Source organism: Bos javanicus, chromosome 23, assembly GCF_032452875.1.
Source record: "Bos javanicus breed banteng chromosome 23, ARS-OSU_banteng_1.0, whole genome shotgun sequence".
Lineage (NCBI taxonomy): Eukaryota > Metazoa > Chordata > Mammalia > Artiodactyla > Bovidae > Bos > Bos javanicus.
In genome coordinates this window covers 40,753,457-41,330,172 of record NC_083890.1, presented here as the reverse complement: position 1 = coordinate 41,330,172, position 576,716 = coordinate 40,753,457, and the positions used below count along the sequence as shown (strand labels likewise).

Here is a 576,716-nt window from a genome sequence, read left to right as displayed (position 1 = left end):
TTGCCAATCAAGAATACATTATCAGACAAGGTTTTGCTTCATAACTGAAGGAGAGATAAAGAGTTTTCTAGACAAACAAAAGGTGAAGACAAGTTCATCACCCTTCGACTAGCCTTCAAGAAATTGTTAAAGGGAGTTCTTCAAGCTGAAACAAAGATACTAGTTAGTAGCAGGAAAACAAAACAAAGTTATAACTCATTTGTAAAGGTAAATATATAAAGTCCTGAATATGCTAATGTCATAATGGTGGTGAATAGATCATTTATAACACTAGAATGAAAGTTAAAGGACAAAAGTATTAAAAGTAACCTAAACTATAATACAATTGGTTAATGGAAATACAATTTTTTAAAGTTGTAAATTGTGACATCAAAATCATAAAATGGGGGTTAGTGTCTAAATGTCAAATTTTGTTCAAAATTAGGTTGTTATCCGCTTAAATAGACTTATTAATATAAGATGTTTTATTTTAAAAATACAATAAAAATACATGCCCATCAGCAGGCCACATCATTAGAGTACCACCTAGTGGTCCAGCCTCTTGCCCAGAGCATCCTACTGTAAGTGGAGCTGATTGAATCTATGCCTATGGATAGGCTACTTAGAGTGTGAAGAAGGGGAGAGCACACAGAATTCCTCATGTCTTCTGGGTGCCGTGTGTGGTATAATGAATAACTGTTCAACATCCAAAGTGACTTGAGGTTCAGTTTAGTTCAGTCCCTCAGTCGTGTCCGACTCTTTGCAACCCCATCAACTGCAGCACGCCAGGCCTCCCTGTCCATCACCAACTCCCAGAGTCCACCCAAATCCACGTCTATTGAGTCGGTGATACCATCCAACCATCTCTTCTGTCTTCCCCTTCTCCACCTGCCCTCAATCTTTCCCAGCATCAGGGTCCTTTCCAATGAATCAGCTCTTGGCATCAGGTGGCCAAAACATTGGAGTTTCAGCTTCAATATCAGTCCTTCCAATGAACACCCAGGACTGATCTTCTTTAGGATGGACTGGTTGGATTTCCTTGCAGTCCAAGGGACTCTCAAGAGTCTTCTCCAACACCACAGTTCAAAAGCATCAATTTTTCTGTGTTCAGCTTTCTTTATAGTCCAACTCTCACATCCATAGATGACCACTGGAAAAACCATAGCCTTGGCTAGACAGACCTTTGTTGATGAAGACCTTTGTTGTCTCTGCTTTTTAATATGCTGTCTAGGTTGGTCAAAACTTTCCTTCCAAGGAGTAAGCATTTTTTAATTTCATGGCTGTAATCACCATCTGCAGTGATTTTGGAGCCCAAAAAAATAAAGTCTGACACTGTTTCCACTCTTTCCCCATCTATTTGCCGTGAAGTGATGGGACCGGATGCCATGAGGTCAGTGAGCAAAATTAATAAGTTAGACTTCAAAAAGGAGTTTACTTCCCAATTGGATGACGTCAAAATGAACTGCCTGCAGACGGTTTTCATTGCACGTAGCTGGAAAGTGCGTGCTTTTGCCAGGTTTGCCCAGTTCGCATCTGGGACTGTAGTGGGGGATGAACGGTCCTCTGTGGTTAGACGCCCTCTCCTTTTATGGTGATGCTGGAGTCAGACTTGGCTCCAGGGCTCTCAAAGCCTTCATCTCTCCACTCAAGAAATTGCCTTCCACCCAGTGTGCTCCTTTGAAACACAAGAACAATACAGTTCCCTGAGATGCTCTGCTAGTAATTAACTGCCTTGGGGCCCAGGATTCTCAGATGGGAGCTCAGCATCCTTCTTTCATTTACAGGGAAACCATTCAGACCTCCTTAGATGAAAGCAACCAGAGTTGGCCATGAAAACAATTAGTGTACTTTAGAAATAAGCAACTTAGAAAAACAAAGACAGCAGGTTTGAGGCATCCCTTTAAAAGTAATTCAAATGGGAATGGTAAGGAAAATGCCATGGGAAGAGTTTGGGCATGTTATATATTTGTGACAAATACAGGGCAACAGGGGGAAAAAAAAGTGTCACATAGATGTCAGATGGTGTCAGTGAAATCTCAGTTGGGTAAGAATGGCGTTGGACTAAGTTGGAATCCTGCGAAGGTGGGAGTCTCTTGAGTTAGAATGTGGTGGTTCTAAGTGCAGAACGTTCCTGGTGGCTCAGACGGTAAAGCGTCTGCCTACAATGTGGGAGACCTGGATTTGATCCCTGGGTCGGGAAGATCCCCTGGAGAAGGAAATGGCAACCCACTATTGCCTGGAAAATCCCATGGATGGAGGAGCCTGGTAGGCTACAGTCCATGGGGTCACAAAAAGTTGGACATGACTGAGGAACTTCACTTAAGTGCAGACTAGAGCAATGCAATGGCACCCCACTCCAGTACTCTTGCCTGGAAAATCCCATGGATGGAGGAGCCTGGTAGGCTGCACTCCATGGGGTCGCTAAGAGTTGGACATGACTGAGCGACTTCACTTTCACTTCTCACTTTCATGCATTGGAGAAGGAAATGGCAACCCACTCCAGTGTTCTTGCCTGGAGAATCCCAGGGATCGGGGAGCCTGGTGGGAGGCCGTCTATGGGGTCGCACAGAGTTGGACATGACTGAAGCGACTTAGCAGCAGCAGCAGCAGCAGCAGAGCAATGACAGAAAGACCAGTGTTATGCAAAGAGAGATTCTCAGAGAGGTCTCCTCAACCATGAATAAGTCAAGGAGCTGGACCGAGGGTAGGTTGTTTTGTTGGAAGGGAAACTTTGCAACCTTTAGGGGAAGTTAGAAGGGGAAAACTAGGAGAGAGTTGGGGCCCAAAGCATCCACTGTCCTGGTGGATACACCCTGACTAGAATAACTCCTTTTCACCCTCTAAGAGCTCTCCAGGCTCTGTTTTACGGTAAGAAAAGTATGACTCAGAATCTATTTAAATTACACTGTGAAAGTTGAGGCCCTTGAACTAAAACTTACAGAGGCTTACGTCTAGTAAAGTGGTTCCAAACAGAAATGCCTGAAAATTTTGATTATTTTTTTTTTTGGAAGGCTTGAGAGTAGGAGGAAGCAGAAATAAGAACTCTTAAAAAGTACCTGGGACTTTATTATACGGAGCTCTCACATTCCTCTAGGGTTTCAAATGGAGTGTTTGCTCTTCTATCTTGATGGTGATTGGTGGTCAGGATTATTATAGCTAATTATAACATTTTGGGGGATTGCTAGGTATGACTTGAAGTATCGGGTTCATGGGCTCTGTGGTACACCCAGCTTAAGGAATTTGGTGTTTTCATCTTTTGCTTTCCTAGCACTTTAAACTGAACCAGTCCCCAGACATCCCTTGAGAATGTGCAATCAGAAACACTGTTCACACATGCAGAGACAAAGATGCGCGTTGTTAATGCAGAGATGCAGGGGAATCCAGGGTGTCCTCTTTCTGTGGACATTGCTCCTGACTCTTGTCCTGTTATACCGACTGCAGAATACAGCTCTCTCCCGATCCTCTCCCTGCCTATGGTTCTGGGTCAGTGAGGTCTAGCTTTCCTGTGGAATTTTAATTATGCTTGTTTGAGCCTATGCTAACCTCCTGTTTGTGCGATGGCCTGGTCTTGAACATATAAAAGGCTAATGCCACTTGGTGGGGGGTGTGCTTGGATGTGCTATGCTCACATGTTCCTGCACCACTGAAAGAGTGGATTCGCTGATGGGTTTTCCATTTTAGCATCTAACTGTCCTTTCTAGAAGACCAGTCTCTCTTTTCACTTCCACACCACAGATACCACGAGTTATAAATTCTTTAAGTTAAAAAATTGATACAAAAGTGCCAGGGTCCAGCCCCGGTGGATCCAGGGAATTCGAAGCGAGGATCAGGAAACAATTGCTTAATTAAACGTTAATTAAGGATATAAAGAGTAATAGAATAAGGATAGCTCAGTGAGACAATTTAGTGGAGAAAAGAGGCTGAATAATTCAGCCAGAAGGTGAGAGAAAGAACGACATGGGGAGACCAAGCTTCGGTGAACAAGGCCCACACTTTATTTTCCAAAATAGTTTTTATACCTTAAGTTATGCATAGAGGATAATGGGGGAAGGGGTAGAGTCATGCAGTAAGCCAGGCTTTCTTCCTGCAAACTTATCATATGCAAAAGTTTAGGTGATTTGCATCATCTTCTGGCCCGGAGGCCTGTTAACATTTTAAGACCCTTTCTTCAGAAAACTTATTTTTCTCTAAAGGTGATTAGTCAGGCGCCACCCTCCAAAAGCATTAGATAAAGTTGCATTCCTATAGGGCAAAGGTGTGGTGGGCTATAACAAGAAAAAGAATTAACTCAAGGGTCCAAGGTTATAAACATTAAAGCTACTTCTTACACCAATTATATTAATCAATACACTGCCAGGGACACAGCAGGTAAGGGATATGGAAACTTAGCAGCAAACATTGGCCCAACAAGTGAAAAACCCTTCACCAATACAATTTCTAATCAATCTTTTAACTGCTCAAAGGAATCTGTATTCAGACAGTTTAGAACATCTCATGCCTCTCACAATTGTGAACTAAAACACTCTTGTCACACCCAGGACAGCCCCCCGTAAAGTCAGAGGTGTAGGTGAGAGCCCAAAGCAGTAAAGTAGGCAGACTCTGGTTTTGGGGGTAGATGCTTGAGAATTTCCAGGGGGAACTCCTGAGGCTCAATCCCGCCTTTGCGTATGCCGAGCCTCCTTCCTCATGACCTTTGCCAGGGGCGGAGTTCCTCACGCTGGCTCCCGGCACAAAAGGACAATTGGTTTTTCCAGTAGTCAAGTATGGATGTGAAAGTTGGACCAAAAAGAAGGCTGAGCGCTGAAGAATTGATGCTTTTGGACTGTGGTGTTGGAGAAGACTCTTGAGAGTCCCTTGCACTGCAAAGAGATCAAACCAGTCAATCCTAAAGGAAATCAATCCTGAATAGTCATTGGAAGGACTGATGCAGAAGCTGAAACTCCAATACTTTGGCCACCTGAATTCGAAAAACTGACTCATTAGAAAATACCCTGATGCTGGGACAGGGTGAAGTTAGGAGGAGAAGGGGATGATAGATGGTGAGATGGTTGGATGGCATCACTGACTCAATGGACAGGAGTTTGAGCAAGTTTTGGGAGATGGTGAAGAACAGGGAAGACTGGTGTGCTGCAGTCCATGGGATCATAAAAAGTTGGACACGACAGAGTGACTGAACAACAACAACAAACATTCTCAACTTGAAGCCTGTCCCATTCTTCCTGTAGCTCAAAGTCTACATGCTTGACTAGTAATAGTGACCCCTAGGCTGCTCTTCTGGCAAAATCTTCCCAAACCAGGTCTGGATACCTGTGGTGTTAAAGTATGGTCACTCTGTCCAGTTTCCCATTCTTTAACTGGTTTATAAAAATTAAATTGGAACTGAGTTGAATAGAAATGAATTGAAATGTTTAGAATGATGGCAGATTCATACTTGGGGGAAAAACATGTATTCATTCATTTATTCATGCAACAAAATTCTGCCATTGTGAAGCTCACAGCCAAGCAAATGTCTCTCAGAAAAAAATATGCCCAAGGTTACAATGAGGATGGAGAAAGCACTGAAAAATCCAAAAATGTAGAGCCCAAACTTCCAAGTAAGAATGACAGTCTTCCTTATTATAGCAATGGAGAGGGAACTATATTGGAAAAAATGAAAAATTACATCTAAAATTTAGTAATTTGAAAATTTTTTCCATTTTATTTATGCATATTTCTACACAACCAAAGAATTTCAAAATAGAGCTACATCAGAGAAATCTTGGGGAAATGCTTTAAAATAATGAGGCTTTTGAAAGCAAAGTACGTGTTACAGAATCAGCTATTCGTTTTGCTTTTGGGTGAAATCATTTTCAGAAACATGGACCATCTGAGTTCGTAAAACAAAATCTTGTGTTCCAGCAGTATGGACTTGGAGCAGATTTCACTACTCAGTTCACATAAAATTGCAAGGAAACAAACAAGGCTCAAGGCCCAACTTCAAGCTTTCCAAAGACAGCCAGTGGTGCTCAGAGATCTAGGACAGGGAAATGGAGTTCTCTAGCCTGAAGTATGAAGCATGCTGTGACCTCTCCCTGCAGAGAAATGAGCTATTCCTTTAACCTCAACCCGCCAGCTTGATTTGGGACTTTGGCAGCACTTACTGGATCCTGGCATCATCAAGAAGCCCAAAGGAATAATTGCTTATTTAGTGCAGATGGCAGAAAGAAAGCTCAAAGCTCAGATAGGAGACCCACTCTGATACTCTGCTCATTGTCTCCAGTAGAATTTCCACAGCACTTAAGACAACGTGCTTTCCCTTTGCTTGGTAGAAGCAATGTCAGAGTCTGCGGGCTTGAGATACTTGTACAATATGAGAAGAGGGAAGGGTGTCCCTGAACTAATAGCCTTAGAATATCAGGAAACTCAAGAACAGAAACCAGTGAAGCCTCAAAGGCCTGGGGCATTTAGTTAGGGTATGGCAATCTCTCTGGCTCTTCATGTAAACCGTGAGCCACAGTTAATACACTGCCCTCTATATAAATTAAGAATATTCAGACTCAATAAATAAGGTCAGTAAATATTTGATGAATGAAGGAATGGTGAAGTTTATGTGGTAGAAGCCAATTATTATGAGTCCTCAGTGGGTATTCCAGGGAGTGTTTTGATCCATTCTCCTCCTGAAGCTCCAGAGGTAACAAATCCAAGAACTTAAGCTTAGCTTGAAGGACACGGGTGAAATGAACTGAAAATAAAGGCACAGGTCTAGGTCAGGCACAAAGTGAATAATCAGTGCAGCCACCGATATGTGTTGGCCAGAGCTTGGCAACCATTGTGGTTGGGCTCTTCTGAGAAGTAGGGATAAGTTGATGGTTAGACTCCTAGAGTCAAGACACAGAAGAAGGAAGGAAGTTATGGTCCTCTGCTCCACCCAACAGATCTGCTCTGCTTGCTCCTCAGACCACATGCCACTTCCCATCCCCATCTCTTTACTCTCACCGTTCCAGACTTGAAATGCCCTCACTTAAACCCTCTACCTGTTGAAATTCTACTCATGCTTTTTTTTTGGTATGTGTTTATGCAAAGCTGATTCACTTTGTTATATGGAAGAAATTAACCCAAGACTGTAAAGCAATTATACCCTAATTCTTAAAATTCATTTAAATAATAGAAAATAAAAAGTTAAAAAGATAAAGACAAAACCCTAAAAAAAAAAAAAGAGAGAAATAAGCCCCATGCCTGGCACAGGGAAAGACCCAGCTATCGACAGGCTCGTTCAACTTTCCTCTAAGAATGTAATTTCTTAGACCCATTCATGTAATCAAGATGTTAGCAGTCTCCCTGCCCCCTGAGGTCTGATAACCTCATCAAACACCTACTTTTATGGCCCGAGATAACACAAAACCCACCTCATAATGTCTGCAAATACTTGCATCCTGTTCCCTTCTGTCTCTCAGCCTCAACAGTCTCACCACCTCCAGGCCTGTGTGTGCATGCTAAGTTGCTTCAGTCATGTCTGACTCTCTGCCACCCCATGGACCGTAGCCCCCCAGGCTTCCCTGGCCATGGGATTCTCCAGGCAAGAATACTGGGGTGAGTTGCCATGCCCTTCTCCAAGGAATCTTCCCGACCCAGGGATGGAACCTGCGTCTCCTGTATATCCTGCATTGGTAGGTGGATTCTTTACCACTAGAGCTACCTCCAGGCCTGCTGACTCCTAAACAGCTTGTCCAGCTCTCTCTTCTCATTTCAGCAAGAAGTTCAACCACAGCAAGCAGCCCTGGTTGTTTTGCAGACCTCCTTCAGTCGCAGCACAGGGGCATTCAGGCAAGTCTGGGCTCCTCTACACTCCCCACACTTCCTTTTCTCCTCCCCTCACCATCCTGGAGTTATCAATAAATCCCTCCTCCTACACTGGCCACCAGGCCCATCCCAGATTCCTTGGGGCTCTCACCTACTATCTCAAAGGGCTTATTAAAGTATTTTTTCCAGACCTATACAGTGGTTTTATATGAAGAATTCTGGAGAATATTCTCTCCATTCATTGCCTACCTATATGCCATTGTTTCAGTTCAGTTCAGTCTCTCAGTCGTGTCCGACTCTGTGATCCCGTGACGCCAGGCCTCCCTGTCCATCACCAACTCCCAGAGTTTACCCAGACTCATGTCCATTGAGTCGGTGATGCCATCTAACCATAGAACTATGATATAAGGAGCCTGTTTGAGGTCTTCCGGTTTTCCATACTCTTAGAACCAGATCAGTCAGTCTTGTGTGCTTTTTTTCTCTTTCACTTCAGTATTCCTTATTTCCAATTCTTAGCTCCTAGTTCTGATTTCTTTCATTCATTTATCTATCTGAGATAGATTTACTGAGACTCTACTATGTGCCGTGGGGCTCTCTGGGCAAGAACACTGGAGTGAGTTGCCATTTCCATCTCCAGGGTATCTTCCCAGATCAAGGTTCAAAACTGCATCCCCTGCATTGGCAGGTGGATTCTTTACCACTGAGCTGCCAATAGCAGCTGGTAAAATCGACCATTTTGAAATTCAAAGACAGACATCTTCTAGTCCAGTATTTCTCAAAAGTGGTCTGTACACAGGTTAATCAGAATCACTTGGTCCATGTTGCAAAATAAAGATTCCTGGGCCTCTCCCAGGTCTTCTTCAGCAGTCTTCAAGGCAGGATACTGGGAATCTGCATGTTAAAATTTCTAATTTGATTCTCCTCATGGCCTGCTTTTGGAACCATATTTCCAAGGCTGTCTCCAACTCAACAGAAGAATCCACCGAACACATTTTTGAGATGTAAACAAGCAGCCTCATCCTGGACACATGCAGAGATAGAGAATTTACAACTTCACAGAGAGGATTTTTTTGTGCGTGGGTTTTTGTTTTTTTAATGGGATAACACTATTAGTTTCTTGCATGCTAAGTTGCTTCAGTTGTGTCCAACTCTGTGCAACCCCAGGGACAGGACAGGCTCCTCTGTCCATGGAATTCTCTAGGCAAGAATGCTGGAGTGGGTTGCCATGTCCTCCTTCAGGAGATCTTTCCCACCTAGGAATTGAACTTGAATCTCTTATGTCTCCTGCATTGGCAGACAAATTCTTTACCACTAGCTCCACCTGGGAAGCCCTTAATCTTTCTGACCAGTCACAAATTCAATATCCTTCCCAATATCCTTCTATCCTTCAATAGAAGGACAAATCCAGAGGCCACAAATATATAAACATTAATAGTATGGAGTATAAGTTAAAATAACATTTTATTTTATACCCATCAGAATGGCAAAAATTAAAAAGAGGAATAGTGTTTATTGTTGGTAGAGATGTAGGGAGAAGAGTATTCTTTTGTATTCTTGGTGAAAATGTGCAGTTATGCAGACCTTTTGGAAAACCGTCTGGCCACATCTGTTAAAGTTAAAAACACATACACACTTTGACTTAGTAATCTCACTTCTGACAACCTATCCCACAGAAATTAAAGAAAAAAAACCCAAAAACTTATGTACAAGAAAAATGTCAAGTTTTGGCAAAAGCAGGGAACAAGCAAAACTATGATACACTCCTGGTAGAAGTGTAAACTGATACCGCCGCCTGAATACCTGTTTGTCCCTGTCTTCTAAATCTGAACATATGTATGCCTTGTGATGCATTCGTACCACCCTTGCTGTATGCCCACCGGAAATGTTTACGTATGTTCACCAGAAGAAGTGTAGAGGAATGTTGACCACAGCACTGTGCATACTGGAAGCTACACAAACAGTCACGAAGAGTAGGATGGACAAATGAATTGTCATATCCATGTACTGATACACGGTACAGGAATAAGAATGAACACATTATAACACCAAACGTCAGTGTGGGTGAATCTCACAAAGGAAGCTAGGTATGAGAGAGTCATAAAAACCCTGTGATATCGTAGGGTTATTATTCCCATTTACAGATGAAGAAACGGAGGCAAGAAAGATTAAGTGACTCACCCAAAGTCACAATGCTGGCATATGGTGGAATTTCTGAAGCTAGAAAAAGCAAAATGGTAGAAAATTTCAGGGACAGTAGCGAGAACCACACAGAGAACTCTCTATCGATATTTAGTCACAAACCCAAACTCTTTGGAAATGAATGTTCTATAAGGTGCAAAGCCATCTGACAATGTTACCATCCAGTGTTTAAATGTCTTTTCACAAGACTAATAATAAGTTAATATTTGTGGAGCACTAACTGACCAGGAGTCAGCCACAGGTCTGAGCCCTTTACCTACCTTTTCATTAAGCAACCCAACCACACACGAGCAAGTACTGCTGATCGTCTGCGTCCTGCTGATCAGCAACAAATTCCGGCCCTCGTCATCTCTACCGCATGCTCTTTCCTGTGACTTCATGGAAATCGAATATGCTCTGAAGTTGGTGATCTGGGTCTGGGTGAAGTCCCAGGTTTTTACTAGCTGTGGGACCTTGAACACGTTATTCAGCTTCCATGTAAAATTCTATAACAAGACCTTCATGGAGCTGTTAGGAACTGATAAGCTGAGGAGTAAGAATTAGGAGCTCACCAGCTGGCACACTGAAGAAGGCTCTCTAAAAGCTGATGTCATTTGGAACATGGAATACCCTTCCATTGCCACACTCCACCCCCGATTTTTAAAAAATTGTTTTATATTAGACTGTAGTTGATTTACAATGTTGTGTTAGTTTCAGGTGTACAGAAAAGAGATTCAGCTATACACATATGTATTCTTTATCAAATTCTTTTCCCGTTTAGTTATTACAGAATACTGAGTGAGTTCCCTGTGCTATATAGTAGGTCCTTGTTGATTATCTATTTTATATACAATAGTTTGTTAATCCTAAGCTCCTGTTTTTTCCCCCCACCTTTCCCCTTGAAGTAAGAAATGGCAACCCACCCCAGTATTCTTGCCTGGAAAATTCCATGGACAGAGGAGCCTGGCAGGCTACAGTCCATGAAGAGACTCACAAAGACTCAGACACAACTGAGCGACTGAGCATGCACACACCATTCCACTTGTTGTTCAGTCACCCAGTCGTGTCTGACTCTTTGTGACCCCATGGACTGCAGCACTCCAAGCCTCCCTGTCCCTCACCATCTCCTGAAGTTTGCCCAAGTTTGTGTTCATTGCATCAGTGATGCTGTCTAGCTATCTCATCCTCTGACGCCCTCTTCTCCTTCTGCCCTCAATTTTTCCCAGCATCAGAAACTTTTCCAGTGAGTCATCTGTGTACACCAGATGACCAAAATACTGGAGCTTCAGCATCAGTCCTTCCAGTGAATATTCAGGGTTGACCTCCATTTAGATTGACTGGTTTGATCTCCTTGCTGTCCAAGGGACTCTCAGGAGTCTTCTCCAGCACCATAGTTCGAAGGCATCAATTCTTTGGCATTCTGCCTTGTTTATGGTCTGGTTCTCACAACCATTATTGACCACTGGGAAGACCACAGCCTTGACCATAGCCTTTGTCAGCAGAGTAATGTCTCTGCTTTTCATCACACTGTCTAGGTTTGTCATTGCTTTCCTGCCAAGAAGCAATTGTCTTCTGATTTCATGGCTGCAGTCACTGTCCACAGTGATTTTGGAGCCCAAAAAGAGGAAATCTGTTACTACTTTCTCATTTTCCCCTTCTGTTTGCCATGCAGTAATGGGGCCGGATGCCATGATCTTAGTTTTTTTAATATTTAGTCTTAAGCTGGCTCTTTCACTCTCCTCCTTCACCCTCATCAAGAGGTTCTTTAGTTCCTCTTCACTTTCTGCCATTAGAGTGGTATCATCTGCACATCTGAGGTTGTTGATGTTTATCCCGCCTATCTTGATTCTGACTTGTAACTCATCCAGTCTGGCATTTCTAATGATGTGCTCAGCATATAGGTTAAACAAGCAGGGTGACAGCATACAACTCCTTTCTCCATCTTGAACCAATCAGTTGTTCCATACCAGGTTCTCACTGTCGTTTCATGACTCTCATACAGGTGTCTCTTACCTTTCCCCTTAGGTAAACATAAATTTGTTTTCTACACCTCTGACTCTATTTCTATTTAGTAAATCAGTTCATTTGTATCACTTTTTGATTCTGCATATACGTGATATATGATATTTGTCTTTCTCTGTCTGACCTACTTCACTTAGTGTGAAAATCTCCAGGTACATCCATGTTGCTGCAAATGGCATTATTTCAATCTTGTTAATGGCTGAGTAATATTCCATTGTATATGTGTGTGTGTGTATATATATATATATACACACACCACATCTTCTTTGTCCATTCATCTGTCGATGGACATTTAGGTTGCTTCCATGGCTTGGCTATTGTAAACAGCATTACAATGAACACTTGGGTGCATGTATCCTTTTGAACCATGGTTTTCTCTAGATATATGCCAGGAGTGGGATTGCTGGATCATATGGTAGCTCTATTTTTTTGTTTTAAAGTTCATCTTGATGGAAAAAGTACCATTTTGTTTAATTTTGAAACCTATTGTAGTACAACTTTGCAGCACAAAGATGCATATGCAAGTTCTGCAGATTTGATATTAATACTACTGTGTAGTAGACATTGAGCTATGTACTTGGTATACATTATCTCACTTTTTAATGAATTAATTTTAAATATTTTATACTGAAATAATTTTAAATTTACAGAACAGTGTCAAGAATCGTATCAAGAGCTCTCATATACCCTTCATCCAGTTTCTTGAGTTTTTACTGCTTTTCAGCGTGGGCCACATTTGAGTGCTCTGTGTCCTGCATGCTCCCTCCCTCCCTCTCTGCACACAGACATACGTTAATCTTCTCTGAACCATTTGAGAGAACTCTGCAGACATCATGCCCCTTTACTAGTTCAGTGTGTATTTTCTGAGACCAAAGCAGCTATCGAATTCAGGAAATTTAATGCTGATATAATACTTTAATCTACCATGTTATGTGAATTTCATCCATTGTCCTAATAATATCCTGCAAAGCAATTTTGGGTACATTATCCTGTCCAATAACACATTGATACTTTTTAGAATAACTAAGACATCTGTACATTATTTTGAAAACATTTTGTTTTCATGAATTTATTTTTAATGTCGGATTTCCATAAAGTTTCTTCAAAGATCAACTGACCGATTCCCCTTAAAGAGATCAGTCCAGTCTCGAAAGGACCAGGTTTGTGAAGATAAATTCGTTTACCCATTCACTGAAGCATCAAGGCAAAAATAAATAAATAAAAAATTCAGAGGGAAAGATTTCAAACTATCTGTTTGCTATTTGCCCGAGGGCCAAGGGGTGAAAGAAAACAAACCCGTTTTCCACTTCTCTGCCAAAATCCTGGTATGTGGTGAACCCTCTGTTTTCACAATTAACTGCAGAATCTTGACTGATGAATGGGCATTTTTTAACCCATGTCTGATCATTTCAAATTTAAAGATAGCAACATAATTCCATTTAGTGGGCCACTGATTGAAGGGAAATTACACTCAGCTGATGAATTTCCATGTTGCGAAATGGGTCATAGCAGCAGATGGCCTTCGAAGAAGCAAAAAATAACTTTGGAGTTGGTTGCTTTTTCTCCCGGCTTCCTTAATTGAACCCTGCTGCCTGGGAATGTAACTCCTTAAAGTAGGTCAGGGGAATTTGGGGTGTTGGATAGTCAAAGGGAACTGTGAGTTGTCAAAGAATAATAATTTGAACTTAAATCACTCTATGTCGAGATCTGAGTACAAAAGTAATGCTAACTGTCAGATCATAATTAATGATTATTAAGCACTCACTATCACTGGCACCACTCTAACAACCACACGTGTACTGACTTGTTTAATCTGTAAGCCTATGAGTAAGGATTATCATAGTCTGCATTTGACAAATGAAAAAAACAGATTTGGAGAGTATATCAGTCAAGTTCAAAATAAATGCTTTTCTCTTTTGTCATATGAAATACTCCATTGAAGGACCAAGAGACTTATGTGCACGTGTGCTAAGTGGCTTCAGCTGTCTCCAACTCCAACCCCATGGGCTGTAGCCCACCACATTCCTCTCCGGGATTCTCCAGGCAAGAATACTGGAGTGGGTTGCCATGCCCTCCTCCAGGGGATCTTCCTTGCCCGGGAATCGAATTCTCTTACGTCTCCTGCTTTGGCAGGCGGGTTCTTTACCACTAGTGCCACCTGGGAAGCCCTATGTTTTTAAAATTGATACTATTGATAGAATTTTATCTATATTAAGCTCCAAAAAATCATATTTATACTGTTTTGTAAATACATTTCCCAGTTAAAAAAACAGAAACAAAACAAAACCAGGGCACCTTGAAAAAAATGATTCATTCCGCGCCTGGTGCTGGAAATGCAAGAACCTGGTATATCTTGTCATACCAAAATACCAGAAACAGATCAAAAGCTATGTGGATTGTGTGAAAAAGACTCGGGAACTTTGTGCAAAAAGGGACAAATTTGAGCATCAGTAAGTGTGATAATTTAAAAAAATTTAACACATAGAATATGTTTATATAAATACATAAGTGTTAGTCACTCAGCTGTATCCAACTCTATGATCCCACAGACTATAGCCCACCAGGCTCCTCTGTCCATGGAATTCTCCAGGTAAGAATACTGGAGTGGGCAGCCATTCCCTTCTCCAGGGTATATAGTGGTCCACAATAATAAGAAAATGGTAACACACTGATAATTCTTTAATGGCTCATGGGAGCCAATACTATATTTTGAAAATTTTAAAGTAGAAAGAATCGGATTTTTTTTCTTGCCCTGTCTATAGAAGTTGTATCCCAATGTAACCATTTAACAAGAGGGTGTTTATTTTTGCAGAAGTAATCTAGATAATAAATGAAGAAGAGATGATAGAAACATCACGAATTGAAACACCTAATGAGTTAGTGTTTTTAGTCAATCATCAACCATGGCTGATAACATCAAAAAAGGAACATTGCGTGTCTCTCAGCGGGAGTATTCCACTCACCTGTATAAGAGTGTTGCCAAAGAAATCAAACCAGAATCTGTGTGAGCTGCAGTGCCTTATAGGAAATACAGAGGACAGAGGAATATACCAAGAGACACCATGAGGATGTCATCTGGACTAGGGAAAGCTGAAGACACAGGGGCCAGTTTTGTTTCTGTTTTTTAAACAATAACAAAAGAAGAAGTATAAAGGTGGCACTGCTGCTGCTGAGTCGCTCAGTCGTGTCCGACTCCGTGCGACCCCATAGACAGCAGCCCACCAGGCTCCCCGTCCCTGGGATTCTCCAGGCAAGAACACTGGAGTGGGTTCTAGTGGTAAAGAACCTGTCTCCCAATGCAGGGGATGTAAGAGACTTGGATTCGATCCCTGGGTTGGGAAGATCATCTGGAGGAGGGCACGGCTACCCACTCCAGTACTCTTGTCTGGAGGGTCCCATGAACAGAGGAGCCTGGTGACTACAGTCCATGTGGTCACAAAGAGTGGGACATGACTGAAGTGACTTAGCACGCACGCATGAAGTGTAAAGAGGGAGAATCTTTACTAAAATAGACTTAAACAATTATTAACCAATAGTAACATATGGACCTTTTTGGATCTTATTTCAAACAAACTGTAAAACAAAACACAACAAAACATGCTAAACACAGAAGTGTTAGAACATTTATAGACAGTCAGGAAGATAGCAGTGAAATTAAGGATTAGACTTGCCATTTTCAGGGTGTGCTAATAATTGAAATTGTGTTTAAAAAAGAGATTCCTTGTCTTCAGAGATACATACTGAAGTGTTCTCAGATGAAATCATGTGTCTAGGATTTGCTTCAAAATAATCATGAGTGGTTGGGGAAATGAGTGGTGGTATGAAGAAGCTAATGACAAGTGCTGAGTTAGGTGATATGCACATGAAATTTATTATACTAGCCTCTCTGCTTTTGCATACAGTTGGGCAACTCCATGTCAAAAACATGTTTCTGAGTTGCCTCATACATCTAAAATTGAAAGTTTGTTGTTTATTTTGTTATATGATAAAATGCAGCCATGATATTAAGAGATGCTTGCTCCTTGGAAGGAAAGTTATGACAAACCTAAACAACGTATTAAAAAGCAGAGACATTACTTTGCTGACAAAGGTCGGTATAGTCAAAGGTATGGTTTTTCCAGTAGTCATGTCCAGGTGTGAAAGCTGGACCATAAAGAAGGCCGAGCGCTAAAGAATTTGTGCTTTCAAACTGTAGTGATGGAGAAGATTCTTAACAGTTCCGTGGACTGCAAGGTGATCAAACCAGTCAATTCTAAAAGAATCAACCCTGAATATTCACTGGAAGGACTGATACTGAGGCTGAAACTTCAACACTTTGGCCACTTGATTCAAAGAGCTGACTCACTGAAGAAGAAGACCCAGATGCTGGGAAAGATTGAAGGCAAAAGGAGAAAGGGGCAGCAGAGGATGAGATGGTTGGATAGCATCACCAACCTAATGGACATGAATTTGAGCAAATTCCAGGAGGTAGGAGAAGGCAATGGCACCCCACTCCAGTACTCTTGCCTGGAAAATCCCATGGACGGAGGAGCCTGGTAGGCTGCAGTCCATGAGGTCGCTAAGAGTTGGACACAACTGAGTGACTTCACTTTCACTTTTCACTTTCATGCATTGGAGACAGAAATGGCAACCCACTCCAATGTTCTTGCCTGGAGAATCCCAGGGACGGGGGAGCCTGGTGACTTCCGTCTATGGGGTTGCACAGAGTCGGGCACGACTGAAGCGACTTACAGCAGCAGCAGCAGTGGAAGACAGAGGAGCTTGGCATGCTGCAGTCCCTGGAGTCACAAAGAGTTGGACAAAACTTAGCAACTGAACAGTAACACCACCAGCATGATATGATGCCATGTTTCTTAGAGTACATTCTTTGTAACATTAGTTCTGAAGATGTTAATAAATGTCCTTCATGTAATAGATTCTGCTGTTAGATTGTGTGCATGTGTGTTAGTCACTCAGTCATGTCCGACTCTTTGTGACCCCGTGGACTACAGCCCAACAGGCTCCTCTGTCCATGGGATTTACCAGGCAAGAATTTTGGAGTGGGTTGTCATTGCCTACTCCAGGGGATCTTCTCGACCCAGGGATCAAACCCAGGTCTCTTGCATTGCAGTCAGATTCTTTACCAAGTGAGCAATTAGATTAGAAAATACCAAATTAAACAGATTTCTTCACTGCTCAGAATCTTAAAGATGTGAATGTAATTCTTTAAGAGGATATAATATGTAAAGTTTCCTAACTTAACTTGGTCCATATACGCTTTTTATATCCTTTTATAGGATTGTGTTCCACACAACATATTTTAGTAAACTCTAGTGTGGTGGATTGAGTCGTGGATGAGGAATCATTCAGAACTCTGAAGTTGAGCTGTTAGGTATAGACTGAGCACAAGAGTTCTGGAATGAGCATAAGACAGAGGTCAAGTTTAGAGTCAGAGTAGTTATAGAGCTTCCAATTACTGCAACGATATTATTGCTGGCAATTATGGGTGTGGTCCCACTCCAGGCAATTTAAGGATCTTAAATTCCAGCAGTGCATAAAAATGAACAAAGCTTGCAGTACAAGCTTTGTTTCTCCTGTCAATATCACCTGTGAAAGGAAAAATGGCAGCCCTGAGTGCTGTTTGGCGCTGGGAACTTTGACCACGCCAAGGTTTTGCCTCTCAAGGCGAGATGCTTGCAAAGCTCAACTTCTCACTCTCCTCAGAGATTCCTCACTGTACTGCCTTCAGGAATGACTAAAACAGTTTAATGAAACCTCATGTAAAGTGTCATGTGATTGTATTTGAAATTGATGTCACCTTTTGTGGCAGTTTCTGAGGGTTGGTGGGTCTGTATCTTTAGTATTTGGGAGTCCTGTACTCACAGGAGCTGCAATGGACTTCATGTTACCCCATCTACTCCTCATCCACAGCAACGTTCTTGGGAACTGACCCAACTCCAGACATCTAGGGCTTCCCTGATGACTCAGACAGTAAAGAATCTGCCCGCAATGCAGGAGACATGGGTTCGATCCCCAGGTCGGAAAGATCCCCTGAAGAAAGAAATGGCTACCCATTCCAATATTCTTGCCTTGAGAATTCCATGGACAGAGGAGCCTGGCAGACTACCATCCAGGGGGTCGCAGAAGAGTCAGACACGACCGAATGACTAACACTTTCATTTTCCAGACATCTAAGTTAATTTTAGGAAACCCATTTCCTATCTTCAAGTCTGGGATGGTTACAGGGTCCAGTGATGGCAAGTGATCCACGTTGGCTTTATCAGATTTCAAGGAAGACCCTTTATTCCATGATGACAAAGAGCCTCCTTTTCCCCCTATGAATGTGAATTATGAACCTTGAGCCTCAAATACTGCTGACAGCCCTCCTCGAAAGGTGCCCAGCCATAGGGCAAAGCTGACTCTCGAACAGCGTTAAGAACAGGGGCCGGTAATAAGATCCTTTTAAACACCATTGTTTGTCAGATGGATCCAAAAGCCTCCTCATACTTTAAAGTGGTGAAAGATAAGAGTTGAGTTTGCAAACTGCAGTTGGCAAACTATTCTTCTTCTGAGATACTCTTGATAATTAGGTGAAGGAATTATATCCTCGCCATCACATAGAATTATAAGAAGTTTTCATTTTTTTCCCATCTCCTCTAATTTACATTTCCCTGATTACTAGGGAGGCTGAAATTCCTTTCTATATGTGTATTAGCCAATTGGATTTCCTCTTCAGTGAGCTGCTTAATTATATCCTTTGCCTATGTTTCCACTGGATAATTCTTCTTTCCCATGTTGATTTTAAAGTTATATGTTATTAAATAATTCTTGTTATTTATTTGTATTTATTGCAAATACCCTCTCCCATTCTAAGTTTGTTTTGACCTTTGCTCTTGGTCTTTTACTGTGTAGAAATTTTTAATTTTAATGTATTTGAACATATCTTTTTCTCTGTAGTTTGTGCTTGTCTGATACATTGCTTTAAGAAATCACTTTGTATTTACAGAACATAAAGATGCTCTTTTTCTTTCTTTTTTTTTCCCTTTTGGCTGTACCTTGAGGCTTACAGGATCTTAGCTCCTCAACCAGGGATTGAACCCTAGCAATGAAAGCTTGGAGTCCTAACCACTGGACTGCCAGGGAATTCCCTATTTTCTTAATAAAAATAAACTTTTGCTTGTTTACCATTATATATTTATTGCACCAGGGATCTATTTTATATTTAATGTTGGATGGAGTCCCAAGTTTTTTTCTACATAGATTACCCATTTTTCCACAACCATTTATTTAATTTGTTGTTCAGTTGCTAAGTCATGTCTGACTCTTCGAGACCCATTGGACTGCAGCACACATGCCAAGCTTCCCTGTCCTTCACTGAGTCCCAGAGTTTGCTCAAAGTCATGTCCATTGAGTCGGTGATGCTATCCAACCATCTGTCCTCTGCATCAGGTGGCCAAAGAATTGGAGCTTCAGCTTCAGCTGTTTATTCAATAGGCAATCATTTTCCCCATGTATGTAACATTAACTCTGACAAATACATTTTCCACATAGGGTTGTCTTTCGTTTCTAGGTTTCTATTCTGTTTCATTGAACTATACCTGTGTTACACAATCATAATTAAATATCATGGCTTCCCTGATAGCTCAGTTGGTAAAGAATCCACCTGCAATGTCGGAGATCCTGGTTTGATTCCTGGGTTGGGAAGATCCGCTAGAGCAGGGATAGGCTAACCACTCCACTATTCTTGGGCTTCCCTTGTGGCTCAGCTGGTAAAGAATCTGCCTGCAATGCGAGAAACCTGGGTTTGATCCCTGGGTTGGGAAGTTACCCTGGAGAAGGGAAAGGCCACCCACTCCAGTATTCAAAGAGTTGGACACGACTGAGCAACTTTCACTTTCACACTGAGCATCTGTATCTTGATCTCTTACTTTTCTATATACATTTGAGTATCTGTCAAAGCCATTCTGCTGGCATACAAAAGCCATCCTTGAGGACACTAAAAATTCACATCAATGGTACAGTTTAAAGAATAAAAATAAAATGGGGACTTCCCTGGTGGTCCAGTGGTTACAATTCCATGCTTCCACTGCAGAGGGCACAGGGAATTCCTCTCAATTCCTGGTTGGGGAATTAAGATCCAGCATGCTGCAGTGCCAAAAAATAAAATTTTAAAAAGGAAAAAAACAGTGCACCCGTTTTTCCTAAGATTTATGTATTGCTGACTTGAATCTTCATATTTTTATTATTTTGTATATACCTTTATGCATATGAAATGTACAAAGCCTAAAAGAACAGTGGTTTAACAGTGATAGAAATGTATTTTCTCTCTCCTAACAGTTTCAGCATTCCAGCTAAACCTCAAGGCTTCATGGTGTCAGGATAAGATGGACTCTGTGCTTTCTACCATCCTTAATTTGTGGCTTCTATCCCAGGCTCTCAGATACTGTATCCAGGGTTTGCCTGATAGCTCAGTTGATAAAGAATCCACCTGCAATGCAGGAAATCCAGGTTCAAGTCCTAGGTTGGGAAGATTCCCTAGAGAAGAGAAAGGCTACCCACTCCAGTATTCTGGCCATGTATCCAAGGGGTTGCAAAGAGTCAAACATGACTGAGCGACTTTCACTTTCGTTAGCCAGATACTGTATCCAGGTCTCACTGTTCACCTCAACATTCCAGCCAGCAAAAAGAATGAAGTACACTCCTTTTGTTTAAATGGCATCACATGGTGGTAAAAACATTTCCCTTCATATACTGCCCTTCATTATTTCTTTATTCTACTAGGAAAGCAATAACCAACTTCAGGTTTATCCTATTATTGTTTTCCTAGCCTCGAGAGTTAAATCTTATTTTCAGTCTTTCTTGTTTTTACTTAGTATATTTGTGTCTACCACTTAAATTACATCCTCAGTCCTTAAGATGCAGTCATTTCACTTTTTAAAAAACTCCCAGTATTTAAAAATGTTTACTGATAATTTTGTTTAAATTAATATCTATTTACATAAAATTTTTAATTGATTCTTTTTCATACCTTCCCAGTTTATATTTGGCTAATTTTTAGAAATATGATCTCCTGTTCTAGTTCATGGATATAATTTCCTTATCTCTCTGAGTATTCCAGGCATAACATTTTCTATTCCTGATCAAAACAAGTATTAACTGCATAGAAATATGAAATGGTATTGTCATCGAAAACTCATAACATTGTTTCAGTGAATTTTATCTCTTCCACTATAGCAACACACTGTACTTGGAGAAGGAAATGGCAATCCACTCCAGTGTTCTTGCCTGGAGAATCCCAGGGATGGCAGAGCCTGGTGGGCTGCCGTCTATGGGGTCGCACAGCGTCGGACATGACTGAAGCGACTTAGCAGCAGCAGCAGCAGTACTTGAAGCAAAGCATAACTGTTAGGAGCTCTTGATTCGTTTGCTGCTATTTGAGGAAGCATCCAGTAACAGACTCCTTAACACAAACCTATCAGTTTCAAACTGCTTGACTAGACATGTTTTTGCCAAACCCCTTTAATATAGGTTATTGCAAGACCATTGGCTAGCTCTGTGCAAAGACCTCAAAGTACAGTTTGTCTGAAGGCAGTAGGCACTCGCAATGCATCTTCAATCAACCAGGAGAGAGCTGCCCTTGTTTCATTAGGAATAGCAAAGAAGTCTGAGTCATCTCGACCACTCGTGGCAGGTTCTCCCTTGTGGCTTGACCACATGCCTTCTCTTCCTTTGACGAACGGTGGCATCTCAAGAGCATACTAAATATGTCGTCTGAGATTTCTGTTTAGAGATGACAGCAGAAGTAAATGCCTCTGCCTGTCGAGTCTGATTCTGTCACAGGGCATCTCCTGCTGGGGTCTTTTGAATTCAGACTTTTCTCTCCCAGCTGCCCTCTCACATGCTTGCTTCAAATTGTCAGCTTCCAAAAGGCGATTTTGAAGATCATTTTACCCAGGGTCTTCCCTTCCCTGGGTACTGTTGAGGTCAGGACAGAATGAACTCCCAGGTAATGTTGCCACAGAAGGTTTCCCATAATCTTCTCTTTGCATTTTTTCCTATGTTTGCTTATTTTCATCTTTGGCACCTTGGTTTCCTTTGAGTTCCCCAACTATCTTCCTTTCCTAATTTTTTTGGCAAGGCTTCATTTCTTTATTTCAATTATAAAGAAAAAAAATTTCTAAATCCTCCTTAAAGTTCAGAGCTTCCTTGGTGGCTTAGCAGTCAAGAATCCACCTGCCAATGCTGGAGATACAGAAGATGTGGGTCTGCTCCTTGGGTCAGGAAGATTCCCTGGAGTAGGACATGGCAACGTGCTCCAGTATTCTTGCCCGGACAATCCCATTGACAGAGGAGCCTAGCGGGCTTCAGTCCATGGGTTCACAAAAAGTCAGACATGACTGAGCAACTGAGTATGCACCCACTTAAATTAAAGCTCATCTCAAAGATGCAGCTGTAGAACAGTTTTGCATCAGGAGACTTCAACCAATCTGTTCTATTTCCGTAGAATAGCTTTAGGGAATCTGTGTTTTTGTGTTCATGTAGAATTTTCTGGGAAGAAGGTCCGTAAATTTTATTAGAATTTCAAAGTCAACTAGGACTAAAGAAATTTAAGGACTATTATTGTTGTCAAACTAGCTTTTTCCTGCCGCATCCTAGTAGTGAGAGGTGGAGAAAGCTCTTAGGACCAGTTATTCTAGTTTACAATACACCTTGTCTTTGGTGGGTTCTTCTGTCAACCTCACCAGTAAAAATAATAGACATTTGAACCAAAAGTCTTGAGCTTGCTTAAATTTGGGGAAGTTAAGTTTGCTTAACAAGGGGGAAAAAACCAAGATCAATGTCAAAGACTTAAGACTGAAAGATAATCCCTGTTCTGTTTCAATTGCAATAAAAACTCTTGTGTTTTGAATTAAGTGGTGAGATTAGAAGGGGCAAGAGTGACAGAGCAGGGAAGAAGCCTTTGAAAAGCTCAGTTTGAATTATTTAAAAATCCTAATTACAAATTTAAAGTATAATTGCAATCATTTCATTACATGTATCGTATACATTAAAAATATAAATGGTCACTCATAAAGGAAAGTGAGAGAGGTTAATGAAGAGATTACAGTCCAATGTAATAAGCCTTCAGTATATTAACATAAAAGTTAGTTCCTTCTAAGAAACCTTTATTAAAGAAAGGTATTTCTTAAGTCATAAGACTCTTCTGCTATTAATTCTATGAAAGGTCAACCTACTTTCCTCCCCAGTGGTTAAGGCTCCTGTGGAGTAATATCTTCATTTTCCATTTCCTTGACTTTCTTGGTGTTTGGGTTCACCAGATATCCTCACAGATCTGTAATTCTACTTCTGGCCTCTGGGCCTTGGTTACTGACCCCCCTCAAGTCATCGTTACCAAGTGTCTCATCATTTGGTGTCAAGGAATTGGATGGAGCCTGGATCCTACAGCAGTGCAGGAGATACAGGAGACACGCGTTCAATCCTGGGTCAAGAAGATCCCCTGGAGAAGGGAATGGCAACCCACTCCAGGATTCTTGCCTGGAAAATCTCATCAACAGAGGAGCCTGGCGGGCTACAGTCCACAGCATCGCAGAGAGTCAGACATGACTGAGCACACGCGTACTTGAAGACACATAAGCAGCTATCGGCCAAGCATGGTCAGAACCCAGATGTTTCATCAGGGTCCGTTGCCTTGCTTGACTCTGCAGTCAACATTCCTTACTCTGAGCCTGGCTGGCTGCTCTCTCCCATCCTCACTTCATGAGCACTGCCTACCAGAGCTTTCCCCAGCAAATCTGCTATGGAGTCTCAACAGCGGTAGGGGCCCAAGACGCCACATACAGAGAACAGGAAAGGAAATCCCCCACCAGCAAGCCCCAGATTCTATTTTAGCCACACAGTTTGCTCCCTTTTCCTGATCAGATCGCTTACAGGAATTGCTCACATATGGTAAAAATATTTTTAGTCTCTTTTTCATTCTTTCTACTCTTTGGCCTCAGCTGAACAGCAACATCCCTAAAAGTCAGAAAACCCTTTAAAAGGAGGAGAAGCCCAAGGCCAGTGAATCCATGAAATGGATAATCAGCCCCTGAATAATCAGGATCTGACTGTACCGTAAACAACTCCTCACCCCCCTTTCTGGGAGCCAAAGGCAAAGCACAGCCAAAAACACTCTCTGCAGGAGATCCAAGAGATTTCCTTCGGCATGCACCCTGCCCCCACCCCTACAGTGCATTCAGGACCATAAACAATTCCCCTTCAGCTCAGACATATCTTTCTCCACATGAGTAAATTTTCTGGACTTGAACAGGAATGCAATTGACTGGCTTAGAGTTTGCATAAGCACCGCGTCGTGGCTCTCTGAGTTCGCCCCAGTGCACAGATTTTACATCTGCTGGCAAAGCCGGGCAGTGGTACTCAGAGGGGCATTTGAAACCACATTTTTTGGCTCATTAAAGCTATTCTACCGATGTTGCTCCCCATGTCATTCAACCTATTTTCAAGCCGTTTTCTCAATGGGGCACTTCAGGGAGGTTGGGCATGGATTTTGCTAAAAACTGGATTGTGTCCATAAGCTGCATCAAAGCCAGTTTATTCTCGGGCTCTGGCAACCTTTGAATAGCTCTTCCACCTTTGCAGGCTCCCCCACAGAGCCTGCTCTGCACAGTCTGCCCACGGAACGCTGATTTCATCTTGTTGCTGAAGTTGTGGGGAACAAGATGTTGCCTCCAGTGAGGGAGAAGGATCTGTGACCACCTCACAGCAAACAGCCCCCCGGCAAAGATATACAATCTCAGCTCTCTTTGGCTATTTTCCTGAGCCCAGCCAATCAGGGAAGTGTTAGGAGCACAGAATGCTTGAAAGCAATAGAAAAACATGCCTGGCTTGGCGCTTTCTTCATTAATTAGGATGGCTTACAGAGTTTGTTGACTCCAAGTCTGAGAAGAAAAGAGCCTACTTGGTTAGTAGCCTGAAAAAGCAGTGATTTTATTTTCTGTTTTGACCTGCAGTGGGCAGTACAGATGGCTAAAGCTGGGAGGTTTGTCCAGGCCATGGCTGCAGTTCTTTGTATGTGTGTGAATCCCAGTCTCTTCCTCTATGAGCTCCACATGTTATTGTTCAGCCACTCAGTCATGTCTGAGACTCTTTGCTACTCTGTTGACCGCAGCACGCTAGGATTCCCTGTCCTTCACTATCTCCAAGAGTTTGCTCAGACTAATGTCCATTGAGTCAGTGATGCCATCCAACCATCTCATCCTCTGTCGTCCCCTTCTCCTCCTGCCCTCAATCTGTCCCAGCATCAAGGTCTTCTCCAGTGAGTCAGCTCTTCCCATCAGGTGACCAAAATACTGGAGCTTCAGCTTCAGCATCAGTCCTTCCAATGAATATTCAGGGTTGATTTCCTTCAGGATTGACTGGTTTGATCTCCCTGCTATCCAAGGAACTCTTTAAGAGTCTTATTCTCCAGCACCACATTTTGAAAGCATCAGTTCTTTGGCACTCAGCCTTCCTTTTGGTCCAACTGGCCGTCCAAAAAGGGCTCCGTGTCTAAAGCTGTCCCTCTTCTCTTTCTTTTCTGGTGTCCCAACATCCCACCTAGGAACATGGAGTGAACTGACCAAGCATGTGTCTGATTAGTGCAAGAGGCTGGTTTTTCTCTACTGAAATATACCCTGAGGAGTGTGTATCTTTCGATTTGGGTGGTAGGCTAAATATTAAGCATTAACTGCCTGGTTGAAGGAGCTGGAGCATTTAATTCATCCTCTGTGATGGCTGATAACAGAAATCCAGCTCCTTGGACAGCTGAGATACAAAAGACCTTGGCCAGGGCAATTAGGTAAGAATGAAACAAAGAAATCCAGATTGGAGAGGAAGATGTTAAACTATATTTTCAGATGACCTAATCCTGGTGATAGAAAATCCTAAGGAATCTGCTAAAGAACCATTAGGATGAATAAATGAGTACATCAAGGTTATGCAAAAATCATTTGTATCTTTATGCAGGAGCAATGAGTAAACCAAAAATAAAATGAAGAAATTGATTTCATTTATAGCCTTAAAGTAGTAAAATACTTAGGAGTAAATTTAACCTGCCAAAAAGGATAGAACCAGTATACTCTGAAAACTACAAACATCGTTGAAACAAATAAGATGTAAAAAGATACCCTATGTTTGTGGGTCAGAAGCCTTAGTGTTGTCAAGATGGTCATACTACCCAAATTGATCTGTAGATTCAGTGCAATTTCTACCAAAATCCCAGCTGACTTGTTTTCAGAAATTGACAAGCTAACCAGAAAATTCATATTAAATCTAAATTGTAGGTATCCAGAGTAACCAAAATCGTCCTGAAAAATAGGACAAAGTTGAAGGAATCACACTTCCCAATTTCAACACTTATTGCAAAGCTGCAGTAATCAGTACAGTGTGGCACTGGTATTAGGGCAGATGCATAGATCAATAAAACAGGTGTAAGAAATGAATAATGCCTCTCACATTTACAGTCGGCTGACTTTCAACCAACATACAAGACCATTTAATGGGGAAAGAAGAATTTGTCAACATATGCTGTGGGGATAGTGGATAGACATACACGAAAATAAATTTAAAACCAGAATTTGGACTCTTTCAAACACCATATACACACCAGAATGGATCAAAACCTATGCAATAGCTAAAACTAAAACTTTTAGAGGAAAACACGGGTGTAAATTTTTGTGATCTTGGGGTAGGCAGTGGATTCTTGGATACGATACTAAAAGCATAAGCCATTAAAGAAAAGATTAACAGGGCATAATTAAATTTTGAAACTTTTGTATTCCAGAGGATATCATCAAGAAGGTGAAAACAAACCCACAGAATGAGGGAAAGTTTTTGCAGATAGTATATATGATAAGGGACTCGTATCTATAATATACAAAGAACCATTGCAACTCAACAACAAAATGACAACTCATTTGAAAAATGGACAAAATATCTGAATAGACATTTCTCCAAAGAAGATATAAAAATATCCAACAAGCAGATGATGCTCTACATAATTAGCAATCAGGAAATGCAAATCAAAACTATAGTTAGATACCAATTAGCACCCACTAAGATGGCTGCAATTTAAGAAAAAAAAAACCCAAAAACAGAAAATAACAAGTGTTGTTGAGAATGTAGAAAAAATTGGAACCCTCATATACTACTGGTCATTGGAACATAAAATGGGACACCTGCTTTGGGAAACAGTCAGGTCCTCAAATAGTTAAACAGAGTTATCACGTGATCCAGCAACTCCACTCCCATATATATCCTCAGGAAAAATGAGAACATATGCCCAGGGACTTCCCTGGTGGTCCAGTGGATAAGACTCTGTGGGCTCCCAATGCAGGGGGCACAGGTTCAATCCCTGGTCAGGAAACCAGATTCCACATTCCACAACTAAAGAGCCTGCATGCCGCAACTAAGGCCCTCTGCTGCTGCTGCTGCTAAGTCGCTTCAGTCGTGTCTGACTCTGTGCGACCCCATAGACAGCCGCCCACCAGGCTTCCCCGTCCCTAGGATTCTCCACGCAAGAACACTGGAGTGGGTTGCCATTTCCCTGTGCAGCCAAATAAATACATAAATACATAAAAAATTAATATTTTAAAAATAAATAAATAAAATAGCCAAATACAGGAGGCTCAACTCTCCCAAGACCTTAGAAAGAGCAGCTTGAGGAGTAAGAAGAACGTCAGGTAGACACAGTGTATGAAAAAAAAAAAAAAGTAAGTCCACATAAACATTTATACACTAATATTCAAAGCTACATTGTTCATAACAATTAAAAGTGAAAACAACCCAAATGTCCATTGTTAGATGTATTAGGAAAGGTTCTGAAGAGAACAGAAACAATGGAATATATAAAGGTCCCACTCCAGTACTCTTGCTGAAAAATCCCAGGGAGGGAGGAGCCTGGTGGGCTGCAATCCATGGGGTCGCTAAGAGTCGGACACGACTGAGGGACTTCACTTTCACTTTTCACTTTCATGCATTGGAGACAGAAATGGCAACCCACTCCAGTGTTCTTGCCTGGAGAATCCCAGGGACGGGGGAGCCTGGTGGGCTGCTGTCTATGGGGTCGCACAGAGTTGGACACGACTGACGCGACTTAGCAGCAGCATATATGTAAGATGAAATTTATTATAGGAATTGGCTCACTTAGTTATGGAGGCCACAAGTCCTAGAATCTGCCATCTGCAGGCTGGAGAAACAGGAAAGCTGGTAGTTAATTCACCCTGGGGCCAGGAAGCCCTGAAAACAAGGGGGCCGCTGGCATAACTCCCAGAGTCTGAAGGCTTGAGAACCCAAAGCTTGAGGTCAAGGGCAGGAAAGGATGTACATCTTAGCCCAGAAGAAAGAAAAAAAATTGTGTCCTTCCTTTGACTCTTTGTTCTGTTTGGCCCTTCAGTGGATTCAACGATGCCTGCCCGCACTCGTGTGGATAAGCCTTCTTTACTCAATGGAAGCCAGGCCTTATTTGATTCTTCTTTTTCCCCGCTATGTCTCAAAAATCCTCCTGGTTTGTAGAGAGAGTGGTCTCACTTTTGGCTTGTAAAAGGCAAAGTTGATGTTTTCTGTTGTGTTTTGTTTTCAAGGCTCAGACTAGCAAGCAACAAAGGCTTGCTGGACCTCACTTCCTGTCTGGTTCCCCAGCTCCCTGGAGACTTGAATCTCAAATAAATGTTTCTGTCAGGAGACTGAGCTCCCAGCTGTGTAAATTGGTCACAGATGTAATTGCATTTGCCCTCTGCCCTGGAGGAACACAGGCCTGTGGTTGTGGGGTTTAGACGTCTCAGAATGAAAGACATTACTCCTGACTCTGGGTAATAGCCGTGAAGCCCAAAATCAGCTGCCCCAGACACAGGCTGCAGTGTGGCCAGATGTCCAGGGCTGTTGCTAGCCAGACTCCAGGCCTACATAGCCAGCTACCCAGTTGGGATCATTTCATTGGCCAGTTGGGCACAGTAAAAAACAAAAAAATAAAAAAAACAGCTTTTCCATTGGTTCTTCTTCCTTCCAAACATGACTCCGCCCACCCTTCATCCTCTCCCTCCCTAATGCCCACAGGACCTCTGCCAACAGCTCCAATCCCCATTTTCTTGAACAGTAGGCAACTGCAGCCCCAGTACATCCACACTGCCCATGGGGTAACTACTAGAATCCAGTGAAAATAAATAGAGAAATATGCAGCTGACCTCCATCCAATACCTCGAGATCCTAACACAAGGTTGACTTAATCGACAGCATTCAATGGGGCCTGGCAGAGAAACTGAAACCTGGCGACCTCAGCAGGAGGAAACAAGGCTGCGTTAGACCAACTCTTTGGGCATTTGAAGCCCTGGACTTAGGAAGAAGGCTGTACAGGATGGAGAGTAAGAGCAAGTCTGTACTTTGCTGGGACAGAAAGGGTGAAAAACACTGCCTGACAATCCCTGAAAATACTGTGAAAGGCTCTTACATCACGGCAATCCCTCCAGCTAGCTAGCAGTCTAAAGATCACTGGCCAGGCAGCTAGGTCTTTTGTTCAGGAGCTGCTGGGTAGCAGATCTCCAGGAGATTGAAGATGGGTTGAATGAACTTTTAAACAACGTTTATGGAGCTTTCCTATTTCTGGGGTTTTTGCCTTCATTAGAGAACCAGCCGGCAAATCCGTGCTTCAAGTGCTGGGACAGAACTGGACTTCACGGTGCCACCTGCTGTGAGGGGTCGTGGCTGGGAGGGCAGGCTCCAGGGTCATGCTGCCTGGCTTTGAATTCATGTTCTGCCACCTATTAACCTTGTGACTTAGAGAGTCAATCTCCTCAATTTCTTCATTTGTAAAATGGGAATAATAAAGGGCCATACTTGATAGAGTTGCTAGGAGACTACATAAAATAACTCGTGTAACATGCTTTGGAGAGAACCTAGCATATGAGAGAGAGAGAGAGGAGGAGGAGGAGGAGGAAGGAAAGAGAACGTCATGATTCTTAGCATATAATTCTGTTTTCAAAGAACAAGCCATTTGCTGTAACAGAAGTATACCAATTCTCGTTCAACTATTTTTATGAGCTAGTTATTCAGTATTTACACTTAGTTATAAAAGAATAGGAATAGAATTAATGTTTAACTGTGTCTGAGAGCTCTAAAAGTAAGTAATATTCGTTCGTTGATATATGAACTAAGTGGAGGAAACACACATCTCATTAATAGATGAATTTCTAATAAAATTTTACTTTCTACATGTAGTTATCCTTTTCAAAATGTACTAAATTTGTAGATTGTTTTGATCAGTTGTGTAAGAACAATAAATTAATAATAACTCAATCCAGATTACTGTTTAACACTTTAACCATTATTCACAGAAATTTTTAAAAAACTAATTTCATTTGTTTTGTTGAAGAAAAATATAATAGGGTGATCAGTAAATGACTCTGAAGTATAAAATGTATTATTACAATAGGATGTAATTATTTGGGGAAGTGAAATTGAGATACAATGTCAAGGAGAAAAAGGAGCGATTTACAATTTGTGTTCATTAAAAAAGAACTTGTATTTTTTAAATAGTAAATGAGCAATGTTCTTACTTTTACTTTAAAATTTCTGTGTTCCCAATACATCACACCAGACGTTTAATCTTTGGCAACAACTTAAAACCTTTTAAATGACAGTCTAAAAATGCAAGGAATTGGATAGCATTACTATTACTATCAAAATTACTATGGTATGTGTGAAAAATGTCTGAAGAAGACCTATTCTATGTGTGCATGTGCATGTAATTATTTCCTTGAGACAGTTTTTACCTTCCTTGCGTTCACAGTCACTTCAGTCATGTCTGACTCTTTGCGATGCTATGTACTGTAACCTACCAGGCTCCTATGTCCGTGAGATTCTCCAGGCAAGAATGCTGGAGTGGGTTGCCACTTCCTCCTCGAGGGGATCTTCCTGACCCAGGGATTGAACCTACGTTTCTTGTGTCTCCTGCATTGCAGGTGATTATTTATCACTGTCCATGGAAATAACAGTTCAGTTGAGTCACTCAGCCATGTCTGACTCTTTGTGACCCCATGGACTGCAGCAAGCCAGGACTCCCTTTCCATCACCAACTCCCAGAGCTTGCTCAAACTCATGTCCATCAAGTCAGTGATGCCATCCAACCATTCCATCCTCTGTCGCCCCCTTTTTCTCCTGCCTTCAATCTTTCCCAACATCAGGGTCTTTTCTAATGAGTCAGCTCTTTGCATCAGGTGGCCAAAGTATTGGAGTTTCAGCTTCAACATCAGTCCTTCCGATGAACACCTAGGACTGATCGATCTCCTTCAGGATGGACTGGTTGGATCTCCTTGCAGTCCAAGGGATTCTCAAGAGTCTTCTCCAACACCACAGTTCAAAAGCATCAATTCTTCGGTGCTCAGCTTTCTTTATAGTTCAACTCTCACATCCATACATGACTACTGGAAAAACCATTGCTTTGACTAAATGGACCTTTGTTGACAAAGTAATCTCTCTGCTTTTTAATATGCTGTCTAAGTTGGTCATAACCTTCCTTCCAAGGAGCAAGAGTCTTTTAATTTCATGGCTGCAATCACCATCTGCAGTGATTTTGGAGTCCCTAAAAATAAAGTCAGCCACTGTTTCCACTGTTTCCCCATCTATTTGCCATGAAGTGATAAGACCGGATGCCATGATCTTGGTTTTCTGAATGTTGAACTTTCAGCCAACTTTTTCACTCTCCTCTTCCACTTTCATCGAGAGGCTCTTTAGTTCTTCTTCACTTTCTGCCATTAGTGTGGTGTCATCTGCGTATCTGAAGTTATTGATATTTCTCCCGGCGATCTTCATTCCAGCTTGTATTTCATCCAGCCTGACATTTAACATGATATACTCTGCATAGAAGTCAAGTATTACTTTCTAGATCTTTTTTCTCCTGTTTCAGGGCTCCCCAGTCTTCTCCTGGTGTTATGGATGAACTGTATCCTCAACAAATGTGTATGTTGAAGCCCTACACCCCAGTGTGATAGTATTTGGAGACAGGGCTTTTAGGGAGGCAGTTAAGCTTAAATGAGGTCACAAGGATGGAGTCCTAACCTGATTGGATTAATGTCCTTGTAAGACGAGAAAGAGATACCAGAGATCTTTCTGCTTTCTCTGTCTCCCCCCACACACATTCAGAGGAAAGGCCATGTGAGAACACGGCCATAAGGCAGCCACCTGCAAGGCCAGAAGGGAGACCTTACCAAAACCCAACTCCGACAGCACCTCGATCTGGGACATTCAGCCTCCAGAACTGGGAGAAAAATACATATCTATTGTTTAAGCCACTCAGTCTGTGGTATTTGGTCTTAGTAGCCCTAGCAAACCAATAGACATGGTGATGATCCTTTAAATGATCGCTTGGAAAGATATGTTGATAATGCAAGCTGGCAACAGTTACAGGTGAGGCAGGGTTATGAGGTAGGCTGCAAGACCAAGATGACCCTGGCAGCTGGTGATCAGACTGCCAGCAGATATGCAATGACTTCTGTATGGGGAGATTTCCTTAAAGACGCGATAAGAAGAGAGCACTCACTGTGGGCAGGATCACTGCGGAATATTTCATAGAGGATGGAGGTGAGCAACGAAAGGTGGGAGAATTCTAGGGGTGGCATTTAGGATGGAAGGAGAGCATGACCCATGGCTCCAAGGAGGAGAGGCCATGACTGTGCCAACTGTGAGTAGGCATAAGGAAAACCTGATCAGCTAAGTGGTGGGCTCTGTCTCTACCCTGAGATTCACCAACACATTTATGCAGAAGGACCCCCAGTTGCTTTGTGCATGAATGTGCTTTGCTCTGCAATTGGATTTAAACTCTTATGAGGCTAAAGAGCCCTTGACTGACTTCTTCCACCTGCTGGACCTTCTGCTGTCTGCATGTCCGTCTTAGTATGGAGGGATCACACACTCCCACAGCTTTCCTTTTCACCTTTGCACACTCTCCTTTATTTCTTATCCTTTAGGACAGCATCATATGGCTGCCCACTCTCCCAAACTCCACCCTGCATGCCCTTCATCCATCACCCCCTGAGTACCTTCATGGACTTCACACCACCTGTGAGTATACTAAAGACCATTGAATTGTGCACTTCAAAATGGTGCATTTTATGGCATATTAAAGTTAGACTATAGGCTTCCCAGGTGGCTCAGTGGTAAAGAAGCCACCTGCCAATGCAGGAGCCACAGTGACTGAGACTCCTTGCTTCCAGTGCAGGGAGCCGGGGTTTGATTGCTGGTTAGGGAACTAGATCCCACATGCCACAACTAAAGATTCCGTATACTATAACGACTGTGAAGAAAGCTGAGCGCCGAAGAACTGATGCTTTTGACCTGTGGTGTTGGAGAAGACTCTTGAGAGTCCCTTGGACTGCAAGGAGATCCAACCAGTCCATTCTGAAGGAGATCAGCCCTGGGATTTCTTTGGAAGGAATGATGCTAAAGCTGAAACTCCAGTACTTTGGCCACCTCATGTGAAGTGTTGACTCATTGGAAAAGACTCTGATGCTGGAAGGGATTGGGGGCAGGAGGAAAAGGGGACGCCAGAGGATGAGATGGCTGGATGGCATCACCGACTCAATGGATGTGGGTTTTGGTGAACTCCGGGAGTTGGACAGGGAGGATGGACAGGGAGGCCTGGCGTGCTGCAATTCATAGGGTCGCAAAGAGTCGGACACGACTGAGTGACTGAACTGAACTGAACACAGCCAAATAAATAAGTAATTTAAAAAAATCTTTCCTATAAAAATGCAACTAAGAAACAGGTTGAAGTACAGAATAATTATTATTCTGTTTAGATTGAATGTTGATGTTAGATAATCAATATAAAGTTTTATGATATTTGTTTTAATTTTTAAAACCCAGTGGTAAATAATTAAACAAAAATAGTGGAAGCATGGGAGAAATGAAGGGAATGGAAGGCATTTCTGTAGGAATGAGAGAGCTGGGTGGGAGACCAATCTGGAAGGAGAATAAATGCTGGCTGAATGAATAGTTTCACATTTTTGTATTAGGGTAAACAGGAAATTAACAGCAATCACTTGCATTAACATTTGAACAAGTTCTAACACTGCTGTGCATGCCAATGGAGCCAATTTCCAAGACTAAACAATCTTTTATGGGACATGAGCTTGCAAATGGAATGATGAAGAATTCTGAAAACATATGCTGGTGTCAGATTTTACAGGCAGTGTTTGAATTTGCATTTTAATGTCATAAGAAACATCTTCAGTGAATAAAATCCGTGCTTCTGGCCAAAGGGTATCTTTCTATCAGGGGTTTTCAGCTCTTTGACTGTCTTCATTTGGGAGTTCCTGGACTTTCTTACATTCAAAAGCCGGTTCCTCCCAAAACAGTTACCATCTCATAAAAAGTACAGTTGGTTGACCTTTCCGTTGAAGGGGAATAGCGATACCATCTCAGGAACTGTCTTTTGTTTCTCCCCATCCAAGCAGAAATCATGTGGGGGTAAGTAGATACAGTATAAAGTCGGAACTAGAAAACATGTTAATGGCATAATGATTAAATCTCCCAGGAAACACAAAAGAAGGGCAAATGAAGATTTAATACATCATGGGATAGTATAATATACTGAGCTTAAAAGACCTTGGGAGAACAATATGAGAAAATTGAACTCTGATGACTGCCAGCTGTATGCCTGTGTCAGACAGAGCTTACACTTCAGTCTGCACTGTTTGGTAAATCATAGTATTATTCGGGGTGCTTTCCTACTAAGGCAGACAACCAAAGCACAGGCACCATCTCTTCTGAGTTTTCCCCCCCTAATTCCTGCATTTAGAATTCTGCCCACACTAGAGGGTAACACTTATCAATTTCCTCTTAATTAACTAGAATCCCTTGCAACTGTCCCCATCATCAACCAATATTTGTTAAGAATCACAGACTGTTATCTTGGACAGGGAGAGCATTTCTTTAGAGCTGCTACGAAATACTACTAATGTGTAAACACAACAGGTACCGATGTTTGCAATTCGGGAGTCTGAAAAACTGTAGTCAAAAACAAGTGTCAAAGTGCCCTCTAGTGGTAAATACAGAGTACTGACACAATGCCTTTCTCCAGAGCAGAGACATAGGTTGTAAATGATACAGGACGATTGGATGCCTGGCTTCTTGAATCCTATTTTCTTCCAGAAACCCTGAGGTTCAGACAAGATGTGACACACGAAGATTTAAGTTAACTGGAAGAGACTTCCAGTACCCAAGACCAGGAAGAAATAATGAATACCGAAACGCGGCAGAAAACACTCATTGTACCCTAAGGATAAGCCTTCTCAGTATCTCTTGCAGTCTTTTCAGAAAAATTGAGTTCTGGTTAGCAGTTTTTCATCCAGGAGCGACACTCTTTGATTGGTTAATGATGCATTGCTTCATTACACGTTGACTTAGAGGGAGCACCTCCTCTAGGCCATTTCTTCAGTTTGATGATAAATAACCAAAATCACTGCAGATGGTGACTGCAGCCATGAAATTAAAAGACGCTTACTCCTTGGAAGGAAAGTTATGACCAACCTAGATAGCATATTGAAAAGCAGAGACATTACTTTGCCAACAAAGGTCCGTCTAGTCAAGGCTATGGTTTTTCCAGTGGTCATGTATGGATGTGAGAGTTGGACTGTGAAGAAAGCTGAGCACCGAAGAATTGATGCTTTTGAACTGTGGTGTTGGAGAAGACTCTTGAGAATCCCTTGGACTGCAAGGAGATCCAACCAGTCCATTCTGAAGGAGATCAGCCCTGGGATTTCTTTGGAAGGAATGATGCTAAAGCTGAAACTCCAGTACTTTGGCCACCTCATGAGAAGAGTTGACTCATTGGAAAAGACTCTGATGCTGGGAGGGATTGGGGGCAGGAGGGGAAGGGGACGACAGAGGATGAGATGGCTGGATGGCATCACTGACTCAATGGACGTGAGTCTGAGTGAACTCCGGGAGTTGGTGATGGACAGAGAGGCCTGGCGTGCTGCGATTCATGGGGTCGCAAAGAGTCGGACACGACTGAGTGACTGAACTGAACTGAACTGAACCAAGAAGTATTCCTTTCTGAATTCTTTGAGAAGAATCCTTAATTTCAGTTATTCAAGTTCTTCTGGTACAGGTAACAAGATTATACCATTTTCATTAAAACTTAAATCCAGTACAAATGATCTAGGGTTGATTAGAAATCCTAATCTAGGGTTTAATATAGTAATTGAGTTCTTACCTAAGGGGCAAGACAGTCTTCTGGAAGCAATACTGGCCTGAAGACAAGGAGATATGGACCATGGCATTGCCTCTACCACTAACGAGGTGACTTTGAGCAAATCCTTTAACATCTCAGGGCCTCAGTTTTCCCATAAATAAATGCGAGAACTAGACTAATAATTGGTTACCCTTTTCAGCTCTAAAGTAGTAGAATTTATAAAAATCATTTGGCAAGTGGTATTTTGAAGCATGAGAACTTCCCTGGTGGCTCAGACAGTAAAGAATCTTCCTGCAGTGCAGGAGACACTGGTTCAATCCCTGGGTTGGGAGGATCCCCTGGAGGAGGGCATGACAACCCACTCCAGTATTCTTGCCTGGAAAATTACATGGACAGAGGAGCCTGGAGGGCTACAGTCCATAAAGTCGCAAAGATGGACACAACTGAAGCGACTGAAGCGACTGAGCAAGTACACACACATTTTGAAGTACTGTGTTTGTCTTGGGTGTGTATTTTTCCTTCATTGATTTCAGGAGCCCTCTCCTAGCTTGCTCCTCAGCAGAAACCAAGATTCAAAGAAGCAGCTGAACTAAGAGGGAGACAAAGAGTAGGATGCCAGAGCTTTCCTATTCCTGAACCTAGAAAACACAAGGGCTGGGGAAAGGGGAAGGAAGAAAGACCGTGATGAGTTAGTCAAGTGAGAACAAAAAGCTGGGATGGGTGGAGCTAGGAGATAGGAAAGAAGAGCTGGAACTTTTCAGCGTTAGGGTCAGGACCCAGCAGAAAGGGACAGCAGGAAGGATCAGCCTCCGGTGTGTGAACCCACAGACTCACCACCCACAGAGAACCCCATCCTGGACTCAGTTGTACTCCTGAACAGAGGTGGGGTGCGGATGCTACATGTGGGGTCACGGCATAAAGGGAGCACTTCCTTCACCCCTCCCCCCCCCTGCAGAAACGCTGAAGAGGACAAGTCGGGCAGATGTCCACGAGAGGGACCCCGGTCCACTGCCGCTGACCCACGACAGAGCCCACGACAGAGCCCACAGGTTTGTGCAGGTGTCCTTGGCAACACCAGTGAGGGACGTGGAGACGTGTGCTTATCAGTTTTTACCATCTGTCCTGTTTGAGAGGAATTTTCTTTTTCCTTTTTAAAATGGGAAGCAGCTTTGGCTATAGAGTTGATTTCCTTTCCCAATTGAATGAATTGTCCCGTAAGAAACTAAGGCTTTGGTGATCTCTGATAACACTTTCACATGTGAAATAGAAGTGTTCTAGGTCTTCTCAAAGCTTAGGTTGTTATATGTTGGGCCTTAAAATAGGCTTACTCGTACCGGAATTTTACTACATGAGATATTACTTAAGATGGGTCACTCACCACCTGAAATGTGGAATTCTTTATATTATATGGCAGAGTTGTGTGTGGTCTGGTTTATGTATTAAGTTTCTATATGAAGTTGTTGGTAAGAGATGGAGCACATGCCCCAAATTAATTTAAACATTAGTATAAATGTACTAAAGAATGGGTTTCCCAGGTGGCTCAGTGGTTATTAAAAAAAAAAAAAACCCACCTGCCAATAAGGGAGACATGGGTTCGATCCCTGGGTTGGGAAGATCCTCTGGAGAAGGAAATGGCAACCCACTCCAGTACTCTTGCCTGGGAAATCCCATGGACAGAGGAGCCTGGTGGGCTACAGTCCATGGGGTTGTAAGGAGTTGGACACGACTTAGCGACTAAACAACACCAACAACATAACACCTGAAAAAATACATTCTATCAATACACTAGGTACCACAAACAGAAATTACAGGTGGCCTTGAATTTGATCAGAAACAGAGAAAACAATGCACCAACAAAAAAGATAAAAAAGGGAGAGTTTGATTCATTCCTAAAGAGAAAGTAAATGGGCATATTTGTATGTGTTTGCGTTTTTCAAGGAAGACTTCTTAGGATGCAGGATTTTCATTTGATGCCATTTTTATTTTTAAAAAGAGGTTGAAAGAAGGCAGAGAGATCAATAAAACCCTCTTGGCTGGAAAAGAGGAGCTGTTTCCAGGGCAACAAGGGAGGATGATATGTTATGGATTTGAAGGAGACAGCATTTGACTAATGCAAAGAAAGAAGTGAGAGAAAACGGAGATCAGACTCGGGGCCAAACGGAGAATAAGAGACCGTGACTCGAGCCTCTGCCGCTTCTCTGTTGAGCTCCCCAAACCGCCCTCCCCCAGCTCCCAGTGCCCAGCTCCCCTCCCAGCCCACAGGCCTCTCAGACTTCCGTGGCTCTTCTCCCTCCTGGAAAACTTCACTACAGAAAGAGACCAGACACACGGAAACTCTCGACTTCTTGCAGAGGCTGTGGAGTTTCAACGTGAGGTAAGATCTCCTGCTAGAGTTTCTTCAAGGATGGCAATCACTTCTCAGGAGCCGGGGTGGCAACACCCAAGACTAGGGAAGAGTGAAATGTACGTGAAAGTCTCTGGTCAGTCATATTTTTATTCCAATTTATTTTAAAAAATGTTATTGATATATAGTTGATTGGCAATGTATTAGTTTCAGGTGTACAGCCAAGTGATTCCTATATATATATATGTGTGTGTGTGTGTGTGTATTCTTTTTTTATATTCTCTTCCATTATACGTTATTATAAGATATTGAGTATAGTTCCTGTGCTGTACGTATATAGTAGGTCTTTGATGGTTATCTATTATATATATAGTAGTATGTATATTTTAATTCCGAATTCCTAATTCATCCCTCCCCTCCTGCCCTGAGGTAACCATAAGTTTGTTTTCTACGTTTCTGAGTCTACTTCTGTTTTGTAAAGAAGTTCATATGTGTCATTTTTTTAGAATCCACATTAGTCTTTGTCTGGCTTACTTAGTATGATAATCTCTTGATTCATCCATTTTGCTGCAGATGGCATTATTTCATTATTTTTAATGGCTGAGTAGTATTCCATTGTACATCTATATACCACATCTTCTTTATCCATTCATCTGTTGATGGACACTTAGGTTGCAACATATGTTTAGTCTTTAACATGTACACACAAATCCACATTACTCATTAATTAGTCTGAGTTCATGTCTACATAAAATAATATTAAAAATAACATATTATTATGGCTACTATTTATTAAATCATATGTTCCAAGCACAGTGATAAAGAATATATATACATTATCTTACTTAATTCTCTCATTGAGCTGGGTATCAGTATTATCTGAGCATTTACATGAGCAAACAGGCTCAGAACAGATGAAAAACTTACCCAGGAACAGTTAACAAGTGGCAATGCTGGGTTTCAAAGCTAGGTGTGTCCTGTCAGCAGAGTGACCTTGAAAGCTAGAATTCATCAATCAGATAAAGCTGTGAGAGAAATCCAAAAGTCAGCTCGCTACCATTGGTAATATCTGTAAGAGTGGCCTGACCTTAAGAGGCAGGAAGTTTATAAAAACATTTCAGGATTCCATTAAGTTCAAAGATTTTAAAAGTTGGCCAGAATAGAGATCATTTGTTAGACAACAAAATGTGTTGAAAAGGCCTCACTTGCCAAAGCTGACATGATTTAAGCTTCAAAAAGAGAATAATGACTGTGCCCTCTGATATACATTAAAATTTGGAAAGCCATGGGGTCCAGAGTGAGATGCAAAAAGTGAGAATTAACAGGATTTTAAAAATTTGTATAAGCAGGTGAATAGATGCATTTTTATTAAGCCTTGTTGCTGTTATTGGCTCATTTATTAAATCAATGAAGAATACAAAATGTGGAAAATTGAACATTAAAAAGCATCGTCTGGCTAATAGAGAATATCAGTTCAGTTCAGTTCAGTCGCTCAGTCGTGTCCAACTCTTTGCGACTCCATGAATCGCAGCACACCAGGCCTCCCTGTCCATCACCAACTCCTGGAGTTCACTCAGACTCACATCCATCGAGTCAGTGATGCCATCCAGCCATCTCATCCTCTGTCGTCCCCTTCCCCTCCTGCCCCCAATCCCTCCCAGCATCAGAGTCTTTTCCAATGAGTCAACTCTTCACATGAGGTGGCCAAAGTACTGGAGTTTCAGCTTTAGCATCTTTCCTTCCAAAGAAATCCCAGGGCTGATCTCCTTCAGAATGGACTGGTTGGATCTCCTTGCAGTCCAGGGGACTCTCAAGAGTCTTCTCCAACACCACAGTTCAAAAGCATCAATTCTTCGGCGCTCAGCCTTCTTCACAGTCCAACTCTCACATCCATACATGACCACTGGAAAAACCATAGCCTTGACTAGACGAACCTTTGTTGGCAAAGTAATGTCTCTGCTTTTCAATATGCTGTCTAGGTTGGTCATAACTTTCCTTCCAAGGAGTAAGCGTCTTTTAATTTCATGGCTGCAATCACCATCTGCAGTGATTTTGGAGCCCAAAAAAATAAAGTCTGACACTGTTTCCACTGTTTCCCCATTTATTTCCCATGAAGTGATGGGACCGGATGCCATGATCTTCGTTTTCTGAATGTTGAGCTTTAAGCCAACTTTTTCACTCTCCACTTTCACTTTCATCAAGAGGCTTTTGAGTTCCTCTTTACTTTCTGCCCTAAGGGTGCTGTCATCTGCATATCTGAGGTTATTGATATTTCTCCTGGCAATCTTGATTCCAGCTTGTGCTTCTTCCAGCCCAGCGTTTCTCATGATGTACTCTGCATAGAAGTTAAATAAACAGGGTGACAATATACAGCCTTGACGAACTCCTTTTCCTATTTGGAACCAGTCTGTTGTTCCATGTCCAGTTCTAACTGTTGCTTCCTGACCTGCATACAGGTTTCTCAAGAGGCAGATCAGGTGGTCTGGTATTCACATCTCTTTCAGAATTTTCCATTTTATTGTGATCCACACAGTCAAAGGCTTTGGCATAGTCAATACAGCAGAAATAGATGTTTTTCTGGAACTCTCTTGCTTTTTCCATGATACAGCGGTTGTTGGCAATTTGATCTCTGGTTCCTCTGCCTTTTCTAAAACCAGCTTGAACATCAGGAAGTTCACGGTTCACGTATTGCTGAAGCCTGGCTTGGATAATTTTGAGCATGACTTTACTAGTGTGTGAGATGAGTGCAGTTGTGCGGTAGTTTGAGCATTCTTTGGCATTACCTTTCTTTGGGATTGGAATGAAAACCGACCTTTTCTACTCCTGTGGCCACTGCTGAGAATATCAGTTAGTTAGCTTCATAAGTAATAACTTCCAGTGAGTGAAAAACACCTAAAAATACAAAATTTAATTGATAATGTTTCAATGTCTGAAAGGGTTATATCATCTCGTTTTTAAATACGGAAAACTAGAAGGTTCTGTGAGGCCTGGAGATCTTTAAACATGGTAGGGTCCCATCATGTTCAAGGTTTCCAGGGTTTTAGGAAAAAAGAAAGTTCACTTATCTAAAAGTTTACCCGTGAGGTGGAGCTGGGGCCTCCTGCCTACTCCTCAAAAGAATTAGGTCAGGTGCATAATTTAAACCCAAGGAAGCAGGTGAGTGACCACTGCTGTCTTGTTATGGAATCATATAGGAATAGCAAGAACCATGCCCATTTTGTCAGGGTCCCAGATGAGAATCCGGGACCTTCAGCTGTATGTCTCGAAGTATAGAACTTGAGTTAACTGGTAGCGAAACCATCTTCCTTGAACAAATAAGTGTTTTGCAACCTGGGGAGATTCAGAGTTAAATATGGAAATGCTTAAGAGAATTGGAACGCTAGTGTCAACACCCTTATGTTAAGCAGGTGTCTGCATATTTGGTATTTTGCCTTTTGACTGTAATTTGAAATGTGTGTTTGTGCAACTGATTTCAATATGTGGTTTTAAGGTGAAATTTTCCAAAGTCATTTTCAGTATTGAAACATCTAAGATAACTTCATTGTTGTTATTCAGTTGCTAAGTTGTGTCCGACTCTTTTGCCACCCCAGGGACTGTGGCCCAGACTTCCCTGGTGGCTCAGATAGCAAAGAATTGCCTGCAATGCAGAAAACAAGGGCTCGATCCCTGGGAAGATCCCCTGGAGAAGGGAATGGCACCCACTGCAGTATTCTTGCCTGGAGAATTCCATGGGCAGAAGAACCTGGCAGACTGCAGTCCACGGGGTTGACAAGAGCTGGACACGACTGAGTGACTAAGCACACACGCACCTTTGGCACACGCAGACTGTAGCCCACGAGGCTCCTTCTGTCCATGGGATTTCCTGGGGAAGAGAACTTTGTTTACTTTAGTTAAAGGATTTTTGTTAATAACAATTCCTTAGTGTTCAGGAAAGCTGTGTATGGATCACTGATGACTTAAGAAGGAAAAACTTGGGTTGATGCAGCTGCTAAAGGCACTTCCCCCACAGAGCATCAGCCCTCCACCTTGCCACCTTTGCCTACCTTTGCCTACCTCCAGGCCCTAGAAGGGTGCCTCCGCTTCAGTGGGCGTCTTCCTACATCTGGTCATAAATTCTGACTATGACCAGATGGATTTTCCACAGCCCCAGGTCCTCCTCCCTGCCTGAGACAATGCATAACACTCAGCAGCATGTTTGGGCACAGAGAGGGCAAAGGAACAGACTAAAAACACTTGTTTGTGTCTGATTTTTCCAGTTATTACTTATCATGTGCTTTGGCCTATTTGTGCCCAGTGTCATTCAGGGAACCCAGTCCCACCCAGCATAGCACCCAACTGTGACATTATCACACCTGCCCACCCAACCTGGCAACTGACTTTTTTAAACTTCCTTGGTCAATGTGATATTCCCATGTCTTAGTTGTAATACAACACTTCAGTCTGCATGGCCCGAGGCTCTCCCCTGCAGGAAGGAAATGCTATTATTATCGCAAAAAATTGCTCCAGAAATAGTCTCACTAGGCAATTTCCTTGCTAGGGAATTTCTCTTAACGTAGGCTCAGCCCAAGGTTCTCATTCTAAATAGACAGGTTTTCCAACATGCATGCAAATGTCAACCATGTAACCTGTACCACCCTCAGAGCCCTGGCAAGGAAGAAAGGAAAAAACTGAAACCTGAAAGCAAAGGTTAAGTAAATTTGTTTTCAATCACCCTTCCAATGATCCTGTTGAACAGGGAGCCACAATTCAACTGCTCAAATGACTCAAAATGCATGGAGATAACATGAGAGGAGCCATAGTCCACCGGTTCCTCTAGCACTTGGAGGACACCCTGTGGTCATGACCATAGGTCACTTGTCCTCCAGGGATTTTAAAGAGTGCTGTGGGTGCCCCAACACAGTTACTCCTGCCAGGAGCTAATGTGAACTAGGATTCTTATCATCTTCACTTCATAATGTGTTCCTGGGGCCAGGGTGAGGTCAGCAAGCCACCTCCAGTGCAGACGTGAAGGAGGCTCTTGGGCTCAGGGCCCCGTATGCTGACCCCATCCTCCTTCCCCCCTCCTCTCCATGTGTGTTGTCTTCAAGACTCTCTGTATTCATTTGCTAGGGTTGCCGTGGCAAAGTGCCACACACAGGGTGGCTAAACACAGCAGGAATGTATTCTCTCAGAGTCCTGGAGGCTGGTGCTAAGTTGTTTCAGTCCTGTCCAACTCTTCGAAACTCTCTGGACTATAGCCTTCCAGGCTCCTCTGTCCATGGGATTCTCCAGGCAAGAATACTGGAGTGGGTTGCCTTGGCCTCCTCCAGTGTCTCAAGCTTCACTCTCCGTGTCTGAGGACAGCATCAGCACTCAGCATTCTTGGGCTTGGAGATGTATCACTAAAGTCTCTGCAGCCATCCTCACCCTGCATTTTCCCTGTCTCTCTTCTTCTAAGTTCACCAACTCCAATGGATTAGGGCCTAATGACCTCAGTTTAACCTGATTATATCAGCAATGATCCTATAACCAAGGGAATAAAGGTCACAGTCATAAATTCTGGGAGTTGGGACTTCAATGTATCTTTTGGGAGGATCTTAGTTCCTGACCCAGGGATCAAGCCTCTCAACTGGAAGTGCAGAGTCTTAACCACTGGACCACTAGGGAAGCCATTTGTTTGCTGATTTTTTGATGACGGCCATTCTGACTGGTGTGAGGTGGTATCTTGTTGTAGTTTTGATTTACATGTCTCTAATAATCAGCAATGTTGAACATTTTTTCCTGTGCCTGTTCACCATCTATATATCTCCTTTGGAGAAATGTCCAGACTGATGGTTTTAATAAAAAGTACATCTTAATGTTATTTTACTTTTGATGCTTAAAATTACTTATATACATAATTTATTTAGGTAGTTTTGATCAGTGGTGAGTACATCATGAGAAACGCTGTCCTGGAGGAAGCACAAGCTGGAATCAAGATTGCTGGGAGAAATATCGATAACCTCAGATATGCAGATGACACCACTCTTATGGCAGAAAGTGAAGAAGAACTAAAGAGCCTCTTGATGAAAGTAAAAGAGAAGAGTGAAAAAGTTGGCTGAAAGTTCAACATTCAGAAAACTAAGATCATGGCATCCGGTCCCATCACTTCATGGGAAATAGATGGGGAAACAGTGGAAACAGTGGCTGACTTTATTTTTCTGGGCTCCAAAATCACTGCAGATGGTGACTGCAGCCATGAAATTAAAAGACGCTTACTCCTTGGGAGGAAAGTTATGACCAACCTAGACAGCATATTCAAAAGCAGAGATATTATTTTGCCAACAAAGGTTCGTCTAGTCAAGGCTATGGTTTTTCCAGTGGTCATGTATGGATGCGAGAGTTGGACTCTAAAGCTGAGCGCCAAAGAATTGTTGCTTTTGAACTGTGGTGTTGGAGAAGACTCTTGGGGGTCCCTTGGACTGCAAGAAGATCCAACCAGTCCATCCTAAAGGAGATCAGTCCTGGGTGTTCATTGGAAGGACTGATGCTGAAGGTGAAACTCCAATACTCTGGCCACCTGATGTGAAGAGCTGACTCACTGGAAAAGACCCTGATGCTGGGAAAGATTGAGGGCAGGAGGAGAAGGGGACGACAGAGGATGAGATGGTTGGGTGGCATCATCGACTCAATGGACATGGAATCCACCCCGGAGTTGGTGATGGACAGGGAGGCCTGGTGTGCTGTGGTTCATGGGGTGGAAAAGAGTCGGACATGACTGAGCGACTGAACTGAACTGAACTGATCAGTGGTGTCAAATAAAGGTTATAACTCAACCCATAAGAAAACACAGGTGATTAAATCATTACAATCACAGGAAAGAATAAAATATAAATTGCGGTGGCAGATATAGATTTTTCTGATGGAGAAGCATAATGGGGTGATCGAGAGAAGCCTTTTATCCCAATTCAATTCATTTCATGAAGCTTGAAATGGGTTATACTAGGATAAATTCCTGTCGGGAACATGGAATGGAAATAGGAAGTCAAGGACAAAAAGGAACGATATGAATTTTCAACTCTAAAAGCAGAGTTTTTTCATGTATTTTGCAAGTGAATAAGGATAAACCCTGAGTAGTCCCGGTGTTGTTTTCATTTGATATGTTTTAAAATAATATAATGTTTACACTTGAAATACGCTAGCAGCTACATCTTTTTCAACTAAACTTACGATGAAAAGTTTTAGATTTCAGTTAAAATATGCAAGAGAGGGACTTCCCTGGTGGTCCAGTTGCTAAGACTCCGAGTTCCTAATACAGGCAGGGGAGGGCCAGGTTCAATCTCTGGTCAGGGGATTAGATACTACACGCCACAACTAAAGATTCCATGTACTGCAATGAAGACTGAAGATCCCACGAGCTGCAAATAAGACCTGGTTCAGCCAAATAGATAAATATTTTAAACACATGATAGAGAATAGTTTTGGAGGGACACGTGGGAAAAGAAATTGAAGGCCACAATCTGTATCCATGTAGGGCAGGGTGTCTAAACCTCAGCACTAATGAAATTTTAGGTCGGGTGATTCTCTGTGATGGGGGTTGTCCTATACGTTGAAGAGTATTAAGCAGCACCCTGGGCCTCTACCTACTACATGCCACTAGCATCCCACCTTCCCAGCTGTGACAACCACAAAGGTCTCTGCTGCTGCTGCTGCTGCTGCTGCTGCTGCTAAGTCGCTTCAGTCGTGTCCGCCTCTGTGCGACCCCATAGACAGCAGCCCACCTGGCTCCGCCATCCCTGGGATTCTGGAGAAGCCTGGTGGGTTGCATTCCATGGGGTCGCTACAAGTCGGTCGCAACTGAGCGACTTCACTTTCAAAGGTCTCTAGACATTGCCAAATATCCCCTGGGAAAGTAAAATTGTTCCCACAGGAGAACCACTTGATCTGTGGATAAACGCTCTTTTGTCTTCTCATTTCCACTCTCTTCAAAAGCATTGAAAAGTGAAAGTGAAAGTTGCTCAGTCGTGTCCGACTCTGCAACCCCATGTATAGTCCATGGAATTCTTCAGGCCAGAATACTGAAGTGGGTAGCCTTTCCCTTCTCCAGGGGATCTTCCCAACCCAGGGATCGAACCCAGGTCTCCCACATTGCAGGCGGATTCTTTACCAGCGGTTGTCCAAAAACACTGACAGTCACCCTAGAATCCCCTCAACCTTATTTATATTCTTGTCCAGGCTTATGAGAAGTGGCCGGGAAATGACGAGTTACACCAGGACCAGTAACTTATTTATATTTCCTGCCTGCCCCTGCCACACACAGGTGTGTGTGACCCCTGGTATAAACTGAATTCAGTTTGGATGAAGAATGAGAAACTTGAGTTAGCACTGCTCTGGGCTGTTCCATGCCAAACTACATTATGTCCAATATTACGTTAGCTATATGAACACACACAGGAGAAGAGAGACTCTGATTTTTTGGAGATCTTACTGATTCTTGAAAATGGGATCTTTTTAGCTCTTGAGGAATAATAGGTAGGGGGAAAGAGATTTTATGAATCAGTAGAAGCAAAATAAAGGCAGCTCAGTTCAGGAAGAAAATGGGCTAAGGGTCAGCAGCCAAGTAGAAGAAAAGAGTGGCCGTCACCTCATTTTGTATATTCTGCATGTAAACCAGCCTGAAGCTGAGAGCTGAGGTCTTCATTCATTAACACAGGAGGAGGGAACATCATGGTCTCATTAAATGTCTGCAGAAGCCAGATGCTGTGTGGATAGTTAGCTTTTTGTGGTCTGAGTGTGGGGTTGTTTTTCTTGCCACCCTATTTAACTTGCTGCCCTGCAAGGACAAGAGAAACACAGGGAAGAAAGTCAGCTCTTGGTTTTGGAAAGTCCAGAGAACCTAATTATTTAGATACCCAAAAGGTTATGGGAAGAGCCAGAAGAATAGATTTGATTTGAGTTTGCTCCCTCTGGTACTGGAAGAAACAAAATTTTGCTGCTTAGGGTGCCCAGAATAGTTCAGTTCTTGGTTTCTTACTGCTCTCTGTTCTCAAAGAGGACCCCTTCCCTTTAAAAAGTATAATGGGACTCCCATGGTGGTTCAGTGGTGAAAACTCAGCGCATCTAATGCAGGAGGTACAGGTTCAATTCCTGGTCAGGGAGCTGAGATCCCACATGCCACTTGGCATGACCAAAAAAAAAAAGATAAAAATTATAATAAATCAAAAGTATGATGGGGGGGTGCTATGAGAAGAGTGCTGAAATGCTCCCCCTTGATTGCTCTCCCTCCATTGTTTTTCTACAAATTTTCATAACTTCAAGGGAATAAAAAAATCCCTAGGACAGCAAGGAGATCAAACCAGTCAATCCTAAAGGAAATCAACCCTGAATATTCATCGGAAGGATGATGCTGAAGCTGAAGCTCCAATATTTTGACCACCTAATGTGAAGAACTGAGTTTTTTGAACGTTGAGCTTTCAGCCAACTTTTTCACTCTCCTCTTTCACTTTCATCAAGAGGCTTTTGAGTTCCTCTTCACTTTCTGCCATAAGGGTGGTGTCATCTGCATATCTGAGGTTATTGAAATTTCTCCCAGCAATCTTGATTCCAGCTTGTGCTTCTTCCAGCCCAGCATTTCTCATGATGTACTCTGCATATAAGTTAAATAAGCACGGTGACAATATACAGACTTGATGTACTCCTTTTCCTATTTGGAACCAGTCTGTTGTTCCATATCCAGTTCTAACTGTTGCTTCCTGACCTGCATACAGGTTTCTCAAGAGGCAGGTCAGGTGGTCTGGTATTCCCATCTCTTTCAGAATTTTCCACAGTTTATTGTGATCCACACAGTCGAAGGCTTTGGCATAGTCAATAAAGCAGAAATAGATGTTTTTCTGGAACTCTCTTGCTTTTTCGATGATCCAGCGGATGTTGGCAATTTGATCTCTGATTCCTCTGCCTTTTCTAAAACCAGCTTGAACATCTGGAAGTTCACAGTTCATATATTACTGAAGCCTGGCTTGGAGCATTTTGAGCATTACTTTACTAGCGTGTGAGATGTGTTCAATTGTGTGGTAGTTTGAGCATTCTTTGGCATTGCCTCTCTTTGGGATTGGAATGAAAACTGACCTTTTCTTGAAAGGTTGTAGTTGAATCACGCATACACACCAGGATTCTTGGCCCCCGGAGGAGAAGAATTCAATCCGGGGCCAGAGACGAGGCTTCATCGCTCGGAGCTTTTGTGTAATAAAGTTTTATTAAAGTATAAAGGAGATAGAGAAAGCTTCTGACATAGGCATCAGAAGGGGGCAGAAAGAGTACCCGCTTGCTAGTGTTAACAATGAAGTTATATAATCCAAAGAATATCTGGAGGTTGTAAAGACCTCATCAGACCTACTCCCATAATTTACATTTTAAGATAACACTGTCCTCAGGCAAGATACATCCTTGTAAAAACCAGGTCTACTCCCATAATTAACATTTTAAGATAACAGAAGGTTGAATCCAAAGACTGTCCTTAGGCAGGATACATTATTGGTATATAATCCTAAGGAATGTGGAGAAAGAAAAAAAGTTTGTCCTTTCTTCCTCCTTGAGAATTCCAGACCCCTCTCTTCTTGGGGACCCCTAGACTCCCTATCAACCTGCCTAGGAAATGACTCTCTCATTCTAGCCCTGTGGCCACTGCTGACATGGGGAAACAGTGGAAACAGTGTCAGACTTTATTTTGGGGGGCTCCAAAATCACGGCAGATGGTGACTGCAGCCATGAAATTAAAAGATGCTTACTCCTTGGAAGGAAAGTTATGACCAACCTAGATAGCATATTCAAAAGCAGAGACATTCCTTTGCCAACAAAGGTCCGTCTGCTCAAGGCTATGGTTTTCCAGTGGTCACGTATGGATGTGAGAGTTGGACTGTGAAGAAAGCTGAGTGCTGAAGAATTGATGTTTTTGAACTGTGGTGTTGGAGAAGACTCTTGAGAGTCCCCTGGACTGCAAGGAGATCCAACCAGTCCATTCTGAAGGAGATCAGCCCTGGGATTTCTTTGGAAGGGATGATGCTAAAGCTGAAACTCCAGTACTTTGGCCACCTCATGCGAAGAGTTGACTCATTGGAAAAGACTCTGATGCTGGGAGGGATTGGGGGCAGGAGGAGAAGGGGACGACAGAGGATGAGATGGCTGGATGGCATCACTGACTCGATGGACATGAGTTTGAGTGAACTCCGGGAGTTGGTGATGGACAGGGAGGCCTGGCGTGCTGCGATTCATGGGGTCACAGAGTCAGACACGACTGAGCGATTGAACTGAACTGAACTGAATGCGGAGAACTGACTCATTGGAAAAGACCCTGATGCTTAGAAAGATTGAGAACAGGAGGAGAAGGGGGCAACAGAGGATAAGATGGTTGGATGGCATCATCAACTCCATGGACATGAGCTTGAGCAATCTCCAGGAGATAGTAAAGGACAGGGAAGTCTGGCATGATGCAGTCCACAGAGGTGCAAAAAGTTGGACACGATTGAGTGTCTGAACAACAACAAAAGGGAAAAAAAAAGCAAATTAGTTATCAGCTTCTCAGCTGTAGGAGAAGCTTAATTCTTCTTACTGATGTCCCAGGTCACCTAGTCCTGGAGACAAGAATGTAGCCATCTTGGTAGCCAGCTGATAGCAGATGTTAGAAATTAGGTGATGTTCTCCTTTCGTCAAAGCTGGGAAGAACACTAAACAACGTTTTAAAAATGAGGAGAGCCTGGGTATTCACCTAGGACACAGCATTGAAAAAAACTGAGGTAATACAATCATCCAGTCTCCATGCAACTCAGCTGAAAGTCCTCCTCACCGAGACTTAACAGCACCTTTTATTTGAAGAGATCCTAAAATGTTTTACACGGTGTACCAAAGATGTGTCACATACTTGTGTTACACACTTAGAACCTTTGTCATTCTGTTTGCTCTCCCTCCAAGGCACGGTTCTGCCTAAAATAGCTCTCTGGTGCTCCTGGGTTCTGTTACAAACCCCAGAGACACATTCTAGAAGTAGAAATCAAATTAGATGGCCTTTTGTTTAAAGTTTCTTAGCAGCATTGGAGAATGGTGTCCTATAAATTCAATGAATCAGTAGCTGTGGAATGAGATTGTCATTATCATCACAAACACGTAGCTAATGAGGACAAAGGCCATGGGAGAGGGGGGAAGTTGGACACTTTTATTTAAGCCCAGCTTCTTATAGTAATGGTCAATGAGAAAGAGAAAAGCATATCTCCTATGAGAAGACCCTAAGGTCTGGAACACTGAAATAAAAAAAATCTCAAGCCAAACGTGATGCTGAAAGGTCACTGACCGTTCGCTTTGTATCACACAAACCCCAGTGAGATCCTCAACGTGATGAAGCAGAATAACCCTAATCAGCTGAGTAATAACAGTAAAAGCCAGGGTGTATTTTTTTACAGCAATAATTAACAGGTGTGAAGTCATTCGAACATTGCAAATAAATGTCTGCAAAGGTCAGGCAAGCAAAATAAATACATAAATCAGGCTGGGGGTCATATGGTGGAAATTGGTGGGATCTGCTCTGAGTCAGAAAATGTATCATCTGCTAACAACAGGCACTTTCAATTGAAAGAAAGAAAATAAATAAAAGCAAAACAAACAAACAAAAAAACCCCAAAACACTGTGCTGGTTAAACCAGACAGGCGAAGTTCAGGTGAGGCAGAAGTTTGCAAGCCCTGTAAATAGCACTGGCTCTTTCTTAGTCACTGGATTCTACCCTGGTTCCTGGATGAAATCTTTGAGGATAGGTTGAGAATTTGTCATATTTATGCAAACAGCTTAGTGAGTCAAGAAATATTTGTTGAGCTATATAACATAATCTTTTACCTACAGAATTTCTTCCCTTGAATTATTGCTATGGGTTTACCTATACAGGCAAATGTCATAAGAAAAAAATCATGGGACATTCTCACATTTCCATCACGCAAAGTTCTCTTAGCAGAGACCCATGAGAAAAATGCCTTTTAAATCTCAGTTCAGGAACAGGAAGAATCTGGGACTTTGTTTTCATATTTATGGACATTGAATACTGTAGCTACATTTTGATCCTAGAAATCGGAATGCCATATTTGGAGAACTTTTTTTAGCTTAAGACCATGTAATGCATTTCTATGTGATGAATTTACACTGGCTTTTATTATTCTCTCAATAAAATTTTCCTCTCTCCTTAATACCCTGATCTATATATCCTTTTGAGTAGATTTTTTTTTTTTTTGGTGTGCCATTTCAAATCCACGAGAATTGAGTATACTTTAATTGAGTTCCAATCAGAATTTGGAAAACCTACATAGACCATTTCTCAGTAAATGGTTTTAGGATTGGGACCATGTTTTTCCATAACCCCAAATGACATTGCTTTAGAAGTACTGAATTAAGGTAAAATATCGTGGGGTGGGGGGAATGAAATATTTTATATCAACAAACTACTTAAAAAAAATAAAACATGATTTACTGCATTTACATTTTGGTGACTTTTTACTGTGGTAAAATACACATAACACAAAATTTACCATTTTAACCATGTTAAAATGTGCAGTTTGGTAACATTATGAACATTTATAATGTCATGCAACCATCAGTACTATCTCCAGGAAATTTTCATCACCCAAGCAGAAACTCTGTATGTACCCATCAAACCCTAATTCCCCTCCTCCCAGCCCCTGGTAACCTCCCTTCTACTTTCTGTGTCTGTGAGTTTGTGTAGATTCCTCCTATAAGTGGAATCTTACAAGATTTTTCCTTTTGAGATGGGCTTATTTCACTTAGCATAATATAGTCAAGGTTCATTTATGTTAAAGAATGTATCAGAATTCCGTTCTTTTTTAAACGTTGGATACTATTTCATTGTATGAATATACCACATTTTGTTTATTCACTCATCCATGGACAAGTTACATATTTCCATCTTTTGGCTACTGTGAATAATGCTACTATGAACACTGATGTTCAAGTGTCTGTCTGAGTCCCTACTTTCAGTGCTTGGTGTATATACCCAGAGCTGGAATTGCTGGATCGTATGGTAATTCTGTGTTTAGCTTTTTGAGGAACTGCCCAATTGTTTCCCACTGCACCCTCACCATTTTACATTCCCACCAGCAAGAACTAAGTGTTCCAATTTCTCTACACCTTTGTCAACACTTTATATTTTTAAAATAATATCCATCCTAATAGGTGGGAAGGAACAACAGACTGGTTCCGAATAGGAAAAGGAGTATGTCAAGGCTGTATATTGTCACTCTGCTTATTTAACTTATATGCAGAGTACATCATGAGAAACGCTGGACTGGAAGAAACACAAGCTGGAATCAAGATTGCCAGGAGAAATATCAGTAATCTCAGATATGCAGATGACACCACCCTTATGGCAGAAAGTGAAGAGGAACTAAAAGGCCTCTTGATGAAAGTGAAAGTGGAGAGTGAAAAAGTTGGCTTAAAGCTCAGCATTCAGAAAACGAAGATCACGGCATCCGGTCCCATCACTTCATGGGAAATAGATGGGGAAACAGTGGAAACAGTGTCAGACTTTATTTTTGGGGCTCCAAAATCACTGCAGATGTTGACTGCAGCCATGAAATTAAAAGACGCTTACTCCTTGGAAGGAAAGTTATGACCAACCTAGATAGCATATTCAAAAGCAGAGACATTACTTTGCCAACAAAGGTCCGTCTAGTCAAAGCTATGGTTTTTCCTGTGGTCATGTATGGATGTGAATGTTGGACTGTGAAGAAGGCTGAGCGTCGAAGAATTGATGCTTTTGAACTGTGGTGTTGGAGAAGACTCTTGAGAGTCCCTTGGACTGCAAAGAGATCCAACCAGTCCATTCTGAAGGAGATCAGCCTTGGGATTTCTTTGGAAGGAATGATGCTGAAGCTGAAACTCCAGTACTTTGGCCACCTCATGCAAAGAGTTGACTCGCTGGAAAAGACTGACGCTGGGAGGGATTGGGAACAGGAGGAGAAGGGGACGACAGAGGATGAGATGGCTGGATGGCATCACTGATTCGATGGACGTGAGTCTGAGTGAACTCTGGGAGTTGATGATGGACAGGGAGGCCTGGCGTGCTGCGATTCATGGGGTCGAAAAGAGTTGGACACGACTGAGCGACTGAACTGAACTGAACTCAACTGAATGTCTCCAAGATATATTTTTAATTAATGGAGTCTCTCTTGAGAAACCTGTATTCAGATCAGAAAGCAACAGTTAGAACTGGTCATGGAACAACAGACTGGTTCCAAATAGGAAAAGGAGTATGTCAAGGCTGTATATTGCCACCCTGCTTATTTAACTTATATGCAGAGTACATCATGAGAAACGCTGGATGAAGCACAAGCTGGAATCAATATTGCTGGGAGAAATATCAATAACCTCAGATATGCAGATGACACCACCCTTATGGCAGAAAGTGAAGAAGAACTAAAGACCCTCTTGATGAAAGTGAAAGTGGAGAGTGAAAAAGTTGTCTTAAAGCTCAACATTCAGAAAACAAAGATCATGGCACCCGGTCCCATCACTTCATGGGAAATAGATGGGGAAACAGTGGAAACAGTGTCAGACTTTATTTTTTGGGGCTCCAAAATCACTGCAGATGGTGACTGCAGCCATGAAATTAAAAGACGCTTACTCCTTGGAAGGAAAGTTATGACCAACCTAGATAGCATATTCAAAAGCAGAGACATTACTTTGCCAACAAAGGTCCGTCTAGTCAAGGCTATGGTTTTTCCAGTGGTCATGTATGGCTGTAAGAGTTGGACTGTGAAGAAAGCTGAGCACCGAAGAATTGATGCTTTTGAACTGTGGTGTTGGAGAAGACTCTTGAGAGTCCCTTGGACTGCAAAGAGATCCAACCAGTCCATCTTAAAGGAAATCAGTCCTGGGTGTTCATTAGAAGGACTGATGTTGAAGCTGAAACTCCAATACTTTGGCCACCTGATATGAAGAGCTGACTCACTGGAAAAGACCCTGATGCTGGGAAAGATTGAGGGCAGGAGGAGAAGGGGACAACAGAGGATGAGATGGTTAGATGGCAACACCAACTCAATGAACATGAGTTTGGGTGCGCTCCGGAAGTTGGTGATAGACAGGGAGGCCTGGCATGCTGTGGTTCATGGGGCCGCAAAGAGTCAGACACGACTGAGTGACTGAACTGAACTGAACTCTATCCAATTCAACAAGGATTTTTGTTTTTTTATAGGTAAGACTGTTTGCCTAGCGGAAGTCTGAAGTCAGGCAGGTCCTAGTTTAAACAGCTCTATTTTGCCTTGTTTCTTCAACCTTTAAATGGGAATAAAAACAGACTGTATTTCATAGCTTTGTTTCCATAATCCACGGAGACAATGCACCGCAAGGGTTTAGCAGAAGGGCAGGTGGAAAGTAATCACTTTAGAAATGGAAAGGACTGTGGCCATACTTTACCAAACGTGATTCCTTCAAACTTGTGTCTGACAAATGACAGCTGGCCCAGTCACTGTTAATCCATAAGCCTTAGTGCTTTTTAAAAATGATTTATTTTTGGATGTGCTGAGTCTTTGTCACTGCAGTGGGCTTCTTCTAGCTGCAGCGGGGGCTGCTGTTTGTAGTGTGCAGGCATCTCCTTGCAGGGCCTTCTCTTATCGACGAGCACAGGCTACAGGGCATGCCAGCTTCAGAAGTCGCGGCTCCCAGGCGCTAGAGCACCAGCTCAGAAGTTGTGGCAGTATGTGGGATCTTCCCAGACCAGGGATTGAACCTGTGTCTCCTGTATTGGCAGGCAGATTCTTTACCACTGAGCCATGAGGGAAACCCTAAACTTTAGTGATTGAGCGACCATTGTCAGGTTCTAATTGCTGGTTAACGATGGACTAGGTCATACAGATCAACCCTCCCTCTAAAAATAGTGAAAAATATAAGACTTCACAACAACTTGAAGCCTGTTCAGCATTGTAGAATTGAAGACACTGGGAAGCTCATGGGCTAGTGTTCAGCCAGACATCAGTATCTGTAGAGGTAAACACATTATTGGAGCATCTGCTGACACCCCTCACCTCTGCTTCGGTTCAGTATCTGTGTCAGGGGAAAGTGAACTGTCAGAGCTCAGGTCTCATGCAAGGAAGAGGGTCTGATAGTAGACCCTGCCCACACAAGATGGGGACCCCCCCAAAGGGGAACCCTAAATCTTCAGTGTTAGGATGAAGGGGATCTACATTCAGCTCCCAGCTTCTCCCCACTGCCCAGCTGAGTGAAAAGAGGGCTGTTTGACTGTTGAGCAGAATAGAAAAAACAACAAAGCAAAGGGGGGAAATGCCTGAGCCATTATAGCTTCAATACAGTACTGCCTCCGTTAAAGGATGTACAGGTAGATTTACAACTGACTCCTTCACAGCAATAATGGACACCAAAAGGCACTTCTCAGAGAAAGATTATCAGTGTGCTGATGAAAGTAACTAGCAATCTAGAATTCTATAGCTGAAAAAAATATTATTCAAAAATGAGGACAAAATAAAGACATGTGCAGACAAACAAAAACTGAGAGTTCATCACAAGGAAAACTTCACTAAAAAAAATAAAAGAATCCTAAAGAATAGTCTTCAGAATTAGACATCCATCCCAGCTAGCAGACCTGAGATCAAAAAGATTAAAGTGGTAACATGGGTGAAACTAATTAGTGATTTAAAAATGACATTATCTACTGGGGTAAAATAAATAAATATTAATAACAAAGAGACTCAAAATATTGTGCTAAAAATAGCATGTAAGTCAGGAATGTGATGAATGGACTTGGAGTGTTTTGCAATCTTTGTACTATTTGGGGATGGGGTAAAGATTTTAATAATTTAAGAACTTAATAAGCCAAATACACGTTATTCAGTTCAGTTCAGTCACTCAGTCGTGTCCGACTTTTTGTGACCCCATGGACTGCAGCACGACAGGATTCTCTGTCCATCACCAACTCTCAGAGCTTGTCAAACTCATGTCTGTCGACTCAGTAGTGCCATCCAACCATCTCATCCTCTGTCATCCCCTTCTCTTCCTGCCCTCTTTTTCAGCGTCAAGGTCTTTTCCAATGAGTCAGTTCTTCGCAACAGATGGCCAAAATATTGGAGTTTCAGCTTCAACATCAGTCCTTCCAATGAATATTCAGGACTGATTTCCTTTAGGATTAAATGGTTTGAGCTCCTTGCAGTCCAAGGGACTGTGAAGCGTCTTCTCCAACACCACAGTTCAAAAGCATCAGTTCTTAGGCACTCAGCTTTGTGTACAGTCCAACTCTCACATCATGACTACTGGAAAAACCATAGCTTTGACTAGACAGACCTTTGTCAGCAAAGTAAAGTCTCTGCTTTTTAATATGCTGTCTAGGTTGGTCATACCTTTTCCTTCAAGGAGCAAACGTCTTTTGATTTCATGACTACATTCATCATTTGCAGCGATTTTGGAGCCCAAGAAAATAATGCCTGTTACTGTTTCCATTGTTTCCCCATCTATTTGCCATGAAGTGATGGGACTGGATGCCATGTCTTAGTTTTTTGAATGTTGAGTTTTAAGACAGTATGAAAAGGCAAAAAGATATGACACATGTTATAGTTCCTAGGAACTGAATAAAAAAATAGAAACAGAGACTTCCTGGTGGTCCCGTGGTTAAGACTTTGACTTCCAGTGCAGGGGGTGTGGGTTCCAAACACATTTAATAAAGACTTTTTAAAAACATAACAGAAATAGAGAATATAACTTTCATATTAGTAGAGGAGAAGAAAAACAAATAGTAAAAAATTTTCAATCATGAATGCTAAAATTAATAGAAGCTTCAATGAGAAATAGGATAGTTGTACAGCCTCAAAATATCTCCCCAAATTTATTTACTAATTACTGAGCAGTATTAAGGACTTCCCAGGTGGTACTAGTGGTAAAGAACGCAGGAGATGCAAGAGACACGAGTTTGATCCCTGGGTCAGGAAGATTCTCTGGAGAAGGAAATGGCAACTCATTCCAGTATTCACACCTGGGAAATCCCATGGACAGAGGAGCCTGATGGGTCCCAGTCCGTGGGGTCGCAAAGAGTCAGACATGAGTGAGCATAGCACATTAACATACATCATGAATTTTTTTGACACTCTTCCCTCCAAGTGAAGTGAAGTCGCTCAGTCGTGTCTGACTCTTTGCAACCCCGTGGACTGTAGCCTACCAGGCTTCCTCTGTCCATGGGATTCTCCAGGCAAGAATACTGGAGTGGGTTACCATTTCCTTCTCCAGGGGATCTTCCCGACCCAGGGTAACCCTTCCCTCTAAGAGGTGGAGCTAAATCCCCTCTGCCTGAGCGTAGACTGGCTTAGTAACTCGCTTCGAAAAGAACGTGGAGAATGGAAAAGGATCACTTTACAGTACAGAAACCTGGCAGACACGACCTTATCAAAGTCATCGACTTCCACATCACCAGTAACAAATCACATTAATACCATGAGCCCCTGACATAATACAATGAGATGAGTGCTTCACGTCTGTGGTATTCTTCACATACGCATACACATCCTAACCCAAGTCTTATATTAAGAAAACATCAGGTAAACCCAAACTGAGGGAGAAAATCTATGACCAATTCTCTTCAGAAGTGTCAAGGTCATGAATGATAAGGAAAACCTGAGAAATTGTCTCAGATTGGAGGAGACTAAGGATGCTCTTGGTGCCGAGAACTAAATGAAATACAGTTCAAAATTCTGGTTTGAATCCTGGGATGGGGGAAAAAAAAGTAGAAAAACAGCTATGACAGGCCCTAGAGTTTCCTCCATGCTCCCCACCTCCCGGAGCTCATGCCCTTTTAATATTCTCTTTGTTGAGTGTGGACAGGACCTGAGCTTCTTTCTAACAGAATATAGCAAAGTAATGAGACATTAGTGATTACACTTTGTTGAAGAGGACTCTGGTCTTCCCAGGTGGCTCTAGCGGTAAAGAACCAACCTGCCAATGCAGGAGACATAAGAGACATGGGTTCAATCCCTTGGTCAGGAAGATCCCCTGGAGGAGGGCATGGCAACCCATTCCAGTATTCTTGCCTGGAGAATCCCATGGACAGAGGAGCTGTCACGGTGGTCTATAGTCCATAGGGTTGCAAAGAGTTGGACACAACTGAAGCAGCTTAGCACACACGCGCGCACACACAGACAGGACTCATCTGGCTAGTAAACTCAAATTCTATTGCCAGCTTTGAGGAAGCATGCTTTTAGGAAATACGTGGGCATGTTGGAGAAACCTATATGGCAAGGATCTGCAAGCAGCTGCGAGGAGCAGAGGGGCTTCCCAAGTGGAGCTACTGGTAAAGAATCCACTTGCCAGTGCAAGAGACACAAGAGACGTGGGTTCCATCCCTGGGTAGGGAAAATCCCATGGAAGAGGAAATGGCAATCCACTCCAGTATTCTTGCCTGGAGAATCCCACGGACAGGAGCCTGGCAGGCTACAGTCCATGGGGTCACAAAGAGTTGGACATGACTGAGTGAATGAGTATGAGCAGGAACAGAGAAAGACCTCTGAAAGACTGAAATCCTCAGTTTCGGAGCTGCAGGAAATGCATTCTCACAACAATCTGAGAAAGTTTGAAAGCAGGTCTTTCCCCAGTTGAGGTTCTTATAAGATCACAGTTCTGGCTAACACCTGGATTGTAGTCTGATAAAAGATTGAAGTAAAGGAACTGACTAAGCCAGACACAAACTTCTGACCTATAGAAATCGTGTTTTTAAAACTGCTAAATTTTTTTTTGATAATTTGTTATACACCAATAGAAATGAAGACAACTGCTAAACCTACCCCCGCCCCCCGAAGTTGCACTTTTAAAACCTCAAATTCTTTAACTTTTCAAAGTTAGGTTCCTAATCATCTTTTTATAAAGTTAGGAAATTTTACCATCAAGAAGCCTTTGAAAGTGTTTAGTCCTGTTCATAAATGTAATTAAATTTCTATAAACATGTTATACCGCATATTTAATATATTCATTTTCCTTTTAGTGCTTCAATTAAGTCAAATCTTCCCCTGTATTTAAATACCTTGTAAATCTATTACATTCAAATCATAAATAGATTGAACCTTATGTTCTCCTATTTCAACTCTGCATACAGACTTCGTTAGACTGTAACTTAAAATAACAAATTTGAGAGAAGAAACAATTGTTCCTCTGCCCTTCTGAGTTCTTAGCTAAGACCCCTGGAACATGATTTTGTGCCTGGGAAGAGGAAAGGTATGATGGAACATTCCACAAGGAAAGGAAATGGAATGCACAAAGTGGGCTTCTGTCTCTATCCTATAGAAAGGGAGTGGGCAAGAGACCAAGAGGAGAGGTACCTTCCTAGTTAATCAGCAAGGTCATCCAAAGGAGGCTTTTCCTTTAAGATGTCAAAGTAAAGTTGCTCATTTGTGCCCTACTCTTTGCGACCCCATGGACTGTAGCCTACCAGGCTCCTCCATCCATAGGATTTTCCAGGCAAGAATATTGGAGTGGGCTGCCATTTCCTTCTCCCTGGGATCATCCCGACCCAGGGATCAAACCCAGGGATCAAACCCAGGTCTCCTGCATTGTAGGCAGACGCTTTACCGTCTGAGTAAGATGTGGTAGGTAATAACAAGTATAAAGCACACATTCACCCCTGTTACTGTAACCCCAGGCAGATCCTTCATAAGCTTAGTTTCTCTTCCCTGCTGGGAGTATCATTTTCAAATAACCATACCATAAATAATTACATTTTACCTTGTTTTTAGTTAGGAACTTAAGATCAGAATTAAGATCAGAATTAACTTAAGACTTTGAAAATAAGCAGCCCATCTGGCTGGCTCCCAACAAATGATTCCATAAGGGTCATAAATATTTAGCCTGTCCAGCTAATTGTGGTGATTTTCACTCTCTCCCTGATAACTTTCATTTCCTTTCATGAAAGTTCAGGAACTTCCTATGCTGCAAATGTGATGGGCTGAGAACTTTATCATTTGCAGACATTTGTGTTAAATGAACATTGTGATGTTTCTTTATGGTCAGTTGTACCAAATATGAGTTCCCTGAGAACAGGTCAAGCCTGCAGACAAGTGAAAGAAAATGAAAGTTGCTTTTGCGCGGTTAGCAATCTAGTTAAGGATGCAAAGCAAAAAGCACATAATGCTACATGTGACCCTAAATAAACAGTTCCCATGTATTAATTATGGGAAACCCACAAGAACAAACAATTTAATTCTCTCCCAAACGTGGGAGAGGATAGCGTTAAATGTTTTTCATCTAACTTATGAGAAAACAGGTTTAGATAAATTAAGTGGCTTCCCCATGGTCATCCAGCTAGCATGTGGTGGGGTCAGGTTTTGAACCCAGGCAGAGAGAGGTTCCAAGACAAAAGCAGCTTTAGCTAAGGTTGTAATAAGTTTTAAGGACTGAGAGATTTCTATTTAACTTTACTATAACCTTGGGCAAGTCATTTCCTTTATATGTCCTCAAGTTCCGTATCTGCAAACCGGCTCCTTCTTCCTTGGGCTGTTGTGCAAGCGAATGAGCAGGTGCAGGGCGGGCACTTAAGCACATTCCTAATGCATAATGACGGCTCAGCGTGGTCAACAAGTGGACTAAAAATAAACTGACATCACTCATTCTCAGGAGGACTAAGGTCCCTAGAATCTCAGGATCTCCGCCGACTACAGACGTCACGCTTTTTTTTAATACAAACTCGTGAAATCCAAAGGGAACACAAAGATTGCCTCAACAAGTCCACCACGGCTAGAGTCACCTGCCCACTCTCTTTTCCCAATTCTCTCCACCTTCCCAAGGGTTTCTTCGGTTTTGGCATGTGAGAGGTGTGACTCAGCACCTGACGGGCACACGGGGCTTGAAAGGAAAGAAGGGAAGCCTTTCAAGGAGTGGACTTTTCCGTGGGTGAGGGGGTCACAGGCCAAGTCTCCTCCCTACAGGGGACCTCGGTGACAGACGAGACGGTGTGCACTCCTCCTCCCCCCACACACATACTTTGGTCACCGCAGTGAGCACGCCCGTAAACAGGGGCGGGCAGCGGCTAGAAGTGTCACACGAGCGGACTTCCTAGCGTCCATCTGGTCTGTCCGCACCGCGTCAGTCCCCGGATCCGCTCTTTACCTCGGCCGCCGCCGTTGGGGGCGGGGCCTCCGGAGCGCGGGGCAAGGCCGAGAGCGGCTGGGGGCGGCCCGAGGCCTTAAGGGGGCCGCGTGCGCGCGGGCAGAGCACCCGCCGCGGCACAGTCTCCCACCCTCACGCTCCCGCGGCACCGCCCCCGCCCGCCGGAGCCCCGCCCCTCCCAACGGAGGCCCCGCCCTACCCGCCGGAGCCCCGCCCCGCCCGTCCTAACCTTCCCGGCTCCCCGCAAACCCCGCTGCTAGCGTCCCGCGCCGCCTGTACTGCAGGAAGGAGCTGCGGGCTCCAGCCGCGCTGGCCCGAGCGCGCTGCCCGCACCATGCCCCGCATAGATGCGGACCTCAAGCTAGACTTCAAGGATGTCCTGCTCCGACCCAAGCGAAGCAGCCTCAAGAGTCGAGCCGAGGTGGGGCCCTTCGAAAGCCGCATTGGTGCGGGATTGTTTTTTTTTTTTTCCGGGGTGGCGCGGGGGAGGTGGGTGAGAGGCGCTGTACTGTGCGCCCACCTCACCTGCTTTTTTGTGTGTCTGGGGGTGGGTGGGACGCCGACCCCTTCTGCTCTTCTCACCACCGGAGAGAGGGAAAGCCAGCTGGTCCCCTGCCAGGACAGGAGGTGTCTGTAAGAGGTCCGAGTTGTCCTTAAGGGGTCCGACTCCGGCCTAAAATCCTCAATGCGTCCGGTTGGGGCGGCGAGGGGAAAGGCACCACGGAACTAAACCCCAGAGGAGCGAAGACCAAGTGGTCAGCTGATTCAGAAAGAGTGACGGCGAGGGCAGGGGCCGGTTGAGGGGTGTATATAGGGTGAAAAGGACGCAGCGGAGCCCAGGTGTACAGGGACGGGGATTTTTTTGGCAGCGTCTCTCTGCGGAGAACTCTGACTGCTTTAGTATCAGGTCCAGCCATGGAATTTATTTTAGGAGGTCTGAAACTCAGGGAAACTCCGGGGCAAAAGTTCAGGGTTTACCTTCTGCGTTCCAGTGACTTCTGGGAGAGAGGCTGGGGACCTGTGCCTGGCGGCACCCCCTTACTGGACAGCTGGAGTCCAACCCAGTCTTCCAGAAGCTGGAAACACTGGGGTGCGGGTGTGGGGGCTAATGGGACCGCTGAGGGGCAGGGGTGGGGGCAGTTTTGCCCATTCTGCCTTAATAATGAGAGCAAAGCCCGAGGAACATGTGGAGACCAGACTGGAAAGAGCTAGAGGGTGGGGGCAGGAGGAAGGTCAAGTCTTGAAGGATAAACTAGTTGCACAGATAGGCAGAATCCCCTGGAGATGTGTATATGGGTGATGATGGCTTTGCTTGGGGCTTCGAGCTGGAGAGGAAGGTGAGGAAACTGCTGTGTCCGGAGGCAGGGGTTGCACAAGTAAACAGGGGGAGGCTGAGCCAGCATAGGTTTCTCCCCCCACCCCCCTTCCAGGACCATAAATAAATCCCCTTGCGAGGATCTGGGCTGCCTGCCTGCCTGCGCCGGCTGGGACTCCTAACTGCAGTGCCTGGTGCTGCCAGCTGAGGGCTTGTTTGAATTAACTGGAAGCCTCCTGCTTTAGCCAATAATCAGAACTAATCAACTCACCTTCTCAAGCTGGAGGGCTGGCAGCTGGAGCCCAGACTGGAAGAGGCGGGGAATGAGTAACACTTTCACTCTGGATTGGTCAGCTCTCTTCCTGCCCCTTCACTTAGAAGAACAATGAACAGCTTGGATGGCAGGCCCAGACTCCTGAAGTCCCAGCAGTAGCTGGTACCTGAGTCCACACTGAGACGAGATGTGGGGATTTGGGGCAGACTAATAATTTGGTGGCCGCAATAATCTAAATATTGGGTCACAATTCACTTAGTAAAGAAAAAGTTATTTTGAGAAAAATCATATATTTAAAGCAAGGATGTATTATGTGTATTTTCTGAAGCAGGAAACCTCTTGTAAAGGTAAAACATTCAGATTTTATGTTTGTTGTTGTTGTTCAGTCGCTTAGTCGTGTCTGACTCTTTGCAACCCCACGGACTGCAATACACCAACCTTCTCTGTCCTTCACTATCTCCCAGAGTTTGCTCAAACTCATGTCCCTTGAGTCGGTGATGCCATCCAACCATCTCATCCTCTGTCACCCCCTTCTTCTTCTGCACTAGAATGAATTACTCTTTTCCAGGGAATAGTATGATGTTGTCTTGAGTCATTTGGTTTCGTAATTTGGGCTGACTGAAGCTGTGAATGTCCCAGCTTCCCATGATACATTGCAATCTACATGCACACACAGCAGTGAGATCTCGGTGCCCTTGAGAAGTGTTTTCATATTTCCATGTTTGTGGGAGTTTACCAGCTCCCTTCCTGGAAACCTGAATTAACTGGTGTTGCCTTTCCATTTGGTTCCTATCATGGCTTAGCTGCCTGCTGGCCACCCCCATCACCTGACTGCCTGTTTCATTGATATTGTGGGATCTAGGAAGTGAATGGCACCCCACTCCAGTACTCTTGCCTGGAAAACTCCATGGACGGAGGAGCCTGGTAGGCTGCAGTCAGAGAAGGACACAACTGAGTGACTTCACTTTCACTTTTCACTTTCATGCATTGGAGAAGGAAATGGCAACCCACTCCAGTGTTCTTGCCTGGAGAATCCCAGGGACGGTGAAGCCTGGTGGGTTGCCGTCTATGGGGTCATACAGAGTTGGACACGACTGAAGTGACTTAGCAGTAGCAGGAAGTAAATTTGCTCAGTTGTGCCTTACTCTTTGCAATCCCATGGACTATAGCCTGCCAGGCTCCTCTGTCCATGGGATTCTCCAGGCAAGAATACTGGGGTGGGTTACCATTTTCTTCTCCAAGGGATCTTCCTAACCCAGGGATCAAACCCGGGTTTTCTGCATTGCAGGCAGACTCTTTACCGTCTGAGCCACCAGGGAAGCCCATTTGGATACCATCATGGTTTAGCTACCTGTTGGCCACCCCCATCACCTGACTGCCTGCTTCATTGATATTGAGGGATCTAGGAGGACCTCTAACCTCCTCTCAAGTTGTGCTCAGTCGGCTGTGGATGCCTGAAGTTTCCCATAGGCAGATGAAAACTTTGCATTGTACGACCAGGTATAATCCTGAAGTGCATGCCCGCAGGCACAGGGATACCTGAATGTAAATTTGAAACTAAATGGTAAATGGCCGGGCTCACGAGAGCAGATGTGAGTGGAGCCAGGAGAGCAAACAGCCCCCATGATAGCAGTCTGGCTGGGAAGGGAGCCTGGTGACTGTTGACAAGATTCATCTCTGCAGCAGTTTTGCTCAGAGCTGGACCAGCTGCTGGATCCACCAGACAAGTGAGCAGGAAATGGGGAGAAAGGCAGGGTGCCCTTCCACTCAAGTTTAGTGCTCCTTCCAGGGCATTGCCACAAGTGTCACATGAAATGAACTTGAGATCAGCTCCCGGAGGCTAAGATACAGGTGGAGACAGCCTAGGTGGCCTTCCTGTGGTTGTACCACATCAACAGTCATCGTCAGCTGTCCCTCTGTTGTCCATGCTCCTGTCTTCATAAGTCCTTGGGCCACAGGAATAGAGGGCCACGGGGCTGCATTTAGGTAGTGTTTTCAGAGGAAGTGACATGTTGGTTGAGCAGGACCTCTGCCACACTGAGGGGGTGACCTCCTCCCTGACTGCCTGAGAATTTTCTTCTTTGGGACCCATTCCTTGCTCCAGTGTCCCATCCTTGTCCTTAAGCTAGTAAGATGTTTAAAGAAAACCACAAACCTAACAGCACAACCATAATGTTGGAAGTCGGACAGTGAGGAGTTTGCAGTGGAAAACCGGTCACTTGGGCTGGGACAGACAAGACATAACCCAATGAGTGATCAGTCTCCTAAATGCTCCATAGTCTTTTTCTCACCAGAGGTCCAGTGAGAAATGAACCAGCTCTGGTGAGTTCTGGTCCAGCTTCCATGGACAGCAGGCTGGCCTGAGACGAACAAGACCATGGCAGAGTAGAGAGGATATTGGCTGGAAGAAAGGAGACCTGGGTTCTTCCAGGCTCTGAGCCAATTGTCTTATTACCTGGGCTCTGTTTTTTCTGGGGCTGCTGTAACAAAGAACCACAGACTGGCTGACTCATACAACAGGGGTTTATTGTCTCTCAGTTCTGGAAGCCCCAGGTCAAGATGTCAGCAGGGTGGGTTCCTGCTGAGAGCGTGAGGGAGAATCTTCCTTGCCTCTCCCCTGCCTTCATGTTGTTGCCTCACAGCCTGGTTATTCCTTGGCTGCAAGCATTGTTCAGTCTCTGCCTTCCCCGTCAATCAACATTCTCCCTTGCTGTGTCTCTGTCCAAATTCCCTCTTTTTATAAGAACACCAGTCATACTGGAGTGGGACCTACCTTAATGATCTCATCTTACCTTGATTACCCACAAAGAGCTCATCTCCAAAAAGGTCATGTTCACAGGTACTGAACTGGTTGGTATTTCAGTGCCTTTTGGAAGAGACAGTCCAGCTGTAACAGCCTCTGTAAATGTGGCTGTGTAACATTGGAGGGTTTGACTAGGCTTGCTTTTCATGAATGCATCAGAATCACCTAGGAAGACATTCCTAGGTACACACAGTGTCTCCATCACAAAGGTTCTGATTTAGGAGGTTGGGGCGGATTGAGCATGTGTATTTTGGGAATCATCGTGCGTGATTCTGATGCGCACACAGGCGCCGGGGCTGGCCACTGGAGCCTTTCCACAGTGGAGCACTGTGGTTTGGTGGTGGTATGCGACTACACGTGCTTCCCTGAATCCTGACACGTGATGGTGAAACATCCAGGGGGCCAGGCACATTCAGAGGGCCGGGCTGGGGCCCACCACACAGTGCCCTGAGAGACTGGGAGCCAAAACACAATCCCATCCTTACCCTTAGCCAGACATGAATTATTTGCACCCTTTTGAGCCACTCAGACCACAGAGGGGAAAGGCATTGCCCTGCGCTTATAGTCCAAGGTAAGCAAGTAACCTTATAGGTACCAAGTAACGCAGTCAGAGAATTGCTTTAATTGGCACCATCCATAGATTTAGGCCAAAGAGGCCCCTGCCCCAGACCCCATTTTTGTCCCCTCCTCATTGGACAGAGCTGAAGGCTGGGCCTTTCCCTCTGGGCCGTGCTCTAGATACTCAGAACCCTGGATTTCCTGCCCAGATGACTTTGAACTGATTCCAGGGCCTGCACAGGGCAAGAGGGCAGGGGGGTGGGGGTGGGGAGTCTTCCCGGGGTGCGCTTTCTAAGGGCCAGCCATGCTGCTCAGATGCTCGCCTCTCTATCTCAGAGAGTGGCCAGGTCACTGCTGTTTGAGGGATAGGCGTGTGGACGTGGATGTTAGCATGTAGACTGAAGTGTCCCTGCGTGCACAAAAGGATGTGTGCGAGAGGAGATGGCCAGGACTGGCTCCCATGATGCCATGTTCTAGTACTTTCTAGGCCCTGAATGAAACTGTTGTCCAGGAAGGAGGACAGAGCAAAATTTGTGCAGCAGCTTCTTACACATTGCTCCTGGCATTGAGATATTTAGAAATGTGGTAGATGGGCTTCTGGTTGTACTTTTGGGTCCTCAAACAATGGGCTGTAGGGCTGACTGTGATAAAAGTGAAAGTGTGTTTGCCCAGTCGTGTCTGACTCTTTGCGACTGCATGGGCTATAGCCCACTGTCTGTGGGCTTCTCCAGAATACTGGAGTGGGTTGCCATTCCCTTCTCCAGGGGATCTTCCTGACCCAGGGATTGAACCTGGGTCTCCTGCCTTGCAGGCAGATTCTTTACCGTCTGAGACACCAGGGAAGCAAGGGCAGTAGAAACATGTATTTTTGAGGTGGAGGAGGGGTGGCTTATTACTTTATGTGCCCTTTCAAATCAGGCTTGGCAGAGAGGGGGTTTGGAGGTGCTATATTTGGTGCCTTGACCAGCTGTGGCAGATTAAATGCCAAGTTTAGTTTCTAGTGGCTAGGATATTTAAAATATTTCTCTCAGCAAACAACTGGTCTGTTTTAGGGGGTGTGTGTGTGTGTGTGTGTGTGTGTCTTTCTGTCCATGTACATAAGGTCGGAGCAGATATTTTATTTCTCATTCCCAGAATTAAGGATTGCATAGACTCTGCCATGTGGAAGAGACTAGACATGAGGGGAAGGGTTCATTGTCAAGGCTGACCTCTTCCACGGAGAACAGCTTTTTGCCTACTGCCTATAGGTTTTTGGAGTGCCAAGGAGAAAAAAATACCATTGTGAGCTCAGCCAGGTGCAGAGTGTAGCCGCTACTCCCATGCTTCTTGGAAGGAGTATTAGTAATTCGAGACCAAGAAATCCTGATTGTCGTGAGCCTGCAAAGCCAAAATGTTAGAGGGCCATTAGCAGCCCAGAAGGGTGCCATTAATAGTTCCCATCAGTTATCTTTCAGGATGCAGATCGAACTTGCTTTACTGAAGTAGAACCAAGCATGGTAATAAAGGAAGTGGGGGAAAGGGATGTGCCGCCTCCCACCAGTGCCCCCGCAGTCAAGCATCTCTTTTCCCCTCGCTGATGCTGTTTAAGGCCGATGTCGTCATGTTGATGACCTCATTGGCTCAGGAAGCCTTCTGTGTGTGGAGGAACAGGAGATGCGAAAAGGCCAAAAGACCTAGGTGTCCCCTGGTGTCTTGACATGCTGATGGCAAAGTGAGGGTTACTTCCTACAAATAGGTGTCTCCTGGTGTCTTGACATGCTCATGGCAAAGCGAGAGTTACTTCCTACATATAGGTTCATCGGTACTGTTTTTTCCAGATTCTGTGTATGCGTGTTACTATGCGGTATTTGTTTTTCTCTTTCTGACTCACTTAACTCTAACAGGCTCTAGGTTTATCCACCTCACTACAACTGACTCAGGTACTGAGGAACCTATTTGCAGGACAGGAATGGAGACACAGATGTAGAGAAGGGACTTGTGGACATAGCGGCTGAAGGAGAGGGTGGGGCAAACTGAGAAAGTAGCATTGACATGTATGCACTGGTGGTAGTGGTGGTTTAGTCACTAAGTTGTGTCCAACTCTTGCGACCCCATAGATTGTAGCCCACTGGGCTCCTCTGCCCATGGGATTCTCCAGGCAAGAATACTGGAGCAGGTTGCCATTTCCTTCTCCAGGGGATCTTCCCAACCCAGGGATTGAACCCAGGTCTCCTGCATTGCAGGTAGATTCTCTACCAGCTGAGCCACAAGAGAAGCCCAAGAATACTGGAGTGGGTAGCCTATCCCTTCTCCAGCGGATTTTCCCAACCCAGGAATCAAACCAGAGTCTCCTGCACTGCAGGCGGATTCTTTACCAACTGAGCCATCAAGGAAGCCATGTGTACACTGTCATGTGTAAAACAGATAGCTAGTGGGAAATTGCTATATTACATGGAGCTAAGCCTGGCTCTGTGATGACCTAGAAGTATGGGATGGACGAGGGGTGGGAGAATATAATTATGACCAATTCACGGTGTATGGCCAAAGCCAACACAACAGGGTAAAGCAGTTTTTATTAAAAAATAAATTTAAAAGAAGAGAAAGTTACTTCCAACGAAAAATAAAAGGCTCTAGATAAACACTGGTAGGAAATGATTATTGCCGTGGTCTTTAGTCAGCTGGGATTAATGTAGGTCCAGATTCTTGCGGCAGCTTAGGATTCACACCTGGGTTTGTGCTGCCAGTTCTCCTTGGGAAAGCGTCCCCTTGCTTCTGTGCGGGCCGTGTCCCGCAGGGTCTGACTAAAGAAACAGACAGGACTGAATATTTAAAACAGGAAATTTAATGCGAGGCAGCATGGCTCAGCGGAGATGCCAGAGGGGATACGAGGGACCCCAGAGATTGGCTGCAGAGAAACCACTTCCAAAGGGGAGGGTCCCAAGGCCTGGGATCACTCTGTGAGCTAGAACCATGACCTGGCAGGCCAGGGCCGAGGGGGTCTGCAGAACTACTCTTCTTGGACCCAGGCCTGTCTCCTCCCTTGCCCCACCAGTGACCCCATTGGCCAAACCCAGCCAGAAACCAGCCTGGGAAGTGGAGCCTATGGTGGTGTGTGTGTGTGTGGGGGGGTGGTGTGTGTGGGGGGGGTGGGGGGGCGGTCCTTAGATAAGAGCAGGCGTAGGATGAGCACTGCCTCTGGGCACACACATGGCTGCTTTTGTATGGCAGCCGGAGATCTGGCCCAGGTTGAGGCCATGATTTCAATTCTGCTGGCTCTTGGCGTGGAGAAGGCAATGGCACCCACTCCAGTACTCTTGCCTGGAAAATCCCGTAGACGGAGGAGCCTGGTAGGCTGCAGTCCATGGGGTCACGAAGAGTCGGACACGACTGAGTGACTTCCCTTTCATTTTTCACTTTCATGCATTGGAGAAGGAAATGGCAACCCACTCCAGTGTTCTTGCCTGGAGAATCCCAGGGACGGTGAAGCCTGGTGGGTTGCCGTCTATGGGGTCGCACAGAGTCGGACACAACTGAAGTGACTTAGCAGCAGCAGCTCTTGGCGAACACCTGGCCCTACTCACTGCTTTTGCTGAGCCCGCCTTCCTGGCTTAGCTCTCATTCTGGATTCCCGATCACTTGAGTTAGTCATAAATACCCTGAAGCTGGAATTAGGGTAGAATTGGAGCTGTATTTGCAAATCAGAAACCAGTGGTTATGTGCACAGACATGGCTATCTTTGAAAGATGCTGGTAGTCATGAAACAGTGGAGAAGGTTGAAGGGCAAAGGGATTAATGGGGGTTGCAGCTGACTGCAGGGTGAAGGCCTAGTTCTCTCTGAAGGTGGGAATTAAAGGGAGGGTCTTGAATGGCAGGGGAGACTGGAGTGGATTTTCCCAGAAGGGGAACCGTCCCTCCAGAAGTGGAGAACAGTGACTTGTGTGTGGATGTTTGGGGCTGGCATGAAGCAGGCTGGGGATAGAAGGTGGCGGGGGATGGGAGAGGCTATTGAAGGAGAGAGCTTCCAGTTTGGAGGCTGGGCTTGATGGCAGAACATGCGGTGCCTTGTCCTGGTTTCTTGAGGATTGTAAGGAGCTGGGTTCAGTTTTTGCACCTGGATAACAACCCATGATTCCATTTCCTCAGGGACTCGCTTGTGTTTGGAGCCCCTGGCCCAACCCCTAAGAGGACCCAGGGACATACACTTCCTTTGTGTCTTTTCATTCGCTCCAAACTCTAGAAATTCTGCCCCAATCACATAAAGAACCAAAGACTTCTTTTTCCTCTTGCAATAGGTGGACCTTGAGCGAACCTTCACATTTCGGAACTCAAAGCAGACCTACTCGGGGATTCCCATCATTGTGGCCAACATGGACACCGTGGGGACGTTTGAGATGGCAGTGGTGATGTCACAGGTAGGACGGTGGGCTTTTTCCCTCTGGCGCTCACACTGGACAGGTTGTCATACATAGGGGAGAGGAGAAAAGCGAGACATTTCAGGTCATTCACTTTGGCCAAACTAATTGGTTCTGAGTCTGATTGTTGCTGGAGGCCCTTCTTTTTCTCTCTTCCATCAGAAGGTAGGTGGAGTCTGGACTTTGTATTCATTGAGATGGTCTAGATCTGATGCCCAAAGCTCAGCTTCTTTTTACATTGGTGCCAATCAAATCTTGGAGACCGTTCTTAATCATTAACTTCTCCCACCTGGAGGGTGTTTCAAGTATCTGCAAAATAGCTCAAAGATATTGTCGTATGTATCCCATGATGGGGAGTTTTGAGTGAAGTGGAAAAGGATAGCTTTATTGCTTTGCCATTGAATCTACCTGCAATGCAGGAGACTTGGGTTCGATCCCTGGGTCAGGAAGATCCCCTGGAGAAGGAAATGGCAACCCACTCCAGTATTTTTGCCTGGAGAATTCCATGGACAGAGGAGCCTGGGGGCTATAGTCCACGGTGTCACTGACTGAGCAACTAACACACTTGTTGCTTTGCCAGGCAAAGGGGGACACAGTGGACTAATGTCTTCAAAACTGTGTGTCTGCACTTGGGGAAGATAGTGACAGGTTTTGTAGTAATTGTTCAAAGAGGGTGTGATCAGCTCTCAGACATTCTTCTGATGGGTTGGTGGCGAGGTACATAGGAGTCAATGTTTTCAACCTTCAGGTCCAACTGTCTGCGGTCTACAGGCTTGTGGGCAGCGTGAGAAGTAGTGTTAGTCACTCAGTCGTGTCTGACTCTTGCGGCCCCTGGACGGTAGCCCACCAGGCTCCTCTGTCCATGAACTTCTCAAGGCAAGAATACTGGAGTGGGTTGCCGTTCCCTTCTTTAGGGGTCTTCCCGACCCAGGGATCGAACCCGTGTCTCCTGCACTGGCAGGCGGATTCTTTACTGTTTGAGCCACCAGGAGTGTGGGCAGCATACCATCCTTAATCATTAACTTCTCCCACCTGGTAGGTGTTTCAGTATCCGAAAAATAGCTCAAAGATATAGTCATGTGTATCCTTTGATGGGGAAACAGGACCTTGCTCCCAGGCTGCTCTTCCCTGTTTGTTGCTCCCTGGTCTCCCCTCCCTTGCCTGATCAGTAACTGAATCTGCCCATTGGAGCTCAGGGAAGGTCATGGAGGCTGAGGAAGGCTGTTTCCTATAATCAAAGCAATGGGGGACACTGAAAAGCTGTGCCCAGAAGCCTCACAAGACCTCGCTCAGTTTCAGACCAGCATCCATTTCTTCCTTGAAAATGCCTGTGATAGTTTTGGAAATTAGAGATACAAAACGAAGTCGGATGTCATGCCATATTATAATGTTAGATAAGTGTCGTATTTAGTAGAAGAGTGACGGCACCTTTAAAAAGACAGAATCACTTTGCTCTGTAGCATTTATTATATCACAATATAGAAACCTTAGGTGCCAAGAACTGGATGGAATGTGGAGGAGGTGGTCGCAACTCCACCAGAGACAGAGAGGAGAGGTCACTTGGCCCAAGGCATTTCAGCAAATAGACATAGAGCCGAGATGCAAACCCAGACTGGCTCCAGCATCAGGGACCTGCCTCCCAACTTACACTGGCAGATAATAGTACTGATATAAGCTCAAGGTCCCTGGAGCCGGCTGCTGTCTTTCTGCCTGTAAAGGGACTAGTATCCTGGGCTTGGGAAAATAAAGGCAAAGTTACTGTGGGCAGAACCTTCATCTCATGCATCTGCCTCTGCATTGGATTCAAGGTTCAGTGCATCTTAACTCATCATCGATGTGAAATGTGCGCTTCTGATGCTCAGAGTCTGTGCATCTATTTCCGTAGACAATGCCTGCCAAGTGAAAAGATAAATCCAATTAGTTGAAAGAGCTTCTTGCTGTGGGCAGCATGACTAACCTCAGGAGGTACTGGGATTCATTATTAGCCAGTGATTAGAAGGAAGATTTTCAAACAAATTATGAACTCACCAAATAGTGTAGGGGGTGGTCTGCCTGAGGTCTGAGTCCAGGATCAGTTGCATCATCTGTCCGCCCTCAGCCCCCACTGAGCTTTGGGCCGGAGGCTAACAAATTAATTGGAAAAGGAATTTGTGTTTTTTTTTCTCCCTATCTTTCCCTCACTCTGCTGTGATCAGCCATTGCTCTTCATGAATTCTGTATTTGTGTAAAAGTGCATGGAATCAGGGAGTGATTAATAGCCCTGATTAATTCACATATCAGATTACTGTTTCATGAGAAACAGAGAACTTGCTAGGCTCTTCCCATTTGCACAGGAAAGACTTTCCATAAATGAAACAGTGTTCATTGAAATAGCTAATCATGTGTGGGTCCTATGAATTTTCCATTTCTAGAATGCTGAGTTAGTTCCGTGCATCAGTAAAGTCAGAGAATTTTTTAATGGGGGAGATAGACTGAGAGAAGTTAGGAGTGAGGCCCCTATACAGGAGGAGGAGGAGCCTGGGTTCTGGATTCAGATTTGAGTTTGATTCTGTCCTTTGCCCCACTTTTGGCCAAGCAGTTGTTAAGTTTCTTAAATGTCAGTTTCTTAAGTCCTGTCTTTGCCCACGAAGTTACTGCTGTTGTACAAAGTTGTTCTGAGAAGTACATGAAATAACGTATGTGAAGTTCTTGCGCAAAATAGATGTTCAGTAAACCCTTACTGGGTTGATGGTCATAGTTTTAGAATTAGGATTTATGTACTTCCTTCCCTCAAGAATACCAGCTGCCTGATGGATGGGTTTAGCTTTTATCAGGAAATGTTTAGATCGTGAACACAAAGAGAAGCTTTCGCATAGAAGCTGAGGTTCTTTTGGGTTGACTAAGCATCACTCCAGTACTCTTGCCTGGAAAATCACATGGACGGAGGAGCCTGGTAGGCTGCAGTCCATGGGGTCGCAAAGAGTCGGGCACGACTGAGCGACTTCACTTTCACTTTTCACTTTCATGCATTGGAGAAGGAAATGGCAACCCACTCCAGTGTTCTTGCCTGGAGAATCCCAGGGACAGAGGAGCCTAGTGGGCTGCCGTCTATAGGGTCACACAGAGTTGGACATGACTGAATCGACTTAGCAGCAGCAGCAACAAGCATCACTAAGCTCCAATACTTTGGCTACCTGATGTGAAGAGCTGACTCATTGGAAAAGACCCCGATGCTGGAAAAGATTGAGGGCAGAAGTGGGCAACAGAGGAGGATGAGATGGTTGGATGGCATCACCAACTCAATGGACGTGAGTTTGAGTGAACTTTGGGAGAAAGTGGACAGGAATGCCTGGCATGATGCAGTCCATGGGGTTGCAAAGAGTCAGACGTGACATAGCCACTGAACAAGAAGAAGAAGCATCACTTTGCCTTCCGGCTGTGCTGCTGACCAGCAGGAGACCAGCCCTCTGTGCTGCTCTTGGCCTGTCACGTGTGGGCTGGACCAGGGCTCTCAGAACCCTCCCCTATCCTCTCCCACCCCTGCTTCTTGGCATTGCCTCCTACATCTTGAATGCTGTGTTGGCTGATGAGATTAGAATGGAATACGGTCCTGTGATTTCCCTGGTTCCACCTTCCTCTGTTTGGGGCTCCTCGGAGCACATTCAAAGCAAGCGAAGCGTGAATGGCTGGAACACTGGATGGTTTTGTGTTGCTGGTTTAACCTCGCCATATGGAGGAAGGCGGGGCAGGGCTCCCTTGACTTCTCGTCCTAACGGTGCCTTTCCATTTTGTTTCCTAGCACTCCATGTTTACAGCGATTCACAAGCATTATACCCTGGATGACTGGAAGCTCTTTGCAGCTAATCACCCAGAATGCCTGCAGGTAAGACTCTACGCTGGTTATAAATGGCCTTTGTTGCCCTGGAAAGGAAATCATCAGGGTAGTCAAAAGGATTTGAGTTGGCAGCAGATAGACACACAGACTCCCAGGAGATAGTGAAAGACAGGGAAGCCCGGTGCTCTGTAGTCAACTTAGCAACTGAGCAATAACAACAGACACAGTCCCAAAGAGAAACTGGGGAAGGCGATAGTGAGTCCCCAGCCCTTGATTGGTGCTAGGAATTTGCCAAGGAAACCTGTTCTGTACTCCTTTTAAAAAATATGATGATTTACCTATAAGGAGCATATTTTTTTCCCTTGGAAAGTGAAGTGTTTTGTCATGAGAGCTTGTGGAGGTCCCAGCAAGGTCAATCCTGCCAGGGATTGAGTCTGTTCCAAACATGCCTTTTATCTAGAAAAAAAACCCATCTAATTATAATAAGTTATAATTGGAGCTGAATATGATGGAGCAGAATAAACAGCATGCTCTCCAGGATGACTTCAGTGAGAAAGGCAGATAGCACAAAGTATTGGTGTAGGTGTGCAGCAATGGGAACCCTCGACATGGCTGGTGGGATTGTATCATGGTGCCACTGCTTTGGAAAACAGTCCGGCCATTTCTCAGAAGGTTCAGCATAGGAGTTACCATGTCACCTAACAATTCTATTCCTAGAATAGACCCAACAGGTGTAAAAATACATGTTCACACAAAACCTTATACACAGATATTGAGGCATGCTTAGTCGCTCAGTCATGTCTGACTCTTTACAACCCCATGGACTGCAGACCACCAGGCTCCTCTGTCCCTGGGGATTCTCCAGGCAAGAATACTGGAGTGGATTGCCGTGCCCTCCTCTAGAGGATCATCCCAACCCAAGGCTCGAACCCAGGTCTCTCATGTCTCCCGCATTGCAGGCAGATTCTTTACCATCTGAACCACCAGAGAAGCCCACACAGATGTTCACAGTAGCACTATTCACAGTAGCCAAATGGTGGAGACAACCCAAGTGCCCATCAGCTGATGACCAAACAAACAAAACCTATATACCCATAGGGCGGAATATTTAGCTAAGAAGGGCAATACAGTATTGATTCATGCTACAACATGAAGGAACCTTGGAAATGAAACTGTTCACCTCAGACTGGGACTTGGACCCACATAGCTGGGACTCAAACCCAACCAAACCCACGGTCTTTCAACTGATCTCACACCCTGGGGTTTCAGGACCTCATGAAGCTCGAGTTCTTGATGTTTCATCGCAGAAAGAATTCATGAGAGACAAAGTGATGGGTGTGCTGCATGCTAAGTGGCTTCAGTCGTGTCCAACTCTTTTACCCCATGGACTGTAGCCCACCAGGCTCTTCTGTCCATAGGGATTCTCCAGGCAAGAATACTGAAGTGAGTTGCCATGCCCTCCTCCAGGGGATCTTCCTGATCCAGGGATCAAACCCACATTTTTTATGTCTCCTGCATTGGCAGGCAGGCAGGTCCTTTACCACTCATGCACCTGGGAAGCCCAAAGAGATAGGTAAGAAGTGGATTTATCTGGAAGGAACACATACCACAAAGTGTGGGCCATCTCAGAAGGCAAGAGTGGCCTTGAAATGTGGCGCTAGTGCTCAGTTGCCTCAGTTTTGTCTGACTCTTTGCGAGTCTCTGGACTGTAGCCTGACAGGCTCCTGTGTCCATAGGATTCTCCAGGGAAGGACTCGGGAGTGGGTTGTCATGCCTTTCTCAAGGGGATCTTCCCGATGTAGACATTGAACCCACACCTCTTACATCTCCTGCACTGGCAGGCAGTTTCTTTTACCACTAGTGTCACCTGGGAAGTTTGAAATGTGTGGTTAGCTTTTATGGTGGAGAAGGCAATGGCAGCCCACTCCAGTACTCTTGCCTGGAAAATCCCATGGACGGAGGAGGCTGGTAGGCTGCAGTCCATGGGGTTGAGAAGAGTCGGACACAACTGAGCGACTTCACTTTCACTTTTCATTTTCATGCATTGGAGAAGGAAATGGCAACCCACTCCAGTATTCTTGCCTTGAGAATCCGAGATACGGGGGAGCCTGGTGGGCTGCTGTCTGTAGGGTCGCACAGAGTTGGACACGACTGAAGCGACTTAGCAGTAGCAGCAGCAGCTTTTATGGGGTGCTTTCCTGGTGTCTCAGTCAGTAAAGAATCTGCCTGCAATGTGGGAGACCCAAGTTTGATCTCTGGGTTGGGAAGATCCCCTGGAGAGGGGCATGGCAACCCACTCCCGTATTCTTCCCTGGAGAATTCCATGGGCAGAGGATCCTGGTGGGCTACAGTCCATGGGGTCGCAAAGAATCATACGCAACGAGCTGAGTGACTTAACACTTTCAACTTGTCACTTTCACTAGCTTCTATGGCCTGGGTAATTTCATAGGATAATGAGTGGGAGGATTATTCCATCTATTTTGGTGAGGGGGTGGAGATTTCCAGGAACTGGGCCACTGCCAACTCTTTGGTCCTTGATGGGTGGCCTTGGAACTGTCACGGTGCCTGTGGTGTGTCATTTAGCTTGCTGATGTGTTACAGTGAGCATGTGCTCAGGCTCAGTTTCTAGTGGAAGTCTGCTTGTTCTCCATCTTGAGCGTATTTGGTTCTGATCAGCTTTTGTTGAGGGTTCCAACGTCCTCCTGCCCATGGCGGCTCAGCAGCTAGTTGTGATGTTGATGCTCTCGCAGGAGAAGATAAGCACACGTCCTTTTACTCACCGTCGCCGCGGCGTGCTAAGTCGAGTTAGTGACTGAGCAACAACAACAACTGTTTGTGTTGTGTCCTTGGTCTGTGTCATTCTTTTAAAGGTCCGCTTCACTCTTGTTTCAAAAACATTTTGCTAAGTGAAAAAGCCAGACACAAAAAGCCCCGTATATGATTCTATTTACATGAAATGTTGAGACAAGGGAAACCTGTAGAGACAGAAGTGGATTAGTTGAGAGTGAGGGCTAAAGGGTGTGGAGATTTCTCTTGGGGGTCAATGAAATGTTCTAGAATTGATTGTGGTGACAGTTGCACAACTGAATATACTAAAACCCACTAAACTGTGCACTTTAAATAGATGAAGTGTGTGTGACTAGATCTCAATAAAGCTGTTACTGAGAAAAAATAAAGGCGATTTGGAAATAATAAAGGCCCCAGTAGAACATGCCAGTCTTTGATCCTGGCACCTTTGGGTGGTCCTGCATCTTGATCCTGGCACGCTTGGGTGGTCCTGCATCCATACTGAAGAGACATCTCTACACTGGAGATGGTTTCCTCCATGGTCAGATCATCTGGATTGGAAAAGGACTTCATATTGTACCGCTTTTGAAGTGACACTAGTTTCTGGCTATTTTTCTTTGCTGTGCCATGACCGTGTGTAGATTTTGAATGGTGAGGAGGTGGTTTCAGAGATAAAATAGTTCTGGCTCACACTTGAGTCTTTTCTTTTTGGCATACTTTATTCTAATGGATTATCTCTGTTTCACCTCCTCCCCCTCTTCTCTGGAGGAAGTTTGGGGAGCGTGAGTTTCCAGCAGCGCGCTGCGAATCAGAACCGGGGCTTGCATTACCAAGGGCGATCATTCCACTTACTACCCCACTGCCACCGAAGTCAAAGCTCATTAAAAAGGGAACGCATGGTAAACTCAGTGGCACTGAGAGAAACTAACCAGTCTCCAGTCCCAGCTGCAAAACTGTAACAGAAATGAAAGATTAAAAAGAGAGCAGAGCTGAGTGGGAGGGACAGAACCTGTGGCCTTAGGGACCGGTCAGACTGTCATGGGAGGGAAGGTGGGCGTCGGTGCGTGTCACATTATCAGTCGCTTTACACTCAGCCTGTGGGGTTGAGTTGTGATTTGTGGTTTGGGGAGACTAACAAAGGAGAGTAAGATGTGCTGCTCACCGGCAGTTTATAGTTTAGAGGTGTGAGCTAAAATATTGAATTTACAAATTTTAAATTTATAAAAAATAAATACATCATAGAACGTGAGACGCGAACTCTGGGCACAGTCCCACAGGCTAGTTTTAATGAGGCATAAACTACTAAAACCCACAGAGCAGATTTTGAGAGCCGCACAGGGGTGGGTTGAGGCACCGGTGCTGAGGAAGGTTGGGGGAGAGGGTATCACGGAGGAGGAGGTGGCGGCATCAGATGGAAACACGTCCCAGCGCAGACAGGAAGGATCCTTTCAGTCTCGTTCATTCTTGTGCTTTGGGACATTTTGTCTTTTTTATTGGAGACATTAAGACTTGTATGTCATTTTTCTTCTCTCTTTTTAAAAAATACTTATTTGGCTGCACTGGATCTTAGCTGCATCATGTGGGATCTAGTTCCCCTGACCAGGGGTTGAACTTGGACCTCCTGCACTGGGAGAGCACAGTTTGCATGTTGTGATAATGTGGTATTGGGAGTAAAAATGAAAACAGGAAGGAGTTTTATCAGGGAGGTTTTAGACATCTTTCCCTCTCTCTTCCCCCACCCCCATCTCAGTGGGATGCTCAGGGTAAGGCCACGGCTTGGGCGTGAGGAACCCGAGCAGATTGGCCACCTGGTTCTCCTTGCCTCTCCTCTGCTCCAAGAGGAGAATTTGCACCAGCCACTCCACGTGGTTCTGCTTTCCACGTGGTGATGTTGTTCAGTTGCCAAGTCGGGTCCGACTCTTTGCAACCCCATGGACTACAGCATGCCAGCCATCCCTGTCCCTCACCATCTCCCCATTGAATTGATGACGCTATCCAACTATCTCATCCTCTGCCATCCCCTTCTTCTGCCTTCAGTCTTTCCCAGCATCAGGGTCTCTTCTAAGACTGGCTCTTCGTATCAGGTGGCCAAAGTAGTGAAGCTTCAGTATCAGTCCTTCCAATGAGTATTCAAGGTTGGTTTCCTTTAAGATTGACTGGTTTGATGGCCACGTGGAAAGCTTGAGGAAATTAAACAAAAGCCATGGATGAGATTGTGTGGCTGAGGTGCAGGGCTCAGTTTAGCATTTATATGCCGTTTAGTGTTGGAAAAGACAAGGTCAGTTTAGATAACTGACCGTGAGAATCTCCTTTGCCTCTGCTGCTGCACGTTTCTTGAGCCAGTCCGCTGTGTGTGTGATCAGGGTGAACCTCAGACGGACACGGTACTGTCCCCAGAACTGGAGGGTGGATGGAGGCAGGGTCTGGCCTCTGAACGCCACTTACCATTCCTGTCTTATACCTCTTGGTTTATTCGGTACAGCATGTAGCCGTGAGTTCGGGCAGTGGGAAGGATGATCTGGAAAAGATGAGCAACATCCTGGAAGCTGTGCCACAGGTTAAGTTTATTTGCCTGGATGTGGCCAATGGGTACTCGGAGCATTTTGTGGAGTTCGTGAAGCTGGTCCGGTCCAGATTTCCAGAACACACCATTATGGTAAGTGTAATGGGATGACCCTCTAGATGGGGAAGCAGAAAAGAGTTACATGGTGTGTTGGGAGAGCTGTGTTCTCTTGGGAGCTTTTGGTGCCTTCTTTCTAGAAGAATAGTTGAGAATCAGTGGGAAAAGCACAGGCAGCAGCTGCGAAGATCTGAGAAGTGGCTCCGCTATACAAAGTAAAATCCAGATCAACGCCATAGGGTGTCGGCTCCTTGTCTCTGCTAAATATCATCAAGTGTCTCATACCATATGAGACCTTTAAACCAAGGTGTATGTCACTGCTTAACAGAGTCTATTTAAAAAAAATAAAAACAACACAGTTGGTTTTCTCTTTATCATATTTGTCATCTCTGCCCTACTCTCCTTGCTAGGAGAAAACTGCTGTGAGAGTTGAAATCCACAATATGAACATTTCGCAATAGTCAGCTATTATTTGCAAATCAGTTGGTGTATTGCTTTATCTAGGATCTTTATTTTTGAACTTCCCTACCTTTTGAGGAGGGTATTTTACTAATTTTTTACACCTTTACTGATGAGAATGTGTGTCTGTTATTGTTGGGAAACATAGATGTATAGAAAAAAGAACTAGAAGCTTTAGGGTTAAATTTGGGCTTTTGGAAAATCTATATGGTAATTATGTGTCTTTATTGGTCTTAATTAACATGGTGCTTACTGATTGACCACTAGATAATTTACCTCTCTTTTTATAAGTTTTTTCGAACCCAGTTCTTTTCTTTTTTACAATTTATTTTATTGTTTAGTGGATTTACAATGTCGTGTTAATTTCTGCTGTACAGCAAAGTGCTTTAGTTATACATATGTGCACATATACGTTTTTTCATAGTCTTTCTTGTTATGGTATATCACAAGATGTTGAATATAGTTCCCTGCACTATACCATGGGAGCTTGTTGTTTATCCACTCTGTACATAATAGTTTGCATCTGCTAATACCAAACTCCCAAACCATCCTTTCCCCAGTCCCCCTTCCACCCTGACAAGCACAAGTCTGTTCTCTATGTCTTCCTTTTACAAATTTTTAATTTATCTTCACATTTCATCATTTTAAGGAAGTTGGGAGACAAGAATTGATATTTCTGTTGACAAAGTTAAATCACCTGTGAAGGATTTCCAGAACATTTTAAAAATATATTTTTATTTATTTCTGGGTGTGCTGGGTCTTTGTTGCTGCTCAAACTTTTCTATAGGGTTGCGGCCAGCGGGAGCTACTCTCTCGTTGCGTTGCACGAGCTTCTCCTTGCAGAGGCTTCTTTTCTTGTGGAGCACGGGCTCTAGGGAACGTCGCTCAGTGGTTGCAGCTCCCGGGCTCTAGAGCACAGGCTCAGTAGTTGTGGTGCTCGGGCTTAGTCGCTCCATAGCATGTGGGATCTTCCTGGACCAGGGATTGAACCCTTGTCTCCTGTACTGCCAGGTGGATTCTTTACCACTGAGCCACCAGGGCAGCCCCTCCCCCCCCAAATTTTTGAGATAAGTATTTTTATGCTTTCCAATCAAGTGAGAAGAAAGCATCAAGTATTGTCCTGAGGTCAACCAGCTGTACCATGTTTGAAGTTGGGGGGGAAACAGCAAGATTCATTTCACCTCCATAAGAGTGCTGCCAGCATTGTTGGGTTTTGATAAAGAAACACCATTTATTGAGTTCCTGGAGAAGGTGATGGCACCCCACTCCAGTACTCTTGCCTGGAAAATCCCATGGACGGAGGAGCCTGGTGGGCTGCAGTCCATGGGGTCGCGAAGAGTCGGACACGACTGAGCGACTTCACTTTCACTTTTCACTTTCATACATTGGAGAAGGAAATGGCAACCCACTCCAGTGTTCTTGCCTGGAGAATCCCAGGGACAGGGGAGCCTGGTACGCTGCCGTCTATGGGGTCGCACAGAGTCGGACACGACTGAAGCGACTTACCAGACTTACCAGCATGTTTCTCAGAAGGTAGAGAATTCACCTGCAATGCAGGAGACCGAAGTTCGACCCCTGGGTTGGGAACGTACCCTGGAGAAGGGAAGGGCAGTGAACTCCAGCATCCTTGCCTGGAGAATCCCATGGGCAGAGAAGCCCGGCAGACCATGGGCCATGGGGTTGCAAAGAGTCAGACACGACTGAGTGACTGACAGTCTCACTCTTCCGTTTCAGGAGGCTTCCTTCTGTACTTTCTCTTTACAGCATCTCTGTAAAGAGTAGGAACTGTTGTCCCAAGTTTACTGCAGATGAGAAAGCCTTATTCCTGATCCTTTGACTTTGGGATTTTCACAAGGGCACACCCTTGTGAGTGTGGCACACCTTGTGGAGTGGCAGAGCTGGGGTTTGAGGTCAGGGTGGTCAGAATTCAGAGTCCAGACTCTGCCCCTGGAGACCTGTAAACATGCCCCATCCTTGTTAACTTTAATGCTGAAGCTCCCTCCTTCCACTGGGCCATACACGTGACCAGTCTCCTGTTTCTCAGTCCTGAGCTGGGCAGCTTCCTCAGGCTCCTGTCGTGACCCAGCAAGGATATGTATCTAGTCCTGAGGCCCCAGCTGGCTCCTCTGCCGCTAGTCATCTGTGGCAACGGAGGAATGAGAAAGCTGGCCTCCCGGGAGGGCAGACACCCCGTCCCCTCTGCTGGGACCTGGGAGCCCTGCAAACATTTGGTGTTAAACACAAACTCTGTGCAGTGATGACTGGGATGGTAGGAGAAGTAGGACAAATATTTGAGCAGGAGAGGTCCTTTGTTGATTCCTTCTGGTGAGTACTTCTGGGTTGCTGTTGACATTACCTCTGCTCTCTGGTAGTGGGATCTAGATCTTTCCAGATCATTCCAGTGCACCTCCAGTAGTTAGTGACCAGAAATTACACTCTTTGAACGAAGCAATCTAGTGGCTTTACTTTTTTGTCTTAGATAATTGAAGTATTCAGTTGTGAAATATGACATACATACAAACAAGGGCATAAAACAGAGGTGTTTAATCAGTTCAGTCGCTCAGTTGTGTCTGACTCTTTGTGACCCCATGAATCACAGCATGCCAGGCCTCCCTGTCCATCACCAACTCCCGGAGTTCACTCAAACTCATGTCCATCGAGTTGGTGATGCCATCCAGCCATCTCATCTTCTGTTGTCCTCTTCTCCTCCTGCCCCCAATCCCTCCTAGCATCAGAGTCTTTTCCAATGAATCAACTCTTCGCATGAGGTGGCCAAAGTACTGGAGTTTCAGCTTCAGCATCATTCCTTCCAAAGAAATCCCAGGGCTGATCTCCTTTAGAATGGACTGGTTGGATCTCCTTGCAGTCCAAGGGACTCTCAAGAGTCTTCTCCAACACCACAGTTCAAAAGCATCAATTCTTCAGCGCACAGCTTTCTTCACAGTCCAACTCTCACATCCATACACGACCACTGGAAAAACCATAGCCTTGACTAGACGGACCTTTCTTGGCAAAGTAATGTCTCTGCTTTTGAATATGCTATCTAGGTTGGTCATAACTTTCCTTCTAAGGAGTAAGCATCTTTTAATTTCATGGCTGCAGTCAACATCTGCAGTGATTTTGGAGCCCAAAAATATAAACTCTGACACTGTTTCCACTGTTTCCCCATCTATTTCCCATGAAGTGATGGGACTAGATGCCATGATCTTTGTTTTCTGAATGTTGAGCTTTAAGCCAACTTTTTCACTCTCCTCTCTCACTTTCATCAAGAGGCTTTTTAGTTCCTCTTCACTTTCTGCCATAAGGGTGGTGTCATCTGCATATCTGAGGTTATTGATATTTCTCCTGGCAATCTTGATTCCAGCTTGTGCTTCATCCAGCCCAGCGTTTCTCATGATGTACTCTGCATAGAAGTTAAATAAGCAGGGTGACAGTATACAGCCTTGACATACTCCTTTTCCTGTTTGGAACCAGTCTGTTGTTCCACGTCCAGTTCTAACTTGCTTCCTGACCTGCATGTAGGTTTCTCAAGAGGCAGGTTAGGTGGTCTGGTATTCCCATCTTTTTCAGAATTTTCCACAGTTTGTTGTGATCCACAAATCAAAGGCTTTGGCATAGTCAATAAAGCAGAAATAGATGTTTTTCTGGAACTCTCTTGCTTTTTCCATGATCCAGAGGATGTTGGCAATTTGATCTCTGGTTCCTCTGCCTTTTCTAAAACCAGCTTGAACATCTGGAAGTTCATGGTTCACGTATTGCTGAAGCCTGGCTTGGAGAATTTTGAGCATGACTTTACTAGCGTGTGAGATGAGTGCAATTGTGTAGTAGTTTGAGCATTCTTTGGCATTGCCTTTCTTTGGGATTGGAATGAAAACTGACCTTTTCCAGTCCTGTGGCCACTGCTGAGTTTTCCAAATTTGCTGGCATATTGAGTGCAGCACTTTCACAGCATCATCTTTCGGGATTTGAAGTAGCTCAACTGGAATTCCATCACCTCCACTAGCTCTGTTCGTAGTGGTGCTTTCTAAGGCCCACCTGACTTCACATCCAGGATGTCTGGCTCTAGGTGAGTGATCACACCATCGTGATTATCTTGGTTGTGAAGATCTTTTTTGTACAGTTCTTCTGTGTATTCTTGCCACCTCTTCTTAATATCTTCTGCTTCTGTTAAGTCCATACCATTTCTGTCCTTTATCAAGCCCATCTTTGCATGAAATGTTCCCTTGGTATCTCTAATTTTCTTGAAGAGATCTCTAGTCTTTCCCATTCTGTTGTTTTCCTCTATTTCTTTGCATTGATCGCTGAGGAAGGCTTTCTTATCTCTTCTTGCTATTCTTTGGAACTCTGCATTCGGAGGCTTATATCTTTCCTTTTCTCCTTTGCTTTTCGCTTCTCTTCTTTTCACAGATATTTGTAAGGCCTCCCCAGACAGCTATTTTGCTTTTTTGCATTTCTTTTCCATGGGGATGGTCTTTATCCCTGTCTCCTGTACAATGTCACGAACCTCTGTCCATAGTTCATCAGGCACTCTATCAGATCTGGTCCCTTAAATCTATTTCTCACTTCCACTGTATAATCATAAGAAATTTGGTTTAGGTCGTACCTGAATGGTCTCGTGGTTTTCCCTACTTTCTTCAATTTCAGTCTGAATTTGGCAATAAGGAGTTCATGATCTGAGCCAGTCAGTTCCCAGTCTTGTTTTTGCTGACTGTATAGAGCTTCTCCATCTTTGGCTGCAAAGAATATAATCAATCTGATTTCGGTGTTGACCATCTAGTGATGTCCATGTGTAGAGTCTTCTCCTGTGTTTTTAGAAGAGGGTGCTTGCTATGACCAGTGTGTTCTCTTGGCAAAACTCTATTAGCCTTTGCCCTGCTTCATTCTGTATTCCAAGGCCAAATTTGCCTGTTACCCCAGCTGTTTCTTGACTTCCTACTTTTGCATTCCAGTCCTCTATAATGAAAATGACATCTTTTTTGGGTGTTAGTTCTAAAAGGTCTTGTAGATCTTCATAGCACCATTCAACTTCAGCTTCTTCAGCGTTACTGGTTGGGGCATAGACTTGGATTACGGTAATATTGAATGGTTTGCCTTGGAAACGAACAGAGATCATTCTGTCATTTTTGAGATTGCATCCAAGTACTGCATTTCGGACTCTTTTGTTGACCATGATGGCTACTCCATTTCTTCTAAGGGATTCCTGCCCACAGTAGTAGGTATAATGGTCATCTGAGTTAAATTCACCCATTCCAGTCCATTTTAGTTCGCTGATTCCTAGAATGTCGACGTTCACTCTTGCCATCTCCTGTTTGACCGCTTCCAATTTGCCTTGATTCATGGACCTGACATTCCAGGTTCCTATACAATATTGCTCTTTACAGCATCGGACCTTGCTTCTATCAGCAGTCACATCCACAACTGGGTATTGTTTTTGCGTTGCCTCCATCCAAAGCCATTAAACATCCACGGGTGTTTAATAAACAGTCATAAAAGCAGGGGCCCTTCAGCGCACCTGTACTCTGCAGCCCCTCCTCCCACCTCGGACAAAAGCCCCACCCTTCTTGGTGCTCTTTTCCTTCCTCGAGTGTCCCCGGTTTTGCCATCTACCAATGCATTCCTAAAGGACAGCACTTAATTTGCCTATTTTTGAACCTCGTATAAATGGTGATTCTACTGCATATCTTCTGGGCCTTTGCCTCTGTAGTCCATTGCGATGGCCCACATCATTTTGTGGAAGCTGTGGGGTCATATACTGTTCCTGGGGTGAATCTTTTTTTTTTTTTTTTTCCCCTGGGGTGAATCTTAAGCCTGTTTCCCAGGCGCCTCCCTTGCCCTTGACCTCTTGCTCTACCTGCATGCTGGTTGTACCAGCATTAACATCGCTGAGGGTCCCTGATGTCGGTGTGGCCATATGAGCACCACGGTTCAGCTGAACCACATTGGGGACATCGCCTACCTCCCGAAGCTCATTCTTCTCCTTGTGAAAAGCTGGTCGAGATAAAAATGGTTGGAGCGTCATCATGGGGATCAGATGGGCTGATGGTAAGGGTGCAGTAGTCACCCAGTGGCAAGTGGGCAAGTACCATTGAGGGCACGTGCTCTGGGATCTGAACCAGAGGCGGGAGGCTGATGGAGAAGAGAAATGGGGGTGGGATGAGGGGGTGTATATTAGTTTTAAGAAGAAGGAGAAAACATGAGCCACTTTTTGAAATAAGGACAGTGAGAGCAGAAATGCCCCAGCGCCCCAGAGCTCCCAGTGCACCCTGCACACGGTTGCTGGTGAGTTTAGCTCACAGCTGGCTGTACCCAGGGCTGAGCAGGCTGCCTGTTGTGGAGCCTGGCTTCCAGCTCCAGGGAGAGGAGCAGGGGAGACGGGCGATGCAGGAAGGAGGTGGGCTGGCAGGGCAGGGAAAGGGCCTAGTGCAGTGCCTGGGGGCTGCTGGGGTGGGGGTGAGGTGGGGAGGGGGAGAGTGACACTGAGTTCCCACGCCCCCTGGGCACCCAGGGGTGCTGAGCCACACGGAGGCCCCGCCTGCTCTGTGCCTCTTCCCCGGCGAGGCAGCGTCGGGGGGGTGCGGGGTGACACTTTCCAGTGTTCCTCTGCAGCGCCTGCCGACTGCCCAGGGGGCGTGTTCCCAGTGTTGGGATTGGTCTCCCCAGTGATGAGCAGGAGGCTCTAGCCTTTCTCCCCTGGCTGCTTTACCTACACTGACCCCTCAGGTTCACGTGGAAACCTCCAGTACTCTTAACACCCTTGGTCTTTAGGAAGATAATTTTTCTCGTGGCATTTGGAGGTGTTGTGAGGATGTGCTTGTCCACTGATGAGGAAATGAAAGGTAGATAACTTAGGGGATGCTGAGTGCTGTCCTGATGGTTACTCTGCAGTGAACGGAAGGGCGGCTCAGAAGCGTCTTGGCAGAGCCCCAGTTCCAGGCTTGCTGCTCCCATTGCCCAGCACATCTGGGATTCACGTGGACCCTTTGCTTCTTACCTTTCACCTAAGGAAAGCACCGCTGCAGGTCAGGAGGGAGGAAGCGGGGATGTTTAGAGAATGTCACTGGCAGAAAAGGGGCTTGTGAAGGTGCTGAGTGTTAGAGTGTGACAAGTCCTCTGGGCCTCTGCCTGGTGGCTTTCCGAGAGGAATGGGAATGGTGTGTTCTTGGGTGGATTCCAGGGACTGTGGAAAGAGGCACTAGCAAGGACCAGGCACTTGTCTTTTGTGATAACTCGTGCTCGAGTAAGGCTAAGAGCACCTACTTTAGTTGGGAGGCTTCAGCTTAGAGGGGTCAAGAAACTTTTTGATGTTCATGCAGCCAGTGAGAGGTGGGACTGAGCTAGATGGTGTGTCCCCAGGGTCTGGAATCCCCCTTTCCAGGCCCCCCCATTGCACCCTGCTGCAGCCAGACCCCCTCCCAGCTCAGGCTCCTTGTGACGGAGAGGTTCCTATGTTGGGTCTCTTTTGTGGGTTCAATTGTGTCCGACCCTATGGACTGTAGCCCACCAGGCTCCTCTGTCCATTCAATTTTCCAGGCAAGAATACTGGAGTGGGTTGCCATTTTCTCCTCCAGGGGCTCTTTCCAACCTAGAGATTAAACCCATGGTGTCCTGTGTCTCCTGTGTTGGCAGACAGATTCTTTACCACGAGAGCCACCTGCAAAACCCAGGTTGGGTCTGGGAGGTGCTTTTGTGCTGGTGGCTCTTTCTGATCTGGCCCTGAGGACACAGGCTTGTGACACCTAATCTGTTCAGAGGAGACTAGCTCTGCTCCGCTGGGCAATGTCAAGTCAGCCACTGTTGGCAGACCCTTGGGAAGCTGTGGGCACGTCCTTGGCCTTTCTCTGTGTGGCCAGTGGCTCAGACACCTGTCTGGATCCTTTTCTCCAGCATTTCATGGTCACACAAGGTTCTGAGTCACACGGGGGCCCTGCCTGCTCTATGCCTCTTTCTGGGGAGGCAGGAGGGTGGGGCGGGTGATGCTCTTCAGTGTTCTCAAAGGTGGCGGCCGTGGGCACCGGAATTTACCTCCCTGAAGCGCAGATGCCCTCTCAGGCCAAGTTAGCCTAGATTTTCTGGCTCATCCTCTCTTTGGAACTGATGTAAACTGAAACTGCGGTAGGAGCTAGGAAGGGCCCCCAAGATTCAGCTGATGTGTGTCTTCGAGAGTCACGCAGTAAATTTGGTTGCTTGTGTTTTTCATGTGAAAGGTGGTTATTGCCTTGGTGGCATCTCCTACTCCCTGGGATGCCCAGGTAAATAGAGAGAGATCTTCGGGTGCATGGGGGAAGACTCTGGCATTGATGTTCCAGCACTTTCTGTCAGGAGTTGGCCCTCAGGCCAGATTCAGTCTGCTGCTGTTGGCTGCTTGCTCAGTTGCTCAGTCCTGTCCGACTCTTTGTGACCCCATGGACTGCAGCATGCCAGGCTTCCCTGTCCTTTGCTGTCCCTTGGAGTTTACTCAAACTCATGTTCATCGAGTTGGTGATGCCATCCAACCATCTCATCCTCTGTCATCGCCTTCTCCTCCTGCCCTCAGCCTTTCCCAGCATCAGGGTCTTTTCCAATGAGTCAGCTGTTTGCATCAGGTGGCCAAAGTATTGAAGCTTCAGTATCAGCATCAGTCCTTCCAATGAATATTCAGGGTTGATTTCCTTTAGAATTGACTTGTCTGATCTCCTTGCAGTCCAAGGGACTCTCAAGAGTCTTCTCCAGCACCACAGTTCAAAAGCATCATTTCTTCTGCACTCAGTCTTCTTTATTGGTCCAACTCTCACATCCGTACATGACTACTGGAAAAACCGTAGCTTTGACTATATGGACCTTTGTAGGCAAAATGATGTCTCTGCTTTTTAATATGCTGTCTGGGTTTGTCATAGCTTTTCTTCCCAGGAGTGAGCGTCTTTTAATTGCAAGACTGCAGTCACCATCTGCAGTGATTTTGGAGCCCAAGAAAATAAAGTCTGTCACTGTTTCCATTGTTTCCCCATCTATTTGCCATGAAGTGATGGAACCAGATGCCATGATCTTAGTTTTCTGAATGTTGAGCTTTAAGCCAACTTTTTCACTCTCTTTCACTTTCATCAAGAGGCTCTTTAGTTCCTCTTCACTTTCTACCATTAGTGTGGTGTCATCTACATATCTGAGGTTATTGATATTTCTCCTGGCAATCTTGATTCCAGCTTGTGCTTCATCCAGCCCGGCATTTCTCATGATGTACTCTGCATGTGAGTTAAATAAGCAGGGTGACAACATATAGCCTTGACCTACTCCTTCCCCAGGTTGGAACCAGTCTGTTGTTCCATGTTTGGTTCTAACTGTTGCTTCTTGACCTGCATGCAGGTTTCACAGGAGACAGGTAAGGTGGTCTGGTATTCCCATCTCTTTTAAGAATTTTCCACAGTTTGTTGTGATCCACACAAAGGCTTTAGCGTAGTCGATGAAGCAGAAGTAGATCTTTTTCTAGAATTCTCTTGCTTTTTCTGTCCAGCGGATGTTGGCAATTTGATCTGTGGTTCCTCTGCCTTTTCTAAATCCAGCTCGTACATCTGGAAGTTTTCAGTTCACATGCTGTTGAAACCTAACTTGAAGGATTTTAAGCGTTACCTTGCTAGCATGTGAGATGAATGCAGTTGTACAGTAGTTTGAACATTCCTTGGCATTGCCCTTCTTTGGGATTGGAATGAAAACTGACCTTTCCCAGTCCTGTGGCTGCTGCTGAGTTTTCCAAATTTTCTCATTCTACAGAAAGGATTTTTCTTGGCAAAAGACTTCTGAAGAGGCAGTAAAAAGTGGGTAGAACACTTATTGTTTAATGGGTATAAAATTTCAGTTTGGGATGATGAAAAAGTTCTGGAGATGGATATTGGTGAAATTCCTTTGTAAACCCTCCAGTGACAAGGACAGGTGGGTCTGACCAGCCCCGCTTTATAGCAGGATAAATGGAGACTTGGAGTGGATATGATTTTCTTAAAATTACCCAGTGAGTGGGAGGGCCTTCAGTCAGCCCCAGCTTTCTGAAGTTATCTTGCCATGGATGTCTGGGTCCAAAGGAGAACTGGAAGAATTGGGGTTGGATTTTTCCCAGAAGACTTTTTACTTTATTTTTAAAAGTTTTAATTAAAAAAAAAATTTATTTAGTTTTTGGCTGTGCTGGGTCTTCGTTGCTGCGCGGGCTTTTCTCTAGTTGCGGCTGGCGGACATCTCATATGGTGGCTTCTCTCGTTGCAGAGCTGAGCTCTAGGGTGCTCAGGCTTCAGTACTTGGGCACAGAGCCTTAGTCACTTCTCGGCCTGTGGGATCTTCCTGGACCAGGATTGGAAGCCACGTCTCCTGCCTTGGCAGGGGGATTCTTAACGCTGAGCCACCAGGGAGGCCCCTAGAGGCCTTTTTTAAATGGTACAGAAGTACGTGAAATGTTCGTTTTGTTCCTTTTATGTGTTCTGTGGGCCCTCCCACCTGCCCTGGACACAGGCGCAGGAGGTGGTGTCCGGACAGTGCTTGGCCTCCCTGGGGAGAGGGGCCCTAACAGAAATCTCCGCCTGTCTGCACTGGGACCCAGCTAGGGTCTGCGGCTTCTATTTGTCCTGGCTGCCCCTGTCATGACCGAGCTGGACGTGCTGCTACCTTCTGAGCCTCTGGTATCCACTCCCCACAGAAGCTGTTTCTGGCCAAGATAAGCCGACTGCTCGCTAATCACCCCCGGCCAACTACCCACCCCCACCCCAGCGCATCCCACCCCGAGCCCGCCGGCTGCCTGTGCTGTGGGCTGGGCTTCCCCCAGAGCCTAACCACACTCCCGGGGCCTCTCGTGTTTCTGAACGTGACTTCTCCTTTCAGCTTTTGTGTTTGCCCGTCTTGGTTTCAAACTTGGATAGGTTTTTGTTCTGCAAGGGGACACTCACCGTCCTCTCCTGGTCATCAGCATTCTTGTTGTGTGGTCCTTGGGCTGGAGGCTTTTCGTCATCACTCTGGGTTTTTCCATGCTCAGTCCTCTTTGTGGTGCCCGCCTCTGGTTCAGGAGCCCCGAAGGCAGCTCAGGGGACATGGGGACACCTTGAGAAGCCCCTGGGCTCTTAATGGCATCAGCTCCCTCCACACTTTTAAACCTACCTTGACCTCACATGGTTATGCTTGCTATGTCCATCTGAGGTGATTTGAGTTGACTTCTTTGGTATAAAGTGAACCCTTTTAAACTGGTCTGTAGGCAGTACCAGAATGGAGAGAGAAATCCACAGTGAAAGTGAAACCTTGTAGGGAGCTTCGAGTAGCTTCTTTAGGTGTTTTATTTTTAACTTCTAATTGATTTTTATTTGTAAAATTTATTTTGAATTTTTAGCAAGTCAACCAGGGAGGAAGAATGAGAGCTTGGCCTGCTGTTTCTTGGGTTCCTGTGTGCGTGCTAAGTCACTTCAGTTGTGTCTGACTCTCTGCGACCCTATGCACTGTATCTGCCAGGCTCCTTTGTCCATGGGATTCTCCAGGGAAGAGTACTGCAATGGGTTCCTCTGCCCTCTTCCAGGGCAGTCTTCCCAACCGAGGGATCAAACCTGTGTCTTCTGCAGCTCCTTCACTGCAGGCAGATTCTTTATGCTGAGCCACCAGGGAAGCCCTTCTTGGATTCCTACTAAGTTTTTTTCCAGGTTCAGAGTTGTATGCTTAGGAGAAAAAAAAAAACCCTAAGAAAACAGAAACTATAACTTTCAATTGTAAAAGTAATGCAGTTTCTACTGTCAAACCCAAGAAATTGTAAGGAATTATTGATAAAAGTCAGAATATTCCCTCACCAGAACATGTTTTATCAGCATTTTGGTGTATATTTCCATCTATACGTATACTTTGGAGAAGGCAATGGCACCCCACTCCAGTACTCTTGCCTGGAGAATCCCATGGACGGAGGAGCCTGGTGGGCTGCCGTCTCTGGGGTCGCACAGAGTCGGACACGACTGAAGCGACTTAGCAGCAGCAGCAGCAGCATACGTATACTTGTTTAACAAAACTGAGATCTTACTATTTCCTTCTGTTTCTCCTAACATTATACTGAAAGCATTTAAGCATTTTCCCATGGCATCAAACCAATCTTATAAACATCACACGGGTTGGCCAGAGATTGTTGAACCATTCCCCTTTGGGGGAATATATTTGCAGTTTTGCACTGTTAACAGTAATACATGTTTGTAGTTAAATCTTTGACCTCATCCATAATGATTGCCTGGAGAGAAAATCCTGGAAGTTATTGGATCAAAGGATATACATACTTTTCATTTCTGTATATGGGCAAATTATTTTCTAGGAAAACTTGTACTGGAGTAGGCATTCCACTGGCAGAGAATGAGTGTCTGTTTTCAGCATTTAGTTTTTATAATCACTGACAATTTGTTAAATGAAAAGTGGTAGCTTGCTGATGTCTTCATTGAGATTTGATTGCTGTGAAGGTTAAACATGTTCCCTGTGTTTATTGGCCACTGTTATTTCTCTCGTTAGTTCATGTCCTTCGGAAGTTATTCTGTGTGGTGCTTGCATTTTTCTTGTAGGTTTGGAAAAGCTCTCATAATGTTAGTCGTCTTCGTAATTGTAAATCTTTTTCTCCAGCAGGTTATTAATTTTGTTGATTATATGTATGAGTGTGTGTTTATGCAGGTTTTTAACTTTCATGTAGACAGATCTGTCTTTATGTTTTTTCACTTGTATGTGTATTACGAGTATTCAGTTTTCCTCTAAATCTGGGAGGAGACAACTTTTAATTTATCTGAAGCTTATTTTGGTGCAAGGTATGAGTGATAATCCATATCTGTTTCCAAAAGATCCCTTTCCCCCCAAATTTCAATATTTCTATTGAAATATTGTTCCTTTCCTCTGTGACATGAAATGCCGTCTTTATCATATACTGTATTCTCATATGTTCCTATCCTTTCTCTGGGCTAGCATTTTCCATTGTCAAATGCTGTTGGGATTAAAGTAACTTTGAGCCATCCTCATCACCCCTTTTGAAGATGCTTCTATACAAAGTTAAAAGTCATGTTTTCCAGGTGGAGAAAGAAAAATTCCCCTTGGAATCAATTCAGTGAAAAGACACTTTTGGGGCTTCAGTGACAAAAAACAAGTTGTATGAGTTAGGGATGCACTGCCCAAAATAAGACTGTGCACAGTTGTGAACATTCAGACAGGCATCCTGCCAAGTATTCTATGCACCAACTGAAGAATCCACAGGCCAGTGAGTTGTAATAAAAAGGGCTATTTTCATGTTCCCAGGCTCCTGCAGTGAAAGAACATGCACTGTTTTCAAACCAGATGCATCCGTCTGGTTTTTAGTTTCTACCACTTCCTGGCTTATGGGTTTATTCTTAGGACCACAGTTTCATGTTGTTCTGAAAATGAAGTATGTACCAGTCCCCAAGGTGCCTTTGGGGTTTGGGGTTCATCTGCCTTTTCATATCTCAGTGGGAACCACTGACCCTAGGATGGGTTTAGTTCACCCCAGTTGCTCAGTCGTGTCCGACTCTTTGCAACCCCGTGGACTGCAGCATGCCAGGCTTCCCTGTCCATCACCAACTCCTGGAGCTTGCTCAGACTCATGTCCATCAAGTCAGTGATGCCATCCAAGCATCTCATCCTCTGTTGTCCCTTCTTCTCCTGCCTTCAGTCTTTCCCAGCATCAGGGTTTTTTCGAAAGAGTCAGTTCTTGGCATCAGGTAGCCAAAGTATTGGAGTTTCAGCTTCAGCATCAGTCCTTCCAATGAATATTCAGGACTGATTTCCTTTAGGTTGGGATACCTAGGCATTTTCCCAACTGTGAGGTGACCAGTAGTCCCTAATTCTGGGTTCTATTGGTTCCATAGAAGTTCTTCAGGGGTTTTACAAACTGTGAACCACAATTAACATTTTAATCAGCTGAGAGAGCGTTTCATTGCTTATTTTATATGTTTGGGTTCTCCGTAAGAGTTTGTCTTGCCTGACCTGGAAAGACCAAGGTCTCTTGGAGTTCCAAAGTCATGTAGTTCTGTAAATTCCTCATGCTGTCAGCTCACCCAGAGGTAGCCTGGGGTGTCCAATTCTGTGTTCTTGATAATTGTTGTTATTTAGGGTTGTTTCCAAATTTGCTGGTATACTGAGTACAGCACTTTAGCAGCAGCATCTTTTAGGATTTAAAATAGCTCAGCTGGAATTCCATCACCTCCACTTGCTTGGTTGGTAGTGATGCTTCCTAAGGCCCAGCTGACGTCACAGTCCAGGACGTCTGGCTCTCTGTGAGTGATCACACCATCACAGTTAATTAAGAAGAAAGGAAACCTGGAGAAAACCCTAAGCCACCAACTGGCTGAAAGTTGATTCAGGGGTTGGGCCCTTGTCTTCTCCTGTTTTTTACTTTTGTCCCCTTGGCTGCCTGGTGGCCTCAGAACCGGCTCCTCCTCGTGTTCAGGTGTGGGGCTCCTCCATCACTCACCTTTGTTCCTTCTGGAGTAGTTCATGATCATGAGCTATATTCTTTCTATCCCAGGCAGGGAACGTGGTGACGGGAGAGATGGTAGAGGAGCTTATTCTTTCTGGAGCAGATATCATCAAAGTGGGAGTTGGACCAGGTAAGACTTGCTGGGAGGATTGGGGTCTAACACTGGGAGATGCCCAGAAGGGACCTCAGGAATGATCCAGCCACAGGTTTAAAGCACATTTCTTTTGGAAGTGTTGTTGAGCTTCTGATCAGAAGAGGCTCCTGAATAGAAATATCACTGAGCTGCTTTCTGATGCCTCTGGGAATTTCTGGATGAACTTGAATGTGGTTCGATTCAAATAAGGTCTTGGTTTCAGAACATTCCTGTGGAAGAAAAGAATGAGAGTCATGAATGATCCCATTCACCTTGAAGAGGAAGGTGAGGGATGAAGAGCTCACAGGGACAGTTAATGGATGTGAATGACTCCAGTTTATGTGAATGTTTGAGGGACCCCAAACATTACAAATAAGCATGCAGCTGAGGCCACATTTGAACTTGACTCATGGCCCAGGCAGTTGTCACCTTTGGCTCTTCAGCTGATACATATCCAGCTCAGATTTTGCTGCATCCTCCCAGGCCTTCTCTCCCAGGGCCAGCAGTGGCATTCTGAGTGGAGGAGTAAGGTGACGCCTTTCTACCCTCTTCTGGGTAGATCTGTTTCTCTCAGGGCCACTTGATGCTGACCTTCCCTTTTGGCCAGACAGGTGCATGAACTTCCTTATTTTTAATTTCTTCATAATAAAAATTCCTCCTCGCACATCCATGACTAACCAAACACTAAAATGGGAGAGAAGGAAAAGAGATATACATTTTCACTTGGGAATAAAAAAAAACAGCAAAGTTTTTTTTTTTTTTTTTTTTTAACAAATACCATGCTCTCAGAAGACACTACCAAAAAAGGAAGCAAACCATAATCTGCGAGGGAGGCAGAAAACTTGGTTGTGTTGTGACCTGGCACAGTCGTCAGCCTTGAGGGACCTGGATGGGCAGGAAGAGACTCTTCGGGAAGGAGAGCCCTGTAGGCTTGTAAAAGGCCCTAAGCATTTTTTTTTTCTTTAAATAATTTTATCTTTATTTTTGGCTGTGCTGGGTGTTTGTTGCTGTGCAGGCTCTTCTCAAGTTTTGGTAGACGGAGGCTTCTCTCTAGTCGTGCTGCAGGGGCTTCTCATTGTGGGGGCTTTTGTTTCGGAGCGCAGGCTCCAGGCACGTGGGCTCAGTAGTAAGGGCTCCCGGGCTATAGAGCACAGGCTCAGTAGTTGTGCCACATGGGCCTAGTTGCTCCCCGGCACGTGGGATCTTCCTGGACCAGGGGTCAAACTTGTGTCTCCTGCCTTGGCTCAGCTCCTTACTACTGAGCTCCACCAGGGAAGCGCATGTGACAGCGTTAAATAAGGTTCATCATAGAACAACTCCTGGGACCTGGGGGAGAAAAGCATTAAAAATGTGCCCCACGGCCACCGGGGCTGGGAGGAAGTGGGCACCCAGTTTCTCCTTTTAACCTGGGGGTTCATCAGGACCACTCCCCCGCCTTGTCCCCCACCCATGCAGAGCTCCAGGCCACTGCAGCTGAGTCCCTGCCTGCCAGGATCTCGCAGTGGAGTGGGAAAGGAGAAAGGCCGATTCTGAACCAGAACCAGAGGTTGTAAAGCTCCAGTTGTGCCTCGCACAGTGCGTGTCTGGGGCAGGGGTGCCTTGGTCGGGAGGGAAGTGCCACAGCCCCCAGGGAGCGAGTGGCTGTGTTATAAGGATGGACAGAAGGAGACGGCTCCTCCCTGCAACTGGATGTGGGGGAAGGCAGCTCCCCTGGTCCCGGTGTCTCTGCCGGAGCCAGGCCTCAGAGTATATATATAGCCTTGGCTCTTGACCTGTCGGGAGAGGTTTGTGGGCAGCTGGGAAGCCACTGGTGATGGTGGGGGAAAAGGAGAGGAGGCAGAGGCTTTGCACGAGTCTGGTGGGAGTGGAGGAGTTCATGCCCAGCTTTTACACGGGCCCATAGGCAACACCCCCAGACAGGCAGGAGGGACGGAGTGAGTGAGTGAGTGGTGAAGCGGTGGAGACAGGGACGTGACTCATTCATTCTTGAGTTCACGCATTCTTTCAGTGACTATTTATAGAGGCCTTATTATACACAAAGCTATGTTCTCAGTGCTGGATCCACAACAATGAATATCCACGGAGCTTACCCTCCAGCAGAGAAAACAGATCCTCAGTTCTTACACAAATAATGACTTAAATGCTCTTTTTGAAATGAGGCTGTGACGAACAACGTGCCTGAGGCAGTGACATTGAAGTTGAAGCCTGGAAGATGAGAAAGGGTTGGCCAGACCAGGGGGTTGGTGCAGAGGGGAGCGCTCGGGGAACAGAACATCACGTACAGGGGATCCCTGAGGTGGGAGGAATGGAAAGGTCAGCGAGGCTGGGGGGTGCCGAGTGGGGCGGGCAGAGAGAAGAGGGGACAGGCGGGTAGACAGTACAGAGTGTGAACTGGGCGGCCTCGGAGCGGGCGCTGGTCTGCTGGGAGGGAAGGGGAGGTTTGAGCACGGAGATGTGCTGGAGAGGCCCGTCTAATTTGGCCTGGACCTAACTGGGCTAATGCACTGCAGACAGTGAACTAGAACTGGAGTTGACCATGGGGAGGGCAGAGGTCTGGGGGGATGAAGGCATCAAGGTGGCTGGTTTGAGTTCTGCAGTGGAAGCTCACCTCAGAGGCTGGGCTGGACAGGGTGAGAGATGGACCAGGAGAGGGTGAGGACCGGGAGGCTGGCGTGTGTAGAGGCCAGAGCCGGGTCAGAGGGAGGCTGGACCGGGAGGCTGGCATGTGTAGAGGCCAGAGCCGAGGCAGAGGGAGGCTGGACCGGGAGGCTGGCATGTGTAGAGGCCAGAGCCAGGTCAGAGGGAGGCTGGACCGGGATGCTGGCGTGTGTAGAGGCCAGAGCCGAGGCAGAAGGTGGCTGCTAGCATGCCCTGAGCACTGGCCTCCTTTGCTCAGTGGATTACTGGAGGCTGGGCAGTCTTCATCCCTCATGCCATTTCATCTCCATCACAGCCCCATGAGGTCAATGCTTTCATTTCAACCTTTTAAGCGACACACTGAGGCTTAGAGAAGTGAGTCATTTGACAGAAGTTGAAGGTCAAGGAGGCTCAAGGCCATGGGAGGCATCTGAAGGTCCCTTGTGGTTGTGTGGGAAGTGAGGGAAGGTGGGAAGGAGTGGAGTTGGAGGCTGAGAAGTCAGTAAGAGGGAGCTGATGTCGTGGAGAGTGATGGTGACCGGTGTAGTGGGGTGTGTCCTGGACTTGAGCAGATGAGGGTGATATGGCCCAGAAGGGATGAGTGGCCAGGACAGCGGTTATACCCACCTCTGCTGAGCTGCGGGGGGCTGCTCTGCCCCGCGCCCCACCTCCCCCCTGCTCCGCCCCCAGGAAATGGGGGTAGGGCTGTGTGATGGGAGAGGAGGCTCATTGTCTCGAGTCCTGCTCAGCCCTAACCATCTCTCTCTGGGGTCCCCCTCCTCCTCCATCCAGGTTCCGTGTGCACCACCCGCACCAAGACAGGGGTAGGCTACCCCCAGCTGAGCGCTGTGATCGAGTGTGCAGACTCGGCCCACGGCCTGAAGGGGCACATCATCTCGGTAAGTGTCCCGACAGGGCTGGGAGGGGACGTTTCCGGGAGGCCCTTGCTCCCCGGCCACCCTTCACCTCGTTGGTGACCCTGCAGTCTCGGGAGCCAGCTGGGGACCATGCTCGCAGTGTTCGGTGATGGTGACACTCAACAGAGATACAGGCCCTACTGCCTAGGGACTGCAGAGACGGGGGCGGCTCCTTGGTCAGCAACTACTCTGTAGTCAGTAATAGCTGGAGGTGGTGCGTATCATGACGGGATACATGGGGAGCTTTGAGAAAATGAGAGGGTCACGTATTTGTTTGCTAGGGCTCGATGTAACAAAGTGCCCCTTACCAGAGGAAGCACAAGCTGGAATCAAGACTGCTGGTGGAAGTATCAATAACCTCAGATATGCAGATGACACCACCCTTATGGCCGGAAGTGAAGAAGAACCAAAGAGCCTCTTGATGAAGGTGAAAGAGAAGAGTGAAAAAGTTGGCTTAAAACTCAACATTCAGAAAACAAGAGATCATGGCATCTGGTTCCATCACTTCATGGCAAATAGATGGGGAAACAGTGACAGACTTTATTTTTTGGGCTCCAAAATCACTACAGATGGTGACTGTAGCCATAAATTAAAAGATGCTTGCTCCTTGGAAGAAGAGTTATGACAAACCTAGACGGCATATTAAAAAGCAGAGACTTATTTGCCAACAAAGGTCTGTCTAGTCAAAGCTATGGTTTTTCTAGTAGTCATGTATGGATGTGAGAGTTGGACTATAAAGAAAGCTGAGCACTGAAGAATTGATGCTTTTGAACTGTGGTGTTGGAGAAGACTCCTGAGAGTCCCTTGGACTGCAAGGAGATCCAATCAGTCCATCCTAAAGGAAATCAGTCCTGAATATTCATTGGAAGGACTGTTGCTGAAGCTGAAACTCCAATAGTTTGGCCACCTGATGCAAAGAACTGACTCATTGGACAAAACCCTGATGCTGGGAAGGACTGAAGGCGGGAGGAGAAGGAGAAGGCAGAGGATGAGATGGTTGGATGGCATCACCGACGCAATGGACATGAGTTTGAGTAAACTCTGGGAGTTGCTGATGGACAGGGAGGCCTGGTGTGCTGCAGTCCAGGGGGTCGCAAAGAGTTGGACATGACTGAGTGACTGAACTGAACAAATAAGAGAAGTATATTGTCTCACTCTTCTGGAGGTCAGAGGTCCAAGATCAAGGTGTCAGCAGGGCCACGAAGCCTCCAGGGAAACCCCCGTTCCAGCCTCCAGAGTTTCTCGTAGTTGCTCAGCTAAGGGCACCAGAGCTCTGGTTTTCACAGGGCATCCTCCCCGCATGCACGGCTGCCTTTGTGTCCAGATTTCTCCTTTTTATAAGAACATCAGACTAGAGCCCACCTTCCTCCAAGGTGACCTCATCTTAGCTATTCACATCTGCAGTGCTGTCAGTGCTCCGGCCGGTCACCGGTTTCTGTAGTGAGCGCGATTCGGTGCGATGCTGGGGGCATAAGTTAGATTATGCAGGTGGAGGGGTATATGGATGGAGGTGAAGAGAGTCAGTGATCTAACAACACTGTTATGGAGCTCCTCGAGGGAAAACACCCCAGTACTCAGCGACTACATGTTACAGATTGAATCTGTGTCAATTTAACCCTCATTTTATCCGTCATTCTCCTCTACCTTTATTGACATGTCCATCATTCAAGTAGTCATCACATCTGTCTCCTTCTAGGTGAGATGCTCAGAACAGGGCAGAACTTGTCAGATACAGTTGGATGGACTTGGACAGAGCTATGGCTTCAGTTTATGTGAGTTATACATGTATATCCTGAAAGTGAAAGTCTCTCAGTCATGTCCTACTCTTCGCAACCCCATGGTCTGTACAGTCCATGGAATTCTCCAGGCCAGAATAGTGGAGTGGGTAGCCTTTGCCTTCTCCAGGGTATCTTCCCAACTCAGGGATTGAACCCAGGTCTCCCACATTGCAGGCAGATTCTTTACCAGCTGAGCCATAAAGGAAGCCCGTATATATATCCTATAAACATTTGAATTATATATATTTAATAATATATATCTAAATTCTGAACTTTTGGCATGTTTTTAGCAGTGCTATAACAATGGACTCATATTAAATATAGTAAATTAAATCTTCAGTCCTTTTCACTTGTTCAGTTGCTAAGCCAAGCTCTCACATTAAATAATTGACAGGATATTTTGGTTAAAAAAAAAGGTGGGTATAGTAAATTAACATATTCTGGTGGAATGATCTGTTATTGGTTTTGGTTCAGCATTGAAACTAGTGAGATTTGATTTCTGGACCTGCTTTGAGGACATAATTTGTTGTTGTTCAATCGCTTAGTCGTGTCCGACTCTTTGCTACCCCATGGGCTACAGCACGCCAGGCTTCTCTGTCCTTCACTGTCCCCTGGCATTGCAGAAACTCATGTTCATTGAGCCAATGATGCCATCCATTCATCTCATCCTCTGTTGCCTCTTTCTCTTCCTGCCCTCAATCTTTCCCAGCATCAGGGACTTTTCCAGTGAGTTGGCTCTTTGCATCAGGTGGCCAAAGTATTGGAGTCTCAGCTTCAGTCCTTCCAGTGAATATTCAGGACTGATTTCCTTTAGGATGGACTGGTTGGATCTCCTTGCAGTCCAAGAGATTTTCAAGAGTCTTCTCCAACACCACAGTTCAAAAGCATCAATTCTTTGGCACTCAGCTTTCTTTATAGTCCAACTCTCACATCCACACATGACTACTGGAAAAACTGTAGCTTTGACTAGATGGACCTTTGTTGGCAAAGTAATGTCTCTGCTTTTTAATACACTGTCTAGGTTGGTCATAACTTTTCTTCCAAGGAGCAAGTGTCTTTTAATTTCATGGCTGGAATCACCATCTGCAGTGATTTTGGAGCCCCAAAAATAAAGTCTGTCACTGTTTCCATTGTTTCCCCAACTATTTGCCATGAAGTGATGGGACTGGATGCCATAATCTTTGTCTTTTGAATGTTGATTTTTAAACCAGCTTTTTTACTCTCCTCTTTCACTTTCAACAAGAGGTTCTTGAGTCCCTCTTCGATTTCTGCCGTATGAGTGGTGTCATCTGCATATCTGAGGTTATTGATATCTCTGTCAGCAATCTTGATTCAAGCTAGTGCTTCATCCAGCCTGGCATTTTGCATGACTTACTCTACATATAAGTTAAATAAGCAGGGTGACAATGTACACTCTTGACGTACTCCTTTCCCCATTTGGAACAGTCTGTTGTTGCATGTCTGGTTCTAACTGTTGCTTCTTGACCTGCATACAGATTTCTCAGGAGGTAGGTAAGGTGACCTGGTAGTCCCATCTCTTGAAGAATTTTCTACAGTTTGTTGTGATCCACACAGTCAAAGACTTTAGTGTAGTCAATGAAGCAGGTGTTTTTCTGTAATTCTCTTGGTTTTTCCATGGTCCAGCGGATGTTAGCAATTTGATTTCTGGTTCCTCTGCCTTTTCTAAATCCAGCTTGCACATCTGGAAGTTCTCAATTCACAGACTGTTGAAGGAGCCTAGCTTGGAGAATTTTGAGCATTACTTTGCTAGAGTGTGAGATGAATGCAATTGTGTGGAAGTTTGAGCATTCTTTGGCATTGCCTTTCTTTGGGATTGGAATGAAAACTGACCTTTTCCAGTCCTGTGGCCACTGCTGAGTTTTCCAAATTTGCTGGCATATTGAGTGAAGCCCTTTCACAGCATCGTCTTTTAGGCTTTGAAATAGTTCAGCTGGAATTCCGTCATCTCTGTTAGCTTTGTTCATAGTAATGCCCCCAAAGACCCACTTGACTTCGCACTCCAGGATGTCTGGCTCTAGGTGAGTGATCACACCACCATGGTTATCTGTGTCATGAAGACCTTTTTTGTATAGTTCTTCTGTGTATTCTTGCCACCTCTTCTTAATATCTTCTGCTTCTGTTAGGTCCATTCTGTTTTTGTCCTTTATTGAGCCCATCTTTGCATGGAATGTTCCCTTGGTATCTCTAATTTTCCTGAAGAGATCTCTAGTCTTTCCCATTCTGTTGTTTCCCTCTATTTCTTTGCATTGTTCACTTAAGGCTTTCTTATCTCTCCTTGCTATTCTTTGGAACTCTTCATTCAAATGGGTGTATCTTCCCTTTTCTCCTTTGCCTTTCCCTTCTCTTCTTTTCTCAGCTATTTGTAAGGCCTCCTCAGACAACCATTTTGCCTTTTTGCATTTCTTTTTCTTAGGGATGTTTTTGATCACCGCCTCCCATACAGTGTTAGGAACTTCCATCCGTAGTTCTTCAGGCACTCTATCAGATCTAATCCCTTGAATCTCTTTGTCACTTCCACTGTATAATCATAAGGGATTTGATTTACGTCATACCAGAATAGTGGTTTTCTCTACTGTCTTCAATTTAAGTCTGAATTTTGCAATAGGAAATTTGTGATATGAGCCACAGTCAGCTCCCAGTCTTGTTTTTGCTGACTGTATAGAGCCTCTCCATTTTCGGCTGCAAAGAATATAATCAACCTGATTTCAGTATTGAGGGTATATAATATACTTTAAAAATCCCTACGAGCACACAGTCTCTTTCAGATTTTACTACAGCATCTGAGCCTTGCCGCCAGTGCTTCCCCCACATGACTTGATAAACCGAAATGAAGATCTAGGTCTTTGATTCGTGGTCCCACGCTCACTTCCTGTGCTCCTTCTGGTTTCTCATCCAGGCTTTCCGTCCATCCATCCATTCAGTTAGTTCGTACTCATTGAGCATCTACTGTGTGCTCGGGGCTGGAATAAATGACCGAAGATTTATCGGGTGCTGATAGAGTCCTTTCCCAGGTGGTGCTAGTGGTAAAGAACCTGCCTGCCAGTGCAGGAGGCATGAGATGCAGCTTCGATCCCTCGGTTGGGAAGATCCCTTGGAGAAGGGCGTGGCAACCCACTCCAGTATTCTTGCCTGGTGGGCTATCGTCCACAGGGTCACGCAGAGTCAGACATGACTGAAGTGACTTAACGTGTGTGCACGACAGTTCTAAGTTCTTCCACTCAATATCATTCTTTTATCTTTTGCCTCAGTGAACAAATTAAGACCCATTTGTTGAACAATTTGTGCATAAAAGGCTGACATAGAGCCATCAGCCTACATTTACGGAGTGAGTTGATTTATGGAGTGACATCATTGGAGTTACCAAACAGGGCTGTCCTCCAGGGTGGTTCTTGAATGCTCACCATAGCCGCCTCTTGGGCTGGTTGTATGACAGCAGGGAAGCTTTTCACCATACACATTCCTGGCCCCCATTCTGTTTAATTAAGAAAAAGTTTTTATTGAAGTATAGTTGCTTTACAGTGCTGTGTTTCTATTGTACAGCATAGCCACATGGATACACATATCCCCCTTCCTTCCCACATAGGTCACACAGAGCATTGAGTGGGGTTCCTGTGCTATGCAGTCGGTTCTCACTAGTTATCTGTTTTATGCATAATAGTGTATAAACGTCAATCCCAATCTCCCAATCCATTCCACCCTCTCCTTTCCCCCTTGGTATCCCTACATTTGTTCTCTATGTCTGTGACTATTTCTGCTTTGCAAATAAGTTCGTCCGTACCATTTTTCTCGATTCCACGTATATGTGTTAAGATATGATATTTGATTTTCCCTTCTGACACAGGTCCATCTGTGTCTCTGCAAATGGCTCAGTTTCAGTCCATTTTATGGCCGAGTAATATTCCATTGTGTGTGATTGTGCGTGTGTACCACGTCTTCTTTATCCGTTCATGTGTCAATGGACATTTAGGTTGCTTCCATGTCCTGGTATTGTAAATAGTGCTGAAATGAACACTGGGGTGCATGTATCTTTTTGAATTACGGTTTTCTCTGGTTATATGTCCGGAATGGGATTGCTGGGTCATATGGTAGTTCTATTTTTAGATTTTTGAGGAATTCCCATACTGTTCTCCATAATGCATGTATCAATTTACATTCTCACAATCCTGTCGAATTAGACTCTTCACAGTTTGGCCCCTAGAGCACCATATGTAATTAGTCATAAGTCTCCATTCACCATCAGGAGTCTTAATAACAATTTAGACCTTATATATATTCCTTCAATGGCTACCATTTCTAAACTTCAAATTAATGACATTTTACTGTGGACTTACTCTGAGATTGCATATTTGTGTCTTTCTGGAAATTTCATACTTGCTTAGTTTATAGGACTTTGGGGGGAGTAGGGGTGGTAGGCTTGTGGTGACTTGCACCACAAGTCACTCTGAACATCAACCTGGGATCTCCTTACCCAGCACCCTCTAATGTATAGCTTCTGTCAGCCATTCTCTAAGTGTGTGTCCAGACCAGCAGTGCCAGTATCAGCTGAGAACTTGTGAGAAGTTCTCAGGCCTCATCTCGGACCTAGTGAATGGGAAGCCCTGAAGGTGAAATTAACAAGCCCTCCGAGTAACCTGGGTCTGTTCTCAAGCTTGAGAGGCACTGGCTTCTAGAGTCGAGGCTCAGCACACACAGGCTGGGTCCACGTGCCAGAGCCATCTTTTGACACCCACAAAACAGCTTCTCTGAGTTTGTCAGGGACAGTGACAGCCCAGGCTGGTGGTCCTGATGCTCTGAGGTTCTTATTTTTCCATTGATGGCCAGAGCTTTTGTAGGTAAGGCTAGAAATTCAATTTATAGCCAGCAGAGACCCCATGAAGTTCACAGACTTACATAGGTTCTGCACCCCTGACTTCAGCTCATTCCTCTGATCACCTAAGCATCTTGTGGTTCAGAGCAGCTGTTTTCTTTGCTATCTGTCTAATGGAGTTTCACAAACAGGTTTTTCCCGCTTGCCTAGAGTCCTAAACCCAGTGGAAACCTGTCAGTTGTTTGGATCCTGCCACTTTGTCTGGTTTCCTTCCAGCTGCCTCATTTTACGGTTTAATTGCTGAATTTGCACATCTTTGCTACTGAAGTTCGGAAAGAAGCCACAGCAGGGGGTTGGCCACCGCCAAGAGGCTGGACTTGAGCTGGGTTTCTATTTATTGTGATCCATGTGGGCTTCCGAGAGGCAGAGGGCTGAGAAATCCAAGACATTCCCTGGGATAGGTGAAGAGTAAGGTGTGACCAGTTCATTTTGTCTTGTCATATGCTGGGGACGTGACACAAAGCATTTTAAAGGTAGAAACAGCTTTAGAGGCTGTCAGGTATTGAACATTTATCTTCTGGGCATGGTATATCTGTAATGTCTAATCCCTGGAATGGTCTAGGTATTAAGTAGCTGTTATCTTCTTTGGACAGGTGTGTTAGTCAGAATTCTCCAGAGAAACAGAACCAGTAGGGGGTGTGTGTGTGTGTGTGCACATGTGCGTTTAGATAGAAGTAGATTTATTATACGGAGAAGGCAATGGCACCCACTCCAGTACTCTTGCCTGGCAAATCCCATGGACGGAGGAGCCTGGTAGGCAGCAGTCCATGGGTCGCTAGGAGTCAGACATGACTGAGCGACTTCACTTTCACTTTTCACTTTCATGCATTGGAGAGGGAAATGGCAACCCACTCCAGTGTTCTTGCCTGGAGAATCCCAAGGACGGGGGAGCCTGGTGGGCTGCTGTCTATGGGGTCACACACAGTCGGACACGTCTGAAGCGACTTAGCAGCAGCAGCAGATTTATTATAAGGAAATAAATTGGTTCATGTGATGATGGGACTGAAAAAAATTGCAAGATCTGTCGGGTGAATTGGCAAGCTGGAGGCCTAGGAGAGCTGATTGTGTGGTTCCAGGCTTGAGTTCGAAGACCTGAGAGCCAGGGAGAGCCAGTGTTTCAGTTGCAGTCAGTATCACAGTTCTAAGGCAGTCACTGAGGAAGAATCCTCTCCCTTGGGGAAGTCTCAGCCTTTTTGTGCTACTCAAGCCTTCAAGTGATTAGGTGAGGCCCACCCACATGTGGGAGAGCAATCTGCTTTACTCTGATTTGCATATTAATCTCATCCACAAAGGGCTTCCCAGGTAGTACCAGTGGTAAAGAATCTGCCTGCCAGTTTAAGAGACATGGGTTCAGTCCCTGGATTGGGAAGCTCCCCTGGAGGAGGGTATGGCAACCCACTCTAGTATTCTTACCTGGAGAACCCCATGGACAGAGGAGCCTGGTGGGCTACAGTCCATAGGATTGCCTAGAGTTGGACACGTCTGAAGTGATTTAACACACACACACTCTTATAACCAAAACACCCTCTCAGAAACACGCAGGACAATTTTTGACCAAAGGCCACTCCACAGCCCAGTCAAGTTGACATATAACATTATCACACCTGGTGAGGAGACTGAAGCTTTGAGACCTTAGTGATTTGCTCAGCATCACACTGCTGGTGGCGGGCAAAGCCAGCTCTGAAACCGAGGCCTGTTGACCTCCTGTGTTCCACGCCTTCCCTTGATCACCCTCATTTAGAAAATGTGGAGACTCAGAGGGTGAGGGCTCGCTGAAGTCACCAAGAATGCAGGGTTGGCCCAGCATTCCTGGTCCGCCCCTTTCCCACCCCAGTGCTTTGGGGGGAGCTTCAGCTTAATCTGTGCTTATAGCTTGGCCTTTCCCTCAGGGCTCCCAAGCTTGTGTTCCAGTGAAGAGATCAGAGTCAGTACCTGATGAACCCTGAGGAAGGGGAGGGATTTGAAGAACCAGATGAGTTCACTGTCCATACCCAAAATAGTCTGGACTCTGTAGTGCTTCCCAGGCAGGACCTAAAAACAAAAAAGTCCTGTGGTGAGGTTGGCTGGAATCACTGTTATCTCTTTACTCAGGGCCAAAGTTTTAACCGTTGTAATTGATAAAGGCTGAGAGAGCATACTTCTGCAGTTTGAGGAGAGAATGATAGAGGTGGGGCTGATTCAGAGTAACCCCCAACCCCCTGCTTGTCTCCACCCAGTCAGTAGAGCTCTCATCCACTTCACTGACCCTCCGCAAAGAGGGATCCATTGATCCACAGATTTATTTTGTTGCTTTAATGCATTAGCTTAGGAATGGTTAGTTTAGGAATGGTCAGACCATTATTTGAAAAGATCTAAACAAAGTCATTCAAAAAATTGCATTTTTTTGAGGCTTGAAAAATCCCTCCACCAAATACATTTAGCCTAGTAAAAGGTAGAAATATAGAGGAAATAAAGATTACAAGAAATGCCATCTTTTAAAAAAATTATTAAAGCATGGTGATTTACAGTGTGTTAATTTCTGCTGCGCTGCAAAGTGATTCAGTTACACACACATATATATACTTTTCCATTATGATGTGTTGCAGAATATTGAATATAGTTCCCTGTGCCATATAGTAGGACACTGTTGTTTACCCATTTTATGTGTAATAGTTAGCATCTGCTAATCCCAAACTCCCAGTCTAGCCTCCCTCCAACCCCTCCCTCTTGGCAGGCACAAGACGCCTGGTTCTCTGTGTCTGTGGGTCTGTCTCTGTTTTGTAGATAAGGTCGTTTGTGTCATATTTTAGATTCCATACATAAGTGGTACTGTATTTGTCTTTGAAAAAAATAATCTATTTTTGGCTGTGCTGGGTCTTTGGTGCTGCGCGGGCTTTTCTCTGGTTGTGGCGAGCAGGGGCTAGTCTCCAGCTGCGGTGCGCAGGCTTCTCATTGCAGTGACTTCTCTTGCTGCCGAGCGTGGGCTCCAGGGTGCGCAGACTCAGTGGTTGTGGCTCCTGGGCTCTGGCACACAGGCGCAATACTTGTGGTGCACGGGCTTAGTTGCTCCACAGTACGTGGGATCTTCCTGGATCCGGGATTGACCCCACGCCCCTGCAGTGGCAAGTGGCTTCTTTACCACTGAGCCACCAGGGGAGCCCCTGTCTTTCTCGTTTTGACTTGCTTCGTTTGGTATGATAATCTGTAGGTCCGTCCATGTTGCTGAGATGGCATGATTTCCTTCTTCTTAAGGCTGTGTACTGTTGCTCTGTGTGTGTGGAGAGAGCTTTATCCATTCACATGTCAATGGACAGGCTAGGTTCTCTCCGTGTCTTGGGTGTTGTGAATAGTGCCACTATGAACAGAGGGGTGCGTGTTTCTCTTTAAATTAGAGTTTGGTCTGGATGTATGCCCAGGAGTGGGATAGCTGGATCACATGGCAACTCTAGTTTTAGTTTTTTGAGGAACCTCCATACCCCATCCTCTTCCATAGTGGCTGCACCAATTAGATTCTCACCAACAGTGTGGGAGAGTTCTTTTCTTCACACCCTATCATTTGTCATTTGTAGACTTTTTAATGATGTCCATTCTGACTGGTGTGAGGGGTACCTCATTGTAATTTTGATTGCATTTCTCTAATAACTAGGGATGATGAGCATCTTTTCATGTCCCTATTGACTATCAGTATGTCTTCTTTGGAGAAATGTCTATTTAGGCCTTTGGCCTATTTTTTGATGGGGTTGTTTATTTGTTTTTGAGTCATATGAACTGTTTGTATATTTAGAAAATTAAGCTCTTGTCAGTTGTATCATTTGCAAATAGTTTCTCCCAGTCCATAGGTTGTCTTTTTGTTATGATTATGTTTCCTTTGCTGAGCAAAAGCTTAGAAGCTTGATTAGGTCCCATTTCTGTTTTTGCTTCTATAGAAATGCCATCTTAAGATAACCACTGCTAATGTTTTGATATGTATGCTTCTAGACATTTTTAGAGTTGACTCTTAACTAGGGTTCTAATCTCATTCATCCATTATTACAGCTGTGTGACCTTGAACAAGTCATTCCACCTTTCTGAGCCTCCCTCTTTGTTTTTCCCCACCTACAACGTATCAACTTCTGGTACTTGTGGTGCTTGAATAGAAAAATGAAATTTGTAAGAACCCCTTGTTCATAGTTGGTGCTTGATTAGTCCCCTCTGTCCACTACATGCTTGTTTTCACTGCCCCTTCCTTTAGGGCTGGGCAGCTGTTTTTAAGAAGAGGTCATGCTGACAGTTCACAGATCGAATCATCACTCATGTCATGTGATACCTTTTCTACTAAAAGACTTCAACACTCTTGGAAAACAAAACAAGTAACCCTTGAAATATTTGCATGTTTAAAAAAAAAAAAAACCCCCTGCAGCTGTGCCTGTTCATGAATGAAAGTTACATGCATGTCTCTGCCTCCTGAGAACATGAAAGGATGCTTTGAACCTCCTTTGGAGATTACCTGTAAATGTAGTCGGGGGCAGACTCCTTTGCCCTAAGGTGTTGTGTGACGTTGGGTTGCACTGGTTACACTGTAGCCCTGCCTGCTGGCCATGCGTTGTCTGTTTCATAAATCCCACCCTGGCACAGTGAGTAGATGAGGTGCTATGTATGGTTTCCTCTCCCAAGCACATCATGAAGTCCTGTTAACTGTGGACATCTTGACATCTGTGGACATCCTGGGAGGAGAAGAGCTTGTTTTCTGGGGGTCCCTAGAGCGCAGGCTTTCTGAGTCAGGCCTCATCACTGACCACACAGGTGTGACATTTGCAGAAGCCCACACGAACAGTCACGAACTATTCACAAGTGAGATAAAGACTTAAGAACACGCTTGTGTGTGTGTGTGTGTAGGTGTGCACACATATTTTAAGTCAGACCATGCTAGGGACCTTCTTATTGGGAGCATGAGTGTATTTAATCTTCTTTGTTTCTGGCCATACTGCATGGCGTATGGGATATTAGTTCCCCGCCCAGGGATCGAACCCATGCTCCCTGCAGTGGATGCTTGGGCGTCTTAACCACAGACTGCCAGGGCCAGTCCCTATTTATTCTTTTGAGGTTATAAGTTTGAAACCCTATTGTGGAGAACTGGTTTTGATAAAAAGATAAAGCAATTTAAAAATAATTGGCAAGTCAAGTGAAGGGCATAGAGGGGTTGCACCTTTGAAAGAGAAAGTAAAAATATGCGGCAAATTTGAAGCACCAACAAGACACACGGCCATGTGTGTGACTGTATTCACATGAAGAGCTTTGGCCACGTGCCCTTTATGGAGAGCCTGCTTCTGAAATAAATCCTTGCCTGTGACCCCATGGTCCTCCCGGGTCAGGAAAGCCAGACATGAATGATGCACTTGATGGAGGAGGTAATTGCAGTCAGTAAATATTCATAAAAACAAGAAATTGAACCCCCACCCCTGCCTTTTGATCAGAATTGCAATGAAGCAGTGTTTGAGATTCAACCAGCCAATCCTAAAGAAAATCAGTCCTGAATATTCATTGGAAGGACTGATGCTGAAGCTGAAACTTCAATACTTTGGCCATCTGATGTGTAACTGACTCATTGGAAAAAACCCTGATGCTGGGAAAGATGGAAGGCGGGAGGAGAAGTGGATGACAGAGGATGAGATGGTTGGATGGCATCACTGACATGATGGACATGAGTTTGAGTAGGCTCTGGGAGTTGGTGATGAACAGGGAGGCCTGGCGTGCTGCAGTCCATGGGGTTGCAAAGAGCTGGACACGACTGAGCAACTGAACTGAGTGTTTGAGGTCTAGCTCCTGGAAGGACAGGCTTAAAAGCAGACCAGAAAAGGAGGATTGAGTCGTAGGGACCCACGTCCTCAGTCAGAGATGCTGTTTGTAAGGTGGTTCCTCTCAGTTCCACGGAGATGCCCTCCACCTTCCTGCCATCACCACATGGGTAGCTCGGGTGGCCTGGGTCTTCTGCATCCTTCCCAAAGTGTGTCCCCTCTCCTGGGGACAGGCACTTCCCTCCAAGACCAGCTCTGGCTCTGTTACGTTGCACCTGAGCACTGACCTGGCTTCCCAGGGCCTCTGCTTCCTTGCTTTTCTCTGTTGGGTGGGCAGCTACCCCAGGCCACATGGCTGGCCTTTTCCTCCTCGGACCTCACACAGGCCACACTGCCAACAGCAGGTAGCAGCCTGGTTCTTTTGTGCCTCTCGTGCTTGTAAGAAAACCCAGTAGGTGTGTCCTGTGGTTTTGTACTGGGTCTCTGGTGTTGAAACATAATCCCCGTGGACAAACTGTGCCAGCAGCCCACAGTGATGGGCAGTGAACCAGTGCAGGGCGCTCTGTGGGTCAAGGGGGTGCCGGGAGCCTGTGTTTGACTTGAAGGAAACTGGGGACCTTACAAGACAGTGACAAGGAGACACAAGGCTTGAAATACAAAGGAGCAAACTCAGTGTCCTTTGAGGCTCATAAAATACTAGTGCTCTTGTGCTAAATAAGTTTCACTTCATGTCGGGCAGCGGGGAGAGGGGATGACTGAATGCTAGTTACGTGGGGATGGCCAGTGGCCAGGCATGTTGTACGAGGGCTGGTGGAGATGAGGTCCAGCCCCCCGATCCTGCCTGCTCAGTGGTTCCTGCATCCTAAGTGGAGTACTGATGCCCAGTGGGGGAGCGTGGGCGGGTGGTGGGGGCGGCGGGGTTGGGGGGCGGGGCGTGTACTGGCCTGAAACATGACTGACGGGGCCTGGGAATAGCAGGTGCAGTGGTGAGGGAGGGTGTTAGCACAAGTTGGAGTGCCCGATGCAGCGAGGCCAAACAAACGGAAACATTGGAGTTTGGAGCAGAGAAAGGTTAATGCAGGGCCATGCAAGAGACAGTGGCTCGTGCCCTAAAAAAACCCTAAGCTCCTGGAAGGGTTTTGGCAAAGCACTTTTAAAAGCCAGGTTGGAGTGTGGGGGGCAGATTGCAGGGTCACGTGATCAGCTTGTGCACAATTATCTGATTGGTTGACGGTGAGGGAACAGGGTGATGTCACAGGGGTTCATGTTATTGGTCCTTAGGTTCCAGGAGGCCTGGGGCTATGTGCTCATGGTCATCAAATATTAGTAGAGTAGTTAACATCTTCTGTTTGGTGGTGGGTTTTCATACCTGCAAAGCGACTCAAGAACTGTGCATCAAATAGGGGCTTCTCTGGTGGCTCAGATGGTAAAGAATCTGCCTGCAATGCAAGGGACCTGGGGTCAATCCCTGGGTCAGGAAGATCCCCTGAAGAAGGGAATGGCAGCCCACTCCAGTATTCTTGCCTGGAGAATTCCATGGCCAAGAGGAGCCTGGCAGGCTACAGTCCACAGGGTCACAAAGAGTTGGACACGACTGAGCAACTAACACTTTCACTTTTCACTTTCATATCTGCAAAGCAACTCAGGAACTGTGCATCAAATACTATTATCTAGGTACTTCAGAGAGGAGCTTGAGCAGACAATACGGGGGCTGGCCTGTCTCCCAGGAAGGGCCCCATGGGGTCCTGCTGGGTTGCAGTTCCTCTCTTTTTTCCTGATACTCCTCAGTCTTGAGGAGAACAAGGTTTTGAACAAGAAAAGGAATAAAAGTTCAGAGAAGGAGGTTAATCGTAAACTTGACAGAGCTACCCACACGGTCCGGCTTGGTCACAAGGGGAGTGCTGGGCCTGGACTCTGCTGGGTGTGGCCGGAGGGGGCCAGGCCAGCAGATACCATCTCATTCCCCCGCGGGGAGATGGAGGGGGCGGGCAATGGCCTGGCCCAGCTCCCACTGACCTCCTCTCTCTGCTCTTCCCCTTTTTGAAGGACGGAGGCTGCACGTGTCCAGGAGATGTCGCCAAAGCCTTTGGTAAGAGGCTGTGGAGGGGCGGGAGCGTGCAGGGGTTGAAGGGGGAAGGGTGAGCTCCGTGTTGGGGTGCCGGAGGGAGGGGGGCAGACACGTTCGGAGAGGATCGGGGCCAATCCTGAGTTTCCTCTCCCTGGATCTCAGCCTCTGATTGGGCCACATCCTGGCATCCTTTGGTTCTAGCCCAGTGCCCAGGGATAGATAGTGGGCAGAGTCCAGAAGTCACCACTGAGAGGGCTCAGGGGACCCGTTGGAAGGGGACTGTACCAGGTCTGATGCCCCCCGAAACTTCAGCGAGGGGGTGTTTGGAGCCTAACCTGGGGTTAATATCCCCAGGGAGGGACTGAGATCCCAGCCGCAGTTTCACTTACCAGATGCTGAGGAGCCTGTTTCCCACTGGGGGCAGCAGCGTCCGGCTGTGGTCTGGTGGGGCTGGACCACGGGCCGGCTGGCCAGGTGTTTCCTTGGGAAGGCACTGGGCCGTGCAGCATCTCTGCAGGCTGTGCCCCGTGCCCGCCACTGAACCTTTGCCAACTGCAGTCCACAGCTGTGAGGTGTACCAGCCGGAGGCAGCCCTTCCCTCCTTTCCTGATGCCAGGACCGGGTTTGCTGCTGGTTTATTTTTTTCTTTTTCGCTGGAGGGAATTTTCTGCCTTGGGCACCCCTCAGAGATGCCGCTGGCCCCTCCTCTCACCTGTAAGAGGTGATACCCCCTCTTGTCCTTCTTTATCACTGTTCTGGTTCAGTCCGTAAATCGTCTTAGGTTCCTTACGCAGGGCAGTGTTCTTAGCAGCTAGGTTTCGTAGCAACCCTGGAGAACGTGCAGGGGACAGAGGCCCCCAGAGGCGAGTGACAAGGTAAGGGTCCCGCACTCGAGGGCAGAGTCGGGATTCCTGCTCCACTGGTCTTTCACTCACCTCTTATAATAACGATCAGCCGCCAGGGACGTTTCTCCTGTGGGGTTTTCAGCTGGATGTACTGAACACTGTGGGGTTTTCAGCTGGAAGTACTGAACGCTGAGGGGTGTCTGTCTCGGGCTCCCCTCTAATAGGGCACACGGGCACCCTGTGCAGAGTGGTCTCTGGACTCGGGCTCTGAAGGCTTGTCTCCACCCCCATTCCAGGAAGTGTAGCCATGCCTTCGGACGGAGAGGAACCACTTTGGGAAAAAATGCTGGTTGGGAAAGGACACAAGAGCATTCAGAAAGGGAAGTGATTGGAAGCCTCTTAAAAGCACTGCTTCCTTAGTTGTGGTCTTCAGGAGGCCTGACCGGACACCAGTTGTCCCTGCCCCCTTATCATCATGGCAGGGGGACCGAGGAGCTGGCATTTGTGTTGGGGACCCTGCGGGGAAGTCGTCAAAGCTTGCTGCAAGTCAGGAGGCCCTCGCTTGCCTGATTCCCAGGCCCAGGGTCCAGCCCTGCAGAGCCAGCCTTCTGTGATGCTGGACAGAAGGGCCTGGGACACCCGAGGCACACCTCGAAGTCCTCTTACAGATATTTAAGCGACCAGCTGGAAGTGGTCAAGGCCAGTTTTTAGGGGAGTCTGTGCTTGCTCCTTCTGACCCTTCATCCTGACTGTGTAACACTTCTGTACCCTGGTATCCCCCGATTCTGAACGTAAACCCTCAGTAGGATGGTCAGGATGGTGAACGGTGACTGTTTCTATTTCTTCCGTGTATGCCTTCTACTTTCCTGACAGCTAGTCACACCACCTCTGCCATGTGCTGTGATAAACACTGAGGACAGAGCAGTGAGCCGGCCCTGGTCCTACCACTCCTGGTTCGGATCCAACATAACCTCCAAAGGCCACTGCAACAATCCAGTCTCCTCTGTACCTGTCCTGGAAGTTTCATGTCATTCGGTGGTTTATATGGGGTGTTGTTTACACTGGAAGTCAAATGTTTATCACAACAGAGGTGTGAGTCGAGTTTTACAGGAGATATCTTTAGACAGATGTGTGTATATGTTTGATGTACACAGACATACACATGTGTACACACAAACACACACCTATATACATATGTACAGATATCTCTCCTTCATGCCCAAGCTCTAGGGCAGGAAGTTCTGTCTGTTCTGAGGTCCCTTCCCATCTCTACAGAGTGTGAGAGTGCAGAGACTTTTAGGTTGACCAGATGCCCAATGGGGACATGGCAGAGGATTTATTGTATTAAGTATGAGATTGGACAACATGCTGAGATGCTGCTCACTTCTAAAGCTGCTCTGATTTTAAGAGAGACCTGTGGAAGATGGTCATAGGAAGTCAACAATAACCATTGAGGATTGCCACGTGTACCAGTCACCAAGCTTCAGTAGGCTGTGTTGCTCGGACTGTCTGGTGCCCGTCTGCCCTTAACTTTTTTCCCCCGAGTAGGGAAGTCGAGCTTTTTCTCACTATAGCCAGGAGAGGGAGTGGGAGTTGGTAGTCCTTGCATCTTTCTGGAGCTGATTTTTCCCTGACTCTTTTCTCTGCTGCTTCTTTTTGTCCCCACTTTGGGGTACAGGGGCTGGAGCAGATTTTGTCATGCTGGGAGGAATGTTTTCGGGCCATACTGAGTGTGCCGGAGAGGTGATCGAGAGGAACGGACAGAAGCTCAAGCTCTTCTATGGGATGAGCTCAGAGACGGCGATGAAGAAACACTCCGGAGGGGTCGCGGAGTATAGGTATGTAGGGGTGGGAAGGGGAGTGGGCACAGCGCCATCACTGGTGAGGTTACATTCCCTTGCTTCTTACAGGAATGGGATGGAAATAGGTCTCAGAGAGTACAAGTTTATATTATGGTGGCTTCCCTTGTAGCTCAGCTGGTAAAGAGTCCGCCTGCAATGCAGGAGACCCTGGTTCAATCCCTGGGTTGGGAAGATCCCCCAGGATTCTTGGGCTTCCCTGGTGGCTCAGCTGGTAAAAGAATCCACCTGCAATGTGGGAGACCTGGGGGATGGAAGTAGGTCTCAAAGAATACGAGTCTCTCTATATTATGGTACCAGGGGAAAGACCTGGGAAACACTTTTAAAATTAAGATATTTAAATAACTGTATGGCTTACCTTTTTTTAATTGAAGTATAGTTGATTTACAGCATTGTTAGTTTCAGGTGTGTGGCAAAGTGATTCAGTTGTACATACGTATACATTTTTTTTTCAGATTCTTTTTCCTTATAGGTTACTGCAAAATATTGAATAGAGTTCCCTGTGCTATACAGTAGGTCCTTGTGGGTTATCTACTGTAAACACAGCAGTGTGTACATGTCAGTGCCAGACTCTGAGTCTGTCCCCCATCTTCCTTCCTGGTAACCGTAAGTTTATTCATAAATTCATTTGTATCATTCTTTTCAGATTGTGCATAGAAGCCGTGTCATATGATATTTGTCTTTTTCTGACTTCTTAGTAGGTCTATTCATGTTGCTGCAAATGGCATTATTTCATTTTTAATGGCTGAGTAATATTCCATCGTGTACATGTTATATGTACCACATGTTCTTTATCCATTTATCTGTCGATGGACATTTAGGATGCTTCCATGTCCCGTCTATTGTAGACAGAGCTGCAGTGAATGCTGGGGTACATGTATCCTTTAGAACCATGTTTTCCCCAGATACATGTCCAGGAGTGGGGCTGGATCATATGGCAGCTCCGCTTTTAGTCTCCTAAGGAGTCTCCATACTGTTTCCATAGTGGGCGTACCAGTTTGCATTCCCACCAACGGTGTAGGAGGGTTCTCTTTTCTCCACACCCTTTCTAGCATTTACTCTTTGTAGACTTTGTGATCATGGCCATTATGACTGGTGTGAGAGGTGATCTCTAATAATGAGCCACATGAGCTATTTGTAAATTTTGGAAAGTAATCCCTTGCTAGTTGCCATCATTTGCAAATATTTTCTTCCATTCTGTGGGTTGTCTTTTCATTTTGATTATGGTTTCCTTTGCTGTGCAGAAACTTTTTTGAGTTTAATTCAGTTCAGTTCAGTCACTCAGTCATGTCCGACTCTTTGTGACCCCATAAATCGCACCATGCCAGGCCTCCCTGTCCATCACCAACTCCCGGAGTTCACTCAGACTCAGGTCCGTCGAGTCAGTGATGCCATCCAGCAGTTTATTTTTATTCCTGTTACTCTAGGAAATGGGTCAAAAGATATTGTTGTGATTTATGTCAAAGAGTTTTACTTCTGTCTTCCTCTGAGTTTCATAGTATCAGGTCTTACATTTAGGTCTTAAATCCATTTGGAGTTTCTTTTTGTGTATGACGTTATGTAATTGACCATAGGTGAGTGGATTTATTTCTGAGCTTGCTGTCCTGTTCCATTTACCTACATCTGTTTTTGTGCCAGTACCATATTCTTTAGATAACTGTAGTTTTGTATATAGTATAGTCTGAAGTCAGGGGGGCCTGATTCCTCTAGCTTCATTTTTCTTTCTCAAGATCACTTTGGCTATTTGGGGTCTTTTGTGTCTCCATACAAATTGTAAGAATTTTTTGTTGTTTTTCTGTGAAAAATGTCATTGCTAATTTGATAGAGATTGCATTGAATGTGCAGATTGCATTGGGTAGTATGAGCAAGTTGACAATATTGATTCCTCCAATCCAAGAACACGGTTTCTTTCCATCTATTTATGTCATCTTTGATTAGAAAACCCATCCTGGCCTCTTTCAAAACAGCCATAATTTTTATCCAACTAGCACTGGCAGTGTTTGGGGTCGAGTTGGAAATGGAATTAGGGGTATGCGTGAGTAGTTATGACTTTTGTTGCCAGCCCTGGAGGGGACCCACTAGGCTTCCAGGGGGCAGGGCCAGAATATCCCAGCCTCGTCCTGAGAGAGCCCCTGTGGAGCCTGGCGTGAGTCAGGCTGAAGGGTCTCCCACTGCATGTGAGATGGGGTGGGTGAGACCCCCTCCCGGAGGTCAGACCTTTGGGAAGAATGCCCGGTGTCACCTGCAGCAGCTCCCACCGGACTCGCCCCGCCTGCAAGTTTAGACAGCTGACACAGGCAGCATTTGTAGGCATCTAATCCTATCAGTCTGTGGAAGGGATGCTCACGTCTGCTTATCTGCTCCACTTCCATTTTAATTGTGTGTACGTGTGTTTGAAAAACGCTGTGGCAGAATTTACTCACCACCTCGCCCTGCTCTGTAGAGCCTGCCATTGCATCTCATCAGAGTTGGCAGTGATGACAGGCTGCACCATGTGGATGGGACAGGAGCTCGGGAATTCTGGCCCCCTGCCATGGGCCGATACCCTCCATTTCCTACCACTTATTCCACACCCAAAAGCTTACCATGAGGACGTGGGATTTGGATGCATTATGTAAGGTCTGAGCCAAGCTCAAGGTACACAGTTCAGTCACTGAGATATTTCAGGTGAGCAGGCTGGTGGGAGGGGTGGGGTCCCCCCCCAGAGCTCTGTTCCTCGGTACTGGTAGTCTAACTTCACTCCTCTTTCTCTGCAGTCTTTTTCTCTCTTGGGGGGAATCTCAATAAGAAAAAGATGTTGTAGTTATGGGGACAGCGGGGTGGGAACAAGGAGCTGGGGGCTACATTCATACCTTCATCCTGGAAGCTGCAGACAGTTTAGGACAAGAGGGACACCCCCGTCCCATGCAGCCTCCAAAGGCCTCTTTCTCCTGTGTGATGACTGGTGGAGGAGGCTGGACAGTGTCGGGGGAGAGAGAGAAAGGGGTTTACTGCCTCCCCTTTGACCTGAACCTCTGCCAAGCAGCTTAATGCTTTACCAGTACCACTGTTCAAGGGCCTGTGCTGGTCTGGGAGAGGAGCCATGGTGATTGCATGACAGCCAGATGCTTTGCCTGGAGGACTTTTTTTGCCCTCTAGCCACTGCATCTGTTTTGGGTTTCTAAGAAAAGCAGGTAGGGAAGGCCGGACCAGGCTAGAGCACGAACAGAAACCAAGGAGCTGAACAACAAACCATCTTCTGTGATTCTAGCAGGGTTTAGACAAAACAGAAAATAGAAGATTTGGGAGTACCAAGACTCAGTTCCGGAAGTGGATTCAATCAAATCTTAGACACGGAAGGAAAGTGCTGAAGGAGTGAGAAGCGTAATCCAGAGGCAGCGTGAGCCCTCTAGGCTGCATCCGTGTTCTGTCTCTGCACCACCCCCGCCCCCCCATCATCTAATCTCCTCCTAAGACTGGTTCTCTTACTTTGACGTTGTATTTAATTAAGGCAGAGTTATTTATGCTTTGCTAGTTCCTTCCCAGTCATTACCCATTTAGTTCTCACACTGTCCTTGGGAGACACATCAAAGCCCTTCATTTTACAGATGAGAAGACTTGGGCATCGATGATAAATGACTTGCAAAAGGTACCATCGCCACTTAGAGAAGAAGTGATGCTGAGGATCTGGAGGGTGTCTGTAAGCCTGGGGAGGCCATGGAAATGTTTGTTAAAAAATGAAATGGTTATCATTTCTGGCACTTGTTGGTCTGTGGTCAGAGAATACAGCAATACCAGTCATCTTGGGTGTGACCAGTGACCGGCTTCATGAACTTGCTGTAAACTAGCCACTAGGCCAGCCCTTGGTCTGGTCAATGGTTGTGTTTTTGTTTTTCCTTAATTTTTATTGGACTCTAGTTGGTTGTTTACAATGTTGTGTTAGTTTCTGCTTTACAGCAAAGTAAATCAGCCTTATGTATACCTATACCCCCTCTTTATTTGCATTTCCCTCCCATTTCTGCTTTGTGGATAAGTTCCTTTCTACCATTTTTCTAGATTCCACATATACGTGTTATTACATATTTGTTTTTCTCTGACTTGACTTCACTCTGTATGACTGTCTCTAGGTCTATCCATGTTTTTGCATATGGTACAGTTTCATTCCTTTTTATGGCTGAGTAGTAGTCCATTCTGTATGTGTACCACATCAGTAGCCATTCCTGTTGATGGACATTTAGGTTGCTTCCACGTCTGGGCTATTGTAAACAGTGCTGCAGTAAACATTGAGGTGCCTGTATCTTTTTTGAATTCAGGGTTTTCTCTGGTATATGCCCAGGAGTGGGATTGCTGGGTCATAGGGTAGCTCTATTTTTAGTTTTTTAAGGAACCTCCATACTGTTCTCCTTTAACCAAGGAAAGGTCTTTGCTTCAGGTAGGCTTATTCCAAGGTATTTTTATTTTTTGTTGCAATGGTAAAATGGTATTTCCTTAATTTCTCTTTCTGATCTTTCATTGTTAGTGTATAGGAATGCAAGAGATTTCTGTGCATTAACTTTGTATCCTGCAGCTCTACCAAATTCCTTGATTAGCACCAGTAGTTTTCTGGTGGCCTCTTTAGGATTTTCTGTGTATAGTCTCATCATCTGCAAACAGTTTTACTTCTTTTCCAGTTTGGATTCCTTTTATTTCTTCTCTGATTGCAGAGGCTAGGACTTCAAAAACTATGTTGAATAACAGTGGTGAGAATGGACATCCTTGTCTTGTTCTGGTCAATGGTTTAAACTACTAGATCTTACCTGAGGGTAGTCTTACATGTGTAGATTTCAATGCACAAGAGTTAATACCCTTTTGAAATTCTAGGTAATGACTTTTTGATCAAGAGATGCTGTTTTTTCATGTGAAGAGACCAGCTAAAGTTCCGGTATTTGGTAAATTGTTAGAATTTCCAGATTTCCTGACCCTTGGATGGGGGCTAGTTTTGTGTGGACTGGAGATTCCCTTCTTGTAATGTCCCTTCTAACACAAGTCTAGATGGTATCTCCAGAACCTGCAGTAAGGGGTGTGACGCGGAATCTGGCAGTGTTGCTTGGTGGCCTTGGGAAGAGTGGGACAGGCACTCAGCAGGACAGTCAGATGTGGTTTAACGTTTGTGCCATGAGCCAGACCTGAATTTCTAAGTGTCACCCAGAAAACATGAAGGATGCTTACCAAAGCCTTGGGTGTCGAGGAGGTCCTTAGTTCTGCTCTGGGTCCACCTTGCAGAGGCCCCACACCACGTCCAGGCATGGTGATTTGTGCAGATGCAGGGAGGTAAGCTGAGGGGTGCCCAACAGAGGCCGTGTGAGTGGAATCACTTACCTCACTCGCGGAGGTCTCCATGCAACCTCACAGTGCCCACTTGTCCATTTTCTCTGTCCCTTCTTCCTCTCTTGATCGTCTCCTGTGAAGATGCTCTGTCTGATGCCATTTGGAGGGCTGGCAGGGGTACGGGGGAAGGGCACACTCTGGGCTTGTTCTGTTATTGGTTAGGGTGGGCCAGCAGGAGAGGCCTTGGTGGGAGGTGGCCGTGAGGTCTGTTCCCCCACCCCATCAGTGTTCTGGACTCTGGGTCAGCTGGAGGCCCGTGTACAGATTAGCAGAGGATGGAAAGAGGGGGCTGGTTTCCGATGGAAGGTGTGGCGTACCTGAAGGAGGTGGTGGGGTGCGGGCCAGGTCTGCAACTCTTCCAGGAGTTGCTGATGGAGACTTTGTGTTCCCAGCACTCTGGGCAGTCAGCAGCCAGGTTGTGCATCTTGGGTGGGAGGAGTGCGTTCACCCGCGATGCTGGCCTGACCCACGTGGCGTGTGCAGCAAGGCTGAGGTCCTCCCAGGGTGGGTTGGATCAGAGAGTGGCATGCAGCTGCCCGAGTGCCTTGGGGTGGGTTCAAGTGCCAAAGCTGGGGATCCTGGCTGCGTAGTTCAGGGAAAAGAACCAGACTGAAAGAAACGCTTCCTTTTTCTTCCAGAGCCCCTGAGGGCAAGACTGTGGAAGTGCCTTACAAAGGGGATGTCGAGAACACGATTCTGGATATTCTCGGGGGACTGAGGTCTACCTGCACCTACGTGGGGGCCGCCAAACTCAAAGAGCTCAGCAGGAGGGCGACGTTCATCCGAGTGACCCAGCAACACAACACCGTGTTCAGCTAACCCTGAGGACGAGGCCACCTCCGGCCAGCGGAGGCATCCACACACGCCTGCTTTTCCATCTCCCTCCTCGTGTTAGGGCAGAGGTTCCAGCAGGTCCTGGGGTGTGGGGGCTGCCCCCTCTTCTCCCGTCACCTGGAGGCTGCGGGGCTCCCCTAGGTCGAGGGGCCCAGAAGTCAGGCACTCAGTGGGTCAGCGGTTAGAGCTTACCTGCCCGAAATGTGTAACCTCATTGTTAAAACGAGTACTCATGCCTTTTTTTTTTTTTTTAAAGAAAAGTTTCACTTTAATATAATGCTATGAAGACTTGCTTGCGTGCTGGAGTTTGCATTTACAGGACCACATGGTTGGGGGAGCTGGGGGTTTTCTGCTTCCTTCCCATGATTGGCTGTTGGTGGTCAAGGTACCTGGGTGGGAAGGGTGGGGCCGCGGCCAGGGGAGCCAGCCCCCCGCTCCATCCAGCTCACAGATGCTGCAGAAGAATGAGAGCAATCAACCGGACAGCTGAAGTTGGTTTCCTCTAGGTGTCCCCAAGGTGCGGGGACACACTGTCGCCACATCTCTTACCCATTGGGGAACAGGTCCTCTGTCACTGTGCTCACGCTGCTTTTAGTCTTGTCCTGGGTTTTCGTTAGGTTCATTTCCCTCCATCTCTCCCCTCTCCCCCTCAGTTCCAGGCTGTCCTCTCTCTCAAAAACAGAACATTATTTTGAAGAAGTTCCAGGGGATTTTTCCATTGCAAGGTTATCCACTAAAAAGTTGGCAGGTAGAGTCCCAGTGAAAAAAAGCAGCTGAAGCCTTGACATTGGTTTAGAATCGGAGCTAGCGACCCCTCGTCACAGCGATGAATACTCCCCAGGAGGGACCCTGGGTGCTGCTAAGGGTCCATTCATTCATTGGTGACATTCGTACTTTCTTGGAGAAAAGACTCATGGCCTTGGTGGGAGTCCCACCCCAGTGCACGGTGACACTTGTCTAAACGGTGAACCCGCGTGCATTAATGACTGGCCACTTCTTTTGAAGCATTACTTGAGTATTAGGACTGGGAAGTGTATGCAGCCCAGGATGTTTTGCTTCATTTCCTTTTAAATGGGGCTAAAGCAGCAGATACAGGAGTTAATTTTTCTTTGACGAGGCAAGTGACAGCCCTAGAGGAGAGAGGAGCCACTCATTCCTGCTGCATGAGAGCGAATTAACAGCCTGATGCTCCTGGTGACTGACACTATGAGGAATCCGAACAAACCACCACACTCCAGGGACTCACAGGCCTGAGTTTATAGTCTTTGTTGTTCGTGCAGTTGCTCAGTTGTGTTCGACTCTTTGTGACCCCATGGACTGCAGCACATCAGGCTTCCCTTTCACTATGTCCCGGAGTTTGTTCAGATTCATGTCTGTTGAGTTGGTGATGCCATCCAACTATTTCATCCTCTGTCGCCCCCTTCTCCTGTCCTCAATCTTTCCCAGCATCAGGGTCTTTTCCAATGAGTCAGCTCTTTGCATAAGGTGGCCAAAGTATTGGAAAAACTTCAGCTTCAGCATCAGTCCTTCCAATGAATACTCAGGGTGGTTTTCCTTTGGGATTGACCAGTTTGAGCTCCTTGCTGTCCAAGGGACTCTCAGGAGTCTTCTCCAGCATCATGACTCAAAGGCATCAATTCTTCAGTGCTCAGCCTTCTTCATGGTCCAGTCTTAGAAGAATACATTCAAAAATCCAGCAACTTGAGCTCCATGGTAATACTTTTTCCTCCTAAATCCACCCAGAGTAATTCTTGTAGGAACACGAACGCCCACACACTCAAGGGTTTGAAGGATACTGAACCTCTGGCAGGATGTGCGTTGCTGCTGGAGGTACCCCACCTTTTCTGTCTGGTTGTCTGAGGTGTGAACCCCTGTACCTGTGCTAAATGTGTGTCACACTCGAGCCCTTGAGTTCATTAGTTTTAAGAGATCCTTCATGGCAAAAGAAGGGAAAGAAGTGGAGAAGTCTTAAAGCTCTTAAAAAGGGACTGCCAGTAAGTAGTCAGGAAACTTCCAGAACAGCATCCTTCATACTCCTGTCTTGGCTTGGGGCTGTCCAGTCCTATCCATGAGGACGTGTGCCTGCTTTATCCATCTTGTGCAAAGACTTTCCAGACTACCCGCTCTGTTTCCACCAAGGGGAGTGAGGCAGTTCCTCACTCACCTGGTTTTTAGGGAAGTGAAAACAGATCACAGAAGCCAGAACCTCATCAGGAACATGTTGAAGCAGAGGTTTCACTTCTAAGGCTCCCTGACCCTCTGCGGGTTCATCGCTGCCTCCAGTAGCAGTGGGCGTGGGGGAGCCTGCCCTGGATGCCCTCCGACCTGCTGATTGTACAGGGCTTCCTGTGCACTGTAGGCTCCTGGTGGTTTCAAGGTCGACCTTGTTGCCGCCTGTGAAGCAAAGGCTTTCCTCTCATCAACCAGACTGGCTCAGGTAAGACTCGCAGCTCTTGGAACCCAGACTTGTCAGGACCATTAGCAGCTACTATTACAACAGCAGAGCAGGTGGTAGTCCAGACTGCTGCATCAGAGCGGTCCACATCTGCCCAGACTGTTCTGGAGGATGAGGGCTTGAACAGCCTCGTTGTCTGGGTTTCAAGGCTCAGTGCATCACTGCTAATTTACACACCAACATTCGTTCACACTAGCATTCTTAGTACAACAGGACTTCGATGCCGCAGGCCTAACAGCAGAGTCCTGGTGAGATGTCCCTATACACCGAAACAAGACGACTAACAGGAAAAGAGATACCCGTCCCTGCCTGGGGTGAGCAACAACGCTGAATTGGATGCCAAGAGTTCTCTTCCAGCACTGCAGAAGCTGGAGCCTGGAAGGATTGGTCAGCCACGCGTGCAGATGCAGGTAGAGGGCCTTACCTGACTGGGTCCTGGAGGAATTCCTTTCTGGGGCAACTGCCAAGTCTCCTCCATCTGAGAGCGGACACCGTGCAAACCTCTGAGTTTCTAACAGGTATGAACTCCAAGAAACACAAATGAACTTTCCACCTTCACACCATTAACCAGTGTGCAGCAAAGCTTACAGAAACATATCGATAATGCTACAAGCCCACAAAGATGCCAAATTCTGTTGAGAAGAAAAATCTCTTGTAAAAACAGCAGTGTGCAGAGAGGAGAAACAAATGGAATGAGCTGAAACATCAGATGTTGAAACCTGACTTTTATCTGATTCTCATCTCAAGCACAACCGACCCACTTACCACTCCCCAAAATTAGTAAGAAAGGCAAAGCCTTATGTCACCTTTGCCACCACAAACCTACCCAGCGATCACAGCGGATCAAGAAGAAGGCCCACCACTTCCTCAGCCTCCCTGGTTTCCAAGGACCTGACACAAGGCACAGACACGTTTGCAATTGGCACGGTTATTTTATTAGTACGAGTATACTGAAACAATAAACTTGTACTGGTTTACAGACAATTTATTTAAAACAATTTTGTTCAAATTTTGAATCAAACATTGTTTTATTATAATAATGAAATAATTTCTACCTAGAAAACCTGCAAGCACCATCAAAGAAAGGGACCATAAAATTCAATAAACAGACTCGAGTGTATCCTACAAATAGACACACCACGATTAGAAAATAGAATAGGAATTCTTCCATTTTTTTTTTTAATATTTGTTTTAAAAAAGCTAGTGCAAGTACAATATTTTACACTGGAATTACAGAGAGTATGCACGCATATGGAAAAAAGTTCTCCTGTCACAATAAAAGCTCTTAACTATGTATGCACTTAAGTTTTTCTTTTCAATAAGGTGCAAATCATCATCCCTTCCCTAGTTCTCCTCTGTACTGGCCATGTCAGTCTGATAGTGCCCTCAAAGTTCTGGTGTCTCTTTTTCCTTGGCCGGTGGGAGGCGTACGATTGGAAGGTTGGTAGGTCGTGAGCTGATATTAGAAAAACACATTCGGTGTGATTCTCAGAGATGGCCCTGGGGCCAGGACCCCACTGGCTAGAAATTAGGACTCTTGTCTTAACCAAAGGCCACCAGAAAATGCTGGCAGGGCTCTGCTGGAGCCTTTCAGCTGACACTAATTTGGGTGTACAGGGAGCAGTGAAGGCTGAGGAGGAAAAAAAAAAACCTCCCCTAAAAGGCCAAATTCACAGAACTGATGTACACAGGTATCAAGTTTAATGTTCACTGACAATAAAGAAATTCACCCCACTCCTGAACTGGATTAATTGAAGAGTAGGCGGTTCGTGTTAGGAACCAGAGGAAACCTACACACCCAGCTTGGTAACTGTTCAGACTTGCCATTTATTCCAGAGGACAGTTCCTGTTACCTCGGCAAGGATGACTGCAAACAGCACTTCCAAAGGGGGCCTTCAGACTGGCCATGGAAAAGGAGACTGGCTCATCGGCCGTCCCAGACAGCAAACGAACAAACTAAAGGGAAAGAAAACTTGGGTGAAGTCTCCAATTATCTGCAGTGGAAGACTGGAGTCCTTTCAGCTGAGAAAAGTGACGGAAATTCTTAAGAGACGGTTACTGGAGAGCTACCACCTATTGGCCAAAAGCACTTAATTTTAATACAGCTGAACCATTTGTATGCAAGTCGTGAGGACGCGAGAACTGAAGCCGCTGTTCCCTCCCGCCTTCGTACAGGTGAATGTCAGCTACCGGAAACATTGCGTGTAATGTAGGGAGGGGCTCAGATTCTGAATTTTAAGAACTGGAGGGGGGATCTGCCCAACATCCTGCCCCTCCCCTGCCAGCTGTCCAGTTTCTGCTGGCTTGATTTCTGGACAGAATATGACTTCTGAGAAGTTGCTCCACGTTAATTTTGGCCTCTTAATGGTAAAGAAAGAAAAAAAAACAAACCAAAGTGAAATGAGGCATCTCAACTAAAATTCTTGTTTAACCCCCCACCCCCCGCCATTGAAATGAGGTGTCGGGGGGCAGAGAAGGCTGAACATTTGTGTGTGTGTGTGTCCTCGTGATGAGCCCCGTTTTCTTGGTAGCCAGGATCCCTTGTTACAAACACTTCTTGTTCAGAATTATATTCTTTGGGTTTACTGGAACAGGAAGTGCTGAAAATGTCAAACATCATCTCTGGAGAAAAAGGAGTTGCAATGGCTTAAGAGTTTAAACTAAGAAGGGAGCTCGGAGAAGTACTTTCGGCATAGGAATGAACAGTATTCTCTAATTGCAAAATACAGAATTAGTCTCCCTCAAAAGAGGGTTCTATGTAACAAAAACCTAGAGGAAGCATAGGTATAGTTGAAGAGCCTTTTAAGTAGTAATTCTTTCAGGCCATAACCATACAAATCTGATCATTTAGACATGACATATTTCTATATACAAAAAAACATGTAACTTTCAACCTTTATGCTTTTTTTTTTTTTTTTACAAACAAGGTATGAAACTCATTGTTTCAACAGATCCATATCTTTCAAACACTGAATGAATCATTTTGACATTCATTTTTCTTTTGTGCAATTTTGTAAAACATTACCTGTACTCCTCAAAGTGAGTGCTTCAAAGTTTTTTTTTTCTTCAGCTTCTCAAATTAGGTGTACATTAAAAAAAAAAATTTCCCACAAGGTATAGTGCTACAAGAAAAGATCTATCAGTAAGGTAACTTATTTGAAGCGAGGTCATCTATGTAAAAGAAATCTTAGCTCCGGAGTAGAGGTGTGCAAACAGTTTGGAGTTTCCCTATCAACAGAAACACAACACTGTCCGTGGAGGAAAAAAAGAGGAAACCAACCTAACACAATGGCATAGATAGGCATGTGCTTTATAGCCAAGTATGTTCTCTGTATAGTTATTACTAGATGTGTTCTTAAATTTTCTATTTCAGAAATTCTGGGTTGAAAACAAAGGTGGAAGCAGAGACTTCCGCTTCGCTTGAAAAGCCCACACAGCGTCATTTCCTTTGCTTTCACATCACCCTGAAGAAGCGGGATTGGACCACGGAGACTGCTGGCCCTTTTTTCACCTGGGATTATCATGGGTGACTAGGAGATAGGATGTGCAAAGGGTTTTAGGAGGAAACGGACCACGGTTTGTCGAGCTGCTTACAGTTCATCAAACAGTAGCCATGACAACCAACACAGCTCAAAAAGCCCGGCCTTCCATCCCCAGAGCTCTGCTTCTTCACCCAGATCTGAAATAGCATGGCATTTAGTGTCTTCAAAAGCATTTGAGACTTTTTTTTTCCTCTATGAAACAAACAGGCTTCCTTAGTAGTCACAGATGTTAAACGGTATTGTCAATTGTTTCCTTAAAAAAAAAAAATTCCAAAGCTATACAACAAAAGTAAATTTTGGCAATGTATTTCAGTAAAGATCGAACTATGTGCAAAGAGTGGATTTTATGATTTCTAGGAGCTACTGTTCGTCTTGAACATGCAGCATTATATTGCAATCTATGCGGTATCTAAGGAGAAATCCACAAGATGCAGGAAATCCAAACATTCCTTGAAGTTGTACAACCCTACTCCCAGAACAGTCAAAGTGCTGCTTCTGGACACGTCAGTGTACCACACACACGCCAGCCCCGTCCCTGAGTTAGAGGTGTGAAAGGTTCTGCAGAGTTCCTTGGGGGGAAGGAGGAGGGGGTGCTGCCATTTCCCGGTGGGCGAGAAAACCCGAAGCGCTCACCTAACCGAACACACAGAGGGTCATGATTCAGGGTGAGATGGGATTGAGGACAGCAATGGGAAAAAAAAGAAGAAAATCCTCCCAAAACAAATGGGGGTGAGTTGGAAAAGACACAAAATTGACCGACATAGAAAATCATCCTGAACGTCCAAATGAAAAAGCAATTTTGGATTTCCACTTGAAAAGATTTGAGGTAAGTGGTATCCATCTCTCTAGCCGTCCCGCCCCGCCCCCAATGTGGCCCGAACTGAAATAATTCTGAAGTTGAAACATCCTAAGGAACAGTCGTTTTATAGATTTAGAAATCCCTAGAAAGAGAGGTCCTTGTTTGTTGGTGAATTTTTTTTTCTTTTCTCCCTGACTAATTTCTTTGTGATTGTGTTCCACTGTAAACGCAAAAGGCTTGCTGTTACTACTTTAAAAATGGAAAACGGGTAAGAAGAACAAAAGATGGGTTAGGTAAATATTGCAAAGTGGGCATGGCACAGAGGCACATGGCTGCTCCTCGCAAGCTGCGCGGCGCCGGAGAGTTTCTACGCCCGGCACTGTTAGGTGGGCTACGCGGGTGCAGTGACCGGGCTGCTCTGGGGGCCTCGGCACTCGCCCACGTGTGCCAACGAGAGGAGGGCCCCTGTCCTCCGGATGGCCTTCCTATTTGGAGGCGAGAGCTGCCACAGAGGAGCGGTGGCCATTGTCCGCAGGAGGCCCGGCCCCTCCGCAGCCGCCTGCGCCCGAGGCTCGGAAGGCGCGCACGCGGTGGACCACGCTTCCTGCCCACGCTCGGAGGAGGCAGGGCTCCAAGTCTCCAGGATACAGACCTGAGCGGGTGGGGGCCCACCTACTTGAGGAAAGGACGGTGGAACAGGGGCTGATCCTGGCTCGATTGCCCCAGAGTGCGCCTTAGAAATGAGTCTGCCTGCTTCCTGTCTGCGCGCCACTATTCCTCGCGGAGAGGAGGGGACGATCTCCTTTGTTTGCTCTTTTCTGCACCAGGGCAAGGGAAACGCGGGGCTCCTCCGAAAGTTCCCTGCCCCGGGGCCTCGGCTTCCCCGAGCAGGGCAATCGCCCAGCAGGAGGCTCTCCCCTTCCTGGCTCCTTCCTTCCAGCCCTTCTCCGGCCGGCACAGGAAAAGGATGGAGAGAATAAGGAAAAAGCCAAGAGGGGCCTACCTACACTTTCTCTAGAGCACACTGATCAGACTCTATTGGCACGGAAAGTATTGCCCACACTAAAGAAGCAGGAAGGTGAAACGGGACAATGTTTAGAAAGAACCGGCTCTTTGATAATTCCTATACCTGAAACAAAAGCACGAAAACAATGATGATGTTCCTATTGCTCCAAACCACGCATGTTTTCCCGTTTTAGTGTTGGAGGTGTGGATCCGGTTAGTTCAATACTCAAAAGAAGCCAAAAGGTGGTGGGTGTTTCTCTGAGTCCACGTGAATGGGACTGAGGAGGACAAAGTCTGTATGGCAGCCCCTTATTCCTCTTACCGTCAAAACAAAAAAAGAAAAACAAAACCTAGTAATTGCAAGTGCCCTGAGCAGAATATATGGAAGATTAAGCAAGTTCTCTGAACAGAGACGTTTAAAAAAATACAGCACTAAATAAGCAATATGACTGCAAGAACGGACTCACCCAGCTCTCTGCTAGCATGCTGAGAGGGTAATGAACACCGAAGAAAGTCAAGGACTGATCTAGCAGTTCAAAACCTACTCCAATGTTTTTGGTACACCCCAGAAATGGTTTCTAAAAATCATCAGTTCTGCTGAGAGCTAAATGTGAAGGAATACTGGAAAGCCAGAATGTGGGCTGACGAGAATTTTTTTTTAATCTGTGAAATGGAAAAAGTACTATTTTCAATGGTAAAAGAAAAATCAGGTATTTGTTCAGATTCTTTGCAGCCATTCCAAGTAAGAATATTTAAAAATTTCTCTCTCCTTATAAAACTTTTAAGCACTTAAAACGCACACTCAAAACCCACAAACAATTTTTCAGATCTCTGGGGATAAAAGGTCTCAACTGTGAAAGACCCTATCTGGGTTTGTACCAAACATTAAATCTTGATTTCAGATGGAAAAAGAAAGTCATTTTGAAAATAACATTAATAACAACAATAATTGTTTTCTTAAAAAAAAAAAAAACAAACTTGCTCACATATATAAATGTCTTCATGGAAAACTCTCTCAATGAATCTGAAGAAAATTCTCAGAGTTGTCCTGCTAAGACCTGGTTTTATGTGACAGATACGGTAAGAAGACCAAAAATGAATCTTGAAAGGAACATAACCTTATAAAAGGCCTAGAGTTTAGGCAGGTTAGAAAGTAATTTTGCTACATTTATTTATGCTCGTTCAGTCCCCCAAGCCTTTCCCACAATGTTATTTGATAAAAACTGCAGGAATATCACACAAATTTATAAACTCAAGATGTGCAAATCGCAAGGTTCTTTAAAAGTTCATCTTAAAAAGAAAAACACTGGACAAAAGTGAGTATTCTTTTTTTTTTTTTCCCCATCCCTTCCCTCTCAGTTCCTCTGCCAGCTCTGCATATGCTTTTTAAATCCTTTCAGAGACATCAAAGTGAAGAGTGCCTCCTGTCAGGCTGTACTTGGTGGTCATTCATTGTCACATACAAGTTCATAATTCACATTCATCCCTTGAAACCACTTTGAAACTTTCAGCATCTTGCTCCGTGAGAAACTCTGCAGAGCTGAAATGTAGTTACAGTGTTAAAAAAAAAAAAAAAGAAAGCAACTTAGTTTTTTTTTTTTTCTTTTCTGTTTTTCTTCCCAAAGAGTTTAAAGTGAGATACAGTACTTGTTGAATGAGAGACCAAGATGCTTGGTAATAAAGTGTGAACGGCATTTTAAGTACTTAGAGATAGTAATATATATGCTTATCTTCAAAATCTTATTTCCTCACGTCACACTGGAATCTGAAAAAAGTGGCACCCGAGTTGTCCATTGTCATGAACTATAAACAGTACTAGAGTTAAAAGACAAAAGATTTGCAAACCCAAAGCAAAGAGCTTCTGCAGCTCTTTTGAAGGGCAGTTTGTCTGTCTCTTGGGAGCGAAGTCAATGCAATTAACCTGATTGGTTTTCCTAACACTGCACAGAGACTGGAGGGGGTGTTCACTTTCCCCCACCCCTGCTGCCCAGCGCCCCCCCCCAACCAGTGCGGAGCGATGCCAGCAAGGGCCGCCTGCCCACCACGATGCCCTGGAGACATCACTACTGCACTAGTAAAGCAGAAACGAAATCCCATGGGTGGCAGTTGCTCTTTAAAAAAATATCAGTGCAGTCAGGCCCCATAGGGGGAAGTATATATATATATATATTTATCTCTATGATTAAAAGTTGCTTTTATTGTAAAATAAGTTGGGGGGGGGGGCGGGGAATGTTCCTTTACACGGTTAGCTTTCCATCTGCTGTCTGGTACCTCTCTCGGAGGCCCCGATGCTGACTCTGCACGGGAGAACCTCCTGAGGACATTCCCCCAGACCTCCAATCTGGTGCTGAGAGCAAGAGAGAGGGAGGCAGAGAGAAAGACACCCTCACAGAAGTGTCACCCAGGCACACGCACACCCCCCTGACGCAGCTCCCTTCCCGTAGACCATCCCTCTGAAGCCGGTGGAAGTCGGTGCCCCCGTGGGTGCATCCACGATGCCAGAAAAGGCGGGTGCCATGGGGCCACCTTCATCTCAACCAGGATGCCCACCACCTGCCTGGAGTCTGGGCTGGACCTACCCTGGCACCCCACCTGCCGAGAGACACGCCTGGAAAAAGCATATGCACCGATCGCCTGCCCAACGCCCGCTGTAACTCTAATGACAAGGTTATAACAGAACCCTAAAGTAAGAGGATAACATGTAAATACTGAGTTATTTAACCTACAGTACATCTGTAATCTGGATACAAATGATAAAGGAGGGCCAGCTTTCCCTTCCCCACGCGGCTTCTACTTGCCTACGTTAGAGCGGCCTTCGATGCAAATCTTAACCTCCTGAGAAATGAGAGAAGGCTTGGGAAGAGTCAAAGGTGGCTCGTCTTCCGACTTCTCCAGTTTGCGGGTCTCGGGCGCTGACCACCTCCTCTTCCTCGTGGCCGCGGGCTTGCTGGGTTCTATTTTGGTGAGCAAGGGCGTGGCCGGCAATCCTATTTTTTCGGGAAACTTCAGTTCGCCATTCTCAGAGAGCATCTGGGCGCTTCCCTGACTGATCCCGTTTTCCTGCTCGGCATACCTGTGTCTACTGCCCGCGAGGCCGTCGGCCTTTGAGTGCTTCAGCAGGACGCTGGCCGGATCCACGGGCTGGCCCTTTTTAACAGAGCCGTTCTTCAGGTTCTTGAGGGTGAGCGAGATACAGACGTCCCCGACGGAGAGTTTGGAACACGGCAAATCAAAGAGCTGGCTGGTCCTCTCCGGGCAACAGGATGACCAGCCCTGTCCAAACACAAAAAAAGGATACTCTACCAAAACTTCCACGCTGACCTGTGGGAACAGGGAGAGAGAGGGAGAAGAGAAAGAAGGAAAAGATGAAGATGTTTCATCCTTGTTTTATTGCATATACACGTGTACACAAACATACATTTGCACATAAGCTGATGGGAAGAAAAGACAGACTCAGTTCCCCAATCTGCCTCTACCAACACATGTAAATAAGCCTCTTAATTTTCTGCTGTACCTGTGTTTACCGTATAGCGAAGCCAGTCAAAGTTAAATTCAGTATTCAAAATATAGTTTTACTGTGTATCTGCTCTGTAGCTGGTCTCTGTTAAAACAAGTCAATGGACCCCCTCTAAGGATGATGGAACACATACTTAGTGTTCAGGCGCTGAGCACTGCATGTGACTCAAGCCCAAAGTATGTTCCTGTGCTTTATTAATCACTGGACAGATGCTATCCTCACCGATGGCAGCGCTGAACAGGCATCAGAGTTAAGACTGTATTTTAGCTTCATGAGGCAGGCACTTACGTGTTCATCACTGTGTCCCTGGCCCCGAAAAGAGTACCTGGCACGTAGTTGAAAATAAGTATTTGTTGGACAAATGAATGCATATTCTAGGAATTTAGGAGAAGGAGAACCAAAGAGAGCTGGAGAAAACAGGGAGGGCTTCCCCAGGACCTGAAACCGGGCAACACTGCAGGGGTTTGAGGGTGCAGTGAATACAAAACAGTTCACGGGCTTGGCCCAGCCACACGGTCAGGCCCAGGCACTCCAGTCAGTCTCTCTTTTGTCTGAAAGACAAATACTGAAAGCAGGGGAAGCCCAGCATGCTTTCAGTAGCTGTTGTTTTCTCTAGGCTGCAGGCTTCCCAGGTGGCGCTAGTGATAGAGAAACTGCCTGCCAATGCAGGAACTGCAGGAGACGCAGGTTCAATCCCTGGGTCAGGAAGATCCCCTGGAGGAGGGCATCGCAACCCACTCCAGTATTCTTGCCTGGAAAATCCCATGGACAGAGGAGCCTAGCGGTCTACAGTCCATAGCATCTCAAAGAGTCAGACACGACTGGAGCACGCACACGTGTGCCATGTATTACCATAAATTTCGATACATTGAAATGACTGAAAGGATACTCAAGTCCATATAAAAGGGCACGGTATTTGCATATAACCTACACACATTGTCTGCATACATTAACTCATCTACATTACTCATAATGTAAATGCTATGTAAGTTGTTGCCTAGGAACTACTCAAGTTTTGCTGTTTGGAACTTTCTAGAATTTTTTTTCTCCATAAATATTTTCCATCTGTGATTGGTTGACTCCACAGGTGTGGAACCCACAGATATAGAAAGATGGCTGTATTGACTAAATACAATAATATTGAAAATGTTGTTGAATTTCATGCACAGGCACACATCCAGAAACACATAAATAATTAAGATATCTCACTTTAAAAGTAGTATAATTTCATGTAATTTACATGGATTGTGGCTTTGCTACTTAACCTATTTTTTTTGATAACTGTGATTAATCCTGTTTTAGATGCACTTCTTGAATGATATATTTTATTTGCTCCATAGAAGACCTAAGTGTTTTTAGAAAAAACAACTAGAATGAATTTATATGAAAGCCTATGACTACAGTATGTGTGTGGGCATGGTGGTGGTTTAATCGCTAAGTTGTGACCGACTCTTGCGACCCCATGGACTGTAGCCTGCCCGGCTCCTCTGTCCATGGGATTCTCCAGGCAAGAATACTGGAGTGGGATGCCATTTCCTTCTCCAGTGTGTGGGCATGAGCCCATATAAATGTTCATATTATCTGGGGAAAATTTCATTGTTATGGACTATCTGAATAACGAAAAGAGAATTAAAAAAATTTTTGAGTTCCTACTATCTGTTAAACATTTAGGTACACACTTCACAAAAAGTATTTCGTTTGACACTCACATAAACTAGTGAGAAAAATGCTGTTGTTCCGATTTTACAACTAAGGATCTCTAAGTGTCAAAGAGATTGAATCAGTGACCTAATGTCATGACTATACCCTGATGGAGTTGGGATTTAATCCCAGTCTCTGTAGCCCCCAAACCCGTTTTCTTTTTTCTTATGTTATGATCTCTGCCCCTGTGAACAAAGATATTATAGTATCACCAGAAGAGATGAACTTAACATTTACACTACCCCCAAAGTGGTGAATGTTACTTGGAATAAATAGAATCCAATGACCCGAGGTTATGGATTTGTTCCATGAGACAAAAAATTGTGAAATAGCATCAGCCTTACATCTGCTATGTGAATCAAGTATCTCCCTATATACGAGGCTGATATTCAATTACAGAGCTATGTTCACATCATGCAGACGTATACAAACATACCTACGCGTTACAGTATCAGATGGGGATACCCACTGAGTTCCAATTGGGAGGACCAACCTGGAGCTAGCTCCATGAATCCTGTCCCAAACCGCTTAAAGCCATTATCATCATACACAGAGCAGAGGAACAAATCCTACTTCAAGTGGGGACTGTTGGCTGCATTTCCTAGGTGAGCCCTGCTCCTGGGTAGAGCTGTGCTGACAGTCAGCCCAACAACTACCAACCAAGGGGTTCTTGCTGTGTCAGCCATATTACACACATCCCTCGGAGCAGCCGGTGTTCACATTCTGAAAATAACTTCTGTGTACAAATCTACCTGAAGACTTTTACATGTTGCCAAGTGCGACAGACTCATTAAGAAGATGGCTTCAAAGCCTTTGTGACAAGTAATGTTACTGATGACTCCATAAGGAATGATACAGATGTACCTGCTCCCCCGTTACATACACCATATTTGGGGGCATTTTAAAAGCCCTTCATTGTTCTATCATCTCAAAACTCCAAAAGCAGGTCTTAGAATGAAATTCTGTGATGTGCCTGATAGCTTGAACAGCCTACCTAATAATGCATGAAAGAAAAGTGATGAGGAGAGAGGAGAATATTTGAGAGGTATGCTGAAAAGGGCAATGATAATGGGTTATTTTAACCTAGAGAGCTTTGGGGAAATCTCTGTCATTTCAAAAGCTTGCCTTTGGTCCCTTCCTCCTAAAAGCTTGCTTTGTCTTCTCCCCAGAGAGCTCTGCCATCCCAGGAAAAGATGCCACCCCTTCAGCTGGGTCCATACAAATTAGGAGCAAAAGATTCAGGTCATCTGATTGTGGTAAGCATGGCTTACCTGCATGGCTCAGGCCCCATGTTATCTTTCTCCTAGTTATTTATCCTCGCTAATATTTATCCTCATGAATATTCTTCCCTTCCTAATGCTGTAGCCTGAATTATCTAGGTAATGCACTTTTTTTGGGGGGGGCTGGATATATGTGAACTAAAGTAAGGTTTTGCCCTTCCTCAGGTGAAGGTTAAACTCTCATTTACACATATCTCAAATAAGCACACTGAAGTAGTCATAACAAAAGTATTTTCATTTTGCAACTAGGTTTCTCAGAAGGTCATAAACATTCTCAAAGGTTAACTAATTATTAACAATTAATGAAGAAATCATACTGACAGATTTTCCAGTGAGAATGTATATGGCTGGGTCTGCTGCTTGAAATTCCCTTACAGAGGAGCATTATCTGCCTCAAAACATGCTGTCAAGGCCAACAGGTACGACTGTGGATATGAAACAGACATGGTGGGATTCTGGGACATGATGTCGCTTTAAACCAGAAATGAGTCTGAATTCCTTGAACTTGAGGCCCGTGTGGGGCTCCCTCTGGTGCTGAGAAATATTATTAAGTGCTTCACATTCCAGGTTTTGCAGTTTGAATCAAGTTCAAAACGTAACACTGAGAGTGTGAGACTTACTGTTTAAGACCTAGTTCCTGCCTTCAGTGAGGAGCCAGAACACGCATACAAAACCAGTAATTTCACCAAGGCCTGTTTGGATACTGGCAACCATGTTACCTGGCGATGTCCACTTGGCTATATACTGGCAACTCTAACTGAACATGTCCCAAACAGACCCCTGATACGCCCCTCCTGGGTTCCTCCTGGCACCTCCAAGAGCCGCGTCCTCACACTTCCAGTGTTCAGGTCAACAGCCTGGGCATCGTACGTTCCTGGGCTCCTCCTCCCAGACCGCACGCATCCAAATCACAAGCAAGTCCAAGGGGTTCTCTCTTCCAAATACAGCTAGGATGAGCCTATTTCTCACTGCCTCCTCGGTCACAGTCCTGGCCAAGCCAGCTTCTCACTGGGAGAAAAAGCCCTGTGAACAAGCCTGGCATGGTCTGCATCCCACCCCTTCAATCCTGCACCGCAGTAATGCTGGTCTTCTCGTTGGTCTTTCACTTCAAAAGATGCTTGTGCCTCTGGGTCTGTGCATCCGCTATTCCCTCCACTTGAAAGCCTTTTTGCTCTGTGTCCTGTCGCCTCTTGTTCCCCTTCTCAGAGTGTCACCAAACACTCTGTTGAACTATTCTGCATCCTTCTTTTCCCCATCCTCTTTAGTCTGCTTTATTTTTTCCCACAGCACATGTTATCTTTTGATGTGTCATTTTCTTTACTTCCATATTTCTCCATTTCACCTCGGCCCATGAACTCCCAAGAGACGGTATGTTCTGGGTGGGGGGTGCTGTGCTGAGGTCCCACCTGGTTTGCTCACTGATTTATCCCCAGGGTGCAGGACACCTCCTGGCTTGTAATGGGTGCTCAGGACAAATCTGAAAGACTGGTTCTGTGTTTGCCCTCCATGAGTGAAAACACCGCAACGTACCACTGGCCAATAGCGGCCAGTGTTTAGATGCTACAGAGAGACTGCCTGGGCCTGCGACTGCCAGCCGGGACTCCGCGGGACACATGCTCCTGGCCCAGAGAGGAGCTGCACCTTCCCTGGGTCTCGCTCAGCTCTTCACAGGCGCCGTTCCAGGCCGAGCCACAGCTGCCTCACCCCACGGTCCCCTGTCAGACGCAGTGCTCACCCTGAGCTCACTGAGTCATACTTCAGTTACTTTCTCCCCAAGCGTGAGGTTCCTTTCTGTGCTTTCAGCTGCGCTAATAACCACGATTTCGTTTTATGACCTTGTCGAGGTTCAAATGGGCTCCGATTAAACCCCAACGAAAATATATTCATGAGGGCAGGACCATACAAGACCAAAACCTGTTATATAACTCCTGGCAGCTCGACACAGCCAGTTTCTCTTTTTTCATCACATAAATACATCCTTTTCCAAACACTTGAAGCAAACTGGAGGATGAAATGGGAGCATGAATAGCCTTTGTTCTGGTGTCAGCTTGAGGCCCCCTCTGCCTTTCATCCCTGGATGCCTTGCATCCAGCACCTCTCTTTTTCAGGGGTGGTCACCTTCCAGCCTCCTGTGCCCTTTCCCGCCCTCCTCCCGTGGCTCCAGACACACCCACTGCTCCCCACGGCTCCAAAGAGGAACCTGCCCCCACCTCTCCAGCCCCGCTAAACCAGCTCCTCTAAAACGATCGCCTCCAACTTCTATTCAAGATGAAGAAACCAAGACAGGGAGATGCCATCCTCACTTTGGGCTGATAATTATTTAGTGTCGCCTCCTGATCTGGCGACTGACCACCTTTTATGATCATTCTTAGCTCTTGTTTAAGTTCAGTAAAATACCTCTAGCTACTCAAAGACCGCCATATCTAAACTGTGCATGCATATACGCACATCTATGCTGTTTGGCTGTATTTTTCAACAGTAGATTGGTGCTCTGTCTAGACACACACATATGTACGTATCACCGAGAGCAGGATATAAAGAAAACAAAATGCCTGTTGTTTAAATTTGTCTCCCTTTTCCTTCATGAGAATCCCTGTTTTCACAAATGTGAAGGGCTTCTGTTTTACGAAGCATTTTTTTCTCGAGCCTATGGCAAATATACACATTTTGCCTGCATCCAGGAGTGAGGACATGACTCAGAAGTGGGTGTCGGTGAGGACCTCTCACTTTCGGTGACATGCTTACACTGGGAATCCCTAACTTTGTCTGCAAGTGAAGTTCTGGGTCCTGTTTCACCCATAGACAAAAGTCTGTCTGCTCTCCTCGAAGGCTAGTTTGCATGACCACATTCTCCATGTCAAAAAAAAAAAAAAAATTGAAAACACTGGAGCAAAGACGGAGGGGCTGACGGAGGCCCAATTTACTTCAATGTTGAAAAATCATTAATAAAAACAGTCACACCTCTTCAGTCGAGTGTAAGAGCGTCTGTGAGTGTTCTATTTAAAACACTTCATCACGTTCACGCTAAGCCTGACTCAGTCTTTGGTGGAAGCTGTTTCATTAAACCCACATCCCAGCACAGAGACGCCTCCAAACACAAGCCCCACATGATGGATGAGCTGAGTTCTTCTCGCAATGTCGCTTGGCTCCCAGAGACCCAGTTGGCAGGTGCCAGGGCAGCTCTGGGGCACACGGGTCTGTCCCACTTGCCTTCCCTCCCTACCAGGGTCTGAAAATGCGTGCCTTAAAGAACAAACGTGCACTATTCAGTGCTATAAGGAAACGAGCTTTCAAAACCACAGAACAACATGAAGGCACTGTAAATTTATGTTCCCGAGTGATAGAAGTCTGAAAGGCGACACACTGTAGGAGTCCAACTGCATGCCGTTCTAGAAAAGGGAGAATTACAGAGATGGAAACAGATCAGTGATTGCCAGGGTTGGGGGTGGGGTGGGGAGTACTCATAGGTAAAGCATGAAGGATCTTTTTAGGGTGGGGAAGCTATCTTCTAAGACGCTTGGAAGGCTGGATATGTGATATTACACATTTCTCAAAACCTACAGCATGTACAGCACAGAGTAAACCCTAATATAAAGTATGGACTTTAGTTAATAATAATGCATCAACATTAGCTCATCAATTACAAGTCACACATGTTCCATTAAAATGCAAGATTTTAATAACGGGAAACTCGAGGTGTCTGGGAACTTTGTACTTTCCGCTAAAACTACTTTCAACAATAAAGTCTACTTAAAAAAAAAAAAAAAAAGATATAAGCTACAATGGTCCCAGATAATCTGCTTCAATAACACATGTAAGATCCCCAAGCTGGGGGCACTTATATCACACACATGCTAAAGCAGAGCATTTTTCTTCTTTTGGGGGGAGTGGGAGGGAACACAGACAAACAAAAATGTGTTTGATATTGCTTCTCTGCTAGAGCCTTTCTGGCATTAGAGCTAGGAGGTTTATCACCAATCACTGGACCCAGGGCCGTAATGAGCTTTGCATCGAGGGCAGCCACTACCCATTTTCTGATTCATCAGGGTTCACATCCACCAAGCCCCATGTGTAAAATGTTTGGCAAGTCGGTCTGCCTTGGCTGCTTAGGGACTATACAGGCGTCTGTGCTGCCTGCAGGAGGGCTCTGGCTATTTTTAGGCACCAGCTAACCCATTAAATGCATAATGCAGACACTGGTGGCTCACAGAACACAGCGGTCAAATGAAAAAATAGTGAAATGGAAGAAAAGCCAACAGTAGATGTACAGTAAGCATGTCATTGTAACATGCTGTATGGGCGTGTGTGTGCATGCACACGCACGCACACACACACACGAGTTGGGAGAAGAGAATGACATGGAATATTAAGCAGCCACCAAGAAGGTAAAAGGAAGCAGGCAGCTCCTGACTCTGGGGGAGCGACAGACAGCCCTAATGAGAGACAGAGCCCAGCACTAACGGAAAAAAGGCAGCCTCATCACAGATAAATTGTACTGACAAAATGTTGTGTACTCTTCAGAAAAGTCAAGCCTGGGGAACATGAGACGGAGGGCTGCAGAGGCTGCTCAAAGATGGAATCCAGGGCTCCCCCAGTGGGGCTGTCCCAGGCCGGGGGTTCCTCAGTGGGCATGGTGCCCAGATCCTTTCTGCGAAGGAGAGGTGTGTGAGCCCGTTTCTGCATTGGTCACTGATGTGCAGGGCTCAACCATTAGATGACCCCTCCAGTCCAGCTCACACTCAGGAAAACCAGACAGTGTTGTGTGCACACAGGCCGTTGTGAGGTCATGGTACTTCTTCACAGAAACACGATGGCGAGGGATGCTCCTGGACCTCTCCTGGGAATATGCCGCAAGAACACAGGCAGAGTGAAATGGCAGAGACTCACCAGAAAAGTTCAGCCTTCCTTCCAGACTTTTCTAAACTGTCCCTCCTTCCAAAAGCTCTTGTAAGAGCATGAAGCCTTTTACTCATTCACTTTTCAGGACCTAACCTTTCTCTTCTTAGGGTCAAAGTCCCACCCAAGCAGAAGCAAGGAAGGGAAACTAACACTGCTGAGGACCTCCTATCCACTACTGACTGAACTGGTTCTTTTGAGCGAATTTCCTTTCTTCCCTGGTGGCTCAGCTGGTAAAGAATCCGCCTGCAATGCAGGAGACCCAGGTTCAATCCCTGGGTTGAGAAGATCCCCTGGAGAAGGAAATGGCAACCCACTCCAGTATGCTTGCCTGGAGAATTCCATGGACAGAGGAGCCTGGCGGGCTATTGCAAAGAGTAACACCACTGAGTGGCTAACACTCTGGCTTCACTTCACTTTCATTCTTACATCACTTTCATTCTTCACACTACAACACGAGCCGGATGGAAGGCACATGTGTCATTTGCACCATCAAGCATGTGTGCACTAGTCTGTTTGTGATTTGCACCAAGTCCCAAAGCTCCGGGGGTGGAGGACAGATTCAGCCTCGGGTCTTTTCGGCTCCAGGTCTTGCATTTTCTGACCTCTTAATCTGCTTCCCACCCAAGCAGACGATGCTCTGCCCTCCAGTTGAATCACACGGGCTCCCATGTGGATGTTATTATCATCTCAGGATCCCTTCTGGGCTCACCATAGACTCTGGAGACCATGGGTGGCTACCGAGAGGCTTCATGTGGTGCACACGGGCTGACAGACGGTGCCTGAGATCCTTCAATTCTCCTGGAGGAGAACCAGCCTGGGGTAACTGGGATGCAAGGATACTTTGCCTGGGCCAAGAAATACTGCTCTGGGAAGGACAAAACCACAGAGATGGGGATGGATATGCGAAAGCATTCTTCTGCTACACTGCCTCACAGGGAGCTTCAGATCCACCACCCTGGAGGTCTCTTTTCACAATAATAATTAGGAATTCGGCTCCTGAAAATAATCCCTCAGTGAAAATTCCCTTGTTTCTATAGAGGGTGGCTTTCCTTCTCCCTGGATCTACATGCTGATTATTAGCATAAAGTCAGGTAACTTTCCCTGTATATATCCCTCCCCCCACTCCTTTTTTTTGTTTAGTGGATGCTAGTAAATTTTACAAGGGCTGTTCTGCACGGCAGGAAAGCAAAGGAATACAAAAACAAAGAGGATGCTGAAGATATGATCTTGTATAAGGAATCATTTGCCCATTTTAGTGATGAGAAAAACCCTAGCTCAGAGAGAAGTGAGACCATTTTTGTTCTGCTATTGTCCAGACCCCAAGCTCGGGGCTTCTCCCACCAGCCACACCGCATCCACTGGGGACGTGGTAGGTCATGAAGTCAAGTGTCCCTGTGGTCCTGCCTCCATGCAGGATTTACGCCTGGGGTCACAAAGCCATCCGTCCTTTAGAAAACCACCCCCTTCCTCCCACAACTTCCCCAATCAAATCTGTGATTTGGCTAATTAAGTGAAAACGCTCTGCACATCTCTCAACCTTCCTAATGGGTGCAAGTGTTAAGAGATTTCTAATCAGTTGAAAAGACCGAGACTGGATCTCCAAGCCTGGGGAGAAAACCCCTCAGAGAGCCCCCTGAGGAGGAAGGGAAGCCCTCAGCCCTTAGAGTATAAATTAAATCCGGACCTTCCTTCTCCCTTGCCGCCCCTCTCCCCCTCTCGCTTTCTCTGATTCTCGGCTGACTCTGCCCCCGTCACTTGTGGCAAACACAGCTGGTGGAGTATTTTAGCTGGGATGATGTCAGCCTGTTTCTGATAGGCTTCTGGGTAAAGAGACACATCACTGGCGTGCCGGGCCCTGCACTTGTGTTTCTGCAGCTTGGAACCCCAGGCACCCTTTTGAGTCCTTCCCAGCAGGCGGCCGGGCCACACAGGGGCGGCCTCACAGGCCTGCAAACAGGCCCCGACAAACCCTCTACCTTCTAATTTGCACCTTGGCCGTCAGCAAAGAGACCGGTGGCCTGGCGACGGGAAGGAAATGAGACTTCACACTCGGAAGCCAATTTCTCGATCATTTAAGCATTCGCTCTGCGGAGGATCGGGCGGGAGGTGCATGCAGAGATGCTACCTCTCAGCACTGCCGGTCAATCTGGAACTTAGAGGTCTGTGAGGCTCTGGTCTATGGGGGCTCCTACGGCCTTGGAGATGAGCCTGCAGCTCAGAGCGCTTCTTTACTGAAAGCTGAAAAGAGGTGCTGGGCGGGAGATAGTTGCATTTCAAAATAACCCCTCTTCCTCTCCTTACCTCTGTTCACAGTAGTGCTTTAAGGATTAAAGGGATCATTAAAAAAAAAAAAAAACACATTTACTTTTCCTTCTTGTTTATTTCCCAGGCTTCACTTGGGTTCTGTTAAAAGACAACTTTGCTAGTAAATCAGCTCATTCTTTTTTCAGTGAGGATCCACCCACTCCTAATCCACGTAGGATGCGGAGAGGGAGCAGAAACTTAGACATGGGTAGGGAGTTCTACATAATGTTGCCCTTTTCCAAATATCCTGATTTTTGCAGTTTTTTTTTTTGCATCAGAACCCTGAGAAATTTTCTTGGGCCTCACCAAAGTTTACAGCGACATCTCACCATTAAAAAGAAAAGTCTTCAGGGCTAAAAGCCCCTGGCAACGCAGGCCCTCTGATATTGAGCAAGATCCCACATCCGGACATTCACAAGCAGTCCTGGAAAACGCTTTGGAAAATCAGACTCCCCCACCTCACTTGATCTTTTTAAAAATATTCTAAAAACAATTCAAACCATTAACTAGTTTATCTTTGACTGTCCCAAATACCAGCTACGCCATGACCATTTTTCAACTCATTTCAAACTGAAGGAGGTGCTGTCATATCCCATTCCCAGAGGCACTGAGGCTCTATAGCCTGGGAAGTTCCCCGCCTTGGGGCCAAACCTGACTTCAAGCAAGCTGGTCAGTTGTTGTATGGTTGTTTCCATACACATGGGCGGAATAAATGCATTCAAGTGATTTAAGAAGCTGGAAAAGAGTGGACTGAAGGAACTCATGGAAATTAAGAGCTGATCTCGGTTCTAGTTTTAACATGACTCAGCTTGGCTGCATCTGGCCCTTGGGGTTCCTATTTATCAGGAGTCCAGGAGATCACCTGGGACAACCTTGACCTTCCACCTTCCAGATTATATGAACCATGCTTTTTATTTTATCTGATGCTTTGACATCTTGGGGTCTTGCTGACACTGGAGGGACTGTTCCTCCCTCCGTTAGGTAATTCCTAGACACAGCTAACAGCTCCCCTACCGGGGATAATGTTCTTCACGTGTAAAGAAAACACCCACACCCCAGCTTCCTCCTCAGTGAATGGGACTTGCACTCTCTGGGCCACTATCAGACACCTAGGGACAGCTCCTGTACCCAGAGCCTGCTGAAATGATTCCAACTAGCCTACCTACCAGAGAAGGCAATGGCAAGCCACTCCAGTACTCTTGCCTGGAAAATCCCATGGATGGAGGAGCCTGGTAGGCTGCAGTCCATGGGGTCGCTACGAATCGGACAGGACTGAACGACTTCACTTTCACTTTTCACTTTCACACAATGGAAACCCACTCCAGTGTTCTTGCCTGGAGAATCCCAGGGACGGCAGAGCCTGGTGGGCTGCCACCTATGGGGTCGCACTGAGTCGGACACGACTGAAGCGACTTAGCAGCAGCAGCAGCAGCAGCAGCAGCCTACCTACGCTTGCTACCCTGCCTCACCCACTCCTTCCCACTGAAACAACAACAAAGGCTCTTGTCCATGTTTTCTCCTGGGTCCCAGTGCCTTGTAACAGACCCTGGGCTTCTTCTGCATGTCAGCCCATATGGCCGGGCATATCCCCTCTTCTTGGGATCTGAGTATAACACACCACCTTTTCAATGGCAGATGTATTCTCCTCTGTTGGCCTCACCATACCTAAATGATAACAAAACCTACATGTTAAAACATGGATGTTGGGACTTCCCTGGTGGTCCAGCGCCTAAGACTCCAAGCTCCTGATACAGGGGGCCTCGGGTCGACCCCGAGGTCAGGGAGCTAGATCCCACACACTGCAACTACGAGTTCACACACCACAACTAAAGATCAGATTCCAAGCGCTGCAACCAAGACCTGGCACAGCCAAATTAAAAAAATGAATAAATAACAACAACAACAAAACACTGATGTTGTAATGGGATATGGCAACTCTGGGCACCTAACACCCTCCCCTGAAGCAGCATTGTCTTTCCCTGACCAGAAAAAAAAAAGGGGGGTGGGGGTGGAAAATGGCTTTTCTTAATCAGGGTTAAATTGAAGAAAGTAGGGGAAATCACTAGACCATACAGGTATGACCTAAATCAAATCCCTTATGATTATACAGTGGAAGTGAGAAATAGATTTAAGGAACTAAATCTGATAGATAGAGTGCCTGATGAACTACGGAATGAGGTTCGTGAAATTGTACAGGAGACAGGGATAAAGACCATCCCCATGGAAAAGAAATGCAAAAAAGCAAAATGGCTGTCTGGGGAGGCCTTACAAATAGCTGTGAAAAGAAGAGAAGTGAAAAGCAAAGGAGAAAAGGAAAGATATAAGCCTCTGAATGCAGAGTTCCAAAGAATAGCAAGAAGAGATAAGAAAGCCTTCCTCAGCAATCAATGAAAAGAAATAGAGGAAACCAACAGAATGGGAAAGACTAGAGATCTCTTCAAGAAAATGAGAGATACCAAAGGAACATTTCATGCAAAGATGGGCTTGATAAAGGACAGAAATGGTATGGACCTAACATAAGCAGAAGATATTAAGAAGAGGTGGCAAGAATACACAGAAGAACTGTACAAAAAAGATCTTCACAACCAAGATAATCACGATGCTGTAACCACTGACCTAGAGCCAGACACCCTGGAATGTGAAGTCAAGTGGGCCTTTGAAGGCATCACTACGAACAGAGCTAGTGGAGGTGATGGAAGTCCACTTGAGCTCTTTCAAATCCTGAAAGATGATGCTGTGAAATATGCTGCACTCAATATGCCAGCAAATTTGGAAAACTCAGCAGTGACCACAGGACTGGAAAAGGTCCGTTTTCATTCCAATCCCAAAGAAAGGCAATGCCAAAGAATGCTCAAACTACCACACAATTGCACTCATCTCACACGCTAGTAAAGTAATGCTCAAAATTCTCCAAGCCAGGCTTCAGCAATAAGTGAACCGTGAACTTCCTGATGTTCAAGCTGGTTTTAAAAAAGGCAGAGGAACCAGAGATCAAATTGCCAACATCCGCTGGATCATGGAAAAAGCAAGAGAGTTCCAGAAAAACATCTATCTCTTCTTTATTGACTATGCCAAAGCCTTTGACTGTGTGGATCACAATAAACTGTGGAAAATTCTAAAAGAGATGGGAATACCAGACCACCTGATCTGCCTTTTGAGAAATCTATATGCAGGTCAGGAAGCAACAGTTAGAACTGGACATGGAACAACAGACTGGTTCCAAATAGGAAAAGGAGTACGTAAAGGCTGTATATTGTCACCCTGCTTATTTAACTTCTATGCAGAGTACATCATGAGAAATGCTGGACTGGAAGAAACACAAGCTGGAATCAAGATTGCTGGGAGAAATATCAATAACCTCAGATATGCAGATGACACCACCCTTATGGCAGAAAGTGAAGAGGAACTCAAAAGCCTCTTGATGAAAGTGAAAGTGGAGAGTGAAAAAGTTGGCTTAAAGCTCAACATTCAGAAAACTAAGATCATGGCATCCGGTCCCATCACTTCATGGGAAATAGATGGGGAAACAGTGGAAACAGTGGCAGACTTTATTTTTTTGGGCTCCAAAATCACTGCAGATGGTGACTGCAGCCATGAAATTAAAAGACGCTTACTCCTTGGAAGGAAAGTTATGACCAACCTAGATAGCATATTCAAAAGCAGAGACATTACTTTGCCAACAAAGGTTCGTCTAGTCAAGGCTATGGTTTTTCCTGTGGTCACATGTGGATGTGAGAGTTGGACTGTGAAGAAGGCTGAGGGCCGAAGAATTGATGCTTTTGAACTGTGGTGTTGGAGAAGACTCTTGAGAGTCCCTTGGACTGCAAGGAGATCCAACCAGTCCATTCTGAAGGAGATCAGCCCTGGGATTTCTTTGGAAGGAATGATGCTAAAGCTGAAACTCCAGTACTTTGGCCACCTCATGCGAAGAGTTGACTCATTGGAAAAGACTCTGATGCTGGGAGGGATTGGGGGCAGGAGGAGAAGGGGACGACAGAGGATGAGACGGCTGGATGGCATCACTGACTCGATGGACGTGAGTCTGAGTGAACTCCAGGAGTTGGTAATCAACAGGGAGGCCTGGCGTGCTGCAATTCATGGGGTCGCAAAGAGTCGGACATGACTGAGCGACTGAACTGAACTGAACTGAATCAGGGTTACTCATGTAAACCAAAGAACATCATCAGCAAAATAACCCGAGTGGTGATTTTCTTAACTGTCCCAAGCATGGTACCTGACCAGCCCCCATTGGAGAAGCAGAGAAATTAATTCATAACAAATATTGGATGCTTCGGGGTGCATTAGGGCTTAATTCTCTTAGAGAACGGTGGTTGGGGGAACGTGAGAAGTCTAACCTTTAGGTACAAAGTGAAAGTGAAAGAAAACCCTCAATCACCCCCACAGCCGCAGAAAGGCAGACAGGTCTGCTGCTTGGAAGAAAGTCACGGTGGCCAGGAGGTAAGGGAAGCGGCATGGCGCGGTGTCCCCCCTACCTGCGTGATGCGGAGGCAACATTACCTGCGCTCGGTGATCCCCGACGGCAAACTGGATCACGGCGACGCCGGGGCTGTGGCTGTCTGCGATCCTCTCCACCGTGCTGGAGTCGATCTTCAGGTCAGTGCTGATCTCCGCGCTCTGGATGAAGTCCTCCGTCTTCAGGTCCTCCACTTTCTTCAGCTCCCCGTTGGCCAACTGGATGATGGAGCCTTTCATGAAGTAGGGCGGCAGCGTAGGGGGCGCGGCGGCAGCGGGGGAGGCCACGGACTGCGCCACGGGCAAGTGGATCTGGGCCTGCACCATGGCCGGGTAGGCGGCCTGGGTGACCAGGGCCTCGGGGCCGAAGTTCTCGCTCTTGGGCAGGGCGGTGGTGACGAACGTGTGAGGCACTGCAGCAAACTGGGGCGACGATGTGACGATGGCCGAGGTGGCGCCCGACCCCTCCAGGTCAGCGCTGCCCACGGGGATGAGCAGGGGCTGGGTGCCCGGGATGACCAGGTGCGGGGGCAGGCCGCCGGCGTAGGTGATCGCTTGCTGCTGGCCGCTCAGGTAGCCGATGACCGGCGGCTGCGTGCCCGCGTAGAAGGCCGTGGCCGGCAGCCCGACGGGGAGGGCCTCAGAGGCGCTGTGTGTGGTCTGGATGACCGTGTGCGGGGACAGCGTGGCGACGGCCTTCACACCTTCGGGGCCCAGCACCTGCTGCGGGGACAGTGCATAGGAGCGGTGCCCGGGCTTCCCCAAGTGCAGGCCACTCTTGTCGTTGAGGGCGGATGGCGAGTTCTCCCGGTGGGTGACCTGCTGCCCCTCGAGGTCGGCGGCGGGGGTGCTGCTGTTGGGCAGGACCATCACGGAGGCCCGCACCCCCGACGCGTCGCGGACGCTGTAGTCAGCGGGGCCGGGGTGGACCACCACGTGCCTGGACTCGTACGGGTGGGGCACCGCCTTGCTGGCCGCCTTCACCAAGCCCAGGTCGGCCGCGGGGGGCGCCCCGTACCGGCGGCCCTTCTCCACCTCCCCGTTCAGCATCTCCTTGGCCTGCATGGCCTGCTGCAGCCGGCTGCTCTCGGCCTTCTTGGTGGCCTCACGGGTGACAAAGTGGCTGCCGGAGTCGGTGTACTGCACGACCACCTGCGGGGAGGGCCCCAGGGTGAGCGTGTGTGGGATCATGGTCGGGTGCGTGTGCAGGTGGACGGGGAGGGTCGGCGGCGAGGCCGGGCGTGCGGCGTTCTGCGGCGAGCTGGAGATGCGCACGTACTGGCTCTGCTGGGGGTGCGGTGGGGACCCCGGGGGGAGGAGCCCTGCTGTCCGGCCTAGGTGCTGCGGCGGTGGCGGCGGTGGCGGTGGCTCAGCCTTGTGTCCGGAGGCTCGGCTCAGCCCGCCCATGTCGGCCAGCAGGCTGCTATAGGCCTCCAGCTGGGAGCGCTGGGCGGGCGTGGCGGCGCCCACCGCCGAGGCCACCGCGCTGGTGACCGGGCTGGCCGTGGGCGAGATCAGCTGGGAAGGGATGAAGCCGGCGTAGGGCCCACTGTACTGGGAAGACCCGATGAACTGTAACGTGTGCGGCAGGTGGGCGTACTGCACCGGGGATACTGGGGCCCCGGACGGAGGGGGCGGCGGGTACGCCGCGGGCATCGTCGTGGTGGACGTCACCGCCGGGACGGACCGGGGCGCGCTGGGCGGGGAGTAGTCCAGCCCCGTGGACAGCGCTTTGTGTAAACCTATTCCCTGCTGTAAACCGAGCTCCGCTGCGAGCTCCGCCGGGGGCCCCGCTGGCCCCAGCCGCCCGCCCACGTGGCCCCGGGCGCCGGGGAGCCATGCCGCGTTCTCCGCGCGGTGGTTGTCGCTGGGCACCGCCTTGTCCTCCGAGGACGGCCGGCTGGTGGCGGGGATCTCGCGCTTCTTGGGAGGCAGGCATTCGTTGCTGCGCTCTTGGTTGGATTTCATTTTTCGCCGTCCCCCCTCCACGGTGACCGTCTCACTGTCGGACTGGCTCTGGTTTTAGTCTGATAAACGGAAAGTCACATTTGATTTCTGTAGGGGATCCAGGCTCTTCATGAGGAATCATCTCCCCGTGGGTGCGATCCTCCAGCAGCTACTCTGGAATCTGGGAAAAGGCAGAGGGTCGGGACCAAGGGGGAGAAAGGGGTGGGGGAACAGGGCGTCAGAACATCAACACCGGAAAAGAACCCCCTCCCGCGAGATTCATGTGAATCCCCCAAAATCCTGCCGCCAGCCCCACTATTAGAGCAGGTAAAACGCTGGCCGTGCTGGGTAGGACATCAGGAAGATCATTAAGCCACGGAGCAAGTCAAACCTTTTTTATGGATTTAGTCAGTCTTCTAAGATCTCTCTCTCAATACCCTCTTCTCCTACCCCCACCCTTTCCTTTTTGGAGGGCAAACAATGCATTTCTTAGTTTCCCTCCCAGAAATGGCCCTCCCACTCTTCAGCTCTAGCTTTACCCAGTCTCTGGAGGATCAAATGAAGCCTACAAGGAGGACGGCACCAGTGACGATCAGCGGTCCTCAGCCAAGCACTGCGAGGACCAGGTTAGGAACGGAAGTCCCCAGTGGATTTCATAGGTTATCTGAGTCCTCCTCTGCCATAGTGAAAGTGGAAGTGGCTCAGTCATGACTCTTTGCGACTCCATGGAATTCTCGGTTTGACTTGCTCCATGCCTTAATTCTCCAGACCAGAATACTGGAGTGGGTATCCTTTCCCTTCACCAGGGTATCTTCCCAACCCAGGAATTGAACCCGGGTCTCCTGCATTGCAGGCAGATTCTTTACCAGCTGAGCTATCAGGGAAGCTCTGCCATAGGCGCTACTCAAAGATTCTAGTGATTCTGGGTCCATACTGGATTTACAACAATTCTCTCTTGCCTAACACACACACACAGACATAAACACACACACTACATACAGGCCAACTGAGCAGAGGCAGCCCCAAATAATTATGTTCTCTACACATTTCCAAACAGCTCCCAGTACAGCTACTCATATGGTAACAGCCAAAAGCAATCTATGAGACAGTTAAAACAGGAACATGGTTTGGTTTTTAAAAATGCAATATTCAGGCATTGAGGGTGTCCTTCATGAGGGCAACATGCTTGCTTCGTCTCTGCCTCATACTTCCTATCCAAGCTCTTTGAATTCTCTCTCCATCCTCTCCACCCTCTGCTTGGAAAGGGCCAGTCCACCATGAACCCTAGAGATGCAGCCTCTGCCAGACCAATCAGGGCTGTGTGTTTCAGCCTGGACATACAAGTAGCGAGCCAGTTTTAATCTGAGATAGGACACCTATCTCAGTCTTTCAGGAACCACTGAACTCTGTTTCCAGGACTGTGTAGGCAGACAGATGTCCACCTGGCAAGAGGCAGATCATCAGTGGAACCAACAGGAACTAGGCTAACAGGAGGCAGATGTGAGGGTTGCCTACAGGCTGTGAGCAGTCTTGTTCTGTGATCCTGGACAGTTGCTGAATCTGGGAATTCCAGGACCTGGGTTTTAGCATTTTCCTACCCAGACCCACTTTCTATAGTATGATGTTAAAATAGACACAATAAGGCAGCAGTTTTCAGCATTACCCTCCCAACCTCCGGCTTTATTAAGCCGCAGGTATATATATAGCCTTCTCTTAGGAAGTTCATGGCATGTAATTTACACCTAATATTATACAAATCTACTGAGATGACAGTGCTGTTTTCAAAACGACAGAATAAAATTAAACTACCAAAACTGAAAACAGTTGACGCTTTTGACTGCTTAAAAAGTGCTGATACTGATCTTTTATCTCTAGGTTTCAAGTTACTCTAAGAAAGAGAACTGCATAAACTGGCATTCCCACTGGGACTAGCAAAGGAAAGTAATTTAGGGGATGGACTGAACGTGAACTGCTCCATGCGCCCCCTGCTGGCCCCACAGTAACACTGCTCCAATAAAACCCCACAGGATTTCATTAGGGATGTTCATGTAAGAGTAGTGTGTCAGAATCCAGAATGGGAGTATTTGCATATAGTAGGCCCAGCCAGTAAGGGAATAGGTTAATTAGCCCAAGGCAGCTCTAGGGAAGGAAAAAATAGCAGCATAAAAGTCCTTTCAAAGCCAAGCAAAATGTCAAACACGTTTGCAGAGAGGTCCATTAGCAATGCAAATGTGAAATTGCTGCACGATGGAATGCACCATACACAAAGCTAGAAAACTCCTCTGAAGGTACTTTTTAAAACAGAACTCAGCTTTAGAGAATTTGAAAAAACAATGCCGACTTGGTTCTTAGCAGTGCCCTGGTTTATTTACAGTTTTTTTTGTTTGTTTTGAGAGACACTGGGTGGCTTTGTTGGTCTTAAAGATCTCATTATAGATTCCATGGCTGCTTTTTCTGCTAATGGACCACTAAAACACATCGGCCTTAACACACAACTTCAAATGCACTCTTCTGAAAAGTGGTCCATTGATAAACATCTTTTCCAGATAATACTGACAATAAGTCAAGGATACAAAGATTAACTGGAGCAACCCTGGGGCCAGACGGATACAAATTTCAACTCCCCCTCCTACATTTAGAAGGACCATATTTCCTATTTACCAATGCAGCTACCGACTTGGGTTGCTGTAATTCTGGGGCACCTGTCCCTGTTCTGCGCTTCAATGGCTCTCCGTGCTGTCTGTATCTCTCAGCAGGGGAAGTCATTGTGAGAGTAGGGACTGTGTCTAGCTATATTTTCAGTGAACCACAAGAGGGCACCACAGGATGCCGCCATGTCCCTGGTACACTGGATGATGGTTCACGGGATGAAAAAAAACGGAGAGGTAAAATCTATGAAGGTAGAAAGTGCAGGAGGGAAAAGGGAGAGAGAAAGAGACTAGGAAGAAGAGAATAAGAAAGGAGAGTGGATGTCTGCTTTTAGGGTTTCTTTCTAGCTGCAGACAAATGGCCTTCATGTCCCTAATTGCCTTTTCAGTGCTGAAACACACCAATGGTTCGTTCACCTGAGTCCCCCAGTGGAGGCGTGTGCCTCCGGATGCACCTGCCGCAACAGAAACATGGGGCTGAGCACGATTATATAACTGCAAAGGTACCAAAGAGCCACACATGCAGATCATGTTTAAACATTATTATTAGGAAAGGGGAAGTGGACAGGGGTCAATAGATGGATCAAGGCAAATTTACATAGGGTTTACTACGTATGATTTGCCTGTTAATCACTGTTCTGAATAGAGTCATCTTAAGCATCTTCACATCTACATTTGTATCTCTCTCTCCATCAGTATCTTAAAATTTAGCTCAGTGGCATAGGGCCTTACTATTCCAAGTGTGGTCCTCAGACCAGCTCCCCCAGCAGCTTTAGAAATGCAGAGACTCAGGTCCTATCCAAATCTCCTGATTCAGAGTGCATTTTAACAAAATCCCCAGATGATTCATATGCACAGCAAGGTGTGAGAACCTCAGCCTGTACACCTAAGCTCCTAAGTAAACACCTCAGCCTCTTCCTAATGGAGTAGGTGCTGGGAAACCAAACTAGGCGCTGTGAGCAAACAGAACTGATGGCGCCTTGGAGACCAGCAGCTAATATTTAGGGTTATTCCCCTGGTGGCTCAGACAGTGAAGAATCCGCCTGCAATGCAGGAGACCTGGGTTCAATCCCTGAGTTGGAAAGATCCCCTGGAGAAGGGAATGGCAACCCACTCCAGTATTCTTGCAGGGGAAATCCCATGGACAGAGGAGCTTGGCGGGCTATAGTCCACGGGGTTGCAAAAGAGTCGGAAACGACTCATTGACTAAGCACGTACAGGAATATTTAGGGAGAACTCAGCTGTTTCCTTTGGGGTCACCTAAACCTGATACAGTTCTAAATAACAGATGCTCCTTTTCTTCTGGTTCTTTCTGTCTTTGAAAACTCTAAGGAAACACACTTTAAAAAGACTATTATTGTAAATTATACATATGATTCAGTCATCTCTGGGAGGAAAAGCAAACTTTAATAAAGGAAGACACTTCTATCTTTGCTATCATTCAAAAATCCCTGGAACCCCCTACCCATTACCATGGATTCAGCTTGTTCCAGAAGTGACAGGAAAATGAGATGGTCCCTACTGATTCCAAGTCCCATAAATACAAACTAACTGCTCTGAATGGAAAACACGCCTAGAATCTGATACATACAGTCCTAAACATGCATTCCAAGGTCAGGGCGATACACTGGGTTGCTCTGCCCAGCACCCACCATCCTGTGAGTTTCTCAGTTTGAGTGAAACCCATGACTGGCATATAATGTCCATGCACAACAGATACACAGTTTTCGTTTTAAAGAGGAGGAAATAGAGCCTGGTGAGCTTGTGTCAGCTCTGGAAAAACCATGCGACCATTTAAAAGACAGAACACCTGGACCCGATGGGAGGGGTCAGTAGGACTTGGCAAGGATTCCTGAAGTCCTGGCATACAAATCTCTTGTTTTACTGAATTATTAAACAGGTTGATCTGTGTAGTGCAAAGGCAGAACGCACTTTGTTTAGGTTAAATGTTAAAAGTAGGCCCAACTCTGACATGTTTGAAATTTCCAAAATGGAGAAAGGTATGCTAGGTGATAGCATAATTAGATATCTTCATGGCTGACTGAATAAGCATACCTCAAAGGAGGTGTATCACATAGTCATTCATCAGACACTTAGTTTCTGTATCGTGGACCTTAACTGTTCAATGTCAGTGTGGGGCAAATGCTACGCTATGCTTTGCTAAGTCACTTCAGTCGTGTCCAACTCTGTGCGACCCCATGGACGGCAGCCCACCAGGCTTCCCCGTCCCTGGGATTCTCCGGGCAAGAACACTGGAGTGGGTTGCCATTTCCTCCTCCAATGCATGAAAGTGAAAAGTGAAAGTGAAGTCGCTCAGTCGTGTCTGACTCTTAGTGACCCCATGGACTGCAGCCCACCAGGCTCCTCCGTTCATGGGATTTTCCAGGCAAGAGTACTGGAGTGGGGTGCCATTGCCTTCTGGTACGCAAGAACTCTATTTTCAGTTCTATTCTGTTCAACATCTTATTAAGTGGTTTGGTTATCATATTTAGAGGCAACAGAAGGCTGGAAGGGGTGCTTACTATATTATACTGAATACTGGAGTGGATAGCCTATTCCTTCTCCAGCAGATCTTCCTGACCCAAGAATTGAACCAGGGTCTCCTGCATTGCAGGTGGATTCTTTCTCAACTGAGCTATCGGAAAGCTGGCTTAATATATTACCTGCAATTAATATTCAAATATATCCTAAGAAGCTGGAAGTGATGGCACAAAGCCAGAAATACTAAAATGAACAAGAATAAATAAATGTCCTACCCTTGGTTTCAATAGCTCAATTAATAGCAGGGTTAGAGAGATCTGGTTGAAGAATAGTTCATTTCAAACAGCCCAGGAATTTTCTGTTTGACTATCTATTCAATATGAACCAACAGTTGGGTTTGGTGCCTAAAAGTTGGTATAGCTTCATTTAAAAAGCACAGTATTCTCAGTAACAGGATAAATACTGCAATAGCATACAGCATTGGTAAGGTCACAAAGTCCTGAGGCAAGGGGATACTGGCGGGCATGCCCAGGATGGAGTGATGGGGTTAGCAGGAGGTCTGGACCCAAGACAGGTAAGTAACAGCAGCAGAAACTGAAGATGTATGGCCTGGGGAAGGACAGAAAAAGCCAGAGCAGAGATGTGATGCTCAGCTCTACGAAGGACCATCAGTGAAAGACAGCAGAACAGAACTGAGCTCCAAATTACATTGATATACACTTTGCCCTTGAACAATGCGAGTTTGAATTGCACAGGTCCATTTATATGGGGATTTTTTTTCAATAAAGACCTGCTGTGTGCTGTGCTCAGTCACTTCAGTCCTGTCTGACTCTTTGCGACCCCATGGACTGTAGCCCGCCAGTCTCCTCTGTCCCTGGGATTCTCCAGGCAAGAATACTGGAGAGGGTTGCCACGTCTCCTGTATCACAGCACGACATAATCTGTGGTTGGCTGAATTCCAGAGTGCAGAACCACTTCTATGGAGGGCTGACCATGGGACTTGAGCATCGGGGGCTCCTGGAACCAAACCCCGAAGGTACTGATGGACGACTGTATACAGTAGAAATTAGAAACTAATCAGAACTGGTCAAATGGGCTGGGCTGCCTCATGAGGTAGGGAAAACCCGTGTCATCTTAAGCATTGAGGCAGAGTTTAGAGACACTTGCGGATGGTCCCATGTGGAAAAGAGAATGCAAAGGGATCAGAGGGGAAGATGATGTCAAGGGCACTGCGGCATCCCTCCTAGCTCTGATCATGGGCTGCAGTGGGTGTGGCATTCCAGGGTAGAGGCTGAATTGAATAAGGAGGTGAGCCCGATCTTCAGACTTCCCAGGCAAGGGAGCCAGGGACCCTCAGCCTCACCCAGCACCAAGCTCAGCACTCCCACCTAGTGGTGATCCAGGGCACAGCAGTGCTGAAACCCCCCAGAGGGCAAGTCGTACAGATCAGGCATGGAGAACCATGAATACCATCTTGCGGTTAACAAGCTCGCTCTCTCCCTCTGCTGCTGCTGCTAAGTCGCTTCAGTCGTGTCCGACTCTGTGCGATCCCATAGACGGAAGCCCACCAGGCTCCCCCGTCCCTGGGATTCTCCAGGCAAGAACTCTGGCGTGGGTTGCCATTTCCTTCTCCAATGCATGAAAGTGAAAAGTGAAAGGGAAGTCGCTCAGTCGTGTCCAACTCTTAGCGACCCCATGGACTACAGCCTACCAGGCTCCCCCATCCATGGGATTTTCCAGGCAAGAGTACTGGAGTGGGTCTCTCCCTCTAGGGTCACCAAAAGCAAGTTTGGTACCAGAGTCTGTATCAGGATGCAGGACCCTTCAGTCAGAGCAGTGATGTATGCCACACAGGGCCGGGGAGGCCCTGGTCTGCCATTACCATCCACACTGGGATTTCAGGGGAATGAGGATTGGCAGGAGAAAACTGTCCCCTTCTTTCTATTAGAACCAAAAATAATAGTTTTGGGGTGGCCTGTTTATCTATAGGGGCTTCTCTGGTGGCTCAGATGGTAAAGAATCTGCCTGCAATGCAGGAGACCCAGATTTGATTCCTGGGTCAGGAAGATCCCCTGGAGGAAATAATAGCAACCCTCTCTAGGATTCTTGCGTGGAGAATCCCATGGACAGAGTCTGGAGGGCTAGACTCTGTGGGGACTTGGGGGCAATGAATACAATCACTCAGTGTCATATGTTAATTCAAAAATTTAAGTCTACCCACAAGAACACAGCTGCATTTGGGGGCTCCCTGGGCTCAGGGAAGCTCTGAGGGCAATAAATGGACTCAGAGTCTTTGTTCTGATTAAAATCCACCTCCATGATGGAGATGTGGAGGGGACTGCTCCAGACGCACGGCTGCTCTGCTGTCCTCCTTCCCCTGAACTCTTCTGCTTGGCATGGAGCTAACCCCCATCTCCCTCCTCCCTACGTCAGGCTCCAGCATCTGCTTCTACTGTCTGCATCACAGAGCAACAGGATTCATCAGGCCCAGGAGAAGCTTTCCTCGGCTCCTGGCTTCTGCCCTACCCGTATCGCATCCACGTGATAACAGTGTGACACTGGGATGGTTTCTAGCGGGTCCTGCCACCTCTGGAAAACAGCGAGGTCTGTCCCATGGGTGGGGCCCACAGTATGGGGATATGGTCCACGTCTCTGTCTGCAGGAGGCCAGGCCGAGAGAGGAGGGCCCAGGCCCACAGCTGGGCTGGCCTGTCCCTGGCTCACATGGGATGTCGCTGCAGCATCTGGGCAGCCAGTGTCCCCTGGCAGCCTGCCCGTACTGGAATTCCTGGAAAGGCTGAAGATGGAAAAATAATCACTTGGAGGGATCACCATGTGGATTGAAAGCGGTCCCAAGTGAGCTGTCCAAAAGACGTTTTTAAGAAAAGCTGGAAATGCCTTTCTGTCAAGACCTTCCCTGGTTCCATACGTGAGCAAATACCTTTCTGCTCTCACGTGTCCTGTGTGGCACGTAAGCTACCCCGGGAGTGACACCCAAATCTCCATTTACCCACCGAAGGCTGCAAACAGTTCCCTGGGTGCTTTCCACAACCCCGCAGCAGTTTTCACCCCGCTCCAGGGTGAACTGCTTTAAGGACAGAGGGACTGTGGCGACAAGGTGCAAAGAACCGGCCATAGTAACACGGTGAGAACTGGGGTTAGAAGACAAGTTATTTTTGACTCTCAACTGAATGTGCTTATTAGCACGGCAGTGAAAAATCTCACTATGGAAGTCATTCTGCACTCACTTCCACTGGCATCTTTGGAGTATCAGGATAAAATATTATTACTGATAGGAAGGTAACATGCATAGTCTTACTAGTACTAATAAGGAGGAGAACACAGAGAGTAGTAGGAAGAATAGCCTACTCCTGGGGTGGAGGTGAAGGACAAGGTCAAAGCCTGGCTTCATCCATGAGTAACAAATGCTGGCGACAGTGCAGGGAAAAGGAAACCCTCGTGCAGTGTGGTGGGAATGTAAATTGGTGCAGCCATCACGACAAACCCCTAGAGAAGGAAACAGCAACCCGCTCCAGTGTTCTTGCCGGGAAATCCCATAGACAGAGGAGCCTGGCAGGCTAGAGTCCACGGTTGCAAAGAGTCAGACACGACGGAGAGGCTGAGCACTCACACGAATTATAACGAACAGTATGGAGGTTCCTCAACGAACTAAAAATAGAACTACCATATGATCCAGCCGTCGCACTCCTGGGCATATATTGCGGGCAATATATGCAAAAGCAAAAACACTAACTTGGAAAGATACACGCACCCTAATATTCACACCAGTACTATTTACAATCACTAAGATGTGGACGCAACCTAAGTATCCATTAACAGATGAATGGATAAAGAAGATGTGGTTGTGGAATATTACTCAGCCATGAAAAAGAATGAAATTTTGCCATCGGCAGCAACATGGATGAACTTGGAGGGCATTATGCTACGAGAACTAAGTCGGGGAAGATAAATTCAGAGTGATACTTATTATATGTGGAATCTAAAAAATACAACCAACTGATAAATACCACATAAAAGAAGCAGACTCACAGGGAGAACAAACTGGTGGTTAGTGGTGGGAAGGAAGGAAGGGCAACATAGGGGTGGTGGGAGGGGAGGTACAGCTGGTGGGTATAAAGACAGGCTCAAGGATTTACTGTACAACATGGGGAATATAGCCAGTATAATAACTAAATGGAAAGTAACTGTTAAAAATTTTATTAAAAAAAAATTTTTTTTTTAAAAAGACCCTCAAATTGAAAAAAATAATGACAAAAACACCCTGGATTCACGCCTACTGCCCGTCTCCCTTCTTTTAATGTCATCCTTATTTTACTCCAAATTATGCAGATGTCCAGTTTAGAGAGATTCTCAATACTGTGTGACCTTGTAATGAGTATCTCTGCCTATAAAATGGGGAGGAATTAACACGCCCGGTGCCTGGCATAATGTACACACTCAATACACGGTCGCCATCCTAACTGTACTTCAGCACACGCTTCCTGCGGAATCCCTTGTTTTCACCCACGCTGATTGTCACTGGTTCCATGATCAGATCAACACGATACCCTCAGACTCTCAATCCTTCCCAGCATCTGGGACTTTTTTTTTTCTCACACCTGTAACTCACACAAGAAAAAGTCATGGATGTTTGAGCATGTATTCTCTTTCTTCAGCTGACAGAAGAGATTGTATTGGTAACAGCTCCCAGTGCACAGGCCCCCAGTTTATACCCCAAAGCACAAAAGCCGCTCAGCCTATACAAATGGAGTCCACAGAAGGGTGAGCTGGGAAAACTGGAGCCTGGTGTGTCTCTGCGAGGGTTAAGCTTCCTGGTGATGCTTCCTGGTTCCACGTGGTCCGCTTTTCCACAACACGAAGATGAGTAATTCCCCAAAGGCCTGGTGGGGAAAGGCGGAACCTTCTCTCCCTACCCCACAGGGATGGCTGCCAGCTGTCTTCTGACACATGCGCTCAGCAGCTCTGCTACGCACCGCACAGCAAAGGGCCAGCGGGAGCTGGAGGAGGCTTGGTCAGATCCCACCAGTGACCAGGGTGCCGGGGGCTCTCACGCTGACAATCGGAGAACACGAAAATCCCTATTGGGTCAGAAAAATGCCTTTCTGGAACTGAGGCATCCTGAGAGGGTCTTGAGGCATCCGCTGCCCTGGGATGTGGCTGAGTCGAAGGACAGTGGGACGTTCTAGATAACCATGAACTAACAAGTCATTCCCCCTGGGAGTGCCATGGCAGCGTCCCCTCTCTGGTTGTCCTCTAGTCTCTAGGATGCTATACCACTCTGCCCTCTTCTTAGTGACAAAGGCCCTGAGACCTCCTGGGACCCAGCGTCCCCAAGCAAAGCGGGTTATGACAGAAGCCACTGAGGCTGTTTTTGTGTGTGTGAGGAAAACAGAGCAACACTTTTCCTGCAAGCTACACCAGTGTGTGACCATCCCATTGTAAAGACCAGGACACTGAGGCTTAGCATGTTAAACAAGTCCCCTAAGGTTCCATGAAGGGCTTCCCAGGTGGTACAGTTAGTAAAGAACTTGCCTGCCAAGGCAGGAGACCTGGGTTTGATCCTTGGGTTGGGAAGGTGCCCTGGAGGAGGAAATGGCACTCCAGTATTCTTGGCTGGAGAAACCCATGGACGGAGGAGCCTGATGGGCTACAGTCCATGGGGTCACAGAGAGTCAGAGGCGACTGAGCATCCACACACGAATCTAAGGTTACATGGCTCATAAATGACAGAAATAAGATGAAAATCTTGGTTCATCTGATACAAACATCTGGGTCCCAGTGCTCAGATTATGCAGTGAGCTGCGGGTATATAGTACAGGATTAATCTCACCCAAACAGACTTCTCATCATTGTCTTTGGCGACTGGGAGGTGACCTTTAGGCCTCTGGAATGTCCTGCCTATGGGACTGTGTTTGCCTGGGGGCTTTGACCACTGGACAGTCTAAAATATCATTTATGATGGGGGCTTTGGGCCATAGGCGGTAACAGTGCCAGCCTCTGGAGGAGGTAACCTCCGGGAGGAGCTGGGAGTAAAGACCAGCCATGTGCTTGGTTTGCAACTGAGCTGCAATGACTCTCCAGACACCGGGGCTAGGGGAAGCCTTGCTGGGTGGCTGTACTGTGAGTGAGCTGTCACACTGAAGGGGTGGGAGAAGGTGACACCCTCCACGACCCGCCCCACCCGAGGAGAGGACGTCTGGAAGCCCCAGGTTTGGACCCCCTCCAGACCTCTGCCCTATATGCCTCTTCCTTTTGTGTGTGTGTGTGTGTGTGTGTGTGTGGTGAAAGTCCCCTAATATAAAATATACTATTTTAATCATATTTAACTGTACATTTCAGTGACACTAAGTATGTTCACATTATTGTGCAACTCTGGACGTCAGACATCTCCCTAATCTTCCCTTTCCTAAACTGAAACGCTGTCCCCATCAAACACTAAGTCCCCATTCTCCCTCTCTCTCCCTAAACCCCATCCCTACTCCTGCCCCTGATCTCTACCATTTACTGTGTGTGTGTTAGTTGCTCAGTCGTGTCCAACTCTTTGCCACCCTGTGGACTGTAGCCCACCAGGCTCCTCTGTCCATGGAATCCTCCAGGCAAGAATACTGGAGTGGGTTGCCATTCCCTTCTCCAGGGGATCTTCCCGACCCAGGGATCGAACCCGGGCCTCCTGCATTGCAGGTGGATTCTTTACCATCTGAGCCACTAGGGAAGCCCACCATCTACTGGAATCATCCTCTAAAATCATGACAAAGCCACTTGAGGCACTGCAGCGTTGCACAGCCCTTCTTCTGAGGCTTGACCATCACTTATGTAACATGTTCACTGCATTCTTTACCTACTTCCATGCATCTTTCTCACTAGACGGTCAGCTCCCTGTGCTGGAGGCAGATTGAATTTCATAACCCTGTGGGACGCTCGGGCTGCTGTCCTTTCTTCATTGGCTGACTGTTCTCATCCTGTGTCTGTCTATTGCTGTTCGGTCTCCCTTAGAAGCTGGCTTCTAAAAGGCAAAGTGTTTCTGGATCTTCTAAATTTCTGGACATGATCATGCAGTGTTGGATCGAAAGTGAATCTCATGACAGAGGGACATAAAATACTGGGTAACTAAAAAGCATCTGGCCTGAGAGATTCCATTTCTAAGCTCAGATTCTCATGTAAGATTATGAACCCCGCATACTTCCCGGAGCTAGGCTGCAGCCTCTTTAACCCCTAAAAATCCACATCCCATGATCCAAAACTATGTCCAGATTGTCCCCCATTTATCCCAGGGGAATGCCGAGGATCCTCTTTGGATTTACTGGAAGGAATACGTGCTTACAAGGACAGTGATCTTATTGAAACCAGCTTAAATCAAGCATAGAAAGAACAGGGAGAGGAGCTAGTAAGGATCAGCCAAGATAAGAATTCTCCCTGAAATAAACGTTTGTTTTAAAATTAGGGCTCTGACTCACAGTCACTGAATGGGTGGCTGAGTTCTGACCCTCAAAAGATGAATGGTTCATTTTGAAAAGCGGAGCAAGTGGGAACCCTACTCTCTACCTTGTTCCCCGCATCCCCATCCCCCGCTCCCCGGAGTGAGGCTGCGCAGTGGAGACCAAGATGCCCCCAGTCATTTCCAATCACCAGCGAAACGGACAATGGGATGACGCGCTACCTGCAGCTGTTTTCAATCAAAACGCTGAGTAATTACCGGCGGCCCCTCCCAGGGGCTCACAGGCGGCCCAGCACGAAGCCGGTGGAACATTAAGGACGTTGAATGAGCTGCCAGGAATTCGGCTGCCAAATCGCTCCTCCTCGCCCTGGCTCAGCACCATTAACTTAATCAGGTATTCATTCAATGAGAACAGTTTACACTCGCCCTGGAAGAATGCCGCCGCCCTCCGAACGAGGCACACGGTCAAGTCGACAGCTTTCAGCAGGGATGTCAGGGACGGGTTTTAGATTCTTTTATTCAATTTAGGGTCTGGGAAGAAGGGAATTACCCCCCTCTAGGCAGGACTTCTTGGATATGCCATGAAGGGAAGGCTCTGATAAAAAGCCGGTCAAAGACGGAAGAGAGGACAGGCTTTGCTTATTTCTCTGTATTTAGAGACATCCCATCCAGCACTTTAGACTACAGCTCTGACTGCTGGGCAGTCAACCGATGATTGACTTTGATGTTGCAGAGACCCGGGAGAGACTTCTGGCATTTGGTGACCGGTGACTTTAAGGAAGATATTCAACTTTCTAAGCTTTGGTTTCCTCTTTAAGAAAATGGAGATAATAATGAACTCTATTTCATGGGGCCGTTAGGGAAATGGCACGGGATCAGGCAGTGCCCCGCAAGCAGGCTGAAGCAGGCCAAAGAAAGTCATCCCCAGCCATGAACCACTTCCAGGCATCAAATGACCTCCCCTTGTGGATGCTGAGGGCACAGGCTTGGGATCCCAGCTGGTGGAGTGGGAATCCTGGCTCCTTCACCCACCAGCTGTGCCTCAGTTTCCCCATCTCTACAGTGAGAATACCAGTCCTCCGCTCACATGGGCTTCCCAGGCGACACAGTGGTAAAGAACCTACCTGCGTTCCATCCCTGGATCGGGAAGATCCCCTGGAGAAGGGAATGGCTACCCACTCCCACTCCAGTGTTCTTGCCTGGGAAATCCCCTGGACAGAGGAGCCTGGTGGGCTGCAGCCCATGGGGTCGCAAAGAGTTGGACACCACTTGGTGAATAAACAACAAATCGGCCCTTATAGACTTGTTGGGAGTTCACACATTCAAAGAACTCAGACCAGGGCCTGACCCACTGCGTGACCAATAAATACTGGAGGCTGAAGTGATGATTCTCTCTTGAGAAGGACCCTCCTCCCCACTTCCTTCACAGAGGTGGTATTTTCTTCTGTATTAAAAACGCATACTTTCTTCCCTTGACTTCTTTCCTGGATTACTTCAGGCAACACAGGTGCCAGTCAACTGCAGCAAAGATGATGTGTGCAACAGTCTCTGACTCCTTGCCTCACCTCCACTAATGAGGAATTTCAAGTCTCAGCTGCTTAGAAAGTTTACTATTAGTAAGTCTCTAAAACTTCTTCTAGAAAATAATCGATACAAGTGCACTGGTATTTTCCCCCCTAACTGGACTAAAGTCTTGCCTGCAGAACAAATGATCAATCACATCTGCATTCAAAAATAAAATTCAAATACGCTCATGTTTAAAATGTGGAGTTGTTTGTATTATCTGCTTTCTCCCCACAGTTATCAATAGAAGCTTTCTGGCTTCTTTGAATGTGGAGCACGGTACCTATTTTACTCACAATTACTCATTACAAATGAAATCAACCCCTTTCCTATTTAACCTCTTTAGAATACCCAGGCCCCACTGAAAATCTCCACATTATAAATGCACAAAAATTGGCCAGCTATTTTATTTAAGACCCTCGTAGCAAATGAAAGACAACAAGCGAGGCTGCTGGAAGCTGCAGACATCGAATGAGTATAATCTAAAGAGGCAATACAATGTTTACTGGACAAGCAGAAATGCAAAAAAGTCAGTCAGCGCCCTGTTGACAACAAAGCTCATTTTCTTCACTAGTTCTGTGACCTCTCTGAACCTGAACTGAAATCTCTGAACTGAAAGACAGTTCACCTCTCTGAACCTCCATTTCCCTCATCTATAATATGGGAATGATGATGATAACATTTCCAAAAGATTGCTATGAGATGAAATAAGATGACAGACGGGAGAAAGTGCAACGTCTATCACAAGAAATGCAAGTACGTTCTCTTTCCTGAATGTTGCTTTCAGCTCCATCTGCCTCTTGGGAACCTTCATGTAAATACTTCAACTTTGTGTCTGACTCTGTGACCCCATGGACCGTAGCCCACCAGGCTCCTCTGTCCATGGGATTCTTCAGGCCGGAATACTGGAGTGGGTGGCCATTCCCTTCTCCAGGGGATCTTCCCAACCCAGGCATCGAACTTGGGTCTCCTGTGTTGCAGGAGGATTCTCTACTGTCTGAGCCAAAGGGAAGCCCTTCATGGAAGAAAGTGCAATGTCTATAAGAAAAAATCCAAATATGTTCTCTTTGCTGAACATTGCTTTCAGCTCCAATTACCTGTGGGTCAGATACCTCCATGTAACTGCTCCAACTTCCCTTTATCATCCCTCTCAAGCCAGCATCCCCTCTGTGTCCATGCTGGTGCCACAGTTCTGTACCCTTTCCCCAAGTCTAGAAGCACTGATTTTGAAGCCTTCTTGCCACTTAACCCCTCTATCCAGCTACTCCCCGAGAAGGGTCAATCTTTCTTCAAAACATCTCAACCATCATGGAAAGAAGCCCCCCCATCTATCCCTTTTTTCCATCTCACCATGGAGAAAGGAATTTAGCCTTGTTCCTCCCTAAATGGACTAGGCTTTGCCTTAGGCTTCTGAGAGATAATCTATGTTATACCTGATAGCTATAGGGTAGGTGCCTTGAGTCACAGCAGGTTACTTAACCCAGGGCTCTGCTTCCGTATCTTAAAATATCTACTCTGCAGGATTAAGTAAAAGTGTTAAATGCTCAGTCGTGTCTGACTCTTTGTAACCCCACAGACTGTAGCCTACCAGGCTCCTCTGTCCATGGGATTCTCTAGGCACGAATACTGGAGTGGGTTGCCATTTCCTCCTCCAGGGGGACTTTACCGACCCAGGAATTGAATCCTGGTCTCCTGCATTGGCAGGTGGATTCTTTACCGTCTGAGCCATCAGGGGTGAGATCATGTATATTAAGCATTCAGTGCAGTGTCCAAGCACAGGGTATGATGCAGTATGTTAGCTAAGAAATGCTCCTTATCTTCAATAGGAACTACAGGCATAGTAGGGTTTCCTTTGTGGCTCAGTGGTAGAGAACCTGCCTGCCAATGCAGGAGATGCAGGTTTGATCCCTGGGTCAGGAAGATCCCCCGGAGAAGCAAATGGCAACCCACTCCAGTGTTCTTGCCTGGGAAATCCCATGGACAGAGGAGCCTGGCGGGCTACAGTCTGTGGGGTTGCAAAGAGCTGGACGTGACTGAGCGAATAAACACCACCACCAATAACACCCACAGTAACTTCTTTCCTTCTATGAGGAGATGATGGAAATGGTCAGAACTCTTGAAAATTCCTTCAGTATATTTAGTGGTTGCCTCATTTGCCACAAAGGATTTTCATTTTGAGTTTTTTTGCTTGTGTTCTTTTCTAGGAAATCTATTATTTTTCCCAATTGATTTTTTTTTAAGTTCTGCCTTCAGTCTGGAGAATGTAGGGTCGATGCGCTTTCCTTACAATGAAATTCCAGCACAGCGAAGGGAAACCGTGCCTCATTTCAGTGTTTTCAGCTCCTATCCGTCAGCGTGCCCTGACTTCAAGGTGTGGGCTAGCCACAGTCCCGGATGTGTGCAGAGGACGACTATCGCTCCTGATCTCTTCCAGAGTGTACTTTAGACTGGGAAGTGGGGGGAAAAGGCCTTTATTTCACTAAGAGATAATTTCTTACAATAAGTTAGGCTTTTCCTAAAATAAACAAAAATATAAATAAAGGAGCCTTCCATTAGAAAAATGTCTCAGTATTAAGTAGAAAAATGTGCCCCTTCCATTTTGAGACATATGATCTCCTTGTCTGGCACACTTTCCCCACTCCCCCATAAGAGCACATTTCAAAAATTGGGATCTTTCTCCCCTTTGTAGGTTTGAAAAATATACAGTTAGCTTCCATTTTGCTGGGGTTACATCATGAGGGGTGGGTAGCCTGGTGAAGACCAACAGGAAAGCAGTGACCGAGGTGATTGATAATGTTTCCGAATTAAATGATAAAAATGAACCCATCCTAAACGTATGTGGTAAAACATACAAAGTGTTAGCTCCAGAGAACTTCACAGAGAGCTCTCAACGGGTGATCAGAAAGGGACCGGCCTGGGAGGCTGACACGAGCTCCAAGCAGCCAGGTAGGAATAACACTTCAGACGGGTGGGTCTTGTTTTCTATTTCACAGCTGTCTTGGAACTCTCCTCAAGGTCAGTGTGGAAGACGTTTAATTAAATGGATTTACAAGCTCCCCCACGCTGACTGCCAGGACCACTGTGTGGTCAGTGAATCTCAGGACGGTGGGAGATCTTCAGAGAAAATGACCAAAGCTAGACACATCGCACAGAGAAGGAAACGGCAACCCACTCCAGTACTCTTGCCTGGAGAACGCCAGGGACGGGGGAGCCTGGTGGGCTGCCGTCTATGGGGTTGCACAGAGTCAGACACGACTGAAGCGACTTAGCAGCAGCAGCAGACACATCGTGACGACTGGCTTTGTGGTTCATGAGACGGTAAAGTTACAGATTCAGTAACAGAGGAGGGCTGTAGATGCATCAAGATGGGGACAGAGGAGCCTGGTGGGCTATAGTTCATAGGATCGCAAAGAGGTGGACACAACTGAAGTCACTGAGCATGCGCGCACACAAGAAAACACAGCACTTAAAAGGGATTATTTTAACAAGGCAGAAAACAAGTTCCCTGACAGACACATGGCAGAGAAAAGAGCTCAGAGAATGGGGAGAGCTGTTGGTGGACTGGTAGCTTTAGAATTGTGAAATTCTCATTAAGAACCACTACAAACACTTGGCCATTATCCAAAGGAGTAAAAATGGCTTTGTCTATGAGAATAAAGGAATCAAAACTGTTATAAGCATTATGTTTCTAGATCACAACCACGCATGAGTACATCGCAGGGGGGCGGGCTCCCCAAGCTGGTTATCAGAAACACTGGTGACTCTAAAAGTACACATTCCCTGTAGATTCCCAAGATTCAGCAGATCTGCGCCGTGACCCAAGAATCTGCATTTTAAAAAACTCTGGCGATTCTGATCAGCAGCTCAGTTTGGGAACTTACTACACCAGACCCACTGGCAGCAGGTTAGGAATGTGTGGGGAGCTTTATAAAAATCCTTCTGGTAAGGCTACACCCCCAGCCCATCATGTCATAAAGCCTGGACCAGGAATCCAGAATTTCAGCTCAGGTTGAGAACCATCACTCAGAGCCTAAGTTCATGTTCATTTAAGTACCAGCCACTCCAGTACCTAGGACTGTGGCTGACATACAGCAGGCCCTCCTAAAGCCTGCAAATGTCCCAGCTTCAGAAAAACATAAATGAAATGCCAAGTTCCCCAACAATCTATGAAGGTACTGAGCTCCGACTTTATTTATCAGCCCATGTGAAATTTGCTTTTATTGAACCATGCTTTCCCTAGAAGACAAAACCTAGGTTTTTGTTTGCAGATTTTTTTTTGAGATGTTTAGAGATCATTTCCTGTGACTTTGGGGGTGCAGAGCCCCACAAGAAGTGCCGAGTTGCTCAAGGGCCAGCCTCGAGGTCAAGAGGAAAGACTGGCTGGAGCCTGATGTCATTTGGACTGTGATAGGGACAACAAATACTCCTCATGGATATCAGGCCCCCAGTTCTCTGATAATCAGGAAGCTCCGTGTGGCCACGGCCATGCTGTTTAGCTCACATCTTACGATCAGGACCACAGCCAGCCTCAGCCACCAGGCCCTGCCAGCCACATGCTCCTCTGTGCTGTAACATGTCTGATAGCTCACATCTTACAATCAGGACCACAGCCAGCCTCAGCCACCAGGCCCTGCCAGCCGCATGCTCCTCTGTGCTGTAACACGTCTGACGTCAGCACACCTCGAGTCTCCGGGTACCCTGTACGGCCACGGCCATGCTGACTGCAAGCTCCTCTGTGCTGTAACACGTCTGATAGCTCACATCTTACAATCAGGACCACAGCCAGCCTCAGCCACCAGGCCCTGCCAGCCGCATGCCCCTCTGTGCTGTAACACGTCTGACTTCAGCACACCTCGAGTCTCCGGGTACCCTGTGCGCACGCATCTCCTCCTCCCTTCCTTCAGAGAAGACCTCGATTGTGTATAGCGTCTAATGGCCTGTACTGGGCTGCATAAAAGAGAAGGCAGGTCCACAGCCTTTTTTCCCTTGGCCTGATGCAGGCTTGCTCCAGGTGTCTGAGAGCAGAATCCAGTCTGCTTTGCTGCCCACAGGCACCTCTGGCCCCAGGACAGATATCTGTCACTCGCCTGGAAGGACAGAGAGCAGGTGAGGGGAGCAGAGATTTCAGGAAGCAGAACGATTAACATCCCAGGAAGGAAGTTGAGGCTGAGAGAGATACCCAAGAAGGACAGTTTAAAAAAAGAGGAGGGGCCAAAGCACCCAATTTTGGCTCAAGAGAGGAAAAGTGGTCAAGGAAGTGGAAGAAAACTAAGACATCAACTATATTAAATGGAGCCGAGAAACTGAGTAAGACATGAATTAAGGAAGGCCACTGATTACCCCAGTGGCTGAGTCCATGCTGAACATTAGAAGCACTGGTAAGCTTCCAAAAGATATTGACTCAGGATCTGGGTTAATGACCATTGGATTAAACTGTGTGACTGCAGATGACTTCAAAGAGAATACTTTATAGTCCTCCTTAAAAGGAGGGGAATGGATATATGTACTAAGTGACATCTTAAGTGTGTTCTCTAGTCCTTAGGTTCAATGGCGACATTGGCATTATTGATTATCTTAGTTTAAATTTAGGTATGTCAATGGGAAATAATGTCCTTGAATAACACATCCAGCATTTGGAAACCTCATGCCTGGGATTATTCTGGCTGAGCCTCCCACATCATCAAGCAAGTGCTTGAATAAACAGATGGGCTTTGTACAAGTGCCCCGAGAGCTAGGGAACATGATTATGCTTCAGTTCAAGGGAAGTAAACCTCTTGGAAAATACTGTTCTTGTGGTTTGCTCCCTCTTCAACTGAGTTTTAAGCCCAGGGCTCAATCGTGGGAGACCCTTAGCCAATCTCAACTCCTCTGATGGTAAACTTGGTGAGAGGTAATGCAAATTATGAGTAACATGATCTCGCAGGTTTACCTTTGAAGAAAGACAGTGGAGACCGCACACACACACAAAATCCTATCTCCATTATCCCAACACATCACTAGAGTCCTTCCTTAAAGTAGAAAACTGGATTCTAGAATAGCCCTGTCAATCTGTGATGGACCAACACGCCAAGGTAAGAGGTTTGAATCCAACAAGTGAGAAGGTCTTTACCTATTCAGCATAGGTAATAAATGCCTCCCAGGGATCAGGATGCATGGAGATAGAAGCTTCTCCAATGCCGTTGTACATTTATAACAGGCATTTGTTTTGGGTAATTAAAATACTCGACAGTTAATATTTCTCTGGAAAGCAAATTGTGTAATACCCAAAACCATGAAGCATTCTGAAAGGCAAGAAAAGTGAGGAAGATGGCTCTATACAAGGACATTAACTTCATAGCCAAGAAGGTACTAGCGATGATTATAAAATCTGGAGTAACATGGGGGAAAAACAAGGAGAGAGAACTTAATGTTTCATTCAAGTTCTGTTTTGAAACAGGATTCAGAAAGGATATTGTACCATTTGGTATTAATTATTTTGGTTCGTGCACATGGCTAATTATTTCTACAGCATCTAAGATCTCTTTAAAACAAACATAGTTTGCACATACACACCCACCTCTTAAAATATGCCTTTTATCCCCTTTTCCAGAGCCTTGAGGAAATTTCTGATGGACTGTCTCAAGGGCAGCACTCTGGGAGTAAGTGTGGATTGTAGACTAAAACATGTAACTGGCCCCTAAATGCGTATAAACAAATTAAGTAAAAGGATATTGCAGCATTTAAGATATAAACAAAATGACTCTCAAAGGTAATTTGCAGTTTTTTTTAATGTTCCATAATAAATTTTACTCCCTGAACATTCCACTGACCTCTCTCTTCCCAAAGTTCTCCTCCTCCATTCCTTCCGTTGTCTTAATGTCAGACTCACAGTTCCATTGTCCAATTTGAACTCATTGCATGAATTCTTATATTAGATTTTCCTGTGAGGCCAATCTCGAGTGAGGATCTTCTGATCCTAAATGACTGATGTTTCTGGAGTCCTAGGAATCATTCACTTAGAGTGTTTCACCTTACTGAGGCTGTGTGCACGCAGGGGTAAGAAGGCAGTATTAACACTGCATAAGGAGCTGGTGAATTTGGGCAACTCTAGAAAATCCACGGATTGCTTTACCTGAATTGCCTGATCTGACCTATGGATGCCCTTCGTTCCTTCTAATAAGCTGGCCAAGTGTCTGGTCATACCTGCAGACCGCTAGTTCCTCATGCCCTACCGAACTGCTAAAGCTTGCTTCAGACCAACGCACAAATTGGAGACAACAGAGGCTATTCTTGTCTATTCACCCCTCATCCCCCCAACATTAATCAGCTCATAACGATAGAGAAACAGGACAATTAAATCTCCTGAGCAGATAGCATTGGAGGCTGGCTCACAAAGCTCTTGGGTTGGCCAAAGAGCTTGGGTTTTCTGTACAATGTTACGGAAAAACCCAAATGAAGCTTTTGGCCAACCCAGTGTTTGTAATCATCTGGAGCATTATGCTTCTAAAGCAAGAAGCTAGCTCTAGTCTGGGCACTTTGGATAAAGGATGGTGCTGGCATTGGGAGATATTCCAGGGAAGTCATTCAAGTGCCTACCTGTCAGCCCTGTCTGCTGGTTCACACTCTCCTGGTCCGCACCCTCCCCCTTACCGCCTCGGCCTCCATCACCACTGTCATCACTTCATTCCTGCCTGCTTCCTCTCCCATTATCACCTTTCCTCTCCAGAGTGAAACAGAAGGACACTTTCCCATGCCTCTTCCTGCCAGCAGCACCTTGGAGATGCTGCTGTCATTTTTTTTTTTTTTTAAATGAAAGCTGATGTTGGACAGAGAAACATGTTTGAAGCCTGTGCAGTTATATGAAGATTTCTGATCATCTTTGTCAGGATAGAATGTGAAAATCTCACTCATGCTATACAAGGTTCTCTACTCATATAGATATCATACTCAGTTTATGTACAGTTTTAAATTCCAGTGCTTAATTTCATCTCCTAGTCACTCATTTGACAAGTTTTATTGAGTCTCTACAATGTATTAACAAGAAGTAGGAATAATAGCTAATATGTATGAAGCACTTAGTACATGCTAGCATTTTATATGGAGTGTCTCATTTAAGTAAGCACTTGCCTAGTTGCCATTATAATATCTGATTAAGTGAGATGATTCACGGGTACAAGTACAGACCTATATCATATAAATGTGTGTAGTTCCTTTGTAGGATTGGGCTTCCTTGGTGGCTCAGTGGTCAAGAATCCGCCTGTCAATGCAGGAGATGCAGTTTTGATCCCTGGGTTGGCAAGATTCCCTGGAGAAGGAAATAGCCATTCACTCCAGTATTCTTGCCTGGAAAATCCCATGGACAGAGGAATCTGGTGGGCTACTGTCCATGGGGCTGCAAAGAGTCCAACACGACTTAGTGACTGAACAACAACAGGGCTTCCCTGGTGGCTCAGTGGTAAAGAATTCGCCTGCCAATGCAGGAGACACAGGTTCAATCCCTGATCCAGGAAGATCCCACATGCCGTGAAGCAACTAAGCCCAAATGCTACAACTGCCAAAGCCCACGCACCCTAGAGCCTGTGCTCTGCAACAAGACAAGTTACTGCAGTGAGAAGCCCGGACACCACAACTAGAGCAAAGTCCACAAAGCAGTGAAGACCCAGCACAGCCAAAGACAGACAAATAAATCTTTAAACAACAGTTTCTTTGTAACGGTATCTCCCCCATTTCCAGCCTGCCCACCCCTGCCTATTTTTTCTCATCTCTCTTACTACATTATTTCATCCCTAACAGAGTTCTTCTGGAAAAATGGATGCTTACTGGATGTCAGTTGGCTGTTCAGCTTCAGAATTAGAAGTGGAAAGACACAGAAAACCTCTAGACTCTAAGATCCTCGAGGGCAAGCAAATGTTTTTCTTTTTCCCAACCTGAAGGCCCTGGCATAGTGCCCAACACATACTTGATATATGCATGCTGAATATTTGTTACACAAATCAGTTCCCCCGATGTGCTGTGTCATGTCTTGTAAATAATCCTGAGCGTTTCATAGTATTTGGTAAATAATCCTGAGCGTTTCATAGTATTTGCTGACTGGGCTTTTCTGCTGCCCTATGTGCCACTGAAAGATACAAAAGTTTTAGATCAATTCAAGGTTCCACCAAGAGTAAATCAGGTATGAATTGGGGCTTAAGCCAAGGTTTAAATAAGCAAAAACCTGATGCTCTCTGATAGAAGTGGATCTCTTCAGGATGGTCAGTCTAATCATAAAAGAAGGCACATTTTTTTCCTCAACACAGAGAACTGAGTTCCTACTGAGATTTTTTAACATGGAACAAAACTGGAGGCAGGGCCACGTTTCCACCTCCACCACGTAAAACTAGTCTTCACTGCATTCTCAAAATTTCCCCATTCCCCTTTCCCTTAGCCACTCCTCTTTCCAGTCTAGTTTATTTCTTGGATTGATGTGGGGAGTGAAGGCATGATTTGAGTTTGTAAGCTTTTCATTTCACCCCAGGTAAGGGGGACATGATATAATTTGTGGGCCTGCTGAGATAACTACCAGAACAAGAGTTAATGGGTAAATATTGCAGTCATGACATCTGGTGAGATCTTTCTATTAAGTGACTGTGAAATACAGTTACAACACGATCCGGCCATGTCAGTGGGAGTTTCTCGGGGTATCTGCTGTCAAGTAGGCCCTAGAAATCATTTTGATTATGGGACAATGCATTCTGGCAGCAGGGGCTAGCTTTAATTTCCAAGCTTAGAGCTGAAGAGTGTCCAGTTTACTAAATCCACCATAGAGTCTATTAAAGGTAGATCTCTAATAATGACCTAAGACCTCTTGGCATTTTAATTCCTCTCAACATTGGCACTTGGGCAGCTGATAAAACTGAAGTGAGACTATCAGAAGTACCTTCTTTACAAAAAATAACTCCCCAAGTCAAACTTATTGTATTTGAGGGGGGTGGAGGTGTGGGGTGGAGGGGTGCACCGTTTTTAAATTGACTTCATGACAATGTTCTGGATATTTTTAGGTTGTAAGACACAAGCATGGTTTCCCCCCACAACAGCCCAATCAATAGAAAGTGTGGTACTGCATGAACCACACTGTTTATGAACGTAGCCTTCTACTTACACCCCACTATAAGTAGGGCTTCCCTGGTGGCTCAGGTGGTAGAGAATCCGCCTGCAATACAAGAGACTGCCTGCAGTGCAGGAGATGTGGGTTCAATCACTGAGTCAGGAAGATCCCTTGGAGAAGAAAATGGCAGCCCACTCCAGTATTCTTACCTGGGAAATCCCATGGACAGAGGAGCCTAGTGGGCTACAGTCCATGGGGTTGCAAAGAGTCGGACACAACTTAGCAACTAGACCACCACCTCCGTGCATTAGAAAGTGATCCATTCACTGAGATTATTCGATAACCAGGGGAGGGACCAGGAAGAATAGGGTCATGGGAAATGAGGTGGAGGAGGACCTGGTGCCTTGTCTCCTGCAAAGAGGTTCCCATCCAGAAGCGGGGACAGAGGGCGTGACTGCCAATTACTGCCTGAATCTTCTCAGGACGATGGTGTGAAGCTAGGGCTGTGCACGTTGTGGATCAAAAACACAGAGGTGTGTCGTAAACCAGCGCTGAGTTTTTTAAAAACAGGAGGAACAAGGAGGACTAACTCTGCACTGCTGGTTTTCAAAGTGCCGTGTTGTCCTTCTGCTTGGTACCAGAGAAACGGCTAACGACACTGCAGGGGCTTAACCTCCCCAGATCCGTTAGTGAAAGAAAAGCTCAACATAATCAAACAGAAAATCCCTTGAAAAAGTATCTTCTTTCTCATTTTTTTTTCAATTCAAATCAATTCATAGCACACTCTACAGTCAAAGAGTACATTCAAACTTGCAAACTGTTTACAAGCAGTGTTTAGGTAAAACAATGGGAATCCTACCATGTCCAAACAACCTGTAATGACCTCATATTGAACTATTCCCTTTTCTTTTCCTTCCCTTCCTCCTGCTGCTTCTCCATACTGCACTAGAATTCCTTCCGTCGTTGTCTAGCTACTAATCATCTCCACTGATACACCTGCCTCTGGTGGGTCCATTCAGAGTCCCCCATATGTACCATCCCCATCTACACCAAAATGGAAAAAACAATAATTTTCTGCTTACTTATTTGTTCCCCTGACTTTCAACTTATTCTGACCTCGTTTCAACATCAGGGATTCAATTTATTTTTGTTGCCAAATCTTGGTCAGACCAATAGTGACATTAAAAAAAAAACAAAAACAACTCAGCTGTCTGCCTTTTATTACCTATAAAGCCTTGTTGATATATGGAAAGGGGACCTTTGTGGTGAGTTTTCATAACATGTCTGTCTGTTAGAGACAACAATAATAACAGTTCTAATACCACCTCCACTGGCTTGACCACTTGTGCTCCTGGAAGTTAGCCAGATACTGGCAGTTTCCTAGGAAATGACATTATACCACACAGCAACACCACATTAATTCAGAACCTGCCACTTAGCTAAACTCAGGCTCTAGCATCCTATGAGCTGACCTCTTTGCTACCATCAGGAGCAGAAACAGACTTAACAAAAGAGACTCCAGGATGTTGTGGGTTGATCAAGAATCTGAGACACTTAAAAATATGAACGATTCAATAAAACAGACCCAAACCTCCAAGCAACTCAAATATGACATATTCACAAACGTCCCGTGGAGATTCCGTCACAGAATAGAAGAGTCCTGGTTTTAATTAGCTATTAAAATGGGGGACTGATTTTACAAAAAGTACAAATGTGTGATTTCTTTTTTTTCTCTTTGACTTGCAAGAATGATCTTACGCATAGAGCCCAAACCAGAGTTGTAACTCTTGTTGACTTTCTCCCTTGGTTATCCCAGGGGAATCTTCTCTTCCTCCTCGGCCACCATGCCTGTTTTAACAGACAAGGCACGGAGCATAATACAAGAGTGCTGTAATTACTAGTAACCTAAGCAGATGCATGCAACTCTCACGGAAAGCATACATTTCCTGGTCACTATTAATCATGTGAAGTGCTGACAATGTGGGGTGAACATCATGTGTTCTAACCCTGGAGAGGGAGGTAGGGAAGCTCTAGACTGCTGGATAATGGTGTACACACACATCACACCTTGCAGGACAGATTTTGTTTCTCCCTCCTATACTGTTGGTGGGAATGTAATCTGGTACAGCCACTGTGGAGAACAGTAGGGACTTTCCTTAAAAAAACTAAAATTAGAGCTACCATATGATCCAGCAATCCCATTCCTGGGTATATATCTGGAGAAAACCACAATTTGAAAAGATACATGTACCCCAGTGTTCGCTGCAGCACTATCCTACAATAGCCAAGACATGGAAGCAACCTAAATGGCCATCGACAGATGAATAAAGAAGATGTGGTGTATATATACAGTGGAATATTACACAGCCATAAAATGAATGAAAAAAACGCCATTTGCAACAACATGGATGAACCTAGAGATTGTCATATTGAAGTGAGTCAGACATAGAAAGACAAATATCCTTGATATCACTTATATGTGGAATCTAAAAAAAAAAAAATGGTTCAAATGAACCCATTTACAAAACAGTCACAGATGTGGAAAACGAAATTACAGTTACCAAGGGGACAGAGGGAAGGGATAAACTGGGAGATTGGGATTGACATGTACACACTACTATAAAATAGATATCTAATGGGGACCGCTGTATAGCACAGGGAACTCGACTCAGTGCTGCACAATGACTTCTGTGGGAACAGAATCTAAACCAGAATGAATGAAAAAAAAGGATTTCATTTCTCTCTCTCTCATACACACACACATACAGCCAAAGAGTCAACCAAAGGATTCTGAACTAGGGCTAAAAATACAACCTCAGGTCTAAAAAAGGGGCAGAGCTAATGAAGGTAATAGTGCAAGTTGCCTGATTTGTATACACTTGGTATATATTCACCTTGACTGAACAGGTCAGATTTTCCCTGAAATATGACATCACAACATTCTGAGCTTGAAATTTGTGGCTACTCATTGTTTCTCCCAATATCCATTCTCCCCACTTTTCTCAGAAGTAGAAACATTGAGGCCTACTGTGCTGCCTGTGGCACTCTGCTCAATGTTATGTGGCAACCTGGATGGGAGGGGAGTTTGGGGGAGAATGGATACATGTATATGTATGACTGAGTCTCTTTGCTGTTCACCTGAAACGATCACAACATTGCTAACTGGCTATACTCCCAACACAAAATAAAAAGTTTTAAAAAAGGAAGTAGAAACCTTGATTTTTGAACTGCACACATTTCTGCCCACCTGAAAGGCTTATCTTCATCATCCCTTGCTGCTAAGTGTACTGAGAGTAAATTCTGGCTGACATGAAGTAAACAAAAATGTTATGATACCTCTTGCAGACATCTTTGAAAAGGTGGCTAGGCCTTTCTTTTCCTTCTTCCTGGAATGCAAATGTAATGGCTGGAGCTTAAGCAGCCATTTTGTACATAAGAGACACACTAAGGGTGGCCAAACAGCAAGATAGGATTGGGTCCCCACTCCTGGCAAGCTGCCATATCTGCCCTGGAATCCTACCTCCCAATCTCTTTTTCTGTGAGAGAAAAATAAATGTCTAATTTTCTTAGCCTGTGTGTGTGTGTGTAGGGGTGGTGGTGGCGTGGAACTGCACCTAATCCTATTGCAAACAGGCCTAAGTGGTCATAATAGATTTCATTTTATACATAAGGAAACGAATAATTAAAGATCAACATTGATAAATGTCTCAATCAGGGAAGCAGAGTCAGCAAATTAATTACACTTCTGTTTAATCTTCTACTTCTAAAGATAGATGATGGAGGTTCTATTATATATGCCCATCAGTATCTGTCAAATGAATATCATTTTATATTTCACGTCTTTGAATTTCTGAACCTCCAAGGTTTTCCAATTGGCACATCTAATCCCAAATCACACATACTCAAGGAATGAGATATTAAACAATAAAAAATGTAACAAGGCATAGGAATGAATAGACTTGAGAAATTTTTCTTTCCTGTTATATTCACTAGCTGGCACATGTCTTAATCTGCATCTCAGTACTTAAATTGATAAAACTCTATTAATTTGCACTGATATTTTAGAGAGGGCTAAATGAAGATTTTCAAATTTGGGGGATGAGTCAGAATCTGGAATGTTAAAAAGTACATTTCAATATGTATGCAAGATAATCAATATACCATAGCTCTAAAACACACTCCTAGATGCATTTACAGAATAACCCTCTGAAAGTAATGGATATGACTAAACTCTCTAAATTCAGATAGTGAGAAAAGATAAGCCAAATGCCTCCACCTGGGGCAGCCCCATCCCTCATCCCACAATCTTCACTTCCAGAAATCACTCTATGGTTATGACAAACAGAAAGAAGCTTTCCCCCTTTACATTACAGTAACTTCAGATTGTCTGCCCAGTCTTCTAAAACTCTTTAATATTCAAAATGAAAATGGTAACAGAGGGACAGGCAATATGCAGTTCCCCCTATTCTGCTCCATCTCCAGTAACATCTCTGCCCAGTCCCCAAGGACAAACAAACCCAGTATCCAGCAGAGTTCTTCTGCCCCCTAGTTACTGCCTTACAAGGCGCATCCTTGCAAATTAGAAGCATGAGCCATGGAGTAGACGAGTCAGAATCTTGTACTGGGTGATCTATTTCACTTCCTTGATGAATGCCTGCAGGTGGGGTTAACCTGTAACACTTGAGTGCATCCATTGTTTCACTCCTGGCTTCTGAGCAATTACAGACATTTAAAGACATACAGAAGCTCAGAGTCTACAATCCGCACCGCCCCGCCTTCCACAAGCATGTCTGGTAATCTCCAGCATCTGCTTAAATGCTAGCTTACCTTTAAGATAAACTGCCTTTCTTGAGTTCATTCCACCAAGACCGACTCCTTCACTGGAGACTATATGCCTTGGAAAATGAGTTTTCCTTACCTCCATGCAGGATGACTACTGTGTATAATGGTCTCTGAAATGCTAACTGAAACCAAGAAATCACCTGTCATGAACTATGAGGCTCTTCAGTTATGAAGAGCAATATTGATATTTACCTTCTGACTCGTCATGCTGGAGGGCAAAGCAGAAAAAAATCTTGGGTTTCCCTAGTTTCTATGCCGAGATAAAGAAAACCTCAGCATCTCACGTCTTCTACCCTTTCAGATGGGGAAATAATGCCAGTGGTGATAAGAATGTCATGATTGTCATTCAGAGCACTTCCACGTGCATTATTATCTGACTTGCTCCTCACAGGAATCCTGCGTGAGACGGGTATTACGAATACTATAATGTCCAGAAGAGAGAACGGATGCAGAAGGTTAAATGATACGCTCCAGGCAACCCAGATGGAAAACAGCAGGGCTTCTGCTTCCGCCGTCAAGTTCAGGAGGAGCGGTTCTTTCCACATTAACTATTCCCCCCCTCCCCCATCTCCCCGCCAGACATACTTTTTAAATGCAACTGTTTTTCATTTGGGTCCATTCTTCTCTTCACTAATAACCATCAAAGCTCTGAAAGGTACAGCTCTATGAAAGAACAGAAGTTACTCAAACTGCTTTCCCATTGGTTTTATAAAGTTTCAAGAGCAAACACTAAAAACTGAGTAACATCTAAAGAGAGCAAGCACACAAAGATGGTCTTAAGAAAAGTTGAGACAGCCATGAGAAAAGAAATCACAATTTTTTTCAGATACTTAGATTATCACCAAAACGAATATTTGTAATGTAGGACTGAAATATTTTTGCTTTTCTGATATAAATACAAAATGGGCTGATTTTAGAAATATAGAAACTTTAAAAATATAAAAATTGTTCATAACCCCAATCTGATATATTTATATTCCAATTATTTTTGGCATGTATATATATGTAAAACATATAATGTATATATGTAATAAATATACATACTTTGTATATTTAAAGCTCACATTTACCCATGTATATTTAAAAAATTAGAATAAACCCGAATATATAGTTTAAAATTCGACCTTCACTTAACACTGTATTGTAATTCAAAAATTATAGGATGGAATCAACTATTTTTTAAAACTAGTTAAAGACAAAATAAAATTAGAAAAACCTTACAGTTCAGATTGCAACTAATTGTGAAAAGCACTTGGTAAGTGATTTTGGCATATAATTTAATGGAGCTAAATCTTAATCAATCAGCAAATAGTGACTGAGTCCTAAGCAGCTGGAATCCTTGTGGGAGGCAGGCTTGGGGATGTGATGGGTAAGACAGAGTTCCTGATGTTCGGAGCTTACATTCTAGAGCCTCAGAAATCAGAGAATTACAGTAAATTTGAGTGACCTGGGCTCAATTTGCCTTCACATTCCCTAGAAAGAATGGTTTTGCAAAGCAAATTAATGATGTAAATCATGCTCTAAGATTAAACACCTAATTTACTTACAAGAAGGAACCATAATCACTTTAAAAATATCCAACTGCATACAAATATTTTATTAATTAAAAATGAGCACCACTCAAGCATCTATTGGAGGAGGGCATGGCAACCCACTCCAATATTCTTGCCTGGAGAATCCCATGGACAGAGGAACCTGGCAGGCTACAGTCCATGGGGTTGCAAGAGTCAGACACGACTTAGCGACAAAACTGCCACCACAAACATCTATATATGCTAAATATGAGCTAATACAGGAACCAAAAATGAAGTAGTTATATTCTTTTTATGTTTTTGACTTTTTCTAAGCACATGTGAACAAGTGGGGATTTACTGTACCAAGAAAACTTATGATTTTTGAAGATGTTAGTATTTCTAATTAACACTAGTCCCAGTTTTAGCTGGTCAAGTAAAAGAAAACTTGATAGCAAAAGATATGCAATACGCTGATCTAGTCTTCAAAACACCAATATTTAAACTGAATTGACAGAAATGTTTTAATTTGGTTTAACCTCAGGTGTCTAAAGATGTCCTAGAAATGTACACATTTCTTTGACTCCCTTCTCTACTGGACCAAGTGATTTTTCAAAATTTCTTTAATTAAATGACTGATTAAACCCTGGGCAGGCTAGAGTCAATAGCCAGTTATCTCTCCATTATGTTGTTGATACACATTTACTTAAATCACATTTTCTTAACATCAACCAGTCAAGGCATTTTGCAAATCTGACCTACTTCTCTTTTATAAAACCGGAAGGGATATTAGAAAAACAGAAAGTCGAGCATCTCAGTGAATGCCAAGACGACGACTATGCTTTGGAAGAAAGGTTGGCATGGAGCCTGAATCCTCCCACGTCCCTGGCCTCCTCAGATCCAGGGCCAGACCAGTGAGAATGAAGAAAATGGCAAGTAAAAGCAGCAGAGGATATGGAGAGAGAGAAGAGAAGGAAAGAAGCTGAGAGAGATCAGGAGAAAAACTCACAAGAGGGACAGATGGGTAAGCCAGGAAGATACCATAAAGAGGGAAGGCCCCCCAGCACCGAAATGCAGTAACCCCTCTCCATCCACCACACATTTAGCTCCAAGCCTGTCCATCTGGAGAGGGTGAACTCCAACTGGTGATGGAAATGGTTATTTCTGAGGCATTGAGGGCCCATGTATGCAATTCACTGACTCCTTCATCGTAGTCTTATTAACATCTAAGACCCTGAACATGTGGCTAGGATGGAGTGGAGAAGGTAGAGAGGAGGGCTTTCTATGGCAGGAAGGCAGCGTGTGATACGATGCTGGACAAGAGGCCCAAGTGAAAGTCCTGATCTTGCCACCTGAGTTGCCTCTGTTTAAGGCTCACTCAATGCAGGACAGAGAAGCCCGGTGGGCTACAGTCCGTGGGGCCACAAACAGTTGGACATGACTTAGCAACTGAACACCAACTAGTCCTGGAAGTCTACAACCATTGCTTGTAATCAGTATCTCCACTCTGGCTTGACAGTATGGTTCTACTTACAGATGATCCGGCCATCACTTAAAAAGAAACTAACATTTCTTATTTGTGCCTTAGTTTTTCCATTTATACAACTGTTAATTTCTTTTCTATCTGCCTCCTGGGCACATTGATGTGTACCAGCGAAAGGCAATCATTAGCTAGAGAAACATTAATGACAAATAGACCTTTTGATGGGTTCCACCCTTATTTCTGGTAGAGCAATCCAGCTCATTCTGGGAGGCAGTCTGGAAGCCACTTGTTTATCAGGTTAATGACATCACACCCAGGTTAGATCTGTTTATCCCCTCCACCTCCCTATGAACTTTGTAGCACTTTCCCTACTGCGGATAACAACCTAGGTGCACATCAACATGCGCTTTCAGTGTTATTTTTAAAAACACACATAACGCTCACATGCATCACGATGACATAAATCATGTGATAACACTGTGGTGACTTTCAAACGATGTAGCGATCACTCAATAAACAAATTCCTAAGCAGCTGCTCAGCACCTAGAAAGGCACCGGAACCTGTTAGGATGGGAGCAGGAAAAAAAGAAGACAGTGTCCCTGCTAAAAAAGAATTTATGACCCAGCTGGAAAAAAATAATGCTCACCCATAACAAAACTAGAGGACAAAATCATATTCGGTTAAGTGCAAAATTGCAGAGTACAGTCAATTAGCAAGCTAGAAGGTTTATTAGAAGAAACAGTAGCTTAACAACTTTTCTTACTATAAAGCCATAGTGCAAGTTGGCTTAAACATCAAATCTGGTTTCCCACAACTGATTAGCCTGAAAATGGTTTAGCAAAACACTAATCCTTTAATTTAACAATCTATAAATGCAGTCTCTAATAAGTTCCATAGAGCCCTTCCTTGGATTCATAGAGACGAGGCAACTCTAACAGGTTATCCAATGCTTGTTTTAATGAGCACCTCTGGACCTTAATGAAATATCACAGGTCCAACTGAGCATCAATTAAAGAGAAATCATCTCCAAAGGTATAAACGGTGACGCATCAACAGTGGCACGTTGCTCCAGGTTAGCAGTGTTGAAAGGATGCTGTGAGGTCAGAGGGTAAACATGCCCCAGAGATCAGCCACTCCCAGCTCTGCCTGAGGTGGACATAAGCTGGGCCATGGGGTAAAAGGAGGAAACCCCAGGACATACATAGTATGGGAATACTATGGAAGGAGAAACTCTGAAAGAAGAGAAATACATCGGTTCAACACAGAATACCTTTGATGAAACCTGCGTGTTTTCTTCTATTTTTCCAAGGCAAAGTGCAGAGCGTGGCATTAGCCGGAGTCCCTGAAAAATGTCGATTTTTGCAGAAATGCAAAAAGCCTTTGTGGCAGCAGTGAGCCCTGCTTAACTCTGCTTCCGGAGAACACTTCTTAGACAGGCAGAGAGAAGGCACCCACTCCCCCCCCGCCAACCTGGTGACTTGGCAGAAGTGCTGTGGAGGACAGAGGATGAGAAAGGCTGGATCAGGGCAGGACGGCTCCCTGCTCCCTGCAAACAGAGACCAGATGTGCCCAGACCCCAAAACCACATCAGAAGAACTCCAAGGAGAAAGGCGTACTAAGGAAAGCTCTGGGATTAGCAGGAAGGCATGAGGATTTGGAAACGATACATTATCGCCCAGGCTCCACTTCTCTGATTCCCACGACTAAGCCATCTTCAACAGACTACTCTCCCCACTGACCCCAAGCACAAATAGTTAAACTTGAAGATCTACAGCCCTGTTGCTTAGGGTCCAAAGCAAATATCTGCAGGAAAAGTGTCTCTGAGGACACAGCTGTCAACGATTCTGCAATTCTTTTATCTACTACAGATGCTACCCCCAGCCCACCAAATGTCCCTCTGTGTCTGGTTACGAAAATAGGAGAATTTAAAAATTCTTTTTTCATCCTCATTCTCTCATCCTGAAGATCGCGGCAGTTTCTGGGGGAACCTGGATGGAACCCTTTATTTAATTTTGGATCCTGAGAAAAGGCTTGGCAGTACAAACTCCTTGTGATTTGTAAATAAATGCTGTGAAAATTCCCGATAATGTTTGTAGCTACGTTTCTTTTCCTGTTTCTTGCCGTCCTATGATGGTTACAAATTTAAGGGCTCCCTCTAACTCCAATTTAGCCATCTGTGCCCTGTTCAGATATGGGTCGGGCACCACCCGTGTTAGGTCAACACTGATTCGAGAATCCAAACAGTTCAAGCTACTCGCTTTGGAAAATATACTCCCTTGTGAATATATTCCATGGCCTCTATGTTTCCTTCTGCTATAAGAAAAAAAAAAAGAAAGACTGAACAGGAAAAGGAAAGAAAAAAAAGCCGGACAAAAATGGGCTCTCCGTCCAATTAGCTGTAGAGTTTCCAGCAGGGTTTTGCTTCAGACACTGTGTGAGTTAAATATCTGCACAAACCCTGGGCATGGGTGTTCCTAACCCCCACAGCACGGCTGCCTGCAGGATGGTATATGGAACACTAATAGCACACTTATTATTAGATTTTCTGCATGGTTACATAAGCCTACAAAAGGGGAAAATGTAAATGATTCAGGAAGATATTCTTCATGTGGTTCTCATGAAATCTTTAATATCTTAAGACTTAGGAAGAACTCTCCTGGCAAGATACAATCAATTTTCATGCTTCATTGGCGGGGTTGGGGGTGGGAAGTCCTTTCAGTAATGTCAAGGAAATGGCTATAGGCGAAAAAAAAAAAAAAAGGAAAAAAAATTACACCCTGGACTGAACAAAACCCCAAGGCACTTTGGACTAAATCCTTCCTTCGTGCCCACAGCATAGTGGAAATGAAAAGGAATATTCACTCGGGGTCTGCGGGGATTGTCTTTGGACTAGTATGTCAACCCACAGGATTTCACTTCATCTGGCAGAACTCATTATCGATCGGCCAGTTTTTTCATGAATCTGAATAGACTGTAGGTTAAACCGACCACAGTGCCCCCTTCCAAAAAGACCACACACACACACACACACACACACACACACAGAGCAATGACAGGGAGGGGGCAGCCAACGTGGGGCCTGAGGAGGTGAGGCAGGACTGGAAGGGAGACCCCCAGGCACCGAGCTTCTTCAAAGGTAAACAAGTAAGCCACACCAGTGAGTTACTTTCATTTTCATTTAAAAAACAACAGCTTTTCAGGCAGTTTCCCTTCATTTCTTAAAAACCAAGGATACAAAAATACATTTCTTAAGAATGCCACTTATATTATGTTTTCTACCGCTCGAATAATAGATGGCAAACTCTAAATTCCCTCCTTTTTAAAAACCAGATGTTGACACCAAGTTCTACTTTTGGTCTCAAAATAACCCGTCTTTGGAACTGTTCAATTCAAAAGCATTGTCATTCGGTACTTACACTCACTCAAAGAAGTCACTGTGCAAAAGGAATAGTTTTTCCTGAAAGGTGGAAAAGATACCTGACATCTAGGCTAGGGACCTGGTCAGCTAGTTTCAAAATGGTTTCATTCATTCATTCACTTACACAAGTGCTTTTATCAATTTATTTCCAGTATCCTCAAGAATTATACCATAAAACTCCACATATTTAAATAAAAATGGACCGTATTTATAAATGCAAATAAAAAAAGCAACCTGATCACTATTTCTGCCAAAAGCCCCAAAATATGTCATCTGCTTCCTTGGTGGCTCAGATAGTAAAGAATTTGCCTGCAATGCAGGAGATCCAGGTTTGATTCCTTGGTTAGGAAGATCCCCTGGAGAAGGGAATGGCTACCCACTCCAGCATTCTTGTCTGGAGAATTCCATGGACAGAGAAGCCTGGTGGGCTATACAGTCCATGGGGGTTGCAAAGCCACTCCCCTCCCCCTGCACGTCCAAAATGGCCTTAGTTTAGGAAGGTCAGGTCAAATTCCTCTCCCTCTGCATTACTTGAAGCTCAGACCATTTACTGCCCATACCTCTCTGCTGGTTGGTGCTAACCCAGATGACGCCTTGTGTCGTAATAACAATACACCTTATAGTTACACATCATTTCATCACTCACAAAGCTCCCATACATCATTCCCTTTAATACCCACACAGTAATCCTTTAAGAGTGGCACCAGACCCATTTTCCAGACCAGTAAACTGAGGGTCAGCTAGGTTACATTGCATGGCCGTAGAAAACATAACTTGTGGAGCCAAAACTGGGCTCTGAATCTCTGAAGCCTATATGCAGTGCTCTTTCCATTATACTACTGGGCCTGCCTACCAACCTATTAAAGTACTAGAATGCTACTTGCTTGCAATAAGTCTATGTTTTATCTTTCACAGTGTAAGCAGTTTGGAAGAATGCCCTCCCGCAAATTACATTTCTTTGAGTCCTCCACGACACAATGAGATGCGAGCACACAGCCAAATTCATTCATTCGTTTGGTCAGTTTATCAATGACCACGTACGGAACACCTACTTTGTGCTAGCCACGCACTATTCTAGGTATTAGGAAAACAAAGACTCCCTCCCCTGCCCCCACCAGAAATGCAGTTGAGACTCTTACTTCTACTGGGAGACAGGTGTGTGTAGAGGTCACTCTAGTGCAGGCTGATAACAGAGGCCTCCACGAGATGCTGGTAGGACAGGAGGCAGCAGCAACTGACTGCCCCCAAGTATATGGGCAAAGACGGGTCATTTCTGAAGACCCCTTCAAGATGGGGCTTGAAAGGATATACGTAAAAACTGGCTTAGGAAGTAAGGAAAGAGAGGAAGGGAAAACAAGAAAGAAGGAATGAATGGTTCTGCTTTCCTCAGACTGGCCTCAGCTGTGCTGCAGGATCTCTGCCAAGTCAGGCTGTGGATGTCTCTGACTGCACTCAGGATGCAATCCAGGCTTCCATCACTGACTCATGAGCACCCGCATGCCCGGATTGTCAGCACAGGGTGATGCGACCCTGGGAACGGGGCATCAGGCTGCCCCCTCCTTAGAAGAGGGGTCAGAGGAGGGGACAAATGCAGGGACCTTTACCATCCAAGCCCAGGGGACAGAGACCCCGGCTGTCATCTGTTCATAAACTTCCGATGGGTGTCTCCTGCATGCCAGGTGGGCTAACAGTACGAGAAACTAAGCTTAATGGTCCTTAAATATTAGAAGGCAGCAGACACTGCGCCCTCGTTCTAGGCTTATTCAGAGGCTTGATCACGGTCTGATAGCCCAGCAGGTCCTGGTGTCTGGATCTCTGTGTTTGGGCTCTTGCAGGGAGAGAGTAAGGAACTGGCATCCACATGATTTTTTTTTTTTAAAGGCTTCTCTACCTGAAAATGCCAGACACATTTCAGATGTCAAATCTAATGCGATGCTCGGGGTGGGTGACTGATCCATGTGAGGGCTCTTAAGTGGGAGTAGAAGCCTGTCTGGCTGATTGTCTTTCCCGCACACGCGCATTCCGGTGCTCGCAGACTTGTGGGCCATAAATAGCTCTCAGGGGAGGGTGAGAACGCATCACAGGCTCGAGAGGGCCTCGGCACCTGAAATCAACGAACGCCTGACACTCGTCTCCCTGAGGGGACTCTGTTCAACGAAGGGCCGCTAGACTCAATCTGAGCCCTCTAAACCATCACTTGGGAGCATCGTTAGGGGCTGAACTGTGACCCCTTAAGTGCGCATGTTGAAGTCCTGACCCCCAGCATCTCAGAAGGGGACTGTATCTAGAATCAAGGTCGTCATAGATGGAATTAGCTAAAATGGGGCCGGACCAGAGTAGGGTGGGCCCCTGATGCAGAGCAGCTGGTGTCCTTACAAACAGGGAAGTCTAGAGTCAGGCTCCCACAAGTCAAGGGATCACAGAGGCCTGAGACCGATTCTTCCCCAGCACCTTCAGAGGGAGCATGGCCCTGACACCACCTTGATTTTGGATTTCTAGTCTCCAGAGCTGTGAAAGAAAACATTTCTGTCATTGAAGCCACTCAGTCTGTGGGGCTTTGTGAGAACATCCCTGGCAAACTAATATAGATAGGGGCGTGAAGCTCTGTGTGTGTGAAGGAAGGACTTGAATCATGGAGTGACTGAAATTCAGTTTTCATGTGATAATATTTAATGTCATTGAAGTTCTCTCAGCTTATATTGTGCCCACGCACCCAAACCACAGAATTCCTACCGAACACTAAAGACAGGTGAATTAAATAATACAGTAACCTGAGCTGTCGCCCTTCCAGAATGGACAACTCAATCGGCCAGGTTTATCCACGCTGGATATCACAATGTAGCACACGATGTCTCTGGGTAGGGACCAAACCTCCCGCAGAAGTTCCCGGCGGTCAGACCGATATGGAGTATCATTATTAATGTATTCAGTCTAAGAGCTGCTGACATTTCTATGTTGATTACACTTCTACACTTACAGCTTTACAACACTGAGTCATACTGAATGGAGGCTTATTCAAAATAGACCAAACAGCCTGAATTGAGACTCCACTATCGGTAATTGAGTATTATTAGTAATTTTACCCAATGAGGAACTAAGCATTCGCTCAGAAGTTTGTGCTTTTTCTGGAAATAGGATTGACTAAGAAAGTGAATAATGCAAAGAAGCTAGGGATAGGGTAGGCTAAGAGGACAGGAATGTTTAGACTATTATTTACCCATATATTTTTTAAAATGCAAAACTCTTTTAAAGCTGTCTCCCCATTTCCCATTCATCCATGGCCGTGAAAGTGCTGACTTCCAACGTCTGTGACTTAGCCCAGGTAGAGACGAAGGCTGGCCTTCCACAGCCTGTGTTACATGTAGTTTTTCTTTAGTTGCTCTGTCATGTCCGACCCTTAGCGACCCCATGGACTGTAGCCCACCAGGCTCCTCTGTCTGTGGGATTCTCCAAGCAAGAGTACTGGAGAGGATTGCCACTCCCTTCTCTAGGGGATCCTCCTGACCCAGGGATTGAACTCAGGTCTCTCCCATTACAGGCAGATTCTTTACTGTTGGAGTGTCACATGTAAAGGAAACATAAATCTGACACCAGGAAGCGCTGGTTTCAGGCTGTTAGGTAGGTCTGGGCCCTGTCTTCCGAGGAAGCGTGGAGAAAGCAGGAGTGGATGGAAGGGTGGGGAGTAGGGTGGAACCACTCTAGGGCGCCATGTGCAGAAAGACTTCCTGGAAACCCTTTTTACACCTCTCCTCCCCGAGTGTCAGCTCACGTGGTAGCTGCTCCTCATCTTGCCTCTCACCTCCCCTGACTGTCTCTCAGTGGCCCCCACACTAGCTGTTCTCATACCCCTCCCTCAATGGTCACGGGATTTCGCTCAAGGAGCAGTCTGGCCTACTCTCAGTTCAGCCATTCAAAACTTTCTGAGCTCACAGCAAAGAGCACGGTAGACAAGCAGGGAACTAGTCCTCAGATGGTGTGGGATGGAGAGGAGGACTGTGAATGTTTATGATTTGTCATTTTTCTTCTTTTGCACGCGGCACACCCCATATTAATGCAAGCAGAACCGGGAGGGCGTCTACTTGGGAAGACTCTGTCATACCAAACTTATTCCACTCGAGCTCTTTCGCTACTAAATGCACTTTTAAATTATATGTCCTTTTCTTTCTCTAAACTATAAAATTTAGTCTTTCACTTAATGAGAGAGGCAGTAAAGCTTAGTATGCACAGTAAATGCTCAATATATTTCATCCATTATTGTTGATAATTAATACTGGATTTACACCCCAATAATTCACCACTTATTAAAACATAATTCTTGAAATATAAGTTGCCCCCACACACTTTCTTATTTATGGTCATTAGATCATTCCACTAACAGCTTTGCCTGAACAATATATTCTTTTAACATTGAAGTGCCAGGCATTCAGCTAGTAACCTGGAGGCAGAGATGGTTAAGATCCCATTATTCCTGCCCCACAGGGATGATGGGCTTCATACACAAGGAAATTAGTTTGACTTGGGTCGACTGTCTTTTGGCCAATGAGGTAAAGGGCAGTGTGCTAGTATACAAAAAAAAAAAAAAAGAGTAAGCTGCCTTTGAAAAGCTTATGAATGCAATAACAACTACAGGATACTTCAGTTTACTATCATGAACTTGAGTCTATAAAGGAATTCTTCATTTAAAGGGAAACCCTGAATAAATTAAAAAAAAAAAAAAAAAGGCAGAGGAACCAGAGATCAAACTGCCAACATCTGCTGGATCATGGAAAAAGCAAGACAGTTCCAGAAAAACATCTATTTCTGCTTTACTGACTATGCCAAAGCTTTGACCGTGTGGATCACAATAAACTGTGGAAAATTCTAAAAGAGATGGGAATACCAGACCACCTGACCAGCGACTTGAGAAACCTTTATGCAGGTCAGGAAGCAACAGTTGGAACTGGACATGGAACAACAGACTGGTTCCAAATAGGAAAAGGAGTACGTCAAGGCTGTATATTGTCACCCTGCTTATTTAACTTATATGCAGAGTACATCATGAGAAACGCTGGGCTGGAAGAAGCACAAGCTGGAATCAAGATTGCTGGGAGAAATCTCAATAACCTCAGATATGCAGATGACACCACCCTTATGGCAGAAAGTGAAGAAGAACTAAAAAGCCTCTTGATGAAAGTGAAAGAGGAGAGTGAAAAAATTGGCTGAAAACTCAACATTCAGAAAACTAAGATCACGGCATCTGGTCCCATTGCTTCATGGGAAATAGATGGGGAAACAGTGGAAACAGTGTCAGACTTTATTTTTCTGGGCTCCGAAATCACTGCAGATGGTGATTGCAGCCATGAAATTAAAAGACACTTACTCCTTGGAAGGAAAGTTATGACCAACCTAGATGGCATATTCAAAAGCAGAGACATTCCTTTGCCAACAAAGGTCCATCTGGTCAAGGCTATGGTTTTTCCAGTGGTCATGTATGGATGTGAGAGTTGGACTATAAAGAAAGCTGAGTGCCGAAGAATTGATGCTTTTGAACTGTGGTGTTGGAGAAGACTCTTGAGAGTCCCTTGGACTGCAAGGAGATCCAACCAGTCCATCCTTTAGGAGATCAGTCCTGGGTGTTCGTTGGAAGGACTGATGTTGAAGCTGAAACTCCAATACTTTGGCCACCTGATGTGAAGAGCTGACTCATTTGAAATGACCCTGATGCTGGGAAGGATTGAGGGCAGGAGAAGGGGACGACAGAGGATAAGATGGCTGGATGGTATCACCAAGTCGATGGACATGGGTTTGGACAGACTCTAGGAGTTGGTGATGGATAGGGAGGCCTGGTGTGCTGTGGGTCATGGGTCGCAAAGAGTTGGACATGACTGAGCAACTGAACTGAACTGAAATGAAAAGCATAAAAGGAAAACCTGGGGCAACTTTGCTAATCTGTGAGCAGAAAATTAGCCAACACCACTTCATACCAGTGGTCAAGTGGTCATGCCAAGGTTATACATGGACTGGATTCTCTCTGTACTCTGTCTTAAATTTTATTTTGTACTTCCAGGTAATTCAAGGAACTCATGGACCCTACTGCAATTTATGTCACACTTTTACTGTTTATATAACAATATTTTTATTATTTAATAGCAATACAAACGATACCACTGTTTGAATGGCAAGATGACTCCATCTCTTTCACTATCAGAAAGTTGTATCTAGGTTGCTTCAGATACACCTGCCTTTTCTTATTTTCTCCATGTATCCAAGACAAGCGAAGCTTTCAAAAATCCTCTCATTGACTATTTGGGACACGGACCCCATATAAAGAGAATTGTGATTAAAAAAAAAACTGAACATGAGTGAATCCCCCGAAGGTTCTCTAAATACAGTGTACAACCTTCCTTGGGATGAAGTGACTATGAGATAGGAGAACAAATGGTCCAGGTGCCCAGGAACACAAACGTGTGATGTCTCTTCATAGTCAACGCCACTTGCATTCAGACCCAAGACCTCATCCGCTCACTGAAGTAGTGAGTGCTCGCGGACTGCCTCCTCTGTTCCAGGCACATGAAACAGAAGATCTAAAAGATATCGTTCTTACTCTCAAGTCCACGGTACCTACTATGCAAACACTCTCAAGAGGACAGACAGCAGAAATCCTACGTGGGCAGGAAGCACACACAGCCTGGCTCAGTAAGACCACGAGGGGGCAGTGAGGCTAGACTCCTTGGAGGAGACAGAAACCTTGAGTTTGAAGAACACACAGGAATTATCTATCGTATATGAAACCAAGGAGAACAGCTCTAGACAGAGGACGGAGCGTGTGCAAAGGCACACGGTGTCACACGAGGGATCATGGCACACGGAGGGCGGTAGGAGAACATAGTGTCAGGAGGGGAGGAAGGAAGAGAGCAGGGCCCCTCCCTACACAAGGTGTCTCCTGGAGGCCATGAAAAATCTTCCAGAGACTAAGAAGGGCCATTTTCATATTAAAAAGGTCCCATATGTACACTCTGTGTGTGTGTGCACGCCTAGTCACGTCCAACTCTTTGGGACCCCACAGACTGTACAGCCTGCCAGGCTCCTCAGTCCATGGCAATTCTCCAGACAAGAATACTAGAGTGGGTTGCCATGTCCTCCTCCAGGGGATCTTCCCAACCCAGGGATTGAACCCAGGTCTCCCGCTTTGCAGGTGGATTCTTCACCATCTGAGCCACCAGGGGAGCCCAAGAATACTGGAGTGGGTAGCCCATCCCTTCTCCAGGGGATCTTCCCAACCCAGGAATCGAACCAGGGTCTCCTGCATTGCAGGCGGATTCTTTACCAGCTGAGCTACCAGGGAAGCCCATACATATACTACTACATATAAAATAGATAACTAAGGAGAACCTACTGATCAGCAGAGGGAACCCTACTCGAGGCTCTGTGGTGACAAAGAGGGGATATATACAAATGTATAGCTGATTCACTTTGCTGCGTGGCAGAAACTAACACAACATTGTAAAGTGACTATACTATGATAAGCATTAAAAAACATACAAAAAGTCAAGACAAACAAAGAAAAAAGGGTCACTCTGGTCACAGTGCAGAGGATGGTGGGAAGAGAGCATGTTCCGCAGGCAGGGGAATGGTTGGGAGGATCTTGCTCCAGTGTTGCTGGAATATCATGAGGTCCAGCCAGGTGCTGGGCAGTGAGGGTGGTGAAGAGGGGCCGGGGGAGAGAGGCTGTGCAGGGGGAGTGCACACCAGTCACTGGACAGCCAGATGTGCACACACGCAGGAGCAGGCGGGGAGGGGTGGGGGGCGGTGTTGGCTTGGCTACTGCCACTCACACAAGGGATACAGGAGAAATGATGCAACAGCTTCTTTCTACTCCCAGAGCTCTAATTTCCCATTTTGACTCTAGGATAAAGTTAAAAGATGTTAACTTTGCATCAAAGGCTCTCTCCAGTCCTTTACACACGGTGAGTACTCAAGACACATCAGTTGAGCACTCACTGGAGACGTGAACAGACATACAAGAATCATTTGCTCCACCTGACAACACATCCGCCTTTCCTGAATTACTCTGCCTCCATGAAAGAAGAGAGACAGTGTGCAACTTATTCAAAGAATAAATGCAAATATTCCAGTCCATTCATCTGATTATCACCAACAACCCCTCCAATCTTTTTCTTGGGTAGGGTCTCTGTCCTCTCCTTCACCCTGAAGGCTATTCATCTTCCACAAGATAAAAGGGTTTCCTTTATCCAGGTAGAAACAAATGCTGGGTCTCAGAGAAAAAGCCATCATCCCCAGACACAATGACACATCCCAGGCTCTTACAGCAGTCTGCATTACTGGATTTTTTTTTTTTTTTTCTGGCAAAGAAGCCACAATTCAGGAATCTATGCAAAAATCATTAAGTAAAGGCTGCTCCTCAAAGGCCCCATCCGTCACTCCTCCCCCTGATCCTGCCCCTCCTGGGATGACAACACGTCAGCTCAGTCACTCGAGTGGATGTCTGCAGCAAGGTTTCTGCCTTGCATCTGCAGCTGCTCTGTAGACTGCTGGGGAGGGGTGAGAGATCGCTTGCTACAAAAAATGTGAGTTCGGGACTGGAAGTGGCTGAGAATGTTAACGTTCCCTTTCAGATCCTACCGAGCCCCCAGCTTAAAACTTTTTCATAAAAGAAGGAGACATGGATGATAAAGCAACACATGGGCAGAGATGCTGTGATCTTCTAGAAAGTCCAGAGAACAAATGGGAGAACTCCCTGACCTGCTGCCTCAGGCCACCTGGATATCAGCTCCCTGGTGAAGGAGCACAGCGGGAGACGAAATAAAAGAAATATAAAGAAACATCCATCACGACTAAAGGAGGTATGCATAGAGCAATTAGCGTAACCCGTTAGGCTGACAGACTGAATGCCTCTAAACAGGAACGGAACACCCTCCCCCCGTATCACTTCCACTTTCCTATTATTTAAGGACAAGGGTCACATCTTAGTCATTTTAAGTACGCAGTGTTTAACAGCACCTGACATATAATAGATGCATAGTAAAGTGCCTTTGGAACAAGGGATCAAGCAAATCCCTGAATTCCAGATTGATTAGGAAGCTTAATGGCTCGATGGTGGTCAAGGACTAGCACTTAAATGAACCAAGAATCCTGCTCAAAGTGTGTGTACAGATGAAGCAGAAGGAAGGTCAGCCCTCCCGCCCCTCCACTGCACTAAACTGCCTCTGTTCTCTGCAGGGTTATCAGAAAGCTTAGCCCCAGACCCTCCGGAGGTACAGAACAGAAAAGACAAGTCAGAGAGACCAGAAGGTCCTCCCTTGTAAGCTCAGAATGGAAGACCTCTGCCCTGGCCGCTGGGTGGGGGTGATGGCCTTGTTGCTTTAGTTCAGAGTTAAGCTCAGACTGTGCTTTGCCAGTGATTCTCAACCAAGGAGGGACATCTGAAGAGGAACGGGGGCATTCTAGATTGCTACAGTAACTTGGGGACAGGACTAGAATATCAAGCCTAGATCAGGGGTACTAACACCGTTATAATGAGCGAGAGGGTGTTCATCGCTGAGGACTGCCTGCCTGCCTCCCTTGTGAAACGCTGACAGTTTAAACATTCTCTAGAATAGATGGCACTGTCCTAGGGTACTTGTGTATTTAATTCTCTCTGCATGGAATACTGAATCAGGTTATCCAACATCCTCCGTCCAAGTCTTCTGTCTGAGGATATCTAGGAAGCCTGGCCTGCTGCAGTCCATGAGGTCACAGAGTCGGACACGACTGAGCAACTGAACCGTGTAATAGTAATGTTGATAGCCAACGCTTATTGAGCATCACTGCATGCTGGTGGTGGCTATCTCACACACAACTGAACCTTCACAGCAACAGATTTGGTGGACACTGGTTTTTAATTCCCAGATGAGTAAACTCATTCTGAGAGAAAAATGCAACTTACCAGTAAGCGGAGAAGCCCAAGATGTGAACCCAGGTTCCTCAGGTCCCCAAGTACACATACTTAACCATCCAACAACCATCCTGGTTCTCAGTTCACGCAAGAACCCAAAGCCTGGTACACACAGTTCAGTTGCTCAGTCGTGTCCAGCTCTTTGCGACCCCATGAACCACAGCACACCAGGCCTCCCTGTCCATCACCAACTCCTGGAGTTTACCCAAACTCATGTCCATTGAGTTGGGGATGCCATCCAGCTATCTCATCCTGTCGTCCCCTTCTCCTCCTGCCTTCAATCTTCCCCAGCATCAGGGTACACACAAGGCTTGTGAAGACGCCCAGGAGCTGGGGCTGAGCCGGAACCACTGAAGAAGTCTCCTAAGCAAAGAACCCGCAGCAAGGTGAAAGGGACCGAAGGTCCCCGGACAGTGCTGACCTCTGGAGTCCTGCGGGGAATCCGGTCAGCAGCACGGGTGCTCTACTCATCACGTGTATTTGACTCACTTCTTGCTGAGGTCTCCGCTACCAAAACATAGAACTTGCCTGAAAGCAATTCTTCACATAAAATAACACATGAAATTCCTGGAAACAACGGAGGATCCACAGATTTTTCTTTTGAGGAGCGCTAGAATGGAGAAGGCAATGGCACCCCACTCCAGTACTCTTGCCTGGAAAATCCCATGGATGGAGAAGCCTGGTAGGCTGCAGTCCATGGGGTCGCTAGGAATCGGAAACGACTGAGCGACTTCACTTTCACTTTTCACTTTTATACATTGGAGAAGGAAATGGCAACCCACTCCAGTGTTCTTGCCTGGAGAATCCCAGGGACGGCGGAGCCTGGTGGGCTGCCGTCTATGGGGTCGCACAGAGTTGAACACGACTGAAGCGACTTAGCAGCAGCAGCAGCAAAGACCCCAATGCTGGGAAAGATTGAAGGCAGGAGGAGAAGGGGACGACAGAGGAAGAGATGGTTGGATGGCATCAACCCACTCAATGGACGTGAGTTTGAGCAAGCTCCGGGAGTTGGTGATGGACAGGGAAGCTGCAGTCCATGGGGTTGCAAGGAGTCGGACATGACTGAGTGACTGCACTGAACTGAGATAATATCTGGGCCTTGCAGGTGACACAGTGGTAAAGAAAATGCAGGAAGCGTTTTCTCCCTGCAAAGTGTCAATGCAGGAAAAATAGGAAATGGGTTTGCTCCCTGGATTGGGAAAATCTCTTGCGGGTGGAAATGGCAACCCACTTCAGTATTCTTGCCTGGGAAATCCCATGGACAGAGGAGCCTGGTGGGCTACAGTCCATGGGGTCACAAAGAATCAGACACGACTGAGCAACTAAACAACAGCAACACCTTCATTTATGTAATTACGATTTATCATTCTTCTCTCTTCCTGAGTCCAGTGTGGCCAGATTAAAAAGACCTTAGCATCCCTCGGTGGCAACTATATGGAAAACCTCCACAAAGACTTTCATTGCCAGCAGAGACTGCAGAAGGAACTCTAAGTGGCAGGCACTCTACACAGCATTGACTGAAAAGCCGCTTCCCAGGCTCACTGGACTTCCTTCTGTCTTGACAGCCCTTCATTTTCTTGTCACCTTGAGGCTGTAAAACTAGTGAATGAATGAAAAGGAGGCAGCAATCATGGTTTCTGGGTTTATTGGAAATCCTGTCCCTAAAACTACACAGCCGATAATATGAAAGTGTGTTATGTACCTTCTGTTCACTTTCTTTCTCGTGAAAAAGAAAATGGTGGCACCAAAGAGGGTCAGTGGGGTCATGACCATCACAGGCATGGCATCGCTCTCTTCCAGATAAGTGGGACCAGTCCACGGGGCTTACGGGCTGGCAGTGCATTCACTGGGCTGCAACTAACTGTTCAAGCTGTTCCCCAAGCATGAAAGGAGGTGCCCCTTGCAATAAGGCCAGTGTCCCGGGATCAGTGCTGAAAAGCCCTGAATAGGGGTCACCTTCTGCCAACCCCCGTCACCCACTCACTGCCCAAAGCCACATTCTTGCTATTCATTTACCAAAGGTAGATTTCTTCCCTGTGAGGCATGTATACAGGCTATCAATTTGCCAACTCTTTATTTTGCAGCTGGGGAAAGCAAGGCTTGTTCAAGGTGATTTAACAAAGTATATGCAACATCTTGGCTAACCTGAGCTTCCTGGACTTCAAAGAGGGGGTGGTGCCAACCTGCAGACTCAGGACCACCCTCGTGCTAGTCCTCTAAGTATGAGATCCTTGACCCGTAACCCCCAAAACTCTGGTTTTACTTCCCAAGTGCTGGTAATGGAAATCCTTATCTCTGAACTCTGGTGTTCTCATTACCATGTCATCAGTATCTGTTGCTCGATCACCTTCCTAACTAAGCTCCATTAACCTCCATGGCCTGGATCTTGGACCTCACTGGACCCCACACATGCATACATTTTTCTTGTACATTTCTCTGTATGGTATGCATGCAAATAATCTCCTCTCCTGGACCGATCTGCTTTTTTGATGCTTGCTTCTCTCCTATACCCACAATAGCCCGGCTGTGCAATAGACGAAGCCTGGCCTTGCTCCCTAGTTTAGAACCTGGGCTGTAAGACGCTTGGGTGTCGCCTCCAGCTATGTTCAATTTGGCTTCTCCACTTTGATCATCTCCCTGATGGTCCGTGTTAATGGTAGTCATCCACTCGTGGAAAGCAAGACGACAGACTCGAGGTATCAAAAACAAATACCCACAAGAGTAAGCAACAAAGCTGGAGTCGTGGAAAGCGCACGAGACAGGGAGCAGCAGGGTCCCTGCCTCACTTAAGCTCCCCTCTGCAGAGGCATCGCAGACGTACAATGGTGCCAGTAATACATGTCCTGTCCTCCCGCTCCCAGGAGCATTGGAAGGAACAATAAAACAATCATTATAAAGGCTTTTCAAAAACAAGAGAATACTATTCAAATCAAAACGATCAGAGTTATGGATTTTGGCCCTTCCTAAAGAAAGAAGCTTTTTTCCTTTGAATTTCCCATAAGGCAGCGTCACCATCACCATCAAACCTGAGCTCTGCTCAGAGTTCTCACCCATGACGGCCCTTCAGGATCAGGGCCACGCCTTACAGGGAACACAGATGCTCAGACAGCCCCAAGGACCTGTGGAACTTGAATTTTCTGGCTTGGTGCAAAGGAATTTTTTGAAATTCCCCAAAGGATTCTGATCAACTAGGTTTGGGGTCCCAGTTTTAAAAATAAGTTCCTCAGGACTTCTCGGGTGATCCAGAGGTTAAGAATCCGCCTTCCGATGCAGGGGACCCAGCTTTGATCCTGGGTCAGGGAACTAAGATCCCACAGGCGGCAGGTCAACCAAGCCCACCCACTCTGGAGCCCACACGACACAGAGAAGCCTGCAACTAAGACCCAACACAGTCAAATAAATTAATTAAAAGCAATTAAAACAATAAGTTTCTCTGTAACAGAAAAAATTAGTATAACTATGATTCATGAATTTGTTCCTTCCTGCAGAGGCTATCTGTTTAAGTATAGGTTTTCTCAGTGGAACTCTGGAATTGACCAACTTCCCTGGTTAAAGAGTTTTCAGGAAGTACGCTGGCTCTGGAAGGTGCTGGAAAACCAGTGTGTCCTGTGTACCAAACCTTGACCCACAGGTATGGTGGGAGGAGCGTGTACATGGCAGCCGATGACCCCAGGGGCTTTGCTGCGGCCTCCAAGCCTCGCATCCCTTTCAGGTCTCCTTCCTTCTCTGCGGTCCAGGCCCAGTGGCCCAGAGAGAAGTCAGCATCCTTGATCCCTTCCTGATGCTTCTGCCCGCCCCAGGGTGGCCCCGTGGCCTCCTCCACCTAGCAGTCTAGGGATCGATTCTTGCAGTGAACACTTGGTAGCCAGTTACCAGGATCAGTGACATCGGAGAGACGGCTTTAGAAGAAGTCAGAAGGGGGAGAAGCTGAGCTCAGTGGCAGAGAACTCTCCGATCCCCCAACGGGAACATGCGACTCTTTCCAAAGGTGATCAAGTGCGTGCCGGGAAGCTCTGACTGCCTGGCTGGCAGTGGAAACGACGCTCGCTAGCAGTCATCAGTAACCTGCTCCCTTCTCCTTTTCAGATGGCTGTTCTGTCCGTCTGCTCAGTTTGGGGGAAATTCCAATGCCACCAACAGAGGCACGCCATGTGGAGGGGGCAGCTAAGAGCATAGACAGAAACCTGGGCTTCCCAGCTGACACCCAAGGATGCAGAAACGGGCAGTCTTAGAAGTCCCCTAGAAGTGAGCTTAGCAGCAGTTGTGAACTGGAAAGCTGCCAGGTATAATAAATATAGCGTTTCTGGAGAAGGCAATGGAACCTCACTCTAGTACTCTTGCCTGGAAAACCCCATAGATGGAGGAGCCTGGTAGGCTGCAGTCCATGGGATCGCTAAGAGTCGGACACGACTGAGCGACTTCGCTTTCACTTTTCACTTTCACGCATGGGAGAAGGAAATGGCAACCCACTCCAGTGTTCTTGCCTGGAGAATCCCAGGGGCGGGGGAGCCTGGTGGGCTGCCGTCTATGGGATCGAATAGAGCTGGATATGACTGAAGCGACTTAGCAGCAGCAGCAACAGCAAAATAGCCTAATATCTTCCCTTCCTCCTCAGAATTCTGAATGCCTGATGAGCTAGTGATGGTCATTTTATGCTTACTGATTTGCTTGACACTTCCCCAATCCATCCATTATCTCTAAAATCACTCGTCAGTGGTTCTCCACGTGTGGTCCTCAGGATCAGGAAGACCACCATCACCTGGAAACATCAGAAATCCCAATTCTCAGATTTCATTTGGACAGATGGCATGAAGTGCAGGGCTGGGGTCCAGCAGACTGAGTTAACGTCCTCCAGGTCAGGTGTGCTGAACCACTAGAAATTTGACAGCCATTACCATTGAAATACCTTAATGTAAATGCACCAAAATGAAGTAAGAATCATTTTCTTTCAAGAAACTTCAAAATCTTACTTGATCTAAGTGAATTCATAAGCAAAACAATAATAGTCTGACATTTTTGCTTGATGAAGGCTATTTTTTTTAAAGAATGATTAAAAGAGCACATATTTCCCCAACACAAAAAGAGTCTATGATTTACAAATTCTCAGATAGAATTATGATGAGTTGTTTCATTCTAAAATGCATGACTTGACCACTTTATTTGCCTGCAAACAGCTCTACCAAATTCATGATAGGTGATCCATGTGTTTAAAAATCATGGGCCTATGGCATTAATGTTTTAAGTCCTGTTCAGGAAAACAAAATGCTGTATTTCAGAAGGGACTGAATTTCAAAATATGCTTTTTTTGCATTTAACCTACAATAATGTATATACTTTATTGTAGGTTAATTGCAAAAAAAAAAGTGTATTTTAAAATTCAGTCCCCTCTGAAATACTGCATTTTCTTGGGCTTCCCTTGTGACTCAGCTGGTAAAGAATCCACCTGCAATGCAGGAGCCCTGGGTTGGATCCCTAGGTTGGGAAGATCTCCTGGAGAAGGGAAAGTCTACCCACTCCAGTATTCTGGTCTAGAGAACCAAACCCATGTCTCCTGCATTAGCAGGCTGATTCTTTACCACTGTGTCACCTGGGAAGCCCGAGGCTTTTAGGTCTTTTGATGTTAACTGTAAAGCTACCTTTTCTCTGTGTTAGCCGGGCTTCTCAAATCCTCCAGAGTCACAACATGGCTGGTCAAACATGAGGCCTCCATCAAATCACCTACTGATTAAAGAAGGAGGTACAAGTCATCTGAAAGTCTCTTTTCATGATGAACATGTACATCATGGATGGGCAAAAATTTTAACCCTTTGTTCCCCAATGGTGATTTCCTCCTGAACCTTTTGGGATAGCTTAAAAGAAGAAGAAAAAAAAATTACCCTTTCTCCTTGGGAATAGTTTCCAGATTCTTTCAATGACCAACAAAAAGATCCTGCTCTAAGTCTTCACTAGTCTTTCAAATAATTAAAAAGCTGAAACTTTCAAATACTAACCGCAATAACTAGACCCATAGATCATTCTCATAAACCAATACTCACTCTGTCAGCCGAAGGGAAATACGGTATAAAACTGTGAGACCTAGAGTAGACGGCTCATCCAAAGTCCACAGAAATTAAAGTCCATTTATGGCTGCACTTTCCACGCCAGTTTTCCAAGACGGCCCTGCACTTGCTGACTCACGGCACAAGACTGTGCTTTAAGGTAACCAAGCTCACACCAGCCAGTTGCTAAACTTGTGAGTGTCAAACAGTCAAACACCACCATGATTAAACATTAAATTACATATAACTTACAACTTAACGAGTTACATTCAAAACTCATCACTCCTCACTATTTCACCCTGTTTGACTATTGTCTCTATGACTGAGGCTAGTTCCATCAACCTGCATAGTGGAAACACTACATAGTGGGTGAGTCACTATGTCCCTTTCCCTGAACTCTCACTGGGGGATGTCCTCCTGATGATGTGGAACTGTTCACTGTGGGAGTATTAACATTTCCATCACATAAATTACCAAAATGCTACCAATCAGAATCTCTGTCATCTCCAAGCCAGGAGCCAAGCTTGGAATTCCTGTTAAGCAACTAATGGCATTCACTCTAGTTTTTTCTTAATGGGACTAGAGTTAGAATTCTGAACGTGAGAAGAGACGGGCCAGTGGACTTTCCATCATGACAGGCCCAGGCACGTGCCAGCAAACCAGCTACCACCAGATCATTACGGGTCCAGAGCTTCCAATTAAGCTACGGCTGATTTACTATTTCCATGATCTGCAACAAAAGCATGGTAGCTGTGTGTGCATCACCAAGAACTCACTCAAGAATAATATCTGCAAGAAAAAAAAGGCCACTTGACATTTGTACAGTCTTTCTCCATGCTCACAGCATTTGATGGATCAGCTCATTAAGTCCCCATAACCACTCTTAGGTTGGCTTTCACTATCCCTGTTTAAAGACGAGAAATAAATAAGAGGTCAGGTGGCCCACCCAAGGTCGCGATCTAGTATGTTGCACAGGCAGCACTCAAACCCAGAAACCCGTGTCTAGTCAGTGTTACTTAGTCTCTACCACAGATTACTGCTTTTCTGTCAGTTTGTTTTGAAAATAGGAATTTTCCTTTTCAAATGATCAACATCTGGATTCACTTTCCTCCTGCCTTTGATTACCAACGCAGTCAGCTGGGACAGCGCACCCATGTCTCCATGGATGGATAACAACCCCCCACAGCCCAGCTCGCTTCTTGACCACACACAGAAATGATGTCCACCCTGCCATGCCCCACATAAATCAGACCCAAATGCACTTCAGCTTGAATTCCTAAAGATGCTGTAGGCAGGTGGGCATGATAAGGAAGGGTTCTATGCTTTGGATCTGACTTATTCCAATCCAGGGGAAAGATCTGCAGTATCTACTTAAAGTAAAATCATAACAGTGAATTAAAAAGCCAGATTCTCACAGTGGTAAAAATGGATGCATATGTATGTGTACAAGTATAGTTTGTTTTATATATTTTATTTATGCACACACATACATACTCCATGCGCATACATATACAGAAGTATGTGTACACATGTGTGTGTATACATATATATATATATATATATATATGCTAAGTTGCTTCAGTCGTGTCCGACTTTTCACAACTCTATGGACTGTAGCCTACCAGGTTCCTCTGTCCATGGGATTTTCCAGGCGAGAATATTGGAGCAGATTGCCATGCCCTCCCCTCCAGGGGATCTTCCCCACCCAGGGATCGAACACACATTTCTTATGTCTCCTGCGTTGGCGGGCAGGTTCTTTACCACTAGTGACTCCTGGCAAGCACCATATATATACACATACATGCTTTTCCCTATAGTTCGTTTTTTCCCATCCTTATGGAGCTATAGAGCAGAAAAGAAAAAAAAAATCACTGCCTTTATCAGATATGTACACATTTTATCCTTGCAAAATGTTTAAAATGATTTTATGACTAAATCCTGGGAAAAATGTGAAGAATGCCTGGCTAGATGCATGCTTTTCCAGTAAAAACACAGCATTGCTTATTAACTGTAGCGTTTGGAAAAGCCTTTTCGACATGATGTACATTTTTGTTTTAGCTTGAGACTAAATCCTGTTTGGATCTAAGTTTTCTTTGGCTTTAAGAGAAAGTTTAACTGATTGTACAAGACGTGCCCTTGGGCTCTCCAGGGGATGTTCATTGCTTGCCCCCTCCCCGCCCCCCTACAACTGCCCCCCGAGGCCAGATGAAGTGCTAGCCTGTTAAAGTGCCTCTCTCCCAAGACCGAGCCAGGGTTAAAACCTTGAGATGTTTTCTCAACACATTAAGCAGAAATAAACTCTAACAATGGGGAAAAAAAGCAAACCCATCTGTCTGCTTGTCAGGAATTTCGAGATTGTCAATTGACTGACCTTGGAGCTGGAAAGCATTTTCCAGGCGGTGGAAGAAAAGTTCAATGTGGCCGGAGATGGATACAGAGAAATTCTTAGAGGTCACAAGTGAATCATGAGCACTGAGATCCTGAGAACAGATGATGGAGTTTCCATTTTATCTCACAATTTTGGTGGGTGTGTGGTGATGACTTAAAATGATGTTAGGTTACTGAGCCAACATATTCTTGGAAAGAAATTTCCCTACTGTTTTACTCAAACTGTAAGTAAATGGGGCCGAGGTGTGGGTCTGAGCTGAGGACACTTTAAAGTAATCAGGCTGTCAAATTAAAAGCAAACACTTTCTCAGCATTTCTGAAGACTGAAATAGTGAAAAGTGCATTGCCTTCTAAGTATATCAGAGTTAAGTCATTTCTGCCTTGTGGTTCTGGAAGACAGGAGGTGTGCAAGTACGGGAAGGCCCCTAATTCTCCTTCTAACTCACTGAATCTCAACCAGGGAAAATTCTGTCCCCCAAAGGAGAGGACTCTTGAGAGTCCCTTGGACAGCAAGGAGATCAGACTAGTCAATCCTGAAGGAAATCAACCCTGAATATTCATTAGAATATTGAAGCTGAAGCTCCAATACTTTGGCCACCTGATGCTAAGAGCCTACTCATTGGAAAAGACCCTGGGGCTGGGAAAGACTGAAGGCAAAAGGAGAAGAGGGCAGCGGAGGAAGAGATGGTTAGGTAGCATTACTGACTCAACAGACATGAGCAAACTCCAAGAGATAGTGGAGCACAAAGGAGTCTGGCATGCTGCAGTCCATGGGGTTGCAAAGAGCTGGACACAGTTGAACAACAAGGGACCCTTGGCAATGTCTGGAAATGTTTCTGTTGTCACAGACATGGGGGTGGAAGGTGAGATGGGGCTACCAAGCATTCAGTGGGCAGAGGCCAGGGGTGCTGCAAACATCTTACAAAGCAGAGGACAGCCCCTTGCCTCCAACCTCGCACTCCAACAAACACTTATCAGGCCTCAAATGTCCAGAGTGCTACTGCTGCTATTCCCTGCTCTAACAGGAAGCAGAAATGATCAGCTGCGACAGAATCTTCCATCTTTCGAATTGGTTCCTGGGCTTCCCGGGCCCCCACAACACCCTTCTCTCCCACAACCTACAGAGATGTTACTCACAGTGTGGTCCACAGACCAGCAGCATCAGCACCGCCACTGAGCTTCCTACAGATGTAGGACCTCAGGCCCCAGCAGGTCAACGGGACTAGTATGTGCATTTCAGTAAGAGCTCCAGGGGACTCCTAGACATTTTCCAGTGTGAGAGGCACTGTGCAAGTGCCCTTTCCCTTCTCCTTCAGTCCTTCCCCACAGGGCTGTCTGTCTTTCTCCTGTTCACTCATCATTAACTCTGCACTCTGCCTTCCAAGGAAGCAGATCTAGTAAAAAGCAGCTCTCCTCTCCAACACTTTTTTCCGAAAACTCCCCTCCAGCAGAGGCTCTCCCTGGCTCCCTGCAACACCAGTTCATTCTATAGCCCTTTTAGGAGAAGGCAGCTCATCTCCCACAGTGCCTTTGGCTAGTCAAGGAGCATGCCATGTGGAGAAAAACATCAGAAGGCAAAATCATTAAATTTAAAAAGAAATCTTGTAAAAGCCCAAAGAGAACTTTTGAAAAACATCTGAAAAGTCAAGGTGTTCAATATCTATATTCATCTATTTATCTGTCTAATGTTGGATACAAGGCTTCCCAGGTGGCTCAGTGGTAAAGAATCCACCTGCCAATGCAGGAGATGCGGGTTCAATTCTTGGGTAGGAAGATCCGCTGGAGAAGGGAATGGCAACCCACTCCAGTATTCTTGCCTGGGAAATCCCATGGACAGAGGAGCCTGGAGGGCTACAGTCCACAGGGTCACAAAAGACTTGGACAGGACTTAGCAGCTAAACAATAACCATGTTGGATACATGAATGCATTTTCTTCTCTGGATGCACACTTTATAGAAATTTGATTTTCTAACTAGAATCTAATGTAGAAGCTCATCCTTGAGTCTCATCAGAAGCAAGGTATCAAACAGAGAAAGGAAAAAGGAAAGAGAATTCCTGGCTGTAGCACTGAGAACGAGGTCAACTTCTGCGTGCTCTTCCTCGGCTACCTTTGCCAGGTTGTAAAAGCATAAAAATTGGTCTAAAAAGGACTGGGAAATAACTGCTAAGTTATCAAGACAACAATAAGTCTAGTTAGCTAAACAGGAAGCTTATTTCATTAATACCATACTTTTGTGAACAGGGGGTCAGTTTCTCTTTTACAAGGCATGTGATACATGTTGTCATAATTTGGACAGTTATGTCTCCCGAACGTCAAGCAGCTGGCGAGGATGTGGGACTCACCCTGACAAGAGTTTAACACTTTACATGTCGGTATAAACTACTTATCCACCAGTAAGACTGTTTTTTAGGATATGACACTGGTATGGTTGCAAAGCTGTAAAGAGTGGAAACAGAGAGAGCTGTGGCTGAGAATTTTATCTTAGTTGGAGCAGATGAGACGGTGTCAAGAAAGGTTATATCACCAACAAAAAAACCTCTACAGAGTTTGCCTTCAGTAGGAGGTGTGCCCGGGCTTCCCTGGTGACTCACCTGGTAAAGAATCCGCCTGGTATTCAGGAGACCCCGGTTCGATTCCTGAGTTGGGAAGATTCCCTGGAGAAGGGATAGGCTACCCACTCCAGTATTTTTGGGCTCCCCTGGTAGCTCAGATGGTGAAGAATCCACCTGCAATGCAGGAGACCTGGGTTCGATCCCTGGGTTAGGGAGATCCCCTGGAGAAGGACGTGGCAACCCACTCTAGAGTTCTGGCCTGGATAATCCCCATGGACAGAGAAGCCTGGCCGGCTATAGTCCATGGGGGTCACAAAGAGTCAGACACAACTGAGCGACTAAGCACAGCACAGGAGAAGTGCCCACTGGTAGAAACCCTTTCAGTCTCTAGTTAAAGAGGAAAATAATCAATATTGACTTTTAACTGTTCAACTTTCAGTGGTTGCAACTGAAGTACAACTGACCCTTGAACTGCATGGGTTCGAATGCATGGTTCCACTTCTATGCACATTTTTTTTCAACAAATATGCAGACAGCTCTTTGGGTTCTCACATTCAACTAACCTATATGCTATCTGGATGAACCTGTGGATAATGGGGGGTGGACCACAGGACTTGAGCATTCCTGGAGGTTGTTATTCATGGCGGAACCAATGGAACCAATCCTCCTTGGATACGCAGGGTTGACAGTGCGGTGTGTAAATCTCTTGAGTGTAACGGAGTACTTTTCCCCCTGTAGGGCCAGCAGCTCTGCCCCAGGCCTCGCGTGATTCTGAAATCTCAGGCTGCTACACTTTCTCAATCACCGGTTGATCCATGTGGTTGAAGAAAACAAGCTCTTCTGTATTGTCCATCGTTTGTTTCTGGGCCCATTACTTGCCACTCGCGTATTTCCCTAGAACTTATTTTGTGTGCACGCTTCTGACTGCCTCTCTTTCTTTTCATTTGCCCTTTTAGTGTAGTTTCATAAAACAGGGACAGTGTATACTGCTCAGGGAGTTTCTATGGGTTTTCTAACTTTTTAAAAATTGGAGTATAGCTGATTTATAGCGTTTCAGTTGTATAGTACAGGGATTCGGTTATATAAACTATATCCTTTCTCAGTTTCTTTTCCATTAATATAGGCTGTTACGAGATACTGACTATAGCTCCCTGTGCCATACAGTTGCTGCTGTTTAGTCACTAACCCACATCCGACTCTTTGCGACCCCATGGACTGTAGCCTGCCAGACTCCTCAGTCCACGGGATTCTCCAGGTAAGGGTGCCAATAGGTTGCCATTTCCTTCTCCAAACCTGCTGTACAGCACTCAGCCATCAAGAATCTGCCTGCAACGAGGGAGATGTGGGTTTAATCCCTGGGTCGCAAAATCCCCTGGAGTGGGAAATGGCAGCCAACTCCAGTATTCTTGCCTGGAAATCCTATGGACAGAGGAGCCTGGTAGGTTACAGTCCATGGGGTCGCAAAGAGTCGGACGTGACTGAGCGACTTCACTTCACTATACACACGTCCTTGTTTATCTATTGCATACATGGGAGTGTATATCTGTTAATCCCCAAATGGTTTTTAAAAATTAGAGATAACTGTGGCTTTGTAGTAGAGCCTGAAGTCAGGTAGGTTGATTCCTCCAGTTCCATTTTTCTTTCTCAAGATCGCTTTGGCTATTCGAGGTTTTTTGTATTTCCATACAAATTGTGAAATTATTTGTTCTAGCTCTGTGAAGAATACTGTTGGTAGCTTGATAGGGATTGCACTGAATCTATAAATTGCTTTGGGTAGTATACTCATTTTCACTATATTGATTCTTCCAATCCATGAACATGGTATATTTCTCCATCTATTAGTGTCCTCTTTGATTTCTTTCACCAGTGTTTTATAGTTTTCTATATATAGGTCTTTAGTTTCTTTAGGTAGATATATTCCTAAGTATTTTATTCTTTTCGTTGCAATGGTGAATGGAATTGTTTCCTTAATTTCTCTTTCTGTTTTCTCATTATTAGTGTATAGGAATGCAAGGGATTTCTGTGTGTTGATTTTATATCCTGCAACTTTACTATAATCATTGATTAGTTCTAGTAATTTTCTGGTGGAGTCTTTAGGGTTTTCTATGTAGAGGATCATGTCATCTGCAAATAGTGAGAGTTTTACTTCTTCTTTTCCAATTTGGATTCCTTTTATTTCTTTTTCTGCTCTGATTGCTGTGGCCAAAACTTCCAAAACTACGTTGAATAGTAATGGTGAAAGTGGGCACCCTTGTCTTGTTCCTGACTTTAGAGGAAATGCTTTCAATTTTTCACCATTGAGGATAATGTTTGCTGTGGGTTTGTCATATATAGCTTTTATTATGTTGAGGTATGTTCCTTCTATTCCTGCTTTCTGGAGAGTTTTTATCATAAATGGGTGTTGAATTTTGTCAAAGGCTTTCTCTGCATCTATTGAGATAATCATATGGTTTTTGTTTTTCAATTTGTTAATGTGGTGTATTACATTGATTGATTTGCGGATATTGAAGAATCCTCGCATCCCTGGGATAAAGCCCACTTGGTCATGGTGTATGATCTTTTTAATGTGTTGTTGGATTCTGATTGCTAGAATTTTGTTTAGGATTTTTGCATCTATGTTCATCAGTGATATTGGCCTGTAGTTTTCTTTTTTTGTGGGATCTTTGTCAGGTTTTGGTATTAGGGTGATGGTGGCCTCATAGAATGAGTTTGGAAGTTTACCTTCCTCTGCAATTTTCTGGAAGAGTTTGAGCAGGATAGGTGTTCGCTCTTCTCTAAATTTTTGGTAGAATTCAGCTGTGAAGCCGTCTGGACCTGGGCTTTTGTTTGCTGGAAGATTTTTGATTAAGACAGCCTTCAGAATGGGAGAAAATAATAGCAAATGAAGCAACCGACAAACAACTAATCTCAAAAATATACAAGCAACTCCTACAGCTCAACTCCAGAAAAGTAAATGACCCAATCAAAAAAGATCTAAATAGACATTTCTCCAAAGAAGACATACAGATGGCTAACAAACACATGAAAAGATGCTCAACATCACTCATTATCAGAGAAATGCAAATCAAAACCACTATGAGGTACCATTTCACACCAGTCAGAATGGCTGCGATCCAAAAGTCTACAAATAGTAAATGCTGGAGAGGGTGTGGAGAAAAGGGAACCCTCTTACACTGTTGGTGGGAATGCAAACTAGTACAGCCACTATGGAGAACAGTGTGGAGATTCCTTAAAAAACTGGAAATAGAACTGCCTTATGATCCAGCAATCCCACTGCTGGGCATACACACTGAGGAAACCAGAAGGGAAAGAGACACGTGTACCCCAATGTTCATCACAGCACTGTTTATAATAGCCAGGACATGGAAGCAACCTAGATGTCCATCAGCAGATGAATGGATAAAGAAAGCTGTGGTACATATACACAATGGAGTATTACTCAGCCATTAAAAAGAATACATTTGAATCAGTTCTAATGAGGTGGATGAAACTGGAGCCTATTATACAGAGTGAAGTAAGCCAGAAGGAAAAACACCAATACAGTATACTAACGCATACATATGGAATTTAGAAAGATGGTAACGATAACCCTGTATACAAGACAGCAAAAGAGACACTGATGTATAGAACAGTCTTATGGACTCTGTGGGAGAGGGAGAGGGTGGGAAGATTTGGGAGAATGGCATTGAAACATGTGAAACGTCATGTATGAAACGAGATGCCAGTCCAGGTTCAATGCACGATGCTGGATGCTTGGGGCTGGTGCACTGGGATGACCCAGAGGGATGGTGTGGGGAGGGAGGAGGGAGGAGGGTTCAGGATGGGGAACACATGTATACTAATTAAATAATTTTCTATTAAAGAAAAAAAAAGAAAGAAAAAAAAATTAGAGATAACTGGCTTATAGCAATGTTCTGGGTGACAACAGACACACAGCTTCATGAGCTAAGAACGACAGAAGAGGGAGACAGAACACACTACTTCTGAGACCCTTGCCACCCGGGATCAGGACTATAATGCATGCAAGGCTTGGCTGGAACACATTTGGAGAGCTGGGTCTCCTTTCGAGTGAGAACGATTTCCATGGGCCCAAGCCTCTCCTGTTCTCATTAATCCAACTTCCAGCTCTCACTGACGTGAAGCAGGAGCAGACATCATCCCTGATATCAGAGCTGGCTCCTGCCCACCCAAGGCTAGAGTCTCCACACTGCAGAAAGCGGAGGGGATGCCGGTATCCAAGGAGGTCATGGCCTCAGAGTCACTAAGCTTTGAAGGAGAACGACCTTCCCTCCACCCCACATCAAACGGTATCTTGAAAGATTTTACAATACCCAGAACCTTTCGCTGCCAGCCAAATGAAGGAGGTGGTTTGATCCTGGGCTGAATTCAGATTTGCTGATGAAGAATTTTTAATAACTGTTAAAACAACGTTTTGGATTTTGAATATCTTGTTGGATATGCATGCATATGCATACATAGGTGCATGGTGAGTGTATATAAACATATATATACTCACACATATGCAAGTACAACACTCAAAGACTGGGACTCTAGTGCGAAGCAGAGCTTTGGCAATCCCAAACCTAGAAGACATCCAGCTGTGGACAGGCATTGCTGCCTTCACAGTAGAGCTGAACACGTGAGACACTTCATGTGGCTTCATATGATGCCAGGCAAGCAGATGGAAGCCCAGGGCCCTGGCTCGTCAGCTCAAAGATCGGGCTTCTGCCGTTCCCTAAGGCGGGGAGAGCTGCTAGGCTCTTTAAGCTAAGCCACTTGTATAGCACATATCTCATGAGTTCCTTCTCATCACCCTTGTCTGACCACTTCATCCCCCTCTGCTCCTCCCCTCAAACTTGCCTAATCCTGAGAGAAGTACAGACAGCAGGAACAGCTGGTCTCTGGTGTTGGGGAAGCACAGCAGGACCCTGTGATCCTTGCCTCCCATGCCCTCTGCCTGCCTTCTGTCTGCAGAAAAACTTCAGTTTTTCTGATTAAAAGAACAAATGTAATCAGAGAAGTGAGAACATGCAGAAACAAAGGAAAACAGTCAAAAGGAAACCAAATAATAATACTTTAGTCATTAAGCATAGTCGAGGACTTCCAGTTCCTTCTCAAGGGCTACAGACAGTATTCTGAGCCATATCTTGTGAACCGTTTGGCAGATACTGAAACCCCTACCAGGTAGAACAAGTTAACTACATGATGACCAGACTGTAGCCATGATATAAGCTGCCACAATTCTGAGAATTGGCCACAAAGAAATAGAAATAAACCAGTGCTGGAACTGAAGACTAACCGTACTTAAAACAATTAAGATGATGCTGGTCAGACCACCGATGACCGATTTCAAGATGACTGTATGCTGTTTCTGCATGTAGACCCCTCCCTCCGCCTATAAAAGCTCTGGTCCACTGATGGTCAGTGTTGGGGGAGTTGGCCTCTGGACAAGTGGCCACCCTCCTCCCTGGGTGCAGGCGTCCCAAACAACACAGACTTTCCTTTCCACCAACCTGGGCTCTTTAATGACTTTTGAGCAGCGAGCAGTCAGACCCCACTTTTGGTTACGCTAGGGATGCACAAGACATTTCCAGGCATCGTGTGCAGCTCTTAACATGAGTATAAAGAAAACAAAAATGCTCTCCCTGATATTGTTAAAGAAATATTGATCTTAGGGAAAAAAAAGCTTAAAACTAATATGACAACACAGTGACACTGGAGGGAGCTCTAAACATCTAGTGATAGGAAAAAATACTGAAATTATGTACTCTTAAAATTTTAAAGAGATGTTTACATTTAGGGGATTGATACTGTGCTGAATTCTGGCTTTTGCTGGTCAATGTGTCCATCCTTGATATGGACTCAGAGCAGCTGACTGTTAGTAATATGAATATCCATGTGTGCACGGGGGTTGGGGGAGCAACTAAAACTTGCCTTGACTTCAGTCCTTGGCCAAAAAAGGAGGCCAATTATTCTTGGCTTCCACAGGACCTCTAAAAAGCATTCCCTGGAAATCTTTTCTTGGAGAGTTCTTTTAAGCAAGAGTATTTAAGAGACAGAGGAAAATAACAACAACAAAAAGATCAGGGAAAGTGAAACTTGTTGAAACTGGGCACGTTTTGGCTTCTCCGCTTTCCAAAAGATGTTTTGGGAGGAATGTGCCCTCTCGCCTCACCTATGCCCTCCCAAAGCCTCCAGTGATGAAGGTCATGTGGCCCACATCTGCCCTGGGGGCCAGAACCTACCCAGATACCACAAGTTCTGAACCGGCAGGCCATGTGAGATACCGGGCAAGGGGCCCTTTCGACATGCTGGTGTCTCACACGCAGTCACCTACTTGACCTTAATGTCCAAGCTCACAGGAGGAGGGCAGAGGCCGCCTAGTGCAGTCTAGTCCCTGGGTCGTCACTAAGCTGTGTCACCAGCCCCCCACCCGTACGCATGCTTGTATACACACGTTCCAAGTGGGCTGTTTTCTGATCCACACCCTGTGAAATGCCAGTGCACCCTCTCAAGCTGTTCATCTTTCAGCCCTATGAGTGTGACTACAAAGGGCTGCCGGTGCAGGTCGGAACGTCTGTCTAGCCAAGAAACACAGGCTCTATCTTATATGCATGATGATCACTTTTCCAGTCCCCGTCTCTGAGTCTAGGAAAATTTCTTCCTTCATTTAACAATATTTATTGAACATCTGAGACATTCATCCACTGTGCTAGGCTTGGAAGATGTCCTGGGATTTGTCTAATTTCTCCAAAGAAAGCCTTTCACATTTGGATCTTGTGGAATACCAATTGCCACCTGGACACAGAAAGCCACACTCCAACCTACTGCCCCACCCTGCCCTGGAATAAGAGTCGGATCCACATGTGAATTGCATTTGCATCAGCATTCCCCTACACACATATCAGAAGATAAATCTGCTCCATAATAAGTACATCACAGGCACACAAAACTTACTAGTCAACTTTTGACTCAAGACAGTCTCTATTCTTAAGGAGTCATCTATTTATATCATACTGATAAAAGCCAAAAGTCCTTGCTTGGGCTATGAATGACTATACAGTGAGAGTTTGGACCCACATGATATTTTGTATTTTAATCTGGAAACACCTTTATTTGAATTTCCCAGCCTATCTCCTCTCAATTTCAGTTAATGCCGGTTTGACACCATTTCGCCAATGTCCACTATGATGTCATGAACCTTGTAGATGGAAATCACCCAAGCTATAATTCAAAGCACTCTCAGGGAGCTGAGTACAGAAATCCAACAGACTGGTCATGCAGGAAGCAATAAAACAATCTGGTTTAATAAAGCCTGGGTTTCATAAAACCAGCTGAGAAGCGATCTCAGAGGTGAACCCCGCCAAGTGCTCCTCTTGGCGGCTGAAGCCAGGCTCCTGGCCGCCATGGTGGACTGGAGGAGACCCAGTCTTCAACCACAACTCCTGCCCTCCACCCCTCCCGCAGACCACGGACAGCACATCCTGTCCCTCTGTCTTGGCTAATTTTCATGCATTTCATGTGCAAAGTCTGCTGATGTCCTTTACAGAACATTCATAAAAGCGGCGCTTGAATGGCAGTGTTTAGTTTACTGGAGGTGAAAGAAGAGACAGCAAATGGGGAAAGGCACTGGCGTCAGGGGGCTGAGAAGGCAATCTGGGCTTGGGAGCCTAAACCCTGCTACCTGCTACTCCGTGAAATGACAGAGCATCAGCCAGCGCAGGAAGGAGCATTTACCCCATGCCGTCCGTTTTGGGAAGGGAAAGACTAAGCGTGTTTGGGATGTTTTCTTCTACTTTAAATGCATACGAAGCTGATGGTCCACAGCTCATCTTCTCTTTCTTTTCATCCTCCAGAGGTTTCCTTCTTTCAATTAGAATGACAAGACACCGAAGAAGTGGAACCCCTGGAGGAATGGTGAGGTGGCTAGAATTTTTTGGATCCGTTTTCTCTCTAAATTAATCATACGCTAAAGAACCCAAGTGAAATAGCTTTTCAAGAATCTATAGGAAACTTCGAGCACACCCTACTATGATTCATTCCTAGTCCATTTCTAATGGAGCCATTTCTATATTCAAGGTACTGGGAAGATGGAGCTTGAACTTAACACGTGTACTGCGTTCATAACCTTTGAAGGCATGACTAGGTGTCCTGTTATCTGCCACATGGAATCAGGTTGGTGCAAGTTCACAGCATGAGGTTAGAGGTCGTTCACGGGGAGCTGTGGCTCGGAGAGAAGATGAGACGTGGCCAAGGTCACAGAAGTAGTAGCAATGATGACTGTTAACTTGGCTCAAGTTTAAAAGAAAACATTCCAAAGGTACATCCTTATCTGAAAGTTTTAATTTCAGGTTAAGGACAAAAACACATTATTAAAATGTTTTTCTTTTTAATTCTAAGATTATGTTTTAATGATGCAAAATAATACGGATGGAATGACTGGAATGTGATATTGCATGCAAACCAACGTCTAGGTCAGTCTGTCCTAAGAATACGTTGATACATGCTCCTCAAAAGTGTCTGCATCACCCTTTGGATACTGAAGATGGTTTCATTTACAACGTCTTATTTACTTATATGTCACTTTCAACTGTATATTGCAAGGTCTTTAGTAAAAGCCACGTTTTAAAGAAGTGGAGAAGCAAGGAGGTGACTAAAATGCCAGAGGGCACTATACTGTTAGCAAGTCGAAGAATTAGCTAGAAACCTACGCTCTAAATCCCAGCTCAGTAGCTTCTCACCATTGGCTCCTGTAGCGAGAAGCCCAGCTGGAGGGTATGAGCTGCTGCACACCCACCATGAATCTGGGCGAGTCTGGGTGGTCTGTGACATAAGTAGAAAGACTTTGCATCTGTATAGCAGCCTGTCTGATGAGGCTCATGGCAGAAAACCAACAGTGACCAACACACAGTATCTGAAGGTCAGCATTTCCTGGATGTTCTCAGGGCTGAGTGTCTAAGGAAGGAACTGACTCTGAGCACAGGGTGAGGTGTATCTGCGAGGGATGCTGGGGGAGGGTAGAATGACGCTGATAAAAAGGGAAGTCACGGCGGGAGGACCACCAACCCAGCCTCTTGGAAAGGCTGTAGGAAGGGCAGTGGGGTCATAGTGCTGTGTTTCAGGGTCTATAAAGATAAATTATGACACTCAGGAGGGAGGGGACACATTTCCTGGTCTCTGCTTGGCAAGAGAACAGAAGAATGGCCAATCACCAACCCTTTTGACATCAAAGGGCAGAAACAGGAGCTGATGAAATATTCCAGAAGGGTGTCTGGGGGCCACACCATGAACATATAGGGCAGGATGGAGGGAGGAGGGGATCACTGCAAGCCTGCCAGGAGCAGGGCTGGAGGAAGGTGCTTGGGAGAATCTTGGTGACATCCCTGGAACAGGGAGGAGGACAAGTAGACTAGGGGGTGGGTGGGAATTTGAGGAAGAAGGTATTGACTTACAAGTACCTTAAACGCGTACTCCTCGAATGTATCCTTAGGATGGTGTAGCCTTGTGAAATGTGAGTTACTGTCTGTTCTAGATTTTTAAATAAACTGTAGTTAATTTTAAATAATGGCTTTACCAAAGCTGGCTTTCACATTTGCTCCCCCTTCCCACTTCTAAATCCAGTTCGCTGTTAAATGTGTTAATGTTAAGCTGCTGAGTTAAACATTTCTTTCACCAAATTGGTACCCTGAAGATAAAAATGAAGAGTATGATGAGAAAAAAAGAAGATGATGATGATGATGATGATGGTAATGAAAGTTAATGATAACTTAGGCCTTGCATTCTGACAGGCAGACATGCATTTTTTCATTTAATTTTCAGAATAACCTCTGTGGCTTCAATGTAAGGAAAACGAGGACAGTATGGTTAAGTGAACTTGTTCAACTTCTCACAGTTAATTGGTAGTGGCAGTAGAATAATTTGAACCCGAGGGTATCCAATTCCAAAACCTACTTCTTACCCTGGCCCTTAGCAGAATGTTCGGCACACAGTAGGTGCTTAATAAATATTGGTGACAGAACAAATGAACTGGTTAGAACAAAACGCAGCTTCTAACGTTTAGCCGATCAAATGGTACAGTGCCCTTCATTCTTCATTGAAATTGGTTAAATATACCCCAGTCACTTAACACAATAGAAACAGTTATTATAATCGAACAATGTCACCAGATCAATATTTCCTGCCAAGGGATAAATGACTCTGACTTGCTTTTGACATTTATTTCCCAAAAAACGAACTCCGCTTTGCCCCGACATTTACAAATCAGCAGGAGATGGGTACCCGAGAGGTTGCCTGTTCTCCAGAATTGCCTTCGCTTTTGTCTTCTCTATGCAAAGCACAACAATAATAAAGGCAAATTTTAAAAAAGAAACAAACATGGTAATTGTTGTTATTGTGTACCTACTTGTTAAACCTAGTTAAGAATCTGACTTGCAGTTTGTATAATTTAAAAATCCGGTTGATGGAGGTCTAGGGTTGTTTAAAGACCATTTTAAAAAGCTCTCAGACATGCAGAAGCCAGGCCCTTCTTGGCCCCTTCACCTCACATAGCGTGGTCTGTGGTTTGGTTTCGTGTTTTTTTTAAAAGAACAGTTGGTTTTGTAGACGTTCCACGCAAGTGGACTCCCCCTGCTGGTCTTTTGTGGAAGTGCTCCCTGGACTGACATGCTGAATGACAAAGGTAAAGAAAGCAAAGAGCAGGTTGAAACTGGCTCTACAAGGATGCTTTACAAGGAGCCCTCCCAGAACTAAGCTTAGGTTCACGCTCTTTGGCTGGAGGGGGGATGTGTGTCAAATTATCAAAAACCTATGATGACCTTGACACGAAAGGGTTCTTATGCTGCTTCCGTCTCATATCTTCTGTGACCCTGGGCGAGTGACAGTCCCAGGCCACCTTCCTCTCTCCTGATGATTACTTTCTGTTTTGAAACACTATGCATCCACTGTGTGCTTAATTGAGGTCTCTTCCCTGAAGGAATTTATAATCCAGCAGATGATTTAAGACCTACTATCATAAGCCAATTAGAGAACCAAACAAGTGATGAAAGGCCTTTCAGGGAAGAGGAGAACCTGAGATGATCTCTGAATAATGCATCTGATTTACGAAGGTGGGGAGCGGGAAGCCATGCCTTGCTGATCTTGCATTGGGATTTCCAGCTGAGACTAACTTCACAGGCTCTGCCTGGCTTTTTTTTTTGGTCATGTAGCAACATTTGGGAGATGACAGTTGAAATAGTGGTTTGTCTAAACCCAAGTAAGGGGATGCCTTCTAACATATGGCCCCTTGCTTTCAGAGAAGCTGACATGCACAAAATTCAGAGATTTAGAATGGTGCAATCCTTTGCTTTGCTAAATTTTTCTTTATTTTCTAAAGCCTTCATCATGAGCTTCCTTTAAATTGGGAACCTCCGAAGAACGACAAGTGTATCGGAATCACATATATTCAGGTCATACACGACATCTGTGGAACAGAATGAATTGAAGTATTCTCTGAAGTGTAACAGTGGTTGTTTTGAATGAGAATGACCAACGCTAAAAGATGGGACGTATTTAGAAAATAAAGTCTAAAGGATGCGTGCTGATATTACCCACAGTCTATGTTCTTGAAAATGACTTCTATCAGGCATAATCAATAATACTTAAATCAAGCATAATCAATAATAGTTACATATCACTAGTTTTCATGTCTTATTGACTCTAGGTCTGGCTGTCTGTATTCATCTTACTAATATCACGTTACCGATACCGAATTAAAGTCAAGAGTAGATCTGTAATAAATTAATAGGCACACAGGAAAATGGGAGACCGAGACACCTGCGTATGGGTAACGCTCAGTGAAAGCCCTTGACAGCGTGGTCACTGCTGAGACCTGGAGCTAGCACACCCGATCGTAGCAACGTGGACCTGGTATTTTCCCATGAAGACAAGCAGGAATCCAGGAGCCCTCACCCAGATTCTTCTTGAAGGTAAAATACAAAAGAGCCCTTGCTGACTGCATCAGGATTTAAGAAACGAAGGAGCCTGGAGGGATACAGTGCATTGGGTCGCAAAGGGTCGGACACGACGGAGCATCTGAGCACACACTAGGGAGGGGGTGAGGTAAGGCCAGGAGGGAATGGGAGGAGGGATGCAGATCAATGATGAGGTTCAAGGATGAGGAAACTCCTGCCTGTTATTGACCTGGGAGAGAAATGAATGTCTTCACAGTGTGGAGGTTGCTGGTCCACAGTGTGGAGAGAGGGGACCCGGTTTCTAGTGAGTCAGAGTCCCGACTCAGAAATACCTCCTTTCTCTGATTTCCTCGGAGGGAAGTAATTTCTCCAGCCACTAGAATCCAGTCTCTCTTCATTCATAATAGGATTGCATATCGTCCCTGTGTTTAAACTGTTCATATAAGAGTCTTCCCTCCCTATGTAGGCTGTAAGCCTTGTTGAAGTCAGCTTATATGTTTTCATTCATTTCTCTCGAAGTTTAATATATGGAAATATTAAGTATTAGTTGAACACATAACTAAATGTATGAAATACAGGTTTGCTCAATCAAGGCAGCGATGGTAGTTTAGACACTAAGTTGAGTCCGACTCGTCTGTGACTCCATGGACTGTAGCTTACCGGGTCTCCTCTGTCCATGGAATTTTCCAGACAAGCATACTGGAGTGGATGGCCATTTCCTTCTCCAGGGGACCTTCCTGACCTGGGGACTGAACCCGGGTCTCCGGCATTGCAGGTGATCTCCTGCATTGCAGGCGGGTTCTTTACTCTGAGATGTCATCACCTAAGTTAATGTAAATGTTGACTTCTGGAATTGTAAGCTACAGAATACAAACTCTGCCAAATAGCAGAGAACTTTCTAAAAGCCTTCCCTCTTGCTGTGCTTGCTCCCTGGCATCCAGTCCAGACCCTGCCTCCAAACACTCTAAGGTAAGAAAAACGTAGCTTGAAGTAAGCCAGGTCTTCATTGGGAGAGCCTATTAAGATGAAAACACAGCCTTGGGCAGCCTGTGAGTCTTTATCTCTGAAGGGTTTACTAACACTGTTACCCAGTCTTCCTTATCGTAGGAGACCATCAGATCATTCTAACTCCATTGCCCACATTCCTCTCTGCCCTGACTTACCCCAGTTTAATTGTCCCTTTCCAGAAAACAAAACAACAAAATCAAACTCCACCAAGTACTTAACTGTATTCAAATATCCATACAATTCTATCTATGGCAACAGTCTCCGTCTTCCAGAAATTTAATTGCCAGCATCCCCCACCTCCACGGACAATAGAAGAAAATGGGCCTCAGTCTCGCAAACTTCTGCACCTCTCAAGGAACTAATTAAATCTCCTAGGATGCCCTCACCCACACCCTAAGAAATTTGAAGGGTGTGCAAAATCCCAACCCAATTCAACGCTCTTATAATAAAAGCCCTTTACTTGATATAAAGCTTCAGCTTGAATTTCTTTGTCTCTCTCCCCCCACAGAGTAGTAAATTTCCAAATTCCCGAAAGGTCATGCGCTTGGCAATGGAACAACAGCGTCCTGAGAGGGAGCGTGTTAGTGAGTGTACTTTTCTCCAGGCCACTCCGCGGGCCTGCTGTCTCTCTTGGGAGCTACAGGCGTCATCCAAGTGGGTGAACGCTGGGCACAGCGGGAGACAGTCTCTGGGGGTGATGGTGGAAAACTCGGTACCTGCACCCAGTGGGGGGTGCAGCAAACCAGATCTTCGGGATTAGGTGCTGTCCCCTGGGGAGCTGCCAAAAGTCCTCCTACCCAGCTCTCAAGTACTGGGGTGAGGAGGTGTCTATTCACAAGAGGAAAAGGGTTCTCCCAACTCCTACCTTGGGAAGCTTGAAAACAAAGGAGAGAGAAGGGAAACAGCACTTGCTGAAATGGCTTAAATGCGCCAATGATCATGCCACGTGTTTCATCCTCCTCATATGACCCTACAAAGTAGGAACCATTACTCCATTTAAAGATGATCTGAAGCTCAAAAGAACATCCTCAAAATGACACAGCTAGTAATTTACAGATGCAGGATTCAAACCCAGGCCTGTCTAGGTCTTTAAGCCCTGTTCTTATCTCATAGCACGCTGCCTTTCCAAAGGAAAACCTGGCTTTTAGGTGCAAAATAGAATTTGTTCATTTGATAGAAGGTGATACTCTGAATTCATCCTTTTTGTTATAGACTTGGGTTATCAGATCCACTTATTCTTAGTCTGACCCTCTTGTACTGTGAGCTCTTGCCCATGAAATAGGAACCCAGTAATGGAGGCCAATCTTGCCCTTTTATCTTATGCAACAAATGTTTAATGAATGGATGAATGAATGTGAGTCAGTGGTTGAAAGAAAGAATGAATGAATCTGACAAGTCCATAAGGGGACTGAATCAGCAATCTTGGTCTTTAGTGCTTCTTAATCACTTTTTTTTTTTTTTTTTAATCCACATGACATGACATTTCGGTGTCTATAGAGAAAGCCTGGAAGTGTGATACTGGTCTGGGCTTTTTCATTGACACAGCAGCCTGCCTGACACAATGCTGATTTCTACAAGACATTGAACTTAGCCTGAAGCCATGATGTCCTTTGGAAGGATAGAGCCTGAGGAAATAGATATTAAAGAGGTGGCTATCTGGGCAAACGAGTTAATTCAAATTCCTCTCTACATTCTAAGAGTGAAACACATTCTCAAAAAGTCAGTGAGTCAGGAAAACCAAACATTGTTTCATTTTGAGTTCTGAAAATAAAATGCTGTTTATAGAAGAGATGCTTAATTCAGGGGATAAAAATTGAACTGCTTTCTGGGGCCTCGAGGAGCTAATTAAAATGGGACCAGGCAGTGATTATATACTCAGAGGTGTCCCACGGGCCCTTAGATTTCCACAGCTCAGATAATCTCACTCGCGACCATCATTTATTTATACCAGGTGTCGGATACTTGATACAGAAATGGATTTCTACCGTCTCATCTCACTGTTTAGGGAATCCTGGTCAATTCCTTGGCATGTTGTACATGAAATGAGGTGGCGAGACACTACATCTAACAACTATCAGAGAGCGAGGTTATAATGCTTATCCAACCAGCTCATTTAGGTATGATCCCCGAAGTTCCCGAAGCCCTGGCCTTTATTCTCTCTCCACTCGGAATTCACGCGAAGCTATTATAAGGAAGCCAAAGATAAAACAGCTTCTGCATAATGAAACGCTAATCCAGGAGTGTGACGCCCACGACACGAATGAACGCTAGACAGAAGATAACAAAATGTCTAGACTTATTCAAACCTGCTTCTCAGAGTTCAAACTCCTATTCCAGGCTTTATCAGCGTGTGAGGCGTCAACTGGTTTAAAGACACACAGCTAAACAACAAGGAGCTAAATCCTGTAGAACCTCTTCAGTGAAGAGGTTTTAGTCAGTGATTTTAGTCATTTTAGTGATTTCATTCAGTCTGTGTTTATCTATCCAAACACAGGAACACCTTCTTAAACCAATAGCCACTTATTGAAAGTAATATACAGTTTAAGGATGATGACTTTCGTCCAGACTTTTACTAAACATATTGGTGGATGGGAATATTCCCTGGTAAGTCTGTTTTTCTGGCTCCATCAAGTTAACAAAATTGTACCATTTAAAGGTCTGTGGGTTTGTGTTCAGTACAATGGACTGAAAGTATGGCTCTCTGGGTTCTAGAATAATGTTAATATATCTCAGGCATTTTACCAGGAGCCTCATTTCATTCCTATTATAACTCTCCCAGGGACCCAATTTCCTACCTAGGATATCAATCGTGTCCTCTGGCAAATTACCTTATGCTTTGATTTGGAAGGATTACGTGGAATAAAAGGATGCCCAATTCATATTAAACCGCAAAACAGTTGGTATATAGGCATATATAATATATAATTTTAACATAAGTAATTTTTTTTTTTGAGCTTTCAGCACAGGTTCCCACTAGCTATCTATTCTACACATGGTAGTGTATACATTGGAGCAGAAAAGGCACCCCACTCCAGTATTCTTGCCTGGAGAATCCCATGGACGGAGGAGCCTGGTGGGCTACAGTCCACGGGCTCACAAGAGTGGGACACGACTTGGCGACTAGAGAGAGAGTGTATATGTGTCAATCCTAATCTCCCAGCCGTCCCACCCTTCTCTTGCCCCTCTCCATCCACACATGTGTTCTCTGTCTCTGCATCTCTATTCCTTCTCTGCAAATAGTTTCATCTGTACCTTCCTTCTAGAATCCACATATATGTGTTAATATATGATATTTTTCTCTTTCTGTCTTACTTCATTCTGTATTAACATAAGTAATTCATTTTTCTTTTATGCCTTTGTCAAGGCACCTCTTAGAACAATTTCTAATAAACGTAAAAACTGGATTCGAATTTTGGAGATCACTTTGACAGAGATTAGGTATTAATGTAGAAGGCCTCACTGATGTGCACCCCAATGGAATGTACTCATTCACACTGGGGCTTTAACATTTACCTCTCATTATGCACAGAAATAAAATCTGCTAAGAAAAGTGAGAAGTCAATTGTATGACCTATCACTTTGGCACATAGTTTTATTGTACAATTGTAGATTCCATAGGAGTTATCTCAACATCTAAGTCCTGGTTTTCCCTAGGTAGGTGGGAAATAGGACTCCTTAGGAAGCAAAAAGCGGAAGCAACTGAGAAAAGCATCCAGGAGTGAATTCTGCCCAGTTTGTGACTCCCTCTACTCCAGCGCCAGGGACGACTGAGGCCACCTGTGAGAACCGAAATTTACCCTTTGCCCGTCAAAGTCAAGGTAACTTTTTTGTTTTTTTTTTTATCCCCAGCTTACTGTTTTTTTTTTAATTTTATGTAGTTTTTAATTGAGGTAGAGTTGATTGACAATATTATGTAAGTTTCAGGTGTACAGCGTAGTAATTCACAAATCTTAAGGGTTATTCTCCATTTATACTTATCACAAAATATTGGCTATATTCCCTGTTCTGTACAGTATATCCCTGTGGCTTACTTGTTTCATATTACTAGTAGTTTGTACCTTTTAAACCCCCCATCTCTATCTTGCCTCTTTCCACTTCCCTCTCCCACTGGTAACCACTAAACATTTTTATTCCTGGGGAAGAAAAAAATCCCTTAGTTATAGCCAGAATAAATACTTGAATCTCATTTGTTCTGCTCTTATCTAGAGCCTTCCTGCCTTAAGTGTGGAACAAAATGGGGTTCTGAGAGCCCCTCTTCCCATATCTCTTTTGGAAGCAAGAGTTATCTCAAGGCAGGAAAAAGAAAGTGAGGATATTTTTAATTTTTTTTTTCCCCCTCCTCTCAAATAAGTGAGGGGAATTCTACACAGTGAGGAGAAATAGGACCAGTACCTAAGTCAATAATGTAAATAGGATTGTAGATAAATGTTTAATTTATTCATGGGGAAAATACCAGACTTTCTTTCGCATCCATTTTTGCAGCCAGTGTGCTGATAACAAACGGCCACTATCTAATTTCTATAAAGCAGTGTTTATGAATTGAAAAAAAAACCTTTAACCAATAATTTATATGTCTGGGGTGTACACGAAGTAACACAACTTATTTTTTTAGAAGGATCCCATGCTGCTGCTACTGCTGCTGAGTCGCTTCAGTCGTGTCCGACTCTGTGCGACCCCATGGACTGCAGCCCACCAGGTTTCTCCGTCCATGGGATTCTCCAGGCAAGAACACTGGAGTGGGTTGCCATTTCCTTCTCCAGAAGGATCCCATAATTTAGATTAAATGAATATAGAATGATTTTTCTCCCCCCAAACCTAAATTAGAGAGATTTTCCTGGCCCAATAATTAATACTGCATCACATACAATGACTTTCTTTTGTATCCTTTACCTGTGTGGCCTTTTAATAGAGACAAAGCTTTTGCTATAACCATGGAGCATACAATAGAGCAATCTGTAAAATATCAGAAAGAATAATGTCTATCTTACAGGGTTGTTGTGGGGATTTAATGAGACAATTCACAAAAAGCACTTAGTGTAATGCCTGGTACATATTAAATATTCCATAAATGTCAACTATAATTATTATTCCTCTCAGTGTATAAACTTCTATAGAGAGCTATCTTCTAAAGAAACCTCCAAGTTATCTTGCACACCTAAATTTTAAAAGAGTTTCTCTACATATAATAGCTCGGACCCCCCGAATCCCATCCTATTTCCCAAGTACTGCTTTCTTAGTTCCTATTTTGTTCTCCTTGTATTATGACATGTACGTATCTGAACTCCTCTATCAGAGCTTTAGTTTCTAGAAAGCAGAAACCCTACTTATCATCATATACTCAGTAGAATATGGCTTAGTACCATGTACAGTATAGGTGTTTAGTATTTATTGAATGAATAAATGAATGAATGAGTGAATAAATAAATATGTGATGACATAAATCCTAGGGTCCAACAGGCAACTACCCCACTGATATTTTACATTTTTGTCAACTTCCTCTAAAATGAACATTTAGTGTTCCTTTCACACACCCCAAATTGTTAATTCTCTAGGATATACCTTCAACAGGAAAAAAAAAAAAAAAGGTTGCCTGTAAAAAGGAGAAGGTCCATCCCATCTGGATTAACTTTTGTACCCAATGTACTAATCCCACCCCAGTCTGGTTCTTAGACAACACTGCTGGGATTTGGGGAAGGATTTTTGTCATGAAGGCAGGGCAAACACCAACAATAATTTCTAAGCCATAGTTCCTAAGGGAAATCAGAATAAGAAAGCATTTGATTATATGCCTACTTTAATCAACAGAGGGAGTTACAGTTTGTTTTTTAATGGCCCACCCTGCTTTTCAGTTTATGAATACTGTATCTAGCTATCGAACAATTGATGCCCTTTGGGTTCAAAGAACAAACCCATGCCTCTGTCCCTAAGAAGGCTAATCATAAATTATCAGCATCTCATACTTTAAGGATATTGCCATTCATGCAATAGTACTCTGTACATTGAGATCTGAGCCAAATAAGTATATGTTCAGTAGAACAATATAATCAAACTCTATACAATGTAATTGAGAAGTACACCAGCAATGATGATCAATTCAGGTAGAATTATATTCAGTAATAACAACTTACATAAATGTGTACTTTTTGACAATTTACAGGCTCTTGTAGAAGGGCAGGACTACATAAGTCTAGCATAGGATGATTGGCTGCCACTGATGTGGGATTTCTAAGTTTTAGCTTTTTATCAGGAAGAGACAAATTGGAGGAACATGGGACTTCCATGCTTAGAATACAATTCTCCAGTTTAGAATATAATTCTTCCTTTAAAGACTTGGTTCAAAAGTCAACTTCTCAGAAGCCCGCCATATGAACCTCATCTTTAACCTCAGGACTCTTGAGATTAAAAACTGTGTGAATGAATGAATGAATGAATAATTGAAAAGAAAGAGTAATGAGCTAAAGTGATTAATGGGAATGTGTATCCATTTACTGTGGTACAGCAGAAGATTGAGAAGTGAACACTGTCCTAAAGCTATCAAAAGCACATAACAGATGCTTAAAATGTTCATTAACTGAAAAAAACTAATGAATAATTCTCTGTTGAACTGGTTATGTGCAGAAGATGCACTTTCTCAAATTATTGTCATTATCAAAGTAGATATTGTTCCCTGTGCTATTATTTTCTTCCTCTAATCTTTGAATCCCTGGTTCCCTGTTAAAAGTTCTTATAGTCATACAAAAATGGAATTGTTGGGGCGGCACTCATACTAAGTGGTACCCCTCTCCGTAACACATTAACTTCCCCCTCGACTGCCTCCAATAGAGCACTTCCAGAAATGTTTGGTCTTTGGAATAAAGTAGAAATCCACTGCAATACAGGGCACGGTATATGTCCAATCAAAGAGGAAACAGAGAAGCAGGAGTCACTCATGAGACTGCAACAGTTTGAGCAAGCAGCCCTCCGAACACTAGTGTTTCCCAGGTATTTGATGTGGACATCAGGCATGGTCTGGAACTTGACCAGGACATTCCATTTCAAGATGTATCCGAGTAGAGTACATATCACACATCATCTATGTGGGAATCACATGCTGTCCCCAGCCTGGGACACGTCCACAGAAGGTGGTCTAGTTAGTTCTCCTGAATCGGCTCCTCCATTTACTACCCACCCTAAGCCCCTAACCAGCCTCAAAGCCTCATTTCTACTGAATGAGGCTAAGAGGACGTCATGAGCTTCTGATGAGCTGATGCTCATAGGTATTTTAGCACAGTGCTTGGCACATAAGAAATGTGCCAAGTAAATGTGCCAGTAAATGTTATTATACTCATTATTACTTTACAAAATGATTCCCACTCTAAATTTTAAAACATTTAGAATCAATGAATGAACGAATCACCATGTCCAAATGCTTTGCAATAAGAAGGAATATTTTCCTCCATGGTAGAGGATCTGAGCCTTGGGAGTACCATTTTCAGAGGAGTGAGATCCGAGCTGGACCACATTCTTTGGAGAGATCAGCAAATACGATGATCAAAGGTGCATGGGGAGCTTTGAGGGGGAAAGCACACAAGGGAAACAGCTGGATGTGTGCGGTGAGCGGATTCCCAAGGCTGTCACTGAGGTGCTAAGGGCAGGCGAGGTGAGGCTGGGAGGGGAAGAGATGGTAATACAACTGAAGGAATCTCAAGGCTTTCTGCCAGCATTTGGCAAAGTCCACTCTCCTACTCCAGCGGAGGGAATGTGTGGGGGGTGGTGCTGGTTCTATTATCCATGAGCTTCTAAAGGGTGAGCCCTCAGTCTTTGGTCCACTTGGCCATAATCAGAGCACACGTGGTACAAAGATGCAAGGATGGGGGATGGTCTGGGAGACCAGTTACTTTTTATATAACACACACACACACACAGAGCTGCCTTGGAGGATACAACCGGCAAGTACTCTGTCGCAACATAAATGTACTCTTATAATGATAGAAAGTCGCACATTAATGCAAATTATGTAAATCCTCACTAAGTAACTTGAATCAAATGGAAATTACAACCACACCAAGATCCTCTATAAACGTTCAGCTGGAGTATTCTATGCTGCATTTTGCCTCTGTGGTGTGAAGGTGGCTAGAGATGTGGTGGTATGACTGTCACTGTCCCCAGGGACTTTCAAACAAATGAGCTGTCTGGTGAAACAGTCCCAGGATGCCAGTTTTCTAAATAAATATTAAAATGTATTTACTGTCTGCATCACTTAAGAGGCTGAGGATGAGGGGGGCATGCATTGAAAGACTCGCATGGTTTTATTTAACAACAGCTCAGCTATTAGACAACCAAGATAATTAGGAAGACAGTCTCAGAGTTATGCTGGTGTTCTGAGGGTATCGTCACAGCATGCCCGGACTGGAAGATCATTTACAGATATAAATGATCTTGTTGTTGTTGTTTAGTTGTGAAGTTGTATCTGATTCTTTTGTGACCCCATGGACTGTAACCTGCCAGGCTCCTCTGTCCATGGGATTTCCTAGGCAAGAATACTGGAGTGGGTTGCCATTTTCTTCTCCAGGGGATCTTCCCAAGCCAGGGATTGAACCCGAGTCTCCTGCATTGGCAGGCAGGTTCTTTTACCACTGAGCCACAAGGGAAGCCCCAAATGATCTTGTTATTCTGCCCTAAGTGGTTGAAACGCAGACCCAAACAATCCACAGTTGACTAATCTGTATTCACTGTGACAAGTCCTTACTGTCAGACCTGAAGTAATTATCAGAAAGTGAGAAAACAGACTTTCCTTTTGGGAAGCTGGGAGATGGCTTTCTGCTCTAAGTTGGCACTAAATAGAATGACCCATAAAAATAACTTGGAAGGCTATTACCTTACAACCAGAACTTATAATATCTAACAGTTACAGACAGTGTGCCTTTCTCCTGTGTGTTTTAATTAAAGATTTCAAAGACACAGAAACTGAAAACGTGTACATAACCCATCTAATTTCGCATAATCTCTCATTAGTTGCAGAGCGGATTGTCACCCTGTGTGACCCTGATTTATGTGTGATACACACACATTTATGAGCTGCTGGCATTAAAAAATGCTCTGGATGGGAATCAGCGTCCTCTTTTTGATTCACACACGAAACCATCAGGTTCCCAGCTGGAATTGAGTAGAAGCACATTAGGAGAGGGGACAGTTTTGGATTAAGCTTGTTCAACGCAAGTTGCCAAGGGAGCATGCGCTTTTTAACAACTGCTGTTTCTGGCCTTGCTGTTTTAGGATTTTCTCTACTACAGTGTGAGAAGACAGAAGTTCACAGGCATCTAAGGGTGCGATTATTCAAACAAAACAGAACACAGCACACGGCTCCCACATATCAATCAGCAGTGTCATTTTAACAGTGGCAAGGACATAGAAGAGAAAAGAAGCAAAATCATTTACTGCACTAACAGTTACATTTGCCCGCCTCTCCTTGGAGAAACAATGACTAAAATCAGTAATTTTTAAATAATGGATGAGTACAGCTCTGAGATCAAGGGGATGGAAAGTAATGTACCAATGCTCAGACTTGTGAGCACTGGAGTCTTTCCTTTTCCTCCGAACAAGCATTTTTCAAAAACATTTTGAACGTGAAAAGCCCATAGAGTTAAATACTGGGCTGCCTCCTACTTTATCAAGTTATACGCAGGCCCAGGGGGAGGCCAAAGCAGACACGTGCAAAGCGTCACGCATGCGCTGGGCAGGGGCATGAGCTTGCTTGCACGCACGCACATGCACACGCACACACACACACACACACTTGCATACCAAGGTAGGGATTAGGACAACCACACTATGACAAATTCAAATCAAGCACAATTATGTCCCAAACTGATCATTTTCTATGGAAATTAACAGGGAGAACAAAGTTTAGCCAAGATTGACTTTTAAGCCCATTTCATGGCTATGGCACATGTATTTCTTCTAATATTTGAATCTCAGCACCTGTTGCAAAGGCAGTGCTTACGCAGGGTATTCATTTTCTGAAGGACATGAGGGCTTGCTTTTTGCCGCTGTGTGCAAAATGAATGGCAAAGTCATATTCCTGCCTGTACTCAGTTGGAGCAGAGCCGCCTGGGTTTGCTGCCCATGCTTCTCCTTAGAGAGGCCACAAAACTGGAGATGGGCGGGGACTAGACTCTAGTCTGATATACGCATCAAGATATATCAGTCAGTCAGTCCTTTGGCAATGCACTGAACAACTGTTTCTGCCAACAGGGAGGCTTCAGTGGGCTCACCACACGGGTGAGGAGAGTGGGTTGTGCATAGTAATTGGGGCCAGGAGAAATCCAGATCACACCACTCTCTTCCACTTACAATACGTTCATCTCTCGTCTTCTGATACCTTCAAAACCTTTGCCTTCAATGAATGGAAGGTCTGAGACAGCTATAACCTTGTTGGGTGAGATTCTTACTCTTTGACTTGAAAAGACTCCCCATTCTTGGAGTGAGACTTAGCAGAGAGGGGTTCCAAGTCCCTCCAGTCCTGGGTGGCAATTCTGCATCAGTGAATCATATTCCTAATTCTACAGTGAAATCTCCCCAAGAAATTGAGGGGCAACAATAGAAAAGAATGAAACGCTGCCATTGCAGCAACATAGATTGGACCCAGAGACTGTCATACTGCGTGAAGTACGTCAGGCAGAGGAAGACAAAAACTATGACAGTACTTGTTGGTGGAAATCTAAAAATAATGCAAATGAATCTATATACAAAACGGAAACAGACTCACAGATACTGTAAGCAAACTTAAGGTTAACGAAGGGGAGAGGAAGTGGGGGAGAGATAAATCAGGAGTATGGGAGTAACAGATACAAACTATTAATACTACACATTAAATGGATAACCAACAAGGATTTACTACATAGCACACGAATTGTCCCCAGTGTCTTGCAATAACTTATGAAAGTGAAAGTTGTTCAGTCATGTCTGAGTCTTTGCAACCCCACAGACTATACAGTCCATGGAATTCTCCAGGCCAGAATACTGGAGTGGGTAGCCATTCTCTTCTCCAGGGCATCTTCCCAACCCAGGGATTAAACCCAGGTCTCCCACATTTCAGGCAGATTCTTTACCAGCTGAGCCACCAGGGAAGCCCATTTGATTATAAGTAACACCCTGTTTATTTAACTTATATGCAGAATACATCATGCAAAATGCCAGGCTGGATGAAGCACAAGCTGGAATCAAGATTGCTGGGAGAAAGATCAATAACCTCAGATATTCAGATGACACCACCCTTATGGCAGAAAGCGAAGAAGAACTAAAGAGCCTCTTGATGAAAGTGAAAGAGGAGAGTGAAAAAGTTGGCTTAAATCTCAACATTTAGAAAACTAAGATCATGGCATCTGGTCCCATCACTTCATGGCAAATAGATGGGGAAACAATGGAAATAGTGACAGACTTTACTTTTTTGGGCTTCAAATTCACTGCAGATGGTGACTGCAGCCATGAAATTAAAAGACGCTTGCTCCTTGGAAGAAAAGCTATGGCCAATCTAGACTTCATATTAAAAAGCAGAGACAGTACTTTGCCAACAAAGGTCCATCTAGTCAAAGTGTGGTGCTGGAGAAGACTCTTGAGAGTCCCTTGGACTGCAAGGAGATCAAACCAGTCCATCCTAAAGGAAATCAGTCCTGAATATTCATTGGAAGGACTGATGCTGAAGCTGAAACTCCAATACTTTGGCCACCTGATGCAAAGAACTGACTCACTTGAAAAGACCCTGATGCTGGGAAAAATTGAAGGCGGGAGGAGAAGGGGACAACAGAAGATGAGGTGATTGGATGGCATCACTGACACGATGCACGAGTTTGAGTAGGCTCTGGGAGTTGGTGATGGACAGGGAAGCCTGGCGTGCTGCAGTCCATGGGTCGCAAAGAGTCGGACACGACTGAGCGACTGAACAACTTTTAATTGAACATAATCTATAAAAAAAAAACGCACAAATTAATCACAATGCTGTACACCTGAAACTAACACAATACTGCAAATCAACTATACTTCAATTTTTAAAAGCTACTTAATAAAATTAGGCTTTCAAATACTAAAATAAATATTTGGATTTATGTATTTTTTTTTTTAAATGAGGGACAGTAATAATAAGAGGTCCTACAAGTTGCCAAATCAAATATGGAATTCACTCAACCAGGCACACCCTATCTCTCATTATAAAGACCCAGTTGTGAATTCTTTCCTTCCACAAAAGTCTCCTTAGGTGTGGACATGCTACCCAAACAAATGCAGGGCAATAGTAGGGGTTGGCAGGGGGTGGGGGCTCCATTATTCACAGAGAGATGTTTCTTCGATCTGTATTATTTCTGCACTCTCTGTTGTTGAACTTGGGCCAATGAGGTCTTATTTTCATTTTTTCATATTTTTCTAAGGCAGAGGGAAACCAGGAATGCTAAAGTTTTACTACTGAAAAATACTTTATATTTAGTAAAGTGCTTCAAAAATTGCCTTAGCATTTTTGAAGTTTGTAACACAGTACTGTTGACTATAATCACTATGCTGGGTATTAGATCTTCAGGATTTATTTATCTTCTAGTTATAGGTTTGTATCTTAAACAAAATCTCCCCAGTTCCACCCCCACCAAGACCCTGTTAACCACCACTCTACTCTCTGTATATCTTAACTGTTCTTACCATGAAGAAGAAATGATAATTATGTGATGAGACAGAAGTGTTAGCTAACATTATGGTGGCAATCAGACTGCAATATATAAATGTATCAAATCAACAAAGTGAAGTGTTAGTCACTCAGTCCTATCCAACTGTTTGTGACCCCATGGACTATAGCCCACCAGGCTCCTCTGTCCATGGAATTCTCCAGGCAAGAATACTGGAGTGGGTAGCCATTCCATTTTCCTGGGGAACTTCCCTACCCAGGGACTGAACCCAGGTCTTCTGCACTGTAGGCAGATTCATTACTGACTGAACAACCAGGGAAGCCCATCAAATCAACATGTGTGAGTTAAACTTACTGTTACATGCCAATTATATCTCAATAAAAAGAATAACACTGTCACAGGACATCCGATTTAGGTAACAAATTTTGGAGAGGGAACTCAAATTCATTTTTAAGGAAGGGGCAACTAGTGACAAAGCTGGGGCAGGGTAGGATTCTTATAATCACACACCCATCTCTGCATATATTTCCTTTGTTAATTCACAAGTCTGAGAGTTGTAGGGATGCTTCTGATCTATTATCTTTTCAAGAATGAGCTCAACAGTCCTGAAAGTTGGTGGTGAGCTCAGCCTGGAACTCGGGGGTTCTGACCTTCAGTTCCATCTGTAATTGTTGCTACAATATAATTGCTCCTAGAAGCCAAAGCAGAGGTATGCATTCAAACAAAGGCAGGAAAGAGGCATATAAGTGTGTGTGTGCAAGTGTGTGGGAGTGGGCTGAGAACTGTCCACATGACTCACGTGGAAAATCACTGTGGCAGAAAGGTGATTTTTGAACCCTGTTGGGAGCCTGACTGCTGACTGTACCTCCCTCTACAACCTGTAGCAGTTGCGTCAGCAAATCCTGGTGATTTAACATCGGTATGGAGTTGACTTATTTCCAGGGTCTGCCCTGTTTTCTAAGCACAAGCACACATCAGCTCATGCTCCCCAAAAAGAGGCCATTTCTTGGAGAATAAACCAGAATTCTCCTCATTGTTCTTGCTCCCTCCCCACTTCGAATGCTGGTTTGAGGGATGTTTATGGAAGCCTCTCAAAGATCTTGCTGTGTGTGGCTTTGACAGGTTCGCCTGGGATTGCTGAAGGGGTTAGGAGTCAAGGGGTTGAGAAAACTGTCCTAGGGACTAGGAAGTGTGGGTGCTCTGTGACTAACCATTGGGAAGACTCAGAGCAGCTCAGGTTGGGCTGGAAACACCCAAGCCCTGGTGCCGTGTCTCCTCTGAGGACCTTCCAGAATCTTCTGATGGTGCTGGATCTGGGCAGGGACTCTCCACTTCATTGTGGGCCTGAGGTCTTCTATGAATGGCCATTTCTGGTGCCTATGCAGACAATTTCACCATGTGCCCATGAATAAAAGTGAACAACCAAAGCAGAGCAATATTCTAGCTACTGTTTCTCTTCCCTCTAAAATGCTTCCAGGTACTAGCTCTCCTTAATTCTTTCCTATTTTAAACACACAGATACGGTTGATTTCAGGGTCTCACGGAGCAGAATAGAACAAATACCTATGGGTGCTGTCTCAGGACCTCTCTGAACTCACAAACTTCACATTTAGGAAAAGAAGGACCCCCACGTCACTGTGCCAAGCTGTTCACCCAAAGTGACCCATCACGCACTTGCAGTCCTCACTCAAGTGTATTAGTTTAAAATGTCTTTTTGTACAGCAGCATTTTAAGAGTAATTATCCCTTATTATCTAGAAATGGTCTGAATATATTATACTGGAAAACAAAGTCTAGTTACAGGTCACAGAAAAGCATCATTCTCACCCCCTGGGTTCTTCAGATTTTTCCTACCTTCTTAATCATCCTTCAGATTTTTCCCCCTTTCCTTCAAAGCAGCAGTTTTCAGCTGTTTTTTGTTTTGTTTTGTTTTGTTTTTAACAAAGCCTTTCCATTATAATCTGGGTCCATAAGGCTTCTGGCTTGAACATTTATCTTCTAAACATCAAAGAGTTTATCATTAGATTTACTTCTTGGTTCTTGCGATATCCCTCCCTACTTGTGCTACTCGTTTTTTCAAAATTTAGGAATGAGAAGTCGTTTGGGAGAAGGTCTCTCCCATGCCCATCACACATTCCCTTGCTCAACCACAAACACGCCTGCGATAGCAGAGTTAGTGGTCCATGTCCCATACCTTGTTGGCCAGTGAGAGATGACCCTGCGTGTTAGAGTGAGGCGTGTGCACTGTTTCGGCATGATGACACTGGAGTCAGACTTCAGAGCTAGCCTCAAGATGCTCACAGACTGATATTAACCACGGTCTGCTGCAAGCATATGGGGATAGACAGGCTGGAGCAGATCCCAAAGAAAAGACGCAGTGGCATATTTGCCCACAATACTGCTATGGTGGCAGAGTTTGGAGAGAGTGAGAGGCGGGCACCCACCCGCTGCGTCACCCTGGAAGGGGGATCATGCGTGCGGAGAGCGATCTGCAAACCTCGTGAGGACCAAGGCAACACTGCCTGAAAGCTGGGAGTCGTGAGCCGCTGGGGGCGGGGGAAGGAAGTTGATTCTGTCTTTCATTCTGACAGGGCTTCTTAACGGGCACGGAGAGGGCTGAGGGTGGGGGCCGGGCAGGGGCGACACAGAGAGAGAGGACAGAAGGGTGAAGCCAGCCAGGCAAACGAGAATGAGAAATTGCAATTACGGACCTTATGGAGGAGCTGCTGGTAAGCTACTCCGGCCAAAGGAAAATGTTGATTGGACCAGTTTTCTGAGGGAAACAGACAGCCCTTCTGCAAGCAGATGGATGACAAGTCTCTGGGAGGAGGCTGTGTTGTTCATGTGTGAAACGGTCTCAGCCGAGGAGTAAAAGCGCCAAGCCATGTATGTAAGCAGGAGCCACCTGGCCCGCATGTGGTGGGGTGTGCGTGCGTGCGTGCGTGTGTGCGCGCGAGAAGGATGGAGACGCTGGCAGCCAAAGCTCTAGCTGAGAACTCCAGGACCACTCAACCAAGCGAGTCTCCATTTGTACATTTCTCTTCCTCTCTTGCCCCCTCCCCTCCTCTCTTCCCAGCAGCCCCACTCACCCAGCACCCTCCTGCCATTTTAACTCTTCTCTAACTTCTAGATGTGTCTCGTATCTCATGGCGCTATTCAATATAAAACTAAGAAACTAGAAGTAACTCAAATACAAGGCAGGAACTGAAATGAGGGGACCAGAAATGATCTGCCAGCCAAGAATAGAGTCAGAACCAGCCCGTCCTCATGGACTAGGATTTCCTGAGGAGGAAGACCAGGAAGGGGCCTGTGTGGAAGTGCTCAGTGTGGGTCCAGAGGTGAGCCCTACGTGGCCTGCAGTGAGGTCTGTGGCTCTCTTCTGGGCAGATCCAATAGGCATTCCTTGCCAATAATTCCTATGGTTCTTTTGAGGCTAAAAAGTAAACCAGGCTGCTCAAGAAATTCTTTGATGGACTCAGAGCTTTCATTGCCAGGGCCTGGGTTCAATCCTTAACTGGGGAACTAATATCCCACAAGCCATACGGCAAAAAAAAAAAAAAAAAAAAGTAAACTAGGCTTCTCAACCTCAGATGTATTGACTTCTTGTGTCAGATACTTCTCTGTAAGGGGCTGTCCTGTACTTTACGGATGCTGAACAACATCGCCAGTTTCTACTCACTAGACGCTGATAGCAATCAAGTTGTGACAATCAAAAATGTCTCCAGATATTGCCACCTGCCTCCTGGGGCGGGGCGAGATCAGAACCACAAGGTAAATGTTACATAGGTTTGGCTGGTTCCAAGTGGAGATACCACCTTGCTCTGTGCATGAAGGTTAAACACACACACACACATGCATAAGCACACCCTCACACAATATTATATACAAAGACTCTAAGGACAGGTGGTTCTCACTGCTGATTTTTTTCATACTTTTATCCACCTGATTTGCTGTAAATGCTTCCAAAACTGGAGAAGAACTTCCAGGGCTCCATTTTCAAAGTGCCCGCCAGTGTTTACAGCCCTGAGCCTTAGAAACTGGGAGGGAAACATTCAGCCAGGATGAACTCCCATTCTTTCATTCGGCTTCTGCAAAATAAGGCTGCACACAGACGCTTGCCTTATCATCAGGCTCTGCTGAGTGTCTGCACCCAAAAGAGAAAGCAGATGCCTAAAGATGACTGGAGATGTTCCCCATAGGGCTTGGCACTTGAGATACTCTGACTCTGCACAGATTTTTCAGTGACTGGAAGGATGGGGCTGTGGGAGGGGAGGCTTGCTGCACTCTGAATTACTTAGCTGACTCAATGGAACAGATTCGCATGTGGTCAGATGTACCTGAACCAATGTGATATGTATGGATTGGGTCTTTGCTACATGTAAAGTCCAGTTACAAGGGCTAAAGGCAAGTAGAAGGCATCAGGTCTACTGCTGCTAGTATTGAAGTGCTTACACAGTGCTGTAAGAACAGTACATGCATTTAACCCCCACAATGCCTTTGTGAAGGAGCTATGGTGGTGCGAGTGGCAAAAAACCCACCTGCCAATGCAGGAGACATAAGAGACGCGGGTTTGATCCCCAGGTCGGGAAGATCCCCTGGAGGGGAAATGGCAACCCACTCCAGTATTCTTGCCTGGAGAATCCCACGGACAGGGGAGCCTGGTGGGCTACAGTCCATAGGGTTGCAAAGAGTCGGACATGACTGAAGCGACTTAGCACACACATTAGTAAGCCACGTCTGCAAACGAGGAAACTAGACATAGAGGTTAAGTACTTAGCCCAGTTACAGCACTAGGAGATGGCCTGGTAAAGGGGCATTTGAACTCAGGCAGGCTCATACCAGCGCCTGCACACTAGCCAGCATTCTGCACTATCTTTTCTGCTACAGCAGTTATACAGAACTACACGAGGCAGGCAGGCTGTGCTAAGTATTATAAATAGCAAAGAAGTACAAATAATAAAGGGATCTGGGAGCCCAACAAAGAGGCAGACTAGCTGGCTTTGCAGTTGGAAGTGTTCCTGGAGGAGACGGAGTGTAAGCTGGGTCTGGAAGCCTGGGGAGGATTCTGTGATGGGCTGGGGTCAGAATAAAGGGAACGTGGAAGTGAATACGCAGGGAATGTTGGAACTACGATGGGAGTCAGGGTTGGCCGGAACGTGGGCTACCAATGGGGAAAAGAGAGGGAGGGAGGGCTAGGGAGGGGGCACAGCGGTCACCTTGGCCCTGTCCCCTCCTCACCATATTGCTGAGACCTTAGGGGTTTCTGAGAAGAGGAGCAGCACCTTCTGAACTGTCTCTCTTCCCAAGAAACCAGAGTCTGCCTAATACTTCTTCCCCATAAAGAGATGTCCACCCCTCCTTCTTCCAAACACCTTTTGCTCTGTTGACCAGGGACTCCCCAAGTTTCTCACATTCTAAAGTACATGTGCCCGACAGGCTTGCCATTCCGGCAAAATCATGAGTCTCAGAAGAAGGAAAGCAACTGAATTCGCCTGGAACGACATTATTTTCATGGTGGGTGCTGAGATTGAGAACAGTTAAATGCTGAAAAGGAAAAGAATTCCTGAAACTGAGTGGCTTGGACCCACACTGCCACACTCCTGGGACCAGCACTAGATGGGAACGATCCAATCAGGGGTTATGGTGCGGGGAGGGGGCTGGTACATTTCAAGACGTTGAGTCCCCAAGTCACCCACGTTTTTGATGTAGCTTTCCAAATCACAGCAACTACTGTAATAAAGCTATATGGTTTGTTCGACAAGAGCCACAAAGAATAAAGGAAGGAGGGAAGGAAGACAGAACAAAAAAAAAAAAAGAGAAGAACAAGAAAAGGCATACCCTGCGGAGGCCACGAGGTATCGAGGAGCCCAGTCTGTGGTCCCCAAAGCTGACAGCTATTATGCATAATTAGCACAAAGCAAGATTCTGTATATACACACTATCTCCAGACATGTTTTTAAAACAAGGGCTCTGCCTTTTACCACCAATAATTTGTCTTGTTGTATGTTGTTACTTACACAGATGTTCCATAATTTTTTGCATATGGCTCAGCCAAAGAAAGCTTTCCCCCCTTCCCTTTTTGGGAAAGATGCAAAGATGCGCCCGCCTGTGTGAGGGAGAGGAGGATGACTAGTTTTTACAGAACTTTCGTGGTGATGATAGGGGTGGGGGTGGCTGGGGCGTACATGTGCGCGCCTGTGTGTGTATCTGTGTATATAATAACAAGATTCTCTACCCAATCCTGCCAACCACACTTTATCTCTCTTTTACTGAGTCATCGCAATGGGATTTGGGAGTACTCAGTCCATCCAGGGTTCATGGCATTTGCTGGGATAAGACATTATCAAAAGCCTCTCTAAAAAGGGTTTGAATATTTACAGAAGAAAAAAAGAGGCGGGAGAGATGCAAATACATTTGAGGTGGTTTTTTTTTTTTTTCTTTCTTTCTTGGCAGTCTTTGCAACTGAGAACATCAGAGCCCTCCCATGTCTCTCTGGCCTTGCTCAGCGTGGCCAGTATGCACATATACGGCATCAGAGAACGGCCCTGCTCCATGCTTTCTTGGGAAGGAAGGTCTGTGCGGATGTGGTTTATTTGAGGTGGGGGGTGGGAGTGCAGATATCAGAGGGATGAGGTCAAATCCAAGCAAACTGGGTTTTTAAGATAAAGAAATACAACTGGTTGAAGAGAAGAGGAAGAAAGGCAGATTTAAAAAGATACATCTTCTTTTTTATTGCGATACCACCAATTGAGAGAACATTCTGCTGGGTGGGGAGGGGGGGATGTCTGCCAAGGACTTCTAATTCAGTTTGTTCCACCATTTTATTTTTAAACTCAAGTGCAGATTTTATTCCTGGAATGTTATAGGATTGGTGTGGGCAGAAATGGGCAAATTTACTTCAGAGGTGTTTTATAACAACTTGGAAAAGACCCTCTAAATTCCTCCAAGTCCATTTCAGGGGCGGATTTCATTTCCTTTCTCTCCTTCGGAAAGTTACCTTGACGGTTTTAAAATTTTTATATTACAAAGGAAAACCTGATTATAATTTGGAAAGCATTTCAAAATTCTGATAGTATCTATTAGGCATTTACTATGAGCCAGGCACAGTAAGAATTTGCCTTCTCTCTCATTTAATGTTCACAGCTCTCACATACGGGTGAGAAACCAAGGTGGGAAGGGATGCCAGAGCGTATAGTTCAAATCACAGTCTTGACAATAGCAAATCCTTCTTGGTCACCATGCAATTATGCTTCCACATGTCAATGTCAGGCAAGACATACAATTAATCAAATAAATACACAACTTGGCCAGTAGGCTACTATCTCTTATTCTAACAGGATGGTGGCAAAAGCAGATTCCTTAGCCTGCTTTTCTGGTGTTGATACAGCCAACAGAGGCTTGCAAAATCTCTCCAGTCTCTGAGCAAAAGTTTTGGTGCTGGGCATGTAGTACTCTCAAAAGAACAGAGGAAGGCTTCCCAGGTAGCTCAGTGGTTACGAATCTGCCTGCAACGTGGGAGACGAGGGTTCGATTCCTGGTTCAGGAAAATCCCCTGAAGAAGGAAATGGCAAACCACAGTATTCTTGCCTGAGAACTCCCATAGACAGAGGTTCCTGGCGGGCTACAGTCCATGGGGTCACAAAGGAGTCAGATACGACTTAGCGACTAAAACAAAAGAGCAGAGGAATTGGTGGGTATATATTTATTTCAAAATGCAATGGCACCAATACCAAAACTTGCTCATCCTACCCTGGCAACATTAAAGACTGATAGAATGTCCCTCCCTGCCCTGGCTGCCAAAGCCTTTACTTCAAAAATCGGTTTCCTCTGCCACTATTTACTGCCGCATTTTGCTCCGTGGTTCTGAGAAACCTCATGGAAAATTACAATGTTACACTTGTTAAATTGACCCTGCAGGGCGCTCTGCCACTGGGACATGCCACATCCCAAGAGGTAAAAAGGCAAGTCAGCCAGGCTCACGCTGAGAATATCATCATGAAACCAACAAGGATATGCAAATCTGTCTGCTCTAGCTCATTTGCATTGCCTTTCATTGGTTTTGTGGAACCTCTATACTAAATGTCAATTTCCTTTTCTTTCCTAAAGCTTATTAGCTGCTTGTGATGTTTACAGCTTGAAGACCAAACAGATTTAATAGGTAAAACATTTCAGCTATATAATTAAAAAGCATGAAGAAGAGGGGGAAAAAAAGAGGTTCTGATATAGATCAAACGCAGAGATCTACTTCGGCTGTTAAAATATGCTTTCCAAGTTTGGAAGCTGTAGGGGCCTCATGCATGTCTGTGCACGCATAAGCACCACCACAAAATTTGCTTAACCTATTTTTTTTTTTTTGGCAATGATTTAGGAAAAGTAGAAAGATTTGCTTATAAACGACCAAGGGCTTGAACCTAGTCACTGAGTACACATTTTACTCACGACAAAATCTGAATGGAAGTCTGCCAGCATCTGGGCTGACATTCAAATATTCTGAGTTTCTGTGTATCCTGATCCCTCAAAGCTATGTTTTAGAACTTAAAGTTCTGATCTTTTCTGAGGCACCACAGAACTCAGTCCTCACCTCTCAGTACGGAGTGAATATATAGCAGTAATACTGTGCTCTAAAGAAGTGCAAAGTCCTTTCCCACATAGCATTTAATTGACAGCATCAGTTCAACAAGTACATGATGGGTTCTGTACCAAATTATTTTCCTGTTTGGGTGTCAGATTTAGGAACTGGGTGAAGGTTTGGAGAAACCTTGGCAAAGTCTATAAATATTCCTTAAAGTCTATAAATATTCTTTAAAGTAATCACCTAAATAGGAGGCAGTATCATTCAGACACACTTTGTGAAATCAAGTGTAGAATCTTTTGTACTTTGAATGCAGCGGCTGAGGTCATACCTACCTTAGTTCAGTAGCTCCTCCGAGAGGTAACTGGTGATTCACACTTTCAAAGCACTTCTTTACTGGCAACTTTAACGCAATTAGCTGACACCCCAAATTTCACATAGGCTACAGGAGAAACAACTATTCCACCTCAAATTAAATTTTATGATTGGGTTTACGAAAAGCCAAACACTCTTAGGAGGTTCTGGAGGTGGGCAGACAAGAGCAATCTATCACTACACAGAGAGAGAGGGGTCTTTCCAGGTTGGGCCCCTCCTTGTCACGTGGAGCCCTGGTAGAGCCATGGTAAAACATCACTGGAATGTTTTAATACTGCCAGGGCTACAGGTACTTTTATGTCTTGATGGAATTCAGCTGTGCAGCTCCTTACTCTCACACACAATCCATCCTGTTGTAAATTCCTTTCTCCCTCTAACAGTGATGGCAGCAGGGTGAAACAGGTTGCATTCAACGGCGTGAAAGAGAAGGGAGGCAAAGAAAACACTGAAAGTAAAGGCAGAAATGGTGAGGCTTCAGCCACAGTCCACAGACCTACCTCTCATTGGCTCTACTGATGAGTTATTCCCAAAGCTCAGGCAAGCCCCACGCCTCTGTCCTCATCTGCTAAACAAGGGTCACCACACATCCTTTGACCTCAAGGAATTTTTGTGAAATTGAGAAGCTTACAAAAAGCACTGCAATCACGGATGCCAAACTATTATCTCATAATTCAATGTGCCCACATCAGACCGAGACAAGTGAAACCCCAAATTAATTTGATACCATATGCTATGGGTTGCATTTTCCAACAGCCTTCAAAAATTGGCATTTATAATATTTGTGGGTTCATCCTTTTCCGTGTACAGAAACATGTGCACACATCAAAACAGACCCAGTTAAATCGTAATTATCTGGTGGAGGATTATCCAAGAATCTTACTGTTTCTTCTTTTCCCTTGATGCCCATTTTTTAGCCTTTCTGGCAGTTCTTATATGATCAAGGAAAAGAGATGGCATGGAAATCAATAAATCCTTTCCTTATTCACTGTCACTTCAATGCTCTGTGTCCCCTCAGCCTCCACTGGCGGAAATAAGGGACAGGACACTATTTGTGCTCACAGTGGGATGAAAACATTTATCTGCGTAATTGGGAAATGAAGTATTTACAAAAATTAACTGCTCTTCACTTTCTAAAACTTCACTTACCAAATTGAAATTTTTCTAAGATCTGCTTCTTTCACAGTGCTATATTTAGGTATCTTTTATTTATTTTTTAAAAAATATTTATTTGGCTGCGCCAGGTCTTGGTTATAACATGTGGGATATGGGATGTTGCAGCATATGGGATCTCCCCTGACCAGGTATCGAACCTGGGCCCTCTGTACTGGGAGCTCAGAATCCTGCTGACCACTGGACCACCAGAGAAGTCCCGGTAACTGCCTTTAAAATAAAGAATAATAAATTTTAACCTTTCTTTGATGACTCAGTATCATCAATAACCATCCACATATTATGATGCTGTACTTCACAGCCTAATTTTATATCTGCTCTTGAACATTCTTTCTTCTCTGATCTCAGTCTATCATGTGATACATCTCAGCTATTTTTTCATTCAACAAACCAAATCTTATGCAGTCTCTCCCATACGCCAGGCACTGTGCTACTAGGAGCTAAAACAAGCATGGTCCCTACTCTTGGAGAGCTTGCCTTCTCTTTGGGGAGAAAAGACATTAATGATATTATCACACAAATACATATGCCTATATGTGAAAACAGCTCTCAGAGAAAGGTATAGGATGATGTCAAACAGGTGAAAGTGCTATAAGAAGGCCAGAACTTGGGGCTCCAAGAGAGAGACAGGGGTGCATTAAGGGTATTATATTAAGGAAGATCTATCTAGTTACTGGCATAAACATTCAGACAGGAACTGTTCCAAGTGACCCCAGCACTTTATGAAGTAACTGTACGTCCTTAGCCCAAAGGACTAAAATCCAAAACAAAAGTGAAAAGTTTTTGGTAAACATATTATTGGGGTGTCACTGGTATTTTTATTCAGAAATTATGGTGAGTGTAGTGTGGGTAAAATGAGTAAATTGTGTTGGTGCGAATGAGAACTATTTTCCGCTTGAAAATAGAAAATACTGGAGTAAGACGAAAGAGATCAAGAAGAGTTGGCACACCAGTGCACACCAGTATAAACTCATGATGTATTTCACCTAAAAATATAAAAAAATATATATATACATTTAAATTCATAAATATATAAATATTTAAATTTATATATTTATATATATCTATAGAGAGAGAGAAAGAGAAATTGATTCATTTCCTAACTCTGGCTGTGCCCACTGAAAAGGCTGAGAAACAATGACAAACCCAGTCATAATGAGAACACCTGAGCCCAGACTGTGGTCTCCAAATGCCATTGCTCACTAATAGGAAGCAGGTTTTCTTGCAAAAAAGGTGATCCCAGGTCTGAGGTAGGAAATGTACAGGAGTCTAGAACTTACTGTCATATTAGAAAGTAAGACAACTATATATATATATATATATATATATATATATATATAAATCCAAAAAAACAGAAAACTAGTATTACATGGAAAGGACTCAAGAACCAAACTGAATAGTTTGCAGGCAATAGTCAAAATGAGGCCATTTGCGTATTAGTTAATGGTAAAAACTATAACTGATTGAAACACACCAGATATATATCATTTAAGTTCAAGAGTTTACAGTAATATTTCTAAAAATGGTGACTAAGGAGAAAATTATGAACAAATTTTATGTTCAAGACCGGTAAATTAGAGTCAAGTATTCATCCTGCTTTTTATACAGAACTGGAAGCAGTGAGTAAACAAACAGTAGGTGAGGGGAAGTTTCTCGTCTCGAACAATGGTTCCTGGTAATAAACGAACAAAGAATAACAGAATTAGACTAGCATCATTTCGCAATTGCCTGTAAATTTAGGAATTTAAACAAAGATCTCATTGCGAAAAGATACACTACTAACCAATGACCTCCTAACACAAGACCAACTGTGAAGCTGTCAGGCAAAACAAAACAACCAAACACTGCCTCTAGGGCTTCCTAGCAGTTCCCGAGGAAGACAGACAACAAGGGAACACACCGAAAGCCACCAGCGAAAGCCAGACGGTGGACATTCTACTGCACAAATGATCTGGTTTCTTCTACAGAAAAAAAACTATTTAACATAAAAAAAAAAAAGGGTAAGATGTGGCACCAGTAGCTTATAAGAAGTTTAAGGGACATAAATAGACTATTTATACTCTGATTCGAGTAAACTCTGAATTCTGGCATAATAAGTGTGTGGCAGAAAATGGTGGAACAAAATTGATGTATTGGCATTGCAGTGACCTAGGTTACCATGTATGATAGCAAAATGCCAGCATGAAATTCCAAGATTGGACTCACTATGCCAAACAAGGTAAATTGTACCTTCTGGAATTGAATAGACAGAGGTTGTCTTGTAGGTTTCCTTTTCTTTCTTTTTTTTTAAAGATATCAGTGAGCATCTTATTAATGTTATAATTTGAAAAGTATTTTCTGCTTCTAATGGAAGATTTGGACTAGCTGAGGAAACGACCATTGGTTCCCCAAATTGCAGCCTTTCCAATTAAAAACTGCAAATTGTTTCATATAGTTAATGATTTCAACTTTGAAAGAAGCCGTTTCTACTCTTCCTTTTGTTTTAAGTGAATAAGTTCTAAGTGGATAAGTTTAAATGTAAAAATACCCTGAGATTGCAAGGTAGCTCTTAAAAAAAAAAAAATACAATACCCTATCATTACTTGCAACTCACTTTTTTAGGGAGCCAAGATTATTTTCTCAAGACTGTGCAACAATATTAAAAAAAAAATCAACAACAACAAAAGGGAATAAATTGAAAACTGAAGTTAGAAAAGCCTGCAGCTGTCATCCGTAACACTGATTTTAAATTTCTGCATTCATCCACAAAGCCTCATTGTTCTTTTTTCTGGGTTTTATGTCAGCATTATACATTGAATTTTAACAAACATTATACTAACAAATTTTTCCTTTATCAGTTTTATATATTGAGGTTTCACACCAGATTGTGTTTGAAAAAGGAGTTGATACTAAAAATCGACAAAGTAAAGAGGGTCCTGGGTGTCGGTGGGCGTGGGGTGGGGGAAATCTTAGAATTTGGAAAGTGAAGAGAATAATGTTTGCTGATCTGTTTATTACTGTATTAAATTCTATACTTGTCTTTTTAAATGATTCATCATTGCATCAATGTATTGAATACTATACATTATATGGGTAGCCTTTCCCTTCTCCAGGGGATGTTCCCAACCCAAGGAATTGAACTCAGGTCTCTGGCATTGCAGGCGGATTCTTTACCAGCTGAGCCACAAGGGAAGCCCAAGAATACTGGAGTGGGAAGCCTATCCCTTCTCCAGGGGGATCTTCCTGACCCAGGAATTGAACCAGAGTCTCTGGCATTGCAGGCGGATTCTTTACCAGCTGAGCCACAAGGGAAGCCCAAGAATACTGGAGTGGGAAGCCTATCCCTTCTCCAGGGGGATCTTCCTGACCCAGGAATTGAACCAGAGTCTCTTGCATTGCAGGAGGATTCTTTACTAAGCTATGAGGGAGGCCTTATTGAATACTTTTACCACAGAAAATATCAAATCAATGTCATAAAATACATATTTTGGATTCAACTGCAAAAAAGAAGAGAAAAGAAAAAAAGATAATAAAAATATTTGTAAATCATCAAATAAAGGTAGAGGATGATATTTGTACCTGTGGGTGATTAGTGCTGTAACTCTACAATGCCTAAATACAGGAAAGAAAAGGAAAAGGAAAAAAATGGAGTTCTTGTATAACTTTCTCCCACGTGACAGCAAATACTTGGATGCCAGTAGTGTCTCCGTGGTCTCTTGAATCTTTTTCACGTGTAGAGTTATGCAGGCAAAGGGCTGGAACCATCATGTACGCAACACATTTGCATACGTGAATGGGGTTTCAGAGAACAGGAGGAAGGAGGCAGAAAGCATTTCATCTACCTGTGGTATCATGGTCCCTGCCATCACCTGTCCCGCCGGGTACTTTCTGATTCAAGGGAAGGAATGTGATGTGGTGGAGAGGGCATGGGTTTTATTACTCAGACTGACTTAGGGTCAAAACCAGCATGTTTATTATTAGCAGGCTAGCTTTGAGCTGACTCACTTCCGTTTTGCGTGGGCTCTCTTATCTGCAACATAGAGATAGCAATATCCACCTTGTCAAGATGTCTGTATATCTTCCAAGAAATAACATATAAAATCCACCTAGACCCAGACTCAGTGTTCAGTAAATAGCTTCCACTCTGTTCTCGGGACCTTGCAGGAACGCTGACCAGCCTATTTGAGCAACAGGGATCAATGTTCTGTCTTGGAAATGGACTTTCCAGGCCACAGATGCAGCTTATCTTGTTCCTGTGAGTTATGGAGAAGCTCTGCCAGAAATCCAGCCTTGGGTCTCATCCTAGCCTCCCTGAGCCCCACTTTAGTGGTCATCTGTGAACACACCTGATCCAGAGAAGAGGAATAAAAAAAGGGGAGGGAAAGAGGAGCAGACTCCACCAAAGGCCAACACCAGGAGAACAAAAAGTCTGCCTCTTGACAATACCAATCCCCATTACGAGGCTCTGGAGACCTTTCCTTTTGTTTAAATCAAAGTCAATATTTTCTAAGCCTTACATGAAAACCGAAAGTGAAAGTGGCTCAGTTGTGACTCTTTGCGACCCCATGGACTATACAATCCATGGAATTCTCCTGGCCAGAATACTGGAGTGGGTAGCCTTTGCCTTCTCCAGGGGATCTTCCCAACCCAGGGATCAAACCCAGGTGGATTCTTTACCAGCTGATCCACAAGGGAAGCCAAGAATACTGGAGTGGGTAGCCTATCTCTTTTCCAGTGGATCTTTCCAACCCAGGAATTGAACTGGGGTCTTCTGCATTGCAGGTGGATTCTTTACCAACTGAGTTATCAGAGAAGCCTAAAATGAGGGGGCACCTTCTCTCCATATTTAAAAGCAAGCACTTGCCACTTCAGCTTTCAAATTATATAGCATTGAAAATAGTATAGCTGAAAGAAACGTGGCCTTTGTAATTAAGAGTTCTCTCTCTCTTCTTCCCCCTTCTGAAAGCCAACACGGGAACAAACTGAACTGAAACATGGTTGTTGGAAAGGTTAAAAGGTTTTCATGCCCCTGGATTCTATCTTTAGCCTTGCTTTCTTTGTGTAAGACACAGAAGATGTTGCCCCGATGTATAGAATATGCGCGCGCACAGGGAGCTGCATGGCAAAGCTCTTCCAGGATCACCGGGGCAGTCCTCTTTCCTGGAAACCAAACAGCAAGCTACTCACTGATTCCTTTGCCTTTTTCCCTCAAACTCTCGAGCTTTATAAAGTGCCTACTGAGCTAGATGGCTGCTCACTACAAGCAGGATGAACTCTGCAAACAGCATTCAGTTGTATCCAGAGACAGAGAAAGTCTGGAATTTGGTGGAAGAGAAACAAGGTGTTCGGTGAGTCGAGAACCAGAGTCAAGACTGTGAGCTTCTTTAGGCCAAAGATTCTGTGGCTGGCATTCAATAAATATTTGGAGAATTACTTAAATGCAGGAATGAGTATGGGATGTCCAGAACTGCTCATGAATTGTATGAGAAAACCTTTCCCGATTTTGTAGATAGTGTAAGATTAAATTCAGCTGACAAAACGAGAAGATGTAGGAGTATCCATCTCATGTCCCAGTGATTGTGTCTGTTTTCAGAGGAAAAATTAAACATTTCATAAAAAAAAAAAAACCAGGAGGGCAGTTTCTGAAAACTCATTTGTGAATCAAAACCGAAGTAGACCAAAGTGACTAAATATTCAAATGAAAGGGTAAAAAAAGAAGAGAGATTGCCGATTTTCTTTTCCTCTTGCCAGCGTGAGATTTTAAAGGCCTTTCTTCCTGTCCAAAGGTATCAAGTGTATTTAAAGGGTCCACATAAGCCTGCCTCTTCACAGCCTTCTTGTTCTCATAGAGCACCGTCTAGTCTCATCTCATTTCACCTCACCTAGTTCTACAACAGCAGGTAGGTTTATGCTTTAATCACTTTATTCTTTGAAAATGCGACCATTAATCCACATTAAAACTCCACTAATTCAGACCTTTAAGAGTTAGTTAGACCTGAAAAAGTCTCACTAGCATCTAGCTTAAGCCTACATTTTTCAAAAAAAGTTTAGAAGTGTTTACCTCATTTAAGCATTCCTAAGTTTACTTTATCACCATCAATTTGTATCAAATAACATCTAGGCTTTAAAGTGAGTCTCTGTGCTGTGCTTAGTCACTCAGTCATTCCAACTCTTTTTGACCCCATGGTCTGTAGCCCACCAGGCTCCTCTGTCCATGGGGATTCTCCAGGCAAGAATGCTGGAATGGGCTGCCATGCCCTCCTCCAGGGGATCTTCCCAACCCAGGGATCGAACCTCTCCCTTCTCCCTCAATGCAGGCGGGTCCTTTACTGTCTGAGCCACCAGGAAAGCCCTAAAAGTGAGTCTAGAGGAAACCTTATAATGTTTGGTACAGATGAAAAGTCCTTGAGATTTGAAGTAAACAGTTAAAATGTCTGGGCTCAAGTTCCGTTTATGCCATCTTCCACAATCATTTAACTTTGCTGAGTACCAGTTTCATCATTTATGAAAATGGGAATAGAAAGAAATACTTCTCTAAGAGCCGCTCTGAGGATTACATCGATGTAAAGCAATAAACTTTAAGAGCTGTATGCAAATTACGTAATTATCATCCCCACCATTGTCCAGACTTAAAAATAATTCAGATAAGAGAGGGTAAGAAAGAATCAATGGCTCCTCAACCTCCTTAACCAGCACCATGCTGTTGGCTGTGCCACTTTAGGTCACAAAAAGAGCCATACTATCTACATGTAAATTTCTACTTGTTATATAGACATAAATTGGTTCTGGCTCTAGAAATTGAAGAACAGAGAGGGTGAAGCAACGTGTGATGAATTTATTATTCAGGTATGTTTCATGAATTAAATTGATAAATGTTTATTGAGCATTTATTATATAACAAGCTCTGTTTTAGGTGTGAGGACAGAGCAGTGAGCTAAACAGACACAGTCTCTGCTATTGGAGAGCTGACAATGAACTGATGCTTGCGGATTGTAGATCGCTATCTTCCCCACTTCATATTATGCCAGTGAGTGTTGGGGCTCTCTCCTCCGCGTGTTTTCTTTCTCCCCCTTCCCTCTCTCTCGGCACAACTTACAGAGAAACTAACACCTGGCCAGCAACATACCAGCATGAGTGGTCAAGCCCCGGCCTCCCGCCCCCACCAGGGCTTTATAACCTCAGGGTTTAAGGATGCCCAAAGGCTGACGTATCTGTAGCCCATTGTAACACATGGGCTGGGAAGCTCTGCATTATCTATAATGTAGTCAGCGACTCAGAAATTAATTAATATTGACTTCCTCCCACATTAACTATTACTGCACACATAGAACATGCAATTCCTCGTATTAGATACACAGCAGCTTGTTTCTCTCACTTATTGCTGTCAATTTACTGCTTTTAGCAGGTGAGAAAGATGAAGTTAAAATGACTTCTATAGTCTGCAGGGAAAACTACACAGGCACCCGAAATAACATTTTAAAAATACGCTATTAAATCATTACGGCAAAGAGTAAAATTTAGGAATTAATGTAAAGGAGCCAAGGAATTTCTGGAATTTAACACCAGCTTCAGAAATCGACCTAAATACTGTGATCTACGTTATGCAAGCTACATTTCTTGATTCTTGCTCTTGTCTTGGATATTCTAACAAAGCAGCAGCCTGGGTACAAAAGGAGGTAGATAAGCTCACATCAGGAGGACTCAGAGTGAACACCACTCTGAGAGATACATGGGTTCATCAAGGAAGGAGAGTGTGCCTTCCAGTAGTAAGCAATCTAATGAGCAGTAAGAACCAGCTTGAGTTAAAAGAGAAATAACAGCAAAAATAGAGCTACAGGAAAAACGACGCTATTAGAAAACAAACAATCCAATTAAAAAAAAAATACATAAAAGACCTAAATACACACCTTCCTACAAAAGATCTTTAGAGAGCAAATAAGTTATGAAAAGATGCTCCAAATCATGTCTTCAGGGAATTTCAAGTCAAAACAACAAAATAGCACTAAACACACCAGCCAGAATGACCAAAATCCAGAATACCAAATGTTTGTGAGGGCGTGAAGCAATGGGGACTCTCACTCATTGCTGGAGGGAACACAAAATGGTACAATCACTGTGGAGAGTTTGGCAGTTTCTTACGAAATGAAGCATAGTCTTACCATATGATTCAGCAATCACACTCCATGGTATTTACCCAAAGGAGGTGAAAACTTAGGTCCATATAAAACCTTGACCGTGAACATTTATAGCAGCTTTATGAACTGCCAAAACTTGGCAGAAACCTAGACCTCGTTCAGTAGGTGAATGGATAAATTGCAGTAATCTGTGCAATGGAATATTTTTCAGTGATCAAAAGAAGTAAGTAATTGAGCCATGAAAAGATATGGAGGATCTTTAAATATATGCTACTGAGCGAAAGGAGCCAGTGAAAAAGACTACGTTCTGTATTGGTCCAACTATCTGACATTATGGAAAAGGCCACTATGAGGATAGTGAAAAGGGTTTGGGGGTTGGGAGGGAGATAAATTGATGGAGAACAGAGAATTTTTAGGGTGGAAACTATTCCGTGTGATACTGTACTGGTGGATACATATCATTATGCTGTTTTGTTCTTTTAGTCGCTAAGTCATGTCCAACTCTTTGCGACTCCATGGACTGTAGCCCACCAGGCCCACCAGGCATGGGATTCTCTAGGCAAGAATACCGGAGTGGGTTGCCATGCCTTCCTTCAGGGGAATCTTCCTGACCCAGGGGTTGAGCCCCCATTTCCTGCATTGGCTGGTAGATTCTTTACCACCAAGCCACCAGCAAAGCCCACATCATTTTACATTTGTCAAAACCCATAGACTGTATCAGAACTATGGAAAAATCCAAATAACTTTCATGGTCAAGCCAATACAACAGAAAGAATGAACTCGACTGTAAATCTTGGACTTCAGTTACGACCAATATATCATTATTGGTTAATAACAGAGGCCACTGGCTTGGGGCAGGAGCGAGGTGGGGAATGTGGGAACACACTGTACTTTCCCATCCACTTTCTGTAAACCTAAAACTGCTGGAAAAAAATTAAAGTCTGTTAATTTAAAAAAACAAAACTGGTTTGAGGTTTTTCCTTCTAGATGACTTTCCAGATTTGATTGGAGCCCTATGGAAGGCACCAGAGAAGACGCCATCAAGACGACTCCTGTCCAGGTTTTGAAATCCCAGCAGGGACTGGTTTGCGGGTCAAGAACTGGGAGGACATGGTGTTTCTGATGGAGGTGATGGCACAGGCAAGGCTTAGAGGTAGAGCAGTTGGGAAGATCGGCCAACAGAGCACTGCACTGGACCACGAGACAAGGCCACAAGTCGACAAGGAACTGCAGATCAGACTGAAGGTGCTGGAGTTGGCCTAGAGATTCAAAATGGGGTCTGAAAGGTGAGCGAGCTCACTCCAGACAACTGGAAAGGGATGTGATGGAGTCAAAAAGAAGTGTCTCTGCTTGATTCAGGCCAAAGGAAGAGACCCAAGAGAAAGGGAACCCCACTGCAGGTAAGGTAATGAGTCATCAGACTTGAGGGAAAGTCAACAGAAGATACTGGGAATCTAAGGGAAAGTAAAATTCCCAAGAAAAGACATGCTGAGTATGTCGAGGAGGCCAAGACGGAAGAGTAATACTCTCTCAGAAGTCTGGATTCAGAGAACTCAAGAGCACAGCTCTCTATCAAATAGAGGTCCTAGATCTTGTCTTCATTCGGGTTTTTCACCTGACCATAGTCAAGAGCAGAGCAAGAGGCATGTGATGGATCCTAGCAGAAAAGAGAAAAAACAGAGGAACAAAAAGGGCACATACAATTGGTGAAGTCAGAGAATCTTCACTCTTACATCCGTGCACCAGAAAGCTCAGAAGCCATAAACATTTTAAAGACCTATATTTATCAACAAGGAAAGATGTTCCCAACAGAAGACAGAGTGAGAAAAGAAGGTTCAGAAAAGTCTATCAATTACAATTCCATTTTTGTAAAACCGCCTCTGTTTATTTGTACACATATCCATAGAAAAGATTCTGGAAGAAAACACTCAAATGCCAACATCTACAGGTGACAACCTGCAGGAAATCAACCATGAATATTCATTGGAAGGACTGATGCTGAAGCTGAAGTTCCAATACTTGGGCCACCTGATGCGAAGAGCTGACTCACGGGAAAAGACCCTGACGCCGAGAAAGATTGAGGGCAGGAGAAGAAGGGGATGACAGAGGATGAGATGGTTGGATGACATCACTGAGTCAACGGACCTGAGTTTGAGATGCTCCAGGAAATCGTGAAGGACAGGGAAGCCTGGCGTGCTGCAGTTCATGGGGTCACAAAGAGTTGGACATGACTGAGTGGCTGAATGACAACATGGCAGGTTTTTTATGTTGCTGCTGCTGCTGCTAAGTCGCTTCAGTCGTGTCCGACTCTGTGCGACCCCACAGACGGCAGCCCACCAGGCTCCCCCGTCCCTGGTATTCTCCAGGCAAGAACACTGGAGTGGGTTGCCATTTCCTTCTCTGTTTTATGTTGCTACTCTAGTTTAACTCCTCTTCAAGCTATTGCAGAGATTACTTGTAAGAGACAGTTGTTTCAAAGGAAAGAGGTAACACTCCATCTCATAATTCAAGTTTCCAGTAACGTTCTCCTTGTTAAGGGCAGAAAAGCTAGTGCCTTACACAAAAGCCACGCTGGCTTCAGATCACTGTAGTGCAGCCTCTCGTGACATAAATTACTTCAACAGCCACGTTCTGATGTCTAAAGAAAAAAAAAAAAAAGAAATGGAAATTCCAAAGAACTAAAGTTACAAAAAGTAATGGCAAAAGCAGCAAGAACAGCAGCAGAGGGAAGTGTCTGAGGAGGAAAGGAGACAGACCCCCCTGACATATTCTCAGCACTTGTTTCCTTGACTCTGGAGGAGGCTTCTTGATTAGTCTATTCAAAAAACTTATTGTAAAATAAAAATTTCTGGCTAAAAATAACATTAAAATGCACAAGATATGCAGAAACACCCCACGATGCAAATTATTTATGAAGATAATGTAGCAACACGACCAGAAATTAGCATGACTGAGTTGTTTTACAACTGAGCTGGGTTCCCCATCCACAAACCAGAGGGACACACGAGCCAATCAGCAACATCAGATTCGGTGTTTGTTCTTATCCTTCAAAGCTGTTTTTACATACAGAGGAGGGAGTGGTGGTGGTGGTGGTGCTTAGGGTGGGGAGGGATCTTTTAAAAAAGGGGTACTCCAGCAACAGTGTTTCTAAAGACTTATCGTCTTTGCTAAACTAACAATTTCATCTTGAAATCTGTTACAGGAAATACCTTTAACCAAAAGCCATCTGTTTCAAATTCTTCCTTTCTATGGGCATAAATTCCCTATAGCTATTTACTGTAGTTCAGTATTTAGGCATATTGCTATTACCTTTTCTGTAACTTTCATTTCGACTGCATTAAAGTAGGAATACGAGAGCGCCAGAAGGGGAAATGTCTTAAAACCAGTTGACTTTAAACTTTATTACCTGCTAATAACTCTGTCCAAATGTTTAATAGAGGAAGAAGCCAAACTATGGTCTAAAAAGAAGACTAAAAGATTGTCTGAGGATTCCACTTATTCCTGTTTTTTTCTGTTCCTTGTAAAATGAATCCTATGAATCCTATAAATATGTTCTTGGTAAAGATTTCCAATTTGTTTCGATCTAGTGACCAACGAATCTTTAACTCTGTTTACCTACCAAATAGGGAACTGTACCAATAATCACAGTTTCATCTTGAAATCTCTTACGGGAAACACCTTTAACCTTTAATGTCACTGTTAGAATAACAGTGACGACAACAGTATAAACCCAAATGATAATCTATTAGCTTTGATAGTAACATCGCTGAGAACTAACAGACTCTGAGGCTGGAGCCTAAAGTCATAATTTAGTTCAGGATAGATTCATTTACAAGGTAATAACCATCACCTGATGAAGGGGGACATCCCTTAAGGGAGTGCCTGTTATCCCTGGGCTGTGAGTTGCTAGTATACAGTGAGGTATACAGTTATAAGTCAACACAGAGCATACTAACCCAAGGACTCGAACCCTGGCCCCCATTCTCAGGAGATTACTATTAACAATGGGCTAAGTGAATGCATGCATTTATAAAATGTCCATGCTTGATGTTGGTTGGAGACAGGGACACAGTCTCCTCGTCTCACTGTCTTAATTTTGAACAGAAGAATGTAAACCTACTTGCATAGAGGCTGCTTCTGAACAGGAGCACAAGAAACTGGGGAGATTTGTGATGGAAAACTGACAGGTTGAGTGACTCATCTGGTTCAAGGTTCGGCACCAAAAAGGGTAAAAGGCAGATCTGAAGGTTTCTAAAATCTTCCAACACTGTACGGTGGACAGAATTGATCTTCAGCCACCCAAAACCAGAAAGTCAGAATTTTAAGATTCATTTGAAGACATAGAGTGGGTACTCAATAAATGCCTGGTGAATAAATGGATGAATTTTTATTTAGAGGTGTCTGTGGGCAACATTTACTAGGGCCTGAAAAACCAACGTAAATTGTACAAGGATCTTGTCCTTAAGAAGCTTCTATCAGGAGAAGCAAAATAATATCATTGAGTAATTTTAATACAGTGTGATACTTGTAGTAATAAGGCAAGGCTATAATAAATGCGGTAATAAGGCAAGGCAATAAATATATTTATTGGGCTTCTCAGGTGGGTGCCAGTGGTAAAGAACCTGCCTGCCAACGCAGGAGAAATAAGAGTCACAGGTTTGATCCCTGGGTCGGGAAGATCCCCTGGAGAAGGGCATGGCAACCCATTTCAGTGTTCTTGCCTGGGAAATCCCATGGACAGAGAAGCCTGACAGGCTACCATCCATGAGGTCACAAAGAGTGGGACACAACTGAAGGGATTTAGCAAGCACACACAATAGGGAACCAACAGTTAAGAACTAGGGAGAGGGACAGATAAGGCTTCTAAGATGAGATCTGATTAATTCACACCAAGTGCTAAAAATCTTATCTGTAGCTTCTGTCCCAGGGATATTTGCATTTTAAAGTAAAACAAGTAGACGGCTTTGCTCAATTCTGGAGGAACAAATGCGTGAATGTGTTAGTTGTGCAGTTGTGTCTAACTCCTTGCAACCCCATGGACTATAGGCCACCAGGCTCCTCAGTTCATGGGATTCTCCAGCAAGAAGACTGGAGTGGGGTGCCATTCCCTTCTCCAGGGGAGATTCCTCACCCAGTGATCGAACCCAGGTCTCCTGCACTGCAAGCAGATTCTTTATTATATGAGGCCCCAGCGTTGAACTGCTATTCATGGCATATCAGGTGAGATTTAGCAGAGAAGATACTTCAGGCAACACACCTGGGCATGAAAAAGATAATTCAGATAACACTCCTGGGCATCTTTTTCTATTCAGTGAAAAAGAGTCATCGAGGGTAGATGCATGTCTTCTTCAAGCAACTATGTCCAGCAAGCACATACAAGAAAGCTGGTGAAGTGTCCTGAACAGATATTTGCACACCCATGTTCAAAGGAGCATTATGCAAATCAGCCAAGAGGTTGGAAGCAACCCAAGGGTCCATCAATGGGTGAATAAATTTAATATATATTCAGTAGACTATATATTCTATATGTTCAGTAGAATGTTATCCATCCTTAAAAAGGAAAAAGATTCTGACACATGCCCCCAGCATGGATGAACCTTGAGGACATTATGCAAGATGAAGTAAATTGGTCATAAAAAGACATGCACTGTAGGATTCCACTTGTGTGAGGTACACAGAAGACAGAATGGTGCTTGCCAGGGGTGGGGAGGAGGGAGAATGGAGAGTTAGTGTTTGATGGTAAAGAGTTTCCATTTTGCAAGGTGAAAAGCATTCTGGGCTGGTGGTGATGGTTTCACGACAATGCTAATGTACTTAACACCACTGCACTTACACTTAAAAATGGTTAAGACGATACACATGGCCGGGTCCCTTCACTGTTCACCTGCGATTACCACAACATTGTTAGTCAGGTATATCCCAATACAAAACATTAAAAAAAAATTTAAGTGGTGATGGACAGGGAGGCCTGGCGTGCTGCAATTCATGGGGTTACAAAGAGACACAACTGAGTGGCTGAACTGAACTGAACAACAAAAAACCCAAAAATGGTTAAGATGGTAAATTGTGTGTATTTTAATCACAATTTTAAAAACTGGGAACAAAAGAAAGTTGGTGAAGCATACCATAGCTTTGAAATTTATATGCAAAGTTCTTAAGAGTATTATAAAGATTGCCATCAGTTATTATACATGAAAATTTATAGCACAGAAGACCAGAATGGATAGCATGTATTGACTGGATGGGCAGGTGCTTGCTTCCTAATATGTTTGAAAAAAATGACACCTAAAGGGTCTCCTCCACAATCAGCTAAATTCCACCATTCAGAAATTTCAATCCTGAATCCCCGAGCTTTTGTACAGTGTGACTATTCTGGCTGAGGTCCCTATCAGGTTAATATGCTGTTACCAGACTGTTTCTCCCCAGCTCAGTCAAGGTACATGAACTGATTGGAGGCATCTGGGAGAGAGAAAGATCAGGTCCAACACAGAAGAGGGAGTCCAGACAGTGAAAGCCACGGGTCCGCAGGAACCGCTGAAATCCAGTTGTGCTACTTGGAAATTCTCCCCACACGACCTATGACCTTTTGACACAGGTGCTCACATACCTGCTTTCTCATCCTGTCTCTCTCCCTTCTGTCTGAAAAGGCTCCCAGCAATGCAAAACGTCCCAAGGCAGAACCTGGATGGAGTTCTATCCAAAGACCAAACGTGGCTTCTGCTAAACAGTTTTCAACTCTGGCCCCATATTTCATCATGGAAACTAATTTGGAGTTTTCAGTTTCGTGAACTGAAGTACGGCCAGCAAATCTAAGATTGAGATGGAGTAAGTAAATACATGGGCTTCAGAGCTCTGCATTTCTGAGTCGGCTGCAACGAAGAGGTTAGATTCAACCAAATCTGTGAACGGCATAAGAGATAAGAGGCTGGATCAGAAGGGCTTTAACCTTATGCCCGTTATCCTAGAATCTGGGCCCAGAAAGTTAGCTGTATGCAAGGCTGCCATGCTCTCTGGAGTCATGCCACCCCTCTGCAGCTGGTCTGCCTTCAGTGGAGCACACCAGGGGAATAGGTGTCTATGTATGTTTGTGTTCGAGAGAGCGAGAGACAGAGAGAGAGAATCTACTGTGATTACAGAGAGTGTACCTAAAATGGGGAGAAGCAACCATATTCTGAACGGGATAGCCTGTCTCCCATCGTAAGACACTCAGAATACTTACCAGGCGTCCCAGTCTCCACACCTGCTGTCAGACCTTAGCTGACAGTGACTACCTCTGGATATTCATCAAGGAGCTTCAGAGAAAGTTCCACCTGTTCAGACTTCAGCAATATTATTAAAACTTCTCAAAAAGTCTATAACAGGAGGTGGTTTTGATCAGCGTTCATTTTAATTGTGTGCCCATGTCCCTGGTGGATTCCTGGCCTCGTTACATTGCTTAAGTACTGGAGAAAGCACAGGTGGGTGAGGAAATAAGCTGACGAAACCTGTGAAATAACATACAGGTGGTAGCAAACACACCCTGCCATCTTCACCCCACTTTAAAAATAAGATTCTATTTTCCTCCTGCATACGCTGCGCGTGCTCGGACAGACTGAATAGGTATCTGTAAAGAGATACATATTATTTTGATTAATATTTCATGATAAACCTCCTAGAACCTTCCTCACTCTGGAAACAAAACAAAACAAAACAAAACCTCCTAGAAGGTCCTGCTTGTACTGAAAGAATACAGGAGTTGGACCTTCCTTGATCCACACGGCTGGGCTTCCTCCCTCACCTGGCATCGTTCTGGACTCTGTGACGTCACCAGGCTGAGCACAGTAATTATATCTTCCTCTCAGGATCAGATACAGTCAGTCAGTGTTTGTCCTGTGATCCTCCAGTAAAGCAAGTAGGTAGAATCGAGAATTCCCCAATGGGGCTTTCCTGGTGGTCCGGGGGCCAGGACTCCACACTCCCAATGCAGGGGGCCTGGGTTCAGTCCCTAGTCAGGGATCCCACAGGCCACAGCTAAGAGTTCGCATGCCACAACAAAGATCTGGCACAGCCAAATAAATAGATTATATATATATATATATATATATATATATATATAGATTACATATAAAGAATTCCCCAGCACACCACATTTTCATTTCCATTTCACAGAACAGTGAAGCTCACCCCATTGGGACATTTTAAATTCTGAGGTTCCCTTCCTTTAAATAATTGTTTGAGACATTCTGCTAAAAACGTCTAAAATGCTAGCTGTTTCTCAGGAGCAAACAAATGCCTCTATTGCCTCTGACCCAGCATCGGAGTTTCTGAAACCCTCTCCTGTTTGAAAATGCGTCCCATTCAAGTGGCAGTGCCTGGAGATTAGGGCTGCCCAGTACAGGAGCAAAGTCTCCAGTCACAAAGGGGCAAACCTGTCCCCTCAGTTGACTTCGGTGGTTACCCAACACTTGTATCAGTGAGCACAAAATAAAGAGCTAATACCATTAAGTATCCTCACCAGAGGTTGGTTTTGAAACTCTCTAAGTAGAGAAAATATAGGACTCTGAGCTACAACAGCGGCCCGCCTGCTCCTGGAGGACCAGGCTCTGGGTTTTCAGTCCTCCTTGTCTCGTCCTCCTCTCTTCCCTTGATTTTCACTCGCTGTCAGTGTGACGGGCAGGGAAGGTGTCCCTCAAGGCAAAGAGTAGAACTCAGAGGCCACCCCAACTGCAGCCTGCACCACCCTATCCACGCTCTTCTGTACTTCCCATTTTTTTTACTGGAAAATTAAAAAGAAAACATGGCAAATTATCATCTGCTTAATGCATATTTAGGTGTCCCCTGCCTCTCTCTCTCTTTTTTTTTAATCTATAAAAGATAGTACTTTCCACATCGGGGCTATAACCTCCAGGCCTGAACAGGATCGTGCCAACTCCTACCCGATATCACACAGTTTCGGTGACAACAAACTGGGTCCCAAACGGCCCGGTGAAAACCACAAGTTCTCGGTCTCAGTGACTTGAATTTAGTGAAATGAAACAGTCACTTCTATTTTAGTATTTTTAAAGAGTGACGCTGAATAGCATAGTTAAAAGGTCAGTTCTTGAAATTAATGAGTGAGCCCTGGTCCCATCCAAGGATAGAGACGGATTTTTTAGGGGGTCCGAGAGCCCCTGGAACACACTGCCTATTTTGAGGTTAACAGGGAAACCAGTTGGCAAGAAGAGTCTTCAGCTGGGGTGACGCTGTAACACTACCTACCAGGCAAAGACACATTTTTTTTAATGAGTCTTTCAATCAACCCATCAGTAACCCATCAGAAGCCAGGCAGGATCCCATCAGGAAGAGATGTGACGAACACTGCCCGCAAAGTCCAACCCCCTTCACCCCTCCCGGAAGACTTCACCGAGACACTGCCCATGACCTGAGCCTCTGACCTTCCTGACACGCCAGGAGGCTCTGCATCCTCTTTCTGGTCTCTGTTTAGAAAGCACATGTCAACTTGGAAGCACCTCTCAGCTGCAGTGTTTCTGTCTTCTCCAGCAATTCCTGGGACGTCGAGGTCGGGATTAGAAAGTTTAGAAACTTCCCCAAACTGTCCAGGTGGACAAATGCTTTTAGGCATTTGCCATCACCCATGTTTTTACATATGGAATTGATTATGTCCACATCCTAGTACAAATCTTTCAAGGACTCCTCTCCTGTCTTTAAGATAGATTTCAAACTTCTCCGCAGAGCTTCCTGAAAAGAAGCTCTTGGTGATCTGGCCTTGCCACTTCTCCCCTGCTTTGCTCTAGACACTCTGGACTCTGTACACTTTTCCAAGATGGCACATTCTCTCTCATCTCTGAGCTTGGCACACAGCATCCCCCAGGCAATCAACCAAAGTTAATGCCCATGCTTCCCCCATCCCTTGAATCTGAACTTATTAGATGACTTGCTTTAGCCACAGGGAGATTAGCAAAGATTTTCCAAGGAGAGGTTTAAAAGCACTTGCGTGCTGGACTTTGTCCTCTCTTGCTGCTCCCTGAGACCACAATAAGAAAGCTCAGACGAGCCGCCTGGAGGATGAGTGACCATGTGAAGCAGGAACCAGCTGTCCCAGTGGATGGTCCTGCCCCCAAACCAGCCTTACAACAGTTGGACATAAGAGTGAGGTCATCATGGACCAACCAGTCCTAGTCAAGCTACCCAGCCTAGAATAGCTCTGGCTCACAATACATGTTTGGTGTCTCAAGTCATTAAACGTTGGGGTGGCTTGTTACATATGTATGCCAAATGGTACACCCACTTCGTTTCCGAGTTAACACCTGTCAGTTCGTCAGGTCTAGGGGTGAAGGCTTCTCTGAGCCCAGAAGATGCCACATTGGCCTGCATCCATAGCATCCTCTGGGTACCACTAAAAGACAGGAATTGCCTATCTTCTCACCTCTCTTTCCAGTGACTGGAAGCTTTTTTAGCTGTTATGGAAGCTTTCCTTAGCGCACACACCAGGTACATATTTGCTGGAAGAAGATACAGGAATGTATACCTCCATCTTCTGACTTATTCTGTCTTTAATGTCAAAGAATTAGCCCAGGTAATTTTCACCTATCTCCACCTAGACATGGTGACTACATCAAAATACTGTAGTTTTTCTTTCTCAGAGTCCCACTCATATCAGTAGGTTTTGGGAATCTCCCTACTCTTTTTGAGACAAGACTAGTGTCTCTTCCAAACTCGCTGTGCCTTTCAGTTTGACTAATGCTAAAAAATTTACCTAAAATACCAAGGTCCCTTAGACTATGCACATGGATAATTCTGACAAACGATGCCACCTTCACCATCATAATGACTCTACTACACATGTCAAAGAAGCAGAAGACTTTGACAAGACATAACCGACTTCACTGGCAATGCAGACACTGACAGTTAATGACAATGCCCATTACAGAGGAGACATCTCCACAACAAAGAGACTAGCAAGTTTCAACTGTTCACCTGTTCTGTTCACCTGTTTGTTTCAGCAACACATCACGATAAACTTTGTTTTGTGCAATTTATTATCATAACAGCATTATAGCTGCCATGGTTACTAGGGAGCAATCTCTGGGCTAATATTTAGCACACATTATCTCATTCAGTTCTCTCAACAATTCTGCAGCATAGGTATGACCATCCCTATTTTACAGATGAGGTAAGTAAGACTCAGAGAAGTTGGGCAGTTTCCTCAGGGACACACACAGCTACTGAGCAGCAGATCTAGGATTTGAATCCAGGTATGAGTCCCTGTAGCTCAGATGGCAATGAATCCGCCTGCAATGCAGGAGACCTGGGTTCGATCTATGGGTCAGGAGGATCCCCTGGAGAAGGGAATGGCAACCCACTTCAGTATTCAAGCCTGGAGAACTCCATGGACAGAGGAGCCTGGCAGGGTACAGTCCATGGGATCACAAAGAGTAAGACAGAACTGAGTGACTAACACTATACCTATGAGTCCAAAAGTCCTTAGTTGGATGAACACCTTTAAATCTGATTGATGCTGTCCAATGGAATAAAGAACTACCTTCCTTTGGAAGACATGGGAATAGGCGCAGAGAGAAAGAAAGTGGCTTGCCCTGGGTCTCACAGGGGCGGAGGGGAAAGACCCAGGGGTCCATCCTTAGTCTGATGCTTCTGCACCAAGCCCCGGGCATCCCCATCTTCTCCTTGCGTTATGAATATTTAGATTCACACCTACCTCTGTGACTCAGATTCAAGAGGGAGGGAGACCCCAGTCTTTCTGTACTAGGTATGCTTCCAATTACTGTATATCTAGAGAGGTTGTGAAAAAGAAAAAGGAGCATGAAGCTCATGAGTCCTAATTGGGCTCTCATCTGCTTCTCCAGATTTCTTTTAAAAAAGCAACCAACCTAGAGAAGGATTTTAATCTTCCAACTTTAATGTGATTCACAGTCTGTATCTATTATTCATATCAATATGAGAGAGCTGATTTCATTGCCTGTGTACCATGAAGAATGATGACTATTTAGCATCAGATACTGAATTAAGAGTTACATAATGATCCTTAAAAAAAAAAAAAAAATCAACCTTGTTTCTCCACTGTATCAAAATGCACTTAAGAGGTATTTATTGTTTGAGAAACACACAATGTCTTCGAGAACTTAAACCCTTTCAACAACTTAAAATAATGACCTGGTTGAGCATACCACATGCTTGTTAAACAAAACTGATTTATTCAAGAAACATCTTGGAAACATAGGATACTCTGAAAGTACAATCAACTCCCGTGGAGTTTCTTTTTTCCTCCAAATAGTATTTCTGTTAATTTCAATTCCAGATCTTCAACATTTATCCTTATTCTAGCTATGAAAGGGGGCATTTATATATGTTGAGTATAAATGTGCTCGGCTTCCCAGGTGGCTCAGTGGTAAAGAATCTGCCTGCCAATGCAGCAGACCCAGGTTCGATCCCTGAGCCAGGAAGATTCCTTGGAGAAGGAAATGGCAACCCACACAAGTCTTCTTGCCTGGAAAATCCCATGGACAGAGGAGCCTGGAGGGCTATACCCCATGGGGTTGCAAAGAGCTGGATGAAACTAAGCATGCAAACAGCAAACAATAAAATGTGCTAGAAATACCTGGTTACACCCTAACTGGCTTCCTCATCCTGAAGACACAGGTACGTGCTATTATCTCAGCAAATACTAAAAGGTCTCTGTGAATACAAAAAAATTCTTTAAGTAATGAAAGGTACTAATAATTTTTATGTCATTTGTGGGTTTCAACTGTTTTGGAGATATCTCTTTCACCAGATTCCCTTGCTCCCCAGCACCCAAATTTTGCTGGTAGACCCACCTTTGCTTTGTGTGTGTGTGAGAAACATATCCTGACATCTCCATGCCAACAGAAACAGATGCATTCCCGAGGAAAAAATGTCAGCCACAGGCACTGGCTAGGGGCTTCTCTGATGAAATGGTTATAGCATGCAATCCCTAAGACATTCACTGCCAACTGACTGCCCAGTTTTAGGCTCAATCAAGGCAAGGCCAACTAAGTGAGGGACTTTAAGATAGAAAGCTTCTGTGTTCTTTTGGATCCAAATCAGGAGGGAGGGGCAAGTCATTTAGTGCCAATTCAACTTGACATCAAGGGAGGAGGAGAGGAATTAAAGAGAAGAGGACAAGGGGTGCTCCTGTGCAATGCTGCGAACACAGATAATTACTGGAGCCCAGTCAGAGAGCTCTAGTTACACTCAACTGCTTTTAGGCCAGACCTGTCAACAGGACAAGGAGTCAAGATCCACTGTGGTGTTTCCCTTCTACCCTCCTCTCTCGACCTCTGACTCTTCCCAAACATCTACCCCATGTCCCCAACTCCGAACACCAGTGCTGATGAACAACAGGAACGTTGACCCGATTCACAAGAAAAGCTGACACCATCTAACGTCCTGAGATCAGCCAGCACCCTGGTCTGGCAGTCCCCACACTCTGCCTGGATCAGCCACTAATCAGTGTGTTATTCTCCACGGGATGCTATCTGGACGAGAAAGACCATGTGGTTCACAGTCCCAAGCGGCACTCCCATGATATGGACATCTTCTTCCTGGAGGCCAGCCCAGATGCAGGAAATGGAAAATCCTCTTTGAGCAAGGTGACTGCCAACTCCCTTCCAGCCCTCTGGAGGCCACCCTCGTCCACTGCCATCCCTCTGCTGGCCTTTATGGATGCGCCAGCCAGCAGGTTGCCAGGACAACTGGCGTCATTGCTGGGACTCAGAAATAGATCGCCAGCAGAGCTGGGGACCTGGACTGCAAACTCCAATGACAGCAACAAGATACCAATTGGCAGCTTGTCTGCGCCACTAAAGGAGTGACGGCCTAACATAACCCAGCAGAGAGCTCTCACCTTGACGTACTACCCTTAATGTACACATGAGCTTGATGCGGTGGTGACACAGAAAGGGCTAAAACCTCACTAAAGATAGAGGCTGAATGACGTTCGGAATTATGTGAGCTGGTAGATTCACAGGAGCCAACTGGCACTTGTATCTTTAATTTATTAGTCTCCTGAAAGTGGGGCGGGGCAGAAAGGTTCACTGCGGAAGGAGGAGAGCCAGAAACAGGTAGAACAACTGAAGCTGCCAAAGAAAGGGAAAGGAAAACTCTGTTTGCACAGGCAATAGCTGTCCCCGTTCTGAACAATAGCATCCTAATCTCATCCCCCCCTTTTCTTGGAGAACAAAGAGAGAAAGACAAAGGACACTGGGAAAGAAGAGCTTGCCAGGTCAGAAGAAGGGGACGATCTTTGGGTCCAGTTCTCTTTGTTCTGCAAGGTAAGTCTTACGATGCTTAGAATGGGCAGCAACTCATAGGAGCCCCAGGCATTGCGACTGCCTATCAAAGTCTTGGATGTTAGCCCTGGAGAAATGACAATTTTTCAGTTGTACGCGAGCTGCAAAGGCTGCGGGGGAAAGAAAGAAAAATGAAGTGAAGAGCCACCTAATACAAAATTTTTAGAAAATAATTTTAGCAAGAGCATTTTCATTTCCAAATATGCAAAACATCGACGTCCCGACGTGAGGATGGCTTATGTCCAGAATGAAAGATGTAGCACAGTCCAGCGCCTACCTGTGCAGGGGTCTCAAGCAGTGAATTCTGTTGGCGCTGTGGACAAGTCCTAATGCTGGACACTTGTGGCCAGAAGGTCATAAGACATGCGTGATAAAGGTATTGAGAAAGATGTGCGAGTTAGAGGTGGAATAAGATGCTGAGGAGTCCAAAGAGCATGACGAGAACTTAATTGAATTTTGGAAATAAAAAGATTCTGAAGGACGTTGCCATTTGCATCCCATTAAGGTTTCTACTTCGGGGGAGTCTACTTAAGGAAGTAGTTTCAGGACAGAAGCACAAATAGAGAACTGGGGCCTTCCCTGGTGGTCCGTTGGCTAAGACTGCGCTCCCAGTGCAGGGGGCTCAGGTTCAAGCCCTGGTCAGGGAACTAGATCCCACACGCTGCAACTAAAGATCACGCTGGATGCAACTAAGACCCAGCAAAGCCAAATAAATACCTTAAAAAGTAGAGGAGCTGACACCAAGACACTAACATCCTCCAACACAGATGTCAAACAGCTAATTTTACTATCTCACCTTAAAAGCAGCTTATACTTGTTGCAAAAGAGTTTTTTTTTTTTTGAATTATATAACATTCTTATTCAGGGGTCTGCAAAAGGTTAACAAAATCCTCAGGACATAGAGAAGATGGATCCATTCTTTCACTCTGCAAGTCCACCTACCATCATTTATGACATAGCTAGCACTGGAAATTTAGTATGAAATGTTGAGGGAGGGAGGGATGAATGATTTTCTTAAAAAAAAAAAAAAAAAAGACTGTTTCACAAAAGTTAAAAAATGTGGGAAATTAAAAGAGTGAAATTATTCATTTGTCTTTATACATCTGTCCCCAAAATTGATACGTTTGCTGGTAAGAACCATCAGGTTTTGTTTTGGCTTTATGACAAAACGATGTCATTTAGTCCCTATCTGTGTCTCACTCTTTCCTCTAAGAAAACAAAAGAGAAACAACAGTCTTTTAGACGAAGAATGAAAATACTACTATGATGATATACTTGGAAAGAAAGACATACATCACTCATATTTATACATGACCATCATATTCATACATATTTATAACAAAGGTGGTAGAGCTGATCAGTCTCCAAGTTACCAAGTAGGAAAAAGATTTGATCTCTGTCTGGAAGAATTTGCAGTGGCTTAAGACTCCCCGTCCTGGGCATCACCCCCATCCAGGCATCCTCGCCCTGCCTTCGGTGTACACAGATTCTCCCACAGCGAGCGTGTCAAAGGCACTCCACTTGAGAAACACATTTTTAGTCCTGGGTGCGGTTTCAGCCTGAAGTTCAGTTGAAAACACTACATTTTACACAGGTTGGGGAGATGCCGCTTCTCTAAGTGACCCAAATTCTTGCTTTAGCTATTGCTCATAAACACATAAAATGACTCCGAAGAGGAATGGGTCCCACGTGCCCAAGCCCCTACTCCACGTCTGGATCAGTGGTCATGGCACCTCAGTCCTCACGGATTCTGAGGTCTCACATGCCCAGGTGAAGAAGCAGTTAAACAAAAAGACTTGAGTTATCTTCTGTCGCTCTGCCGCCTTCTCAAAACACACACATATATGGGGTGGAAATCCAACCCCCGTTTCAAGGCCGAATTCAGATGCTCAGTTGTCTGTGAATCCTTCCTTCTCTGAAAACCCAAGTCTCAGGAATCGTACTCACACCCGCTTCGGAACACTGACTCTGTGCTGACCAGTATTGACCAGCACAGTGGAGGGAAAATCCCAGAGGGCACTGAATACAGATGACTCACCCCTGCCTCCCTCACAGACCTGAGCACACCAGTCTTTTCATAAACAGGATCCAGTCAGTGAATTCAAAACAGTAAACAGAACATAAAACCTTTTTACTTCAGCACTACTCTGTTAGAAAGCGGTCTGACCAGGCTGTGGACACGTTCCTTTACAGGACAAAACACTGCAGAAGATACACGAATGTTTTTCCTGCCACAACTGCTCAGCACTTTGGGTATTTCTCTCTTCCTCTCTGAGATGCTAAGGCAAGTGGGCTGAGCAGGTGGGGAAGACGATGTCGAGGAAAACAGGTGTGCCTGGGATGGGCTGCCCTCGGCCAAGCAACTCAGAAGTAGGGCTGACATCAATTCTCAGTTCTCAGCAGCTCATGCAGAGCCCCCAGCACTACCACCAGCCGCAAGGCAGCAATGGCCAGGAATGAGTGAGGCCATCTAGAAGAAGCAACTGGAGGAAGTTTGGGAAAGAGAAAGAAATGGGTGAAAGAGAAAACTCTAGAAGACTTGAGGCTACATAAAGAACACCCAGAGTGCTTGCATGAAATATGAGAGCCTCTTTGCCTTTATAACATGCAGACCAACTGGTAGGGTCATTATAAGCAAAGAATTTTTTAAAAAGAGACTTTCCCCTCATTTATCTAATAGTAAAATCTCTTCCCTTGTGATCCCTTTTATCGACTTCAGTTTTTTTTCTATGATAGCACTAGAGATCATAAAAAAAAATTGGTATCACAGATGGCAAATCTAAAAGGTACAAATTGACAGACACATAGGGAAATTCCCAAATCGCTCTGATTAGAGTGTGTATATGTAATTCTCTCACTCTGGAGACTGGAAATTCAGTTCCCATTTTTCAAAGCTTATAAAGACAGCATAATGCTGTCTAAATAGGCACAAAGGTGTTTATTTCAGTCTTTCCATTTCTTCCCAGGAATAATGTAACTCCTGCACTCTGAAAAGGGGGTTGATAAACAAAAACTTCAAGAAACCTTGATACCTGCTATCCTCAAAAGCCACAGAAGACAATGCCTCCCTAAGAAAGTGATTGTTGGTTTCTCCCTTCCCACCAGAGAGACATTCGATGGACCCAATTTGTATCAGTTCACTATTCCTTCATTCCAAAGTACACATCTCTCAAAAGGAAAGAAAATGAAAATGATGCTATTCAGTAAATGGTGAATTTCTAGGTAAACCGACGACGCCAAGTCTATCTCTCACTTTGGAAATGGAAAACATGAAAGATGATAAAATAATGGGATTATAAAACACAACACCCTGCCTTTCACAGAATGCCAGGGCAGGCTGCTCACAAACAACCCATAAAGCAAACCACTCAAATGGAAGAGGAGAGGAAACACACATCAGGCAGAATTTAAGTATCAGAAAATCCCCAAACACTATTGATAGTTCCATGAAGCCTTTTTTTTTTTTTTTAAACAAACAGCTTCCTTTCCCACATTGACTTATATACATTGTCAACATTTGACGTCTACTTCTAAGGAAAAGACAGTGAACTAGTCTTTGCATGTCACCCTCTACCTGACCAAACTACTATCAGATTGAAGCCGTTTGCATAAGAACCATGTTTTGGGCTCTTTTCTGAATGGCTTAGGCTCCCACAGGAGAAACCCAGGCACAGGCTCACTCTGTCCTTAGTTGCTTGACAAATATTTACTGAGTGCCCACTTTAGGACAAGCCGCATTTTAGGCGTTATAGATTCACCAGGAAAATAATAAGAACAACATCCCTGTTTTTGTGGATCCTACAGTCTAGTTGAGGAGATAGGGCAATTAATAAATGCATGTATAAAATGTACGGTGCTTAAAAGAAAAAAAAAAGTAGGCTAGAGAAGCGGTCCCCAACCTTGGTGGCATCAGGGACCAGTTTGTGGGAAAAAAATTTTTCCACAGACCGGGGAGGGGATGGGAGATGGTTTGGGGATGATTCAAGCACATTGCACTTACTGCTGCTGCTGCTAAGTCGCTTCAGCCGTGTCCGACTCTGTGCGACCCCATAGACGGCAGCCCACAAGGCTCCCCTGTCCCTAGGATTCTCCAGGCAAGAACACTGGAGTGGGTTGCCATTTCCTTCTCCAATATTTACTGTGCACTTTATTCATATTATTATTACCTCAGTTCCACCTGAGATCATCAGGCATTCGATCCTGGAGTTTGGGGACCCCTGGGCTAGAGGATACAGGGACAAGGTGCTGCTTTATATAGGTCGGGGAAGGCTGCTTAAAAGAGGCAGCTGGAGAAGAGCTACTCAAGAAAGCAGAGCAGCTCAGAAGAGAATTACAGATCACGGCCTCCCGGTTTATATACTAAGTAATATTTGAGAACAGAGGTGGATTATTTTTCAAAAGTTAAATTTCAAAAGTGGCTCATATTTAATTTTCAAAAAGACCGATGAGTATGGATCCTAAATTCAAATGACTAAAACTGCATTCTTAGAAAAAGTGCTCAAGTGAACACCTTTCTACTGTCACATGTTCCCTGGGAAGGTCCTCTGCAAAGGGTAGTGTTGTTGTGACACACACAATAATTCTTTTTTTTTTTGGTTTTTTAACCACAAGACTGTGCTCAATGTTTTAAATGCTCTTGTATCAATAAACTGAAGTTGTGCCAGATCACTGACTCTAAGAGGCCAAACAGGGGAAAGTGACCATCCAGCCAGCCTCATCCAAAGTTGATATTCGAAGCAATGTTAGAGTCTTTAGAAGAATCATCAGAGCTCTCTACACTCAACTTTCTCATATTACTCAAGATAAAACGGGTCCTCAAGGCTGTAGGGTTAATTGCAGCACCATGGGTAAAATCCAGGTCTTCCAACTCCTAGGTCAGTTTTCTTGCCTCTTCTCTCTGTACAAGATACCACACCTTAGAGCCAGTTTGAGACACTTTGAGGAGCAAAGTCCATCTGCAAGAGCCACAGTGGCATTTGACAGGTGGACGATGGGGACAAACAGAGAACAACAAAGGTAGTGAGTCTGGGGCAACAAGCTGCCGAAGATGGACACCACTAATTCCAGCAGCTGCCATGATTATTACTAACACGTTCATCTACCCTCCACCATACCCCATCTACATGCAAGCTCAAGTCCTTCGAAAAATCTCCTGCCTCCTCTATTATAATGGCATGGCTTTGGGACACCAGGATACCAAAATAAGGAGAAAATATCACTGCAGATGGTGACTGCAGCCATCAAATTAAAAGACGCTTACTCCTTGGAAGGAAAGTTATGACCAACCTAGATAGCATATTCAAAAGCAGAGACATTACTTTGCCAACAAAGGTCCGTCTAGTCAAGGCTATGGTTTTTCCTGTGGTCATGTATGGATGTGAGAGTTGGACTTCGAAGAAAGCTGAGTGCCAAGGAATTGATGCTTTTGAACTGTGGTGTTGGAGAAGACTCTTGAGAGTCCCTTGGACTGCAAGGAGATCCAACCAGTCCATTCTGAAGGAGATCGGCCCTGGGATTTCTTTGGAAGGAATGATGCTGAAGCTGAAACTCCAGTACTTTGGCCACCTCATGCGAAGAGTTGACTCACTGGAAAAGACTCTGATGCTGGGAGGGATTGGGGGCAGGAGAAGGGGACGACAGAGGATGAGATGGCTGGATGGCATCACAGACTTGATGGACGTGAGTCTGAGTGAACTCCGGGATTTGGTGATGGACAGGGAGGCCTGGCGTGCTGTGATTCATGGGGTCGCAAAGAGTCGGACATGACTGAGTGACTGAACTGAACTGAACTAACTCAGTGCTGTAAAAATATAGCACGACTGCAAAAGGTTACTAACTTCCAAATTTACTAAGAAAACTGGGACTTCCCCCGCCTCCCCAAGCGAATGTAATTTGGAAGAAAAAGTCCTTTGGAGTTCAAAAGAATTTAGCATTTTCTTCCTCTTGCTCAACCCATTCCATTTACAGAAGGATTTTTAAATGACTTTAAGTTGTGGCATCTTAAGGTTTACACTCTAGAATGTCTTTGAAAACCTCACTTAATGTTTGAGGTCTGACAGGGTATCACATGAGCAGTTCAAAGCAATGGTTTAAAACAAAAACACACACCACCAGATTCGAAACAAAAGCTATATTGATTATAGTTCCTGCACTGTTCTTTTTAAATGTAGCCTGAAATCTACAGCACTTTTCCATAAGATACTTGTTTCCTAGGTTAAAAGATGCTTAAAAAAACATCATCAGACGTGCATTCTGTTGGCTACCTGATTGGGAAATACTTTCTAGAAAAACATACAGCTATAGTAGCACCCAGATCTAACAGGGCCCCCAAAGTATTCCTTAATAGTGATAGAAGCTTTTAGAATAAGAATTTTTTTAAATAAGATTCTGCTGCTTGTGGGAACCCCAAACTAAGATGGAGACTCATCAATAAACAAGCAGCATAGAGCAACACAGATTATAAACCAACACTTTGCAGGAGTCGGTGACTTGCCCAAGGTTGCAAACTTTGACCTTGACCTTGACCTTAGGACCAGAAATAGAATTGAGGTCAATAATTCTAGGAGCCCTGTACTTTCCACCAGAACCAATGTGATCATATGTACAAAATGAGAATCCATGAAAACACCAGCACCCCCCATCACCCACTTACCCTGAGGCACTGGGAGCGCTCGAGTTCAATAAGCTTATTTTAATATGGCTATTTAACCCTCAGGAAATATGGATAAACATGCATATTTAATACAAATTTTTAGAAAACCAAGAAATAAAATTTCAGTGGAAATTTATCTTTTCAACGGTAAATGCTTTTTCTCCTAGACACATGCCCTCATATCACTGCTCCTTGCTCTCTCAAAATTGTTTATGCAACTGGAAAAAAAATAGGTAATAAATGCCTGGAAAACTTTCCTGACCAAATTATTAAGAAACTGAAAACTTAATGCACAGTTATATATATATACACACACACACATATGTGTATATACATGTTTATATTTAATACACATACACACAAATATGTAAAGATGTGTGTGCACAAATATATATGATAGATATTTCCACACACACAAAAAAACCTAGTCAAAGATGGCGCTTCATGTTCTAAAATTTGAAGGTAATATGTTCATAGGCTAGCCTGGATTTCCTGTAGTTTTATTCTTTCCTGGACAAAGCTCTAAGCATTTTTTTCTTATGACACAGTCTAGCAATGAGGTAAAATCTCCAGAAAGCAGCAGAGCTGAGTGAACCCTTAAGTTCTGTGGTAAACTAAAGCTTCTGGAAGCCCACAGTGTGCTTTCTCTTCAATTACTGGATCCTATACCTCCTCATGAAAGGTGACCAGCAGCTGAATGCAGAAACCACTCATCTCAAAATCCCAACCCAGCAGCCTGACAAAAACCAGTAAATCAGCCAATTTTAAGCAAGAAAAGCACCCTGAAGAGCTGACCGTACTAGCTTGCATACCTCAGATTTTTCAACGCCAGAAACATTTCCTTCCAATCAAAAACCCCATGTAAAGAAAATAATGACAGAGTGTGATTCCCTGATTGGGAATCATTAGCCTGTAAGGTTTTACCCCATATCTACTAACCTAAAAGAACTGCAGAGCAGGGTTTAAAGAGGCTGCTATAAACTTGGCTCTAGGCTGAAATAATCACTGTCTTCCACCCTTTTATTCCAGAAGGAGAGAATCAGCAGTTCCCAACAGAAGCTGAGAAAGTCAACTTCACAGCAAATAACTACAGAACCTCTCCCCTTTAAAAAAAAAGAAGAAGAAGAAATTAATTGGAGGATCACCTAGAGCTAATGCTAACACGTCTTCAGCACCCTGGCTCGAGCATCCAGTGATTCACAAACCGTTGCAAGGCAAGCCAGTGCAGATTCGACTCTTGTTAACTTACAACATTCACTATGCGCGGTTCACAGGTAGCCCCAGCTTGTACGTCACCATGGAGACTTCCCACAAGAAGCTGGAGTGCTCCTGGGCCTAGGTGTGTTCTTTCTTCCTTTCACAGAGAAGGGAGAAGTACCTAGCGTGGGAACAGAAGAGAAAATAAAAAGCTGAACACTCCGTCAAATCCCTTGTTATCGCAACAAACGAAGATCAATTAGACTGATGGGTAATTCACCAAAGACCATTTTCCAGTACACTTTGCTTAAAAAGGAAATGCGATATTTTTGCTCTTGCCCCAGGAGACGGCATGGTGCAGCCAAGCGTTTCCCCCACCCCCACCCCAAAGTTGAAGCCAATTTTGGGAGACTTCAGACGCAATCCCAGCTGAGATGCAAACTTGCAACATGGCCTCAAAATAAGCCACCCGAGTTGACGCTCTTGCAAAAGGGCGGGTGCCCGGACTATGACCTTTTGCCGTATTCATACCTCACCAAATTGTTGGGAAGATCAATAAGAACACTTTGGCAAGGCACTCCAAGTTCCCAAGAAGAAAGGCGCCCCGTAAACACAAAGGATTATTCACCGTCAGAAGTCTGTAGCTTAGCTCTGAGCCAGAATATAAAAGTCAGCTTTGGCAAGGCACCCACAATCAACCATCGCCGGTGCACCCAAGCGTCCAAATGTTTCTCCTTCCACCTAGTGGTCAAGGGGTTCACAGGGCAGGAAACAGAGCTGTCTGGAATCTCAGGGAGAAAGAAAGTAAAGCCTTGGAACAGGAAGGGAAGAGAAAGAGGAGACCAAAACTAATAAGGAAGGCATGTGCCGGGGACATGATTATTTGGTCCACACCACCCAGCTCGCTCGCACTGCTGGTCTGCAGTGTTTAGTGTGCTGATGTTTGCAGGGCTATGAAATTTTCCACTTGGCCATCTGCCATTTCCAGCCACCAAGGATAACATGATAGAAGTGGTATGTGGAGTTCTGCTGACCACTGCCAAGGACAGACCGTCTGGTCATCTGCTGCAATCCAAGGAGGCCTGGCCACGTGGCAGGCAATACCCAGTATCTGCTGCATCAGAGATCTCCATTGTGTTCTTGTGCACTGGTTTTTGGAGCTCAAGTAAAGGTCCTTTCATTTCAGGTGAAATTCCTCTTGGTAGACTGGACCTAGGCTGGTCTTTGGAGAGAGATCAAGCCCTGAACTTTGGAGTGCGAGCACTGACTCCAAGACACTAGACAACCAGAGAACTAACCCTAGGGAGTATCGGATAGTGAGAACTCACACAAAGGAAACCATCTGAATACAAGACGGGCATCACCCAACCACAGCAGCACCCTGTGCAGGACGCCTCATCTAAACAACAAGCAAAACAAAAATACAAACCCAATCACCAGCAGACAGGATCACCACCTCACTCAGCCTTGCCCATCAGAGGAAAAACAGACAGAAACTCAGCACAAATTTCACCCTATACAAAGCTTACACAAACCAATGGACCAGCCTTAGGAGGGCAGAAACCAAAAGGAAGAAAGAATTCAACCTTGAAGACTGGGAAAAGGAGACCTCAAACACAATAAGTTAAAAAAACAATAATGAAAAGACAGAGAAATATTACACAAATGAAGGAACAAACTAGAAACACAGAAGTCCAAAGAAATGCAGAGGAAATAGGCGAACTACCTGAAAAAGAATTCAGAGTAATGAGAGTAAAGATGATCAAAAACCTTGAAAACAAAATGGAGAAAATGCAAGAATCAATTAACAAAGACTTAGAAGAATTAAAGAATAAACATATAGAGACAAACAACACAATTACTGAAATTAAAGATACTCTAGAAGGAATCAATAGCAGAATATCTGAAGCAGAAAAACGAATCAGTGAGCTGGAAGATAAAATGGTGAAAATAATATTTGAAGAGCAGAATAAAGTAAAAAAGAATGAAAAGAACCAAGGATAGACTCATAGACCTCTGGAACAATATCAAATGCACCAACATTCAAATTATAGGGGTCCCAGAAGAAGAAGAGAAAAACAAAGGGTTTGAGAAAATTTTTGAAGAGATTATAGCTGAAAATTTCCCCAACATGGAAAACAAAATAGTTAATCAAATCCAAGAGTCACACAGTCCCATACAGCATAAACCCAAGGAGAAACACGCCAAGACACATACTAATCAAACTAACAAAGACTAAACACAAAGAAAGAATATTAAAAGCAGCAAGGGAGAAGCAACAAGTAACATACAAGGGAAATCCCATATGCTTAACAGCTATCTTTCAGCAGAAACTCTGCAGGCCAGAAGGGAATGGCAGGATATATTTAAAGTATTGAAAGGGAAAAATAGAAAACAAAGATTATAGTACCCAGCAATAATCTTATTCAAACTTAATGGAGAAATAAAAAGCTTTTCAGACAAGCAAAAGTTAAGAGAATTCAGTACCAAACCAACTTTACAACAAATGTTAAAGGGACTTATACAAGAAATACAAGAGAAGCAAAAAGATCTACAAAATCAACCCCAAACAATTTTTTAAAATGGCAATAGGAACATATATATCAATAATTACTTTAAATGTAAATGGATTAAATGCTCCAAACAAAAGACAGACTGGTTGAATACAAAAACAAGACCAATATATATGCTGTCTAAAAGAAACCTACTTCAGACCTAAAGACACATATAGATTGAAAGTGAGAGGATGGAAAAATGTATTCCATGCAAATGGGAAGCAAAAGAAAGCTGAAGTAGCAATCTTCATATCAGACAAAATAGACCTTGAAATAAAGATTACAAGAGATAAGGAAGGACACTACATAATGACTGAGGGATCAATCCAAAAGGAAGACATAACAATTGCAAATATCTGTGCACCCAACATAGGAGCACCTCAATATATAAGACAAACACTAACAGACATAAAAGGAGAAATTGACAGTAAAACAATAATAGTAGGAGACTTTCACACCCCACTCACACCAGTGGACAGATCATCAAAACAGAAAATTAGTAAGGAAACACGTCTTACAGCCTTCAGAATGGGAGAAAATAACAGCAAATGAAGCAACTGACAAACAACTAATCTCAAAAATATACAAGCAACTCCTACAGCTCAACTCCAGAAAAATAAATGACCCAATCAAAAAATGGGCCAAAGAACTAAACAGACATTCTCCAAAGAAGACATACAGATGGCTAACAAACACATGAAAAGATGCTCAACATCACTCATTATCAGAGAAATGCAAATCAAAACCACTATGAGGTACCATTTCACGCCAGTCAGAATGGCTGCAATCCAAAAGTCTACAAATAATAAATGCTGGAGAGGGTGTGGAGAAAAGGGAACCCTCTTACACTGTTGGTGGGAATGCAAACTAGTACAGCCACTATGGAGAACAGTGTAGAGATTCCTTAAAAAACTGGAAATAGAACTGCCTTATGATCCAGCAATCCCACTGATGGGCATACACACTGAGGAAACCAGAAGGGAAAGAGACATGTGTACCCCAATGTTCATCGCAGCACTGTTTATAATAGCCAGGACATGGAAGCAACCTAGATGTCCATCAGCAGATGAATGGATAAGAAAGCTATGGTACATATACACAATGGAGTATTACTCAGCCATTAAAAAGAATACATTTGAATCAGTTCTAATGAGGTGGATGAAACTGCAGCCTATTATACAGAGTGAAGTAAGCCAGAAAAAAAAAAACACCAATACAGTATACTAACGCATATATATGGAATTTAGAAAGATGGTAACAATAACCCTGTATAGGAGATAGCAAAATAGACACTGATGTATAGAACAGTCGTATGGACTCTGTGGGAGAGGGAGAGGGTGGGAAGATTTGGGAGAATGGCATTGAAACATGTAAAATATCATGTATGAAGTGAGTTGCCAGTCCAGGTTCGATGCACGATACTGGATGCTTGGGGCTAGTGCACTGGGACGACCCAGAGGGACGGTATGGGGAGGGAGGAGGGAGGAGGGTTCAGGATGGGGAACACATGTATACCTGTGGCAGATTCATTTTGATATTTGGCAAAACTAATACAATTATGTAAAGTTTAAAAATAAAATGAAATTTAAAAAAAGAGGAAAAAAAAAAGGAAACACGTCTTAAATGATACATTAGATGAGATGGATCTCATTGATATCTTCAGGACATTCCATCCAAATGCAGAAGAAAACATCTTCTTAAGTGCACATAGGACATTCTCCAGGATAGACCACATCTTGGGTCACAAATCAAACCTCAGTGAATTTAAGAAAATTGAAATTGTATCAAGCATCTTCTCTGACCACAATGCTATGAGACTAGATATCAATTATAAGAAAAAAAACTGTCAGAAACACAAACACACGGAGATTAAACAACACGTTTCTAAATAACCAACAGGTTACTGAAGAAATCAAAAGAGAGATAAAAAAATTTCTAGAAACAAATGACAATGAAAACATGACAACTCAAAACCTATGAGACGCAGCAAAAGCAGTCAAAAAAAAAAAAAGAGTTTATAGCAATATAATCCTACCTCAAGAAACAATATCGAATAGACAGTATAACTTTACACCTAGAACAACTAGAAAAAGAACAAAAACCCCCCAAAATTAGTAGAAGGAAAGAAATCATAAAGATCCGAGTAGAAATAAATGAAAAACAAATGAAAGGAACAAACAATAGAAAAGATTAACAAAACTAAAAACTGGTTCTTAGAGAAGACAAACAAAATTGACAAGCCTTTAGCCAGATGCATCAAGAAAAAAGAGAAGAATCAAATCAACAAGATTAGAAATGAAAAATGAGAGGTTACAAGAGACAATGCAAAAATACAAAGGATTATAAGAGACTATTACGAACAACTATATGGCAATATAATGGATAACCTGGAAGAAATGGACAGATTCTAGGAAAAGTTCAATCTTCCAAGACTGCACCAGGAAGAAATAGAAATTATGACCCCAATTACAAGCATTGAAATTGAAGCTGTGATCAAAAATCTCCCCCCAAAAAGAGCCCAGAACCAGATGGCTTCACAGGAGAATTTTATCAAACATTTAGAGAAGAGCTAACGCATATCCTTCTAAAACTCTTTCAAAAAATTGCAGAGGAAGGAAACACTTCCAAACTCATTCTACAAGGCCACCATCATCCTGATACCAAAACCAAAGACAACACAAAAAAAGAAAACTACAGGCCAATATCACTGATGAACATAGATGCAAAAATCCTCAACAGAATTTTAGCAAACAGAATTTAGCAACACATCAAAAAGCACATACACCATGATCAAGTTGGGTTTATTCCAGGAATGCAAGGATTCTTCAATATATGCAAACCAGTCAATGGGATACACCATATTAAGAAGCTGAAAGATAGAAACCATATGATCATCTCAATAGATGCAGAAAAAGCCTTTGACAAAATTCAGCACCCATTTACAACAAAATCTCTTAAAAAAAAATGGGCATAGAAGGAACCTACCTCAACATAGTAAAGGCCACATATGATAAGCCTACAGCAAACATTATTCTCAATGGTGAAAAACTGAAAGCACTCCCTCTAAGATCAGGAACAAGACAAGGGTGTCCACTCTCACCACTATTATTCAACATAGTTTTGGAAGTCCTAGCTACAGCAATCAGAGAAGAAAAAGAAATAAAAGGAATCCAGATTGGAAAAGAAGAAGTAAAGCTCTCACTGTTGGTAGATGATATGATACTGTACATAGAAAACTCTAAAGATAGAATCAGAAAATTACTAGAGCTAATCAGTGAATTTAGCAAGGTTGCAGGATACAAAACTAATACACAGAAATCACTTACATTTCTATATACTAACAATGAAAAATCAGAAAGAGAAATTAAGGAATAAATCCCATTCACCATTGCAACAAAAAGAATTAAATATCTAGGAATAAACTTACCTAAAGAGACCAAAGACCTGTACACAGAAAATTGTAAGACACTAATGAAAGAAATCAATGATGACATAAAACAGATGGAGAGATATCCATGTTCTTGGGTAGGAAGAATCAATATTGTGAAAATGACTATACTACCAAATGCTATCTACAGATTCAATGCAACCTCTATCAAATTACCAATGACATTTTTCACAGAACTACAACAAAAAATTTCACAGTTCATATGGAAACACAGAAGACTCTGAATAGCCAAAGCAGTCTTGAGAAAGAAGAATGGAGCTGGAGGAATCAACCTTTCTGACTTCAGATTATACTACAAAGCTACAGTCATCAAGACAGTATGGTACTGGCACAAAAACAGAAATATAGACCAATGGAACAAGACAGAAAGCCCAGAAATAAACCCAGGCACAAAGGAGGAAAGAATATACAATTAATTTTGGAAATTAATCCTTTGTCAGTTGTTTCACTTGCTATTATTTTCTCCTATTCTGAGGGTTGTCTTTTTACCTTGCTTATAGTTTCCTTTGCTGTGCAAAAGCTGTACAAAATTAAACCTCTTCAATATTGAAGCCTCTTCAATAAATGGTGCTGGGAACACTGGGCAGCCACATGTAAAAGAATGAAATTAGAATACTTCCTAACACCACACACAAAGATAAACTCAAAATGGATTAAAGTCCTAAACGTAAGACCAGAAACTATAAAACTCTTAGAGGAAAAAATAGGCAGAACACTCGATGACATAAATCAAAGCAAGATCCTCTATGACCCACCTCCTGGAGTAACGGAAATAAAAACAAAAGTAAACAAACGGGACGTGATTACACTTAAAAGCTTTTGCACAGCAAAGGAAACTATCAGCAAGCTGAAAAGACAACCCTCAGAATGGGAGAAAATAATATCAAATGAAACAACTGACAAAGGATTAATCTCCAAAATATACAAGCATCTCATATAACTCAATACCAGAAAAACAAACAACCCAATCAAAAAGTGGGAAAAAGACCAAAACAGACATTTCTCCAAAGAAGACATACAGGTGGTTAACAAACACATGAAAAGATGCTCAACATCGCTCATTATTAGAGAAATGCAAATCAAAACTACAATGAGATATCACCACACACCAGTCAGAATGGCCATCATCAAAAAGTCTACAAACAATAAATGCTGGAGACGGTGAGAAGAAAAGGGAACACTCTTGCACTGTTGATGGGAATGCAAATTGACACAGCCACTGTGGACGACAGTATGGAGATTCCTTAAAAAACTAGGAATAAAACTACCATATTACCCAGCAATCCCACTCCTAGGCATATACCCTGAGGAAACCAAAATTGAAAAGACAGGTGTATCCCATTGTTCATTGCAGCACAATTTACAATAGCTAGAACATGGAAGCAACCTAGATGTCCATCGACAGATGAATGGATAAAGAAGCTGTGGTACATATACACAATGTAATGTTACTCGGCCATAAAAGGAACACATTTGAGTCAGTTCTGATGAGGTGGATGAACCTAGAACCTATTATACAAAGTGAAGTGAGTCAGAAAGAAAGATAAATATCATATTCTAACACATATATATGGAATCTAGAAAAATGTACTCAAGAATTTATTTTCAGGGCAGCAATGGAGAAAAAGACAGAGGATAGACTTTATGGACATGGGGAGAGGGGAGGAGAGGGTCAGATGTATGGCAAGAGGAACATGGAAACTTAAATTGCCATATGTAAAACAGACAGACAATGGGGATTTGCTGTATGGTTCAAGAAACTCAAAAAGGGGCATTGTATCAATCTAGAGGGGTGCCATGGGGCGGGAGATGGGAGGGAGGTTCAAAAGGGAGGGGACATATGTATACCTATGGCTGATTCATGTTGAGGTTTGACAGAAAACAACAAAATTCTGTAAAGCAATTATCCTTAAATAAAAAATAAGAAAAGAAATGAGGATCTAAAAAAGAAAAAAAAGAAGTGGCACGTGGAGGCCCTTCTGGGAAAGGGCTGGGTGATTTTTGTTTGTTTGCTGCTTTTAAAGAAAAGACCTGAGTTTACTCTCAGTATCTCATTAATTATTTCTTGAATCTAGATTTCTTGCCTCCCCCTCCCACCCCCCCCCCACCCTCACCTCAACCGCCCTTCTGTAAGACAGGGCCAGGAGCAACTTCTCCTAGGCCAATATTATTCAAGGTATTTTGACGTGTGTACTTTTGCAGAGAGTGACGTATGAGAGTGGCTTTGGGGATGACAAGAAATAGAAGTTAAATACTACTCTAGAATCTTGTTTGCTTCCCAAATAAATCATTCACAAGTACCAGCCATGTTTTCCTTTCAAAGTCATAAGTGCACACTGAACAAAAATTGGAATCCCAGCATTAGCGTGGTTGGTAAAGAATATTTTTGAGGGAAAAATGTGATCTCTTATCTTTAAAAAAAAAGGCAAGAACGAATAATACCAAATCTTAGGTTTGGAACTGGCAAAACACTGACAAGCACACCTTTAAAGAAGTAAAAAATTGGAGAGAAAAAAGTGAGGATTAAAGAGAGAAAGGAGGTGTCTTCTATGAAAATACTTAACCATGACTTTTATAGTGAATTCAGTTTACAAAGTGCTTTCTTTCTTCTAAAATAGAGGTTGTAATTGACATAAAACATTGAATTAGTTTCACGTGTACAAAGTGCTTTCTTATTCATTCATTCACGGGACACATTTTTTACTTGGAGCTTACTATACCCAACAGGTTCTTTGTTCACAACAGTGAACAAAACAGACAAAGGACCAGGCCTTTAAGGACCTCATTGCCTCAAGCGGAACAGATGTTAAAAAATCAGAGTATGTTATTTTTAACATATGCATAAAATTTTAAAATCAGATAGACATCAAGAAGGACAAATAAACACTGCAATTTGCAATCACCCTATAACGGGTTATGTCACTTAGAAGGAGGATCTGTCTTACAAAAACAACATTTAAACAGGGAAGAAAAAGATGAGCAAGAATTACCCGGCATCACATTTCTAGGCAGAGGAAACAGCCTCTGCATTATGCGATCTCACTAGACCTGTACTATTAGGTTCTGTTATTTCATCCTTTTCCCCCCAGGCTATTTCAAATGAGTCTCCTTGATCAAAAGATGATCAACAGAACCGTTCTCAATACCTTGAAACAGGAAACGATTCTTCTTTTCAACTATTGGGCCATCAGAGCAACAAACGCTAGCAATTTTTGCTAGGGGAACATCATTCAGTACAGATATCATACTTAATGTGGATTCCTAAGGCATCATAAATAACCCCATTATCACAATGAAGTAAAGTGAAGCTCCCTCTTCATACCCACATGCCACAGCTGGAGTTAAGAAACTACCCCGCAAAGGGCTAAAATCAGATCACATTACATGTGAACTTCTTAAAACAAAACAAAACACTTCTGACTACCTTCTATTAGGTTCCAAACTGGCTGGCTTCCTCTTGACTATTACAACGTCTTTATTATTTCTTTCCTGGACTGAAATGGCATTTTTGCCCACTTTCTAGAGTGTCTGAGTGCCTTCTCTTTTGGTTCTCGGTTTGGTATCTGTTTATTTACCCAGGTAAGCAGCATGGTTTATAGAAATAAAAAGCCTTGGAAATACTGTGTCCGTCTGAACTGTCTTCTTGTTCCCTACCATCCCAGAACTGCATGGTGTATAAAAACAAAAAGCCTCAGAAATATTGTGTTTATCTGAACTGTTTTCTTGTTCCCTACCATCGCAGAACTGGTACTGCTTAATTTTTTCACTAAGGAAAATCAGTAATTTGCTTTCTTCATCTACACAATGAAGGTATCCTCAGACAGGCTCATTCATGTTCTTCCATGAATGGAGTGAGTTTGAAAGTCTGTTTGAAACGAGTAAGTCAAACTTCTGTTTGAGTCTCTTTTCACTAAAGACACCAGAGAAAATGTAGTATCTCCTACACATTTGGTTTTTCCTATAAACCCAAATATCAACATTCTCTCAAGTTCAAAGTCATGAAATATAAACCTTTACTTTGACTCAGTAGTTCTGACAAGCTTTCACAGATTCGGGAAGAAAACAATGAGCAAGAAGAAAAAGTTGCCAAGTTGTCTAAAACTCTGCCATGAGACCTGGGAAATTACGCCAGGCTGACAGTTTCATCCTCTGTCCAGAGATGAAAATGACACAATGTCAATTTCTCCTTCTCCTGACTGCCCACAGCACTTACAGCCTCTACCGCGGGTTCTCTTCAATTCAGCACTTTGGTATATTGTCTTTTTATAGTCCAGTGGATTGATTTAAGTCTTGAAAGGCTCAGAAAGTTTATAAGCTCCTCGATGAAAGAAACCTTGCCATGCCCTTCTTCTGCAGCCTCCTAGGAGTGTCGAGAAGAGCCTGAATTTAAATTAAACAATCCATATCCAAAACCGGTTCTACGACTTCATCCTTACGCCAAAGGAAGCACCACTCTCAGCTATAATGTCAACCCTTCTCACTCTGTCCTCCAGGGAGGGACTTGGGAGGTCCTCTGTGCCTGTCATCAAAATGAAAGCACTGCGTGAACCTGAGAACAATTAAATTATAACGTACCCTTCTCTCTTCTATTCAAGTCTATTCTATTTTTAGTCACTAATGGCTTTTGAACAGTTGCCATCGCCTTTCAAGACGTGCAGTCCCCTCCCCCACCACCAGGAGCCTTTATCCTCGATTTTCCTAGCTTCTCAAAAGCCATCGTTATGGAAACCCTCGTGGTATATGAAGGAGAGATGAGCACGCTCTGAGGCAGTGGTTCTCAGACTTGAAGTGCTATCAGAAACACCCGGAGAGCTTGTGAAACTGTGTCTCTGGGTCCCACTCTCCAAATTTCTGATCCAGTAGGTCTGGGGTGAGGCCAGAGAACCTGCATGTTTACCAAGTTCCCAGGTAATGTTAATGCTGCTGGTCCAAGGACCAGGCTTTGAGAATCACTACTCTAAGCCTAAGTCTTTCTGTCAATTACATAGCCGGACAGAGACTAAGGATTGGTTTAGTATCACTATAAGATGATTACGTTGGAAGGAATGATACCTGTTTATTCCACAGAAGTGACAAATGACCAAACCACCCCAAAATCCCATACCACTTTAAAATCTGGGAAAATTTTGGGGGCTCTTTGTCTCCTACTGGCTCAGGTCCTGTTGGGGTCAATTTTGCCCTCTGTCTCTCCTTCAGTCTTCTCTCTACCAAAAACTTCTTCACAGCTTACAAACACACTCAATCATCCCCAGACTTTGATACATTTCCAAATGGCTGTCACTTCTCCCCTATTCACCATAAAACATGTTAAAGTGTAGTATAAATTCCACACTGTATTTCATCAGGTACCTCTTAAACCCGTAGAGTTTGATTTCAACACTTTAAAAAGTAAACTTCTCTTTTAAAGGTCAGGAATGTTTTCCTGTCTTCTAAATGTAGTGGCCTTTTCCTGATTGACTTTCTTATAATGCTTGATAAAGGAGTTCCGTAAAATTTCATTTTATTTAGGACTAGAACTTTTCCTAAACAGCAATCTTTCTAGAATACGACCTTTACCTCACTTTCTTTGTTATTTGGGCTTGGTCAACGTCATGCCTTGGGTCCAGAGATGCTATGCTATGCTATGCTAAGTCACTTCAGTCGTGTCCGACTCTGTGCGACCCCATAGAGGGCAGCCCACCAGGCTCCCCTGTCCTTGAGATTCTCTAGGCAAGAACACTGGAGTGGGTTGCCATTTCCTCCTCCAATGCATGAAAATGAAAAGTGAAAGTGAAGTTGCTCAGTCATGTCCGACTCTTAGCGACCCCATGGACTGCAGCCCACCAGGCTCCTCCATCCGTGGGATTTTCCAGGCAAGAGTACTGGAGCGGGGTGCCATTGCCTTCTCCGGGGTCCAGAGATGGGCATATGCAAACTATCATATACAGGATAAACAACAAGGTTCTATTGTATAGCACAGGGAACTATATTCAATATCCTGTGATAAATCATAATGGGAAAGAATATTAAAAAGAATATACATATATGTACAACTGAGTCACTTTGCCATACAGCAGAAAATTACAACACTGTGACTCAACTATGGGCATCCCTGATAGCTCAGTTAAGAATCCACCTGCAATGCAGGAGACCCCAGTTCGATTCCTGGGTTGAGAAGATCTGCTGGAGAAGGGATAGGCTACCCACTCCAGTATTCTTGGGCTTCTCTGATAGCTCAGTTGGTAAAGAATCCACCTGCAATGCAGGAGACCTGGGTTCAATTCCTAGGTTGGGAAGATCCCCTGGAGAAGGGAAAGGCTGCTCACTCCAGTATTCTGGCCTGGAATATGTGTATAAAAAGAATGTACATATATGTACAACTGAGTCACTTTGCCATACAGCAGAAAATTAACACTGTGAATCAACTATACTTTAATAAATTTTAAATAAATAAAAAGACAGGCATGTGATCTAGGCTTGGAGAATCAGAATACATATCCCTCTTGTGATGACGACTGGATCTAGGTAGGGATGGGCATGAACCAAAGGCCCTCTCCGACTGACTGGAACTAAGAGGAATCAGGAAACATGGTCTACTCACAGAGCTGTTTTTACCACCAGTGAAGCCCACATGAGGATGAAGCTCTGCAGTATGGAACGAGGTTGAGTCCTGGTGATAGTGAGTTACCTTGGATGTGGCCACGCCAAAAGTCAGATCCATCCCTGGATGTTTTAGTTGTGCTGTGACAGACAAAATTCAGAAGTAGCCCTCAAGACTGCCTGGCCCCCTAGTGCACATGTACCCTCTCCTAGTTATTTAATCAAACACAATCTGGGTGGTGCTGCTGTGAAGGATTTTGCAAATAAAATTAAGGCCCTAAATCAACTGACCTTAAAACAGAAAGCCCGTCCTTGGTGGGCCTGACCTAATCAGGAGAGCCCTTCAAAAGAACAGGCTCTTCCAGCAATGAGATTCAAACCACGAAAGATCACACTGAGGGAGAGGGGGAAACTTCGTGTGGCAAGAAACTCGAGATGGACACCAGGAGCCAAGTGTGATGCTCATCCCATCACCAGCATTAGAGTGAGGGTCTCAGTCTTACAACCTGCAAGTGAGAATCCAAGGCATACCTACCAAGACCCACTCAAGTCCTACTTCTTCCATCACTTTTTCCTTTACATCCTCCTGTGCTACAACTTTCTCCATCAGAAGTATTTTTTGTTTGGTTTTGGAGGAGAACTCCTATGGTTTTGATTTCTTTTCCTGAGGATACTAGCCATTTTATTCTTTATCCTCAAACAGGCACCATTTCTCTAGACAGATTGTAGTGAACTCTAAGAAGGTGGGTAGGCTAATGCCTTTGCCAATGGTAAGCCTTTGACACATACTGGGTGACTTAACTGAGAATGTGGCATTTTTCTTTTCCTCTGACATGTCCTCAAGTCTCCTCAATCTGTGAGCTCCTTTCTGGTTGACTTGGAGAAAAGTCACGACATGAACCAATATGGAAACTGCTCTGTCAATCAACCACAGAGCCTCTTTTTCCAACTCAGGACTAAAGGCGGACTCTCTTGGTATTTTCATCCTGAGGGAAGAAGAGGAACAGCTACTGACTACAGAGTTCAGAAATGCCTCTTCTGGGTAAGCTCAGACTAGCAGGTCCAGAGCTTCTGTCTGCACCCTGCTCACAAAGGAGCATCTATGGCGGTCGTGGGGGACCCCCAATGCTCCCCTTCCCCAGGGACAGCAACAGAACTTCCCCGAGAGTATAGGCGTCCAGTCAGATTTCAAGTAGAACTACAGGGAGCTGATTGTAGCTCAAACCTAGGGTATTCTGAAGAATATGACTCATTCATCACATCATGCCATCCTTTTCAATCAACCAATCAATAATTTGTTTGACTTATCCATTGTAAAATCCTTTTCCAAACTGGCAGTCCATGAATATCTAGCAGGCAATATCTTGTGGACAATCTCCCTGATATTATCTGGCTGGTGCTTAGGTAATGAAAACTAAAATTAGCATCCGCCGAAAGGACACATAATCAGAGAGAGAAACATGCTGGGAAAAAACCCACGATGAAACTTAGAAAAGAGCCAAAAAACTCATCTTGATCCATGCCACTGTTTCCTAGGATTAGCACAGCTTATCACAAAAGGTAAGGCTCTATCCACACACATACAGACCTGGCAGGTGTCTGTATTTGTATGCTGGTTATATCTCTGTACTGTTATAAAGCAAAGTTTATTGAGAAATACAATTATGCATCCAGAGAAACGTATGTCTGCATATCAAGAAGTAAAGGCAAAAAAAATATGAGAAATACATAATCTTCACTGAACAGCCATAGAATGATGTCTCAAGGAAATTAGGATTTTAAAGATCAAGATGGCATGTGCTCCTTATTGACAATTCCTCCCCAACCTTATTTGTCTAATACTCTGCTTTCAAAGGGGGTTGCTAAGACCCAACAGAAGGCACTGTGGCCCAGGAGACAGAACAATCTAGATGAAGACACTTAAAGACCATACTACGGCTCCGCACCCCCTGGGTTGCAGGTCCCTTTCAGGCTGCCAAGAGTCATCACACACCTTCTCCCAGGAGGAGGGTTCTATTCACACCTGCTGGAGAAGGTCAGTGAGAAGTCTGGGTGCATGCTGCAAAAGTGCCTGATAAAAATGGCAAAGGCAGGGACAGAACCTGTTTCATGTCTTGATCACTTATAACCATTTATAAACCATGGGCTTCCCTGGTAGCTTAACTGGTAAAGAATCTGCAAGCAACGCAGGAGACCCCAGCTAGATTCCTGGGTCAGGAAGATCCACTGGAGAAGGAATAGGCTACCCACTCCAGTATTCCTGGGCTTCCCTTGTGGCTCAGCTGGTAAAGAATCTGCCTGCAATAAGGGAGACCTGGGTTTGATCCCTGGGTTGGGAAGATCCTCTGGAAAAGGGAAAGGCTACCCACTCCAGTATTCTGGCCTGGAGAATTCCTTGGACTGTATAGTCCATGGGGTTGCAAAGAGTCAGACACGACTGAGCAACTTTCACCTTCACTTTTTTCAGAAACTATGAGCTGTTACGGTCCCTGAGTAGCTATTGTGAAGAGTTCCCCCTGGCTTTACATTTCTTTCTGTTTCTGCTCTATTTTAATAACAAATATTATTTAATAAATATTAATATTTAATAACAAATTCTCTCCTTTTAATAACAAAATCAGTAAAAATCTCAAGAAAAAAAATTCCAAGATGTTGCTCTCATTCTCTTCTCACCATAACATTAAGAGTAGTAAGATAGTACCGTCAACTATTTTATCTGGCCTGACTTCTAAAAACACCAAATGGTAAGTCATAGTAAAATGACAAGACAGAATTTGCATACACTCTCCAGCCCCATCCTTTAGGACAGAAACAAGGAACAGAATTCACCACAGGTATTAAAATTTTAGAAGCACCCTATCAAAGCCATGACTTCCTTTTCATTTAATTTCATTTAATGAAATGTTTTTACGCAAAAGCAAAGTTCCAACTAGGACCTCCAACCATGCTTTGGATACACGTCTACATATGGCTGAGTCCCTTCATTGTATTTGTTAATAGGCTATACCTCAATATAGAATAAAAAGTAAAAAATAAACCAATAAAAGTTGTGGTATTGTTACATGATTAAAGGCTATTTAAAGACTTTTTTTGTGAAACAGAATTATTTCCCCAAATTCAAAATCAGCAAGTTTAACTATCCAACTTTGCATAATGTTTGGATCAATAGGATTTCCATAATTACATTAAAATCAACCTCCTTTGCCTACTTTTTGTCCATTTTCTTAAATTAAAAGCCAAGAGATACAATGACTATATATTAACCTCTTTTTTTCACAAGTCTCTGATGCAATCAGAACAGAGGTACTTCTTGACAAAGACACTGTTGAAAACCTCTTCTTTGGGAGGAAGCTTAATTAAACTATGCTAGCTTAAAACTGAGATTTCAGTGGTTTCATCTGAGACACCATGGAACAGAAATGCCACTTGGCATTAAATCTGGGGATTACCTGTTGAAACACCAAAGGCTGGTAGACTTTGATGTGGGTTACTTGGTGCCAAGAAAGTACCAATAAACACAATTATCCTTTTCTTTTTATTAACATGGAGTTGAAGATTTGATACGGGATTTGGAGGAAAGATTTGTTGCGTGGAGGGTAGGAAAAAGCATGCACACACAGACACATGCCTGCTTCAACTAGTTACGAGTAATGTTGTATAACAAAGTACCTCCTATGCTGTAACTGGGAAGGACCTTTGTATTTTTTTAAAACACTTTTCATTTTGTATTGGGGTATAGCTGATTAGCAATGTTGTGATAGTTTCAGGTGGACAGCAAAGGGATTCAGCCATACATACACACACACACATATATATATATATATATGTATCTACTCTCTTCCAAACTCCCCTCCCATCCAGGTTTTCATATAACAAGGAACAGAGTTCCCTGTGTTATACAGGAGGTCTTTGTTGGTTATCCATTTTAAATACAGCAGTGTATATAGGTCCATTCCAAACTCCCTAACTATCCCTTCCCTCCATCCTTCCCCCTTCCCTGCCAACCATAAGTTTATTCTCTAAATGAGTCTGTTTCTGTTGTGTAAATAAGTACATTTGTATCATGTCTTTTTAGAGTCCACGTATAACTGAGGCCATATGATGTTTCCCCTTCTCTGTCTGACTTACTTCCATCAGAATGACAATCTCTAGGTCCATCCAGGAAGAACCTTTATGTTTTACTACAAGTAAATCACTAAAGATGTGTTGCCTATAAGCTTAAAATATACCTAATGGGCCACCCCAGAGAATCCTGCCTCCCAGGTAATGAGTATTTAGCTAAGATAACTTTTGTTTAGCTACATGAAACAGCCAGACCAGGTCCTCCTGTGAATGACTACAGAAAGCACAAAATTAACACCTCCCCTCCAGAGGCTGACCTAAACCAGGAAATGTTTGACTTTACTTCCTCCCTTTTTAGTGTAAAAGAAGTCTGAATTCTAACTCAGTCAAGATGCTTCTTTGGGACAGGAGTCCACCATCCTCTCCATCTGCCAGTTCTCTGAATATCAAAGTAACTACTCCTTTCCCCAACAACTCATGTCTGAATTTATTGGCCTGTTGCCTAGGGAGCACTAGGAGCTTGGACTCAGTGACAATTCCACTTGCTACAATGTCAAATAAAGGGCAACATCAACTATTCTTTTCTAAGCAACAGGACCCCAGCAACCCCAGCAAGATACAGCCACAGTTGGCTTTCAGAGTCCTATACCAGATGACCACATTTTATGAAAAACTACAAGGAATTTCCATATATAATGAGCATCTTAAAAGTGTCCTGCTGCTGCTGCTGCTAAGTCGCTTCAGCCGTGTCCGACTCTGTGCGACCCCATAGACGGCAACCCTCCAGGCTCCCCCGTCCCTGGGATTCTCCAGGCAAGAACACTGGAGAGGGTTGCCATTTCCTTCTCCAATGCATGAAAGTGAAAAGTGAAAGTGAAGTTGCTCAGTCGTGTCTGACTCTTCGTGACCCCATGGACTGCAGCCCACCAGGCTCCTCCATCCATGGGATTTTCCAGGCAGGAGTACTGGAGTTGGTTGCCACTGCCTCTCCAAAGTGTCCTACATCTCTTTAAAAACAAATACTTAAAACTCTTTAGAAGTAGCAACACCTGGGGACATCCCTGGTGGTCCAGTGGCTAAGACTCTGGGCTCCCAGTGCAGGGAGGGTCCTGGGTTTGATCCCTGGCCTCGGAGAAGGCAATGGCACCCCACTCCAGTGTTCTTGCCTGGAGAATCCCAGGGACGGGGAGCCTGGTAGGCTGCCATCTATGGGGTCGCACAGAGTCGGACACGACTGAAGCGACTTAGCAGCAGCAGGGAACTAGATCCCACATGCCACAACTAAAGATCCCGCGTGTCATAACTAAGACCTGGCACGGCCAGATAAAATAAATAACAAATATTAAAAAATAAAGAATTAACAACACTTGGACACACGCCTCTGGAACCCACATGCTAGGGAGTGGTGCACCTCCACTCCTTCTAGAAGAAAAAGTAACATTCTCCCACCACCTTCATCTGCCAGGTTTATGGGTTTATCCTAATACCATGGCTCAGGGGATTCTCACACTTAGAACTCCTCACATATCAAAAGAGGAGAAAAATCTCTCGCTCCTTAATTGTTTTGTCGAATGAGCTCTCCGAAGTTCATTTTTGTTACCTTTTTCAGGCAAAATAAGAGGCCTTTTACAAAAATTCTATTGCTAAAACAATGGAATTCTCCTGGGAATGACTTCGTTATGGAAATGAAGTGACAGCTTCTTTTATCTAGCCAGGCAGAAAGTCTGCATTTATAAAAGGCATTCAGAGCACTCAAGTGCTGTGTGTGGGAGGACAGAAAATGCTATTTTTAATTCAGATCGCAGCATTCCTCCCATACAGGTCTTTCAGTATAATCAGAATCATAATAATACTGATCTAGAAAGGAAAAAAAAAAGAAAGATTCCCATTTCTGCTGACCCCAGCAGAAAAAGAATGTGGGGAGGGGAGGAAAGGGGGAGAAAGAAATTAAGAGAATGTTGAATACAGCTTCCTTCCACTTTTAGACCACTCTATAAGCTCTGAGATCAACCTCCAAGGCTATCAGAGCTATTATCTAGAATGAAAAGGATTTAAGCTCTGTGAGTAACAGCCTTAGATTTTCTCATACAAATTTACATTTTCCTACCTGTGACTTTCACTGTACTGAGCTTGCAGGAGTCACCAAGGGCCTGCCAGGAAAGGTTATGAGGGTTTTCCCATCTGTCCCTAAGAGCTTACATTCTGTGGCGATGCTGTGGGGGATGAGTCCATTGAAACCTAGTTTCCAGTTTTGGAAACTGGAAGGCCTCATGGGCAAAGCAGGAGGCACCCGAGCTGCCGGGTGGGGGTGAGCAGATGCAGAACTTCCCAGGTGGAGTGTGGAATCGGCAGAGGAACCTTGTACATGGCTGCTGTATTTCTACTGGCTCTGCTGGGGACCAGAGCTTGAGGAGTGATGAATGAGATCCTGGTAAGAAGTGAAGACCAGTGTTCTGGTCCCTGCAGAAGCTGACATTGGAGGGGGAAAAGTATAGGATGAGAGCAGAATTACAAAGGATAACTGATGGAAAAAGACCCTTCAGTAACAGCTAAGCTTGGGCTACCAGATTTGGGCTTCCCAGGTAGCTCAGTTGGTAAAGAAACTGCCTGTAAGGCAGAGACCTGGGTTCAATCCCTGAGTCAGGAAGATCCCCTGGAGATGGAAAAGCCAACCCACTCCAGTACTGTTGCCTGGGAAATTCCATGGACAGAGGAGCCTGGCGGGCTTCAGTTCATGAGGTCGGCCATGACCTAGCAACTAAACCATCACCACCACCAAGGTGTTGGTTTACAATCAAAAGTGCAAAATTGAAGAACAGATGGGGTCAGAGAGATAGTTTTTAACTGAGGTAAAATTCACATAATATTTGCAATTTTAATCATTTTTAAAGGGAACAATTCAGTGGTTTTTTACTACACTCATGCTGTTGTGCAACCATCACCATGATCTAATTCCGAAAGATTTTCATCACCCTCCAATAGCCATAAGGCAGTCACTCCCCATTCCCTCCTCCTCCCAGCCCCTGGCAACCACTGACTTGCTTTCTGTGTCTACGGATTTGCCTGTTCTGGATATCGCATCTAAACAGAATCAGACAATACATGGCCTTTGGTGTCTGGCTTCTTTCACTGTGCGTAACATTTTGAGGATTCATCCATGTTGTTACATGGATCAGCACTAAATTCCTTTTTTGGCTAAATATTGGCTACACTGCATGTATATACCATATTTTGTTTACCCATTCATCAGTTGATGGACATTTGGGTTGTTTCCACTTTCTGGTCATTATGAAGAATGCTGCTATGAACATTCCCGTACATGTTTTTGTTTGAACGCCTGTTTTCAGTTCTCTTGGGTACATACCTAGAAGTGGCACTCCCGGGCCACGGTCATTCTGCAACCTTTTGAGAAACTGCCAAACTGTTTTCCATAGTGTCTACACAGTTTTAAAGCAGTGGATGAGGGTTCCAATTTCTCTATATCCTTGCCAATATTTGTTATTTTCTTAACTTTCTATCATGGCCATCTTGATGGACAGCGGTATCTCATTGTGGTTTTTATTTGCATTTCTCTAGCCACTAAAGATGTTGGGCATCTTTTGAACATGCTTATTGATCATTTGTATTTCTTCGTTGGAGAAATGGGGCTGCCCTCATGGCTCAGACAATAAAGAATCTGCCTGCAGTGTAGGAGATCCCAGTTTGATCCCTGGGTCGGGATGATACCCTGGAGAAGGGAATGGCTACCCACTCTCGAATTCTTGCCTGAGAACCCCATGGACAGAGAAGCCTGGTGGGCTCCAGTCCACGGGGTCGCAAAGAGTCAGACACGACTGAGTGACTAACACTTTTGCTTTTGGAGAAATGTCTATTCAAGTCCTTTGTCCATTTTAAAATTGAGTTGTGTTTTGGTTATGCAGTTCTAAGAGGTCTTGATCTATTCCGGAAACTAGACTTTGTTATCAAATACATGATTTGCAAGTATTTTCTCCCATTTGTGGGTTGTCTCTTGACTTTCTTCATAGTGTCCTTTGATTCACATGAGTTTGCTTTCTTTTTATGAAGTCCAATTTATTTTCTTATTTTACTTGTGTTTTTAGTCTAAGAACCCATTATCAAATCCAAAGTCACGAAGATCTATCCCTATGTTTTATTCTAAGTTATATACTTTAAATAAATGGATTAACAACTTAAATAGGACTAATTTTTTGCACATGGTGTTGAGTCTAACTTGATTCTTTTGCATGGATCCCATGTGTTTTTCCAGCTTTCCCAGCACCCCTAGTTGAATAAAGGTCACAGAGATTTGAATATGGAGTGATTTTAGTTCATTCTTTTAAGTTTTTTTTTTTCTTTAAAAAATAAGTCGTTTTGCAAATTTCCTTAACTGACTTTTGGTTACAGAGAAGGTAAGTGAATAAACTTGTCTTCCCCAACCCACATTCTGAAGATATAGCAAGTTTTCAAGAAACTTGACTCCCTAGGGCCATAATCCTGAGCTTTCCAGGAAGTCAATCAGTTCTTGGATGGTGCTTTGGCAAGGACCAATTTCCAAAAGCAACAAGTAGCTTGAAATTGCTGGGTTTTCCATTATTTTTATTCCATTTGTCACCTGTTTCTTCAGCTCTAGTGAGCTGCTTCTGTCTTCTCTAGATTCAGAGATCTAGAGATCTCTGTTCCTATTACCACCCCAATACCTGCCTATTAATATTGGCTCCTTGCAGAGAACTTAAGTGAATTCACACTGAGTCAGATATAATATTCTTTCAACATGATGTTCAAGTCCTTGTTTTGTTGTGTTGTGTGTTAGTCGCTCAGTCATGTCTGACTCTTTGCAACCCCATGAACGGTAGCCTGCCAGGCTCCTCTATCCATGGAGAATACTGGAGTGAGTAGCCATTTCCTTCTCCAGGGGACCATCCCGACCCAGGGATTGAACGTGGGTCTCCTGCACTACAGGTGGATTCTTTACTGTCTGAGCCATCAGGGACAGATATAATATTCTTTTTGCATGATGCTCAAGTCCTTGTTTTGTTAAGCCAAAAGAATGAAATATAGGTTGTGGCAGTCTGGACATCGTCCATTCAGTCTGTAGGGGAACTGGAGACTTTCAAATCCTTCTGAAACATCGTTTCTCAAGCTTGGCTGCACATTGAGATCACCTAGGAAGCTCTAAAAATACCGCTGCCTGGGAACCCCCAGCAGAGATCTTCACTTAACTGATCTGGGGTGCAGTCCAGGCAACAGGATTCTGATGTGCAAGCCAGGGGGAAGCCAGTGTCCTGCAGTCAGGCACCTGGGGTTGCTACGTACTCCTCTGGGTCTCAGAGCCCGCTCTTCCAGCCACTTCCCACTGCTTGCAGGCAGTTAGGGATATACATTCATCTATTTTTTTTCAAGTTTTATAGTTGCAGATTAAAACTAACAAAAACAGTTCTCTGTATTTGCTCTCATTTAATCTTTGTAAAAGCCACAGACAAGGAGGGCTTCCGTTATTATTATTCTCCATGATTGTTGGGGAATCACATGCCGACAGATTAAGCAACAGCCCCAGATCACAATATCTGAAGTGGCAGAGAAGGGATTTCAGTGCAATTCTTTCCAACCAAAAGTCTGTATCCTTTATGTCCTCTCTCTCAGTAATTTTCAAGGGGGTGGAAGTTACGGATGTGGTCACATCATTCGGTACCAGGGCCCACAGGGGAAACAGCAGCTTTACATCTTGCATCCAGTATTCACCTTGCAGGATATATGTACTCACTGAAAATAACAGTGGGCGCTGCCTCTGTGATTTACTTCTCTTTCTCTGTTGTATGTACATGGGTGTGTGAGGATGTGTGGGTGTGTGAGTGTGTGTGTCCACACAAGGGAAGTGGGCCTCAGGGGTATGTCTGACTTCAGGACGGTGTGACATGACTTCCGAACTGTAATAACTGGGTAAAGTTTCCAGAGATGATGGGGGAACAGCAGCTCTTTTCCCAGTGTAGGATAAGACTGGCAACACGCCATGAAACACCTTTAATGCAGTATAGAAATAACAAGCACGGAGGAAACACTTGGTTCACTTGTGAATTTAATCTCATGCCTACATATGATTACAAAGCTCAAGCAGCTGAAAACCACAAGAGTCAAGAATATCAGGCAAAAACACCAATACTTAAATATTTAGATTCTTATAGCAGAGAAGACACAATAGCAACATAAGTTTGCCTTGTCTATCAAAGCACAGGGCACATTCACAAACCTTTCCACCACAATAGAAAAAAGTCAGAATTGATAAAAACATATTGGTTATGGAGGGAGAAGCTGAGAAGTGAGTTTCAAGTTACTTTTTCCTCCTTTTTCTAACTGGTGCACTCAAACAAATGTGTGGGTCTACGCGTGAATGTGTGTGCACATACACACAGGCCTGTAGAAAAACACATTTCAGTCTGATCATTTTTCATAGATCTAATTTATTCATCCTTCAGACTAGGGGCAGTGGGCTCCAAAGTTATTATTCTGTATCTGTTATTACTACATAAGGAAATTGGGAGAGTTTCTATACAACAAACTTGGAGCTGGAAAGGAATAAGAATTTACCGGAGGTTTTCTTAGGCCAGTGTCAGAAGTTGGCTAGATGAGAAAAAGTTTTTCACAAGTGGGAGTCGTAGCTGCTTGTCTCTTAATTGTAGTGAATCTGTCAAGTTTCTTTCCAGTGTATCAAGACTTTACTCTTCAAAATCATTCTTTGTATGCTCTGAATTGCTACACTTTTAAGCTAACTACTTCTCAAAGCGCTGTTTAAAAACTGACATTTTCAACCACATCCCAGGCTTAGAATATATCTAAATTTGCAAAGTCTCATTGGCTCTTAGGAGAGTGCTACTTTAAAAAATACACTTGACAGCCAATCTCTTGAAAATGATTTGTGCAGAAATTGTGTTCAAATTACTTTATATCAAGAGATTTAAGAGAAAATGTGGTTTTCTTTGTAATCGGCTAAAAATAATGATATCCTTTATCTTCAACTGAACATGTACATATGTTGTATAAGCTGTTGCGTTTAAACAAATTGAAAAACAGTAGGGATCTGGCTATCGTCCATAAAGAAACAAAACTTGCCCGGAATATCATTGTAAGCATTAAAAAAAATACAATTAACTATTATTTTCCACTAAATTCAATCCCACATACAGAATCAGATTGTCAGCTGGGTCCAAGGCATCAAATTATAAAAGCTAATGTCTCTAAAACAGACAGGAAACTCAGCTAAAAGAAATTACTCCAGTACAATTTTACATAAGAAAAAAGAGAATAAGGGGAAAGTGCATTTATATTTCTACAAATTCCTTTTGAGTTACCGGGCAGTATGTTATTTAAATTCACCCTTCTAGACACAGCATACAAGTCACATCCCTAAAACAGTCCCAGTGAACATTTTACTGAATATCAAGTGCAAAGTGCTGCCAGGTGAGGTTCAGACATGGAGAAAACATGTTCATCACTCTGATTTCTGAATACTGATTTTTGTCACCAACTTTTATCATTTTGGGGTATTTCTCATCACCATCAGTGATTTTCAAAAGTGTTCTTTTTTTAATCAGAACCCTACCTTCAAATGAAATTTTATATAGAAATCTAACACAAAAAAAACAAATTAAATTCAGACTATTCATAGTGACCTACTGGTTTCTCCATTCCTTACACATCCCCTCATCACCACCAAGGACTTCTGGAGGCAGCCCCATGGGGGTCTGGGGGGCTTTGAGAAAATCTTAGGCCACTGGTCTGAGGGGTCTGAGCTCCTTATCAGGGCATAATGAACCCTCTACACTTTGCTCCTTTATTTCACAGACTTATGACCTCACTACCCACCAGTCCCATGATACGCCCTCAAGTCATCATGCCGACTGTTCACTGCACACATTATGCACCACGCTGTTTGCTCCCCACGTTTAGTCTAACCTGTCAGCAGCATGAGGTACATTCACACTGCATAGAACCACGACCATCGTCCATCTTCAGAATGCTTCATTTTGCAAAACTGAAATTCTGTACATAAATATGTTATTTTAAAAACCTCTTGATAATGTACTTTAATGATCTAGGGTGTGGAATACCCAGCTTCTTCACTTCCCCTTTGCCCCCCACCTGCTGTATCTCTCACTCCTTCTCATCCACACTTGGGACCTTCTTTAGTGAGAAATGTGGTCAATGTGGTTAAGACATATGGTCAGTGAAACTCCTAGTTACCAGCTTAGCTACCAGCTACCAGTTTAGGTTGCTAGAAATGAATACTTTGGATTTTTTTCCCTTAATCCCTCACTGATCCCTATTAACATGAACTGTTAGGAGTCCGTCTGCACCCCAGGACTGTCTGGGGCTCCACGGAAAGTACACCTTTAAGGAGCAGGTGCATCTGGGCCCAAGAGCCTATGGCTATCACCGAGCTTGTCTGTGATACCCATGCAGTTTTATTTCCCATATTTTAACACCTCTGAACTTGGGACTTGTTTTATAACCTCATGAGCTCATAAAAAAAGTGATAGCATTTCTTTTATTCCCCTAGGAAACTAATCATTACATCTATCATGCATCTTATCACCAGAGGATCAGAGAAATTAGAGAAAACTGGTACATATTTTACTTTTGAACAGAGACTTTTAGTTTAAAATGCTTGCATGAACATGGTCATATCTCCGATCTTACAGTCAGAGGACTACAAAGCAAAGCAAAGTAGAAAAGACTTAAAAAGGGTGACAAGTCATTTTAGTGACTGACAGAAGCCAGCGGGTGACCTGGACGCCAGGCTGGAACCGCATGCTAACTGCTACCCCATAAAAGTCTCCACTGCTTGGCCTCCAGTTCATCATGTGTGAATTACACAGGGCAAATTAAAATTCAAACTGTGTTAAGCCAATTCTGAATTCTTTCCTGCACCAGCATTCAACAGCTCTCTGACCTCGCCAAGAGTCCTCTAGGGGAAGAGTTCAAGTACGAACCACTTTGCACGGCTGGTTGAGGTGCTAGATGAGGGCAAGAGCCCACCTCTTCCTGTGTTCACCTCCCTCACTTCCACTTCTGTAGCTTTTGTGGCTCTAGTTCTATTTCCCAACTTGGATCACAGTTACTGCTTTCCACTTCATATCAGCTATGTATACCTAGACCACTGAGCGAGGGGCCAAAACCCAGCCAGATACCATCTATATAGTTCTCTCTCTCAGCTGTGATCAGCCTGGATACCTTGAAACACACAAGGGTGGGCCACCAGTCCTCACAGCGAACACGGCAAACACATCAGTAACCCAGATGCCAACCTTGACTCATCAGTAAGCCCACCATGTATCAAGTTTAACCAGCCAGCACCAATGCCACCAGACTTTTTTTTCACCAAGAAGTTGAGTAAAGAGCGTGGAATAGGTCCTTCTATCAGGTGTGCCTGGGGTGCTGGTATCAGTCCTATTTTTGAGTTTCTATCATTAGGTTAGGCTGGGCATCCCCAATCTTATAAAAGTCAATAAGGTAAAGAACGCCTTTGGGCTTCATTGGAAGGGAGAAGGGCATCTACAGCCTTCTAAAATAGGAAGCTGCAGTCAGGAATGAGGTCTGGAGAGTACCCCTTCCAAAAAAGGCGGGGGGAGGAGGGTGGCATTTAATACGAACACGAGCCAGATTTGCTGAAAAAGCAGGCTTCATTCCTTAACAAAACTGCAGCTGACTGCTTACCAAGTACTTAAATTCCCTGAAATATTGTATTATAACCGATCCATGGGCGTTATCATGAGGCCCTTATTCCAAAAGCATGGTCAGGGGCAAAGCAAATTAGGGTCTTGGTGATAACTTCAGATGACGGAGAACAAACTGTTATGCTCCTATCTTTTAGACATTTAAGGAATTTCAGTGTTGCTTCACTTGCCAGACTAAGTGAGTTATAAAAAATCTCTGCTTTCTCATAAAAGCCTCCACAGACCCAGGCATGATGAATGCTGTCCCAAGGAGGAATGCTATCCCATTTCCTCCTGGAAGAAATAATCCTTTTTTTTGTGGTTCTCCTTTTCCCTTCATCCGTGGGACAGTGCCTACTCCCAGGCTGAAAGCATCATGGTTTTGGCAGGGAAATGACTGAAAAATCTTGGCATCGGAGTTTATTATAAACTGGTTGCACAGGACTGGAAGGCCATCAGAAGCCGTGGAAAAATGAGAACTATTATTTCCAGGGTAACAGAGAGGTTGGGCCTTTTAGCTAGAGATGTTTTCATTTGTTCACATGCTGTGATTCATCTTTTGGGTGACAGCAAGCAGGCTGTATCATTTTTAAGTTCATCATTTTATAAAGAACCAAATCCAGTGGAGAAAGTGTTTTAAGGAAAATGGTCATTTGGGGTTCTAATGATTTTTTTCTAGTATGGTCTCGTTGAATATTTTTACAAGAGCAGTGTTAATGTTTGCCCACCCCTTTTTAATTTCCAGAAAATAAGACTGTGTGTGTGTGTGTGTGCAGGTCAGGCCACCAAGAAGTAGTTTAGAAATGGAGGATTTTAGCTTTAATTCCCCTCCTCCCTCCTTATTTAATGGTAGTGGCTAGGCCATTCCACAGAACCCATTTTTATGCTGAGTTCAAGAATCCTGATGTCTTGTTCAGAAGTGTTAGGAGGATTGATAAGTTAATGTTGGTAAATCTCTTGCAATTCCCAGGTCAGAGCTGTGAAATGAGTATACCAGTATTTGTTGTAGTGGAGTCAAGGCGATGGACTCAGTCCAGTGGGCCTCAGTAGCATACAAAGCTTGAAACTTAAAGGTAAGAGGAAGGTCTTTTGCAGTACTTACTTTTACCCAATTCTCTTCTATGCTCAAAGCATATGCTATGCTATGAGTAAAGGGCATGCTCATGAGTATTGATAACGCTGTATTAAGTTGATGAGGGTAAAAATAAATGAAAGGATGAGTGGATGAGTAGATAAATGACCCGCTGGCAATTAAATACATATACTCCTTCCAGGTTACACATGAAGGCTGCTTCTTTAGAGCCCTGTCTTCCTCACCCAAATTAGCACTGCAGAAACATATCATGGGGCTTTGAGTCTTAAAATATAATGAAATTCCTTAAGTCAAATCTATGAGATTTGGTTAAAAACTTTCAATATGGATTTGTCCAGTATTTGAGGTAATACAAATATTTTTGATTTAATATTTGTTACTATCCTTCCCTCTGTTGCCTAAACTGATAAAAATAAATAAAGCTTTTCTATTACATTGTTCTTAGAAATTCTCTATAGAAGGTACTTGAAATTAATGAATAAGTAAGTGGATGGACAAACGGGTGAGGGATAAGAGGCATTACCCAATCACAGCTTTGCAGAGTCAGAATGAACCCTGAAAGCTTTCTCATGCCTCTAGGAAGGGCTGAAGATGTACTGAAGACAGCTACTATCAAAAATACAGAAAATAACAAGTGCTGGCAAGGATGTGGAGAAATTGGAACCCTTGTGCACTGTTGGTGGGAATGTAAAGTGATGCAGCCGTTGCAGAAAACAGTATGGAAGGTCCTCAAAGAAAAAAAAAAAAACAAATAGAACTACCATATTATCCAGGTTGTATTTTTCTTAACAAACCTTTATGAGAAATGGGCTCAATCACGATTTTAGTGTTTAAGAACTTCTACTGTGTAGAAACTCTTCTTTACACTGAACAGTCCAAAGCCAAGTTTATAATTTACTATGTATGCCCTGAATACAAGGGGAAGGCTTTTTCCCAATGCACCAAAGACCGAGTTCCCTTAATTTCTGAGTCCACAGAAAGCTTACCATACTGCTGCTCTCTTAAATTTTACTCAACAAAGTACTCTCTATGGAAAACATACTCTCTTGAAACCACTTCCGTCAAAGCTAGTTTTTGAATACTTACAAAAGTCACCTAAAAAGATTGTTTTTTCTTTTAAAGGAAGAAAACAGATTTAGCTAGTAATTATTCTTGGGAGTCTGACTTTACAGCTGCAAACATTGGATATGTCATTATAATTTTTAAAAAGCATTTTAAAGATTGCTTTCTAAAGCAACACAGTAAGAGGTTAAGTTGTATAGTTTGTGAATACATACTCACTGGAAGAATAGAAAAAACTCTCCATATTGTTTGGAACTCATACTGTTACAGCATTAGTCCCCAATATATCATACCTTCCTGTATCTATGTTCACATTAACTGAGCTTGGTTACGTGGTTTGTTTTGGCTGGGAAGGTATTTAAAATGTAATCAATACATATAGACCCAAATACTTGTGACCTGGGATAAAATTTCTGGTGACAAGAGCATCTCACACAGATTCAAAACATGTTGTTTCTCAAATGACTTAAATGGAAGTCAAGATCATCTGCCCTCAAAATTATTTATCAGATGCCTTATAAAGTGGTTCAAAAGATGATAAAGATAATGATACTGTAAAGTTGTAAATTATTTTACATAATATGAAAGTAGAAGAGAAAGAAATGTTTTTAAGTTAATCTACTCTGACTCCAAACATACTTCTGAGTTTAAGTACAAATCTAATTCTTTGAACTGAATCTCTAAGCCCTTAAAATGTTTACAAGTCAAGTTGGCAAAGGATGGAAGATAGCTTAAATCTGAACCTATATCTCAGATCCAAATCTCTTCTTGATCTGTATATCTGAAAAGACACAACATCCTATCTGAGAGATCTACTAAAAATAAGTTTCACCACCTTAACAAACAAAACCGAATAAAAACCGAAAATAACAAGTGCCAGCAAAGATGTGGAGAAATTGGAATCCTTGTGCACCACTGGTGAGAATTTAAGATGATGCAGACACTGCAGAAAATAGTATCGAGGTTCCTCAAAAAATTAAAAATAGAATTACCACACAATCCAGCAACTGAACTTCTGTGTACCCGAAGAATTGAAAGCGGGAACTTGAACAGATATTTGTATGCCCATGTTCATAACAGCATTATTCACAAAAACCAAAAGATGGAAGTCACTCAAATGTGAACAAACAAAATGTATATATATTCAGTGGACTATTATTCAGCCTTAAAAAGAAGGAAATTCTGACATATGCCACAATATGGATGAACCTTAGGAAAACTGTGGTAAGTGAAAGAAATCAGTCACAAGGACAAATACTTGTATGGTATCTAGAATCCACTTACACGAGGTATTGATAGTAATCAGCTTCATAGAGACAGGAAGTAGAATGGTGTTTGCCAGGTCCCCGGGGGAAGAAGAGTGGGAAGTTGTTGTTTAATGAATGTGGAGTTTCAGTTTTACAAGATGGAAAGAATTCTAGAGACTGGTTGCACAACACGTGTGCATTGATACTTAATACTACTGAGCTGAACACCTAAAAATAATCAAGATGATAAACTGTAGGAGTATTTTACCATGATTTAAAAAAAAAAAAAGAATGTATACCTTAAACTCAACATTTTCAAAACTCTGTTCTGTGCCTCCCCGTCCCTATGAATAACATATTCATTTCCTTTCTTGCTCAAGCCAGAAGTCTGGGAATTATCCTGAGACCACCTCCCTATCCTTCATCCACATCAGAAACCTACAAGTCCTACACAGCTGGCCTTGAGAAGACATGCATCTTGAACTCATATACTTGTAACACTGCTGCCACCATTCAAGTCCAAACCACTATCACTTCCTCTCTTGTCAGCTTCAGGTTCCCCCCACCCCCCCATTCCCTGTTTCCTTGCCATCCTCCAATCCACCTGTCTACCGAGGCCCTCATGTGACTTTCCAGGTACTTACAATGAAATAAACCTTGTCAAGTCCAGGCTCTTCGTTACCTGTGGCTTGCCAGCTCTAACTTCATCTCCGTCTCACTCACCCTGGCCTTCGGTCACTCGGGTTCAGGTTCTTTGAAAGTGCCAAGCAGTTCTCACCTCAAGGCCTTTGCATATGCCACTCGCTCTGCCTATGCTCAGTTCAATGTAATCTCATAAGCACATAAGCTCCTTGAGGGCAAGGCTTTCAATACTTAGCACAAATTTAACAAATCATGTCAGGTAGCAAAAAGTATCATGAGAAGAAGCAAAGCAGGGTAAGAAGCCTGAGGAGCTATTAATATTTTAGATAGAAAACACAAGGACAGCCTCTTGCCAGTGGCCTTTGCATATTCATCCAGGTCATTTTCCTGTTCAAACATGTGTAAGAGCTCCTTTTGACTTTCCTATTTATGGTGATTATGCAACTATGTTTCTAATCATCCAGGATTAAAACCCTGATGTCTAACTTCTTACCCTTCTCTATCCAATCTATTCTCTAGTCTCCCTGCTGCTGATTTTAATCACATTATCTCTCTTATCACTCCCTGTCTGGAAAATGATGTCCCTCCCCACTCTACTCCATCCTTTACACATATGCTAGATTAATCTCTTTAAACTATAGTCTCGATCAATTTACTTTTTTGTTGCAAAATCTCTTGTTGTCTGATTTAAGTCCAGACTGTCTCTGCCTGACAGTCCATAGCACCGCTTCTATTTACCTTTCCAACTGCATCTCACATCTTCCCCATCCCAGGCAAATGGGCTGCTTCTTCCCCGGACATACTCTTTGTTTCCTAGAATCTGTGCTTTTTGACTCATTGGCCTTCACCATCCTACCCACCCCTGCTGCAGACTAACCTAAACTCCAAGTCCACTTTCAAAAATCACTTTCTCCATGAAAAATTTCCAACCTTCCCAATCAGAAATGATCACTTCCATCTCTGACTCCCTAGGACACTTTACCTTAATTACACATTTCATTACATTGCCTTTTATGCTGTAATTACTTGTATACTTTTTCCTGTCACTTTTCAGCTTATAAGACTCTGGAGGACACAGCCTGTGTCACCTGCTAGCTTGACTGTTGTAAAGTCACTGTCTTGTCTGACTTTTTGTGACCCCCATGGACTGCAGCATGCCAGGTTTCCCTGTCCTTCACTGTCTCCCCGAGTTTGCTCGAGCTCCTGCCCATTAAGTCAGTGATGCCATTCAACCATCTCATCCTCTGTCGTCTCCTTCTCCTCTCAACTATTATTTTGTTCCCCTGAGTTCAGTCCTTGGACCAGCAGCATTGGTATCACCTAGGAGTTTCTTAGAAATCCAGAATCTTGTGCCCCACCCTCAGTCCTAGGATCCAGAACCTGCATTTTAACAAGTGATTCCTATGCATTTGATCAAGTTCATGCTAACCACTCATTTCATATCTGAGTGTCTTAACTGACTAGGGGAAAAAATGATCAAAAACAGAACAAAACTTACACAATCCAAAGATAATTGTGAATGAATAAGGCTTTCATTATATAAAACTGTATGAACGCTCCACAGTCAGTGGAAGGTTAACTATCAACCTTCTGAGTGAGAAAGACAAATCTTGCCTTGGCCAACAGCTGAGAAGATTTTGTGATTTTATAAAGCTTGTCCACTTGTGAATAGGAAGCCAGCCAAGGATTTGACCAAATGCTTCCCTGGTGGCTCAGCTGGTAAAGAATATGCCCACAGTGTGGGAGACCTGGGTTCAATCCCTGGGTTGGGAAGATACCCTGGAGAAGGGAACAGCTACCCACTCCAGTATTCTGGCCTGGAGAATTCCATGGACTGTATATAGTCCCTGGGGTCCCAGAGAGTCAGACATGACTGAGTGACTTTTAACTGGCCTAACTTCACTGGCCAACATTATAACTCTCCTGTAACACATTAGTTATGAAAATATTTACATCAAAACTTTAAAGAGTTTTCCATCACCTCCAAGTAGATTATAACACAAGTGTGCTATAGATGTAAGATTTCTCATTTGGTGGAACAGCAAGTTTGCTCTGCTCTGTAATAAAGCTTTGGATTTTTTCCTACCTGGTAGACACAGCATACTAAGGAAATACAGACGTGATGTGACATGTACTCAGCTGCTGGGAAGATGGTGTTTCCTGGGGGATGGGAGGCAGTGGCCGTGGGGACGGGCCTTCAAGGGCACGGTGCTGGCCACTAGGGGGCATCCGCATGCGAATCAAATCAGCCCGACTTCAGACTTCAAACAGGAGCTACCTACCCTGCAGGAGAATTCACAGGGCAACCATAGCCACCCTCCACGCCCCCTCATAAACGGGCAGAGAGCAACTTCCACGACGCGAACGATCCCTAACTTCCTTTGTCTTGTAGCACAAAAGATACTGTGTGAATAAGCTGGCGTCTGCTGCAGGACTAGGGGCTGACTCGTGATGCTATTGCCTGCAGGCTGCCCCATCTCTCCGTTGTTGGGGTATCTCCAAACTTCCCTTTCTCTCGCAGAACCATCCCAGCCACAAAGAGAGCCTGGGCCACGCCCTTTCTTCTCCAGACTGCCGTCTCGTGATCTCGGAAGTTCAAATTGATAGACCCGCTTGTAAAAGTGGTTTCCAAGGAGCGGGAATACGAGACGTGAGGCCGGGGAGGCCTGGAGCGAACAAGATCGCCTCTGAGGGGGAGCAGCAGCAGGAAGTGACAGGGTCAGTCTCAGGCCGCCGCGCTGCCCGAGCCATTAACCCACCGACAGAGGGGTGGCCCAGGCGGCCGGCCGGCCCCCTGCACCTGCGCGGCTCAGAGAGTGGCCGCGGCCTCGCCCCACCACCTTTCTCCTCACCGGGTCCCTCTCATCTGCGAGCAGACTCCAGGGTGGGTCTAATTACAGGACGGGACGCCCGGAGGCAGCCAGGTGTGAGCTGGCAGCAGAACACACAGGCCCGCCGCTCCCGGGGCCTCACAGAGACAGGGATGCTCTCACCCTCCAAGCCGGCTCCTCAGCAGCTCTGCCGCCCAGGGCTGATAGGAAAGGTTTCCCCACAGGGTTTTCATCCACAGCCTCCCTTCCTCAGAAAGGCCCACTGGTTTGCGTGTCCCTAAATAACTCCTGCAAAAAACGCCAGTGCCTCTGATACTGCGGAGCCGTGGCATCTACGATGATCACAGAACCAGGAGACAGCTGGATGTGAGGAAAGGATGATCTCCAATCCTGTCCCCACACCCTCAACTGCTCGGGAAGGAATGCACTGTAAATGAAACGGGAGGCAATGGCTTTGTTTACTGTTCCCCCTCAATTAGGAACCTGTACTCCATGGACACCCATTTTGCACAAACTAAGTTTATTAAAAAGAAAAAAAAAGGGTTCCCAAGTCCTAAACATTTAAAAGGCACTCTCTTTTATGATAGAAATAACTTTAGAATGCAAGCCCTATTTTTTCCCCAATATGTCAGTAAGCAAAGAGCAACAGAATGGGCTGAGCACCGTCTATCGCTGAGCCTGTAATCTGCTTGCTCAAACTTCTCCCTGTAGGTTTTCAGACACCAAGAAGAGCAGTTATGGCCTCCCTCCTGCAAGTCAGAGAGTCAAAGCCCAAGTCAGTAGCAACAGAAGAATATGCTTTACAACAGTGACTGGAAGAGCGGCTCAGGTCCTCCCGCACCCCACTGCCACCACCTAAAGAACAACGAACAGCCAGCATCACTTTCTAGGAATTTGTCAGTGGCTGTGATCACATGTCCTCCTTAAACGTAGATCTCCTTTGACCAAATATTGCATAGCAACGATGTGGTTAAGAGGCCCCTGGGACTCACCACTGAAACAGAAGGCTTTGTAAGTGACATATCTGTTCAGTATCTGTTCTTTTTAGCAAAGCACATTTCCAAAGTTCAGCCAATGGCTAGGGAAATGTTTGGGCCGTTGAGAATCCCCTCTCTGGCAACAGAGCTAATCTCATGTATGAATTTTTCAGTCCCTGCATTGAGAAGATGTCTTAAATACCCAGCAACATGTTTATCTTCATTTAACAGTGAACGCCCTTTCAAATAAAATCTGCCAGGACAGAGATTATTGTTCGTGCTAATGGAAAGTGATCAAAAGCCTGCGATGCTTTAGTTAGCTTACTCTGAAGCCTGTTCCTGCTTGAGTTTCCCTGCAAAGTACATCAAAAGAACATAGATATCACTGAAAACTCGAGACGTTTACAATCTTCTAGTAACGAGTGAAACTCTGCAAGATGGGGAGCAAAGCTTACCTCCACCTTCTCTCTGAAACACAATATGTCATAATCTATACGTAGTTCAGCCTTTCTGTCTAAATGTACACCGTCCCCAATCCCAGACATATTCTAGGCTTCCGACCATCTTGCTGTATCACTTAAGAATCAATCTAACAAACTCTGGTGATTTTATGGGTTGGCAAGAGGGCTTGAAATGAGGAGGAATGTCAGATATCTCCACGTCAAGTGGGACCCTTGAAGTTTGAAGAAGGGGCAAAGCTTTCATAGAGAGGCAGTACAGATATCAACGAGGGCAAGCAGGAGGGTCTGCCTAGCAAGAGAAGCATCAGGAAGGTCAAGGGCCTTCGAGGAAGAGGGATGGCAACCTGAAGGCCTCCTCCTCTATCACACTTTCTGCATCCCTGGCTGGAGATGCCTGCTTCCAAGAGCCACGCGGAAAGCAGAGAATAAGGGCAAGCAGTTAGGAGTTTTCTTCTCCCCTGCAAGCATCTCTCCAGGCTACATTCAAGGAAAAGAGACTGGGGCTGATGAATTCCTGAGTCCCAGGAATCCGGCACTCAGCCTGGTTCTTGGGAGCTGAGTTTAAATTGTGTGCAGTTCACGCACTTTGCTCCTCTCATTAGACTGTCCTCTACCATTAGAGACAGGAGCCTGTGAAATGTGACAGGACAAGTCCCAGGAAGTAAAAGGGGAATGCAGAGTGTTCCTCCTCTCTTCCATCAAACAGCCTCCTTTCTCCTCTCCTTCAAATCAAAACTGGCACTCTCCTGTTAGACCAAAAAAGAGAAAATGGTGTGCAGTGACCTGGTGAAGCTCAGATGAATTGTCAGCTTACAAAAATTTGACCGACCAGCAAAATGTTACCACGCACCTCCCAGAGCCGTGGGAGCTCATGTCTGGTAATGAGGCAAACCAGCAGGAAAGAGAGACACGGTTCTGAGCATGGACCACAAGGCCTCTTTCATCAGCAACTAGATGCCCCAACATTAAATTCTACTTTCTCGCTCATGTTTAAGCCATTTTATCTCCACCAGAGGGCCAGAATGGAGATGAAATTGTAACCTGATGACTTTGCTGCTGATGTAAGAACTGATCCAAGACCTTGGGGAGGGCAGGGCAGCGAAGGAAGAGAGATGTGAAAAAGCTGGGGTCAAGACAACACTCAGTTACTCAAAGGGGGCTTATCTTAATCTAAGGCGATCCTCCAATTCTACCCAAGAAGCCTCAACTCACAGAATGACATTGTCATTAAAATAAGCTCAAAAAAATATATAACATAGGATAGCTTCAATGGCTACTTGGGCTCAAAAAGTCCATTATCTCTGACTCCTTCCATTGCTTCTTACATGCAAACAGTCACCCTGTCCTCATCAACTCTTTGCTTGTAGAGTTGACCACATCTGCCCCTTCATAACGCTCCCAAGTTTTCAAAATCTTATCTCCTTTTCCTGTAATAACCTCCCAACCATGGCCCCCGTCTCTGGTTTTCTCCTCACCACCTCCTACGCTGTGAACACAGTTATAAAGCTAATCTCACTGAGACAGGAGTGGTTCCATCACCAGCTTGCTGAGAAACGTCCAGTGACTACCAACCTCCACTTTAAGGCCGTGTCCACAAGCACTGCCCTGTCCATGCTGAGACCATATGTACTCAGAGCCCTCCCTCTCCCCTCCGTGACATGTCCCTGCCCCCAACCCAGAAACAAACAAGCACCGTTTTCAAGAATCTGTGAGAAACCGCATTCATGGGTCCTCCAGCATTCAGGCTTCTCTGGATCAAATACTACATCCGGCGATGTGGTTGAAAGGCACACATGGTATGACCCCACCCTATGTTTCCAGTACCATCTTTCCACTTCTATGAGTGCACCACTGCCCATGTGGATTCACACCCAGAGCTTCCAACTCACTGTTCACATTCGGCTGCTATGCCTTGCTCAGCTATGTTTTGCCCTTGTCCAGATGTCCCTTCTGGAGAAGGAAACAGCAACCCACTCCGGTACTCTTACCTGGAAAATCCCATGGACGGAGGAGCCTGGTAGGCTATAGTCCATGAGGTCACAAAGAGCCGGACATGACTGAGCGACTTCCCTTCAGATGTCCCTTCTCCACTGACCTGGAGCAGGATGCTGCAGCCTGCCAACCCCAGGATGGGGGGTAGCAGGTACACCTTCGACAGCCTGATGCCAGAGTGCAGTCAGATACCCCTGGACTGGAATCCCAGCAGCATCCCAGACAAGCTAACCTCTCCTTAATTCAGTGTCTTCATTTTTAAAGGAGGATAGTGATCTCTACCTTGTTCAGGAGGAACCAGGCTAGGAGGGCAGCCAGATAACACATGAACCGAGAGGTCAAGTTGCAGACAGACAGTGACGTGGCCGAGACAGGGCTGAAGCCTGAAAGGCTGGGGAGGGGAGCTCAACCCCCAGCTGACTTGGATCTAACCTGCCCAGGTCTTCATGATTTTCCATGCACTGTGATGAACTAATGTTAGCTCTGTTATTTTATTATTATTAATCCTCTTTTGAGTCAATGTCATCAAGGCAGGCTTAACTTCTTCAAGTCTGGGTTTTGGGGCTGCCACGTGCATTCTTGTTACAAACATGATCAGGAATGAGTGACATGTCATCCCTAGGCTCACCCACTCCTTCACCCTACAGATATTCATGAGGCACCTACTGTGTGCTGGGTGGAAGAGAACCAAAAATAAGCAGACTCGAAAGATGGGAGCTTATGTATAAAAGACTGAATACCGTGTTTAGGACATGGCAGGGGGCACATGCCCCCTGCAGGGCAAGGCTTTCATCGCTGCTACAATTCTGCAGGCTTTCTCTCTTTCCTCTGTGATCATGGGGAAGGCCTCTAGGATGAAAAGATCCATGCAGCCCACATTGGGGAGCTATGCGTGAAGAATAGGGTCTTTTCTTAGAAGAAAGGCAGAGACACCAGATCCACTACACCCTCGATGAGGGAGGAGGGAACTTCTGCTTTAAGCCAGTGAGCGTGCAGGATACTCTCTGCAGCACAAGCCCATCCTGTCCTGACTAACACGATGCCTTTCATTTCCTCCACTATCACCATTTGGCAATTAATCATGTGTAATAATGCCTTGTGATCATCCTTATACTCACTGCCCTTTATTTTTTTAATTTCCTTGACTTTACTTGTCATCATGCCTCTTTAACAAGAGCCTCTTAAACATGGTGACCTTTGTTTCTACTCACAGGGCTCTCCTCTTCACCCTGTCCCCCTAAACTTAGCAGTGAGCCTTGCATACAGCAACTGTTCAACTCATAATTGATGATTTAACATTTTCCCTTAAGAAATAATCCCCCTAATATAATGACAATTATTTACTTTCAGTAACTAATGCCATTCTACTGGCATGGATGATTAGGAATTAAGCACAATAGCTACTGTAAAACTTTAGGGTCTCACCTATGTCAGCATGGGCCTCAGGATTCTTTGTCAACTAATCGTAGGTTGGCCTGGTGACCATCTCTTATTTGTGTTGATCCCAGTGTCTGTGGTCCTGTTTAATGATATGTGTCTGGGCTTCCTATTCCTTCATCTGTATATTTAAACAGTCCTAAGGACCAGCAATGATAACAGCTATGGAAACATACTAGCTGTGAGACTGTAGGCTAGTCACCTCATCTCTCTATGCCCCAGTGTCCTTATCTATACAGTGAGAGCAAAAAAATGTATCTTGTAAGGTTGTTGTGAGAATTACATATGTTAATACGTGTAAGGTACTTAGGAAGTTAAGTACTGAGACACAGCGGAGGGGTTTCCCAGGTGACGCAGTGGTCAAGAACCCACCTGCCAATGCAGAAGACACAAGAAACGTGGGTTTGATCCCTGGGTTGGAAAGATGCCCTGGAGGAGGAAATAACAATGCCTGGAAAATTCAATGGACAGAGGAGTCTGGCGGGGACAAAGTCCTGCAGGGTCGCAGAGAGTCAGACACGACTGAGCAAGCACACACAGTAAACGCTAAAATCATTTCCTGAGCTCCTGCTGGATGGCAGGTATTAGAGAAACAGGGATGAATAAGGGGCTGCCCAGTTTCTAAGGAGTTTACAACCCAGTAAAGGTGATTAAATATTGATACCTAAACAAGTGAATCCAAGTGTTACAGAACCAGATCCAGAAAGTGCATGCACACACACACAGAAAAGGCAGACTTGCATGCACACACAGCCACACACACTCACGTGTACACAACTCCTGGCAACCGCTTACAAACAAGAAAGTGATCCTTTCCCCTGGAAGAAAGGAAGCTGGAAGGTTCCATGGAGAACTGACAGCTGACCTGAGTTTATGATATGAATAAGGTACAAGCCAGGCAAGATAAGGCACAAAGACATCCAAGTAATTAAATGTAAGAAGAGGCAAAAAAACATTTATTCACATATTCATCCAGCAAAGATTTATCAAACGCCTCCTCTGTGCGTATATTGCTTTGAGTCCTGGGACACAGCAGTTAATGGTACTGACAAGACTTCTGCTTTCGCCACCTTCTAACAGAGGAGACTAACAATAAACCAGTTAAGAGATATGCAAACCAAGGAGCTAGGAAGAAAACCCAGTGGGTTGAGACGGCCAGAGGGAAACAGGGGACACACCAGACCCCCTCCCTCCATTTGTAGACGTGTAGAGAGAGAGAGGTGAGAGCAGAGCCAGAGGCTGACACCAGACTCCATCCCTTTTTTTTTTTTTTCCATGGGAAGAATTTCCCCTAACCCTCCTGGCCTTCTACTCCATCCTTTTTCTTTCCCAGGGATGTGGAGCGAGGTACCTGGCTGGGGGCTAAAGCCAGGGTGGACCACACCTCTCCTTGGGAACCCATAACTTCACTGGGTAGAATTACGCTACCACAGGGGTGGGAGGGGGAGAATTAGGTTCTCTTTTTCCTTCCTTCTTCACACAGACAGTGGCCCACAGGCTCAAAACTTTCCTGCAGGTAGACTGTGACCAAGCCCAGACCAGAGAAGCTCTTTGAGATTCTCATCCTAAGATACAACTTCTCAGTTAACAGTTGCCAGTCCCAGAGGTTCACCCTGGCTCCATCTGCCTTATTACACTTGTCTTATTTCTCAGTTGGCTCAGGACTTGGGAAGGAATGAGTACTCTTTGAAAATAAAGGTTTTCATACAATAAAAAACCTTTCCTCCCTCAACAGACCTCAGAACTAAATTAGGAAGCACTATCCTAATCTATCAAACCTGTCATCTTAATGAAAAATCCTTCAAATCTCTTACTTAATAGCTCCAAAGACACGGTTGGGGTTTCACGAGAGGTCTAGCTCAAGAGGAATAAGGCAAATTCAACAGAAATAGCAAATATTGAGGGAGAAGGGAGATGACTTCAGTGCCACTGTGAAACCCTAGGGTACACAGTTCATGGTCCGTAGCCACAAAGAGGAAGAGGAGGAAACGTGAAATCTTCAGATAGTCTTACCTTATGATTTCCTATCTACATGTTTTTTTAAAACCACACCAGCAAACGAAATTTTTGAATCTATCTTTTCTCTTTTAAAAAATTGAAAGACGTTTAATATTTACAGACTTGCCTCATTGCTTCCTTATGAGACTGGATGAGACCAAAACATTATCATGAAGAAATTATTAATGGTATAGTTACTATCCATAAGACTCAGAGAGAAATAATAATTTAAAAAAGATGAAGAGTAAGAAGGATGGCTCCTAGGTTCTTTACCTAAAAAGACTGCTCAGGCCCCCAAAGTGTTATATATCAAAAAAGGAAATACAAATCAAATGTCAAATGGATGGTAAAGATTTTTAAATGAGTCAGGAGTTTGGTGGGGGGGAAGCATCTGCTAATACCCAAAGTGATCACAATGGTTTCACGTAGGATTTTTTTGGGGGGGGCCACACACATTGCATGTGGGATCCTAGTTCCCCGACCAGGGATTAAACCCACACCCCCTGTATTTTAAGTACAGAGTCTTAACCACTGGGCAGTCAGGGAAGTCCCCATGGAGGATTTTAGAGACGAGAAAACATCAAAGAAATGTGAAAACCCCACCCACACACGCTGGAGAGACTGCACTTAGAAACTGCACCTCTGGTGGAAGCCCCTAGAAGATATGCCATGTGCAACGGATCGCTGGGTGCAGCCCTATAGGGCCTGGCCTTGCACTGCCCCGAGAGGGGTCTCCTCAACCCTCTGTGGACCACGTTAAATGTGGCCTGTTTCCCTGTCCACTTTCAGCCAGGAGCAGTTGAGCGCCATGTCCAGGAAGCACTCTGTCCACCATGCCCCTCTGCCAGGGCTGCCTGCCCAGAGGGCTGATTAGAAGAACAGGCTCTCACCGCCTCGGGCTGGGCAGTTCTCTGCCAGCACACTCGGGGACCTGCACAATTTTACTACAGACACCTCCTTCCCCTCATCGAGCCCCCAGCTCGGTGGGGACAGGAGGCAACTGTTGATAGCAGAGACGGATAACAATGACCCAGTCCGCACTCTCTACAGGAGAGGAAAGGCGGGGCGGGATAACATGGAAAAAAAGGCGGGAGGCATAGGGCTGTGTTCATCCTGCTCAGGACACACGGGCTGCCATGGCCATGATATTTTTTCTGGCTGCACAGACATGTTGCTATGGAACCAATACATGCCACTGCTTCTTGGCCTCTGGCAAATAAAATCGCAGTGCTGGCAGGAGGATTTCCCTTAAAGGGATACCATCGAGGCCGGGCGCTATTTGAGCTTGGAAACGGCGGCAGCGTTGTTCCAGGGTCCAGCCCCACCAAATAGCATGAGCTGGAGCCCAGTGGACCCCTGTTTCCCAACGTGGACACTTGCACAGCACAGGAAACTGTGTGGCACCAACACGAGGCGTGGGGATCAGCCTCTGAGTTGCTTTTTAAGAAACTCACAGCTTCGGTGTATTTTTGGTTCCCCACAAGCAGTAAAAGCAAACAGTGTGTAGTTTTTGGGGACAATGATTTGATGCCTCCAACTCCTTACAACCCAGCAGCAAACCGAAGTTGTCGTTAAGTGGCTCAGCGTGGGTTCAGGTGGTCCTTATTTTACTGCTTTACCATTCCTCAGGTCATACCCATCTCTACCAGTTTTTTTACTTAAAGAACAGCACAAAACAGGCAAGGAATTCGGCACCTTTTCCCAAGGCCCTTCACTGTCTCCTGCTTTAGTCGTGATCAATCTCTTGGTTCCACCGAGCCCCTCCAGTTTCCCCGGGGAACAGCAGGCCTCGGCGTCCCATGTTATAGTGGTGTGCTCTGGGGGATAAACCTTCGGGGCTTTTCTTGGGTAAGATGAGGGAATGGACACCCTCACACTTCTAATGATGCACAGTTCATGCACAGGGAGTACGTGGGGCCAGGAGACATCAATTCTAGAGTAATAAGCAGGCGAGATAGGCAGTCCCTTAGTGAATCAGCAATCCACGTTCCAAATTCTATACAGGACGCTGGTAGAAAGCAGACTATCTCTGTAACCTGATGAGCAGAAAAATCAAGTTCCTTTACAAGGACTCCAGGAAGGGCTGAAGAGAAGCCCTCTGTCTGTCAAGATAAAGTGATTAAGCTGAGAAGTGGGATACAATGAGGGACATGGGCTCTCAATACTAGGTTTAGACCAAGCTCTAGAGGTGATAAGACATTTTGGAATAACTGCACTTAGATCGTCAACCTAAATGAAGGTGATCCAGAGCCAGGTGTGGCACAGGTGTCTTGAAAGAATCACAGGTAGGTCCACCTTCTGGGATCCCACATTTGTACAGTCTCCATCAGATCAGATCAGATCAGATCAGATACTCAGTCGTGTCCGATTCTTTGCAACCCCATGAATCGCAGCACGCCAGGCCTCCCTGTCCATCACTAACTCCTGCAGTTCACTCAGACTCATGTCCATCGAGTCAGTGATGCCATCCAGCCATCTCATCCTCTGTCATCCCCTTCTCCTCCTGCCCCCAATCCCTCCCAGCATCAGAGTCTTTTCCAATGAGTCAACTCTTCCCATGAGGTGGCCAAAGTACTGGAGTTTCAGCTTTAGCATCATTCCTTCCAAAGAAATTCCAGGGCCGATCTCCTTCAGAATGGACTGGTTGGATCTCCTTGCAGTCCAAGGGACTCTCAAGAGTCTTCTCCAACACCACAGTTCAAAAGCATCAATTCCTTGGCGCTCAGCTTTCTTTGAAGTCCAACTCTCACATCCATACATGACCACAGGAAAAACCATAGCCTTGACTAGACGGACCTTTGTTGGCAAAGTAATGTCTCTGCTTTTGAATATGCTATCTAGGTTGGTCATAACTTTCCTTCCAAGGAGTAAGCGTCTTTTAATTTCATGGAAGCATACCTTTTTTTTTTTTTTTAAGAGAAGGAATGCTCCTCCGAGAGTCTACGACTGCATGCCAAATTTGCACAGCACGGAAACCCTGGTAAGCTGGCTCTGCAGGTGCCGGCGGTCCCGGGTGGGGGCGTGCCGCTCTGCAGCTGGCCCGCACCCACCTGCAGGTGCGCCTGGGAGTCCAACAGCAAACAGGTGGACCACGGAGTCCCAGCACGTGACGGGGTGTTGCAAATGTGGTGGTTTGGGAAAGGCGCAAAGGAAAGAAAAAATAGGCCTTTTCAGATGAGGTCCCAAACAAAAATGGTTCTGGGTACCTCCATGCCATCAGCTTCTCTAGGTAGTAGTCAAGTATGAGAAAGTTAAATAGGGGAGAGTGCTCCTCCTGCCACTTGTCTTGACAGATGGAGGTATGGTGTGGTGAGGGTGCCTTCAGCCGTGTCTGACTCTGCGACCCCATGAATGGAGCCTGCCATGTTCCTCTGTCCATGGAATTTCCCAGGCAAGAATACTGGGGTGGGTTGCCATTTCCTCCTCCAGGGGAACTTCGCAACCCAGGGATCAAACCTGGGTCTCGAGCCTCTCCTGCATTGGCCGTGGATTCTTTACCATCGGGATAACATCAAGTTGAACCACCTGTTGACTGTATCCTCAGAGGTCACTGGGATTCAAAAGACAGCTGTGTGTGGGATTGGGGGGCCATAACCACACACAGCTGAAAGTCCAATGCCTCCCTCATAATCTAGGCTCAGAAGAGGGTGGCGGGGGAATGGAAGCCCTCGGGACCTCAGCTGTCCCGTCGGTACACAGGGGCTTTGCCAGATGGGCTCTAACGTCCCAGCTAGTGCTCACATCCCATTATTCCCTGTCGTGGTGTTAAGACAGTATGTCACATGAACAAAATGCATGGGTTCCCCTTGCCCACGGCCGTGGTTCTGTGCATCAGCCAATGGAGGAAAAAAAAAATTTCCTCTCTCATCCCTTCTGCGAGATGAACAAGGTAACACCAATGAGGAAGACCAACTTAGAGGAGACAAAACCTGTGAACAGCCAAAACAAATGGCAGAAAAACACCAGGGGGAACCCTCCCCTCTGAAGGGAAGAGGAGACGCAATGAGTAGGAAGAGTATCTCAGTACCAGGTGGGAGAAGGCCTATGGATTATAAGCACGTACCAAGAGAGGCGAGTAAAACACACCCGTGAAGGAGTCAAAGGATCACTCACCCTGTGAAAATAGCAGTCTGGTCTCTCTCCACCCAGAAAACGGACTAATTTCTTTGGAAAACTGGAAGAGAAAAAGATTAAAAATAAAACATTAAACCCGTCCTATAAATTGGCTTGGGGACGCGGGCCAGGGAGATGAGACCCCTCCTAGCACCGGGCCCCTGATTACTTACTAGGCACGCAGCTAATTTCTGAAGACCGTGGACCTCCCACTGCTTGGCTGAGTACGAGAATTTTAAAGACGGAGCTCTGAACAATTAATATGAAGAAAATAATCATGTGCATGATTCCTTTATCTCCAGAGGAGTGAACCTTTGAAAAAGGAGTGTCGTGGGGCCGCACCCCGCGGGTCTTCAAGGCTTGTAGTTGCCCAGGCTCGAGATGAGAGGAAGAGCCCAGAGACAGCGACAGAGACATCTGGACAGGGGGTCCTCCACCGAGGCCTTGGAGAGACAAATCCCCGTGTGCAACAGACGATGAGCAACACACGGACATGGCCGCACTCCTCACTAATTGGGGGAGGAGGCTACAATTTATAGGGGGAATAGAGGGCAGGTGGGCTCCCCCAGTTACCAGGGAAACCCAGAGGTTAGGGCAGAGCAAGCACGTAGGCAGTTACTGATTAAGCCGTGTAATTAAGGGATTGGATAGTCATGTGAGTGAAGCCGAGCCTGGTCGGGCAGGCGATGCAGAGACCAAGGGAACTGCCATCTTGATTGGCCTGACCATACAATATATAGTTCATATATATTGTGGTGCCTGGGAAATCATTTTTAGGTAGACCTTTAAAACTGCCACGTCTGCACCCCAACAATGGGGCTAACTGAAGATGTCTTCATAGTAACCAGAGCATCCCATCACGTCACTTTGCCTTCTCCCAAAATGGGGTACCCACAACTCCATCCATCCCTCCCCGCCGGCCGGCGCCACTGAAGTCCATGACCCCAAAGGGATCCATAATTAAGCTCCTACGGGAAGGGGGACTTGGCAGAGAGGCGCCCACATATCAGGCGGACTGAGTAATTCCATGAGGAAGCCACGGTGTCTGAGATAAAGTGTGGGAAAGAACCGAGATGATGTGAGTGTTGGAAGAGGAAGCCTGGAAGACAAAGGCAGATAAGGCGGTGACAGCCACAGACCGTTTAATCTGCATCACCCAAGGAACTCGGCGCAAGATCCAAGTTTTTAAAAATTTCCACAGGCTGTTTTCAAGACGGCTTTGCAGGTTCAGGAGGGGAGGAGGCAAGGCGAGCCTAGCTCCCCAGACTGGTAATTTTCACACGATCCCAGAGTACCAGGGATCCAGTCTCCAGCCACTGCTTTTCCTTCCTTTTCCCTAAAAGGAAAAGAGCACTGCGACCTCTAGGGCTGGATGGACAGTCTCCTCTCGGGGAGGTGTCCACTGGCCACAGATTCCCAGACTCGGTGCCTCAGAATCTTCTAGGCTGTCTTCACAGCCCCAGGGAGAAACCCCACTCCCCGACCGCCAGCCTGTGCGGGGAGAGGAGAGGGGTACTGAAAGCACGTGATCCTGCCTCTTGGGAAGTTCACACGCTGACTGAAAGCCCTGCAGGGAAACACTGCAATCCCCGAGAGATGGTCCTGGCCCCACTGGTGAAATCTCTGAGCTCCGTCTTTCGAAAGCAACACTTTATAATTCACTCGCATACATTAACCTTTTCCTCCTCAAGGCAGACAGGAGGTTTAGAGTGAGATTCACCAGGACCCCACACACTGATTTCAGAGTCAAACCTGAATCTGAGTCTCAGATGCGTCACCCACCACCTGTGCGATGCCGGGGACATAAACTCTCGGAACCCTTTCCTCATTTGCATTGATGGCGGTCATAATACCAACTTCACATCATGTCTCAGGTTCTCAGTGCAGTCCTTGGCACGCAGAAGAGACTTAATAAAAAGAAAATCCCCTAATGCCGTGCAGCATAACACATTTACAGATCTGTGACAACAAGACACGGCAGAGAAAACTGTGGGTATCTGTATTGTATTCTCTTTTTCTCCACGCCCCAAAAATGAGATGAGAAAAATGAAAACAAAGTAAAACCATTTACTGTGAACAATCAGGGCTTGTCAGGTGGCTCAGTGGTAAGGAATCCACCTGCCAATGTAGGAGACTTAAGAGACTCAGGTTTGATCCCTGGGTGGGGAAGATTCCCTGGAAAAGGAAATGACAACCCACTCCAGTATTCTTGCCTGGAGAATCCCATGAACAGAGGAGCCTGGTGGGCTACAGTTCACGGGGTCACAAAAGCCGGACACAACCAAAGCAACTAGGCACATGCCCACATGAACAATTAGGTAATACAGATAAGGAAGGAAAAAACCCCAGATAATACAAAGCAGCAAAAGTTCTACTAATAACACTTTGAACATTTTCACTTCTACAGCAGCAAGGTCTCAGCTATGCTCAAATATACAGAATATAACATACACATACTTATATAAATAAAATTATATACATATATACAGTGTATTTATAACATTCTATGATACCATTCATATTGTTCTTGTCTAATATTTTACTTGTTATATTGTAAAACTTTTTTAACATCAACAAATTCATACCCATCATAAATGTTTAAGGACTACAAGAGTATTGCGATGAAAGAACGAACCACTAAATCCGTATTTGTTGAATTTACAGAATTTATCAGTGTCCCACATTTATGAGAAACGACTACATTTATGGTAGCGTGTGATTCTTTTGCTTCTACATCATCATCAAGATTGGGAAAGGCAGCATGTATAAATATCAGAAGCCTTAACAACAAAAAATTGTTTTGGTTTGAGTGGGTGTAGCTGAGAAGACTACAAACTAGTACATACACTGCAGGGAATAATATCACAAATCACAATATTCAGTGAGTCTCCAATACATTGAAAGGGGACAAAATTTTAAAGACCAGGAGTACCAGCGGATATAGATGCCTCTTTCAAGTGTGAAAATCGTTAAGTCTGAAGTTCAAGAGGTGTCCCTGTTTACGGCCCGATTGTGGTGGAGTGATTTCATGATACAGAGAGAAGTAAACTGGAAATTGTAGACTCCTGTGTGAACCTAAAAATTATAATCACATTATACAAACTAGAAAACTTTTTTAAAAAAAATCAGAATTTACCATATTTAGAAGATATCAAGAATGGGAATGTTTGTGCGGTCTCGATATTTCTAATCTAATTTCCTTCTCAAAGAGAATGGTTGGTCTGGTAAAAACGTATGTGATACAGCTTAACTGAGTTGCACGACACGTGCTTGTCCTCAGCTGAGAAACTAGTAACCGGGAAAGTGAAGGTATGCCCGCGATCAGCAGAGTGTAGAGTGAACTCGTCCTCCAATTATGAATGGAACCCTTTAATGCATTGCCAACCCTGCTCCTACAAGCAGGCAGGAGGTGGGGAACTGCCAGGGAGCACAGCGAAAGAAGACAGGGCACATTGTGGCAGCAGAGAAATGCCAAATCAGATACCAGCTGAAAAATTCTGGTATCTGAGACCAAAAGTGGAGAAACACAAGAGTTCGACTTGTGGGTTCCCACAAATGCACAGGTGATAAACCCTTCACACGCTACGTTCTAAGAAAAGTTCATGCTTTGTCCAGCTTATGCGACTTTTAGGGGAAGTAACAATTTGTGGTGGGGGGCATGTTCGTAGAAGAGATTTCTACTGTTCTATGTTGTCCATGAGTAACAGCATCAACACCTGGAGATAAGAACTTAGATCTTAAAATTTAGCTCTGGATGGAAGCAGAGAAAGCATCGCTTCCACAACTCCCTCTAGGGACTTTACTGTATGGAGGAATATGGAGTGAGCTACGTTTAACAGATCTCTTTTGATGGTACAGTTTAGGAGCTTGTGAGAAGTTCCTAGATCTAACCATGAACTTCTTAAAGGGACAGAGCTTCTGCTTTGCTTCTCTCTGTCGTGGTCCCTGCTTTCTGCATGAGAAGAAACCAGATGGTCAGGCTGTGGTGTGCAGTATCCAGTATAATGTCTCTTTTATGCAGTGGAACCTAAATGACACATGTTCTTAAATGTGCTTTCAAAGGGACCTTTGCATCCTTTGATGGTGTAGGTAGGCTGGCCCGGAGTACATCCTTTGATGGTGTAGGTGGGCTGGCCCACCTGGCTGTAGAGCAGACCCAGCCATGGAAAATGAGGGTTTAGATTCTAAGACACCCCCATCCAATTGTGTGTCTCTGGTAAATATGATGTAGCTAGGAAAACTGGACTGACACTCTCTATTCCACACTTACAACATATTTTTGGACTACTGATTTAGGAAAGTTCTGTGTTGCCATTGTATAATGTCATCCTGAGTAAGCACTGGATTCCTTATTATTAACTATTCCCATTTACTGGGTGGCTAATTATGCCAACAAGGGCTTCCCTGGTGGCTCAGCAGTAAAGAATATGCCTTCAATGCAGGAGATACAGGTTCAATCCCTGGGTCAGGAAGATCCCCTGAAGAAGGAAAAGGGAACCACTCCAGTGTTCTTGCCTGGGAAATCCCATGGACAGAGAAGCCTGGCAAGCTATAGTCCATGAGGTTGCAAAAGAGTGGGACACGATTTCATGACTGAACAACAACACTTATGCCAACAAGTTTTATCCACTATCTTTAATTCTCACAAAATCTCTGTAAAACAGGTTCTCTTAGACCCAATGTGCAGATAAGGAAAACAAGGTTCACGACACGTGGCCTACCCAAGGTTACATAACCAGTAGGTGACAAAGCAAGAATTCTAAGCCAGGTCTGCCTGGCTTTTCTGGCCAAAGAGAAAAAGAGAGGAGCACTGTGGCAACAAGCATGTGGATTTCTGTATGGAAGCCCTGGTACGTAGCATTCTGTTGAACACAAAAGCCAGCACTTGCTCCCACTAAATAAGCAGACATTTCTTTTTCAGGTTATAAAATAGATGGGGGGCAGCAAGTGAGGATGCTAGAACCGATGTCACCCACAACAGTGAAGGGCGACTCGCGCCATCCAACAGGCGCTGGGCAAACACGCTTCAGGCAGAGGAGCAGGACCAAACTGCTGACAGTTGCAACGACACAAAACGTAGCCGTGGCAAGTCGCTTGAACAATTACTTCGCATCATTCTGATTATGAGCCACAAGCATGCAATCAGCAGCACAGAGACGATCTCAAATGATCTCCATCAGCACTTTACTTCAGCTATCACAGCAGATGGAACAGACTCTCATCTGACCTAAACACAATGTTAATGACCCACATACGAAGAAAGTGCAGGCAGAACAGGGGCACGGGGGCAGTGGCCTTGCTGGACGCCAGTGGTCATAATAGATGCATTTTATTTCGTTCAACTTCTCCATTTACTACCTCAGAGTAAATAAACACCATTTACGTGTTTCTCATCTGATACACTTATCCACAGTCTAACTCAATTGAAAGACTTAAGTAAGCTTACAAATTCCCCAGACTTAATAATGCATGTGGTACACATCTCTACAATCATATTCCATTGTAAATTTTTGTGAGTTTGCATTTCCCCCACTCAATTGTGGCCCAGCCCTGAGAGCAAGGAATTGACATCATTTATTTCTGTATTCCCAACATCGAGTCCAGTGTCTGACATCAACAGTAGACAACAAAATATGCAGAAATGAATGAAGTCTCATCGGGCCATAAATAAGAAGGCACACTTACTGAGCGGATGGATGACCCCCCAGTTGTTCTAAGGGCAAGATCTGAATTCCAAAATGTGTCTACAAATTGAAAAGATGATGGTACAAATTGAAAAGATTTGGGGAAATATGTATCATGAAAATCTGTTCCTAGGGGGAAAAAACACACAGATACAAAAATAAGGAAATACTGCCCTCATACCAACTGAAGAAAATCATTTGCAAGGGGATTCTCACCAGACTGTGCTCAACATTAAAGCCTTTAAACTCATGGAGGAGAGAGTATTTGGGGAGCGGTTCCCGAGGAGAGTAATTAAAATCACTATAGGTTAGGAACCACATCTGGAAGAGAAATACTGATTGTTAGATTAAGGGGGGGGGGGGCCGGAGAATTCAACTTTTCTTCTCAAAAAGTAAAGGAAAAAGGCTATAAAGCTTTCAATAGATCAGCACTAAACCATGGGCTTTCCTGGTGACTCAGTGGTAAAGAACCTGCCTGCCAATGCAGGAGACATAAGAGACCTGGGTTCGATCTCTGGGTCAGGAAGATCCCCTGGAGAAGGAAATGGCAACCCACCCTAGTATTCTTGCCTGGGAAATCCCATGGATAGAGGAGCCTGGTGGGCTACAGTCCATGGAGTCGCAAGAGTTGGACGTTTAGCAACTAAACAACAAGAAATGAAAACTAACGCTTTCACTATGAGTTGGGGCAGTAAGCCTCATGAAATGGGATAAAGCCTCTATTTCGCCTTTAGATAAATATTATATCTACAGCAAAATGTGACATCTCACCAGATTCATCCACTATTGAGATCCTACTTGGATTGTACTGAATGGTTACCTGCCATTCTGTGTGAAAAGGCATTTTCAGGTAGACGTTACTCCTAGCTTCATGATTTCCTGGGAGCCTGTGTTTGTGGGTGATTATGAGTGTATGTTGTGTGTGCACAGGTCTAGAATTCCCAATGATCTCAAAGGATATTATAAATAATCTTTTTAAAAACTTTTATATTGGAGTTTATTAATAACGTTCTGTTAGTTTCAACTGCAAAGCAAAGTGATTCAGTTATATATACACATGCATCTATTCTTTTTCAAATTCTTTTCCCTTTAGGTTGTTACACAATATTGAGCAGAGTTCCCTGTGCTATACAGTAGGTCCTTGTTGTTATCCAGCAAAGGAGGGATATAGTTTGGGAGTTTGGGATTGAGATGTACACACTGCTATGCTTAAAATAAAAACCTTTTAAATTGAATATTTAATATCCTTGAGTTGCCAAAACATACTATATAAGCTCCTCAAAGTCCATGCCCGTACACCTTAACAATTCTCCTGGTAATTAGCATAAGATCACTGCATGAACGGCTAAACGGTTGAACAGAGGGCAAGACAAAATCAGCAAACCAACGGCATCTTAAAGTTCCAAAACTGCCCATTGCTACCTTAGCAAGGCTGCACCTCTGGCTTGGAGGGAGTGGTAAAAGAAGCAGGATGCTATTTTTAGAGTAAAAAGCCACAAGCTTTCTGTGCTATACGTTTCCCAGCCACGTCCCTGCAGTATAACTCCTCTTACTGTACGTAAAGATCAGAGCTACTTCACTGAAGTTTAGTATAAACAGGGACTTTCACAGGGCAAAGGCAAGCATCAAATACTGTGACTTTTTTTTTTAGCTATGGCATGTGGGATATCTTAGTTCCCTGACCAGGGGCTGAACCTGCGCCCCTTGCACTGGAAGCGTTGGAGTCTTCAACCACTGGAGCACCAGTGAAGTCCTCTAGATACTGTAACTTTAAAAAATGCTGCCTATGTTAGAAACCTTTCAGCCACACTGGGCAGGAGTCCTGCTAGATGCAAAAGTTATGGCCCCAATCAAACAAAAAAGGCTTAATTAAAGAACACATCTGGACACAACGTTGGAGTTCAGCAAATTCTCAAAAGTCATTTTCTCTTACACCTCCATGAGCTTCACAGCTTTCAAACTACTCGAGTGTAGAGTGAATGGTCAGCCGTCAACACCACTATATCGTGTCAATTGTTTAACGGTACTTCTTAAATGTCTAGAATAGTCAAGGGCTGGCAAACTTTTTCAGTAAAAAGAGCCAGACAGGAAATGTCTTAGGTTTTGTGGGTCTGACAATCTGTCACAACCACTCAGCTCTGCCACTGTCCCACAAAGGCTGCCATAGACAATACTATACAAACGGGCATGGCTGTGTGCCAATAAAATTTTATTTGTAAAAGCAAGAGGAGGTGGGATATGGCCCATGGGCCAGAGTCTGTCAACCCCTGGTATAGAATATCATCACATTGGGAACCTGAAAAACAGAATCTCTGTTTCCTCCTTTTCCCCAAAAGAGATTTTATTTTAATTTAGTAAAAAGTCAGATGACAATATCACACACTATCCAAAAGCAGTAACTGGCTTATTTCTGCAGCACTCACCACTGAACTTCCTTTACAATAAGCGGGAAGGGCAAATCTTTCAGTGTCAGGTGGAATTTTCCAGAGGGGCAAGTCTCTGCATTTATGTCTGCATGACATACATGTAAAGGGAAGAGGCTGCCCAGAGAACCCTGGGTAAGTGCCCAATAGCCTCAAGAAGCAGGGAAGAGGCTGCCCCAGAGAAACCTGGGTAAGTGCCCAATAGCCTTGAGAAGCAGGGAAGAGGCTGCCCCAGAGAACCCTGGGTAAGTGCCCAATAGCCTTGAGAAGCAGGGAAGAGGCTGCCCAGAGAACCCTGGGTAAGTGCCCAATAGCCTCGAGAAGCAGGGAAGAGGCTGCCCCAGAGAACCCTGGGTAAGTGCCCAATAGCCTTAAGAAGCAGGGAAGAGGCTGCCCCAGAGAACCTTGGGTAAGTGCCCAATAGCCTTGAGAAGCAGGGAAGGGGCTGCCCCAGAGAACCCTGGGTAAGTGCCCAATAGCCTCAAGAAGCAGGGAAGAGGCTGCCCCAGAGAACCCTGGGTAAGTGCCCAATAGCCTTAAGAAGCAGTGACCTTTCTAGGCAATCAGGGAGACATCTGTGCCAGGGCCAAAAACAAACCACCTGATTAAAAATGGGCAAAGGACTTGAACTGACATTTCTCCAAAGAAAATACACAAATGGCCAATAAGCACACAAAATAATGCTTAGCATCGCTAACCATCAGGAAAAGGCACATCAAAAACATACTGAGATACCACTTTGCACTTCTTAGGATGGTGGCGATTATCAAAAACAACAAACAAAACCACAGAAATACCATGTAATGGCCAGAATGTGGAGCAACTGCAATGCTTATGCATTACTGGTGGGAATGTAAAAGGGTGCAGATACAGCTACTGTGGAAAACAGTATGATTGTTCCTTAAAAAAAAATTAAACACAGAATACCATATGATCCAGCAATCCCACTTCTGAATATATACCCAAGAAAGGAAGGAAGGACTTGAACACACATCTGTACATGCATGTTCATAGCAGTCTTATTCTTTAAAAGCAAAAGCTGGATGCTCTCAAGTGTGAATGAGCAAATGGTAGTCATCAAACACGCAGGGGAATATTATACAGCCTTTTAAAAGGAGGACATTCTAACACATGTTACAACATGGAGGAATCTCGAGGACATTATGCTACATGAAATAAGTCACAAAGGGACATACACTATATGATTCCACTTATATGAGGTACCGAGAGCCATCCAACTCATAGACAGAAAGTAGAATGGTTGTCAGGGGCTGGAAGGAGGGGTAATGGAGGGTCTGCTTCACGGGTACAGAGTTTCAGTCTGGGAAGACAGAAGGCATTCTTCAGATGAATGGATGATGATAGCTGCACAACACTGTGAATGTCCTTTATATTAGTGAAGTGTACACTTAAAAATAATAAATTTCATTTTATGCATACTTAACCACAAGTTTTTAAAAAAAGATTTTTGAAAAAAATCACATTTTTCAGGTGATCTGTTTAGACCAGGTTATCCCAAGGAGGTCCAAGTCTGTCATGCTTGAGAGGGCTGGTTTACAGGAAGCAGCTGAGGAATTGCAACTGGGGGTTTGAAAATTTGACAGCCCCTGTTCCCAGGTGGCTCAGATGGTAAAGTGTCTGCCTGCAATGCGGGAGACCTGGATTCGATCCCTGGGTTGGGAAGATCCATTGGAGAAGGAAATAGCAACCCACTCCAGTACTCTTACCTGGAAAATTCCATGGACAGAGGAGCCTGGTAGGCTACAGTCCATAGGGTTGCAAAGAGTCAGACACTTTCAGTGACTTCACTTTCACTACATCTAGAATCATTTGGACTAGAAGAAAATACGAGCATTCCCACTAACATGGAATAGGACCTTATGGTCCCTGCCCACCCCACCCATGTCCTCCACCTGCTTTTTGTCTGCAGAAAAACTTTAACCAAAAAACATGTTTAATCAGAGAAATGAGAAAATACAGAAATAAAAGAAAATAGTCAAATAATAATAGTTCTATCATTTAGCAAAGTCAAGGACTTTTAGTTCCTCTTCAAAGGCTGCAGATAATATTCTGAGCTGTGAGAATATCCTGTTAGCTGTTTTGTAGATACTGAAACCCCAACCAGGTGGAAGAAGCTAACTACATGATGACCAGACTGTAGCCATGACATAAGCCGCCACAATTCCAAGAACTGAACTCAAGGAAATGCGAACAAACCGACCTGGAACTGAAGATTCACTATACTTAAAACAGTCAAGATGACACTGATCAGACCACCCCATGGCCTAGCTCCCTCCTTAGTTGATACATCCCTGAAACCCCCATTAAAGGCTATTGCCCACTGACTGCCAGGAGATGGGAGAGAGTCAGCCTTTGGGCACAAGTCTGTCTCCTCCTCCATTTGCACATTGCAGTCCTCCAAAATAAAGCAAACTTTCCTTTCCACCAACCTTGCCTCTTTATTGGCTTCTGAACGGTGAGCAGCCAGACCCCACTCTAAGCAACGCTAAGACTCAGAGTGAACCAGGGCACCCAAGATCTGTGATGTGGCCAGAAGACGAGCACTCTGCTCTCTGAATGCTACAGCCTCAGAGACTCAATATGACAGTGAATCAGTCAGTGACAGCTAAGAAGAAAAGGGAACTTTACCTATCTACTTCACGGAAGGACATAAGAAAGAACAGAGAGGTAAAAGAAATCCCTGTCATCAAGGCAAAGCAACTCCCTGTGGAAAATTCTGAAAGAGATGGGAATACCAGACCACCTAACCTGCCTCTTAAGAAACCTGTATGCAGATCAGGAAGCAACAGTTAGAACTGGACATGGTGAACAACAGACTGGTTCCAAATAGGAAAAGGAGTACGTCAAGGCTGTATATTGTCACCCTGCTTATTTAACTTATATGAGGAGTACATCATGAGAAACGCTGGGCTGGAGGAAGCACAAGCTGGAATCAAGATTGCTGGGAGAAATATCAATAACCTCCAAAATGCAGATGACACCACCCTTATGGCAGAAAGTGAAGAACTAAAGAGCCTCTTGATGAAAATAAAAGAGGAGAGTGAAAAAGTTGCCTTAAAGCTCAACATTCAGAAAACTAAGATCATGGCATGTGGTCCCATCACTTCATGGCAAATAGATGGGGAAACAGTGGAAACAGTGTCAGACTTTATTCTTCTGGGCTCCAAAATCACTGCAGATGGTGATTGCAGCCATGAAATTAAAAGACGCTTACACCTTGGAAGGAAGTTATGATCAACCTAGACAGTACATTAAAAAGCACAGACATTACTTCGCCAACAAAGATCCGTCTAGTCATGGCTACGGTTTTTCCAGTAGTCATGTATGGATGTGAGAGTTGGACTATAAAGAAAGCTGAGCACCAAAGAATTGATGCTTTTGAACTGTGGTGTTGGAGAAAATTCTTGAGAGTCCCTTGGACTGCAGGGAGATCCAGCCAGTCCATTCTAAAGGAGATCAGTCCTGGGTGTTCATTGGAAGGACTGATGCTGAAGCTGAAACTCCAATACTTTGTCCATCTAATGTGAAGAGCTGACTCATTTGAAAAGACCCTGAGGCTAGGAAAGATTGAGGGCAGGAGGAGAAGGGGATGACAGAGGATGAGATGGTTAGATGGCATCACCGATTCGATGGACATGGGTTTGGGTAGACTGTGGGAGTTGGTGATGGACAGGGAGGCCTGGCGTGCTGCGGTTCATGGGGTCACAAAAAGTCGGACACTACTGAGCGACTGAACTGAACTGAACTCCCTGAGGATGAAGGTGATAACTCAGAATCTCCAGCTACAATAAGAAAAGTCTTTCCCTCCCTAACCCTGCTCTCCTTGGTCACATCCATCTGACTGCTTTTAGTTGACGCTCTTGAAACATAAGCTCCTCTAATTCTGAACAATGCTCAACACCATAGAACCATGCCCAGGAGGTGACCTTATGAGAACTGTCCGTATTTGCAGATCACTCTTCCAGGGGTTACTCGGGTTTGCTTACATTCTTGCAAAGTCAAGCTAATGGAGGGCCACATGACCTACGACCAACAGGGTGATGCTGAGTCATGGTTTCTCAAGTGAAGGAAAATGATACTTCTTCCCGTATTCTTGATAAGAAACAGGAAGATTCTTCCAAGTATAAGGAAGGAGAAAAATCCTACAGCCACACTGCTTATATATGACATGGACAACTACATACTAGTGATGATGGATCTTCTCCCACTCAAAACAAGGAGGAAGACTGGGTTATCTTCCAACTCAGTTATCCAGAATGGCCATCCGAGGGTCTCAAATATCCCCACTAACTACAGTATTTTCTAACTATCAGAGTTTTAGCCAACATGATGGAAAATGCAATTTTTCTTCAAGAGCACTCATCTCTGTTGTAACCTTGTTTTTTTTTGTTTTTGTTTTTTTTTTGCCAGTTCTTGTCAGAGAATTCAAAGCACTGAAGGGAAATGTGTATATGGGGGGAAAAAACCGCTGGAGGAAGAAAAATAAACTCAGAGCAGGGGTATAGACAAGATTTTTAGATAGCAAAAGCCATTAGTAAACAGGGTAATGTTGAATAACCAGCTGGAGGGAAGAAAGAAGCCCTGGTTTGTAGCGTTTGCAGATTTCTATAAACCCTCCCACCATGACCAACTTCCGGCTAGCAACACGATACCAACTTGTTCTAAAATTTCCTAAAAATTTAACAACTAACTTGTGAAAGCCAGTGCAAGCTGGCTCCAACACACCGCTGGCTGAAGCCCATTTCCCTTATCTCATCAAAATCAATTAGCCCTGTTTCATATCTGAAATAAACCCCCAAAGCTATAGTCCTTTCTTAATTTCAGGCCTCTTCTTATCTTTGTTGTTCTTGTTGTTGAGTCACTAAGCCGTGTCTGACTCGGCCACCCCATGGACTGTAGCACACCAGGCTTCTCTGTCCTCCACTATCTCCCAGAGTTTGCTCAAACTCATGTCCATTGAGTCGGTGATGCCATCCAACCATCTCATCCTGTGTTGTCCCCTTCTCCTCTTGCCCTCAATCTCTTCCAGCATCAGGGTCTTTTCCAATGAGTTGGTTCTTGGTGTCAGGTGGCCAAAGGATTGGAGCTGAAGCTTCAGCATCAGTCCTTCTGATGAATATTCAGGGTTCATTCCCTTTAGGATTGATTGGTTTGATCTCCTTTCAGTCCAACAGACACTTGAGTCTTTTCCAACACCACAATTCAAAAGCATTAATTTTTCAGTGCTCAGCCTTCTTTATGGTCTAACTCTCACATCTGTACAGGACTACTAGAAAAACCATAGCTTTGACCATATGGACCTTTGTAGGGAAAGTGATGTCTCTGCTTTTTAATACGTTGTATAGGTTTGTCATAGCTTTCCTTCCACGGAGCAAGTGTCTTCTAATTTCACAGCTTCAGTCACCATCCACAGTGATTTTGAAGCCCAAGAAAATAAAATCTGTCACTGCTTCCACTTTTTCCTCTCCTATTTGCCATGAAGTGATGGGATCAGATGCCATGATCTTAGTTGTTTTTTTGTTTTTTTTTTACTGTTGAGTTTCAAGCCAGCTTTTTCACTCTCCTCTTTCACTTTCATCAAGAGACTCTTTAATTACTAAAAGAGATCTGTTGGGATTTCCCTGGTTCAGTGGTTGGGACTCTGTCTTCCAATATAGAGGACATGGGTTTGATCCCTGGTTGGGGAACTAGGACCCCTACATGCTACATGCATGGGAAAATAAAAAGATTAACAAAAACAATTTTTTTTAAGATATCATATCTTTTCTTCCATCTCCCCGCCTGGAATGAAATTAGCTCAAGCCTGATAGTGTATAAGAAGCCTTCTTCAAATGCTCTTTGACTGTACTAGCTTTTCTCCGTTCTGATTTTCGACAGCACTTCTCTATTACTTCTCTTGGATTCTAGAGGGTTGGGTTCCATGAGGGCACAGAAGGTTCTCATAGCACTTCGCCCCCGCCGAGTCTGTGACCTGGATTGAACTGAAGGCAATCCTGCTGACTTTTCCATCTGGGCTGATGCTGTCCAGTGAGTGAGGCTCACCAGCTAGGACCCATGGGCACAAGGGCGCTCACTACTGTACACGCCAAACTTCCCTGGCAGGAAGGGAGGAAACTAATATTTGTTGAGCAGGAAATTTCTGTAAGCCCTAGAGCCCAGACCTTGGTTTCTAACACCGTTTTGTAGCAAAAGGAACCAGAGTTCTTTGGAGAAACAGCGAATTCTAGAACTGGGGCAGGGAACATTCAAGATTAATATGAAAGGAATGCTTAAAAAAAAAAAAAAACACAATGATGATGGCATATCAAAGCAAAACAGGAATCAACATTCCTAATATTCCCCATGGCCAAAACTGGAACAATTTAAGAAACAAGATAACTAACACTGGATTATAACCTAAAGAATAAAAACACTCATTAGTTTATACTGATATAAGAAATGAGATGGCTGGATAGCATCACCTACTCAATGGACATGAGTTTGAGCAAACTCTGGGAGAGAGTGAACGACAGGGAAGCTTGGCATGCTGCGACTGTGGGGTCAAAAAGAGTCAGACACGACTTAGTGACTGAACAACAGCAAAGAAATGACAGTCAATAAATAAATGGAGGAGACTACACAAAGCTGTGCAGAAGACTTCATTAAGACACACTAATCGCAAGGAGGGGGAAGGCAGCTCCCGGCTCCTTAGGTGTGGCTTTTCCCAAAGAGTATAACGTGGAAGGTGGGCGGGTGGAGGTGTGTACGCCAAGAGTAACTGAGTGGAGAAAGGGCATGAACGCCACCTCAGACCGATGATCAAGGTCAACATCAACAGGGATAAGTCACGTTGATAGCGTGTCCCTGATATACATGATGTGATGAAAATGGCAACTTACCAATTTTGAGGAGTACTGATCAGTTCTTTCGCTGAACGTCCTTCAGCTGGGGTTTTTCTAATCCTAACAGAAACCTAGGAGAAATCCCCAATGATCAGCACTCCTCAGAACTGTCAAGGTCATGTCAAGTCTGAAAAACTGTCATGTTCTAGAGGAGCCTCAGGAGAGATGACAGCTAAATGTAACACGGCCTTCTGGATGGGGCCCTGAAACAGGAAAAGGACATCGGGTAAAAACTAAGGAAATCTGAATAAACTGTGGACTGTAGTTACTATATATATATAGTTTTACTTAATACCCCAAATGCTGTTCAATGGTTTCATTCTCATTTTACAGGACAATGAGGAGAAAAAAAAAAAAAGATATAACTCTTTTGCCCAAGCAAACAAAGTTAGCAATTGGTAGAATTCAAGTTGAAACTCATGTTGAGTTGTTCTAAGAGATTTAGAAGTTTTAACTCATTAATCCTCACAGCAGCACAATAAAGAAGGAGGACTAAGATTATTCCCTTTCCTGGTGTAGAAACTGAAGCTCAGAGAGGCAGGGTGAGTTGTTCAGGGTTGCACAGCTAAGGTTGCTCACAGTAAAAAAGTTTCTCAGGAATTGTTTATTACCCAAATGTAAACATATCTGATTATTCTGGAGCATCTCATTTTAGAAAGTTAGTTTCATGATTTCTCCCTTTAACCTCTTTTACAGAAAATTTACCCCCAATCCCACCATCAGCAGTGAAAGACTGCATTCTTGCCAATGAGCTGCAATTAGGCTATTAAGTAACAGACACAAGGCCAATGTTTGTTAATTAGCCAAAAGCCATATAGGATAACGAGCTCTAGATTCTGCAGAGTTTTATATTCCACACGGACCCTCCAAATCATGCGTGTGGCTTGGATGGATTACAATACTTGCCCTTATCACAGTTTAAAAACACATCATTATTGCTCCGGTCAATAAACATCTTGAACAGTGCATTCACAATACATCTACTTCTTTGATAATTTCCATTTACTCGGTTATTTACTCACCTGATCTTCAATTCTTAGTTGACCTTACCTACCTTAGGACTTTTTTGTGTATTTGTTTCATATGAAGTTTTTCTTGAGAGATAGGAGTTAATTAAATGATTTAGGGAAAATGTGCCTCTTCTGACTCGAATACTGGATTGTTATTATATTTTACGAAAGTTAAAGTTTATTCCAGATCACTTTAAGTGTGCGCTGTCCTGAGTTTAGGTGCTTGACAGACTCATGAGTGCCAGCAAATGTTTAAGCTGTCTAGAAGGTTTCCCTGTTCTCCTCCTCTGTGAATCGATGGCCTTGCCAACTGCCACCAGAAAAAAAGTGTTTCTCTTCTGCCACGTGATGCGACCAAGGGCGAAAGCCAGCTCTCTGCTTACCCTCAGAAAAGGGCTCAGTGCACGAGTATCTGTAGACTAGCAATGACTTTCTAATCAGAATAAAATACAATTCAGGCAAAAAAACAGATGCTCGACTAGGAAGGGAAAAAAAGTCTTACTTCCCAGAAGTGATGCTATAATCACTACATTCTTCCAATCAGATACAATGAGTTTAATGGCAACATGCCAGATTAGGACATTTGATGAAACCCTTTGAAAGAATTAAGTTCCTTCCTACCTGCATAAGAAATCTACCCTGGGGACAGGTATTCCCTTCTTCTCTACGCCCCCAAAACCCTGCCAGCCAGTGAGAGACTATAAGTGGTCAGGGCACCAACTCTGAAGACAAAGTCTAGGTTTAAACGACCTTGGACTAATTACTTAATCTCATTGTTCTTGGATGCTCAATTTGCATAATAATGGTTGTAAGGATTAAAGGATTAATATATAAAAAAGCACTCAGAATTTTGGGGCACATTATTAAGTACTACTTTTGCTATTTGTTGTTTAGTCGCTCAGTTGTGTCCGACTCTTTGCAACCCCATAGACTGTAGCCCGCCAGGCTCCTCTATCCATGGGATTTCCCAGGCAAGAATACTGGAGTGGGTTGCCATTATGGATAGACAACAAAACAGCTGACTGCTGCCCAATGATTCCAAAATAAGTATTATAACCTACCCTCTCCCCCTACCTCCCCCTCACCCACTCACTGTCCTTCACCTGCCCACCTGCTCTCAAAGTTTGTTCATTTAAGACCTGTATCTATTCCAAAGCCATTAAGGCCTGGTCTGCAACCACAGGATGTTGGCAGATAGAAACCCCTATTTGCATGGCTAATGTATTTATCCAGATTAAATGTATGGCTAACTATACAGTTCACTTCTCCTTTTTTTTTTTTAAACTAGGGTTTTTCGCATGCAGATTTTATCATCATGCTTACTTCCTCTCTTTTCTTGTATTAAAAAATCTTTTCATCTTCTGCTGTGTCCCACCCCACTGTTGAATTTTTTAAAAAGGAAAGAAAAAGCACACCAGCCAACAGGCTCAGAACCCTAAGTATTTTGCTCTGAACTTCACACTGACAGTATTCTACACTGTCATGGCAGTTTAACAGAGAATTGAAATTTAATGAGAAGAGATAAGAGAGAAGTACAGATAAAGGAACTCTTGAAAATCAGCCCTAACAGTCCCACGAAGGCCTGGGTGGCCTCAGAGCTTATTAATATAGACTGCCTCTCACCAAGGGGCATGTAATTTCGTTTTGCAGTCGTTTCTTTAAAACACCATCATACCGCTTTACCTTTAAACAAGGACATTCTGTAACCAGGGATTCACCTATGGGGCTTAGTCATCCGATCGGCCTCAAGGTCACCGACTTGAGTAACACGATGAGAATGACCTCATTCACCCACTATAGAACCGTTATATCACCGATCGATACAGGAGGCCTCTGCGCATTGTCAACAAAGCCTTCTCGAGGGAGCGCCCTGCATACATCAGAAACAAATTACACCCTTAAAGGCAGATGACATACGAATGCAGAAAGATTCTTTCTGCAAGGCAAAGCTTTTGTTCAGTGTGAAAGGAGCACCAATCCAACCTCAAAAAAGGGCAAGGGGTGGGGGTGAAGGAAGAGAGAGAAGAGAGAATCTTTGACATGTTTCTCTTGCCTTGCCTCTCGGATGCAGGATGCATCTTCCAGGGGCTCACGAGGCAGGAGGGGAGACAAAAATGGGAGTATGATTACAAGGGCCTGTGATGCTGAGGACCGAGAACCAGCAACACTCCTGGCACACCCATTAGGAATGTGCTCTACGGCACCAATTTCACAAGGCATGGTGAAATAGTAACAGTGTCCACGATATACGTGGGAAATGGCTTACCATGTATTAGTCGTTATTCGAATTAGTTTACAAGTATTGGCTCTAACTTTAGCTCTCTGACAACCTGGTGCCCCAGGGTCTAATATCATTCCCATTGTACAGATGGGAACACTGAAGCACAATAAAGTTAAGTAGAGGTATTGAAGTCACACTCCTAAGTGGTGGGAGTTGGGATTCAAGCCCAAGCAGTTAAGACTCTGGAGTCACTATATTAAACTGGGTAGTTAACACCAACACCACCAGCACCAAGAAGTTATCTTTGTGCTTTTTTCTGCAGGTGCTTCTTCCCTCTTCTTGGAAGAACAGTCCTGTACATTTGCTTATGGATTTCTCTCCCAGCAGAGCCTCCCCGGGGCAGGTGTTCCGTGCACGGCTGTGGAATGAAGGATGAATCACTGACCCTAGTCAATCCTTCTTCATTCATTCTGTGAGACAGGCTGAGGATTTCCAATTAACCTTGTTTTCAGATAAGGAAAGTGAGGTTCGGGGAAATCAAGTGACTTGTCCAAGGCCATATTGCTTTGAACATGGTTTCTTGCAGAACTCAACAGTGGTTTTTAAATTTGAAAACCCATGGGATGTTTGTAAGAAATCAAGATAAATATTCTATTTATAGACTGTAAATACATCTCTTTAGAGATATAGGAGAGAGGCCACATCCAGTGCACAGGTCTGGCCTCTCTAGTGATTCAGGACAAAGCACAGGTGGAGAGGGCACTCTGCCCGAAGCCCCCTAAACTCTGAGAGAAGGCAACCCACCTTTCCCCTCACACTTCACAGAGCTTCTGACCCACAGAAGGAGACCCAGGATGGCATTCCTTCTCCTTCCAAAGCTTCAGGGCCCGGTTCTTTCCCCCCTCAACGGGGTGAGGCTTTCCCCCTCAACGGGGTGAGGCTCACCTTTTGCAGGCACCTCTTTAGCTATTTCCTTCTCTGGAGTTGCTCTGCATCTGTTCCTTTTTTAGCCCTGGGGGTATCCCCTACTGATAACTGGAAAGGAGGCAATCCCCTAGTGACTTAGGTTTTCATCACCAACCAGAGCAGAAGACAGCAAAGCACACACAGGGGTTTCATAAGCTGCTCCCGAGGGCTGGACACCTTCGACCAGACCTGGAGCCCTTTGCTGGCAGACTTGGCTCCGCAGCGGTGGGAAAACTGCTCAGGCTGAGGCAGCAGTTTTGCAAGGATGGTGCTGAAGGCTGATCTGCGTCCAGTCGCACCCCATGGTGCTGAGTCTCAGCAGGCAGGACGTCCGAGCTGGAGGGAACCTTGGAAAGCCTTGGGTCCAGCCTCCCATTTAACAAACAGGCAACCCGCTTCTCACTCATGAAAAGTGACTAGGCCAAAGCTAGACACTGGCATGGCTCAACTAGGGGACTTCTGACCTCCTGCCCCATGCACCCAAAACTCTAAGGAGAGACAGTAGGAGGTGACTTGCAGATGGAACCCAAAAAGATTTTCTCCCAATGTCAAATGGTGAAGTGAAGCGAAAGGCACTCAGTCATGTCTGACTCTGCGATCCCATGGACTATACGGTACATAGAATTCTCCAGGCCACAATACTGGAGCGAGTAGCCGTTCCCTTCTCCAGTGGATCTTCCGGACCCAGGAATCGAACCGGGGTCTCCTGCAATGCAGGCAGATCCTTTACCAACTGAGCTAAATGAGAAACAGTTGAACGCTTAGGATCGAACTGAATTCATGTGTGTGCACGTGCTAAGTCATTTCAGTCATGTCTTACTCTTTGCAACCCTATGGACTGTAGCCTGCCAGTCTCCTCTGTCCATAGGATTCTCCAGGCAAGAATACTGGAGTGGTTTGCCATGCCCTCCTCCAGGGGATCTTCTTATCTCAGGCATCTCCTGCATTGGCAGGTGGGTTCTTTACCACTAGCACCACTTGGGAAGCCCCAGTTCACGTAGGGGTCTGCATAAATCATCTCTTGAGACCTTCTGGGAAATGTTTAAAATACTCTGCCCAGAAATACTTGAGGACTTGTCAAGTGCTTTGTTGTTGCCTAGTTACTAAGCTGTATCTGACTCTTTGTGACCCATGGACTGTAGCCCACCAGGCTCCTCTGTCCATGGGATTCTCCAGGCAAGAATACTGGAGTGAGTTGCCATTTCCTTTTCCAGGGGATCTTCCCGACCCAGGGATCGAACCTTTGTCTCCTGCACTGCAAGCAGATTCTTTACCACTGGGCCATCAGGGAAGCCCACTGTCAAGTAAAAGATAACCCTTTCCCACAGCCTCAGTTGTTCTGGAACATCAGTTGGTTAACGGGGGAGACAGGAGAAGCACCCAGGCTTCCGCTGGGCTCCCTTTTTCTGCTCCAATGTGAGAAACGGCCCCACGATCATTAGCATATCTGATTTGCATTCACTCCAGATGAGATTTCATCACTGCATCCTATTTATTCATTCCTTAATATAAATCTAAATTGCTCTCTTCAAATAGCGGAGAGCACTCTTGCCTCCGTCAGGGGAAAGAAACCATCACAGCAAGGGATGTGCCGCGCTTCGTCTTCTCCCCTCGCCGACACCCGCCCCGGCTCATCCCGGGACTCAGAAAACACGCCTCTGTCTCAGGCGTGTCATACTGGGGCTCTCGGCGGACAGGAAACCTGGTAGCCGTCCAGGGTTCTAGATACCTCGGGAGCCTTTGCCAAGTCCTGATCTAGGTGAGCCTTGGCACCTTCACAGCAGTCAAATACAGTCATTCTCAAGGAGGAAAAAATCTACAATCAGGTATTAGAACCTGGAAAAGGTCGGGACTTCCTTAGGGTCCAGTGGTTAATTCATCTTCCAGTGCAGTGGGTGTGAGTTCAATTCCTAGTCAGGGAGCTAAGATACCACATGCCTTGCAAAACACCAAAGCATAAGACAGACACAATATTGTAACTTTTAAAATGGTCCACATAAAAAAAAATCTAAAGAAAAAGAAAAGAACCTGGAAAAGTTTCCTTGGAAGTCAAGAGGCAAAATTTTTAACAGAAAGTGAGGCACCAAATTATGGCATGTCCACCATCTTCAGGGAATGACGTTCAAACACGTGGGCTGCACCAAGCACACAGGACCACAGAGGTTTCCGCTCATTCCTCCCCACCACGGCCACCCCTCCATCAGCCGTGGAAGCAGCCTATCCCCTGAGCACCAGTTTTCCTGATGAAAAGTAGTTTCTGGTGCCTTTTCCTGTGAAAGGAAAGTTCTAGAAGTTTATATGCAAACGAGCCGCTTCTAATTCTTTGCCCTTTAGGATCAGACACTTTTTCTCCCTCCTCTGTGTGTGTTTATAGAATAGCAAAAATATTAAATGAAAATCTTGTATCAGCTTGCACCTATGCTAAAGAAAGTTCCTGTGAGACTCTTTGAAGGAAAACATGGTAAAAGAAAAAGAATGCTCGATTACCTATAAATTCAACTCCTCAATGCCCCTCCAACCAGGGTATATGTGACAAATTTTATCCAGTCATTCTGTTTTCCTGCGTCCTAACCACTGCATTTTTAGCGATTTTCTAAAGAAAGAGTTCAAGTGTGGTCAGAACTCAGAGGAATTGAGCTGTTTTCAAGCATTACTACTTGAGTGCTTTTAGAGCTTCATGCTTGAGTTAAAGATGAGCACTTAAAAATTAACTCTCACTTCTGGGCTTGGGGCTGGAAGCCAATGACATCCCCGAGGGTCACCAAAGACGATGCTTGCTGGTGAGACTCTGCCTAGCGGTGCTTCAGCATCTTGGCCCAAAAGTAACAGAGATGGTCACTCCTGAACCTCAGTCAGTTACGGAATGTAAAGACACAGAAAATATAATGCCTTTACCAATAATCTCTTCTCACCATGAGTCTGAAACAATCAAGATGTGCAAAGAAACGTTAGGGCGTTGGACCTTTTTTTAAAATATATGAATCATTTTTAAAGTCTTTATTGCTACAACACTGCTTCTGTTGTTTATATTCTGGGTTTTTTTTTTGGCTCAAAGCAAGTGGGATTTTAACTTCCTGACCAGGGATCGAACCGGCACCCCCTGCATTGAAAGACAAAGTCTTAACCACGGGACTGCCAGGGCAGTCCCAGGGCATTGGACCTTGAGTTAGAAATTTCCAGTCCTGGGTCTGCCATCGTCTTGACAATGGGAAGTCACAGAACTTCTCTGGGTCTCAGTTTCTCAGTCAGTAAAACGAGGGGGGTTAACAGATTTCTAAAGCCCTTTGCGTGCTCCCAGCCCCTGCTTCCACGCTCCTCCAGCTCTCCCTTTACCAGCAGGGACTGAGCGTGTTGGGGAGGTTGTGCCTTTGACCCGGGAGGAATGTGACAACGGCCTTCCTTGCATTGTTCCCACAGTAACCAGAGCCAGCTGTCCGTGCCGGCCGGCCAAGTTAGGGTGCAGAATCGCACACAACTTGGAACTCTGTTGGCAGGACCGGGCCTCCAGAGTCCCCACCTTCCTCGGGGCCCTTGTCTGCAGGTCAGTACACCCCTGGGAACACAAGAGTGGGTCTGTGATCTTTATTAAGTAACATGTGATTTTTAAAAACTGGAGTGTCGCCACCAGCACTTGGGACTTCCCCCAATCACAGCTGGACGATTTGGGTATGTCTTTACCTTCCTGGGTCCATGAACCTCTCTCTGGGGTGCTCTGGGGTTGGCATCACCTAGAATCAGTCGGGACTTTCCAAGCCTGTTGGCATGGTCTGACACTAAGGCAAAGATCCTGGGATTCAAGTCAGAGTGAAAATCTCAGATGACATTTTTCATCTGAAAATCTCGGGGTGAGCCAAGACTTATAAACACGCACTTCTGAGCGGGACCGACCGTGACGGGTTTCCTTTTTGCCTGCATCTCCGATACTAATAAGGGAGGGTCACTGGAAAGCATAGGCATTATTTTTAGCTTTTGTAAGGAGGGAGGAGTTTCTCAAAGGGCAAAATGGAAAGGAATTTAGGGCAAGGGTGGAGGGAGGAGGAGAGATTAGGAAAAATCAGGACTTTCAGGAGAGATAAGGAGCTTCCTCCTCGTTTCTTAACCGACTGGCTCTAGCATCAAGGATTTTGGGTCCAGATAGCTGGAGACAAAGAGGCTGTTGGAAGGAAATCACTTTTTTCTATGAATGTGGTGAATGTACCCTTCATGCCCTGGGGTTTTTCACTTTCCAAATGTGAAATGAGGCCACTCGTGGAAGCTTTCTTGGGAAAGAATTTGGAAATTCATGTTGGATTTGAACACTGCTTTAACTTTCACAGGCCCCAAAGAAACACAGGCTTTGGATCTGCAGAGATCGTGAAAGTTCCAGATTAAAAGGAGATGAATTCCTCTTAAATGGCCTTGTTACTTTAACACATAGCAAGGTAGAGTCCAGCAGCTTCTGGGGAGACCATGGTACAGGCCAAGAACATACTACTTTTTTTTTTGTTAGTTTATTTATTTGGCTGCACCAGGTCTCCAGTTGCACACACGGGATTTTCAGCCTTCATTGCAGCATGTGGGATCTAGTTCCTTGACCTGGAATCAAAGCTGGGCTCCCTGCATTGGGAGCATAGCCTCTAGGCCACTGGACCATCAGAGAAGTCCCAAGAGCACACCATTTTGAGATTTCTTTTTTCTTCTTCTCTCTTTCCCCCACCTTTCCGCCCCCCGCCCAACAGATAGTAAGGTGGTAAAGTGGAAGTCATTCAGTCCTGTCTGACTCTTTTTGACCACATAGACCATAGCTGCCAGGCTCCTGTGTCCAGGCATGAATACTGGAATGGGTTGCCATTCCATTCTCCAGGGGATCTTTCAGGGGATCGAACCCAGGCCACTTGAATTGCAGGCAGATTTTTTTTACCATCTGAGCTACCCTGTAGATAGTAAAATATCTCCTTAAAGAACTGCAAAAATCAAGTCATGCATTCCTCAATTCAGATCTCCTGGTAAATTGCTAGCACCACAAGTTCAAATGCCATAGAGTTCATAAGAATCCTTAAAAGACGCAAACCACTTCATCACAACCTATCTGCCTGCTGAAATTTTGAAAGCAAGACTGCAAAACATTCAAGTAATCACCCTTGTGGCGTGACTGACACTAGCCCAGAGCTAACAACAAGGGAACACTAGAATTAGTTCCCCACTTCCAGAATAGGACCTAAAGAAGTCTGTGCTACAGGAGAAGAGTTGCTGTGTTTTGTTTAATGGAACTAAATTTGTGCCCATTTAAATCACAAGCAGGTGGCACTTGGTAGCAAAGAAAGGCCTGAAAATATTCGCATTTAGTGAATGCAGTTGTATGTATAATTAGATGAGATGTATTTTAAAGTACGCTAATCCTTTGTACTCTTTTCTACAATTCAAACTGGTGAGGAACAGAAAGCAGATTTTGAATTTATTATGAAAGCTCAGCCATCGTATTACTAGTTACAAAATAAAAAATGAGGAAAGCATCAGAAAGTCTTTATTAATATATATATGTTTACATAATATATATGTATATAATAACATATACATTAGGGTAAGTGTAAGTGGCTCAGTCGTGTCCGACTCTCTGCGATCCCATGGACTGTAGCCCACCAGGCTCCTCTGTCCATGGGCTTCTCCAGGCAAGAATACTAGAGTGGGTAGCCATTCCCTTCTCCAGGGAATCTTCCTGACCCAGGGATCAAACCCTGGTCTCCCACATTGTGGGCGGATTCTTCTTTACCATCTGAGCCACAGGGAAGACCAATATATACATTAGCATTTATTAATATACATATATTAGTCAAAAGAAGAAGAGGGCAGCAGAGGATGAGATGGTTAGATAATATCACCGACTTAATGGATATGAGTTGGAGCTGACTCCAGGAGATAGTGAAGGACAGGGAAGCCTGGCCTGCTGCAGTCCATGGGGTCGCAAAGAGCTGGACATGACTTAGTGACTGAACAACATATTAGCACCCGACCAAAGGGAAAGGCTTGCTTGCTTTCAAAGGACTTTGTGTTCAGGAGAAATGAGTGAGCTAAACAATAGCGTCTGGTAGGAAAGGAGATGGGAAGAGTCAAAGGTACACATTTATTTTGCTTTTGGGCCACGCTGAGTAGCATTATACTACTATAATTAAAAATATACTACTATATTATGCTACTATAATAAAAAATAAAGTAGAATCTTGTAGTTCCCCAACCCGGGATTGAACATGTGTCCTCTACAGTGGAAATGCAGTCTTAACCACTGGACCACCAGGGAATTCCAAAAGGTACACATTTTAGAAGCATAACATTTTTTTCTGAAGTTTTTCTATAGAAAATGTCAAACATGTACAGAAGACGTTCAGTAGAATGCCAGATATTCACTGCTGCTGCTGCTGCTGCTAAATCGCTTCAGTTGTGTCCGACTCTGTGCAACCCCAGAGACGGCAGCCCACCAGGCTCCCCCGTCCCTGGGATTCTCCAGGCAAGAACACTGGAGTGGGTTGCCATTTCCTTCTCCAGTGCATGAAAGTGAAAAGTGAAAGTGAAATCGCTCAGTCGTGTCCGACTCTTTGCGACCCCATGGACTGCAGCCTACCAGGCTCCTCCGTCCATGGGGTTTTCCAGGCAAGAGTACTGGAGATATTCACTACCCAGCATCAATACTCATCAACTCACAGTTCATCTTACTTCTTCAAGCAAATCCCCCAAAAATCATTTAATCCCTAGATATTTCAGTATGAAGCATAGACTTTATAAGCTCCCTCTTTTGTCCTGAGATCTCTGAGAAGCCAAAGGCCCCAGGGTCATGCAGTCAGACAGTGGCAGAGGCAGGGCTAACTCCTTTTCTCACTGGAGGCCGAGGGGCTTCCGTTGCAAGCCCTCTGGCTCTCTTGCCCTTACACCCCCCACTATCTGTGTTAACTGAACCCTGGCCTGCAATAATATTAGCATGGAAAACAAGCGTTATACTGGTTGGAAATCAGGAAATCCTGAATTTTAACCTCAGCTTTGCCATTTTCTCTGAACCTTAACTGCCCCAGGGACTAAGTAGGGATATCAAATTGCCGCTACTCACAACATCCTAATGGGCTTCCCAAGTGGTGTTAGTGGTAAAGAACCAGCCTGCCAATGCAGGAGACTTAAGAGAGGTGGGTTCAATCCTGGGTGGGGAAGATCTCCTGGAGTAGGAAATGGCAACCCACTCCAGTATTCTTGCCTGGGAAGTCACATGGACAGAGGAGCCTGGTGGGGTCCATGGGGTCACAAAGAGTTGCACAGGACTGAAGCTACATAGCACGCACATACAACATACTTCTAAAGATAGTGGATTTTCAACTTATAACAGTTAGTTTTAATGTGTTTTCAGGGAACTTTGGGAAAAGTTGTTAGAATCCATGAAGTCTTAGAAAACTATTAATACGGGGAGGTGAGGTCTACTATATGAATGAGTTGGGGTGGGCATACATAATTATTATGTAACTGTACCCTCGGAGCATTTCCATGACAAGTTCATTTCTTTTTCACATATAAATTAGAACCAACTATTTCAAAATGTTGAAATGGAAGCTTCTATGAAAAACAAATGTTTCATGTAATATACATCAACATTTCCCAAAGAGGAAAGAAGCTGCTTCCTTCCCCTCCCCACCCCCAGAGGAGGGGAGGGAAGTTCTAGCATCCTTTTGGAGAAGGCAATGGCACCCCACTCCAGTACTCTTGCCTGGAAAATCCCATGGATGGAGGAGCCTGGTGGGCTGCAGTCCATGGGGTCACTAAGAGTCGGACACGACTGAGCGACTTCACTTTCCCTTTTGACTTTCATGCATTGGAGAAGGAAATGGCAACCCACTCCAATGTTCTTGCCTGGAGAATCCCAGGGACGGGGGAGCCTGGTGGGCTGCCGTCTATGGGGTCGCACAGAGTCGGACACGACTGAAGCAACTTAGCAGCAGCAGCAGCAGAGAAGGAACAGACAAGCCCAAGGAAAGTGAAAAGAAAAAACAAACATTCCCTCTTTGTTGTGGACTTGGCAAAACTCTAACCAAAGCAGACTTACAATAGAACACAAAATACTCCCAAGAAAGCACTCGAAGCTGGAAAAATAATAACCGAACACAGGACTTTAAGTAAGTGACTGTAAAACACAACTCAATTGCACCCTTTTTTCCTTCTCAACACACATAGAGGTACTGTATTTGAGGAGATAATGAAAGTGAGGTCATGACAACCCTTAAGAAGCCCCAGTCTAGGGACTTTCCTGGTGGTCCAGTGGCTAAGAACTCCACACTCCCAAAGCAGGGGACCCAGGTTCGATCCCTGGTCAGGGAACTAGATCCCACATGCATACAGCAACCAGGAAGTCCACACATCGTAACTAAGACCTGGCACGGCCAAATAAATACATATTAAAAAAAAGAAAAGAAAAGAAACTCCATTCTAAGTCAACTCCAAACCTTGAGATTAGACACTAAACATACTTGCTGCTAAAAGCCAAACCACAGGAAATCTTGTCATTTTGAATATACACTGGCAGCCAATGTGCACCATGTGTGGCCTCATCATAAAACCCAGGCTGCGGACCGAGTGTCACAGAGAAGCAGTCAGGTCTGGGGAAACGGCCCACCCGCCTCTGTTAGCTTCCTGGGGCTGCCAAGATGAAGGCCCATAGACTGGGGGCCTGCCTTACACCGCCAGTATCTACGGCCTCACGTTCCGGAGGCTGGAAGTCCAGGATCAAGGTTTCAGTAGGGCTGGCTCCTTCTACGAGCCTTGAGGGAAGGTTCTGCCCTGTGTCTCTCTCCTAGCTTCTGGCGGGTCTGTAAGGCATCTCAAGCTTGTGACAGCATAACTCTAATCTTAATACGGCTTTCTCCCTGCATCTCTGTCTTGGTGTCCAAATGTCTTCTTTTTATAAGGTCATACTGGATCGGCGCCCATCACAGTGACCTCATCTCAACTTGATCATCTGCAAAGACCCTATTCTAGATAAGCCACAGTCACAGACACTGTGGGGGAGTACTTTCAGTATCTTTTTGGAGGGACATGGCTCAACATATAACATCACCTCATCCCCACCCAACTTAAGAGAGGTACGTGAGGGAAGCTGAGCCACCTCCCATGGAGTGTCCTGTGGTCCCACTGAATACACCACCAGTGCCCGACCACTGCTTGGAAGGAACACTCAAGAACAGGCATGCCATGCCCATGGACACCCCTGGCAAACCATCACTTGGCTTTCACATGCTATCATGGCCCCTTCCCACTGCCTTCTCTCCCATACCCATCTTCAGCTTTGGCCGTGTGGCTCCCATGCAATCCACATATCAACTTGGCCCCTTTCAACTTCAGGGTAGGAGGGACATCCATCAGAGTCTTCTGCCAACTTTGCATCCTCTTCTACATATTCAGCTCACTTTTGTTCCTCCTCCTTTTATCCCTTGCACCTTTGGGACAAGTTGAGAGGTATCTTAGGCTTCCCAGCTGGCACTAGTGGTAAAGAACCTTCCTGCCAATGCAGGAGACATCAGAGTTGGGGGTTCGATCCCTTGGCTGGGAAGATGCCCTAGAGGAGGAAATGGTAACCCACTCCAGTATTCTTGCTTGGAAAATTCCACAGACAGAGGAACCTGGCAGGCTACAATCCATAGGGTCACACACAGTCAGACATGACTGAAGTGACTTAGTAGACATGAGAGGTATCTAATAAAAGAAAATCATAATATATTTTTGATCTCTTTCTAGCCGGCATAATTATTAGGCCACAAGAGAAGTCATGATGGTTATGTTGAGTATGTTCTTTGGCAATTTAAAAAGTATTTTTCAAGCATGATAGTGGCAGACTATAATTATTCAACAACCCTAATAGACAGCAGAGACATCATTATTCCCAATATACAGAGGAGGAAAATGAAGCTCAAAAAGGTTAAGTAATTCAGTAATGGACACACTGCTCATAACCCAGAACCAAAACATGGATTCATCTCGTCTGATGTCAAGTTCTGCAAAGTTATAAAATAAATAATATGACATGGTCTATATGAAATCATCAAGAAGGACTAAAGGGTTTTTTTTTGTTGTTGACTAGAAGCAGGATGGTAGCAAAAATAAAGCCTTATGTTTACATTCCATGTTTTAAAACATTTTCCAAAATGTTTCAATGCTAGGTTTTATGTATTCTTATAAAAACCAGATGCGTTATTCTTAGGCTCATTTCACAGATGATAAATGAAGGTAGAGGTTATATAACTTGCCTAAATGAACCAATAAGCTGAGAATGCAGCTACAGTAAGAATCTCTGCATTCTAGGTAAAAAATGGGCCTTTCCAAAGAGGAAAATTCAATACAACTTCCTTGGAAAGGAAACATCTGAAAAGAAAATAACGTAAATGAAGGATAACACGTAGAAAACTGGATACATTTCCAATGTATAGATACCTATTTTCTTGCAGGCAGCAAGGTATGTGTCATGGATGTCAGGATGGATCCCTGAGCCCTGAGCTTGGCCAGCCCAGACAACCACTCACGTCCCTGAGAACGAGTACAAGGCTATTCTAAGCGGGCCACACAAGACTTGTGACTAGTGATGAAGGAGGAGAAATATTTTTCTCATTCATCACAGGCCTCGGGAGTCCTTTTAATTTTTGACCACCTGAATGCATGAAAGAAGGCTTCCAGAAGGAAGGGAATCTTAGCTAATTCTAGAAGGATAAACAGCTTTAGAAAACAGAGGTAAGAGGCATACATGCCTCAGTGTGGCCAGTGGACCATTGTGGTTGGAGCTGTGTGTGTGGAGACACAGCGGTGGATGACGAGCTGGGAAAGAAGAGTGGGGGCCAGATAATGAAGGACCCCAAAGGCCTTTCTGAGTAATTGAGATGATTCTGTAAAATCAGAAGGGGCTTAAGAAGGTTGGGAGCAGGGGAATGCCTCTATCAGAGGTACTCCGTTGCCTCGACACGAAAAACTCCGAAATCGTAAGTCCAGTCCTGCCCTCTCTTCCAAGATCCAGATGTGTTTTCCAGAACACCCGCTGACCATCTCTGGATGGGTCCTGCTGGCATTTCCAACTGGGCACGTTAGATCTCTACAGTCCCTTCCAGACCTAACAGTCTGTGATTCTAGTTAAAACTGACATTTCCCTTGCAGAGACTGAAAATAAACAAAAAGCAGAGAAGTCATATTCAAGAGGCAGAGCAAAAAAGAGCAGTGTCTTTCAGTTGAAAGGAGGAAAAAAAAAATCTTTTAATCATCTCTCTCTGACTGCCCAGGCTCTCAGAACTAAGTAACACATCTGAGAGTGTATGTGAACAAGCCGTGTGCATCCGTGGTGGGGTACCCAGAAGGTAGAACTAAAGCATTCTCCAAGGACACATGCTCTTGATGACAAGCCAGAATGGCTTTCTGGCTTTCAAAGCTGCTCCCTTGCACCCGGAAATGTTGGTTCTGGAAACAACAACTAAAGTACAGAATAGGAATCCTGCTTTGCAAAATATTTTAAGCATTCCACACTTCTAGATCCAAAACTACTCATGCTCATCTCTAACCAACTCAGGCCATTTCTAAGTCACCCCTGAGTTCCTAAGAGGCTCTGTGGAAGGGCATGTCTCCCCAGAGACAGGTGAAAAACCTCCAAGTTGCCCTTTTATGAGGAGTAAATATGTTTCCCTGTTAAACTTGCCCTCTGCCATTGCAAAAGAAACAATATTGTGAAAACCCTTCCTTTAGTAGAGAGCAGTAATTCACACAGTGTGTTTTGAATAAGGTGTAATTAATAAGGTAGAGACACTTTGCTTCTCTTTTTTGGACATAAGTTCTGAAAGCAAAAATGAAGAGTGTAGGTGGGTTACCACCCCAGGTGTGTGTGCGTGCTAAGTCACATCTGATTCTGTGCAACCCCATGGGCTGGATGTAGCCGGCCAGGCTCCTCTGTCCATGGGGATTCTCTAAGTAAGAATACTGGAGTGGGTTGCCGTGCCCTTCTCCAGGGGATCTTCCCGACCCAAGGATTGAACCCGGGTCTCTTCCGTCTCCTGCGTTGGTAGGCAGGTTCTTTACCAATAGCACCACATGGGAAGCTCTACTACTCCATACTCAGAATTTAGAAAAGATACACTTTTCACAAGCCCACATCTAACAGTCTGCTTGGCTGTGACCTACTGGCCAGTCTTGACCAAAGGATTAAGTCAGCATGAGGTCTCCTTGGGCCCTGTTCTCCCTGATGCCTCTGTAACCTGCTGGCCCCCATCAGGGCTATTCAACTCAACAGAGCACCTCGATCATATACTGAATCTCGCTGAGAGTCACTGGGCTCTTCTGTCTGAGGGTGGGGCTGCTCCATGTATTCCAGAGGATGTGATTCATTGTTGTTTAGCTGCAAAGTCGTGTCCAGCCTTTTTGTGACCCCGTGAACTGTAGCCCACAAGGCTCCTCTGTCCATGGGATTTTCTAGGCAAGAATACTAGGGTGGGTTGCCATTTCCTTCTCCAGGAGATCTTCCCAATTCAGGGATCGATGGGATCGATCCAGGGATCTGTCTCCTGCTTGGTAGGCTGATTTTTTACCCCTGAGCCACCTGGGAAGCCCAGAGGATGGGATACCAAGTCACTAAAAGCACAGACAGCAAAATGGCTTCAACTTCAGAAGGTGTTGAGGGCAGCTGTGCGTGTGTACCCTGACCCAGAGTCTCTCCAGAGATATTATTCAGATTCTACTTTCTTTCAGGTCCCTGACATCTAGGATCTGTGCTTTTGGCCAGCTGGCAGTGCTGAGACACACAGGAAAGAAAAGTGTGTCTGATAAGAGATCTGAGCCAACTGACCTACATGACAGTAGCCAAGCATATATTCCAAACCCTGTACCGCTCAAAGGCTGTTTTGATAGACTTACTCAACTTTTGTAAAACATTCATAATAAAATCCATGATACTCCAATGTTTCCTTATAGATAAAAAACTACCGACCCCAAACTCTCTAAGATCTGTTTTACTCTGCTTCCTGTTCACTCTCTGGATCCTCACGGCAGTCTCCCCTGGCCTCCCAAGTGGGGCTCAGGTGCCCCTTCTAGATGCTTCCTCCACACCCTGTATTTCCCTCGCACCCTGCTTATCACTGTGGATTGTAACTGACTAGTTCTTTCTTCATCTACAGCACTAAAATAACTATAACCTAGCACAATGGGGAAGGGACCCTTTGCTTTTGTACTACCTTAGTATTTCAGTACTTAAAACCCTACGTGGTACCCAGTGGAATCTCAAAGAATGTTAGTTGAATGACTGATGGAAAACAGAATCCAAGCTCTGAATAAATGCTATTTATCACTGTTTATTCAGGTGGCGTTAGTGGTGAAGAACCCACCTGCCAAAGAGACACGGGTTCAATCCCTGGGCCAGGAAGATCTCCTGGAGGAGGGCATGGCAGCCCACTCCAGTAGTCTTGCCTGGAGAATCCCATGGACAGAGGAGCCCGGGAGGCTGCAGTCTACGGAGTCGCACGGAGTCAGACATGACGGAAGCAACTTAGCACGCGTGCACATTCATCCGGTACACAACAGGAACACTTACCTCTCACTCCATTCAGTGCTATCTGCGGCCCTCAGAGGCTGGCGGCGCGGCCACAGTTACTGCTTTGGCCACCTTAATTAGAAGGTATCATGACTCCAAAGGAAGACCATGAGCTTGCTCTGTTTGAAGTCAATCAGGAGCTAAAAGCTTTGAGAGTTTTCCCCTTCAAGAGCACCAGGAGGCTTGAAAGAATCTTAAAGCAGGGAAAGCTTTGAAAGAGAGTTATGGGCAAAGCCTAAAGTGTTTAGGGCTGGAAACAATTATTCCTCTGCACAGAAACCATTTCAGGGTGGTGGGGGGGAGGGAGCATCAGCGAGACTGGTGATTTTCATGCAGTTCTAGGCCAGCGCCCTTTAAATAAGAAGACATGAGACAGACGCTTGCACAATAAATTAGAAATAGATTAGGGTAAGTTTATGCCACAACACACAGTTGTTTAATAAGATAATTTAATCGAGGGTCAAAAATAATTGGGGGGAAATTATCAAATCCACAGGAGAATCATCTATGAATGCTAAAACAAACGAATCATGGAGAAGACAATCTTGGCCAAATAAGCGCTTTGGTCCAAGTCCGTCAGGCAGCTTTTCCTGACCACCTACTATGTGCTCGGCACTATGCAGGGTGTGTGGGGGACGTGGCACGAATCACTGCCGTGGCCCAGAGTTCACTTCCTCTTGGTGGTCTCTAAAGGCACCCCACTGATGCCGCTGCCATCTTTCCAAAATGCAGATGCAATGGTGTCCCCAGGGTGACAGCCACCATCATCGTAGTCCTAATCCAACAGGACAAACAGGAGCACTCCCAGGGTTGAAGACCTCTCCTGACTTTTATTCACAACTCCCCCCCCCCCCAAACCCCCATCCATAACCTGAGACTCAGCCATACTCTCTTACTACCCACGCTTCCCTGGGTTTAAGACTTCTTGACTCAGTCACGCCTGTGCCTTTGAAAATGTTGTCCTTTTCCACCTAGAAGCGCTACCCTAGCACAACCTGTCTGCCCCGGCTTCATGACTCACCTCTCTGAGACGTCTTTCCTAGAAACACCCCTTATCCCTGGCTCTGGTGTGATATTCTTTAAGAGTTTCCCCAGGACTCTCCATATATCAGGATTGTGGAACTCGATACATGGAATTCTCCCTTCCTGCCCTCCACCCTTGCTTCCTCTGGTTCATCTCCATCCATCTGGAACACCTACTTAGCAATTACTCTCTACCAGGCCCATGCTATGCTAGGTGCTTTGGGCCCAACACCTCTTAATAAAGCCACACGAATTGTAAACATGACTTGCAGATGAGAAACACAGCTCAGAAAGGTTCAGTAACTCGGTCAAGTACACACAGTCAGCAGGCGGCTGCACTGGATGCCTTTGTTCCGAGCCCGAGCTCTTTTTTCCTCAACACGTCAACTCACAAGAAGGCTTGGGGACTCGCCCATGACGCCCACCCAGACCCCAGTGGTTCTTGCAAGCTTCAAAATCACACACGTGGTTTTGACAGGTACAAGCCGAAGGTGTGCGTGGCCAAAACCAACCGGATGGGCACACGCACGCAATCTGTGTACTTCCGCAAACTTTCTCTTTTCTGCATGTCATAGAGATGATATAGCACAGAATCCCCAACGCTACCCGTGAGCCCTCCACTTTATGGAGTCAGTCTAAATGCCTTTTGTTTATAACCACAACTGCACCAACTCTGCATGGTAGATGTTTCCAAGGAGCCTCAAAGCCTCAATTGTTACCATCTTTCATTTTGGTTTCTAGTTCTGCTCATGTAAGGGATGGCCTATCCTTGTATTTATTACTATCAGAATAATGTCAGGTTCAGGATTAGCACATACAATAGATGTTTCTCTGATTTCTGTGCAAAAGATCAAAACTCTTTTTATATGGCAACATCAAAAAGAATCAACATGTAAACATGTTTCAACAGGCATTCTTTTTCCCTCTGGTGGTTTTCTCAATATTTGGAAGGCCTTATTAGCCTGCTTTGCTTACAAATGGTAGAAGAGTTCACTATTTCTTCTAAGCTTTTTCTGAGACTACTGTATTTGCTGACAATCAGTGTTGGGTGCCCTTCTTTTGGTAATATTTTGCGGGAGGAAACTACCTGGGAAATATTTTGGCTTATCACACAGCCTGCTCTGGGAGGACAGTGAGGACAGGGGTGTAGATTTTTACCTCTTTCTTTCCATTAATTCTCCCTTCCTTTCTTTCTTTTCCTCTTTGTTGTTGTTCAGCTGCTAAGTCATATCTGACTCTGCCACTTCCTGGACTGCAGCACGCCAGACCTCCCTGTCCTCCACTGTCCCCCAGAGTTTGCTCAGATTCATGTCCACTGAGTCAATGATGCTCTCTAACCATCTTATCCTCTAATGCTCCCTTCTCCTTTTGCCTTCAATCTTTCCCAGTATGAGGTCTTTCCCCCTTTGTGTGATCAGTCAGTCGTGTCCAACTCTTTGCCACCCCATGGACTGTAACCCACCAGGATCCTCTGTCCATGTGATTTCCCAGGCAAGAATACCAGAATGGGTTGCCATTCCCTCTTCCAGGCAATCGTCCCAACTTAGGGATCGAATCTGCATCTCTTAGTCTCCTGCATGGGCATGTGAATTCTCTACCACTAGCACCAACTGGAAAGCCCAAAAGGAAATTATTTAATTGACTATAGCTTAAAGCCTAGTTAACCATTTGATTAGTTGTTCTTAGTCGGACACAACTGAAGCGACTTAGCATGCATGGTGTTCTAAGTTCATAGCTTTGAGGCATTAATAGGCTGCTGTGTGTCCTTAGCCATGGGCTGCAGCCCACCAAGATCCTCTGTCCATAGAATTCTCTAGGCAAGAACACTGGAGTGGGTTGCCATTTCCTTCTCCTAGGGATCTTCCTGACTCAGGGAAGATTTTTTTACCATTAGCGCCACCTGGAAAGCCCCATCTCATGGTGCTACCTATAGCTTCTTAGACTTTTCATTTGACTGGCAAAATAAACGTAGCATGAGATTCAAGTATAACTGCTGCCTCTTTCCTCTAGAGCATGGACTTCCCACTCACATGCCTGTCAGTGCCAGTGAGGAAAATCAGTCTGCTATTTTATCACTGCAGGAGAACTGGCAGAGCAGGCCGCTGTCTCTGCAAACCATTCAGTCAGCTCCAGCATTTCCAAAAGGCTTTCTGCTCATGATAAAGCCCCATAAATGCCCAATGAACATTACACATGCCAACCCCAAAGGCAGCCTCACTGTGAGTGGTGACACATAAGAAGCGTTCTATTAAACTTAGAACCCACGCAAGGCTGTCTACCATTATAGCTGTTAACACCATTCTGGTGGAAGTAGCCAATTAAATTATGTAAGGAAGAGAGATAAGAAATCTAAAAACTAGCAAAGAGCAGCAAAATGATCATTATTTGCAAAGATTGTGGCTGAAAATCACATGAGCAAGTCAGCTGAACAACTGTTACAATTAGAGAATTCTGTAAGGTAATTCACAAGTGCTGGTTTAATTGCTAAGTCATGTCCGACTGTTGTGACCCCATGGACTACAGCCTGCCAGGCTCCTCTGTCCATAGGATTTCCCAGGTAAGAATATTGGAGTGGGTTGCCATTTCCTTCTCCAGAGGATCTTCCCAACCCAAGGATCAAACCCTGGTCTCCTGCACTGCAGGTGGTCTCCTGGATTCTTTACCAACAAGAATAATATGCAAAAGTCAGTAGCCTTCCTAAGGAACAACCATTAAGAAGACATCCCAGTCTTTAAAATTGCAATAAAAATGAAAATGGCTAGAGATAAACTTAAATAGAAATACGCAAGAACTAGATAAAGAAAGAAAATTTCACATTATTGAAGGACAGAGAAGGTACATTTACCTTGCTGGTCTTTGATGAGGAAATCACTAATTCTTTCCAAAGTAACTGATAAACATGATATGATATCCAAGAATACCATGAGAAAGCTAACTCTGAAGTTTATCTGGAAAAATGCATAGGAAGGAATAGCCATAAAAATGAAACAACAAGAAATAAGGAAAGAGGACTTCCAGGGTGATACAGCCACCTGCCAATGCAGGGGACATGAGTTCAATCTCTGGTTCCGGAAGATTCCCATGCCACAGAGCAACTAAGCCTTAGCACCACAACTACTGAGCCCACAAGCTGCAAGTACTGAGGCCCAGAGACCTAGAACCTGTGCTCAGCAACAAGAGAAGCCACTGCAGTGAGAAGCCTGCAAAGCTCAACTAGAGAGTAGACTCCACTCTCCTCAACCAGAGAAAGTTCGAGCACAGCAACGAAGACCCAGTGCAACCAAAAATAAAAGAAAGAAGGAAAAAAATAAATAAGGGAAGACTAGCATACCAGATATGTAAAATATTTTAAAGCTCCAAAAATTAAATCAGTATGCAATGGCACACAAATAGAAAGCAAGATCAATGGAAAAGGAATAGACCCAAACACATACTGCGATTCAGGGTATGACAAAGTTGGCAGTGCCTGTTATTGGGAGAAGAAAGTCTTTCAATAAGTGGATGGCCCCCTGGCAGAAATAAAGTCAGATCCCTGGTTCAGATCCTACACTAAGATAAATTCTTGAGCAACCAAAGATTTGAATGTGAAAAATGCAAATGTAAAAGCCCTAGGATAAACCTCAATAACATGACGCTAAGTGGAAGAAGCCAGTCACAAGGGGCTATGCACCGTATGAGTCAATTTAAACGAAACGTCCGGAACAGGCGAATCCATAGAGAAGTAAAAGAGATCAGTGGTTACCAGGGGCTTTGGGGTGGAGGGAATGGAGAGTGACTGCTTAATGGGTATGGGGTTTCTTTTTGGGGTGATGAAAACGTTCTGAAATTAGATTGTGGTGATAGTTGTACAATTCTGTAAACAGACCAAAACCACTAAACTGTACACATGAAAAGGATGAATTTTATGGTATGTAAATTACATCTCAAAAATGCTATGATTTTAAAAGTGCTAAGAAAAAATATAAGACAATTTAAAAAATATAACGTTTGAGCAGAGAAGCCCTAAGTATGCCAAAAAGTTAAAAGTCAAAAAAAAAAAAAAAAAGGTCTGATGAGTAAGCCTACATAACTTTAAAGACAAATCCTGCGGGGAAAAAAGCCTAAGAAGTCCAAAAATAAATGGAAAAATTAAAAAACTCAGGACAAAAGGATTAGTTTTTTTAAGTTACTTTGTGCTCCTAAAAATGAATTAGCTGGAAAAGACCAAAAACCTAGGGGAAAATGGGCAATAAAAGTCAATACACATTTCTCAGAAAAGAATATAGGACTGGCTCGTTAAACATATGAAAAGATATTCGATCATTTGCTTGTGAGAACAAGCAAAACTCTATATTAAAGCTACTAAAAGATAGTACTTTGCACCTCTTAGATTGGCAAAGATCATGCAGTTTAGTAACACTGTCTGTGGAGAAAAGGCACAAGCCCATGGTGTTAGTGGGAGCATGCATTAGTACAGATGCCAAATCTGAGGGCAATTTGGCAAGGTTTACCAAAATTAAAACTGCACATTCTTCTGATCCAACAATTCCACTGTAGCAATTTCTCCTCCAGAGAGCCTCGCTGACATAGAAAATGCTATTTATAGATAGTAATTCACTGCAGCTTCGTGCCTAGTATAAAATGATTGGAAACAAGCAAAAGTCCATCAATGTGGGGCTGAAGTAATTAAGGCAAAACCCTTACAATGGAATACTATTTAGGTATTAAAAGGAATGGGTTTCCCTGATGGCTCAGTGGTAAAGAATCCATCTGCAATGCAGGAGGCGTGGGTTTGATTCCTGGGTTGGGAAGATCCGCTGGAGGAGGGCATGACAACCCACTCCAGTATTCTTGCCTGGAGAATCTCACGGACAGGGGAGCCTGTCGGGCTACAGTCCATAGAGCTGCAAAGAGTCAGACAGGACAGAATAGACTGAGCGTGCACACACTAAAAAGAATAAGACTGCTCCCTATGTTGTGACAAGAAAGGTTTTTGAGGATACAGGCTTAAGTCAAAAAAGGTAGGAAAAAAAAAACACAGAACAGTGTGCACGGTGCAAATATTATGCTGAAAAAAACCTGTACCAGAACGTTCCTGGTGGTCCAGTGGTTAATAAGACTCTGTGCTTCCAAGGTAGGGGGGAACAGGTTCAATCCCTGGTCAGGGAACTAAGATCCCACATGCCATACAGCCTGGCCAAAAAAAATATATACATATTAAAAAACTCCATATTTTTTCTCCTATAGTTTACATAGTTATAAAATATCCCTTGGAGAAGGCAATGGCAACCCACTCCAGTACTCTTGCCTGGAAAATCCCACGGACTGAGGAGCCTGGTGGGCTGCCGTCTATGGGGTCGCACAGAGTCGGACACGACTGAAGCGACTTAGCAGCAGCAGCAGCAAAATATCCCTATATTTATATTGTGTTTATATTATGTATATTTGGATTTTCTATTTTCTTTATATTTTATAGTTATAACTTAGGTTTTATATTTTTAAAATATCCCTAAACAAACCCACAAGAAAATGGTAATGAAGCTTGCCACTAGGAGTGAATTTGGGTGACTTGAGAGACTTACTTTTCTTCTACCTCTTATTTTATCCTTTTGTACTTTTAGTGATTTAAAACAAATTAGTTAATTCTTTCAGTTAAAAGAAAATAAAGAGAAACAAATATGACAGATACTGAAATACAAAATGAATAAAATATTGTGGTCTAATTCTAGAAAACTCTGTTGGTTATTTTTAATATAGGTATATTCAAGAAAGAAATTAATAACTTAAAAAATCCCTCATAAGGGATCACCCGTCTGCAAAACAGATGCATTCAACTAAGCTTCCTATATGTGGGCCATTGGTGAGACCCCACCCTACTAACACACTCCTCTCCAGAGTGGGAGGACTCCCTCCAAGACCAAGGAGCTAATTCAGTCTTCATAATTCACTTAAACCTGAACTCTGCTGCAGCTGGAGACATGCCAACTAAACAGGTTTCTTTGGATTTATCCTCAGGACATAAAGAAAGAGACCAATTTTGCCTATTTCTACTCACTGAACTGTTAGGTCTTCCATTGGCCATCAGCTGAATTAAGAAAAAACTAGCTGTAAAAACGTCTTGACAAACACTACAGTGAATTCATAAGAAGTTCCCTTAGGTGCTTGCTCTAAGAAGGGTGGAGGGGAGGAGGTGTGAAGAGGAGAGAGTGGAGATGTAGCCCCCCAACTCCCCTTTGAAGGGGTCCTGAGTGACCGGGAGGGACAGAGTGGTCCGTGGTGTTCAGTTCAGTTCAGTTGCTCAGTCATGTCAAACTCTTGGCGACCACACAGACTGCAGCATGCCAGGTCCCTGATGATGGGTCAGCAAAAGGACAGGATTCTGGGCTCACACAAAACTTTTCATGTTAACCCTCTCACAGGCATTACAGCACATCTGTGTACTTTTAACCTCACCTGTCAAGCAGAACTTTTTGGATTCCCTTGAAGACACACATCTATCACGGCAAAAGAGATGGCAAGGCTTACTCAGCACCCCCATCCACCCTTATAACGTTCCCAAGCCATTACAGCCGTTTTCCATTGTCTGGTGGATAGAATGGAGGGCAGCGTCGCTGACTGGCCAACCCCAACTTTAGTTTAGTCAAAAATGTCAATGTCGTCTTTCACAGATGAGAACATAGCCCCTCTCCTTCCCTTCTCCTGTGTCCAGAGAGGAGAGAATGGGGGTGAGTGATTGGGGTGGCCTCAATGGCACCCCACTCCAGTACTCTTGCCTGGAAAATCCCATGGATGGAGGAGCCTGGTAGGCGGCAGTCCATGGGGTCGCTAAGAGTCGGACACAACTGAGCGACTTCACTTTCACTTTCATGCATTGGAGAAGGAAACGGCAACCCACTCCAGTGTTCTTGCCTGGAGAATCCCAGGGATGGGGGAGCCTGGTGGGAGGCCGTCTATGGGGTCGCACAGAGTCGGACATGACTGCAGCGACTTAGCAGCAGCAGCAGCAGCTACACAGCTTAGAGAAACTGCTGAAGAAATATAGTCAAAAGAATTTTGAGAAACATTCTATAAAATGCAGGCTTCCCAGCTAGCTAGCCTTCAGAAAAATTTCTCTGAATTCTTGATGTCTTGGTTATGTAGCACGTGGTAACATCTGATACTAGAGGCCAGATTCAATTGTGGATCTAAGATAAGCAGGGCCGGGACGATGCACAAAGCTCAAGGGAAAAGGGGAGAAGTGGAGGAATCATTGCAGGGCCCCTCATTCATGGAAAGCGGGAGACATGGTACGTTTTGAAGAGATAAGAAAAGTTAGGAACAGGTTGCATGGGGAAATGTGACAGTGTGTATGCTGGAGAAGAAACCATGGGGACCTGTCTCAAATGAAGAGCAAGGATCGACAGCTGGCCCAATCCACTGGGTGTGGGGACCTCTGGGCAGCTGTGTGAGTGGCGCGGATCACCCAGGGTTGGTGTTTGGAAAGGACTGTGTGACACTCAACTATTGGGAGACTATAGTTCAGTTCAGTCACTCAGTCGTCTCCGACTCTTTGCAACCCCATGGACCACAGCATGCCAGGCCTCCCTGTCCATCACCAACTCCCAGAGTCTACCCAAACTCATGTCCATTGAGTCGGTGATGCCACCCAACCATCTCATCCTCTGTTGTCTCCTTCTCCTCTTGCCTTAAATTTTTCCCAGCATCCGGGTCTTTTCAAACGAGTCAGCTCTTCGCATCATGTAGCCAAAGTATTGGAGTTTCAGCTTCAACATCAGTCCTTCCAATGAACACCCAGGACTGATCTCCTTTAGGATGGACTGGTTGGATCTCCTTGCAGTCCAAGGGACTCCCAAGAGTCTTCTCCAACACCACAGTTCAAAAGCATCAATTCTTCACTGCTCAGCTTTCTTTATAGTCCAACTCTCACATCCATACATGACTACTGGGAAACCACAGCCTTGACTAGACAGACCTTTGTTGGCAAAGTAATGTCTCTGCTTTTTTTTTTTTTTAAACTTTACATAATTGTATTAGTTTTGCCAAATATCAAAATGAATCCACCACAGGTATACATGTGTTCCCCATCCTGAACCCTCCTCCCTCCTCCCCCCGCCATACCATCCCTCTGGGTCGTCCCAGTGCACTAGCCCCAAGCATCCAGTATCGTGCATCGAACCTGGACTGGCATCTCGTTTCATACAGATGGCTAACAAACACATGAAAAGATGCTCAACATCACTCATTATCAGAGAAATGCAAATCAAAACCACTATGAGGTACCATTTCACACCAGTCACAATGGCTGCAATCCAAAAGTCTACAGGTAATAAATGCTGGAGAGGGTGTGGAGAAAAGGGAACCCTCTTACACTGTTGGTGGGAATGCAAACTAGTACAGCCACTATGGAGAACAGTGTCTCTGCTTTTTAAATATGCTGTCTAGGTTGGTCATAGCTTTTCTGCCAAGGAGTAAGCATCTTTTATTTTCATGGCTGCAGTCACCATCTGCAGAGATTTTGGAGCCCCCCAAAATAAAGTCAGCCACTGTTTCCACTGTTTCCCCATCTATTTGCCATGAAGTGATGGGACCGGATGCCATGATCTTAGTTTTCTGAATGTTGAGCTTTAAGCCAACTTTTTAGTGAACCTTTTAAACCATGGGCCGGGGAGGGAGAAAGTGAACCTGAACGCAGCTGAAACAGTGAGCGTGGTGGCTGGATGAAGAGGAGGGGAGGGAAAACAGGGGACCCTGTGACCAGAGAGGGGAATTGCAGAGTCTGAGATTTCAAGACATAGAAAGGTCCAAAGGCTACTGGTTCAAGGTGATACACAGGTCATAGGTGTGCCAGTGTCTGCAGGTGGCTCGAGTGAAGGAGAGATCAAATCCTAAGGTGAACAGACGGAGCAACGGGAGGGCAAAGGGTCAGAAGAGTCGGGCTCACCTGACCCCTGCCGGCACCAGGCTTCCATGACGCGCCCTCATCCAGACAGACAGGGGGATACTCCACAACCACTGTGTCAGGGGAACACAACTGCCCGCCCCAGGTCCAAGAGCAGGTGATGAAGAGTCTCGGAACCACGTTCCTCACTTTTCACAATCAAATCAGAGAAAGGCCCGTACATAGAAACAGAACTCTGTCAGACGAACAGGTGCATGACCTGGGTTAATATTATCCTGAGGGAGGCAACAGAGAGCAGTGCATTTAAGAGTAAAACAGTGGCCGGTTCAAGTTCCAGCTCCCCAACACTGACTGGCTGGACACTTCAGGCTTCATGGAGCCTCTTTAAACCTGACCCATCACCTCGGCGGGCTTCCCTGGTAGCTCAGACGGTAAAGAATCTGCCTGCAATGTGGGAGACCTGGCTCGATCCCTGGTGGTAAGATCCCCTGGAGGAAGGCATGGCAACCCACTCCAGTATTCCTGCCTGGAGAATCCCATGGACAGAGGAGCCTGGCAGGTTACAGTCCCTGAGGTCACAAAAGAGTCAGACATGAGTGAGCAAATAAGCACAGCACATCACATCGGTAAAGAAGAAATTCTGCAACATTTCCATGATGCTTAGATAAGAGGCTGGTGACGGGGACTATCTTCAACATCTTGTAATAAACTATAATGAAAAATAATCTGAAAAATTATAACTGAATTACTTTGTTATAAACCAGAAGCCATGACAAATCTAGACACTGTATTAAAAAGCAGAGATATCACTTTGCCAACAAAGGTTCACAGAGTCAAAGCTATGGTTTTTCCAGTGGTCATGTTGGACTATAAAGAAGGCTGAGCGCTGAAGAATTGATGCTTTTGAGCTGCGGTGTTGGAGAAGACTCTTGAGAGTCCCTTGGACTGCAAGGAGATCAAACTAGTCAATCCTAAAGGAAATCAGTCCTGACTATTCATTGGAAGGACGGATGTTGAAGGTGAAACTCTGATACGCTGGCCACCTAGTGAGAAGAGCCAATTCATTGGCAAAGATCCTGATTCTGGGAAAGATGGAAGGCAAAAGCAGAGCGAAGAGGCAGAGGATGAGATGGCTAGATAGCATCAGCGACTCAATGGACATGAATGTGAGCAAACTCTGGGAGACAGCAGAGGACAGAGGAGACTGGAGTGCTGCAGTCCGTGCAGTGGCAGAGAGTCCAGCACGCCTTAGCGAGTGAACAACGACGACAGATACCAGAAATTAACACAATGTTGTAAATCAACTATATTTCAATTATGTTTAAAAAACAGCTTCAAAAAAGAAGAGATGCTAGGGGTTGGTGATTAGCAAAAGGTAACTGATGTTCTTACTCCTCTACAACAACGTTCTCAAGGAAAATTATTTTTAGGAGAGCGAGATGGGCAAGAAAAGAGAAGAAACAGAAGTGAAGCAAACAAACGTATGAAAGGGGAAAGAATCATTTACTCTCTGAATTCCTAACTGTTTAAAAGCAAGCTACCCAGAGAAACGAAAACATGGCCCCACAAAAGCTTGTTCAGGAATGTTCACAGCAGCATTATTCATGACGGCCAAAAAGGAGAAACAACTCAAGGCACCACCAACTCACGAATGGATAGACAAAACCTGGCCTCTCCACACAATGGCGTATCATTATCACAATAAGCACGGAACACTGATAACAAGCTTTTAACGTGGACGGACCTTAAAAACAACACGCTAAGTAGAAGGAGCCAGGCACGAAAGTCCACATAGCGCATGATTCCATTTATAGGAAACATCTACAACAGTCAAATCTAGATGTAAAGAAAACAGATTCCTGGTTGCCAGGAGCTGGGGGCGAAGGGTCGCAGGAAAATGGGAATTGACTGCTAATGGATATAGGGTTCCTTTTGGGGCTGATGCAAATGTTCTAAAATGTATTGCGGTTAGAGAGATGCACAGTTCTGTGAATGCAGTAAAAAGCACCGATTGTACAGTTTTAAAAAGAAGAACGTTAGCTACATGGTTCTGAAAGCGTCCCGCTTCCTCTCTCTGAATAAAGACTCTTGGTCTTCCCTGGGTGAGAGGCCCTGATGGGCAGAGCGTAGGAAAGGCTGCATTCCAGCAGTTCCCTTCCTTATGAATATCACGAGATATTGATCCTCCTCCTCCTCCGGAGACGTTCTCAGGTGGGTGCCAGGGAGGTTATTTCTCTTCTCCTTTCTCTGCTTCTTTCAATCTTGGCTAGTGCCTTCTGTTTCCCCAGGCGCACAGTGGGTAAAAATCAATCTCTGCTTGATCTTTCACAGGCAAAAGCTTTAAGGTGGACGGGCCTTTTATACACAGGAGTTTAAAGCTCCTGAAAAATACCGAGGCGGGTGCTCTGAAGCACTGATTTTGGTTTCTCCACACCACGAGGACAGGGTCCTTAAAAGCAACGTTTCCTCCAAATGACTCCACTGAACATCATTTTCTTTGGGGAACAAATTGCAAAGAGAAAGTATTGAAAAACCATTCCCCACCGTGCATCTGAGGTTTGATTTACATGCTAATAACTGCCTAAAAAGTGGCCTCATAATATTATTGGTTCCAGGAAACCAAGCTTTTTCATAAGCGTCAACAGTGTTTTTAAGGGAACACTGATGTTAAAAAATCAGAAGGCTAATTTACTCATTTGCAACAATAATAATCACAACAATAACAATGATTATTATTATTATTATTAACACTTCCACATGACTCTGAGGGTCTCTGGTAATACTGGCTTTTGTCCGCACACAGAGAAGTGCCTTTATTATTTGAATGGTCCAGGAATCAAAGATGGAAGCATTGCTCAAAGAAGTCTCATGTAAACTGTCTTAAAACATACGCTTGATAGCACCTTTTTAAAGTCTCTTCATGTTTTGGTTTTAACGTTCATGGCCGAAGACGCAAAACAAATGATAAAGCATCATGTTTTATAACAAGTTACTGTGGTCAATGGCATGTCAGTTGTAAAACATCAATTTCTACCGAGGCAAGCACATTAGGAAACTGTGAAGTCGCCCACTGAGCCCAATTTCCATGAAGAGGTGCCAACCGCATTATGTCTATATAATTTACAAACGCATCCAACTCCTATCGGAGCCGGAAACTTCAGGATTCTACCTGGTAGGGGATGGGCATAGGTGTCTAGAAAGAGACAAAAGGGATTTTTTATGACACTGGAAACTAAGAGAAATTTATATAAGATTTAATTTTATATAAGATTTAATAAGAATAAATCTACTATGTATCTCTAGGTATCTAGAAATCTGTAAAACTGGAGATGGTCATAAAACATAAACCCATTAAATTTAACGATTTATATTCTACATTCAGCATTCATGTTTCTGTATCCAGATATAAAAAGTACAACATTCTATTTTGCTTTTGCTTGGGTAAGGTTGAAACATTCAGATGGTACCATGTTTCCTGTGGGGTCTTAAAGAGGTGGGTCCAAGAGTTTCCCCTCTGTTGGCTTTTAGAACTCTTCAATTCCCCTAAACGCCCACTTCAATATTGGAATAACTTCTAGCTACTCTTGTAACATTATCAGCAGCGTACTTACAGGAAAATATATGTCTTTTATATGTTTTGACAGTCAACGTTCAGTAAAAACCTAAGAGTATTTGATTTTAATGCCTCACTTTTATATAGTACTCCACTGTTCATAAAGTGCTTTCTTTCACAGTCATATGGGCTTCTTTGTACTAAACCTCAGCTTTCTGTCATTCAATTTCTATAAAATACTTTCAAAAGTATTAGTTAATTAATGAATATTTGGTGGTGGTTTAGGTACCAAATCGTGTCTGACTCTTGTGATCCCATGGACTGTAGTCCGCCAGGCTCCTCTGTCCATGGGATTCTCCAGGCAAGAATACTGGAGAGGGCTGCCATTCCCTTCTCCAGGTAATCTTCCAACCCAGGGATCTAACCTTTGTCTCCTGCATTGCACACATGTTCTTTACCGTGGAACCACATTTAACATAAAGTTAACCTGGAATCTATGAGGAGAATTCGGGGGACAGTGACTGCAACCTGGGGATAGCAGAAAGATCATGACATCAAAATTATTCTCATAGTTTCAACAGAAAAGAAAAACCATCAAGAGATACAATAAAGTATGCAAACTTAAAATTAAAAGAAAATGTTTCTTGCATGGGCTGCAGTATGGTTTTAAACAGAAGGGAGAGATCATTACATGTGACTGCTATTCACTAAACATTAACTACGCTAGCATCAGAATCTGAGCCTGCGAGTACCAGTCAGAGTAACAGCCGAAGCAGTTTCTTAACACTGCTGGGGTGCGTACATGTTCAAGGGTGGGAGGAACACAAAGTATTCTTTTTAATATGGAAGCACTTCACCCGGAAAATTGTAACTATGACAAGCTTACACAGTCCTCAGTTTTCTACCTCAGAGCAGAACAGCATCCCCAACATTTGTGATCATATTCTGTCAGCTGCTCTGCTAACAGTAGAAATTTTTACTTGTATATGGATAGCAAGTTCTCCAAGAAGCATTTCTAAGATCAGCGTTCCACGATATTAGGAATATTTCTGTGCTCGTGTTACACACGCTACAGGTTAGAAATAAATGGGTTTGTAATCTCCAAATGAGCTCCATGGAGCAAATAACTGATTCATCAGATATTAGTGAAAGCAAATGTAAAAGCCAAGAATTATGTCTCTGTGTTGACAAACTGTAAACTGCTCAGAACTTTTATGTTAACAAGGCATTTTGTAGCGATCTGTCGGATTTCTCCCTTTATGTGTGAAACACACATGCAAAAGAGAATTACAAACTTCAGAGTTCTTTAACCTTTACAAACCAACGCAGTAATTACATTGCAAGATATTTGACAGCCCAGGGTAATATGAGAAGCGAATTCCTTCCCCGCCCCCCACTTCCTTTTAATAGCTCTCAATTTTTCTACAATTTAAAGACTGCCTGAGCAAAAGACTTTCATAGCCATGAATCCCACTAAAGATACATAGGGAGATAAAATCACTATTCCAATACACAGAATATTTAAGGCTCCTCCAAAGAAAATATTTCTCAACACATAAAGACAGTATTAAATTTTAAGAGGGAGGCTATCAACAAAATGAAGGCAGAGAAAAGTAAACATAAGTTAACTTGACAAGCTCATACGGATAAGGCACAGATAAATGTTATCTCTGGGTTACATGCCTCATACAGGCAGTCCTCAACTTATGAATGAGTTGTGTACAGAAAGTTCACTTCTAAGTCAGTTGTTTGCAATTCCAAACTCATTTTCTCAGAGAAATGATGTTATAAATAAGGCTTGATTTTGTAGAAAGGCAAACAAGATCTAGTAAGCCCACGCTGCTGCTGCTGCTGCTGCTGCTGCTAAGTCGCATCAGTTGTGTCCGACTCTGTGCGACCCCATAGATGGCAGCCCACCAGGCTCCCCTGTCCCTGGGATTCTCCAGGCAAGAACACTGGAGTGGGTTGCCATTTCCTTCTCCAATGTATTAAAGTGAAAAGTGAAAGGGAAGTCACTCAGTTGTGTCCAACTCTTCGCGACCCCATGGACTGCAGCCCACCAGGCTCCTCCGTCCATGGGACTTTCCAGGCAAGAGTACTGGAGTGGGGTGCCATCTCCTTCTCCGAGTAAGCCCATACGGTAGACAAATTCTAGTATGGACAGTTCTCAAGCAAGTTGACTCTATGCTTCAATTGGATACCTTCACGAGCAGGATATCATCCTCTGCCCCCATCCTAGCCACACCCTGTGATGATATCCTGCTCGTGAAGGTATCCAATTGAAGCAGAGGCTGGTTTGTGTTCAACAAACCAGCTTCCCTGGCATATAGTTTGACATTTCCCAGTTTTAGTTGCAGTTAGGTATGTCCATGGTACTAAATCCTGACCCAGGGAATGTGAAAGAGAACCACATGTCCACTAACAAACCTCCAGTGAGAAGAGTCACACTCTCTTTTCCTCCTGGCTATTGGCCAAATAGCTGCAGAAGATGGTTAAGGTCTCCCATTGACCCTAGGGAACAGCTGAGCCACGAGATGGAAGGACTCAGGGTCTGAGAATTACCACCATGTGTGTATCTCTACCACAGCCTGTGGAATTCCCCAAGTTAACTATACATGCATGTGTGTTCAGTTGCTTCAGCCGTATGCAACTCTTTGAGACCCCAAGGACTGTAGCCCACCAGGCTTCTCTGTCCATGGGATTCTCCAGGCAAGAATACTAGGGTGGGTTTCCATTTCCCCTCCTGCAGGGGATCTTCCCAACCCAGGGATCGAACCCCCATCTCCTGCATTGCACGTGGATTCTTTACCACTGAGCCACCAGGGGAGCCCCAAATTAACTATAAAATGACTGAGAAAGAAACTCCTATTGTTTTCCTCCTTGAGGCCTGGGGTTGTATCTTACCGCAACAGCCTTGCCCTCTGCATCATCACCTTTTTGTTGCATCTCAGGAAAAGTCCTTTACGTTTGCATACCCTGAATAATCCACTGAGCTGGTCTGCCTGCAAACTAAACGCCCCACCCTGCTGAGATTTATATTGCTTCTAGTTTTACTTCTTCCTTCACTGTGGTCTATATATTTACACTAGAAGGTCTTCTCTTTTTAATTTACTTGGGGAACTGGATAAGCAAACTTGGTAAATCATTAACCTTACGTTGAGTGTCCTGCTAAGCCAACAGGGCTCTGAGTATCTCAGGGCCTCACCTACAGGGTCAAGTGCAGGATTTTGGTCTTTCATTTTTCTCTTTGCTGAGAAGGCTTTTCCCTATTATTTCCAGATTTTACAAGTGGATTAGGGTTGCAGAAGTGTATGCGCTGGATGGGAAAACGAGGATTATATAATTTTTAGACAAAATTCACAGAAGTGGCATCACTCAAATTTTGTTAAAAGCAGCTTGTTCACTTCATCCTCTTATTCATTCCTTCAGTTTACTTTTAATGGGAAAGGGGGAAAAAAGACTAAAGAAGGAAAGATGAGAGTGAAAAAGGGAAAGAATTTTAACTACCCTCCACCTCTTGCTCTGTAAATATCCTCCATATTTCATTATTGAGTTGTTATAAGGTACAGTAAAGCTCTAATATAAATTTAAACAGATTTGGTCTAATCCTAAAAATTGGCTTTCTAGCTTTGCTCCTTCCAGCAGCAATTTTCTGGCTCATTCCACGCTCATTTCTTTGTTGTGTCTCTGAAAGGCCCATGAGGTTAAACAGTCATGCACTACCCACGTGGCATCTTAAGAAATAATGAATTAACCTGTATGATATGTGTGCACCACCTCATTGACAGGGGATGTCTTGATGGGTTTCCCCATCCTATGGAACTCCACTGGGGATTACAGAGCAGGGGTCTCGCTTGCCTTCGCCTTGCAACTTTTTTGAGAACAAGTTCAAAATGGTTCCCCGCACTCAGCATGCGACTTCCACTTCGGCTGCCAAAAGAAAATGAGACACCCACTGCAGTAAAGGCACTCTGAGAAGGGAGGAAAATGGACTGGCATCTATGGGACTGTAGAAAGACCCACTGCACAAAGTATTTTTCTATAAAATCTTTACATAGAACCACTGACTACAATTACAATTTTGAAATAAGTTCCCTATGAAAAAGTCCTGAAGTCAGTGCAGGAGTTAAAAAGGACATAAAAGACTCTTTATCCTGCCAGTTTGAACATATGTGCCCCCACAGCAGGCCCATAAAGGGGACCCAGTAGTCACTTACCAGAGTGTTCTGCCATTGCCAAAAGATGGCATTTCTTTTTACATTCTCCAAAAAACATCTATTCATATTATTCAACACACTGCCATTTAAGTCATGTTTTGAATCCACCGTGGGCAAACTCACATTCCATGGAGAGTTCTCATTGTTAAAAAACATATGTGAAAGTCAAGTTTACACGCTGCGGGAACTTCTCTGGTGGCCCAGTGGCTAAGAATCTGCAGTCCTGAGGCAGGGGACACAGGTCTCATCCCTGGACAGGGAACTAGATCCCACATGTCACAACGAAAGATTACAAGTGCAGCAACTAAGAGCCAGCACAGCCAAATAAATATTAAAAAAAAAAAAATTTCTGACACCCCCATCCTTCCCAACCCAGGCCTCAGATGTATAAGCTCTCATTACCTATTTCTAACTCCTAGCCTACGACCTCCATCGTTCCCAACTCCAGCCACTCTGGATATCCTGTCACCAACTGCATGTATATGTCATGTTACGGAGTCACTTCCTTTAACAAGAACTTGCAGTTCTGCGTCAACTGCCCTAACAACTTCAAACTCTTCCGCAATCTTAAGGATCCTCTGCTCTGTCTTTCCCAAAGCTTCTCAGTGCTCTTTCACACGGATCTCCAGCAAAAGCACACACATCACTCAGCCGCACAGGTCACCAGTATTCCCCTCTCGTGCCTTTGCCCCCACTGTCCCTGCAACTAGAACAACTTCCCAGCATGCACCATCTGTCACGTCTACCCCTCCTCTCAAGGTGCAGATCAAGTTTTCCTTCTCTAATGAAGCTCTTGCTGGCCACTCAAATCCCAAGTCAACTCTCGTTCCCCTCAACACAGACTCAGCCCAGAGCTGGCCACCTCCATCCCAAGTTGTCAGCGAGATACTGTCATGTGTGACTCTCTAACTTGCTTCCTATGGGTTGGTTTTGCACCGTCAACTAAATTTCCATAAAGATAATTTTAGACATATAGGGCCACCTGATGGAAAGGGCCGACTCACTGGAAAAGACTCTGATACTGGGAAAGATGGAGGCAGGAGCAAAAGGGGGCGACAGAGGAGGAGATGATTGGATGGCATCACTGACTCAATGGACTTGAATTTGAGCACACTCTGGGAGATAGTGAAGGAGAAGGAAGCTGGGGTGCTGCAGTTCATGGGGTTGCATAGATTCAGACATGACTTAGCAACTGAAAAACAACAACAAGATACACAGAGAGCTGCCAAAACAGGAGTGTTCCCCTGTACCCATCACCCAGCTTCTCTTTAAGTCAACATCTCACATAACCACAGAACAATGATCAAGACCAAAACATGAACCTTGGTCTATAACCCCACGGACAGAGGAGCCTGGTGGACTACAGTCCACGGGCCTGCAGAGAGACCCAACTGGGCAACGGAGCACACACAGTTCCGCTAACTAAACTACAGAATCCATTAAGATGCTACCAGTTTTCCACCAACACCTTTTCCCTGTTTCAGGATCCAGTCTCAGGTTTCCCCTTACATTGAGTTGCTGTGGCTCTCTTCCAATCTGTGGCCATTCCTCAGTCCTTCCAGATCTTTAAAGAATCCTGGCACTTTTGAAAAGTAGGTGTTTGATACATCAATTGAGTCATTCATTCATTCATTAAACAAATTATGTTTAGGCCCTTGGCTTAGGTGCTAGTGGGACAGCAAATAAAACAGTTCCTTTTTTCAAGATGTTTATAGCTTAGTTAACAGAAATTCATGTGACTGTCTATACATCTCTGATAAAAGTATTTGGAGAATGCAAGTATCACCCACTTCTCAAAAGGTCACTTCATGATACTTCCTTTTTACGAAAGGCCTACATTAGCACCTACTTTTGCTGATGGAAAGAAATCCGAAGAGGATTTTGGCTTTCACAGAAACAGGTGAAAAGTGAACACAGTTGCAACACTGGTTTTGCAGCAGCGGTTAACACCCCCAGCAAAACAGCGGCACTGCCAAGCTCCTTCCTGGGAACTACAGTCAGCACCTTAGCATCCCAGCCCCAGAGATCTGAACTGCATCTGCGAGCATCTGTGCTTTCCCTCCATTCATTTTGTGCAGCCGTTAGTGAGATGTGTCCTAACGTAATAGCTTCTTCACTTTAAAGCCATTTCAGCTTACATAAGATTTTTCACAGGCACTCTCTACTTTCGGATAGTGGGGAAAGCCTGTATAGCGATGGGTCAAATGCTAAGACTGTAAATTTTACCTGGAGAAGAAAATGTAGGGTGACAGGTAGGCAGGAAAGACTTAAGAAAAACAGTGTTTTGTCCTCCCTTTTACTCCACTGCTCACTCTATAAAAAAGTAGGTATATGCAATAAATAGAGACAAATACCATCACACAGTTACTAGATACACTCTGCCTCTGCATCTTCTAAACTAATTCCTAAAATCAAACCTCAAGGACACACTGTTTAGGAAGATCTAATGTAGTAAACATAGACTCTTTATATAGTGACTCTGTGCTTTACTAAAAAAATTGCAAACAGTTAAGGTAAAAAAAAAAATTTGAGAAGCCGTTTGTCTTAATCCAGTTTTCAAATCCAATTTCATAGTTTTTACTCCTTCACAGGGAATAATGAAGAGCAAATAAGAAGCATCATCAATCAAAGACGGTCTCCCTAAGTTTCTTTACTTAATTCAATTTTCTTGTACTGCTCCGACTGCATTTTCCAAACAAAGCTGTTCTTTTCTATATGTGATAGTTCAGTCCTGCAAACATTCTCAGGAATAATAAACAAACATCCTGGACACATTTTCTGCCACAAATTGCATTCTGCAACATTCTTTATCCAAAGCACTTTGAATTCCAAGCAACCAGACATGTTTGTATTGCAAGACCTGCACACAATAGGGAATGCCTATTTTTAGACCCTTATTGACACTTAAATCTGTTAATATTTAACTCCTACTATTGTTCTGAAGGATGAATAAGCAAACTCTCCTGCACACACAATGTTGTATCCAGCACTTTAATTTTAATAGTAACGGCTGCTAAAAGGAATTCTACTTTCACTATTTGGTATCATCCTTTCTAATTAACGTCAATGTATCTTTTCCACGAGAGGGTGTATAGAGCAGATGCACCTATGTGCCGTGTCTGTGGATATCCACACAAATGCACACATGTACATGAGTGCAATATACAAATACACTCATATGCATACAGACTGGTCCCTATGGTAATATTCACTTATAAATAGAGCTTGTTCCACACCCCCAACTTGCATGGGAATATACACAAACAGCATCTAATCCAGTTGATTTCCTTTCATTAACTTTTGTAGCAGATTAAGATAAAATGCTTTAAAAGAGCCAAGTAGACACTTCATGGAGTCTGTGATTAAGAGACACAGAAGCTAATGAGACAGATGGGCTGCTGCATAAAGGGAATTTCAGCATGCCAGCCCACACTGCGGATAAATTTACTGTGCTTCACCTTTTCTGTGGCAAAGTCTTCATCACTTAGCACCCTACTTATTTAACTCTTGTCCCTCTCACAGACCCCCCTCCTAGTTCTGCCCAAACCTCCTAAAATGAGGATTATTAAATAAAATAAGACATTCTTTTTTTTTTAGTCTGTTATTCAAAGTTTACTCAGAAGCAATATTTACTATAAAATCATGTGGTTTCTAACTTAACAGAGAATGGACAACTCTGTTAACAGAGCTAGCTGGAAAATTTTTAGAAAAATACCATAAACATAGAATTTCTGGGCCAGAAAAATGAGGAGACGAAAAAAAATTCACATATATTTTTAAATTATTCACAATAGATTTTTCCTCCAAGTGGTTGGTCCTCTAAGTTATTCTTGCACACACAGGGGATTACTCTCCCTATCAGCTTCTGCATAAGAATGCCACATGTTTACAAAATAACATATGCAGAGGGCCTTACAACTCACCATACAGTTTTTAAGCATTCCCACACTTGATCACAGCATACCTGTTAGATATAATTATCTCTGTTTCATAGATTAAAAAAAAAAAAATCTCAGATTTTTATGAGCTTCTAAATGAAACTGCATACTTTAAAATTTTCCCTATATATATATTTTAAAAGTTCTCTCTTCTCTGGTAAAATTAAAATGCCCTGGTTCCTTTAGTATCTGCTTCCTTTATTCCCTGGAATCTCCCTCTTGAGAGATCTGATGTCCTATGAACTGATGATCTGATTATTTCTACATTGACAATTCTTTCCTCTGGGCTTTAAAAAAATTGTTTTGTGCACATTGTTGAATGTTTTTCAATTTTATCAATTTTACTATGACTTCCATGATCTTATTCTAATATTTATCACGACATTAACTTGTACTCCTAGAAAAATCTGAAGAAGTTGCCATTTTTATCCAACTGCATTCATCTACCAGGCCCATTTCTTGTTACTGCAAAGATCTTTGAATTAAATAGAAGGGCTGTCCTTTCTTTTTTTGGAGGGGGAGGGGGCTGTCCTTTCTGATCTGCAAGATCATTTTGCCTGAGCCATTTAAAAGGTGCTTTAATATAACAACTGTTCAGCATGGTACATTCTGGTGTCATAAACACTGCACCATGATATTATCCTATGCAGGGGGCAAAAGGAGGAGGTGGCTCTAAAAGACAGATCTATTTAAGTGCCAACACAGCCTAATAATTAGACCACTGGGAACAGAGAGAGAAAAATCACAAGATTATAGCCCAGTGGCCTAGCAGACAAGCCCCCTCTCCGGCGGGTGTAGGAGATTATTGAGTGTGGCCACCATTGAGCTTCTGGACCTGAAGTCTATCCTTTCTAACCCCAGAGATAATCCACCTTCGGGGCATCCCATCCTCCCTTCCTGTTGCCCAACTGCACTTTCCAGGCTCTTTTAATTGGATTATTTTGGAATCTGCTATTTCCGTCTCCCTCCTTTCCCCAAACTGTCATATAAGTGCTGCAGCTCGACTTACACAGCTGCCAAATTTCACTCCAGAGATGGCTGTATTTCAGTGGCAAGCGAAGTGCTCGTCCTGTGCCATCTGAATACCCGTTTAAGAGGTTCGGCATCTGGAGGGGGTTGCCTTGATGCAGGAAAGCAGTGATTTGTTTGGCTTTATTTTGTATCACCATCACCACACTGGAGGAGCAGATCATTCTTTAGCTCCACCTGAATATGAAGGAGGAAAAAAACCAGAAAACACTCAACACATACACAAGAAACGCACGGAGAGAACAGAAACGGTGACTGGGGCTTTTCACAGGTTCTTTTCTACAGGGACTTCAAAGCCTTAAAACATCAAGGATGTCAGCTGACGATCTTTTTCAGAAGTGGAAGAAGCCTCAGAGAGTAGCCCACTCACGAAACAGATATTTCATAGAAAACTTGGAGGCAAAGCGAGTACTTTGTTCAAAGCTCCCCTGATCCCCAGACCCAGGGCGTTCCACTTGAACTTGAGTTCAGCCATAGATGCACTCAGAAGCTCACATCTCTGCCAGGGGAGCCAAACACACCCCCAGCTTATAAAGCATATGATATCAGCACTCAGTTGCTCGTTTTGTTTGGTTATATTTATTTATTTTAGCTACTCAAGAAAACTCTCTACCAGGAAAAAAAAACAGAATGTGAAATAGGAGGGAGAAATAACAGAGTAGAATTAGCAGTAGCAGATGCTTTAACCAGGCGCCAGGACAGAAAATGTTCTAAAAGTTTATACGCATATAATCCTCACAGTGACCTGTTGTCTTCACTTTAAAGAAAAGAAAAATGAGAAAGAAGAAAGAGTATTCCCAAAGAGAAAACAGGAGGCAGAGTAAATTGCCAAGTCCTAGAAAAAACCTTCCTAAATTTTATTCAGACAGTAAAAATCTAAAAAAATATCACTGATGTAGTTCTCATTTAATCTAAAGAGATAATCATAATCCTTGATACCGCTTGGCCTCTAGAGGCATGAGTCTTCCATTTCTTGCTAACTCAAGCAAGTACATTATTCCAAAGAATGTCTATATATCGCATATTTCTAAATCTCCTAATGATAATGGTTCTTTTAACAATCAATGAACAATCAATGACTCAATATTTGACCCTTGGTGAAATGAAGCACTAATGAGTTTTGAGGGGGTCCTGAGTTAGCGGGGGAAGGGGTCTAAATGATTTTCATGTTCCCTTCCATCTCTAAGGGCTTCCCTTGTGGCTCAGCTGGTAAAGAATCCGCCTGCACTGAGGGAGACCTGGGTTCGATCCCCGGGATTGAGAAGATCCCCTGGATAAGGGAAAGGCTACCCACTCCAGTATCCTGGCCTGGAGAATTCCAGAGACTGCAGAGCCCATGGGGTCGCAAAGAGTCGGACACAACTGAATGACTTTCACTTTCATATTTCACTTTCCACCTCTACATACTCTAACACCAAAGGCTACAGTAGGTAATACTCTAGAATTTAGAAAACATATTTAAATGCTTCATCTCATTTGATAAACTCTAAAAGGAAAAAAGAGAGTAATTCAAAAAGTACCACTGAATACTGACACTTCGATATTTTTACATTTAGTCATCACTCACACTTTGGATAGTACAGTTTGCCAACACTGAGAGCAGTGTTAGTGTATTAGAAGGAAAGAAATTTATGCAGCATTCTACTTTAGCATCCCAACATGGAAAGCAAAAAAAAAAAAAAAAAAATGGTAGGCTTTGGTATCAAACATTTTCTCATGGGTTTCACTGTCATATGACAAAATATTCTACCTCATTTCAGGAAAGGTAAAAAGACTTATGTGAATGCTTGCATACTGACACAGTAAATTATATTATTTATGAGACTTTTCAAAGAATAAAATGCTTTATACAGAAGTCTGGTAAATTACTTTAGATACTCGAATACACTCCAAAATAGTTTTGAAAAACTATGCCTACATAAAAAACACTACATACCCTGGAGTCTTTGTCTCTATGATTTTCATTTTGCCATGAAAAATATCATTGTCTCAAAGTAATTTTTTGTTGTTTAGTTGCTAAGCTGTGTCTAACTCTTTGAGACCCCTGGCTGGCTCCTCTGTCCATGGGATTTCCCAGGTAAGAATACTGGAGCAGGTTCCTTCTCCAGGGGATCTTCTCAACCCAGGGATCAAACTGGCATCTCCTGCACTGGCAGGGGGATTCTTTACCACTGAGCCATTAAGAAAGGCTGTCTCAAAATAATACCTTTCCCCAAACTGGCTATGAGTTATGGAGACTACCTTCAAATTGATGAAACTAGTATAGAGAAAGGAAGAACATATTTATTCTAAAAGATAATTTAGGAGAAGATCTCTATTTTAAAGATTTAATAAATATCCGTAGGGTTTTCTTAACCATGGAAATGGGCATTGCAAATCCCAGTGTGTGTGTTGGGGGTCTGGGTGGGTTGGGTTAGGGAATGGGACGGACAACTAAACTAAATGAACTGGGCTTGTCAAAGAAAAGAATAGTATTTGAGTCAAATATATGGTAGAAGTTTGAGCACCAGAATAAGGTGACTAGGAAGGAAGAATACAGAGAAAAAGTGTCCCTCAATGACAGTAAATCCAAAGCCAAAAATGTAGCCTTTACCAAACCCATGTTGAAGGTCAAAGGAGATAAAATAAATAAATCTCTGAGTGGATTTTATTATTTAAGAGACCACTAAAAGCATCCAGGAATGGAGGGAGGAAGGTAAGAAGAACCACAATCCCACAAATAAGCTGAGGGGAAGGGTACCAAAAAATCAGAGGCCAAGAGGTGACAACTGGAGACTCTTTTGATCCAGAACTTTAACCTGTGTGAAGTTAACTAAAATTAATGGCTCTTGCCCACAGAAGGGAAAATTAATTATATCATTCGTCTCGCTCTCTAAAGATGGTGGATAAGGTAAGAACAGGGAAGTAATTAGTCAAAGTTAGAGTAAGGTCAGTGTGTTCTGGGGATGATGCCACCTCAGTTCTTCATTTGAGTGACAGTTGAAAAAAAGACAATACCACTCTCCACTGTGAGCCATCGACTCTTCTGTCTCCCATGTTTATAAAGTCATAGAGTAAAACGTGGAGAAGGCAATGGCACCCCACTCCAGTACTCTTGCCTGGAAAATCCCATGGATGGAGGAGCCTAGTAGGCTGCAGTCCATGGGGTCACTAAGAGTCGGACACGACTGAGCGACTTCACTTTCCCTTTTGACTTTCATGCATTGGAGAAGGAAATGGCAACCCACTCCAGTGTTCTTGCCTGGAGAATCCCAGGGACGGGGAGCCTGGTGGGCTGCCATCTATGGGGTTGCAGAGTCGGACACGACTGAAGTGACTTAGCAGCAGCAGCAGAGTAAAACGTACCCATTTCACCCTTTGTTAAAATACAGATTATTGACAGTGTGTACTACTTCTAAAGCAATGACAAACCTAACAGTGTGTTGAAAAGGAGAGACATTACTCTGCAGACAAAGATCCATATAATCAAGGCTATGGTGTTCCCAGTGGTCACTTACAATTGTAAGAGCTGGACTGTAAAGAAGGCAGAAACACATCAAAGAACTTGATGCCTTAGAACTGTGGTGCTGGAGAAGACTCCTGAAAGTCCCTTTGACAGCAAGGAGATCAATCAATTTTAAGGGAGATAAACTCTGAATATTCACTGGAAGGACTGATGCTGAAGCTTCAGTATTTTGGTCACCTGATATGAACAGATGACTCATTGGAAAAGTCCCTGATACTGGGAAAGATTGAGGGCAGAAGGAGAAGAGGGCATCAGAGGATGAGATGGGTGGACGGCATCACTGATGCAATGAACATGAACTTGAAACTCCGGGAGATGGTGAGGGTCAAGGAGGCCGGTGTGTTGCAGTCCATGGGATCACAAAGAATCAGACATAACTAGGTGACTAAACAACTATTTCTGTTACCTAAACGGAGAGACTTTTTTGCCAACAAAAGTCCATCTAGTCAAAGCTATGGTTTTTCCAGTATTCATGTATGGATGTGAGAGTTGGACTATAAAGAAAGCTGAGTGCTGAAAAATTGATGCTTTTGAACTGTGGTGTTGGAAAAGACACTTGAGAGTCCCTTGGACTGCAAGGAGATCCAACCAGTCCATCCTAAAGGAAATCAGTCCTGAATATTCATTGGAAGGACTGATGCTAAAGCTTCAATATTTGGCCACTTGATGCAAAGAACTGACTCATCTGAAAAGACCCTGATGCTGGGAAAGATTGAAGGCAGGAGGAGAAGGGGACAACAGAGGATGAGATGGTTGGATGGCATCACCAACTCAATGGACATGAGTTTGAGTAAGCTCTGGGAGTTGGACAGGGAAGCCTGGTGTGCTGCAGTCTATGGGGTCACAAAGAGTCAGACACAACTGAACAACTGTAGTGAACTGAAACTGAGAGATGAATGGCTGCAAGATTTCTATAGACCCTGACAATTGCACATCCAAGCCAAGTTTGACTCTTCTCTCTGCATTTCCCAATCTGGTCCTGCTGTCAATAGTCACGGCCTCCTGCTGGTCCCTATCCTCTGGCTCTTTTTACCTCTGCCTTCCAGATCAACAGGTCTTTCTCCACTGGTTTCTCCAGTCTCTCATTTCAGATGCACTCTAAACCTTTTATTTTTTCAATTTTTTCATTTGCTTCAAAGTTAAACCCAAGACACAGTGACGTCATAAGAAATCCATTAAGAAACATTTTTCTAGGTTGAACACCTGTTGCCCCAGCAGAGTGTGCACCTGTTAATTACTTTCATTTTACAATCACTGCTGCCTCACCACTATACCAACATCACCTAAATGGTATGTGTGGTGTTCCCAATATTCTCAGTTATACCCTAACTTCACTAACTGCAAAAGTTTTCTGGCATAACCTGTCACTTGAATTCTTTGGCTACTTTTGAAGACGAAGTCCAAAGAACTCTTAAATGATTCTCCTTTGGAAGAAATTATTTCACTGGTATTAGCAACTAGCAACTGGTCCAAGCCTCCTTTTTGAATGGTCCAGATCATCTCCCCTCTTCACCCAAACCAGGTTCAGATGCCATCAACAGTATCTCCCTTAGAAATGTAAGCTCCATCAGGGCAGGCCCCACGCCCACATTCTTCCATTCCATATCTCCAGTGCTTAGAACTCTGCTAGTACCTGTGTGTGTGTGCATGCGTGTGCTCAGTCACTCAGTCATGTCCAACTCTTTGCGGCCCCATGGACTATAATAGCCCACTAAGTTCCTCTGCACATGGAGATTTCCAGGCAGGAATACTGGAGTCGGGTGCCATTTCCTCCCCCAGGGGATCTTCCCAACCCAGGGATGGAATCCGCTTCTCTTGCATCTCCTGCACTGGCAGGAGGGTTCTTTCCCACTAGCGCCACCACCCAGTAGCCCCCAAGAGGTATTTGAATGAATACATGAGGGATGAATGACTAAATGAGACCAGGATTGAAAGACATCATCTCAAATTTCTTTCAATTCAAAACCTGTGCTCTCGCTCTGCACTGGCAAAGTCTGAAGGCACCCCCAAAGGCCCTATGGGACTCTGTGAATTGAGTTTTCAACAATGATTTGGCCTGGCCTTGCAGTCTCACATGACTGCAAAAACAGTTTGGTTATGGAGGCAACCCCAGCTGCTGTGAAACATGGTTAAATATTCCCACTCTTCTGTCTCCCTAGAGAAATTCATCTGTAAGCCCCTAATAATCAACATGTCTGCATTTCTGCACAGCAGCCAGCAAGGCACAGCAAGAGCATCCTTTCTTCCTCTCTGTCTGAGTCCCTGTTGCTTCTGTAATTGGGGAGGAATTGAACGCTATCCAAATACCAAACCTCCCATATGGCAGCTTTACCACGTCCTTGCTGCCGAGATGCATGGCCGTGCTACCTCCGCTCGCTGGAGTCTGGCAGAACACGATGCACTCCTTTCCCGACCTATATTTGCTGACACATTTGCTGTCCTCTCTCCCTTTATGAACTTATTAATATTGTTGGGATAACATATGTACGTGCATAAATACAAGTTTCATTTTCTTAGGTGTCCTCATAATCATTTGGAGGAGAATAATTTATGGCCCACTAAAGAGGAGTTCTTAAGCTAAACGGTCTTAATTAGGAATTCAGATGTTCCTCTCTTTACTGAAAAATACAGAGCTGTGCAAATGAGACTGGAAACCTGGGCCAAAACAAATGTACATACACAGGACTTGCAGAGTCTCCGGTGAAAAGCATTAGCTTTCCTGAAGCCAGACCAGTCCCCCTGGGTTTGTCTCCTTAATGCCAAATCTCACTCTGCCTCTTTTTCCCTTCTACGTTTCAGCCTTGTGATGTGGCTCAGGGGCTGAGGGACTCGCACCTCCACAGTTTTCTCTTGTGTGCTTATGAAGGATAAAGTATATATTTCCTAAGAAGTATACATTTCCTAAGACCTTCTTCCTTCCTAAGAAGGTCTCTGATTCTACCTTCTCTTGCATTTTTTTTTTAAGTGAAAGGAAGCTTATTTAATACCACTGAGGGAATAAGATGAGCCTAGCACGGCAGCTTGCATATGTGGAGCTGAATGGTTGGGAATTCAGTGCAGCTCCAAGAGGCCAGAAAGGCGGCCTGATCCAAGGTCCTCGCTGTATCTCAGGAGCAAGGTGGCCCAGGGAGCTGGAGGGGGATTTGAGGCTCTGCTCTCACACCAGGGCTGCTCCAGGGACCCACTGGCCAGGTGTCGTAGCAGTTCTGAGACTTCAGAGCTTTGTGGGAAATGGTGGTCTGAAGTGAAGACTTCAGTCAGCCAGTTTCTCCAGACCTAGGATTACTAATATACTATACCCTTTCTGTATCCCAGAGGAGGATGAAACAAGAGAGGAAGAAGGAAAAAAAAAAAAACAATTTTACAGGAATGGGATTACGCTACGGTTACTGTCATACTTTGCTTTTTTTTTTACTTTGATCATGACCATTTTCTCATAGCATTACTCTTTTGGAATAGGACTCAAATGATTTCATGCTTCTTGATTTAGTCTTATTTCTCAAATGTCAACTATTGGTTAAGTTTCAAGCATGCTACTATCTACAGAGGAAAGGTCCTTCAAAATGGTATGATTTACAAATAATGCACTGCCCCACCCCTTAAAAAAATAACCCAACATGTGGAAAGACACTGGTTCTCATAATCAACTGGCAGATATTCTTCCTTTTTTCAAAATTCTGGGCAGTGGCAAAATTTTATGGAAGTAGGTCTCTCCTACACTGCACCTCTGGAAATATAAACTGGTATGACTTTATTGGAAAGTAATTTGGCAACAAGTGTCAAGAGTCTTAAAACTTGAAAACACTTAAATTCAGAAATTTACTGCTAAGGAACTATCCCAAGGAAACCATCAATAATAGCAACTAACATAAAGCCATAAGAACATTCTTGGTAGCATAAAGGCCAAAAAAAAAAAAAAATAGAAATAACTTAAATGTCCAACTAGAAGGGATCAATTAAATTACCTTAGGATATGTATTCAATGGTATACTATGTAATCACTAAAATCATATTGTAGATAAAGGACTTGCTATGAAAAGATGTGTATCACTGCACTGTGAAGAGGAACAAAAAGATTATATAACAGCATATATTGCATTGCTCCCTTAGACCATCTGATGGGACATGGTCTCTGTAGCTGAACTGATAAACACAATCGCCAGGTATCCCCTTTCTTATTAATGCCTTGTCACCATCCTAGTCGATGATCTGAAAATAAGTAGCAGTTGATTTCTTTCCCAAAAAGCAAGAGGTCCATTTTTATAAAGAGATGGAAAGAATACAGAGGTGGAGAACACGTGAATCTGCAGATGTATGCTTGTTTTGCACGTGTGTGTGTGAGTGTGCACGTGAACAGGTATGTAAGCATCCCCACGACCACCTTGGATCTTGTACAATGAAATGAGAGCTATTTTTGGTTAAAGATGCCAGAGATATTTACCTGTACATGTGCTTTCATCACAAGGGAGAGTCCTAAGCAGTTAGTTCCTTCCCATCAGATCTTCTCAGACAGATTTTGCTTGAGCAGAAGGGGAGGCAGCAGAGAAGGTCAATGTGAAAAGCGTAGACCTGTAATTATAAAAACAACATTCCCACTGAGTTAGGCTGTTTTCTGCAGTCTTCATTCACATGAGCTGAATTCTCAGAAAAGAGAAACATATTTGCATAATCTCTCTCGCCCTCTTTCACACACACACACACACACACACCACAGTTCTTAATTCAGAATGCCAAAAACTCAGCGAGCAGACCCATGGTAGGTCCTCGGGTTCTGCTGAGGGATTGCTTCCCACCACATCTCCTGACCTTAGGAATAACACCGTCAAAACACTCTTTTCTTTCCCCTCCTTCTCTGCCTATTGATCTCAAGACTTCAGAGAAATGAGAAACAATTCTTCTGCAGAAAATGTCATAAACATTACTGAATCTGATGCTCTCTGAGATTTTTTTCCTAACCACAGAGGTAAGCAAGTTCGATACATGTATTTACATAGAAGCCTGACTTTCACTTTCGAAATGGAACAGTGCCTCTCTGTTGATGACTCAGGTGAAGCCTGGAATCACTGATCGTCAAAGTCATCATGGACATGTATTGAACACCGACTATATTCCTGGCACCCCGCTCCACCACAACCTGTGAAGTAGTGAAAAATCATTATTACCTGTTATTGACAAGAAAACTGGGCATTTGCACGGCTAACAGATGTTAAAGGCAGTATTTTACGCCACTATCTTTCACACAAAGCCATGCTAATAATCTCAGTGCTAGAGATTTTTCCAAGACTGATCTATCAACACTCTTGTACTTACTATAAACACATCACCTTATTTTTCCCCAGAGTTGACATGTCACCTAAGTTTTAGCATTACTAACGCTTTTTGGATTGGATTGTCCTTTGATATTCGTTTCCAAGCAAAATCGAAATCAACATGTTCCTATTTCCATCAGGAGTAAATTCATAGTTATTTCAATAAATTTAAAATGTCAATCAATCCCAAATCCAGATGCCGAAACACTAAGGAAAAACCTAAACTCTAAGCCCTACCCAAATGACTAAATTTTTTTAGAAAGAAGGCAGATAATAAAATCAAGAGCCATATGTGAATTCCTCATTTAAAATATGGAAGTAAAGACAGAAATTTCTATACATTATGCCTATGAAATAAAAATAAAACATTTACACATTCTAACCTATTTACAAATTCTACCTACTATAGGTCTTACGATGACTGTGCACAAAATAGAGATGAGCGTATCAAGAAACCAACATTGTTATTTACGGGTCACGTGTTAATTTCCCTTTCGTACCTATGGACGTTTGCAGCTACTTGCTCGTGCTCTTCTGGTTATGCCCCTGTGCCTTTGCACATGCCCTGCCCTCTGATTATCATACCTTTCCCCTCTTGCCAACTAGAAAATGCCTACTCATTCTTCAAGGCCAATCTCCAATCTCAATCCCTTTTGATGACTTATCCGTTCTTCTCTGACGTCTGGCGGAGATCCAAGCAGAGCAGATTCTGCCCTCTCCTGTGTACCTTAACAATGGTACCGGCGGAACCTTAACATCTTCCTTTTTCAAAGTGAAAGTGAAGTCGCTCAGTCGTGTCTGACTCTTAGCGACCCCATGGACTACAGCCCACCAGGCCCTCCGTCCATGGGATTTTCCAGGCAAGAGTACTGGAGTGGGGTGCCATTGCCTTCTCCGTTAACAGCGGCTAGGCATATTATATTTACTTGGAGCTGGTATGCTCAGTGACAGCCTTAGTGCCCACAGACACGGCGTGCTTGGCCAGCTCCCCAGGCAGCAGCAAGCGCACGGCGGTCTGGATCTCCCTGGATGTGATAGTCGAGCGCTTGTTGTAATGCACCAGGCGCAATGCCTCGCCAGCGATGCGCTCAAAAATGTCGTTGACGAAGGAGTTATCCAACCATCCAGTCACTGAATCTGCCACCCTCCCCTTCTCCCCTGACCACCACCTCTGCTCCAGGCTGCCCACCATCACGATTCATCTGGACTATTCAGTGGCCTACCAAGTGGTCTCCCTGCTCCCACCCTGCGACCCTACAGCCCATCCTCAGAGCCTGCCTAAAGCATGGCAATGGCTTTCTACTGAGCTTGGATTCTGACCATGGGCCCCAGGGCCCAGGGTGGTCCAGCCCTTGCATTATTTTCTAGCCTGCATGCAGCTCTCCTGGCTTACTTTTAATTCCTGGGAAGTACCTTGCTCTCCTAGACCTCAGGGTCTTTGCACATGTCCTCTTCCTTGCTGAGACTTCCCCTCAAATCGCGCATATTCTTCACCAAATAACCATGTACTGTTCCCTCGTCTGGCTCAGTCCTTTTCTCCTCAGAGGTGCCTTTCCTCACCTCCTCAGCTAGCTCACTACCTCCTTGTTGTTCAGTTGCTAAGTCGTCCGGGCTCTTTGAGACCCCAGGCACTGCAGCACACCAGGCTCCTCTGTCCTCCACTATCTCCCAGAATTTGCTCAGATTCATGTCCATTGAGTCGGTGATGCCATCTGACCACCTCATCCTCTGCCGCCCGCTTCTCCTTTTGCCTTCAATCTTTCCCAGCATCAGGGATCAGTACCAGTAGCCCTTACTATATACTTTACAGAATCACTCTCTCCTTGGTTATGCTGATCACATTTGTAATTTTACTTTTGAAACTTTTAATTAATTTTTTAAAATTAATTTAATTTAAATAAAATTAATTTTTACTAATTTAGTAAGTTGTTAAATTCATTGATGAATGGTTGTTTCCCTCACCAATTAGTAAGTTCCAGGAAGGCACAACTGTATAAGTTCTTGCCCATGCTTTTATCCTATTTCAACACGATGCTATGTGCATTATAGGCATTTACTAAAAATCTGCTGAATCTTCTGTCCTCCACTGTCTCCCAGAGTTTGCTCAAATTCATGCCCAATAATACCTTGTACCAACTCTTGTTAAAGCAATTATCATATTTTCTTGTACTTGTTTCTTAGGTTGTTTCTTAGGCAAGTTCATCCCTCCCAGGACACTGTTGTGTCCCTTAAAGGCAAGAAGGGGTAGGTATTGCCTCGTTCCACTCTCCCCATGAGTTTAGCACAGCAGCCTGGCACATAGATATTCAATAAATGAGCATCTGTTGAATGAACAAAAGAAAATGTGCGTGTATGTGTGTGTGTTCAGTCATGTCTGACTCTTTGAAACTATGGACTATAGCCTGCCAGGCTCCTCTGTCCATGAGATTCTCCAAGCAAGAATACTGGAGTAGGTTGCCATGCCCTCCTCCAGGGAATCTTCCCAACCCAGTCTCATGTGCCCTGCATTGGCAGGAGGGTTCTTTACCACTAGGGCCACCTGGAAGCTCCATATATATATATATATACACACATACATGTGCATATGTATATACATATATATGAAATATGTGTGAAGCTGCAGACTTGCATATTTTAAATACACTATTGATATAGTATATTTAAAGTATTATTATATGTTGTGATGAATAATGGTTACAAATTCATCTGTAAAATGGGCATAAAAACACTCACATAGTAGTTGGGAAAAAATATGTGTAAGTAAAAATTTTATATCTATCTATCTATCTATATATATATAATATGTGTAAAGCTCCAGAGTTATACATTTTAAATATTATCATACATTTTATATATATACATAGAGAGGGGGAAGGAAATGGCAACTCATTCCAGTAATCTTGCTTGGAAAATCCCATGGACAGAGGAACCTGGCATCCTGGCAGGCTACATTCCATAGAGTCGGACAGGACTGAAGTGACTAAGCAGCATATATTACATACATATAAGTAAAATATTTGGCACTGAGTTCAGAATACTGGAAGCACTTTATGGACATTATCATTAGGGCAACCAAGTTGAATTTACAATTCATGCTTCAAATTTAACAGTTTTACTTGCTAACATTTTTTTCCTATTAAAACATTAATTAGCATTAGCATCTCCATAAGGCCATAGAGAGATTATCAGAGAGGCCCTCAGTAAACTAAAGATAAAGGAGAGTTTTACTGTCTGCAGCTGAAGGGCCAGTATTGTTTCAGTAATCTGCAATGTATCTGCAGAGGTACAGACACTCCAACAGAAAAGAAGTATGTCTGTCCAAAAGTTATCTATAAAATCTAAATGACAGAAACAACAAATATTATCATTCAAGTACTATAAATATTTAGCTGAAATAATTAGAAACACTTACTGTGAATTATTTCTTTTGCTAAAAAAACAAGAAAGTGATACATATTCATCTATTTCTTTTAATTACTAAACAGACTTTATAAATATTATGTATTTGTCTAATGAATACACCATAAATGTTCATGCTATTCTGGTTTAGAATTGCTAAAATTTAACAGATTATGCAAAGAAGGGAAAAGAAGCAAGAAAATTTTGCAACTGTTTTCTTTGAGGGGGGAAATAACATAAGAATGAACTATTTACAAATGCTACCAGTACACAGTTGAGCAGAATGTACTGGTAATAGTTTATTCTACAAAGCAAACTTATAATTTAGTTTTATATTGCTCTTTCTGTTGCATACAGGCTGAATTTAAATAATAAATACTATTTTATATATACTGTGTGCTACTGAAATATAAAGTACTATCACTGTATTTTGAGATTTCTATTTTCAATTCATTTTTATCTCCGTGATAAATAATAAAACTCAAAGCAAGTCAGATTTCTAATTGTGACTTACCCATCTTCTGAGAAGTAATAGAGTTACAGACGGGAAATGTTATAAAAATGCTAACTTCCTTTTTTATTGAAATACAGTGAATTTATAATGTTGTGTTAGTTTCAGATGTACAACAAAGTGATTCATTTACACATATACATATACATATATTTTTCAGATTCTTTTCCATCACTGGTTATTACACAATAATGAATATAGTTCCCATTGCTATACAGTAGATCTTCATTATCCATTTTCTATATAGGAGCATGTATCTGTTAACCCCAAACTCTAATTTATGTAAATTTATCTAAACACTAAACTACCTACATTTACTTAAATGCTAAGTTCCTAATTGTTTTACCAGTAGGATTTTAAACTGAGTTATAATTCTACTCATTGGCTACAACTATCAACCAGTTTAATATGATGCAAAACTAGTGTACCTGGCAACATAATTAAGATGAAAAAGTAGGACAGATAAATTTAGCAAAAAAAAAGTCTTAAATCTACTTAGATAATTTTTCTCTGAATTTCTGAATAATTTCATTATTGTGATGCTTGTGTTAGTGTCATAAAATCTAGTGAAAGCTTAGGAATTTACAAGGCAAAATTTCTTTTTACTTATGCTGGTCCTTTAATTGGGAATGCCCTTCTTATTCATTCAAATGTTACTCTTCCTTTAAGATTCAGCTCAGATATCACCTCCTTGGTGAAACGCTTCCACATATACTGTATTTGTCCTACCATGTAATGAATGATCTGTGTCCCTCTCTAGACTCTGAGATGCTTAGAGTCACTGATCAGGGCTCGAATTTTTCATAACAGCCTGCACAGTCCTCTGCACATAAAAATTCTCAGAAAAGACTGGTTCAATGTGTCAATGAACACACACATCCGGATACTCTTAAGACTATGGTGAAAATGTCCTTAAATTGTGATCTGAAGTTAGAGGTTAAAGTAAAAAGAAAAAAAATTCACTTTTAGTGAAATGAAACTCTTAAGCATTTTCACTTCCAGATGCATCAGCATCACATAAAAGATGTTGGAACTATTTTAGAAAATAGACATTCTGCACATTTTCCCGTCTGAGAATCGGTCTGAAAAATACCAAGCTACACAGGGGGCCTCTGGGTGTTCTCAGGACAAATGTTCAGCTGGGTATTGATTCCACACACTCGCTTAATGGAAATCCAGAGGAAGACTCAACATCTACCAGGCCTGCCCGTCACGCACTATTCCCCTATGCAGCCGCTGGAGAGTAAGGCGGGGGCGGGGGCGGGGAGAGAGAGGTTCCCCGGAGACGTCTGTCCTCCCCTCCCAAGACCAGCCAGCGCTTCAGCGATGATGCATCCGAGCAGGAGAGAACTTAGGCGCTCAGAGAAGCACCACACCCGGCCTGATGGACATTTTCCACTTTCATGGTCATTCTTCTCCCGCATGGATCAATTTCTCACATATCCCCTTATAATTTTTCAAGACTGAGCCTTTGCAAATATCTGCCTGGCTGCATTACCTAAGCCATCATCGTACACATGCCAAAGCCCCACCTCACTCAAGGCTAGTTCTGCTCTGAAAAGCACAGTGGGCAGCAAAAGAACAAGTTCCTCCTAACAAGGATCCGGGCTGATCGTCCACATTCGGAACCATTCGTCACCGTTGGGACAATAACTAAGGATTTTCCAGGAGGTCACGCCAAACCTCCCTTAATGGGTTCTCTTTTCTCCATGGCCCAAGATTTTCTAGGCATTACGCAGGAAGAGGAGCAGAAGGCTTCTGTCAGCCTCATCTTATATCCTCAGCCAGCCAAAACAACCCCAGGGATTTCCCTGTCGGACCACATCTTTTAAGCACCCCGTGTGATGTCAAAACACTGTGGATGATGAAAAGGGACTATGATATGAAAAGGGTAAAATATGGGAGTAACAGATTTCTCACTATGTTATCAACTTAAAAAATTTGTATTTTCCAAAGGTAATAATGTGCAACAGGATGACTGAAGTTCACACTACTGTATGACATAGATGAAAATTGAGAGTAAATCCTCAGAGTTCTCATCACTAGGTAAAAAATTTTTTTTTCTCTTTTTCGTTTTTGTGTCTATATGAGATGATGATTGTTAACTAAACACCGTGGTAATCATTCCACAATACATGTACAGTCAAACCATTATGCTATATACCCTAAACATACACACTGCTGAAAGTCAACTATACCTCAAAAAAGCTGGAAAACACTGTTTAATCCCCCCTATCTTTTGTATTATGCAAACAGTGGAACGCACCTGGTTAGGGAACTGGATCCCCCATGCTGCAGCTAAAGATCTCACATACCACAAAGAAGATGGAAGATCCTGAGTACGCCAGCTAAGACCAGCAAAGTCAGATAAATAATTTTTACTTTCTTTTTTTTGGCTTTACAACGTTGTGTCACTTTCTGCCATATGTCAGTATGAATCAGCCACAGGTGTACCTATGTCCCCTCCCTCTTGAACCTCCCTCCCACCTCCCATCCCATTCCAACCCTCTAGGTTGTCACACTGCACCAGCCTGAACTCCCTGAGCGATACAGCAAATCCCTATTAGCTCTCTATTTGACATATGGTAACGAACGTTTCCATGCTACTCTCCCCATTCACCCCGCCCCGTCCTTCCCGCACCATGTCCACAAGTCAGTTCTCTGTGTCAACGTCTCCACTGCTGCCCTGAAAACACGCTGTTCTAGATTTCATAGATACGTGTTTTTCTCTTTCTCACTTACTTCACTCTGTATAACAAGCTCTAGGTTCATCCACCCATTAGAACCGACTCAAATACAGTTCTTTGTGTGACTAATATTCCACTGTGTATACATGTGCTATAGCTTCTTCACTCCTTCATCTGTTAATGGATGCCTAGGTTGCTTCCATGTCCTGGCTATTATAAACACTGCTGCACAGAATATTGGGTACATGTGTAGTTTTCAATTATGGTTTCCTCAGGGTATAATAAGCCCAGTAGTGGGATTGTTGGGTCATATGATAATCTTGGGCTTCCCTGGTGGCTCATAATGTAAACAATCCACCTGCAATGCAAGAGACCTGGGCTTGATCCCTGAGTTGGGAAGATTCCCCCAGAGAAGGGAATGACTACTCATTCCAGTATTCTTGCCTAGAGAATTCCAAGGACAGGGGAGCCTGTCGGGCTACAGTCCACGGGGCTGCAAAGAGTCAGCCACGACTGAGTGACTAACACTTTCCCTTTCACTTCAAGGGAGCTTCATTTATAGCTTTTTAAGGAATCTCCATAGTGTTCTCCACAGTAGCCATATCAATTTACATTCCCACCACAATGCAAGAGGGCTCCCTTTTCTCCACACTCTCTCCAGCATTTATTGTTTGTAGAATTTTTGATCATGGCTGTTTCTGACCAGTGTGAGGTGATACCTCATTGTACTTTTGATTTGCAGTTCTCTAATCATGAGCGACATGTCAGTTCTCTAATCACGTCGACATTCTAGGAATCAGTGAACTAAAATGGACTGGAATGGGTGAATTTAACTCAGATGACCATTATATCTACTACTGTGGGCAGGAATCCCTTAGAAGAAATGGAGTAGCCATCATGGTCAACAAAACAGTCCGAAATGCAGTACTTGGATGCAATCTCAAAAACGACAGAATGATCTCTGTTCGTTTCCAAGGCAAACCATTCAATATCACAGTAATCCAAGCCTATGCCCCAACCAGTAACGCTGAAGAAGCTGAAGTTGAACAGTTCTATGAAGACCTATAAGACCTTTGAGAACTAACACCCAAAAAAGATGTCCTTTTCATTATAGGGGACTGGAATGCAAAACTAGGAAGTCAAGAAACACCTGGAGTAACTGGCAAATTTGGCCTTGGAGTACGGAATGAAGCAGGGCAAAGACTAATAGAGTTTTGCCAAGAAAACGCACTGGTCATAGCAAACACCCTCTTCCAACAACACAAGAGAAGACTCTACACGTGGATATCACCAGATGGGCAAACCGAAATCAGATTGATTATATTCTTTGCAGCCAAAGATGGAGAAGCTCTATACAGTCAGCAAAAACAAGACTGGGAGCTGACTGTGGCTCAGATCATGAACTCCTTATTGCCAAATTCAGACTTAAATTGAAGAAAGTAGGGAAAACCACTAAATCATTCAGGTATGACCTAAATCAAATCCCTTATGATTATACAGTGGAAGTGAGAAATAGATTTAAGGGACTAGATCTGATAGAGTGCCTGATGAACTATGGATGGAGGTTCATGACATCGTACAGGAGACAGGGAACAAGACCATCCCCATGGAAAAGAAATGCAAAAAAGCAAAATGGCTGTCTGAGGAGGCCTTACAAATAGCTGTGAGAAGAAGAGAAGTGAAAAGCAAAGGAGAAAAGGAAAGAGATAAGCATCTGAAGGCAGAGTTCCAAAGAATAGCAAGAAGAGATAAGAAAGCCTTCCTCAGCGACCACTGCAAAGAAATAAGAGGAAAACAACAGAACAGGAAAGACTAGAGATCTCTTCAAGAAAATTAGAGATACCAAGGGAACATTTCATGCAAAGATGGGCTTGATAAAGGACAGAAATGGTATGGACCTAACAGAAGCAGAATATATTAAGAAGAAGTTGCAAGAATACACAGAAGAGCTGTACAAAAAAGATCTTCACGACCAAGATAATCACAATGGTGTGATCACTGACCTAGAGCCAGACATCCTGGAATATGAAGTCAAGTGGGCCTTAGAAAGCATCACTACGAACAAAGCTAGTGGAGGTGATGGAATTCCAGTTGAGCTCTTTCAAATCCTGAAAGATGATGCTGTGAAAGTGTTGCATGCAATATGCCAGCAAATTTGGAAAACTCACCAGTGGCCACAGGACTGGAAAAGGTCAGTTTTCATTCCAATCCCAAAGAAAGGCAATGCCAAAGAATGCTCAAACTACCACACAATTGCACTCATCTCACACGCTAGTAAAGTAATGCTCAAAATTCCCTAAGCCAGGCTTCAGTAATACATGAACCATGAACTTCCAGATGTTCAAGCTGGTTTTAGAAAAGGCAGAGGAACCAGAGATCAAATTGCCAACATCCGCTGGATCATGGAAAAAGCAAGAGAGTTCCAGAAAAAAAATCTATTTCTGCTTTATTGACTATGCCAAAGCCTTTGACTGTGTGGATCACAGTAAACTGTGGGAAATTCTGAAAGACATGGGAATACCAGACCACCTGACCTGCCTCTTGAGAAATCTGTATGCCGGTCAGGAAGCAACAATTAGAACTGGACATGGAACAACAGACTGGTTCCAAATAGGAAAAGGAATACGTCAAGGCTGTATATTGTCACCCTGCTATTTAACTTCTATGCAGAGTACATCATGAGAAATGCTGGACTGGAAGAAGCACAAGCTGGAACCAAGATTGCCGGGAAAAATATCAATAACCTCCGATATGCAGATGACACCACCCTTATGGCAGAAAGTGAAGAGGAACTAAAAAGCCTCTTGATGAAAGTGAAAGAGGAGAGTGAAAAAGTTGGCTTAAAGCTCAACATTCAGAAAACAAAGATCATGGCACCTGGTCCCATCACATCATGGGAAATAGATGGGGAAACAGTGTCAGACTTTATTTTTGGGGCTCCAAAATCACTGCAGATGGTGATTGCAGCCATGAAATTAAAAGATGCTTACTCCTTGGAAGAAAAGTTATGACCAACCTAGATAGCATATTGAAAAGCAGAGATATTACTTTGCAACAAAGGTCCGTCTTGTCAAGGCTATGGTTTTTCCAGTGGTCATGTATGGATGTGAGAGTTGGACTGTGAAGAAAGCTGAGCACCGAAGAATTGATGCTTTTGAACTGTGGTGTTGGAGAAGACTCTTGAGAGTCCCTTGGACTGCAAGGAGATCCAACCAGTCCATCCTAAAGGAGATCAGTCCTGGGTGTTCATTGGAAGGACTGATGCTGAAGCTGAAACTCCAGTACTTTGGCCACCTCATGCGAAGAGCTGACTCATTGGAAAAGACTCTGATGCTGAGGGGGATTGGGGGCAGGAGGAGAAGGGGACGACAGAGGATGAGATGGCTGGATGGCATCACTGACTCAATGGACATGAGTTTGAGTGAACTCCGGGAGTTGGTGATGGACAGGGAGGCCTGGCGTGCTGTGATTCATGGGGTCGCAAAGAGTCAGACACGACTGAGCAACTGAACTGAAATGAACTGAATCATGAGCGATGCTGAGCATCTTTTCATGTGTTTATTAGCCATCTGTATGTTTTCTATGGAGAAATGTCTGTTTAGGTCTTTTGCCCACTTTTTGATTGGGTTGTTTATTTTTCTGGTATTGAGCTGCATGAGCTGCTTGTATACTTTGGAGAAAAGACAACCCTCAGAATGGGAGAAAATAATAGCCAGTGAAACAACTGACAAAATAAATATTTTTTTAAATAGCCATTAAAACCTCATGAGCTTTTATGTTAGAATAGCAATTTTTTAAAAAATCCCTGTAATTAGGTTTTGCCAGGCTTAGGCTTAGAGTAAAAGGCTTCTTCCCTCTCCCAAAGACCAAGGTCAAAGCTGGAGTCTACTGAACTCTAGGTCTGAGGTCCAGATCATCCAGTTCTAATCTTTCCCCGATGTGTATCTACAGACCTGCTGGGTCTGAGGGTCGACTTAGCAAATAGAGGGCAAGAGGAGGGGCAAAGAGTACAATGAACAGAGCCTCTTTCTGGTACAACAGCAACAACGGCAGGACCACACTACAGCAGCCCCAGAAATTAATTGGAAGGGTAACTAGTCTACCTTCTTTGAGTAACAGGAACAGAGACCAGGGAATGGTCAGTGAAACCTAGCCAGCTTCGGCCAATATCGTTGCCAACTGTTTCAAGTTTCTTCCCCATGGCCTTTTACTATTGGTAGTATCCCCTCTCTGAATTTTAAATCATCTTGACCATGTTTTTGCATCCCTTCTCCATTCTCGTCTCTTTCTTACTGGTTAGCCCCAACAAGGGCTTCCCAGGTGGCACCAGAGGTAAAGAACCCGCCTGGTAAAGACTTGAGAGGCGGGTTCGATCCCTGGGTCGGGAAGATCCCCGGGAAGAGGCCATGGCACCCTACCCCAGTATTCTTGCCTGGAGAATCCCATGGACAGAGGAGCGTGATGGGCTACAGTCCATAGGGTCACAAAGAGTCAGACACAACTGAGGTGACTTAACACACATGCACACAACCCCAACAAGCAGCGAGATGTATGAAAAGCAGACAGTGAGGGAAGGAGGAGGAACTGCGCACGTTCGGCTACGCCAGTGGTCCCCAGATTCTTTGGCAACAGGGATCGGTTTCATGGAAGACAATTTTTCCACAGACTGGGGGGGAGGGGGGATGGTTTCCGGATGACTCAAGTGCGTTACACTTATTGTGCACTTTATTTCCATTATGATTAGATCATCTCCACCTCAGATCATCAGGCATTAGATCCCAGAGGTCAGGGACTCCTCACCTATACAATGAGTGTCTCTGAATGTCTATATGTGATTAAAAGTCAAACAAAGAAGTTAATGTTAGTAGTGCCCAAGCCACCTATTGGAGAATATTTGTTGTCTGTTGGTGAGGTCTTCTGCTTCTTACTAGGTTCTTAAACTGTTTAAATTAAGCAGGGCCAAGGGGCCTTACATTAATCACACTAGTGATGCTGCCTCTTTTTAGGCCAGAGAGCTGGAACTTAGCCAGGCAGTGTTAAGAGAACAGTCTTTCCTTCTTGGTCAAAAAACCTCTCCCATTGATTTTTCTACTAAGAACATGGTACTGGATGCCCACAAATAGGATGGAGAAAAAATGTGTCTGTAACCGCAGGTGAAATTCCAGATTATGAAATAGCTCTCAAGATCTGCAAAAACACTAAAATCATCACATTTTATAGGATCCCTTTGTTACACTGATATGTAAAAATTCTATTAAAACATCGTCATTTGCCACAATGACAAAAAGCTTTTATTTCAAATGACTTTGTATTCTGATGTTATGATAAAAGTGGGTCTGGCTTTCTCTTCAACGACTAGACCATCTTTTCAGGAGAATTCCTGTACTTCACTTGTAAGTGCTTAATGAGGGACTAATTAGTCCTCCCCGCTCCATCCCTTTAAGCTCCTATGGGAAATGAGGTCGTGCCCAAAGCACCAGGTGGAGGTGCCATCAACTACTACAGCAGCACAAAGGGCAGCCCTTTCCCAAGGCAAAACAGGTACGAGGTCAAGTCTCCCACAAGCGCTCTGTTCTCCACTATCAGGCACAGAGTACAAAAAAAAGCTAGGTATTTATTATTAGCTCTTGGGAAAGCACTGCTGCAGCGCTGTACCAAGGTTCATTGATCTTAGCTCCTCCTCTCCTTCACTTACTGCCGCGTGGCCCCTTCCCGCTCCCTGGTTGGCTGTCCCCTGGGCCCAGACGCACACCTCCAGGGAGCAGGGCAGAAGGCGGGGCTGTGGGCTGCTGTTTCAACCTGCATCCCTCCTCCTTCCCATCTGCATACCAGCATCCTCCAGCGAGCCCCTCAGCTCTAAGACACCATCCCGAGGTGGCTCGGTGGCAGCCTGCCAGTGGTTTGAGCTCCTACTCCCTTCTACAAGAGGCATGGTGAGCAAATTAGAGGTTATAAGCACCTCCGGTGGAAGGAGGAAAATTCCTTTGGGCTTTGTAAGGGAACTTCGTCAGCAGTGTCTCCAAGGTGGAAGACGGATGTGTTCACCCACGCCCCTGAGCCCTGCCGAAATGGGTGGACCACCCCCTTTTGTTGGTTACAACCAAGGGAGCAGGGCAGGAAAACGTTTTCCTTGAGAAGAATGTCTTTCATGTTCAAGGTCACTGCGGACCCAGATAAGCAACATAAATCTATTTTCAATGTAAGGTACAGCATATTCCTAAACAGTGGTGTTGCCAAATTCATCCTGAAAGAGATGATGTTGGTTCAGTTGCTAAGTTGTGTCCGACTCCTTGCAACCCCCTGGACTGCAGCACACCAGGGTCCCTGTGTTTCGCCATCTTCTCCAGTTTACTCAAGCTCATATCCACTGAGTCAGTGATACCATTCAACCATCTCATCCTCTGTGGCCCTCTTTTCCTTTTGTCTTCAGTCTTTCCCAGCATCAGAAAGAGGTAGCTGGAACTAAAATATTCAGTTCCCACCATGGGTTAAAGCTTTATTAGAAAACCAGGAAAGCACACATCCTGGCCAAGGGACAGCCAAGTGAAGCTGGTGAGTTCTAAACTATGCTGGAAATAGCAGCAGTGGGCAGTCTAGGATTAAGTAAAAGCAACAGTTAAGAACGATGCTTTGATGCGTGTTACATAGCTGGTCACACCCTGCAGAGGCTGGTTGCCACTAGGGTGTGGCTTTAAGATGACAGCCTCCCCAAAACTCAAGGATACCTGAAATTCCATCATTAGAGTCTTTCCTTTGGTTTATAGATCCCCTCCCTCTCTCTCTTCAAATTTCAGGATAATATGCTGTCTTGGAAATAGACTATCCAGACATCCAGAAAAAGAAACACACACACAAACATATGTGGAAAGAGAGCAAGTTTTGAATTAAAGCTGAGTTTTAAATCCCAGCTTTACCACTTTCCAGCTCTGTAACTTCGGGGAAGTTACTTATTGGCTTGACTCTCAAGTTTTTCAGCTGTGAAATGAGACAAACACCTGTCTCAGAAGGTTAGTGCGAAGATGAAGTTCCATTAAAAGTACATAAAAGTCCATGGCCCAGACCACACACATAGCAGACATTTGGACATTAGTTTTCCTCTGCTTTTTTTTTTAACAGAGCAGGTCATAATAGGGGAACAACTGAGGATGAATGAGGATACTAGCTTCCGGATGTGGAAATAACAAGGAGGTCAGCACAGATGGAGAAGGAAGTGGCAGGAGAAAGGGCCACCTGGGACCCAGGACAGGACCTGTTTCACAAATGTGCTGGGGTCAGCTCTGCTCAGGGCACATGGTGGCTACAGACTGACATTCATTTGCAATGTAGACTGGCTGACAAGACTGTGAACTTAGAAATGGGCCTTCACCAAAAGCCACACCTAGCCCCTCCCAAGGCTCTCCATTGCTTGGTGTCTGGCTGGGGAGACGAAGTATCTGGGTACATATGAACAGCCATTCTATAGGATCACCTGCAAAGGTATAGATTAGGTGAAGCCATGAGCAGGTGGCAGGCAGGCAAAAGAGTAGAAGAAATTAAATGTAGCTTCCGACTTGCTGAAGCCCAATGATGCCAATCAGACCCCACTGACCCACAGGCCAGATCAGTGAGGCTAGAGACTTTCTGCGAACTTACTGAGGACAGGCCCCACACCAAGGTGGACATCCAGAGATGGTTCTCTTTTCCTAGACATCAGCACCTCCACACTTAGGGACTGCCCCTTACTCACCCTGGAGAGCCAGCCATCCTTGACTTCCAAGGCATGACCCAAGCCATCTCACCAATTTCTCAGGTGAATGGACCAATCAGAGGGCTTTAAAAATGGCAGGAGGTGAGGGGCTCTAGAGCAGGCTGATGCTGAAATATATTTTTAGGCTGAGAAGACTTTAGAAATCCAAAAGGCCGCTATGGGACTTCCCTGGTGGTCCAGAGGTTAAGAATCCACCTACCAATGCAGGGGACACGGGTTGGATCCCTGGTCCGGGAAGATACCACATCAGTTTGGTTCGGTCGCTCAGTCGTGTCCGACTCTTTGCGATCCCATGGACTGCAGTACACCAGGCCTGTCCATCACCAACTCCCTGAGCTCACTCAAACTCATGTCCATCGAGTCAGGGATGCCACCCAGGCATCTCGTCCTCTGTTGTCCCCTTCACCTCCTACCTTCAATCTTTCCCAGCATCAGGGTCTTTTCCAAAGAGTCAGTTCTTCACATCAGGTGGCCAGAGTATTGGAGTTTCAGCTTCTGCATCAGTCCTTCCAATGACTATTCAGGACTGATTTCCCTTAGGATGGATTGGTTGGATCTCCTTGCACACATGCCTCTGGGCAGCTAAGCCCAAGCACTGCAAGTACTGAGCCCGCGCTCTAGAGCCTGTGCTCCGCAACAAAAGAAGCCACTGCAGTGAGTAGCCCGAGCACTGCAACTGGAGAGTAGACCTGCTCTCCACGACTAGCGAAAGCCTGCACGCAGCAGTGAAGACCAGAGCAGTTAAAAATAATTAACACACACACACAAAAGGCCACTATGCAGAACATAAACTTTCCCCAAATTTCCTCCTATAATTGCTGCCCATAAAAATAAGCTTAACCTGTACAAGTAGGAAGGAAAGAGGGATTTTTAATAATAAACAGAAATAGCTAATGCAAGTTAACAGGGACATTATTTAGAAACATTAATAGGTCAGGATACCAGCCCTTCTGTTTCCCCAAAAGGCCTCCGTGGAGCACTGCTAATGTGCAGAGCACATTCTGGAGATCACGAAACTGAGTGTTTACTGCTGTAGTAGTTACTGGAGTGTGACTTCAGCAGATTCACTTTTAGAAAATTTCACAATGCAGAACTGGGAAACAAAAATACACGAGCATGGAAATCTGGTTAGTGGCTTATTGTGCCTTTTTCCTTATGCAACTGAAGTGAATTACTGGCCATTACTTTCTATCTAATAATCAAGATGAATAACCTTGGGTTGATTCCTTCTGTGTATTATCAGTAACAAATGAAAAAATTCCAGTTGACCTTTCCCTAACCCTTAGTATACTTTTGGCCCATTCCTTCCTTCCTTCCTTTGATGAGTTGTGCACATAAAGAATTTGGCATCATCTTAATACTAGTTGAGCAGAACCATTATGGAAAGTGAATGAAAACATCATACAATGATTCCTAAAGCCAAAGGAAATGATTTTGGAATATACACATCACTGATTATATTCCATCAGTACAGATAATTAAAAGTTGACTATAGAATAATATTAAACAGCAGGTACAATTTTTTGAAAATTTCTCCCTGATTTTAGCTATGCAAAAACACCAACTGAATTGTTCAACGCTAATCAAATTCATCTCTTCTTAAGAGCAGAGTATAATAAGTGGGTTGCCTAAAAGGAATGCTTTGAACAGAATGCTTCACGATTGTCTGATTAGTCTAAATTTAAAACTCCAACAAAGGCAAGATTATTCTTCTTGAGGTTCAAGATTCACGAGGATTTGGTAATGAAATTCCTTTAGGAGAGCAAATTTAAAAAAAAAAAAAACCTGCTATCTACAAACTGCCAGTGTTTTATGTCGGTAGAGTGTTTTTAAATCAAAGTCACCATTCATTCAACGATAAATGTTTGTTTGAATAAATGAATGGAAAAAAAAAGGCCTCAAAATAGTTTACAAGTTCAGTCACCTCTAAGTTATGAATCAGGCAGGAACTTTAATCATCTCCAAGCGCACAGGCTGAAACGGGTTAAATGTCAGCACTCACCAAGCCAGCCAAAGCCAAACCTGGAAACTGAAGTCATGTCCTTTGATTCTTAGAAAATGACCCAGCTGTTAGGGCCCGTTGCTTAGCGGCCTCACTGCAAACTCTCAATACAATTTGGAATGCATGTTATCTAGGCCAGGTGAGGTAAGATGAAGGAAAACATAACAAAGCCAGCCTTGTTCTGGAAATTATTACAGGTAGTCACCAAAAAAAAAAAAAAAATCAAGCAGGGAAAAAAAAGGCAAAAGCTCCATCAAAATGCTAAAATTAAAAATGAAATTCTTAATATTGACGTCTTCACTCTAATGAGACACCTAGAGAGAATTTCTCAGTGCCAGAATTGATACTATACTGAGAGTGAGGGAAAAAAAAAAAAATGAGACTGCAGGATATCGGATAAGAAGTGGAACCCAGAGTCTCCCCAGGCACTTTCGAGTTTCTTCCAGGAACACTGCTAACACCCATCTTTTTTCCGTTCTGACCTTCTAACAGGATGCAATCCCTGAGCCAGCCAGACACTTAAAATCTATTTGTTTCAGTAACTCAGATGAAAAATGTAACTAGAAGATTTTTTGCAAGTGGAATCTATTTGGCAAGAGGAATCTGTTTCTATGAGAAAATTCTCATGCATTTCAAGAGCGAGGGTTCTCAAGTCGTAAATCTTGAAGTTTTCAAAATTCATGCCAACGGAATGAATATTACCCCCACGCTAAACTATCCTTGGTGAGCTAAGCATAAGCAACAAAGCATGTGCCCCAATATCTATTTTTCTGATCTCAGAGGAAGGTGAAACAGAGCTGCCCAGACCCAAGTTGTCTGTCACAGGATCCTTTCCTAAGGTGCCTCCCCTTAGGCCCCGGGTGTTTCTGCTCTGGCTTTTCCACCCCTACCCTGTGGACATTAACACCAGTGAGACATCATATTGTTTCAAAATGAATATTCATCACTGTTTTGCCTCCTAAAAAGTTTTCGTTTAAACCTTTTCATTTTTAAATGGAGAAGTCAAAAGCTGTACTTGCCTTTAAATTCCAGCATCAGCTAGCAGCCAACCTTCTGATCTGGGAGACAAGATAAGGTAACTCCCTTATTTTTAAAAGCTTATTTTGTTTCATGTGCAGGCCTGCCATAAAAATCGCTGAAATCGCAGGCCGGGTTCATACTCCACTATGACTGTGCGCAAAAACCCTGTAACTGAGTCTCAGTTACCTGTGTATGAAGTAGGAATTCTTATCACAGAATATAACAATAATTATGATCATAAAGTGGTTGGCACATTGTTATCTTAAAGGCTAAACAACACCTAGAAAGGACACAGTGGTTCCCAAGTGTAGCTAAACGCAGCCCAGGGCTGATCCAGACACATTTGCTAAGGGCCAGAATCACTGAGAACCTAAGAGCCTGATTCTTACCGGTTTCTCCAAGCTGGTGGCCTCCGGCCATGGAGCCAGGCGCCCCCTAAAGGCAGGCTTGGGATTAGTCCTTCTCTGTTACTCTTTTTCTCTGGCCCTTAGCCTGCCTGACAGCATCTCAGCCCTTCCTCACTCCTCTCCTCTCCTCCCCACCCCCTGGTCCAAGAATCCCAGAGATACCGCGCCGTTCCTCCCCGCGCCCCACCTCCCAGTCTCCACCCTCCCTCCTGGAGGAGAGTAGACACAAATTCAACATGCCCCGGGTGGGAAACCCAAAAGCCCGTGTGACTGGCTTTACTACAATATTCGCTTACAGACCGAATCCGCAGAACCTCTGAGGTTGGCCTGTAATGGATTTTTCATGGGGAAACCTCCAACAGCCCCCGCATTTGAGTTTACACAGTTTGAGCCCTGGCAGCCAAGGGCCTCATTTAAAACAAATTTCCCACAAGGAAAGGCACATTGTGAGAAGGGCAAAGAGGACACAGGAGAGACAGAGAGGGCCCCACCCCACCGTAAATGGGGCAGGAAAGTAAAAGTGAAGTTGCTCAGTCGTGTCCGACGCTTTGCGACTTGGTGGACTGTAGCCCACCAGGCTCCTCCCTCCATGGAATTCTCCAGGCAAGAATATACTGGAGTGGGTTGCCATTTCCTTTTCCAGGGGATCTTCCCAACCCAGGGATCGAACCCAGGTCTAGACTCAGGCTTCTTGAGGCGGTCTGAGCTTGATTTTTTTTTTTTTCCCCTTTTTTGACCATGCCACATAAGGCAATCTTAGTTCCCCAACCAGGGATCAAACCCATGTCCCTCTGCACTGGAAATCCATCTTAACCACTGGACCACCAGGGAAATCCCTGAGCTGGATCATACAGATCAAATATCACCATTCTGCAAGGTTTGGAGAGGTAGGAGAGGACAAAACCACAACAGGACAGGGAGGCTTCAACCAGAAACGGGAGGCATGGATGCTGAGTAGGGCTAACAAAACAGAGACAAAGCTGCAGAGAAGGAAAGAAACAAGCAGACTGAGGCAGGGGACAGGGGAAGGGGAGGGCACCCCGAGGTGAGATTCATGGAAGGCAATGCAGGGGACACTTGCGGGCAATACCCCGGGAGCTCTCAGGTGGCATCAGAGATGCAGGCTGGGACCCTAACAGGCCCGTCGTCTCTGCCAGGATTATGCAGCTCAGCATCTGGAGGCACTTCCCTGGAAGCGTCAGGACCTGGTGGGAAGGGCCACAGAAGCCAAATCCACAAACCAGGCGGCTCCTTGTCTGGTGCTGTCCTGGAAGAAGACCTTGTGGACGGGAGATCAGTTAAGGGCCTTTGACCAGGTCTAAACACAGCACGTGGACCATGGGGAACAGCTGCAGGCATTTCCCTCAATAGAGAAAGAAGAGTAGGATCACAAAAATGCTTCACTCTTGGGATTTTGGAAGAGGTGGATTTGGGGAAGCCCAGCTGTTCCAGGTGGGACTCAGGTCGGGCACACGTGATCCTACATCCACACACGTGTATGTGTCATACAATGTACTGCATTGGGAGAAAGAAAACCACACTAATTATAGACATTAGGAAGCAAATCAAGGAGTGAAAAATTATCCAAATTACTTTAATGGTGTAAGAGTAGTACAGATTAGAGTCATTTACAGAACTGCTTCCACTAATGCCCCAAGACCATGCAGCACAGTACCAATGAAAGGTATCATGAACTGCGTGTGCGATCAACTCACTTGTGTAAGTTACATTTTATGACAACACTAAATTCTGTTTTATGTGTTCAGGCTTCTGGTGTTGCAATGTGTATAACTGCAGAGTCCGGGAGTCTGCAGAGTCATGGACCTTAGGGATTGCCTTCACTTTAACCCTTTCGTTTGAGATGAAACAGAGGTGAGGTGAAGAAGTCAGGGCTAACAGAGGGTCTGGCTTTCTCAAGGCTGCAGGAGTTTGTTTAGAGCAGGGGATATATGAGGTGCTCTCGATCCCCACCCTGCTACAGTGCGTGCTGCATGCTTAGTTGGTAAATCATGTCTTTACAACCCCATGAACTGTAGCCTGCCAGGCTCCTCTGTTCGTGGGATTTTCCAGGCAAGAATACTGGAGTGAGTTGCCATTCCCCTCTCCAGGGGATCTTCCCAACCCAGGGATCAAGCCTGTGTTTCCCGCATTGCAGGCAGATTCGTTACCCGCTGAGCCATCTGGCAATCCTAAAAATGCTGTGTGCTTGGACAACACAGCAAGGTCATAGTCCCTTACCTTTCATTCTGCAAGACCATTTGCTTGCAATTCAGAGTTAATTCAAGGACCTTGAGAAAGAGGCATGATGCTTGGAGGGATGGGGTAAGCTCAGAAAGAGATGTTGGGAGCTTTCAGTTAAGCGACTTTTGTATGATACGATCTTTGGAAGAATTTACAGTCTCTGTTAAGAAAATCAATAGGAGAGTAGCATGAGTCAGTAGGAACAATATAGGTTAGCCAGTCAAATACCACAGTATGAGGCTCAAAGCTCACTAGCTACGTGGCCTAGGATAGTAATAGTCTCTTTTTCAAGCCTATAGCCATAACTTTTCAAGTCTTTAACCATAAAATGGGCAAAAACGGTCATTTATTCAAAGAGTTATAAGAGTAAACGAAATTATAAATTAAGAACACCTAGGGAATTCCCTGGTGGTCCAGCGGTTAGGACTCTGTGCTTCCGCTGCAGGAAGCATGGGTTCAGTCCCTGGTCGGGGAACTAATAAGGCCTTGTATGCTGCGGTGCAGTCCAAAATAATAATAATAAAATAAGACAAAACATTTAAAAAAAAGAGCACCGAGCACAGCTAGGTGAGACAGAGAGAAGACAGACGTGGACCTGGATGTTCTGGCAAGCAAGCAAGCAAACCAGCTCTACCTCCGTCTTCTCGCTCTTTCACAGAGTGATTTACACACACACATACGCACACACACGCGCACACACACAGTCACCAAGGTCTTCCTTTCCTGAATCACCTTTGTTGTCAATAATTGAAGCTCGGCCAGTGAAAGGAAGAAAACGCAAGCCAATAAATGAGACTCCTCCGGATCCATGAAGCCCCGGCCCACCTTCTGCCTTGTGTGCCCTTCGCCTCTATTTTGTTGCTTCTGACTACACTGTGTTCAGATGTGGAAAGAACTATTTTCTTTCACTCTTATTCAAAGACATGGGACATTATTGCTCTTTGTTTCCTTAAAACACGTTGGCATTCTTGCTCTTCCTTCTAGGAGAGGGACTGCAAGGGTCTCTGAAGCTTCTGGGGTGAAGCAATTATCTGCTGGGCTGCAAAACCAGAACCCAGCTGCCACTCGCCACCAGGAAAAGTGCACAGGGTAAAACCAGCATCCCTCAAAGTCATCAGCATCGGTGAAGGCGAGGTGACTGGTGCTACTCAGATGCGCTGCGTCGGACTGGATCGCACAGCCTGAGCCTCGTGGGGACCATCATGAGATACAGGATACGGGGGGCTTCCCTGGTGGTCCAGTGGCTAAGACTGTGCACAGGGGCCTGGGTTCACTCTCTGGTCATGGAACCAGATCCTACATGCCACAACGCAGCCATAGGTTCAGTTCAGTTGCTCAGTCATGTCCGACTCTTTGCAACCCCAAGGACTACAGCACGCCAGGCTTCCCTGTCCATTCCCAACTCCTGGAGCTTGCTCAAACTCATGTCCATTGAGCTGGAGATGCCATCCAACCATCTCATCTCACAACGCAGCCATACACATAAATAAATATTTTTTAAAAAGATATAGGATACAAGTGTGGCTCTTGTTTTCTTCTCATGATGCTACCGTTTCAAGGAGAGTCACAAATCACATGGCTGCATCGGCCCTCTAGAGTCTTATGAATGATGATGGCCTATGTCTGTTGCTCTCTCTGTTTTCCGGCACTGATGCATATTTCCCCCTATATTTACAGTCTTTTGTTATTGATATTGAGATTGATGATGGACTTCAAAGGCAGCAGATACAGAGAAGCAAGGTAAAATAATATAAGGCTGATCTGATGATTAGATAAACTTGATTATCTGAGCATGCATCGTCTGTACAGGGACTCATGGAATGTTAACAAAAACTAAGCACATGTCAGGACACCGAGGAAACTTTACTACCTCTTGATATTCTGTGATCCCAATGCAGAAAAACTCCACAATAATAAATGAAAGCATAAACAATTCAAATAAATTTGTATACACTTAAAAAATACCCTTCTAAAGAGATTTAGAGTCTGAGAAACACTAAATTATGTAACTGCAGCTTGAGACAATAAGGATAAAGAGAACATAATGTAACCAGAACTCTGAGGCAAAGACCTGAAATATTTTCAACATTAAGGAAAATCCAAAACTAAAGAATAATTAACTCAAGAAATTAGAAAAGGGAAATGAACCTAGGGAAAGCAAAATGAAGGCCAAAAAACACAAAAATAATGAAAGGCATTCAAAATTTCAAAAGGCAGTCCTTAAAACCCCTAAAAAAATAGATTTACTGCTAGCTAAATGGATGCTCCAAAGAATGAGCAATTAAATCAAATTGCAAATGAGAAGTAGGATAAAACTAAAAATATTGAGGATATTCATAATTTTAAGAACGTGTAATATGTTTCTATGTTAATAAAATTTTAAATATAGAAATGGCAGGTTTTCTAGACAAATTGAAATCTTTAATATTAATTTCAGAAGTAAAAATCTTGATCAGAAAACTTACTGTAGAAAAAAATTGTAGGTGGTCTTGCATTAACTTTTTTTTAAAAAAAGGACCTGTGTCAAATAATTTGGAGGACAAATAATTTCAAAGCTTTCCAGGATGGACATGATATGTAAATTACATTATGCAATTCACAGCATTGCAAGGTTAAAAGAAAAAAAAAATTCTCGTATTAAAGATGTTTAAAGACATTTTATAAAAAATTTCTGTAGGAAGTGCTATTGAAAATTCAAATAGAATACTATTTATTTGCCACAATATAGGATGCTTGCCACAAACCAATAACCAACATCTCATTAGAAATTAAAAAGAAGAGTCAATAAAGAGTTAATCATTAAATTCAGGAAGTCAAGTATACCTCGTCTACCATTGTAATTTAACATGGCATTGGGATGTTCTAGGAGAAATGAAAGTTAAAACATTAAAATGTGGGAGACAATATCTTATTAGTAGAAACGCTGTGCTATGCTTAGTCGCTCAGTCACGTCTGACTCTTGGTGATCCTATGGACTGTAGCCCGCCAGGCTCCTCTGTCCATGGAATTCTCCAGGCAAGAATACTAGAGTGGGTTGCCATGCCCTCCTCAGGGGATCTTCCCAACCCGGGGATCAAACTCAGGTCTCCTGCATTGCAGGTGAATTCTTTACCATCTGAGCTACTAGAACATCTAAAGGAGTTAGCTGGAAGATTACCAGAATTTAGAAAGGCTGATAAGATGGCCAGTTATTAGAAGATTCACAAGTGTATGTACATGTGTGCACAGAGACATGTGTGTGTGTATACACGCACATACATACAGTTTTTCTATAAACTAGCAATAAGGGAAATAGAGAATATAAACATATATTTATAAAATATAAATATTTTATATTTTAAAATATAAAAACATATAAAATATATAAAAATATAATTGAAACAAAGATCAAATACACAATTATAACCAATACTGTAAAATCCCCAAGGAAAACTTATTAAAAACTCAAATCCTATGAAAACAGGAATGTAAACTAAGGGACAATAAAAGTCTTGAATAAGACTATATACGGGGATCAAAAGTTCCAAGCATGTAAAGACTTAAACACTCTCCAGTTTAATATGTAATCTATGACAACTAAAATTATTCCGAAAAAAAAGTTTTAAAATCTGAATGTAAGGGCCAGTTCGTTCAATTTGTTAGCATGTGGTGCTAGTCAAATCTGACCAAATTAGTCTTATGTTCACATGGAAGAATAAATGAATAGGCTTAAAATAGCTCTTTGGGAAAATTTGGGGAAAAAATTATATGGAAGAATCTAAGACTACTTATGCTAAAAATATTAAAACTATAGACCCACGAATGTGCAAAATCACAAAGATCAAGAGAACAAAATATAATGCTCAGAAATAAACTCAAGTCACAAAAGTATTTATTACACGATAAAGGTAGTGTTTCCTACCCATGGGGAAAAGAGTATGAAATAAATGACACGAGAAGAACTGATAAACTATTTAGCAAAAGTTCATTTGATTCTCACGTCTGAGATCACACATCAAAAAATCTAAATATAAACTATGGGGTAGTAAAAAACTACAAGAAACTTATAGGCTATTATTTGTCCGATTTCAGTGAATGGAATGCTTTTCTAGGTTAAAAAAACAAAACAAAATCACTAATATATTTCACTACACAAACACTTTTAATATTTGTTACATCAAAACCACCATAAATAAAATCCAAAGGAAAATATCAAAGTGAGAAAATACTTGTAACACCACTGAGAGTTAATATCCTTAATATAAAATGTGTGTCTATACACAGACATCTTATATATGTATACTTATATATATAATGAGTAAATGAGTTCAAGATATATGTCCTAACACAAAAACAAGCAAAGAACATAGTCAATTTAAAAAGAAATAAAAAAAAGAATAAATGTCCAACTTAATTCGAAACCACATCAAAAAAAAAAAAAGCCTAAAAGCAAATTAAAACAAAATGCAATTTTTAATTTATCAAATTGGCAAGGTTTTTCCTTCTTTTTGTTGTTTAATTATAGTACTTGGTGTTGTCCAAGAGTGCAGACACATGGACACTCTTTATCCTGGTTGGTAAAGGATAAAATACAGTACTTGAATGCTATATATCAAAAATCCCATAAAGACTTACTATTTGAGCCGACAGTTCTAGTTCTAGAAATGAATCCCAAGGAAACAATCAGAAATGTCCAAAAAAGATAGACGTCCAAGAAAATTCAGCACAGCCATACTAACAATAGCAAAAAATCTGGAGAATTAAATGTTCAGCACATTAGACTGCTTATGTAAATTGCAGTATCCATAAGAGACGTGGAACTCTATAGCAATAAAGTCATGCTATGTGGGATTGAAAAGACATGACAACATGTTTGTAATATATAGACCACTGATAAAGGCAGTTCACAGACAATCCAATCAGCGTGATCCCTTAGTTATAAGCTGTGTATGCCTAGAAACGCTAAAAATGGTTGCAGTTATCTTGTGGGTGATTTGCCCTTCATTTTCTTCTCATTTTTCACTAACTGAATATATATCACTTCTGCAATCAGAGGAACAAGAGATGGAACAGGCTTTTCAGTCAGACTGCTTCGACTCAGATCACAGCTCTGTCATGTAAGCTCTGCAACCCTGGGCAAACTACTTCCCCTCTCTGAGCCTCAACTTCCTCATCTCTCGATGGGACTAGTATCAGTAGCTACCAGGTTGGGCTGCTGTGACCATCGAATTTTACAGTGTACACAGTGCACTGAGTACAGTATCTGGAAATAATAGTGCTCAATGAATATTAGTATTATTTTGGTTTTAAAACAACAATTACACACACACACACCCCTCAACATTCAGAAAACCCAACATTCAGAAAACTAAGATCATGGCATCTAGTCCCTTCACTTCATGGCAAATAGATGGGGAAACAATGGAAATAGTGACAGACTGTATTTTGGGGGGCTCCAAAATCACTGCAGATGGTGACTGTAGCCATGAAATTAAAAGATGCTTGCTCCTTGGAAGAAAAGTTGTGACCAACCTAGACAGCATATTAAAAAGCAGAGACAGTACTTTGCCAACAAAGGTTCGTCTAGTCAAAGCTATGGTTTTTCCAGTAGTCATGTATGGATGCGAAAGTTGGACTATAAAGAAGGCTGAGCACCGAAGAATCGATGCTTTTGAACTGTGGTGTTGGAGAAGACTCTTGAGAGTCTCTTGGACTGCAAGGAGATCCAACCAGTCCATCCTAAAGGAAATCAGTCCTGAATATTCATTGGAAGGACTGATGTTGAAGCTGCAACTCCAATATTTTGGCCACCTGATGGAAAGAACTGACTCACTGGAAAAGACCCTGATGCTGGGAAAAATTGAAGGCGGGAGGAGAAAGGGACGACAGAAGATGAGGTGGTTGGATGGCATCACCGATGCGATGCACATGAGTTTGAGTAGGCTCCGGGAGTTGGTGATGGACAGGGAAGCCTTGGGTGCTGTAGTCCATGGGGTCACAAAGAGTCAGACACAACTGAACTGAACACACCACCCCTGCCTCCAAACTTTTATAATACAAGAAACTTTGCCTTGAATTTATTTCTACACCAGAGGAAAAGTAGAAGCCTTCAAAGGTTATATAGTATCCAAATAATTACTCTCTTTCCCCTTCTCTGTCCCTGCCTCTCTTTCTGTCTCTTTCTCTCTCCTTCTGTCTCTTTTTCTCTCTCCTTCTTTCTGTGTCTTTTTTTTTCTCCCTCACACACACACACACACACACCCCTCCCCCAAGATTATAGTCTCCATGCCCTAGGATCCTGAGGAGTTTGGGCCACAGCTAATTATGCAGCCCTAATGGAGACCATCTGAGCTCTGCCAACTGTCCACCATGGTCAACCAAGGTCAAAAAGAGATGGCTTTGATAAAGAAGCCAGATGACCTAGGAGAACAGAGGCTGCTGATAACCAATTGGCCAACATGTGATCCAAGAAAAGGCTTTTACTGTTCTGCAGCACATTGGGCTTTATAGCTGAACGAGCAAAGCATGGGGGAAGGAGCCCCAGACAAGGAGTCAGAATACCCAGGTTCTAGGACCCTCACCAGCCACACATTCTCACTGGCCAAATGAAAACGCTCTGGGCTTCCATCAAGATCTGGGTTCTATTAAAAAGGATGACAACCTCAGTTTAGAACATTAGTTGTTTTATCAGTAACTTCAAATCTGGCTCCTGTATCCCAAAACATGCCAAAGAAAAGTAAAAGAATAAACAAAGCAGCCCAGGCATCTGCAATTTTTATTCCGCTTTCCCCATCTGTGTTACTTCCCTAAATCGAGCAGGGGTGGAAAAGTGACAAATGAGTACAGATTACAAGGCAGCACATGTTCGGGGCAAGGTCATTAGATGCCATCAGAAACGGTGTAATGACACATGCATTTGAGAGATAACACAGCTCCGTGGGTTATCTACAAACCCTTCCCACTCAGAGTCTCGTCTGTTGCACTTACAAACCCACTGTGGTCTCCAAGCCTGCTGCTGCTAAGTCGCTTCAGTCGTGTCTGACTCTGTGCGACCCCATAGACGGCAGCCCACCAGGCTCCAGCCCTGGGATTCTCCAGGCAAGAACACTGGAGTGGGTTGCCATTTCCTTCTCCAATGCATGAAAGTGAAAAGTGAAAGTGAAGTCACTCAGTCGTGTCTGACTCTTAGCGACTCCAGGGACTGCAGCCTACCAGGCTCCTCCATCCATGGGATTTTCCAGGCAAGAGTACTGGAGTGGGGTGCCATTGCCTTCTCCGTGCCTAGACAGTGGCATTAAACGGGACATGCAATGTCAGCTGGAGAAGGCAAGGCAATCCAAAGAAAATAAATGGGGTGGGAGGGGGGAATCTTTGCACATGCAAAACAAAAATAGTCCTAAAATGGGACATTAATGATTTGTTATAAAGGTGCATTCAGGTGCATTCATCTGAAAAGAAGGAAAGATGCTCTATGCAAAGGAAGGGGAAAAAAAAGTCACATCAGTGACAGATGATACCAGGCAGCAAACTGGAGCGTTTAGAACAGGCTTTGGTGTCAGACAACCTGGCTTTAAATTCCAGTCGCCACCACTCATCTCTGGACCTTCATTTTTTAAACCAACAGAATGGTTGTAGCACTATCTATCTCAGAGTTACTGAAATGATTCACAGTCATTCACTCACTCAGTGTATAATTACTAAGCTTCTATATGGGCTGGGCCCAAATGCTGGAGTGACAAGACAGAGAGAAACAGGCAGGGCCTCCACTTACATGGACTCTACGTCTTTCTTAGATTTGAGTGGAAGAAGAGAGTCAAAGCAATGTATGTGAGGGCAATGAGGAAAAATTAAACCAGTTACAGGGATGGAAAGTGATGGGGGTGTTATTTCAGTTAAAGCGACATTTGAGCAGACAGCTGGATGGAGAGAGAGAGAGTGAGTCATCAGAAGGGGGAAGAAATCAAGTAGCGGGACCAGTAAGGTAGAGACCCTGAGGCAGGAAGAAGTTTGCATTCAATGGGATGTTTGTAAGAAGCGTGTGAGCTCAGGGTTCAAAAGAGCATGTGGTCCAGATGGTGAGGGTGAGGATGGTGATGGTGATGGTGGTGCTGCTGCTGATGGCCATGATGCCGTGATGATGATGGTGATGTTCACAGCAATAAGCAGACAACAGAGTTCAAAGGCTGTGAGAATAGACACAGCCCACGTTCACTAAAGTACCACAGTGACAAAATTAGTATTGAACGCAGGAAGTACTGATTAGGATCTGGACTAATTTTCATTTATTAAAAATTGCAGCTCTATTTTTAGTTATATCCTTTAATCTGACTTCATTCAAGAAAAGCTTCTCTCTGAACATTCTATTTCAGGAATGCAAAAATTTTTAAATAACAATATTCTTTATGCATGATTTGTTTTTTACTCAGCCATCGTTCTGTTGGCTTTTTGTCTGCTAGTGTGGCGTGTATGTGGTGTTTCAAAGAGTTATTATGCAGGGTACTTGGAAATTTCATAGGAGCATTTAAATGGCAAAAAGAGCTGGTAGTTTTCATTTCCACATATATACTCTCCCACAGAAGAATTTTAATATACGTCCTTTGAGGCTTTTAGTCTTTTCTGAACCGTCTCTGGGTGAAATTCTACTTTATGTAAGTTATGGATATTTTTGAAACTTTATAAACAGATTCATTGATGCTGTAAGAATTTTTCTGCAACCATTTTTTTTTTTTGCTTAATATCAGGTTGTCGAGATTTATTTGTATCACTCTGTCTCATTTTAAATCATTTCATTTTCACTGCTGCATATTCTATTATTTGATCTTATTATAATTTGCTGTTCTGCTTTGATAAACATTTGGGTGGTTTGCATTTATTTTGTAAACCATTATTAATATCTGAAGAGCTGTAGTGGACAGCATACATGTTTTCTGATTCATGTGTACCAAAGATTTCCTTGGGAAGAGACTTAAAAGGAAAACTGCCTCATCACTAGATATGTATATGTATATATATATATACACACACACACACACACACACACACACACACACACCCATCTTCACTGGATAATGCTTAACTGTTTTCCTAAATGTTTGCACCAATTAACACTCCCACCAGAAGTAGATAAGTATGAAATGCCATTTTTCTAACTTAGACCAAAATATCCTCTTTGCCACAGGGGATTCCAGACCTCAAATAACTCAAGTGCCTGTTCCATCTTCAGCCTCAGTCAGTTCAAAACTGGTCTTTGAACAAATCTAGACTTCAAGAAATTTCAGTTCTGTTGAATTTCTGGCTCACTCATTATAATCAACTTTGCAAGCAAATAATATCCCCTCAGAAACAATAATAAATAATCACATATTGCTGATGCCAGGATGCAAAATGAAGATGTTTCAAGGAAAACAAACATGCTTACAAAAATATTTTGGTTATGTGAATTAATCTGAACCAAACTAAGCGTCATCTAGATATTTGTCCCTAACCCTTTATTAAATAAAGTTGCCTTTATTCCATGGCATTTTTATAACTGGACTGACCAGATTTAAAAAAGAAAAAGTGTGCAATAAGGAAAAAAGTACTGAATTTACTCTCTTCAGAAATTTATCAGTTATGAATATACTAAAAACTATAGAGTTGTATACTTTATAGGGATGCACTTATGGTATGTGAGTCATATCTTAAAGCTGTGGTTAAAAAGTATATCAACTAAGCGAAATAAGCCAGTCACCAAAGGATGAATACTGTATGATTCCACATATATTAGATACCTAGAGCAGTCAGATTCATAGAGACAAAAGTAGAACGGCAGTTGCCAGGGGCGGAGGGAGGCGCAAATGTGGAGTTACGGTTTAACGGGTACAGAATTTCAGTTTTGCAAAACGAAAAGAGTTCCAGAGATGGACGATGGTGATGGTGGCAGAACACTATGAATGCACTTAATGTCAATGACCCTTACGCTCCAAAATGGTTACGATGGCAAATTTTATCTTGTGAGTATTTTACTACCCATGAGAAGTGAAGGTGGCTGTGTTTTGTTTCAGGATCAGGTCATATTCAAGCAAAGATAGGAGTTCTTTTTGCATAAAGTCATAGGGATTGTGCACCATAGATTGGGCACTGCATCCCTTTCTTTAATTTTCATAAACAATACCGAATTCCAGTGCACAAATGTTACAACAGCATATACTGTGGGTGAGAAGAAGGTTTAAAAAAAAAATCGTGAGAGTCTAAAGTTACTGCTCACATTGCAACCTTGACACGACAATTTTGCAAAAACAAGGGCTTAAATTTAACAGAATATGCCACGATTCAGAAAACGCTACTACCATATGCCCGAGGGGACTGAGTCACGCCTGCAGTTTAACTCTAACTCCTGAATTTTCTGACTTTCTGTATGTTTAAATTCTCATCACACCGCAGCTTCAACCTTTGTTTCTGTCACTGATCATACGATGCCCCTCTTATCATTTGACATAATCTCTACCATGCCATGCTTGTTTTTGAACAGCCCTGAGGTTCAGAGGACACCATGAGAAATGTTAAACAATAAAAACTGTCAACGATGACTGGAAGTGGAAAAACAGCCCAGCCTTTTTTCGATGCCATCTTTATGCCTAGAACAACCTTCCCACTCTCACCCCCACATCCATCAAGTGAGCTGTATCTCTTCCTTCTTGCAAAGTTCACCTTAATTCACTTCTCTGGGGTTCTATAATGAAGGCAGCTGTGATTACAGCAGACGCGGAGAAGAGAATCCTATCCACCCCTGAGGGGGAAAGAAATGAGTACTAATTTCTGTCCATAAGTCTAAAAGGGGTAAACGGCGCAGATCACATTTTTTTACCTTGAGATGATTTTTGTAATTACATTTTTTATTGAAGTATAGTTGATATACGATCTTTCAGGTGTACAGCAAAGTGACTCCGTTATATATCATATGCTATATATATTCTTTTCCAGATTTGTTTCCAATATAGGTTATTACAAGATATTGAGTACAGTTTCCTGTGCTATACGTAGGTCCCCGTTGTTTATCGCTTTTATATATAGTAGCCTGTATCTGTCAACTCCAAATTCCAAATTTATCGCTCCCCACACTTTCCGCTTTGGTAACCCTAAGTTTGTTTTCTGTGTCTATTTCTCACAGATTACATTTTTAATGTGCGTACGTGTGTGCTGTCGCTTCAGTCGTGTTCAACTCTATGATGCTGTGGACTGCAACCCACCAGGCTCCTCTGTCCATGAGATTCTCCAAGCAATAATATCGGAGTGGGTTGCCATGCCCTCCTCCAGGGGACCTGCCCGACGTGGAGATCAAACCCATGTCTCTTACGCCTTCTGCACTGGCAGCTGGGCTCCTTACCACTAGGGCTACCTGTGAAGCCCTTTTTAGTGTATGGCTGGGCAATAACCTATATCTGTTTTTTCCATCTTTGCTCTCAGAATCTTCCAAGATCCCCAACAACCGGGCATTCTTGAGGGCCCTGAGGATTTAGCATGGCCTGTCACTTACAAGGCACTGAGTCAAAAACACAGTGTGTGACTCACAGTGTTCCTGCTCAGAAGCCCACAATCTTTCTGGGAAGGCAAGGCAGGCATCACATGCAGAGAGTTAGTAATAGTAGGCGATTTTTCAATTTACACACACTTATTCAGCAAATATTTACTGAAGACCTACTAAATGCCAGGCATCCCGCCAGACGTTTGGGACAAAAATATGACTAAGACGTGGGCCCAGGAGAGAGACAGATGGGGTTCAGTGTAGAACCGTTTTATCATGGAGCCATCAGAACACTAGTAGGTGGTAAAATTAGCAGCTTCCCTCTCTCCAAAAAAAAAAAAAAAAACCACTGAGCACTTAAGTAATCCAGTCACTGACTGAGTGAGCATTCTGGCCATGAAAGAACAGATTTGGAATGAACATAGTGATGCTGAAGCTTGAATATTCTGACCACCTGATGTGAAGAGCCGACTCATTGGAAAAGACCCAAATGCTGGGAAAGATTTGAGGGCAGGAGGAGAAGGGGGTGACAGAGGGTGAGATGGTTGAATGGCATCACCAACTCAATGGATATCAGTTGGAACAAACTGCGGGAGATGGTGAAGGACAGGGAAGCCTGGCATGCTGCAGTCCATGGGGTCGCAAAGAGTTGAACACGATCGAGTGACTGAAAAACAACAGGGATGCCTTCTGATGCTTTCCTCTTTAGAACCAGCATTCCAGGCACACAAATGCTCCAATAATCACTGAGAGGCAAATGACCAGCCGCCCCTGATGCAAACTTGACCCCATGGAAGGACAGGAATTTGGGTTGGCACACGGACTTCCTCTTTCCTAACAGTCTTCACAAATCCCATTTTTTCTGTCTTCTCTGCAAGGCTCTAACCTCAAAGAAGGCAGAAAGTGAGTCCTGTGTGCATTTTCCCCAGCAGCTAGCAGGATGCGTGATACAGAGTGAGCAATTAAAAACATTTATGACATTAGCTGGAGAAGGAAATGCTACCCATTTCAATACTCTTGCCTGGAGAATCCCATGGACAGAGGAGCCTGGCAGGCTATAGTCCATGGGGTCGCAAAGAGTCAGACACGACTGAATGCACAACTCAGCATGCACACATGCTCAAGAGTGTATATGTGTCATCTGTTTCATCTGCTTCTTGAACCACTGAATCAACATCACCCAACATCTAAGTCCAAGATCCTCTCCCAACAAATCTTCTAACTCAAAAGGGACAGATGCCACCACTCAGCTCCTCTGGACCACACAGCATCTGGGGAAGATCAACTCCTTGAAGGAAGGTGAAGAAGAAACAAGAACAGGCTGATGAATGACTCTACATTTTGGGTGATTTTAGCATATTCCAACCAGAAAAGAACTGATCATTCTGAGCAAAGATGTTAATGAGCCCTGCAAACAGAAATTACCACAACAGAACCATAGACATCTTAATTAATTCTTCTCCTCCAGCAATATTAGCACTAATGATCACAAAGTCTTCAACAGCAGTACAAGCGAAGACAGAGACACAAACACACACTTTTGGTACAACTGCAGTACAGACACACACACAGGACTGTTCAGTATCTGTTTTTCTGAAAACTGCCTAAACACACAGGTGGGAGCAGTCCTGTTCATACTATATGATTCAAACCCCAGACACACTGTGGGTGGGTAATTTGGTGGTTTTGTTTGTTTGTTTTGTTTTCCAGCACTGAAGGCCCATCTGCCACACCCTTTACTAAAGTCCACGAGACATCCTTGTGTTCTTATCAAAATCCTTCGTTTCTCTGAAGCTGCCTCTAATGAGGCAATAAAAAGAGAACTAATTAGTAAAACCAGATTTCAAAAACAAACAGAAAAGCAGGACAAATTTCTTAAAAATAAAAACCCAATTTTTTGAAAAGTTGATCAACATTGCCTGCTTAGAACCTCTATAACCCTCTAGTGGAAAGAGGAATTCATTTTTTTAAGTCCTGACCATTTATTAGATATTTTTAAGGTGACAATGAGAAAGCTTCTGGGAGGCTGTCTGCCATGTTTTTCCCGTCCAATAAGCCATGGGTCTGTGGACAGAATCACAGACCTAGACTGGATCTTAGCACTCCTCTTACTGGGGCAACTTCCTTCCAACTATGGGTGTTGCAGTTCAGTTCAGTTCAGTCACTCAGACGTGGCCGATTCTTTGCAACCTCATGGACTGCAGCACGCCAGGCCTCCCTGTCCATCACCAACTCCCGGAGTTAACTCAAACTCATGTCCATTGAGTTGGTGATGCCTCCAACCATCTCATCCTCTGTCATCCCCTTCTCCTCCCGCCTTCAATCTTTTCCCAGCATCAGGGTCTTTACCAATGAGTCAGTTCTTCATATCAGGTGGCCAAAGTATTGGAGTTTCAGCTTCAGCATCAGTCCTTCCAATGAATATTCAGGACTGATTTCCTTTAGGATGGACTAGTTGGATCTCCTTGCAGGCCAAGGGACTCTAAGAGTCTTCTCCAACACCACAGTTCAAAAGCATCAATTCTTCAGTGCTCAGCCAGCCTTCTTTATAGTCCAACTCTCACATCCATACATGACTACTGGAAAAAACATAGCTTTGACTAGATGGACCTTTGTTGGCAAAGTACTGTCTGTGCTTTTTAATATGCTGTCTAGGTTGGTCAATAACTTTTCTTCCAAGGAGCAAGCGTCTTTTAATTTCATGGCTGCAGTCACCATCTGCAGTGATTTTGGAGCCCCAAAAAATAAAGTCTGTCACTGTTTCCACTATTTCCCCATCTATTTGCCATGAAGTGATGGCACCAGATGCCATGATCTTAGTTTTCTGAATGTTGAGTTTTAAGCCAACTTTTTCACTCTCCTCTTTCACCTTCATCAAGAGGCTCTGGGTGTTTCACCAGGTCTTTCTCACTCATTCATTCCTTCAGTAAGCATTTGGGCCCCTCTGTATTTTGTGACGGGCTTGCTGGGCGTCAGAGCCAAACAGGAGACAATCATATGCCCCCAGGGGGAGTTCTCCCCAGGAAAGGACACAAGTCACTCTGTTGTTGAGTTAAAGTGGTGAGGCTGACTTAAAGAAGCAGTCTTATCACGTAACAGTATACCTCACGTGTATGTGTATGTGCTCAGTTGCTACGTCACAGCTGAGCAAAGACTCAGTGTCCAAGTATTTGCCATCCCATGGACTGTAGCCCACCAGGATCCTCTGTCCATGGAATTTTCCAGGCAAGAATACTGAAGTGGGTTGCCATTTCCTCCTCCAGATCTTCCCAACTCAGATATCGAACTCACATCTCTTGCATTGCAGGCAGATTCTTTACCACTGAGCCACCAAGGAAGCCCATATCTCACATACAGATAAAGAAACTCAAGGGCCCAAGTGAGTACAGGACCGTGTGGGCCAAATGTGCACACAAACATGTGCTGAAGTGCGGAGTAGGGTGACTCACAAGGGATTCATTAGAAAAAAGCTGAGAGAAGCAGTCACTTCAATACATAAAGGTAGAGAGCCTCTCTCTCCAAGCACCATGCTGACCAGAGCATTTTATGCTCATCTGTAAATCTGCACCGGAGAAAACAAGCAGTGATCTTACCTCCTAAACGCTGACATTAAAATAATGCATTATTTAAAATGAGCTGCTTAGGTAGTAAACTAACATTCAAGGAGTTCACGAAATTAGAAACACTAGAATAGGAAGTAAGAAGATAATGATACTTGTCAGAAGATATTAAGAAGACAAGTCAATAAAAGGGGTCTGTTCACAGAATGATTCTAAATACAAAATGGTCAGATTGATACTCAGAAATATGGCTTTTCACAGAAATAACAATAGAGAGGTTTCATTATGTAAATGGCTTATATGTCCGCCCAAAGTGCATGAAGAGGTAATTTGCATCTTTGCTAATCTGCATTTTTGTTGTCGCAGAAATGTCAAGGATTTCTCTTGCTGACTTCTGAGGGAGCCTTTCATTGGTATACCATAGCCTTTAGTTAGTTAGCGTTAGTTCAGTTGTGTCTGACTCTTTGCAACCCCATGGACTTTGCAACCCTCAGGCTCCTCTGTCTATTGAATTTTCTAGGCAAGAATACTGGAGCGTGTAGCCACTCCCTTCTCCAGGGGAACTTCCCAACCCAGGGATCGAACCCACATCTCCTGCACTGAAGGCAGATTCCTCACTGTCTGAGCCACCAAGGAAGCCCATAGCCTTTATGACGGCAAAAAAAAAAAAAAAAAAAAGACCACTGTGCTCTTAGTTGCTCTTAGATGATAACATATGCTCCTGGATGATGATAATAACTTCTGTGCTGGACACTGCTCAGTGCGGCAGAAGCAGTCATATGAAACACGATTATTATCCCAGGTTCACTGCTGAGAGATGGAAGCGGTGTGCCCAGGGTCTCGTGGTCACTAACAAATGCAGGCTGGATTTGAATTCCCGTCTCGCTCATGGACCCCCAAGCCAGGCTTCTTTCCAGTGCCCTGCATATCCAATGGTGCAAACTCTGCCGGTATCATGACCATAACACTTCAGAAGGTATACAGAAAGATGGCTACAGCTGGTCAGTCCTGGGTGCACATCTCGCTACCTGTCCCACTCGGTGGCACCCGTATTTGCCACTTGAGACCCCTGGATAATTGGTGCCATACTCTGGTCAGCTCTGGAAATGATTCAAATTACTCAGATCACATAGGGCTCACAAGTCCACATCTCACATCAGTCCAGAGTTAAAATCATCTGTCCCACATCTCTGGGGGTCTCGCTGGACTTTCCATTAACATCTTAACTGGATTTCTACCTCACCACTCCTCAGTCAGACTCTTGGTTTCATGATCCACATTTCATAGGACCCTCCTCTCCTTAGTTCTCAATTATTATTATGATTAAAATCAGCGCTCTGAAATCCCAAGGTGATTGACTGTATACCTCTCTTCTCAGCCACAGACTTGCGTTAGAAAGGTCAGTCAACAACAGTTTCGTTTCAGCTACCTTGACTTATTTTCCCTATCTGTCTCCTGAACAATTCTTCAGTTCTCCATCAAATAAGTAAAAACAAATGGAAACCCACTCCAGTATTCCTTCCTGGAGAATTGCATGGACAGAGGAGCCTGGTGGGCTATATATAGTCCCTGGGGTTGCAGGCTGACATGACTGAGCACACAGGACATCAGAAGGAAAGAGGAAGAGAGGAGAAGCTCTAATGCTTGAAAGAAGAGTGTGAGTTTAACCTCAGACAGCGCTGGTTTCGAGTCCTTATTCTATATCTCAGGGGGCAGCTATTAATCTGATTCCCTAACCCCGGTCTTCTCAGGTGTCTCCAGCGGTAAAGAACTCGCCCATCAATGCAGCAGATATAGGAGACACCAGCTCGAGCCCTGGTTGGGAAGATCCCCTGGAGGAGGGCGTGGCAACCCACTCCAGTATTCTTGCCTGGAGAATCCCATGGACAGAGGAGCGTGGTGGGCTGCAGTCCATGGGGTCACAAAGAGTCGGACACGACTGAAGCAACTGAGCATGAGCGTGATGAATGGTCTTCTATCATCTGTGAAACAAGCAGTAAAGCTCACCTCCTGGGGTGGGGTGGGGGTGGGGTTTGGGTTTAAATAGAGGTTGTAGGTCATGCTCCTAGGGTTGTACCCAGCAAAGGATAAAGTTCCTTCCTCTTCTGTTTTCTTTGGTCGAAAAGGAATAAGTAAGTGTTGGCTGCTCAGTCGTGTCCGACTCTGTGCAACTCCATGGACTGTAGCCTGCCAGGCTCCTCCATCCATGGGATTTCCCAGGCAAGAATACTGGAGTGGGTTGCCATTTCCTTCTCCAGGGATCGAACTCGGGTCTCCTGCATCGCAGGCAGATTCTTTACCATCTGAGCCACCAGGGAAGCCTTCGACAAGGAGTAGCTTTGCCTCATTCACTCAGCCCCCCTCACTGTCTCCTTAAGGAACGCCCAGCCCCTGGCCTGTGCCCTGCAGGCTGGAAGCATCCTGGGACAGCGAGAGAGGGAGTGAGCGTCTCGTCACCCAGCCAGCGTGGCCGGCAAAATCTGCTCCTCTGTCAATACAGCCACAGGCACACATATGGCTGTGACAAGGACACATGTGGCAACATGCCTGAAAAGGCAGAAGGTAAATGCTAGTTTACACTCTTATTTCCATGAGATTAGGGGGAAGACACTGAGTCTTTGCTCTCTTGAATTTCTTCTGAGCTGAATTCCTACAGGCAAGATTTTTGTCAATGACCCAGAACTGCTTAAGCTTCCAAGAAGCCAAGCAACAAAACACAGCAAGAGCAGATAATAAAACCCGGGTAGCGGGGGTGGAGGAGGCAGTTAAGGGTCCCATTCACAGCGCTCCAAAAGGCAAGAGGGGCTTTCAGGAAAACAAAACCCAAGAGTTACCATGTCAGCACTACAGTTTCACAAACACCAGCCTCAACAGAAACCAGAAAATGGGAAACTGCTAGACAATCTGAAGTTTAAAGGAAAAGCCTATTTTTTAAAAATGGAAAATAGATGAGAACTGCCAATACCTAGGGCACTCAGTTTTAGAATATCTTCCCAGGTGGCGCTAGTGGTAAAGAATCCACCTGCCAAGGCAAGACACCTGGGTTCGATCCCTGGGTTGGGAAGATCCCCTGGAGGAGGGCATGACAATCCACTCCAGTATTCCTGCCTGGAGAATCCCATAGACAGAGGAGCCTGGCGGGCTGCAGTCCATGGGGTTGCAAGAGTCAGACACGGTTGAAGCTATTTAGCAAGCACGCACATTGACATTGAATTTCTTATTAAATGTTTTTGTTATGAAGACACACTTAACAAGAGGCATAGATAGCTTGCTAACCTGGCCACTTCATAAGATTTTCTTGTTTGATAGATTTAAGAGATTTAAGGCACAGCCATAAATCTTTTCCAAACAAGGAGGATTATAAGCAAAGTAATTAGTTCATTAATTAATTAGACAAACAAACCAGCCATTGACAAGCCTAGGGAAATTCCTTCCACTGCTTTTTTTTTTTTTTCCTTTTTCCAGTTTAGGAGGGGAAAACCTGGGAAACAAACATGACCTACTACAGCTACAGTTCCTCATTTTATTTTTTTCCCCAAGCACCCACAAATCCAGGTCGCCCATTTGCTTCCAGGTCTTGCCCAAGTTTAAATCTCTTACCCAGTGCCGACCATCTGGAGCCCTCGGGGGTTGCCACTGTGTCCTGCGTTTGCCCACAGATGCTGCTACACACCCCTCCCCCAGAGGCACCTGCCTGACCAGAGTGTCACAGTGGCTGCCAGGGCAAGACAGATATGTCGGAAAAGGCAAATATCTCCCGCTGTCCAGGAGGGGCTGGAGCAAGGCTCCTGAACAGCTCCAAGTGATTACAGACCTAAGACTCGAAGCTAATTAATGGAAACTGAAGTGAAGATGGTGACAGCTCAGAGCTAGAGTGTGAAGCTCATGTCATCTGGTGGAGAGAACCCAAGGTGAAATCTCCTAAGGGCAGGGCATTAAGGCTTGCACTTGATTTGCTTTGTAGACCTAACACATTTCTGTTGAAAACATGTCTTTACACCCTGGAGAGACTTCATAAGGTGCTGACCTGCTACTGATTCCGGCAATGCCTGCACCACAGCCCACAAAGTAACTCTTTGCTCACTGAATTCGGATCACCCAGCTGTCGTCATAGGGAGGGAGGTCCTTCAGTCCAACTAAACAAACCGATTTGTTGTCCAGCTTCTGGATCTCCGATCCTCACAAGCAATCATCTCCAGCATCAAAGGCCCCTTTGTCCTCCACATCACACCATCAGGACTCTTTCCTCCTATAAAACACAGTTTAAACCACCCTCTCCCTTAATCCCATCTAAAGGAACCCTCTCTAGCACTCGCATCCACACAAGCAATAGACTTAGCTCTTACTTCCCACTGACATAGATGTTTCTATAGCGAAAACATTAATCCAGGGACTTCCCTGGTGATCCACTGGTGAAGAATCCACTTGCCAATGCAGGGGACATGGGTTTGGTGCCTAGTCCAGGAACTAAGATACCAGATGCTGCAGGGCAGCTAAGCCCACATACCACAACTGCTGAGCCCGCGTGTTCTACAGCCCCAAAGAAGTCACTGCAAGGAGAAGTGTGCACACCGCAACTAGAAAACAGCCGCAACTAGAGAAAGACTGCTCAGCAATGAAGAGCCAGCACAGCCAAAATCAATAAATAAAATTATAAACACAAACAAAACAACACAATCATCCAACTCATGCTTAATGTATAACTTTGGGCAATTTACTTCTCCTTTCCCGGCCACAGTTTTTTCACCAGCAGAAGGCAGATAACAGCAATACCTATATCAGAGAGTCGTTGTAAGAATTAAACATTTATCTTTAATGTGTGTATGTATGCAGACATACAGACTTAGGGCATGCAACGTGCTTAGCACAGTACTTTGGGTACATGGTAAGCACTCAGAAAGTGTCTACGCTTTCAACAGCATGACTGTTATTACTGTTACTCTGTCGCTCGTGCGCCCATTTGCATTGGTCTCCACCACTTGATTACTAAACTCTTGAGAAAAGGAGCTATTCTTACACACAGCCCAGAAAATGAGGACGTGACAGAAGCTCAGTAAGTGTTAACTGAACAACTAAGCAGCAGCTTGGCAAGGATTCAGGTATTTCAGACTCAACCTACACTGCTGATTACAAAAGCTCATTCCCATGTGTGAGTTTGGGCGAAAACAAGTACAATAGTATCTGACTATTTAAGGAGGACAGTGGTAAGATAAATAAATACTCCTGAATCTCCAGAGAAAGGAATTGTAAGAAGGCTTTGGAATAAGAAAAAGGATCTACGAGGGCCCCCAAACATCTCCAGAAGCATCCTGAAGATAAAGACTGAAGAAAAAGGGAGAAGGTGGCATGGAAGCCAGCCCAGCACTGCGCACAGGACAAAGCCCAGCCCCTCGTGCTGGGGGAAGGGGAAGGGGCACCTCCTGTGCAAGAGAAATACCATTCCTTGAGAGGCGTTTCCCAGGTGTAAGTTACCCCAGGTCTCATCCCTAACCCCAGCAGTATTCAGTTGTCCTGCCTGTGCAGAGAGACATCCACCTGAATTTACACAGAGAGTATTTCCACTCCATGTGCTAGACCGCCCTCTTCGTTTCTGCCTGCCCGCCACCTGCTTCGCTTCCACCTGCTTCACAGAGACTTCCTCTGTGACATCTCATGTCTCTCTTAATCTTCTGATACAGAATGTCCCAGGCCAAGGCAACCTCCCAAAACTATCCAGGCTCCTACTGACCTGCACCCTATAGAGGAGGAGACTGTTTTGGAGAGGTTAGTCATTTTCCAAAAGTCACAAAAGTAGGGGCAAGAACTGAGCCAGAACCGAGACCTGGACTCTGTGACCAGTCCCCTCCTCCCAAAGCAATCTAGTTTCCAACTCTGCAGCACCCTGCCTGCTCACTGCTTCCATTCCCAGCCCTTCCCAGACTCAGAGATTGCTAAGTCATGAAGATAAACTGTGTTGTCAAGCAGGCCACTGAAACAGGCCTCCTTGCTCTGGGAGGACTAAATATATTTGGCTGTTTCTACTCCATGGTCACCCTGCTCTGCATCACACCAACTGCCGTTCACTCGTAGCAGTCCATGACATCACATCTCCCTAAGATTTCTGACTAATAAGCAAGTTAAATGGCTAATCAATAATATCATGAACTGATTTAAAACCTTTTTTACAGACAGATTTGGGTTGGCCAAAAAGTTCATTTGGGTTTCTCCATTAAAAAAATCCAAAGAATTTTTTTGGCCAACACAATACTTAATTCTTTCTTTTTTTTTTTTTTTAAATGGGTTATATTTTGTTGGGGTCTTTTTCTCTAAGGCCATCACAATGCTAGTTCAGCAGGAAATGTCATACTTTGAATGCCAGAGGCACTAAAAAAATAATCTAAACTAAATTAGCTTTTTTACTCCTAACAACCGACTGGGAACAATAAAAGAATTCAAAGAAAGAAACGCATTTAGCACACTAGAAATCAACAGCTGCTTCTCAAATCAAAGTTACCTGGAAAAAGAAACTGCTTAGTAGGGAGAATAATTTACCTTCAACTAACCATGTCAAGCTAGGAAAAAAAACAACTTGCAAAATAGCCATTAAATTAATTTTTCTTTAGGTGGCTTGGGGATAAGAGAAGAAGGGATATAGTTCAGTTTTACTAAACTCCTAAGAAACTCTGATATACTGTACATGCTCCAGGCAAATGGCAAGCTGCGGGGAGGGAGATTCCCAGGAATCTGTGAATCATAACAGTTAGTCATCGTTCGGGAAACTTAGGAACCAGCTCCTATCAGTTAAGTGCATTATTATTTGCTAAGTGCCCAAGATATAAATTTCCCTGGAAACAATTGGTGAAGACACTACAGGCTATGCCTGGCCTCTTCAATGTCCTACTGTGTGGCCTGGCAGATTCAGGGTAATTTCATATCCTAGTATGAAGGAGAAGTGAATATATGTAATTAATATACACACAGGCACACTCATGCACACAGAACTCTGGGCTTCCCCGGTGGATCACTGGTGAAGGATCCACCTGCCAATGCAGGAGATGTGGCTTTGATCTTGCTGGGTTGGGAAGATCCCCTGGAGCAGGAAATGGAAACCAACTCCAGTATTCTTGTCTGGAAAGTTCCATGGACAGAGAAGCCTGGCTGGCTGCAGTTTCTGGGGTCGCAAAGAGTCTGATACAACTGATCACATGCACATAGACAGGCACGTGTATACATATTCCTAATCAGAGGTGGATCCAGTGTTTGGGGTCTGAAGCTGATAAAGTTAGATAAGGGACAGAGCAGTGAATAGGGACAGGAGTGGGTCCTTAAACAAAGAGTTCACAAAATTATCTGCATAAAATTCGACACTGGGCCTTAGAAGGGATCTGTACAAGTGAGAGGCTATGAAGTTGAAGTGGCATTAGCCTGCAGATGGCTGTGCCTGGTCTGTAACACACTCACGTGTATTTGAGCAACTCAGGGTGGGGATGCCTGTCAGAGGCCAAGATCTACATAGTTCACTACAGCCCTCTTGAGCATCAAGTGTATCGTAAATACTTTAGCACACATTTTTGCTGAGTTCAGGTGGCCACGGGAAAAATGTTTACACAGTGTGTTTTAGACAAGCTGCTAAGTGAATTCCAGTATGCAGCTTTACTACCGTGGCAGGAAAACCTGCCGTCCACAGTAATGGATTAGGCAGCCATGCCTACAGTCTGGAAACTCACCTAAAGGTACCTGAGAGAGCACCTTGGACCAGAGTCACCGTGTAGCTAAACACAGAGGTTACAATTACATGTGGACAACGTGGGTTGGAACGGCGCCCCTGAAGTCAACGAGCTTAGGTTGGGGCTCAAGCGAAGCTGGGAAAAGGACAGTTTACAATACATGGTGTTTGCCACCGCCCCGCACTGGGAACCCAGGGCAGGGAGAGTCCTCTATTGCATCTTATTTATGGCTGGAGAAAATGAGAACAGAGAAAAACTCTGAGCACCTCAACATGAAATCAATCCATAGAGCTCTTTTTCACCATAAGAAAAACATGTACCCTGAAAGAAGATTCGAGAATCACAGGCTTCTGGGATTTGAGGCAAATGTCCACCTTAGGCCAGCAGAAGGTCATTCCTGTTCCATTAACTTTCAGGAAGTAGATTAGCCCCTTCCGGGCTTTCTTTATTCAGGCTCTCAGAGCTCCAGGGTGCCAGTGGAGTGTCGCTGAGATCAGCAGTGGTGGCTAGAATAGAAATCTGAAAATAACACAATCGCTCCGCCACGCCAACTCACTACTTTTAATTGCGGCTCATTAAAGATGTAAATAGAAGAAGAATTATGTTCACCTCTACTATAATCTCATCGCTGCAGTAAAATGACACTGCTTCTGCCTCTATGCAAAAAGGAATGCTTCTACTTTGCGTAATTATCACCGCAAGTGGAAGGCAATGATTCACCAATTTTCCAACAGCAGTGTGATTCACATGTTTCTGCTTGTTGTTTGACAGAGGCAGGTAGACAGAATGATTCATTTAAAAATCGCCCAAAAGAAGAAGAAAAGGCACGTCCGTCAAAAGATGGAATCTAAAAGATTCTGAACTCTTCTTAGTAGGTACTACAGAAATGCAAGCCTGCTTGAGGAAATTCTGCAAAGAATTTAAGCCAAAAGGGGGCTAAAACCAAAGCGAGGAAGAATCAAGAGGGAATGTGAAACTAACTACCCAACAGGAATCAGAATTCTGTCTTAGAAATGTTATTTTCTGCTGTGGCTCAGATCATGAACTCCTTATTGCCAAATTCAGACTTAAATTGAAGAAAGTAGGGAAAACCACGAGACCATTCAGGTACGACCTAAATCAAATCCCTTATGATTATACAGTGGAAGTGAGAAATAGATTTAAGGGACTAGATCTGATAGATAGAGCGCCTGATGAACTATGGACTGAGGTTAGTGACAATGTACAGGAGACAGGGATCAAGACCATCCCCATGGAAAAGAAATGCAAAAAAGCAAAATGGCTGTGTGGGGAGGCCTTACAAATAGCTGTGAGAAGAAGAGAAGCGAAAAGCAAAGGAGAAAAGGAAAGATATAAGCATCTGAATCCAGAGTTCCAAAGAATAGCAAGAAGAGATAAGAAAGCCTTCCTCAGTGATCAATGCAAAGAAATAGAGGGAAACAACAGAATGGTAAAGACTAGAGATCTCTTCAAGAAAATTAGAGATACCAAGGGAACATTTCATGCAAAGATGGGTTCAATAAAGGACAGAAATGGTATGGACCTAACAGAAGCAGAAGATATTAAGAAGAGGTGGCAAGAATACACTGAAGAACTGTACAAAAAACATCTTTAGGACCAAGATAATCATGATGGTGTAATCACTCACCTAGAGCCAGACATCCTGGAATGTGAAGTCAAGTGGGCCTTAGAAAGCATCACTACGAACAAAGCTAGTGGAGGTGATAGAATTCCGGTTGAGCTCTTTCAAATCCTGGAAGATGATGCTGTGAAAGTGTTGCATGCAATATGCCAGCAAATTTGGAAAACTCAGCAGTGGCCACAGGACTGGAAAAGGTCCATTTTCATTCCAATCCCAAAGAAAGGCAATGCCAAAGAATGCTCAAACTACCACACAATTGCACTCATCTCACATGCTAGTAAAGTAATGCTCAACATTCTCCAAGCCAGGCTTCAGCAATACGTGGACTGTGAACTTCCAGATGTTCAAGCTGGTCTTAGGAAAGGCAGAGGAACCAGAGATCAAATTGCCAACATCCACTGGATCATGGAAAAAGCAAGAGAGTTCCAGAAGAGCATCTATTTCTGCTTTATTGACTATGCCAAAGCCTTTGACTGTGTGGATCACAATAAACTGTGGAAAATTCTGAAAGAGATGGGAATACCAGACCACCTGATCTGCCTCTTGAGAAATTTGTATGCAGGTCAGGAAGCAACAGTTAGAACTGGACATGGAACAACAGACTGGTTCCAAATAGGAAAAGGAGTACATCAAGGCTGTATATTGTCACCCTGCTTATTTAACTTCTATGCAGAGTACATGAGAAATGCTGGGCTGGAAGAAGCACAAGCTGGAATCAAGATTGCCAGGAGAAATATCAATAACCTCCGATATGCAGATGACACCACCCTTATGGCAGAAAGTGAAGAGGAACTCAAAAGCCTCTTGATGAAAGTGAAAGAGGAGAGTGAAAAAGTTGGCTTAAAACTCAACATTCAGAAAACTAAGATCATGGCATCCGGTCCCATCACTTCATGGGAAATAGATGGGGAAACAGTGGAAACAGTGTCAGACTTTATTTTGGGGGACTCCAAAATCACTGTAGATGGTGATTGCAGCCATGAAATTAAAAGATGCTTACTCCTTGGAAGGAATGTTATGATCAACATAGATAGCATATTAAAAAGCAGAGGCATTACTTTGCCTTCAATGGTCCATCTAGTCAAGGCTATGGTTTTTCCAGTGGTCATGTATGGATGTGAGAGTTGGACTGTGAAGAAAGCTGAGTGCTGAAGAATTGATGCTTTTGAACTGTGGTGTTGGAGAAGACTCTTGAGAGTCCCTTGGACTGCAAGGAGATCCAACCAGTCCATTCTAAAGGAGATCAGTCCTGGGTATTCACTGGAAGGAATGATGCTAAAGCTGAAACTCCAGTACTTTGGCCACCTTATCCGAAGAGTTGATTCATTGGAAAAGACTCTGATGCTGGGAGGGATTGGGGGCAGGAGGAGAATGAGAACAGAGGATGAGATGGCTGGATGGCATCACCAACTTGATGGACGTGAGTTTGAGTGAAGTCCGGGAGTTGGTGATGGACAGGGAGGCCTGGCGTGCTGCGATTCATGGGGTCGTAAAGAGTCGGACACGACTGAGCAAATGAACTGAACTGAACTAATGAGAAAAACAGTTTCCCGTATCTTCTTTTACCCATATTCTCATAGGACCTAGTTTGTGAAATCAGAATTAGAATTATATCTTGTGGATGATTATTGATACAATATAATAGTGAAAACAAATACACAGAAAAGTATGCTTGAAATATTGTGTTAAAAATTAACCTAAGGGCCAGACACAAAAGGACAAATATCATATGATTCCAGGTAGAAGTGGTACCCAAAGTCGGCCAACTCAGAGGCAGAATGTAGAGTAGAGGGCACTAGGAGCTGGGAGAGGAAGGAACAGGGAGTTCGTGGTTAATAGGTACAGAGTTTCTTTTGGGAAGATGAAAGAGCTCTGGAAATGAACAGTGCTGATGGCTGCACAATATTGTGAATGTACTTAATACCACTGCATTGTTACACTTAAAATTGGTTAAAGTGGCCAATTTTATGTTACATATACTTACTGCAATTAAATGTATATATGTGTGTGTGTGTGTGTGTGCACTAAGCTGCTTCAGTCGTGTCCAACTCTGTGCAACGCTATGGACTGTAGCCAGGCTCCTCTGTCCACAGGATTCTGCAGGCATGAATACTGGAATGGGTTGCCATGCCCTCCTCCAGGGATCTTCCCAACCCAGGAATCAAACCCACCTTTCTTAACTCTCTCTTGCATGGCAGATGGGTTCTTTACCATGACTGCCACCCGGGAAGCCCCTTATATCTATATCTATATCTATATATAGTATATTTAAACATAAAATTCAGGACACATGCGGGATTGATGGCTGGGCTCCCAGGAGACAGTGCTGTTGGTTCCCTGACTCTCTCACGTGGATGAGGGCAGGACAGGCAAGGGAAGGGATGAGGCCAGTGTGGATACTCACCAGGAAACGGAGAAACGTCCACTCCTGCAAAGAAGGGGACAGCCACAGCTGAGCTAAGCCTCTGAACATCGGCACCGGCACGGAAGCTAAGCATTCAGAAGTCCTGATTTAAGTGCATTAAGCAGATCTGATCTTTTGCAGGCTCTTACTCAATTTCATAGAGCAGAAAAGCACTCCAAAATTTGTCAAGTTAATAAATACGGATTTGGGTTGAATTTGCACAATATGCGCTTGTAGGTTCACTGGCCGTGACCTTTGATGATCAGAATTGAACTTCCCCTTTCACTAAATGTCACTCCAAGTTTCAGACAGATTTGGAAGCGAATGCCGCTCTGTGCCCATTACTAAGTGTTTTTTAGTATCATAAATTTGGTTTCAATCAGGCAGAAGAAACAAAGCATTTAGCGTTCCTGCAATGTACTCACTCTCAAACTCTATTTTACAATGGAGAGCAAGTTCTGTCTACATGACCGCCCAGCACAGGGCACAAGGCCCTTACACAAGTGGCTAATTTGATGACCTCCCAGAAATGGCCACCTGCCAGCAGTATCGTTGAAAAAGGATGCTGGTCCTGAAGACAGTTGAAAATAATCCCTTTCTCATCAACTCCAACCAAGTAGATTAGGTCCTTGGAGTGCTCTAGTTTCTCTCAAAGCAGCAGAGTGCAAGCCAAGTGCCCTTAAACCAGTGGAAGAAACCACCCGAGTGGAGATTGGAAATCAGAAGTGTTCGAAAGAGGTAGGGGGTGATGGCAGGGTACAGGCAGGGGTTTGGGGAGAGACCAGGGTTGGAATCCTAGCTTTATTCCTATAAGCCCATGTGATACCCTTCAACACCAATAACCTCATCCTTTATAATAACATATCATTTGAATGTAAAAGTCACACCATTGTCCTTCATTGTGTGTGTGTGTGTGTGTGTGTGTGTGAGGATCAGATGAGATGAAATAGGTACACACACAAAGAAATTGATATATAAAGTATTCTTAAATTAATTTTCTCCTTAAAGGGGAAAATGTACAAAATATGTCTCCCAGGTTTTGCTGAGGAAGCTTTTAAAGAGAGTCAACCAGTATTTATGGAATATCCACCATTTTAAAGTGTTAGTGCTATTGCTCACAAGCAACACAGGGAGATGTAAATTATGTCTTTAATTTTGAGAAAATTCGAGTCTAACAGCAGATAAGTAAATCTCGGCTAAGTCTGATCACAACCCTCTCCCATCCCCAAACCTTCAGTGGCTCTCCACCACTTCAGAAAATATTCTGACCTTAATATGAGAGTAATTCAATAGTTCGTCTGTAAAATGGGGATACCTACGTTGCAGGGAATTGCAATCAGAGCTAATTTATATAAAGCACCAATTGCACAGGCTGGTGTAAGGTGGCTATGCAATCAGTAATTCACATTAATTAGTATCATCATCATCGTTATTAAATCAGTCTCCTTCCTCCCAAGCTCTCATTATTCCACCTCACACACCTTACCCTGGACCCAAACCAGTCCCTGGGGTTCCTTCGGCACCCAATGCCCATCCCTTCTCACCTCTGCCACGTGGGATCCTAGCTTGTTTCCATGCTGGGCTCAGAACGCCTTCTCCAGATCGTCACCGCCAGCAAGGAGACCAAGCCTCTCACTTCTCTGTTTTCTCACAGCATTTCCTCACCTTCCCTAACTGAACTCACTCATAGTTTCCCCCTCCATAACTGACTGTAAATTCATAAACTCAGTTTGAAGGAAGGCAAAGGTTGGAAAAGTTTGATTACCAAATGAGGACCAGTCCAACTGAATACCATGACAGTAACATGATAACATTGTTGTTGAGTCACTAAGTCATCTCCAACTCTTTGTGACCCCATGGACTGTAGCCCTCCAGGCCACTCTGTCCATGGAATTCTCCAGGCAAGAAGACTGAAGAGGGTTGCCATTTCCTTCTCCAGGAGATGTTCCCCACGCAAGGATCGAACCCGCATCTCCTGCATTGGCAAGCAGATTCTGTACCACTGAGCCACCAACGAAGCCTGGCAGGACAATAACAGCTAACATTTTGTTACAGCTTTAACTTTTCATTTCATTCTCACAAGTGATAGATGCTGCTTAATTTCTCCTAGTCCATGGATGGATGAACCAAGACCCAAGAAGGTTAAGTAACTTGGTAAACATGACAGAGCTAGTTAGGGGCAGGTTTGCATTCAGACTCGGGAAGTTTGCCTCAAGAACCTATGCTCTTATGCTGCGTGACATTGTTTTCCAATAGCATTATAGCAATTTATTATGTCCTATTTTAAAAAACCTCTAAGGACCATAATCAGTTCTCTCAGGGCTGGGTTTTAAAACTTTAGATCCATCAAGGTGTCCTATTCTGCATTCAGATCCTTAAAGTCTCAGGAAAGGACTTCCTAATTGGGCTCCTCTAGCTTGCAGACTCCTCTGCGTGCACTCACCAACACTAAACAGCCTCCAGGAACTACAGCCATAGGATCAGCCCATGGACCCACATACGTGGTCTGCAGAGGGCAGTTCAAGATAAGCACCTACTACCCCGAGTAGCATCTGAAGCTGTAATGAAACTTACAGATGTCTATTGCCTGCTGGAGGTTTTGTCATGAGGTAGTTAGGATGCTTTCGAGGACTGGCTCTCACAAAAGGGCAATTCGACAGTCAGTACCTCCTGCTAAATGAACTGGAGCAGTCACCGGGCAAGGCCGCAGCCCCGCGGACAGTGCAGCAGAGGATAACTAACAGTGTGCATTCATCCACCTAAGCCCTGGTCTATTTCTTAACGCATCTTCTAGAGAGCCGAAGGGTCTGGCTTTCACATGAACGCGAGGCACAGGACAGGAAAAGAGGAAAATTCAGCAAAGGTTCTTCACTGTGGCAAGCCAAGATCAACTCACATGCAAGGCTGAGAAGCGATGTGGTATTTAACGCATCTCATCAGTAGTCAGTGTTGTTGACTGGCCAATTTCTTAAAATCTGCTCATCTAACGATGGCTCAACTTCTGGCGTAATTTTATACACAAGAAAACTGAAAGCTGGGTAAGAATAGCATGCAAAGAAAAAAAAAAAACTGGCAAACCTCAGTCTTGCTGAAGAACTCGTTAATTCTAATAGTTTGTCTCTAGATCCTCTTGGACTTTTATGTAGACAGCTATATCACTTATTCAATATTAATAAAAATATTTTGGTTCCTTTTTTTAAAAAAAACCTGGCAAACCTCAAATTGAAATTCTCTATTCCCAGCTTACTGACTCTAACTAAAACATTAATAGGAAAAATGATATGTTATAAAATAATATACAGTATTAAACATTCTTACCCCAATGACAAAATATTCTTTAAAAAATGTGTAACATGCCTCACACATTCATCTCCAACAAATCCCATTCTGAATTCCTTGCAAACAAGTGCCAACGATGATGTTTTTAGTGGCATTTTTAACACGTGACACTAAAAAAACCATCCTACTCCCCCATTTGAAAAGGAAATTTTGAGGATGCCAAATTAATTTTGAAGATGACTTTTCATTCTATTTAAGCCAAGATATTTTTTTCTCCTTTGATATTTTAACCAAATAGAATTCTTAGAAATGAAAAAATAGTAACAAGTATATTTCCAGAGCAGAATAGCCTTTCAGAATCGAAAACGTTACATCAATGCTTTCCTGCTATCCACTCTTGACTTTTTAAATTCCCTTAGGAAAAAATACCACCTATTCATACTACGTTGCCAGCACTGGATGTGTTATTTCTTTGGATTTATGATTTGGCTGATATGATTTTTCATGACATAATACAGTTTTTTTTTTTAAAGCAATTTCTAGTAACTTCACTGATATGGCTACTGAGAAGCTGACATGATCCTCCCTGATGTTAGAATTTTCAAATACCAAAGATCCACCCTATTTCTTTAGTGAAAATGGTCTGATGCTGAATCCAACAACTTTTGTAAAAACTATTTAACCAAAACATTTCCTTTATATCATTTCTATAACAAGGTAATTAGCACTGAGCTTATCTGAAAAATGTTACATCTCCCCTGAAGGATTACTTGTATATTCATAAATGAATTCTTTCCTTTCTTCTCACCTTCCATAAATATGTACGGAGCTAAATTATGTGGCAGAATGGGCTTAATACTTGGAATACAAGGTTTAAAATAAACCAATCTCTGCCGTCATGAGCCACCCACAGAGATAACTTTGTAAACAAAGAATTGCAGTACATAGAGCAGGAAAAGGGGACATTTCTATTTGGCCTCAATGAAAGAGGAGTCCACTGGGTACAGAAACAGAATCTCACACCGAAGAATCAACGTGAAGAAAGGCATGATTATTAAAATACACAGTATGTTCAGAGTAGAAGGAAGTGTGTGGAGAGATGCGAGGGGTGGCAGATGAGGTTTAAACACTAAGCTGATAACGAGTTCCTAGGGGGTCTCAAATATCATGCGACGAAATTCACTTTATCTCATAGAGAAGAAAAAAGCTAATGAAAACGCTTTAAATTTTTCCTTGCATTTCATCCTATTCATTCATTACTATGAAAAATACCAAGAGAAATATTTTTAAAAAAAGAAGTACCGATCACTCTCACGCTGCAAACATCTTTCCTGTTTGCTTTATTCACGTCTACTCTTTGCTGACAGGCACCCATTCCCATCATGACTTTGTGACCAATACGTGTATGCAATTTTGAATTATGAATTTTACACTTAACATTGTATTAGAAACAGTCTTCTGTACTTCCACACACTGTCAAGGGTTTTCAGGAATAATTCAATCAGATCCTTTTCTTTAAGAAGGTAATTTTCAAAATAGTAGGATGAATGGGATAGAGAAAGGAAAGACTGGAGGCAAGAATACTCTTTGGGGGCTCTCCTGGTGGTCCAGTGGTTAAGAATCCGCCTTGCCATGCAAGGGACATTGGTTTAATCCCTGGTCTGGGAAGATCCCACATGCTATGGAGCGACTAGGCCCACCCACCCCAACTACTGAGTCCACACGCTGCAACTACCGAAGCCTGAGTGCCTAGAGCCTGTGCTGCAGCACAAGAAAAGCCACTGCAATAAGTCCATGCATGGCAACCAGAGAGTAGCCCCTGCTCACAGCAACTGGAGAAAGTCCATGCACAGCAACAAAGACCCAGCACAGCTAAAAAGTAAAATAAACCTTTAAAAAAAAAAAAAAAGGCAGACTACTCTCTGGAAGTAGCTGCCCTCGTCCAGGCAAGTGATGCTAACAGCCTGAAAGAGAACTTGGGTGAGGAAAGGAGAAGAGTGGATAGTCTGAAATCTATTTAAGAGGCAAAAACTACATGTGGTCAAGAGATGACATACAGGAAGAGGAGGAGGTGACCAGCCTCGGTGACTAGCTGGCTGGTGACCTTGTTTCTCTAAACAAGGAACCCATAAAGGGAGACAGGAGAGTGAAGGTACACGTTTAGCCTCAAGGTGAAGACACCTTTGGAATATTCAAATCAGAGCCATCTGGGAGGAAGTCAGAAGCCAGTGACCTTAAACTCTGCGGAGAAAGGGGAACAGTGTTAGTCATTTGAGCGGAGCTGATAATGATGCCACGAAGCAGTGAAGCCTTCAGGGCGCGCGTGTGCAGGAACCAACATGGGTGAGTTTCAGTTTTCACTCCAACAGTGTGCAAATGCGGCTGTTAATTCTAACTTCTTTTGAGGCAGAGCAAACACCTCCCTTCAAAGCTCTCAAACTGTCACCAAGGAAGGGTACCTTTCACGGCAATCAATGTGGGCTTTGATGACGCCTATTACAAGACAATTCACTGCGTTTCCTGAACTGGTGTGGTTTCACTCACAGTTAGACCAAACCACACAGCCGCTCTGAAGGGCTGATGTAATTATTAGCCCGTGATGGTATCAGGAGAAGAGCGAGCTGTAACACATCTCACCCAAGGCATGCTTGGTGCTGCTTTACCGCCCAGCGTCTCAGGGACGTGGAAGGTAACTAACTCCTCTGAACTAGAATGTATTCGGAGAGCTCTCCGACCATAGTCTTCAAGGAGGCTGCTGAGCTTGCTCTTTTCTTCCATCGGCTTTCCAGAAGCAGGGCCTAGGTGGCCATTCAGAACCCCTGCAATTCTCAAGGCTGCCTGTGCTAAACAGCACAAGTGACATAGTTTCTAACTAGACAGATCTCCTTTAAAAGCAGTTCTTTCTCTTTTCAAACTGTGGACAGCTACTTAAAAGGAAATATTCCAGGCACCGCTAAAGACCTCCCAAACAGCAATGCCAGCACCTGGTATTTCGTGAAAATCACACACTTTATCATTTCTTTAATTTTCTCCCCGGTTATCGCTTAAAGCCTTTAACAAAGGCTCGAAGATGCTTATATCAGTAACTTATATCTGGAAGAAGTCACACAGAGGAAAATCGAGTCAGTTCTCCACGATGCACATATTAAAAAGACTCTTTTGCCCTTAACACCGCTTTGGAAACCCATGCATTTCTTTCCTTCCCTTAGCTGAGAATCTGATAAAAAGCCCCATCTACTCTGGTCCACTCTCTGCTTACCAAACCCCCAGCAGATGAGGTTAGGTGGAGACCAGGAAGAAGATGCTTTCCTGTCACCAGGCTCAAATGTGCTCTTAACACAAGCTTAATTCAGCTTTGGCGCAACTGTGCTAAGAAAAAAACAGAGACAAAGCAAGAGTCAAAAGAAAGGCTGCAGAAAGCGTCTGGGGCAGTGGTTACCCCGGCAGCTAATAAATTTCCTGATTCCCCTACTTGTTCCCTCCTCGGCCAGCCAGGCTTCTGCGAGTCCTTCGGTTTAGTTTTTGGCTTGAACTAGCTGTCAGGTGTTCTGCCGGTTGTGGATCCTCCAGCAAAGCCCTTCGGGAGACGCACCAGAAGCAAACACCACATCTCTTCTGGATCATCCAAAGCCGGGCTGGATGTGGAAGAGGGAAGGAGAGGGCCAAGCATCACCATGGCCATCTGTCAACGTGAGAGTCAGATCCTGAATCTGCCACCACCACTGCGGGGGCTTTGACGCATGTCCACTGCAGCTCAGCTTTTTCCCTTCCAGCAATGGGACCACTCTCCTGCCACCCAAATGGACAACCTGCAAGGCTAACAGCTGAAAGTAACAGCATTAAATGAACGGCCACAGGCAGCCGAGGAGGCCCTGGGAGCCAAGGATACAGCATCCAAATCACCACAGCACCGCGCCATCCTCCCATCCTTCCCCCCGTGGGCTCCATCGAGTCCTGCGCCCACAGCTAATGTTTCTGCTCTGCTAGACGTGGGCTTAGGGCTCCTGCCATTACCAGGGAACAGTCAAGAGTCAATGGTAACACAGCAAGAGACATAACCAGAAGGTTTCTAAAGGAGCCGCTGACCTAGGGGAACATTTCACACATTTAGATACAAAAAGGGGTTTCTCAGGGGTTCAGAGAATACGCTGACTCCACATCCTCATAAGGTCGGGAGATAGAAGAGCGATTGTAACCCTCATGGTTTGACACTGCTCAGATCAACAAGGAAGTATTTCCTGGGCACATTAAATTGTGCTCAGATCTGGACCCTCTGCTGTGGGCAAGGAGACCAAGAAGAGGATGAAGAAGTAGCCTCAGAGAGTTACTCGCACACCTCAGTGCGGAAGAGCTCTCTGTGAGGAGTTTCCTGGGCTTAGCACCCTCAGAAATTGTGACTCATCGAGCCCAGTGTTGCTAAATCTGCAGCTTTAATACACACGTCCCAGCGATTCTGCTGGAGGGGGTGCTGGGCCTGGACCACCTTTGAGAACCACAGGGCTATGACCTGATTCCTGTCCTCAAGTCTACAATGCACAAAGTGGTGCACAGCCAAGGATTTTTTTAATTTTTTTTTTTTAAGATGCAGGCTGTCATTGGTACAGGAGTTCATAAGGAGAAGCCAGTCATTAGGTCCTGAGGATTCAGGGCAGACTTTGTGAGTGTGAGCCAGGCTTGGCGGTCAGGAAGGACTTCGATAGAAAGAGACAGCCCCATGCAATCATCTTAAACCAATCTCTCTGTTCAGAACAAGGCATAACAGAAGATGGAGACGGGGCTACAAGGCCACCACTGAACAGGTAGAGAGGCTTTGTACATCGACTGCAGGGAGGAGATGGTCACCAGGAAAATCATAAAACTGGCATCTCCAGATAACACTGTGTTTGCATTTTTTCATTCTGCCACATTCGTGTGGTTTCCTGCACTTCATAATTTAACATTTGTAAGAGGAAAAAAAAATGCTGTTATGAAACCCAAATAATGCACCACTCTGAGGCTGACAGCGAGCCAGCTGCTAACAAGAGTGACATGTGAACATCATTTAACGTGTCATTCACAGCTCTGCTTCAGAATAAGGGATACTGAGTAAGAAAGAGAAATCATAAATTCCATTCAACGTGAAACAAAGTTTGGGGCTCTGAGGGGTTAAAGGGCTGGCAGAAAACCCATGACAAAGCAACAGCGGGCATAGAGAAAGAAGAAGTTAGATCCCCAAGAGAAAAATAGACGACAAGAATTCAAAAGCAACCTATCTCGTTTATTCTAATGTTATATTCATAGAGCACTACGCCATGTTTTCTTTAATGCTGCAAGGGAATAAATCACGAGCCGGAACTGCAAAGCCTGCTTGTCCAAAGGGCTGTGTCACCAAACAGAAGGAAGGAGCAACCCCAGGTGCCTGCACCCTTTTCTTCACAGCGGTTAGTCCAGTGAGCCCCCTGCCAATGATGACTTGCCAAGGGCACACCATAAATTCAGAGAAGCAAGAATCAAAAGGTAGAATTATTTCATTAACTTCATTAGAATGAACTGTGGAATTTCACATTTGCAAGCCACCCTGGACATCCTCAAGACGATGGTGTTTTTACAGGTGACTCATTCCAAGAGGGTGGATAAGTTGTCCAAGGTCAAGATATGTGAGCAGAACTGGGCTTCCATCTGAGGCCTTTGTTTCCAAGAAATACACTGAAGCAGGCTGATAAAACTTCCTTGGAAGTCCACATTATTTTGGTGTTGAGTTTGGAATTTATTATTTATTTATAGCTTGGCACATTTGCATTCCACCCCTCTCCCCTCTCAAACCAAGACTGTTGTTCCAGGACACCATGGTTAGTTAAAAGGTTCACAATAGGGACTTCCCTGGTTGCTCAGTGGTTAAGAATCCACTTTCCATGCAGGGGATGCAGACTTGATCCCTGGTCAGAGGACTAAGATCCCACATGCCGCTAGAGCAACTAAGTCCTTGTGCTACAACTACTGAGCCAACGCAAGACACTGCACGACACAACAAGGACCCCACATGCCACAACTAAGACCGATGCAGCCAAATAAATAAATGAATAAATATTTTTTAAAAAGGTTCACAATAGATCCTGTTGAATAGGCTCTGGAAACTCGCAGTGCCTCTCACCTTGCTCATCCCAATACTTCACTTAAAGGATAACAAATGTGCCCCTAGACTGAATCTACTGTCTCTCATGTGATTAACCCAATATTCTCTCCACTGAAATGCAATACACGGAAGATGAAGTTTGTTGCCTATGTGTTTAGTTCGGTTCTTTCTAGTCTTTCCTAACCACCAATGCATTCCGCTCAAATCCTACTCTTCTGCAAATTTCAGAAATGAACACGCTAAGTCACTTTCATTGTTCTTTCAGCTCTCCAGCACTTGATCAACATTTCCTCAACATCCTGTTGCTTGGGTTGAATAAGATGTCCTGGGACACCAAACCAACGATGATGGATGAAATTTACAGCTGATGGATGCCAAGCCCTTCAGATGACTTACCCAAGACCATTTGTGTTTCAGGATCGTTCGTGCAGGCTGAGGTCTCCTCCTCCTCTCTTGTTCATGGTCTGTAGCAGCACTGCTTGGGAGGCCTCGACATAAGCTCTTTCATTTTGCTCCAGACTGCTGCAGTAAAACAAAACACAACACCAAGTCAGAATGAAAAATAAATGCCACTTCAAGCAGTTCGTTGATATTCAGGGGGAAATCCCTGGCCTTTCTCAGATGTATATTTTATAACCTCAAACAAGCATGTTAATTACCAGAACGAATCTATCACACAACTGATCTCCATATGGTACTTTGAAATGCCGGTGATGGGGAGGGGAGGGGAGTACAAAAAAAGACAACAAAACCCCTACTAGATACGTGCTGCATCTCAGGACACTTACCGCTGATACTGCGCTTGCAAGATTTCAAGTTTACTAACTGAAATAAGAAATTAAAGAAGAATTCATGATGTTGAAACAGAGATGCTGACGTGCAGTTCTCGAGGGCAGAAAGTGGAGAAAGTTATGTTTTGAATTAAAATTCATCTGATTCTGCCCATGAAAGACTCAAATTGAAGGAGCTAATATTAGTAGTTTTCAACGAAGGATTACTAGGATTGAACAGAAATGGCAAAGTGTGAGAGAGAGGACATTTTCCATTTTGCGCTCCAAACAGGTAATTGATGGGCTTTCGTTCTGACTTGGTCTATCTTGATAAATAACCTTCTCCACCCAAGCTGGAAAGCGGCATTTACTTCACACACTGAATATGTAATGAATGGGTAAAATATGCATGCCTCTTAACCCCCACTCAGAGCAGCTGATAAAGCCCACACATTAGAACTGTGTGTGACAAGTCGCTCTGAAAAGTTCTCCACTGAGCTGTGAGCTTCCAAGGCTCACTGCTCACAGGGTGCTGTTCGGGCTTCTTCGGATGCTTAGTCAAACCACCACACCGCCCCCTACCCCCCGCCATTGTTTGTTCTTTGACAATGGCCATTTGAGAGCCTGGAAACGATCCTCAAAAGATGTCTGCACCCTTTCTTAGCCTTTTCTGAGCTCTTCCGCATCTATTCTGAAAGCCCATTGGAAGGCTGTCACCCCGTTCTCTAACTATGGTGACTGCACCCCACTTGTAACTGGAAACCCTCTATGAATCTCCAAAGGTCCTGAATCAAGGGGCTCACCATGCACTGACCCAGTTGTAAGAGACAGCATATACTTTCTGCACCTCCCTAGGCTGCTGTGTGAATAATAAATTCCTTGAAAGCCTTCTGAAGCTATTACTTTATAGAATACTCAATGTTTTTTTAAGAGGACTTGGGTGGGGGGTGTGGACTGCTGGTTCAATTCATGTTGGCACTTCAACATTTTGAGGAGGAGGAGAAAGCCACTTTGGTTAATGTTTAAACAAGCGAGTTGAGTGTAAGGCCATTAGATTTTCAGTCTAGCTGGAAGAGCAAATGCCTGAAAATGGCCAAGGCTCTTTTATTTTTCTTGATGCTATCAATTCCCACTGAAAGTGAGGTTGTAACAATTTTATTAGTTTTCTGAGCAGTTTTCATGAAATGTAACTCAGCTCCCACTCAAATGTGTAACAGTAACATATTGATACAAATCAACAGGAGCCAGGAAGTTCAAAGCATGACAAACTGTCTTCAGTTTACCGATTTGGTAAAAACAGAATTTGGAAGACAGGACGATTTAAGCAAGCCCACTGAGAGTTACTGGCTGGTATCAATCTTCTTTTACTAAAAATAAACTGCTGCAATTCTCTTGTTACCAGCTTTATGTACTGGTATTTTAGAACTAGAAGTGTCTTTGTCATCTAGTCCAAGATTCTTCTGCAAATAAAGCTGCTGGCCCAGAGAAGGTGAAGAGCCTCTTAAAGTCACACAGCAAGTTTATCTCTGCCTTGACTAGACTCTGGGTTTAATCACTCATGCCCTCTGACTCTTAATGGGCATAATAATGTCACTGAGTACAATGTAATGTGTTGATTTGAAAAGTTTACCAGAAGCACAACACTTTCTCATAATATTCTTTCTCTTTTTCTGTTTTATTTCTGTGTAAAGAAATTCATTTCTGGATTATATTCTTGTCACCAAGCAGAGCCAAGTGATCTGGGAGAGGAGATAATGTCTCCATTATTAGCTCAGGGCCCTATCTCTGGCTTCAAAAACCAGGTGTTCAGAGGAGTAAGGTTTAGACTATTTGCAGAGGAGAAAAAAGAAAAAAGGACTCATCTGAGTGACAAGATTTTCCATTCTTATCTCTGTAGATGTGAAGAACTTGGAAGTGATTCATTTTGTGTTTTATAGCTGACCCTCAATTACACATAGTATAACAAGCATGAAACCATTTATATCAAAAGAAAACCACTGAAAATTCTACACACCTCCTTTTAAGCAAGAATTGTAATATACTTTCCTCCTTCAGCAAAACTTTTCAGCAGTGCTGCTGCTGCTGCTAAGTCGCTTCAGTTGTGTCCAACTCTGTGCGACCCCATAGACACCAGCCCACCAGACACCTCCGTCCCTGGGATTCTCCAAGCAGGAATACTGTGCTGCTAATCACCCATAAAACAAACTGGCTTGAGTTTAATCTCCTTTGCCTGCCCATTCTTGCTTGCCGGTTGAAGTTATAAATAGAGATAAGACCAAAAGTCCAGAAAGACGAAAAGAACACCAGAGGCCTAGAGCATTCATTGATTTGCCTGAGCACTGAAAGTTAGCTACAGAAACAGGGATTGCCCTCTAGATGATATCCTTACAGGGTTTTAAAATTTGATAAGCGTTTTGTGATAATTTTCTGAACAGTTATAAGCAGCAGCAACAAAATATAGCATATCAACATAACTCAAAAGCAGTGGTCTAAAAGCCATGAGGTTTTTTTTTTTTTTTTTTGTCTGAGTTTTGCAGCTTAGTCTATTTTTAAATTTAAGTCATAATCTCCTATGCAGAATTAGTTCCTTATCTATCAAATAAAGGGACCTAAGTAAGGGCTCTCCATAATGAATTCCTAGTGATAATTCAAGTTGTTTTCATATGCAATTGAGTATACCATATCAAATTAAATTTCCACAAACACAATTTTATCTTATATGATCCATTAAGATTCATTTTAATCCTAAATTCCAACAATTAGACACAGATTGCATAGAAGGTGAGTAATGGGTTCATGGTGGAATAATCCCTTGGTGGGGAACGAGTGTTCTTGTCTATCAATAGCTCTGGGGAGATTAGCTTTCCATTTGAGAAGAGTCAGATCACTCCCTTACACCATTCACAAAATAGAAAGATGGTAACAACAATCCTACATGCAGGGCAGCAAAAGAGACACAGATGTAAAGAACAGACGTTTGGACTCAGTGGGAGAAGGCGAGGGTGGGACAGTTTGAGAGAATAGCATTGAGACATGTATATTACTGTATATAAAATAGATGACCCATGCAAGTTTGATGTATGAGGCAGGACACTCAAAGCCAGGGCTCTGAGACAACCTGAGAGATGGCGTGGGAAGGGAAATGGGAGGGGGATTCAGGATGGGGGGACACGTGTATATCTGTGGCAGATTCATGTTGATGTATGCAAAAATCATCACAATGTCGTAAAGCAATTATCCTCCAATTAAAATAAATAATTAAAAAAAAGAGAAATAAGGGTAAAAAATAAATTCTAGGTAACTTAAACATATTAAGATGTGTTCACCCAGACATAGATTAACATAGTATTTATTATGCATACTGACAACATTTTATGCAGTAACACACAAAAAGAATAATGTTACAATCACAAAAGGCCTCGGAGGCCACTGGAAAGACTTTGGCTTTTTACCTTAAAATACAAAGACAGTAGAGGATTTTGAAATGAGCAGGATAATGATCTGCCTTATGTTTTAAGGGATCTTTATATCTGTTGTCTGAAGAACAGATTCTAAGGAGGCAAGGCAGAAAACACAGAGTCCACTTAGGCAACTGCAAAAATTCAGGTGAGACGCTCGATACGTGGACTGAGGTGATGACACTGGAGGAGGAGGCTGTGAGAACTGGCGAGATTCTGGACACACGGCGAAGGTCAAGGTGACAAGTGGTAGAAGAGAAAGAAAAGAGTAAAGGATCTTTCCAAATTTTTGACCCAATCATCTCTAAGAATAGAGTTGCCATTCACCAAGATAGAAAAAACTGGAAAAGGCAGGTGTCAGGAAGGGCCACTTTTCCGTGTTAAGCTTAAGATGCTTGTTAGACTCCTAGTGAGCTATCAGGTAGACACCTGGATGTGGGTGTTTGGAATTCACTGACATGTAGATAGGATAGAAGATACATGTGAAAGCATGAGTTACTGTTACGGGCAGCGTCCAAGAAGATGGTGCCCAGCTATCCTACCTTGGTATTCATGTCCTTATTATAATCCTCTCCCCTGAGTGCAGACTGTATTGAGCGACTCCAGCAAACAGAGTGGGGCAGAGGTAATGGAATGTCACTTCCAAGGTGAGGCTACAAGACTGTAGCTTTCCTCTTGGGTACCCTCTTGCATTCTCTCCTGGATGACTTAATCTGGGGGAAGCCAACTGCCAGACTGTTGAAGCCATCCTGTGCAGGGGCCCACATGGCCTGCTGGCAGATCCCAGGCACACACAGCCTGCCTCCACCCTTCAGATGAGACTGTAGCTGATCCTTCACATTAGCCTGGGCTAATGGCTTGACTGTAATCTTAGGAGGGGCCTTGAGCCAGAGATACCCATCTAAGGTGTGCCCTGATTCTTACTCATGGAACTGTGAGACAGTAAGTTTTTGCTACTTTAAGCCACCAAGCTTTAGGGTAATTTGTTACAGAGAAATAGATAACTAATACAGTTATGATGCACCGGGCACTGTCTAGAAATTTTACCTGACTTATTACAGTTGGAGACACTGAGTCACAGAGAAGCTATATCACTTGCCCAACATCACACATATGTGACTGGGCAAGAATCAAGCCCAGGTCATCTGACTCCAGAGCTTCAGCTCTTAATGACCACATATCAAGACTCCTCTAGAATAACCTATTCTCCTGCAATGAATGTACAAACCTGAAATTTGACCTACTGCAAAAAGTGCTAACATCACATAGTTCATACAAGCAATGGTCCATATGCATTTTCATCAGATTTCTTAAGCTGCCACATAGCCTTACAATTCTCCAGTCTTTGCTATCCCAACTACGTCATGCTTAGTCGCTCAGTCATGTCTGACTCTTTGCAACCCCATGGACTGTAGCCCACCCACAGGCTCCTCTGTCCGTGGGGATTCTCTAGGCAAGAATACTGGAGTGGGTTGCCATGCCCTCCTCCAGGGGATCTTCCCAACCCGGGGGTCAAACCCAGGTCTCCCACTTTGCAGACTCTTTACCATCTGAGCCACCAGGGAAGCCCACCTGTACTACAATCTACACTCACCTGTCAAAGAAGAGATAAAAGCAGCCTCTTGCTGTCTGAACAGTAACCTTAGTCTGGTTAATTTCAATCTGGTTAACTAGCTGATTTGACTATCAAAGAATTTCCAGAGTGTTAGAGTTTCCTAACACTCTAAAATATTGACTGAATGTGGTCCCTTTGAACATGTAAAAAGTTCTCTCTCAAACTACTAAAGTGGTAAGAAAAGAATAAGATACTGAATAAGATAGTCACAGTAAATTCTGCTTGAATTTCTTAAATAATAAGGGAAAGTATGCCAACAATATTAAGTTTTTAAGTAGAAACTGGCAAGACCAGAATATTAAAAATGATAGCTCTTGAACTGTACAAAATCCAAAGGCTGTTGTCCCTTTAATTATTGTAACACATTAAGACGTTCCCATTCTTTCCCTGACACAGACATGTGAAATACAGAAAAAGAAAGAAGTGACCTCTGAACGTTTGCCTCAACATAAATTTAGAATGTCACTGTCGTCGAAAAGGGCTGCTGCTGGCTAATCCATCACTCCTATTTTCCAGGAGGAAAACACCCATGGAGTTGCAGCCAGCAGCCTGTCCCCCCATCCACACTGTAGAATGCTTTTCTTTTGTTAAAATTCTTAAGATTGTGCCCACCACCAATGGGAGCCAAAGAGCTGGAAAGAAAGTGTCATAAAAAAGAAATACAACAAAACCCACTGCCATTTACAAATCTGTCACAAAAAGCGCCTGTGTTTTATAAAGGGGCATGAGACACATCACCAAAGGTATCTTTTGCCATTTAAAAATACCAAACAGTAGTAACAGCTCCACTGCTAGGCTGCTGGGACTTGATCTGCAGTTTGGACAATTTGTGTGGGGAGATTACTTTGTCATAGGACACAGGGAACAGATGCAACCAATTAACACAAAGAAGTGTTTAAAATAGTTTCAAAACATATGAGTTTGGAAACAGAAGTTCCAAGCAGCTTCAAAGATGATAAGCAAAATAGTTTAATACAAGGAAGTATGAGTAGTTTTCCTTTTAAAAAGAGAGGCAAGGAGATAAGGTGGTGAATTTCCTTGGGCCTTCCTCTAAATAAAGCACGAATTTTAAGGAAAGTACCTGAGAAAAACTGCTTTTTATTTTTGAAAAATGGGGAGAGGGCAACCTATATGATAATTAGTCAGTATGGTTTAATGAGCTGATAAGAGTTCATTGTGGGACATTCCATTATCCTAAAAAAAAAGAGACAAAAAGGTTGCAAAAAATTGGGGAAACACACTTGAGGGACTTTGATGTATTAAAATGTATGATAAGGCTCTAATAGGGGACAAAGCATGCATCTTGGTCCAAAATATATTGGCCACAGAATACTTTTTTCAAATAGGCAACCAGTATACATGCGTGACAAGAATACACCCCTGGAAAACAATACACGAGGCCAGGGGTTCTCAAAGATTTTGGTCTCAAGTCCTCTTTATACTCATAAAATATACTGAGGACCCCAAAGCACTGTTAATGACATAGATTACCTTTAATGATATTTATATTAGAAATGAAAACTGAATTTTAAAATCTGTATTAATGCATTTAGCTTAAGTAACAAGGTACCAACTGCATCTTACATAAAACAGCAAAATAACCATATTTTTTCAAAACCAAAAAGTTAATGAGAAGAGTGAGACTGATGTTCAATTCCACAAATCTCTTTAGTGTCTGGGTTCACAGAAAACAGTTAAATTTTCACAAGTGTCTCTGAATTCAAGTTGCTGTGATATGCTGTTTGGTTGAAACAGAGGGAGAAAATCTAGCCTTTGTTTTCAGCTCCTGGTGGAAGTTCTCCTTTAGTGCTACACCAAAACTCAACAAGGGCTAGTTTCTTAAACGGTGGTAGCAAAGTGGAATCTGAAACTTACCAACGAACTCCTTGTACTTGGTTCTATTAAAATCCGTTGGTTTGTCTTGCACTTTGGATGGATCCTTTTCCATGTGTGGTTTCGTAAAATCACACACTGGTTGTACACACGTGCCTGCTTGGTTGCTCAGTCGTGTCCGACTCTTTGCAACCCCCTGGACTGTAGCCCACCAGGCTCCTCTGTCCATGGAATTTCCCAGGCAACAACACTGGAGTTGGTTGCCATTTCCCACTCCAGGGGGTCTTCCCGACTCTGGGATCGAACCTGTGTCTCTTGCGTCTCCTGCACTGGCAGGCAGATTCTAGCACCACCTGGGAAATCCCATACACTGGTCACTGGAAAATAAAATTAGCTCACTGACTTACACAGACTTCCGAGCAGTGTTCACTATACAACATCATCATACATCACGCAGCTCTGAAAAACTCTTCTATACACCTGTGAGAGAGCAAGACTGGATACCCAGTAGTATTATAAAAATAGTTTTGACCCTGCAGACCTCTCTCACCCACCCAAAAAGGTCTTGGAGCTTCTCAAAGCAGGAACTGCTGACTAAGGAGACTAAGTTCTGAAGATCCCTCCCAGAAGAAAAGCATAGAACATTGTTTCCTTCCTATCCTAGGATTCTGTGACCCTAAACAAGGTCTACTGATCCACAGCCATGGCATAAACCATGAGGGGTCAGTTGGACAGGATTGACTATAAAGAAAACATTTGGTTATTTGGGTTATCCCAGGTAGGAATCTGTGAGAAGTGTACACTTTAGAATCTTTCAGCAAACACTTTCTTCCAACCTAGGCCTTAATAATTTAGGAAGGATTTGTTTTAACCAACAGCAATCAACTTTTTAAGTACCCTGAAAGAGACTCAGAAAGGCCTATTTCATGAAATCAGTTAATGAAGTAACTATGTAGTTATCAGGGAGTAGCGACCCACTCCAGAATCCTGGAGAATTCCAAGGACAGAGAAGCCTGGTGGGCTACAGTCCATGGGGTCTCAAAGAGTTGGACACGACTGAGCAACTAACACTTAGCTTAGCACTAGTTATAAACCATCCCCTCTTTAAGAACTAAAAAGAACTACTAAACAACACTGGTTATCTTTGGGTGTCGATGTACACATGCAATAATACTAATAGCTAATATTTCAGTATTAAACTTGCAAATTATCTCTTTAAGCCTGACAACCATCCTAGGTGGCTGACACTTTCCTATTATTTTGTTGTTTTTTTTAAATTGGAGTATAATTGCTTTACAATGCTATGTTAGTTTCTGCGGTGCAGCACTGAGAATCAGCTATCTGTATACATATATTCCCTTTTCCTATTTTTAATAAATGAAGAAATGAAGCTGAATGGGGCTAAATAACATACTCAAAGGGCTAAATAACCAAGAGACAGATCCAGGACTTTAACCTCTATCTGTATCTGTCTGACACCAAGGGTCTCTCCAGTCCTCACTATGCTGCCTCATTTCCAATTAATCATTTGCTGACCTTCCCAGTGGCTCAGCAGTGAAGAATCCGCCTGCAATACAGGAGACTTGGGTTTGTTCCCTGTGTCGGGAAGATCCCCTAAGGGAGGGAATGGCAACCCACTCCAGTATACTTGCCTGGAAAATCCCCAAAACAGAGGAGTCTAATGGCTCCACAGGGTCGCAAAAAGTCAGACCAGACTGAGCACACACGCACAAACTTCAGCAATCCAGATTCTTTCGCTGGCAGTTATCCCCAAAATCATGAAATACTTTCATCACTTTCCTGTTGCAAAGTGAAGAGGTGCTCAATGAATTGGCTCAGAGGCCACCCCAATAAATGTACAAAGCAGGAAGATTCTTTCACCTCCCAAAGCGGAAGGGTCACCCCATGGAAAATGAAGTCTCACTCAAAAGCCACATAAGCAGGATGCTGTGAAGTCCAATCTTTTGATCCCTAAAAGGTCACGAGGCTGGAGCACAGAGCAAACATAATGATGTTCTGGGAGCAAGACCCAAGGAGCCCTCGGCTCTATTCCCTCTCCATTCCTCTGGAATTAAAATGTATTAAACAGGGCAGTGAAATGCCCGTCATCTCGAAGGCACCCCAGTAAGGCAAGGGAGATGGGATTATTCTCTTCAAATGCTTTCTAAACCCTTAGTTCCCTCAGGTCACTATAACCTCTGCCCATTATTTCTTGCACATCAATGCCCTTTCTTCTGCTAATTCAGAATCAATCAAAGCATACTGAATACCAACTTTCTAGATCAGTCCTAATAATTTTCCAACGCCCAGCTGAAGACATCTCCACTTCCAGAACTAGTCCAGCTCTTTCTTTCTTCAAAGTGCCTCTGGCAGGGACCCCCATCACTATGGATCTCCTGTGTACTGCCTGATGGTAGGTGACATGGCTCCATTTGTGTGAGTCTCTTTCTTTTACATTTAGAAGCTCTGACTGTGTAGATCACAACAAACTGTGGAAAACTCCTAAAGAGATGGGTATACCAGACCACTTTACCTGCCTCCTGAGAAACCTGTATGCAAGTCAAGACGCAACCGTTAGAACTGGACATGGACCAGTGGACTTGTTTAAAATTGGGAAAGGAGTACAACAAGGCTGTATATTGTCACCCTGTTTATTTAACTTATATGCAGAGTACATCATGTGAAATGCTGGGCTGGATGAATCAAAAGTTAGAATCAAGATTGGGAGGAGAAATAGCAATAACCTCAGATATGCAGATACCACTCTAATGGTAGAAAGTGAAGAGGAACTAAAGAGCCTCTTGATGAAAGTGAAAGAGGAGAGTGAAAAAGTTGGCTTAAAACTCAACATTCAAAAAACGAAGATCATGGCATCTGGTCCCATCACTTTATGGGAAATAGAAAGGGAAAAAGAGGAAACAGTGACAGATTTTATTTTCTTGGGCTCCAAAATCACTGTGGACAATGACTGAAACCATGAACTTAGAAGACACTTGCTCCTTGGAAGAAAAGCTATGATAAATCTAGACAGTGTCAGGATGGGGAACACATGTATGCCTGTGGCGGATTCATTTTGATATTTAGCAAAACTAATACAATTATGTAAAGTTTAAAAATAAAATTAAAAAAAAAAAAGCAGAGATAACACTTTGCTGACAAAGGTCCATATAGTCAAAGCTGTCGTTTTTCCAGGAGTCACGTATGGATGTACGAGTTGGACCATAAAGAAAGCTGAGTGCCGGAGAATTGATGGTTTCAAACTGCGGTGCTAAAGGAGACTCTTGAGAGTCCCTTGGACTGCAGGGAGATCCAACTAGTCAATCTCGAAAGAAATCAGCCTTAAACATTCAGTGCTGAAGCTGAAGGTCCAATACTTTGACCACTTGATATGAAGAGCTGACTGACTAGGAAAGACCTTGATGCTGGGAAAGACTGAAGGAGAAAGGAGAAGAGGACAGCAGAGAATGAGATGGTCAGACAGCGTCAGCCAACTCAACGGACATGAACTTGAGCAAACTCCATGAGACGGTGGAGGAGAGAAGCGCCTGGCATGCTGCAGTCCACGGGATGGCACAGACTCAGACACGACCGAGCAGCTGAGCAACAGCAACATCTTTGACAACTATTAGTAGATGGTGAGTGTTCCTGAGACTTTCTGGGGAATCTCTCACAACACTTCCCACCGTGCAGAACACAAAATATCATGTTTGTTCCTATTTCTCCTCACTTGGATGAACAGTGAAGAACACAGGAAAGTATTTTTATGACAATTTTATTTTTAAACATCTTTCCCTTCAGTCCCAAGATTAAACAAAATTAGCAGTACACTCAACCGGAAGTTTTAGGTATTTTGAAAGAGAGTAATTAGTCTATAGTACAATCTATGGTATTCACTGAGGAGCTCCATGACAGCTTATCTGCGAGACTCCATCCTAATGTGAAGTGATTTTAGAAGAAAGAAAGATAATATATACTAACTCGTGGCAAAAAAAAAAAAAAGAAAGAAAGAAAATGGATTTGGAGTACAATTTAGAATCCATGGATCAGTTGTGTCTTGACCTTTCTAAATGCCCAGCCATTCTTAATGACACCCATATCTGGTAGCCCCCACGCCCCTCTGAAATGTTCTATACGTCTCTGTTTCCAATACGAATGCCACAATCTGCCATGGAGCTTTTCAATGAATGCTAAAATAGCCAACTCACTGAGCACCTCTTCACTTTGCAGCAGGAAAGTGATGAGAGCGTTTCATGATTTGGGGAATAACTGCCAGAGAAAGGATATGGATTACTAAAGTTTGTGCCTGCTCAGTCGTGTCTGACTCTGCGACCCCGTGGACTGTAGCCCACCAGGCTCCTCTGTTCATGGGATTCTCCACGCAAGAATACTGAGGTGCATTGTGATTCCTTTCTCTAGGGGATCTTCCCCACCCAGGGATTGAACCCAAGTCTTCTGTGACTTCTGCATTGGCAGGCAGAGTGCCACTTGGGAAGTTCAGTAATATTTAGAAGTCCGTGGGGCAAGGACGACAAGATACAGAAGAATTCAGTTCATTCCCTTAGCACTGTGCTACACACTTGGTATAAAATGACACAATCATATCAACTGATGGTAACAAAACTCTTTTGATACTGTGTCCAACTCATGAGATTTTTTCCTTCTCCTCCCAAATGCCTCTTTCTCTCAGACAAACCAAGTCAATTCAAGGTTTGTGTATTTGCAAGCAACACAGTTAGGAGCAGACGTGTGTCTTGTTCTGTTTTGTTTTGCTCCATTGCCATACCAAACTTCTGTACAGAAGTTAAGAAAGGAAAGCCACTGTAACGGCTCGTGTCTAATTACGATGACAGCGTACCTAACTTAAATACTGGACTCCCATTTGTAAGGTACATCATTGGATTTTAACTTTGTAAAATTAAAGGCCATGAAAATGCTGGCTTTGCTATGAAACTTCACAGCCTGACCTTAACCTTCTTTGCATATATCATTCTTGGTGGAAATTTTCAACAACCACAAAGGTGGGGGCTAGAGGGTGTGTCACATCTTGACTTCTTAGTCATATTTCCTGATGTTGCCGTTTTTGTATATTTAAAATATTTACTTATGGCAACGTTGAAGTAATTATAGTTTAGGAAGCACTGTTCTCTTTTTCTATCTTGGTAGAAGCCCCTCAGTATGCTGCACCACAAAAGAAAGTTCTCTGAATCAGGCATTACTAAGTGAGGGGCTGATGTTCCTAGCCGGTAAATACTAAACTTCTCCCATGGCTCTTGAAATCTGAAGTGAGTAATTTTAGTTTAGCCAACATTTTTATCCTGCCTTTCGTATTAGGCACTGGGACAGCTCTAGACTAACACTTCTCTTTCGCCTCTACATTTATATCAGTGGAGCCCACACGCCCCTGATGTCACTTCTAAGCACCTGACACCTGAGGCCATCCAACGGAAGCTGAAGGTGCCATTAGCCATGGTTCCCAATCAAGAAGGGGTAAGCTACAGGGTCATGAAGGAGAGAAGGCAAGCAATGCTGGATGACAGCCGACAGTCTGGGGGCCCATCGTGTCTACAGATTCACTGAGCTACTTCTGGTCCCTGGCATCACTGAGTGGCCCAAACTGGGAACAAGCAGCATCCACACCTCCGCCTTCCCTCATATTACTCTCGGGAGCTGTGCCAAATTCTAACTGTTCTACTTCCTGGTTATACTACTTGAATTCTTCCCTTTGCATCCCTCCAGCCTTGCTGCCTCAGCTCTCACCCAGCGCTCCCACTCTCCCATTGAGATTTCCGGCCGTTCTCATGTTCCGCCATTCACCTTCCCAGATCATCATCAAAGCTGCCTCTGGAAAACTCAGGTCTGATGGCTGTACCTCCCCAACCAAAACTCATGGACAACTATAGTACATTCTTCAAACCACCAGGGAAGAGAAAGGAGAATGCAAAAAATACACCAATGGGACAAACTCAGAGGGACCTCAGACCAAAACCAAAAAGAACAAAACAATACAACATGCTCTGAGATCCCCATCACCTTTCCCCCTTTGTGGTGAATGAGCAAGAAATAAGAAATCTGGAGAAAATAGACTTGGCGAATACACAAAGGGCCAGGAACCCACATTTCATTCATAGATTTCTTTCTGGGTTTACTTGGCTCATCTGCATTTCAGGTCTTTTTTTTTTTAAGTTCAATTTGACTTTTAATCATTAAAAATAATCCTAGAAGCATGCTCTGTTATGCATTGCCAAGCTGCATTGATGCATTTCATTACTTCTTGAAAGGTCACATATTAAAAACATTACTAGCAGTCAAACTAAAGAAAATAAAAAGATTTGAGATATTTTTTAAAAGCAGTTACTAAAACAGAAACAACTGGTATTTTCAATCTCTGGCTCACTACAAACTGACAAGATATGAATATGAATTTTACCAAGTAATGTATAATGACTGCTTCTGCTCACCACAACCACTTGCCAACAACTCAGTGTTACAGTTCATTTGGATGTTACATGTGGAACATGTCATCTAGATAACAAACCATCCTCGTTAAAGTAGATTTACTCTAGCTAATTTTTGATATCGTGACATCATTAACATAAAAAGCTGAGTAAATAACTATTCTCAAATTGTTTTTACAAAAGTCATTGCAACATTTTCAATTTCCAAACAAGTGAGAGACAATATCTGAGAAGTTGTAAGATGGTGCCATAATTGTCTAAATTGTAGTCATTCCACCAACAAATGTACTGAGTAAGTGCTTTGGAAAGAGAGTCTGCCAGGGGCTTATCTGGAGTATAAAGTATTTGATACGATGGGTCATGGCCTTGGGGAAATTAGTTTCCATCTGGGAAGAGAGTGTGTATAAATGGTACAACCTCTTTGCAATAAAATAAGAGAATAAGAGAAGAACCATGGGACTTCAGAAAGGAAACCATTTTATGCAGGAGAGGTATCGGGGGCGACACCATAGCAAAGGTCGGCCTTATGGACTCGATGGATAGGAATTATGAACTCTTAAGTTTATACTCTAAAAATGAAAGTCCCAGAAAAATTCTCTAGCAATTTGTTTGTAAAGTTAGCATTTACTGAGCAACTACTGTACGTTAAGAAATTCACAAATGCTACATGCACTCCTATATTTACAGCAGCACTATTTATAACAGCCATTTAGAAACAATCTAAATGTCCATCAACAGATGAATGGATAAGGATGTCCTATTATGGCAGAAAGTGAAGAGGAACTCAAAAGCCTCTTGATGAAAGAGGAGAGTGACAAAGTTGGCTCAAAGCTCAACATTCAGAAAACTAAGATCATGGCATCTGGTCCCATCACTTCATGGGAAATAGATGGGGAAACAGTGGAAACAGTGTCAGACTTTATTTTGGGGGGCTCCAAAATCACTGCAGATGGTGACTGCAGCCATGAAATTAAAAGACGCTTACTCCTTGGAAGGAAAGTTATGACCAACCTAGATAGCATATTCAAAAGCAGAGACATTACTTTGCCAACAAAGGTCTGTCTAGTCAAGGCTATGGTTTTTCCAGTGGTCATATATGGATGTGAGAATTGGACCGTGAAGAAGGCTGAGCGCCGAAGAATTGATGCTTTTGAACTATGGTGTTGGAGAAGACTCTTGACAGTCCCTTGGACTGCAAGGAGATCCAACCAGCCCATTCTGAAGGAGATCAGCCCTGGGATTTCTTTGGAAGGAATGATGCTAAAGCTGAAACTCCAGTACTTTGGCCACCTCATGTGAAGAGTTGACTCATTGGAAAAGACTCTGATGCTGGGAGGGATTGGGGGCAGGAGGACAAGGGGACAACAGAGGATGAGATGGCTGGATGGCATCACTGACTCAATGGACGTGAGTTTGAGTGAACTCCGGGAGTTGGTGATGGAAAGGGAGGCCTGGCATGCTGCAATTCATGGGGTTGCAAAGAGTCGGACACAAATGAGCGACTGAACTGAACTGAACTGATACATATACACACATACTAGAATATTACTCAGCCATAAAGAAGAATGAAATAATGTTATTTGCATCAACATGGATGGACCTAGAGATTATCATACTAAATGAAGTAAGTCAGAAAGAGAAAGACAACTACCATATGAAATGACTTAAATGTGGACTCTAAAATATGATATAAATAAATACACCAAAGAAACAGACTCATAGACACTAAGAACAGATTTGCAGTTGCCACGGGGGAAGCGGGGCTGGGGGAGAGGATTGGAAGTTTGGGATCAGCAGATGCGAACTATGGGCTTCCCCAGTGGCTCAGCAGGCAAAGAATCCACCTGCAATGCAGGAGACCCAGGTTCAATCCCTGGGTCAGGAAGATGCCCTGGAGAAAGAAATGGCAACCCACCCCAGTATTCTTTCCTGGGAAATCCCATGGACAGAGGAGACTGGCAGGCTACAGTCCATGGGGTTACAAGAGTCAGACATAACTTAGCAACTAAAACTGCCACCACCAGATGCAAACTATGATGAACAGGTCCTACCGTAGCACAGGGAGCCATACTCAATCCTTTGATAAACCATGATGGAAAAGAATATGAACTGAAAAGATTTTGAAAAAATATATAAATAGAGTCACTTTCCTGTACAGCAGAAATTAACACAGCATTGTAAATAACCTATACTACAACAAAAATCTTTTTTAAGAAATAAATTCATAAATGTTATCTCTTAGCATCCAAACAAGCCTGTAATAATAGCTTGGTTATATCTGACTTACAAAGGACTCACAGAGTCACTGACATTCCCAAGAGTCATTAGTTCTTACTGAACATTAGTAAGCCAAAATCATATTTATATCAACACAACAATTAATCACACAGGGAAGATGACAGTCTTAACAAGAACAATCAAGGGTCAAAATCATTATATACTTTGAATATAAATATGGCTTGATATAATAAGGATTCAAATATGCCTAAAACAAACCACAACCCCCAAAATGTAACTGAAATGTCAAGAACTTACTATGCTTAATATACTTCCTTATTCTGTCCTCTAACATTAGTATTATGCAATAGTTTCATTTTATACTCAATTATTAAAATATGTACATATTTTAAAACAGTTATTTACATTTTGTTCCTTAGCATGTGATCCAAGAACCTTTTGTGCTAAATGTATCACAGGAGTGTGTTGTGTTAGTCGCTCAGTTGTGTCTAACTCTTTGCGGACTATAGTCCACCAGGCTCCTCTGTCCATGGCATTTTCCAGGCAAGAATACTGGAGTGGGTTGCCTTTCTCTTCTCCAGGGGATCCTCCCTGGAGAATTCGACCCAGGGATCAAACCCAGGTCTCCTGCATTGCAGGCAGATTCTTTATCATCTGAGCCACCAGAGAAGCAAAAGGATGCGTTAAAAATACAACCCCCAGAGCCCCACCCTAACCCACCTACCCAGGCTGCAGGGGCCCAGGAATCCGAATCTTCCCTTATCCCCAGGTGAGTACTAGCTGCACATTCAAGTTTTCAAACCCTTCATCTGGAGTTTCCTTGGCTACTCGTTTCCCTCTTGGTTTCTCTTCTACTGGAATGTGTCATTGCCACTTTAAACAATTCCTTTCAACATTCTCCAAATGTCTTCTAGAAGTCACAACACACTAACTAAAAGAAAAACGGCTTCTAAAATGCTGAAGTTATACCACTGAAAAGAGGATTATTTCAAACCCTTTTTACAAACTTTCTTTTTCTGTCTCTAGCTCAGCGAAAATGGCACTGAAAAATGCTCTGGGTTCTGTGTAGGCAGAAAAATGCCCCACCCCTCCCCCAAAGGAGAGGGAAGCCTGGCGTGCTGTGGTCCATGGGGTCACAAAAGAGTCGGACACAACTGAGCAATTGAACAGCAGCAGCAGCGGCATCCGGACCTCTACCTACCAGACGCCAGCACAGCGACCCACCTCCTCCCAGTTACGGCAATAAAAAGTGTCTCCAGACCCAGCCAGCTGTCCCCTGGGGACTCGAAATGGTCCCAGGCTGATACCCACTGGTCTAAGGTGTACATCAGTCTACCTGGTGTTCTATGCTCTCTCCTTTCCTGCATCAGTTTCTCCCACTGAGGCAGAAGTCTCCAACCTGCGTGTATATTTCACTTACATTACAGCCGGTCTCACTCAAACTCTCCCATGAGTTCAGTCTGTCTGGCATTTTTAAAACAGCTCTAAGTCAAAACTCAACCACAGGCCTTTTCTAATGGCCCCACTACACTTACTCCCAGCCACAGGCCACGGAAACACGGCTGCTCCACAGTGACCTGACGATGAGCTCACAATCCATTCCACTGCTAGACGGGCCAAAGCCTGCTACTTGACTGTTACACAGAACTGTCGAAAGCTCTCTGCAATTTATTATCTTGACATCACTAATAAAAATTCTTTCAATCACAAGGTTTAACACAGTGTAAATCAAATACCCATGTGATTGACTTAGCCTGACTCTGATGACAGAACAGATGTCTGGGAATCAGATCGCAGGACATAGCCACCGTCTCAGAAGAAGAAATCAGTCTACCAAAGAAATAAGGGAATTTCCTCAACAAATTCTCTCCAAGAAAATGACTTAAACCGAGATGTTAAAAGATCCTGTTTTATGGAGTTCTTAATTCCGCTCAGACTTTCCACTTCGATTTCAGAATAACAAAACTGTAAATGGAAAACACAGCTTCTATTCTTACTGAAATCTTAAACAAAAAATACAGCTTCTAAGATTGGATATTAAATTCATAAAATCACCATCAGTCTTTTTGAGGTGGAGGTGGTCGTCTGAATTGCACAGACTGGTGGCTCGACACAAGGCTCTTACAGGGAATATAATAAGCATACAGATCCTTGGTAACAAGTAACCAATAGCATTTTAACAGATCAACCTCAGGGCATTAATCCTCTGTAACTGTGGCCATATTAATTAGTTCTAAGACATTAGAATTCGACGTTTTTCTCTCACTGGCCTTTCTTCAATGCATAATAATCTTATAAATTCTGCAAATAATGTCACCTTACTCTGAAGGACTAAGGGCCCAGGTCCTGAACCAAACACCAAGCTCTTCCTGGATTCTCCTCCATTTCTGTAATGATACTGGCCTTTGGGCAGTCAATACTGCTCCCGACAGACTCACAGTTTCTCTTTTACCTTTTGGGAAGGTGGTGCTGTTTAGTCACTAGGTCGTGTCCAACTCTTTTTTGGCCCACCAGACTCCTCTATCCATGGGATTCTCCAGGCAAGAATACTGGAATGGGTAGCCATTCTCTTCTCCAGGGATCTTCCTGACCCAGAGATGGAATCCATGTCTCTTGCATCTCCTGCACTGCGGGAGGAAATTTTTTTTTTTTCTTTTTTTAACTGCTGAGCCACCAGGGAAGCCCTCTGGGAAGGTGTTACACATTCTCAATTTGTTTTGAGGATTTGAAATTCAAGCCTTCATGGCACCTGAAGGGCTAATGGACAAGCAGGAAGAGTTTTCAGGGAGAGGTGAAGATGAATCCCCTATGCTATTTATTTTTAATATTAATTTACTTATGGATTTGGCTGTGTCAGGTCTTCGTTGCAGCATATGGGGTCTTCAGTGAATCGTGTGAGGGCTTTGTGCGTCATGGCGCACTCTCTTTAGCTGTGGCACTCAGACTTAGTTGTTTCACAGGATGCCAGGTCTTAGCTCCCAACCAGGGATCAAGCCCATGTCCCTTGCATTGCAAGGTGGGTTCTTAACCACTGGATCACCAACAAGTCTCTTCTTTGCTATATTAAATTGGGTGTAGGAACTGCCAGGAAAGATGATGACAGGATGGGGTGGGGAGAAAAGAAACTCAGACATCATACACACTGTCTTCAATATGCAAAATATCAAACTCTAAAGTGTTACATGATGAATGAAAACATCAAGACAGATAACAGCACAGAGACTGTCTCCAACCTGGCTACCCCCATCAAGCTGACGATGACAGCACCTTTGATACCAAAGTACGAAGGGTGGGTGAGTTTACAATCAGGTGGAAGTACATACAAGCTAAGATTTCCAAAGACTGCCTACTAACAAACAGCTTTTATCTGGCTCATGGAGAAAAGCAGGGTGATGCTCTTAAAAGGACTGAATACCAGATTGAATACTCCGTAACTGTAATTTTTACTTTGAAAGTTACTCAGGTATACACACACTTTTCAAAAAATAAGGTACATAGTAGCTCTTTATTTCTAAACCCACAATTACTAGCATATGAAACCAATTCTTGTTAGTCTTAGCCCCAGTTTTATATATCTTGCTCGCTGCTAGGGAAATTGAAACATCTTATTTCCTCATTCAGCATTTGCTGAGTACCTAGGCCCCAAGGATATACATATGAATAAAATATGGTCCTTGCACTCTTCATGTAGTGGTGGGAAAATAAACAGTCAATACTAACAAATAATAATAAACAACGGCAGAGCCATGAAAAAAGCAGTACAAGGGGCAGAATGGATATTTTCTCCATAAAAAGGACACGAACGTGGGTTTCCCACCCTAACTCCCAGCTCACAAATTACATTTTCTGTTGTGGATGGTTCATGGTGACCAAAGACTTTCAGTGCGATTCTTTTTGGTTCAAATCTTTCGGTTTGTTCCATCTCCAGGACAGATTTAACTACAATATTGGCCTCTGCTCTGGAACGTTCAGCTGACCAAGACAAGTTTTACGCGAGCATCAGTCATTGATTTTCTTCTAGTTCACCACAGGATCTAGAATAGCAAGTTCATTTTATCCCACATTCATGGCACCCCTACATGATTTTGTTAGCATTTCAGATCTGAGCTTTTACCTCATTTGGCTCTTTTACTTTCACTTACTAGCTAACAATTTTTTAAAAAAATCAATGAATAGCGTCTGAGTGGCCACAGGGCATAAAGCATCACGGGAACTGTACAAGAGTTTGTCCTCGTCCTAAAAAAGCTCTCCAGCCTTAGTCCGGGAGACAAACCTGTAAACAAACAATAAGGCGTGAATCAGGGGACCGCGGAGGAGTCCTGGGAGATGACAAGCAATGAACTTGGCAAGTGATGGGCTCCAAGTTGGAACACAGGTATTAATTATGTGCAGACTGGGGGAAGGCGTCTTCTATTTTTAAGTCCCCCTTCCCAGAATGAACAAAGTTTGAAAACCCCACCTGGATAAGAAGACAGGGAGTCACATAATGCTTAGCCAACAACATTTATTTTTAAAAGTCATATAATACTTGAGATGTCTGATGATAACACTTGACATGAAATTATAATTTTGAATCTTGGCTTATTTTCCCTCTGTACTCTCATCATTGGGTCTAGAGTGGTTTCTCAGAGCTTTCTCACAGATGGCTAGCTATGGGAGAAAACAATATTGGGGAGGGGAGAATTTTATATACTACCTGGGTATTACTTTGCAACAGGTAAGATCAAAAGCCAGCTTCCAGGCACATCTATTCCAAGACTAGCATCAAACATGTGCAAAAAGATTTTACTATAAAGAATGCTTTATCATGAACTTATTTTTGATGTATTTGGTTATAAAATTAGAAGGGTCAAATTAATTAATTAAAAAAAATTTAACCCTGTATACTAGGATTTTCTCCAAATCCTATTTACTCTACCCATTTTACTTGTATCCTGCTTCATTCATACTAGTGAAGGTTGATGTGTTTTCACAATAGTGTTTTGAGGCTTACTCTTCAGGTAAATTCAACAGGAACACTTGTCTTTTCAAGCAGCTAATTCCTTTTTAAGCAGCTAAATGTTCACCTGCATTTGTTTTTCAATAGATAACTAATTGTGAATGTAAGCAAAAAGCAATTGATGAAATTCAGATAAAATTGTTTACAATTTCCTATTACTGCTCTTAATTCACTATTTTCCTCAACCATCATGCCCTGTTTTCTGTATCTATCACGCACTTCAAACTGTGAAATTTTTAGACACTAAATGGTTGTCTGAAAATGTTTGGTGCATGCTGAACTTACGAGTTTTTTAATTTTTTTCTTGCAACTTTCATCCATGACTGTTTGCCCGAAAGACCTTCTGTTTGAGCCAAAATGTTGTTTGTTTGGTTTTTTCCCTAAATCCTGGCAATAACTTTAGACGTAGCTTTCATTTGTGCCACTGAATTCTAACAATGGCAAAAAAAGCTTCTTTATAGGACTGAATTATTTTAATTTTGCCAGCCAGAAATGACAGAAATAAATTAATGGGGTTGATGTCACATGGCAAAAGTGCAGGGTAAAATTAATCTTCTGTGACAGATATAAGTGAAATATGTACAATGCCAATGTTTAAATTACTTTCAGGATCTTCACTGACATTCTTACTTCATAACCCAACTTCTTGGGTACTAGTTTAATTTCTCTTGATTTTTGAGAAAATGCACATATTGTATCACATAAGTCTTGACTTACGTGGAATATCTTGAGTTATTTATAGGAAAATCTTATTTTCAAATTCTTAATAACAATACTGTATACTCTATCAATCATTATAATTTTCATTCTGTCTTACATCAGAAGGTGGCTTTTAAGCCAAAATGTTACTTTTTTATCTACAGATGGTTTGATATGCTTTGCTTCACAAAGAACCTGGCTGTCTTTTGGCTGGTACACTTTTCCAGCTAAAAATGAGAAACTGAAGGCAGAAAGCTGAGTAGGAACACCGGATGGGGAATTCAGATAGACTTTTACAGCATATTTTCATTATTTTCTCTAAGAGATCTGAATATTCAGCAAGCTAGTAAGGTTCTGGTTTGAATATAAATTGACACCACTATTTTAATTTCACCAAAAAAAAAAAAGAGAGAGAGAGAGAGATCTGTAGAATTGAAACTACCAAACAGGGAGGGAAATAAGAAGGGAAGAAAAAAGTTAATCTTTTTTGAAAAAAGAGGGGAAACATGTATGTGTGTGTCTGATTAACTTTGCTATACAGTAGAAACTAACACAACATTGTGAAGCAACTATTCTCCAATAAAAATGAATTTTAAAAAACTGAAAATAAATCAATAAATATTCCAAAAAAAAAGGCAAGGAGGTAAGGAAAGGATGGAGGGAGAGAGAGAGTAAAAAATAGTCAGTTTTTATGTGGGAGGTTAAGTTCGAACATTAAACAAATGTCATATATAATTCAAATTCACTTTGAAAATCCCTGATCTTTCCCCATAAGGCACTGCAAACATGATTTTGTGTAGATAACACTTGACAGCAACTTTCACACACACAGAAGTCTGGGAACCACTGAGTTAGACTCACTGGAGGGACACACAATAACGTCCAAACACTCAAACCATTCCTCTCTTATTATTACATCCCTCGAGTGAAAGGCAAGAATTAGCTGAAGAATGCTAACGTGGCCGTGCTTTCCAGCAGGTTTTAATTCATTCTGTTGTAAGAGGAAACCCCTTAAACTCTAATGCTTATTAATAAATTTATTGTTATTGTAGTTTAAAAAATCACGGCTTCATATCTTGTGTTTTTAATGCCGTGGCATGAAGAGTAACTTTAAAAGTCTTTTCTTTAAAAAATACTGAATCTGGTTGCTAGTTTAAAAAATGAAACATGTAACCAAATAAGTACCAAAGATTTTCCAAGGTCCTTCATGCCTGTTTTTTGTTTGTTTGTTTGTTTTCCCTTGCTTCTCCACTGTTTTGGAGTATTTTACCCCTGGTCTCCCCCATGGAGTACAGATAATAAAACTTGAACAGAATGTGAAGGACTTAAGTTAGATAAGGATGCTGTCCTGGCTCCTGGCTCTGTACCCCAGATTTCTGGCGAGAGCAGACCAGAACTTAACCTGTGCGGGCAGCCCCCAGAAGTCTGCTCAGCCCCCAGACACCTCTTTCTACTCCTTCCCTTTCTTCCTTTTCGTTTTCTAGTCCACAGTGTCCTGAGCTCCAAAATAAATTCTCATTCATTATACCTCCACTCCAGTAGCTTTAAAACTTTCAAGTGAAACAAATCACACTGAAGCCCACTGGCCATTTAATTCTTAAACAGCCAGAAAGAAGGGTAAGCATTACCACAAATGTGGGACACAGAAAGCGTGAAAGGACTCTTTTTATTTTTTTTTTCTTTATGAATGAACTGACGTGTACCTAAGGAAACAGTCGATCGTTTTAGAAAACACCAAATTCCTAATGTTTTAATTAGGAACGATTTAAATTATTACATCGAGAAGAGACTAGCTTCTAGAAATTGAAGGATGTCATCAAAAAAATTGAAACATTCAATTGGGAGTGAAGATAAGAAAAAATTTTCTATGAGAAAGGGATGGATGGGGTAAGAGGTGTAGAATTTAGGGGCTCTCTAATAAATCCCTAAGGAAAGGGAACGAGATACTGATGACTGATACTCCTGCTCAACTTTTCTGGGGATCCTTTTATTTTGGGGGGCAGGGCTACTCAGTTCCTGTGCACGTCTCTACCTCTGTGCATCTCAGCTGTGCGTTTTGGAAGGAAAGGTGCCACTGAGGATGACAGAACGTGTCGATCAACCATGTGCCCAGGTAGGTCTTGCAGCCAGGCTGGCATGGTCTCTGCTGTAATTCTATCCTCAGAACCCCAGGGTGACGCCACAGAGGACACGTGAGACCAGCAGCCTCGCCAGAGCACCATTTAGAGGAAAGGCGCAGAGTTGCCATATGTGTAACATGCACATTAAGGAACACCTGTAAGAGCCACTCAGGACAACCCTGGGGCATTCCAGGCTCAACGCCAGGGAACAATGAACGATGATGCACCACCAACAAGCAAGGCTGCAGCGGTTTGCGGGATGTGCAGGCAGGCTCTGACTTCAATACCCCAAGTCGCAGCTGCACACCTCCGTCTTTGCCGTTCCCATTAGCTCACCCTTGTCTGGCTGAAAAGAGCTCAGTGAATCAATGGCTTCTGTTGAACTGTTTATATATTTTTCAAGTTCTGATTAGGCCATTAGTCACTGAACATATTGCACAGTCAACTCGAGTAGCTGCAATTATGCAACTTCCCAAGAACATACCGGGAGCATTTACAGTGAGACCATGGTGCCAGTGAAATGTGAAATAGAGATTATTTGTCAGCAATTTTAAGAACCCTGCGCTTCAATGCCAGTGGAAACATACACGTGGCAGATAACAGAAGCTGGGAGGGAAAAAAGATGCGTGCTGAAAGTACCCATGTTGACTCTTCTGAACACAGCTGGGACCTGAAAATGAGAGCTCCCTGTACAACAAACAATTGCCAGAAAACCCTGCTTGATGTCACCTATCCCCTTAATGGTAATGTCCCCAAAATCCTTGAGGGACTGCCGCCGCCAAAGGCACAGAACTCCTGAGTCCTGACCTCATTCTCAGAGAGCAGCTGGTTCCCCTGCAGAGCGCCCCTCCATACCTGCCCACATGTGTATCCAAACACAGTCAACATCAGCTCCCACATGAAGCATCTCCCTCCTCCTTTCTACTCTCTGTTCTCACTTTTCATTTTCAAAATCAGCAATAATCTTGTAATTTGATATTCGAGGATTTCTCATTCAAAGCAACAAAGGACATTCATGAAAGAAAAGAAGGAACATGGAAGGGGGGGGGTGTCACACAATCTCTTTTTTATCAGAGAACCACTGATAAAGTGGTTCAGTGCTGAACCACTTCCACATGCAGCGCCTGGGATAAAGCAACGGCATACAGGACATCAAGGAAATGTGCAAGGGATTGGCAGTTCGCAACCTTCCGGCAGAGAAATCTGAAATGATCGGTCATGAGAAGTGGGTCAGCGCCTCTACATTTGCTGCACAAGTAATAACACAAGCAAGAACCTTCCTAAGAGTGTTTTATAGTATTTTTCATGGCACAACTGGTACTTTTTGGTCTATTAATCCACACTTTCCTACTTCTATTCATATACTTTATATGTATTTATTTGTTGAGTTATATATTTAAGCTGAACTTGGAAGGACAGTTATTTTTAAGAGGCTGCCAACATGAGTCAGGAGGAACCTCAGAAACCTGGCTTGCACTGGCTCTGGCATAAGGAGCCTTGACAGCCAAAACCAACCAGAAGGTTGATGCGATCCAGGTTTCCAAAACATGAGAGAAAAGAAAAGGCATCCTTTGCCTTCTTCCATCAGGCCTTTAAAAATATGTATCAGGCCATTTACCAAAAAGGACTCCTTCTGTAAGGTCACCAACCACTTGCTGGTGTGTTCAGAGCGCAAAACTAGATGTCCATTCATCAATCTAGCTTCAAGCAAGATACAGCTTTCTTCGCCTTGGATGGAGACGAGGTACGGAAGAGATATGGCACCCAATGGGCCAACACACCGGAGCGATCCAACACAGCTGCTTTCTAAATGAACGGCCCTGAGTCTCTGCACCGACAGCCTTCCAAAACTAATTGTGGCTGTGGGGATGAAGAGGACAGTTTCTCGGCTTCTGTGCCTTTAAGGTTATTTCAACTTTCCACCTCTGTTAACCCTCCCGCAGGAACTTTTGACAGAGAGCTCTCCTTAATTCTCACAGGCAGCGACGTCTAAGAAAAACATCTCGTTCCTCACTAGATAGCTGAAAACTGTCTCCCCTCTTTTGGAGATCAGATTCAAGGGGGCTTGAAGACGACCTGAGAGTGTTTATGACAGACAGACTCCTCCTGGATTTCAGCTTGGGACAAACAAACCTTTCACATGAGTCCTTGCAAACAGACAGTGCTCTGTTTGAATGTCTGAACCCCATTCTAGTACAAACATGCTTGGCAACCTAGTGCCAGCATTTTCTTCTTGGCAAACTGCTCTGCCGCCACCATGGATATTACCACTTCGGGATCCCTGCGACTTTCCTTTCCTCCCCCGCACCCCATCCCCATTCCCCTGAGATACTATCTGTGCCCGGGCGGTAGGGGCAGAGGCTGTGCCTCTAGGTGCCAAGGAGCTGTCAGCGCCCCTGGCAGGGGCCTGGTCCATGCCACACTTCTTCTCCTGGCGCCCCCGTGGTCTGACACCAGGACAGAATACGGCCACTTTTTCATCATCTGACTGTTAACTCAGATGCAGACCACAGGGCCGACAAATCAGCTCGTGGGTGATAGCTCAGGCACGGGGACATCTAGCAGCATCTTGACTCCAGGGATTTTCTTCTCTCATCTCCTAAGTTTCTCTTCACAGGGGACATGGTAGAGAGAAATCACCTTTCTCAGCTCTCATCTCTGTTCCTCTGGGAAGATCTTAGACTCCTCTGACAGCAGGAAAGCTGTAGCCTTCGCAGATGATGAATCCATCCCCCTCTTTACATTGAAAACTTTCTCTTATGAGAGGCTCAATTCCTTACTGGATGATCAAGAGCTACTTTTTTGTAGGGACTAAAACAGAAGACTTGGAAGTGGTCTTAAAGATCATTTGATTTTGTGGCTTCATGAACTGAAATTCTAATTTAGAGATCCTTGGGCCTCAACCTCTGCTCCCTGCCCACCCCCCATCCTCACCTCCAAGTCTTTGGCTCATTCAACAGAGGCTGGTGGGAGGCCTAGAATTCTCCAGGGGTTTCTGAAGCCACATTTAAAAACCACTGATGTAATCCAACTTCCTCATTTTCCTAAGGCACAGAGAAGTTAGGTTATTTGTCAAAGGCCACACAACAGTTAATGACAGGCCAGAGACTTCACCCTAGCCCCTGCTGTGCCAGGCCAGTGACATTCTTTCCTGCTCCTTCCTAAGTATTTAGTTAGCATTCTGCAAAACCACAATCATTGAGTCTCTGCTAATAAGGATAATGCCTTCTTAATGAATACATAATTCAATTTCTTTGAATTCATTATACAACCTCTACATTTTTAGAGTCTTATATGCAAGTGAAGTGTCACCTTCCTAGGAGTGTTTTCTAACAGAATAAAGGATTCCTCATTAATTCACCTTCATATTCTAAAGGTGCACGAGACTTTACAGTGAACAAACCAGAAGTATACTGAATGAAACTTTCTTTCAGAAAACCGAGGAAATGATCAATGGACTAACATATTTGCTAACTTTTGCAAACAAAATACACACATACACACCCTCTTCAGCTTACAGCTCCAGGAATTATTATGTGAGGAAAAAAGTTAAAAGCTTTCACTGTCATACCAGGTGAACTGGTAAGCACACGGGAAATTTTGTTCACTACTATACTCCATTTTCATCACTCACGCCATTTATATATTAGCTTGGAATACACACTGGAGAAGGAAATGGCAACCCACTCCAGTATTCTTGCCTGGAGAATCCCATGGACAGAGGAGTCTGGCAGGCCATGGTCCATAAGATCGCAGAGAGTCGGACACGACTGAAGTGACTAAGCATGCACACACTGGAAGTCAAATAATAAAACTGCATTTTGCTAAACTATTCTAAAATGAAGCCTTTGGGCAAATGATCGTGGCATCTCCAGCCCCTCTCCCCCACCCCCCATTATTGAGAACGAGTTGGGTACAGACTCTGGGTTTTCCCTTTACTGGTGAGGAACAATTGAATGAGTAACAAGTGAGGGCACAGAGGTGGTTCCCCCGCCCACAGACCCGGACGCATCTCTGCACATTTTGAAAGGCAGGCTCAGGATTACTGCTGCACCCACGCCACATGCCAAAAAACCACCACTTTTAAAGTCAACTTATGTAAAACGCAGAGTCTTCCCTGTTAGAAGCTGGAGAAGGCTGCTCTCTGCTCACGGTAAGATGCATCAAGGAGTCAGATTTTGTTAAGTTGGCATCTAACTTACACAGCTGACATTAAATGTTTACAGGTATTCATTGTGTACAGGTGATTAAAAATGAAGTTAGCCTTTATTGCATGGCAACAAATCAGGAAACAGAGAAACCGGTCATTGCTCAATCTTTAAACTGTTAAAAGATGAAACATGCTTCAAGTGGTACCAAGCCCAAGATATTTTCTTTTTCAGTAAGTTCTTTTGAGAGCAGAAAGTATTGACCTTAGCTCCACCTGTTATGTATTTACTGCTGCTGCTAAGTCACTTCAGTCGTGTCCAACTCTGTGTGACCCCATAGATGGCAGCCCACCAGGCTCCCCCGTCCCTGGGATTCTCCAGGCAAGAACACTGGAGTGGGTTGCCATTTCCTTCTCCAATGCAGGAAAGTGAAAAGTGAAAGTGAAGTTGCTCAGTCGTGTCTGACTCGTAGCAACCCCATGGACTGCAGCCTACCAGGCTCCTCCATCCATGGGATTTTCAAGGCAAGAGTACTGGAGTGGGGTGCCATTGCCTTCTCCGTATGTATTAACCATCTTAACCATGTATTACTTAAATTTTTTGTTCCTGGAGCTCTTTCATTTTTAAAAGTTTGTGTATAGACTAGAGATAGTATGTATTTACTTACAAGAATGCAAATTCAAAAAATTACTCAAAACATATTGACTTTTAGCATCTTGATACTGTATCTTGCAGGGCATGATGGTACAGGCCATAGTGCTTCCAGTAATACCTTGTTACAAAGATTATATATAATCATCCTACAGTAAATAACACAGACTCTAAAGAGAAAAACCATATCAGATTCTGAAATGTATAATGTCTCCTTCTGAACTTCCAACCTTATAGTCTTCTGAAGTACCACGTCCAGAAGCATGAAAAACAGAGGTGATTTCTAATCTGGTAACACACCATGAATTAGTGAATTATTCTCATAGTTCTTGCTCTAATTAAGGTTAAATAGAAAAGCACCCATTGGCTATTCCAACAGACAACCAGAGTTTCTGGTTGTGTAGTTATTTCCCTCATAGGGGTCCACCTCAAAGGTATGAGACACACAGGTTTTCGAGAATTATGCTGGAAACAGATGTTTACGTAAAACAAAATACACAGGATGGTCAAACTTGCTGAAAATAAAGATTCTTGGACACTAGACCCATTTAATATTATACTTCAAGCTAGAAACAAAGAAGGTTAACTAACATATTCATATGGGGGGCCAATTTTTTTCCATCCATAACATGCAGAAAACCTTAAGAGCCTTTTCCGACAAGATTTCTTTTAAGCCCTACAAATACTTTTAAGTACAACCTCCCCAGACTTTAAACAAAAAAAAAAGTTTATTTAAAGGTGTAAATGAAGTCAATCAAATAAACAACAAATATTTACTGAGAACTTTCTATGTGGCCAGGATTACGTTTCTAAATCCCATTACAAAATTATTTAACTTTATAAAGAATGTCAATAAATAGTCTTCCAGAATGTGCCTAGGGCTGTAATTCCATCTAGTTTCTATGATGACACCGTAAACCCTGGATGGAATTACAATCTTAATGTGGACAATCAGGGTGCTCTACTCTTCGTGCTTGGGGAATCCATGATGAACTCAACTTCTAAAATAATAACCACCAAGCCTTTGGCATGTAATTACAACCAGGAAGCCAAGCCATCCACTGGCTAGTACATAAGAAATGTTCCATTGAAAAGTACCTCTCACCTCACTGTAACAAAATCTAGTTAATACATCTGAAAAACCTCTTCATCTCCAAAATTAAACTTTCTACTTTTGTCATGAGAAAATATCCAAAAGGGTTTACTTTACAGATATGTTAATATATTTGGTAGGGACCAGACCATCTGATACTCAGAGAAGGAAATGGCACCCCACTCTAGTACTCTTGCCTGGAAAATCCCATGGATGGAGGAGCCTGGTGGGCTGCAGTCCATGGGGTCCTCTAAGAGGACCGCTAAGAGTCGGACACGACTAAGTGACTTCACTTTCACTTTTCACTTCCATGCATTGGAGAAGGAAATGGCAACCCACTCCAGTGGACTCTCTTGCCTGGAGAATCCCAGGGACGGGGAGCCTGGTAGGCTGCCATCTATGGGGTCGCACAGAGTCGGACACGACTGAATGACTTAGCAGACCATCTGATATGACCAGTAAATTCTTAGAATCTTCCAATCTCACCTTCAGACACCTAAAACGAAAGTCTTAAAGGGCAATATATTAAGAAACAAGGGGGAAAAATCATACTTAAGAGCCCTAAGAAATTACTGGCATGTCTTCTAATTCCTTGAGATGAACCTGACTTCTATTCACATACACAAAGCCAAGTGTCTTGTGTCTGCAAGAGGGGGAACAAAAAAAGATTTATCTGGAGAGATTAAACTCAGGATTATAGCAAAATGAATTTAGAAACAAATCCAGAATTTTCCTGGGAAAACAAAAGACAATGATACTATGAATCAGTGTCTTTTTTTTTTCTTTCCTCAAGAAGCCTGGATAAAAGAAGAAACACACACACACACGCACACACACACGATAACAAGCACCACAGGGTATGAAGGCAAACATGCATATAAATTCAATCTATATATCTGTATTTAGGACACATATGGCTTCCTTTATCATATCTAACTTTATTTGGTACTTGTAGAGGTCACCAAACCTCTATAAAAATCAGTATTGCCATAGCAACTAAGAGGCTAAAAAAAACCTCTGTCCGAAGGCCTCATCAAATCCAATATAAGGCATACAGAAACTGTCCTTTATGTGGCCACCTTTAACACCATCATGCTTCTAACAGCAAAGGTATGTGACATTCCCATGAAAACTCAGTTCCTCCAGGGACCACTTGTGGATTATGCTTACTGAGTTCCTACAACACTGACAGTTGAGAACTTACTAATAGCATTAGCTCTTCAGCTTATTTTCAAACTCCAGGCAGTTGTATCACAGCAGTTACCTAAAGTAAAAAGCAGTCAGACAGGAGATAGTAGGCCAAAACAACTCTGATGAATTTCCATGAATATGAAACATATCATTTAGTGGCTTTTCTTAAAAAACTTTGATTAAAAAAAAAATGGACTGATGAAATGTCTGCCTCTTGGGAGTTCATCCCTCTCCTATAACCTGAGAAAACACACGTGGTACAAGTGAATAATTTTTCTTAGAAGAAGTAATTCCTCTTCTTCTTCTTTTTATTTTTTGGCTGTGCTGGTCTTAGCTGGGCGTGTGGGATCTAGTTCTCTGACCGGGGATCAAACCCAGGCTCAAGTGGTAGAGTCTTAGCCAATGGATCAATAGGGAAGTCCCAAGAAATAGTTCTTGAAATAGCTCTGACGTCACAGAAAGAATAAGAAGAAAAAGGGCTCTAAGTTTAACTCCAGCAGTAAGGTGGTACTAGCCTACCAACTCAGTTAAGAGTCCAAGGCTTTCCTGGTTGAGACCTCTATCTCAGTGACAGGAATAACGCCTGACTCTGGCCTTTGCCCACGGTTCTCCGAGGAAACTCAGAAATGGTTAAGTAAGTACCTGTTCAACACTGAAGCACGCTAACATTGAAGGCTGAGTAATTTTCGACAAGTTGTAACATGCTGTTGATGGAATATACCCATCCTCACTCAACATAATACAGCAAACCAAAAAATAAAATAAGGGGAATGGGGAAAAGAAGGAATTCATTATACGCCCACTTTCTACAGAATATTCCTGGTGATCCTTGCTGTCCTGCTGCTACTGCTAAGTAGCTTCAGTCGTGTCTGACTCTGTGCAACCCCAGAGATGGCAGCCCACCAGGCTCCGCCGTCCCTAGGATTCTCCAGGCAAGAACACTGGAGTGGGTTGTCATTCCCTCCTTTATCGGATCTTCTCGACCCAGGGATTGAACCCAAGTCTGCTGCATTATAGGAAGATTCTTCACCATCTGAGCTACCATGGAAGTAATGGGGCTATCTAAAAAGCACTGCCATTCTAGAACTACCAATAAACTACTTCAAAAATTAAGCTTAACATCTTGAGATTCCCACTAATGACATTCCTGACAACTACCAAAAGCTGGGTAGATAGCTCTTCTTCCTTCCTGTCATGCTTTACTGAAAGGAAGCAAGAAAATAGATATGTTTGGTGGTGTGTGTGTGTGTGTGTAAACATATACCTTTCCTATATGCAGCAGGAATTTCCTGTCTGGTATATTTTAAAGCAAATCAAGACAATACTCTTCAGGACAGAGCCTGTGAGTCAGGCAGTATTATGGGGCTAAAATGCTTGGGACTGCTTAAGTCATAGGAAAGCAAGTTGAAAGGCCTGGGGCTATTCCACTCCAGACAGAAAAGAATGGGAAAGAAGATGAACTGTGTTGGCAGTTAGAATGCTTTTTGACAAATGTTCTCATTTGCTTCCTCATTTGGAGTTTTTAGCAACTACAGGAGAACAAGATGAAACAATCAAAAATGGCACTATTTAAGACCTACTGTATAGCACAAGAAACTCTAGTCAACATCTTGTAATAATTTATAATGAAAAAGAATCAAAAACTGAATATATATACATAACTAAATACTTATATATAACTGAATCATTTTGCTGTATACTTGAAACACCACAAATTATATTTCAATTTTAAAAATGAAAAAAAAGGTTTACATGGTAAACCATAGAGGAATAAGTTGTTTTTTAAAAAATATTATAGAGGAGGGAGGGGACATGAAGAAAAAAATAAAAATAAAAAACATTATTTGTTTTCTGATTGGAGAAGCTCTCGGAGAATACAGTCCTGATAGATGATGATATTCGGTACTCAATGCCATCGGCAACTTGACCTTCTCCAGGCCACACAGCCCAGTACTGTCATGCCTCCACTTGGAAACTAGATACAAGGAGGACATTTGTTTATTCACATTACCGAAGAGGTAAACTCCAAAGCTCTCCTGGACGTGTGACAGGTCTCCAGCAGCTCCTTATTCTTTACAAGTAATTAACCTCTTGATGGGCTTAGAGCAGTCACAGCGTTAGAAGCCACAGCACACAGCTGATAAGTTGTAAACCCTGGGGAGAGAATAATTGCAAAATAGATTTCCAGGCTCATTGGAAAATAGATTTCCACTTACTGAAAAAAAAAAAATACACTCAACTTTTCAGGAACATCTGAATCACAGAATTGCAGCATTGGCAGGGAATTTAGAAAATGATGCTACTGCAACTTCTGACACCAATAACAAGAAAATGGAGGCACAAAGAGTGACTTGCCCAGATACAGTCTCAGTTCAGTTCAGTTCAGTCGCTCAGTCGTGTCCGACTCTTTGTGACCCCATGGACTGCAGCACACCAGGCTTCCCTGTCCATCACCAACTCCCGGAGTTCACCCAAACTCATGTGCATCGAGTTGGTGACGCCATCAGTCTACTGGACACAAACTGGGTTAGCACTGCCTCAGGTCAGACCTGATTATCCAGCGTGGCAAACTTTCACATCCAAGCCCCTTCATAAATCATGCTGGTGCCATTCAGACAACCTTCCTGCCCTTAGGTCACCCGATTACGTTTTAGGAAAGGACTAGGAGATAATGACTAAGCTATGAAAACTGAGAATGCGACAAAGGAAAGGCGCGAGGGAAGAGAGACAATGAGAAAAGAGCCGAAAGACAACTCATGCTTTCAGTGCTCGCAAACACCACTTGTGCTTCTCCCTGCATTTAAGTGCATGATGAAATCTGTGATACAAGCCTCATGTACTCTGCAGTGACGAGGACAATTTCTGGCCAGAATCTCGTGGAAAGTGTCACAGAAACATTCCTTTGGAAGCAGGTCCCAAATCTTGACATGTTCCTTTCACCACAGTCATCACGAAGTCTCACGGCAAAGCTCCTGAGGGTAGGGACCTGGTCTGTCTAGTTCACTATGATACTCCCTGGACCTGGGGAATATGCAGCCCAGAGCACATACTCTGTAAAATGTACTGAAAGAATGAATAAAAACTCCTAAGAGGAAAGAATAAGAAATATGCATAGTTTGGAAATGCATATGCAGTATTATCATTTCCTCTAAGGAAAAATGAAAAAGATACCTATTTGAAATGTAAACAAATGTGAAAAGATAGGTGGTTTTTTTTAATATTTGTAAAAAGTTAAAAATGTAAAGCACCTATTAAACAGTTACCATCACTTCCATTTATTAAGTAGGTACCATTAGTTAAGCCAACACAGTTCTCAGGTTATAAAGAGCTTACAGCCCCAAGCACAACATCAAGAAAACACCTTAATTAAAGGGTAGCAAATAAATAGTTACTGGGAAGATACCATGAACAAATAATAAAAGAAAAAGCAAATGTAGTTGGAATAGAATAGAAATGGAAGCTCTACGCACTGGGTGTTCAGACAGAATAAAGGTGATCATTGTATATTTTCTAATGACCACCGTATAGTTCATATAATTGACCTGTGTGCAACCACTGAAATCAACATTTCTCTCTGTGCTTTTAAATCCGAACCTATACTTTAGCAGCTCTATCTCAGCCCCAAATAAACTATCTGACAAATAATTTGGACAATTACTTTGGGTCCTCATATAACTTGCTGGCTCTCTAATGAAATAAACTTATAAATTAAGTATCAGTTCAGTTCAGTTCAGTTGCTTCGTCGTGTCTGACTCTTTGTGACCCCATGAATCACAGCACACCAGGCCTCCCTGTCCATCATCAACTCCCGGAGTTTACCCAAACTCATGTCCATCGAGTTGGTGATGCCATCCAGCCATCTCAGCCTCTGTCATCCCCTTTTCCTCCTGCCCCCAATCCCTACCAGCATCAGGGTCTTTTCAAATGAGTCAACTCTTCGCATGAGGTGGCCAAAGTACTGGAGTTTCAGCTTCAGCACAGTCCTTCTAATGAACACCCAGGACTGATCTCCTTTAGGATGGACTGGTTGCATCTCCTTGCAGTCCAAGGGACTCTCAAGAGTCTTCTCCAACACCACAGTTCGAAAGCATCAATTCTTCGGCGCTCAGCTTTCTTCACAGTCCAACTCTCACATCCATACATGACCACTGGAAAAACCATAGCCTTGACCAGACGGACCTTTGTTGGCAAAGTAATGTCTCTGCTTTTTAATATGCTATCTAGGTATAGGTAGGTATAATATGAACAAATGTAATTATAAGATTTGCCAATTTTAAGGACTTGGGAAAGACAATTAGATCCAATTAATATACTCACATTTGCATGAAAGTGAAAGTGAAGTCGCTCAGTCGTGTCCGACTCTTTGTGACCCCATGGGCAGTAGCCTGCACCAGGCTCCTCTGTCCATGGGATTTTCTAGGCAAGAGTACTGGGGTGGGTTGCCACTTCCTTCTCCAGGGAATCTTCCCAACCCAGGGATCAAACCCAGGTCTCCTGCATTGTAGACAGATACTTTACCATCTGAGCCACCAGGGAAGCCACATTTGCGTAATGGGAAGTAAATACAAATAAATTTTTCTTTTAAAAAATTAATATGATTTTAGCCATTATAAATGCCTAATAATAAAGGTAACAAAATCAGCAACCACTTTGAAAAATAAAGGCTATGGAATAAGCATCACCAATTCAACAGACATGAATCTGAGCAAACTCTGGGAGATAGTGAAGGATAGGGAAGCCTGGTGTGCTGCAGTCCATGGGGTAGACTGAGCAACTGAATGACAACATAGAATAAGCACCATAGTAGGTGCTTTACACATACCTCAAGTGGCTATTCTACCTTTTTGCTTTACAGATGAAGAAACAGGCTCAAAAGCTAAATAAGGTGGCAGATAGGTCTTCAAAGATAGGAAGATACGTTTAAATGCATAGCTCTTGATCTATTCAATGGCTGTATATCTGAGCAGTCAGGCAGCATAATGATGAGACCTAGGCTTTGGAGTGGAGAAGGCCATGGCACCCCACTCCAGTACTCTTGCCTGGAAAATCCCATGGATGGAGGAGCTTGATAGGCTGCAGTCCATGGGGTCGCTAAGAGTTGGACACAACTGAGCAACTTCACTTTCACTTTTCACTTTCATGTATTGGAGAAGGAAATGGCAACCCACTCCAGTGTTCTTGCCTGGAGAATCCCAGGGACGGGGGAGCCTGGTGGGCTGCCGTCTATGGGGTCACAAAGAGTTGGACACGACTGAAGCGACTTAGCAGCAGCAGCAGCAGCAGGCTTTGGAGCTCAAGCTCCTAGGTTTACATTTCAGCTCTACCACGTGCTAGCTATACACCCTGACCCCTCTGTGCCTCTGTGTCCTCATCTCTTAACATGGAATCATAACAATACCAAAAGCCCTGCTACCTACCAGCTCATCAGGTGGTTGTAAGGACTAAGTGAGGTAATACACATACAGCCCAGAGAACACCGTCAGGACTCAAGACTGTCACCTGTGCCAAGGTTTAGTATCCTTAGGGATGCTAAAAAGAACACTGAATTTGGAGTCAACTGGCCTCAGACACACACACACACACACACACACATTATCTAAATACTGTGTGACCTTTCCCAAGTCACTTAAACTTGCTGAGCTTCATCTGTAAAAATGAGATGCCAGCTGCCTTGTATTTCTCCCCAGGATTGTTATAAGTAACAATTAATAGACAATGTATGTGACAGTGCATTAAAGGATTCAAAAAAGTGCTCTGAACTACCACAGCCATGTGAATTATTAGCAACTTTCAGCCTCTCAAAACCAAAGAGCTCGTCTTTATTACATTCTCTCCAGCCTGAGAATTTAACATTGAGCATTGGTTCCAGTCTTCACACTGGACTACTTATAATAATAGAACAAATGTCTGGTCATTCAGGACTCGATCAAACGGAACTCTATTAACTATCTCCTTCTGCACACCAACCGTGAGAAGGTAATTGATGTTCACCATGACCCCAGAGCACTCCAAGACTCTGAAGTACCTTCGGGGAAAGATTAAATTATGTTCAGCCTAGTTTATTAAGAAATGTATTTAATTATATTCAAGATCTTTGAAAATTCATGACCTAGAGAGTAATCACAGGTTCTCTGGTCACTGGAAGCTTCTGCTCAACATCCCATCCCCAAATGCACTTTATCAGAGTTTACTCTAAGATACAGGCCACCCTGGGATAAGAAATACTGGGAATCCAGTGTGGTAATTATACAAGTCAAAAGAACTTTGTCCTGAGCAATCCTCAAGGACCACAGAAATAGTAAAGTCAAAATATTGAAACAATGAAAAATTTAAACTATGTAAGATTGCAACATGTTTCGAATATATTATAATCTTGGCTTTGTTAATAAGGAATTTAAACATTTGAACAAGGAATACCATAAAAACACACCATTAAATATCTTATTATTCTCAGTACTTAGAAGTGTAAAAACAGATGAGTCATACTGAATATAACACTCCTCAAGAGTAGGAAAATAACATTTTGCTCATTTTTGTCCACTGGTTCACAGAAATTATGTGTATGCTAACGAGGAACATAGTACACAAAGCAAAAAGTTAGACCATATTAGGGGTATGGCTATTTGCCTTTGTCAAAATTACTACAATGCTGTTATGTTATCTTTTCCAATTAAAAACTGGAACACAAATGTGCCTAAGTCCTGTATCTCAGTGCTGGGAGAAAAAGGAATAGTCATCCATTATAACCCTCTGTTCAACAGACGGCTTACCTCTGGAGAATTTTGGAGAATTAAGGAGGTCCTCCCACCTCTGCTTGAACATCTCCAGTGACAGAGGTCTCATTACCTCTTCAATCACCTTGTTCTATTTTTAGGCAGTCCTGATGCTAGAACATTCTTCCCCAAGTGGAGTCCAACTCTCCTTACCTTTAACTTCCTTCCTGTTCTTAGTTGGGCTCTCTGGACCCACTTCAGTAAAAGTGAGTTCACTTCCCATCAGGCTGTCTGCCAGTTTCACTCACTCTATCAGTTAAATAATGACCTGCTTCTACTCATATTTTTCACTGTTCTCCTACAAACCATGAGGACCATTCTTCAGAGTCATATACCACCAGCTAAGGGGCTTCCCTGGTGGCTCAGTGGTAAAGAATCCACCTGCCAATGCAGAAGACGTGGGTTTGATCCCTGGGTCAGGAAGATTCCCCTGAAGAAGGAAATGGAAACCCACTCCAGTATTCCTGCCTGGGAAATCCCATAGACAGAGGAGCCTGGCGGGCTGCAGTTCATGGGGTTGCAAAGAGTCGGACACAACTTAGCAACTAAACAACAGGGCTCCCGGGCTCCAATCTCCATGAAGACTGTGATGGCCATGGTCCTATGGTCATCAGGGTACTCTGTGGACTTTCCTGGGACCCCGCTATCACACACACTGTTTCTGTGAGAAATGTATTCTGAGTTCCCAAGGTATGACTTATCATCTTTCTGAAAAGATCCATTTATAAACTACTATTTCTACTTACGGGGAAAATACACTTAAGAAAAACTCCACGAGGTATAAATTATCACTCTGTCTTCTTACCTGTCTTATGAGCCAAGTAAGTATTTTGGTGTGTGCATAAAAATCCTCAGCTACTCCTCCCTTGGCTAAAAGGAGCTGACTAGAAGCAGCATTAGCAAACCCATACTATTCAGATCTCTTCTGCTGCCCGGGATCACAGAGGCTGAAGACAAATGCCCTGAGTTTCTCTAAGTCACCAGTCTCCCAGGTGTTTACCTACATACACCATGCCCAGCCAGGCATGTGGGACAAATCCAGCACTCTGGGACCTGCTGGCATTGACATCCCTTCTGAAGCTCCTGGTCTATACCTTAACAGGCCTTTATGTATACCTTGCAGTAAAAGCAATGAAGTCCTATACGATGTCTTACTAGCAGCTTTGTCTTGAATCGTAAACGGCTTAAGCAGAGAGGTGATCGTATTTATTTTTATTATTTTATCCAATGCCCGTTTCGGGCTGTTACTAAAATTTTTAAATGTCATGCACACAGACAGCCCTTACTTTATATATGAATGGCTCAATTTAGCTGGGAACCGTCCTTCCTGAATCTCTCAGTCTCCACCACAGAGAACGTGGCCAGCACTGCCTTGGGCCAAACTGAATAGCTGGAGTCAGGGGTTAGAATCAGGGTATACAATCCAGCCCAGTAATTTTATAAGCTTGCTTATCTGGTTTCCCTTAAGTTTACAACAGATCAGATACAGGCAAATGAAAGGAGCTTTAAGACATGACAACCAAGAAAAGTGGATAAGGCAGAGGCCATGGCATCAAAAAGAATTATGAGCTTCTGGGGCCTCATGCATGACTCTACTATATCAGTGTAATCACTTCAGAGAAATGACAATAAATCTCCAAGAAGAAAGTTAAATTATGTTCACTCTACTGTACTCTATTTAGGAAACTTTATACCGCATTTTGGGAGAAGGCGATGGCACCCACTCCAGTATTCTTGCCTGGAAAATCCCATGGACAGAGGAGCCTGGTAGGCTGCAATCCACGGGGTCACGAAGAGTCGGACACGACTGAGTGACTTCACTTTCACTTTTCACTTTCATGCATTGGAGAAGGAAATGGCAACCCACTCCAGTGTTCTTGCCTGGAGAATCCCAGGGACGGGGGAGCCTGGTGGGCTGCCGTCTACGGGGTCGCACAGAGTCAGACACGACTGAAGCGACTTAGCAGCAGCAGCAGCATACCGCATTTTGCATTGATTTCTGCCTGAAAACGTTGAGGTTTTTTTTTTTTTCCCTTCTAACAAAGTCAGCACTTGATGTATTTAAATATTCTGAGTCAATATACTATATCTGAAAGCAGTTAATTCCAGGAGTACGCAAAATTAAATATTTAAATCTTTACTAGGGAAATCTGAAGTAAGAACAGAAGTGAATAATCATTAAGAAATTCTAAAGAAGTAATGGGTTTGCCTTCTCTTGTGGAGAGGAACATTTGAAGGAAAGAAATTTACTTGCAAATCTATACTGCTCAGAAGTCCAGCTGTCGTAAAAGCCTTTACGTTTAGGTGGACCCAGAGAATTCTGACACCTCTCACAAGAATAATGTGAAGAGTTCTCTCCCCTTCTCGTTTTCAATAAAAAGATGGTTTTGATTCTAAAAGCTAAGAGGGGAAAAAAAAAACTAGGGATGCTTTTAGTGTAATACTTTGCCAGCTCATCTCTTAAACATCCTTGCTATGTGGATATGATACTTCCATTAATAAGAGTTTTAGGGAAATTCTGGCATGGCTTTTTTACTCTTGGAGGACACTGCCCTGGGCTTATTTAGTGCCAACATCACCATTTTAAAGTGGAAATGCCTCAGCGAGGTGAGGAATGGAAGTTCGTCAAACTAGCATACCTATCAATGCATTTTATTAAGTGGACTTCCATTGCAGCATATATATCAGATAATTTTGTTTCAGATTACAAATCAGGAAAATTCCTTAACATATTATTAGCGACGGTGTAGTCAGGCCTCCCTATCCGTGGGTTCTGCATCCTTGGGTTCAACCAAGAGCAGGTTGATAGGACTTGAGCATCCTCAGATTTTGGTACCTTTGAGGAAACCTGGAACCAATCCCCCATGGATACCAAAGGAAGACTGTATTATTAAGTGTTAAGGACAAAATAATTCTAAGAAGAAGTAAATCCATCATTACCATCCATCAAATTGTTACAAACTCCACTTCTTTAAATATCTATTAACTTTTTCACCCTTGGACTCCTTGAAGACCCTTCTCAAGCCTTCAATTCCCTTCAAATCCATCTCAAAAAAGTTCGTGAGATGCTATATAGAATACAGCTGTTTATTCATCTTTCTAACAACACTTTTTCCATTCTTTTTCTGTACTAAAAGTATTTTAGAGCTTTTATTAGCCGCTTCTTTGCACTTAAATTTTGGGGGAGGGGAGATGGTGGTGGTAATCTGTGGAAAGCTAGCCTAATTTATTTTCCTTTTTTAAAATTATTATTTTTTTAATTTTTATTGGGGTATAGTTGATTACAATGTTGTGTTAGTCTCAGGTGTACAGCAAAGTGACTCTGTTATACACACACATATCCCCACTCTTTTTTAGATTCTTTTCCCATATACGCCATTACAGAGTATTGTATAGAGTTCGCTGTGCTATACAGTAGGTCCTTATTAGCTTAAAATTCTTATCCTTTGTTTTCTATAATTATTTTTCCCTACAGTTGCCCCTCACTCCCCAATTCTCTCATAAAAGAGACAAAGCTCCCACTGGGCTTAATCTTCAATATTTTTTGGAGGGGGTTGTTATCAAGAGCATAATTTATTGGTTAAAAGAGCCAAAATAGTGCTTAATGATCATCTAGCGAAGCATATTCTTTTCACAGTGGATGAATCAAGGCAGAGAGCTACAAAGAGTGGGAAAAAACCCTCTATATACAGAGGCCCACCACTGAGAGTATAGGTACTGTGTAGGGCTTCATAGATGTCAGCAGATTGCATCCTCAGAAGGCACCAGCGAGGCAGGAATTATTATCCCCATTTTACAGGTGAAGAAAGCTGAGGCTCCACAATATTCCATAATTTGCTCTCGGTTTTTCAGTTAGGAAAGGAATGAGCACAGGACTCATTTGTTTTCATCTCCACCTCACTTTCTGTTAGGACCTTGGCCTCAAGGCCTAGGCTAGTGTTCCCCTGACTGCATCAGCGTGTTTGCGTGTCCAGTCGTTCAGTCATGTCCATTTCTCCTGTGACCCCATGGATTGTAGCCCACCAGGCTCCTCTGTTCATGGGATTCTTCAGGCAATAATACGGGAGTGGGTTGCCATGGCCTTCTCCAGGGGATTTTCCCGAGCCAGAGATCGAAGGCGCATCTCCTGCATCGGCCGGCAGATTCTTCACCACTGAGCCACAGTGGAAGCCCATCAGAGTTTCATTAGCTTCAGGTGTTTTTAATTTACTCACCGGGTGCTGCTCTCTGTAGAGAAATGACCAACCTGTGCCTTCCCAAAGGGACCAAAGACTTCTTCCTTCCAAATTTTTAACCCACTTCTAACAAAGCCACACATGGAGTAAACAGCACCCAAGTACAAATAGTACAAATAAATAATCAAGTCCTGAGAGTCAGTGTGTGCCGTTCTCATCAATAAATAGCTTCAACACTGGGAAGAGACCCCCCCAGGCCCTGGGAAGTTTTGCCCAAGGTACAGAACGAGGTCCCTTTCTGAGTCTGTAGGGCCGTGCTGCACACACATCTCATGCGATGCTTCCTGACTGCTCCGAGCACCAGGAGCGTGTACTTGCCCACCCCAACCATCTGTCCCAAGGTCACAGCAGAGATAATGCCACAGGGTAACAAGCGGGGGTGGGGGGGGGGGGAGAAAAATTACAACCTCTTGGAGTATAACTTTTAAAACTTGTGAATCACTGTGTCATACATTTGAAAATTATATATCAACTATTCCCCAATTAAAAAAAAAAACAAAACAATGATGAAAGAGAAAAAGACCCAACCAACAAACAAAAGGGGCAACTGGTTCCACTTCTCAGTGATTAAATTTTCACTTGCATGCAGACTGACTGCGTTCATTATTCCTTCGAGCAGTGCCTAGAACCTTCAAGTCTCAACACATCACTCTATCATTAGAGAGTCCCGCTGAAGAAGGCCTTCTCTGATAAATTATTGTGTTAACATGTGAGAGGCTAGAACAAAAATGTGTTTGAGCTGCCCACAGGACCGGCCACTCCCTACCCCTCCCACTCTCATTCCCAATACCTAGGAGGTGATGTTTTATTGTTCCAAGTGTATACTTAACACAACACTGGGCTTTTCTTAAACAAATCAACTTCTTTCCAGAGAGGATTAAACACCTAATGGCTACAGCACCGTTAAAATCTCTGCAGCGTTTGTGTATACATTTCCCATGTTATATGATAACATAGACATATTTCAAGTAAGCAAAAATAATAAATTTTCAAGGCCAATCTATTTTAAAAAATAATCTCAATAACGAAAAAAAAATCCTAACTGAAGCTAAAAAGCTACGTCCAATGAAGAAAAAAAACACTCATCCAGGTGTCTCTGGAGAGATGGTTTTTTTCAGTCCCAGACTGAACACACACAAGCTGTGTGTTGTGGGGTTGATCATTTAACTTCTCTATGCCTCAGATTTCTCATCTGTGAAATTAGAACATGAGGATAGATTAAAGCTCTTTCAGCTCTAAGATTCTGATTCTATGACTGTCCTTGCAATTCAGTAAAATACAATATAGTGTTTAACACGGCCTGCCTTTTCAATGAAGCTAAATTTTTTTAAAGGCAGCAAAGCTCAAATAGGTCAAGAAAACACATCCAGAAAAGAATTTTTCAAAATGTAACCCATGCAACACCACATCTGTCCAGAAATTATTAATATCTGATCTTCCAGAAAAAAGCCCCATTTTTGTTTTATGCAATGTTCAGTTCACCACTGGACAAGAAATGACGAGCCTGTTGAAGTTCTCCTGTGTTTGCTGATCTGCTGTGTACAGCACCTCCCCAACAGAAAGGAACACCTCTATTACTCACTATTAAACTGCATCGAAAAGACTGTGGAAAACAGCTCAGAAATAAGCAAGCAAAATCTTGCTGTCAACTGTCTGAAACTGTTACAAATTACAGGCTAATGTCAGAATCTGTGACCTCACCACCCAGCCTTTGACAAATTGAGTAACTATTTCCCTGTCGGTGACCATGAAAAGAATAAAAATAAAAGGGCAGCAGAACACAGTAGGTGAGGATAGGAAAGCAGAAGGAAAAACGAACACATCTCTCTGAATTCAGAGGCAGATTCCAAGTGGTTTTCAAGGAGGGCTGAAGTCAGAAAAGCAGAGATGTTGTTGCCCTGTTTATTCGTGGTTTTTACCTTTGGCTCCTTAGAGTGAAGTCTGAACACTGTTTGTGGGTCATAGTAAAAGAGAGCTCTGAAAGCACAATGAGACTTCCAGGGAGAACTAAAGCCAGACCACACTGCGTGAGCCAGCCAAGCAGATAGTGAGAGGCGATAAGGAGAAAAAGAGGCACTTGTTTTTATTAACAGAAGCCCTCACCAACTTCCTTAGACTTCCCCAAATGAAATGTCAGACTTGCCCAATTTTGAATAAGAATCACCGGTGCCTCTTAGCAGAAACAACATTCAAACTTCAGGACTTGACCACCTAGATGTTGCTCACAGGCAATAAAATGACATGTATAGGTTACATTGCCCAGGAGGAAGCAACACGGTACAGGGTTGAAAAAAAATAAAAATTCTTCATCTGATTTGGATGAAACACACAGCTTAAAATACACTGAATGGCACCAAAAATGATCTGCTGAATGAAAAGAAAAGCCATTCTGACTCAAGGCAAAACAAGCTATTGTTCAGCGAGGGGGGCTTTCTCTGGATTCCCACTCTCCTTTGCAATCCCATTTTCGTGAACCACAGGTGGCAGGCAGGTCCCGCCTTTCAGCTTCCCTGACTGTACACGGGAAGCTTTCCTCACTTCCCTCCTGGCTGCGCCCTCCCTGCTGGTCTAGCTGGTCACTTGCACACATGCTCAACCAAGGGCCTGGGGAGGGACTTCTCTCTGTATCTGGGGTACGGACGAGAAAACACTCCCCGTTCTGCCTCTGTGGTCACTATGTCTCTGCTGGGTACTAGTCTCAGTGTGTTCTGGACTCCCTCCCCACGTCCATTCCTGCCTGAGGATGTGATCAAAGACGGGCAGAAGAGAGCCAAGTCTGAGCTTACCAGGAGATCAGGTTGTCTGGTGCCGAGCAGAAAGTCCAGAGATAAGTGCTGAATCCTGGCCATCTACAGAGCAGCACAAAACTAGTCCTGTTCCTTTTTACTGCTGCGGTTGCCATGGCCGACCCAAACAATATACCCCGGCTTCTCTCTCTCTCCTCCGGCTTCCTAACCACCTCCCACAGACCTCCAGCGTGGGCAGGACCAGGCCCTAACTCCTTGCTGATAGGAATTTAGAAGCTGGAAAGGATTTTGAAAGGGATCATACAGGCAGGTCGGCCCTGAGGGGGTAAAGTGGTCAGCAGATGGTCGGTTTTTAGCTGCAGGGCTCCGCTTCCCTGAGTTTCCACCTAATTCAAAGTGGAAAACAGATCTTAAGAAGGAAAAGAAACTGGCTTAAAAAAAAAAAAAAACCTCATCTTGGGAAAATGACAATCACCTTTAAACTGTGATTTCACCACACTCAGCAAAACAAATGGGGGTTAAAAAAAAAAAAGAAAGTAACATCCTGGATTTAGAATATCTGGACAGAGACAAGAAGGGAGAGAATTCACAGTCTCAGTCATGGGTGATAAGCCCTGGGAATGGCATGAATGTTGTGATTTTCTTGTTTAAAACAAATTCCTGCTTAAAGACGCCACTTAAAAAAAAAAAAAAAAATCCAGACATAGAAACCACAGAGAGAGAGAGAGAGAGAGAGAGAGAGAAGGAAGATGACCCTAAAAATAAACCACAGATGAATTTTTTATAATAATTTTGAAACTAAAGACAGAGCCGCCCGGGACAGAGGGAGACCCAGCTCGGCTACTGTCCAGCTATGCAAGCCATTTTGGTCACTCAGGTCTTAACCTAAACAACGGGGGAAATGGAATGAAGCATCTTTAAATTTCCTAACAGTTCTAAAATTCTCTTTATGAAGAGTATGAACAATATTGCAACTAGGCTTGAACAAAACCGTATGAATAAGGAAAAAAAGAGATGGGAGACTGACTCTTAACGGTGGTTACACTGCGCCCTGGGGTTAAGGGTGACACCACCCTAACTGTCAATTTGCTTCATTTAGGAAACCTGGGCCTAAAATAATAATTACCACGACAGGGGGGGAGTGATGTCCATCACTGTAATGCTCCCGATGTCACTTTGCACACGAAGAATGTGCAAGTTTTATGCTCTATACGTTTACCACAATAAGAAAATTGAAATCTGCATCGAAGAGGGGGGAAAATTGTGACGAAGCCCACACTGAGTGAATGTTTTGAAGGTGGGCACCGAGTTGAAAATGAAAACACGGACTTGAGTTTCCATTTCCTATCTCCTTTAATTTGGTCTCCGGGGCCTGCTAAGCCCAGTTTCCACTTCTATCCACATCTGAGAGAAATGGCTTATTTGCTGTTTCACAGAGTGGCTCCTTAGCGGTCTCTGCCTCTCTCTCCCCTTCCCCACAAAGACGGGCTGTCATTCTACAGAACTAGACAAATGCTGCAAATCACTACTAAAAGCTCCTGCGAGGCACTCCGTCGAAGAATCTGTACAGATCAAAATCTCAAGTGCTTACTTGCCTAGGGACTGCCATAATTTGAGGTGTTGCTTCTTTTTAAAGAACAAAAAACAGATGCTCTGAGCTGATGAAAGTAAATGTCCTTTCAACACATCCCTTCTCTAGCAGTTGAAACTCTTACCAACAAGAAGGGCTTCCCACACTCAGTTCGGTAGTTTCTGCACTCTTTTTATTCTTTGAAGTGGCAGTGCACCGTGATTCTCTACCTGGGGTCAAACGACACCTTCCAGGGAGCCTTTGGAGGGCACCCTGAAGCAGGGTGCACTCAGGGAGCTGCCTGCATCTAACTGCGACACCAAGGACACGTCTCTCTGCATCAGAGCTAGAATGACCCAATGCTTCTTGACAGGCTTTACACAGAGTCTCAAAGTTACATACACAGGCTTAGGCATTTCCAAACTTCTGCACAAATATATACCTAAGAGCATTTCTGCCTGGATCTGTAAGCACTCCAATGTGAATCAAATAAGTGGGAGGGACGGTGGTGAAGGCAGTGGCAGAGAGACCAGTGAACTTGGAGATCTAATCTCAGCCCTGCTCATACTCTGAAAGTCCCCAAACCTCCCCAGGCCTCATCTCTTATCTGTAAAATACATAAATAGGGCCAGATCATCCTAAAACCCCTACAAGCACTCATGAATACAACCACTGCCCACAGCAACCTACATAACAAGCCAAAATCAAGTAGTGAGCTCACTCCCAGGCTGGAAAGGTGAAGGGACGAAGGCTGAGTAATGAAATTAACGGTACTGGACCCCGGATGTACCTACAACAACTAAACCTCCTGCTTTGCCCAGCTGCACACTAAGTTATGGGAGATATGTAAAGAAGTCTGCTTCTCAGGGAAGCAACCATAATGGAGACTGAAACTGAATCCTGGACCTGAACAAAATCAAGTATGTTTAACACCTAGTCCACTTCTTTCATTCAGTAAGCTCCCTAGGTGGCTCGATGGTAAATAATCCACCTGCCAACACAAGAGACACAAGCAACACAGGTTCGATCTCTGGCGGGGGGAAGATGCCCTGGAGGAGGAAATGGCAACCCACTCCAGTATTTTTGCCTGGAGAACCCTACAGACAGAGGAGTCTGGTGGGCTATGGTCAATGGGGTTGCAAAAGAGTCAGACACAAGTTCGCAACTGAGCACGCACACAAGTTGCAGAGGTCCCTCCAGAGGTCTGGATCTATTCACGTGCTGGACACGTTTGCCTGGAGGTTCTGCTGGGCTCTGCTGGGTCCCCCACCATAGTGAATGGGGTCATCATCCACCGAATAATTCAAACCACAAACTCCTCCCTCTCACTCACCTCCAACGTCGGATGAGTCACCAAGTCCTCTGGGTGCTGTCTCATCTCCACCTCTCCAATCTACCCACTCCTTCCACCATCACTCCAAGCTCTCTGAGAACAAGGGACCTATCTCCGTGGGGCCAGGTGGGATGACCAGCACACAGGCCGGGGATGAGCATGGAGCAGGTGCTTCATGGCTGTTGAGTAAGCATTCCTCTGTCACCTGAATTTCTAGAACTGTTTCTCCTCTGGGCTCCCAGCTCACCACCTGGTCCCTTATCACAGCAAATGCCCAGTACAATAATGGGATTTCTAAAACACACACCTGATTTTTCACATCCCTGTTTCAAGTTTTTCAGTGGGTCTGCATTCCATCCCAGATAAAACCCAAACTTCTGGGTTTGGCCTACCAGACCCCTCCTGCCCTAGACTTTGAACCTCTCCAAGGCGGTCGGGCCAGCCTGACTTCAACAGCTTCTTTAGCCCATCTGTATACCATTCTGCACTGTTTTGTTCCTTTTTGCATACGCTGCCTAAATTACTTTGCATACGCTTGCCTAAACTACCTCTCATTCTGAGAAGCTTAGTTTGAAGGACACGTGTCCTGAAAGCCTTCTCACACTCCCCTTTTCCTTCCTTCGATCCGATTTATTTTTCTTAATAAACTTACAGAGAACTATTGTGTTTTATTTACCTAGTTACTTTTAAATATTTATTTTTATTATTCATTTGTATACACCAGGTCTTAAGTTGCAGCATGCAGCATGTGGGATCCAGTTCCCTTACCATGTATCAAACCCAAGCCCCCTGCATTGGGAGCATGAAGTCTTAGCCACTGGACCACCAGGAAAGGCCCTTCAATTTAATTTAGATGCCCCTTCTCTGTGGTTTTGTAACACACAGGTACCACAATGCTTAACAGAGAGTAACGGTTGAATCTGTTGCCTGCTCTCAGCACAAGGGGTCAAAGCCCACACCTTATCTGATGCTTTAAGCTCAGGACCTACAGCAAAATTTGACATATAATGAGGATTCAAGAAAAATATTTGAATTAATGAAGAATGGAGGGGAGGAAAGGGGAAGGAAAGGGAAAAAAAGGGCTTAAAAGAAAGAGAAGCCCCTGAAGGGATTTGGTGCTTTTCAAAAGGTTAAGCAAACCAGTCAGTGTCGGAACCGGGTTAAGAATCCAGTCCTCTATTTTCTCTGATGCATCTTCCATCCTCCAAATCCATGTCTTTTTTTCAAGGATCTCTACTCTTGAATTTCTTTGGTGGTCCAGTGGTTAATATTCTGTGCTTCTGATGCAGGGGGCGCAGGTTCAACCCCTGGTCTCGGAACTAAGATCTCACATGCCACATGGTGCGGACAAAAAAATAATAATAATAGAAAAAAAGTTTTTTTAAGTAATACAATTTAATAACAGGGATCTCTATTCTTTTGGACCCTGTCACCTTCTCCTGGAAGATCCCCTATAGGGTCTTTACAAACTACTCTCAAATCCTTCTCTCCTATCAGCTCTCTCTATATATAGAATTATATACTCAATTATCTGCCATCTAGATGTCCTACTGATGACCCAAATTTAAAACAACAAGAAATAAATAAAAATAAATACATTTCCCCCTGCCTTCTGCAAGGAAAAAAAAAAGCAACAACTCAAACTAAAAAGCAAAACACTTGTTCCTTCTAAGTCACCTGAGCTTCCCTATGCCCATTCATACAGTCATCTGAGACAGAAATGTGGAAGTGGGCACTTTTTTAATTACTTAATTTTTTTTCTAAATTATTATTTCCATATCAGGATATATGTTGTGTCTTTTACATTTTGCCTCATTTAACCCTGATAAGAAACCATGTAACTGGAATTCAAGAAGGGGATAGGGCTAAAAAAAACAACCCCAGAAATTTAATATATTGGCCATTCATGCTTAGCACCATCACCCCCTCTTTCTCTCACATATGAGAAGACCTACTGATTGTTACACAATACACCCACTCTGACAGCCACTGTATTCACTAGAAACCTCTGAAACTCTCATGACTATTACACTGGGACCCCTAGGTAGTGTCTCTGTCTCCAGAATCACCCCCATCAATTCAACAGTCCACTCTGCAGAAGAATAAACTTTCTTAAAGTACCAGTCACTTCTGGTTCCCAACAAGATGGGGAAGTTGCATAGACTAGAGGTTGAATCATCTTAGAGTTATGCCCGTTAACTAATGTAAGTATTCCGGGAACTCTTGGAGGAAAGAAGGTAGTAAAGTCTCAGGAGGGGGAAAATCTCAGACTGAGGCAGGAAAGGTCTAATGGTTATGAAGTGTGGAGTGATTTGGGGAACAGAGAAGTTATTGATAAGCCTTAGAGAAAACTAAGTTTATAGAAACATAAGGTTAAACATGATAAGAATAAAATAAAATATATTCCTTCAAAACTAGCAAAAGAAAATTCAGTCTATCCAAAGAAAGGAAGGAAAGTAGTTTAAAAAAAAAATAAAGAAGCAAAAGGAAATAGCAAGTAGAAAACATTAGTAGCAAGGCTAAAATGTCTTAATAAAAATAATTTAAATAAGTGAAATTGGGTGTAAAGTCAGTAACTAACAGAGACAACATTACATTTAAACTACATACAATAAGTAGTAGAGGAAAATGAACCACTTTAAAGTGAAAGTATAAACCAACATTGAAAATAAGGAATTATAAAAAAGAAAATATGAACAAAAATAAAGACAAAATCTAGGACAGTACTTTTAATATCAGACAAATGGAATGTAAGTCATAAAGCATTAAAAATGACCATGAGGGATATTATATACCTGCAAAAGGAATGCTCAGTAAAGAGGATTTTATGATCATGAACATACATGCATCTAATAAAATGATCTCAAAATTTTAAGGCAAAATTATGGCAAAAATCAGGTAAATCAAAAACGTATCTAGCAATCAAGAAAAAAAGGAAAAAATTCTGTATAGCAATTATCCTTCAATTAAAAAATAAATAAATTTAAAAAGAAAAAGAAAAAAGGAAAGCTAAAAATATTTCTGGGAATTAAAATACTTAACTATTAACCTGGGGAGGAAATAAAATAGAAATAACCAAATACTGACTTAAGCAACAATTAAAGTATTATGTATCAAAATCTGTGCAGTGCAGTTGAAACATGAGAATTCACCCTAAGTCCTTGGCTGAAGCCTGAACAGGCTACAGCTATTAAGCCCATACTCATAGAGCAGGTTGTAGACAAGGAGAATTACCAGAGTTCTAGAACAAATGTCATAAAAACTAAAGAGCATTCACTAGAAAGAAATAATTCTAGAAATGTATGTACCTGTACACCCAGGAAAAGAAAAGAATAAAAATTTCAAATCAAATGATCTACAAAAAGGAGAGAAAATTATGCCAAAAATAAGGAGTAAGAAAGAAATAGTAAACCTAAGAGCAGAAATCAGTGAAACAGAAAATCGGCAACAGTTCATTCTTCAATTCCCAGCAAGTCTAATTACAAAAACGAGAAAACAAAATAATAATAATGGAAAAGCAGATATTGCTACAAATCCTACAAATATTAAATGTTACAAACAACTTTATGCCAATAATTTTGGCAACTTACAGGAAGTGAACAATTTTTTGAAAAATGGATACAAAATTTACCTCAACATAACCAAAAATGTACAAAAACTCTGCTAAAAAAAATAGGTTACTATCAGTTAAGAAAATTGAATTCCTTATCAAAATCCTCAGCACACAGTGATATAACTGCTTTGAAACCTGATTACAGTCACAGTTACGCAACGCTACACGTGTTAAAACTCAGAACTGTAACCAAAAAAGGATATTTTGCTGTATAATATTTTTAATTAAATTAAATACTTTTAGAAATTAAATACTTTTAGAACCTTTGCACAAAGGAAACTCCAGGCCCAAGTGTTTTCAACTATCAAATTTCACCAATTATTTTTAAAAGAAATAAAATCTTACAGAAGTGCTTTCAGAAAATAGTGAAAACAGGAACACTCTAGCACACACTTTATAAGAGCAGCATAACGCCAATATTAAAAGCTAGCAAATACTACACAGGGGGAAAAAATTAAAGACAATTCTTAATGGGCATATTTGTAAAAACAATAAAATATCAGCAAAAAATTCAGTCATAGGTAAAAAGAACTGTGCATAATGATAACTTGTTCTTATCCTAGGAACTCAAGGTTGATTCAAAGTCTAATATCAATCAATGTAATTTACCAGATAGAGGAGAAAAACAATATGATATCTTATTAGAAGCAGAAAGAGAACTGTACAAAATTCAAAATCCACTGCTGATAAAAACAAACATCCCTAATAAAGCTAGAAACAGAAGGTGCTTCCTCAATCTGATAAAGGACAACTATGAAAAAGTTATAGTTAACATCACACTTGATAGTAAAAGAGCAAATTCTTTCCCTGTAAGGTGAGAGACAAGGTGTGGTTATATATCCTCACTCATAAATGAAGTTAGCAGTCCACAAATATAAGGTCAATAAGGTAAAAATCAACTGTATTTCCTTATATAACATCAAGTAATTTGAAAATGAAATTCTAAAAAATTAAATGTATCACAGTATCGGAAAAAAAAGCAAAATGCAGTTACATTTTACAAAAGACAGGCAGTTCCTTTGCACCAAAAATAGGGAGCCATCATTGAAACAAATTAATAAACACAAAGAAATATACTGTTTTTGAATTGGAAGTCTCAATATTGTTAATATACTTATTTTCCTTAAATTGATCCCTTATAATTCAATGCAAGCCAAACAAACTTCTCAAAGGCTTTTTAAAAAATTAAAGTCAATTATAAAATGTGTATGGAGCTCTAAAAGAGCTGGACCACCAAAAACCATCTTGAAAAAGAAGAATAAAATTAGAGAATACATAACACCTGAGTTACCATGAAGCTGTTTTAGCCCAGTATTGACCTAAGTTTAGCATGCACATCAATCTAATAAAACAGAGTCTTGAAACAACAAATATTCTCAACTGATATTTGACAAAGACATTAAGGTAATTTGATGAGGAAAGAAAACTTCCTCAATCATTTGATACATTTCAATAAATGTTTGAAAAAAAATGGAACCCTGACCCCTACCTCACACCATACATTAAAACTAATTTGAGATGCGTTAGAACTTTAATATTAAGACTAACCCAAAAAGCTTCTGAGAGAAAATTTAGGGGAACATTTCAGTAACCAGAAGGTAAGCAAAAGCTCCACGAAGACATGAGAAAAAACATTTATCTTAAAAAAATGGTAAATTGAGACTTCATTAGAATTAAAAACTGCTTACCCAAAAACACAGTTTAAAAAAGAAAGATAAGCCAAAACACTGGGGGGAAATGTTGTAATACATACACTTGACCAAAAAAAAAAAAAACTTATATTCAGAATATATAAAGAACTAAATACATCAAAAAAAAGCAACCAACCCAATTTTAAAAACTGTCAAGGAATTTTAAACAGACACTACAAAAAAAGAAGATACACAAATGGCCGAAAAGCACATAAAAAGATGCTCAATATCATGAGTCATCAGGAAATGCAATTAAAACCATGTGATACTACTTCATTTAACCACTAGAATAGCTAAAATTAAAAAGAATGGGGCGGGGGGTGGACCAGATGCTGGTGAGGATGTGGAATGACTGGAACTTTCATATACTTGGGGAGGGAACATAAAATGCTGCAACCACTTTAGAAAACAGTCAGGTTCTTATAAACTTACACACCTAACCAGTGTCCCAGTAATTCCACTCCAGAGAGAAATGAAAATATATGTCCACAAAAAGACTTGCCAAAGAGTATTTACAGCTGCTGTCTTCATAACAGTCAAAACACAGAAACAACCCAAAGGGCCATAAACAAGTGAGAGAATAAACTGTAGTATTCACACACACACTGGACTCCTAGTCAAAAAAAAATTTTTTAACTGATACATGCAACAGTGTGGGTGAATCTCTAAAATGATATGTTAAACAAAAGGAGGCAGATACCAAAAAAGTACCTACTGAACGATCTCACTTGTATAAAGTTCAAGAATAGACCAAACTCATCTACAGTGAAAGAAATCAGAGCAATGGTTGATTATGGGCAGGGGGCGAGGGCGGGGAGATTAACAGGAGAAATAAAGACTCTCTTTGGGGTGATGGACATGCCCTGGATCTTGAATAAGGTGCTGGCTACACAGACATATCCAGTTATCAAAACTCACTGAACTATACATTTAAGCTGTGTGCATTTCACTGTATATAAACTCTTCCTGAATACAAATGAATTTATTAAATTAAGATAAAGATATACTTTCCATCTGGAGCACCTGCCTGGGGATAACCCATGCTCTTCGTAAGGAAAAAGTGAACAGAGATGCGCTTCAGTGAAAAAAAAAAAAAAAGCCGTGCAAGGGAGGCCAAGTAAGAAAAAGCTAAAGGCAGAGGAAGAACAGTGGTCTGGTCGAGTGAGAAGAGAAATCGAGAAGACTGAGTCAGAAGGGGAAGGTACAAGCCAAACAGGAAGACGCGAATGAGCTGAACGTAAGGAGCAGAAAATTACAGACATACAATTGTGTTTTAAAATAATACAGCTACTGCGTTACACTCTGAAAAGAGCTGAAGGCAGTTTTATTTGGAAACTGTCCTCTTCTTCCCTCCACACCTCAGTTAATCAAGTGGGAAACAGGGGAATTCGGGGAAGGCATGAACCTAAATACATCCCTCTCTTTTCTTTTTTGAAAACCAACCACCATCAATATAATCCTGAGTTAACACATTCCTGTCTATGGCATTTGATCAATGATAAACATCACAAGGTCACATGTGGCCGTTAATATATTTACGTATAGACATGCTAGGATAATGAGATTCACAATCTATTCATTCCTTTAATAAGTGAATGAAACCATGACCACAAGTCCCTCTGAGGGAGTATCCTAGTTAACTGAAGCTGGCCTTGGAACCAGAGATAACATTTCTCCTCCTTCCAGTTGAATTAATAAGACGAGCAGGAGATGACTAACACGAGCAGTTGATGAAGCAATTAATGCCAACTCTCTCTCTTACTCATCCCCTCCAGCAAAAGAATTAACCCCGGCTGAAAAAGTAGACACCATGTGAGCAGAATGAACTTTACCACACCATGGAGCTACAAGCAATGAGTAGGAGGGTTCCGGTCCAAACTCTCTGAATCTAGGGCGACCTCTACAAGATCAAATTTCAATAAGATTGCGTTCATCAGCGCTGCTTCCTCTATTTCAATTGACCAATGCTGGCTTTACAGGAATAGCTTTGAGACATTCCTACAAAATTAGCTGACTCACTGAATTTTTAAAAAAGGAGAGCAGAGCAAAAAAGACATCACTGGCCTCTGGTGCACATGCATGTGGGAAAAAGCATCTCTGTGTTGGAGTGGATGCCGAAGAGGAACGATCTGTCAATGTTATTTAGGCTACTTGTGGGAGAACTGCTTAATCCCAAAGTCCCTTCTTGTTTCTACTGGCTGAGGTATCTAGAGAGAACCAAATATTCAGGAGTAGCCAAGAGTCTCAGAAAACGTCTGGTTCAGGCGATTTTGGTGTGTGTGGATGGGGGAAGAAGGGGACATTGAATATTATTAAATAAATTATATATATATATAATATGAGTGTTGAATATTATTTATCATATTATATACTAATATATCACAGTAATATTAATAAATTCAATTGGATGTGTTTGTATATATTAATAAACTCGATTTATTATTACATGTATTAATATTAATAAATTCAACTGGATGCTTTTTCATAATGCGTTCAGTTCTCCCACCACCTGAATACCCACCCTCATCCTTAGAGTATGGTTCCTAGAACCCCAGCATCGATATCATGAGGGAATTTTGTTACAAATGCATATTCTCAGGTCCCAATAGAGGAAATCAGAAATCCCAGAGCCCAGGATTCTGCAGTTTCACACGCCTTTCCAGTTAATTCTGATGCTGTCTCAGTTTGAGACCTACTGCCCTAGGTGATGCTCCTCTGGCCCACTGTTTCTGAACCTCGGTCTCCACTGTCTCAAGACAAAAAGTGAAGACTCGGTAGCCTTTGTTTTGCGGTGCCAGGTCGGCAGAGCTTGAGTCACTTGCCCACGACCACAGTGTTGAAGCAGGGCCAAGCCAGCACTGAAAACAACTCTCATGTGTATGGGGTTTTATAATCTGTTCAAAATGGATTTCCAAAATAACCCTGTGAGGTAGTCAGAACTGTTACAGATATCCTTCATTCCCAGATGAAAAGGCTGGGCTCAGGGAAGTGAATGACTTAAGTCTATAAAACTAAGTAACAGAGTTGAGACTAGATCACCACCACCCACCCCCATTTCCTGATTCCTGGATTGGGGTTGTCGCTGCTCCTGGCAACTGCCCAGCACCCCTTCACCGTGTATCCACACATGTGTGCCAACACCCAGGTGTGAGAATTTGCACATTGAGAATGGATGGTAAAGTAATAGGAATCATTTGTCTTCGCCTGGATTCTAACATTAAAAATAATCCAATAAGATGTAATAGTCACATTCTGACCGGCCCATTAGCATGTACTACTGCTACTCTCGTTTCTCACTTCCGCCCACCTCTATGAGCCGGTCCCCAATTCCGCAGATTTAGGAGAACACCATCTGACTGAAACGAGACACTTGGGAGAGCACCCACTACCACTAGCGTTTGTAAACAGCTTCTCAAAAAGATGGGGAAGGCAAATTCCCTTCAGCCTTTCCAATCCAGTCCTTTTTAAAGTTTCCCTTTTTAGCACTTTAAAAATACACGTTGACAAGTACACACTGCTACACATAAACCAGAAACCAACAAGGACCTACTATATAGCACAGAGAAGTCTGTTTAATATTCCGCAATAACCTAAACAGGAAAAGAATTTTAAAAGAATAGAAAGATGTATATGTATTAATGTAACTGAATCACTTTGCTGTACACCTGAAGCTGATGCAACGTTGTTAATCAACTATTCTCAAATACAAAATAAAAATATTTTTCCAAAATGCATATTTTCACTTTGGAAAATACAAAAATGACCCAAAAATACAAACCTCTCAGATAACACTTAACATTTATCCTGTTTGATTTTTTTCTAAGTACAGACAAAAAATAACTAATAATATGCAAATAGAACAATTTTTTAAAATTTGGACTATGTCACTTATTGTCCTATATACATTTCTTTGAAAGCTATGATGGGGATAGGCTGAACTGCACTTATACTACATCATCATGAAGCAAGATACTTATATTCTAATTCTAGTTTTAACATGTTCCAAACAGGGCTTATTAATTCATTAAACTAATAAATAAAATTTATTCCAGGTGAATTCTTACCTAGATCAATTCTAGGAACTAAGAGCTATGGAACCTGCCAGATAATTCACACTATATACTGCCAGGAAATCACAGGAACAAGGTTCACTGAAGTCTAATCTCTACCTCATCCATTGCTATGGACATGAATGGAAGCTGGGTTCTCTCATTTTCCACGTCATCACCTGAGGCGGATGTTCACTCTCCCATTCTCTCCATACCGCTGCCCTCTGCCCATGCCAGCCCCATTGTTACTCACTTGGGTAACAAAAGGTCTTACAACTCTCTGCTTGGAATTCGTCCTCCACCCTGGGTCAGATCTAATACACATTTGCACAGACTACCAGAAATAATGAAAACAGCTGAAATTACTGGGCACATCTCATGCAACTGGCACTATGCTAATGCTTTTCATACATCTTTATGACAAAGAGGCAAATGTTATCATGTTACTATTAGAGATAAGGACTTTAAGGCTTGGAGAGGTCAAATAACTTGGTCCAAGTCACACAGCTAAATAGATTTGGAGCAGCATGACCCCAGAACCAATCCCATTTGTTAACTCAGAAAACTGCATGCTATCTGTCATCAACAGCAGTGGTTTCCAATATTATTTTTTAATCCAACATTTTACCGACTGTGAACAATAGATATTTTGCTCTAAATATCTGTTAATCAAAAAATATACAGTGACCAAAAAGACACTATTAATTTAGTAACACTTTAAATGAATTTGGGGTTGATGAATTATATCAACCAGCTACATATATTTGGGAGAAAGCACTGATTTCTGTTAGTGATATTAATTATTAAACCCACACACAAAGCTTACACTGCATATGGATTTATGCGTGCATGCTAAGTCACTTCAGCCGTGTCCCACTCTGTGTGATCCTATGGACTGTAGCCCACCAGACTCCTCTGTTCATGGGATTCTCCAGGCAAGAATACCGGAGTGGGTTGCCATGCCTTTCTCCAGGGGATCTTCCCAATTCAGGGATCGAAACCACATCTCTTACATCTCCTGCACTGGTGGGCAGGGTATTTACCTGCTAGGACCACTTGGGAAGCCCATATGGATGGGTAGGTCCTCCTTCATAAAAACTGTGGTCTCCCGTTGTCCTAAAATCTACAGGTTAGAGACCCCCAGAAAGTAAAGTAAAGTCTTTATCATGAAATACCATGAACTCCACTATATAGGCCCAATCTACATTTCCAACTGTGTTTCTTGTCCCCTCTTCGCCACATACCCGCCGCCCTACCTCTGGGTGTGGTAGACAAATATTCCTACACTATTGGATTTCATGCCTAGAGGCCCCCAAGCCACATCCATCGCAAGCCTCTTATGAGAGAGTTCTTTAGCTCAAACATCTTCAACTCTGTGGAGCCACCTCTGATAACACCTCTAACCCCCATGATCAAATGAACACAGTTTTCCGTTTATTTGATTGTGGCCCTGTGATGACATTTAAACACACTGCAAATAAAAAGATGTGCAAATATCTGACTCTTCCTCTCATCCAAATTTCCAGAGGGTAAGGATAGCACTTATTCATCAGGGTCCTTGTCCCTTCTCTCCACTCTCAGCCTCTGGTAGGTGCTGTCAAATGAATATCAGTACCAGCCTGGTTGGTAATTTTATCCGGGGGAAGTCAGTTTGGCAAATAGCTCTTGCCACTAAAGGAGCTCTATTCTGTGTGTTGTAATGGCTGATCATCTGTAAACTGTAAAACTCCCAACGTCCCACCTCCAAAAGCCAAAGGCAAGTACTGACACTAGGAACTGGAAAGTCTGAGTCCAGTTTCTGGCTCTCTCACGAAGCAGCTCTGTGACCTTTACGCAAGTCTCATTCTTCTCTAATCCTCCATTTGTTCACTGAATTTCGGTGGGAGGAGGGGGACTAAGCTTCCAGTTCTTACTTGTTGCAATTCTATGACTTGCAAATTCTACAGACCAAGGTTGGCAAACATTTTCTGAAACGCACCCAAGAGTAAATATTTCATACTTTGTGTTGGTTGACGATCCCTTTCTCAACTACTCATCTCAGTTCTGTAGTTATACAGGGAAAGCCTCCATAGACATTAGATAAATGAATGGACACTGCTTGTTCCAATAAAACTTTATTTCTAAAAAAGTGGCAGCAGGCCAGATAGGGGCTGTAGGCCATAATCTGCCTACCCTTGCTCTGGGCAAATGCCTCCATGTTGCTGTGCAATTCCCAGTGCTTGATCTGAAGTTATAATTCACGGGGTGTTTATTACAAAGTCTCCAAGGGTCTTATAAAGAGTATAATGAGGAGTATAGTAAGATATACACCACCACTCCCCACCAGGAACTTGAAAATGGGAAAAAGAGATTGCCAAGTCAGAGGTTTACAGTAAGAACTAGACTTAATGGATAAGAATATACACACACAAAGTCAATGAAGACAGCAAAGTCCCACCCCCAACCCCACCACAGCCCCCTGCTCCAGCCAGTACCTGTGAATTACACTCAAAAATTTAAGAAAAGATTGTCTTCCAAAGGGGCCATGGGTTGGCTCTTCCAGGGATGAGTACAGTCACTAAAGCAAATGTGAGCAGTGCCAAGGCTGTTGTGGGGAAGAAAGTGGCTTCACTATCTAGGCAACCCTGGTGAGATGACTGTGGGTCCCACTAGAAAAACATCCTTCTCCTGAGACAAAGAGAGCAACAGCTCTTCCCTGCTCTGATTCCAGGCTCACCAAACAATTACCTAACTCCCTATGAAACATTTCTTAAGGAGACGGAAGTGCTGTAACCCTTACTGCTACCTGCATCGAGAAAGCAAGCAATTTCTCAAAGTGAATCAACAGAATAGCTTCCACTTGTGATTTACATTCCAGAGTAGCTTGACACAGAGCATACGCTGATCTCGGCGCCCAAGGATACTCGAGTGACGCATCTCACTGTGAATTACCACGCCGGCATCAAAGTGCATGCTCCGCCCAGACGTTACTTAGCTCTCTGAGTCAGTGTGGCAAGTCCTGGACACAGACCTGAAGCCATCTCTGGGCTGCAGGGCGGAGGGTGGTGAGCGGGTGGAGACCCAGCCAGCCCTCTCCAACAGCCCGGCTGACACACCACTTCCAGCTCTGCTCACTTTCAACTGATTTGAAGCCAGAGCATTGGCGAGTGCAGAACAGGGTTTCTGTTTGCCTCCCTATGCGTGTGTACAATGAAAGTCAGCAAAAACCAGACTTAAGTCGAAAAGAGCAACAGCCAAGTATTCATAGTTCTAATGAGTGGCTGGCTTGGCTGCCACCATAAGGTGCAAGGAAGTTTATATAAGGCGTATTGGGGGTTTTTCTGCCCTAATATATTGTCTTCATTGGAGTATAGTTATATTACAATGCTGTGTTAGTTTCTATTGGAGAAGGAAATGGCAACCCACTCCAGTGTTCTTGCCTTGAGAATCCCAGGGACCGGGGAGCCTGGTGGGTTGCCGTCTATGGGGTCGCACAGAGTCGAACACGACTGAAGCAACTTAGCAGCAGCAGCAGCAGTGTTAGTTTCTGCTGCACGGCAGAGTGAATCATAAACCTCAATTGTGGTGAAGGGTCAGTGATGTCCAGAAAATGCTAGATCTCTGGCCCTACTCAGCTGAAAAACAAAAGCTCAGTCCTGAAGTCGGAAGAGTTTTAGCCACACAAATACAACACTGAATTTTGCCTAGTAATAAGCCTGGAGCAAAATGAAAGAAAGGGCTCCAAAAGGTCAGGGCCTGCTTCCCTAAATCATGCCAGGATATCTGAGGCCAAGCGGCCCCAGACCTAGGAGGAAAGGCAGAGCAGAGCAGCTCACTGCAGAGGAGCAGGAGCAGGGAGCACCTCCTTTCCTGTTCGCTGTGATACGATCCAAGTTCCACCTTCTGTTCCAGAACTTCTAACCCACAGGTCACGCTCCTACTCACAGAAGAGCTGACGGAGTGAGCACGTCCCCTAGGAGAACTCTTAACTTTCTAATTTGCAGTGTGTTCTGTTGGCAATGCTGTGTTTGGTGGCACAATCCAACTGGGAATTAAATATTATACGCTCACTAGTAAATTATCAAAATGTAAACTAACAGCTATAGCCGACACCATCTGAAACTGCCAAGAACTTTCACACTGTGACTCTAGTGGGAAGGAACATCCCCCCATCCCCCACCCCACTCTGTTTAGTCTTTGGCTAGGTTTGCCCTTGATGACAACGTGCTCATGTATGTGTGTGGATAATGTCGACAAGAAGATGACCGTGCACTTTGGTTCCTGGCTTTTCACTTGGAATTTCCAAGCAGGATTATCCTGGGTGCGGATAATATTCAGCAAGATAAAACTGTAATTTTTCTAAGCATTTCTACTCATCATAATTTTGAAAATCACTTTCCCTGACCACTACACTTCTTGGAGAGAGAGAGAGAGAGTGTGTGTGTGTGTGTGTGTGCGCGCGCGCGAGCACGCGCATGTGTTCCGTCAGTCATGTCCAACTCGTGTATTAATTTCTTATCACATTTAACATAGTACCTTGCACACAATAAGTATTCAATAAATATTTGGCGAAGGGCTGACCTCACAATATCAATTCCAATTAACAGAAATCCAGCCTTTCAAGTGAATTAATGACAGGAACAAAATGCTACATCACAGAAAATGTGACTGTTCTATAGTCCTCTATCTTCCTACATGGAAAACTATGAAGTTCTTCTATATTAAAAACTCCTTAGGAAAGAGCAAAACATGCCTATTTTCCTATGCTCCCGCAAAGTAGAGGATGAAAGAGCAAGTTTACTTCCCTTGTACAGACTGAGAAATCACCTTTGAAATTCACGCTAAACAGCTAAATGGAGCAGCAGACTGTCAAAAACTGTCAAGCGAAATAATTATTGATTGGAGCATTAAAATTAAAAATGAATGTAGGTTAATAGATGAAGATGCCTGGAAGAAAAAGCATATCATTTAAAACTAGAAAAAATCAGACAGTGAATCTGCCAATCAGGCTTGTCGAGCTTAGAATGAAACAATTCAAAAAAAAATAAAGATAGCAATGAAATAAAAATTAACCACACAATGGCCTTTGTGACAGCCAAGGATAACTGAGCCAGGTTCTCTTGATGGCTTGCTTCCCTCCCTCAGTGTTATCTGCTCAGTTGTGTCCGACTCTTTGCGACCCCATGGACTGTAGCCCGCCAGGCTCCTCTGCCCATGGAATTCTCCAGGCAAGAATACTGGAGTGGGTAGCCATTCCCTTCTCCAGGGGATCTTCCCAACCCAGGGATTGAACCCAGGTCTCCCGAATTACAGGCAGATTCTTTACCACCTGAGAGACCAGGGAAGACATTGACATAAATGCCAGGGTTGAGAGATTGAAACTGGTGATTATCAGTTTGGTGATCTTCATGCGAATGGACTGAATTGTGGTCTCCAGTCCATGACAACCCTCTTCCTGGAGAGGAGTGTCCTTTGGTACTACCCCGTCTCTAGGCTGACAAAGCTCTCCTTTATAGATCTGCTGAGCTGCAGATCCACACGTCTAAGTTAATGAATGCCCAGCATCTCCCCCTCGCAACAGTTCACGTGCCCCAAACAGAACTCTGGATTGTACCACCCCTGCCTTGGCTTCCTCCTAAACCCAACTCCCCCATTCTCTATGAAGGGCACTGCCATCTTGGATTGTCTCTTTTCTTTCCTTGCTACTTCTAATCCATCAAACAAGTCCCCGCTGCCCCACTGTGATGCAGAACCGAATCCACCCATTGCTCTCTATCTCCCCGCTCTCCTAGCTCATCTGGACCACTGCAGGAGCTTCTCCTGGTTGATTCTTCATTCACCTACAACTGCTTTCCCATAGGATCCAAGCCATCTTTATGAAACACCGCAGACACCACCACTCCCCCTGCTTAAATGCCCTCCATAGTTCCCGTGATGAGTTGAACAGCAGGCCCCAAAATGGTATGTTCACATCCAGAACCTGTGACTATGAGCTTCTATGGAAAAAGAGTTTCTGCAAGTGTACTTAAGTAAAAAAGATCTCAAGATGAGATCACCCCGGATTACCTGGGTGGGCCCCAAATCCAGTAACCAGTGTCCTTAAAAGAGACAGAAGAGGACAAGACACAGACCCAAAGGAGAAGGCCATGTGAACACAGTGGCAGGGACTGGAGTGACTCTGCCACAAGCCAAAGAATGCCTGGAGCTACCAGAAGCTTCAAGAGGCAAGGAAAGATTTTCCCCTGGTAACTTCAGAGCGAGGGAGGCAAGGTGACAGCTTGGCTTCAGACTTCTGTCCTCTAGAATTGTGAGGGAACAAATTTCTGTTGTTTCAAGCCACCAAATTTGTGGTCCTTTGTTAGGACAGCCCTGGGAAACAAATTCAGTCTCCTATCACAGGTAGAATAAAATGCAAGTCCTCTTGCCTCTCACTCCAGAGTGAAAGCCTCTTCCTGACCGCAGGGCCTTTGCATGACCATTCCCTCCATCTGCAAAGCTCTTCTGATGATGTCACCCCCACAGCATTCCTACACATCACTGAGGTCTCTGCATGAGTGTCACATGCTATGAAAGGGTTTCCCTGACTTCCCCAAATAAAGTCACCCTCTGTCTGCCACCATCACTCTTTCTCCCCTAATGCACCCTGCTCTGATTTTTGTCTGAAATACACAGCACACTTATGGATTTATAAGCAGTCTTCCTCCCCTATGAAAAGGTAAGCACTCCAAGAGCAGGGGCTCACACTGCATTTGTTCATTTATACACCCAGTGTACACACTCTGCCTGGCACCTGAATATCCAGTTGCATAAGAAGGAATAGTTCTCTTTTCTTCTGCTAAATTATAAAAACCTGACTTGATAGCACCATCAAGAGAGACTCTGTTACAGGTCCAACAGGCGACTATGATTTTTGAAGTCTCTGAGAGTTACAATCCCTCATCCATTATATCAAAACACAGTTAGTTGATCAAAGTGTGGCTTTTCCACTTCTATTACTGGAGTTAAGATGAAGCACAGTGTAAAGGAGAGATCTAGATCCTTCAGCTACCAGGCCATGTGACCCTAGGTAAATAACTGTCCTCTTTGAACCTGGAGAATGGAATGCTGAAACTTGTTGTGTCTGAATCCACAGGACGCCCCTGAGAACCAATTGAGGTCATTTAATCAACAAAGTATTTCTCTGGATATTGTGCAGGCCAGATGTTGTGCCAGCATGGTGACACAGCCAGAACCTAGACAAGGTATGTCTGCCCTTATCAAACGCAGATCCAAGCATACAGCTTTGCAAGTGGCAAAATGTGCATATGTAAAAGCAGGGGGGTGCAATGTGTGCTTGACACTCCAATGTAACCAGCTCCCCATTTCCAAACTGTTCAAGGCTTTCTGCTCTGCATACTTCTTAACACAAATGTGAACAAGAAGATGGATCTCCAACGACATGGATTACCCTGTTCACTCAATCACCCGCACAGTTCGCATGGGAACCTCATTTGTCTCCTGCTGAGCAATCTCTAATATAGGAAAAAAAAAAATCAGAGCTACCATGAACAAGGGTATAACATTTAGTCATCTAAAAATGGGGATGGGACAAACCGTGAGACGTTATTTATTTATTTATTTTACTTATTTCAAAATAAACACGCTGTTTTAAATACGTACCAGGGTGTGAGCAATACCAACTCAAGGTAGTTCATATGTGGCCATGTCACAATAGATTTTTGTTTTTTATTGACACACAGTTGATGTACAATGTTACGTTAGTTTCAGATGTACAGCAAAGTGATTCAGCTATACACCCATGCGTGTGTGTTCAGTCGGTTTAGTCCTGTCCGACTCTTTACAACTCCATGGACTGTAGCCCACCAGGCTCCTCTGTCCATAGGATTCTCCAGGCAAAAATACTGGGTTGCCATACCCTTCTCCAGGGCAACTTCCTGACCCATGGGCTGAACCCAAGTCTCTTACATCTCCTGCATTGCCGGTGGATTCTTTACCCACTGAGCCACCTCAGTGGGTGGCTCCCAGTTATACATATATACGTATATTCCTTTTTTTCAGATTATTTTCCATTATAGGTTATTACCAGATTCTGAATATAGTTCCCTGTGTTATACAGTAGGTCCTTGTTGTTCATCTATAGGAGTGTGTATCTTAATCCCAAACTCCTAATTTATCCCTCCCCACCCCCACCCCCTTGGTAACCATAATTTGTTTTCAAATGCTATCAATTATATGTGGAATCAGAAAAAAAAGATACAAATGAACTTACTTAAAAAAACAGAAATCAACTCACAGACACAAAAGAAACTTAGGGCTGCCATGGCCATTTTTAATCATGTGAAAAAAGGTAGCCCACAGCTTGCTTTATGTAACTCAGACATAGCATCTTATCCTCGAAGCTGTCCAGACCTTTCAATTCTACATTAGTGGTTCTTATAAAACTCTGGAGGGCCAGAGAATTCTTTGAGAATTTGGTGAAAGCTATAACCTTGTACCAGAAAAACACATATTCATATAATGTCATGTAAAGACAGTTACTGGGGAGTCATGGGGCATTCTGAGAAAGTCCAATGATCAGAAATGCAAACTCTCCAACCACTCTACTTTATTGTCAGCCCATGGGCACCTCACCCAGCCTCCTCACCTGATCACTCACCTGTGTTTCTCTCCCCTGCTCTCCCCTTGGTGTATGCAAGTGCTGAAACCACAGTATATATAATATAAAATCCAAAACAATAGGAAAAAATTAGATTATACAGAGAAAATATGTCAAATTATAAAGTCCTGAATATTGACTGGAAGGACTGATGCTGAAGCTGAAAATCCAATACTTTGGCCACGTGATGCAAAGAGCTGATTCATTTGAAAAGACCCTGATGCTGGGGAAGATTGAAGGCAGGAGGAGAAGGGGACAACAGAGGATGAGATGGTTGGATGGCATCACCGACTCAATGGACGTGAGTTTAAGTGAACTCCGGGAGTTGGTAATGGACAGGGAGGCCTGGTGTGCTGCAATCCATGGGGTCTCAAAGAGCCGGACACGACTGAGCGACTGAACTGAACTGAACTGAGTCATCATAGTAAGCAAATCTGATCCTATACAAGCTTTGCTAATTAAGCTCTGCTATTAGTATTTTCTATAATGAAAATTAAGGTTTTGTCATTCAAGTTCTTTAAATGAGTAAGTTAATGCATCTAACTGGCTAAAGTTGAACATACAGTGTTGCTTCACCCACTCTGTTAGTGACAATACAAGTAGTAAATGTGGGTAACAATACTAGTGGTAACTGTAAGTAACAATACTGGTATAAGTGTGAATAACAATACTATAAGCATGAGTAATAACATTAGTGGTAAGTGTGAGTAACAATACTAGTTTCCCACTCTGTTCAAAAGTTCTGTTATGGTAGGAATTAAAAGGGGAAAAAAAAAAACTAAGATTTTTCTTCCAAAAAAGGTACAAAGCATTTTTATCCAAGAACTTTGAATGTGCACTGTCATGCATAAAGTTGTCTTTAAGGAAGGTCGGTATGCTACATTTTAAATACTTAAGGTTATGTTCATATAAACATTTATGCAGGCTTCTTAGAAATAAAGAAGAATTCTGCTAAGGATTAAAAGCCAGTTCCATGATTTATAAATTATTTCAACTAAAAATTCTAAACTATGAATTCTTTAAGGTTATTTTCCAATAGAAGAGGTCATTGCTTCAAGAGACAGAGTAACATACTATATTATCTTTCTTTCATACTTTAAGGTCTTAGGCAGGTCATCTCTGGGGACATTTTCACTTAAAAAAAAAATGCCTTTTTGTGATCCTTTAAAAGGTAGTTTATCCTTATGCACTTAAAATGAGTTCAATTACCCATGGTCAGATTGCACAAAACCTATTACTATAAATCAACTACCAAAAAACAAGCTACAATTATTACTTAATCCTAAAAAAGGGTTAAGAGACAAAACTCAAAAGCAATCTTTTATAGATAAGATAAAATTCTGTTATGTATCATCCCTTTAGTTAAACCTTTTATTTATAAATCTAGCAAATTTCCCTGTGTAGGCTAAATTTCCTTAAGCTTTTCTGGACAAATTCCCTGCATTCAACATCATAAATTCCAATGTTTAGTCAGAAAAGAGGCTCTGGAGCATTAAGATAATTACACAACTTGAACTTCTAAGTATATATTTTTTAAAAAATTAATAATATACTGTACTTCCTTGCTTAGAAGGAAATTTAAATTACAAAGAATCTGACTTTCAAAATTCTTGAATCCAAAAGCCATTAAAGAAAAAAAAACAGCCCATGAGCCAAGGAGCTTCACGAAATATTTATCAGAGTATAACATTTCTATAATATGAAAGCTTCTGGCTTTCAAACTCATGTCCATTTTTACTCCATGGTGTTTTTTAGCATAAAACAAATGCGTGTTGATTCTGGTACAAATCATAAAAGAGACCGTGAGGAATGTTCAAAGTAACCTCAACCATGATGACTTCATGTTCAAAAGATTTTTCTCATGTTAATAACATTTAAATCTTTGCTTCTCTCTGACTCACATGCTTCAGACTGGAAAGTTAACCAAATGGGCTGTCCCAGCCAGGTGTGGGAAGAACTTCATTGTCCTAAGCACAAAATGGATGGCATTCCCTTTTGCAACTGGACAGACTAATATGGGTACATTTCATGAGGCAAAAAATAAATAAATAAATAACCCTTAGCCCCAATTCCTCAATAGGAATCTGGAGAAAATTCATGAAATCTCAGCAGCTTATTTAAGGTGTCTTTTTGATTAATGGGAAATCTAAAAAGTCCCCTGGCGTTCAGATTCTGTGGGCACCAAAGTTCTCCTCCAGGCATGTATGGTCATGAAGGAGCTGTAATATCTTCCATGATAATGGCCTCTAACCAAGTCAAGTGTTCATCCTGAGACAGGCTGGGACCTGGGACCTGGGACCCTTTGCTGCAGCGCTTGCACCTGGACAAACATCTCCTTGCAACAAAATACAAAGAAATAATATGGAGCTAAAAATAGCTGGGTGCATGTGCAGTTAGGGTGACGTATGGACAGCAGGATACGAAAAGACCAAAAACCCAACTGCCACGTCTGAGGATCTGGGAGCAAAAAGACAGTACTGGGAATGACAGCCAAGTACAATGCATGCCCCCATGCACAGAGCACCACCGAGGGGGTGGGCAGATCACCTAAGCCATCCTTTGGGCCCGACCCCTGAACCCACCCCTACCCTCAACCCATGTATGGAACCAGCTCACCCTACTCCTGAGTGAGCAAGCAAAGGAAACTGTTATTTGTTTTTGGCTCCTTCCTGCTACAGCAGGAGCCCCAATAATTCAGCCCTCACCTGAATTTCTCATCTGGCCTCTTACCAGTTTCTATTGACTAGGGAAAGTCAAGAACACCAGTTGGTAATGATCCCTAGATTATACATCTGCTCCATCTACCACCACCAGAGTAAGCAACCCTATGAATAGAGTGGATGGACATACCCCCAGGAGCTATTTATAATCTCGTTGTGACTGAAAATTCCAATGGGACACTCAATGGGCAGACCTACACACAAGCAGGGCTGGGCTCACTCCATCTCAGGGCTGGGCTCACTCCATCTCAGGACTGTGCCATTCACGTCTTTCCCACCAAGGTCAAGGCCCTGGGCTATTCCCAGTTTCACCAGAGAAAGACAGGAAGTGAAGAAGCCCCAGGCCACCGTGGGGCTCCCAAACAAATACAACCCACTTTAACAAGTCAAACCTGCTGATCCTTTATGGTCCATTTGAGGGAAGGAAGGTGATAAGATGGAAAATAATTTACCTAGTAAGTTCTTAAAGAATGAAAGTGGCTCTACGGTTTTCAGCCCACAGTCCCTTGGACAATTAAAATGAAAGTACATTCATGCCTCTTTGCTTTACACGGTGTATCTTGCCTGTATCTGTTGGGCGTTAGATTCCTTCTCTAGAGCCTTCTTAAGCAGGAGAGTGGAGTTTTCTGTTTACTCAGGTTTCCAGAACTGCTATTTATTTCTCTGCTACCGAGTGTTTTCATTCCAGCGGAGTGTGATTGTTAATTTGTTATTGCGAGTTTCTCAAGGAGTCAAAACAGCCAGAGAAAAGCATGAGCTACACACAGCAATAAAGGCTGGAAAATGTCTCAACAACATGGAAATGATTCGCTGCCTAAAGATCTCGGGCTTAAGAAACACCCTACCCTTCGATTCACTGTAAATTTGTTCAGATGAAACACAAAACAGCCCGGTCCGGTTTTCAACTCAGAAACCAAATTCAAAAAAACATCTTGCTTGAAATATCCTGTGAAAAGGACTTGCAAACTATTTTTCCCTCCTCCCTCTAGTCAGTGAGGTCAATTATCACTTGCACCCAGGATTCCGACTTTAGTACCTACTCCCACCGTCTCTCCTCCAACAAACTTTGCCCAGTTAAGAGAGACAGCTATTGCCATACAAATGGACTACACACATGCCAGCATTTTTCTGCACTGCTTCTTAAAAGAGAGGTAAAAGCAGCCAAGTGAAGCCTAAGCATTTCTACGAGGAAAGACTCCATACATGCAGACCTTTTTGATCAATTCAGATCCTGGTACGCAAGGAGCACAGGAGTAGAAATGATTGGTAAATATTAATATTTGCTAAATAAAAGCAGCTGATGTTTCTCTACCCTTGTGACCCCGTGTCCTGCAAGCTCTCCTTCCCCACAACACCCAGAGACACTTTCCTTTTGGTTATAGCATGGAAGCCAACCACTGGATTCAGATGAAAATACTAGGAAGGAGCTTCTTCCTCTTACACTCAGTGAACTATAAAAGGTTTGAAGTGTGTGTGTGTGTTGTGGTGGGGGGGGGGTGTTCCCAGTAATATGAAAGAGATTTTAATATAAATCTTAGTGTCAGTGTTAAGCTGAATCAGAAAACATCTAAGGTCACAGATCTCATCTGTGAGGATGATGCCAATTATCATTTTTCAATGCAAATTACAAAGACCTCTTGAACACGATTATGTACGACACAGAATAATTTCTTAACAGGGTCCTATTTCAGGTGGCTCTCTGAAGAGTTCAAGCCATATGGAGCCTAATTAGACAGTCAACTTACACCCTCCTTGGTCTGAACTTGTATGACAAACAATATTTCAAAAGCTATTTTTTTTCTAGAGAGTAATGTGTTTGAAAAAGTCATGGTTTATTACCATAAAGTCTCCTCAATCATGAAGTCATTTCTCTCATATACAAAGATGGTTACAGCCATAAACAAATGGCCAAATTCTATTCCATCTCTATCTCTCCCTCCCTCTCTCTTTTCCTAGTAAATTAAGATCAGTAAGTTCAAAACTTTTCATAGTTGTTTAAAATTTACAAATATTAGTAAAAGCATAAAGTAAATAGATGCCTTAAATATGATCAAGGAGCAATCAATTTTGGATCCAGATGTAGATATTAGGAAAGAGGAATAAATGAAATGCATAAATAATTCCAAATTATTGAGACTGGATGCTGAAAATTTCAGCCACTATAAAGGTATCAATTCTCCTAATATATCAAAAACAACAAAACATGCTCAGCAAATTGGGTTCAGATAAGATACCTAAATGGAGAAGGAAATGGCAACCCACTTCAGTATTCTTTGCCTGGAGAATCCCATGGACAGAGGAGCCTGGTGGGCTACAGTCCATAGGGTCGCAGAGTCGGACACAATGTAATTGACTTCGCATGCATACGAGATGCCTAATATGAATGAAAAAATAAGCCCAAATTACAATTTTTTAAAAAGAGATATAGTTTCAAAGAAGCAAACTCACAGAGGAGACAAACTAGTGGTTATCAGTGGGGAGAAGGAAGGGGGGAGGGGCAATACTGGAGTAAAGAATTAAGAGATTCAAACTACTATGTATAAAATAAGCTACATGGATCTACTGTACAACACAAGAAATACAGCCAATACTTTAAGATAATTATAAATAAGCACAACCCTTATAAATTATGAAATCACCATATTATACAGTGATTTATATAATTATAAATTATATAGCAGTAATTTATATAATACCGTACATCAACTACACTCCAATTAAAAAGAAGACATAGTTTTAAATTTCTTAAGTACTTATAGAAAAACCTCAAAATGAGCAATAAATTACTAAGTGAATAGGCTAAGAGCTTGTATATATAAACTAAAATAGATAATATATATATAATACATAAAATAGATGCATGAAAATAGGGACTTCTAAAGTGCTTTCTTGTATACTCTTTTCTAATGTGCTCACTATTTTGTCTGTGATATAATTTGTACTACTTTTTCAGAGAAAATCTTTTATCATTGGCAAATTACTCATATAAACTCAGATGTGGACACGAATTCAGACCACGAAAGGATCAAAATGAACAAAATCTCTATCCAATGAAAGTGAAACCATCATCTAGCCTGTTTCCTCCATTCACCAAGCAGAGATGCTACTGGGCATAACTAAAGCTGTGCTGAGCAAATGGAAGCGTGGACACTCGTTCACTCTTTCCTCACATTTTTATGCACATGTGTACTACCCTCAAACGATGAAGCTGCAGGGAAAATTTAGAGAGCACTCAGTCCAGACCCTCCTTTTACCTGTGATGCTCTGAGGGTTAGAGAGATCAAATGCTTTGAGCATGCCGAGTTGATTAGCGAGAGCAAAGCAGGTTTCTTTCCTTCCTGATCCTTGCTCTTTCTGCCTCATTGCCTGGGACGCTGAGAGGCGGCCAGAGCCTCCAGTCACATGGAGGCTGACTAGGAAGCAAGACTTGTAACAGAATGAAGCAATAATGACATGATAAAATGAGCTGTGCAGACAAGTACACAGGAATTGAGGGAAGTGGGGAAGGAGGCTGGTTTGAGCAGAAATAGCTGGGGAAGGCATTCCGTCCTGGAGAATGGGAGGCTCATGCTGGACATTCAGGGTGGGGCAGAAGGTGGGGGTGAAGGCAGAGAGTGAGGGAAGAATCTGAGCAAAGCCTGGTGGTGAGAAATAAACATGATATGTACAGGCAAAGGCTGACGCCTGGGGTGGACACCAGATTATGTCCACACTCTACCACTCTCAGTCTCCCTCTCACCAACCCCACCACCCCCACCTCCTCCCACATGCCTAGGAGTCTGCCCTAAACATGATAGAAATAAATTAGAAAACCCCAAAGGAGAACAATGGGGATTTCCAGGTGGCTCAGTGGTAAAGAATCCTCCTGTAAAAGCAGGTTCCAGCGCTAGGTCAGGAAGATCCTCTAGAGAAGGAAATGGCAACCCACTCCTGTATTCTTGCCTGGAGAATCCCATTGACAGAGGAGCCTGGCAGGTTACAGTCCATGAGGTCTCAAAAGAGTTGGACACGACTGAGCAACTGAGCAACAACTACCACCCTGGGTCTCCCTGTCAGCAACCACATCGCCACTGCCTCCCACAGACCTAGTATGCATGCATGCGTGCTCAGCCACTCAGTCATATCTGACTCTTTGCAACCCCACGGACTGTACTCTGCTCTAAATACACACAAATACTACACAAATAAATTAGAAAATCCTAAAGGAGAACATTATCATGATAAAAAGTAACTAAGTCATAAACAGCATTTACTAGGTACCAAGGGCTCTCCTAGGTGTCATAAAAAAAAAAAAAAGTAAAGTGAAAGTGTTAGCCTCTCAGTCCTGTCCGACTCCTTGGCTGACTGTAGGCGGCCAGGTTCCTCTGTCCATGGGATTTTCCAGGCAAGAATACTGGAGTGGGTTGCCATTTCTCTCTCCAGGGGATCTTTCTGACCCAGGGATCGAACCCTGGTCTCCTGCATTGCAGGCAGATTCTTTACCATCTGAGCCACCAGAGAAGCTCTTCTAAGGTGTCATATGTATCCTGATTCATTTAATCCTCATGCTGATTATAATCTCCACTTTGCACTTTTCAGATGAAGAAACTGAGGCCTTAAGTGACTTGGTCAAGGTAGTATATGTCAGGGCTGGTGTTTAAATCACAGGAGATTTCAAAATTCTGGGATATCCAACAATAACAAAACACATGGGCATAACCAGCCAAGTTTAAGCTGCCACTGCAAGACAGCTTGGCACCCCGTGCCCCACCACACAGGCTTCATTCCTGCCTGTTCTCTGATAATTCAGTCCTCATTGCTAAGGAATCTCCAGGCTGTAGTCACACCTGCGGGGCTACTTCCAAAAGCCCAGGAGAGCTGATCCAAAAGGGACCTCAGCAATCCAGACACGGTGGACATCTGAGACAAGCCCTTCTACAGAGAGATGGCTGCCTGGCCACCGAGAACAAATTCTATAACATCCTCTCTTCCTGTACAGAGTATCTGGTCATAGAGTTTGTTATCGGCAGAACCAGGATTTAAAAAAAAAACTGTGACCTGTGTCTGTTTTCTCTCTCACCCTTTTTCTCCCAAGGTGTATATTTATATTTTTGGCAAAGCAGTCAAAGGGAAAACATCACAAGAAGCCTTCCTGTGGGGTTCGCGGTAAAATGAGTAACAGCTGGAACGAGAGAGCAAAGAGAAAGTAAGTCATGGACACGGAGTTTAATCTGTAAGATTTTTCCTCTGGCTTTCTTTTAAATGTCTTCTCTAAACTCAGAGCTGGAGGCTTACATTTACACACTCCAGAATTCCACCTGAGACTGTAGCATCTCAGCCCTCTGTCCTTTTCACAACAGTGCAACTTAAATGAGGCCATAACTGCAAGAGATTGGCCAGGGAGATGTGGGCTAGGGAGACCTGTCCACATTTGGTTTACTAAGACCTCACAAACTCCTTTTCCAAAGAGTCAGGGTCTTTTCCAATGCGTTGGCTCTTCACATCAGGTGGCCAAAGTTTTAGAGCTTCAGCTTCAGCTTCAGCTTGACCTTCCAATGAATAGTCAAGGTTGATTTCCTTTAGGATTGACTGGTTTGATCTCCTTCAAAAAGACCCTGAGTCTGGGAAAAACTGAGGGCAGGAGGACAAGCGGTGACCGAGGATGAAATGGTTGGATGGCATCACTGACTCAATGATGAGTTTGAGCAAACTCCAGGAGACAGTGAAGGACAGGGAAGTCTGGCGTGCTGCAGTTCATGGGGTCACAAAGAGTCAGACGTGACTGAGCGACTAAACCAACAGCACCACCTCCTGCATCAATGTGCAGCTCTGGGTACCACGGACTAAAAAGCCCTCCTTTGATTATTAATCCCCACAGTCCTATTTTACTTTCTCCTATGAATTCTGGTCCTTCCAACTAATTCCTGACACAGTAGAAAGGGGAAACAGACCCACTGACCGTAAATCACATGGGTACTTAAGTGTTTTTGTGCTTACTAGGGCTTCTGGCATATTAAATGTTGAATACTCTTCTTCCTGACTCCGCAGATGAATGAAAAACCACTGAGATCATCAATGCAGGGGCAGCAACAGACTAAAAAAGAAATAAACTTTTCAAAATAAAGAATAACTTCAAGTATCTTACTAAAAATAAAATTAAATGTCTTTGTATAGTAAATGAAATCTCTTTACTGCACAATTACAATTTAAATTGTTAACTATCTTAAAGGAAAAAAAAGCTTTATATAAGGTGAAACTTATAGGGGAAAAAAATACATGAACACAAAGCTTTCTGGAATTAAAAAGCAGAACAAAAAATATAGACATATATACACTATTGATACTATGTCGAATAGGTAACTAATGAGAACTTACTGAACAGCACAGGGAGCCATGCTCAAAGCTCTGTGGAGACCTAAATGGGAAGGAAATCCAAAAGTGGGGATATTTGTATACGTATAGCTAATTTGGGGCTTCCCAGGTGGCTCAGAGGTAAAGAACCCACCTGCCAATGCAGGAAATGTGGGTTTGATCCCTGGGTCAGGAAGATCCCCTGGAGAAGGAAATGGCAACCCACTCCAGTATTCTTGCTTGGGAAATCCCATGGACAGAGGAGCCTGGTGGGCTACCGTCCATGGAGTCGCAAAAGAGTCAGACATGACCCAGCGACTAAACGACAACAATAACACAGCTGATTCACTCTGCTGTACAGCAAAAACTAACAAAACATTGTAAGGCAACTGTATGTCAATAAAAAAGCTTTTTTAATGCTCATGGTAATAAAAAATGATAACAGCTCTTTAAAAACCAATAAATATATGTTTTTTAATTCTACAAAATACAAGAAGAATATTAGAAGAAAACCCTCTATAATTCTTAGGAGCCATGTGTACCAAGACTTATTAATCGTACCCTACATAAGGCTTGCATTCAGGTCTACTGCTCTTTTCTAATAAAATTTTCCTTCAAGTTCTCCTTTTGTCGTGAACTTGGGTTATGGCCTTCCCACTGGCTATATACAACCACACATATCTTTCAAAAGCTAATTGAAGCATAGAGAAGTTAAACATGATTTATTCAAGGTCAACTCTCCAGTCAGTGGAAAACCCATAAATACAGCCTCTCCATAAATACTGAAAGCGAAGAGGAACTAAAGAGCCTCTTGATGAAAGTGAAAGAGGAGAGTGAAAAAGCTGGCTTAAAACTCAGCATTCAAAAATCGAAAATTATGGCATCCGGTCCCATCACTTCATGGCAAACAGATGGGGAAACAATGGGAACAGTGACAGACTTTATTTTCTTGAGCTCCAAAATCACTTCAGATGGTGACTGCAGCCATGAAATTAAAAGATGCTTGCTCCTTGGAAGAAAAGCTATGACAAACCTAGACAGCATATTAAAAAGCAGAGACTACTTTGCCGACAGAAGTCCATCAGTCAAAGCTATGGTTTTCCCAGTAGTCATGTATGGATGTGAGACTTAGACCATAAAGAAAGCTGAGCACTGAAGAATCGATGCTTTTGAACTGTGGTGTTAGAGAAGACTCTTGAGAGTCCCTTGGACTGCAAGGAGATCCAACCTGTCAGTCCTAAAGGAAATCAGTCCTGAATATTCATTGGAAGGACTGATGCTGAAGCTCCAATACTTTGGCCATCTGATGCAAAGAACTGACTCATTGGGAAAGATCCTGATGCTGGGAAAGACTGAAGGCAGGAGAAGGGGATGACAGAGGATGACAGATGGCATCACCGACTCGATGGACATGAGTTTGAGCAGGCTCTGGGAGTTGGTGATGGACAGGGAAGCCTGCTTGGCATGCTGCAGTCCATGGGGTTGCAAAGAGTCAGACATGACTGAGCGACCGAACTGAACAGCCTCTCCACCGTGAAGTTTCTGGGTACTGGGCCATACTGCGTGAAGTTTTGACTCTTGAATGTTGTTTTCAAAATTCCCTTCGGTATTTTAAAGCAGCTCATGTTGAAAAGCTAGCAAATTTCCTTAACACTGCACAGTTTCGCATTCTTGGGCCTATCACACATGCCAATTCATTTTTAACATGTGCATTTAAAACTTCCTTAAGATACTGTGTAACTGACTCAAAGATACAGGAATGGGAATGGGTTTAGTAGCCTGAAGTATATTTTCTTCCTATTAAATGCAGCTGAATCACAGTACAGGGTAAGAAGTTGCTGCAAAAAGAAACCCTCTTCATTTAAGGCATCACCCAATCATAGGAGACCATGTCCTAGGATAAGACTGCATGAGCAGTGTCTGGCAAGGGTGGAAAAGTAGGCTCTGGGAGTGCAAGATGCATTTAGAGGGGAAACATCATGAGAACTAAGCTGTATCAAGAAATGAGGGCGCCAGAGCTGTCATAAAAAAAAAAAAATTTAAGAGCATGTGCAGATTAAACAGATAACAAGAGGGATTTTTTTTTCTTTCTGTTTTATGAAAAGGGAGGTCATTCCTCTTGCTCTCAGGACCTTAAAAATTAAACCAGAGTGGCCAAGGGCTGGAAAGTTTTGAAGAGAGCCTTGAGCAGAACGCAGGACCTTAAAACAAGGAGAAACCTAACCCCAGGGAGTTTGTTTTACTTTGCTTTCTGCTACCACACTCAAAGACAACTTGATTGAACAAATGGGCTTTTTTTTTCTGGTATTGCTCTATCATGAAAAAGCTCATTTGCCATTTAATTTTTATCTAATCATGCTGGCTGTTTTCTATCTGTCTCTTTCTCTTGTCTACCCCCACCCCACCTACACTGGCATTCTCTGTGGTCAAAGAATCTGTTTCAGAATTAGTGTTCAATATAACAAATGTCAAGTAAACACTCTACACATTTCCTGTGCTATTTAAAGCATCCTAAGCAATTATTTGCTCTAAAGTATTAAACTGTAAATTTTCTTAGCTGTGCCAATTCCTATAGTAATAGCTGTCACAGAACAGTACTTAGAATCCTCAAATGCAGCTTTTAAATCAGCTACACTCTAAGTCTACATTTGCCAAGATTTTTCTAGTTTCCATATTTTTACAGCATGTTTTTGAGACAATGTACAAAACTGCAACAAAGTGTTATATGTAGCTCTTTTTTTCATATTTGAAGCTTATTAGTAGGCACATTGGTGTCTTTGAACATAGATTTTCTCTAAGCAAAAAGATGAGCGCAAGAAGATACACAGACCCCGACCTTAACCTCAATACTATACTGTTTTTTATTACAGGCCAAAATCATGACCTTTGAAAAATCACATTTGATAAAGCTCCAAATCATATAGTTGGTTCATAAAAAGGTCTCCTAACATTAGTTCTGTAAACAATGCATACTGTATCTATACATACAAACACATGCAACCCCAGAAAAATATTAATACAAGACATACATATATAAATGTGTATGTGGCAATGACTATCTACAGATACATATATGCCTTTATAAGCACTTTTATGTCTAGCTAGATGCGATTTTTTAAAATCTTTTAAATTCATTACATATTTCTGTGATGCCATGAGAGTAATGTAAAAGTAACCCAGGTCTATGCTCTTAATAACTAAGAGTGCATTAAACTGCCACCTTCTACAGTACTGTCTGACCTTGGGAAAAGATTTCATGCAATAGAGTATGATTTACAAACAAAAAACCAAAAATCTCCCTTGCTTATTTGTTTCAAGTAGTTAATTATTAGAATGTATTTTCCAAGTGATGAAAGAATTATAGTATTCCCACCACACCCGAGCCCATTTTGATTTTCACACGCTGCACCAGGTATTATTACTACTTGCTGAAAGATAGCATGAAAGCAGTCAGGGACAACAAGGTTACATTATCTTAACATGTTCCACTCAATGGCTCTCGACTGTGTTATGAAGTGCCTCACATTAGTTACCAAAAATGCATTGCTATTTTAAGAGTCACGCTATTAAGGAACCACATGTCTGTAGGGCTAATATTTGTGACTTATAACCTGACAAGATTTTTAGAGAGGTGTCTGCCCAGTTACATGAAATCAGCCTCTCGGATGGCCTGTTTGTTACCATCCCTCCAGAGCATATGCCTTGCCTGGGAGAGGATGCATCCTTCGAGAGCACCAAAGAAACCATCACTCCACCTCAAAATCCCCTACACTAGTTCTGGTCCTCCAGCCTGCACAACACAGCAGAGGACATGCTCCCTAACCTCTTTGTACAGATCTGACTCAGTTCCTCTTTAAGCCCACAATGGTGAGAACAAGGAGGAAGAAGTAAGAGATGACTGAGCCACGAGGAGAGATGAGAAAAAGGAGGGAAAACAAAATAAATATCTGACTGGGGATTTATCTCTGTGCACTTTCGTTAAAAATGTTTTCAAATGTCACTGTTCTTTAGTGGCTACTACTTGCTTTTTTTTTTTGCCTGCATCATGTGACATGGGGGATCCTAGCTCCCTGACCAGGGACTGAACCCCTGCCCCCTGCCCCCTGCCTTAGAAGCACTGGATCACCAGGGAAGTCCCAGCAGCTACTGCTAAGGTGGGAAGAAAGGTGACGTGATGCAGAAGGGCCCCACAGAGAGGACGTCAAATTCGTGATAATTATGAAATCTGGGTGGACAGTTACTAGAGTGCTCACTGAATTCTTATGCTTTATAGTTTATCTTAATTTTGCTACTATGCTTTTGTATAGAGCTCACATTAATGAAAGCAATTTTGCAAGTCTCACAATGACATGGGTGGTAAGTGGTAAAGTATAATTAGTTAAGGGCATAGGGACTGAAGTTAAAATGCTATGAATTGAGTCACAGTCCTACCACTTACTGGTTGTATGACCTTGGGCAAGCTACTAACCCAGTTACCTTATCTGCAGACTGGAGATAATAACTCCCAAATAAGTTGACTGTGAAGATTAAGTGATCAGCACAGTGACAGACACATCCTAAATCCTCAATGTGCCAGCTAGCCGTTACTATTATTAAAAGGGTAGGTTCTTTGCACAATGACCTTTCTTGACTGTGTCCAGTAGATCAGGAATCTGGTAGATAAATACTGGTCAACCAATTTACAGTACTGAATAAAGATATCCACAATCAAACACAGACTTTTAAAAATGAAATCCCATATGCTGTTGTCTAGAAGATGTCTAAATTAATTAAGGAAACAAATATAACAGTCCACAAGTAAAGTGTGAGGAACCCAAGGGTCAAGGCACCTTTTCCAGGGAGCCTAATTAATATTAGCAATGTTAGCTGCCTCATGTAAGAGAAGATCAATCCAGCATTAACTTTCAAGCTTAAAAACATTTACCATTCACCCTTAGCAGTATTCACAGTGGACAAAATATGTTAAGTCCTGATACCTTATGTGAGCAAAGAATAACAATTAGCAAAATCCATGTATATATCTTTCTAAAAGTTAGTCCCCTGATAATTATGAAAAGGCAATCAAACATGAATTTGTTTGAAGCCACAGGCCACAATTTATTCAACTTTATTGTCTCCTCTGAACAGTGTGCTTTGCAAATACATAGTAGGTTTACAAGAAATGAACAAAATTAGGTTAACTATAAAATGAGGAGGCTGGACAGAAAAATGTGCACAGTCCCTTCAACACCATAAATGATACACTGCCCAAATGATCAAACTACTAAATTCTGAATTTCATGGATGACCAAATGCCTCAATAACCAAACTATTAAATGTTCAACTTCCCAAATGCAAACTGCCTATATGATCGAACCATCATCAACCTTAGTTGATCCTCACAGCTAAATTCAACAATGAGCTGCAACATTAAAAATGACAGTTATTGAAGATATTCTTCCTTCCTTAATTTCAATTTATGTGAGCATGAGCAACCCACAGCTCCTGGTTTCAGTATTTAATTCTATTATCACAGTATTAAGAGTATGCCAAGGCTCTAAGTCCCCAGAAGCATAAAGAAACTGGTGACTCTGAGAAATACATATGTTTTGAAGCCACAGGAAGAAAATTAGGACATTTCCTTTTTTTCCTCAATAATTCCTAATCTCCTTTTTGTGTATTTTTTGAGCATTAGTTGTTATTTAATACAATGGCTCTCCAGGGAGAAAGAAAATCAACCTAAAAATAAGACTTTTCCAGAGATAAAGAGAGATAGTTGCAATAGAAATTCACCAGAAGGGAATAATCTATTTTATATAGCAGTTAGAACCTTATAAATAGAAAATATACTTTTAAAGTCATAGCATAGGTTTAGAACTGGCCAAAATGGAGTTTGATCAGTATTTGAGGAGTTACTGATTACTGATGAAAGCAAAGGAAAATCCTAATTGAAGGATTAAATTTATCTCAAGATCAGCCACTCACATGTCTGTACCTCTGTCATAAAGTGTTTATGAGTTTGATGTACAATATAGTCCAGACATAAGTCTCCTTCCAGAGAGCAGAAACTCCTTATTATACACATTCCAAACTGAGATAGATCCATTAGCATTTCACCTACATAAGAACAACTCCTAAAAGTTATTGGCAAAGGTTATTTGTAGATAAAGAATCAAAAGACATAAAGATTTCCAAATCAAAATGTAATGGTCTTTAATCTTGTGAAGCACATGTTTAAAGAAAATTTAACTAAAAAGCAAGAGCAAAACCATGTTCCCTCTACAGAAACTAGCAAATAAAGAATATACGCACAGAACACCTGGATTTGCTTCCCTGTTTCCCTGCCAGTGACTTTCATATATACATATATATGTATACACACACACACACACACACACAGAGATAAAACAACTAACAGTCAAACATTCGGAGCACTGAATGACATGCAGTCATCAGATACACTCTCACACAAAAGAGAGCAAGGCTGATGCTATTTCAATATCATGAAATATTTTCCTAACTGTGCACAGATGGAAGTACAGACTTTTCTGCCAACTGCCTGGTTCAGAAACTTTGCTCTATTTTTAATTATTTGGTTCAGAGGACCCGTTTGTGATTAACTTCTGTGTTGGATGGAAAAGCAAGTAAAGTTCCTGACCCCACAGCAAAGAACACTGAGAGAAGTTTAATTATTTTTCAACAGTGAGTGTAATATTGTAAACCGTGTGTAGGGACAACTAATTTATCAAAGACCTGTTGAAGGTTCTTGTAGTTCAAAGCTATGAAGTGTTATCAGTAAAACAAAAATTCAGGAAGTCTTAAGGAAGTGACATCAAAATGAAGTTCTGTTTTTGTCTCCTCTTTTTTGTTGTTTTTAAAAATTGAGATATAGCTGACATATAATATTATATTAGTTTCAGGTGTACAACATCATGGTTGCATATTTGTATACACTGCAAGACGATCACAGTAAGTCTAGTTATCACCAACTAATGACGTCCTTAATGACAAATAAATGTTCATCTTTGAGAAATGCCAATGGAATGAGAAATGGGGAGGAAAGAATTAATAGTATTACAAGGCCTAATGTCATTAGCACTAGAAGTTTCAGTTTTGACTGGGATCCGGGAATGGAATGCCAAAGTTTTACGCACAGGAAATGGACTCAGATGCAAGGAGAAGTTGGTCAGGAAACTCAAACCATAGAATTCAGAATCACACACCAGAATCGCTGAGCAAGATAAAATCCCAGAAGAGAAGTAGAAAGAGAAGCAGAGGTTCAGCAATAAGACAGAAAAGATAGTCAAGGTAAGAATGGAGCAAGTTGGAATTGATTCGTATTTTTAAGAGCTGTGTTACTTTTTAAAAGTTGTTTCAAAAAGAAAACAGTAAATCCAAGGAACAGATTAATATAAATACAGAAAGAAATAAAATAGAAGGGATCCAGTTAAGAACCTTGAAGGTAGAATAGAGCTAAAACCTAAAAAACCTTTACTCCTAGAGTAGTTTTCTTTTGATCAATTTCTCTAAAAGTTTAACACATCCTGTATTTTAGTCTTTGATGTACCTGTAAAATCTCAGATTCTACAAAACCATATGCCACAGAGAGCCAAAATGTTTTAGGGGTACTGCTGCTGCTGCTGCTAAGTCGCTTCAGTCGTTTCTGACTCTGGGCGACCCTATAGACGGCAGCCCATCAGGCTCCCCCGTCCCTGGGATTCTCCAGGCAAGAACACTGGAGTGGGCTGCCATTTCCTTCTCCAATGCATGAAAGTGAAAAGTGAAAGTGAAGTCGCTCAGTCGTGTCCAACTCTTCTCAACCCCATGGACTGCAGCCTACCAGGCTCTTCCATCCATGGGATTTTCCAGGCAAGAGTACTGGAGTGGGGTGCCATTGCCTTCTCCTTAGGGGTAATAGTCATTGCTAAAAACCATGTTTGCAAATGAGTCCAGGATCAATGCCAGAGTGATCTGGGAACTGAAAACACAAAGCAACAAGCACCTAATTTCTCCTTGAGAAGTGCAGACATGGAGAGAACCTTTGCAGAGTGGTCTTAATTCTGGGCTTTCCAGGTGGCGCTAGTGGTAAAGAACCCACCTGCCAGTGCAGGAGATGTAAGAGACGCAGGCTCAATCCCTGGGTTAGGAAGATCCCCTGGAGAAGGGCATGGCAACCCACTCCAGTATTCTTGCCTGGAGAATCCCAGGGACAGAGAACCCTGGCAGGTTACGAGTCCATAGAGTCACAAAGAGTTGGACATGACTGAAGTGATGTGGCACGCACGCACTTAATTCTGAAGTTCAGCTTCTTAAACCACTAGCACAGCTTGTGACTGGGTTGGTTCATATGGCAAGACCCTTAAATGGACACATACACACTTGTGGGCAATTATGAAACTTCAATAACTGGAAGCAATTCAAGCAGTCATCATATGGAAGGAAGAAAGGTGATCTGTTCCAAAACGTCCGATATAAAGCTGACTCCTGTTATGCATATTCATGCTCTTCCTTCTCTACCATGCAAATCAGAGAAGTAGATGCATGGGTATGTGTGTTGGCAAAAGACTAGAATATTTTTAAAAAAACAGAATTAGAAAAAAGCACATCTAGGGCTGAATTATTGATAGTTGCAAATAGCTTCATAATTCCAATGTAGTATGATTACTATGGGCCACAGGCCATGGCTTAGAAATGGTTTTTATTTCGTTTAGAAATGTTTCTATTTGCTCTAACAATAGCCACTATGCTAGGATGGGATTTGACCTGTGTCTTTGTCCATAAAACAATCCTATGAAATATGTAAACACGAATTCAATTTTCTTTAAGTCAAGAAAAGCAAAAATACGGTTGTCAGAACAAGAACGGCTTTCTGTGGGATATTCTAGTTAAATGAAAGCTATTCAACTTGAATCAATTGCTGTATCCATTCTCCAATACACAGCAGATTTATATTTCACAAGGTTTTTGACACAGAACAAAATGTTACTGAAATATCTCTTCCATTCCTTTTGTCCTACATAACATTCCAGGGGCTGAACTCCCAACATGGGGCATATATTTGTCAGCTTCTGTTTGCACTGTTCTATTCTCGTTTGTCTTTGTTGCAAATTTTCCATGTTGACCCTTTCCTGGCCAAACATTAATATAGACCTTTGGTTGTGTTGCAACTCATAATTTAAAAATCTTATGTTTTTATTCTGCACCATCTTTAAGCATCCATAACTTTTAAAATTAAGCCCTGCTGTTTACATCAATGATAGAACTTTTTTTAACATACATCTGCTTGTATAAACACTAGACATCCAGGGAGAAAATTATTGTGATCCAACAATCCTCACATTCCTATATAAAACCAATCACTTGAGGATTTAAAAGCTAGATCTGTGGCGACAGACAGGCTAGAACTAGCAGGAACAAGTCTGTACAAGATGAATTTATCCTCCACTGCCTTTGTGCTAGGTCATCCCAGGACTAGGCTTGTGGGCAAATGCCAAGATGGAAAGAATGGGTTGGTGCCTGTTTTCTAGCATATCTGTGTAAAGACTCAATAAGTGCTCGGAAGGAGTTGCTGCTCTGAAAGCGACATACGGTGAGTCGCTGCCACGTGGTCCTGGCCACTGAATGCCTAAAGCCGGGGCAGCTCAAACTCGGTCAGAAACAGATTTCAGACAGTGGGGAGCTAAAACCCTGGATCTCAGAGATGATGTCCAAGAGGAGGTCTCTGAAGCTGGGTGTCATCCTTTAGGGTGGCCCAGAATTAAATGGTGACGCATTATGCCTCCTGGTGAGTTCATATATACTTTGAATGGCCCAGACACCAAGTCCCGTGGACTTCCACCGAAGATCTTGGGGCAGGGAGAGTTGTCCACCAGCACTCTCTGTGACCTGTTAGAGAGAAACATTCTTAGCTACTCCGTCACCAAGCAAAACTCCCCAGCCAGGCTCTAGTGCCTTTACGCCTAGGAAAAATCTGTAAAGAGACTGCGGCGAGGACGCCTACAAGAGACATGGCCTTTGTCTGGTCTGTAGAATCCCCGGGGAAGATTCCACATCTAAAATCTAGCTTCAGAAAGTCTCAGGGCGAATCAGATTCTAAGTATTTCTGAAACCTACAGCACAGTCGACCATCAATGATCAATTACTTCTGCAAAGACAGAAAAGGCTCCGTGATAGTTGTTATACGTGCTTCTGACATCAAGAGATGGATGGTGATTTCTACTCAAAGATGAACCGCTAGATGTCATGGGACCATAGAGGATTGTCATCAAAGCGATCACGACCCAGTGTCCCGGTGTATCTCCAGGCCAGAAGGCGTACACTGGATTCACAGGGGCTTCATGGGATTCTTAACTCGCTTCTGCATCATCCAGCAGAAAGACACACAGGACCTATCTATCTGGAAGTAATCTGTCTTCCCTTCCACATAGGAAAGGACTTCCCAGAGAAGATGGCATCAATTTTCAAGATTCCATAGACGAGATCAATACAATTTCCTGATTTTTGGGGTTTTTTTGCTGACACTGTTGCATTAAAGGAAATAAAGCCTGAGAAGCTCAACTTCAAAGGTGCAGTGACTGCAGAAGAAAAAAATAAACACTCTCTACCTATCCATCAAATTCAAGCTAGGCCAGGAACCAACATCAAAACTTATAAAGAAATGTTTCAACAGGCAAGAAGGGCTGGCTTACATTCAAGGGGCTATCCTCTTTGGCCATCTTTCCAGCTCTATCTCAAAACTGCTGTTAGGTCACTTCAACTAAGCAAAGTTGTCTTTTCAGTCTACAAATTCAGAGACACAAATGAATAAGACTTGAGAGATCTTGGCCCCACAAGGTGATGAAGAAAGTCCTGAGCTTCATGCAAGTCGGAAGATCTGGGTAGACAGCCCAGGCACATGCATTTTAGTCCCTGGAACCAAGGAAACCTGTCAACCTCTTTGGCTTTGTTCCCTCCTCTAGAAAATGCCGAGGATACCCTCAAGGAGTTATGATGACCGTCCAAGGAAACCCTTCGTTCAAGGCACTCCAACTCCTGTGATATGCTATTATCGTCTGAGCTGGACCCATGACACGGCTAGTCACTGCACACAGTCCAGATGACTGAGGTCCTTAGGACTGCATTTACTAATCAGAGGCTCAGACTGCCAAACACTGCTAAGAGACAAGGGTAGTTCTGACTAGTCCTACTGGAGAAACAGGAAAACAAAGAACTTTCATCCCAGCAAAGTCTTTGAAGACCCTACATATTTAAAATGGGAAAGTGTTGTTTTTTTTTTAAATTTTTTAAGGAAATCATTTCTGGAGACTTCAGGGCAAACAGTAAGAAGGGTAGCATTTAGAGAAAGAAATTCTGAGATTAGTCAGGTCACTGAATGTTCTCTGCACAGCAGAACAGCAAACAGTGAGTGAGTGTTCATTTCCATAGATTAATAACCCTCTCTCCAGGGCTTAAAGATGATATGAACTGTGACTTCCAGAGTTTTGTTTGGAGAAGGCTCATCTACTCCTGGTAAGGCTTGTGTTTCAAGGACACACTCAAAAATATTTTTCTTCATTTCAGATTGTTTCTTACTCACATTGGCCCGTTCTAATCTCTAGGATGACCAAAATGGATCAAAAGCTTGCTGGGGTGACGGGGGTGGGGAGGGCGGGGAAACAGTTTTTCCTCTTTTTTTGGATCTGTTTACAAGGATCATTAAAATAGTCTTGTTCATTCGGATGACTCTGGGATGGAAAAAAAAATAATAATAACCTGTTCCTTCTGAAGAGGAGACAGAGGTCTAAAGGGTTACAGAGGCTTCAACAGAACAGGAAAGCCAAAATAAAACACAAAATTTGATCTTAGATGCTATCACTATATTTCCTTCAAATGCAATAGAAAGCCAAGTTTTATGGATGGAGATTTTTAAATAAATAACTACATCATCTTTTTTCCTGTCAACAAACAATAGATAACTGGTCTTAGGGGCCTAGGGCCACTTATAAAAGAAAAAAAAAAAAAAAAACCAACATGCTAATCTTATGAAAAATGTCGGATCAAGCAGCAGAGGCAGCCGCCGAAAGGAAACATTCTTTTCTCAGCTCCCTATAGAAAGTCTGTCTCTCCACAAAAGCCACAACTTGGGGTCACACTTCTCAATGGTGTGGGTGACGGCCACAGAGGCAGCTCCAGAGGTGAATCGGGAATGGAGCCCTGACAAAGGGAAGAATATTCTAAATGCACCCAGCGGTCTTTCTGCCCCCCTCTGAGAACCTGCCCAAACAGAGCAAGGTAGAAAGGGCTTTGGGGCGCTGTGGTGGACAAAGGGCCCTGGGCCGCGGTTTCTAATGACAGACTCCCTACAGAACCTCCGTCGGACGCACACACACCTTCACATCAGTGATCGCCAGTGGGCATCCTCTACCTGGAAGAGGCATTTTCACCCACCAGCAGCAGGGCAACTTCTAGACAAACTCACAAGACAAGACAGAGGAGGTGCGCACTCACAGGGGCAGGGAACACCACGGCCAGCGGCTGGCCCACCCCACCAGCCCCCTTCCTCCTGAGCGGGTCAAAGCCGGAGGGGTTTAGGGCTCCCCGTCCATGGGGTGCTTTACTTCCACTTGACCCATCTCGCTTAAGCCTCCAGAACTACTCTCTTCCAGATAAAATGATCTCCCTGGGGAAATTATCCTATCAAGAGCTTTCACCTGAATTGGAGAGCCGGGTCACAGGAGCACGCGCGTAGGGAGACTGATCGAAGCGAAGAACAGATGTTAAGGAGGTAAACCTCGAATCTGCTCATTCATCCCACAGGACGGCGGTGTTCCTAAGAATCCTCTCATATAATCAAAATCCAACAGGAAAATATTTTCATTACAGAGAAAGACAGTTTTAGACATTCAAAAACAAAAGTAATTTTTGCCCTGCACTGATGTGCAATAATAATAGTGTTTGGCATGGCTATAAGTGTAGTATTACAAAACTGAGATATCCCTAAGCAAATCCAGCATTCTAGTTTATTACTTTCATTCTAGAAAATTCATCACTGGGCTTTTCTTTCGTCTGAGCATAGCTTTCTTACAAATTTTGCTCACCTTTATCACCAATTGTTTGATGCACAAACAACGGTATTCAAACCAAAACAGTATTCAAACCCAAAGACACCACGGCTTTTTCCACCACTTAGGTCCATGAGGCCCCAGGCTGGTTCCAGACCACAATCCTTTAAGTCATGGTCTGTATAAATAGATGAAATCACATCCAGTTTGTATCCTGAAAACCCACATTGTAGAGGAAATGCTTAACATTTATTGCAGCCCTACTGGGTGCCAACTGCCAAGAATGGGAGGGAAAGACAAAGGTCCCTGGTGTCTCCACGCTGGGAAAAGAGATGTGGAATGTTTCAAAAGCAGAAGAGCAGGGGGCCTGACAGGCAACACAAAACCAGTCCTGGGAGGAAAGGACTCCAAACCCAGACTCTAAGAATGGGCCAGAGTGAGCCCCCTAGATAGAGGCAGGTAGGGAAGGGGAAGAGCGTGGCTAAATGCTGTAACACAATAAGAAAGGACAAGGTACTTGGAAGGAGAAAACTGAATGACTGAAGCGAATAAGGGGCAATAGACGAGGGACAGGGCTAAACTTGCAGGACGAAGTTAAGTATTCAGAAGTTCAATGAAAAACCAAGGAGAGGCAGACGGACAACAGAGATGCAAACAGATGTCTAAGAAGAGGAAATGTCCACTTGGGTCTCAGAGAGGAATACCACTGAGGAGGGATTTAGCACATCCCAGACCATGGGGTCTCGAAGAGTCGGACACGACTGAGCGACTTCACTTTCACTTTTCACTTTTCACTTTCATGCACTGGAGAAGGAAATGGCAACCCACTCCAGTGTTCTTGCCTGGAGAATCCCAGGGACAGCAGAGCCTAGTGGGCTGCCGTCTATGGGGTTGCACAGAGTCAGACACGACTGAAGCGACTTAGCAGCAGCAGCAGCAGACCACTGTAGGTCAGCAGGGCCACTGGGCCCAGTGCAGGCCTGGAGGCCAGATGCCCTCAGAGCTCCAGACCCAGGAAACTGCTCCCAATCTCCTGCCCGAAGAGCTCTCTCCAGGGAAGAGCTGCAATGGCAGGGAGGCCAGGCAGGGTGAGGAATGTCAAACCCGCGGGAGGCCTTTAGGACCAAGGGAGCAGAAGGTGTGGGGAGCCCTGGAGAAGGGGTCAACCTCGGCCGGGCCTGAAAATCCAGACTGATGGCTCCAGGCCCACGTGAGGGCGGCTGCCAGGCCTCCTGCACGGCCCCCAAGTTCCCCAAGAGAAAGAGGGTCAGCCACAGAGGGCGGAGAGCCCCAACGGCAGGCAGAGGAGACGAGACACCTAGAAGAGCCGTGTCCCCTTTTAGGCACCAGGAACCGGTTTTGTGGAAGACAACGTTTCCACACGGGAGGAGAGGAGGCATGGTTTAGGGATTACTCAAGTGCACCACATTTATTGAGTTCACTGAGCAGGAGGGAGAGCTCAGGCCGTAATGCGAGCGATGGGGAGTGGCTATAAACACAGATGAAGCTTCCATAGCTTGCCCGCCCACCCGCCCGACACTCACCTCAAGCTGGGCGGCCCGGTTCCTAACCAGCAATGACTGGGACTTGGTCCGTGGCTGGAGGTTGGGGACCACTGACTAGAAAACTGGCCCAGGATGAATCAAGGTCAAGGAGTGAGAAGTAGGTGGGAAAGTAGAAAGGGCCCTGAGCAATGGAAAAGCACTAGGTGGCGCCAGTGGAAAAGACCCCACCTGCCAATGCAGGAGACATGAGACACCAGTTTGATCCCTGCGTCGGGAAGATCCCCAGCAGGAGGGCCTGGCAACCCACTCCAGTACTATTGCCTGGTAATCCCATGGACAGAGGAGCCTGGTGGGCTGCAGTCCATGGGGTCACACAGAGTCAGACACAACAGAAGCCACTTAGCACACATGCAGGGTTTCAATGTAGAGCGGTTCCCAAGGGGTGAAGTGGGCAGATGAGAAGGAGAACTTAGCCAAGCCAAGTCTCTGACCAGCCTGGTGCAGAATGTGACCTGGGGTCACCCCTCTTTGTCCTTCCAGGTTGGCCCTGGGCACAATCACAGAAGAAAAGAGAGACATCCTACAAAAAACTTGAATTTTCTTACAACACAAAGTCAGAGAATCCAAATAAAAGGAAATCAGACTGAAGAAACAGCTGCAGTACATATGACTTTAAAAAAGATCAATATCCAGAACACACAAAGAACTCAGAGACACAGATGAGAAAATATCAAGACTCATTGCTAATTGTGTAAAAGAAAATCAGTAAATAAACACATATGGAAATGTTCTATGACTGAGAGAGATCAAAGGAATGCATATTTTAAAGCCAAGGAGGCCATTAAATTAGCCAAAAAGATTAAGTCTCACCATTAATCAGGTGGAAGCAAGACAATCATATATCATCAGTAACAATGCAAATATTGTCTTTTAGAAAGTAATTCAGAGCAAGGGCCCCTCTATCAAGGAATGAAGTCTTCTGATGTGACTGTAATCCGAAGAAAATACTTAAGCGTATAGAGGTATTCACTGCAGTTTTCTAACAGTAAACAATCAGAAGCAACTCCAACGTCCACAAATAATACAAAACTGAAATTAAAAGAAAACAACTTAGTAGTATCCTTGCAAAGGATAACTGCACAGTCGAAGTTGTAAATTGGAATGCTCACACTAAACAGAAAAAGCAAAAGTGAAAAAAGATATATGTTAAATTGTCAAGACTAAAAGACAACGCCTAACAGCAATTATGATTGATGGACTGGGATGGCAGAGTCAAAGGGGACTTTTGCTTTTATTGGTTTCCTCTTACTGTCGTAAAGTATAGGCAACAGACGTTTAAAATGTAATATTTCTATCCATTCTATAGCAGTGAATTCCCTCTTTTTTTTTTTAATTTTTTTTAAATTTTATTTTATTTTTAAACTTTACATATTGTATTGGTTCTGCGATATATCGAAATGAATCCGCCACAGGCATACACATGTTCCCCATCCTGAACCCTCCTCCCTCCTCCCTCCCCATACCATCCCTCTGAGTCATCCCAGTGCACCAGCCCCAAGCATCCAGTATCGTGCATCGAACCTGGACTGGCAACTCGTTTCATATATGATATTATACATATTTCAATGCCATTCTCCCAAATCATCTCACCCTCTCCCTCTCCCACAGAGTCCAAAAGACTGTTCTATACATCAGTGTCTCTTTTGCTGTCTCATATACAGGGTTATTGTTACCATCTTTCTAAATTCCATATATATGCATTAGTATACTGTATTGGTGTTTTTCTTTCTGGCTTACTTCACTCTCAGGCTCCAGTTTCATCCACCTCATTAGAACTGATTCAAATGTATTCTTTTTAATGGCTGAGTAATACTCCATTGTGTATATGTACCACAGCTTTCTTTTTTTTTTTTTTAATTTTATTTTATTTTTAAACTTTACATAATTGTATTAATTTTGCCAAATACCAAAATGAATCCGCCACAGGTATACATGTGTTCCCCATCCTGAACCCTCCTCCTTCCTCCCTCCCCATACCATCCTTCTGGGTTGTCCCAGTGCACTAGCCCCAAGCATCCAGTATCGTGCATCGAACCTGGACTGGCAACTCGTTTCTTACATGATATTTTACATGTTTCAATGTCATTCTCCCAAATCTTCCCACCCTCTCCCTCTCCCACAGAGTCCATAAGACTGTTCTATACATCAGTGTCTCTGAACTCCCTCTTCGATGGAGCAAATCGACCTTCTAGAGAACATCACACGCAGATCATGGAAGGCTGTCTACATCCTCTCAAGTCTCAGTGGTCCATGTAGGATTTAAACCTGGCCACAAAGGGCTGAAGAGACCCTCCTACCCTTAGTACCCACCCTCCAAAGACACAACTCTTTCCTTTGCTTTTTTTTACGGCCCTTAAATTCCATACCTCCCCCCTCTTTCTTTTTATAAAATTACATATTGATAGGCTTTGTTGTTGTTCAGTCGCTAAGTCGTATCTGACTCCGCGACCCCAAGGACTAGCTCGTCAGGCTCCTCTGTCCATAGGATTTCGCAGGCAAGAATACTGGAGTGGGTTGCCATTTCCTTCTCCAGGGGATCTTCTCGAATCAGGGTTCAAACCCGTGTCTCCTGCAGGTGAATTCTTTACCACTGAGCCACCATGCAATATAAAGTGAACATCCATTTGATTCTTCCAACAATCCTGTGAGACAGATGTTGTCATCATCCCCACTTTACAGATGAGAAAACCGAGAATCACAGACTTATGAAAAGTGAACATCCATTTGATTCTTCCAACAATCCTGTGGGATAGATGTCATCATCCCCACTTTACAACTGAAGATCACAGACTTAAGATATGTGGCCTGGGACACACATCTAAGCAGCTGGAGCCAGAATTCAGACCTCAATCTCCCTGTCTTCAAAGCCTTCACTTCTTACCATTCCACATCCTGCCTCTTCCCTTCCTTCCTCCCTCCCTGTGAAAACAAATAAGACAACAAAACAAGAAGACTCTTAAATGTCACCTCTTCTACTTGCACTGGCTGCCTAGAAAAACCATTCCATGAATCAGGAGACATCAGTACCAACTGCTTACAGATTAACCAATAAGACAAGGTAATGGTCTGTGCACACCAATTGGGAAAGTTGATGCAGAAGAAAAAAGAAATTACCTCCAGCCTCAACTCTGCACCTGCAGGTAAAAGCCAAACGGCACCCAAAAATGATTTCTACTTGCAAATTAAAAGCCACATGTGACCCTTGACGCTATTGCAGAGAAGAGATTCTTCGCTCTCCTTGCAAAGAAATTATCCATAATTAGCAGAAAGATTCCTTCCAGCGATAACACAGCCACTCCAGAAAAGGATGTTGTTTGGGGTACGGTAGCAAGAAGAGGGAAAAGAAGCTGAAGAAGCAGTAAGGTATAAAACTAATAGAGATGGGGTGATGGATGATTTTAGGCACCCCTTCTGACTTACTTTATAAACAGTGACACAATAATAGCCGAAAATGTAAATTCTAATTAAAGACGAAACGGAACAAAGTCAAACAACAGCAAATGATGTTTGACAGAGCAAAGGTCTGGTGGGGGGAGGAGGCATGGAACCAAGAGGAAGAATGACAATCAAGTCTGTTCATGGAACTGTGCCTTGTGAGAGACAGAAGGGGCCTGAGTGCTTATTTCTTTCACCCACTTGCTTTACTGTAATTGGAGAAACTGAGGCCCAGAAAGGTGGGTGGCTGGTCCAACTCACCTTGCAGCAGGGCAGTTAAAAAGAAACTCTCGGTCTCCCCAAAACCGGTCTAACAGCTTTCCACCACACCCCATTCATGCCACAGAGTCCTGGAAAGCCACTCCATGTGAAATCTTTTGGGGGGGAAAAAAAAGCATTAAACATTCTATAACTATTAAATTCCTTTTTAAATAATTTTCAAATGCACAGGGGTACGCTGAAAAAGAAAAGAAAAAAAGAAGCCTGGTTTTGATTTCTTTTGGAAAATCGCACAGCGCTCAACACTTAACCTCGTATTGAGTGAAATATTAACAGGCCATAGAATGGTTTCAGTGTTCCTTCAGTAAAGCTAAACAGAATTCGAAAAACATATCCCCCAGGCCTACAGTGGAGTTTCTGGAGCACACATTAAACTCTACGCTCCGCTCAACAAGCCCGTCACTGTTAAGTAACTCATCAGAAAATAAAGAGGGAATTACCAAAGGGGAATTGCCAAGCAATTAGTTCTCTGAAGCAGATGACATACAACTGTTGTAAGGGAGGAGCTTCCCCGTTAGTCATATGTCAGAGTCAGAGCTTCCTAATCTGTAAATAAAATGCATCACATATGATTACAGCTGGGCTGTAGGCTGGGGTTGCCAGCCTCACGCACAAAGAGTAAATCCCAAATCCTTCTGTTCTGTGTGTCTACAAAGCAAGACTGGGCTCTGAAGACACTTTAAAAAAAAAAGAAAATCCATGGTAATTTTCTTTCCTTTATGGAAGTATAATTGACCTACAACACTCCGTTAGATCCAAGGGCATGAGAGAGTGATTCGATATTTCTACATGTTACAAAACGATCACCACGTTGGTTCCTTCAGTGTAAGAAAGACAAGCTCTCTGTTTTCCCTGCACAGGCTAAGAGAGAAAAATGATCTTGCTTCTCTATCCTGTTGACATGAGTCAGTGAGGATTCATCTCTGGTCCAGTGGAGGTGAGACAGGGAGGGGCAGGGACAGGAGGGGACCCAGCACTCGCCTCCCAGTGGATCCCTGACGCAGGAGTCACCTCCCTTCACTGCATGCTTTGTTCTTAAGAGTTGGATTAGGTGCCACCCCCCATCTATCAAACTGGAGACAAAAATAGTTCCAATCGGCCAAATCTGGCAAGCGGAGCGTGGACCCAGTGAAGCTCTTTTTGAGAGTCAAAAGTTCACCACCTTGCTGGGACTCTGGACGCCAAACATTTGGAGCCCAACTTAAGCCAATCCTCTGAAACACAGATAAGCATATGCCATGGTCATCATTTTCTTCCATTAATAATTATTGAAAGTGCGTAGGAATCTCAGGGAGGTAAGACAAAGACTGAAAGAATGGGAAACAGCTTGTAGGTGACCCTGGACAGACAGGCAAGCCTGGAAAAGGAGGGCTCATGGCCCGTGAACCTCCCCTGATCCCGACCTCTGAGAGCCTGCCACACTTCTGCCGTGGGTCTTTAAATGCTACTCCTGGGCATTACCCTGCCTTCTTACAGACGGGGCTGGGGGCTTGAGAGACAGTGCCTGGCAGCAACAAATACAGGCTGGGGTCCCAGCATGACTCCACCGCTTGACAGCTGGGCAGTCTTGGGCAAGCGACTTAACCACTCTGTGCTTCAGTTTCCTCACTTGTGAAATGCAGATAATAGCAGTGCCTGCCCCGGAAGGTCCGCAGTGAAGATTAAAAGAGTTAAAACACAGAAAGCGTGGACTATGGATCATCTCTTTATTTCCTTTAGGGTCTAGCTGGCATAATGCCCTTCACACCTTAGATGTTTATTAAATCTTTACAGACAGTACCGTCTGCAGCCCTCTGGAGTTGCTGAGCTGTTTTCTCCAGTTATATCACTCCTATCTTAACCTTCTGATCTTTTATAAAAGTTAGGTAAGTCACAGCCTCATTCTGGGCCATTTAGGGGAATACAGAAGGCCCAATGAAATAACACAGGTTAAAAAATAAATACACAGTCCTCAAATATTCCTTAGTTATATTAAGACTGAGTCCCCTGTAACAGCAATACAACCTGATAATTTCCAGCCTTCTCCTTCACTTTGAGCCATATAGTCTTAGGATCTTTCTCCCTAGAGCCAAGGCTCACTGATTCTATATTTTCTATAAAGTATAAACGAGAAGCCAAATTGTTTGCAAAGCTGTGGCTAGCAGCCGGAAATATATTTGTTGTTGTTGTTGTTTAGTCATAAGTCATGGATGACTCTTTGCAACCCCACGGACTGTAGCCTGCCAGGCTCCTCAGTCCATGGGATTTCCCTGGCAAGAATACTGGAGTGGGTTGCCATTTCCTCCTCCAGGAGATCTTCCTGACCCAAAGATCGAACTCAGGTCTCCTGCAATGGCAGGCGGATTCTTTACAACTGACCCACCAGGGAAGCCCAGAAATACGTAATCTGGAACCAGATTACAAATTGCCAACATCCATTGGATCATCGAAAAAGCAAGAGAGTTCCAGAAAAACATCTATTTCTGCTTTAATGACTATGCCAAAGCCTTTGACTGTGTGGATCATAACAAACTGTGGAAAATTCTTCAAGAGATAGGAATACCAGACCACCTTAGCTGCCTCCTGAGAAATCTTTATACAGGTCAAGAAGCAACAGTTAGAACTGGACATGGAACAGACTGGTTCCAAATTGGGAAAGGAGTACGTCAAGGCTGTATATTGTCACCCTGCTTATTTAACTTATATGCAGAGTACATCATGAGAAATGCTGGACTGGATAAAGCACAAGCTGGAATCAAGATTGCCAGGAGAAATATCAATAACCTCAGATATGCAGATGACACCACCCTTATGGCAGAAAGTGAAGAAGAACTGAAGAGCCTCTTGATGAAAGTGAAAGAGGAGAGTGAATAAGTTGACTTAAAATTCAACATTCAGAAAACTAAGATCATGGCATCCGGTCCCATCACTTCATGAGAGATAGACAGGGAAACAATGGAAACAGTGACAGACTTTATTTTGGGGAGCTCCAAAATCACTGCAGATGGTGACTGCAGCCATGAAATTAAAAGATACTTGCTCCTTGGAAGAAAAGCTATGACCAACCTAGACAGCATATTAAAAAGCAGAGACATTACTTTGCCAACAAAGGTCCATCTAGTCAAAGTTATGGTTTTTCCAGTAGTCACGTATGGATGTGAGAGTTGGACTCTAAAGAAAGCTGAGCACCGAAGAATTGATGCTTTTGAACTGTGGTGTTGGAGAAGACTCTTGAGAGTCCCTTGGACTGCAAGGAGATCCAACCAGTCAATCCAAAAGGAAATCAGTCCTGGGTGTTCATTGGAAGGACTGATGCTGAAGCTGAAGTTCCAATATTTTGGCCACCTGATGTGAAGAACTGACCCACTGGAGAAGACCCTGATGCTGGGAAAGACTGAAGGCGGGAGGGGAAGGGGACGACAGAGGATGAGACGGTTGGATGGCATCACTGACTCGATGGACATGCGTTTGAGCAAGCTCCCGGAGTTGGTGATGGACAGGGAGGCCTGGCGTGTTGTAGTCCATAGGGTCCCAAAGAGTCAGACACAACTGAGCGACTGAACTGAACTGACTGATATATATATAAATGTGTATATATATGAATATTCACGCACATTGGAAAAGGAAATGGCAACTCACTCCAGGATTCTTGCCTGGGGAATCCCATGGACAGAGGAGCCTGGTGGGCTCCTGTTCATGGGGCCACAAAGAGTCGGACACGACTGAGTGACTAAGCACATACACACACACACATACACACTAACACACACACATCACATTCAAGAGTCCACATGGAAGCTATCAAACACACTCATATTACTGTGATTTATCAAAGTATAGTAAATGAATTACCACAAATGAACAACTGCTCCCGAACAAGTAGGTGGCACAATGTGATTTACGCATATCATATGAGATGAATAAACCCACGGTGGAAAAGATCAAAGGCAAAGCTGGAATTGTTGTTAACATGTACAGGGCTTCACGGAAAATCTTCTTAATAAAACTGTTTAGAGGAAAATAGAGGGATCATTTGTTTAAATGAAAAGAGATACTGCATATGTTGAATTTCAAAAGCAGCATTCATTTTCATACACACACATTAGATCTGGCTAAAATTAGCTCCAGTTTCTACTTTATTTTTTTTAAGTCTTAAAGAATAAAGGTTTCAACAAAATTTCATTGAGCCGAAGCTCAGCCCTGAGTTTCCAAGGTACCTGAGCATCTAGGGAAGACACCCCCCCTTGCCGCACTCCATTATCCACTTGGGCATCATCCCAATTTTTCCACCCACTCTCCCTTCGCCTCAGGTCTTAAACAGGAAACATACACAGGCTGTGTCACACCAGCGCTCCATTTCTGCTGCCTCCACTGCCTCTTGCCTTCCCTCACATATTCCACTCTGGCTGACTTCATTGCTGAAAGAAAACTCATTCCCGCCTGCCTGGTAAACTTCCTACCAGGCACAAGAACCCAAAGCCCAGACTCAAAGATCACTTTTAGGCCAGTGGCTCCTCCAAATTTATTTCCAGATTGGACCTCCCAGCAATCTTCTTCCCACACTCTCTAGCGTCTGCTGGACTCCAGCAACTCAGATGTCCACCAGCACCTGGGCTTTCGCCAAAACGGCCTGATCGATTACACACCATGCTACTTGCCTGTAAGGGCCCAGCCACCAAAACAGTCATCCTTCCGCCCTCTCTTCTCTTCCCAAAGAAATGTTAACCAGCCTCCAGAGTTCAACCCAAATGGTGCTTCCTCCTCCAAGTTTTCCCCATCATCCTACTCAGCATCATTCTTCTGAATTTCCGCTGTGTTAGAACCTACCCCAGTAAGCACAACCCACCCCCTCCTGCTCTGTATTAGTAATTTCAGAGCATGTCTTCTTTCCCCTACTTGACCATGAAGAATATAACCTCCTTCTGGTAGCTCTTACTCACTCTGTGCAGTAGTAAAAAAAAAAAAAAGTACACATTGAATAAATGAATGAATCATTTCTTTATACAGACAGTGCCTGTGAAAAAGGTAAGTCATAACTTGCTATAGCTATATTATATTGATATGGCTTCCCTGGTGGCTCAGTGGTAAAGAATCCTCCTGCCAATGCAGGAGATGCAGGTTCAATCCCTGGGTTGGGAAGATCCCCCGGAGAAGGAAATGGCAACCGACTTCAATATTCTTGCCTGGGAAATAACATGGACTGAGGAGCCTGGTGGGCTACAGTCTATGGGGGTCACGAGGATTCGGGCACAACTTAGCAGGTAAACAACAGCAACATTGATAAAATAGCTAGAACCTAAAATAACTGTAATCTAGGTTTTTTTTTTTAAAAAACCTAATGACTATAACAAGGTACAACATGAATGATACTGTTTCCCTCCTCACGTTTAGCCATCAATTGTGAGGACTGTAATGAGGCCATTATTTATGCATCATGTTTAGCTAATACTTATACGCTTCCTTTAAATGTGATCCTAGGACATGTCAGCTGCTTAAAACTCAAGGTGACTCTACTACTTTGTCAGTAATACAATACGAACATTCCTACAACCCTTCATGCACTGTACCAGGTACTACAGAAACCTGGATCTCTTCTCAATAAGCTTCCCGTACTGACTGAGAGACAGGACTGTTTGCTGCCTGATTTTTTCATAATAAAATTCTTGAGACATTCTTGTTTTAACACATGACTCTCTTTAAACACCGCAGATTAAAAAAAAAATTGCATATGTATTAACCACATGTGCAATTAAGCTACTTCCCCAAAAATGTGAATGTGAGAACTTTCTGCCTAAAATGGATAATACCCCTAAGAGAGAAACTAGCAATAAGACACTGCACCCCTTTCAATGGAGTTGATACTTACAGACCTCATGAGGCTTCCCTCTGCACATAATTCCGGAGTTATTCTATTTCCTTTTAAAAGACACCTCCCTAACCGAAGGCCCATAAAATATAAAGTACCCAGTTCCATATTTCACAAGGACAGAACGTGTGTGATAACTTCCCCCCTCCCCTGCCTTGCACCCCAGTAGGACTTTACTGATCCCCCTTCCTGAGTCACCGTACTTCAATCATTCAGGTGTGTGTGTGTGTGTGTGTGTGTGAGTTTTCACTCAGACCACAAATAACTTCACTTACGCCTGCAACTCAGCAGTTCATCCTACAGTAGAAAAACAACACACAGGGATCCTGGGTCAGGAATCGAGGCAGACTAACACAAAATCCAGAAAAATAAATAAAAGGCCTTTTGGCTCTCGGGGCTGCAAATGTCCACACTGTTGGTCCAAAGACCAAGGTACAGGGATATTTACTTACTCCTCGTCACTTATGGTTAAGGAGCAACCATCACCAAACAAGAACGTTACAATCACCCTGTCAAGACAAGTCACATGCTCACAGTGATAGCTTATGTTCATGGATCATAAACCATATACCAGGTTACTATTCTGTCCAGTGTACAAATATTACATCGTTCCAACCTCACAGCAGCCCTAGCGGAAGTTCTCATATGATCTCCATCTTACACATGAAGAAACTGAGGCCCAGCAAGGTTACAGTGGCACTTCTATATCTTAAATTCAGACAGGCTGGTTCCAGAGCCCCGCATCCTTATTTTAAATACCACGGAATTTATATAGAACTTAAAAAACTGGACCTTAGAAGCAGGGTGTCAGGGACGAGGGGCAAGCTCTTTATTTAAAGAAATCTAGTGAATCAGTTTCAAAATGAACATTCTGATAAAGCAAGGATTCGCCTCTTAAACATGAGCTGAAAATCCAAATTTCTGTATGTAAGGTTGGATAAAAGTGGTCGATGCATCTTATCAGGGAAAGAAACAGAACATGACTTGGGAAGAGCTGCCTTGAGACCACCAGATCCAGCCCACGACACAGCAGTGGAACATCAGTGTGACTCCAAGAGAACATTCCGGTTCATTTGGATTCAGTGGGTCTAGGGTGGAGTCCCGGTTCTATTTTTTTCTTTTTTTTTTTTAACCTCTCCTGGCGATTCTGGTGTCCCGCCAGGCTCGAGAACCTCTGAACTGGTCTATTTCCACAGCTTGGAGCAGGACTACTCCCAAGGCAAACAGAAAGAGGGGATCGATTTCACAATCTCCTCTGGTTGCGAATACCAGTGTTCCCAAGCCCTTATTGCCCCAACTTCGAACTAACTTCCCCTGCTCTCCTGATTCTAGGCAGGCAGTCTTCCCTTCAACAGAGAACCATGAGTCATCAACCCTGCATCCACCCTGTGTCTGCATGACTCTCCAGGTCAGAAAAATTTACTGTACATGAAGAAAGCAGGAAGTTGTCAAATCCAAAACTGACACAAAGAAATTCAAGATCCAGCCAACATGGGTTGCTACGGAACCAACAAGCTATCTCCCTGCACCACAGTCACACAACGACCACGACCTAAAACATGGAGACAGTGACTTAAGGTAACCGTTTGGTAGCAAAACCTGCTCATAGGCTCCAAGTACAGGTGACAATTAAAACGATCAGGCTCAACCCCAGCACACAATAATGAACCATCGGCAAGGCAGAGGCAGACTGTTATCAACCAAATAAACCAAAAAGGAGGATACCTGAATCCAAGTTTAAAAAAAAAAAAAACACCTCTCTGCGATTTCTCCATTTCCCACACAGTACAGTTTGCAAAGACAATTATCTTCAACAGTCTGTAAAGTGCTAAAGTATGACTAGTAAGCGATTTTCCCAGGCCAGACTTTATCCTCAGATAGAAACCAGAGAGCATCGCAAAACTCTTACCCAATGGGTGTTGGACTCCCCCAAAGCAGCCGTGGAGGAAGAGACTGCTGTCCAAAGACGACAGACAAATCTGCAGCTTGAATGGAACACCTCGGTGATTTGCAGCCGGCTCCTCCTGCAGTGGTCAAGGGGGTGCAGAAGAGGAAATCCAAAATGAGAAACAGCACGAATGGCTTTAAAAAATAATTCCACCTGAAGACACCATGCAGGGAAATCTAAACTTTAAGAACATCAAATTTTGCATCGTTTTATGAGAATTACACAGGCACCAGCCAGCTTAAAAGGCAGATCTGGTTTGATTCAACAGGGCTCGGAGGGAGGCCAACACACAAAAAGGTCATCCCTTCAATCAAATTAAAAGCTTGGTCTCTCCATTTGAGCCAGCTACTGTCAATCTTTTCTCTAAGATTCTAACGAATCACCTCATAAACACATGCTGGTCATTACGGGACTATCAGGTGGAAATGGGCATGGACTGAATAGTAATTGAGCCAAAGACTAATTTTCATGAGGCATATCTTACTATCAACATGCAACTTTAGGCACAATCATGACACAGAGCACAGTTGTTAGCATACCAGTCTAATGGGATAGAAAAAAAGAATCAAACGCAGAAAAAAAATTTAAGTATGCATATACTCACTAGAGTTTCCTCTGAACTTTAAAGGATTTAATTACTGAATGTACATCTACTTGATTTTCATTCTGCCATAACACCTTGAGCATGTTTAAGGAAAGATTACCCACTGTAGGATGAATGAGTGAATGCGTGAATGGATGAATGAAACAGAATGAATCAATCTTCCATATACCTTTCCATCAGGGAGCCTGGCGCTCCTAGTAGTTTTTGTGAGGTAAACACCTATGCATAGAAACAGAAGAAGTTGAGGACTCGATCTGCTAACATACTTTCCTATCTATTCAAAGCATATTTTTAAATACTGGTAGTTCCCAACTGTCCACATTAAATAGAATCAGGAGCACAGTTATTATAAACTAATCCCCAAACTCGTCATTGCTGATTTTTTTTTTTCAGCCTTTCATTACTGGAGCTGATCTGCATATTTGCTTAGGCTGGTTTTAAATTTAGTTTGGGTTTCCTAAGCCCACGCCAGGTAACAGTAGGAAGGAGAAGGCCCAGGATTATATTGGGTGTCAGAAAGAAACTATTCTGGAGCTATGAATATGATCTCCAATGTGAATAATCTGTAAACAGGTAAGTGAGCCAATTAGCCTTGGGTACATGGCAACACATCTCATGATTATTTTCATCCATACACACTCACTATTTTTAAGAGCACAGCCCAGCTGGAAAGGAAAATAATGTCGATTGCTTTCCAACACTTTGCAAAGTAATGAATAGTAGCCAAAGTATTCTTACTTCTAGCTAATCCATTCACCAACTATTTATTTAGGCCTCATTTGCATGCCATAGACTGACATGCAGAAGGAAGTTCTCTAGGCCTTGGTTTCCCCATCTGTAAACAGTTAGGTCTGTGTGCTGTTGTTTCAGTCATGGCCAACTCTTTATGACCCTATGGACTGTACCCCACCAGTTTCCTCTGTCCATTGGATTCTCCAGTCAAGAATACTGGAGTGGGTTGCCACACCCTCCTCCAGGGGATCTTCCGAACAGATCGAACCCAAGTCTCTCGTCTCTTTGGTTTCCTGCATTGGCAGGCAGGTTCTTTACCACTAGCGCCACCTGGGAAATCCCAAACAGTTAAGTGTAGAGAAAGGAGGAAGCCTTTCTAGACTATCACATCTCTGAAGTCCTTGGAAGACAAGCCCTCCAGTAAAAAGCTTGTTGAGTTACAAACATTAATAGTGGCCAAGTTAAATAAAAGCTCACAATATTCTATTTATTCTTACACAGTACTTGGTTTAAGGGCCAGGGGGTGATCTTGATTTTATCTAGTAACATCTCAAATGAAGCCTCAAAATCCTTGATCATCATTTTCAAACAATGTGCAGGTACCATGGATTTGCAGAGTGCTTGCTTTATGAGCTAACAATTGAGAGTGTTGGCTTGTGTATCGACGTGTGTGCACACTATCCTATTTACCTATCACCTGGCAGATAAGATTTTATAGAGTCCAAATTACAGTCTCCTCCTATTCTGCTGAAGTGCAGAGAACAGTCAAACATGATGCAAATGCTGTAAAATATTAATTTACTCTCGCATCGGTATGCCTGCTTATTTCAAAAGTATCTGTGTTGCTACACCAGTTAGAGTAACTAAAGAGTTAACATAACTTGCTGGGTTCCATCAGAGGGAAGAAGCCAAAAATAAAAGCAAGGCAGAATGGACTCACTGCAAAAATATACAGACAACGTACAATAAAATAGCCTATAGACTGTTTAAGACAATATATCTACTAAAAGTGGAATTTTTAATATTTAAAAAGCACAGCAGAGCAACATAACACAACACTATAAATAGTGGGAGATAGAAAGGTGGCCTAAGTAATACTGATGTGACAGTAAAGAGGAGATACTATACAAATAATGTAGATACAGAAGAAAACATAAATACTTCAGGGAGAGTAGGCCAAAGTTAAGGGTGCAATAAAAGAAAATATGCCATACACGGTGATAGAAAAAATATCTAGCATTTGAATTCTAGAATTCTAGCATTTGAATGCTAGAAGCATAAGCATTTACAGGTTAGCAGCTATAACAGTGATGACTAAAAACTTCTGATAAATAACTCAAAAGGTATCCATTAAAGAGCACCTAAGTAGAAAAAAGAGAACTTCCTCTTAGCCTGAACCCAAATGCCATCACCAGGGGAGCCTCTGCCCCCTGAAGCCTCAAACTGATTACATTACAGTGAGTTTTCTGAAAAGTAACATTCAGGTTTAGTATACAATTTTTGCTTGCATTATTGCCATCATTGGTGCTTTTTCATCACTTCACAAATGGGATGCATTAAAAGTTGTATTTTTAAAAAATCAATGAAACAGTTCTGCTCCCATCAAATGTGTCAAAGAGGATATAATGCTTGTTGCTTTTTTGTCTTTAATAGTTCTAAACATGTTTTAGTACATTTGAGGTGGCAATAGGTAGTACATGAATTTATAGTGCATTAGCCTGAAAAGTTCAGATTTATAAGGATTATAAAATATACTACTACACTGATAAAGACAAAGATACATAAATTATGAAATAGGAAAGAGATTTCTGAAAACTGTTTCCACCATTAAAGATTATTTACCTAAGCCTTTTTATTACTCCTGGAATTTTAAGCATTTACATATTTTTAAAACCTTGATCCAATTACAACTTTTTCAGCCAACATTTGAAAATATTCTCTTAAAACTAGCACAGAGTATACACTTATCACCTCTTAAAGAAATTTTGAATGTGTATTTTATTAAACTGAATTAAATTAAATTAAAATTTGAACAGCATAATTGAGGACTATAAAAGTCTTTCTTTAAAAAAGGGCAGTCCTGTGTGGAACGCCTTAGAACAGAAATTATTATCTCTTTTGGAATTTCTATGATTTCTTATTTTCGATCTTTTCACAAAATAAGGAGAGCCTGCTTCTGATAAGCTGGGAAGTATAAGCAGAACTAAATCTGCTCTTTGAAGCAGTTAAGCTGCACATATCAAAAGATATAAAGCAATGGAAATCAAATCATCTGTCTCCCCATAAAAATAATATTCTGTCTTGCTGCACTATGTCATCTCACATATGCACGTATTTAAGCTTTTCAGAATCAAAACTATGTGTTACTTGCAGACAACTATAGTTTAAAGAATTAACATTCACTCCTACCTTCGCTAAATTTCAGGCTTTTAGTAAAAACATGTTTATTGACTAACTTCTCATAGGAAACAAAATGAGCCGGTGTTACCATGCGTTAGTCATCAAAAACTGTCATTCAAGGTAAGTGCAAACAGAAAATCCACTTGACATTTCAGAATGGAAAAAAAATAAAGGCACATTATACAAAAGGAATGTGAATCAAACTCTGTAATGACAACAAAACAAGAAGTCACAGAAGCATGTTTATTAATATTTTAATAAGCTCTTTAGGCTGGCCTTTCCTGGGACCCCCAGACAACTGACTTAGACCTATTGAAACGTAAGGCCAGCTACATGTACAGTCTGATGGCTGAAGAGTTATTCTTGAATCTATTTGCAAGGGTAAAAGACAAATTAGAGGCCAGGAAACCTAGTCTGATTAAATATCACTTCTGTTTATCAAACCCTCTTAAAATGAAATCCGGAAGAGAAGGGGAAGATACCCATTTTCACAGTTCCCAATCAAGCACATTTTTCATACTTATTTTAACACAAATTTATTTGTGCACTCAAAAATACACGTTCACATTTGGCTGCCAGTAAAGTGTTTTTCTGTACATAGTAAAATGTAAGTCAGGACCTCCAAGGCGTTGTGTAAAACTTAAACTTCTGTGCTTCATTTTATATCCTTGCCTCTCCCATCTATTTACCTCCTAGAAAGAATGGCTTACTTTAAACACAGCAACACTTGATCTGAGCAGGTCGCAATCATGTTACCAACTGCAGAGACTCACTAAAGGGTAGAAACTCATAAGCCCTCTGTGAGGAACACTGAATAGCTCTCTCAATCCAGGCCCCAGAGGTTTAAAAAAAAAAAAAAGGATTTACCAGTTTAGCTATGGGGTTGTAAAACTGTAAACTGACTAGCAAGGTCACACAGACATCCAGACATTATTATTCTCAATTATTTTTTCTTTCAAATATCAGAGTTATTAAAATACTCCCTCTTGTTTGGATTGCCTGAACAACACAGAGCTTCAGCAACCAAAGCTACTTTCCTTTTTTCCCCCAACAGTATTATTTTTCTTTGCATAGAAGGCTTATTAAGGTGGCCACCTAATGCAAAGAGCAGAATGTTGTTCGCTGTTATTAAATGCTCATTAAATTTTATTCCCAAATAGAGTACAAATTACCGTGCAAAAGCACCAAACATTATCAGTCTACCAGCTAAAGGCCTGTATCATCTCTTACCTGAGACAAAAACCTTTTAACTTACTACCTCCAAGGTAAGGCTCCTGGCCAAGAAATCCAAGTTAAGAATGAATACATTCAGAATGACTGCCTACTGCCAGTAGCATTTTTTGTGTGTGTCATTAGGATGGCCATAAAGTTTTTAAATATGACAACGGGGATATCCTTCTCAAATAAATTACTTCCGCTGAATAAATCCTTTAGAAAACCCCGCTATTGGCAGCTTGGGTTCTAAAGGATGAGTTCTTTTGCACTTGAAAGGGTTAAGTGCCTGCAAGGCCAAAGGCACCAGACAAACTGCAAGAGAAAGGTTGCTTTCCTCAGCTCCTCAGCTCTGAAAGGTTTCTAGCAAGTACCAAATACTTGTTGATGTGTTCACAAGCAGGACTGTCAGGCTCCTTTCACGGTCTGGGGAGATGCATTTACATACTGCACCCAGTAAGCACAGCTTGTTGGTCTCCTTTATAAAAGTTGAGTAGCTAGAAGCCTCATTCAGCGTCTCCCATCCGAAGTGACAAAAAAGAAGATGCGGCTGAAATAGTAAAGAGTCTCTCATCTGGTTGGGGCAGCACAAATACTGTGCATCAAACACTTGGGAGTAGTTCAGGCACAGACAAACCCACCTGAATGGACGGGAGAACACTGTCTGTTGCCATGGCAGCCTGATCTAATTACATGAGTGATCAGGGATGGAGTAAGTGCACCGAAAACCTACACCCGCTGACAGGTATCTACGAGATGAGAAAGGCAGGCAGGCGGAAGGTTCAGGGGAGCCCTTCGACCTCTGCTTTCTGTAGAAGGTGGCACTCAAGCCCATTTATCTGTGGAGCTGCTAAAATATTGACTGATGCAGGCACAGTTAGAGGGCAATCAGAGGAGATTAAATGCCATAGCATTAGCCCTTAGAGTGCAATCCCTTTCCAAGAGTTCATGTGCAGGGTTTTCTCATCCTTCTCTCTGGTGGTTTCTTCAGGCAGACGCTCCATTCCAAAAAAAGCTCAAGTGTCAAACTACCCTCATCCACCAAATAAACCACAAGGTGGGCTTAAGACGAGGGCTTCCAGGAACTGTAGGGTTCCTCAGAAACCCAAACGAGATGGCTTAGCTAACACGGTCGAAAAAGTAACTAGCTGTGCCTAAAAATAACCCATCAAGTACCCGCTGCTGCGAGCGATATGTAACGATGATGTTTAAATATTAAGAACAGCCTGCATTATAAAACACAAATGTCATTGAGATGTGACTACGAGATTGCCAAAGGAGAACTTATTTGCATACACACATTCCCGTGCAAGCTCCAGGATGTGCAAGGAGCATGCCACTCTAAGCCATTAGTTTTTATTCTGTGGGTGTAATAGGGTCTTCTAATTTTGCTAATTGTATCCTGTGGCTCTCACAGGGAAGCTAAGAATCTCTTCGGGGACAGAACCAGTTCGGAGGAGTCCCTACTGCACAGCATACGGTAAACAAAATAAAAATAGCTTGCCATTCTCCTTAGCCACATCGCGCATTATATAACCAGCTTCCGACTGGCTTTCTGTGTGTGTGTGTGCCCTTACTACTCTTCAGCAATTTCCCAATCTCTCGAAGTATTTATATTACCCTCTTATCTGTAGGATTATATACCAAGAAAGCAAAACAAAACAGAGCAGCCACGGGATTGAACTGAACCCCACTAGTCCTTAGAAACTGCTTTTTGTTGTTGTTGTTTGTTTTCTGGCAGGATCTCCACAACCACCCTACTTCCACCCCCCACTAAGGTTCTTGCTCAATCTCCCTAGAAAACCTGAATTGTTCCATCGCTTCCAGTCAGCCCCCTACGTGGTCTGAAATAAAATGAAAGCACCAGCCGCGGAGTTTAGGAAGGCGGCCTGAGGGCGAGGGTGGCCGAGGAGGGGTCAGGGCACTGCGGAGTCAGCCAAGCGGCCACGGCGGGGCCCCCTCCCCACCGCGATGGCCCGGCCGCCCCCTCCCCCGCGGGCGCGCACACACACACACGCACTCACACACTCACGCCGCGCTCCGCCGCCGCCTCACCTCTCGCTCCGCCCGGCCGGCCCCCTGCCCTGCCCCCTGCGGGACCGGCCTGCGCGCAGCGCTGGAACCACGTAGGAGGCGGCGGCGGCCGCGGGAGTGGCGGAGTCTCCGGCCCGGCCCAGAGTGAGCGAGCAGCGGGGCTCCGGGCGCATCCCAGCGCCCGCAGCGCCTCCTCCGCCGCCGCCGCCTCCCCCCTCCCCTCCTCCCGGCTTCATTCACCCTCTCAGCAGCCGCGCAGCCGCTCACTCCCGGCGCGGGCAGGGCAGCGCCTGCCGCGGCTTCCCGGCTCCGGCCGCCGGCGCTGGCGGGGGCGCCGGCCCGGGCTGGGGCGCTCGCGGGCTCCCGGCTCCGGGCGGCGGCGGCGGCTGCACATGATCAGGAAGCGGCCGTACCAACAGGGCGGCGGCGGCGGCGGCAGCCGCCCGAGCCGCCACCGCTACTCCGGCCGCGCTCCCGGCACCGCGCGCCCGTTCCCCCCGCGCCCACCTCCCTCGGTGACCCCCGCGATCCCACCGACCGGCGGCGCGCGCAAAGTCCCGATCCGGCCGCGGGCGCAGACCCTCCTGGTCCGCAGTCGCGCGCCGGCCCGGGCGGGCCTCCGTCGGGAGACCCCCGCCCCGGGGGGCTCCGGGGCCAAGCGGCCCCCGCGGTAAAGCCAGCCCTCTTCCAGATCCGCTCGCTCTCGCCGCCCTCTGCGAAGAGAGGAGTGAGGAGGGGGCGGCGGGAGGAGGGGACAGCGAGACCCCCGGCCGCCGCCTCCCCCCTACGCCACCTCCTGGGAAGAGGACACGGCTCTCCCCACTGGCGATCGGACCGGCAGCCGCCGTAGTGGGGAGCCGTCGCGGATCTCCCCGCCCGCCCGCGCCCCCCGCCCGGGCGCGCCCCCTCGCCGGGCGGGCGCCCACCCGGCCCCTGCACACCACCCTCCCGCCGGTCGTCTCAGCGCCCACAGCTGGGGAAGTCGGCCTGGGAGGCTGGAGCCGGGGAAGGGTGTATGTACACACACACACACACACACACACACACACAACACAACACAACACAACACGACGCGTCGATTTCCTTCGCTCCTCTTCCAGCTGTTTTCCGTGCCGCCGAATGGGGTCTGGGGTTTGTTTGCTGGTTGTTGCTTTTGCCCCTCTCGGGAGAGCGGGGTAGGGGGGGATCTTGATCTAAATCAGGGGAGAAGGAGATGGGGGAGGGGGGAGAGAAAGAATCAGAGGAGGAAAAAAAAAATAGCCACTTACTGTAAAGTGTAAATGGATCTGGGGTTGCGTGGGGAAGGGGGGGCAGAGGGAGAGAAACAGTGTCTTGCGGCTGCTGTAGCTCTGGCTGCTGCTCCACGGGGCTTGTTTTGGATCCCCCTGCAGTGAAACAGGTCCTGTACGGCTCCGCCACTGTAGTAGAAATGATGTCTGCGGTATACTCTGCTCTCTCCTCCTCCTCCCCCCTCCTCCCTCCTCCCTCCGCCCGCCCTCCCTCGCGCTCTCTCGCGCTCGCTCGCTTGCTCGCTCCAGTATGTAAATGTGTAATAGAAGCCAAATATGGAGCAGTTGGCTGCCGCCGCCGCAGCTCAAGGATCCGACTTCGCGGGGGTTGGGGGGGGCCACCCTCCGGCGGGGCGGCGGGGCGAGCCGCTCTGAGCACCGCGAGCGCACGGCGCGGCCGCCGGCCGGCGCCCTTAACCCTTGGGTGCGCGCATCTCCGGGCCCGGCAGTCCCCCCGGGGAGGCGGGCGCGTTTCCCCGAGACCCGCTCGGGATCGGGGTGGCGGAGGGGGCTGGGGGACGCGGGGCGGGAGCGGTGACCGGGACCGGAGGGGACAGTTCTTCCAGGTTTGGGAAAGGGGCGGGGAGCTGAAGCGATGAGGTAATTGGAGCGGTGACCGGTCGGTCCTCGCGCGCCTCCTCGGGTCCCTGCATCGAGTTGTGAAGGCACAGGCTGGGCGCGACTCAGGCACCCTGGAGGGACTCTCCGAGGGGTGCCGGGCTGCAAACCGGAGCCCGTGAAATCCCCTCTGGGGAAGCAGAGGTGGGCCGGTTCCGATCCCGACGTTCCCTTCGGGCGTGCGGAGAAGCGTCTTAAGAGGGCTGACTCCGACCTTCACGCACGTTAACCCTCAAACCGGTTTAGCTTCGGCGTTTTGGAACCCAGCCCACCGAGCCGCGGGGATCGCCTTGGCGTGCAACTCAGGAAAGTTTTAAGGGTCCTCCCCCTCAACCCCCCGTCTGCACGTGCACCCTCGCCTTTCCTGCCTGTGAAAGCTGGTGACCACCCTGCTCTCCTTTCTCTTTCTGCAGGTCCGGAAATCTGCTCAGAGCACGGAACTACCCAGCTCGAGCCTGGGTAGACGACCCGCGCACTCCTCTCGCCTCTAATTCGGGATCATTAATTTCATCGGAAATGAGGTAACCAGTGTAGGAGATAGAGAAAGCAAACCGAGCATCAGATGGCAGTTCTCGTGAATCCGCGCGGTAAGAACTTCCTCTGGACTCAGTTTTTAAAGTGCAGTTCTCAGTTCCTCGCCACCCGACCCTCCGTGGGTACCACCGCCAGGCATTAGCTGGAAGGGAAGGACTCTTCTTTGGACTGGTGGTACCTGGCCAACAGGTGTGCCACCTGGAGGAGGAGAAGGCACAGCCATGCTACAGGGAGCTCATTGCGGCGGCGTTCTCCTGGCTGCAGATAATTCTGGAAGGCCGGTAGGTGTCGGGCAACATTTGACCTTTTTCAGGTGCTTCGAACCAAATGGCTAGAAATAGAATCCCTCCACGTAAGTTTCTCTCTGAAAGTCTCCACTTGACTGCAAGTTGTATTTGAGAAATCTTTTGGCTTAATTTACTTATGATCTAACCGTTAGTCACCAACTGAAGCAGGATACAGAATCACCAAGAGAAATGTGTCAACTTTTAAACAACTGTATTGTAGAGCCAAGGTGTTGCAGAAATAAAAGCATCCTAACTAAGAAGGTGTAGTGCCCCGGAAATATTTCTCACATTTTGAAATACCATGCACATATACATGTCTATTTTAAAAGAACTACTACTGTTTACTCGTTTCTACAACTTTTTTTTTTCCACTTAAAAATCAATGATGGTTACAGTTTAAAGCCCGGCTTGGTCTAAAGTGACATTGTTGGTCTCATTACAGCCTCTAGTGGACAATTAAAATCAGTTTCCTGAAAAGGCTCTGCCTGGCGTTGTGTTCGTTGACAAGCATTATCAAGGTGAAGGTTAATAACCGGGTAATAATATCTTTTCTCCTGAATTGGCGAGTGGGTTTCTGAAAGGAGTAGAAGCTGTAGGCTCTGCAGGGAAAAGACCTATGCTTTGTGAGGCAGGTATTATTATTACTGGCCTGTGAATAAAAAGAGAACTTCTGCTCTTCATTTCAGATTCAGACAGCTTTCATAAAAAATTAATTCATCTAAAATATTTTTATAACAGAAAATATTGGTTGCCATGTTTTTGGCTTAACTGAGATGCTTTCATTCCAACTCCTAATCAGCAGATTGTCCAATCCACCTCCACTCTATTTTTAGACATCTTACATTTAGACAATTTGGGGTTAAAGAAAAAAGCTAATACTTTCATTATTATACTGATGCAAGCAGTTATTATAACAACCTTAGACAAATTAAAACACATAATTCAGATTACAGTTAGTCAATTAATTTAAATGTTCCCTCAAGGAAGATAAATATGTTTATTACCCAAACAGTAAGAACAATTAATAAGAACTGTGTCATTTAGTTACTTAGCCATTAAGGTTAAAACCATAATCTGCCGTTAAAATCTGTAACTATTTCTTCCTGCAAGGTCCAACATAAACATAATACTCACAATATAGTTTCATTACCTTTAGTACTGAAATGTTGTATTTTCAGATGGCAAAATATGAAATGTACACTCACAACTGGCCCTGATTTCTTTAAAAACAATACCTTCTCCAGCGAAGAAAAACTCAGTGAAAGAAGGGTTTTCAAGAAGCCAGTAAGCAACTCTGTAGTACTATGCTTCTATTCATAAACCTGGTACTACATTCATGCCAGCATGAGTTGAACTTTGCAATTAAAGGAGATTGAAAAATAAGGCCTGCTGAGCCTTCTTCCTCCTAATCTGTGTTCTGCATTGCTTGAACACTCATATCTACTTCACTGTTAGGGTAATGTCTACTTTTAAAGGTTTAAAATGGCCTATCAAGTATATTTTATATCATATAATTATATATCACATCGTACTTCTGAAAGCATAGTCTTCAGAGCAGCATCTGGAAGCTTTTTAGACCTTCAGAGAGTTCTACCCGAGACCTACTGAATCACAGTGTAACCAACATCCCTACCCCACCCCAACCCCCTACCCCACAGTGATTGCTGAGTGCATTACCCTGTCTACACTCCAGGGCTCTGTCTAGATGAATTTATTCACAAACGTGGAACTTGATTCTTCAATGTATTCCTTTTTATTCCCTTCCCTTTTATTACTTTGCACTTTTCAAATGAAAAATCATTAACATTCCATGCTTTGGTCAAACAGTACTGCATTTCAGAAGGGCCCTGAGTTATGCACAAATCTGCATCATCATTGCCAAGGGAACACTCTGTAAGGAATATACCAGGGTCTTGGACATGGAGGTTTTCTTCAGGGCAGCAGAGGGAGCACAAGAGTGCTTAATAAAGCAAGTGTACAGGCCCTTCAAATCGCAAGGGCTTTTTAATTGTAGAGTATGTCTTCATTGGACGTAGCCTCTTACACAGTTCAAAGACAAGCAAACACAAAGGGCTCACCGGCTTGTAACAACTAAGTAATAGAATGGATTGGAAGCTAAATAGTCAGTAGCATATAGATATAATTATTTACAGTTTCAGGCTTGAATTCTTAAAGTGGGCCTCAATAGTCATACTTGAGAAAGATGCCTTATCTTTTCTACCATGAAAAATAAAGATATACAACACGGAGTAAGGCAAGTAAGAGTCACTCCTGTTTCTCTAAAAATCTTGGGGTCAATTAACTCAATATGATATCAGATAAGTTCACTTCATTTGGAATCAGATATGTTGCTGAAAGGAGAGGTATTTCTTAGTGTGTTTACTTTCACAGTCATCTTAGGGGGTTATCCTCTATGTTTGTAGAAGGGTAGATTTATGTTTCAATTATATCAATGTAGCTTTTCATACTTTTTACAGTCCTTCCACATTGCATCTTCCAGTGGTTCTGGGAGATGAATGAGATGGCTATAAAGCTCAGCCTCTAAAAAGTTTTGGAATTGGCTCATGCCTGAACAGTATTGAGTTGTTTAATGATGAACAAGTCATTAACTTATTACTAATGAACAAGTGAGTAACCCACTGATTTGTTCAGAAATGAGGGAAATCATAGAGGTTGAAGACCCAGCAACATGTTCTTTATAGTTTTTAAGATTTTTCGAGTTATCAGATAGTAAATATTTAATAATTGAATATTTAAATGAGAAACTTATGAACAACAGAGACAGTCTTCATTCTCGAGCTATATTTTTATGTGTTTATCACTTATTTATCAGCAGCTGTTCATTTTGCATTTACAATAACGAGGCCCTGAGACTATAAAGATGAGTAAGACATTTCCGTCTGCAAGGAGCTCATAGCAAAACAAACCTTATCTTTTGAAAAATGTCTATTTTTACCATGATAAAACTTAAAAGATTCATAGTTAATTGTTCCAGTACCTCTCAGAAGCAGTATATTGATCAGACTTCCGAATACAAGGCTCAAACACTAGGATCATTGAAAATGTGGTTGGGGATCAGGGAATTGTGTAAATCATCAGCCAAAGTTATTTATAAAGCTAATATTAATATTTCAAATTTGTAAAACAACCAAAATGTAAAGATACAACATATATTTTATCTGATATCCTTGCCTATCCAAAACAGAAAAAAAAATCACAGTAAATTTAAATGGTCAGCATTTAATAATTTATATCTTTTTCTTAAAAAATTGCTAAAAAGAATTTCCTCCAGGCTAAAGAAAGATCTGCCAAATTTCAGCCTGCAGCAATTTGTTATGGTTGTGTAATAAAACCCCCAAAGTTAGTGGAAACACTGACAGTTCTTTAACCACGGTATTATAAGGAGAGTGGTAGCCTATATATATCATTTAAAAATCTGAGCAAACCATAGTATGCTTACAAAACCAATATGCTTTCCTTAGACTGCACTTCCAAATAAAGCTGAGAGACCAGAGAAGTAAAATAAACTAAAAACAAAAGTGAAAACCACTCACACAATAGACTCTGAGGTCAACTCACCACACCCAAACTGAAGTCACTGGGCTCTGTTCTTGGCATGGAGACTCTTAAAAGACATGCTTCTGAATCAGCTTTCTTGACCCTCCACCAGACTGTAGCACCACAGGCTTCTGGGTAATGAATGTGACATCAGCAATAGTCAAGAGTGAAATTAAAATCATTGTGTTTAAACATCTGCTGACAGTTTATGACTTAATAGTACACATATTAGGCAATTTTAAATAGATTCTGTCTACAATGAAAACAAAAACAAGTGCTTTAGCATAGGTCTGCTGCTGCTGCTGAGTCGCTTCAGTCGTGTCCGACTCTGTGCGACCCCATAGATGGCAGCCCACCAGGCTCCCCTGTCCCTGGGATTCTCCAGGCAAGAACACTGGAGTGGGTTGCCATTTCCTCCTCCAATAGCATAGGTCTAGTACTGTCCAATATGATTGTTAAGCACTTGAGATGGGCTGTAATTGTAAAATATACCTTGGATTTTAAAGACTTGAAACATATACGTACATACACATGCACATATATACACATAAATTCATATAGTATCTCAATGTTTATATTGATTAAATGTTAAAATGAAAATATTCTACATATATTAGGTTAAATTAAAATATTGTTAAAATTAACTTACCTGTTTCTTTTTACATTTTACTGTGACTACTATAAGATTTACAATGACATGTGTCCATTATGTTTCTAATGGACAGCACTAGTAAAGACATTGGGGCTGGGGAGGTGTAGGAATTAGTTCTAAGAACCATAGTTGGAGACCTTATTGCAGTAGTGTAGTAGGTAATTTCGGAGAAGGCGATGGCACCCCACTCCAGCACTCTTGCCTGGAAAATCCCATGGACAGAGGAGCCTGGTAGGCTGCAGTCCATGGGGTCACGAAGAGTCGGACACAACTGAGTGACTTCACTTTCACTTTTCACTTTCATGCATTGGAGAAGGAAATGGCAACCCACTCCAGTGTTCTTGCCTGGAGAAGAATCCCAGGGACGGGGGAGCCTGGTGGGCTGCCGTCTATGGGGTCATACAGAGTCGGACACAACTGAAGCGACTTAGCAGCAGCAGTAGGTAATCTGGTTACTTTTCTACCTTCCTGAGATTCCCCCCTTGCAGTGTATAACACTGACCTTGAAAAGTGAGTGTTAGTCACTCAGTCATGTCTGACTCTTTGGGACCCCATGAACTGCAGCCTGCCAGGCTCCCCTGTCCATGGAATTCTCCAGGCAAGAATACTGGAGTGGGTTGCCATTCCCTTCTCCAGAGGATCTTCCTGACCCAGGGATTGAACCCAGGTCTCCTGCATTGCGGGCAGATTCTTTACCAACTAAGTCACCCCGGAAGCCCAACATGGACTTTACCCCTTATTAAAATGATCTGTGAGAGTAAGCTATTGGTAAATGCATAATCCTGAGATATGCTATGGGCCAGCAAACAAAAATTTGTTAGGCTTTATGTTAGACTAAAAATTTGTTAAGAGTCAGTCTCTCGGGGTGGGGTAGGGACAGGCCTCAGATACTTTGCCACCCTGGGAAGCTGATGGAAAACTTGTTCTCTGTTTTAGAAAGCACACACTTTCTGGAGTGACAGCTGAATGGTTGAGGGTGACATCTTTTAATAAGAAATGGCTTTAGGCGTGGATAATGAAAAGTATACAGTTACTGCTTCACTAGAAAACAAATCAAAGCCAAAAGGAAATCTGTGGGGTTGTTTTTTTTTTTTAACAATTTCTAATATATTTAGTACAATAGGACATGTCCAGAAAAGAGATGAATTTTAACCATTACCATTTATTTTGCAAGCAAGACCTAGATACATTTTCATCAATATAAGTATTATCAACATTGAATGTACTGCAGTGACTTATGAAGTAACAGAATTTGTGGTTTTATGCATCTATAGAACATAGCTCTTCTTATATGAAATTAAAATGAACATTTTAAGGCTCAGAATGAGTGAATTGAACTTTGCTCAGTATTGGCCAGGAGCATTTGGAAAGCTATTAAAAGCACATCATTAACAACTTGGCATTTTGTTTCCTCGAAAGAAATATATTTTCCAAATTAAAACCAAAGCCCAAAGCCACCATTGTTTACACTTAAGATAGAGGCTGTTGATAGGTTGTGAGGGTAAAGCTTGGGGTGCCTTCAAACTAAGATCAGGGAGAACAATAGCCATCACATTGTTATTCTGACTTCAAGACATTAAAACACATAGCTATAAGCTCTTACCGTGCCTTTGTTTTTCTTGAGTCTGTTTCGGCTAGGAAAAGCTGATCCAAATGCAGGTCAGAGTTTAAGACAATCATTTTATGAGGAATTTACCAAGTTTACCCCAAAGAGGAAGAGTCAGAGAAAAATGCATTGGCAAACTTTGCCTTTTGACATAAACAAGTAGAGGAAACTGTCCGTGTCAGGATTTCAGCAGGGTTTGTCAGGCAGTTTGTTATTTGCAGAAGCCCTGTGCGGCAGGGCCGCTCCACAGTTTAACTGCTGGGTAACTTTGGGGAGCTCTCAAGACTGATGACTGAAGATCCAAATTTGCTTTGTGCCCTGGCACTGACATGGAGCGATTGCTCCTGCTGTCTATGCTCTCTGACCGAGCCGACTAATAGCACTCAGGCTTCAACTGTAAATTACAAACAATCCCTTTTTAAGTACAAAATGAATGCACAGAATGGAAGACCCTGTCAGCTAGAATGCAAGTAAATCAAGTAGAAAAAGACAAACGGTTCACTCACACCACTTACAGCCAGATTCTTATTCTGCTAGCCATACTGTCATGGGAGAACTTTTCTTTTTTTGTCAGATAAAAAGAGAAATTAATACGCCCATTGTAATTCTAATCAACATGCCAGCCATCAACGGAAGCATCTCCTCTGAAAGCCGATCAGGCTTCAAGGTGATGCTTCCCAACCCCTCCCCCTACCTCTGGTTTAAAACTTGTAGCTGAAATACCAATAGTAAGACCATGTGACCCCAGCACTCCCAGCGCCAGCTTTTCTGCAGTCAATTTCATAATGACTTCGCTCCGCCTCTCAGCTCAGCACTTCCTTCCCCCTCACTCCTCTCGCCCCCACCCCCAGCAATGAATCATCGCGCATTTAAAGAGACTTAGATGACCCAGCGTGAACTTTACTGGCATCCTGTACATTCTTATGCCAAAAAAGGGAGTTGCTCTGTGGCAGAAACCTCACCAGATCCCGGTGCTGATCTGAGAGGCAGCAAGATTGGGAGCTTATCTAGGAAGATCAGTGAGGAGTTAATTTTCCTAGATCCTGGTGGTGATTCAGAATTGCCTATCTCAGTTCACGATCAGGTTTTTAAGAACCCAGTTCAGCTCTCTGTGCAGAAAGGAATATATCAGAGAAAAAAATGTTGGCACATCTCCTTTATGCAATCAGGGCAGAGGAATTTATACCACATCAGCCTTTTGATTTCTTCAGATCTGGCTGAGGGCGGGGTTTCCATATTTGTGCTTTGGCAAATGTGTCCAAGAACGAACTCCGCCTTAGAGATGCTCCTAGAGTTCCTCAGGTTACTGTGTGCTGATTTGTGCATTTATCAAAACCAGAAACATCTCTGCCTCTTCCTTTCTTTAATACCATTTCTTAGTAATAGAGATTAAGCAGACAATCTGGGCGTTGCTTTTAGACACTCTTCACCCTACTTAAGGCGTAAAGGGATCGCCTAAATAACATTGTGTTTTTCCATATACTTTCTCCCTACCTGGGAAGCCCTTCTCTGCAGGGTAATTTTTATTCCCATCCTCCAGGATCCAGCTCAAGCACCAACATTTCTGCGAAGTTATCACAAGAGTTTGTGGCTCTGCCCAACGTGTGAGTCAGCTAAGTGCTATTTTCTTATTCTTTTTATTTATACAATTTTTTTTTTAACTCTGACAGAAAAGAAAAAAATCAGGGCCGTAAGCACAGATGGAAAGAGTCTCCTAAATGAGAGCGTCTCTTATCTAATATTTCCTGTTACTCCCAAACCCGTCTGACCTCCACTTACAATTTCACATGTCACTGTTTTCCTTTTATTGCTCCATTTATGTGGCACCCCAACTAGTCAGTTCTCCCTGCGAGTTCCCATTGTTGTGGGTTGACTTGTATTCCCGGAGAGATATATTAGTCCCCAGTGCCGTGAGTATGGCTTTATTTGGAAATAGAGTCTCTCCACATAGGTGGCGCTAGTGGTGAAAAACCCACCTACAATGCAGAAGACACCAGAGACGCTGGTTCCCTCCCTGGGTTGGGAAGATCTGCTGGAGGAAGGCATAGCAGCCCACTCCAGTATTCTTGCCTGGAGAATCCCATGGACAGAGGAGCCTGGTGGGCTACAGTCCATAGGGTCCCAAAGAGTCAGACATGACTGAAGTGATTTAGCATGTACAGATGTAATTAGTTGAGATAAAGTCTTACTGGATTAGGGTGGACCCTATGTCCAATATGACTACCGTCCTCCTAAGAACAGGAGTCACAGAAGAGACACGGGGGAGAAGGAGCAGCCACATGAAGACGGAGGCAGAGACTGGAGCTATGCTCCCCCCAGCCAAGGAAAGCCAAGAATGGCCAGAAACCATGGAGAGCTAGAAGAAGCAAGGAAAGATTCTTCCGTAAAGCCTCAGAGGGAACAGGTCCCTGCTGACACCTTGACGTTAGGCTTCTGGTCTCCAGAATTGTGGGAGAATAAATTTCTCTTGTTTGAGGCCACCCAATTTTTTTTTTCCACAGCCCCAGGAAATTCAGACACCGTTTGTACTAGAGCAATGGCAACAGATGCGTTGCATTCTTTCTTGTCTGTATTTACATAGATGGCCCACTGTCTTCCCTCTATAGATACACATCGGTAATCAGTTCTGGATGTGTGTTTGCTCTTCTAGCCATGACCACAACAATAAACAAAAGTTGCAGTGGAATAGGAAAGCTGGCAAGAGAGTTCTAGAACTACCTTCCCATCCTCCCAGAAACACCCGGCTTCTGGCCCAAGCACAGAGGTTGCAGAGGTCTGAGATAGACCTGTCTCCTCCCACACTGGGCCACAGCTCAAAGGTCTTCCCAGGGCTCCTCGGCTCCCTCTACTGGTGCCAGGATGCCACAGCAGCTCTCCTCTTGAGAAGTGGCATTTCAGGGACTTCCCTCGTGGTCCAGTGGCTAAGCCTCCGCACTCCCAATGCAGGAGACCTGGGTTCCATTCCTGGTCAAGGAACTAGATCCCGAATGCTGCAACTGAGAGTTCACATGCTGCACCCAAAGATCCTGCGTGCCACAACGAAGATGGGAGATCCTGTGTGCAGCACTTAAGACCCACAGCAGCCAAATAAATAAACAAATATTTAAAAAATAAATAGATAAAACTTTAAAAGAAAAAGAAGTGGTATTTCTCTGTGTGGAGTAGGGGTGAGGAAAATACTAAAAACACAATTAATTGTTTGGCACGGAAGAGGAAATACAACCCCCAAAACTGCTGCCCTTTTTGTAAACTGTTCATTTGAGTCTTATAAAAGTCCTTAGGAAAAACTCAGTCTGAGTCCCATCTTTCAAAAGCACATCCGAAAGCTCGTTGGTTTCAAGAGGCTTCCCCCAGCAGGTGGAGGGAGGCCTTCCACTGGAGCCTAGAATCCCTAAGTGTCTGTTCTCAGAGTCTCCGTGAGAAGGATGGTACAGTCCTCACACACTCATCTCAGGAAATGGCAGCTCCGTCCTTCCAAGGGCTCAGGCCAAGAAGCACCTTGACTCCTCTCTTTCTTTCACACCCCCACATCCAACCTGCCACCAAATCCAATTTTTACCCTCTAAAAATGTATCCGGACCATTTCTCACCACCTGGGCTGCTGCTGCTGGAGCGGAACCACCACCACCCTTCATCAGAATGTTCGGACTGAACTCCTGAATCCTCTCTCTGCTTCCACCGTGTCGGCCTCAGGCCTGACTGGGGCTTCTGCGTGAGGTGATGCCACAGCTTTGCTCGAAAGCGTGTGAAATGTCATCTTCCACCTGGAGTCAAAGTCCTCCCGTGACCTCCGAGGTTGCACACCGTCGGGATGCCCTCTGTCTTTCAGATCCCCTGCCTCTCTCTCTCCTCCTCAGTCCCACAGCTCCGACCCCAAACAACCAGGTGCTCCCTTGCCTCCGGGCCTCTCCTACTTGCTGGTCCTTTGGCTTGGAATGCTGAATATCCACATGGCTCGCTCCATCACTTTCTTCAGCGTTTTTGCTTAGGAAATTAAAAACCTCCCAGCAAAGCCTGCTCTGACCACCCTACTTAAAACTGGACCCCTGACTTTCCTGATCCACTTTGCTCTGCTCTGTTATTCCATCGATGTGTTACCTTAGAACGTTCTGAGTCATTTCCTTTATTTATTTTTTGTCGAGAGCAGAGGTTTTATCTGTTGTATTCACAGATAAACCCCAAATATCTAGAACAGTCCTTGGCACACGACAGACTAAAGGTTTATCAACCATTTAAATGAATTAATGAGTCAGTAATATTTTTCAGGACCTACTATGTGCAAAGTTTTAAGTTCTAGCACAATGATTCCCTCATTATAAGCTAATCCAAAACCAACGCATTGTGTCCACATGTTCTATTGATCTTTGACTTAATCATATCTGGTACGCCTAGTAAGACTGGATCAGAAAGAGCTGAATTCATAGTCAGGCTCAGATTTGTGAAGGACTTTTTAAAAACAAAATTTGAAACTAGAATTGAAGACAATGTACAAACCTGACAGCAAGTTTTGAGGAAAAACAGAAAAAGCATAGCGCCAGCTTTCAGTAATAATAATTGTTAAAAGCTGCCATTTATCAAGCTGTTATTCTGTGCCAGGCAACATGGGGAGAGCTTGGCAGATGTCATTTCATCTAAATCCCCACCGCAGTCCGGTGACCTTGAGATCATGCTTCCCATTTCTTTGATGATTAAACTGAGGCTGGCAGTTTAAGGGGACCTGCCCAAGGTCCAAGCTCACCCAGCACTGGTTTCAAGGTAGGAAGCTATCCACTTACACAGCCTGAGAGTTTTTAACAAGTCATTACCTGAATGATATAGGCCAAGTGGAATCGTAACACTGCATTGTAATTATTTTGGCTAAAGCAACACTTTTAGTACAACTCTCTATTAGATTTTATTTTTGAGTGAATAATATATGTCCCAGAAATTATAACTAGTGATGCTTATTGAGGACTGAATATTCCTACATAAGCCAAGTGGCTTCAAAGCAACCTAACTGGTTTCCCAACTTGCCAAACTATACTCCAGCTTATGATTTTTATCCATGCTGCTACATGGCTGCCATGACTCTCACTTGAAGCCCATGGTCACATTCTGAGGACCCTTTCCTCTCAGAAATTGTGTCTGGAATCTGACACATTCCATCATAGTAAGGTCTAAATAGATTGTAAAGGGCCCACATGAGTTTCCAAGCCTAACTGAAAGTTTAATTTCCTTTCTGTTGACCTGGGTTTGACTTCTCTTGTTCTACTCTTGAACTTCCCAAAGGCCACTGTCACCAGAACTCAAGGCCAGGATCTCAAAGTAACCTGGCCATACAAAGGCGTATAAAACACTACCACCTGTTCACAGACTCACTCCACTTTATATTTGCAGGAAACAATCCTAGAAGCTGAAATACTTCCAGAGTTCAACAGTCTGGGAAATTTAAAAGAGGGAGGAAAAAAGCCCTTCATCCAAAGATCTGAGGACAGAACTCTGTTCTTTGAGGATGGGAGGAGGTAAGAAGACCCTATTCATGGCTGCAGGAGAGGAAAAGAGCCCCACAAGGAAACTACCAACAGATGGTAAATACATTTTTAATTCTTCTGTCATACTGTGTGGACTTGTACACATTTGTCCTGCTGTGTTAGGCTCCAGAAATAGCTAGCCATGGAATTGCAGAACAGTTCGGCTGCAATTTGAGATTTAGGAAACCATGCTGGCTGACAAAACAGGAAAGGCTCATAGTAGGATGGAGTGGATTTGCTCCCAGTTTGCAGCTCTTCCATGTGGCATCCGCTGTAGCTCTTAGTGCAGAAGAGTCTCTCACATGTCAGGTCTCATTGATGACGTTTTAAAACATACTATTTCAAATGGTCCCCCGAGCTCTAGTTACAATTATTCAACACTGACATGATCCACTCGGTAACTCCCAAAGGTTAAAAGGAGTGCAATCCATTTATTTATGGATTCTGAGTCTTCCGGGGAACATCACAAACACATATGGCAGCCTGGAGCCCTAAACCTAGCTTTTCTCATACTTTTTGTTTTGATCTAGTGTTCCCATGGAACATCATGGGAATTCTAATGCCAGGAAAAAGACCAAATATGATAATGGATTTCTCTGAAAGGAACCTAGGGAGATAGGATGTTAAAGCACATTCAATTGACTCTGGATCTAAGAAGTGACCTGAGATGGGTACTGGGAAATGAGTTAGGTTCCCAGTCCCATCACCATCTCTCAGTGCATCAGCAAGAAAGAAAAAGTGGATGTGGAATAATGGGGAGAGGGTGGGCTATTCCTTAATCATGATCTAGAAATATAACTTACACAATTGCTAGACCTGGAAGGATCCTTACAGAATCTAGTTCAATTTTTTTTCCTTTCATTTTATAGACAGGAATCACCGCCAAAGAGTTGCAAGAAATTGGCAGAGACTATACTGGTTGGTGGCAAATTCAGTTCTGGAACCCAAGACATCTATTTCTCGGTTCAACGTGTGTTCTGTTTTAACACCCACGGACATTTCCGTGATAAGCAAAGTCCAATTCTAGAAGACCTTGCTCATGGTAATCTTCCCTCTTGAGTTCTTGTAAGAGGATAGAATCTCTGACTGGTCTGTGAATGTTTGTAGATATTCTTTATAGCTAAGCTTTCAAGTTTAAATATTTGGGGTTAATTTTTGTTCTAAGCCCCTGGGGACTGTGTCTAGATTATATAGCTATCACACAATTTGGCCCAGCTGGGATCCTCTTTTCATGAAATAGCAAGGAAGACTGGTACATAGGGATTAAGAAGCATTGGCAAAAGAGAGCAGTCTTAATGCAATGACTTCCCACCCCGAGCTTTACTGGCCTAAGAATTTCTCCTGGCCTTAACTGAAGAGAGGGGTGTGCGTGTGTGCTAAGTCGCTTCAGTCGTGTCTTATTCTTTGTAACCTCATAGACTGTAGCCCGCCAGGCTCCTCTGCCCATGGAATTCTCCAGGCAAGATTACTGGAGTGGGTTGCTATGCCCTCCTCCAGGGGAAGAGCAAAAAGGGGTTTTTATCTTCTTAGTGAAGGAACTGAGAAGGCAATGGCACCCCACTCCAGTACTCTTGCCTGGAAAATCCCATGGACAGAGGAGCCTGGTGGGCTGCAGTCCATGGGGTCGCTAAGAGTCAGACACGACTGTGCGACTTCACTTTCATTTTTCACTTTCATGCATTGGAGAAGGAAGTAGCAACCCACTCCAGTGTTCTTGCCTGGAGAATCCCAGGGCCAGGGGAGCTGGTAGGCTGCCGTCTGTGGGGTCACACAGAGTCGGACATGACTGAAGCGACTTAGCAGCAGCAGCAGCAGTGAAAGGAAGTATACTGAAACAGTTCAGAACTTCTCAATTTGTTGAAATCTTGATTTTGCTTATTTTAAGTTTATATAATACTAATTATATCCTTGTTTGAATGTCCTATATATTCATAGATCATTTTTTCCAGTGGGTACATATGTTTGTTAACAAAAACTATTCTCAATCAACTATTATAAAAAATGTTATTTTTTGCTGTTTGTTTTTTTTTTAAGAAAGTTAATCAGTAATTCATGGCTACTTTAGCAATAAAGTCTTCTAAATTTTGCATTTTTATTCAGCCTTTTAATTTCTTGTTCCTGCATGTGATTTTGGCAATGTTTTATTCTATTTTTACGATGGAGAAATATTGGCATTCTTTGCTTTGAGAATCAATTTGACCCTTTTGACTACTCTGGCTAGTTTTACTGGCTCTCTCCATTGTCTGGTTACAGATTTGTGGGTGGGGGGAGGGTAGAATTATCTTAAGTGAATTATTTCTAGGGAAGCAGTAATAAAGGCACACTTCAGGTTATTTCATTCCTGTGATCCAAATTTGATTATCTAGCTGATATCACTGGGGACATTTGCAGCTTTAATAATTACATCTCAAGGCCTAAAGAAAAAAAGAAGAAAAATTACATTTACTACATATTCACATGCAGCCTTTCAGAGACTTACCAGAGCCTTTCAGAGACAAACTGAAAGCCTGTTTGGCTGCTTTAAAAAAAAAAAATAGATTGATATCAAGATTCTGCTTTAAGAGTTCAAGCTCAGTTGACACTTTGTTCTTTCAAAAAAAAAAAAAAACCAAAAGCTAGATTTAAACAACTGTTTTGGTAGAAGGGTTTAGTATTGCTTATCTGAAAGAGTGAAAAACCCAAGCTATTGATTTTACCTTTCCTTTTGGAGGACAGTTTTAGGATTTTTTTTTTTTTTTGGCCCCCAGAAAGTTTTGAGGCTCTGATTCATGTTAAAAGTGCCTTGTTCCATTATAAACCAACACAGCTTTGAAGCTGTCTCCACTTCTAGGTCAAGGGCTCTCCCTGTGGCCAGATGCCAGTTTTATCCTTGGACTCTCATGATCCTCGGAAATAAATCAACTTTCCAGTAAAATCCTATGACTGCTCTGTTTTACATAAAAGTGTGCAGCCTGGGGCTGTGATATTATTTTGTATTTTAGGTGGAGAAGAAGGGAAAGAAAACATTCATTATTGCTGAGAGACAACTCCAAATGGAGCCATAATTATGGATATCAGAGGGCAGCTGGGTACCATACTCACTCTCCCAGCAGCACCTAGAACCCCAAAGCTTATTATTGATGTGGAAACAAACACACAGATGACTGTGAAGTGTTCTAATCCACATGTGGCAAGGGTCAATACAGTCCATGAGTTAAGAAAGCACTGAGTAGGTTGCCTCTTAGGTCAAAATTTCTTCCTTGTGGCAGGAAAAAAAAAAAAAAAGAATGAATTACTACTAAACATAGCAATACAGATGAATCTCGAAATGTTGAAAAATAAAAGCGGCTACACGTGAAATAAGGTCTCCTGTATTGTTCCACTTGTATAAAATTCAAAATCATACAAGACTAATCTATCATGTTAGAACTAAATATATAGTTTACTTTTGATGAGGGAAAGGATCGTGCCAGATAGGGGGCATGAAGATGCTTCCAGGAGGCCAGAAAATTCCATTTCTTGACCCAGGTGATGGACCCAGAGGTGGGTTCACTTCGTGGTAATCCATTAAGCCATATACCTGTGATCTGGGTGGTTTTTACTATAAGAATGATTTACTTCAATTTAAAAGTTTAAAAATAATATTCACATTGGGAAAGACAAATTTAAGACATATTAGAAAAGCATTCTGCTAATTAAATATTGGATATTTATATTTGTAGAGGAAAAATAAACAAATGAGCTAAAGGAAAAAAATGTGCAAAACTTCAGTGTAGGACGATGGGAACACTCCCACCCTGCTGCAGGGAGTATTCATTGCTACTGCTGCATTTGGCTTTATCTATTAAAGATATACACATCTGGTGACCCAGATTCCCATCCCTGGGTGTATATCCAATAGAAATACGTGCATGTGAGCACCAAAAGAATAACAACTCCATTCATAATGGCCCCAAACTGAAAACAAGTTGTCTACCAACAGTAGAGTAGATAAAATGTGGTATTATTATATCCAACCTTGGAATACTATACAGCCTTTCAAAAGGAATGAACCATAATACCCTTAGCATAAATGAAGCTGAGAAATCTAATGTTAAAAGATAGAAGTTAAAAAAAAAAGGCATATGTTCCCATTTACTTAAAGTCCAAAAAATAAGAAAAGATAAATACGTGAAAATATCAATACACACTTAGGTGGAAAAACTAAAGAAAAGGAAAAAAGAAGTTATCATAAAAGTAAGGGTGCTGGGGAGAGGGTGGGTTGTGAGTGGGAAGGGGTGGATGGACAGCCCCTGGGCCATATTCAATTTCTTGATTTGAGTAATGGTTATGTGAGGGCTCACATAATAAAAATTTATGAGATTATACTTTTATATATCATACACTTTCTCTAATGTATATTTCACAATAAAAAGGGTATAAAAATCACATGAAACCCAATTACTCAGAGATAGTTATCAATTTAACACTTTGATATGTATATTTTCCAGACCTTCTTTAATGCAATATGTACATCTTACCCACACGGCTTTGTAGCCTTTAATTTTTGTTTTCTTTAATGATTGGATCTCCCAGAAGAAACTCTTGGGTTTTTTTGTTTTCAATTTCCATTTAATTTTAACTAAGAGTAAATATCATACAAGCTTTATGCCCCTTTGGAAGGCTAAAGCCATGGAGTGGCTTTCAGGAAATTAGGTTGCTTTAACCTAAGCTACAATGATTCATAAACCAATCTGCAGGATTTTGCCGTAGCTCATGGGAGACTTTTACTTCTCTGTTAATAATGCTGCAGCTTCAAAAGAGAAAAGCCTCTTTCCACCTCTTCGGTGTGCTGCCTCTTCAAAAGGAAAGGCCAGCCAGTGAGGGGAAAGGCCAGTATGGGAGTGGTCAGGAGGCTTGCAGGGAGGAGGAGGTCACCCTAAAATGTATTCTAATACTCATCATGCTGATCCTGACCTAGGAAATATTATAAAGTACTGAAATCGAACAAAAAATGATCTGGGTGCTTTAAAAAAAAAAAAGTCGTTCCGTTGCTCTCCTTGCCCAGAGGGCAGTCCAAGTTTCCTTCCCTCTGCCTGGAACACGCTACTCCTCCCCATCGCCTGATCAGCAAGCATCCTCCACTGTTCTCCTTTACCCTTTTCATCATCTGCATATTTCATCCTCCCCAACATTACATGGTTGAAGAAACCTTCTATGACCACCCAAGCAACAGCTTCATGGCACCCTGAACCTACCACATCACAGCGCTGGTCACCTTATTTTGAAATAGCCTATTTTCTTGTCCACAAATATGCTGCTAATCCATAAGCTTCACACATGCAAGGACATGCATGTCCTTCACGCACGCATGTCTATTTCACCATTGAAACTGCCAGCTCTAGTGCACACTGGCACCCAATAAATACAGTTATTGAATGGGTGAAAAACAGTTGTGAAATGAGATGGAGTGTGAGGAGTGGAGCTGGGATTTAAATTATGCTCTTCCAACTCACTTCACCCATTAAACACAAATGGCTTCAAAGAGTCCAATCAAACCAACACAGGATGGTGTGAAGCTTTAAATTCTACAATGGCTTCATTTCAAATACTTACTCCGTGTGACCTCAGAGACAGCAGCCCACCAGGCTCCCCCGTCCCTGGGATTTTCCAGGCAAGAACACTGGAGTGGGTTGCCATTGCCTTCTCCAATGCATGAAAGGGAAAAGTGATAGTGAAGTCACTCAGTCGTGTCTGACTCTTTGCGATCCCATGGACTGCAGCCTACCAGGCTCCTCCATCCATGGGATTTTCCAGGCAAGAGTGCTGGAGTGGGGTGCCATCACCTTCTCCAACTAGTGAAAGAATCTACTGGCCAATGAAGGAGACCCAAGAGGTGTGGGTTTGGTCCCTGGGTCGGGAAGATCCCCTGGAGAAGGAAATGGCAACCCAGTCTGGTATTCTTGCTGGAAAATTTCATGAACAGAGGAGCCTGCAGGCTACACTCCGTGGGGTCTCACAGAGTCGGACACAACTGAGCACACACACACACACACACACACCAGTAATAGCAGTTTGTATCTTGTTTTATATTTTGTGAAGCAGTTTCACAAGTCTTATACAATTCCAACAATAAAACCTCCAACATGAACTGAGAGGCTATTAATGTCATCATTTTATAGATGGGAAAACTGTCTGAGCTTAAGTAACTGGCTTCATAAGATTATTTTTCAGTCTAAGCCAGGAACAGTAGGCAAGAATACACAGAAGAACTATACAAAAAGATCTTAATGACCCAGATAACCATGATGGTGTGATCATTCACCTAGAGCCAGACATCCTGGAGTCCAAAGTCAAGGGGGCCTTAGGAAGCATCACTACAAACAAAGCTAGTGGAGGTGATGGAATTCCAGCCGAGATATTTCAAATTCTAAAAGACAATGCTGTTAAAGTGCTGTACTCAATATGCCAGCAAATTTGGAAAACTCAGCAGTGGCCACAGGACTGGAAAAGGTCAGTTTTCATTCCAATCCCAAAGAAAAGCAATGCCAATGAATGTTCAAACTATCACACAATTGCACTCATCTCACACTCTAGCAAAGTAATGCTCAAAATTCTCCAAGCAAGGCTTCAGCAGTACATGAACTGAGAACTTCCTGAAGTTCAAACTGGATTTGGCAAAGGGAGAGGAACCAGAGATCAAATATCCAACATCTGTTGGATCATAGAAAAATCAAAAGAGCTCCAGAAAAACATCTACTTCTGCTTTATTGACTATGCCAAAGCCTTTAACTGTGTGGATCACAACAAATTGTGGAAAATTCTTCAAGAGATGAAAATACCACACCACCTTACTATCTTCTGAGAAATCTGTATGCAGGTCAAGAAGCAGCATTTAGAACTGGGCATGGAACAACAGACTGGTTCCAAATTGGGAAAAGAATACATCAAGACTGTATATTGTCACCCTGATTATTTAACTTATATGCAGAGTACATCATGCAAAATGACAGGCTGGATGAAGCACAGACTGGAATCAAGATTGCCCAGAAAAGTATCAGTAACCTCAGATATGCAGATAATATCACCCTTATGGCAGAAAGTGAAGAACTAAAGAGCCTCTTGATGAAAGTGAAAGAGGAGAGTGAAAAAGCTGGCTTAAAACTCAGCATTCAGAAAACTAAGATCATGGCATCCAGTCCCATCACTTCATGGCACATAGATGGGGAAACAATGGAAAGAGTGAGAGACTATTTTTGGGGGTTCCAAAATCACTGCAGATGGTAATTGCAGCCATGAAATTAAAAGACGCTTGCTCCTTGGAAGAAAAGCTATGACCAACCTAGACAGCATATTAAAAAGCAGAAACATTACTAGCAAAGGTCCATCTAGTCAAAGCTATGGTTTTTCCAGTAGTCATGGATGGATGTGAGAGTTGGACCATAAAGAAAGCTGAGCACCGAAAAATTGATGTTTTTGAACCCTGGTGTTGGAGAAGACTCTTGAGAGTCCCTTGGACTGCAAGAAGATCCAACCAGTCCATCCTAAAGGAAATCAGTCCTGAATATTCATTGGAAGGACATGCTGAAGCTGAAACTCAAATACTTTGGCCACCTGATGTGAAGAACCGACTTACTAGAAAAGACCTTGATGCTGGGAAAGATTGAAGGCTGGAGGAGAAGGGGACAAGAGAGGATGAGATGGTTGGATGGCATCACCAACTCAATGGACATGAGTTTGAGGGGAGTTGATGATGGACATGGAGAAGGCAGTGGCACCCCACTCCAGTATTCTTGCCTGGAAAATCCCATGGACGGAGGAGCCTGGAAGGCTGCAGCCTATGGGGTTGCTGAGGGTTGGGCACGACTGAGCGACTTCACTTTCACTTCTTACTTTCCTGCATTGGAGAAGGAAATGGCAACCCACTCCAGTGTTCTTCCCTGGAGAATCCCAGGGACGGAGAGCCTGGTGGGCTGCCCTCTATGGGGTTGCACAGAGTCGGACACGACTGAAGTGACTTAGCAGTAGCAGATGATGGACAGGGAAGCTTGGTGTGCTGCAGTCCATGGGGTTGCAAAAAGTCGGACACGACTGAGTGACTGAACTGAACTGAAGCCAGGAACTGGTAACTCCTTAGAGCTGGTAGTGTATACCACATGTTTTTAGGCAGTAGGGACATAAATATGTGACAACATTCTAATTTTTTTATCTTATAGTAGATATTTCCTTTTTTAAAGCATTAATTTTTTAGCTTTATTTTTATTACAAAACTAGCACATTTGATGTAGGAAAAAAGAGCACAAATAAGAAAATCAAAATCACTTACGATCACATTAGATAAAATATCTATCATTACACCGTTTTAATAACTGACTACATATTCAGTCTGGAGTTTCACTAGAGTGAGAACTCCCCTCCCACACTCTCCTCTTCCCACCCCCCACCCCAACTCTGTTCTTTATCTTCAAATTTTTCTGAGCTATTCTTGCCCATTTGCTCTTTTATTTGAATTTGAGAATTAGGTTTTACCAAAACTCTGTTGGGATTTTTATTGGATTTGCATTCCTTTTATAGATTAATTGGAGTAGAACTGAAAATTTTACTATCTTGGTTCCTGTCTTTCATAAACACAGTATATTTCTCCATTAATTTATGTCTATTTTAATGTCTTTTTTAAAATATGGAAAGCTTCAGAAATTTGCATGTCATTTTTGCACAGGGACTGTGTTCATCTTCTCTGTACTGTTCCAACTTTAGTATACGTGTTGTCTAAGCGAGCATTCAGACAAATTTTTCTTGTAATGGTTGGATTATATTAGGAGAGAAAGGTAACATATTCTTCACTTTCTTTATGAGACCAAAAAGGAGATTAATCTGGACTAGTTATTTCTATCAAACATAAAAGCGTTTAGTTGTGTGCTAGAAATGGAGGAAATGTTTCTGACTATGTTATCTCGCACCATCTATCATCTAAATGGAAGGTTTTTTTAAAAAATTATTTATGGTTTTTTTGGACTAAAAGTGAAGAAACCTTTTATTTATTTATTTTTGTGTGTGTCAGATTTTTAAATTTTTTATTTATTTTTCCATTGGTGGAATATTGCTTTACAATTTTATGTTGGTTTCTGCCCTAAAATAACACGAATCAGTCACAAATTGTACACATATCCCTTACCTCCCTCTCCTCCCCCAGTATTTCTGTGTATATTTTATTTTTGGCTGCTCTGGGTCTTCCTTGTAGCACGTGGGCTGTAGAGCCCTTAGCTTCAGTAGTTGCGAGGGTCGCCCTGAGGCATGTGAGATCTTAGTTCCCTGAGTAGGGATCTAACCTGAAGCCCTGCATTGGAAGACAGATTCCCACCAGGGAAATCCCAAAGTGGAAATTCTTTGGTAATCTTGACAGAGAAATTCAGCCAATCAAAGGGGTTGGGACAACAGGGGAAAAGGAAAGGAAAGGAAAAGAAGATGGTCAGACATGATTTGGAAGAGGGCTGGAGAAATGGGTGGAGAACAGTGGGGCGGGCGGAAGAAAGTGGGGAGGAGAAAATGACAGCAAGTGTGGATTTTCTGAGTTCTGTTATTCTAGAAAACCAGCAGCATCCCTTGGGATCTTGTTAGAAATTCAGAATACAGGCCCCAACTCAGATTTACCCAGTCCAAATCTTCATTTTAACAAGATCCCCAGGTAATTCGTATGCACAGTCAAGTTCCAGAAGCTCTTAGTTGCCCCCAGCCAATCTGAGCCAGACCTGATCAATGTCATCAGCCTTAGCCCTATTAATAGACAAAACTGGTTTGGTTGCCTAGAGACCTGGAAATCTGGTTCCTCCTGTAGACTCTGCATCTCAGAGTGCTCCTACCACTTTGGCCAAAGCCGTGTGACTCCAGTTGGCCTCAGTTTCTCTGCTAGCGTGTCAGTTCTCTGCAGGGATTGGATCCTGGCCAGGACCCCAGTTTCCTCAGTGCGGTCCTCACGTTCCACCAGAGGCTTGCACTGCCCCTCCTCTGGGACGCAGGATGTGATTTTCTACTCCCTTCTCAACTTCTGCTGGGGACCCGCTGTGACTGGCCCGATCACCTGGAACTGTGCCTGATTTTGAATATTGTCACCTGGACTTCTCCCAGAACTGCGTTCTGCTGGCAGAGAGTTCACAGTCAGATGTCCAAGTAGCCTGGCTCAATCTGAGTTAGTCACGGCCTTTGACTGCTGCACACAAGTCTGCCTCGCTGCCTCCTGGGGACAGGCTAGCTTCTGAAGACACGCTCTGTCCCCTCTGTCCCCCTGAATCTTGGCTTCTTCCCCCTTCCCAGGGCCTGAGCTGATGCGGTCTCAGCCTGCCTTACACACAAATGTCTCCTACTAAAGAGAAGGAGGCCAGCACAGAGCAAGGGTGGCAGGACTCAGTCCCTTCTCTCTGTTAACATCTAAGATGCCGGGACTTCATGGCCCTGCTTGTGTGTGTAGGCCAACTCCAAGCACTGCCCTTGGAGCCCTTTAGGTAAAAGATATCCTGAAAGTCTTGGAAGACTACTGACTACAAATGGGCCCAGTTGTTTTGCACAGCTTGTAGTTTGGGCTCTTTTCTCCAAGGTGGAGAAAAATCTTTGTGGCCTAACTTACTTTATGAACGTGAAAGTGAAAGTCGCTCAGTTGTGTCCTACTTTTTGCCACCCCATGGACTATACAGGCCATGGAATTCTCCAGACCAGAATACTGGAGTAGGTAACCTTTCCCTTCTCCAGAGGATCTTCCCAATCCAGGGATCAAACCCAGGTCTCTTGCATTACAGGCAGATTCTTTACCAGCTGAGCCATAAGGGAAGCCCAAGAATACAGGAGTGGGTAGCCTATCCCTTCTCCAGTGGATCTTCCCAACCCAGGAACTGAACCGGGTCTCCTGCACTGCAGGTGGATTCTTTGCCAACTGAGCTATGAGGGAAGCCAACTTACTTTATAAATACAGGCTAATGCATACAGAAGCTCAATCATTTCTCTGGTTCCCATACAACCATTTCACTTTGACCTATGGTGTTATACCTCTTGCCCTGCTCAATCTGTGGTGGAACATTATACAAAGTGTATCACATCTGCTACTGTGTTTTAAGCCACGTCAGGTCGGCCATCAGCTAGAGAAGCCAATTTTTATTACTCTCCCCTAATTCATAATAAAGCACTGACTTTATCTTTAAGATTGTTACATCATTTCTATTCCTAAGAGCTATTCTTATGGTGATTAAAAAAAAAAAAAAAAGATGAGAAAGAAGAAAGAAAACAAGAAGAAAGTGTGGCAGCACCCACAGCAGCTAAGGAATGGTGTGGGTGTTGCTTCCATTATTTACATACATAACACTTTCACAAGAATCCAAATGTCTTACAAAAGAAAATACAAATTGCAGGAAAGACGCGATAACACAGCAAGACACAAAGAAAACAATTATCTAGAGGAAGATTTGAATTTGGCATCCATCGTTTGCAGCAAAAGAATGGATAAGTATCCACTGGCTGCTTGCACATAGCAAGGTAGGCATGTAGTGGCATTTGCCATGGTCCAAAAAGAAGTTCCATGGAAAATAGAAGGAAATACACGCTATGCAATGTAGTCATTCCAAGTTTCTAAAGTTGCATGGCGATCTCATTAAATCAGCAGGGGTACATAAATATATGGTTTTCCAAAGACACTCTTGGCCAAGCGAAATCAAAGGTCCAGGAAGAAGTTACTCAAGATTAGCAAGAGGGTTTGGATAGGAAATAGAACATACATAAGCATGAACCATTCACTGGATCATTCTAAAGGTCCAGATTTTCTCAGGACAGACTTTATTGATAAGTCATGAAGAAGCTGTATTTGAAGTTAGTCTAAAAAAACCCAATTTTGACAGATGGCATGAAAACTCCCCTTTAGTGGTTTTCAGTGCTATGCCTGATGTTATGTCATTATTTGAACAGGGTTCCAACCAACCGTTTAAACTTTTGGCAAAGGGGAAACCTGGTATGGGGGTGGTGGAGGGTGGGGGTGGGAAATGCTCTCAGGAAAAATGTCTAACATGTTGCAAAGCCTTAAAAAGGGAGAAGTAGACAAAACGACACCTCACTACTAGTGTAGTATGTGCAGTTACAGTCAAACCACTCAAAATTACAATGTCATTTGTCTTCTTTGTATCTCTTTTGTTTTCACAAGTCACATGGCAAAATCAACAAATACTACATCATCCCTCTGAGGATTCAGCTGGGGGAAAAGCATCGGTTAGCTCATCTCTAGAGTAGCTATGATTAGCATGCTTCGATTCTCTCATACGATCTGTACCCATGCTTATTAAGCTGCTTGCTCGCTTCCTTTGTGCTATGATTATGACTACAGCTATGCAGTGCAGTCTAGTGCAGCCCAGAGGTACCCATTTCCACAGGTTTTTCCAAACCTGATGTAAGCTCCATAGTTTGCAAAAGGTTATTTGTTGGAAAAAACATGCAAAGTCATATTTGCAACTGATGTTGAACTTTTCATAGATAATATTAGGGACTTCCCTGGTAGTTCAGTGGGTAAGACTCCATGCTTCCGTTGCAGGGGGCGTGGGTTTGATCCCTGGTGGGGCAACTAAGATCCCACATGCTGTACAACATGGCCAAAAAATAAACAAATAAAAATAAATGTATAGAAAATATTACTGTACCTGTACTGGATTGTATATTCTGTGTTACCCTTACCTCCCCCCAATCCATGATTACTCAGAACTTGTGAATATGAACTTATTTGGAAATAAGAGTCTTTATTAATGTAACCACATTAAGATGATGTCGTACTGGATTAGTGTAGGCCCTAAACCCAATGACTGGTGCCTTATAAGAAGGTCCTTCAGAGATGTAGACATGCCGGAAGACCATCATGTGAAGACAGAGGCGGAGACTGGAGTGATGCAGCTGCAAGTCAAGGACTGCCAGTAACCCTCAGAAGCTAGGAGAGAAGCTCAGTACAGGTTCTAGTCTGAGTCTTTGGTGGAGGGATGTGGCTTTGGTGACACTTTGATTTTGGACTCCTAACCTCCAGAACAGTGAGATATAAATTTCTATTGTTTATACCAGGGGTCCCCAACCTCCCGGATCTGAATGTCTGATGATCTGAGGTGGAGCTGATGTAATAATAATAGAAATAAAGTGCACGATAAGTGCAATGTGTTTGAATCATCCCCAAACCATCTCCCCCGACCCCTGTTCCATTGAATCATCCCCAAACCATCTTCCCCCCGACCCCTGATCCATAGAAAAACTGTCTTCCGTGAAACCAGTTCCTGGTACCAAAAAGTTGGGGACTGCCCAACCTTTAAAACACCTAGTCTGTGGTTATTTTGTCGTGGTAGCCCTAGGAATCTCCAGATTATGAAAGTGAGTACGTCAAATTACATAAAGACTTGATATTAACTTTCCCTTAGATGATGAAACTAGGGGAAGAAAAGGCTACTTCTCATGGTGACATGGCAAGTCTAAACCAAAGGTGGGATTAGAAACTGGTCATTCTAGGATCACAAGGCAGGTAGAACTGTAGGCGGATGAAAGTTTCAGCTAACGCACTGTGACACTGATATCACATTTAAAAGTGAGGTACAAGACCTCCATGTGCAAAATTTGCGAGAGAGGTTATCAAAATCTGATCACATGGCTTTCAACCCCTTACATAAATATAAAGTACATAAAAAATGAAAACTAGAGGTTAAAGATGGCAGTTGTTTTGTATAGAGTAGTCTGTGTGCTGGGTGTCCTCCCCCCACCAACTTTTCTAAATCTTTAGGGGCAAAGAAAATGTGCGTAGTTCCCCTGGATCGGATGTGGGTCACCCACAAAAGAATGCAAGCATGGGGTTATCTTGCATCCTTTCTAAGAGGATCATTTGGACATGTAGCCAGATGAACAAAAAGGCTGGAGATGGTAACAGATTCCTGGGGTCCCAGGAAAGAGTAAGTGATCAGCCATATTAAGATGGATCCATTTGTTCGCAGGGAAATCTTGGTGAGATAACTCTACCCTGGAGCATCTCCAAAAAATTCATACAAACCAACAGGAGAGGCAACTTTATATACCTGTGAAGATCAAAGAACTGTAACACCAGATCTTCACAAGAGGACCAGACAAGTAAGAACTTTCCTGCCCCGCCTTCTCCTCCTCCTCCCGGTATTCTAACCAGAGAAAAGTGCGCAGCCGCCTTCTACAGACTGCAAGGGGCAGGGATGTGGAAAGGAAGGGAACACAGGTTTCTCTCCTAACCCAACTGTAGCTCTTTGTAGGAGGTTGAGCTGGGGATGGGAGAAACCTGTCGATGTTTTTTTTTTTACTGTGACGTGAATCCAGACACGTTAATTACTGACCAATGGATATATTACCTGGAAGTAACTGGAAGAATAAAAATTTCCTCTAAATTTCAAACCCAAGAGCCGAGAAAGTGCTAACTCTGTGGAATAAATTTGAAGTGTTGCTTTATGATTGATTACATCCTATGAGTCATGCTAGTTCAGTGCAACAGTTACATAACCATTTCTAAATGCAATTGAATAGAGTAGTTCTTATAGAGCCTTCTATAGACTTTTCCTCTATGAAGTCACTGTGTTTCTGTCTGAATTTGGAAAATTATATGTCAAATTGTCCTCAGAGAATTTTGTCCTTTTATTAGCACTTGTCAATGCTCAGTCAGTCGCTCTGTCGTGTCCAGCTCTTTGTGACCCCATGGACTGTAGTCCACCAGGCTCCTCTGTCCATGGGATTATTCTTGCAAGAATGCTGGAATGGGTTGCCATTTCCTCCTCCAGGGGATCTTCCTGACCCAGGGACTGAACCCGAACCTCCTGTGGCTTCTGCACTGGCAGGAGATTCTTTACCACTGAGTCACCTGGGAATGAAATGTCTAAACCAAGAAGCATGATACGCTTGGTACATATTAGATTCTCAACAAATGTTGCGTTAATAAAGAAATGAATGGGCAGTGAAGAGAAACCCTGCTTGCCTGGGTTCTTTATAAACCCAGGTTATCCCCAGATTCCTTTATGGCAAAGTAAGAAATATTTCAAGTTGATGATTTCTAAGAAACTCCAGCCAGACATTTATGGTCTCATAGAGTATATGTTCCCGAGAAGGCAATGGCACCCCACTCCAGTACTCTTGCCTGGAAAACCCCATGGACTGAGGAGCCTGGTGGGCTGCAGTCCATGGGGTCGCTAAGAGTTGGACACGACTGAGCGACTTCACTTTCACTTTTCAGTTTCATGCATTGGAGAAGGAAATGGCAACCCACTCCAGTGTTCTTGCCTGGAGAATCCCAGGGACGGGGAGCCTGGTGGGCTGCCGTCTCTGGGGTCGCACAGAGTCAGACACAACTGAAGCGATTAAGCAGCAGCAGCAGCAGCAGAGTATATGTTCTTCATTCACAGTGGGATTAAACTAGAAACTGATAATTGAGAGATAATAGAAAAATCTCCCAACATTTGCAAACTAAATACCATGGTTCTAAATAATTCAAGGGCCAATGAGAAAAATTTCAAGAGAAATCAATACATCAAACTGAATAAAAATTAAAATAGCAAAATTGTAGGATGCCATTAAAAGTAGTGCTGAGAGGGACATTTATAGCTCCAAAGGCATACATTAGGAAAGGGACAAAGTCCCAAATCAATAATCTAAGATCTCACCACAAGAATGTAGAAAAAGAGAAGCAAAATAAACCCAAAGCAAGCAAGAGAAAGGAAACAATGAGGTTAAGAGCAGAAATCAATGAAAACAGGAAAAACAATAGAGAAAATCAATGATACAAACCTTGGCTCTTCAAAAAGATCAAAACTGACAAACTTCTATCAAGACTGACAAAGGGAAAATGGAAAGAAGACACAAATGACTAATATCTGGAATGAATAAAAGGTATCACTACAGATGTCAAAAAGAAAAGGGGACACCATGAAAAAAAAAAAAAGTAACATATAGATTTGACAACAGAGATGAAATTAACCAATTGTTCAAAAACACAAGCCACAACAACTTCCCAAAAATGAAATAGAAAATTTCAATAATCCTAACATCATTAAGGAAATTGAATTGGCAATTTTTAAAAATTCCCCCCCAAAGAGATCTCCTACCCCAGAGGGTTTTACAGGAGAAATTCTACCAAACATTTAAGGAAGACTTAATACCAATTCTATATAATCTCTTATAGAAAAAAGAAAAATCACTTCCAGTTCATTTTATAGAGCTAATATCCTCACACACAGGCAAAGATGGTGCAAAATAAGAAAACTGCAGACCAATATTTCTTGTGAATAATGATGCAAAAAATTTTAACAATATATTAGCAAATAGAATTCAGCAATATTGCCAAAGAATTATACATCATAGCTAAGTAGGGTTTAATCCAGGAATGCAAGTCTGGTTCAGTATTTGGGAGTTAATCAACATAACCCACAATATTAGTAGGCCAGGACACCTGGATACATCCACACACTTGCCTAATGGATATTTTACAATGATACAAAAGTGATTCAATGGAGGAAAGGTGAAGAAGGAGAAGGAGGAGGAATAAACGGAAGAAGAGAGGAGGAGGAGAAGGGAGGAGAGAAAACTTGAGACTCCAGAGTTAACAAAATGGAATGTTTCTGCGTGCCAGGAGCAGAAGAGTTCACGACTTCTGCAAGACTTTGGAAAGGATGAGTAACCACGTGAAGAGATACTTTTCTCATTCCAACAACTGGATTGGATTCACTGGTAGTTTGGTGAAGCTGTCCTAAGAAGCCATTATCTTTTCCCTTTTTTCTTCTCTAGGCTGCTCCCACACCTAGAGAACACAACGTGGTTTCATTGTTTTATTTACTTTTTTGTTTTCTTAGTTTGTTTGTCTGCTTTCCCAACTGACTTTATTTCTTAAGTCAACTGGGAAAATCAGGGGTGGAAAGTCAATCTGGGGCATCCAAATGTGGAATGGATCCTGGGTCAGTATCCACCACGGAGGCCGCCTCTTCTATCATCTTCCTGCCCCTTGATAGTGGGTTCTTGATTTCTTGGGGTAGCCTCACCTGCTGCTCCTGAGCCCTTTTAGGAGGGGAGATGGGTCCTGGGGAGTGGAGGGTGTTACGAAGGCGGGTACCCATCAGTTTGTGTAAACCTGAGTTCTGATCACAGACATGATTCCCTCTGTATCTTGGGTCCTGAGTATTAATGGTGGCATCACCCACCTAACCATCCTCAAATACAGAGAAGAACCATGTGCAGGCATTATCAGACCCAGGGCACATCCAGATGTTCCATGCTTCTTTAGATCCTTAGATGTAATCACTTCACGAAGCGCTATACAGTTGAGATTTCAACTCTGCAGGAACCTCCAGGACTTTTACAGTAAATAGTGCTAGAACAGGTGGACATTTATAGACAAAAATTGAACTTTGACCTTATACAATAATTAATTCAAATAAAAGTACAATATAAACAAAATAAAACCGAAATCTATGTACTTTCAGGAAAGAAAGAAAAAAAAAACCTGGAGAATATCTTTGGAATCTAGGGCTAGACAAAAAAGTCTTAGACTTCATGCCAAAGTATGATTCATAAAAGGAAAAACTGATAAATTAGGCTCCACCAAAATTTTAAAATCTGCTTTTTAAAATTTATTTTAAT

General features: G+C 43.6%; 2 protein-coding genes, 2 long non-coding RNA genes and 1 other non-coding gene across 32 annotated transcripts; 2 read left to right on the top strand and 3 right to left on the bottom strand.

Annotated features, from left to right (window-relative positions):
• Nucleotides 1-9,200: 9,200 nt before the first annotated feature.
• LOC133236663 (uncharacterized) lies at nucleotides 9,201-61,809 on the bottom strand. Its single transcript, XR_009732969.1, has 4 exons — nucleotides 61,474-61,809; nucleotides 39,432-39,529; nucleotides 9,937-9,975; nucleotides 9,201-9,364 (listed from the first exon to the last, which is right to left on the bottom strand). It is a non-coding gene; the product is annotated as an uncharacterized LOC133236663 (long non-coding RNA).
• A 124-nt stretch (nucleotides 61,810-61,933) lies between these two features.
• Nucleotides 61,934-122,412, top strand: GMPR (guanosine monophosphate reductase). 4 transcript variants are annotated; one of them, XR_009732965.1, is made up of 10 exons: nucleotides 61,934-62,020; nucleotides 70,821-70,940; nucleotides 74,719-74,802; nucleotides 80,024-80,197; nucleotides 95,112-95,193; nucleotides 98,626-98,732; nucleotides 113,216-113,258; nucleotides 115,761-115,920; nucleotides 116,397-116,547; nucleotides 121,926-121,990. XR_009732965.1 is itself a non-coding variant. In XM_061398809.1 (9 exons), exons 1-9 carry the CDS (start codon nucleotides 61,934-61,936, stop codon nucleotides 122,104-122,106), a joined length of 1,038 nt encoding a protein of 345 aa, XP_061254793.1. In that variant the 3' UTR covers nucleotides 122,107-122,412. The 4 variants fall into 4 exon arrangements, 3 of the variants coding, with proteins under 3 accessions (XP_061254793.1, XP_061254795.1, XP_061254794.1); XM_061398809.1 differs by lacking the exon at nucleotides 116,397-116,547 and having other exon boundaries at nucleotides 121,926-122,412; XM_061398810.1 differs by lacking the exon at nucleotides 116,397-116,547 and having other exon boundaries at nucleotides 61,966-62,045; nucleotides 121,926-122,412.
• Nucleotides 122,413-125,488: 3,076 nt separating this feature from the next.
• ATXN1 (ataxin 1) lies at nucleotides 125,489-546,528 on the bottom strand. 23 transcript variants are annotated; one of them, XM_061398786.1, is made up of 11 exons: nucleotides 546,336-546,528; nucleotides 538,047-538,161; nucleotides 472,616-472,792; nucleotides 470,310-470,452; nucleotides 437,425-437,550; nucleotides 379,962-380,089; nucleotides 316,614-316,674; nucleotides 272,462-272,590; nucleotides 148,142-150,224; nucleotides 132,721-133,243; nucleotides 125,489-131,462 (listed from the first exon to the last, which is right to left on the bottom strand). In XM_061398786.1, exons 9-11 carry the CDS (start codon nucleotides 150,062-150,064, stop codon nucleotides 131,368-131,370), a joined length of 2,541 nt encoding a protein of 846 aa, XP_061254770.1. In that variant the 5' UTR covers nucleotides 150,065-150,224; nucleotides 272,462-272,590; nucleotides 316,614-316,674; nucleotides 379,962-380,089; nucleotides 437,425-437,550; nucleotides 470,310-470,452; nucleotides 472,616-472,792; nucleotides 538,047-538,161; nucleotides 546,336-546,528; the 3' UTR covers nucleotides 125,489-131,367. The 23 variants fall into 23 exon arrangements, with proteins under 23 accessions (XP_061254770.1, XP_061254776.1, XP_061254780.1 ...); XM_061398792.1 differs by lacking the exon at nucleotides 472,616-472,792 and adding an exon at nucleotides 468,312-468,371; XM_061398796.1 differs by lacking the exons at nucleotides 470,310-470,452; nucleotides 472,616-472,792 and adding exons at nucleotides 273,038-273,190; nucleotides 277,750-277,833.
• Nucleotides 546,529-546,682: 154 nt separating this feature from the next.
• LOC133236662 (uncharacterized) lies at nucleotides 546,683-560,619 on the top strand. Of its 3 annotated transcripts, XR_009732968.1 has the most exons (5): nucleotides 546,683-546,780; nucleotides 547,388-548,313; nucleotides 555,152-555,215; nucleotides 558,988-559,178; nucleotides 559,991-560,619. It is a non-coding gene; the product is annotated as an uncharacterized LOC133236662 (long non-coding RNA). The 3 variants fall into 3 exon arrangements; XR_009732966.1 differs by lacking the exon at nucleotides 546,683-546,780 and having other exon boundaries at nucleotides 546,870-548,313; XR_009732967.1 differs by lacking the exons at nucleotides 546,683-546,780; nucleotides 555,152-555,215 and having other exon boundaries at nucleotides 546,877-547,789.
• Nucleotides 560,620-567,753: 7,134 nt separating this feature from the next.
• LOC133237072 (U6 spliceosomal RNA) lies at nucleotides 567,754-567,860 on the bottom strand. Its single transcript, XR_009733108.1, has one exon. It is a non-coding gene; the product is annotated as a U6 spliceosomal RNA (small nuclear RNA).
• Nucleotides 567,861-576,716: the final 8,856 nt, after the last annotated feature.

Bases quoted from the DNA above. Each gene is read 5' to 3' on its own strand.
- GMPR (XM_061398809.1), top strand. From the start codon at position 61,934: ATGCCCCGCATAGATGCGGACCTCAAGCTAGACTTCAAGGATGTCCTG. The intron at 62,021-70,820 runs GTGGGGCCCTTC...CTCTTGCAATAG, and splicing joins GCCTCAAGAGTCGAGCCGAG to GTGGACCTTGAGCGAACCTT. The intron at 115,921-121,925 runs GTATGTAGGGGT...TTTTTCTTCCAG, and splicing joins GGAGGGGTCGCGGAGTATAG to AGCCCCTGAGGGCAAGACTG.
- ATXN1 (XM_061398786.1), bottom strand. From the start codon at position 150,064: ATGAAATCCAACCAAGAGCGCAGCAACGAATGCCTGCCTCCCAAGAAG. The intron at 133,244-148,141 runs GTAATGTTGCCT...CTGTTCCCACAG, and splicing joins TCGGGGATCACCGAGCGCAG to GTCAGCGTGGAAGTTTTGGT. The intron at 131,463-132,720 runs GCAAGTAGAAGC...ACTACATTTCAG, and splicing joins CGAAGGCCGCTCTAACGTAG to CTCTGCAGAGTTTCTCACGG.